The sequence below is a fragment of the Panthera leo genome, chromosome B1 (genome assembly GCF_018350215.1).
Source record: "Panthera leo isolate Ple1 chromosome B1, P.leo_Ple1_pat1.1, whole genome shotgun sequence".
NCBI classification, from domain to species: Eukaryota; Metazoa; Chordata; class Mammalia; order Carnivora; family Felidae; genus Panthera; species Panthera leo.
This window is the reverse complement of record NC_056682.1, coordinates 188,573,715-189,150,430: the sequence shown is the minus strand read 5'-3', so window position 1 is coordinate 189,150,430 and position 576,716 is coordinate 188,573,715. Positions and strand designations below refer to the sequence as shown.

Here is a 576,716-nt window from a genome sequence, read left to right as displayed (position 1 = left end):
ATTGGCTCACTTATTCATCCAATTTTATTGAGTAATTACTAAGTGCTAGCGCTGTGTGGATTTCAATATATATATATATATATATATATATATATATACTATATACATTCACAAATATATATATATATATACACACACATGTATATATACATATATTTATATATATATATATATATTTTAACTTCTCCTGCTACCTTTTGCTACCTTCTTTTAAAAGAATCTCTTCTCTCTTATGAGTCAGTCAGGACTAAACCCTCTCCCGCATCTTGGGGGACCCAGGCCTGGCTATGCAAAGCATTCAATTTATTTAATAATAATTGGTACAAGAATGAGCAAGTTGGGCCAATCAGAGATGCTTGAAGATTATTCTGGAATTAATTTTCAAGAGTAATTTAAACCTACAACCACTCAATATTTTGAGTATCAGATGGAAACAGTATGCCTGAGAATTCCACCATCAAAAGAAGAAAACAGCACACACTGATAGAAGTAATCACTAGGGTTCCTCTTTACTCTCCTTGACCTAGGTAGACCTAATGTTAACTTTCTACTTAATGAGCTAAAACATTCTTTTTTTATTATTATTAAATTTGTGTTTGCGTAATCAATGTGTTGAACAAACAGAACTCATGGAGTAAAATTAAAAAGCAAGTTTTTTCCCTACTGTACCTTAAAATTAAGTAAATGAGGAAAGTTTTTTTTTTTTTTCCTGGAAGGTAATTCAGATTATCTCATAACTCTTTGATCATTCTTAGATAAGAACAAATTCACTATAAATAGACAAATGCATTCTCTGTTCAATACTATAAAATGTCCGGTTATATATAATAACCAAAAACTCATACTCAATTTAAAGTTACATGTACATTCTGTTATACCCCCCCTTTCTTTTATTTGTTTTAGGGGGGAGGGTTTCCCAACCAACAAAATACATATGATTACTATACCTAGGTCCTATGTGTTCTTTGGGTCAGACGAGACAACATTATGTTTAACAGTGGTTCTCAAAACGTGATGTGGGGAACAGGAACAGCAGCATTTAGCATCACCCGACAGCCGGCCAAAACTTCAACTTCTTTGGTCCTATCAAAGACCTATTGAATCAAAAACTCTAAGGTTGAGACCCAGCAGGTATGTTTTGTTTTTAATTTTTATTTTTTAATCTTTATTTATTTTTGAGAGAGAGAAGCATGTGAGCAGGGGAGGAGCAGAGAGGGAGACACAGAATCCGAAGCAGGCTCCAGGCTCTGAGCTGTCAGCACAGAGCCCAACACAGGGCTCAAACCCAAGAACCATGAGATCATGACCTGAGCCTAAGTCAGAGGCTCAACCGACTGAGCCACTGAGCCACCCAGGCGCCCCAGCAAGTATATATTTTAACCAGCCTTCTAAGTGACCTAAGATAAGCTAACATATACAAACCATCAGTTAAAAGTCTGGTTCTCAACTCTGGTTGAACGTTAGAATCACCTGGGCAGCTTTTAAAACCAAATTCTGGATCCCAGATATTCAATTTCATTAGTACCTATTGGGGCTTAAACACTAATAGAATTTACCTTTTATTTTTTTTTTAACATTTATTCATTTTTTGAGACAAAGAGAGAGACAGAGCATGAGTGGGGGAGGGGAAGAGAGAGAGAGGGAGACACAGAACCTGAAGCAGGCTCCAGGCTCTGAGCTGTCAGCACAAAGCCTGATGTGGGGCTTGAACCCGTGAACTGTGAGATCATGACCTGTGTGGAAGTTGGGCGCTTAACAGACTGAGTCACCCAGGCACCCCAAGCACTAGTAGAATTTTTATGGCTCCCCAAAAATAAAATAGGTAATCAAGAATTTGAATCACTTTTCTGCAATACTGTTTTTTTGAATTTCTTCATTAAGGGTAAAATTGTCAATGGTTTCAGAGTAGTAGGACCCAAAGACTATACAATTATTGGATTATTCAATTCAGAAACCAATTATGTATGTTTAACTATATGCAAACAATCCATTCAATCTGTTTCCTCAGTACTGAATTTCACTGTATTTTCCATTTCTTTGTATTCATTTGTTTAAACTTTGGGAAATTTTAAATTGAAGAGAATGACATCAAAATCTGGAATTATGGTTCATTTTAATTTGTGTGTGGTTTTTGCCTGTGCTGCCCATGGATACCCAAAGATATCTGTCAATGAGTAGCAAAACTTGAAAAGACATTCCCATATGTTTGCTTGAAACTATGACAATATGCTTTGAGGATTTAAAAGTGGATGGCATTTATTTCACTAGACTGCAAATCTTGTAACAACCTACAGTGTGTCTGTTATAAATCATGTGTGGAAATATGATCATTTGCATAAAGGTACATTAATCTGCAAATGGCCACATCAACCCAGGACCAGTTGAGGCTCTTCAAAACCATTAAGGCTATTAGTTCTGACCAGAGATAAGCAGAATAAACACATTTTTGCTCAACTGGAATAAGTCCTGCTACCTTTCAAAGCCCTCTGAAGGATGATGAAGCCCAAAGATTTCACTATTTCACTGGTATTTCCCCTCCCCACCCCCCCACTGGTTTTTTTTTTTTTTTTTTTTTTTTTACTGTTTTGTTTACATGGCTCTTGCAATGTCCAGAAACTTAACATTTGCATTGCTAAAGAGGCAATGCAATACTTTTTGCTGAGAATGACCTTCCTCTCTTTGACTTTGGGAAAAAAAAAAAAAGAGTTTAAAAGATTCTTGGGATTTGGACTGTGATGATTTGACTTTATGCAAAGAGATAAGCCAACTTTTAGCTGGAGGCAATTTAGATTAAAACAAAATCAGAATAAAAGTTCCTAAATTATTCAAATAAATGGGAGAATCAACTCTATTTTTTCAATCTATAGCTTTAAGCCTGTCTGAGAGACTTGGTCTGCCCTAAAATAACAGTTAAAATATATCTAATAAGAACCCCTGACCCCCTGACTTTGTTTTGAATTGAAAGACACACACTAGGAGGGAGGGAAGGAGGATTCTACCAGGGAGGGCCCATATCTGTATTTCCCTTTATGGTTTACTAAGTTTTGGACCTTTTTATTTAAGTATCTGAAGGGGTAGAGAAACATCATAATAATCCTTATATATGATAGGAATATGCTTTGAATTAAACTGGCTTTAGGGGCACCTGTGCAGCTCAGTCAGTTAAACGTCCAACTCTTGATGTCCACTCAGGTCATGATCTCATGGTTTGTGGGTTCGAGCCCCACATTGTGCTCTTCACTGACCGTGTGGAACCTGCTTGGGATTCTCTCCCTCTTTCTCTGCCCCTTCCCAATTCATGCTCTCTCCATCTCTCTCTCTCTCTCTCTCTCTCTCTCTCTCTCTTTCTCTCTCAAAATAAATAAATAACCTTTAAAAAAAAAAACCTTGATTTTAAATGAGTTAACAAGCTAAAAGGAAAATGTGTATTTGATAGGTTTAAAAGACTTTAATATGACATAGCATATAAACTCCCATTAGTAATTCTTCATGACGCTATCTTGCTTGATTCTACAGATGTACAAAATAATTTATTGAAGTGTTCAACGCCATGGATTATATGGATCTTTCCTCATGAAACTGAACTCACTCAATGCTCTACCATCACTACTTTGTCCCCATGTCTACTAAAGAAAAAAAAAATGCATAGAAACCATATGCAAACTTAAATACATTCATTATATCAAAAGTAAAAATAATTATTTTGTAACAGTGCAGAAAGAATATTTTCTCCATACAGCTAAGTAATATTCCAAATGGAGAACTGACTGGAATGACACAATTAAAATGACCCAAGAAGTAAAAGTCATTTCCAAATGTTAATACAGAGTTATGTGACTCCACCTATGCCTCCTGAAGGGCAAGGCAGTTAGGGTAGAGGATGAGCAGAAACTTTCCAGAATAAATGAAAGCATGTAGCCTGATCTTCTCCCCTATGGGTTGGAAGTTAAAGCCCATAAATCTCACGGAGGATGAAAGAGAAAGAAGTAGCCTTTTTATTAAGAGTCGGAAGGGAAAGCGTTGTCTCTTTTCAGAATCCGGAAGCTCTGCGGAGATGCCCTTTGGAGCCAGAATGGGGCTAATTAGGCTATTTACATGAAACCCGTAATGGAGCATGATATTTAATCACATCGTTTTGACAAATAATTAGAAGATAAATCACTCAAATGACAGTGCTACTGTATCTTAAAACTGCAGCGCAAATACTGTTGACAGCATTTCCAATTGCACCTATTCATTTGATCTTTCGTTTAATAGAAAAGAAAGCAGAAGGCAGATTTGTGCTCCAGCCAATCTAGCCTTCAAATTCTGGCAAGGGTTGAGCTTGGGCACACACCATTCTTGCATGAAATAGAACTCTGCTTCTCATTTATAGCGAACATTGAAAAGTTATAAAATATAATATGTGGTTTGGGGTCTTTTCTTGTTAACTGATGGTAAATGCTCGCCTTTGGGTTGTGTGGGAAATATCCATACATGTTTATGGTCTTCAAAGGGTTGCCCAGAAATCGCTGCAGAGGCAGTCTGAAGATTTCTCATGCCCTCCAAGTTGTTTAAATAGTTAGGAAAGGCCTCTTCCTGTGTGCTGAGTTTGATTCTCAAGCATTTATCTTTGAATAAAAGCAAAATGAAAATACCAGGGAAATGGTCTAAGTACGTGCATGCTATTCTTGAGAGTCCTGTCCATTAGCATTTATAAAAGAATTAGAAGATCAGCGATAATGTAAAATTTAATTTTTCATTAAGTGCTAACTCATTTAAATGCACAGTATATGACACACGTATGCTTTCTTAGTAACAAGGTCACTTCGTGTTTCATTTCAAGCCAAAATGCAACAACACCAGATCTGGTCTTTTTTTGCTTTCAAACCAAACTTGTGCATATGTGAATTTGTGTGTGTGCCTGTCAACAACTTCATTTCTTAATAAAATGGGTTTTGTAGAGTCAAGTGAAAGGATAGGTGTGTGAGTGGGCATGTGATTTGATCTGACTGTTGAATGAAGTCTTGAAGGATTGTTCTGTGTTATTAAATAAGCAAGCAAGAAATTCATCCACAGCAGATTGTATGGCAATACTGGTTATAACTTAAAGTAGTTCTAGGGAAGGATCAAATTATACAAGTCTTTCTTACTGATTATTATACTTGAACATTGAGGAGATATAGGATACCGGCCTCATTTCTTTAATATGCATCCCTTGGGCTACCACTTTCCTAAAGAGTAGTTTTTTCCCAAGGTTTTTACAAGTGAGCTATGAACTATGTTACATCATGTTTGCCCAAGAAATTTAATGATTTTTAAAACATAGTCTTAGACCTCAAAGAATTATAAATACTGAAATGATTAAACCAGCACAATTTCATTAGGATTCTAATGTACATGATAGGCTAAGACCAAAAGTGGAAACTGAGTCCTAGGAAGATTGGATATCTTACCCAAAGACACCTCGTATGTCTCAAATGAAGTTTCTAAACATGGATTGGAATTCTGTTTTTATCCCATGCACTATGTATGTAGGCTCCAGGGTTGGAGAAATCAGGGACCTCATGGGCTTTTTGAAGTCACTTTTGTGGTGACTAGAATATTCTTGAAGTCTAGTTCTTGTGCACCCTAACTTATCTCTGTGAACATCCCTCCAACCTTTTAGACTTATTCGCACACAAAAATATCACTGTGTCCAAAACTTCACCCTAGAGGATTGAACTGGACATCCAGGACAGAGCAGGACAAGAGCAGACCCAATATTGTGAAGGCTGCATTAGATCTGAAAATTCATCACAGATAATCACATATAATCACTTCATAAATGGAGTAGAATAGCCAATGACTCTGACATAGGGGAGAGAAAGTAAGAGTCCTACCACTCAGAAAAAAGGACTTCAAAATTGTGTGTGTGTGTGTGTGTGTGTGTGTGTGTGTGCATGTAAATCAAGCACTATTTAACCTTTAAAAAAAAAATCCTAATTCTTGTGCCCAACAAAGGATTAAAAAGGAAGTAGGCTGGTTATAGCTTGTTTCTGTTTTTCCATCACCTACCGCTATTATGGCCCCATTCCACTAGGTCAGCTTGTCTTCTGAACTTTTTGATTGATATTAAGGTGACTGCTATGTTTGAATCAAAACAAAGAAATAAAAAACTTCGGTAGTGTTTTTGAGTCACCAAACTTTTTGTTCTAAGTTTAGTTTGTCTCTCCCCTGACTGTCTAAATGGAATCAGGTTACAGAAGGGCCTCTTTTATCCACCTCACAAGATGGGGAGTGAATAAAGTTCTGGTCACTTTGCACTCAACTTTTAATAATTTCTAAGACTATTGTATTGTTCATTTTCTTACAGTAATGGTGAACTAGATAGAAGGAGAGCTGGTTAGTTAAGAACAGTCCAGTAATGACTGCTACCTAAAATTCTGTAGCACATACTTGCCAGACTATTTCAGGTATTTTCACAAAAGTGGAAGACTTTTGGATTAAAAGTCTTTCCTTGTTGAAGAGTCTCTGCTAAATGCCACTACTTGAGTGGTCTGGAGTAAGACATCATGTTCTGCCATTACATCAACAATTAGTACCTGGAAGTGGACGTCAGTGATGAGAGATGGGATGGGGGGAGGATTGAGCAAGAAACATGGTAGGAGGGGAGGTGGATAGGGAAGAAGGCAAAACCAAGCAAGGTGGATTTGTCCATAAGTGGAAAAAAACTACATTTAAAAGGGATTCCAAAGATAAATTTTAGCATGCTTATTTTCCTGCTTAGCACTAATAGGAGCAGAGAATATGAGTATTAAAAGGGACATATTGGCATTGAGTAAATTCTCCAGCTGAGAACAAGTATTCCTTCTTCAACACACCAAGCAGTTCAGCCTCTTCCTGATAGCTCAAGTGACAAGGCAGCGTAAAACCACGTGAGGCAGTTTTCTTTCTCTCTCGCCATTTCTCTCTCTCCCCCCCCACCCCCATCAAATCTCCAACATCACCCCTCACATTTTCTCTCTCTTACTCCTCCCTTATTTTCTCTTAACTTTAAGCAGCTCTAACTCTATTGAACACCGTTCTTTCTCTAGTTAATACCTACCGGTCCATCAGAACTCATCTCAAGTGCTAGCTCCTTGGTGAAGAATTATCTGCCCTGTCAGTCTGACAGACAGGTTTCTCCCTTACAAATCCTTGTTACTCTCTTACAAAAAAACAGTAAACTTCTTTTTTTTTAATTTTTTTCTTTTTGAATGTTTTATGTATTTTTGAGAGAGAGAGAGAGAGAGAGAGCAAGCTAGGGAGGGGCAGACACAGAAGGAGACACAGAATCCGAAGCAGGCTCCAGGCTCTGAGCTGTCAGCACAGAGCCCAACTTGGGGCTTGAACTCATGAACCATGAGATCATGACCTGAGTCGAAGTTGGATGCTTAACCAACTGAGCCACCCAGGCGCCCCAAGACAATAAGCTTCTTAAGAGCAGAATCATACCTTCCTGAATTTTTTCTTCTTAGGGTTTAGCAGAGGACCTTGTATACAGATGCCATTCAATAAATATATCCCAAATGAATGAGTAAAACTCCTCCATGATATAACTTTCAATCACTGTAGCTCATGATTCACTTAGGAGTTACTCAAAATGAGTCTAATACCCTTGCAATAAGATTATTCCTCGGGGAGCCTGGATGGCTTAGTAGGTTAAGCCTCTGACTTCAGCTCAGGTCGTGATCTCACAGTTCCTGAGTTCAAGCCCCACATCAGTCTCTCTGCTATCAGTGCAGAGCCTGCCTCAGATCCTCAGTCCCCTCTCTGTCTCTCTCTCTCTGTCCCTCCCCTGGTGGTTCTCTCTCTCTCTCTCAGAATAAATAAATAGCTTTAAAAAAAAAAAAAAGAGTATTCCTCAACTGCACCTCCCTCCCTCAATTTTCTTCCCTTGGCTTAACCATTTTAGTTCCTTAAGCCAATGGTTCTCAAAGTCGGTGTACATCAGAATCACTTGGAAGACCTGTTAGAACACCCATTTCTGGGTCCTACTCCCATATCTTTGATTCAGTATGTGTGGGGTAGGGCCCAAGAATTTGCATTTTCAACAAGTTGCCAAATGTCGATGATCCTGCCAGTCCAGGATCACACTTTGAAAAGCACTACTGTCACTATTCTTCATCTGGCATGGCTCATGGTCTCTCTATTCTCCTACCTGTTCTCTTTCTAAAACATCTTCTGTTAATTAATCAGAACTGAACATAAAACTCAAAATGGAGGGGCGCCTGGGTGGCTCAGCAGGTTAAGTGTCTGAATTCATTCAGCTCAGGTCATGATCTCGTGGTTCATGAGCTCGAGCCCTGAGTCGGGCTCTGTGCTGACAGCTCAGAGCCTGGAGCCTGCTTCGGATTCTGTGTCGCCTTGTCTGTCTGCCCCATCCCTGCTTGTGCTCTGTCTCTCTCTCTTGTTCAGAAATGAATAAACATTAAAAAAAAAAAAACAAAAAAAAAAACTAGAAATGGAAAGAATCTATAAACCACGTTTGGAGAAACAGTGCCCTAGACCTTGGTTGTTTTTTCTTTTTTGTTTTTGTTGTTGTTTTTGTTGTTGTTGTTGTTCTGTTTTATTTTATTTTAACATGGACTTCCAAGAATACAAGTCACTTTAAGAATATTCAGTAATTTGGGGTACCTGGGTGGCTCGGTTGGTTAAGTGTCCAACGTCAGCTCAGGTCATGATTTCTTAGTCCGTGAGTTCAAGCCCCACATCAGGCTCTGTGCTGACAGCTCAGAGTCTGGAGCCTGCTTCGGATTCTGTGTCTCCCTCTTTCTGCTCCTCCTCCACTGCACTGTCTCTCTCTGCCTCTCTAAAATGAATAAACGTTAAAAATTAAAAAAAAAAAAAGAATGTTCAGTAATTTGAGTCAATAAACTATTCCTATGGCTTTTTAAATGTTTATTTACTATTATTTTTGAGAGAAAGAGGGAGGGGCAGAGAGAGGGGGAGAGAGACAGAGAGTCCCAGGCAGACTCCCCACTATCTGCACAGAGCCAGATGCAGAGCTTGAACTCATGAACTGTGAGATCATGACCCGACCCCAAATCAAGAGTCAGATGTTTAACTGATTGAGCCACTCAGTTGCCCCAACATTTATAAGTTTTGATGAAGCCAATGTCAAACTTATTTGTCAACGGGTTTTTCATCTACTCATTTCCATTTTATAACAACCATAGCGTGATAACTTATAAAAAAAAACATTCAGAGATACTTGCTTGTATTCAATAGTCATTCACTTCATATTTATTAAATATTTTCCATATATTGTATCAGGCTCTAGAGATACAACAGTGAATAGGCTTCAGTGTCCTGAAAAGTTATATTTTTCCTATTTTTCATTTTAAACTGTAAAAGAATTAAGAAAATATTATATTACTTGATTTTGGTGTTCACCATAGTTTGGAAAAGGACAGTATTTATTTCTGACTTTTCATATTAAAGTCCTTGATTTATAAATAAACAGCCAGAAAATAACCACCAAATTGCTTATTACAAATCCCCTGCTAACATTACCCTTTTTGAAACTCTAGTTAATGATGGAATGGGATTGAATAATGAATCAAATACCAAATGCACATAGAAAATATTTAGAAATAAATTCCATTTCCTCTCAATAATCTATTTGGAGAAAGGATTTGAGAGTAGGGGAGAATATCAATTTCCTCAGAAAGTTTGAAAATAAATTAGAAGGATTACTCTAAAAATTAATATGGAATTGCAAAGTGTTTTATTTGCTATAATCTTTTTTCATATATATAGCCATTTTATCTTAAACATAAAGTATATTAATCATCATGACAAATTCCATAGGCTTCTTTGTACTTGTAACAGGAACCTTAACATAGAGTCTTGTCTAAGATATAATTTGGATAATCACATCAGCATGAATTGTTTTTACTGAATTATGTTGTTTTTCATACTTCCAATGTGAGATGGAATTTGATACTCCTCAAAAGGTTAATTTATAGACAACTGTAAAATTGGTAAAAATATATTGTTCTTGAATGAACAAATGAATGTAGAGACTAAATCATAATCTCAAACACATGAATATCATATTAAAATGTCAGAACCTTTTTAATTATGCTTACTCTTCTGTAAGTTAGTAAAAGCTAAAAAAATTCAAGCAAAATTTTATGTAAATTAAAACCTGAATGCTGGAAAATTCCTCATAGTAAATAAGACCCCGTAGGACCAAGTCTTAAAAAATCCTTTATGAGGGGCGCCCAGGTGTTTCAGTTGGTTAAGCATCCAACTTCAGCTCAGGTGATGATCTTGTAGTTCACGAGTTCGAGCCCCGTGTTGGGCTCTGTGCTGATAGCTCAGAGCCTGAAGCTTGCTTTGGATTCTGTGTCTCCCTCTCTCTCTGCCCGTCCCCTGCTTGCACTCTGTCTCTCTGTCTCTGTCTCTGTCTCTCTCTCTGCTCATGCATCTCCCCTCCACTGTCTACACAGCAGCAGTCCACACCTGCACCGACAGTAGGAGCCTGACATGAATCAAGAGTGATGTTTAATCCACTCTGTGCACCTGATGGCTGACAGAAAATAACATACTATAAATAGAGGGTGGGATGGAAAGTTTTTGCTTCAGGGCAAGGAAAAATGATCAGAAGTCACAAACTCAAATGCCTTGGGGTTCAGGCAATTAATATTAGTGAAGTGAGTAGGCTTCTCAGGGATAAGATGAGAGGTGAGTGGGCAGTGGTGAATTGCCCCTTCTGGAAAGCCAGTGGCCACTTAGCATCAGCAGATGGCTGCCATGTTGTGAGTCCAGGAATGCCAGATCTGCAGGTATTTTAACATAAGCCAGAAGTTGCATTTTTATTAGAAATTTACCAATGTTTAAGTGTTGCTTCAGTGTTTTAACTTGGTGCCAGCTAAATGAAACACATCTGTGATCATTTATGGCCAATCTTGCCAACTATCGTCCACTCTCCACAAAGTAGACATAGTGATTTTCTTATTACACAAATCAGAGTGCTTAAAATTCCTCAGTGTCTTGCCGTTTCACCTGGAATAAAATTAAACCTAATTTCATGGCCTGTGTGATCTGTCTCAGGTCTTCATTTGCACACTTGTCTTTTCTGTGCCAGGATGCTTTCTGATCAGGGTCTAAACATGTTTTTCCTCCTGCAAGCAATGTGATGACATCAGCCTTCGCAGTTTCTCCTCATCTCGTGAACTCTGTTCCACTGTTTTCTCCTCAGACCACCTTTCTAACATCGCCTCCCTCCTCCATCATGTCAGTCACTTTCTATCTCATTTTTGGGTTTGTTTTCTTCCATAATATATGGCTATATGGAATAACATTATTTATTTTTTTCACTTTATTATTTTTTAAGTGTATTTATTTATTTTGAGAGCATGAGCAGAGAGGGGCACAGAGAGAATCCCAAACAGGCTCCATGCTGTCAGTGCAGAGCCCAACACAGGGTTCAATCCCACAAACCATGAAATAATGACCTGAGACAAAATCAAGAGTCAGTCACTCAACTGAATGAGTCACCCAGGTGCCCCTCTCTTACTTTATTATTATTTCTAAAATATAAGATAGGGATGGACTTGCTTCTAACTGTTTGGGCTCTGGCAGTAGCACTCCATTCTGTTTTCTACCTTTTTCCCACATTCGCATAAACAAGCACCTCATCAGATACCAATACCTGCCAAGCAAGGGGCCTTCTGTAAAGGAAGTCCCACCTCTACAATTCCTGTCCCTGCTCCGAGGCTTCATCTCCATCAGACATCACTCATCCTCAGAAGTCTTGGTCTCCATCTATAGCGCAGTCCACAGAGCTACTAGTTCAACCTGAGCCTCCTACCTTTGATCGCCCAACCCAAATCTCTCTACAAATTCATCTCTTAGCTGATGTGATTTCTATTTCTCTTACTGGGCCCTGACCAATATATAGGTATTCAATATATAGTTAGCATATTTATGAATGAATAAACGTGGCCAACAGACAACCATTTTGTATGATGTTCCCTAGAGATCCTACTCACAATTTCCTGTGATGGTGCATCATCCTTAAACAAACACAACCATAGCGTATGTGCTCCTTGAGCCACTTGAATGTCTTGGTCAGATGCCATGTGCTCTATCTGTTTGTACTGCACTTCCAGGGCCAGATTATGATTTTGAGAGACACTTAGACCCTGAGATTATGGTGTTTAGAATGGGTAATTCAAAATAAAGTATCTATATAGAGGGAAATAGAGATATAGACATAGCTACTTGTAATATAAATGTAAGAATAGCAATGGTCTTATTTTCCACATGCTACAGCAATTTTTTTTATTTTTATCTTTTAATATCCAATTCCTTCCAGAAAAAATATATTGCACCTTCATTTTTTGATGTCTCTACTATCCTGATGTCCCAGTCCATGTGCTCTGCCTATGGCATAATGAAGACTTCTACTTATTAACATTCTTAAAATAACTATATGAAGACAATGTTTAAAGACATAAATTTCTGGAATAATTCAGGTAAACACTGGACTCTTTCTTCATTTCTTGACCCTCTGGACAGCTCTGACTCATCCTTAGATTAGCTCCTCTGTAATTTCCTGAAGCTCTCAGATTTATTGAGTGTTCATTGTGAGCTAATGCCCATGCTAGACACTTTATACATGTTGTCTTACTTCAGCCTGGTGAAACTACTATAAATTAGAAATCACACTTATTTATGTTCTAACAGACCTGATAGAGTACTGAGTACCCAGATACTCCATCAAATACGATTGTGTCTCTCAACATTTTTAAGAGTATATTACGTGTCAGAAATTCTTAAAGTTACTTGGCAAATATTAACTTATTTCATCATTAAAGCAATATTTTGACTTTAATTTTATAGATGAGAACACTGATAAACAGAAAATACCTTACCTAAGTTTCTCTAAAGAATAAATGGCAGAGGGGTGCTTGGGTGGCTCAGTAAGTTGAACGTCTGACTTCAGCTCGGTCATGATCTCACGGCTGGTGAGTTCGAGCCCCGCGTCAGGCTTTGTGCTGACAGCTCAGAGCCTGGAGCCTGCTTCATATTCTGGGTCTCCTTCTCTCTCTCTGCCCCTCCCCTGCTCATGCTGTCTCTCTCTGTCTCTCAAAGATAAATATTTAAAAAATTAAAAAAATAAAAAAGAATAAATGGCAGCATTTGGATTTGCAACCCAGCAGCCTGGATCGTTCTTTAACCATTTACATGTTTCTAGACAATGAAGTGTAAATAGCTTTATTAAATTTGCCAGGTCTAAAATAAGTTAATGCTTTGAGGATTACTGTGTTCATATAAAACCTGTGTTACCATGGTTGGCCCTTCAAGGTTTATCCACAAAAATGGTCCCCAAAATGTTTAAATAGGAACACCCTCTTCAATGTCAATGGTAGTAGCCCTTTTCATTTCATTTCATTTCATTTCATTTCATTTCATTTCATTTCACTTCATTTCATTTCATTTCATTTCATGAAAAGTAGTACTTTTCATTTATCTTAGTTGACAACACTGATGGCAGTGTTATGATTAAGCCAGTGCTTTATAGGTATTACTGGAAATTCTTTAATACTTTCTTTTCATCCATAAGACAAAATTCAAAATTCTTAACTTGGACTTGCCTGCTAGTTCCCAACCCTCCTCTCCAATCTTGGTTTTGATCACATTCCCCCAGTGATTATGGTCTGGGCATGTGAGTCTTCTTTCCATCTTTCCAGCAGCTTCAGGACCTTCACATGAAAGCAGTCCCTGTGCTGAGAGTGCTTCTCCTGGCCTCACCCACCTGAGACTGGTAAATCCCTGCTCATGCTTTACATCTCAAAAGTCATTTCATCCAAGTAGTCTGCCTTAATCCTCTGATCTTGGCCAAATCCCCTGCAATACACCTTAGTAGTTCCTAAACTTCTCCTTCAGACCACTTACTATGCATTACATAATTCTATGTATATTTAATTAAGCACCTATGTCCCGTGGTGACATAAACATCTTCTGACAGCGGAGACCGCATCTATTTCATTCATTCCTACATCCCCAGCACCTATACAGTTAAAGCAGGAGGAAGATTTTGGATTCCCAAGATGTAGACAGCTTTTCCAATGTTTATCAAATAGATGGATGGAAGTTACTACTGCCCCTTGAATTTTTCAGACAATAACTAATGTTAATAACACTAATAATGACTAACACTTAATGAACAGTTTCCATTTTCCAGGCACAATTTTAAGAGCTTTGAAGTTTGGAACTCGATTAATCTTCTCAACGCTGTGAAGTTGGTACTGTATGTTTATAGAGTGCTCAGCACATACATGTTAAACTCCAGCCAGGGACTCAAACTTGGTGAAGAATTGTTCTGCTCCCTTTTAACCCAGACTAAGACCTGAGGCCATCACTTACTTCAAAACAATCCTCATAACTATTTCACTTGTAGAAAAACTAGCCTGGCAGTTGAATTTCCCAAGGGTTTCAAACTGGAGAACGCGGGTCCCCAGTGTCTGAACAATGATCATGGGGTGAGAGGTTATGGATGCAAGGATGTCCAAGTCAAATACATATAAAATGCTAACAGGAGTCTCAACAAATAGCACAACACAGATAAATGTCACAGTTTTTCAAATACGAGTGAATGTTGTCATAATTAGTAAACCTCAAATTCATTGGAAACTGTTCCTTTGTTAATTATGGTTCTTGTTATTTTCTCAACATTAAAAGCAAGATGACTATCATTGCCATTGAACAGTTTGGGACCCACTTCTATGGATAGTCTAAGAAGAGCTATAGACAATTGCATCAATTTTATCCAGACACCTACATCCACAAAACATACACACAGCTTAGATATGGCAAACATGATGAATCTATCCACATGCCATGAGTGGCCTATGCAAATATACATGAAGTATATAGCAATCTTCCAACATCCTTTCTTAGGATAGTTATCCTTCCAGGACTCTTTCACTCAGAAAAAAAGGCATCTGGTTTCCTTAGATTAACAAACTGTAAAGGAAGGATTTGTTCCTTTCTGAAAATAATCATCATCTTCCCATGTTTCCAGTTCAAAATAGTGTCATCACCATCTCTATATACTTAGGAATTAAAATTAGATTAATCACTGCAGGATGATTTATTTTTAAATTAAGAAGAAGTGGGACAGAAATTCTAAATAATATTGTAATCTAAAAATCTCTGATAAGAATGTGGCCACCACCACTTGGAGATACATGTACATTTCTAAGTGAGAACGTGCTACGAAATGGACTGTAACACACTTGCTTCTTGGGTCATAAACAAATCATTTTCCATTTTAATAAATGTTACTTCCTGTAACAAATGAGAGTTCCTTTGGGTTATATATAAGGAAAAAGCCATGGTCTTCCAGCTTTGGCTCTAGAAAATTTAGAAAAAAGAAGATTGTAGAAAAGGAGAAGAGAAAGTCTATGAATGATAGGAAGATAAATATGTTGAAGAGGCAAGTTTTTAGATTCCTTTTTTAAATTTTTTTTTACATTTATTTATTTTTGAGAGACAGAGATAGAGCACAAGTGGGAGAAGGGCAGAGAGAAGAGGAGACACAGAATCTGAAGCAGGCTCCAACCTGTCATCACACAGCCCAACACGGGGCTAGAACTCACAAACCGTGAGATCATGACCTGAGCCGAAGTTGGACACTCAACCGACTGAGCCACCCAGGCGCCCCCAAGTTTTTAGATTTCTAAGATACAGAACAAAATGTCAAGGTTTATCTAACTTAAATCACAAGAAACTTAATGGATGCAAATTCCTAATGGGCATTGAATTTTTCAGCCAATGTATTGTAATGTTAATTACAACTAACAGGGAGAGACAATAAACTAGTAAATTACTAAAATAAATAGCATATACAGTGAAAAAAAGTAATGAAGAAAGAGGGAGAAAGAAATATGGCCAGAGAGAATTGTACCATGGGGAGGTGGGGAGCAAGCTGTGGGTGCAGTTTAAATAGAGGGTCCAAGAAGTTCTCTGGGATAAAGTGACCTCTGAGCAAAGACTTGAATGTGGCAAAAATTGAAGTCACAGGGATATGACTTTTCTGTCAGAGAAAACAAGTTTGGAAATGCATGAAATATAAGTAAATTTGGAGAAAACATCGAAAAACACCCATTTTGTCCTGACTCATATTATCAGATTTAGGCATGTATGGATTTTCTCTCTTTTGTATTGAGTTCTGATATAATAATGAAAATTGAGAATGAGAATATGGAGGGAAAAATTACACCTGCTTTCAACTAATTTGGTTTTCATGTTGTATTGCATATTTCATACATTTAAATATCAGTTTTTCATCTGTAGCCCAAAAAAAGCCCCTCTGGAAATGACATAGTACATCTCTGTGGGATATATTTCCTGCATTTAAAAAGTACACAATAAAAAAGTAACTCCATAGTGTCTGTGTTCCATCAAGCATAGCCTATTTTCTAATTACAGCATGCATTTTCCTTTTAAAGTTGATTTTCTCTCTACATAAACATCTTAGACTTATTTTTAGATCTTTGTTTAGCTTGATTTTATTCCATTTAGAATAAGAGCATTTTGATTTTTCAAAGAAGTTTGTATGTTTATGATTAACTATCAAATATGGAACTTTATTTAAAATAAAAACTATTTAAATGGTAAAAAAAAAAAAAAGTGGGGGCGGGGGACGGAAATCCTTGTTTCAACAATTCAGTTTGAAGAAGATAAACTTTTAATTCTAAATTTGCAAGCATCTTCAGTGTGCTTGGCATTTTATGTAGAAAGAAACAAAGCCCAAGATGTTATGTTGGTAATAATAAGTTAACTAAGCAAGCATGTTAAATTATTAAATTTGGAGAATACATTGTACTTATTATGTTACTTACCCTTGCAGTGAACTAGAAAATGAATGTGGTCATTCCAGACTGGTTAAATTGGAAATATATTTTATACAGATGTGTCTAATGTAGTTTCCTGGCAGAGGAATAATGCACACAACTTATATTTATAAGTATACAAATCTGGTTTTATATTACAATGCAGTTCTGTAAAATCAGATTTCCCCTTCTGCACTTTGGTTTTCACTTTCAGGATATATTTACCTCCTTTTATCATTTAAAGTATCTTTATTAAAACACTATTTTTTCCAGATCCTTCAGAGTTTGTTTCATTTATGGGTGGGTTGGGGGTTGGGGATTGGAACAGGAGAGAATTTAAGAATAAGCAGTGAGCAATCTATTTAAAACCAAGGGATTCACCCTCCTTAATTAGTGCTAAATTGATTTTTTACAAAATCCTATTTCTGCTGCCAACTTAGTTGAAATTCAAGTTCCTTTTTATTTTGTTTTGGGTCTTCTTTTATGTTAACTAATTGTATTTCCATCTGTTAAGATAGCTAGACAGTATTAAAGTGTCCATTTCCGTTATTTTGGCAGTTTTCATTGGATCAAACCAGCCCCAAAGACAATGGAAATTTTATCTAGGCTAATTCTCCATTAACACCTCTGATATATTGGATTTTATCATAGCGTGAGTGTGAGTGTTTGGGTGTGTGTGTTATAATTGTTTATTTAGTTTTAGTGTGTGTATTTTAAGGGAAATTCCAATGAATTGGATTTTTTGCAGAAATAAAATATATTTTGTTACACTTACTTTTTGGTTCATGAGTAATAGTTATTACACTCTGCTGCAGAATCCCAAAGAGGATGGTTCCTAAATCATTCCATTCAAAAACTTGGGGTTTTCATGGAATAGCAATGCAAAGGCAACATGAAAGGGCATAGTAAGTTGGAATGAACTTGTGTGTCAGCACAAAGGGCCATTGGACTGCTATTCTAGTACTACCAGTAATCAACACTTACATTACTGCAGGTTTGTTAATTCCTAATTTTCTCAACCCAGGACTCAAAATCCCAGATCTGGATGTCAGATCACTCCTAGAATGTATTTTTACCAGTGGATTATTATGCCATGCATAAGAGAGTGCATATTCCAGCTTGGATCTTTCATTTCTGTCCAACTGGTGCAAATGGTACTACACTGAGAGGGTAGAAAAAGTACACTGAGATTTCTTGGGGTTTGCCAATGGCCATGACTGATGAGCTCAAGATCTGTCCTTAGCAAAATGATCAATTAACCAGAGTCTGGTTTCAGTGCCACTTCACTATTTCTTTTCTTGCCTGCAGCATTGCCTCAGAGATAACTTATACTAGAAATTGCTCCCAAGTGATCCCTTATTTTGGACCTTTTTCCAACAATGGAAAGTCAGACAAAAGCAAGGAAAGGCAATTTGTGCTAAATGGCATAGCAAAATTCTACAAACGTACAGAGGAAGCATACACGTGGTGTCCTGTGCTTTCAGAAACAAAACAGAGCTGTTTACTGAACGTTTAGAATCAGGCACTGTAATACGCACCTTATGCATATTTTCCCACTTCATCTTCTTGATCATGTAGTAAAGTAGGTTGCAATACCTCCTGTACAGATAATAAAATTCAAGTAAACTTACTTACATGTCCTGTTTGGAATCATATGTTCTTAGACAATGAACTGAAAATACCTCCTTTTGTGCATAGAAGTGACCATGAATAATTTCTTACAATACTTTCTTGCAGGTGAGAAGGGAGATGGCGGTAGTTGATGGGCAGGGGAAGGAGGTCAAAAATGAACAGATCCTTGCTTCTTCCTTAATGAGCAAGACCCTTCTAGTTGTAAAATGAAATCTCTTGGCCTTGTTGAAATATGAAATGTAAATCTAAATGCAAGCAGGAACACAATACCATGCTGAAGGTGTTCAATTCAAATAAAGTTTATGCATGAATCACTAGATAGGCAATATTTTTAAGTTGTTAATGGCATTTGGCTGGTTTCTTAGCTTTAAGCATTATATATGGATTTGAAACTCTATTCCCCATTCCCATATTCATCTTGAAAAATGGGTAGATACCAAACTTAGATATCAAAGGGAAGCAGCTTGGCAGTAAAAGAGCATCATTTTAAGAGGTGTGAGCCGGTTACACAATTTCATATCTACCACAACTGAGCAGATACACCATGACCTAGAAAACTGGCCGCTGGGCTAACTGCTTCCCCTCCCCCACCTTTCACAGACTTGTCACCATAACCTATGGAGACTATATCTGCAGACTCATTCCCAACTTCTTTTCAGAGCTGCAACAATGAATTGCACATTCGTTCAATGAACATGTATTGAACTCCTACTACATCCTCGGCAGTTTTCCAGGTATTTAGGATAAGCCAGCGAACAAAAGTAGAACACAATTTGAATGTAAATTCCTTGAATGCAGAAATCTTGATTTCTATTTGTTTCTTTTTACGGTTATATTCCCAATTCCCACAACAGTGCTTGCGCCATACAAGGCACTCAATGATTATTTGTTGAATGAAAACAGACGAAATCTCACTTCTGTAGATTTATATTCTAGTGCGTGTGAAGGAGGGGTGGGGTGGAGGTGAGGAGTCTGACAGTCAAAAACAAACAAATGAGCATATATTAGGTTACATGCGAGCACTATGCATAAACATAAGGCAATATTATAGATGTAAAGTGATCAAGCATTAAGGGGGAGTGCTTTTTACGATAGGGTAGTCAGGAAAATATTCTCAGATGAGTTTCTATTTGAGCAGAGAACAGAAAGATGAGAGATGATATGGCTTTCTGAGGAAAGAGTATAGAAAGGTCCTGCGAAAGAACTGAACAATGAATAAGGTCAGAGTAATGTGAGCATAGAAATGAGGTCAAGTGAGGACTGACTCAGTGGTCAGTGCCGGTTCGTATGCAGCCTGGTGGTCCATAGGGTTTAGGATTTTAATCCAGGTCAGAGGAGAATACGCCGCAGCAAACTGAATAGAGCAGTGGTCTGATCTGGTCTACCTTTCGTTTTAACAGGATCCTTCTGGGAGCGCAGGAAGAAGCTGGAAGACTAGTGAGAAGGCAGATACAATGGTTCAGAGAAAAAGACTGAACTAGAGTAAAGGTCTTTCTTTCTCTGTCTTATTAACACTTCTCCCACTCAACCTGGTTGCCACCCCTGCAGAAATTTCTCATGCAAATAAAACTATGTCAAGTCCTTGCTCAAAATTCTTCAAATCTTTCCTGTTACTTAAATGATAACACCTAAACTAACTTCTGTGGCACATAAAGCAACTCTTTACCTACAGAGATTATCCCCTCATTCTCTCCTGTGTCCCTTTCCTGCCTCTTCATTCCTCTGTCCCCACACATGTTATAATCTGGTACAGATTGACGGGGTTTGGAATGGTGGGGGTTCAGAGCCGATGGCCAAGAAATTCTCGGAGATATCTTTGGTACAAAAAGGTGATTTTATTAAAGGATGGGAACAGGACCCATGGGCAGAAACAGCTGCACTGGGGTTTTGGCCAGGGACTGGTTATATACTGTGGACTTGAAGGAGGTAAAGTCACCAGAAAGTTTCTCAAAGGGATTTTCATATGCTAAAGAAGACACAGATTACTGGAGGCCTAACTATTGTCAAGCTAAAGGTTTTTTGTTTTTTTGTTTTTTGTTTTTTTTTACCCTCTGGCAAAGCATTATCTTTAAGACAGTAGAGCACACCTGAGTGGCTGTCTTTAAGCATTTGACTATGGTGCAGATCATGATCTCAGAGTTCATGATTTTGAGTCCCTCTTTGGGTGAAACACGAGCCCCAGATGAGCCCCACTTCTCTCTCTCTCTCTCTCTGCCCCTTGTGGGATTCTCTGTCTCTGCCCCTCACTCACCTGTGCTATCTCTCTCTCTCAAGAAAAAAGAAAAAAAAAAGGCAGTAAGGAGTTCCTGGAGATTAGGCTATTGACAAGATTCCCTTTTTGTAATTTACTAAGATCTTCGCAAAGTGATGGAGACTCATGTCCTGCACGACTAGTGACCTCTATCAGTTCACCATTGGTTTTCTTTCCTTTGTCCTTGGGCAGCCTGGAATGCCTGAGGAATATCACACTTGTCCCACCTGTGCAGGGGAGGGCAGGTTTGTATGAGCTTGTGCTTGACCCTCAGCTTGCCTTATGGTCCCTCATCATATCCCCCCTGAACACTTTTGACCCTTAAATCTCTTTCCTCAGTTTTTGATGGGGTTATACCCTGATAAACCCATCATCCTTTGAAAATACCCTAAGTGAAAAATGTGTTTAATACACCTAAGCTACTGAATAGAACATCACAGCCTAGCCTACCTTAAAAGTGCCCACGACACTCGCACTAGCCTGTAGTTGGGCAAAATTATCCAACACAAAGTCCGTTTTATAATATAGTGTTGGAAATCTCACGTACCTTATTGAATACAGTACTGAATGTGAACTATAGAATGGTTTTCTGGATGCAACCCAGCTGTAAGTGTGGCACTGTTTCACCCCCACGATTGTGGGCCGACTGGGAGCTAAGCCCTGCCACCACTGCCCAGCATCTCCCTGCACGTCACCAGCCCGGAAAAGCTCCAAATTCAGAGTTCGAAGTACGGTTTTTACTCAATGTGTAATGCTTTCACATCACTGTAAGTTAAACCACAGTAAGGCAGGGAACTGCTGTGCATGAAATTATTTTCAGCGCCTGAAACACGTTTATTAATTCTACAGCTTCTGCTCGTTTAACTTCATATACAGGTATTCCTCGCTGTTTGGAAGTTTGCATTAGGCCACTTCACTTTTATGAAAGACCTACGTTAGAACAGTAAAACCTTAGATGACGAGTATCTTGTTCTGAGACTATTCTGCAAGACACTAATGAATTTTAACTTGATAAACGAGCGATGTCTTGCAATGCAGGTAGTGCACGACACTGAATGTCACATAATCACAACTGAGTCAGTGGTTCTCTCTCTCTCTCTCTCTCTCTCACTAGGGGATTGTGGGTGATCATCTCCCATGCTTGGATATATGTTTGGCAGAAATCAGTGATATTTCAGAATGTTGGAAGGTGCCCACAACTGGCACTAGAGTATTTTGGGTCACTTCAAAGCACTTATGGACAGCCCTTTGCTTTTCCACGCAAGAGTAAACTTAGGAATGCTTCGCTTCATTCTAGTCAGGCTGCCTGCGGAGACAGACCCCTAGCTCAGCTGCCTTATTGCCAGTTACATTACGTACAGTGTAGGACAAGCGTTTATTAATACTGTACTGTAGTCAACATCCGTTAGTGATATTGAAAGTTGTCCTACACAATAACCCTCCTCTCTCTTGTCTCCCTCACACCAGCCACGAAGGTTTTCAAACATAAGTGCAGGTTATTTTTCTTTATATTTTGTATTTTCTTTATTATTTTGTGTTATATTACAGTATTATAATCATTTTTGTAGGAATATTTTTGGGTTGTGGAACGAATCATCTGAGTTTCCATGATTTCTTATGGGGAAATTCGCTTTGATACACAAGTGCTTTGGATTGATTACAAGCATGTTTCCGGAATGAACTATGCTTGCAAAGGTTTTACTGTACCTATTTTCACTAACCGAAAGAAATCTGAAGAAGAATTTTGCTTCAAAAGGGAAAGATCACAAGGGAAAACAGCATTCAGCATTAGTTTTGCGGTGAGCGTTACAGAGGCAGCAGGCACCCGGAGCTGAGAGATTGGTGCCCCAACTTTCTTCCTGGGGAACCACACTCCGCCCCTCAGCACAAAGCCGCCAGAGGTCGGAGCCCTGTCAGGGAGCATCTGGGCTTTATCTTCACCTATTGTGTGCTTCTTAGCAAGGTGTGTCCTAGTGTATCAGAAAAGCCTAAGAGAGGTGACTTTGGGGGGTCTGGGAACCTCAAGAATTTTTCCATATAAATTAATGGTAATTGCTTTTCTTTACACCATTTCAGCCTTGGACTTTCCTAAGTGAGTGAGAGGGGTCAAGGTGTCTTTTGTTATGTTAATAAAGTGGCTTTAGGGCCTCACCCAAGGATGGGGGCTGATTGCTAGGGTTGGAACTTTCAATCCCATCCATGATCCTTCAGGGAGGAGAGAGAGGCTGAAGGTTGTCAACTGCCAATGACCAATGGTTTAATTAATCTTGCCTATGTAATGAAGCCTCCATAAAACCCCATGAGGACAGGGTTTGGAACACTTCTGGCTTAGTGAACGTGTGACTATTCAGGGAGTGAGTGTGATGCACTGGGTGAGGGCACAGAAGTCCCGTGCCCCTTCCCACATACCTTGCGCCGTGCATTTCTTCCATCTGGCTCTTCCTGAGTTGTGTGTTTTTATAATAATCCTGTGATCTAGTGAATAAAATATTTCTTTGAGTTCTGCGAACCACTTTAGTGGATTTGTCAAACTATGGAAAAGGTCATAAGAACATTCGATGTATATCTTGTCAGTCAGAAGCCCAGGTGATAAACTGGACGTGGGACTAATGTCTGAAGTTGGGGTGGGAGTGGGGGAAAGACAGTCTCGTAGACTGAGCCTTTAACCCATGGAATCTGATACTATCTCTGCGTAGATAGTGTCAGAAATGAGACGAATTGTAGGACACCCGGCTGGTGTCAGAGAAATGCTTGTTGGTGTGGGAAACTCCCACACATGCACATTCAGGTGCAGAATTTTAGTCCCTTGAAATGTTCCAACTGTCACAAGAGCAGTATCATGTGAAACGTTTGTGGCGTGGCTAAAAGTGAGCAAACAAATAAACCCTACTGGTAAATTGAAATGATGAGATTAAAGCTAAGTAGGTTTATCTAAAGACGGAACCAGGAGGAGCACCTGGGTGGTACAGTCGGTTAAGTGTCTGACTTCAGCTCAGGTCATGATCTCACCGTTCGTTAAGTTCGATCCCACGACAGGCTCTGTGCTGTTGGCTCAAAGCCCGGAGCCTGCTTCGGATTCTGTGTCTCCCTCTCTCTCTGCCCCTCCCCCCCTCATGCTCTGTCTCTCAAAAATAAATAAACATTGAAAAAAAATTTTTTTACATAAAGGCGGAACGAGGAAATCACAGAGCACTTATTCACTTTATTTATTTAGTTATCTCTTCACTTGTGAAGGTAAAAACAAGACTCAGTGAGTGAAAAAGCAAGCCCATTTTTGTCTCCCCTTTTCTCTTCAAAACTTCCTTTATGGAATGCAACTGCCTTGCCCTCACTGAGAGCTTGAGCAAGGCTGAAGTCTCCTTCGCTCTTAGGTAACGGGAAGCCCTATGATCCCTTTAGGTTTCAAAATGCTATCTAAATTTAGAAATTGGAGTATCAGCCCGATATTTTAAGAACACTTTAATCTTCATCCCAAGATGAGACTGTTTCGCTTTCTCCAAGTTGGGGCTGGTTGGAGAGGAGCCACCTGGGAAAGGGATTCGTCCATTTCTCTCTCAGTTTTGCTCCCCTCCGTCCCTTGATTTGTGTGTGCTTTTGCCTGCAACATGAGAGTTGAAATAAAGACAGTGTGGGCAAAATAAGGGAATAAGAAATCTCTTACTTGACTGGGCTTGCAAGAAGAGGGCTCTGCATTTTTTGACATGGTAGATGCATGTTTTCCTAAATTTTTCATAGCCTCCTTGGCCACATCTTCCAAATTTAGGCCTCTTTGATAGAGACGCTGTGTCTTCTGGCTGCACATCGCCACCCCTCCGCTGCTGCCCCACAGTCTCTCACTCTGCAGTCTCCTCTCTCTGGCAGGAAGCCCCCCTGGAAAGAGTATCTTGTAAAAGGATTCCAGACCAATAGTTCCACCACATAGAATGTCTATCAAGGCCTCCGAATACTTCTCAGAAGTCCCCCTCAGTGACCCCAAGTTGGAAAGAAGCACTCCCTCTCCCCTGGGAGATAAAATTAATAGTATAGCTCTTTCCTGAGCAATTCTCCTCACATCCTCTCTCAACATCCATTCTTTTGTTGCAGGATTTTATTGCCTCAGTACCTGGGTTTTATTGTCTCACCGCTTCGAAGAATGAAGAGATGGACACAAAATGAGCAGCAGACAAAGATTTATTAGAATATAAGACTAGAAAGTAAGAGCGGTAGGAAAGCTCTCTTTACAGAGAGGTGACATTCGAAAGTGAGTGCCTGAGACTATTGGCAAAGGTCTTTGTTTTGTAAGGTTATGGTCAGCCCTTCCCCCTTATTCCTTCCTTCCTACCCTTGTTGGCTTGATAACTCTAGGTGCTGGGTTGTCCATTCTTGACTGGTTAGTTTTCATTGCATGAGGGGTGGCCTATGGCCATATCATTCCTTGTGGGTCATCCGTTTTATTCCTTACTACTTATTTTTAGTTAGGTCTTTAGTCAAATTCCTGAGGGGGAGTAGGTTGTGTCTGTTACATTCTTAAGAACCTTACGCCCGATGGGGTTTGCCGTGGTCAGACACTCCCAGCATTGTTCCTAAATATGTGTTTTTCCCCCACCCAGGGACCTCAGGTCCTAATTTTCCCCTCTCTGCCTAGTAAATTCTATTTTTTCCTATCTTACCTTCCACCATCTTCCCATGAATGAGGAACTTCTTGACATTCCCTTTGGACTTCCACATGTTTGTGTGGCAAGTATCTTCCAAATGTCCTATCTATTGTACACTTCAGCCTAACAACTTGAGACATCTAACAAATACTTATTGGGTGCATACTGAGGGCCACAGTCCTTTTGTCTCTGTGACTTACATTTACTGGTAGACACAAACACTAAATAGGTACTTAGAACTGGCATTTTTAATTTCAGTTGTGACTCAGTACTACAACAAATTCAGAGCAATCAAGAGCATGTTAATGGAGACAATAAATAGTCGAGAGTTAACTTCTTGATAGGTTGTTTGCGTTGAGTACTAAACGATAACTAGAAATTAAACAAAGGTTGAAGAAGCAAAGACTCTTCCAAGAAGAGAAAAAACGTGCAAAACTCCAAAATTTCATAATCATGTTTCAAAATGACCCTGTGGATTATACAATAATCAACTATGCAACTTTCTGCCAGAAGTCCAATAAAGTAGAAAAAAAAAACAACAACAACATTTGACAGTTATACTGGGGCTTTCTGATGCTTCGAAGTTATTTTGTTAATTTTGTTCTCTGTCAAGTATGAATAGAACATAAACTTTATAAAACACCACAGGATACAAATATATATGTCGTATCTGCTGTCATACACATTGATATCTATATTATACAAGATAACATACCATCACGGAACAATATAAGTACTAAAGGATGAGGGTTGAAATAGAAGGAAGTATTTCATTCATTCATTCATTTAGTCAGTCATTCATTTTTTAATTAAAGTACAATCAATTTACAATAATTTTTACATATTTGTCCACAAATCGATATTTTGACATGTGTGCACTCTTTTTTTAAAAAAATGTTTATTAGTTTTGAGAGAGAGAGAGAGAGGGAGAGAGAGAACATGAATGGGGGAGGGGCAAAAAAGGAGGGGGACAGAGGATCCCAAGTGGACTCTACACTGACAGCAGGGAGTCTCTGGGGGGGCCTGAACTCACGGACCATGAGATCATGACCTGAGCCAAGCAGTGAGATAAGATCCACAACAGACTAAGCCACCCAGGGGCCCATCAAAGTTTCCTTTTGAAAGTATGGAATATAGGTATAATAACCTCTATAACACCTTGTCTACTGACCATTACATCTGTGTCAGTTCTGTATCAACCTCGAGTTGATTGATTTTTGTCTCCATGGGAGGTTTGTATTTTTCTGATCCTTTACATACCTGGTAAATGTTTGGTGCATGTTAGAAATCATGAATGCTAATTTTTTGGTTGATGGATATTTTTATAGTTCTAAAATATTCTTGGGCTTTTTTTTTTTTTTTCTGAGTTGCATTTCAGTTACTTGGAAACAGATTGACTCCTTCAAGTCTTGTTTTTGAAGATGTGTCAGTTGGACTACAGCAAGGCTTACTCTAGGGCTAATTTTGCTCTTCTCTGGGGCAACTCTTTCTCCATTCCACCCTATGCCCTGTGGGTTATGAGGTTTTTCCGGTCTAGCTTATGAAAGCAGCTACTATTCCCAGAACCGTGTGAGTCCTGGACACTGTGATGTGTCCTCCTTCGGGGTGGCTATTTCCTTGGCCTCTGGTAGTTTCCTCACACGCATGTGCCGATTGGTACTGAGGTGAATACCTGAGGCAAACCCTCCACAGTCTGTGGGGCTCTCTGAGCAGCTCGCTCCCACAAGTACTCTGAAAATTCTAGCCTCCTTGTTCTTCCTGAACTCTCAGCAACATCCTGAAATGCAAATTAGATGCACCAGCTCCATTTATGTTATTATTCCTTGAACTGTGCCTGAAGACTCTACAAAGGTAGAAAATTTGGGAAATCCTTAAGACTTGTTTCCTGTCTCTAAGGGATCACTGTCCTTCATTGCTGGTGCCCAATCAGCTGCTTTTTCATATGTTTTTCTGCTTTATTGTTGTTTCATCTAGGAGAGTAAATCGAACCTCTGTTACTTCATCTTGGCTGGAAGAAAAATCCCATTCATTCATTCATCCTTTTACTCAATTTTTAACAGGTGGTATAGACTGATGTACACTGGGGAAAGAGCAGTGAACAAAACAGAAAAAAAAAATTTACTGCCTTTAGGTGACTTACAGTTGACATGGTGTTGCAAGGATCATTAAAACTGAATAAATATATTACATATATACATATACATATTCAATATATGTAATGTACTTATTTATTTTTGAGAGAGAGACAGAGTACAAGCAGGGGAGGGGCAGAGACAGAGGGAGACACAGAATCTGAAGCAGGCTTCAGGCTCCAAGCTGTCAGCCCAAAGCCCGAGGCGGGGCTTCAACTCACAAACTGTGAGATCATGACCTGAGCCGAAGTGGGATGCTTAACCGACTGAGCCACCCAGGTGCCTCACATTACATATATTTTTAAAGTTAGACTGCAATAAGTATCATGGAAAAAAATAAGACAGGGAAGGAAGATAGGAAGCACTGACAGGAGTTACATTTAAAATAAAGAAGGCCATATTAGAAAGTCATAGAAGTAAAAGTGTTACCATGTTGTTATTGGGGGTAAGCATTTCAGGCAGAGGGAACAATAAGTGCAAAAGTCCTGAGGTAGGAATATGCCCGAATGTTTGAGAAACAGAATGGAAGCCATTGTGATTTCAGCAGATTGATTGAGATTAGATGAAATTTGACAGACATGAGAACCAAGCATTCCAGAGCCTTGGAGGCCATCTGAGATATTATGGACCTCCAGGGGGAGGAGGAGTGCTAGAGCATGCCTTAAGCCTCAACATAATTGTGCTGGCTGCTGTCATCGTAAGAGAATGACGGTGGACAGGGTTGGAAGCTAAGAAAGCAGTTACTTGGCTGGCCTTAGGAATACAGCTGAGAAATAATGATGCATTGGATCAGAATCACAGTACAAGAAGTGAAAAAGTATTAATTTCTAGACAAATTCTGGAAAGCTAAGCCATCAGGACATGCTGTGGATTTGATACGAGGGATGAAAGAGAAAATCCAGGATAATTCCAGAGTGTTTGGCCGGAGCAACTGGAAAGATAAGGATAAATTGCCCCAAACTGGGAGAATCAAATTGGTATGGAGCTGAGGAGGAGACCACATGCACGGAGGAAGGACAGTCCGTGGCGTATGCGTGGACTGGCCAGGAGCTGAGTTATCTCAATGGCACATGAGATTCATATTGCCACACAATGGTAAAAAGGGGTGTAAAAGTCAGTGGTGGTCAGATCACAGGAAGCCTTGGACACCAGCAAAGCATTTCGTAATTTGTACAAGTTAAAAGAGAAACTAGGCAAAAGTGTTTTTTTTTTTGTTTTTTTTTTTCAACGTTTATTTATTTTTGGGACAGAGAGAGACAGAGCATGAACGGGGGAGGGACAGAGAGAGAGGGAGACACAGAATCGGAAACAGGCTCCAGGCTCTGAGCCATCAGCCCAGAGCCTGACGCGGGGCTCGAACTCACGGACCGTGAGATCGTGACCTGGCTGAAGTCGGACGCTTAACCGACTGCGCCACCCAGGCGCCCCAAAAGTGTTTTGAGAGGCTTCAGTGAAAACTTTATGTACAAAAGCTTTGCCCAGCCATTTTGGAATTTTGCAGGAGCTGCTGCAAAGCTAGAAGGGCTGAAAGGAATTTTATGCTAGGAGATTTGCCTGAGTTTTTGAAACCCTGAATAAGGCAATGTGGCATAGTTGTAAAATGCTGAGGAATATGGCCGTGGGCCAAGTTGGTGTATAGTAATGAGAAATGTAGTGACTCATTTTGAGCAAAGGTGTCACACAGACTGTGATATACCAAGACATAAGTCACAGATGGCAGATGACACTTCAAAGAACATACAAACATTAATAAACTCACAGCCTATGAGGGAACGTGGTAGCAGGGAAAGCTCTGAATGAAAGATTGGAAGTTGTGGTATAGTCCTAATTTCACTGTGGCCAGCTGTGATGTTTAGGTAGGGCATATGGTCTCTCAATGATGTAAATATTTTATCTGTACGGAAAATATCTCATCTACCGCTAAGAATCACATGGACTCAACAGAACACTTAGGTTTTCCTTTTTTCTCCCTTCATGTGATGGTTAGTTTTATATGTCAAGTTGAGTGAGCCCAGATTAACATTGTTTCTGGGTATGTCTGTGAGGGTGCTTTGAGATGAGATTATTTGGATCATCCATTTGGATCATCGGGCTCAGGAAAGCAGAGTGCCCTATCAATGTGGGTGGGCTTCAGTCCATTGAAGTCTGAATAGAACAAAAAGTGAAGGAAGGAGGAATTTCACCTCTCTTGTTTTCCGGCCTCACTGACTCACTGATTGAACTGGGGCATCTCATCGCATCTTCCTCTGCTCTCGGACTAAGATTTATGCCATCTGTTCCCCTAGCTTTCAGGCCTTTGGACTTGGACTAAATTATAACACTGACTTTCTTAGGTCTCTGGCTCCAGAGGTCACATCTTGGAAGATGATATAGGTATAGCGATAGATAGACAGACAGACAGATAGATAGAGATACGCATATATAGATATAGATATCTGTATCATCCAGATATTTAGGACTTAGGCACACTAAGCAGTTTTGCTGCCTGTGTTTAGTAAAACATAAACACATCAGCACTAATTTAATATCTTTTCACGGGCCAAGAAAGGAACTGGATCATCCCCTTCTATAGTCCTCATGATTGTTCTGGAGCTTGGAATATACAGAGATAAGTTGGATGCTTTCTTAAAACCATTGTCTCATGGGATAGAGATAATATTTGTACTATTTGAATGGAGGAATACGATGGCCACAGTCAGTGAAAACAAAATATAAGCGTTTAACTTGTTTGTATAAGCTGTTTCTACGGGAAAAAAAAAAGAAAGCACTTTATTTATTTACTTATTTATTTATTTATCTATTTATCTGTTTATTTATTTATTTATTTATTTATTTATTTATTATGCCAAACACTTCATACCCTTTATCATTTCTGTGCATTTATTTTTACTGTTCCCTGTGTGGTCTGTTATTCTCTGCCCAGAAAATTCCCCATCTCCATTCATAATCCCACAAAAAGCCGTTCACTCAGAGAATGGAGATGTCCCCTGCACTGAACTGCCACCTCTCCAATACATACATTTTGTTTAACCCCTTTCCTGGATGGTGGTTCTGCAGCAGTGGAAGAATCTGAGCTTCACTTCTAGCACCGCGCTGCAATTCTTATTATAGCCATCTCTTTCCCGCACTCTGGTTATTCTGAGGGTCCCTGTATTGGAGAACTTTATCCTTCCTCTGTGTCTTCATCTTCCTGGATTCCCAAGAACAGCACAGTGCTAGCCAAATGCATTCACTGAATATATCCTGATTGAAATCACCTGGATATTCTTGAATATTTCCGTTGTCTTCTGCTAAACAAGGCTTTGGAGAGCCTAGATACTATGGAAACAGGTTTATATAAATCCTTCTATATGAAATGCTCTGCCAAAGCTCTCAACTACAGGCTGAATTTCTTCAAACTGAAATCTCTTCAAATAATTGCACTGGAAACCTGTGCAGTCAGGCCATGCTTTTTAAAAATGCTTTTTCTCTATCAGATCACATTAACCACCTACATACTATGGGAAATGTCACTTCAGAAGAGCCTGGTTGGCACAGTTTCCCTGCTACATCAAACCTCATCTTAAATCGTTAGCTTTACCACTGTTTGGGATAGATAAGTACAGGTAAGAGTTTACTTTTATTTATTTATCTTTTTTTGAGTTTGTACTCCTTAAATGTTATTTTATTCTGGTATAGCCTAAAGCATTTAGGAAGCATAGAAAGCACCAGAATAAGGCAGAACAGACCTTTTTATTTTGACATTTTATGCTTTTAGATATATGTATGTCTAGATATATCCATTGATTCATTCGCTAATGAATTTTACAAATATCTAAGGAGCATGTAACCCGGCAAACTGTTAACGGGTGAAGGTAGTGTGGGGACCAAAACCATATGGAATCTACCCTCATGAATTTATAGTGTACGATATATTTTTAAATAAGGATGCACTGAAACTCAAAACTGATATATTCCTTAAGGATTTGATCATTTGATTCTAATCCATATTCCATCCGTTTCTGCTCCCAGTGACATTCACTGGTTTTTAACAACCCCTTGAATACCGACAATTAAAATGAAATTAACACATTGCTTTTACTGATGGCAAAATATAACATGCTGAAATTTATTTCAGAATGAATCAGAATTATTAAATAATTAGAAAGAGTTTTCCTTGCCAGGAAATAAAAAGTGGGGATAATTAGAGCTACCACCTGGGCTAGAATCCCGAGATGGTGACACAGTGGGCAATGTGCCCAGGAGTCACATAAGATGAGAATCTGATTCATTGTTCTCAGTGGGAGCAGTTATTTGATATTATTATATTTTCATCACTTTCCAAGCCCATGAGAATTTCCTTTAAAAGTTCAGGTTTTTTAATCTTGAGAGAAAGGTCTTGATTAAAAAGATAAAAGGAAAAGAAAAAGGAAATTTGTAAGCAGCAGAGGAAAAAAGGATTATTTCTGAAACTGCTACTCTACTTCCAGGAGGCAGAAACCCAGCATTAACTTTACTTGAAAAGCTGGTTCCAGAGAATTCTCACCATCTCAGACATAAGTAGTGACAAAATATAAATAAAACAAAATAAATAAAAAATTAAAAAAAAAACAAAAAACAAAAAACAAAACCTTTCAGCCTCCAGGTTCTATCTAAATGTTCTATTCTTTTAGAGCAAAACCTCTGAACCTGTAGGGGGACAATAGATTCTGCATGAGGAGGGGATTTCTGTCTGAATAATAGAAAGTTGTCAAAACAATCAGGCTCTAAGAGTTCTTAGACCATAGTTTCCACCGAGAGTAGCAAACAGAAGCTGAACTTCAATTTCCAGGCAAGAAAGAAAACACCATCTCATGTCTCTTCGGTGAAGCCATGAAAATAACCTACATGGAATCACTTTGGGAGCAGATGTGAAAACAGTTAATAAATTGGTTAGCAAACACTCAAATATTTTCAGACTGAAAAGGTCAGCCAGTGCTCCATTTAATATCTATGCAAGCACATCAAACAGAGTAACTGCTTCAACTCTTTCCCTTCAATGACCAAGCCAAATCAAGTTTTTCCACCACTCCTTCTTGTCTCCTAGTTTCCTTTCAGGAGCAAAATAACACTTTCTGAAATTAAGACAAAAGCAACACTTAACTTCTGTCAACATTTGTTCTTAGTCTACAGGAAATTAAACTGCCCTTACACTTTGTGTTTTTTCCCCTGTTGACGTAACTTCTTACTGAAGGCCTGCAATTGTCTTCCTCTTTTATAAAATTAAGTTTTAGCGTGTTTGAATCTCTTTTGCAAAGTGAACGGATAAAAAGATAGAAAAACCATCAGGGTATAATTCCTAGGAAGAGTTAGAATTTTGTGGAGATCATCAGAGATCACAAATAATTTTTCAGAGTGTCACATAATTTTCATAATGGTTATTCCTCTCTGTGTTTATCCATATTTATCCACTTATAATTTATTCCTATTATTACTTCTCCAGCTGGAGAACATGGAGAAGGTGAAGCTCAGAGATTCTCAGTTATTTGCTTACGTCCTCAAGGCCATGAGGAACAAAACTGGGTTGCCAGGTCCCTTCCCTCCATGTACATCTCAGTCTTCATGTGGTTATCGTGTTGTCCCCTCATAGTCCACTGCGGCATCAGGCCCTTGGTGAGCACAAACCCATAGCAGTCATTCCGTGGGTCCTATTCGTTTCCACCCATCTGGAGACCTTTAAGTTCATCTTTGACCGCTTGAGTCCTTTTTCCTCCTCCCCTTCTTCACAATCATTACTTTACTCTTCAAAGGAATGTATTGTTTTTCTCAGTGGGGGCCATTATCAAAATTCTCCACAAGAAAGATTATGATTTTTTTAGTAATTTCTCAGAAACATGTAATAGTCTCATTCATTTAGAACTTGTGCATCTAAATTTCCCAACCCTCTCTTCTCCATCTACAAGTCCTGCATCCCGATTACCTCCATGTTTTCTAAATTTTATGCATAGCGGTGTTTTTTGTTATATCCATTTTAGAAATTATCTATTGAATTCCGGTGATGAAGGTTATGAGTTTAGAACTCACAGATCATTACTTTTCCCTCCATTTACACAAACACATTTGCACACAATCATATTCACTCACTTTATTCCTCCAATAATTATATAATTAATACATATAATATATATTATATAATCTTATAATTATAACTCCTGGTGAATTGATGTTTATATCTACATCATTGATTACATCAACATTGTTTACATCTGAGTTTAGTATTATATTATGATTACCATTCCTTTTATGTTTATCTTCTTGGTTTTGTAGATAGTAATGACTTTTTTCACTTAATATGTTTAATCTTTCCTGACATAATAGTAAAATCCCTCTAAAAACTATGTTTCACGTGATTAAACACATCAGGTGACCTGATATTGTCATTGTTTGACTGTGTGTTTATGATTGATTGATGGATGTGTGCACAGGGTTGCCTGAACCCCTGGTCGTTCTGCTTTAGTGTGGTCTGATCACCCTCCAACTGCCATATACTTGTCATCTTGGAATTTCCCCTTTTGCCTCTACTGCCAGGGTTTTGTCGTTATGTTTGTTTGCTCTGTTTGATTTTTTTTAAAGATCCAATGACTTCTTGGTTTAAAATTTCATTTTGGTATACTATATATTACAAAACAAATGTCCTGAGAATGAGTGCCTAGACTTCTATTTCCATTTCTGGAAATATTGTAGACAATATATTCTAAATATCCTCCATCTAAAAAAGACCTAGACATATCAGCCATAATAAACTTTATTTTAAATCCGTAACTGAACTCACAATAAAACAAATTGAAATCAATACCTAGACACATATTGCAACTGTAGAACACGCCAAGGGCAATGAAAGCTGGAAAGCAGCCAGAAAAACAGACAACAAATTATGACAAAAGAATAGCAAACAGAGAATCAAAAGATCAGTAACAGCAATGGAACATGTTTTAAAAGGTGAATGGAAATAACCGTCAATCTAGAATTTTATGCCCTGTAAGCTACTGAGAATGAGGGCAAAAATGTATATTCAGAATTCTCCCCCATCCCCTCCCCAAAAAAAGTGAGAGAATTAGCCATCATAATAGCTTCAGTAAAAACATTTATAAGATGGTAAAAAAAATGTATATATCCAAACTTTGGAAATAAAACAAGTGACCATCTGAGCCACAAATGATGAGTGAGAGAGGGCATTTTCTAACGTGCTTCCCTCACGCCAGCTAATCCCCTGGAGCATGCAATACTGTTTGCAAAACTAAGGTGCAAACATTTCACAATCCTGTAAAACTGTCAAGGTGGGATGACACTTTAGTTTTGTTCATTAGAGAAGACACCACAGGCACCGTGGTGTATCACCCTCGATCATGGAACATAGTACGTATGCCCCAGTTTCTGAACTCCTCTCTTGAAAAAACTCTGTCACATGCTCACAATTTCCTAGGAATTTTTTAAATTCATTTTTTGAACAATTCCCTGACAGGGATATACTTCAAGATGAGAGCAACTAAACCTCTCAAAACAAAGAGCAAATTGTAAGAAAAAAAGGTGTAGAACTAAATGCTTCTACCTGTGGGTAAATCTAAATGGATATTCATCTGAGATTATAATAAAACAAATAATTTGGAGGAAATTTAAGAAAATGGAATGAAAAATGTGCAGAATCAAGAATAATTTGGTTATGATTAATGCACTTTGTTTCTTATATTATTCTGGAGAAGTCTAGAGCTATGGATTAAACCTTAAGATTGTATTATGTAAATTTATTACAATTAAGGTAATCATAAAAATAGAAGTTGAAAAAGGACAACTAGCTGATAAAAATATTGAAAACAAAAATACTTCAGTGATAGAAGTAAAAAATGAAGATGGAGAACGTTAAAATATCAGAGTAATTAGAAATCATGAAATATAATAATAGAAGTAAATCAGCAATTAAAATATAAGTGAGTAGACTCCTTTTACTAGTTGCAGAGTCTGTCACAATGGATTTTGAAATCGTTGTTATTTACAAGGCACATGCTGAAAACATAAGGATGTTGAAAATCACATTGTAATATCAAAGATTGAAAATATAGATAAATGCTAGCCCAAAGACAGCTACTATACCTATATTTGTCACAGATACAATAAATAAAGCACATTATTATGGTTGGAGGACATTTGAATTATGATAGAATGTATAATCACAAGAAAAATATAAAAATTTTCAATATTTACCTACCTAATATTCATAATACATAAGGAAAAATTGTCAAGATTCACTTCATAATAGAAGGTCTGAACACAACAATCTAAGTAATTAATACATCCATTAATAATATGTTCATTTGAATCACTGTTTCTTGTTAGATTGTGTATTCAGAAATGGCAAAATAAACCATTTGAAAAAGGAAAAAAGTTCTTCCCCAAATGTTACATGTGGACATTGTCTTTGTTTTTGGTGGGGGGAGGGAGATGAGAGAGAAGGGAAGGGGCAGAGGGAGACAGAATCTCAAGCAGGCTCTCACAAGCGTGAGATCATGACCTGAGCTGAAATCAGGAGTCTGACACTTAACTGGCTGAACCACCCATGCTCTCCTAGAAACTCTTTCTTCTATGGATGTTATGCCAGTATACCACACAAGTGTTTCAGAATAATTTATTGAGATATTAAATCGTGTTTTGATTTGTAGCTGTGGAATAATCAGGAATACAGGCTTTCCTTGCTGTCCCACAATAAAGCATTCCTGGGAGAACTTTTGTAAGCTGAAATGGTAGACCCAAGTTTATAAAAGTTGGCATTACACACCTTTACTTGTACAGAAAACCTACATTAGTTCAGTAAGGGCTTTTTTATTTTTATTTTTTTTTTAACGTGCATTTATTTTTGAGACACAGAGAGACATAGTGTGAGCGAGGAAGGGGCAGAGAGAGAATCTGAAGCAGGCTTCAGGCTCTGAGCTGTCAGCACAGATCCTGACGCGGGCTCGAACTCACAAACTGTGAGATCATGACTTGTGACGAAGTCTGACGCACAACCAACTGAACCACCCAGGCGTCCCAGGGCTTTTCTCCTACAAACAAAAATTATCCGGATTTCCTTCAGTTAGCACAAACAGCTACTAATGTAGGTCTTTGGTAAAAGCAAAGTGGTATAATGTGAACTTTCTGAAAGCAGGAGATACCTGCAATAAGAATTACGTTTCCATTCGCTCCTTACATACATTCAAGGACTGTTAAGTCCTGGAGACTTCCCCTCCAGCCACATTTACAAGGTTTGGTTTTTCAAAGAGAAGTAAATTATACTAGGCCCAAGGTGGAGAGAAGCCCTCGAGTTTGGATAGTAGGAGGCTGGGTTGGCAGAAGCTGGCAGGCAGCTTCCAAGGCAGATGGGGGTAGAAAGATTTGGTCCCTGTTTGTGCTTTTTTAATGGTGGTGACAGTTGGGTAAGGGTTACATGGTGGAGATCCATATCACCCTAAAGTTTCTAATAAGTTGTCATATAGACACTGAAGTTCATGGAGCCCAAGGGCCATCGCGCTGAGAGCTCCAGGAAAGATCTCCCATCCCACTTTGGCAAAGGGGAGGGAGAGCAGAATGGACCCCAGGGCACCTCGGCAGCGCACACAATGAAGTGAAGACTGAAGCCTCTTCTCTTATTTTCTAAACACCACAAACACCTCATCCCCATTGTGACTTAAAGGAGGTGAAAGGTGAGGTCAACAGGTCCCCCAAAGCCCAAATTAGGTTAAATTGATCCCCCTTCTAGCAAAGTGAAAGCTGGGAATAAGATTTAATTTAAGTTTTGAAAGTGTTACCACATTTTTATTCTCCAGAGCATTAAAAGAGTACAATTCATATTTAATGCATCCCATGAAAAGTTTTCCTATAAAACATTTTATTTCCAATATCCATATGTTTGACATTCTCCAGAGGACTACATTTGAGACCTCCAGGTCTTATAAAAATCCTTTGGTCTAATTGAGGTTGATTCTACATTTTGCTGTCTACATTTTGTGGGCTATTTATTTATTTATTTATAAAATGAAAATAACATAGTCCTTTCATTAATGAAAAGCATCCTCAATCAACACCAACTATCTTGATCTCAGTGTTTGAAAAGAACCTGGCACATGGTAGGTGTTCAGTAAATAACTAATGAATGAGCCCTGTGCCACTGTCATTTCTGTGTTTCTCCTACGATGAAACTGAGCCAACACAGTTAACTGACTTTTACAGATTTTACAGACAATGTCAACGTCAGAATTAAATTGCAGATCTGATTCAAATGTCTTTTTCTTGGCATGAGACCACTATGTCTCAAACGCTGGGCTAGAATCCACCGGTAGGTCTCAAAGTCAATATAATTGGTCAGGATTGGCATTTTTAAAATGAAATAGAAGAGAAAAAATGACAGAATGGCAGGCATAGCTCAGCATAGAGTAATGTAGGCTAGAAGACAGCACAAAGCAAAGCAAAATAAAAGAAAATCTAGTGTGTTTAGCATAATAACGGCTAACTAGTGCTTTGTAAAACTTGTGCATATATTGTGTGAATAGGTAAAATGCTCTTTTTGCCTGGAGCCATGGCCTAAAATGTTAGAAAGCTAATAAATGAGGCCACTTGTTTTCCCAAATCGCTTTTTAACATTTGCCAGAAGAAAATATCCCTTCCAACCTGACTTTCCTGACTCTATCCCCTTTAAGTCATTTTAATCATGAAATTTTCAACATTTTTTGAAAGTTATGAAAACAATATTAGACATACTTACGCACAAATACATGTTAACCTGTATTTCCTCTCTGCCCTCCCCTCCTCTCCTTTCCTCTCCTCTTCTCTTCCCTCCTTCCTTGACTCCACACATCTCTCTCAAGGAACACAATGTTACAGATTTAGCTAAGGCTCCACTCTGTCCTTATTATAAATAAAGTAGGTATACATTGTCCCCAGATGTAATTATGTAATTTTACCACAGATTTATCCATTCATAATTCATTTATGCACTGTTTTATACATAGGAATCATTAGTTACTTCTTTCCCTTAGCTTAAGTTTTTGAGATGTATCCATTTGCCCTGTGAAAGATTGTTATGTTATTTTAAACAGGCAGTATTACAATGAATATCTTCACACACATTCTCTGTGCACATGTGCTATGAGAATTTCTAGATATCTAGATACCTAGAAGTGGAATTCTTCTGCCTGAGTAGGTTATGGGCATGGTCAAGGCTCCTAGGTTTGAAAAAGTGATTATTACCAATTTACACTTGTGCCACAAAATACGATAGTTTTTTGTACCTATATCATTGACAGTATTTGAAGCTATTGGACTTATTTATAGTAACCATCTGTTGGATAATGGACTATTTACTTAATTGTAATTTTGCTCATTATTAGTGATGTTGACCATCTTTCTATGCACAAAAATGGGTTATCGGCCATTCCTGCTTCTTTCTCTGTATATTATGGGCTGCCTTTTTTTTGTGGGGAAGGCTAGTGGTGTTCTTTTTCTTTTTGCTTGGTAGAAATTCTTTATATATTGTGATTACTAATCTTACTTGTGAACATTATGAGCCCCTTCTCCAGTCTAGCATTTCTTTCAACTTCATGGTATGTTTCATTGCATAAGTTTATTATTATTGTTGCTGTTACTTTAATGTAATTAAAATACCAATCTATTACTTTATATATTATAATTTATTTTTTCTTTGAAATAATTTCTCATTCTAACCATATAAATATAGCTTTTGCATTGTATTTCACATTTTTTTTATAATTTTGATTCCCATGACATCTTTAATGCATATGAAATATATTTGTATGTCTGGAGTGATATGAGAATTTGGTTTAATGTTATATTTGAATAGTTTATTGTCTCAGCATTCTTTAGAAATTGTCAATCCCTCTGACATGGTTTCTAAAGCTATATTTTAATTCATGTACCAAACGCTGATATGAATTTTGGGTCTTTAAAACTCCATTTTGTTTCTTTCCTCTGGCTTTTTATACATGCACAAATAGCACCTTACTTTAATTATATAGGTTTTAACAACTTAGAATCTGATGAACCATATCCCCCCTTCCTTTTCCTTAAGTATTTCTTATCTATTTTTAGGCTTTTCCCCTTATACTTGAAGTTTATAATCACTTTTTCAGGTTTTATGAGAAACTTTTGGGGTATTTTGATTGAAACTGAAATGATCTCTAGATTAATTAGATGATAATACTCATGTTTATAATTTTGAGACTTTTCTTCCAAGAAAATGGCCTAATTCTCCATTAACTTAGGGTTTTTGTCTTTTAATTTTTATATTTGATTAGCTTCATTCCTCATAACCTTATGGTTTTGACGCTATTATAAATGATGTGGTTGATTCCTTACACTTTATACATTTTGTAATTGCTTATTACTTGTGCACAGAATTACAAGAGATTTTTTTTTTTTTTTTTACAAGAGATTTTTGTATATTTTTCTTATGTTCTCTAAACTCGCAGAATTATTTTATTAATTATAACCAATTTATCCATACAATTTTATGGATTTCTGATTTAACAATCATAGTTTGTAAACAATAATTTCATATTTTCTTATTTGGAACTTTACATCTGTGATTTCTATGCCTTCTGTTAATGTGTTCACTAATTTGTCTATTACAATTCGAATAATGGCAGAGATAGGTGGTTATCTTCTCTTCTATCCCTGGTGTTAACAGAATTGTATCAATTTTTTCTGCCATTATGAGATGATTATATGATTTTTCTCTTTTAATTCAATAGGGTAAGTCACAGAAATATGGCTTCTAATATTGATTATTGCCTTATATGATTATATTCATTTTATTTCCAAAATACTCTGAATTTGGTTTGTTTATTAACTACCTAATACTGTGTAACAAATGACCATGAACATAATGGCTTTAAACAACACTGTTAATTATCTCATACTTTCCATTTCTATGAGTCAGTCCAGATATAATTTGAGCCCTCTGGTCTGGGTCTTACCAGGCAGTAGTCAAGGTGTTAGGGCTGTGACCTCAGCTTGGGCTTGGGGTTCTCTGTCAAGCTCCTTGGGCATTGTCAGAATTCATTTCTCTGTGATTATAAGAGTGATGTCTCACTTTTCCTCTACGTGTTGGCTGGAGCCAATGTTAGTTCTTTGAGACTTACTTACCCAAGACAGCCGGAGACTCACGGAAGACCTCACCTGATTAGATCAGGTCCACCTGGGATGATCTGCCTTTTGATTAACTCAAAGTAAATCGATTAGGGACTTTAATTATATCTGCAAAATTCTGTTATCACCACCATGTGTTGTTACATAGCATGGGAATGGTAGCTCATCATATTTGCAGAATGCGCGCACACTCATGGGGAGAAATTAAAAGAGGAGAATCTTGTGGGCTATTTTTAACTGCTCACCACAGTTTCCTAACATTACTTAAGGATTTTCCTACCATGTTTGTGAGTGAGATTGGCATATCATTTTCCATTTTCTATGGACCTCCAACAAGTTGGAGTGTAAAATTAATCCTAATCATTATCATATTAGGGAGTATGGACACTTGCTTTATTCTCTTGATATATGCTTTAATATACGCATTAAGGTTTAAAATTTTCAGAGTATCACTCCAGCTGCAATTAACCACTTTCTCTTATTCCCCACCTGAGTCCATCTTCTAGCTCTCTGATATATTAGCTCCAAATTGGTAGGAATGATAGAGATATTATTCCAAAACTCCTAGTTCCCTCAGTCACTGTTTCTCTCAGTCTCCAATAAGGAAACATAATACACGTGTGGTAAAATGTCAAGATCATGAGATGGGAAATTAGGAGACTAGAGTTTAGTTTCAAATTCACCCCTGGTCACCATTATATTGGTGCTAATTAAATCACTTTCTAATTTCTGTTGGAAGACAACTCCCAATGAATATTTTCATGTTTCTGCATGCTGTGGGCCTTCTGAACAAAAAGGATTGGCAAATTTTGCTGAACAATGATTGAATGACTAATATGCATAGATGTTACAGGTAGTATATTGCTCCAGAGAAGGAAGACAATGGAAAATGAAGAGAAATGGAGAATAAGAAAGAGAAAGAAAGGGAAGGACAAAAGAATATCCAGTTTCAGTCATCAGCACCAAGATGCCAAGGGGAAGGAGAAACATGGATATGGGTATTGAAGTCTTTCACACCCAAGATCCTGATTTTTTTAAAGCCTTCAAACATGATTCTCATTTGCTTTGCCTACCTGTCTCTTTTTCCTGAGATCACAAGTTATCAAAGTTCTGTCTAAGGAATGTACTCTATTAAACACTGTGAGAGACACACATTGCCTTCTTCTTTTAGTTATCTAACAAAACTCTGTCGTTTTATGATGAAAAGAAGTTTATTACTTACATTTTTCTGCAAAGTCTTGTTTGACAATGAAACGTGGAGAAAAAAATGGACTAATTTGAAGGTGTAAAGACATAGCAGGAAAAGAACTACTGACCAGCATTTTGGAGTTCGAGCAATGCGTAAACATTTCAGCTAGTTTGGATTTCATGGTCCCCATCCACCACTGCTTGATTCCTAGAAGAGAGGACAATTTTTTTTTAAATTCCCTATCTAATAGTATAGTGAGCCAAATCAAAAGTCTAATACTTAGAGAAATTAGTTTGCATTTATCTTTCTCTATATTTTTTCTTCTGAACATCTTAGCCTAAATATATAGTTTTAGTCTGACATAAAGCTTATTTTGTTACTCAAGTTATTATATAGGATTGAGCTTTGTGGTTTGGTTTGCTAAACCTATGGTTGAAAACTAAACATTTCTGGAAAAAAAATGGATAAGAATATCTTATATTTATTGAACATAGCCAAGAAATTTATTTTTAATAACTGAACCACAGATGGGATGCCATCTGTCAACATATGGCATTGGCTCTTAAAGCAATGTTTACATCTGGGGGATATGACGCTTTCTTTGAGAGAACAAGAGGCATTATTGGACTAAACATGAAGAAGAGTGATTTTAGATTCATGAATATTGTAAGTTTGCTAAGGATAGAATCAGAGTGTTTATATGCATACAGTTTTCATACACTTGGGTAGATAAAAAGAAAGAAAATCTGTCCATTGAAATTCTGTTATAATAATAGAAAATAATTGTAATTTTGAAATTGTTGGGTTTTTTTTCCCCCATGACAGGGAAAACTATTGATATGAAATGATAAGATCACCAAATTTATAAGTTTTTGTATATTCATTTTGACTCTAAAAGTTCCCTGTAAAGATACTAATATAGCATTTTAATTTATTAAAATCTCAAATATCAACTTTATTTTTTCCAAAAACATGTACAAAAGAAGTAATCTTGTTCCTTAAGTTTCAATAACTTCAAAAATTTTATCTGATAAAATTTTGTCGGTTTTACTATATGTAAATATTCTTATTTTTAATCACCTTTGCATTTTGAAACATAATTGGAATGTGCTTTTGTTAGTTTTTTATTAGAAAATCACTAAACATATATTTTTTAATGTTTTTTTGTTTTTTGTTTTTTTTTTGAGAGAGAGAGAGACAGAGACAGAGCACGAGCAGGGAAAGGGAAGAGACAGAAAGACACACACAGAATCTGAAGGAGGCTCCAGGCTCTGAGCTGTCAGCACAGAGCCCGACGCGGGGCTCAAACCCACGAACCGTGAGATCATGACCTGAGCCTAAGTCAGATGCTTAACCGCCTGAGCCACCCAGGTGCCCCAAACATATTTTTTAAACTACCATCCCACAGATTTTCTCTTTACTTCCACCTAACATAAGAAAAATTTGGTATCTATGATATTTACAAATTATTGAAATTGCAAAACTCCAGTAAAAAGAGATTATGAACAAATATTCAAAAATAACGATAACAACAATAATATTGACAACTACGCTTTCAGAGCATTCTTTATGTAGCAGACTATGGGACTTACAAAGCACTCTCTTAAATCTTGAAAAGAACACCTCCCCCAATTATAACTTTCCCTTAGTTACAGTTGCAACGTGGGTTTAATGAAGTTATGTAACAGGTCAAACATCACAGAACCTGTACTCAGCAGCATCTGACCCATATTCTTTCTGCTGTACAGAGCTGAGTCCCCTGTATGGGAGAATTTCACAGGTAAGCAGACATTTAATATTTGATTGTTCAAAGGGGGGCAAGACCAGCTGCACTGGTTATTACAGTATAAATTGCAATCACAATGAAGTACCAATTTCTACTTACCAAGCTGAATGTTTATTTCTTTTTTTTTTAATGTTTCCATTTATTTTTGAGAGAGAGAGTGCGCACGTGTACACATACACACACACACACACACACACACACACACACACACACGGTGGGGAAGGGCAGAGGGAGAAGGAGGCAGAGATCTAAAGTGGGCTGTGCCCTGACCACAGGGCTCAGACTCACAAACCTGAGATCATGACGAACCTGCAGTCATGACCTGAGCCAAAGTCAGACGTGTAACTGACTGAGCCACCCAGGCGCCCCCAAGCCAAACTTTTAAAATTTGTTGTCATCAGAAATTAGAGAAACAGTTATAATCAAATACTTCAGATGTGGTTGTATATGTATAATGTACTATGAAAATACCAATCAAGATCCCCAAAATGTTCAAGAATTTTGATCTTTTACTTTTGGTCTGAAGTTTTTAGTAATCTAGCATATTAAGGAAGCTAAATTGTTGGAAATTTTCTCTGCAGCAGAATGCATCTAAGAAGACAGAGGTGATAAGATAAATTATCTTTAGTAAAAAGATGGTCAAATCTTATTATATAATACATACTTAACAAGTTCCTTGTTGTAAGAAATATATTGACAAGATAATTATATAAACACAGCAATACAGAAGAGACATGATATCACAGGCTTCTGAATCCGTTCTTTTTTAGAAAATGTCCTTACTTATCTTCTGAAACTCAGTTTTCTCACTTATAAAATGGAGACAGTAATAGAAGAATTCTCATTGTATTGATGTGTATTAAATTATTTAATATAGGGGCGCCTGGGTGGCTCAGTCGGTTAAGCGTCTGACTTCGGCTCAGGTCATGATCTCACCGTCTGTGAGTTCGAGCCCCGCGTCGGGCTCTGTGCTGACCGCTCAGAGCCTGGAGCCTGTTTCCGATTCTGTGTCTCCCTCTCTCTGACCCTCCCCCATTCATGCTTTGTCTCTCTCTGTCTCAAAAATAAAATAAACGTTAAAAAAAAAATTTAAAAAAAAATTATTTAACATATTTAATATGTTTAGATAATTACCTAGAACATAACTCATGCTCAGTAAATGGGTTTTTATTATGTAAAATTAATTATAAAAAAGAATAAAAAATATGATCAAAAGTATTACAGCAATATATATGAGCAAGGAGGCAGAAAGGAAAATTTTTATCTGTTCAGTAATTATTTTATGGTGAATGTATTTTTTTTAGACTTCCAGGGACATCTAAGATTATGATTAGTTAAGTTTTTAAATTAAAAAAAAAAAAAATCTACCCTAAAAAGCCACTCTGGAAAGAAAATATTTGGGGAAGAGGATTATAAATGTCCAAAAGAGAAAAATTGAAGTATGATTAATTTTTTTCAACATATTGTTTTTGATGACAGGATAAAATTTCCTTAATGAAAAAAACAAACAAAAATCTCTCTTTGCATTAACTGTATTGTTGGCACAAAGCACGAGGTACTATACATTCGGTTCTGTTTTTAAAAGAAAAATCAAATGTAGATATCTGCTACCTTACATCATGAAAAGAAAAATCAAATGTAGATATCTGCTACCTTACATCATGATTTTTTAAATCCAAGAAAATAACTATCTCAAAATGGTGTTTGGGTTATGTATGTGAGTATGTGGGTACATAAGCACTTCTGTGGTCAGTGAGTTGAGATATCGCTAAACTTACAATAATGCCAGAGATCTGGGAACTGCCAATAAAAGATTATTTTTCATCTACAAATTCAATCAACCCATACCACAGAAAAACCACAGGCACATTTTTGATACTAAGTTTCATTAAGACCTCTGAATAGGGGCGCCTGGGTGGCTCAGTCGGTTAAGCCTCTGACTTCAGCCAGGTCACGATCTCGTGGTCCGTGAGTTCGGGCCCCGCGTCGGGCTCTGGGCTGATGACTCAGAGCCTGGAGCCTGCTTCCGATTCTGTGTCTCCCTCTCTCTCTGACCCTCCCCCCCCTTCATGCTCTGTCTCTCTCTGTCTCAAAAATAAACATTAAAAAATTAAAAAAAAAAAAAAAAGACCTCTGAATAATTTCTCTGAATCAAGGGACACCAAAGTTTCACTGCTGTAGAGATTGGCCACATCAGAATCATATATGGGCATTAGTTAAAAATAGAGACTCTTTGATCACTTTTGCATCAGTCAGACAATGTATCCCAGGAATGCTTATGCTTAGCATAGATTCAAGGTGATTGTGATGTGTGAGGCACTCATTGGTCAGGTCAAGTTTCTAGCTCTCAAAGGCTTTTTCTCTTTTTCCTCTGGGTTTCTGATGCAGAGGACAGAATCCATTCAAGCTAGTTTGAACAAAGGGAGATTTATCACTGGGTGTTGAATGACTTTCTTGGGAAGCAAGATAAAATAGATAAGAGGAACAACTCTCAACTTGACAACAAATCTAGAACAACATCCTGTTTCTGCCTCTTCTAACATCAGGGGCTTCCAGAGAAGGAAGCTGCTAAATCAGGACACTGACGTGACAGCTTCCAGTTCCCTAACCACGCCACCTCCCTAGTCACACAAGCAAGATGGACGCCCTGACACCCACTTCTCTCTCCACTTGACCTTAGGTCTGTATTCAAATCTTACACAGTGGTGTTGGATTAATGGGCATACAGAAACTTGGTGAAAACGAGTCAGGAACAGGTTCTCTAGTCAAATCTAAATTTAATTGGTGGGAAACAAGATTATTCAGAAAATGATTAAACTTCATAGCATGAAGCTGTAGCATTGTCTCTCTCTCTCTCATTCTCTCTCTCTCTTTCTTTTTCTGATTGATACCCCCATTCCTGTGAAACATCAGATCATTTCCTGTGGACCTCCTAATAACATGTGTCACTTTCTACTATGTTCTATGGATATCAGTTATTTTCCTTACCATTCCAGAAAAAAATCCATACATCCTTTACAGTCAGATTTAATTATATATGCTCCAAATTCAGTGTAGTTCTTTGCAAGATAACGTGCTTATTCTCAAAAATCAGTTTCTCCAGAAGTGCACGTGATTTTCACATTCTTATTATTTATGCTGCTATGAGTTTGAAGAAATAAATGGACAAATGTTTCAACTTTGACTACTCTCAGTTGTTTTAAAGCATTATAGAATTATATTTTTATATAATTTAGAGATATTCAGATTTGATATGATATATGTGTGTGTCAGTCTACAGCCAAACATAACATTGCATGCCAAGTTCAGAAGAGTCAATTTCACAATAGACATTTGTTACTACTCTTTGCAGAATACATGTCTCTTTCTTCCAAAAGTAGCTGGTCTTCACTTTCCTCTTGAATCAGATTATGACCACGGACCATGCAAAAATTAGAGAAACTATTTATTTGCATGCACCTAATTTGCCCCACCAATCTCTCTACATTCTTAGTACTTGGAGAAACCTACTGCTGGATAAATCCAACTTTCTACCCATTCTGTACTTGTATTTTCCTAGTAGAAAGTGCCTGGAGGAAAACACGACTTTGCTGTTTGATGTATTGATGACCCACCAGGGCTCTCACAAACACCCAATGATACTGGTATATTTGCTGGGGCCAGTCATTGTCCCACTACCCAGCTGACAATTTTGTACATTTTGTCTCTCCTGCAACCTTCAGCCTGTATTGCCACATCTTCATTTTCATTTACTATGTTTCCTACAGCAGTACGAATACTGAAGCTATAAGGATAAAACTTCCAGACCCCAACCACACATTCACCCACCTATCTACATCTGTTCATTTATCCTACCTTGTCCTTTGAGCATGTTATTACAGATGTACTATCCATATTCTTATCTAAGCCAACTCCTTGGATCTACCCCATTGCCTCCTGCCTTCTTAAAGACGTTGTTCCATCAATTAGTCCCCTTTCTGTGGAATCATCAAGTTTTCCTTCTTTACTGGACTACTTCCATAACCATAAAAACAACCATCTCATGCCTCCCCCTCTTCTCTCCAATGACCAAAATTCTCTGCAAAAAAAAAAAAAAAAAAAAAAGAACTCCTTAAAAATGTGGTCTATGTGCCTTATCTGAATTCTTCCCTTCCATTGCTCCCTTAAACCCCTTCACATGAGTTTTTATTCCCGCAATTGTACTGAATCGATCATTAATTCATTGATTCTATTGAACAATCATTTGTTTTTTCATTACTAATGATTTACCTGCAGCTAAATACGAATGTCAATTTTCCACTCTTATCTTACTGGACCTACCAGAAATATTTGGCCCGGCTGATCACTCCTAACCTCTGAATGGCTTTTCTTTTTTTGGAATCTTAGCCACACTTGTTTCTCCTTTTACCCTCAAGCCCGATCCTTCTTTGTAGTATCCTTTTCCTTCTTCTCAACTTGCCTTCTTACTGTCAGAATTTCCAGGTCTCAATTCTCATTCTTCTTCTCTTTCCTATATATATTGTTTAAGGGATCTTAGGCAGTCTCCTGGCTTAACTAACACCTACATGCCACAATGCACAAACTTTGAACCCACCCAGTACTCTGCCTTGCAGTCTAGACTAACACATTCAACAATGTGTTTAATTGCTAGTAGCTCAAAATTAGCATATCTAAAACTAGGTTTCTGATCTTCTTCCTAAAGCCTGTCTTTACTACAATATTGTCTACTTAGCAAAAACATAAGCCCATTTTTTTCCAGCTGGTCAAGGGAAAACAACTTGGAACCATCTATAACTCCTCCTTTTTACTCCCACACCTTCTATCTGTCAGCAAGTCCTCGTGAGCTCTGCTTTCAGAACGAATCCTGTATCAGACCACTTTTCCACACCACGACCAATAACACTGTAGGCAAAGGTGTTATTTGTCAAGATGATCTCTTGCCTGGATTACGTTAGTAGTCTATAAATTGGTCCACCTACACCTTTATCCATCTACAGTTTATGACACACACAACTGCAAGAATTATCCTTTTAAAACGCAAATCAAAGCATGTCATTCCTTTCCCCAATCCCACTGCTGGTCCCATATCATTAAGCCAACGTCTTTATTTTAGCTTCTAAGACCCTATTTGTCTTTTCTCCACCAGATCTGATATCCTCCCCTCTCTCTTCATGGTTTGCTGTGCTCCAGGCCCACAGGCCTCCTTGCTTTTTTCAAACATACCAAACATGCTTCCAGGTCATGGCCTTGAACATTTTTTTTTTTTTTTTGTCTGGACTGTTCTTCCTCACTTAAATAGATGCATTAATGGATCCTCACTTCAGATTTCCTTATCAGAGCCACCATTCCTGGCCCTCTCATAAGTAGCAAATCCTCTGCCCAACAGTACTGTATGCCCTGAACCTCTTGCCCAACATAATATTTATATCTATTTGGTGTATTGCATATTTACTTATGTACCTATTCATTTATCATTGCCCCAATATAATATAAACTTCATGAGATCAGAGATTCTATTTTGGCCACTGTTGTCTCCCTAACACCTAGAATGGATCCTGGTTATAACAGGTGCTTAATACAGACTTGCAGAATGGATGAATGAACATTCTTGCAATTTTCTTTTTTTTTCTTAAAAAAATTTTTTTTAATGTTTATTTATTTTTGAGAGACAGAGAGAGAGAGACAGAGTGCGAGCAGGGGAGGGGCAGAGAAAGAGGGAGATGCAGAATCTGAAGCAGTTTCCAGGCTCTGAGCTGTCAGCACAAAGCCCAATGCGGGGCTCAAACTCATGAACCATGAGATCATGACCTGAGCCGAAGTCAGACACTTAACTGACTGAACCACCCAGGTGCCCTTATTCTTGCAGTTTTCATCTGGGCTTCACTATCTCTTCGTTTTCAGCCCTTATAGGCTGACTGGATACTAACTGGGTCAGTTCATCAAATGATCCTGGCCATAGTGATTAGCTGAGAGGTCGACATGGGACGTGAGCGAATACAGTAAGAATACTCTGGTGTTTGTGATGGCTGCTGTAAAAGAGGGCCTCTCTTCCCCTGGACTTTAAGTGAGACTGTAGAGTAGGGCTGCTGCTGCAATATTCCACCTCTTGGAGCCTGAAGAGAAACTACCACATGGACAAGTACTGAGCAAAACCAAGAGACAGAAATTCAGGACCATGACATTCCTTGAGCCCTGAATCCAACTACTTTCCAAAGTATTGTACTCCTGGACTCTTTAGATTCTGAATCAAATAAGTCTTTTTTTTTTTTTTTTTTTTTTTCAAAAAAAGAAAAAAAAAATATCTAGCTCAGAATGGGTTTTCTATCATTTGCAGTCAAGAAAAGTCACAACAGAAATGTCCCAGATTGGGTCAGGTAGTCTTTATAGTGCTTCCATAATATCCTGTAATTTCTATTTTCTCAGCATTAAAAAAAAAAAAAAAAATTAGATGTACTTTCCTCTTGTCTGTCTTCCTCATCTAGACTATGTCTTAAAATAATATTGTAAATCATTCACCTTTTATGTCCAGTTCCTGAGCTACTAGCTGGTTCATGGTAGATGGTCAATTAAAACTTGCTAAATGAACATTAAAACTATCCAACTGCCCCTAGATAGTATGAGAGACTTTTTTTTTCAATAGGGCTTAACAGTGAATATATTTGTTAGACAAATACCATGTAAAATGGCAAATTAATGTATTTCTTTTGTTTTTTTTTTTTAAATGTGTGTGTGTGTGTGTGTGTGTGTGAGAGAGTGTGTTTGTATTTTACCAGTCAAACACATACCTCATTTCAATTGCCTTCATCTAAATATGGGATGGTAGAAAGGTGGCAAGATCATATGAAAATTTTGAATCACCACTCTACTTCATGGAAAATAATAAGTGAACTATTTTGCCTTTTCTAGACTCTTCTCTAATAGAGGGATGCACACTCACCAGACTGTAATCAGAGGCAAGAAATGAGCATGGTAGCTGGCTTTAATTATGTTATCTTTAGAAAAATCCACTCCTGTATTCATTCTTTTCACAAAAAAATTATTTGATGAACACTTCCTATGACAAAGCACTATATTAGGTACTGTTATGTATTGAACAGTTTCATTCAAAATTTATTTGCTGAATCTCTATCTCTCAATATCTCAGGATACAACTATATTTGGAGATAAATTCTGTAAATGAGTGATTAAATTAAAATGAGGCCTTTAGGATGGGCCCTAATACAATATAGCCAGTATTTTTTTTTTAATGACGGATATTCTTATAAAAAGAGAAAATTTGGGCACAGAGAGAGAGAGAGAGAGAGAGAGAAAGAAAGCGAGAGACCAGGGATGTATACACACATAGGAAAGATAATGAAAGCACACAGCAAGAAGGTAATTATCTACAAGCCAAGAAAAGATGCCTGAGAAAAAAAGCAAAACTTCCAAAACCTTGATCTTGGATTTCTAGCATCCAAAACTGGGAGAAATAAGTTTCTGCTGTTTAAACCACTCAGTCTGTGGTATTTTGCTTCCACAGCCAGAGCAAACCAGTACAGACACTGTGTATGGCGTTTTTGTTACAAAACAGACAAAAACAAAGCAGACTTCACGTTTTGAGGCTTAAAACATAATTATCAAGAAATACAAATGTCCAAATAATGGTACAATTCTATAGCCACAAACTCAGAAAGGGCGAAGAGGGTGAAACTCCAGGAAGCTATAAAGGCAAAGAGTAAGGGAGCCGGGCCTGGTCAGGGAGTTATCACAGAGAAAATTTGTCGTTGAGAATTTAAAAATGACTGAATGCTACCTAAATGAATTTGGTGGCAGGGCCATGAGAGGAAAAGGAATAGCTTGTGAAAAGGTGCTACTCTAGGACACAGCTCCGTTCACTGGGGGAGTTCAATAAAGGCATATGTGACTCTTTACCACATATGAAAATAGGGAACAGGTCAAAGTTATGTTGACTTTGTAGGCCATATTAAGAACATGGAAATGAGAGGAAAAGCCATTGAGGATACAGTCTGATGAAGGAATAATGGTTTTATTTCTAAAGATAAAGGTAGAAGCAGGTTTTTTAATCCTCCCAATGAACTGATACATATACATAACAGACTCACCATTGATAGTGTATTGTTTCAGAGATATTTGGCTGCAAGTAACAGAAATCAGTAATTTATTATGTCACTCATAACAGGAGACCCAGGGCTAGAGTGAGCTATAAGATTGACCAACTCGGTGGTTCAACAATTTATCAGGGAAAAGATTCATTCTACCACTTTGCTCTGCTACTCTCAGTGTTCATTTCATAATTAAACTGACAAAAAAAATGGTTGCTGACCTCATATTCAGTCAAGAACCCATGCACCTGTTCTTCTATTCTCTTAAGAATAACCTAATTCCATGAAGCCTCTCAGCAGACTTTTCTTTATATCCCAAAGGCCAGAGTTACATGGATATTCTTGTTGGATAAAATCAAGGAGGGAGATAGAATTATAACTGGCTTAGACAAATCACTGATGACAGAATGGATGATGGGTCTGTATTACAATGAGTACTACCTACGAGTAAAATAAAAGTAGACCTTAAGATTACATTCCATCCATAATAGATACAGTGGAAACAAATGGAAGGATTTATTCAAGGAGAAAGATAAGAGAGCTCCTTCCTATCCTAGGTAGGCTTCCATGTATAACAACACAGAGAAGGGAGGTTGATTCATCCCTACCATTTGAAGGTTACCAAGAGATTGAGTCTGTCCTGCCTCATTTAATTACATGTGAATCACAGTGAGTCTCAGTAATGGAACCCGCTATTTACCCTGTTGCTTCAAGATAGTTTGGAGAAACGACTTCAGATCCTTTCTTTCTGGGGTTAAACAGTACTAATTCAGAAGACAGCATGACTAAGCCTTCAAATACCTGGATAACCAGGCATAAGTAATGCACAGATAAACAAGTAAAATATATGGATAAAAATCAAATATAATTTGAATTTTAGATATAATCAACTGCTATCTATTGGAATCAACTGCTATCTATTGAATTGTGTCACCCAAAAATTCATATGTTGAAGCCTTAACACCTAATGTGACTGTAGTTGGAGATAAGGTTTTTATGAAGGGAATTGAGGATAAATGAGGTCATAATGGTGGACCCTCAATGTGATAATTCTGGCGCCCTTAGAAGGAAGGAACACCAGAGCTCTCTCTATATCAGTGCTCATGAAGAGAGGTCACGTGAAGACACAGCAAACTGATAACCACCTACAAGGCAAGAAGAGAGCCCTCACTAGAAATCAAATTTGCCAGCACTTTGACCATGGACTTCTGGCTTCCAGAACTATTAGAAAATAAATTTGTGTTGTTTAAAGCCACCCTGTCTGTGATTTATTTATTTTTTTTATGGCAGCCTGAGCTGACTAATATAACAACTTTCAAATAATTGAAGATTAATCAAGTTCATCTGTCAGTTTTAAATCTAATGTCTACAGTCTTTGGTTACTTTGGAGATAAACTGGTAACCAAAGAAAGCCTCATTATGAAGTGGCATTTGCCCAAAGGATTCCAGAGAAGAAGTGTCTTATGATTCCCACACAAAAATAAAGCATCGACCCACTAGGGAAACATAAACAGGCTTATGCCATTTTTTAAAGATAGCTTTGGTTGTGTTGTTGCAAATGTGTCGTTTTGTAAAAGGAAAGGAAAGAGTGGATGAGATAAAGCGCATGAGTAGGATGTTAGAGAAGCCCAAGAAATAAGTGATTGTGGAGAGTTTCAGTTCTGCTTAAGGTATTAAGAAGAACATAGCACCCATGTTCACAACAGAAAAAATCTGATAAAATATAAAGCAGGCTTTTCTATAAAGCTATTGAATCACAGTTGATGCAAAATGCCACAGTAAATTGCTACCAAGAAGAAATGAAATCTTCATAGGTGGACAAACAAGTGCAGAGGTGTCAACCTTGTCACAATAGTGACAAGTGTCTGTTGTGAATGCAGGTGTACAGAGAGGAGGCATGCCTTAGAGAGAATTTACAAGGAGACTTTTAAATGACTTTTAAATGACAGCATGGGTGGCAAGAGAGACTGCTATCTGGAAAGCTCCAAATGCAAAAACAAATACCTCATTTTAACTATCTCCTCCCCAGACGTATTGACGAGGAAATGGCAGAAAAGGTGACAGAACTAGAAATGACCATAGCCTGGAAAACAGTGTGTATGCAGTCTCCCAGTCCTCAGATTCCAGGACTTGCTGAAGAATACTACAAAAGGGAAGCAAAACCAACCAATACTAAACCCCAAACTACTGCCAGCTCCAGTTCTGAAAAGGTCAAAAGATTAGCCCCTCTGCAGCTGCTGCCCTGAACGTGGGAGTAAAGCTAAGGGGCAAAGCACAGTCTTTACAATCCTATTTGAAACCAGCAGTGAGCACAACCTAATTCAAGCTTCAGGGGTGGAGGGAGGGATGAATAGTCAGAGAACAGAGGGATTTTAGGGCGGCAAAAATATTCTATATGGTACTATAATGATGGATCCATGTCATCATACATTTGGTCTGATCTCACAGAATGTACAACACTGAGAGGAAACCATAATGTAAACCATGGACTTTGGGTGATGATGATGTGTCAGTGTCGGTTCATCAGTTTTCAAAAATGCACCACTTTTAGGGAGATGTTAATAACACGGAAACTACTTGTGTGTGGGGGGGGGGCGGGTAAGAAGTATGTCAGATATCTCTGTACCTTCCTCTCAATTTTGCTGTGAACTTGAAATTGCTCTAAAAAAATTAAGTCCTTTAAAAAAAATTCAGTCCGGACAAAAGTCAGACAGAGCAGCCCCTCACCTTAGATGCCTGATTAAAGAATGAGATGGCACATCCCAGAGACAGAGATGCAATAATTTAATATCCATTATTCTTTCAGACACACCACATGTTATGCTGCTTTGTGAAAAGATATGAAGAAGTAGAAAAAAAATGGCCCATAATCAAGAGCAAAATTAATCAACAGAAGGAAATTCACAGATAGTTCAGATGGCATAATTAGTCATCAAGGATTTTAAAATGACTGTTATAAAAGTGCTAACTAATTTATAGTATAAAATGAAAAACTATGAATGATTCTAGGAGAGATGTCAAATAATGTAGAATTAAATTGACATTTTGAACTGAAAAGTACAGAATAAGACATAAAAATTTATTAGATTATTTTAACAAAAAAAAAAAAGATAGAAAAAAAGCAGTAGAAACAATTGTTGGACCTAAAGATATATCAGTAGTAATTATCCAAATAAAAGCACACAAGGATATAAGATTAGGGGGAAAAAAAAAACCAAAAAACTAAACAAGGGATTAGAACCCTAGGGAAATATATTAAATTAGTACACACATGTGTAATCTTTATTCTTGAATAAGAAGATATAAAAGATTTGGCAAAAAAAAAATTTAAATAATGGCCAAACAGTTTCAAGACTTGATTAAAAATCTCAACTTACAAACCCATAAAGCACAGGAAACACCAAGGAAAATAAGAAGAAAGTCACAGGTGCAGCATAGTCAAATTTTTGAGAACAAATATAAAGAGAAAATTCTAAAAGCAGCCACCAGATAAATAAGACATCATGTATATAGGAAGGGGAGCCAGACATCAATGGAGCACCATCTTTTAAATGTTGAAAATAAAAAAAAAATCAATTTAGAATTCCATATCCAGTGAAAATATACTTTAAAAAAACAACATATTAAAGAAATATTCAGATAACAGTAAGTTGCAAGAATTCATTCTCAATATACCAACACTACAATTAAAGCTAAAGAGAAGTTTTCAGGCTGAAGTAAGTGAAAACAGACACCAATATCTAGAGTAAGGAATATAGATAGCCAATCACAGTAAGTATGTGGGGAAATGTAAGTACTATATTTTTCCTTTTAGCAAAATCTTAAAAGACAATGACATTTAAATTAGTAGTAATAATATATTATGTGGTTTATAACATATAGAAATAAAATAAATGGCAGCAATAGTACAAAGAATGAGAGGTAAATGGAATTGTTCTGTAGTAAGGTGGTAATATTATCTGTGAATTGTCATTACCTTAATGCAAAATAGTGTTAAGTTAATGATGCATATTATGATTACAGGGATATTATTAAAATAAGATAAATACATATTATGTATATTTTTATATGTAAATGTATGAAAACAAGATAGCTAAAGAGCTAATAGAGGAAATAAATGGAAAACTAAAAGAAACCAAAGAAAGCTATAATGTTGGATCTGTGACAAAATGCATTTTGTTAATGCTCATAGAATTTTGCACACATAAAGTTTATGCAAAGTTAAGAAGTTTGGGTGTTTCTAGAATAGAATGTAGAATGCAACCAAAAAAAACCTAATTATATTACAAATATATGAAACAATCTCACTGAAAACAGAAGATAGAAAAAGTGCTGAACTAAGTTTGAAAATGAATGACATTCGTAAGACGAAAGGCAAAAAGCACTGTATGTTAGCATTGTGCTCTATTGGATATGTTATTTTCCACAGGGGTGTGAATTAAGAAAGAATACTGCTATATATGTATATTGGAATCGAATAATTAGCTGTAGATGGTGGAAGAGAGGCACTTTCTCATTGTTGTTGTGGGTGCTTACAGATATGCAAGGAAAAGAGGGTGGAATGTTCCATATGTAGTGGATTAGAAATAGAGACATAAGTAGAAATTCATGTTTAGCTTAATGTAGATGTAGATTGTTCCATATATACATTTTTAACATTTTTTTAATGTTGGGACACCTGGGTGGCTCACTGGGTTAAGCATCTGACTTCAACCCAGGTCATGATCCCGCACCTGGAGCCTGCTTCAGATTCTGGGTCTCCCTCTCTCTTTGCCCCTCCCCTGCTTACACTCTGCCTCTGTCTCCCAAAAATAAACGTTAAACAAATTTTAAAAAAAGAAACAACTTTAAAATTTCTTTAATGTTTATTTATTTTTGAGACAGAGCATGGGTGGGGAGGGGCAGAGAGAGACAGAGACACAGAATCCAAAGCAGGCTCCAGGCTCTGAGCTGTCAGCACAGAGCCCAATGTGGGGCTTAAACCCACGAACCATGAGATTGTGACCTGAACCGAAGTCAGACGCTTAACCCACTGAGCCACCGAAGCACCTCATGACTTAATGCTTTTTTTTTAAATTTTTTAAATGTTTTATTTATTTTTGAGACAGAGACAAATCATGAGTGGGGAAGGGCAGAGAGAGAGGGAGACACAGAATCTGAAGCAGGCTCCAGGCTCTGAGCTGTCGGCACAGAGCCCGACGTGGGGCTCAAACCCACAAACTGTGAGATCTGAGCCGAGTCAAAGTTGGAAGCTTAACCAACTGAGCAACCCAGACCACCTAAATATTTTTTATATAGGTATATACGTGGATTAGTATTCACACATATATTCCATTGCTTTGTTTCTTTAGAAGGCTCAGAAATATCAACACCCCAGTAGAAATGAGCACATCTAGTACCCAGATGATGGTTACTAATATCACTGTATAAAAAGACACATGATGACATGATGATTAAGGGTATATCAAAGAACACAGAAGCACACTAAAAACGTTCCCAATGGCCAAAAAATTAAGAAATGTAACAATATAGTATTGGATTATTATATAATGTAAAAAATACATATCCAGGGCCCCTGGGTGGCTCAGCCGGTTAAGCGTCGGACTTCGGCTCAGTTCATGATCTCACAGTTCGTGAGTTCGAGCCCCGTGTCGGGCTCTGTGCTGATGGCTCAGAGCCTGGAGCCTGCTTCGGATTCTGTGTCTCCCTCTCTCTCTGCTCCTCCCCTGCTCATGCTCTGTCTCTCTGTCTCCTTCAAAACTAAATAAAAACATTAAAAAAAATTTTTAAAACACATGTTTATAAGTCTTTATTGGTATAAATAAAAGACTGAATAAATTAATAAATGAAAGGGAATAGACAAAAATGTCTGCAGAAGAATTCCAAATAATTTATGTAGATACCGCCCCCTCAAGGAGTGGAAGCATAACTTCCCATTCCTTAAGTGTATACTGGATAGCAACTTCCTTCCAAAGAATATAGTATGGAAACATGTAAGGAAAAGATTAACTTTACACTGCAACACCTGACAAACTACCTCAGCCAGGTGATCAAGGTTAACATCATGTGCTCTTGAATATGACATTTGTGGTGAGCATAGCATAACATAGTGAGAAGTTGAATTACTATGTTGTATTCCTGAAACCAATGTAGCATTGTGTGTCAACTATACTCAAAACAATTTTTTTTAAAATATATGACATGATGAAAATGGCACTTCACCTCTTTGATATTCCTGCTAAAGCCCATAACCTCAGTCTAACCATGAATAAAATATCAGACAAATCTCAATTGAGAGGCATTCTATAAAATGATCAATATTCTTTAAAAGTGTCAAAGTCATTAAGGACAAGGAAAGTCTAAGAAAATGTCATAGCCAAGAGGAACCCAAGAAGACAGGACTATTAAATGTAATACGGTTTCCTAGATACAAACCTGAACCAGAAAACAGACTTTATTTTTTTTAAGTTTATTTGTTTATTTTGAGTGAGAGAGAGAGAGAGAGAGCGGGGGAGAGGCAGAGAGAGAGAGAGAGAAAGAGAAAATCCCAAACAGGCTCTGTACTGTCATTGCTGAGCCCAACACATGGGAATTGAACCCTGAGATCATGACCTGAGCCAAAATCAAGAGTCAGATGCTAAACCTGCTGAGCCACCCAGGCACTCCTAGGTAAAACATAGTAACTGTGAATAGAGGATAAACTTTAGTTGACTATGATGTATCAATATTAGTTCATTAATTCTAACAAATGTACCTACTAATACAAGATGTTAATAATAGGGGAAACTGAGTTTGAAATATATGACACTCTGTACTATCTTGACAGTTTTTCTGTAAATCTAAAATTCTTCTAAAATAAAAAGTATATCTAAACTTTTTTTTTTAACCATCCAATGAAAGTAGGGTGGGAAGGAGAGAAATAAAGATACAAAGAAAACTGGGTGGGGGCACCTGGGTGGCTCAGTCAGTTGAGCATCTGACTTTGGCTCAGGTCACGATCTCTCTGTCCCTGAGTTCAAGCCTTGCATGGAGCTCTGTGCTGACGGCTCAGAGCCCGGAGCCTGTTTCAGATTCACTATCTCCCTCTCTCTCTGGCCCTTCCCCACTCATGCTCTAGCTCTCTCTCTCTCTCTCTCTCTCTGTCAAAAATAAACATTAAAAAATAATTTAAAAAAGAAAGAAAGAAAGAGAAAGAAAGAAAGAAAGAAAGAAAGAAAGAAAGAAAGAAAGAAAAGAAAACTGGGTGGCCCAGTCAGTTAAGCATCTGACTTTGGCTCAAATCAGGATCTCATGGCTCATGAGTTCAAGCCACGCGTCAGGCTTGCGTGGACAGCTCAGAGCCTGGAGCCTACTTTGGATTCTGCGTCTCACTCTCTCCCTCTCTCAAAAATAAATAAACATTATGGGGCACCTAGGTGGCTCAGTAGGTTGAGTGTCTGAAAATAGCTCAGGTCATGACCTCACAGTTCGTGGGTTCACGCCCCAAGTCGGGATCTGTGCTGACAGCTCAGAGTCTGGGCCTGCTTCAGATTCTGTGTGTGTCTCTCTCTACCCCCTCTCCCACTCGTACTCTGTTTCTATCTCTCAAAAATGAATAAGCACTAAAAAAAATTTTTAATAAAGATTTAAAAAATTTGAGAAATAAAGAAAAAGAAAACATGAGACAAATAGAAAATAAGTAGCAAGATGGGAAAATTAAACCTAATCATGCCAAAATTTACATCTATTATAAATTGGCAAAACAGTATAGAATTGTTGAATCATTATATTGTACGCCTGAAACTAATATAACACTGTATGTTAATAACTTAAAAAAAAATGAACACAATACTTTAACAGGCAGAGATGCCAATCTTATATGACAATTAAAAAAAAAAAAAGCCAAATAGTTGCATGAAATTTGTGAAAGGTGCACTTTGTGTATGAGGGCTTAGACTAAAAGTAAAAGAATGGAAACCATGAAAAACCATCACATCCTCCTCATAAGAAAGTACCTATGGTTATATTAACATTAAAGTACAGGTAATAATATCACCAGAGATAAAGAAGCATATTTTATTATAATAAAAATATTAATCTCCCAAATGATTTACTATTTCTAAAGGAGTATCCACCTAATTACATGAAGCAGAAACTGATATCGCTAAAGGGAGAAATAAGCAAATCCACAGTCATATGTAGAGATCGTGATAGTCATTTTTCAGTAATTGATGGTATTAGTAGCTAAAAAACAATCAGCAAGTATTCAGAAGATTTGAATTTTAAGTATTTATAAAATACACTCTTTTCTAGTACATATGTAACATTTTGCCAAGATTAATTAAATGCTACTTCATAAAGCAAAATTTATTAATTTTGAAAACCATATGATAATCTCAATATACACAGAAAAATAATTTGATAAAATTAATTAGCTCAGGATTAAAAAAAAAAAAACTCTCAAACTAAGTATAGAAGGGGATTTACCTCATCTCATAAAGGGTATCTATGAAGTGCCTACAGGTTATGTCATAATTAATGGTGAAATACTGAATATTTCCATTCAAAGTGCAGAAATATATAGAGAACACATATTCCTCCCCCTCTACTCTACACAATACTGGAGGTCTTACCTAGTGCAATAAAGAAATTAACTAAATAGATAAGCAAGCAAAAAGGAAATAAAGAAAAAAGACTTATAATTAACAGATGACATGAATGGGTATATAGAAAATGCAAAAGATTTTTTAAAAACCTATTAGAACTTATAAATAAATTGATCAAGTTGTAGTACACAAGGATGATATAAAAATATTAGTTTTTATGAACAAACAAAAACAGACTCTTAAATACAGAGAACAAACCAGTGGTTGCCAGAGGAAATGTGGGGAGGTTGGTGAAATAGATAAAGAAGATTAAGAGGTACAAGTTTCCAGTTATAAAATACTGAGCTGAAAGGTACAGCATAGAGAATATAGTCAAGAATATTTTGATACCATAGTGTGGTGACAGATGGTAACTACACTTACCATAGTGAACACTGAGTAATGTACAGAATTGTCAAATCACTATATTGTACACCTGGAACTAACATAGTATTGTATGTCAGTTCTACTTCAATAATACATATTTAAAAATCAATTGTTTTTACATTGTAACAAAACACAAATGAAAATGTAATTATAACATCAAAACATAGTATACCTAACCAAAAATTCAAGGAAAGACAACTAAGATTTCTATAGTAAAAACTACAAAATATTGATGACAGAAGTTGAAAATATGTAAGTGAACAGATATACTGGCTTCATAGTTTGGAAAACCTAATGTTGTTAAGATGGAAATCATCTGCAAATTGATCTATAAATCATGCAATTCCTGTCAATGCTTTTTTTTTTTTTTTTTGGTAGAAATTGATGAGAAAATTCTAACAATCAAATGGATATTCAAGGAATTCCAAATAGTCAACATCAATTTTGAAAAAGAAGAATATAGTCAAGAAACTAGCACTACTAAAGTTGCATTAAATTTAGAAAAAGTTGGTATTGGTGTAAAGATGAAAATGAATTAAAATAATGTAGTTTTGGGGACACCTATGTGACAGTGGGTTAAGCATCCAACACTTGATTTCAGCTCAGGTCATGATCTCATGGTTTGAGCCAGCATAGGGCTTGCATTAAAGCCCAGACTCTGCTTGGGATTCTCTTTCTCCCTCTCTCTCTGACCCTCCCCTGCTTGCTCTCTCTCTCTCTCTCTTTCTCTCAAAATAAATAAATAAACTTTTAAAAAATAATAATGTGGTATTGGACTTCCACTTCCAGCAAACAGAGACCAGATTTACTCTCCTACCCAAAACAAGCAAAACACTAGGGAAAGTCAAGTGAAACATGAGTTTTAAATTCTTGGGACTTCCCTAAGAGAAAGTAAAAGCTGAATTTGGCCTTACTATTGCCCCACTTTACTATTTGAAGAAAGCTTCCAGGCCATTGCACAGTGAGGAAGAAACCAATGGAGACTGCCAGTCCCCCGGAGTTGAAGAGACTATGTCAAGTGTCCAGTGATATCAAGATAACTGGTCTTCAGGGCATAGTGGGGGTCTTCAGTGCACATGCAGAGGATTCCAGAGATCTACAGAGGATCACACCTCAGTCTTTAGCCAAGTACAGATGCCCAAATGCAGATGAGGCCAAAAAAAAAAGAATATTCTTAAAGAAATAGAGGGAACAATACCTGATGTTCACACAGGACACAGACTAGTGCCAGTTCCCACATACCATATATGCATCCTAGAGGGGAAAAAAAGAGTATTAATGAGTATTAAAACAATATAAAAATATCCAGTAGCCAAAGAGGTAAACTTGGTAGTACCTGCCATTTAATGAACAATTAACAGGTATATACAAAGAAGCAGGAAAATACAACCTACGATGAGGGAAAATATTAGTAACTCATAACTGACCACCAAATGGTACAAATGATCAAATTAGCAAAAAAGAGCATTAAAACAGTTATTACAAGTGTGTTTTATACATTCAAGAAGCCAGTAGAAAATGGAGCATGTTAAGTGGAAACATGAAGACCCAGAAATAAAAACTAAAACGTTCAAGATTTTAAAAAATATGCTGCTTTAGATTAACAGCAAATTAGAATTTATGGAAGAAAAAATGAGTGAATTTAAGGCCAAAATAATAGAAGCTGTTCAAAATGAAATGCAGAAAGAACAGTATTGAAAATAGGAACATGGGGTCAGTGACAACTTGAAGCAGCCTACTACACATTGAATTAGAATCCCTGGAGTGAAATAAAGAGAGGAACACAAAAAATGTCTACATTCTCTAAAGTGAGCGAAAAATATGAATCCTCAAGTCTACAAAATAAAATGGAACTGGAGCATAAGAAACTTGAAGTAAACTATATCAAGATGCATCCTAATTAAGTAGTTCGGAAGCAGTGGTAAATCAAGAACCTTAGAATTAGCTTGAGCCAAAAAGATACATTACTTAGAGAAGAGCAAAGATAAGAATGACAAAAGACTTCTCACTAAAAAATGTACAAGCCAGATGATGGAAAACTTTTAAAATACTAAAATAATAGTAATTCTTAACCTAGAAGTCTATGTCTAGCAAAAATATCTTTGAATTACAACAGAAAAATAAAGAGTTTCGCAGACATACAAAAGCTGAAAGGATTTATAACCAGGAAACCTGCACTATATGAAATGTGAAGGAAAGTCCTTCAGGCAGAAAGAAAATTCCATCAGATTGAAATATGGCTTTATATAAAGGACCAGAGAAACTCAGATATGGTAACTGTGTGGTTGAATGTAAAAAAGATTTTCTTTTTAAGATTTGAAGACCTTTTAATGATATTTAGCAGTTTAAAGCAAGATGAATAACAATGTATTATGGGGTTTATACCATCTGTAGAAGTAAAATACATAACAACAATAGCACAAAGGCCAATAGAAGAAAAATGGAGAAACACCCATTTATGATTCTTTTGTTATATGTGAAATTATAATATCACTTGGAGGTAAAGTATAAACTATCATTTATTATTTATAAACAATAAGTTAAAGATGTATACTAAAAACTTAAAACAAATAATAAAAATTTATAGCTAATAAAGTCATAAAATAAGATAAAATTGAAAATAAGATAAAACAGAATATATAATTAATACAAAAGAAGTTAGGGGAAAAAAAAAAGAAGAAGCCCAAAGAACAATTATGAGAAAAAGGAAACAAATGGATAGATGATAAATGTGTACCCAAACATAGCAGGTATCACATTAAAAATCAATGGTCAAAACACCTTATTTAAAAGTATTTCAGATCAAATGTAACAGCTAGACCCAAGTATACACCGTACATTATCCACAAGAAAACTACCTTAAGTATAAATAAACAGCTTAAGAATAAAAGGATATGTTAACAAATCAAATAATTTAGACAAGGGATGCCTGGGTAGCTTAATCAGTTAAGCGTCCAACTTCAGCACATGTCATGATCTTGTGGTTTGGTTTTGAGCCCGAATCGGGCTCTGTGCTGACAGCTTGGATCCTGGATCCTGCTTCAGATTCTGTGTCTCCCTCTGTCTCTGCCCTCTCCTGCTCATGCTCTGTCTCTCTCTCTCTCTCTCAAAAATAATATAAACATCAATCAATCAATCAATCAATAATTTAGACTAGAAAATTCCTAGAAACGAATGTAACAAAACGCCTCAAAAAAAAAAAGATAAGCTAAATAGACCTAAATAACAAGAAAATACATTGAATTAGTAATTTTAAAACTTTCAGTAAAGAAAAAACCTAGACTCAGTTTCACTGGTGAATTCTACAAGATGTTTAAAGAGTTAACAGTAATCCATCATAAACTGGTCCAGAAAAAATAGAAGAGGTAACATTTCCCAATTTGTTATACAATGACACCCTGTGAACCTGATACCAAAACCAGAAAATGGCATCATAAAAAAACTACAAATCATGTTCCTTATGAACATAGATGTAAAATTCTCAACAAAATACTACCAACCAAATATGGTATGAGATAAAAAGATTATGTATCATGGCCAAGTGAGATTTATCCCAAGAATTCAAAATTGCGAAAAACAATGAAAATAATACACGTCATTCATAAAATAAAGAATTAAAACCATATGATTATCTCAATAAATTCAGAAAGTATTTAATAAAATACTTTTATTTTTTTTTAAACCAACAAAGTAGTAATAGAAGGGAACTTCATGACCTAGAAAAGGTTAAGGTTAAAAAACCCCACAACTAACAACACAATTAATGGAAAATAACTGAATGTTTTGTCCTTGAGATCAGGGACAAGACATAAAACGTTGTTTTGGAGATTCTAACCAAGACAGTCAAAAATTAAAATAAAAAGTAAAAGGCTTCCATATTGGACAGGAGGAAGTAAAAGTGTCTTTACTTGCAGATGACAAGTACTTGTATATAAAAACTCCTGAGGAATCCACACACACACAAAAAAAGCTCTTAGAAGTAATAAATGAATATAGCAAGGTTGTAGAATACAAGATCGATATACAAAAAACAATTATGCTTCTATATATTAACAATAAACAATGCAAAATAAAATCAAGAAAACAATCCATTTGCAGTAGAATTGATAATAATAATAGAATAGTTAGGAATAAATTTAACAAATGAAGCAAAAGACCTGTACCTTGAAAACTAGAAAACGTTATCGAAAGAAATTAAAGAAGACCCAAATAAATGGAAAGACAGCCCATAACCAAGGATCAGAAGACTTAATTATTAAGATGGCAATACTCCCAAAATTGATCTAAAGATTTAAGGCATTCCTTGACAAAATTCCACCCAGTATCTTTGCATAAAATGACAAGCTGATCCTAAAATTCATACGGAAATGCAAGGAGCCCAGAATAGCCAAAACAATCTTGGAAAAGAAGAACAAAGTTCGAAGACTCATATTTCCTATTTCCAAAATGTAGTTCAAGGCAACAGTAATCAAGACAATATGGTGTTTGACTAAGGATAGACATATAAATAAATGGAAGTGAGCTGAAAGCCCAAAAATAAATTAAATTTATGGTCAATTGATTTTCCACAATGGTGCCAAAATAATTCAATAGGGAAAGAAAAGTCTTCTCAAAAAAATGGTCCTCTAGGAGAAGGAAAATAAAAATGGCACCACTGCAAACCCATAGCCAGAAAGAGAAGGAGCCAGAGTAACAAACAATCCAACTTCACTCTCCTTTAGCCCTTTGGTACAACTGGTACATTACGATGCCTCAAATTTAGCCAGAACAACCACTCAGAGGTCCGGGAACACAGTTTATGCATCTGAAAACTAACAGCTTCCTTTGGATATACAAAATGAGAAGTACAGAGTAGATCAAGAGAAACACATAAAGTTGAAAGATTAGATTAGATTAGATTAATTTCACTTTGATAATCCAGGATATTCTTCCCACCATGAAATATTTAACCTCAGTCTTACCTATAAAGTCATTTTTGCCATGTAAGGTAACATATTCACTGATTTGGGGGATTAAGGCACGGATATCTTTGCAGTGCCATTATTTTACTATTACTCTCTATTAAGTCGTTCTTTTGATATGATCTAAGTTAAATAATAACTGCACCACACACAAGAAAATTTTACACAAATGCTCATAATTATTATGCATAATAACCAAAAAGTAGAAATAGTTCAAATGTCTATCAGCTGATAAATGAATAAAATGTACTATACCCATAAATACAATTATTATTAGGCAGTAAGAAGGAGTGATCTACTGATACATACTATGATGCAGATGAACCTTGAAAATGTTATGCCAAGCAAAAGAAGCCAGTTGCAAAAGACCACATATTATATGATTCTGTTCTATGAAATATCCAGAAAAGGAAATCTATAGAGATGAAAGACAGATTGGTGTTTGCCTAGGACTCTGGGGCAAGGAGTCTGAGGAAAATGATAAGTGACTATTAAGGGGGTACAGGGTTTTTGTGAGGGGTGATGAACATATTCTAAATAAATGAATTATATTTGAAGAAAGCTATTAAAAAAGAAGTCTGTTTGAAAACTAAACTATTATATAGTGCTTGTGGTCAAGAGAACAGGTCTCCTTTGGGGAAGAAAGGAGGAGGGAATGGTTGGAAACCACTCAAGGGGAACTGCTGGTATTTTAACTATGTTCTACTTCTTGACCAAGTGTGGTTACATGAGTGCCCGCTTTGCTGTCATTCACTGAATTCCACATTTAGGAATTATGCAATTTTCTGGATCTATTTTATATTTCAAAATAAAAATCTAAATAATTTTTAAACAATAGCAAGTGTATTATACCCATGACAGAAAGAAGTAACAATAGTTTGGAAATATTGCAATAGTGACAGTGTTGTCATCATGATAGAAAGAAGTAAAGAAGTACATGAAATATTTAAGTTAAAATCCACCAAAAATTGGTGGTGGACTGGAAAGCAAAAGAGAAGATGATGTTAAGGATTATGTTTAACTTTCTTGCTTTCAGGCAGATTTCCTTTTCAACAGCAAGAAGACTAGATTCAGGTGGGTTTTGACCTCCTGGGTCTGAGATGTCTTTAAGATATCCAATTGAAGACATTTGTAAATAAGAGTTTTACAAACATGTTGGAGCTCAGATGAGGCATCCAATTTGGATGTCTGCTAGACTTTCTCCAATGCCTCTAAATATACCCCATATCCTCTCCTTCTTTCTGTATGTCCAAAGGAGTTTATTCTTTATTAGGTGTATGATCTATATCTCTTGACCTCTGGGCAGGCTTATCCTGGTTGGGTTTTTTCAGTGGGAGATGCCAGGAGATCAGAGGATGGAACGAGAGTAAAATTCATACTGAGGGGTAGTAAAAGCTCCCAGCCTTTGCTAGCCCCAGAATGCTTTACCATTTCTTTTTGGTTTCTCATATTCCAACATATATTTCTATAAGTAGTCCTTTATTAAACTCTCCTTAATTGGTCCATTTGTACCACCTGTTTCCTGTCAGGATCTTGAGTGATTCAGTAATTGACACAAAAAGTGGCCCCAGGAAACACCCTTAAAATAGGTTCTTGGGATGGGTAGCTAGCATATTTGAGAGTTCACAGATAGCTTCTTTGCTTGGGGAAATGGGACACTGATAATCTCTGGCATGCTGTGACATCGTGATTAGTCAAATAATCACTGGTGGTGGCATACGATGAAGTACAGATGCAAGGAAGGCGTTAGGAGATCAAGTGGCTGTGGCACTTAGTCACTATGGCAACAATGGTTATTACAAAGATTGTAGCAAAAGAAAAGAAAAAAAAATTAAAGGTCTGATTCAGACCATGAATGAAAAATCAGAAAGCTTCTATGGAAACCTAAAAGAGTCCCTTATCTCCAGTAGCCATAGGGCAGATATGAATGAGAATCAAGTCCAAGGACTGAATGTAATTGGAAGGTCGTCAAAGTCAACTAAATGGAAAAATCAGCCATGTATCTTACGCTAAGATAAGGGCACTCGTGGAAAAAGAATAGGACCCTGCGATATTCTGGCAGACCAGGGAAAAGATAAACATTTTGAATTTCTGAATTCCAGGTATACTCAACTGGGATTAGAAAGGCAGTGAATTGGGCTTAGTTACCCACAGAGTGGTTCTCACATCCAAAAGGCTAATTAACTCAAGTTTGGGCTCCATGATGGTTTACAACCAATGAGGAAGAAACGCTAGAAATCTTCTGACACAGTGTAGTGGCACTCGACCTTGGCTGTACACTGAACTCACAGAGGAAGGCTTAAACCAATAAAAATTAATGTCTAGGTTCCACCCACATAGAGCGTGATTTTACCATTTTGTTGTAGACACTGGGCATTGGGTTTCTGAAGCTGCAGCCTTAGTTGGAAACTGCTAGCGATGAAGGTGAAATCTTAAGGTTTAGGGCTATGGGAATATTACAGCAGATTTAATATGTGTATCCACCTCAGCTCCCCTCTAGCAATCACCCTGGAAGTATATGGAGGACACTTCCCCTCCCAAAGCATCTTCAAACATCTCTACACTGACTGTCTTTATAGTCCAAATATGACTGATAGTGGGAGATGCTGCAATGGAAATAGAGCCTTATTTCAGTGGGAATAATGGGATGTCAGGGTGTTAGAGGCCAGATCAAGGGGCTTAAGCATCAGAAGCAACATGCTCAAAATCACATTAATAAGGCAGATGTTGAATAGGTAATAGTGTTCTGACCTGCATTAACCTATGTCAGTGGCTTTCTGATCACTAGGACAGCCTACGGAGGTGTGGCTTAATATATAAAAGCAGACATTTTCTGGGTCTAGTGTTAAAAATCTAACTCAAGTCATTATAATGAGGACTCATAGTCTCTTATCCAGTTCCAAGATCTAAGTAAATACAAATGCCTGGAGGCCCCTCCTTTGAAGGGGAGGTTCGTTCCCTTCGAGAAGTGGTGTGAAACATAGTCATTAATAAAGACTACATGTATTCCCCAAACCTTCTCTACATGACCTATAGCTATTTACCAGGATGGCTGTGCATGTGTGAAAGAGAAATACTCAGAACTTCTGTGGGATTATTAATTGAAGTCTCTGAGAGGCTGCTAATCACTAGAGACTCTCAGTAGAGCCTGGTACCCTAATAATGGGCATGTACTGATGTCAGGTAATAGGTGAAATCTTAACTCCCTTCATCTCAGAATGAGTCTAACAGGACCACTGACTTATTCTATGGGTTATTTGGGAAGGGAGGGAGTGGAACACCACCACTTTGCTGGAACAAAGTAAGTAGAAGCTCCTAAAACTGTATCCACTACCAAGAGAGGATCAAAGGCAGTGTTCCATCCCTGAGGGTAATGCAGAACAGTATCGCCATCAAACACGAGAAAGATGAGTGTGGTGGGAGATATCAGAGATGGTCAATTAACATCACATATTGGTCACATGGTCAATTAACTCACATATTTTGGCTGTTGGAAAGCCAAATTCAGAGACTGACTATGGATTGTTACAAACAAAATCAGGCATTAATGCCTGTGGTGGCTCTGTTTCCAGATGCAATATATTTCCTGAAGAAAATTGATAGTACCCTTGTCACTTGAATTGGTTCTCAAAGTGTAGTTCTTGGACCAGCAGCATCGGCATCACCTAAAAACTTATTAGAAATGCAAATTCCTGGGTCTTACCCAAGAGAGAACTCTAGATGTGGGGCCCAAAACTCTGTGTTTTAACAAGACTTTAATTCTTTTGCACTTTCCTGTTAGAGAAACACTGACTTCAATAATGTTATTTCTTCCAATTCCCAAACAATTTGCCTCTGCAATGCAAGGGTAACAACTTCTCTCCCCGCTTTAGTCAACCCTCATGCTCTCTTTTATGGTAGAAAATGAGGGCATCTAACGATCTTTGTGTCTCAAAAAACATCAAACTGGTCTTTACATTGATGACTTGATGCTAATGGTGTCTGTAAGTTAGAGGTGCACGCACTGGTTGGCTTCCCCTAACATATAGGGACCAAAGGTTGAGAGATAAACCTTGTGAAAAAGCCCAAGAGACTGAGACTGCCATAGCGACAGGTTTACAAAGTTTCAGTAGCCTAGGATAGGACAGGATATTTCTTCCAAAGTAAGAGATAGATTACAGAAACTTTTAAGAAGCATAAAACTTAGCGAGCTTTTTAAAATTGTGGAACCAAAATATACTACAGTTTTGCATGATGATCTAATTCACCAGCTAATTTGTAAGACATCACAAGACATTAGGTTGGGGCCTGAATTAAAACAAGCTCCACAGTAGGTCTATGTTGCAGTGTAAACCACACTACCATTTGGGCGTTATGATCAGCAAATGCAACTGTTTGAGATAAAGAAGCCATATGGAGCTTCCAGAAAATTCTAAAAAGGAGCATAGTTAAGCACAATTCGATGGCTTTGGTGGAAAATCATTGACACTTTTCTCCCAAAAATTCATATCCATTTGAAAACTAGCTTTGCTTTTGCATTGGGGCCACTTATCTGGCCCACGGGTCTCTGAGAAATGAACTTCTCATCATCAAATGTTTCTTATCTCATTCAATTAAAATTATATGTTAAATAGTAACAGGGGCTGAATTTACCCTCACCTCTGAAACAGCTGAAAAGCTGGAAAAAAACATATGAAAACAACAGTTTGCAAAATATTGAGCATTAGCAATGAAAAGAAACAAGTGAGAAAAAAAAATGGAGGAAAGAAACAAATGAGAAGCTCTGGGATTGTCCCATCTTACTGACAGGAGAGTTCCCAGGCTGGATCTTAGGTACCAGAGATCTCCCTGAATTGGTGAGATATTACTGGGAGTTTGGGAAGGAGAAGGCAGCTAGAATTTACAAGGCAGAGGACCAGAAGTGAGAGCCGAGGGATTTTCAGAAGTCTGAAGACTTCAGCTGAATACTGACTAGTGTACCCACGTGAGAAAACTATATGAGACTCAAAAAGTAATCATTAGAAATAATTATGTAGAATAATACTAGGTGGCGATCATGGAGAGCTTGAAATAGTTTCCACCAGTCAGCTTAGAAGACGTCATAATTTCAGGGACATCAGGTAGAGTACATAAACAGGTTTGCCAAAATGAGTCCTGCTGCTGCTAGCAAAGTTTACAAAACAGACCAAAAAGCATCATATTGTTTATGAATAACATTACGCATCACAGAAAAAAGTTCAATCATATTTGCAGAAATAAAGTTCACGAGGCTACAAAATATCTATTCATCACCAAACAAGATAAAATTTATAATGTCTGGCATCAAATTTAAAAATAACTAAGCATTAGAAGAAATAGGAAACTATTACCCATAATGGGAGAATAAAAGGATTAATTAAAAACATTGAAAAATAGTACAGATGGTATAAATAACAGACAGTTACTTTAAGGGTGTCACTATAACTATATTTCACATGTTCAGGAAGGTAGGGGAATGATTGAACATAAACAGACTGAAATTGATATTCCAGACATGAAAACTACAACATCTGAGATAACAAATAATTGAATGGGTTTAACAGTAGATTAGGAATTGCAGGGGGAAAATGAGTGCATTTGAAGAGCAGCAACAAAAACTATCCAAAATAAAACGCAAAGAGGAAAAAAGACCGAAGGAAATTAACATAACACCATTGTGCTGTGGTTCAAATTCAAAAGGGCATTATGTAATTAATTGGGGTCTTTAGAGAAGAGGAAGGAGAATGGCATAATTTTTTTGAAAAAATTAGTGAAATTTTCCTAATTGATAAAACTATGAATCTATAGTTATAAGACCAATAAACCTCAAGAACAAGAAGCATGAAGAAACATAAACCATGGGATTTCACAGTCAATTTTTATAAACCAGTGAAAAGAAAATTCTTAGAAGCAACTGGCAAAATAAGATACATTATATAAACAGGAACAAATTTACGGTGAATTTTTCTTCTGACAACAAAAATTCATGCCAGAATATGGTAGAGAAACATGCTTAAAGTACTGAAAGAAAATAAACTACCAACCTATAATTCCATACCGACTGAAAATATTTTTCAAAAACAAAAAGGAAATAAAGGAGATTTCAGACATACAAAACTGAAAAAAATTCATAAGCAAGACCTACACTATAAAAAATACACTATGGAGAAAATTATACTAGGTGAAAATATGAATCAACATGAAAGAATGAAGGGGACTAGAAATGGTATCTATCTAGAAATATATATTTTTCTAATAATTTAAGTAATTTAAAACATGAATGAATGGTAAAAAATTAAAACTATATATTTTGTGATTTATAGGTTAAGGAGGACTGAAATATATACAATAAAGCAGAAAGACCAAGAGGAGAGACACGGACATATACTATTGTAAGGTGCTTCTATGTGAAGAAGTATAACATATGACCTGAATCTTTACAATGTGAAGTTAAAATATATAGTATAAACAAAAATAATGGAGTCTTAGCTAATGAGTCAAAAAATAAAATAGAATGAAATCATTAAATGTACTCAATCCAAAAATGACAGGAAAAAAAGGAAAAAGGGAACAAAGACCAGATGGTACAAATGGAAAACAAATGGCAATATGGTAAATTCAAAGCCAACCATACAAGTAATCATGTTAAATGTAAATGGTCTCAACACCTAATTGAAAAACAGAGATCACTAAGTCGGAGAAGAAAGCAATAGCTGACTGTATGTTACAAGAAACACACTTTAAATATACAGAAATAATGAAATTAAAAGTAAAAGTTATAGTAAAAAGTATATTACATTAATAATAAAAAGGTTGATGTGGCTGTATTAGTATTAGATATAGTAAATACCAGAACAAAGAATATAGCCAGGGATATAGAAAGCCATTCCCTATAATAAAGAGGTCAATTCATCAAGAGGACATAATATTTCTAAATATTTATAGACCTAATAATTGTAACAACTTTAAAGTACACAAATCAAAAATTGATTGAACTTCAAGGAGAAACAGGCAAATCCACAGTAAGAGTTGGAATTTAATACTCCTCTCCAATAATGAATAGAATGAGTAGACAGAAAGTCAGTAAAAATATAGAAGACAATAATATTCCCAACCAATTTAACCTAAATGACATTTATTTATAGATCACTCAACCTAACAATGGCAGAATACATGTGCACACAGAAGATTTACCAAAAAAGTCCGGAGTCTTAATAAAATTGGAAGGATTCAAATCAAACGTTTCCTATTTTTAAGTTTTTTAAACTTTATTTTGAGAGAGAGACAGAGAGAAAGTGCACAGGCAAAACATGAACATGAGCATGGGAGGGGCAGAGAGAGAGGAGAGAGAATTCCAAGCAGGCTCTGGAGTGCTGGAGTTCCTCACGGAACTCAGGAACCGTGAAATCATGACCTGAGCTGAAATCAAGAGTGGGAGCTTCACCGACTGAGCCATCCAGGTGCCCCTCAAATAAATGTTTTCTAATCACAATGGAGTTAGGTTTGTAATGAACACAAAGACATCTGGAAACTAAATTTTGAAACCAAATACACTTTTAAATCACATATGAATCAAGAAAGATATCAAAAGGAAATTAGAAAATAAAAATAGATTGAAATATATTGAAAAACATATTGAAATAAAACATTAAAATAAATGAAATCCAACATAACATGTTGTGTGACATAACTAAAGTAGTACTTCGAAATGTGTAGCACTAAATACCTATATTAGAAAAGTAGAAAGTTCTCAAATCAATGATTCTACCTTTCTACCTTAATAAAATAAAAATGGCAGAGCAAGTTAAACTCAAGGCAAGTAACTGAAAAGAAATAATTACAAAATTATAATTATGCTAGAAATCAGTGAAAGAGAAATATACAAAATCTATGAAACCAAAAGCTAAATCTTTGAAAAATTCAATCAATTAATAAATTTCTAGCCAGACTGATCAAGGGCAAAAGAAAGTATTTACTGTGAGCTCAAAAATCAGTTCTGCCCTGTAGATTCTGGTTCACCTTCCAGATATCATAGCATTTTTCAAAAGACCAAGTACAGGGGTGCCTGGATAGCTCTGTTGGTTAAGCATCTGACTCTTGATCTCAGCTCAGGTCATGAACTCTAGGTTCCTGAGTTTGAGTTCTTCCAGTTGGCTTGAACAACTACGGAAGTGCCAGCTATAGAAAGGGCTATAGGACAGATGTCAAAATTCAGGGTCAAGGACTCTAGGGATATATTTCCCCAAATGGTCTACTTAAGGAGTTTTTGCTTTCCATCTCTGAAACCTTGGGCTTGGCATATTTGTAGTCACAGCGCTTAAGGAAAAAATAGTTCCACTGGGGAATGCAGTCACAGTTTATTTGTACTGGAAGGTAAGTCTCCATTCTGACCATTTTAGAATCTTCATGCTACTAAGACAACAGGCACATTATTCACTGCATTGTACCAACGGATACTGGATTACATCTCCACAAATGGGAAGAGAACTCTACCTGCAACTCACAGACTTCACAAAGCCAATATCCCTTACCCAATTGTCCTGGTTGATGGGAAGCCCCAACAGCATAATAAAGATAGAATCAGCAAGGATTAAGATAATGATAGAATAAATATTTGTGTCACTCATTATGTAAAGAACACCACCCAGCTACGGGTAAAACTAAGAAAAATGTGAAGGGTGTGATAGAAGAAGGAAACATAGGCTTTAGGACATGGTACTGAAGCAGGGGCAGAAGAGCTTATGTTTTACATTAACTTTTTAATTTTACTTTTAATCTCTGCTTCATTCCACAGTAACTTCTATGAAGAACATTGACAACAAACAGTTTTCATTTTGGCTACGAGTATAGCTGATTTATCAGTCAATGACAATAAAGTTGTGGATAGCTTTGTATGTCCTTTAGTTAGGGACATGCGATTAAAAAAAAACCTGCACAAGATTTTAAATATGTACAAATGGATATTGAAAGAGAAAAGAGGGAGGCTGTACTGAATAGACTTCGTTTATCCCTTCAGGTTCATGATCTGCTCTTCTTCCCCCTGATCTATGTCCTAGACTGCATTTTTAATTAAAAAAAATTTTTTTAATGTTTATTTTTGAGAGAGAGAGAGAAATGGAGAGTGAGCAGGGAAAGCGCAGAGAGAGGGAGACACAGAATCTCAAGCATGTTCCAGACTCTGAGCTGTTAGCACGGAGCCCAACGCCGGGCTCGAACTGGAACTCATGAACCACGAGGTCACAACCTGAGCCAAAATCAGACACTTAACCAACTGAGCCACCCAGGCACTCCTATGTCCTAGACTGTATTAATATATTCAGAAAGCAGAGGGCAAATGTCACTGGGGTGTTTATTCCTCCAGATCTCTCTCTTAAAGACCATAGAAAGACATATTTGAGGAGGATGAAGAACATAAGGTATGAAAAATATTCAGAAATAGGCCGATATAGTAGAAACATTTTTCTTTTTTTCTCTCTGTTGAAAATACATTTATTTTTATATAAACAAATTATGTCATTCAGTGTCCCAAGGAAACCTTTTGGCCCATTTGAAAGGTTTTACATGAAATTTAATGAAAGGAATGTTCACAGAGATGTGGGCAAACATAACAAAACCCATAAGAGATGAGGAAGTGTCTAGATATTAGTGACAATGGGAATTCATTACTATCTCTAGGGCCAAAGGGGAAGAATATATTATATAATCAGCACTCAGCAAGCGCTGATTCCTTGGAAGACATCCCAAGCCACCAGGCATTGTGGCTGTAGGATACAGACACTGCCAGAGCCCAGGGCACAGGGGAGATGAGGTACTAGAGGAGGAGGGGAATGGAAACTAAATATTTTAACCTCTCTCGATCACCTTTCCATTTCATGTTATGCCCTCTTGGCCAAATACATCTAGAATTCAAGGGGCTAAAGAATCAAGTGATGAAGTCTATGGAAGTCAAAACTCCTGGGGCAGAGAGCAATTCAGAGACCAGCAGAGAAGAGAAATCTGGTGAGCATGTAGTTAGGATAGGGGAATAGAGTGGGGTGAGGGGGAGAGCAAACAGATAAAAACCACCACACCAAGGAAATTATTTTCAACTGATTTTTTTAATGAACAAAATTGAAAACAAAACACTGAGTGGAATTACATTAAGAAAATTAACATGTTTCAAAAAATGCTTTGAGTCAAAAATCACAGTAAAAGCAAAATACAAAAAAATGCTCTTGGATTCAACACATTTATAACAGTTACAAGAAGCTGGATTGACTAGTATAGCTTTGATTCTCGTTTCCTCTTGATCCTGTAGTACATGTTATCTTTTAAGGCTCAGAATAATGAGTACTCCTGTGGATTCCCTTGTATCTCTGCTGTAATGCCTTTGAAAGAGGTAATTACTATAAATAGCCTCATTTCTGCTAAAAATTGTATGAATTTTTTATGTAAGAACAATAAATCAACTCAAACAACTGCCTCACTATTATTCATCATAACAAACTTGCAATATAGCCAATTTTGGGGAAAAAATGCAATTTTCCTAAAGTGCCTCTTTGAATTATTCAAAGTTTCTATTGCAGCTAATTAATTTACAGCATATTACTAAAATGAACCAATGAAAATAAACAAACTACTGAGCAAAAATAAAAGTACAGATGCTAGTAATATCCTATCTTCTTTGTTACTATGCTTTATACATCTGCCCCAAACAAGTAGAAATTAATGTAGTAAACTGATACTATTTTAATGGATTCTATATATAGCCAATTAAATATTAGCAATGATGGCTGGATATGTAATTTATAACATACTGTAGATGGACAACATGTAATTTCTTTGGGGAAAGTGTGTTTGCCATTAACAAAAATTAAGGTAAAGAAGTGAGTCTTTATTAAATCCACGATCATTTCAAATAGTTCCTTCTTTCACTCAGTTTTTACTTACAAGGGGCAGCCTACTTTAAATATTACATCTCTTATATCTAACATTAGATTGCTTCTTCCTAAGATTATCACAAAAGAAATTATAAGAAGTGATAAAAAAATCCACATCACAATGGAAGGCAAATCTATTCTTAAAATCACATCCACTAAATTGCTAAATTGCCATTTCTCAGGCTAGAGTCACATGCCCCTTCCTTGAAACTTTTTTCTTCATTTAAGGAGACACTCAGCTCAGATCCATCTGATTTTATGAAAGCAGAGACACTGAAAGCTGAGAATTCTAATCTCAGCTCTGTCATTCCTATATAACATGACCTTGGGCAATCTCTCAAGCCTCATCTCCTTTATCTAAAAGATGATGTTCTCAACTCAGTGATAACTCATTTCACAGTCTTGTTCAAAGGAATAGCTAGCAATGTCTGTCAGGTATATTGAAAACATTAAGTTCTAGACACATATTTAATCATGAGATGGAATGTTTGTGACATTAAAAAATCTACTGCAAGAGGTGCCTGGGTGGCTCAGTCAGTTAAGCGTCTGACTATTGATTTGGGCTCAGGTAATGATCTCAGTTGGTTAGTTGGAAACTTGCATTGGGCTCTGCGATGACAGTGCGGAGTCTGCTTGGCATTCTGTCTCTCTCCCTCTCTCTCTGCCTCTCCCCTACTCTCTCTCTCAAAATAAATAAATAAACTTTGTTTTTTAAGTCTGCAAAAAAAAAAGCAAAATAAATCATGTACTACTGGAAAGCATAATCAGAGCAATTGGAAATTTTTCTTATAGGCTAGTTAGATATTTATGAATAAGGTTTACTTTTTAAATTTTTTTAGCTTATTTATTTTTGAGTGAGAAAGAGAGAGCGAGCCAGCAGAGGATAGGTGAAGAGAGGGGGAGAGAGAGAATCCCAAGCAGGCTCCACACTGTCAGTACAGAGCCCGAAGCAGGGCTCGAACTCATGAACCATCGAGTTCATGACTAAGTCAAAATCAAGAGTTGGATGTTTAGCCAACTGAACCACCCAGGTGTCCCTATGAATAAAAACTAAAAAAAAAAAAAAAACAAAAACAAAAAACCAAAAAGACAACTTTCTCATGGTATCTGTCTTAGTCCATTTGGGCTGCTATAACAAAATACTATAGACTGGGTGGCTTAAACAACAAACATTTATTTCTCACTGTTCTGGAGGCTGAGAAATCCAAGATCAAGATGCTAGAAGACTTGGTGCCTGATGAGAGTCCAGTTCCTGATTCATAAATGACTATCTCACAGTGTCTTCACAAGGCCTAAGGAGAACAAGGGAGCTATCCGAGGTCTCTTTCATAAGGATACTAATTCTATTCATCAGGGTTCCACCTTAAATGACTTAGTCACCTCCCAAAGGCCCCACCTCTAAATATCATCACATGGGACATCAGGTTTTATCATTTGAGGTTTTGAGGAAACAAACATTCAGTCCATAGCAGCACCTGTTGCAAAAACAAACCAACTAAGCCACGTTTACAATATCATTTTTTAGGACAATGAACTCCATGCTCCAACAAGATTTATGTTGAGGCAGGAATTTTACTAACATTGTGAAAAAACTGAAGAACACCTGTTTGTGCTACTCCAAGTAAATGTATTGTGACAAGGAAAACATTTAGATTCTTTATGGATCTGAGAAAGAATCAGATGTGATATGGAGGACTATTTCCTGCACTTTATTGTCTTTTCATACAGAGGAAGGTGAGTGGAGCAGAGTGCAGATGAATTATACTCTATAAAAAGATGACAGCAATATTTCCTTAAAAAAAAACCATCTTGGAAAATCAATCCAGTGAAATCTAGTTTTTCGAAAAGATCAATAAAATTGATAAGCCTCTAGGCAGGTTAAATATAAAAAAAGAGGCTACAAATAATTAATATAAGAAGTGAAAGAGAAGGTATCATTGCATATCCTATGGACATTATAAGGATAATAAAATGTTATGAACAACTCTCTGCCCACCAATTTGATAACCTAGAAGAAACATTATCTTTTCTTCTTGAAATGTACTATTTGCCAAAACTCACAGAAGAAAGACAATCTGAATAGGCCTGCATCTATTAGAGAAATTGAATCTATATTAATAACCTTCCAAACCAGAAAGCAGTAGACCTAGATAAGCTTACTGATGAACTCCACCAAACATGTAAGAAAGAAATTATACAAATTTTCTAAAACCTCTTGCACAGGACAGAAATGGAGGGAATACTTCCTAATTCATGAGGCCAGCATTATGCTATGCCAGGACCATTAAAAGATTTGTAAGAAAAGAAAAATACAAATAAATATCTCTCATGATAAGACATGCAAAAATCAACAAATAATATTAGAAAATTGAAGCCAACAATATAAAAAAAAAGATTATACACAAGTAACAAGTGGGATTTATCCCAGGTATGCAAGTCTGGTTTAATATTTGAAAACCATTAATATAATCCATCACATCAAGAGGCTAAAAAAGAAAAATCACTTGAATATATCAGTAGATGCCGGAAAAGTATTTGACAAAATCCAACACTTATTCATGATGGGAAACCTCTTCAACTTGATAAAGATTATCTGCAAAAACCCCCACATCTAACATCATACTTAGTGGTAAGAAACTTGAAGCTTTCCCATTAAGATCTAGTATAAGAAAGGGCTGTCCCCTCTGTCACTCCTTTTCAACATTGTACTAGAAGGTCTAGCTAATGTAGTAAGACAAGAAAATAAAATAAAAGGCATACAGATTGGGAAGGAAGAAATAAATGGTTTGTTTGCAAATGACATGATCCTCTATGCAGAGAACACTAAAAAAAAATGACCAAAAAATCCTCTTTGAACTAATGGGCAAATTAAAAGCTTGTAAGATATAAGGTTAAAAATGCAGAAGTCAATTGCTTTCCAATATCATTAAAAGTGCAGTATCATTTACAGTAACATCCTCCAAAATAAAATAGGTAATTATAAATCTAACAAAATATGTACAAGATATAGAAAAGGAAAACTACAAACCTCTGATGAATAAATTCAAATCATAGAATGTTTACCTCTTAGAAAAATTAACTTAAAATGTATCACAGATTTAAATAGAAAGTTCAAAACTATAAAATTCCTAGAAGATAGCATAGGAGAAACACCGATGACCTTGAATATGGCAATGATCTGTTAGATGCAATACCGAAGGCATGATCCTTAAAGAAATAACTGACATAAAAGACTTCATTAATTAAAATTTTCTGTTTTGAGAAAGACATTGTCAAGAGAATGAGAAAATAAGCCACAGTCTGAGAGAAAATATTTGCAAAGATGGACCTGAATGAAGACTTTCATACAAAATATACCGAGAATTCTTACTACTCAACAATAAGAAAGCAAACAAATTAAAAATGAGCCAAAGACCTTAACAGATGCTTCATCAAATAAGATATGCAAATGGCAGATAAACCTATGAAAAGATGCTCCACATTATGTATCATCAGGGAAATGCAAATTAAAAGAGCAATAAGAAACCAGTACAAACCTATTGAAATAGCCAAAATCCAGAACATGGACAACACCAAGTGCTGACAAGGATGTGGAACATCAGTAATGCTCATACATTCCCAGTAGGAATGCAAAATGATACAGCCACTTTGGAAAACTGCTTGGCAGTTTCTTAGAAAACTAAACATATTTTTACTTTTTGGTCCCACAATGATCACATTCATTGGTATTTATCCAAAGTAGTTGAAAACTTATGACCATACAAAAAGTACACATGGATGTCAAGAGCAGCTTTATTCATAATCACCAAAATTTGGAAGTAACCAATATGTCCTTCAGGAGATGAATGGATAAACAAATTATGGTACATCCAGACAATGGAATGCTATTCATCACTAAAAAATGAGCAAACAATACATGAAAAAGAAGTGGAAGAAACTTAAATGCATAGTACTAAGTAAAAGAATCTGAAAAGGCTACATACTGTATGATTCCAACTACATCACATTCTGGAAAAAGCAAAACCATGGAAACAGTAAAAGATGAGTGGTTATCAGTGGTTAAAGCAAACATTTCAGTAAGAGAAGATTCAGATTCTGGAAATACCAATTAATGCCTCATTTTTATTTGTGTGTGTGTGTTTTTTTTTTTTTTAATTTAATTCCCATAAATAGTTGCTGGCTGAGGCTGAGAGAAGGTGCTTACTGTTCTAATGCTATGGGAAGACTAGGTGGGAAGACTAGTGGGTGAGGTCTGGAAAGAAAATCACATCAAGAGCAAAATATTCAATCAAAGTGAATAGAATAATTGGTTTTGGTTTTCATTCCCTATAATATACTCAAGGAGATGACACTCATTTCATTAAGGGCCAATGCCTCACTAAGCAAATCATTTCATGTGAATAGATAGAGTGGGAGAACAGGAACACTAACCAAACTTCTTAGAATGTTGATGAAAAATTCCAGATGACTCTAACATCATCCTCTATAAGCCTTCTATGGACATACCCCACTCCAACTCGCAACAGATGAAATGTTAAGATCAAGGTACAAAGCAAGAGAAAGAACGATTGGGAATTACTAAAGATTAAAATGCAGGGGAGGGAAATTTGTAGAATCAAAGATCAAAGTGTAGGGGAAGAAAAGTTGGGGACTCCTAGTATGTGGAGACATTTTATGAGGTTATAATAAAGGTTATAATAAAAAAAGAAGATGAAACTGAATAGACAGTGTATCAGTTAATTATTGCTGGGTAGCATATCACATCAAAACTTAGTGGCTTAAAGTATTTATTTTTCAACTGTTTGTGGGTTGACTGGGAGTTTCTTCTCCTTCATATATGTCGGGAGGGGTTACTCATGAATTTTGGAGCTCACCAGGGACCCTCAGTCTTCTTTTATGTTAGCTCCCTCTCATGCACTGTTTTAGCTGAAAAAACCTCTTATGGCCTTTTTTCCAGAAAGATAGTTTAGACAACCTTAAACATGGTGGCTGTGTTCTCCGAAAGAATGTTCTAATCATAAAAGTTCTGCTGTGTGTGTATCGAGGCTCTGTTGCATCGCACATGCTAAAGCCCTGTTGACTCAGATGCAACGTGGGAGAGGGCTGCCTATGCAAGTAGCTGAATACTGGGAAGGACAGTCCTGTGGATGCACCAATGGAATAGCTTATCCATGTAGTGAGGGCTCAGTAGTCTGCTGAGTACCACAATGCTATCATCCAAGTGTTTCCATGCTGTAGCAAGTTTCTTTTTTTTTTTTAATTTATCATTTATATATATTGTTAAGACTTTTTAAAGAACAGTTTAGGATTCACAGCAAAATTGAGCAGAAGATAAAGAGATTCCCCATATACTTCCTACTACCATACATGTATTGCTTCCCCTATTATCAACATTCACCACCAGAGTGGTATGTTTGTTACATCATAATAACGTAAAATCAACAGTGTACTTTAAGGTTTACTCTTGATGTTGTACCGTCTAAAGGTATGGACAAATGAATATTGACATGTATCCATTATTGTGGTATCATACAGAGTATTTTCACCACCCTAAAAATCTTTTGTGAAGGTTTCCCATTTAAGTATATTGTAATAGAAATGAACACTGAAAACAACTGTTCTATCCTTTTCGATGAAATATTCTTCTGGATCCTCATCATATTTTCTTTCAGGACCTCACTTATTGAATCTACCCACCAAATAATCTTATTGGGACTGGATAAATAAGCACCTTCCCGCAGCCTCAGCCAGCAACTATCTATGGGAAATAAGTAATAAAAGCAAAATGCAAACAAAAATAAGTCATTAATTAATTTTTGCAAAATTGGAATGTTCCCTCCTTGAAATTTTTGCTTGAAAATCATTTTTCTTTTTGGAAAATTTGAACTAAGACTGGGTACCGCTATCATTTCTGTGTGATCCATAGTTATATAATATAAATGAGAACCTAAGCATGATTTCCAAAATAAAGTCAAAGAAAGGGACAAGGAATTTCCTGGTTTGGATATCTCTACTTGACTAAAGATGAAAATGGTAAATAGAAAGTTAGTCATTTGGCAAGAAAGCAAAGAAACACATAATAAAATGTTTTTAATGAACAGATTTGCAAGGTTAATATAAAAGCTGCCATTATATCTGAGTCCACTGTTGCAATGGTCATGTATTTATTGTAATAGATTATTATCAAAGTTCTCACCAGACCTGGAGAACTTTTTTTAATGCAGCTTTTTCCTAGTTGTCAAATATTAAATGTGATTGTCAATTTATTTGGCAAGAAAGGGAAAAGAAGAAGTTGAGAAGAGAAACTGGCAGTCAAAAATGATTTATTTTTGAGAGTAATTCATGTTTGTCCTATAATTAATCCATCGATGAGCCACATCAACACAGTTAGTATCATCTATTTACTTAAAGTGCATCTTTTGCTTTTATTCATTTGAAAAGAGAGACCTGAAGTCCAAAAGGCATCCATATTAAATTGCTTTTTAAAGTAATTTTGAGAACACCGAAAGGAACCTTAAACTACATAAATATCAGTGTAACTTGCTAAAGAAAACTTCTGTAATCTAACTTAATTATATTGAAGATTGATAGGCATGGAAGATTTAGGAAAAGAAAAGATTTAAATGACCTTGATTTTATTTACTTTTTAAGTTTATTTATTTACTTATTGGGAGAAAGAAAGCACACACGCAGGAGAGGGGCAGAGACCTTTCTGCACTGTCGTCGCAAAGCCTGATCTCATGCGGGGCTCAATTCCATGAACTATGAGCTCATGACCTGAGCCAAAATCAGAAGTTGGATGCTTAACTCCAGGCACCCCACCTTGATTTTAATAAGATGTTTTATTTTGTAATAGAATATTGTATGTCATGCAATACATAATAATTAGTGAGCACAATCTGGTTTGCATATCATATACCCATGAAGCTGATGCATAGCTGGTTGGTGATTAATGTTCACAAAATTTTCCCCTACACTGACTTCGAGATAGGAAAGATAACTCACAATATTTTACAGAGGCTGATATTGAAGTTTTGGTTGCATTTATATCTTTCATTCATAATCTGTAACATATCTTCAAACAATTCTGGAATTCTCTGTAACTGAGTAACTCCATTTTAATAAGGATAATATGATTTAATGGAAAGAAATTGGCCTGAGAAACCTACAGAGATACAATAGAGAATCAATGGTAATGCATCTAAATGAACTCAAGTCCATCTTTTTTTTTATTATTACTTTACTTATTGTATGAAAGACATTCTATTTCTTTAGTGTAGGTTATGTGATAGTAATGAAGACACTTTTCACATACTTATGGTTGAAGTCTTCAAGAATATTTTAATTCCATGTGACAGAAATCTTTTTATTATTATTATTACCTTATGCTTCATATTATATTAATTTCATAAACATAACATAATGTTCTGGTGATTAAGTTCAGGTGGCAGTAAGCTACTGATAAGAAAGTGTAAAATACATTTATTTGATTGTGTAGAAATAAAAGAGCTTGCCCAACACAATGTAATTTGCAGAAAAAGAGAGAGAGAGAGAGAGAGAGAGAGAGAGAGAGAGAGACAGTGAACCAAAGATAAAAATTCTAGTGAAAACTATAATAAAGGGATGCACAGAGAAGGAATAATTAATGAAGTGTCTCAAGAATAATAGCCAAGGAGGTATAAAAAGAACTGAAGTCAAGGGTTTCATGAGTCAAGGGCAGAGAAAGTTCCATGAAATGAGAGACCTGCATTCTACCAGAGCATAAGAGACTAATGAGTAATCAGCAGTGAAGTTCCTGAAGGAAAAAAGGAGCCATGGGGAGAACAAAGTCAGTGCAGTCCATATAAGAAAGTTCTAGAGCTAGTTTTGAACTCTTAACTTCACTGTTATATGTTCTATGGAAAGAGAAAGTGAAGATTAAAATAGACTCTTGATATTAAAAGTATGAGATCATATAAACTCTTTAAAACTGAAATTTCAGAGAATATGTTTGCAGGCCACAATTCAATAAAAATAAGGAAACATGTGTGTATGTGTCTATATTAAACACTTAAATGTACCAAATAATGTAATAATTTTAAATATTCTCCTAAAAATACAAAATACAAAACTTTTATTACCAAAAAAATTACAAGTGATGACAAGCCATGTCAAATCTAAGAGGTACAATCACTACCAGGGTCAGAGGCATATGCACAACATTTCATGCATACCTTATTAAACAAGATGGCTTGGAAATAAATGAATTAAGCCTCAACTCAAGAAGTTAGAAAAAGAAAACAAACCTATTGAAAGAGGATAAAAGAAGAGGCAGAAATGTATAAATAGAAAAATTATATTAGAATTAATTTAAAAAAAATCCAAGAGCAGAGCCTTTGAAAAATAACAGCAACATACCCAAACCTTCTAAGTAAGCTGATCAAGTGAAAAGTGAAAACATTATTATGTAAAAATAAAAATATACAATCCCAGAAACAGGTAGGATTTTAAAAATTATAATACTATGCATAATTCTGTGCCATACATGTAATTCCAATGAAATGAATAATTATTCTGGAAAAATGAAGATTACCAAAATTGACACAGGACAAAATAGAAAATCTGAATCGACCCATCACCATGTAGTAAATTGATGTCCTCATAAAAAGAGCTATTCTTTGAAAAAGCATGAAGCTCAGATGATTTTAGCAAGAAAGCCTTCCAAACTCTGAGAAGGAGCTGATATTTTTGTACCGTTTAAACTGTTCCCAAGCATGGAAGAGGTGGAAAGTGTCACAATTCACATTATCAAATTATGTTGCTGTTCTCCACATCAACTCAGCCCCAAGCTGTTATGATTTGTAATTTGTTACTTTGAGGTTTTCTGAATGTTTCTCTCTCCATTTTTACAAAAAAAAAAACAAAAAAAAAACAAAAAAAAAAACACTTCATTGAAAAGATTAGGGTATTTTCATGGTGGAGATTAGCTTTTATTTAGAGGGAAGAAAAGATATTCCCTCCAGCTGGTGAGAAAGGAGAGATTTACAAGTCCCTAAACATCAGGGGCCTGAGCTCTGCTCTGGTCTGGTCTAAGAAGCAGTAAAATCTGTGAAGAAAATGGCCACTTAGGGATCTAGAACTGAGTGATAGGTGGCTGGGGAGCAAGTGAGGAGCAGGGATGACTGAGGACAAGGGATTTCCGCCAATGCCTCAGTACTTTGAGAGGCCCTAGAAACTTTATACTCTCATAATATAAAAGAAACTCAAGAATAACTGACTTTGAATTTTCTGCCAAACTAGGGGCATGAGTGCTTGAAGTTGGAATTAAATTGATTTAAAGATAATAAAAACTGTGATTTTTTCCCCCCATATTTGAGTTTGTGCGTCAAGATGTACCCACTACATACAGATTTAAAAAAAAATCTTAAATACATTTCTGGTCAATTAAATCCAGGAGAATAATAAAATACCAAGCAGGATTATTTCTACAAATATAAGATGGTTTATGTTGAAAAATCTATCTATACGATTGATCAAATGGCCAAATTTAAAAATTATAGTTACACTTCTAATTGCTGAAAAAGAATTTGAAAAAATTAGCATTCATCATTTAAAAAAATCAAATATGATTAAAAACAAAAGGGTCCAAGAAATGAAAATATTGGTAAAACCTTGGATTGTGAGTAACTTGTTCTGCAAGTGTTCTGGAAGACAAGCAAACATTTCTAATAAATTTTAACTTCATTATCAAGCCATGTCTTACAATACAAGTGGTACATGATGCCGAACTTCACATAATCACAGCTGAGCCAATGTTTTTTCTCTCTCTTCCCTCACCTCCCCCTCACTGTGGGATTGTGGGTGATCATCTCCCATATTCCGATGCTTGGTCTCAGGCCACAGTGTTTGGCAGAAATCGGTGATTTTTTAGAACATTGGAAGGTGCCCACAATAGGCACTAGTGTATTTTTGTCACCTCAAAGCACCTATGGACAGTTCTTTGCTTTTCCTTACAAGAGTAAGCTTAGGAATGCTTTGCTTCATTCTAGGTCATTGGATAGGTTCCTTGTTGACATTGCATGAAAAGAAAAAGATACCATGGAGCCAATAGTTAGCAGTGATTCCATTAGTGATAGTGAAAGTCATCCATCACAATAACCCTCCTCCCTCTTGTCTCCCTCACACCAGCCACAAAGGTTTTCAAATGTAAATGCAGGTTACTTTATTTTCTTTATATGTTGTATATTCTTTATTATCTTGTATTATATTACCGTATTGTAATCATTTTTATGTGAATCTTTTCGGGTTGTGGAATGAATCATTTGAGTTTCCATTATTTCTTGTGGGGAAATTGACTTTGATACACAAGTGCTTTGGATTACAAGCATGTTCTGGAATGAATTATGCCCGCAAACAAAGGTTTTAATGTAAAAGGAAAGGTATTGCTGTTACGCTACATTCTTTCATATAGTATCTTGTTTGGTTTTCCTAACAATCTTATCCCTATGTTTTAGACACAAACACTATCCTGGGAAGATTAAATAATTGACCCAAGCTTGTATCGATTAAGTGATGACGTTAGAATGTAGGACACAGTTGTATGTTTCCTTACAAAACTACCACACCGTAAAATTATCTGGTCAAAAAGATAGTAAATGAAAAAGCAAAGAATAAATCTAACATGTTTGACTCTGAATCCAATGCTTCCTTCACATGAAGTTGGAAGTGTCTGTCTCTCCTGCTAAATTGTGTGCTCATAGTCTACAACCTTGCCTTCTAATTCAACTTTGTTTCCCCCGACACCAATACAGTGCTTAAGCCTATTACAAACCCTGAGAAAATGTTTTGTATAGGTGAATGACTATTTTAAGTTAAATCTATGGGCAGGGGTAATATGAAAATGTTTAACAGCTTACATGGCATAAGCATCAGCAGGAAACAACAATCATGACCCTATCAGTATGTTCTGATAACTGTCAGTCCTGGCAACAGTGGACAGCTTGGTCCCTAATTTCTCCTGTCCATGTGAAAAATGCCATTGGAATCCCAGTAGTCATTCTGTTCAACCCAAACTTGCTGTACCTGACACAGTTGTTTGGACTAGTGGTGGGCACCAGACATAACCCAATTCCTTCCACATAGTCGGCTTCCCCAGAAACAGCAGATTGCTCCAAGCTGGAGATTAGGATTCTCATGAGTTCTACTCCTGAGAATTTAGAATTTGTCACAAGAGGAAATAGATACTGAATAAGGGAATTCATGTCTCTTCAGGTAGCTGGACATGTAAGTGGTTCTACTAACTCTCAAGGACATATTATCCAACATGTTTTGTGGACATGCATACTATAAAGAGAAAGAGAAACTGGAAATTAGAATAAGGAAGGACAGGATCGCCTGGGTGGCTCAGTCGGTTAAGCGTCCGACTTCAGCTCAGGTCACGATCTCACGGTCTGTGAGTTCAAGCCCCGCATCGGGCTCTGGGCTGATGGCTCAGAGCCTGGAGCCTGCTTCCGATTCTGTGTCTCCCTCTCTCTCTGCCCCTCCCCCGTTCATGCTCTGTCTCTCTCTGTTTCAAAAATAAATAAAAACGTTAAAAAATTTTTTTAAAAAAAAAAGAATAAGGAAGGACAGAAACAAAGGCCAGTCTTGATTTCTAATCCTAATTCTTGGTCTCTAATTCCGTTTCCTGCATGTAGTGGGCAGGGTTCAACCAGAGAAGCAGAACCAATAGAATATATAGGGATATATTAAGGAATTTATTACTGGGTACTTGCTTACCTAACTATGGCAGCTGGCTAAGAAGTCTCCGCAAGGCTGTCTCCACATCTCATGTCAGAGCCCAAAGTTCTCAGGGCAGACAGTCTGGAAGAGAAGATCACCAGCAGACTGGAACCCCATGAGGAAAAGTTAGAAATCCCCAAGGATTGACTGAGGCCTGTGTCCATTCTTATTGCCACTGACCTTAAAATGAACATCTTGCAGAAGCCAGAGCCCCTCCTCGAGGCACTGACCATGCACCCTAACACACCTAGTTCAGAAGTCAGAGGAATCCAGAAGATCCAGAGGTAAGGGAGAGCAATTGTAGGACAAGCTGTTGTTTCTCACCAAGAAGATAAGTCAGCAAATCAGCAACAACGTATGTATGCTATAGGATGGCTGCTTCCTTCCTTCATCTCTCCAGCTCTGGAGAGAATCTTCTTTGTCTCCTACCCTAATGAAACATCCCTAATGGGCATTCTGGGAAATATTAATTCAGCCTAGCCACAATGACACATTACATAGCCACCTCATTGTGGTGCTAACTCAGATTAGTCTTTGTTGCTTGTAGCAACACCAAATTCCTAATTTATGCAAGAAAGAAATGGAAATAGTGGAAAATGAAAGATAGTACGCTAGAAGATATATGGAGGCCCCAGAATCAGATCACAAATGATAATACAAAAAATAATAAAATGGCTTATATTTTTATGGTGTTTTTAGTTTAATTTGCAGCAAAAGATATTCAAGTAACTTTACAATTCTAAGATATGCTAGAGGGCAGAATTTACCTAGCAGGCTTTTATTATACTACCTAAATTGTTTCAAAAACAGGACAGATAGGCATTTTTTGGAGGGGAGAGGTGGTTGAGGGTGTCCCTTAGTCTCAATACAAGAGTTGAATTCGATGACTTCTCAAGATTATTTCCAACTACATGATGTATTATAAACCAAAAATTCTTTAATTGCACTTTTTCCCATGGCTTCAATTAGCTTATTCATAATAAGAATCTCTTCAGCCTAAGAAAACATATCCATAGCTTGTTGGCTACAGCAAGTGTTTTCCATGAAATGCCACAGGAAAAAAATAACTTTCGAGAAGAATAACTGCTTCCAAAATCTGAGTTGGAACAGATATCCAGTACCTCTGCTGCTTATGAGAAGCATACACGATCTGACTCTAAAAATACCTTCTTGATTTAGGTAAAATGACTCAGGGTTAAACTTTAAAAATGAATACAAGCGGAGCCTATCATACATCTCCCAATTGCGCTAGACAGCTCCTATACACTGAGCCAGATTTGAAAGGTGGGCCAGATTCCTCCATTTGATACAGTTTGCATCCATTTTCTTTTCTTTTTTAAAATTTGTTTAATTAATAAATTTTTTTTTAACTTTTATTCAGTATTGAGAAACAGTGAGAGCATGAGCGGGGGAGGGGCAGAGAAAGCAGGAGACACAGAATCCAAAGCAGGCTCTAGGCTCTGAGCTGTCAGCACAGAGCCAGATGTGGGGCTTGAACTCAAGAACCTCGAGATCATGACCTGAGGCAAAGTCAGCCGCTTAACTGACTGAGCCACCCAGGCGCCCAAATCTTTTCTTTTCTTTTTTTTTTTTTTTTTTGGTAATATTTATTTATTTATTTTTGAGAGGGAGAGAGAGAGAGCATAAGCAGGGAAGGGGCAGAGAGAGAATCCCAAGCAGGCTCCACGCTGTCAGGGCAGAGAAAACCGATGTGGAGCTCGAACTCACCAACAATGAGATCATGACTGGAACCAAAATCAAGAGTCTGACGCTTATCCAGCTGAGCCATCCAGGCACCACTGCATCCATTTTCTGCCACATTCTGCCCCTAGCACCTGACTTCCAGTTCTCTGCCGACCTCAGAACACATTAAGTGCTACTAATTTTATAAAAAAAGATGTGATTTTGACAAAGTATTCCTGCGGCCTTACTCTGGCTTTAATTTGGTCTTCTCAGGAGAACGCATATTAAACAAACAAACAAACAAACAAGAAAGGAAACACAATACAAAAAAATCTCATTTTTTTGGTGGACTGATTGCCAGCATTTTAATTATATATATCCATTGGACAAGTACAGTTGTTTGCATAAAGAAGTGAAATACTTCTGGGGCACCTGGGTGGCTATCAGTTAGGCATCTGACTTCAGCTTAGGTCATGATCTCACAGTTGGTGAGTTCACCAGCTTCAAGTTCTGTGTCTCCCTCTCTCTGCCCCTCCCCTTTCTCCTCGAAAATAAATATTAAAAATTTTTTTTAAAAAAGTAAAGTACTTCAAAGCACCAAAAATTAAACAATCACATTCTAGTTGTCTATATTTTCATATAGCCATATATTTTGTATGATGTATATGTATATATATTCATATATATATGTACATGTATGTGTGTATATTATGTGTATGTATATATGCATTATATATATAAATTATATATAATTTAATGCATCACATCACTCAAACCACAGGTAGACCTTTTCAGTGCTTCTTTTTGTTTTGGAAAAGGAAGTCCTCTCCCCCACCCCCACACTCTCCTTCTGTTCTGACTAAACAAGTTAAATTGGTTAAATTCCACAATGTCTTATGAAGCCTTCGTTCTGAGGCTCAGGAATTTACTGGGCATGTTACAGGACCTATCAGGACTTCCTAGTTTCTCAGGGCTAGAGAAATACAACCTCTCCCTGGCTCCTACCTTTTCTATTCCTGAGAATATGGTGCTTTCCAAATGCATTACAAGGTAAGACAAGCCCAGAGGCTGCAGCTCTGCTTGGTCTGAGAAGGTCCGAGATGGGTAGCTGGAACCATCTTTGCCTATGCGTAGGCAAAAACTCTCATGTTCTTTCTGAAAAAGAAAAGGCTTTCCCTGAAGTAGGTGATAAAATCTGACACTCAGGCACGTATTGGAGGAAGTAGAAGGCGTATGGCTTATTTTGGTTCCAGATCACTTTAGCACTCATAGTAGTAACTATTTCCTGAGCTCTGACTCTGCACCAATAACTGTCCAGAGTGCTCAATATGGATATCTTCCTTATTTCTCATCTCTATCATATAAGGTTGCCTTATGACTTCAATAAGCCAATTAGGTAATGCAAAATAACTCTTTTATTCTGTGAGGTACATAATGTCCACAGTAGCAATCTGAGATATGTGACTTAGCTACTTTCTCACAACCTCTCTAACATAAGCAAATCTCATATCAAATTCTGCCACATAATAAAATCATTAATTAAATAAGTATTATTAGCAAGCAGATACAGAACGGTTCACATGACCTATTCGGTAGTTTTGATGAACCCCAAGTCTGTCTTTTTAGTTACCTCCAACATGAAGCAGTAGGCTGTTTAAGGCAGATGATGATATAAAGGCAGAGTTTCATTAACACTAAGTTGGAATCAATTTACCACCCCCCCAAGAAAAAGTTAGAAATCATATGGACACTAACAGCGAAGGTAAAACCTACTGAACTCCTTAGATTCTTTTGTCTTATTTACCCAAAGATGGAGTGCATTGGTAGTGTTTTCTTTTAATATTTAAGCCAATCCATGTATCTTGAAACTTTAATTTTTCTTCATAAAGCACATTTCTAGCATTCGTCAATGCTAATTACCAAGTCACCGATCTTACAGATATAACAACTTATTTCTGACATTCACCATGCTAATTAAAGTATATTATGTTGATTGAGCTATCAACAACAGAATTCAATTAGCTTCTTCTCAGTATGGCTTTCTGGTGTGTATCATTCCTGAATGTACTATTAACTGCACCTATACTAAAATATTTTAAGATAAATTACAGATACCATAATAAGTAGGAACTGTGATTATCCTAATGTTTCATCTAAAGAATCTAATGACTTTAAGCTATTACATATCTCACTTAAGATCCTCTAGTTAGTAAATGGTAGAATCAAAAATACAAACCTAAGTTTGACCCAGAGCCCATGTAATGCAGAACTTTCTCCTTAGGCTAAAAGCATCATTTACAGGATTCAGCTTGGATCGTAGAATTTTGTGTCGGACTTGGGAATCAAAGTTCTTAATGATCAAACAGACTGGTCCTTTGCTAGGAACAGTTCTCCTACATATATTTTCCCTGTGGACCATTCAGGGAGCAGTAGCTGGTTAAGGATCAGATAATCTTGAATGTCAGGATAAGCAGTCTCACTTATCATATTTAGACGATGACCAGGACCTTCAGCTCATACCATGTAAGGTCCAATTCAGTGTTTGTTCAAATGGTTGTTTATACTAATTTTTGTTGCTTTCTCATAAAGAAAAAGAAAGTGCAATTAAAAAAAAATAGTTAAGTGCTCTAAGATCCCTTTGGTATATTTACATTTTTGACTAGAGTAGACCTAAAAGTGCTAAATAAATATTGATGATGTTTATCAGTCTTCAAAGTTTCAAAATAATTTAAGGCTTCTGAGTTTCATATCCATTTGATCCTGACAAAATGCTACTTAACTGAATAAACCATCTTAAATGTGCTTAAAACAAAAGACCTCTAAGTCCCTTCAGACTTCAAATGGTTCCTATGAAACACTTGGTGGGGGGGGGTGAGGAACGAATGCAAAAGAATCAGAAACACAAGGATTAAATTTCCCTTGATATCCACCTAAGTTATAAAATTAAGAAACAGTGATTGGTGAAACAGTTTGGAAATTTGGTAATATTTGTTAGGCATTCAAGATGTTTTTCAGAACTTAAAACAGGTGGGTTTTCCATTCTCATAAAAAAATATAATAAATATACACACATGTGGAATGAAAATGTATGTGTGTGTATGTGTACATATGTGTATGTATATTCATTTATTTTCCTTATTTTACAATTTCAAGGGCAAATTTTGCACCTCAATTTTCCCCCTCTGGGGAACTCAATAAACATTATGTAATCCCATTAATTTAAACCATAGGTCAATTAATTCTCTGTTAAAATTGTTTAATATGGAAAAAATGTCATTACTCACCCAGCTACTGCTCTCTTGTAGCACCTGGAGGCTCATCTACAACCGTTTGCTTCTTTAGGAAATGAAGCCCTTTTGTGGCAAATACGGGGGAATTATTGCGAGCTATGTCCCATGATCTATGCTATAGGTTGTTGCTCTGGTTCTTCAAATTCCCCCTTTTATACATAGCTTTCAGTCATTCTCTTTTTCTTCAGCTTTTTTGAGATATAATTGACATATAATATTGTGTAAGTTTAAGGTGTACGCTGTGATGATTTGATACACTTGTATGTTGGTTCGTTAATACATGTATTTTTACACGTATAAGGTTAGCTAATATACCCTTCCCCTCACATAATTGCCATTTTATCGTTATTATGGTGACAACTTTAAAACCGTTCTCACAGCAACTTCCATGGATACAACACAGCATTGTTAACTACAGTCTCCATGTAGAATGCCCTCAAGATCCATCCATGTTGTTGCAAACGGCAGGATTTCCATTCTATATAATCTTACATTTTCTATATCTGTTCATCTGCCAGCGGACGCTTAGATTGTTTCCATGCCTTGGCTATTGTAAATAGTGCTGCAGCGAACGTGGGAATGCAGATATCCCTTCCTGAGAGCGATTTCCTTTCCTTAGGATAGATAACCAGAAGTGGGATCGCTGAATTACACGGTGGTTCTATTTTTAATTTTTTGAGGAGCCTCCACACTGTGTTCCACTGTAGCAGTACCAATTTCAGCTGCCACCGACAGAGCACCCATAACACACTTTTGCTCCATATCCTAACAAACATTTGTTATCTCCTGCCTAACCCATTCTGGAGGCAGTTTTCCCAAACTCTAAGATGTATTAAGGTGCAGTTTGCATAATCGTCTTTACAATTTTACCAGTTTTATTTGCCATTTTATGGCAAAAGGTTAAATTCTAAGAAATGAGTGTGTTCTCAATTACAGTTGTTTATTGCGACGGGAAGAGACTACTTTCTATTAACCCACCTAAATCGTATTACTTATACGTACTTACTCATACTCTCCCTAGACGTGAGCTTTTTGAAAGAAGGGTCTGTGACGTTGACTTCCTATTCTTGGACCAAACACAGCATCTGGCACATAATGGACACTTAAAACAAATGTTGAGTAAAAGAAAAAAATGGATAAATAAGTGCTATCTTTGTGCTCTACATTTTTTTTTTATGAGCAAAAATAGAAAAACATCACACTCTAGGGATTTCCAAATTGAATATGCATCTATAAATTTTTTCCACATATCAGATCCGTATAATTAAACATTTACTCAACTATCTTCACTTGCCACCTGCGGTAAGCATGTCCCAAACTGAACACATCATTTTTCCTCCGTTACGTTGTCTGCCATCTGCTTAAACCACTTCAGCATTGTCAGTGTGATGTGCGTGTTAGTTTTCATCCACACCCCAGAGGTAGTCAGTTGGCCCTAATCTAGAAAATACTCCCAGGGTGAGTCTTGGCATTTAATTAAAAGATATGGTTGCTTCAAGTGATTCAACTCTCTTTGTTTCCCAACAAGATCAGAGGTTTTGTTAACTAGCATAATGGATGTTAAAAAAGAGATTTTATTTATGAAATTAGTGGTATTCAAGTCATTTAAATGAGCTGGAAAATATTTTTAAGAAGCTAAAGAGAGGTCTGTGCCTCTAGGAATAGTCCTCTTGGCTTAAATCCAAGAACTAACCAGAAGATTCTGGGACAACTCCCTCCAAATAGATGGTTAGCTAAATCCTGCTGCTAGAACATTAGCACTTTTGCCTCCAGTGAACATTTTATGCAAGCTGTTGTAGGGTTCCCCAAAAGGACAGACAGCCAGACTTGTTTACAATTACGGAACAGGTTGGATGTCTGTTTTTTGAGTCATTGCTAATACAGCAGTGCCCTCTCCTCCGCGGTTTTGCTTTCTGCGGTTTCAGTTACCGTCAGTCAACTGCGATCCAGAAGCAGATGGTTCTCCTTCCCACATATATCAGAAGGTCGGTAGTAACCTAAGCTACCTCACAAAGCCTACATCATTCACTTCACTTCATCTCATCATGTGGGCACTTTATCATGTCACATCATCACAAGGAAAAGGACGAGGAAATTACTGTTAGATACTTTCAGAGAAAAAGAGACCAGATTCACAAAGCTTGTATCACAGTATATTGTGGTAATTGTTCCATTTATGATTAGTTGCTGTTGTTAATCTCTTACTGTTCCTAATTTATATATTCAACTTTATCATATAAATATATGTATGCAGAGAAAAAGAAACATACTATACATAGGATTTGATACTATATGATTTCAGGCATCTATTGAGGGTCTTAAAACATATCCCCAAGGATAAGGGGGCATTACTATAAATCCCTATGTCTGTGACAGCATTTGCTTCCTTTTTAACCTGAGACCAAGACTGAGTGAAGGACATCTGTAGTCCCTACAAATACTTATCAAAAGTAACATAGTATAACTGCAAAACATCCAACATTCTACTTCTATATTCCTTAGCACAGGAAGGAAACCTCTGTTCAGGTTGTTGAAGCCAGAAATTTAGACACTACTGTATGATTCCTTTTACCTAGCCCCATACATGATTTAGCACTGGGTCCTATGTATTGTGAATTTATTCATTTTTCTTTGGTCTTAAAAAACTCCCTTAGTTCAGGCTCCCACGATTCTCACATTGGTTAGGACAACTGTGTCCTACCTGGTGTCTTGGTGACAATCTTCCTTTACATTTTATAAACCATGCACAGAATGATCATTCTAAATTGAATTGTAATAATGGTGTTTTACATCTTAGTTTAACCTTCTCAGCTGCTTCCCAGGATCCTCGGGATAATGTCCTAATGTACTGATGGGGTGATGGAGTTCTCAAGAAAGACCCTATGATGTTGCCATTATGTTGCCTTTAGGAAAGCCACAGAGGCATGAAATAGTACAGCATTTCAGTAGAACTTTAAAATCTTCTCTGGTGTTTGAGGGCAAAGTGAAGGTATTAGAGCGATTCAAGATGAGAGACTGGTGGTGGCCACAGCATGAAAAGCCTTTCATAGATCAGCTGATGCTTGGGCTGAAGTGTCTTTAGGTGTGTTTGTTTGGTATTTTTAATTAAGAATTTTCAACATCCACTCTATGAAGACAGCATAAAATTAAATAAAAGTTTTATAGGTTTTCAACAAATGTTACAAGTCTCCCTTTTTCTTCTTTTGTTATTGAACTGTAATTGACATTCAAGATTATATTAGTTTTAAATGTACAATGTAATGATTCGGTAATTGTATATATGGTGGCAAGATCACCACGGTAAGTCTGGTTAGCATCCATCACCATACATGGTTATAATTTTTTTTCTCATGATGATAACTGATTTCAAGATCCACTCTTCTGGCTACTTTTAAATATGCAATACAGTATTAACTATAGTCACTGTGCTGTACATTAATTACATCCCTATGACTTATTATTTTATAACAGGAAGTTTGTACGTTTTGACTTCTTTACAATTTTCATTCTTAATTCAATCATTGCACTTCTTGAAAAGACAGATTACAAATAATTAATTGGGTTGTTGTTAGTGTCCATTCAATGATTTCCACCTATTAAATGCTTTGCCTTTTACTATGGATGTTTTGGTATAATGGTCTTAGTCCAAGAATGATCTTACAACTTTCTTATGACCTTAAACGAGAAGTCATTGTTCATTCTCATCCTCTTCTTCTTGCTGTTAATAGTAAGTTTAGCGTCAGACACCCAGAAGAAGACCCTATGATTTTTACCATGTGATCTTCACTGACATATCAAAGTGTAATAGGAGACAAAATTTGAGAAGTTTCCCTGGCTCATAATAAAAGAGGAAAAAGAAGAGGAGGGGGAGGAGCATAAGGAGCAGGATGAAGAAATAAGGCCATTTAGCATTTTAAATTGCTCTATTTATTTGGTTTTTAGCTTACTCTGAAGTTTCTCTGTGAAATCTTCATTTAGCAATTCCAAGGCCTACATAGCATTGTCAGTGTGGCGGAACAGTTATGCCAAGACATTGCCAGATCTAATCCCCTATGTGTCATGACATCAGGAGTGCTGTTGACCTACACGTGCACAAGTGCTTTTGTATGTAAGACAATTATTGATAATTTGTTATATAAAAATAGTTGTGAAAAGAATATGTATAGGACAAAGTGGAGACAGTGCAGTAAGGTATGGCTTCCCTTATGTAAGCTTTCTCATATCATCACGGATAGAAAAGCAATACTTTCAGAATTTAGAGTAGAAAATTTGATATAAAAAACTATGACAAAGGCACCCGGGTGGCTCAGTCAGTTAAGTGTCTGACTCTTGGTTTCAGCTCAGGTCATGATCTCATGGTTTGTGAGTTCAAGCCCCATGTTGGGCTCTGTGCTGACGGCACGGAGCCTGCTTGGGATTCTCTCTCCTTCTCTCTTTGCCCCTACCCCATTTGTGCTTTCTGTCTCTGTCTCTCTCTCTCAAAATAAATAAATAAACTTTAAAAATTAAATGAAAAACAAAAACTAAGACAAAATCATGGTACAGGTGAGAATTGGGTCCGGGTTCAGATAATTGAGTACACAGATGTTTGAAGCAAAATTATAAAAATAGAGAAAATCAATCAGGTTGCAGAAATGCACTTTTATTGTGACCTGCTTATAAATTAAAAGCCTGCTCATCTTTCTGGTGTAGTGTAGACTGAAATGACATTCTTCTACAACTTGTAGATAAGTAAAGCTAAAATGCGTTAATTTATTCATTCACCATGTGTTGTCCAAGTGGTAGCTGTGTTTGTTCTCTCTGTAAATCTAAGTCTCCTTTTGTCTTTGTTAGTAATTCTTTTTTTTTTTCTTTTCCACTTAAATTGTTCTACCTAATTATTGAATCTTACTGCATCTCTGCTTTGAAGATGGCAGGCTCTGGCCCAAGGCCACAACACCGAGGAGACCAAGCCAGGATGTGAACTTAGAGCTCATGACTCCTGTGTGCTGCCCTTCCCTCCACACTCTGACAAGATTTCCACTCAGACTTCGGGAGATACAATTTTAAATCAGGTTTCAATTACCCCCCCCCAAAAAAGTTTAAATCTAATACTAGTACAGTAGATGATACTTACAACTATAATATTTTTCTTAATGTTTATTTATTTATTTTGAGAGAGAGAGAGAGAGCATGCGTGTGGGGGAGGAGCTAAGAGAGAGGGAGCGACAGAATCCCAAGCAGGCTCCACACCATCAGCGCAGAGCCAAAACGGGGCTCTATCTTAGGAAACGTGAGATCATGACCTGAGTCAAAATCAGGAGTCAGACGCTTAACCGACTGAGCTACCCAGGCGCCCCAATATTTACACATAAAATCTGAAAACAAGGTAGAAAGTAGTGGGTAACATGACATAGATAAGGACCAAATCCTACAAGTATCCCTAGATGAGACAGTATGGAATGGCTTTATGGATGGGGTGACATTGTAATGACACCATTGCAGAAAGATGGAACAGACCTAAAGCCTAGGTAGGCAAGGGGTCCATCTATGATGTTAGAGAGGGTATCAAAGAGCATAGAGATTTTGTTTGTTTATTTGTTTACATAAGTTTTGGTCCACCAAAAGTCCTTACTGTTTTTCATAAATCGCAATGTACTTATTAAGTTCTTTTAAAATGTAACTAAAAATCATAATGATTTGGTGTTAAAAGGGGATATCTCATCACATGCATAAATTAAAATATGGTTTGTGTGTGTGTGTTTGTTTGTTTGGACGGGTGCATATAAAACTATATCCCTGGGGATAGAACTGGGTGTCCAGAGGACTCTTGCTTTTATTTTATACATTTCTCTTTTTGAATATCTGCTTATTAGTTTTCTTTTGGTTCAGAATAATGGAATGCATAATGTATCGGACATCTTCTTTTTCCATCTGCAAATGCATCCACCAGCTTTTCCCACCTGCTCTGGTGCCCTGTCCATGCTGCTTATGGCTGTGCAGAATGTCGAGGGCTCCAAGTTCTCTGTTTCTAGTTGAGTTTGCTCAGTGGGAGGTACCAAGAGGAGATCAGACAGTGAGAGGACAGAGAGACTGAGATATTTATTCCCTGGCCTCCCTACTCTCTTCCCCTCCACGTACCCAAGTGCCCTATGTTGGTTCTGCCCTCCTACTAAAGACAACGGCTGCCAGGTGGCCCTCTACACAGAGACCCCCCACTTCCTTATCTTGATACTTCAGGGCTTAGGGGTAGAAGTGGCTCCCAAGGGTGCTAGGCTGGAGACCCACATTCTATTGCTGGTTTCTCTACACCCTGCTTACACCTTTGTAATTAGTCTCTTTACTAAAATCTCTGCAAATCACTTATCATGAGTGTCATTTGTTTTTGCCCTGGATGCTGACCAAAATAAAACCCAAAACAAAAACAAACAAGCAATAAACCAAAGCAATAAAGTATTAAGATAACTTAATTATACACATTGGTCTTTATGCAGTTTCAAAACAATGAAATATTCGAAAAAAATATAAGTGAAGAAAACTTAGTTTAGTTAAGGACCATGCTATGGGAGGAAAGTAATAGTAAATATTTCATGAGTACAATCTTAAAGCTGAAGTGTCTCTCTCTCTCTCCTTACTCATGCTGTTGCTGGGTTTCTGGGCCTGAAGGCAAAACAGGCATGAACGAGGTCTCTCTGATGCAAGTCTTTATGCAGCATTGTGGGAGCACGCTGCAGAGATTTACAGAATCTCAGAGAGAGAAGGGGCCTTGGGGACTACACAGTACAGCAAAAAATGCTGCAGTTTGTCATACAGCCCTAGATTTAATTTGTGTGGCAACTGTTTATTTATTTGTTTTTAAATGTTTATTTATTCTTGAGAGAGGGCGCTAGCAGGGAAGGGGCAAAGAGAGAGGGGGACAGGGGATCCGAAGCAGGCTCCACGCTGACAGCAGAGAGCCTGACATGGGGCTCAAACTCATGAACCAAACCCTGATATCGTGACCTGAGCTGAAGTCAGACGCTTAACCAACTGAGCCACCCAGACACCCCTTATTTATTTACGTTTCAATTTAAAAAATAATTTCCCTTTAATGCAAGGTGAGCCCTGCTGACAGATATTTTGCTTATTTTTATTTTTCTACAGACATTTTTTATTTATTTTTATTTTTTTAAGTTTATTTATTTATTTTGAAAGAGAGAGAGAGAGCATGAGCAGTGCACATCCCTACATGGGGCTCAATCCCACCAACCATGAGATCGTGACCTGAGCGGAAATCAAGAGTTGGACACTTAACCAACTGAGCCACCCTGCCCCCCCCATAGAGGGTTTCCTTAATTGAAGTAGAGCTAACATACAGTATTATATTAGTTTTGGATGTACCATAGAATGATCCAACAATTGAATGCATTGCCCAGTGTTCATCACGATAAATATACTCTTAATCCCCTTTAATCTACTTCACCCATCCCCCTACCCACTGTCCCTAAGGCAACCACCAGTTTGTCTCTGTATGTAAGACCCTGTTATATTGCTTATCTCTTTTTTTCTTCATTTGTTCATTTGTTTTGTTTCTTAAATCCCACGAGTAAAATATAAGGTGGTGTTTGTCTTTGTCCACTTTATTTCACTTAGCATAATACTTTCTAAGTTCATCTTGCAGATGACAAGATCTCATTCTTTTATATGGCTTAGTAATATTCAATTATGTGTGTGTGTATATGTGTGTATATACATATACACCGCTTGTATGGGAATTTTTAATAAAGATAATAAGTTACTGTCTAAAAAGATTTATTTAATTGTAAGTACAGAAAACATGACTCTTTGAGACATAGCCCTCAAGCATTACCTAGAATCTGATATATACTATATATATGGTTATAGGCACAAGCAATAATTCTACTTTTCATAGTGAGTAAATCCAAATAATATAAGTAGTATAAGTATGAAAGAAATAAGTGAAGTTCTTTTTAAAAGGCAAAATGGAGAATTGCCCCTCTATTTCTCTTATTCCTACAAAAGATAAATATCTAAAAGTGTGAACAGATCACAAACCCACACCCATACCCACGTACCAAAATGTTTAAGATTTTTAAAGTTATATAAAATCACTTGAAAAAAATTAGAACTTTTTGTTTTAAAAATATAATTTTATAACTCATGAAATATTAAAAATTCCAGCGTCATCTTGACATAGCTATTGTTAACATGTTCAATAATTTTTCAAAAATATTTCCTACCTTTGTACCCACCATACACACACACACACACACACACACAAACATGCACACACACAATTGGAAATACTATACTATTTATTTGGTAGCTGAATAGTAATTCAAAGCATAAATTTAGATACTACTGATTTAAACAATCTCCTATTAGTAAATATATATTGCTTCCCAAATTTTGCACTTGGAAATAATCCTACGATAAATATATTTAAACAAATATATTGTTCTTGTCCTATGATTACTTCCTCATAAACTCCTAGATGATAATTGCTATATTCAGTTATATGTTTATAGCATACATATTGCATATATATAAAATAGAAATATATAATGTATGTATATACATTATTATACATATTATATAATGTAATACATGATGATATGTACGTAGTAAATATGTTCAGCAGAAATTTATCAGTTTATCCACAGAATAGTATACAAGAATGTTCATTTCTCCAAAACCTTATCAATACCAGACATTATCATTCATTTAAGTTTTGACAATCTGATATTGATTTTAAAAATATTTACTGAGAGCCTACTGGAGTGTAGTCTCTTTTCTAGGTTCTGAGAGTCAGCAATCATCATATAGGCAATCTCTGCCTTCAGTGAGCTTACATTCTAGTAGAAAGAAACATAAAAACTAACAAATAGAAAATACATGTTATAGTATGTTAGGTAACACACACAGTTTTTTAGAAGTTAGTTTTGCTATGAAGAAGAATGAAATAAGGAATAGACAGTAGGGAGTAAAGGGTTAGTGGTGGGACTTTCACTAAAAATGGTATCCCACATATTTCTTTACGTACATTCTTTTTATTACTTATTATGTCCATATGTTTGTTGAGTCTTTCCTCTCTTTTGAATTATCCTTTTATATTCACACTTATTTTTTGATTTGGATATTTTTTATTGAACACAGTGCCCAGTGTTCAAGAGTTCAAGAGTTATAGGATCTTTTCATGAGTTAAGTATGGCATATATAATGCATATATAATGTTATATTATGTATTTATTAATTATAAAATTATCGAATATGATTAACATTAACTAATTTTAAGCCAATACTGTATTATTTATATCAGTGAGTATACTGTGCATATGATATATATTTCACTCCAATATACATTGCATCATTCATCATTGGTCTTTAAACTTTATGGTATTTTATATACATGTATATATGTTACATATATATGTGGACTACTGCCCATTTGGAGGAGAATTTACATCATTAAAATATTCAGTCTCCCATATGGTGATATAATGTATCCAGGTATATATTTATACTTGTCTTTTCTTGCCTTATATAAGATTTCAGATGGTTTTGTTTGTATTCAAATAGACTGTAAAAATAAGTCAATTTTAGGTATTTGTTGCTATTTTCCCCCAATTTTGTCTCCTGCGGATTACTGTTGGTATGTTGATGTGTCTTTAATTGTTTTAACTTACAGACTCTTTGAAGACCTGATGAAATCTCTCAAAACTTGTCCCAGTAAAATGCCTACACAAAATTTTGCATGGGAAATCTTTTGAAGTCTACTTATAGACTTTTTATTTGTCCATTAACCCTTGGTTTATATAATCTGTATTATAAGAAAGCCACTAAACTTTGCATTTATTTTTAAGTCAATCATTTTTCTGAACTACCTAACATTTTATACTACTTCCTAAATGGACTTTCTAGTGTTTTCCTAGTAGACAATGTATTACTTGAAAATAATAGTATATGGGGCACCTGGGTGGCTCAGTCAGTTAAACATCTGGCTTTGGCCCAAGTCATGATCTCACACATCATGGGTTCGAGCCCCATGGGTTTCTCTACTGTTAGCACAGAGCCCACTTCGGATCCTCTATCTCCCTCTTTCTCTCTGTCCCTCAAGCTCTCTCACTCTCTCTAGTCCAAATCTGCATCCAAAGGGAGGAGAAGACCAATGTCTCAGCTTGAAGATCATTAACAGGAAGAACTTTTTCTTACTCAGCCTTTTAGTCTATTTAAGCCTTTAACTGATTGGATGAGGCCCACCCAAATGGTGGGGGGGGGGGGAAAGGGGCTTTTCTCAGTGTACCAATTCCAAATGCTTACCTCATCCAGAAACACCCTTACAGACACACCTAGAAACAACATTTAGCCAAATATCTGCGCACCATATAGTCTAGTCAAGTCAGCATCTAATGCTAACAATTACTTTATCCAGTGTATTATTACAATAACATATTTTATCATTACATATTATTTTTTCATTATATATTTGTTAATTATTTATTATTAATGTATTTTTATCATTATAGATTATTTATTATTTATGTAGTTTTTTCAAGATTTTTGAATCCATATATGTAAAGTGGATTGTCATGGCTTTTTTTTCAACTTTCTTGGTCAAATATTATTTTCATTATTATTATACTTTTCAGTAATGGACTGGTAATATGTTTCCTTTTTTAAAAAAACATCTTTAAAAGTATAGCAAATATTTGTTGTTGGAAATCTTGAAAAAAATTCATCCATAAAATAAATAAATGAAGGTAAGCTCTTTCTGAGGCATTAGCCTCATTTATTTACTATATCATTTATCAATTTTTTAACATTATCAATCCTTTTTATTTTATTATTTTTCCTAGCTTCTGATGTTATATACATCATCCACACTTTTTGCTGTTTGTTGTAAAAGCACTTAGCGTCTTTTCTTTTCTTACGAGTACATCTTTGACAACTTCTGTGAAGTCTCAATATGTAGCAGTAGTATTGTCATTTTGGTATAATTTAATATCTTTACACATGTAATATATACATGTATATTTGCATATATATATAAATATATATGAAATTTTCATTTTCTCTTTGATTTAAAAAAGTTGATTTAGGAAAATCTTACTTTGTTTCCAGTTGGTTTTATTTGTAAGAGTGTGTTTATGCTTTATTAGTCTCCAAGCTTTTGTATTTCAGGACAACGAATATGGAGCATGCAATTTATAATTTTGTAGATTTATTGTAAAGATATTCTAGGAGCTAAAATTCAATTTCTCTGTGCAAATGTTTAATATATACATATATATATATACATATATATATTTTAGTAATGTGTGTTTTCTATGATAGCTGCAGTATACCAAGTCAAGTTTATGAATTATGAAATTCAGTTTTTCAGTTTATATTTTGCCTCCTTTTCTGTCAAAGACCAAGCTTCTTACTATAATTGAAGTTTTGTCTAAATTTGTTGTTGGTGCTAACTTGTTTTATAATCACAAACTATGTTGTCATTTGAACATTTACAGCTAGTATTTAGTCATTTTATATTTTATCTAAATTCAATTTTCTTTGATATGTAATAGTAGTTCTTTTTTTTTTTTTTTTTTAATTTGAATTTACGCAGTATTTGTCCACTCCCTTTAAAAATATTCACTTACTGGGGATCCTGGGTGGTTCAGTGGATTAAGTGTCTGGCTCTTGGTTTCAACTCAGGTCATGATCTCAGGGTTGTGAGATTGGGCCCATGTCAGGCTCCACACTGGGCATGGAACATCTTTGGATTCTTTCTCCCTCCCTCTCTCTCTGCCCTTCCCAGGTTGCGTGCATGCTCACAGTTGTGCACATGCATGATCTCTTTCTCTCTAAATAAATAAATAAATAAATAATTTCATTGTTGTAGTGCACTTGTCATATTTCTAACAATTTTTTTTTAACCTAGCCAGACTCTTTAACTTTTGTAAAAGGAGTTTATAAATTCCACAAAGAAGCCAGAAGAGATGAAGGGTAAGAGACTCCTCATTTGAAAATGAGCACCAGGAATTTTTGGACCGCTGAGGTTTTCAAAACCATGAAGCAGTAAATTCTACACTTTGGCTTAAACAAATCTCAACTGTGTTTGTGAACTTAGAGTCAAATTTGTCTCACTTGCACTCCAGATTGTTCTGACTAATGAAGCCTTACTTCTATCACCTTATGCTAAATTTCTGGCTATTTCTGCTGCCCGGCTGTTCCATCTCTTCTGTGCAAATTCTTTTCGTAACTCCAATGTTTCTATTGCTTTATATTATCTGAAAAAGTATAAAAACTTTACTTGTTTTCATTCTGGTTGTGGATGCCTATATACTGAAAAATGTGAATCTCTATTTCTCTTCCAATGGAATGATTTGGTTTAGAATGAAATCACTGATCCTGGCTCATCAAATGAGCAGTGTGTGTGCTGTATCTCCCTCCTCCACATTCCATAATTTCCACATGTTGTAGAATAATCTTGACTTTTAGAACCAGATTATTAGTATTGGTGTAATTGTTATATTACACACTTAGCATCTGTATTGTATCCATTTTAACAATTGTTTGGTAATCAACTCCCAAGTTTTGCTGTGCCTCTGGCCACTTCTCCTACAACCAGTTTTGCCCATATTTGAGCTCATTATTTACATTCATTTCTCAGAAAGCTAGAATATTTTTCTAAATAATTTTTTTCAGGAAAGTTATTCGGTTCTTATTCTATGAATATTTACAATCACATGAAATTTGTTTTCTAATGTGTATATCATATCAGTTAAGATCAGGTTTGACTACATCTAAGAGAAAAACAAGTAAACAATGGCTTTAAACACATTAAAATTTATTTCCATCTCATATAAAAGAAGTCTGGGCATAGGAATCCCAACCTGACCTGAAAGCTCCATGAATTTTGTTGGTGATTCAGATTTTATGCTCTGCCATCCTGGGAGCATCCATCATACATGTGACCCAAGATAGCTGCCCAGGGGCGCCTTAGGTCAGATCTCACGGTTCCTGAGTTCAGTTCATGAGTTCAAGCCCTGGTGGGGCTCTGTGCTGACAGCTCAGAGCCTGGAACTTGTTTGGATCTGCATCTCCCTCTCTCTCTCTGCTTCTCCCCCACTTGTGCTCTATCTCTTTCTCTCTCTCTTCCCAAAATAAATTAACATTAAAAAAAAGAAATTAAAAATATGGCTGCCCAAGTGTCAGCCATCAGACCCATTTTTTTTAAATATATATTTATTTTGAGACACACACACACATACACACACAGAATGTGAGCAGGGGAGGGGAAGAGGGAGAGAATCCCAAGCAGGCTCCATGCTGTCAGCACAGAGCTCAAGGTGGGACTCGATTCCACGAATGAGATTATGACCTGAGCCAAAATCAAGAGTCCATAGCTTAATGACTGAGCCACTCAGGCACCCCAGGTCCATTTTCTAAGCAGAAGAATGGAGGAAAAGAGAGAGAAAGGAGAAAATGGAAGTTTACACACTTCCAGTCACATTTCTTTGGACCAATAGAAAGATAATAGCCACATAGACACACACAATTTCAAGGAAAGTTAAGAAATGTGCCTGACTAAAATTGAAGACTAAAATGGAAATTTGAAGGTACAAATTCTGGTCACAAAACTGAGCATTATCTTTAATGAATATACGAAATGTTGGGGTTGTAAACATTTTTTTCTAAAATCTCTGTTGATACTGCTCCATTGTCTCCTTGCTTTTCTCAGAGAAGTAATTACCTAGATTATTCCCTTTGAAGGTAACATCTTAACTTCCCCTTGTCCACAATGGATGCTTGCTGAAACTGTTATTTATCTCTTAAATCACAAATAAATAAATAAATAAATAAAACATATATGTACATATGTTTTTCTTTTATTCTTCATTAATTTACTTTGCATCAGGTAGTTCCTTTAAATGCTATAATTATAGGGGCACCTAGGTGGCTCAGTCAGTTAATCTTCTGACTTTGGCTCAGGTCATGATCTCAGGGCTCTAAGTTCCAGTCCCGTGTTGGGCTCTGTACTGACAGCTCAGAGCCTAGAGCCTGCTTCGGGTTCTGTGTCTCTGTCGCTCTCTGCCCCTTGTGCTCTGTCTCTCATTCTCTCAAAAATAAACATTAAAAAAATTCTCTTTAAAATTACAGTTATAGTCTTCCTTCCTCTAAAAAAAAGTTTTTTCTATTATTTCTTTGATTTTTGTTTCTTTTCCATTTATCATCTGGTATTTATCTGATAAATATATTGGGTTTCTTAGAGCTCCACTCTCAGAGACTTATCTTTCCTCCTTTTTCATTTTTGTTTACTTCTGGGAGACTCTCTTTATTTTCTAAGCCACTAATTGAGATGGTCACTTACAAGACATCTCCTCATCTGTCTGAGATTTGTTTTAAAAATTTTAGAAATGGGGCGCCTGGGTGGCTCAGTCGGTTGAGCATCCGACTTTGGCCCAGATCATGATCTCATGGTCCGTGGGTTGGGGACCCGCGTGGGGCTTTCTGCTGACAGCTTGGAACCTGGAGCCTGCTTCAGATTCTGTGTCTCCCTCTCTTTCTGTCCCTCCCCAGGTCATGCTCGCACTCTGTCTCTGTCAAAAATAAATAAATTTAAAAAACAAATTTAGAAATGATGATTTTCCTCAGAAACAAGGGTTCTTAATCTCAGATTGTTCCATGTTGGTACATACAACGTTCTCAGATTTTGTTGTGAATATAAGATGGAAGGCCTTTTGGGGCTTTTTTTCCTGTTTCATGAAGTAAGTCCATATCACAGGATTGTATTTGTATGGATTTTTCAGCACTGTTTTCTTTTGGACTACTGAGTCTTTTCACATACCTGGTGATCTTTTTTTTATGCATATTCTTAAACAGAAGATCTATGTTTGCCTAGAAATATGACTTGTGTTTATTTTCAGAGATTGTGTTTAAGTTTTCATCCCCTGTGAAAGAGGAAAAGAATGTTGGTATTTTCTGTGGTTTGACTGTGCTAGATTGGGGATCCAGATGGCCACAGGCATAGGGAAGGATGCGTTTCTCCTTTTCTAGCAGGTCCTGTCCAGCCACTAAAGCAGGTGACTGATTTCTGGCCCACTCTAGCCTGTAAGGTGGCCAATAATTAGTTTTGAATTGCATTTTCGAATGGAAAAGGGAAATATATTATGCAGCTAAGCCTTTAGGTAAATTCCTTACTACTTCAACAGACAGTTGTTTCTGCATTTGTAGTACATCAAGAGAGGTCTGAAAAAAAATCTGCTGTGGCAAGTTACTTGAGTGGAAAGAACTTGGACAAATAGTACTCATCTCCAGATTATCTAAGCAGCTAAATCTTCCCTCCAGTCATTATCATTCCAAGATTAGATTTTTATTTTTCACATTTTTCAGTGAGAAATACTACCCACCTACTGAAAACATGGACCTCTCCTTTGCCTCTATCTGCTTGGTATTTTCCAACAATTTCTCAAAGATTCTCAGTCTTTCATGGAAATCTCAGTTTCCAATGCATTGATAGATATATTCTTATTTTTAGACTCCTTGTGTAACTTCAATATTTGAAGAGTGAGAAGTAAATGCATGAGCACAAATAACCATATTGAAACCAAAATCTGAAAATGTGGTTTTTGAGCCAAACCATTGTGTAAAGGCCAATTTTCCAAACTACAAATATGGTTTAAATCTTTCCACTGTTTACAGTATGTGCTTATGTGGAATTAAAAAAATTATTTTGAAATGAATAAACTTGTTTTACTTTTTAATGTTGTAAGGTTTTTACATATACATGAGTATTATAAAGCTGAAAATATGCTAACTTTATCTAAAAGTACAATTTAAGGAGGTCTAAATTGACAAGCAATACTATTTCAATAATTTGGGCTTTGCCTAACAGAATTATGTGGTTGATATTTTCCACATAGTTTATCTAAACTCTCAAGTAAATGAGACACTAAAAGTATCAAAGGTCTGACAAACCTAAGGCCTGTGGGGCAAATTTTCACCTTTCATTAAATGTTAATATTTACTTGACAGATTAAAAACTATTTTTATCTGGTTAATTGGATTAACCATTTCATAATATGTTTGTCTTTCTTTTTTTCTCAAGAGAAAAAAGATATATTGAGTCCATGCTCACAATTTTCTATCACAGGCCACTGTATTGTGTGATATGCTTTTATAGAGGTAAGGTCAGCCTGGCTATCCCCTCAGTAATCAGTGGATGTACTGAAATTTTCCAAATAAGGCCGCCAGAATACTACTATATGCAATCATTGGGCGGTTCCATCTGGTTCTAATTAGCAATAAACGATGAGACTCTTTACTCTGGAATTTTTGAAAGATTAAAAGTTATTTTTTTGTAGAAGATTCCTTGTGAAGAAATTAACCCATATTTGAAAAAGTACCACATATGGGGCACCTGGGTGGCTCAGTTGGTTGAGCGTCCAACTTCGGCTCGGGTCATGATCTCATAGTTCATGAGTTCGAGCCCTGCGTCGGGCTCTGTGCTGACAGCTGAGGCCCTGGAGCCTGCATCGGATCCTGTGTCTCCCTCTATCTCTGTTTCTCCCCTGCTTACGCTCTGTCTCTCTCTCAAAAATAAATAAAGAAAAAGAACCACATAAAGTTTGCTGTGTTGCTAACCTAAAGTGAAAATAAACACTGAACGATGTGGTACATAACTTAATTACCATGCCTTTCTCCCATTATTGATAATAGTAGTACTGATGATGATGATAGAAGTTATTATGGTTCCCCTGTGTAGTGGAATTGTTTTCATCCAGCATCCATTCACCCTATATCCTTTAATAGCTCTGGATTTTTGTTTGAGCACAGTGCCTTACCCTGCTTTTGCATCCCTGCTCTATTCTTACTCCACTTCTTCGACCCAGATAGATGTACAGGTTGAGTGGCCAAAGTCGAGGACATAGAATCAATTGCTGGTCCTAGGATTTTTGTAGAGATGGCTGTAGATAGAAGTTGGCCAAATTACAGATTAGCTAAAGGTTTTGCAGGAGCTACTAGGCAGAGGGTGACCCTCTTTCCAATGAATCCAGGACACCTAGAGCCCCAGATGGATCTGGACACCAGGAGGAGGAAGCTTGCCTGACAATGGAAACAGACAGGAGGAAATAAAGCCAAGAGACGGAGAGAAAACAAGTTTGAGTGACATCACACTTGAGCTTAAACTCTGAACCAAGTCTTTCCTGGGGCCCTTCCTACTCAACAACTCGTGTTTTCACAGTCATCTCATCATTCTTCCTGCCTTGCTCACTCCTCTGAAGCTCCTGATTTGCTTTGAAGAGGCCAAACTGACTCTCACAGAGGCCATTGCATTTGCTGTTCCCTCTGCTTGAACTGCCCCCACCCCCACTACCCCCCCCCCCCAGACCCTCAGCTATTCTCATCACTACCCCCTTCACTCTCTTCAGGCCTCTGCTCAAATATCCAACTCCTCGGAGAAGTCCTATCGGTCACTCTTCTAAACGTGTACTTTCTATCACTCTCTCTACCCTTCATCTGCCTGTTTGCTCACAGAAATCAACCACATCTGCCACTATCTATGATGGCTGGTTCCTCTGTGTAACTTCTCCGCCTCTTCCACAAGTGTCTGAGTGTCACATGAGCGGTAGATTGGCCTGCTTCTTCACCACTGTATCCCGGTATCAAGAACATGCCTATTGCATAGTGGGCCCCAGCAACTATTTGCTGAATGAAGGAATAAATGAATCAATAAGTCCCGTTGTTGTTACTTTGGCTTCACCCAGGAGTAAACTTCCTGTCACGGTCAAAGTGTTGTAACAATTAGAATATCATTATGCTAGTTTTCATGATACAGACATGAAGCCCTAAATGGTTAAGTAAAAAGTAAATGGAGTAAGAGATTTAAAAGTCATATTCTGCCTGACTCCAGGGCTATTAGAAGCTAGTCTCTACTGCTTTCAAAATTGCTAAGTTCAGCCAGGAGGGCTTAAAAAGTATTCCTCTCCTGATTATGTCCGTGTTTTCTTCTTTTAATGGATAATAATTTAACAAAAATTTCACGTTTCAGCGATGGAGACTAATAGGTAATAAACTCTTGGCAAATACAGCTTCTGTTAGAAATATACTTTAGTTAACAGAATTATTGGACTACTATACTTTCAAAATTCATAGTAAGTTACATGCAGTAGACATATGCTTAGTATGAACACACATCCAGATTTTGCCTGAGACAGTCTTTATTTTTTTTGTTGTCCTGTCATAACAATGAATATCTGCCCCTTTTCCTATCAACACATCATATATATATATATATATATATGTATATCTATATCTATATGTGTATAATATGTATATATATACATATATACATATATATATTCCATTTTTCCATATATATATGGAATATATATATATATATATATTCCATTTTTCCATATATATATATACATATGGAATATATATATATTTGTTTTCCTCCCTGGAGTTAGTTCACTGTAACCTTCTGAACAACCTATTGCTGTTTTCCTGAGTGTCTGGAATTATCATGCTGTCTCATTCATACAACAGAAATATACTATGTTTCTGAAGCATGCTAGCAATTCCTACAGATAGAGCATTCATAGTAGAATAGGCAAGTATGCAAATACATAATGGCAGTTCACATGAAAAGGACTATGAAGGAAGAGGAAGCGATATCTCAAACTTGTTCACTTTTTTCCATTTTTACAGCTGGCATTCTTTTCCTTAGCACCATCATCTTTCACTGGGACCATTGCCATAAATTCCTTAGTTCCCCACTTCCTCCCTTCTCCCCCTCCAATCTGTTAGCACACTGCACCAAGATGAGCATTTAAAACACAAACTGGATCTCATCCTCCAGTTGTGAGAATGAAATGAATGTCTAAGCCCAGGTGTTCTAAAAAACAGAACCTAGTACAAAAGCTGATGCATTAAGACTATGCAGAGGAGTCTAATGCCAGGAAATCCAGAATGAAGGACAAGGGCAGTGAGGCAAGAAAGGAAAGAGCAGAAATGGCTGGGGGGGGGGGGTGTATCTGACTTCTGGTCAGTCCCAGGTATCATGTTGTGTGACTACTGAGTCTCATGGGACCATCTCCCAAGGGGCCTTGTGCACTATTATATTTTGGGACTGGTGGGTTGGAGAAGGGGGGGAAGACTTTGTCTTTTGTCCCTTTCTATTGGTCCAAGTTTCGTTCCTCACCCTCAGCACTTCATCTCTCCCACATTTTTAGGTTGGGCAAGTATGGGAGTCTCATGGGTCTTGAAACAATCATATCTCAGCAGCCACAGAGAGAAGAACCCTGGGGCTGGAGGGGAGAAATGGAATAACCAGGCATGAGGTAAGTGCAGTAGGTTTGCCCCAGAGAAATTGGTTTTACAAGGACCAAGCCTAGAGTGGAATGGTGGTCAAGAGCCTCAGAGACAATAAGGTTGAGAGGATTTAAAATGGTGCAAAAGAGGTATCTGATAGGATAAGTTAACATTGAGTATCTACAAACTGAAAGCACCTGGTAAATGTTACTGGTCTATTATTTATAGTTATTATGGATGAAACATTTGAAACAAGTGAGTGATGATTATAAATACATTATAAATTCCACTTGGTAGACATATGGAGATTTCTTGTGCTTATTGGTTTTGACTGAGCATACACTTTGTGCAACATGGTGCCTGGGACCAGCAAACACAGTGGTGAACAATTAGGTGTGGCTTCTATATTCATGACAAGACAGAGCCAAACAGGAATCAAATACATTATGAATTAAATCATGCCTGTGGTAGGGGCTCTTGAGTAGCTTGTTTGGTTAAGCTTCATACTCTGGATTTCAGCTCAGGTCATGATCTCGCAGTCATGGGATTGAGCCTTGTGTTGGGCTCCATGCTGAGCATGGAACCTGCTTGGACTCTCTCCCTCTCTCTCTGCTCCTTCTTCTCTCACTCAGTCACTAACTAACTAAATAAATAAATAAATAAACATGAAGAAAAATTTTAAATCATGCCTGTGATGGAGAAATACAGGGCTTTCTACGAGCCTATAACAGAAGGATATAACCCAGTTAGGGAGGAAGTGGTCAAGAAGGCCAGACAAGTGACAATTTAGTCAAGAGGTAGAAGCGTGAAAGAGCATTGTGGGCAGAAGTGGTGTCATGGGTGTGAAGGTTACTTGCGTGTGTCAAGTTGGGTAGCTCATGGTACCCAGTTTTTGGCCAAACCCTAGTCTAGATGTTACTGTCAAGGCATTTTTAGATCAGATTAACATTTAAATCAGTGAACTTTGAGTAAAGTAGATTAACTTACATAATGTGGATGGGCCTCATCCAGGCGGCTGAAGGTGTGAGAGAAAAGGCTAAGGTCTCTTGAGAAGGAATTCTTCCTCCAAAAGGCTTTCACACTGGAAGATTCAATGTCAACTCTTCTGTGGGTCTCCAGCCTGCTGGTTGCCTTGCAGATTACAGACTTTCCAGATCCCACAATTATGTGAGCCAATTCTTTCAAACAAAGTGCTCTCTCTCTCCTTGTTTGTACATACACACACTTCCTGTTGGTTCAGTTTCTCTGGAAAACTCTGGGTAATATAACAAAGCAAAGGCCCTGAGGCCTTGAGAGAACATGGCTTCTTCAAGGCCCTGAGAAAAGACACTGTGGTAGAGTGAGGAGCAGGTAGTAGGAGTTGGGTGTGGAGAGGGAGGCAAGAGCCAGATGTTCAGGACCATAATTCAGGATCTTTGTTGTGAATGCAGTGGAAAACCATTCAATGATTTTAATCCAGCTAGATTAGAGACATTTTACTTTGAAAAATGGAGACCAACATAATAATATGGATAAAAGTTACATGATCCTGAATTAGGATAGGGCCAAAAGAGAGGGAGAGAGAGAGGAGTCAATTAACATTTCCTTACCTGTCCCCTTTGTGGTTATCCTGTATGTGCAGCTCTTCTAGAACACTCCAGAATACCTGCAGCAGTTGCTAGTGAATTCTTGAATTCTGGGGCAAAGTATTCCTCTGCCTAACCTGTACCTGTAGCCTTGGGAAAGGGTTGTAGATGAGGAAAACTTCTTATAGGCCAGAGAAGTAAGCTACAATTCAAATTCATGTTCCCAATTTTTAAATTATATTTTATTTACTTTTTTCAGGCATCAAAAATTTTAATATTTTACTTAAAAGTTCTCAGACATCTTACGAAAACCCAGAGATCTTTCTTTAGGTGTGCCTTAAAAGCAGTATAAGTTAAAAGTGATATTAGTATACTCCTGAGTTTCTTTCTCTTTTCCCTTTGACTTGGTCTGCTCAAAGCATAGTTGTAAGTTTCTGTAACAATTGAAGCTTGCGCCCTCCCCCGCTCACATGCGTTCTCTCTCTCTCTATCTCTCTCTCTCAAAAATAAATAAACATTTAAAAATTTTAAAAAGGCGGGGCACCTGGGTGGCTCAGTCAGTTAAGCATCTGAATTTGATCAGGTCATGATCTCACAATTTGTGGGTTTGAGCCCCGCTTTCATTTCTGTATCTTCCTCTCTCTCTCTGCCTCTCTCTCTCTCTCTCTCTCTCTCTCTCTCCCTCTCTCAAAAATAAATAAACATTTAAAAGTTTTTTTAATAAAAAATAAAATAAAAAATTGAAGCATCCAATTAATGCTTAAATAGATATAACTCCCATTGAAATTAGAAACAGCCAACTTTTAATTTTCTAGGTATGTGGATCTTATGCTAAGAAAGTCACCAGTTCTTAATGGAGTCTTCAAATCTTCCCTATAGCCTATTACATTCTTCTAGTACTCTTATTCTTTCCCATAACTCACAATATTTTATATCTTGTTTTTCCCTTAAAATTTCCTACGTCCTTTCCCCAGCAATCCCACCCCCAACCCAACTCCCATACTTTATGGTGGAAACAGAAGCAATCAAAAAGGAAGCTCTTCCCATGATCATCTAAACTCTACTTGGCTTTCCCCACCACAGCCTTTCCTTTCTCCTCTATTTAATGAAGGAAGTGTTCCCTCATCTTTTCAAGTTTAAGCTCCCAAATGTTCTTATTAACTTTTAACTTATTAACTTACTAACTTTTTTTTTGTCTTCCCTAAGATTCTATCTTTTTGGTTATCCCCCTTCTTCGAGTACGTTTAACTTCTCCCTCTCCCCTGGGTTGTCTACCAGCATAAAAAGAACACTTGGTAATTCCCATTAAAGATGTTAGAGGAGGAAGAGAAGGCAGTCTCCTGTTTTAATTCGTTGTCCAGCCACCCCCTCTTCTGTCTTCTCTCCTTCAAATAATAATACCCTTTGTAGTTTGGACACATCTCTCCATACTTAGGGTCCTAATGAAATCCATTCATTCTTGATCCAGTCGTCAAATATTTACTTTTTGAGAAGCTAATACTGTGTTTTCAGTCTTAAAATGGGACAAGACCTTTGTGATAAGGTGTGTAGTCAAGCCACTTCTGTAGTTGAGGATTAGGAATAAAATCACAAATATTAAACACAGTCTCCAATATCAGGTGCTTCTGTAATAAATACTGTAGGCTCCAGCTACCTTACTTCTTTGTCCCATTTCTTAAAGGTGAGAGTGCTAACTTTTGGTTCTCTCAAAGCATCCGAAATGCCTGAAATCTAGCCATTATCACCAAGTCTTATGAAAGATTTTTTTAAGGTAGGGATTGCCCTACACCAAGCCAGCTGGCTCTACCATCCGTATAATAATTCTTACCTGATTGAGTTAACACTTGGATGTGATTTCATAAAAGTGTGAAATCATGCCAAGGTTTTCAGCTATTAATTTGTTATCATAGTCGTGAGTTTACTTAACATATATGATTAACTGTTATATTTTGTCCCTGAAGATAGAGCTGAAGACAAACACCTTGCCTTTGAGTTACTAGTTTTGTGGAAGAAAGAGAAGTATTTATTAGGGATTGATGAGAAACAATGTAGGCAATGGTCGCTGAAGGGATGACCAGATAAGGGCAGAAATGTTCCTCAATTGGCTTGAGGAGGCCTCACAGAGTAGGTTACATTTGAGCCGAGAAGGAGTTTTCAAGTGAGGATGTTAAAGAAATCATAACAGTTTGTTAGATTCAATTATTTTGTTCATTTGAGAGTCCCAGGTGAAATGATATCCAATATGGGTACATTTGGGGGAAGAGTTGTATAACAAGGTCAAGAGAACAGGGGTTGCTCACAGAATACATCTCAGTAGGTATCAATCATTTACATGGATTCAACCCATACCATATTGCATTAAACTATCTTCTTTCCTCAACAGCCCTGGAGTTTAGGTCATTTCACAGTCACATACATTTTAACAGATGAGAAAACTGAGGCTTAATTTGAGGAAGTGATTTCCCCAAGGTTCCAATTAAAGGAGAAGATGGTGGAGTCAAGATTTGAATTGAGACAATTGGTTATCAGCCCTGAGGTCCTGCAGCAACCCCACAGTGTCTCCAGGAGCAAGAAATAGTGACTTCCCATGAAGGGTTTCTAAAGGATGGAAAGAAATGTAGGCAGCACCACACGGTAGCAGAAAGAGAGAATGAACTGAATCCCACGGTCAAATTCACTGGCATTGCCTGGAGGGGTGCAAGCAGCTCTAGAAACCCACTGATTTACCTTCTCAGGTCACTACTCCAGATGATGTGGCTTGGGAGGAGTCTGGCAGCCTAGAAAGGCAGTTCAACTGGCATTCTCCATAACTATGGGATTAGGGGCCTGCCAACATTCTACCAACTTCCATCTCCAAGTAAAGCAGAAAACTGCTTCACTTGATGTTGGAGAAAAGTTCACAAGAGGAGCTCGCTTAAAATCTCTTGTATTTCTCTCACTGACTTATTTCACTTAGCATAATACACTCTAGCTCATATGTGGAATTTAAGAAACAAAACCAGATGAACATGGTGAAGGGGAAAAAACAGAGGAAGGCAAACCATAAGAGACTCTTAACTACAGAGAGCAAACTCAGGATTGGTGGAGGGGGATGGGCTAAATGGCTGATGGACATTAAGGAGGGTGTTTGTTGGGATGAGTACTGGGTGTTGTATGTAAGTGATGAATCACTAAATTCTCCTGAAACCAATATTATACTGTATGTTAACTAACTAGAATTTAAGTAAAAACCTAAAGTAAAGAAAATCTCCTATATTTCAATGAAATTTTCCAACTGGTAAGTTTCAGCTGTTTTTCCAAGTTAAAATCCAATTCTCATTCTTTAAGGTTTTCCTTAGGGCTATAAAGTACACTTGGAAAACAATATCAATATAATGTTAATATGGGGCAAAATTGCTATTTGCTGGGTTAAATAAATCTTGTTTGGATCATTTTATTATCTTGTCACCAAAACATTAAAACCTTGACAATATGTTGACTTTAAGATATTCTAGACTTTCCGGTGTTGATGACTCTGTAAGCCGAAGATGAAATATTCTGATTTATAGATTAGTTAATTTGGTATAGGCTGAAGGAACATATTTAAAAAGAGCCAATATCATTTTGTATCTTCAATTTTTAAGCTCTTATTTAAAATTGTACAAGTAAGTTTTGCTCTTTAATGGCAGTTTCGTGTTAATTTTTCTGATCTTCTCAAGTGCAGTTCGGAAAGCCCCTTGATCACAGCTATGACTAATTTATTTTTAATTGCATTCTGATATTGCTTAACTTCCTCTAAATTTTGGCAGTTTTCTACCATTCAATGCAACAATATTTTTGTGAGAAAAAAATATTTACTCTAAAGTGAAAACAGGTTTCTCCGTGGGTGTTCTAATATATTTGTCACTTTCCAGTTCTAGAATATTTTGGCATCGAAAGTATCTATTTGACCTTTATAGAAGGTTTTGAAATAGTTACTGTGTTTTAGTGTTATTTCTCAAAATCTTCAAGTTAAACCCTGTTTAGAATTTTGCTTTCTGCAAATACTAACATAAAGAGACAGCATCAAGTTCCATTGGAAATACATATTCAGGATATGAATGTATTTATGAAGGTGACCAGGTTATATCTGGAAATATTATGAAGCTGGGATACTGAAGGGGCAAATAAGACATGAATGAATATGTAGATTAGATATTGATATTTTCATTTTTAAAATGAGGAGTTTCAGACTCAGAGAGGTTAAATGAGATGTCCAAAGTCACACAGTTGAGGCTAAATAAAGCCTGCTGTTTGAACCCAACATGCATGCTCATTCCACTGTACCACATTGACTTGTTATGCTTTGGCATTTTTGAGTGAATTCCATCCATTGAGAGGGACATGAGGGGAAAAATTGGAAATAAAACACTGATGAAAGATTTCTGTGGCTTTGAAACAATGAACAAAGTATGCATTAGTCAGCCATTTTCTATCTCCTCCCACCCAGCTGGGAAAATTTGGTCAGACAACAAAGTATTTCTTTTTGTTGTTCCAGTAATTCTGCAAATTGTTCTAAGAAAAAAAGGACAAATAGAAAATAAATTGGAGACTTGATCTCTGATCTGAGACAATGTACAGTATAGATAGGAGGAAAATATGCATATAAAATAAGGAAAGAATGAGTTTCTAAAGTCATGTAGTAGTAAATACAAGTAATCATGCAAATAAGCACCATAGTGCTAGGCATAGAGATGGAAGTGAAAGTAGACTTTTATTAGAATCAGATGTACTACTCATAAAAAGCTACATGAAGGCGATTAATTGTTAACAAATTTCAAAAAGAAAGGAAATTAAAACAGGAGAGAGAAAGAAGATGGGGCAAGTTAAATGCCCCAAGAATGATGTGATTAGCCTGGGGAAACCATAGAGAAAGAAAGAGTGGAAACATTTGACATTGGTAAAACTCATTGAATTCTAGACTTAAAAAGTTTAAATTTGGTCACGTAGCCTTCAAAAATAGTGAATTAATGAAAAAAATACCTTGAGATTTTGTCCTTTTGGGTGCAAAATGTCCCAATTCAGACTCAAGAACTGCTGTCCTTTGAGTACGCAAGTCAGGAAACTGTGTTATCCACGACTGCTTCCTCTTCATCTTCTCTCCCCCTTGCAACTCTTTCCAAGTTCAGACCATTTTATTTGCTAGATATTTCTTAAATCCATCCACCTCTCTCTGTGTCCATCCCCACAATCCTAACACAAGCTCTCATTGTCTTTCTCTTGAATTATTTTATTAAAATAGTCTAATCTGTCTGGACACCTCGGTGGTTCAGTCAGTTGAGTGTCCAAAGTCTTGATTGTGGCTCAAGTCATGATTCCAGGATCCTGGGATCAAGCCCTGAGTCAGACTCAGTGCTGAGCGCAGAAACTGCTTAAGATTCTCTCTCTCTTCCCCTCTGCCCCTTTCCCCTGCTCATGCACTTTTAAGCATGCATTCTCTATCTCTAAAATGAAATTTATAAAAATACCAAAAAAAAAAAAAAATAGCCCAATGTGTCTACTGTCAGCCAGTCAGGCCCTTCTGCAAGCCAATGTCTCATCACATTAAAGCTGATAACGGCCAGCAGTTCACAACTCCCATAAATTGTCCTATGAAGTCCTTTATCAGCTGTCTTCCATCTATCTCTCTAGCCTCACCTTCCTCTCTTTGCACTAGATTTGCTGACATTCCATCTCCATTTGTGCTCATCCTCATTCCTCGCAGCACGTGACCTGTGTTTACAATGTTCTTTCCTTCTTGACTGGGTTAACTCATTCTTTGGCTTTCCTCTTAAGCAGGATACCCCATCGCATCCTCCCCGATCTTACTCGACTAGGTCAGATCCCTGTTTTAAGCTCTCTTGGCCCCACCTACCTCTCCCTTGAAGCATTTAACATCATTGTTATAGGCTATTCTCTTTAATTCTCAAAGCAACGCCATGAAGGTGGTTTATTTTTACATTCTCTCCATGAGGAAACTGAAGAATAAAGAGGCTAAATAAATATTCAAGCTTATAGAGATAATAAGTGACAGAACCAGGATAGAGAGCAAAGCAGTCTGAATTCCAAGGCTGTTCTTGTTCTCTCTGAGCTGTAGTTGCCTCTATATATTTGCCAAATGGATGGGTGGACAGACAGCTGAATAGGCAAATACAGGAGTTAACGTCAGCAGACATTTTGGGGATATTTAAAAAAAAGAAAGAGGAGGAGGAAAGGCTATCTACAGAGTTGAGATGGCAATTGGGTGTTTTAATCATGGGTGAGATTGGTAATGGAAAAATATCTGGATAGCCCATCTACAGAGCAGTGAGGAAACAATGGGTGATGACTGATGTGTCGGGGTCAGAACTGAAAGGGAAGTGGATGGCAATTCTAAAAGTGTGACCTATGGAATTGAGAAAGTAATGCTGAGAGTCTTTTATAAATGCTGGGGACACCTCAATGTCAAGGATTTTTGTCTGTTATAGTCTCCAAATGAGTTTTACAAACTTTCTCACATCATCCCCTTCCATAATGAGAAATGCCTATTGTAATTTGTAAATCCCTCTAGAACATACCATTTCCATATCTTTGTTATTGGGCTGATATTCAGTATAATAGGGCTCTCTAGAGTAGACCTCATGTGTGCTATTTTACAACAGCTAGCTATTTATTAATCATTGAGAGTTCAGCTATTTTATTTCATTTGGGATGAAATAAAAATCAGTGTTACCAATTATGCACAACATTAGAAGCCAGTTGCTATAAAGTTAAAACACACTTCCCCTTCTAAATCATTAGGAATTTTACAATGATTTTGACAGTAACTTTTTTTTTCCTGGAAATTTCTTGGAGTCAACACATTTTCGAAGCATTATTTGCCTTTTGAGAGATTTTGCTAACACAAGAGCCAGCATGTTTAAATAATAATAATATAAATATATATAGAATGTAAAAAAATAGAGCCTCTCTAAGAAATGGTCATGACAAAGCAAAACTTTTCAGAAGGACCACTTACAGGATTGTATAAAGCTTGTTCTTAGAGCTTTATTTGTAAGTATTCCCTTGTTTTCTAAGAAACAAGAGTAACCACATAAAGACAAGCATGAAATGGTTTAAGTTGAGCACTGAGCACAGTGTCAGAAAGCCCTCCAGCTTGCATCTTGCACAATCAGACAGTGTGGATTTGATCCTTCTATGACTTCGATGGTTTCTCAAATGAGCTTAAACACCTAGGCTCTCTCTCTCTCTGCTCTCTCTCTGCTCTATTCCATGGAAACTTTTTCTTTTGGAGGGAGATGATCTTGAAAATAATTTTAGAAAAAAAATCTTCTTGTAAGAGATTTGTCTGCTTGGATTTTGTTGTTATTGTTTGGTTTTGGTGGGGAGTGATGGAGAAGAGAATGAGTGTGCGTTGTTGCAGGTGTAGATCAGCAGGGAGGGGTATGGAGTCCACAGCCACCTTGCCACTTTTTCGCTTCACAACCTTGAATGGGATGAGTAATAGTGGCCGCATGGAGGTTTTGTGGGGGTTAAAAGGACAGTTACAGTAGGAGGAGTCCCTGGCATAGGACCAGCACATAATCAAGGTCAATTCTGATCATCATTAAATGTTAATTTTAACACTTGTTCAAAGTCTTTCCTGGCTTTCCATAACTTCAAATCAAGCCAAAACTTTCTTTCAAGGAAATCTATAGTTAGTTCCTAACCTTCCTCGTCTAATTCCTTATGCTCTACCAATACAAGACACCTGCCCTAATAGAGGCCTCTCTTCCCTGACCTATGAAAACCTCATATTCATTACTTTTAGTGTACTGCTTTAACATTTTCCCTTATGTATTAATTAACATTCCCCCATTGAATTAATTATTGAATCAATATATTGATGAAGCCATGCATTAATTAATACCCCCCACCAATGGACACAAGGATTGTGCCTATTTCTTTTTCATTGTATTAATGGTAGGGTATGCATACTTATAGGTGTATTAACATTTAAATCCCAATTTGGTTATTTTATAATTTTCCAAATAGTGATAACAATTTGAAGTTTATCTGGAAGTTTAAAGACCAGAGAGCTATTGCCAATAATTTGATGATGAAAATGAGCGTCAACGTACCTCCCAGATAGTAAAATGTCCAGTTAAGTTACAATATTCCAAAAAGTATAATGTTGCACAGGAACTGAATCTGAATCAGTGAAACAAAATACATACAGACATTCTTATCCAAATCCACACCCAGGGCTCATGCGCAGTGGGAAAGACACTGAACACAAGAGTGACACATAAAAGGTAAATATTTTTATGTATTTAAAAAAAAACCTAAAAAGCCAATAAGAAAAACACTAAATGGAAATTTAAAAAAATAACATTTAATTTATTTTTCCTAGAATATTGATACTATTGACATATATTGATACTAGGAATAAATTTATATCAGAAAAAAACTGAAAAGGAATTTAATGTTATTTATCAAAGGTGTCAAAAGATTCGTAACATTTGATTCAGTAATCTCATTTCTAGGATCCTAATATAAGTAAAAATTAAAACTGCAACTTAAATATATCTGTAAGTATGTGCATTGTATTTTTATTAAAATAGTAAAAAGGGAAGTCACAAGACTTGGTCCATCAATTGGAGAAGATTAATTAATATAGGGACTTTATTTTTAAGTAATAACTAAAGAGTGAGGAAATGCTTGCAAAATGTATTACATGACCTCAAAAATGCCATTACATGACAAAAGACAAGTAACTTATGAACTGTGACAGCTTAAATGTCAGCTTCAAACCCTAAGTTGCCCCCTCAAGCAGCGCAACAAAAGGACCAGAGACAGTAAAGGCGTAGGACATTTTAATCAGCAGTGAAACAAAGGATCAGCATCAGATACAAACATGAAGGAATTCTGACTAGTATATCACAGATGGAGACAGATTGAAAGACAAACTCAGACTACTCTCTCCAAGAAAACGGAACGGCAGGAAGTATTAAAAAATTCTGGCACAACATCATAACCATCCCTAGTTCAGAGACACAGTTTACAGTCAGGAGTTCTTGGCATGAGTAATGAGGACCTCTACTTGAAGTTCTTTTGTTTGCAGTGGATCAACTATAATCAGATGCAGCATCTGTGGCCTTTTTGAGATATTCGGGGAAAGAAACCTGTGGGCTCCACTTGTCTCCTGACGCATCCTTCAGCCGAAGATGAGCCTGGATGTAGTGTGTGAAAATGGACGAGCTGTTTGTCCTCTGTAAGTCTGCATTATCTCATCCTTAAAATGGGGATAATAACGGCGCCAGCTTCATGGAGTGATGGGGGCGGAATAAGGCACTGCTAAGCCAACGCACACACGTAGGGATGTTTCAGGAGGTCTTGAAAATCATTAGAATTGTAGCTAAAAAATCTGAGAGTGTGGATTTTGAAGGCGTAGCCGTGTGTTGGAGGCATGGTGTCTTAGGTCAGGCACTCGAGGAAATAGATTCTGATGTGGAGATTTCCCTGTACTTGGACGTGCGCTATGGAGAAAGGAGGGCTGTAGGACTGGGCAGAAGGAGAAATGGAAGCCCAAAGCAGCTACTTCAGAGGTGTCAGCGTATGCCATGCAAAGCTTTGGAGTGAATAATCCTTCAGAAATCACAGTCCACACAGTGGGTAGGGGCTGTCTTTGGGGAGGGATGAGACTATGGGGAATGCGGCCTAGGGCAGTTCCCAAGGGAGTCAATCTGCTGTGAGCCTGCAGCAACCAATGTTTCCACCAGCCGGGGTACCAGCACCCCAGTCCTAGCAGGAGTCTGGGCTGGGCCCCACAGCAACTACCACAGAAGATGCTCAAAACCCTTCTGTCACTGAAGACCATGATTCCAAAGGGGATACTCATGAACATGCCACAGAGGAGATCTAGGGAGGAGAGGGGTTTTGGTTTTGTTTGTTTTTTCCTAGCTTTCCCAATACAATATACCATAGGCTCTCCACCAGGCTTGCTCAAACCGAGAAGGCAAAAACTACAAAAACAAATACAGGCCTCATTTCATGCTTTCCTATAACAGAGACACAGAAAAGTGAAAATCAGATGCCCAAATTTGGGCTCTCATACGTAAATGTCAACAACTTTATGGAAAGAAAACATGCATGTGTGTGCACCCACGCACCCATACAAACACACAAAGGCAAGATCCTCACTCTGGAGCCGATAACCCCGGGCCTCTAGAATTTTTTTAGAGGTACATTTTAACAACAAAACAATGGGATGTAACAAGTTAAATCAGTGGAAAGCAGGCTTCTTTTTTGCTTGTTGTCCAAAAGCTGATGTCTTTAGGAAAGTAGAGAGGACTCCTAGGAGACAGAATATTTCCCCTTTCTCCTTAAAGTAGAAAAGATTCCTTTGGCCTGGGCTGGGCAGAGGTGCTGTGATGTTCACAGTGTGGCGATACTGCCATTGGAAGGTTCTGAGGGAAGATTCTTCCAGGCCACAGTCAGAGAAGAGCTCCATGCAGGGTGGAGAACCCAGGGGAGGGGAGACTTTCTGAGCACCCTGACTAGAACCTGGAGAGGAGACAAACCCCCTAGAAATTGTGTGGATGTCTGCATGGACAGGCTTTAAACCATCTCATTAAGGATTGCCTGGTGCATAGTGGCCAGAGGAACGGAGTGAATCCCTGCCTCCAAATATGGGCAGAGCAATGGAGAGAGGTCCAGATGTGAAAAGATCACACACGCAGACATGCCAAACTTCTCAGTAGCAGCCACCATGGCCCAAGGAGCAAGTGTCCTGTCAACAGAGGTCTGCCTGGATAGGTGAGAGATGCTAGGAAGCCGACCCCACTCCCTCCACCAAAGAGAGGGAAACGGTGTTGTCCCGTAATATGTGTAACCTGCACTTAGCTGCAACATGACAGAAGGAGGCGACGAAATACTCCAGACTGATTAAAATGTAATTCTCACCACTGTGACAGAAGTAGGTGCTTAACTGAGTTGTAGAAAAACTAAAAGTTTGGTTTCTGGAACACTGGGATTTACTTGATACTTATATAAAGCAAAATTGTTAGAAATTTCAGGAGAGGGGTACCTCGGTGGCTCAGTCAGTTGTGTCCGACTTTTCTTTGGTTCAGTTCAGCATCTCACGATTTGTGGGTGAACCTCACCTGCTCGCGGGATCTTTGGTTCAGTTCAGCATCTCACGATTTGTGGGTGAACCTCACCTGCTTGCTCCCGCACACCCTTTTTCTCTCTCAAAATAAGTAAATATACTTAAAAAGAGAAATTTGGGGAGAAATCGACAGTTATTTAGTAGTAGATCTCAACTCATACAGAAGTGTGAGGAAAGGGATAAAAATCATCTGAATAATATATTAATAAGATTGCTCATACTATATAAGTTGATTGTATAACCTGCAAAATAGAGAACATCTTTTGTTTTTCCATCACATGTAGAATAAATAAAACATATAAGCCCAGTCAAATCAATATGCTATATACCTGAAACTGATGTAACATTTTGTGTCCACTATACTCTAGTTTTTTAAATGTTTATTTATTTATTTTTTAAGAGAGAGAGAGAAATAAAGAGCACACATTTGAGCAGGGGAGGGGCAGACAGAGGGAGAAAGAGAATTCCAAACAGGGTCCACACTGTCAGCACAGAGTCCTATGCGGAGCTCGAACTCAAGATCTGTGAGATCACGACCTGAGCTGAAATCAAGAATCTCATGCTTAAACAACTGGGCCACCTAGAAGACCCTTAACAGATTTCTTAACAACAAATATTGGAAACATAATGGAAAATATCCGTAACAGGAGCAAAAATTTTAAAATACCTGAAGTTAATTGAAGGAGAATGTGTGGTATCCAGAGAGAAAAGATAATCTATAAATTTCACTCAAAAGACATAGAAGAAAGCTTGAATAAATGTTTAAGAATTAGAGGAAACAATACTTTTGAGAGAGACAGCAGCTGAAGCGAGTGAAAACTTGAATAAATGGAAAGGAATACCTTATTACTTTTTAGGAAAGATTAATATAATGAAGATATCAGTAGTCCCCCTACATAAGTATAACATAATCTCAAAGAAAAATCCCTAAAATATTTATTTAATTTGATTATTTCAAGAGATAATTTGCAGGATAAACATGATAGTCAACAGAGAACTTTTGACAAATACTAGCTTATCAAAGAGACCTTGCTCTCTCAGATGTTTGAAGCACCTTATAATCAGGTGTATTTAGGCCAGAATCTAAATTTGAATGTGCTGCTTTAAAATGAAAATATTGGGGGCGCCTGGATGGCTCAGTCGGTTGAGCGTCAGACTTCAGCTCAGGTCATGATCTCATGGTTCATGAGTTTGAGCCCCGCGCCAGGCTCTGTGCTGACAGTTCAGGGCCTGGAGCCTGCTTCGGATTCTGTGTCTCCCTCTCTCTCTGCTCCTCCCCTGCTCATATTCTGTGTCTCTCTCTCAAAAATAAATAAAGATTAAAAAAAAAGATGTATTGAAGAAGGTCAATAAAATTAAAGTATAATTAAAATGCCCCACCTCGGGCAAGAGTGATCTTTCTCTTGCTATTTTTGTATTACTGATATATGTAGATATCTACCATCATAGTTTCTGCTTTATTATTTGTTTGCTGTGTTCCTTTATGCTGTTTTCCTTTTTTTCTTTTTTTGCATTCATTGATTTTTTTTTCCTCTTTCCATCTTTTCTCTTTTCGTAGTTTGGAAGTTATATACTGCACTTCTCTTCTTTAAATGGTTATTAATTTTTAATTTTATATTTCACTTAATTAAAACATACAGACTCTTAATCATTCACACACACACACACACACACACACACACACATGCATACAAACTTCCCATCCTGATTTTTTTAATTACTTTCACATAGAGATAAATTATTATAACATGCTTATAATTTCCTTTGTTTTCCAACTTTTTTTTAATCATAGCTTTGCTTTGGAAGTATTTTTCTTCTTCCTGAAATATCTCCATCCTTTTTAGTAGTTCACTTTTATTTGTCCAAAAATTTCTGCTTTTTGCTATTGCTTTTGAAACATTATTTTGTAGGCTATATGATTCTACGTAAACAATTATTTTCCTCAATATTTTAAATACATTTTTCCTCACACTCTTCTCTCAAATTTCCATATACCTTTCTTTGATGCCCAGGAGTTCTGCTGTTATGTGCTTGGGTGGGGATATCTTTTCGTTTATCCTTCTTGGGTTTACTGTCCTTTCCAAATCTGAAGATTAATGTCTTTTGCCTTTTGTCAGTTTTTTAGAAAATTTGTACTCATTATCATTTAAAAGTTAATTATCAAAAGCACGGATTCTGCTGCTAGGCTGCCTAGATTTGAATCTCTACTCTGCCACTTACCAGCTATGGAATCTTGGAGAAATTATTTAATCAATTTCTGCCTCAGTTTTCACATCTGTAAAATAGGATAATAGTAATAGTAATAATAATAATAATCCCCACTTGATAGAACACTCCCAAAGCCATAATATAGGATAATAGTAATAATAATAATAATAATCCCTACTTGATAGAACACTCCCAAAGCCATAACAAATCTATGTATAATATATTATTTATAGTAATAATAATTCTTATCTTTATTACTATTCTGTTTATTTTCACCTTCGGAAAATCTGATCAGACTTTCGTTAAAATCTGTAGCTCTATATTTCAAATCTTTTGAGTTATTTTTTAATAGCTCTCCTTTTGCCCTTCTGTTCTTCTCTGAGTAATGTTTTCATATTTATCTTAAGTTCAGTTTGCTCAGAAGATTTTTTAACACATCTGCTGAATTCTGTATATGATAATTCCAACATCTTAGAGTTTCCTAAATCTTATCATGCCTTTTGTTGCCTCTGCTGAGTCTTTTTCATGGTGCCTTGTTTCCTCATGTGATATATGTTTGTGTTTGGTCCTAAACTCATGTTTTGGGAATTTTTTATGTCATAATTATTTGAGTGCAGAATTAGAGGTACATTCCCCCATGAATGAAACCCAAGGTTCTTTAAAATTCAATTCTCATTTTGGGTAGTGAAACTACTCGCCCTAAACTAGCGAGAAGGATGTAATGTGGGAAAATCGAAGGGTCAAAGTCATACCACCCTCTAACCCAGAGCCACATCAGTGTCTTCATCTTTGGAGATTGTTCCCCAGTAGCCCCCATCCCCAACTCCCAATCCTCCCACCCCCACAAAATAGCTTCCTTACTGAGCTTTTAGAACTCCTGCCTGCTTCAACACTCACTGCTCTGGATTAATGGTCAGAGTGTGGTTTGTTTTTGTTTTCTCATTTTATATCTCTCCTCCCTCCTCAGACTTCCCATTACTTTCTTGACAGACCATCCATGCTTCTTTCAGTGTTTCTTCTTTAAACATTATATTGTTCCATGTTTTGTTGTTGGAGAAGATTTTAGACTATTTCATTTGTCATATTCTCAGGATGAGAATTTGATCCTAGATGTCAAAAGATATTTGGTTTTCTAGGAGAATTCAACACAGTGACTATCTCAGTACAATGTAAGTTTTTTAAAATATTTTTTGAAGTTTTATTTTTATTTACTTTGAGCGAAACAGAGAGAACGGAGAAGGGGCAGGCAGAAAGAGAAGGAGAGAGAGAGAGTCCCAAGCAGACTCCATGCCTCCAGGGCAGAACCTGAAGTGGGACTCAAACTCACAAACCATGAGATCGTGACCTGAGCAGAAACCAAGAATGAGGTGCTTAACTGACTGAGCCATCCAAGTCCCTTAGTTTTTTTGGTTTTTGTTTTTTTTAATTTTGTAAGGAGAGCTAGTGGGGGAGAGGTGCAGAGAGATTAAGAGTTTCAAGCAAGCTTCACACAAGCATAGGCATCCATTCCCCAATGTTAGTTTTTAATGGCGCAATCAAAATATATTTTAAAGTAAAGCTAGACATTTACACAAATGAAAAAGGCTTTTGTCTTGTTTTCTCTTTGATGCTGCTACAGCACACATACCTACAAAAAGGCTAGGTGGATGAAATAGGCCACGCTAATCGAATTAAGGCCACGTGAAAAGAGAAAACAGTGATTTTTAGGGAACCCTTGGAAAGTAACAAGGACCCCAACTGCAAAAGGTGATAAACAAATGCACTTTTTCTCTTGTTTGGATGGTCAGTAGTGACGGTGATTTATTTGTTTAATGACAGGTGGAATAACTGTTTATTAAATGTTTTCGTAATTGGGGCACCTGGGTGGCTCAGTCAGTTAGGCGTCTGATTCTTGATTTCAGCTCAGGTCGTGATCTCAGGGTTGGTGGCATCCAGCCTCACATCGGGCTCTGAACTTCCACAACCCCTTAGGGTTCTCTCTCTCTCTTTCTCTGCCCCTCCCCTGCTTGCTCTCTCTCTCTCTCAAAATAAATAAACAAAAAAATAGTAATAATGTTTTCATAATCAAGAAAAGCAATCCTCAACAAAAGAGCCAATGCAATTTAATGGATGTTATGTAAGTTTTCCCTAAGCTAAAATTAAACATAATTTACCAAAGCCATTTGGGCTTAGTAAACACAATTTTAAGGAAGTATTATTCATATCTAACTTTATTTATAATGCTATTTTCCAAAGAGAATCTTCATGTGAAGTAGAAAACTGTACATTTTTCTAAGTTAAATCCTCAGAACACCTAACGTTAAATAGAGATGAGAACATATTTTGCAAAAGTAAATTTTCAGCAGAAAACTTTCAGAAAGGTTATACAACAATTTCTTTAATGGTTTTTTGGTGCTACAAAAATTCACTCCCCCTACTCCTAATACGTAGGATTGGCTTGGTCCAGGTAAAATTATCTACTCCGTGTGTCTGCACAAAGTCTGAAATTCTGACCTTCAATAAGCAGCTGGGAAATTTTATTTTCTGAAGACTACCAAATTTCTAGCTCCCACATTTATGTAAACTAATGAACCAATGTGGTCTGAGAACCCATTGTATGCAAAGCAGTGTGATCATCAGTTTTAAGGAGGCAAATCTACTTATTGACCTTTCATGTAGACGGTAGCATGATGCACATGCTAAACACTACTTACATGTTTAAGAGCATGGAACACTACCAAAATTCAGATATAAGGTCCCAGGCAGCCTGCAGAGAAGGATGTTCTCAGCCACTTTGATAGTAATTGATTATGCAGTAAAGCCTGAGTGATTTTCTGGGGAAATTTTTGTAACATTATGAAATCCAGCCCCACTTACGGCAGTGAATCACCATTTATACATTGGTTATATGGCTTCATCCTGATGGGAGAAGAGTTCAGCCTTTATTAAGTCAAAGCCCCATAAGGCACCAGTGAAACTATAAAAAAGAAAGTTGTCAAAATGATCCAAACATACACAAAGAAAAATTTCAGTGCCTCAAACTCTACACAAGAAACTACACAAATAGAAGAAAATGTCTGATTCTAAAATATGCCAGTTTCTCTTACTGATCAAATATTCAAATGCCAATTTAGTTGACATGAAGAATGAAGTGAAAGTTTGCAATGCAATAAGGTAATTTCTCTGAAGGCTCTTACTGTGAAAGTTCAGACAGCCTAATTTCCTCATTCGGAATAAATTTATGACGCCAGCTCTTTTTCCCATTGAAGGATAGATATTCCATCTTTGACACTCTGTTTTTTTTCTATACTTGGCATCATTGCTCATATTCGGTAAACCATAACTGATCACGAAACTTGAAAAAAAACAGAGACATCTACTTTTCTACGTTGTTACCAGTTAAAACCCTTTTCTGACTTGATTACTCAAACATGAGTTGATGAGAGTTCTTACAGTCATTGTGTAAGAACTGACACCTTCAGTATTGCAGACTCATTGTTCTTCCCTTGGAAGTAGTCAGTTGTACAAACCCTCCTGTCACTGTTCCATGAATATTTACATTTTTCTCAGTCACTAGTAACTCAGGTGGATTTGATGTTCATTTCTTTCTATGCTGCTATACATCAGTCTTTCTTTTTGACAGGTGGTTCTTATAATGGAAGTTCCCCTTCTGTTTCGCTACTCATATCCATCTCATCATCATCATGCTTAGCTTGACCTCTCAAGCAGCCCATAAACCTGTCGCAGAGAGTTTGAGCTATTTTGTTGACTTCTAATCAATAGTTTATTTATTCTTCAATTTAGTAAATATTTGCTAAGTGACTACCATATCCAAGGCACTCTTCTATATTCTGAGAATATAGAAGAAAATGAACAAATCAGAAGTCAATTTTCATGAAGTTTACATTCTAGTGGGAAGAAATATAAAAAAAAATGAATAAGTAAAATTTGTAGGATATCTGATGATAAGGGCTCTAGAGAAAAATAAAACCAAGAATGACAGAGTGTGCAGTAGGTAGGTACAAGGATGTTTGCTATATGGAAAACATTTAGAGAAGGCATCAGAAACATATCAGTGGTGGCTGGCTGGCTCAGTTGGTAGAGCATGTAACTCTATCACAGGGTCATGAGTTCAAGCCCCACATTGAGCATAAAGCTTACTTAAAAAATAAAGAATCATAAAAAATAAATATGGTGATATTTGAACAAAGACTTGAAAGAAGTAAAGGAACAGAGCATTCGGGTCCATGGGGGGAAAAGAGGTCTATACCCAGGAATCGAAAACAATGACTCAGAAGCAGCACTATGCCTGGTATGTTCAATTTACAGTATCTATTTTGAGATGACTATTAGACATCCAAATGGAGATATAAAATATTAAGTTGCATATGTCCATCAGAGTTAAGGAAGATGTCAGAGTACAAGATATAGATTTTCGAAACCTCAGTGTGTATGTGTGTGTGTGTGCATGTGATATAAAGTCATGTCATGAGATTGGATAAGTGAGTGTAATATGACAGAGAAATTGTTCAAGGGCAAAACTCTAGGAACTCTAATATTGTAAACTGAGGATTTCTAACTGGATAACGTGTATCCTGGGAATATACATAAGGTTTTCTAATATACATAAGATATTCGGGCTGAAATAGTTTTGGGAAAATCAATGTCCATGTCCTCAACCAGATAAGTAATCATGACTAGAATTTCTTGGCCTGATATCCTTCAGTTGAGTATATTATGTATTCTTATTTCACATACGTCCTTTCAAAATTCTTCACTCTTATGCACTTTACAAACAAGTGATATCCTTTTCACATATTGTGAAATCTTTGTATGTTTAATTGCCCCAATGATTAATAATATTGGACTTCAGACAAGGAGAAATTTGAAAGTATTAGTGCTTAATTAGGTGCATATCAGATGGCTTCCAATTCTATTGCTATAAAGTTGGAGGAGACGCTAATGTAGTTATCACCCAAAGTATTATTTTTTTTCCAATATGTGAAATTTATTGTCAAATTGGTTTCCATACAACACCCAGTGCTCATCCCAAAAGGTGCCCTCCTCAATACCCATCCCCCACCCTCCCCTCCCTCCCACCCCCCATCAACCCTCAGTTTGTTCTCAGTTTTTAACAGTCTCTTATGCTTTGGCTCTCTCCCACTCTAACCTCTTTTTTTTTTTTTCCTTCCCCTCCCCCATGGGTTTCTGTTAAGTTTCTCAGGATCCACATAAGAGTGAAACCATATGGTATCTGTCTTTCTCTGTATGACTTATTTCACTTAGCATAACACTCTCCAGTTCCATCCACGTTGCTACAAAAGGCCATATTTCATTCTTTCTCATTGCCACGTAGTATTCCATTGTGTATATAAACCACAATTTCTTTATCCATTCATCAGTTGATGGACATTTAGGCTCTTTCCATAATTTGCCTATTGTTGAGAGTGCTGCTATAAACATTGGGGTACAAGTGCCCCTATGCATCAGTACTCCTGTATCCCTTGGGTAAATTCCTAGCAGTGCTATTGCTGGGTCATAGGGTAGGTCTATTTTTCATTTTCTGAGGAACCTCCACACTGCTTTCCAGAGCGGCTGCACCAATTTGCATTCCCACCAAAGTGCAAGAGGGTTCCCGTTTCTCCACATCCTCTCCAGCGTCGCTCCTTATCAGGGAAATACAAATCAAAACCACACTCAGATATCACCTCACGCCATCAGAGTGGCCCAAAGTATTATTAAAAGTAATTTGTGATGACTGATCTTTTAATTTGGGAGCACATAATTTGAAAAGTGGTCAAAGAACCAAGTGACATTTTTGTAAGGAAACCTCTATTTCCATCTTTGAGAAAGAAGTTCCTCAGGGAGTACACGTATAACAATGAAAAAAAAAAAAGGAATGGACACAATACAGAATAATAATACTTAATATTCACTGATGGATACATGAACATTAAAAAGAAAGCTCTGTGCAAATCACAAAGAAATGTCAGTGATGATATTGGAGAGGTAGGGAAATGTTGGGATTGGGAAAGTGGAGATTCAAATGTTGCTGCAAATGTTGTATTTTGTCTCCTGGCTGATGGTTTCATAAGTCTGCATTGTGATAAATTGTGGAACCACATATGCTTGTTTTGTGAAATTTTCTTCAGGTGTGTCTCACAATAAAATGGCTGAAAGTTACACTAGAATAAAATCCCATGATGGGAATGCAATGGAAGTGATAGTGTAAGAAAAAAGGAATGGTTTATAATTTCCCACTGCTAAAGAAAATCATGCCCATGTACTTTCAAAATTATTTATTTATTTATTTTTCAAGAATAATTAACATACAATGTTATATTAGTTTCAGGTATATAATATAATAATTCAACAATTCTATACATTTCTCAGCTCTCATCAAGATAAATGTACGCTTGGGGCACCTGGGTGGCTCAGTCGGTTGGGCGTCCGCCTTCGGCTCAGGTCAGGATCTCGCGGTCCGTGAGTTCGAGCCCCACGTCGGGCTCTGTGCTGACAGCTCAGAGCCTGGAGCCTGTTTCAGATTCTGTGTCTCCCTCTCTCTCTGACCTTCCCCCATTCACGTTCTGTCTCTCTCTGTCTCAAAAAATGAATAAAGTTTAAAAAATAAAAAATAAAAATAAAAATAAAAAAAGATAAATGTACTCTTAATCCCCTTTACTTATTTCCCCCTTCCCCCAACCAACTCCCCTATGGCAACCACCAGTTTGTTCTCTGTATTTAAAAGTCTGTTTTTTTGTTTTTTTCTTTATTCATTTGTTTTGTTTCTTAAATTCCATATATGAGTGAAATCGTAGGGTATTTGTCTTTCTCTGACTGATTTATTTTGCTTAGCATTATGCCCTCTAGGTCCATCCAGGTTGTTGCAAATGGCAAGATTTTCTTCTTTTTTGTGACTTAGTAACTATACATGTATATAATTATATATCAAGCAAATATCAAATTGCATATGTCCATCTGGAGTTAAGAGAAATTCTTGAGCTGGAGATATATATCACATCTTCTTTATCCATGCATCTATTGAGGAATACTTGGGTTGCTTCCATATCTTGGCTATTATAAATAATGCTGCAATTAAACACGGGGTGTATATATCCTTTCAAATCAGTGTTTCAATTTTCTTTGGGTAAATACCCAATAGAGAATTTACTGCATTATATTGTAGTTCTGTGTTTAATTTTTTGAGGAAACTCCATGCTGTTTCCACAATGGTTGCACCAATTGCATTCCCAACAACAGTGCGCAAAGGTTACTTTTTCTCCACTTCCTAGCCATTCCGACAGGTATGAAGTGATATCTCATTTTGGTTTTGATTTGCATATCCCTGATAATGTGTGATGTTGAGCATCTTTTCACGTGCTTATTGGCCATCTGTATGTCTTCTTTGGAGAAATATCAATTCAGGTGCTTTGCCCATTTTTAATCAGATTATTTGTTTTTTAGTGTTGAGTTGTATGAGTTCTTTATACATTTTGGTTATTAACCCCTTGTTGGATATATAATTTGCAATTATCTTCTTTTGTTTAGTAGGTTTTCTTTTTATTTTGATGATGGTTTCCTTCACTATGCACAAGGTTTTTATTCTGGTATAGTCCCAATAGTTTAATTTTGCTTTTGTTTCTCTTGCCAGAGGAATCATATCTAAAAAAAATGTTTCTACAGCTGATGTCAAAGAAATTACTGCTTCTATTATCTTCTAGGAATTTTATGGTTTCAAGACTCACATTTAGGTCTTTAATCCATTTTGAATTTATTTTTGTGTATGGTGGAAAAAAGTAGTCCAGCTTCCTTCTTTTGCATGTACCTATCCAGTTTTCCCAAAACAATTTGTTGAAGACATCATCTTTTTCCCACTGTATAAGAAAATTTAGAAAATGCTAGTTGGAACCTAAAAAATTTTTTTTCTAAAAAGGAAGAAAAATAATCCCATTTAAAATTGCACCGAAAAATAGCAAAATACCTAGAAATAAACTTAACCAAAATGGTAAAATATCTGTACTCTGAAAACTATAAGACTTAAACATTGAGGAAAGAATTAAAGATGACAGGAACAAATGGAAAATTATCCCACACTGATGGATTGGAAGAACCAATATAGTTAAAATGTCCACACTAACCAAAGCAATTTACAGATTTAATGCAATCCCCATCAAAATATGAACATATTCACAGAACCACAAGAGACCCTGAATAGCCAAAGTAACTTTGAAAAAGGAGAACAAAGCTGGAGGTATCACAATTTCAGATTTCAAGATACACTACATGTTCACGTACTTTAAAATAAAGATATGTGTCAGAATGCTACCATATTAAGATTTCACTGGATGTATTTGTAAGTGTGATGTCACAGTTTTATGTGAAATGATCATGTTTAAAATATGTTAGCACTTCTATGTTTTTTCAACTATTTAATTTTAAGATGAAAATATTTTGATGTTACCTTTAAAAATTGGGCAAAGAGGTACAGGAAGAAAGAGTTTGAAGACCACAGGTTTGGAGGTCAGGGGTATGATGAGGAAGTATATGCAAAGGATCTTGAGATTGAACTCCAATGGAACACAAGGAAACTGGAAGCAATGCAAGTAAGGTATTTCTATAAGGAGGACATGATCAGCTCTGGCCAACACAATACTTCTGGGAGTTTAGCTAAGATGAGGACTGAGAATTCAGCACTGGACATAGCACTAGTGGTCATAGGTGACCTTGACAATAGCTTCTTTCACAGAGCTGGGGGGAAGAAAAACCTAACTGAAGTATGTTCAAGAGCAACTAGGAGAGGAATTGAAGACAACAATTGTAGAACAATCTTTCAAGAAGCTTTGCTCGAAAGGGGAACAACTGGGGGTGCCTGGGTGGCTCAGTCGGTTGGGCATCCGACTTCAGCTCAGGTCATGATCTCGCGGTCCGTGAGTTCGAGCCCCGCGTCAGGCTCTGTGCTGACAGCTCAGAGCCTGGAGCCTGTTTTGGATTCTGTGTCTCCCTCTTTCTCTGGCCCTCCCCCGTTCATGCTCTGTCTCTCTCTGTCTCAAAAATAAATAAACGTTAAAAAATTTTTTAAAAATAAATAAATAAAGGGGAACAAATGGAAGGTGGTGAGAGGTCCAACAGGTTTTTTAAATTCTTTTTTATTTGTTTCGATGAGAGAAATTGCAACATGCTTTTATGCTGGTGGCAATAATCCAATTAAAAGGGAAAACACCAATAATGCTGCAAATAGAGGGAGATTACTAGAGCTAAATTCCTGAGTGGGTGAGAAGACAGGGTATATGGAGCATACATGGAAGGATTGGCTTCACTGACAAGGGGTTTTTCCATAATAAAAACAAAACAAAACAAAAAAGACAGATTATACAGATAGAACTGGAAGTTGGGTAGATGTGATTTGAGGGTTCTGTGACAGTTCTCTCTGACTGCTGTTCTCTGTTTCAGTATAAATTGGAACAAGATCATTGTCTTAGAATGAGAAATGGGGCGAGATGGAGGGGGGTTGAAAGGAGAGAGAAGCTGTGGACTAATCATCTAGAAGAGGAAGAGTCTAGAATAAGGATGGATAGTAGTGTCAATTGAGGTTAGTCGTTACGGATTTGAAGTGATGCCTTGGGGACGCCTGGGTGGCTCAATTGGCTGGGCATCCAACTTCAGCTCAGGTCATGATCTCATGGCTCCTGAGTTTGAGACCCAAGTCAGGCTTTGTGTTGATAGTTCAGAGCCTGGAGCCTGCTTCAGATTCAGTCTCCTTCTCTACCTCTTTTTCTCTCTCTCTCTCTCTCTCAAAATATAAATAAACATTAAAAAATAGATATTAAAGTGATGGCCCAGTAAACACAGTTTTCTTTTGTTTTGTTTTGTTTTGTTTTCCCAAGCCATGTTCCCTTTCCTCTCTATCTGTAGATACATGCAGATGTAGAACGTGCAAAGAATTGGATTTAATCAATGTTGGACCTTGCTAAGTAGGACACAGGAGAAAGTTGTGAGTGAATGATTAAAATGATGGTCCAGAGTTCAATGCAGGTAATGAGGAGGGTGAGGCATGAAGAAAGTGAGGAAAAATGGAAAGCTCTTAGAACCACTGTAAAATACATTGTGGGTTCCAGTGGATCAAAGGATTGCTGAAATCTCCCGGTCCTTCCTCTTTTCCTGCGTCTCTCTTTTTTTTATTTTTTATTTTTTTGGCCTTCTTTTTTTCCTCACCTCTAAATGGCCTTGGACAAGTTACTTTATCTCTCTGTGCCTCAGTTTCCTCATCCTTAAAATGGAATTCACCTCCTTTTATTGTTGTAAAGATAAACTATTCTTGTATTTTTATTGTAAAATACATGTAAAACAATTGAAAGAGTAATTGGCACCCAGTAGTTAGTCTAATGTCTGCTATTAATGTTATTTAATCCTTCCTTAATACTTTTCTTTTTGTAAATATGTGTTAAGCCTCTACCTTATTTCAGTACTGTGAGAGGTGTTGGGTTGCAAAGATGGCTAGCTCAGGCTTCCTCCGCCTAAAGAACTCACAATGTTGTCAATACTAACAGAAGGGAGTGAATGGAGTGCTGGGGGTCCTGAAGAAGTAAATGCTTAGCAATGCTTGAATTGATTTCTTACGAAGGAGAAGGAATTCAAATGGAGTGTTTGAGGAAGACAGGAAGGGAATTCCCAGAAGACATGAGGTTGGTATCTAAAGTAATGGGTATTAAAATGACAATGTTGGAAGATACAAGAATCCTCAAGGTGGGTTGAGCCTGTTCTCAAAAAGGGATGTAATTTCTGAGGTTCCATTATGTGAATAGCTCACACTTCAGAACTGTCCTGATTTGCATACAACTAAGGGCTACTTGTTAGTAACCTACCGAGTTATTAAATATCAATATTGTAGAAGCAGCTCATTTCAAAGAGCTTTCTGAAATACTTTAATATGGCATTATACTAAGAAATCTGGTTTCCAGAAAATGCTTGACAAAGTTTCTGAGCTTCCACTGAATGTACACACGAGTAGTCAGAATATTTCTGAGCTATTCATAAATGACACTCTGTTAGCAGTAAATCAGTGTTACCTGACCAGGGGTGGTTTCTTCTGCTGCTATTCTTGCAAAAATGTGTATTGATTTGGCTTTATCAGTTTTAGTACTGTTGCAGATGCTCAACCAATTCTACAGTATGTGCAACATATATTTATATGTTTGGGAATTACACTTTTCCATTAACTAAACCAGAAGGACTATATGCACTAACATTTAAATATAATTCATTCATGTTTCTATCACTAATGGAGATGGATACTTAATCTATAAATTCCTTATAATTGACTTTTTCTTAGCGACATGCTACCTCACAGTAAACACTACTCAAACAACTTGCAAATCAGGACACCTGGGTGGCTCAGTCTGTTAAGTGTCCAACTTTGGCTCGGGTCATGATCTCAGGGTTTGTGAGTTTGAGCTGCGCGTTGGTCTCTGTTCTGCCAGCTCAGAGATTAGAGCCTGCTTCGGATGCTGTGTCTCTTTCTCTCTCTGCCCCTCTCCTCCTAACACTCTGTCTTCTTTCTCTCTCAAAAATAAATAAACATCAAAAATATTTTTAAACCACTAATAGCCAAAGCAATCTTGAAAAAGGAAACCAAAGCAGGAGGCATCACAATCTCAGACTTCAAGCTATACTACAAAGCTATAATCATCAAGACAGTATGGTACTGGCACAGGATCAGGCACTCAGATCAATGGAACAGAATAGAGAACCTAGAAATGGACCCACAAACATATGGCCAACTAATCTTTGACAAAGCAGGAAAGAATATCCAATGGAATAAAGACAGTCTCTTCAGCAAGTGGTGCTGGGAAAACTGGACAGCGACATGCAAAAGAATGAACCTGGCCACTTTCTTACACCATACCCAAAAATAAACTCAAAATGGATGAAAGACCTAAATGTAAGACAGGAAGCCATAAAAATCCTTGAGGAGAAAGCAAGCAAAAACCTCTTTGATCTTGCCCGGAGCAAATTCTTACTCAACACATCTCCAGCGGCAAGGGAAACAAAAGCAAAAATGAACTACTGGGACCTCATCAAAATAAAAAGCTTCTGCACAGTGAAGGAAACAATCAGCAACACTAAAAGGCAACTGACAGAATGGGAGAAGATATTTGCAAATGACATATCAGATAAAGGGTTAGTATCCAAAATCTATAAAGAACTTATCAAACTCAACATCCAAAAAACAAATAATCCAGTGAAGAAATGGGTGAAAGACATGAATAGACACTTCTCCAAAGAAGACATCCAGATGGCCAACCCACACATGAAAAAATGCTCCACATCACTCATCATCAGGGAAATATAAATCAAAACCACAATGAGATACCACCTTACACCTGTCAGAATGGCTAACATGAACAACTCAGGCAACAACAGATGTCGGTGAGGATGAGGAGAAAGAGGATCTCTTTTGTATTTTTGGTGGCAATTCAAGCTGGTGCAGCCACTCTGGAAAACAGTATGGAGGTTCCTCAAAAAACTAAAAATAAAACTACCCTATGACCCAGTAATTGCACTACTAGGCATCTGTCCACGGGATACAGGTGTGCTGTTTCGAAGGGACACATGCACCTCCATGTTTATAGCAGCACTATCAACAATAGCCAAAGTATGGAAAGAGCCCAAATGTCCCTTGATGGATGAATGGATGAAACAGATGTGGTATATATGTATGATGGAGTATTACTCGGCAATCAAAAAGAATGAAATCTTGCCATTTGCAACTACATGGATGGAACTGGAGGGTATTATGCTAAGTGAAATTAGTCAGTCAGAGAAAGACAAATATCATATTACTTCACTCATATGAGGACTTTAAGAGGCAAAACAGATGAATATAAGGGAAGGGAAACAAAAATAATATAAAAACAGGGAGGGGGACAAAAGAAGAGGCTCATAAATATGGAGAACAAACTGAGGGTTACTGGAGGGGTTGTGGGGGGGGGGGGGATGGGCTAAATGTGTAAGGGCTATTAAGGAATCTACTCCTGAAATCATTGTTTCACTATATGCTAACTAATTTGGATGTAAATTTTAAAAAATAAAAAATTAAATAAAAAATAAACACTAAAACAAGAAAAGATATTTTTAAAAATTGCAAATTATTTCAAGATAAACTGTGATAAAAATACTGGGTAATTTTTAAGTTTATGGTGTATTTTGAGTCAGAGAAAGAGATATGACAGTGGAAGAAGTCAGAGAGAGATTTGAAGATTCAGGAAGAAACTATAAACCGATAAATGCTGCACACGGCCTATAGAAGTTGAGAAGGTCAAGAAAACATTCTCCTGGAGTCTTCAGAAGAAACGTAGTCCTACTTGCACATTGGTTTTAAGACTTCTGACCTTTAGAAGGGTAAGACAATAAGTTGTGTGTTTTTTTTAAGCAACCAGGTTTGTGCTGATTTGTTACAGCAGAAGCAGAAAACTAATACAGTTCAACTTAGAGTGTTGCGATCATTAAAAACCTGAGAACAGTTGTGGCAGGCATATTTGAAAGAAGCCAGTAGTGAGCCTCTTGTTGGACGTACCAGACGCAAAGAACCCCTTGAAGGCCACTCTGAACCCGTCTCAGAGGCTCAGCAATGACCAGCTTTCTCTGGGAGAGAATATCAGATTGAATTACGGAATTTGATTCCTTGAATATAGTAAACACATAAGTCCAGAAATATGGAATCATAAGTTAATAAATATTTATGGAGTCACTTTTGGCTACTCAAAACCACATCAGTACTCCCATTTCCACCTTTGATATACATGAACTAAAATAGTAAGATGGAGAGCCCATATCCACATCCTTTCCTGAATATGTTTGTTCAACTACATGAACTCTAAATCCAAACGCAAATCATTATTAATTGAATTACATTATCCACGCCTTTTAGTCGCTCCTAAAGGTGAATAATACAGAGTTACTGCATCTATCTTATTACAATTTATAAGCATGAAGTGCAAGTAGAATTCTGTTAAGTAGGTTATTCCAGTAGAAGACCATAAAATGCTACTCTCTGTCAAAAGCTGTAAGAGATAGCCTTGGCAACTCTGGTGGAGCAAATATCGTGAGGTTTAAGTACGAATTTTTCTCTAGGGCAATCCTGTGCTCTTGAGCAGTGTTATAATCTATGCAGATCTATAGATAACTTTAATAAATCATCAAACTTCATTCCTTAAGTAAAGAATTACTGCTTTGGCTTGAAATTTTAGTAGTTTAGAGGTTGAGAAATATCTAATTATTGCAAATAGCGTAACCATCAGTCCACTAAGCATGCTGTAATAGAAACAGCATCTGATTACCTGCTCCAGATGCTTCTATAAACACATTTTTAAAACATTTTTAAAAATCTCTTCTAGCTGCTTTTCCCAAGTTGAATATTTTAGAGGTATAGTAGAGCAACATGTTTTACTTAAGAAGATGGATCTAAATGTGCTTTTACTGAACAACTCTTTAATAGTGGCATTACTCATATCTGCATTACTTTTTCACAGCCCACGAACAGGACTTCTGGAGAGATGTGTTAGATGCAGTTATTGCTCAATAAAAAGTACTGGATAACTGATCTGCTAGATTTTAGCTGGTGTCTTGGTCACACAGCAAGTATGATTTGGACCAAGGCTCGTCTCATAGCAGGAGCTAGAGATGAATTTGGCAGTTGAGGGCCCTCACTCAGGTCTATCCTTCATCTCTCTGCACTGGTGATTTTGCAAAAGAAAGTAAAGTCAGGTATTTGCAAGTAACATAAATAGTAACAGCCACATATTACCACAATAACATATTTTATCAAATCATCCCCAAATATGTGGGTCAAAACAATAATTAGTTTTCCATGCTCACACATTTGTAGATCAGCTGAGAACTGGCTGACCTTTGCTGGCCTTGGCTTAGGCTTGGTTCCCTCAGCCAAAGCAAGCCACACAGCCAAGTTCAGTATCAATAGAATGAGGAAATACGTTGTGCCTATAGCGAGAGGGAAAGGAAAGAGAATATATGCTAAAAGATAACCTAAACTATTAAAGACTCTAACTTAAGCCAAAAATCAATTCATTGAAAAGATACAACACAACTCAAAGGATCATAGGAAAAGCTGAGTAAACAAGCTTGAAAAGGAAATAGAATGGATTCAGAGGTCTCTGTAGGAGGAATCCAAAAAGTCTATGTAGGAACTGGTCTCCAGAAGGATAAGCACCAACCGTTTGGACGATGTGTCATTCCAGTCAAGTTTGAAATTCCAAGGAGGGCACATCAGCCTGGCCTTGGTTGGTTCCTGTAAGTGCTCTTGGGTTGGCTGATCAGGACTTGGTACACAACAGGAGTGCATTTTCATCTGGTCTTTCCTTTCAGTTTAAGGAGGAGTTTGTAGGACTGGTTGCCAGCTTTGCTGGAAGTTACATAGGTAATTAGATGTCAATTGTTTTTATCCAGTGGGAGAGAGAAATCTTCTGCCCTACCATTCAAAGTGTGAGTCTGAAATTAATTCTGAATGGTTGTGAGACCATGGAATTGGAAAATCATGATTTATGCGAGGTAATAAGAAACTGTCCCCAGAGTTGGTGAGGATGGTCATCTTCTCTCCATTCCTGTATACTGCATAGGGGAGGAAAATACCCAAATGGATATCCCAGAATGTTTAGGATGAAATTGATACAAGTAAGCGATAAACTAATAATGTCAGTTTCACATAGCAAATTGCACTGTAAGCCTGGACATTACTGAAATCTTCCCTTGTCATTCGGAGATTTATGCAATAAGTGTACTACAAAAAATACTACAAAAACACATGAATATACCATTCTAAATATTGGGAGAGGAGCATAGATGATAACATCGAATAAACCATGCATGAATTCACATGGCTGAGTTCCTCATAGCTGAACAATGCTTCTCAATATTAAAACATTCATATTACTATAAAAATATACATGTATATGTTCTATATGTTATGTGTGTATGTTTGTGTATATATTTACAAACATACATACATAACATGTAAAACATGATGCTGATCCTTTTTTTATTAAAATTTTTTAAGTTTATTTGTTTATTTTTGAGACAGACAGAGAGAGTGAGCGGGGAAGGGGTAGAGAGAGAGGGAGAGAGAGAATCTCAAGCAGACCCTGCACAGTCAGCATGGAGCCCTATGTGAAGCTCGAAGTCACGAACTGTGAGATCATGACCTGAGTCAAAAGCAAGCATTGGACGCTTAACCAACAGAGCCACCCAGGCGCCTTGATGTTGATCCTTTATGTTGGCAACTGGATGGACACTGAATGCTAGAATCGCTTTTAATTTTGCTTTAAATAATTTTGATTTAAACTTTCTTATTTTAAATGCACAACCGATGTAGCAGAATAGTATATCTTTCTTTTAAATTTAACATATAATTTTGAATGTTTTACACAAATTACTTCTTGAAAACATAATTGTAATTTTCAGTGTTTTTCACTTTCTTTCATTTATGCTTTTGGATGAAGTGTAACATTTTGCAAATTTTGAGTAATAAGCTATGTTTTATTTTTAAGTCTTCAGAGTGTACGAGTTGAGCTTGTGATAGGAAGAGAGAACATAAAAGTGCAGATCAGAAAAATCAAAACAGAAAATGGAAACTCTTCAAAGGCGTTATCTGCTTAAAATTAAAAAAAAATAAAAACTAGAAACAGTGACGTGAACTGACTCTTCTCGAGCATTCTTTGCATAAAATTTGTGGTGAGACATTACATGGTCTTTATTTAATTACAGTTTATTGATCACAGCATTAAAAATGAACAAGAAAATTTTTCCCATCAAATCAACAATTTAAACAGGTCAGGCAAACTCCCAGCCACCTCATGTTCTTGAATAACTGAACATGTGAATATGAGGTCAAAACAATGAGAATGAGAAAGAATTGTTCCCATCAGTTTCACAACTCAGAAAAAAAACAAATACCACTCTGCCTCCCCTCACTACAGGACGATGAAAAATACATGTACAAAATAAGTAATTTGAAGGAAAAAGACAAAAATCTCTGCAGGGTTACTGTTTCTTGGATTATGATCCCAGAAAATGGCTGTCACATCCTCCTGACAGCATGAGAGTGTTTTTAGCAAAATACAATCTGACTCAAGTTAGTGATTATGATTTTTTTACTTCGATATACATGTCAGAAAATTTAGTATTTAATTTTATAGTAAAATTATTTTAAATGAGAAAAATTGTAGACATTGGCATTTGCATTCCAAATCAATACTACATATCGATACTAAATTTTCCTGTTTCCCAACTAGTCTTTGAGTCTCACCTTGATTAATGAAGGTGTCCAAGACTGGAAACACGTTTTGGTTTAAAGAAACACAAAATGCAACTTTCCAAAAAAAAATAAAAATAAGTCACAAATGCAATTACTAGTACTCAAAGAGTCTGAGTGAACACTAATCAATAAACAACATTCAGCAAAGATAAATAAATGCCAATATATTAATGCCAATATAGAACAGAATAATATCATATGTTCAACATTGGCTGAGCTTAACAATGATTTTGATGGCTCAAAGGTAACATTATTTACAGAAAAAAAAAGCAAAATTTCAGTTTATTAGAAATTATTTCTGGGGCGTCTGGGTGGCTCAGTCGGTTGAGCATCCGATTTCAGCTCAAGTCATGAACTCATAGTTCATGAGTTGGAGCCCCACATTGAGCTCTGTGCTGACAGCTCAGAGTCTGGAGCCTGCTTCAGATTCTGTCTCCCTTTCTCTCTGCCCTTCCCCCACTCGCACTCTGTCTTTCTCTGCCTCTCAAAAATAAAGAAAACTAATAAAAAAATTTTTTTAAAGAAATTATTTCTGGGGAGCCTGGGTGGCTCAGTTGGTTGAGCATCCACCTTCAGCTCAGGTCATGATCTCACTGCTTGTGAGTTCGAGTCTGTGCTGACAGCTCAGAGTCTGGAGCCTGGTTGGGATTCTGTGTCTTCCTCTCTCTCTGCCCCTCCCTTGCTCATGCTCTCGCTCTCTCGCTCTCTCTCTCTCTCTCTCTCTCAAAAATAAATAAACATTTAAAAAATGTTTAAAAAAGAAATTATTTCCAAATTTCTTGTAAGCATAGCTGATCTTGTAAAGCATATTTTAAAAACTAAGTGTCTGAGATGGGGAAATGAAAATGAGATTACTAGTTTAATGAGTCATGAAGTAAAACAAAAAAAATCATAAAGAATTAGGAAAAGTAAATTATAAGAAGTAAATACTATCTATTTTACTTTGTACCGGGGACAAAAGTTACGTTAACAACCAGCATTTGTTATAATTATTGTTGAGCTCCCAGAAGAAAATAATGAGGTTGATTTCATTTGTTTAACACCTGTTATTCTGACCTAAGCACTACAAAACAATTTTCATTTTCAGCATTGATTTAAAAGACTTTCTATGCCTATGATACTGGTGCTAGCATAACTGATAATTAAAATGTATACAAGTTAGAATCTGGGCCCAAATCCCAGGAACATGAACAGCATATAGTTAGATTTTGTTGCTAGGAGACAGGGCCACAAATTAATTACCAATAGCAATGATTCTAATGCTCTTTAGAAAAATTCAGAGGCTACATACTGGGGTGTTTTTTTTTTTAATCCAACCAAAGATGAAACAAATAACTTGATAAACCAATTGAAAATATTGACTTTATGAACACACTTGGACCCATGATGATAATGTCAGCTTAATACTGTGAAAGCAATTAGATTTCATTAAGAAAGACAGGAAATGTTTAGAAGATAAGAGGAAACTAACAGAAGACCAGTCCTCAAATAAAGAGTGCAACATGATCTCAGGTGAAAATTTAAATTAATACTGAAATGAGCTAGTGAGTTATTTGTCATGAGCTGTTGCTTGTCGGTAATAAGGTTAGAAGAAGTTTACTAAAAAAGCCCCAAGAAATCAAAATTTGGCTGTTTTACTTTTTAGAAGTTAAAAAATACGTATTAAAAATTTTTGATATGTGTCTTTAAATAAAAAGAAAGTACACATGAACTATGTAGCAAATGACATTGCGACAAAATATAAGACTTTAGAACAAGGAAGAAAAAATGTTTTTAGACATATAAAGGAGAAAGAATATTACAAATAATCACCAATTTCTGTAAGGACTGTTTTCTGGCCATTTCTTTTCACTGACTTATTGAGATAATTTCACATATCATAAAATTCATCCATTTAAAGTGGTCAGTTCAATGGTTTTTAGTATATTCAGCATTGTGCAACCATCACCATAATCTAATTTTTGTCATCTTTTTAAATAACAGCTTCATTAAGATATAATTCACATACTATAAAATTCACCTTTTTAAAGTGTATAATTCAGTAGTTTTTAGTATATTCAGAGCTGTGCAATCCTATCCACTATTTAATTTCAGAATATGTCCTCACTCGGAAAAGTAATTCCTTATTAACAGCTAATCACTGCCTATTCCTCCCTCCACCCCTGAAAACCACTAGTCTGTTTTCTGCCTCTGGATTTATCTTTCCTGGATATTTCACATAAATAGAAATATGACCTTTCATGTCTGTCTTCTTGCACTAAACATAATGCTTTCCAATCGATCCATGTTGTAGCATATATCAGAACTTCTTTCCTTTTGATGATCTAAAAATATTTGGTTGTATGGATATATCACGTGTTATTTACTCATTCATCAGTTGATAGCTTTGTTGTTTCTCCTTTTTGGATATTATGAAAAATGTTATTATGAACATTTGTGTACAAGTTACTTTTTGTACAAGTTTTCGTGTGACACACGTTTGTAGTTGTCTTCGATATATACCTAGAAGTGGATTACTGGGTCATATGATAACTCTATTCTAACTTTTGGGGGAACTGTCAAACTATTTTTTAAAGTAACAGCATCATTTTACATTCCCACAAGCAGGGTATGACGGTCCCAATGTCTCTAACCCTTGTTATTGTCTGTCTTTTTGGTTACAGTCACCTTAGTATGAGATGCTACGTCATAGTGGTTTGGATTTGCATTTCCCTAATGACTAATGATATTGAGCATATTTTCAAATGCTTATGGGCAATTAGTATATCTTCTTAGGAGAAATGTTTATCTAAATCCTATGCTCCATTATAATTGGATTTTTAAAAATCTTTTTATTGTTGATTTGTATTTCTTGCCATTTTTAGATTTAAAATAGTCTTTTAATTTTTATGGAATAAATTTGACATACAACATTGTGTAAATTTAAGGTATACATATATTACTTTGATATATTTATATGCTGCGATATGATTGCCACTGTAACAATATTTATCATATTATATAATTCTAGTGCAATATTATTGTCTATATTCATTAAACTTGTGCGTTATATTTTTAAGGCTTATTTATTACTCATTGCAAGTTTGTACTTTTAAACAACAACAATTAAAATATGGTCTTGAGAGAAAATAGAAATTTGATAACATTGAACAAATGCTGCTCTTTTCGCCTTTTAAAAATTTGAAAGAACGTGAGTAACACAGTTGCATATAAATATAAAAGATGGTGAAATTACAATAGAAATGATAGCAATTTGGGATGCCTGGGTGACTCAGTCAGTTAAGTGTCCAACTTCGGCTCAGGTCATGATCTCGCAGTCCATTAGTTCAAGCACCCCATTGGGCTCTGTGCTGCTGGTGAGGAGCCAGTGTGGGATTCTCTCTCTCCCTCTCTCTCTCTCTCTCTGCCCTCCCCACCTGTGCTTTCACTCTTTCTCTCAAAAGAAATAAATAAACTTTTATTTATTTTTATTTTTCTTAAGTTTTTTTAAAATCTTTATTCATTTTTGAAAGAGGGACAGAGTGTGAGCAGGGGAGGGTCAGAGAGAGAGAGGGAGACACAGAATCTGAATTAGGCTCCAGGCTCCCAGCTGTCAGCAGAGAACCTGACATAAGGCTCGAACTCACTAACCGCGAGATCGTGACCCAAGCTGCAGTCAGACGCTTAACCCACTGAACCACCCAGGCGTCCCAATAAATAAACTTTTAAAAGAGAAATGACAGCAATTCAATATATAAAATTAAAATATTTTAAATATTTTCTGTGATCTGATAATTTATCTATGGGACCTTTTTACACTGGTCGAACATGACATGTAAAATCCATAGCTCATTTCTGAATTTAAATACTGCTTTATAAAATTTGGTGACAATTTCAGATACTACTGCTTCTACACAGCAAAATTTTCCAAAGTTGAAATTTATCCAGGAAAATAAAAATCCCTAAACAGTATATGGTAATTTAATTTTGCATTACTGTCAGTGAAACTTTTAACTGTAAAAATATTACTTAAGGGAAAAATGATTTCCTCTCAAAATATGTAATACTTCATGAATATATATTTTTATTATTAATGTAAACATCTCCAGTCCATCACCAAAGGTCTCAACCATAATTCATAATAATTAATACAGTTGTCTTGCCATTTTTCCTTATTTTAGTCAATGAAAGCCACAGTTCTATACATGTTTTTCAATTTTTCTGTATTCCTTGAAGGTCAAGATATGAGGATATGATATATTTATTTAACAGTTAGGTTTATCTATAATTTCAAAATATCTATACATGTCCATTTGTTCTCTTGTCCTAGACTGGCCTGGTCATGTTTATCGAGTTTCTTTATTTTATTATTTTATTTTATTAAAAAAAATTATGTTTATTTATTTTGAGAGAGAGAGAGACAGAGTGTGAGCAGGTAAAGGGGTAGAGAGATGGGGAGACACAGAAAGCAAAGCAGGCTCCAAGCTCTGAGCTGTCAGCACAGAGCCAACGTGGAGCTCGAACTCAGAGACCGAGAGATCATGACCTGAGCTGAAGTCGGACGCTCAACTGACTCAGCCGCCCAGGCACCCCTAATTTTTTTAATGTTTATTTATTTTTGAGAGAAAGAGAGAGAGAGAGAGAGAGACCATGAGTGGAGGAGGGACAGAGAGAGGGAGACACAGAATGCGAAGCAGGCTCCAGTCTCCCCGCTGTCAGCACAGACCCCAACGCGGGGCTTGAACTCAGAAACTGCGAGATCATGACCTGAGATCAAGTCCGATGCTTAACCAACTGAGCCACCCAGGTGCTCCAGGTCATGCTTATTAAGTGGATTAATTTAACACTTCATGAAGTATGAGTGGATTATTATGGTGTATATTTTAAAATTATACAAAATGAATCAGTGAAGAGAGGTTAAATATGAGTCTCTCCCTCTTAATCTTGGAAGGTCCTAGTTTGCTTCCCACAATTGTGTTGAGAGTGGGAAGCATCAGTCTGAGGAAACAAAAAAAAAAAACAAAAACCCACAACCAATCTAAAATAACATCCAGAAAAGAAATGTGAGCAGCTATCACATGTTGCCAACTGTACCGAACAGATTAAAAGCCCTGTAACATTATCAAGAAAATTGTACAGAGAAAATAAGAGCCCACATTATAAATGTCTGAGACTGTTGATAGACTTAAAATGGCTCTGAGTCCCCTCTTTTAGTAGGCATGCAGTAGAGGGAGAAAGTCACTCAGCCCATAAAGAAAACGTATTCTTATCTAATGCTGGCCACAGATGTGGCAAATTGGGTAGAGCCAAAGACCATGGAGAAAAGTAATCAATTTGAAACTCCTCCGCGAGGAAGCAAAATCAGTTTCTAATCAAGGAACATTCCCATTCCATTCTCCCTTCCCAAGATGGAAGGTCCTCCCCACCTCTGCCTGGTAGGACTTCAGAATTATTGGGGGTCAGATCAGTTTCTGCCATGTACCCACTATTCTTCCTCTTTCTAAATGGGAGAGTTTAATGCAGTTACTCTGTCCCTGTTCTACTATTGAATATTTGGAGAGCATGGGAAGGTAGTTTATCTTTTGTGTTCATTAGTGTCCAGAGCAAGAGAATTCATACTCCAGTTTGATGTGGAGCGTGTTACGTCATACCCAGAAAGCCTAGGCTTAGAGTTTGATGCAGGGACAAAATGGGACCTGTGGGCTGACTTCTTTAGGAAAGAGTTGAATATGTTTTCCACATGGGAGGCAGAGTGAGTTGAATATTTGGTGAGCTGAGAGTGCTAATCTGTAATGCTGTTCTCAAGTAGTTTCAATGTTCAACTTCCTAACCACAGGGAGAATTACACATCCTCTCCTACTTATTACTGAGTGGATCATGTGGCCAGATCTGGTCAGTGATGATGAAAGTGGGAAGTCACTTTCAGGATGGAGCTTTTGTTGCTGTGTAAGAGTCCGCGATGACCAGCAACATTTGAAATAGTAGCTGTTCTATCTGCCCCAGTCCAAAGGGAGTAACCAAGGAAGTAAAGCTCCCAGCTGACCCCCAACAGATAGGTAGGTGAGAGGTAGGTGAGATGACTTTTGTTGTTACGAGCCATAAAGAGATAGGAGTTGTTTATTACATTATAATGGAGACTTTCCTCATGGCTGGAGTGACATATGGTGGCTATAGCTTTTTTAATAAAAATAAGGCATTCTTCAAAGTAAATGGTTAAACATTTAATGCTCAAGCTGGTGAAGAAACATTATGAATCATGACTATTATCTCAGATTTATTTTTTAAATTTGTTGGTTTGATTGAAGTTCAGCCAGAAAAGTGTGATACTTTTCCCAGTGAAAAGCAGATTAACTTTTAAATTTGAGGTCTTTTACTCCATTTACAGTATTTACAGTTATTGCTGGCAGCACAATGATTTTGGAATAATGGAAGCTAATGTGACTCTTTACTCCCAATTTCTCCCCAGGATACTTGGCAGTTTCTCTCAATCTTCTGGTTGCTTTCTCAAAACAGCTGGGACTTAATTCTGAAAAAGCAGAGAGACAACATTGTCCTACAGCTTTTAATTGCCAATTAAGCAGGTTTCAATTTATGAATCCATTTCATCTGTGATTAAAATGGAGTTCTTTTTTTTTTAAAGGTTTTTAAACACTATGAGGACTTCTTCACATTCCTTACCTGAGTAGATAGAGTTAATAGAGTTTTAATCGGCAGCCATAAATAAAAATAAATGTCTTTATAAAACAGTTGAAGGAAAGTAAAATGTCTGTACAGTAATGTCTTGTATCTGTGCAAATGTTAATAATATTGCGTCCTGTTTATAGAAATATCAAACAGATAATTACATGAAAAATCATCATTGTAAATTAATTAAAAGATACTGAATAGTAAAAGTGCATAAATATCAAAATACTGTATATGTATATGATATGTATACATCATATATATGTGCATATCAGATATATTTGTCAGGTATAAGCACACACATGAAATTCTCAAATGGAAATTTTCTTAGAGAAAAAGCAATGGTATATATGTTCATGTTCAAAATAATGTTTTAAAATGTATTTTTAGAAAGGACCCTTGACTCATATTTGGATTTCATTGCCAGTCTTAAGTAAATTAAATTATTCACCGTATCTATTTTCCTGGGTTGGTGGGGTAGTGTTTATTCATTTAATTGGTTCTGGAGTAAAGATTTCTCATTTGGTTCCTGCTGTACTTCCAAAGTTAAAACATGTATTATATTAAGGGAAAATAACGTCTGAGTAAATTATTATTGAACATGACTCTTTCTGTTATTAATGGCATGTTGATTTATAGGTTCCCCCCCCGCCCCCGCCCATGACTTATTTCTCTATGTCTCCATGGACTCCAAATTGGAGGAAGACATAATATTTTTTCTCCCTATATTTAGTATTAAGGGTAGCAATCCTGATACTAAGATGGTCAGGCAGTTGAAGGGGTAAAAAAAGCCCTGTTTGTTTAAAGTAGGAAACCCTAGAACCAGACTCCACGTTCCCCAAATCTCCTGTATGGAACACCACCCTCTTGTATACTGGTTCTCAATCTTGGCTGCACATTAGATCATGTGGGAGTTTTAAGAAATTCTGATGCCCAAGCACACCCTGAATCAATTAAGTATAAATAGTTGGGGAATGTGTCAACTTGATTGGGACATGAGGTGCCAGATATTTGGTCAACCATTATTCTAGGTTTTTCGGTAAGGGTGTTTTTGGATGTGTTTAACATTAAAGTGATAGACCGAGCAGAGTAGATTGCCCTTCCTAAGGCAGAGGGACTCATCCAATTAGTTGAAGGTCTGAATCCAACAAAAAGGCTGACCTTCCCCAGAATAAGTGGGTATTCCTCTTTCATGACTGCTTGGAGCTGGAACATTGTTTTTCTTTGTTTGTTTGTTTGTTTGTTTGTTTTTCTGCCTTTAGACTTGCACTGAAACATCTGTTCTTACTGGGTCTTGAGCCTGCTGGCTTTCAGAATGGAACTCACGCCTTTGGCTCTCCTGGGTCTCCAGCTTGCTAACTGCAGATCTTGGGAATTGTCAGCCTCCATAACTATGTGAGTGAATTCTTTGTAATCTCTCTCTCTCTCATATATATATACATATGACATATATATGTCTCATATATACATATATAATATGAAAGAGAGATAGTTATAGTTACAGATAGATATAGATATAGATATAGATGATATAGATATATAAAGCTGCTCTACCAACTCTGGGGTCATTCTGTCTCAGGGTTTATTGTTATGTGATTAATATATTTTCTTATGAGATAAAGCATTTGGTCATGGTTTATCACTCAAATTGTGTACCAGAAAAACTCCTTTCAGTCCTTGGAAACTTTATTGTCTCCTTTTCCCTGGTATCACAGGGTAGTGTTGTCCTTTCTATTCCTGCCATGCATGTTTTTCTCATCACATGTATCTGAGTGATTTCTAATGTCTTAAGACATTTGCATCTAATGTCTTAAGACATCTGTCTGGCAGCCTGTAAGATCCCCAAGGGGAAGATTTATATCTTTTCTTTGTTTCTATGGCCCCTGTACCAGTATCATGTACCTAGAAGGGCTCAGAATACATTTATCTGAATGAAATTACAAAATCCGTTAATGTTGAAGTGGTAATATACTGTCTACAAATGTTGCATGCTATAGTTATGTTTGTATAAACAGCTATGCTCTTACTTCATAAGTTTCTTTTTTTACACTCCTGTTATTTTTATTTTTTAGTATAAAGATCTTACTTTATTGTGGGGAAATAGGATCTACTTACATAAATGGGTTAGAAAAAAAGCTTAGGGAGGAAAGCCACCACCATGGGCAAAAGTGCCTGAGCTTAGGAACCAAGATATTGTAAAGAGATCACGAGTAACATTACTTTACATCTGATGTCAATGTACTATTGTACTTTGATCACAAACTCCACTTGACCCCCAAACCCTTTGCTTCTCACACACACACAAATTAATGATTATTGTCTGATTGTTTTCTCCACGTTCCCGTGTGTAAGATCTTATTTTTTTCATGTTCACTGCGTGGGTAATATCTTTGAGCTCAATAATATGGAGACAAAACCCTTGTTAGGGGCTCCTATCTCCTCCCAGACATTAGCTTCTCTCGTATTGAACTCTGTGTCCACTCTCTTGCTGGACAAGAGAGAACTCCAGACCCATAGTCTGCAACACTTTATTTCAAAATATGATTTAGAAAAGAGTGTCAAAATTTATAAAGTAAAATTGGATAGGAAAAATGAGTAGACAAATAGCCCAAAGTTCTGAAATGCAATGGAATAAGAGCAAACAGGTATGTAAAAATGTTAGGAAAATAACATGAAGACTGTCATACAGTTAACATGCATAAATGTATACACAATACCTAATGGCATGCCCAAAATTCAACTTTGAGCTATCAAGCTATTAAAAACAAACAAACAAAAAAAAACAATGAAGAGAAACAATAGCATTTGTAAGAATCATTATATCCATAATGTAACATTTATCTGTAATAATGGATAACATTTAATGAGCACTCTCCCTTGCCACAATCTAAGCAACTTATGTTAATTTACTTAAATATCATAACAATACCTTGAAATAGGTATTATTATCATCCCATTATTAGAGATTAATTAAAAAAAGAGGGACATTTAAGTCAAGGTCAAAAAACTATTAAGTTGTATGACCTAGATTGAAATTCAGGCAAATCAAGTACAAAACCAATGTTTTTAACCACAATACTATTACCACCTTCTAGATATTGACATTGTTTCTAACTTTTTTTATTTTGAAATAATTATAGGTTCACAAGAGTTTTCAAAGATGGTACAAAGAGCTCCTATACACAGTTCACCCAGTTTCCCTCAATGGTTACATCTTAATTATACGGCAGAACCAAAATCAATAGGGTACAATATCAAAATACATGCACACATTTGGTACAGCCTGTGTGTAAAGTTCTTGACATCGATTTGTATAATCACCACTGCCATCAAGAGCAGAACTATTTCATCACCACGAAAAACTCCCTTGAGCTATCCTTATTATCAACGTCCACTTCTTTCCTCCTAACCATTCCTCACACTTGGCAACCACCAATTTGTTCTTCCCCTCTTTAATTTTGTCACTCTGAGAATATTCTTTAAATTTAACCATATAGTATAAGGTGTTTTGAGACTAGGTTTTCACTCAGGCTAATGCCTTTGAGATCCATCCATGTTGTTGTATCAATAGTGTGTTCCTTGTTATTGTTAAGTAATAGTCCGTGGTATAGATATATGACTGTTTCATCCTTTTGTTGTAGAACATTTTGGCTGTTTATAGGTTTTGGCTCTTACAAAGAAAGCTGCTATAAAAATGTGTGTACAAATTCTTGTGTGGAGATATGTTCTTATTCTGGAAGAATAAATATCTAGGAATATGATGGTTAGATCATATGGTCAGTATTTAGTTGTTGCTGTTGTTTTTTAAGAAAAGGCTAAAATATTTTCTAGAGTGGCTGTGCCATTTTACATTCCCACGAACAATGCATGTATTCAATTTTTCTATATTCTTTCCAAGTGTGGTATTATCACTATGTTTTCTTTTAGTGGTTCTAGTACATGTGTAGGGATATCTCATCATGGACTAGCTCTGTTTTTGTGTATATAAGTCTATGTAGATGTGGTTGTGGCCACTCTAGAAATCAGGACATCTGGATAGCCATCCTGGCTTTGCCTTCTGTTTGTTCTGCAATCTGATATAGATTTTAAGTTGTATGAATCTCTATTTACATTACTGAAAAATGGGAATGATGATATCCTTGTCCCTGTGAAGATGAAAAGATAAAATATTCGTTGAAGTATAATTAAAAATCATTCTCCTTGGCAACGTAAATCCACTGCTTTTCATGCAGGGAAATTTTCTCTTAACATATTTAGCAGCTTGGGTTTTTCCTTCTTTTTAGTTGTTACCACTAACCTATTTCAACCCAGCACTTGCCCAATTTTTACTTTTCCTAAAGTGGAAAACCACAAACCATTGAAGACATTTTAGTCTCTGTTGTTGTCAATGATGTTAAAATGAAGAAAGCTTATAAACACATTTTCCCTATTTGTTATATGCAGTGACCATAAAATCACAGACTGTTACAGTTTGAATGATATTAGAAAAATCATCTAGTCCATCCTCATAATTTCACAGATCAAGAGCCAAAGGCTCAGCTGGCTTAAATAACCTGTGCAAGTTCCCGCAGCTAATTGAGAACAGTTACAGGAATAACCTCTACATGTGTAGAGTTCTCAGCTATAGTAGCTTTCCCATTAAAAACTGTTGGACCATCTGTGAAAGCCCCCCTCTTCTTCCATTGTTATATTACATCTTTCTCTGTTTACTGCTTGTGTCTTTATGCACACATTTCCTTTATATCTCTCCTGCACAATTCTGGTTCCCATACCATCACTCAAAATGGCCAACACATTTCTCCCATCTGAAAATCCTTCCTACACCTTCCTACACATACACTTACACCTACATTTCCTACACCTACATCAAATCCTTCCCCCTCCCCTACCCCCCACACACACTCCTCCCAGTTAGACTTATTTCCCTTCCTTCAGTTACTACCTTTAGCTATCTTCAGACCCCAGTCTTCCTCCTTCTCCATAAATAGTTCCCCACTCAGGATCATCCACACCTCTCTCTCTCACAGCCCATAGTCCAAACTCAATAACTATGACTCCTCAAGGACTTTCCCTTCTCCATTCCTCAGTATCTTTGCATGCAATCCTTAGCCCTTCATATTGTTTAGGGATAAAGAATTTTAGTTTTCCTACTTGTGATTTCAATAATATTTACAGATGGAATAATTCAGTATGTAACTTTTGGTTCTTGACTGTTCTTTTTTTTCAATTCATAGGAAGTTGCAAAGCAATGTAGAGGGAGGTCCCATGGACTCATCATCCTGCCTCCCCAATATTAGCATATGAAATAACTAGAATACAATATCAAAACCAGAATGTTGACATTCATACAACCCACAAAATTTATTCAAATTTCTCCAGTTATACTGCGTGTGTGTGTGTGTGTGTGTGTGTGTGTGTGTGTGGCTCTAGGTAATTTTATCACCTATGTAGGTTTGTGTATGTAACCACCGCCACAATCAACATACTTTACCGAACCATCTCCAAAAGGCTCCCTCTTGCTACTTCTTTATAGCCACATCACTCTCTCCCATGCATGTCCTTCACCCCTTTCAACCACTAATTGTATTTCATATCTATAATTTTGCATAAATATTTTGGATTTTATGTCCTCTTGGTGAATTGACCCTTTTATCATTACACAATGTCCCTCTCTGTTTCTAGTAATTTTCTTTGCTCTGAAATATGCTTTATCTGATATGTATATAGTTACTCCTACCTTCTTTTGATTAATGTTTGCATGGTATACATTTTTCCATCATGTTACTTTCTAACTACCTACTTATAATGTTTGAATTGAGTTTCTTATAGACAGCACATAGTTGGGTCATGATTTTGAACCCACTCTGCCAATCTGTTTCTTTTAATTGGAACATTTATATCATTTATATTTGATGTAATACTTGATATATGTTAGAGCTCAAGTCTGTCATTCTCTTTTTGTTTTCTATTTGTTTTCAGTGGTTTTCCTTTATGTTATATTTTTCTGGCTCTCTATGGGTTATTTGAAGATGTTTTGGAACTAAATTTTGATATCTCCATAGTGGTTGTGAGTATATCTCTTTGCATACTTTGTGTGTGTGTGTGTGTGTGTGTGTGTGTGTGTGTGTGTGTGCTTGTTCTGGGCATAACATTGTATATACATAACTTAACGGTGTGCTAGTGTTGATGTTTTACCAGTTTGGGTGAAGTGCAGAAACTTTACCTCCCTTTCTCTTTACCCTCGCCTGTTTATAGTACCGTTGTCTTTATTATTTTGTCTACAAACACTGAGAATCACATAATACAGTGTGATAATTTTGCTTTAACCATCAAACATGATTTAGAAAGCACAAGAATGGAAGGAAAATATACCATCTTTACCCATATTTTTACTCTTTGCATTGCTTTTTCTTCCTGATGTTCCCAGATTCCTTTCTTTATAATTTCCTTTTGTCTTAAAGAACTTTCTTTAGCCATGTCCTTAAGGTAGGACTGCTGGATTTTTTCCCCCTAAGAATGCCTTGGTATCCCCTTTCACCATCTGACTGGCATCAGTTGTCTTTTTCTCATTCAAATTGTGGTTTTCTCAGTTCTTGGTATGGTGAGTGATTTTCCTATTGCATCTTGGACATTCTGGTTATGTTAGGAGACTCTTCATCCTATTTAAATCTTCTATTTTAGCTTGTAGTCGCTGCGTTTAGATTTAGCATGTAGGGCCTGGCCTACTTATGTGGACTTTAGTTTCCAGAGTTTGCAATGCAATTTTGGTCTGTTTCGCTCTCCTGGTGAGAGCTGCTTGGGCTCCTGCTCAGTCCTTACTGTGTCTTGCCTGTGGGAGCTGAAGCAATATCCTGGGTCATCTGCCAGCTGGCAGGGGGCAGGGAGTGAGGGGACAGTGGAGAGCCAGCAGACATTGGGCCTGAGTCTCTCATGCCACTGAGTGGAGGACAGGGAAATGCTGGGTGCCACCAATGCTTCCCTGCAGACGCATCAGCTTGTCTGCTGGTGTCCTGACCATTGTGCAGCAGTGGTTGGGTAGAGGTCAGCCAGCTGATGTTAGGCAGCAGTGGGTTCAGGTTCCCCACTAGGTCTCTCATGGGCTTGCCCTTTCCTGGAACTACGTGAGACAGAAAGAAAACCCAGGAAACTCACACTGCTGTCAAGCCTCAGTTCCTGACCTTCTTAGCCAGTCCACTTACTTTTTTTTTTTTTTTAATTCTCTGGGCCTTTTTATTATCACCTGTTGAATTATCTGAGTGGCATTTAGTTGTACTTAAAGACGAGAAGTGGGGATATGTGAGCCTAGGACATCTTGTTTCAGAACCGAAGTCTCCAAGTGTTTACGTATTAACTTACTTCATCTTCACAACTTCTTTGAGGTAGGATAATATACAGTCTCTTGTTTTCCGCATATGAGAGTTTAAGGAAGAAAAATAAAAGTAAAAATTACGATCCTGGAAAAGATACTAATGAGGAGGAATATATAGATGACACAAATGCACAAACGAAAATGTTATGACTATAATTCCAAACAGATTTAGCCCCAAATAAAGCAATTTGGAATAAATGAGCCAGCTTTTAGAAATTACTTTATTTTGATACACTTTTTAAAACGGCATTAGAATTTGCATTTTATTTTGCATAATTTTTCATTATATTGCTTGGGCAATCATACTAAAGATAATTTCTCAGTTGTGATATCTTACAATCATAAGGAGGAACACGCAGCTTTGAGTAGATTCTTCTTACACAGTAAGATACAACTAGTTAGCAACACCTGAACTACTATTTTTCTGTTTTCAGGCATTGTGCTTCTTGAAAAGTTAAACACTGTTTATACTTAGAGACTCTTCTTTCTATAATGTTTTTTTCCCCTAAATTGACATAGAAAATATATTACAGAATTTCCATGTCATTTCAGTGGAAAAATACCCCTTTGGTTTTATTCCCTTTTATATAAAGGCAGTGTATCCTAAGTTATGAAAGAGAAACAAAAGCAGTGATGCTCACCACTATACCACCAATGCTGCGCAATGAAAGAAAGAATTCCATTACTATGGAAAGAAGGAGAATAAAAGGGTTGGCTCGAGTCAGATTGTATTCAGCCCAGTGAGTCTTGACTAAATGTGTGTATGTTGTTGCTTGCATTCACCATCTTCAATTAAAAATAGGCATAGTGCAAATAAGAATATTAGGACATTGTTTGACAGTTTATATAGTTCTTTCATATCCATAGTTTTCATTTTATTATCATGAATTTCCTATGATTCGTGAATTAGTAAGAGGCCTGCTGTTTTCGACTCTGGTTGCTTGGATTAAGATCCTAGCTCTACCCTTTCTTAACTGAGCAACCTTACACAAGGTACATAACCTTTCCTGGCTTCATTTCCCTCCTCATCACAGCAATGTGGGCAAGTTACTCAATCTTCCTGTCCCTCAACTTTCTCATCTCTTAGGTAAAACAGTTTTCAAGGAGGATTAAATGAGAATATAAAGTAAAACACTCTGAATAATGCCTGCACATAGTAAATACTTAATAAATGTTACTTATTCTTATCTTCATTCTATACATGAGGACTGTCTGGTTCAACAGATAAGCACATGCAAGAAATGGATATGCAGCATATCTTGTACTAATTTATTTTGTATTAAAATGAAATGAATTTAAATTTTCTTTAAATGCTTTTGCAAAATTGCATTTCAGAGCTGAAGAAATAGAGAGAGCAGTAGATAATACTGAGGAAGACATTTACTGCTTGTCACAGAGCAGCCCCTTCGGAGCTCAGAGCTTTTATCTTTACAACATCCCTTTGAATTTTAACATAACCCTTTAGGAAACTATGACCTCACACATTGAATAACCACCTCTTTGGACTAAGGCCAGCTCGGACCTGTCACATGCTTTGTATTGCCAGGGAGCTAAACATTATTTTTTATATTACATTTAGCAATTGATTTGATGACAGGAAATACTTCAGACCCCAATGAAATGAAATGCTATCCCCCTAAAAATAATTAAGTAATTAATTAAATAATTAAGTAGATCAAGTTTTCAAAGAATTGTAACCAATCGTTATGTATTTAATTACATCAGTAAAACATTTGTGGAAATTTGCTTTCTCTTTACTCTAATAGTGTCTGTAAATATCCTTAATTTTGACCATTGGCTTGCAAAGCCCAAAAAACTTACTATCTGTTTCTTTACAGAAAAAGTTTGCCAACTCTTCGACTAAGACACTAATGTGACTCTTTCTCTGAGAAAATGGCTTTTTGTCCATCAGGCAACCTTGAACTTTGAACTACAATTTTGCAATAGTGGTTATGAGCAGCTTCTGTTAATCAGAGCTGATTATTATCTAAAATATATAATATTTAGCCTTGGAATTTGAAATTATTTTACTTTGAATTTATGTTAGACTAGAGCAAATTCTTTGTAATTTTAGCCTGATATTATGACCCATAGGAGGAAGGTAAACTTTTCTTAAACTAGTAGGAGCCTGCAGAAGGTATGAGGGATTTCTGTCCCTTCATTCTCAAGGAACACAGGAATATTTTTTTTTCTCTTGTGAAAATCCAGGAGGCACATTTTTAGATTTAGTAAAGTCAAAAGATCAGGCAACTTAAAATCATTTACAATGGTATTTCCTTTTCCCTTGACGGTTAAATTCTTGCCAATTTATTTTAACCTCATAAAACCATTAAAATGTTTCTGTGTATTTTCCCTTGGGCTTTTTAATGTTAATGTGTATTTTTAACCTGCATCATTGGGTATAAACTATTCCTTTAACATTTTGTTTTTGTTGTTGTTCTTGCCCAATTATACCATATAATGTTCGAATGCCTTTCTACTCCACCTTCACATCCCCTAAAACATTTTTGCCCTAATTATATATAGAACAAGTCATTACACAGTGTAGTCAAATGATAGAATTTGAGAAAGTGTATCATGTTTATGAGGTTTTTGGTATCAGACCAGAACTCTAATTCCTACTTTGCCACTTACTAGCTGGCAAGAACATGACCAGTTGAATGTGTTCCCATGAACCCAAGTTTTCTTAACTCTAAATGGGGGGTCAAAATAGTCTCTAAATCAGAAGTTTGTTGTGACCATGCAAAGAACTTAGTGTTTGGAACACAGACATTATTTAATAAATATATAACTACTAAGATCTAGGAACTGTTTATGGTTCAACTGGTCTAATCCCAACATTATATAAATGAGAAAAACTATGGCCAGAAAATCTAAGTGACATATCCAAAGCTTCCTAAGCATTCTTACTTAGCAGCATATCTCAGGTTTTAAACTTTTCATTTTAATGTTACTAAGCCACCAACAAGTTATTTTATTATGGCAAAAGAAAACCAACTTCACCTCCTCAAAGGGTACCATGGGATATGAGTATCATGAAACTAATCGTATCTATCGCTACTCTTTTGTTCATAGATTACTGCAGGCATGGGCAGGGCATGGTCTTTCTTCTACTCATAAAGTAAAGCCCTAAACCTGCCCTGCCAGGATTTCCCAGGGCTCAGGACAAAAAGTTACCTGATCATTGTAATAATCGATAGAAATATCTAATCTAATCTCTCTCTCTATCTATATATAAAATCTATGATCACAATACAAATGTTTTAGAAATATTTACCTATTAATAGCAGTAGTAATGTAGGGAAAAAGTGATACTGCCCTTTATTTAATGAAGACTTTGTTCTATGCCAGGTACTTTGTTCTATTGCTGTGTCAGTTTGACAGATAGTATCTTAATCTTCACAATAATCATGAACAGCGGATATCGTTATTCCTATAATATGTAATATTAAACTGGAAGAACCATAAATATGGTGAATTTTTTAACTGGCTGAGACGTAATAATGAGGGCAGCTTCCAAGATTTCTACTTCTCAAGACCATTTCTTTGGAAAATGAACCTAACTAAGCTTTTGTTGCCTCTGTGGGGCTGTACATAAAAATATTTTGGTGCCCCCTAGAGGTTATCAGGAACAGACAGTTGTCAAATGCCAGGCAAGGAGAAGCTGAATTCGGCTCAGCAGGCACCGTCCATCACTCAGTGCTGCTTAATTCTCTATACTTAAGTGGTTCAGAGGTAACCACAAAGTAGCTCTAGAAAGCAGTGGTTCTCAAATTTCAGTGAGCATCAAAACCACTTGGAGGGCTTGTTAGAACCCAGATTGCTGGCCTCCACCCCCAGATTTTCTGATTCTGTGGGTCTGAGGTGGGGTCTGCACATTTACATCTCTAGTCTCTGGTGTTTCTGAGGCTTCTGGCCCAGGAACCACACTGTGAGAAAAACTGCCCTAGAGAATCATCTCAAAGTTTAAGCCAACTCCAGAAGCTATTCGGGAATTAATATCCTTGGGGTGCCTCTGTGGACCTAGTTCTCCCCTACTCTCTTTAGATAACCATAAATAGAGTGTGTGGAGACACATGAACATCTCCTATATGATGGTGACAGTTCCTGACGAATTATAGATTCCTTGATCCCTGGGAGTTTCAGAGGGTCTCTAGATAGAGTTGTGTGTAGGAGAACGAATTAAGATTTGAGGTCAGAGAACTCAGGTTTTGATTTCAGCTCTGCCGTTTAATCAGACCTGACTAAAGACCAGCGTCCTCAGCTGAATATGAGTAAATATGTGGTTTTAACTCTAGCTCGGCACTTGGGGTACATGCAAAAAATTTTAGCTAAATCTTAATCTCCACGAATTTGGTGTTCCATATCTGTATTTCAAATGCCAAGATGTTGTGAGAAAAATTAATTAACTAACCTGAACACATTTTGCAACAATGGAAAATAGTAGCATGAAGGGTTAAAGCCATGGAATATATTCTGTCAGTTGCATGAATTTGATCAATGCTATTACTGTTACTACCTTTGTTTTCACTCATATTTACCTGTTTTTCATCAATTCTTTTTCTTATCCTCTTTCTCCAAAGAAAGAACTTTTTTTCTTTCTTTGGAAAAAATAAACTTTTTTTCTCCAAAGAAAATGCAGATTGAGAGAATACTTGCTTTTTATTTTTTTTAACTGTATGAGTATTTGTCTAAATTGTTTTCTAAATTATTGTAGCAACTGGATTTTTTTTTCCCCCTCTCTCTCAACATAATAGGAAACTTGAATGTTGACGACTCTAGTGGTTTCCACTTCTGTTTAATTCAGGTCAGGATTTATGGAGACCTCATGTGGTGACAAAAAGCACCACAGAAGGCTTTCTTCAGGATGGGTATAGCACAGTCAAAGAGAAATTCAAATCTCATTTGGGAGCAACATAATCCAGGAAAATGGAGACCTAGAAGTTAATGCCACTGAAGCATGCAAGGCCTCCAAGAAACATCCTACAGCAATACTGAAGGAATACTATAACAAGAGCTTTAAAAATGAGAAACCTGGTCACTCACATCTACATTTCCCTCTATTAGCTGAAACACAGATAACGCAAAGAAATTAATGTGCCATGTTGCTAAGGAATGCGTTGCAGTCTTCCTTTTCCTCTTCATGAAATCCACCAGACAGATCTTCTTTTCTTAAAAAAAAATTTTTTTAACATTTATTTATTTTTGAAACACAGAGAATGAGCAGGGGAGGGGCAGAAAGAGAGGGAGACACAGACTCCAAAACAGGCTTCAGGCTCTGAGCTGTCAGCACAGAGCCCTATGCAGGGCTACAACTCACAAACCATGAGATCACCACCTGAGCCGAAGTCGGACGCTTAACCGACTGAGCCAGCCAGGCGCCCCTGGACATATCTTCTTATTTAAATTTTCATCAAATTTTAAAACCTGTTCCAATAGGCGTGTTGCTACAAATGTTATTTTCAGTTCTTTTCTCGGTTTTACACAGAATGGAAAGCGAGCCAGACAAAGAATCAAACTTGAACTCATGTTTATGACTTTCATTGGTGCAACATTATAAACAGCATTATTTGCAAATATTGCAGTGCAAGATATGTTTTTGTAATTAAAATACAGAACTATGATTCTACGTGGTGGATAAAGTTGAACATAAGTACTCTCCTCTTATTGCTGACAAGGTATCAGAGTCAGGATACTGAATGAATTAGTGTGGTAGTAAACATATTTCAACATATAATTTGCTAGTACAGACTAGAGAAAATTCACTGGGGTTGGGGTACGATGGTGGAAGAATCCTTGGTCATTCATAGGCACTTATTACTTAACTCATTATGAGTTAATTTATAATATAAATTTATAATATAAATATATAATTTAAGTCATTATAATTTTCTTACAAGAAAATGTGACTATGCCTTCCAGTCTCAACTTCTTAAAGAAGTTACATAACAGACCTTGAGGCTACAATCTAGAAGGACAAATGAGTTAATAAATGTTCAATGTTTTCAAGTCTTTAAAAGAACAGAGCAACATAAATCTATGGCATTAAAATGAGTTCCAATTTGGTTATCTAATGGGTCCCCTGTCTTTGAAAACGTCCTCAGAATAGCTTTAAGATTTCCAGAGCAGACAAAATGAAAAGGTAGAGATAGCCTTATTAAAGACATTTGGGAAAACTTAAGTAGGGAAAAAGTTAATAGGGATATTGGTGAAATTTCAGATTGAGTACGTTCTTATGTTTAAAAAAAAAATGGGTCAATTTTCAGAGCACCCACTATGTGTTTGGCATATTGTTAGATGCTGGAAATACAAAAATGAATTAGATTCCCTTGCTTTCAAGGGGATGACAGATAATGACACAAACAATTATCACTCTATGAGACCTGCATTAGACTGAGAGCTTGCACTAGTTCCTGTGAATGCCTTGTAAGGTGATATGGGAAGTGAGGTGCTTTACATTCAAGCAAAGGAGTTGACTCTTAGTTACTATTTCAACCCAATAATGACATTGGTTTTTGCTGGAAGAGGAGTGGGGAGCAGGAGAGTGGTAGCAGTTGCCAGACACACATCACACTAAAGAGACAAGAAGAAAGAAGGAAATTCTCTTTCACAGTGGGGGGAAAAAAATCCAGATTTTCCCCTAAATAAAGGAAACCTTCTGGTTACAATGTGCGTTGCTAGGGATTTATTTTACCCTCCTAAGAGAGTAAAATCACACGGATACATTCAAGCCCTTAGGGTTTTGTGAGCATACTGTAAATCTAAGACGTCAACCGAGACTGGTGTGAAGTGTGTGACTATAAAGAAAGGGTTAAACGGAAGGGGGTGGCTCAGAGATGGGAAGGCTGGCGAGAAGGCTGGAAAACTTGCAAAAACTCTGAACTTTTAAGCTCCCAAAAATACACATGTGTGTGTCTGTGAGCGCGGGCAGATCTATTTCGGTAGATTTTTTTTTTTTTTTTAATTTTAAATCACAATCTCTCTGTCTCTGTCTTGCTGCGCTGCAAACACACTGAACAGCCCCTTAGGATCGCGTGGCAAAAGCTGCAGCAAAGGCATTGGCAGCGCTATTTATTTATGAGTCGCGTTCAAAGCCGCCCTCTCCCCATTCCTCCGCTGCGAAAGACCAGCTCAGAGCCTGGGGCACCTCTGGGGCCTGCAGCTGGGGGCAAGGGCCTGGAAACCTCCTTCCTCCGGCAAACTTTGTCGGGGCGTGGGAGCGAAGGCGCGAGCCAGGGCGCGCGGGAACGCGCCGCCCGTCGCCGCCTCCGCCTGGCGCTGGCAGCCGGGGCCTCACCTCTCCCCGGCGAGGTGCGGGCGCCCCGCGCGCAGCCAGTGGGCGGTGCCGGGCGGCGCGGGGCGGGGCCGAGGGGTGGGGGCTCCGCTGGGTATATAAGGCCGGCGCCGGCTTAACTTCTGACTTGGGGTTATTTATTTGGGGAGCGCGCGGACGGCGGAGGCTGGCGGCGGCGGCGGTGGCGGCGGTAGCTGCCGCAGACGGTGGTTAAAGAAGGCGGCGGCCGCGGCAGCGGCGAGTGATGGGAGCGCCGTGGCTCCCGGGCGCAGGCGGGAGCTGCCGAGCTTTCCGGGCACCGCGGGAGTGCTGAAGAGAAAGGGGAGCGTCCGGGGGCCCGAAGCCGGCTCCAGAGGCGCCGGGCGGGTTTTTGTTCGGCCGCGCTCAGCGCCAGGCAGCCCGAGCGAACAACTCCAGTTACAACAACAACCCACCTTCCCGCAGCCGAGCGAGACTAGGGCTGCTGCGTCCGTCCTATTGTTTAGACACTTGCCAGGAGCTCGGGAGCCAGCAGAGCCCCCGAGCCCCCGCTGCCTGTCGCCGCTTTCCCTCTCCGCCACTTCCCTCTCTGGAGAAGGAGGCGCGGATAGCAGCCAGGAGAGGGGAAGGGGCTGGAAGGAGACTGGCTGCTCGGGACTGCGGCCGCCGAGTCAGGTGCAGCACCGGGATCCGGGCGGCGGCGCGACGTCGGCGGGAAGACTCCCACTGTGGCCGTGGGGGACGGGATTCAAAGCCTGGGAAAAGTTCCTGCACTTTGACGAGGAGGAGGGCCCACTTGCGGGCGGCTGTCGGGGGGCGGCCAAGGGGCTGCGCCTGCCCGGGAGTCTGCTCTTGTTTCGTCCACCTTTGCCATCAGGTGTCTGCTGCGGAGCTGCGGCGTATCCGGGAGACGCCAGGGGCCGACACACGCGCGCGCACGGGACTGCCATTCAGCTGCCTTCTGGGCTCTCCTCGGGGTAGCCGATCCCACCGGCCAACTGCCACCTCGTTATCCCCCAGTTCTTTCCGGCAGGACCCAAGACGCGAACACCTCCACCTTGGCCTTTGCACACCTTCCGGCCTGCCTGCCAGCCAGCCAGCCCCGACCCAATCCTCGGAGGAGCCCTGGTCCTCAACTTGGCCTCTTGGATTTCCTCTGTCGGGGTGGTGACTAGTGGATATTTCTGCCGGCTGCGGCGGCCCCATTGCCCTTTTGTCTTTTTCTGCGTGACCTCGGGGAAGGCCCCGGTGCGGAGCGTCGCCAAGGACGCCAGGAGGGAGGCGGGATTGCCGAGATCTCCTTCGGCGAAGTGCATGTGTGTTTGCAAACCGCCCTCGGCTGTCGGGAAACGGCGAGGACGTGTCCCGGCTGCGGAAGAGCCGCAGGCTGTAGGGAGGCCGCTCGAGTGAACCGCGCGGGAGGCACGCAGCGCCGCCCCGCGACCCCCAGGCTGCGCCCCCGCCCCGTGCGCCCCCGCGCGCCATGCCCAGTCGTCCGGCGCGCTCCGCTCCCGGCCCACGGGGCTCTTGCGCCTTCTAGCTTCGGAGAACCCACTTTGATCGAGGCCACCATTTCTGTTGAGCACCCCTCTTCTGTCTCATAGCCTCTCCACTGGAATCGGATTTGAAGACTCCTCCGTGGAATCGGAGCACTCCCTTTTCCGCGCATCCGGCCCCTGCATCTTTACGGCCTTTAGGAGCCCCAGCTCTTTTACCGCCAAGTTGATCGTTGAGAGACAGACGACGTGTGACCTTCTCCCCGCAGCTTTGGGGTCTCTTTATAGCCTTGGCCTGGCCGATTGATCGTCAGGACCTAAAGTTGCGCCTTCAGGACCCGAGGAGCGCCTGCCCTGCTGGAGGAGGTTGGAGGGGAAGTGGGAGGCGCGTACCTGTGCCATCTCTACTGCCTTGAATATTATTACTGTTACTTCCAAATTATTTTGTGTACATTTACCCGGACACTCTGGGTTCCTAGCCCTGCGCCAGAGACTGGGCCTCAGACACAGCGCGATTCGCGCGGAACAAGGAGCTAAGGAGGAACCCCCGGCGCCGGCGAGCGAGGAGGCGGCGGGGGAAGATGCGCGGCGTCGGCTGGCAAACGCTATCCCTGTCGCTGGGGTTAGTGCTGGCGATTCTGAACGAGGTGGCGCCGCAGGCGTGCCCGGCGCAGTGCTCCTGCTCGGGCAGCACGGTGGACTGTCACGGGCTGGCGCTGCGTAGCGTGCCCAGGAATATCCCCCGAAACACCGAGAGACTGTGAGTACGGGATCTTCACCCCCCGCCCCCGCCACACACACACTGGGTCGCGCATCCCCTTCATCGAGACTGGAGGGATCAAGCCGCACAGGGACCTGTGCCTGGGTAGCTCTCCTGCACGCTCATCCTGGGCTTGAACTCCCTGGGAGGGCGAAGGACAGGAGGGCGCTACTCAGGGAGGGGCCGCTGCCCTAGGAGGGGCGGGCCGGCTGGCAGATGCGCTTGGTCCTTTCCTCCCGCTTTCGTCCAGCCAGTTCCATCCCTGAGCAGGCGACTTCTCTCGGGCTTGGGGAGCCGCTAACGTGGGGACAAGTAGTGGAGGATGCCCGGGGCGAAGGAGACGCGACTTTGTTCCTCAGACTCTGTAAACGGAGTCACCTTGCGGTGGCCAACACTGGCGGGGTGGTTTCAGGACCGAATCCCAGCGTTTGTCGCCGCGGGGCGGCGCGGGAGGGGGGTGCGGGGGGCGGTTGGCGGAAGGACTCAGAGGGGAGAAACCTCCGCTCAGCGGCTCAGTGTCTCCCTCCTGGGGACGGAGGGGTGGGGAGAAGGGGTCGTGGGGCGGCTGGGTCCGCCCCGGGGGCGCTCTTCTGCAGGCCTCAGAGGGAAGGATGCCCCAGGACCGAGGCGGCTCTCTCGGCCGCCGCACGCCGCCCCCGCGACTCTTTCCCCCGCCCCCCACGTCCCCAGCGAGGAGGCGGCGGCGGGCCCCAGGAGACCTGTCCCAGCGGGTGACTGAAGAGGAGGACCGTTTCCCAACGTCTAGGCGAAGTTAGGGCTGGCTCTCCAACCCGAACCGGCCGAGCAGGGTGCTGACTGCTACGGCGACCCCGCAGCCCTCCGTTGCCCCCTCCGGCCCTTCCCGCTGAGCCCCGGATCACCCCCGTGCACCTTTCTGGCAGTTTCTGCGCCCATTCACGTGGCCGCAGTTCTCCTTCCTTCCCTTCTTCGCGCTCTGCTGCCCGCAGACATCCCCGCCTCCCTGTCTCTGCGAATCTCTAATGAAGAAGTATCTCAGACCCGGTGTTGACGGCCCACGCGCTCCTGGTGGGGCACTTCCCGAGTTCAGGGAAGCGGAGCATGGAGGCCATTCCCTTTGTGAACGCCGAGGCCGCCGCCCCGCGCTGCCCGAGCGCCCTGGGCGCTCTCCCCTCGCCGTTGCGCGTGGGCCCGGGTGCGCGGCGCGAGGGCGGCGGGGGCCAGCGCGCCGGACTCTGCTGCCGCGGCTTCTGCGCCCCCGGAGCTGTGAGGGTTGCGGGCCGCGCGGGGGACCCGCTGGGACCCGCGCCGCCCGCCGCGCGTCGAGTCGCTCTTCTTATCTAACTCATTTGCCTCGCCCTCAGCTTAAAGGCCGGAATTGAGCCCTTTCTTCCTCTGCAAATGGCTCCCCCACCCCCAGCCTCACTGGCCTGCCCCCCACTTCTCCCTCCTTCCCAGGCCCGAAGCGCTGGGCTAGTTGGGGCCCGACCGAGGGTGTCTTGTCAAAATGTGATCTACCACATTTGTCTGGGATGGCGGTGGGGGGTGGGGGGGGGGTAAGGATTCATGTTCCGTCAAATAGCCCGTAAAAGACCCCAACAGTTGTAGGAACAACTTGGTGCTACTTTGCTCGGCATGGAGCGTTGGGTTGGGGAGAGAGCCCTGCAGAATTCTGTGTTAGCGCTTGTCACTGCATGCTATCCAGAACAGTTTAAAGTTGAGACATTAACATGTCTTACTCAACAAAAAGGGAGTGCACTTAGAACAAAATAGTAATTTGAGTTTCAGGTCCTTGGGGCCGGGGGGGGGGGGGGGGGCGGAGAGGGGTCAGTAAAGTTTTCAGAAAACAGTTTGCTCAGTGCTGGCTTATAGGGCTCTACCATTGACAAAATAAGCGCTTTAAATGCAAATTTCAAACACGATGTTTTCAAGTCAGAGGTAAGAGAAAACTTACTTCCGTGAAGGACAACATGCAAACCGCAGCAAAGCCTGGTTTTACTTGAAATGATTAGAACCAGGGCAAGTTTAGATCTTGACCTAAGATGCCAGAAAAGGGGGTGGTGACTGGAAGGAAACGTGGTGCTGAAATCCGAACAAAAATGTGAGGGCCTGAATCTATTTCCATTATTGCCCCCGCCAGTAGTTTTCACTTTACAGTCTCAGCGGGGTTCCCTGAGCTGCAAATGAAGAGTTTAGTTTTCCTACAAACATAGAATTGTTGGAAGGTAAATGCCTATAAATGCAAGTCTTTGAAGTGGAGTTCTTTTGATGGCACTCTAACGTTTTTTTTCCTTTGCCTTAGGAAGTTTAGCCACCATGCCACCTAAGGACAGGGTTCTGAATTTTAGAAATTTCTTTCTGAGTAGTATTAGAAAAGTGTTCCACTTAAGCGCCTGAAGGGAACTTTTTGGGGGCGTGCCTAACAATAATAGTCAAATAGCAGAATACCTGTGAAATTAATAGACACATCCTTATAAAACCAAAAATTGAAAGCACTTCCATTCACACACAAAAGAGGACTTTTCGTGATAACATAATCACTTCATGTTCTTGTCAGATGCCAGTAAGCATGGACTTTGTAAACTTGTTAAGAATCATTAGGAAAAAAAAAAAAAAAAAACTTTCAAAGGTTACTACTCCATTCTGTCGTTTACTTTGTAACTTACTTTAGTAATTGGAACTGATCTTTCACCTTAAAGTTTTATTTACTTTTTATTTTTTCTTTAACTAGATCTTGATAGAAATAAAGTGGAACTTTCATTTTCTTGTTTTCTCTTAGGGATTTGAATGGAAATAACATCACACGGATTACCAAGACAGATTTTGCTGGTCTTAGACACTTAAGAGTTCTGTAAGTATGTTGTTCTGTATTTTGAAACATTTTCTTTTGTTCTTGAGGCTGCATATTTTGTATTGTTACTGGTCTCACTTTGAAAAACTGTCCCAATGACAGAAACATAAAATTTTAAAAGGTCTTGGTTTCCTTTCTTTTTTTGTTTATCAATGTATTATAGCTTTTAATGAAAATGTAGGCTTTTATTTTAAGGTTGGATGCTTGCCATTGAAACAATATTATAGAAATGACCTCAAATGTTTGCTATACCATACCCTAAGTGCCTCATGCATATAAAAGTGTAGAATAATTGCTTCCACAATATGAATAAGTAATGTGAGACATTTGATACACTTTTAGGATTTGAGATTAACTAGAAAGAATTTAAGTGGGTCTGCATTTTATTATTACTAATATAGAAGACCTTTTTTTAGCAAACAGCACTGAGATATGATTCCTAACATTAAAATCAAGCAATCCAACTCTTCACAGTTTTTGATGGGAAGTGTTTATAAAAATATTGCTGGTCATATTTTGAATTGTTGTATTTCACATCTCTTGTAGTTTTTATAATATTGTTGCGTTACGATTACTTCTTTAATTAGTGGGTTACATATATTGTGAGGGAGCCATCATGTGAGATTCAGTGTAATGTAAAACTGTTTTTACCCACAGATTTGTAAATATATACATTGCAATGAACATATACGTTTGATCATTGTGTTGAGTGTTTATCTTTTAAAAGACACATTGTGGCTATTATGAAATCATCCGATTTCCAGTGTATATCCATAAGTGAATTAAAGTATGCGTATGGTGACATACTGTATATGGATTCTTTCAGTGAAGAACTCACTCCAAAATCAGTTTACCAAAAACAGCCATCAAAACTGCCGTGTCATGGGTTGCTCTTCAGGGTAAACTCCAGTTGGAGTTTCACAGTTTTGACTAGTAACTTTTACTAGTATGTTAGTATTTTCTGTGAAAGTTTTGTGCTGTGGATGCCCTCGGCCCTCTGTGATTTCTCTCAGATATACCATCCTTAAATTTCATATGAAATCTCAAACCAGAGCATTGTTTAATTTTATAAAGGGAAGGAGGTTATGAGTGTCTCAGTGGCTGAACTGAAACTTGCTTATTAGATGGGGAGTGGTAACATTAAGACCCTGTTATACTTTGCATTTCAGTCAGCTTATGGAGAATAAGATTAGCACCATTGAAAGAGGAGCATTCCAGGATCTTAAAGAACTGGAGAGACTGTAAGTATTTTTAATTCCAAAGTTATGACGACATAACTGTATTTTTTAAAAAAAATCCTTGAATTTCAAGGGCCATGTCTTCAACTTTGTGTCTTAATCTTTGAAAGTTTTACAGAAATACAAGGTCGAATAAGTGGTTTTCAGGCTAATTTACAATTGCAAATTGTGGGATTTTGCATAAATAGTACTAACTTTTAATAAAGATTAAAAAAAAAAAAAAAAACAGACTTCTTTCCTGAGACATTGATTTCCTTGAATAACCATTGCTTTGGTACTTAGAGAGGTACATGTTTTCCTTGTTGTCCATCTAGTTTGTTTTATTTGATTTTATAGGAAGAAAGGTGGTTATTTGATTTGCATTTATAATATGTTATGGAAAAGAAAAGTTTTGCTAGCTGTTATTTTAATTTTCATACTGTTGCTTTGTGTGTCACCGGTGACACTTGAGAACATGTTTTAGATTCTCAGTGGTGCAAATTTGCTTTTTGATACTTATCACTTATGGTGAACATTGTTAGTAATAGCTATTCACAACTTCTTTTCATTATTTTATAGTAGCTTTCTAAATATTTCTCCTGGAAAAAGAATGTAAAGATTAGGAGAAATGGAAGCAAGAATTATAGTATCAAAGCATGTTTATTTTAAGATTTTTTCCCCCCAAGAAGGCCATGTGGACTTCAGAGTTTAAAATATATTTTATATTTTCAGACACAAAATCTTATGCATTGATATATACTACTTGAGGGCCGTTATTAATTTATATCTACAGAGTACGAAATATCTGTCTGAAATAATTAAGATAAATTACACACTATATAATTTGAGGTATGAATTCCATGTCACATATGTTTTGATAACTCAAGTTTAGTAAGTTTGCATTTTAAGGGCATGTAACAGCTCTATTAAACATAGCAACAATTTCCATGCCTGCTTTAATAGGCACTTTAGGTAAAAATAAAAATTTTATTTAAAATAATGAAATATAAAGTTAATTTTAGGCATAGCACTTATTCAGATTCACTGGGCCCAAGGGCAGAAGTTAATTCTGTGTGATTTTAAGTAGACAAAAATGGCTTGTCAATTTCCAAGATATTTGTAAATATATAGGCATCATTTTTATCACCGCAAGTAAAATTAAACCCTGGGATGTCTATCTTATTGTAATATTTTGTCCATGATATATATTCCAAAATAGGGAATATAACTAAAATAAATTTAAAATCACTACTTTGAGCTAGTTTTCAGAGAGAAATAAAAACGAGGTAAACATTTAGTTAAGTTCATTACGAAGTTCATAAGTTCATAACCTATCTCTTGGTATATAAAGATACTCTGAAAGTATTCTTTGATCTCCTTCGTGGGCTTTGTGAATAGTTAATTCCTAGTGAGTATCTTGTAAAGGTATTTTTAATTCATCCATTTAAAAAGTATCAATGTAATTTAAATATTTGGTGAGATGAATAGAGAATTTTAAATTATAATTCAAGTGTTAACACTTTTTTCATGAATAATTTTTCACTATCATACAGAAACATATATTTTGATCCTTAACCAGCATCCAGTTGAAGGAATTTCAATGACTTTTCACGCAGTCTCAGTTAGGTTATATTGTCGTTCTAAATATCTTCAGAAATGCTAGAACAAACCAAACCTTTCGTTGTTTTTCAAGCCACTTCGAATATCACTTGAACAAATTCACTTTTTTCTAGAAATTATTAACCAGTTGCCTTATGATCTGAAATTTGTTTAGAGTTGTAAGTAGGTACTAGTTTTTCGCTTTTACTTCCCCTGAGAATGTCACTTCATCTCAGAACAATTTTGTATTCCACTAAGATGCAGTCAGATGTTTCAGAGTGGGAGGAAGATTTGTAATTTTGAATGAAACTAATATATATGCAGGACTTCTTTAAATCACCCCAGCTGTTGGCGGAGAGCAAATATTTCATATTTGTGAGGAAAAGCTGAGAAAATTCCTTTTGTTTACAACTGCCAAGTCCTTCTGATGGAAGCACATTGCTATCTGACAGCCAATTCATCTCCTTGGGACTCTGGAATTCAAAACCATTTCTTAGGAACATTGTGGATACACTTTTCAAATATTTATTTTTTTAAATACGTTAAATGGCAAGGCGATTTTGCCGAAGAATGCATTCAAGTTATCATGAAATAAACTATTATAGATTTTTTTCAGTATATTATTTAAAAAATACAAATAAAAAAAGCTAACCAGAGGGGTCCATAAACAAGTTACTATGGCCGATGGGATATATTCTTATTTTAGTAGGTGGTGACAACATCTCAAAAACTGCCTTTTTTCCCCTATGAAGTTTCAAGAAACATTGTAAGAAACTGGAAGTACATCAATGAATTAACTTTTAACTAATTATATGTTGTGTGAACTTATATTGTTTTTAGCAATTTAGATGTGAATTTTTCCATTCAAATTCTAAGGAAGAAAAAGTTATAAATGCAGGTTTATGTTATAAATGCCATTCATATAGTATTCACAGTAGCTTAATTTTCATTTTTTTGTGTGAAGAACAAAAAATAAAAATATTAATTTTATTTGTGTGCCATATATGGTTCTAAACTTTTTTCATTTTAGAATGATAAAATTAAAACAATTCCAAAAGGCTATCTTGTGAACATTTAAAAATTACAAGTTTTTCCTTTTTGTTTTATGTTGGTAGAGTTTTAACTTGATCTAGAGAAAGAAGACAAATCTGAAAACAGGAGATAAGATCTGTGCCCTTCTAGAAATACAACTCTTAATCTGTAAGAAACAGTCATGTTATTAGGGTGAATTTGATTTTAGCATAGAGAAAGTCATCATTTGTGAATCCAAGCATTATAGCTACAAAAAGAAAGGTTGTTTTGCACTTCAAAGAATCAATAAATACAAGGTTATATCAGTCAAAAGTCAAGAAATAAATGGATATTAAAAACCTTCCTCCTTCCACACGCCCTCCCTCCCTCCTTTCTGTTGTATGGAAAATAACATCAGATAATATGATCATCATCAGAATGTGGTTATGAATCACTATAAAAGGAGTATGTTTTAATCATGGTTACACACCATGACCACACGTTACTTCCTGTCTTGACAGTTTCCTCCCATACTTTCAGACCTCACATGTGTAGTGGCAGATTTCCATGTTCTGTGTTGCCAGTAGTTCTTGTTATCTGGGAATGGAAGGAAACCGTGAGAAATGTGCCTCATGTAGATTGTATTAGGAGGTCTCCTGTTTGTTTAGCTGAGGTGTTCGACCAAAATCTAATGTAGTTAAGTGACTAGTTAATTCAATGGAAACTAATTAATGCAAAGCAAACTACAAATAAGCTACAAGAATCGGAACATGTATGACATATACATTTTTATGATTCCCAGAAGATACCTGTGCATATCTGCGATAGTCTCCATGCAAAATTGTTGATTCAAAGTGATTCTTCGCTGGTGCATCAGGCCTTTGAGGGTCAAAAAAAAAAATCATATTGGGGCCCCAAACTTTTGTGGGCTGGTGTAAAATTCTGTTGTTCACTTCTAGTTTATGGGATTATAGTGCAGTCATTAAAGTTCTATTTTATGACCTTTTAAGGAGACCCAGGCCACTTCAGTTTCCACTAGTCAAAATTTATGCATTTACAGGTTCCTTCCTAATGGAAAAGCAAGAGTATGAGAAAGTTTTGATATTGTTTGGGTTGTCAAAAAAATGTTAGGACATGAAGTCCTAAATGCAATGAAATGCTTATATGCAAAATAAAAGCCTGATATTCCTAGATTATGTTAATGAAAACCAATAGAAAATCTTGGAGTATTAGGCTTTGCATTAACTTACAATCATCTTGTACCCTTGCAATAAGGAAATTGCAGGAATGATAAAGGCAAGGTTTTGGACTGTTTTTCTTTTCATACTAGTAACATGTGAATGTGTTCATTTAAAACAAGTATTGCTTTAAACTTTCCAAGTTTTACTATCATTGGATTGGAAATTATATTTTTCCTACTAACTTTGTAATTTGATATGCTGGTTTTTCTTTGTTTTGTTTGTTTTTTGTTTTGTTTTGTTTTTGCTTAAAAAATGAGTCCTGAAGTATTATAACGAAACCATGCAGGGAATACTGGAAAATAAACCTGTACCCGTAGACATTTTCAAGTTTCTATACAGCCAATATAAAGAAGATACTCATTTTAATTTAGACAAGTCTAAATCCCTTTACAATGGAACCTAAATTTGACCAAACACTGCACTCTCAGGAGAGAATATCTAAAGGACACATTAATATTTTATTTAAGGTGGTGCTGAATTAGTTCTCCCACGTGCACACCCCATTCCTAAGCACATGACAGCCAGTGTGAGGCTGAGGAATTATGGTGCTCTAGGATTTCTGTTGTAGGTCTCTACACATGAGTTCAAGTAGAGAATATGTTGTGGAACAGGTCTGAAGGAAGCACCACTTATCCCCCGTTCATCAAGAATGTGGAGAATCCCTCTTCTGACTAATCCTACAAATTTACAGGCAACACATAACATAGTGCTTTTCTTAAAGTAGGGCAAACCAACAGTTCTAATTGCCTTGGAAAAGAATGCAAGCTCATCTCAAAAGAATTGTTCTCTGGCTTCTTTATACTACCAACTTTAAAATCAAGGCAGTTATTTTCCTAGGAAATAAAGTGTGTCTTCAAAGAACATGTCAAACTTGCTAACAGAGGTTGAGTATATGCCCTGCATGAGATAAAAATGCTATCGATGATCAAGTGTGTATCACTTTATCTGTGATATCTGTTCAATGTGAATTATTCCCACTTGTTTATAAGCGATATTGGACTATTTTCATTTATGTATACTGACTGATCACGTGAGGCTTTAATGCATGTGCACTATTGAAAGTTTAGCGGAACATTGAATGCATCCAAAAGGGTTTCTCATGCAACATTTTTTATGGGCCTTGAAGTTGAAGGGTGGTGAGAAGGCCTGTTTGCTCTTTGTGGACCGTTTTATACATTCTGAAGCAGCAAGGCTGTTTATTTTTCCCACATCTGTTTTGGGCTCATCCTTTGTGACAGTGTTTGCTGGATGCTGTGTCCTTTATACCTCCCTGAAATGAGTAGTTTAGTTTGCACTGTTACAATGTATTTGCGGAAGCAGTGAATGTCAGATATTTTACATTGAATTCTGTCTTTCATTCCTGTTGGATCCCTTTCTGCTTGAATTATGCCCGCTAGATGGAATTTCACAACTTTGCATGCAATTAGAGACTTTTCTGCGTGGACTTTCATAAAGACTGCACTTACCTTTTTTTCAGAGCAATTTATATCTGCGGGACTGGAGGGAATATTGGGGAAAATGCTTTCAGAATGACAGTTTGGTAACAACAGGGGTGATTTGGTACTGACGTAATGGGAATATTACTTTAAGAGAACATTTACAAAAAAATGTTTGACTGTCGTCTGCCGTGTTCATCCACTTTGGATGCAGGTGGGTAGCTCTGGAGCTCCTCACGTGTGTGCTGCTCTTTGAGCTTCTGGCAGTGAGCGCAGGGTGCAAAGAACAGACTCCCCTCTGCGTAGGCACTTTGTAGTTTTATTTTCTGTTGCCTGTTCTATAGAATGCAGCAAACATTCATTGGTTGTACTGTCGTTTATGCTTTCTAAACAGACACAAACTCTTATACCCCCTTTTAAAATCAGAAACATTAGATAAGAGTGACACCAGAAAACTCTTCCTTTCAATTAGCAATAGTCACGCCTTGGGTAACTCTCATTTGTCTGTTATCCTCTTATTGTGCAAAACTGGGAAACCTTTGGTTTGAGTTCCACTGGGAGATATTGATCAGATTGCTTCATCTTTCAAAACCTCAGTTTCCTCGTCTTTGGAACAGAGATAATTATTGTCTTGCATGCTGGCAGTACATGGTCTAAATAAAATAATGCACACATAGTTTCACAAAACGCTTGTCACATGGTTAGTATTTAAGGAACTCTTATCATGATTTTCAACATTTCTCCTGTTTTTCAAAAGCTCAGTTTAGGCATTATTTTATTGAGCTAATAAAATGTGTACATAATAAATTTGACTTTTGTACATTCACATTTTATTACCGGTTTTATTCTGGTTTTCTTATTATGGCATATGGCAATAGAAGAGATGGAAAGAATGTATAAAAATACCTTCAAGTTTTGTTTCAGAGTATTTCTCATTGCTCTGGATATATAAAGAAATGCCAAGAAGTACGGGGAATGAAGTGGAAGCAACATTTTTACTCATAAGTTTGATTTATCCATCGAAGTAATACACAAATGTTAAAATCTTTGCCTTAAAAAATGTTAGAATAAAAACATTTTAAGAATAAGTAGAAATTTACCTGAAAAGAAGACATTTTTGTACGAAAAACAGATTATACATGATAAGCTTGTTAAGGCAGCATTTATAGAATACTTGTTCTAGACCAAGCACATTGCTAAAGTACCTTATATTTACAACAGCCGGTAGATACGAGACATATATTTTCCGTTGGCTTTGGTAAAATTCTTTTCATTTTACACTTTGAATTGGGATGGAGGTTGCAAATATTCACTGGTAAAAGTTGAAAAAATAAGAGGCTGTCACTTTTACCAATGGACAAGACATAGAAACAGTTGACAGATCATAATTTGAAGCAGTGCTTGTCAATAATGCTCAGGCTGCCCTTCAGATTGAGGTTGTTAAGAATAAGCATTTCAGAGACCAGTGGTGTTTTGTGTGACACAGAAAGATCATTCACCCCACTGAAGGTCACGCTCAAAACTAGCAGTAACACAGAGGAAGCAGTTACTGGGATCCCTCTCATCTTTGCCCTAAGGAAAAGTGTCTTTGAGACGCACTTTGCACACCTTTCTGGAATCATGCATTACCATCCCGAGAATCTCAATCAGCCCAGAGATCCTGTGGGCAGATTCCATCTAGCTGGTAGCACAGGAGCTGGGTATAATGAATCTTCAACACAATTGTCCTTGTTCTGAACAATAGGTAATTGACCACCTGGTCTGCTTAATGGAGCCAATTTACGCTGGCTCCCATAAATCCTCCTGTGAGATACATTTCATTCACTATATGTTGTTTTCCTGTTCTGGGACCATCAGATTTTAGCTTCTGTAACTCATTTACATTAGCATCAGCATTATGGCAGTATCCTTTTCAAGCTGCTAAGAAGTATTCTGTGTTCTACTCCAGCCCTGTTTAGAAATTGTTGTGCACCTTAATGGCCTTTAAAGTAATTCTGGATTTAAAAAAATCCTTTTAAAGGGTTAATTTCTGGTCGTTTTACAGGAAATCCCCGCTTTCAAGTTTTTCCTTTAATTGAGTATTTTGAAAGAGTTTCACCTTTTATTTTAATGTTTGTATTTCCATTCATTCTTAGCACTGATTCAAGAAAGAACAGGAACAAAAAGTGTACTGGTAGTCTTTTATGTTTTTTTTTTTAAGTTTATTTGTTTATTTTGACAGAGACAGAGACAGCACAAATGGGGGCGGGGCAGAGAGAGAGGGAGAGAGAGAGAGAATCCCAAGCAGAATCTGCACTGTCAGCACAGAACCTGATGTGGGGGTCGAACTGACAAACTGCGAGATCGTGACTTGAGCCGAAAGCAAGAGTCGGATGCTTAACTGACTGAGCCACCCAGGTGCCCCATGATATTCTTTTAGAGGGAAAAAGCATAATACTGTTTTTCTATGCATGTTATCACATCATTTATTATCTGCCTTTCTACTATATTACCTTGTCTTATGCAGATGGTTGATTTAGACAATATTAAGACCATTCACAGTAATTTTCATGAAAAGATGATGAACTACCTGGATTCAGAGAAAACTATACATATTTTCATTTTTCTCTCAACCTTAGGCATTTTGAACAGATCTTTAATTCAGTGAGCTGAGTATAGAGTTTTTTTTGTTTCTTTTTTTTTTTTTTTAATACTGGAATATTTTATTTTATTTTTAAATTTTTTTTAACTTTTTTTTAATTTATTTTTGAGACAGAGAGAGACAGAGCATGAACTGGGGAGGAGCAGATAGAGAGGGAGACACAGAATCTGAAACAGGCTCCAGGCTCTGAGCTGTCAGCACAGAGCCCGACGCGGGGCTCGAACTCACGGACCATGAGATCATGACCTGAGCCGAAGTCGGACGCCCAACCGACCAAGCCACCCAGACGCCCCATGTTTTGTTTTGTTTTAATGATGTTTTATTTTCAGTTGTTTCATTCATAGATATTAAAGAAATGGGCTCTATAAAGCTATGTTTTTCCCAAGGAAAGATTGATGAGGAGTGAAATTTCAGTATTACATTATTTTTAATTAATGTTTAGAAATATTTAGACTGCGTCTCTTTGAGAGAAATGTTTCAGATGATAGGTTCTGGAATCACCCTACCTGAATTCAGGTTTTAGCTCCACTTTCTATGAGCTGTGTACCCTTCTCCAGAACAACAGTAACCATAGTATCTACTGTTGGGGTTGTTCTGAAAAATGAAGGAGATAATTCATGTAAACCTCTCAGAACAGTGATCATCATGTAGTAAGCTTAGTTATGCTTATGTTAGCTATCGCTTTTGGAGTGAATTAGGAATGGCTGGGAATATGAAAGTAATAATTAAGAAAAAGAAAAAGACACTACTTTGAGTGCCTGGATGGCTCAGTTAGTTAAGTGCCTGATGTGATTTCAGCTCAGGTCATTGTCTCAAAATTGATGAGATCACACCCTGCATTGTGGAATCAATGCTGACATTTCCGATCCTGCTTGGGATTCTCTCTCTCTTTCTCTGCCCTTCTCTCTCTCTCTCTGGTTCTGGCTCTCTCTCTATGTCTCAAAATAAATAAACATTAAAAAAAAAAAAAAAAAGCACTGCCTGCACCCAATCTGAAATATCTTCTTTCTCACAATATCTGATTTTATTTAAACATATCAAATTCCTTCTAACTTCTAGATGATGTTGAGTATGGCAGTGGGAGAGAGGTTGATGGGAGGGGAAGGACGTAATTGCTTTATAGGGCACATGAAAGCAAGGTTGGTGGTGGGGCTTTGGTTAGTTGGAAAGTGGCATAAAAACTAAGACAGGATCCTCAGGAAGCATCCCAGGGGAATAGTTGGCCGAATATAAAATGCATATGCTAGAGCGTTGCTGGAGTATATCAAAATGCAAAAAGACAAGTGTGTTCTCATTTAGCATTTCCTAAAAACCCACTGAGTGCCAAAGAGGAAGGGAAAGAATACAAACATGTGGTCTTTGTACTCGAAGAGCTTACAGCCTACTGGGAAACAGACCGGTATGTGATGAAATACAACGTCAAGGACTCTTATTTATTAAATGCCATGAGGGTATGGGGACACAGACAAGGGAGGAACTACCTCTCTGTAGGGGAATCAGGGAAGCTTCACAGAAGTTGTAAGAAAGTACCCTCAGAATAGGGAAAGCTCTCCAAACAGCTGGGGCTTTGCAGGGACCGGAGGCTTGAAGGAGCATACTGGTTATGGCCGGTGAATCCTGGAGGATGTTTATTAGTCCAGTGGTTTGGATGAGATTGCCATAGCCCATCTCTGCCATTTTAGAAATCGAGATTGTCTCCTTGAATAATGGGAGTCTTTCCAAGAGCGGTTGCTTCCCTAGAAAAATTCTAATTGCCACTATTGTGAATATTTGTTGTCTGTTTCTTGAGAGAAAAATATAACAAGGTCATAGTTAAGTTTTATTTTATGAAAATTGTATAATAGTAGACTCTGGAAGTCATCCTCCCTCAGAAATACTCCTTCCTTTCTCCATTCCCAGCAGACAAAAATAAATAAGTAAAAGCTTTTGGTTTCACTTTAAATTTAACCTTGTTATATGCTTTATTTATAAAAATTAGCGTAAGTGGAAAGAAATTCCACCCTTTCACCACTAATTTTACCATTTTCCCCCTAATCGTCTTGGCATACTTTTTTTATAAGTGTGCGTTTTATTAAGTGCCTAGAATGTTTCTGTAGATAATCAACTTCTTCATAATGTGAGTTTATGTAACAAAAGTTACAGTCTTTATCATTACCTCATGGCATTTTGGAGTTTGAAGAAGTTCTGAAGTTCAGCTGGTACAATTTTTCACCTAATGCGGGAGTTCTTTTGATTATGTCCTTTGCAGGAAAAAAAAAAAAATACACACTGCCTCTGCTTGGATAAAAGTGGAATCAGAAGTTGAGTTTCTCAAGGCAGATCATTCCATTTCTTCTAATTCTTGGAAATTCACTAATTCTTAGAAAGGTCTTCCTTATAATATACTCTCTTAAGAAATGTATTCACTAGTGCCAGTTCTGCCCTCTGGAGATTAAATATAATTTTGCTGCTACCAGATGGCCATTTAAATATGTCAAGATTGGGGCGCCTGGGTGGCTCAGTCGGTTAAGCGTCCGACTTCAGCTCAGGTCATGATCTCACAGTTGGTGAGTTCAAGCCCCGCGTCGGGCTCTGTGCTGACAGCTCAGAGCCTGGAGCCTGCTTCTGATTCTGTGTCTCCCTCTCTCTCTGCCCCTCCCCTGCTCATGCTCTGTCTCTCTCTGTCTCAAAAATAAGTCAAGATTGGCATGCTTTCTTTTCCTGTCCTTTGGACATTTATATTTAATACTCAAGTTTCTTCAAAGTGTCGTTAGTTTTCTGGACCTCCTTACTCTCCTGTAGGGCAATAGAAATTTATAAATCTTTTTTTTTTGCAACTTGTAAATCATTTAAATGTACATTTTGCATCAGCTTATCATGTAATTTAAATTTGGGGAAAGCAGGAGTGCCTGAGTGGCTCAGTCAGTTGAGTGTCCGACTTCGGCTCCGGTCATGACCTCACGGTTTGTGAGTTCGAGCCCCGCATCAGGCCCTGTGCTGACAGCTCAGAGCTTGGAGCCTGCTTCGGATTCTGTGTCTCCCTCTCTCTCTGCTGCCTCCTCTGCTCATGCTCTGTCTCTCCTTCTCTCAAAAATAAATAAACATTTAAAAACAATTTTAAAAATAAATTTGGGAAAAGCAGAGATGTGAACATTTATTTTTACTGAAACATTAACGTGTCCATGTGAGATGAATGGGATTGAGATCCTAGTACATCAGCATCAGGATCTACCTAGCCTTCAGGAAGTGTGCACAGTCCAGAAGAACTTAGTTACACAGCATCAGGGCTTGAGTTAGAGTTGCAGTCAAATTTTTTTCTAAACTCTAAAGTTACATTCATATCATATGAATGTACATTCATATGAAAATACATACATATTTTTTACATGTTTACTAGGTAAACATGTAAAAAAGCACGATCTAAACATTTTTAGCCACTCCTATTCTGTTTCAGCCTTATTTTCAGTTAAGGGTCAAGAACTGTGGATTTAGGTTTGGACTTGGCCGTTTTCTTCTGCTTTCGCCCATAGGGACAAATCATGCTGACATTTCCTCACACTTTTTTTTTTTCCCCCACAGCTAAACAAAATGCTAACAAAATTGAAATTTCCATTTCCCCACAATGCCTTGGCTAAAAATTTAGGTCATCTGGGACAGTGCATGAATTATCTTAGGGCACCATTTACTGTGGTGTTTGCATTGTATCTCACACTCACCTAACCTAGACAGCAGAGTCCTAGGCAAGAAATCCTTTCTCGCTGTGTATATTCTGGATGACTGATGTTGCACAGGATGTGAGGTTAGGGTTTAGGTGCCGGTAATCATCTGAGTAAGCATAATGGAAAATTGCTTTAAAGAGTCAGGTAACAAAAGGTGTAACCAACTTTTGATTTGCAATGCTTGAATTCTTTTGAATGTCATTTCTTCCTTTCCTGAAATACAGGATGAGGCACGACACTACCAAATCACAGACTCATTGTTGGGTATTTTCTATGTAACATACGCTTTGTTTTTGTTTTTCTCAAAAGGCGTTTGAACAGAAATCACCTTCAGCTGTTTCCTGAGTTGCTGTTTCTTGGGACTTCGAAGCTCTACAGGCTGTAAGTAGACAGAAATAGTTATTGTTGCTTTGGGTAGTACCTTGTATTTTAATAAATGTATTTTGGATCTGTTTCCTTGTGCTTTCCTGGAATCTATTCACTGATAGATTAATGGATTAAAAGCTTGCTTGTTTTTTCTTCTTATGGAAGTTTATGATTGGTTTCCCAGTGGTTCCTGTTGTTCTATTTGGTTAGCATTTAGTGGTTCATGTATGTGTCACTGTAATTGTATTATTCCTTTTTGGTTATGTGATGAGGAGGAGATTTACCTTACTTTTTTATGGAAACTTTTGATTAAGTTCTGAAGGGAAAATTTGCCACTATACTTCCTCTGAAGAGGAAGTTGGCAGTGTTTTCTTATAAAGTTAGGGTTCTTAATGTCAGCTTTCTCGACATTGTTTCTGTGCTGGAGTCGTGTTTATTAGTCTGGAAATATTATTATAAGGTATTTAAAGAGGGCTGTAAATTTCCTCTTAAATGTTCCTTTTAAGGCCAGAATTCCAAACTCTGCAATAGGAATGACCGTAAACGTTTCCTCACAAATATGTCATAGACTGTTAACGGAAGTGCTCCTTTGGAAAGAACATAATGTGAGTTTTAGGCAGAATCAGGTTTTCCTCCTTGGAATGCTTGTACGCTGACCTAATAAGTAATAGTGAAAACACATTTTTGAATTAGACTTTCAGCCATATGAGTGATTTTGTGCAGATGGGAGATAAGCAACAAATTGTTGGAAAAACAAATAACGATGATTATTGATGTTCATGGATGTCATGAAAGAAATTGGGGATATATAGAAGAAATTCCTCGGTGCGCCTTCCACCTGGATGGTAGGGGACGTCCCGTAGGTTCCTGTTTGTGGGGGAAGTGAGCGGATTCCTTTTTTTTCGAACTTGGCTTTGTCGTAGCCTATGAGTTCAATAGTGTTGTTATCAATTCTACCAGTAGGAAGTCTAGCAACACTGCCCTCGAGCCCTCCCTGCACTGTGGCCACGGTCTCTGTTCAGTCCTCCTGGTGCCTTAGCTCACTACAGAGAGAGCTGGCTCAGTGGGCAGATGTGCAGCCAAACGAACACACTGCATCTCCCCTCTAGAGTCTCACTTCCCTGGTACTGGTCCTCTGAGGACAGCCAAAGTCGCCTGGCAGGATTTCTCCTTTTCCTTGGGTTCCCTGCCAGCTAATTAGCTCCATTTAAGTAAATTAAAAAAAGGAAAAAAAAAAGTCAAAGAAACTTGAAAATAGACTTTTAAATAAGAATTCTTTACGGACTAGTTTGACCAAGGAGATAGGATATTGAACATTGTAAAGATGCTAAGTTGATACTGATGTAGAAATATTTGTGCTTAGTTTCTAAGAAGGGCCACAGAGAGGGTTTTAGTTGTGATTCTGCTTTCTGCGTTAAGCTTTGGTGATGGAGGAGACTGGAGAATGGACTTCTGGTATACGATGAGGGATATGAAACCACCACTTTGCTAATAGTGCCCATGCAAAAGCAATTCACACCAGTCTAGGAAATTTTCCATTTTCTATGTAGCTGTGAAAATATAATTTAAATGAATGACTGTCATCTACGATTTAAAATATTAAGCGAAAGGGGAAAATTAACTTCAACACTACCTCAGAGAAACCAGAATGTTTGAATTTTAGTCTACAAGTACTTGGTTTACTTTTCTTAGGAGGCTTCAGGTAGTTTAATCCAGCGCAGAATCTTCTATTAAATTCTATTCCGTGGAACAGTTTTCCCTCTTAGACAATATCACATAGTGGACCAATGGATTTTTCTCTTATATTTTGTTATGACTTTATGACTTTAGGAAGCTGCTGTGTGAAAAGAGACCTGAAATCCTGAAGAAGTAAAATTAAAGAAACAGAACCCATAAAATTCTGAGGCAGTATTTTTTAGTTAATTAAAAGCATGTAAAAATATGAGAAATGGACAGCTAGAAAATACAGCTCAGAGTTGTGAGTACCTGTTCGGCTCAAGTGATTTCTTCTGGGGAGTTTGGGAAGATAAAACTTTATTTCTTAGGATTAGTTGCAAGAGGGGCTTGAATGCTTTGATGTTCCTGAAATTAGAGATTGATGGCATAATGCTTAATATTCGTTGGGATTTACCGACTGACATAAACACTAAATACATGTAGAAACAGTGGTGTAATTTTTTGCTTCACCCTCACACCGGGAATCTTCCTTTGAATGAAGGTACTATTTGTCCCACCCGAATTCGATATAGTGAATTGTTACCAATGGTATTTCTCTTGAGAGGGTAAGTTATAAGCTACATGTGACCACTTTTTTTTTATGATGGTAATCATTAATTGGAGTAAACAACCAGCATTAAATATCTTTAATAAATAAAGAACCAAAAGCTTGTGAGTCTGACTGCCTGACCAGTGTAATTTCCAAGAGGGAAGGATTCAAGCTCAGAGTTTCTTCATGTGATACAGGTGCCTAGTAGTTCACCCGAAACAAATGTTCCAACAGATGGAAAAATGTGCCCAGATCGACAGACAAAAATCTCCTTTAAAACACTCATTGAAAAATGAATCTTTCACGAGAAGGATCAGTGACAGAACAAAGGATACAGGGTTTCTGACTAATAGCAGAGAATATATGTTGGGGCAGGGAAGGTATTAGTCTGGTCTTTGCATATACATATTAAGCAATCCATAATTGCCCTACTATATAATGCGGTAGGGACCTACACATCTAGAATTCATGAAGGAAACACATTTATAATTTATTCTCTCTTTAAGTGGTTGCATCATTCTAATTAGCATCTCCATTTCTTTTTCTCACATACTGTATTTGTTATTTAATACTTTTATTTAATGCTTTTTTATCCCAGTATATAACTAATAAAGAAGTTCACTAGTTTAATGTGTAGTTCACACTACTGACGTCTGATTTTTATCATTAGGATTTAAGCTAGTCTGATGTACTGGACATTATGCAGATTTTCTTTGCACTTTTGTAATGAAAAATCACCATTTGACTCTTGGCGGAAAATGAGATGCCAGGTGAAGAAGCACACATGCTTTTTTTGGACTCTAAATGCAATATAAAAGAAAAAGAGGGTACGCTGTATATGAATTATGATTCGACACGGTTGGTTGCTGCTAGCGGCCAAATATGCTTTTCCTTTGCTGTCTGCTCCAATTTCTCTTTGGACGGGTTGAGAGAGCACTACATGTTCAGGTCAAGATGTTTGCTCAGAAATAGTAGTACAGTTGCAGCTGTGTTTGTTGGAGCAGGAGACTAGTTTAAATAGCATTACCATTTATCCAGTCCATTAACAGAACTCTGTAAAATAATACCAACTCTGCATAAACTACAGGACAGTGTAATAAAATTACAAGCACTTGTTGACAGATGGAAAGTGTAAGTAAAGGGAAAGTAAAGGGCCCTAGGTTGGAGGTTAAAAGAGACAGCATATAGTTTCCTTAACTTGCGTAGATACGCCATTCTAGCCTCTTGCTTCTCCCCCCAAACTGGTGTCGCCTCTTTACTATCAATTTAAGAGTGGAGAAAATTATTTTTGGAGCAATCTGGAGCTGATTAACTGAGATTTTTAGTCACTTTTGGAATGGGCGATCGTGATTGATTGAAATTTATGAGTGGCATTTATATATATGAGTAGCATATACAAAACTTCCTGATAAATGTAACCTTAAAGGTGATTTACCGGTGAGTGATTCACACTTTTCAACTTGAGTTTTCAACTACTAATCCAGGCTCATTAGAAAGGAATTTCATTGGTAGTACTGCGGTCGAGCATTTGGTTATAAATATTTGTTTTGTGGTTTTCAGTTTATTTCTTTTAGTATTATTATATTTACCCAGACTTCTAACATAAACTTAAGTATCCAAGGCACATGGCAGAAACTCATTTTTCACTTGTATCTACTGAAACAAAACAAAACTAACAAATGAAATTAAATACATAAGTCCCAGTGATTCATTTTCTCTACTTCTTTGAATAAAACCTTTTTATTTCTGGTTCACAAGTAGCATTTATTATTCCCCAATGAGCTTTGGAGCCTCTAAATTATCTAACATTATAAATAGTATTTTTAAACTTAAGGACTTTTTTATGGCCTAATGACTACTTACCTGAGACAAATAGATTTTGACCGCTTAATTTGGTTGGTCAGGTCACAGTTCATTTACTGTCAGATAGGATCTCAGAGGCTCAAAATGTTTTTGATAATAATAATCAGGGCTTTTGTTTAGAAGAAAACTTAATTTTTGTTTTATTAAGGTAAAAATTAATTTGCGAAGTACAACACATATACAGTGAAGCTATCTTTATTTTCCTTTCTTCTTGCCCCACAGAAGGACCTTTACCATTTGTTTTTGTTTTTGAGTAGTTGTAAGAGTAACATACCCTCATATTAGAAAGGTTTGGGCAATTCAGAAAAATAGAAAAGAGGAAATAGAAATTATTCATTACCTTGCCATCCAGACATAATCACTAGTAAACGTGTCAGTTATTATTAACCTAGTTTACTTTTTCTGTGATTATGCATATAAATGCTGATATACATTTATTACAAAAACATGTTTTGTTTTGTTTTGTTTTGTTTTGTTTTTTTATGTCCCCAGGGTCTAGTATGAGGCTTGACCTTTAGAAACCTCTCAGTAAGTGTTTGATGTCTTGAGTTAAGTCTCCGTCGGGTTCAGGGTCTGTAACGTGAATGAGCAAACAGTAATGCTGGGAAGGCATTATGAATAATAGAGAGCCAAATTAAATTTAAAGGGTAACTTGGCTAATTAAATGTTTAGTCCCCTTAGGTCTTCTAAACATTGGAGGGTTTGGGTAGACACAGTAAAATAAAAATAACCCATTTTTCACATAAGCAAAATATCCGTTAATTTAATATAATACCGCATTTCTATAAAACTATATAATTTAATCTCACAGGATTCTTGTATTCAAGGATAAAAACAAGAGCGCCACAGCGGAGCTTGTATCAAAATTCCTCTTGAATTAATTCCTGCCAGCTCTGATTAAAGTGTGGGCTCCTCGAGGTGTCAGGTGCCATAGTTTCCTGCTCCCTTTCACTCTTGGCCTGTTTGGCCCCTGCCACAATAAATCCCACAGTGGTTGTGCAGGAATTGCAGGTTGCAGTTGCTACGGTTACCGTCCTCCAGCCAGACCCACATCATTACTCATCTAGTGAGCTGCCATGATGGCTACCGCTGCTCTCCATTGCCCAGGCTGCCGAAGGGCTTCGTGTCCAGACGATAAAAGTTCCTCGGGTGTGGTGTGTCTGCCTTACCATTTGGTGCAAAGATACACTATTTGTATTGCTCATGCTCATACTTTGTGAAGGGGAGCGGGTTGACTCTTGATCTTTGAAAACTAAGAACCAATAAGTGAGATAAAACTTAGAAATGTGTTAACTGTCAGTGGTTAAAACACCAAGTCCCTTATTATTTATTCAGTAACTTATTAATGACCTATCATTGCACCCAAGGGACTCTGCTCTTGCCACTTAGAGAATAGAGATCTACAAGGAACATTTCATTTAAAAAATTAAAAAAAAAATTACTATTGGGGCACCTGGGTGGCTCAGGTGTTTGAGTGTTTGTATCTTGATTTTGGCTCAGGTCATGATCTCATGGTCATGAGTTCAAGCCCTGTGTCAGGGCTCAATGCTTAAGATTCTCTCTGTCTGCCCCTCCCCTGCTAGTGCGCACGCTCTCTCTCTCTCAAAATAAAATAAAAATAAAATAAAAATTAAAAAATAGATTACTAATTATGTAACCGAAGGTATATAGACAAAAGACTTGATACGCGGGTATCTGAACACACTTCAGAATAGCCATTACCACTTGACATGAAGAAAAGAGGCAAGCCATGGAGTAGGACTTACTTTTGATTTTGATTTAAAATCAACACGTAATCGGGGGTGCCTGGGTAGCTCAGTCGGTTGAGAGTCTGACTTCGGCTCAGGTCATGATCTCATGGTTGACGAGTTCGAGCCCTGCGTTGGGCTCTGTGCTGACAGCTCAGAGCCTGGAGCCTGTTTCAGATTCTGTGTCTCCCTCTCTCTCTCTGCCCCTCCCCTGCTCACTCTCTCTCTCTGTCTCAAAAATAAAATAAACATTAACAAAAATTAAAATCAACATGTAATCCTATTATTTAGAAGTTATAAATGTAGTGAGGATTAACATTGTACTTGAGATTTTTGCCACGCCCACGCCTCACGTTGATAGTTTTATTTCAAAGAGATTACAAGTAAAAGCTGTTGCTTAAGAAAGTCAGAAATTAGTAGGTTTTTGTTGTTGCTAACCCACAGAATATACTCTGAATGTGAAGTCTACAGCGTAATTAATTGCATCAACTAGAAGAATCTTTTCCGTTCAAGTGTACTTGTTTAAATAGTTGCTTTCCCAAATGCAAATGTTTTTATCTGCACCAAGAAGTACTCACAATAGTGCAATTTGAATTTGGAGATACTGTTGTAGATACTGGGGAGAGAAACCAGGGTAACACTGTGGCCCCAGGTAATAGGTGGTATATGTGGGCTTCCACCATGGTTAATATCTGACCTGTAATACGTAAATTAAAACTTAGTTCATCAAAAAGGATTGTGTTTGTTGAAACATGAATTTAAGTGTATGTTTTTCATGTGAAAAAGACATTTTTCAATACACATTATCAGGGAATATTTTAAAATTTGGTGACAAATTATGAAATTGCCACTGTTTGGTGACTGAAGTTTACATAAATAATTCCAGGAATAAGTGTCCATAGGATTCTGGTTCTATTTAGCTAATTTTAGTGTATTGACATATGTTTTAAGACCCTGAAATCAATTAATATATAGCATAAGAGAAGGGGCATATAACACTAGTGTTTAAATACCTACTCAGCTCTGCTATCTTTGGAAATCAGGTGACACCCCTGGAGTCAAGTTTCCTTATCTGTAAAATGGGAATGATCATATTTTCCTCCTGGGGATATTTCCAGTCATATTATAGATTCTGTATTCAGAAGAACATTGCCGGGGCACCTGGGTGGCTCAGTCAGTTAAGTGTCCGACTCTCAGTTTTGGCTCAGGTCATGATCTCATATTTTCATGGGTTCGAGCCCCGCATTGGGTTCTGCACTGACAATGCAGAGCCTGCTTGAGATTCTTTCCCTCCCTCTCTCTACCCCTCCTCCTGCTCATGCTGTCTCTCTCCCTCTCAAAATAAATAAATAAATAAATAAATAAATAAATAAATAAAACTTAAAAAAATTATTAAAAAAAAAAGAACATGACCAACTTTCCAGTATGGTAGAAATTGTATTACATGATTATTGTCTCATCCTTGCAAAATAAGATGAAAAAAAAAATAGTCACACAGATGTCTTTGCAACCTGCCCACAGTCAGAAAATCTCCTCGTTCTGTTTCACCTCTGTCTTGCAATTTTTCTCGGTGTAATAACACAGACATAAGTGTAGCCACATTATTTTTTTTATCACTAAAAATTAACATAAAATATGCATCGTTTTATTTCTCCTTACTTGGCCACACAAGATGCATTAAGCCCAGAATGTTCTTAATGAGATCTCTTACCCTATCCCAGTTGATGATTCATGTAGTTTTAAAATTCCTATATAAGATGAATTGGCTATAGAAACAGAGACTGTGACTTAGAAGCTGTGTTACGCCTGCATATTTGGGTTGTTGTCTTAATGATGTGTTTTTCCTAAATAAATAAAGGAAAAATATGAATTAGTTTGAAAATGCTGCGTTAACTCTTCAAACTGTAGGTGAACTATTGTGAAAGTTATTCAGAAGATTGCTATGTTGCTAAAGAACATTTTTATTGCTAATTAAAATTTCAATCTTTAAAACCATATAAGATAATTAACCCATTGATCTTGTAATATGCAAATATGATGTGATCTGTGGAACATTCTGTCATCTTTACATAAACTGCATATGTGATTGTAAGCGCATTTTTAGATTAAACATATGTCAAAATGCAGCGCAAATTGCAAATCGTTTAGCACTTTGGATTTAAACAATATTTGATAATGAAATAGATCTCAGCCAGAAGCTATTTTTGTTTTGTTCTGTTGTTATTATAACTCCAATACTTTTCATATGTACATAAGCTTTGCAGGCAGAGGGACCATGTGTATGTCCTCTTTTTGTTACCTGTTACCCATAGGCAAGGTAATCACGGTCACTGAATTCTTCGTAAAAAGTTGAAAAATTGTGATAAATGTTTGATAAATTGTGATTGATGTAAGAAACTTCAGGCAGGAGTTTTTCTTTCTTTTTTCTCTGAAAAACTAAATTCTAGAGAGGGAAGCAATGAAAAGTAAAAAGGCCTGTTGGTGCGATACCCATGGTGTAGGGTACGGCATGGCTGTGTGAAATATTATTAAGGGAACATCTGTGCCTCTTGAAATCTCCCCCAAATGAATGTGTACAGCTAAGTATGGCAACTTGATTTAAGTGTTTAAAAAAAGGTCTTAAAGAAAAGAGAAATAAATACGTCTGGAAACAGAATGGGAAAAGATAGCTTTGCCCCGTCATGATAGGTTTCTTCTACTAGTGAAAGATTAAAGCTTGAAGTATGTGAATAGCTGAGAACAGCACAGAGAAAGGTTGATTGCTTCCCCTCCAACAGTTCCAATTGATTGAAAAAAGCCTAATTTAAAGTTCTGTTTGTTCTATGTCTTAAACCATCAGAATTCTCTTTTAGGACCGGAGGAATGCTCCGGAGGAAAAAGAATCCAAGGATAAAAAGTCATTGCAAGCCAACAATTGTTCCTAATCCTCACAAAATGCTGGAGAAATTAAATTTATTCTTTATTGCTCAAAGTGTTACCTAGGTCACTGGGCGATGGGAAAATTGGACTGGAAGTCGAGTAGGCGCAAGCTTTGTTTTGTGTCTAGATGCTTAACCTTAGACACGACAAGGCGTCTTAGAGTGTGGTGGGAACTTGGTTCAGAGCGTTAACACCAAGACTTTTATTACCCCGGATTTATAATAGGCTGTGCTGTCAGGAGATGAAAATGTTGTGTTTACATTGCAGTGTTAAATGATCATTTAATTAACACCTAAGGAAAAAAAAACTTGTGAAATTCTTAGCAGCTTTTATTGTTGGTTTCCTGGGAGGTTTTAATATCCAAGTTTCATTGAGATTTCTTTTTGTAAGTAGAGACACAAAAGACATTATAAACTTTTTAAGGAGGATAAACAGTTTAACCTTGACCCTTTTTTTCCTAAAATATTAATTTAAATTACATTTTAAATCTGGCGTGCTTATTTAAAAGGTTTCTAGACTAATATATTAAAAATACATCTTAAACACTGTATTTTTGTGTTAACATTTAAATATTTTTAAATTTACATTCTATCCTCCACTGTAAAACATTTGAAATTACCAATTCGTTTATCATAAGAAGTTTAAATATGCTTAGCATACTAATTACACATATTTTTACATCTTTTAAGCCACTGCTATGGTTACATTGTTGTAAGAATCCGGGTCAAAATATGTAATCATAGGTAAGCAAATTGTATGGGGGAAAAGGCGCCTTATTATTATATTATCATCATGATTATCTAATTGGAGATAGTTACTATCGTATGATAAAAAAAGTTTACACAAAGACAGTAGGATGAATGACGTCATTAATATTAAATTCAGACGCACTTCATTAATTATGAGAAGATTATGTGCTGTCTAATACCTTAATTTATTCTTGATCTTTTGTTTAAAAAAAGTTACCTAACGGGAATGGTCTTGAGGCAAATTGATAACATTTGGAAAATGGGATATGTACTGCCAAGGGCAGCTGTTCACTCGGTAACACTGTGTTTTGCTAAAAGTATTATTAGAATTTATATCTGTTAACTCCTTTCATTTTATCTGGATATGCAACTTCATATTCAAGTATATGAAAATTTTAAAAATATTTACTAAGTCATTTTCTGTTAAAGTAAAATCTCTCTTAATTTTTGCAGAAATAAGCATGCTGTTATAGTGTCATTTTTTTGAGGACACTGTTTTTGTTCATATGGAAACTAAAAATGTTTATGTCTTTTTTTAAAATTTAAATTCAAGTGCTTCAGGATAAAGCCCATTTTCTGTATTATTCATGGTAAAAGAGTGCAAGGAGGAATCAATGTTATTAAAATCTGTTAATAGAAAGCCCTGCTTGGACCCAAGAATTATATTCTCATTCACAAAATACTGCTGAACATAGTATAGGCACTTTCCACAATGTTATATGCTCTCCTTCTATCAAATTTCAGTTTTTCTCCAAAATTGTCCTTTTTTTTTTTTAACCCACTGATCTTTTTCTTCCCAAAGCTGCTTCTCTATCCAGAGTCTAATAACAAAAACCAACAGATAGGAATATTGCTTTAAATTTTGTTTCCTTCACATAAGGATCCACTTTCAGATTGAGGTAGTTACAAAACCCAAAATGTTCCGAAGTTAAAAATTATGAAAGGGAGAAAAGTAACACATTTTGGTTATCTAACATATTGGATAGCTAGTATATTCTAAATTATATAGTTTATTATAGTAATTGCTATTCCAAATCAACCAGGTAGTGTGTGTGTGTGTGTGTGTGTGTGTGTGTGTGTGTGTGTGTACATGCGTGTACCTGGGAAGTGGGGTTACTGAGAGAGAAACGTAAAAATTTTTTGAATGTTCAAAACGCTTGAAGAATACAATCTAGGGGAATTTACAGGAAATTTCACTTGACATAGATAACTATGTTGCTTTTGTTCTAAACAAGTCAATGAGGGGCTCCTGGGTGGCTCAGTCAGTTAAGCATCAGATTTGCGCTCAGCCCATGGTCTCACTGTGCATGAGTTAGAGCCTCGCATCAGGCTTTCTGCTGTCAGCCCAGAGCCTACTTCACATCTTCTGTTCCCCTATCTCTCTGCCCGTTCCCTGCTCTCTCTGTCTCTCTCACTTGCTCATTCTCTCTCAAAAATTAATTAATTAATTTTTAAAAGTCAATGATGCACTCATACTGAGAAATTCAGTGTTAAGGTTTATACATTAGTAATTTGGAATCCCCGACTAGTAAATAAAAAGAAAGATTCTAGGATTTATTTAGGGAAAATCTCCAAGTTTGCCTCTTAACAAAGACAAATAACTGTTTTAAATACAAACAGTTATGCTGTAACTAATATATTTGATAGTTATTCTATTGAAACCATTGCATATGAGGAGACTTGGGGATAGGATATCTAGAAATACTCTGTATCCTACTTTGCAGAGATTAGGTGAGTTAACATTAACTTCCCAGGGTGCCTGAGTGGCTCAGTTGATTAAGCATCTGACTTCAGCTCAGGTCATGATCTCACGGTGTGGGTTTGAGCCCCAAGTCCGGATCTGTCCTGGCAGCTAGGAGCCTGTAGCCTACTTTGAATTCTGTGTCTTCTTTGCTCTCTGCCCCTCTCCCACTCAGCCTCTCTCTCTCTCTCTCTCAAAAATGAATAACCATTGGGGTGCCTGGGTGGTTCATTCGGTTAAGTGGCCGACTTCAGCTCAGGTCATGATCTCGCGGTCCGTGAGTTCCAGCCCTGCGTCGGGCTCTCTGCTGAGAGCTCAGAGCCTGGAGCCTGCTTCTGTTTCTGTGTTTCCCTTTCTCTCTGCCCCTCCCCCATTCACGTTCTGTCTCTCTCTGCCTTTCAAAAATGAATAAATGTTAAAAAAAACGAATAAACATTAAAATATTAAAAACAAATTAACTTTCCTTTTGCATAAAACTCTCTTGCTTGCCTTTCAAGACCAATCATAATTGAGTTCTATATTACTTCTTTAACTTTTATCATTGCTATCAGAGAACAGCATATATTCATATGCTCTTTCCCAGGCAAGCAGATTTTGCTGTTACTCCCCAGAAGTTGTCAGCACATTTCTGGCCTCCTTTCTTGCCTCCAACTTATAGTAGCATAGTTTACCTGCTTGCATAATAAGCCTCACCTCCTCCATCAAACCCTTGACAACTGCTTCAGTTAGTTATGTCCAAGTGGTCATTCATTGTAAGGTGGTGGTTATGAGTACAGACTGTTGCTTGATTGTGTAGGAGTGAATCACTTAATGTGTAGCCTTGAGAATGTCTTTTGTTACCTGCCCTGTGCCTCAGTTTCCCCTTGTGTAAAAAAAAAAGGATAATAATATAATTGACCTCCTGAAAGTCATGTATGGAGTAAAGTATACACTAAATAAACCAAGCTTAGTGTGATGCTTTACATGAAGTAAGTGCTGTGTATTTTATGTTATTTTCATTTTTGTTCTTATGATTAAAACAACCATTGTTTTCTGTGTCCTGCAACGTGCCATGGCATATTGTTCGTTAATCATAACATGTGTGTTAGCTTTGCAAAAGACCCCCCGTCTCATATTTGTCTTGGTTTTACATACAGCATCTAGCCTAGTACAGGTTGCTTCATCAGTACTTTCCAACTGAATGCTTGATGGAAATTAAGCCTGAAAAAGACAAACAATAGCTTGCACTTGGAATGAAATATGCTGTGCTGTGAAGGGAACCCTAAATCAGAAGTCAGAAGCTATCCTTGTGTACATTCCTAGCTCTGTTGGTCACCACCAGCAGCAGATACTGAGCATAGGTACCTGATCTCTTTTTTTGAGGATATTTCTTTGCTCGTAAAAGTGTATGGTAAGTCAGGAAAGAGAGTGACCACATCTGGTAGTGTTCACCTCCTGTCACCAGAACTTAGCACAGGTTTCCTCGTCGCTAGGGGATGCTCAGACATAATTGAGGGAAGGGAAGGAGATCGAAACTTTCACAATTGTTGTAGCTCTTTTTCAGAAATTTATAGGGAACTCTTCACAGGACTTGCAAGAATTATAATGGTGGAATTATTCATGGTAATAAACCAGGAATTAGATAATTATGTTGCGGATGAGTGGTTTGAAGATTGTTCTCTCCCCTATTAGCAATTTAAAAAATAAAGGCAGTTTCTTTTCTAGATAAATACAGCCTGTTATATTTTGCATGGCTTTGGTATTAAATGTGAATTGTTTGAAGGCTTAGTTTTTTAAAAAAATGATTAAAGGAGATTTGATGGTTATGCATTATTAAGTGGTTATCCTGATACTTGATAATCCCTCAATATTAAGGAAGTGGTGTACAACTGAAGTAGTTTCAATAATCACCTGCCTCTCAAACATCACCGATGGTAGCGTGAAGAGATGAGTTAAAAATCAAACAAGGCAAATCAAAGGAGAATAATAGCATTGCTTGGTGCAGGCTATGTTCATATTTGTGTTATCATCTTTTGATTGTAACAGGTTTGAGAGTAGGGACCATCATTTTCTATAATTCTCCCTAGTAAATGCATCGTGCGCCCCGGGCAATTAATTTCCTTGACCTTTTGAGGAGAATAAAATGTGTAGAACGTGAATACCCCAAAGGCAACTGAAATCTGGAGTTTTTTTCCAAAAGGCGAGCTCACTTTCTGAGTTGGTGTGGTTTTCTTTCCCTGTCTTTAAGGGGAATGAATTCCACAACTAATTAATAGTTTCAAGGAAAGTTGTTAATCAGGTACTCCAAGTGACCACCCTGGATTCTTCTTTTATTACACAGGGACGTGATGGAATGAGAAAGCAACATAGTTACATTTGATAAAAGGAAATACCTTTTTTCCTCTCCCCACCCACCATGTAATCCCTTGGAATTTACTTGACGCGGGAAATTACTGCAGCAAATAGTGTGATTAAACAAGTGAAGTTGTATGAACAAGAGTAACACTTGTAGTTATAATAATTGCTTTAAAATTCACAACATATATCAATTATCATATTTCAGGGAAAGAGTTTACACCTAAGGATATCTGGAAGGGATTTTTCTTTATTCTCTTCAGTCTTATTGGGAAGCCCAGCTATTCCTTGCCACTAACCAGGCACTGCTTTACTTTGTCTCAAACAGTGACTGTTCCCATTCAGGGATGCCAGCACCCTGAGTGAGGAGAGGGGTCCCTTCCTTCACACGGCTGTGAAACAGCAAGATGTTTTTGCTTACTATTTAACATGGCTAATTCACATACCTCTAGCCTAGGAAAAGTATTAAAAGTATTTGACTAAGTCTAGGATATTATAGATAGAAACTGTTAATTTTTTATATTATAATTATTAGTTTGTTAACGAAATGCCCTCCCTAGGTTGTATGCTCCTTGAGGGCTTGGGCATATTCATCAGCTATCTTTCTATTGTCCTAAAATGGGATACTAGATGAAAATCAGAGAAAAACTTGAAATAAATATGACAGAGGGGCAAAAAAGAACTATCAATGTAGTGGAATGTTTTTTAAATGGACAGTCTTATTCTTCAACCCCTTCTTGTTCAGAAACTCTACACTAACTTAAAGACAGCAAAGTGGTTTAAAACAACAGTAGAATCCAGATATTGGCTTATTTTATAAATTGAGTGGCCTGAAACTATTAAGCTGTGGATAAATATGTCATTTATTTATATATAAAATAAACATTTAAATATATTATAGTTATTTGTATTTATTATAATATATACAAAAATATATATTTATATTTATTTAAATAAATGTTCTAGCCACATCGTAAGTGTGGTATCTGTTTCAAAGTACTTACTTTCAGGGGCGCCTGGGTGGCTCAGTCGGTTGAGCATCCGACTTCGGCTCAGGTCATGATCTCACGGTCTGTGGGTTCGAGCCCCGCAGCGGGCTCTGTGCTGACAGCTCAGAGCCCGCGGCCTGTTTCAGATTCTGTGTCTCCCTCTTTATCTGACCCTCCCCTGTTCATGCGCTCTCTCTGTCTCAAAAATAAATAAATGTTTAAAAAAAAAAGTATTTACTTTCATTATATTCTTATAAGATGATTCAGGTTTAGATGTTTCATAAGTATACTTCTTTTCCCCAATTCTCAAACACATGCTACTTTAGTGCCTTGTATTTATTTCTGTACTGGTTATTTTATGTGTATTATATCTCAAAACAGTGATTCCTAATGTGTTCTCTCCCATGATCCAAGAGAAAAGTAATCTGTGGTCAAATGTGTCGTGAAATAATGAAAGTCATATCCCCTGTGGTGACTGCAGTGTATACACTTGTGTATTTATCTCTAAGGCATCACTCAGTAAAGAAATCTGTTTAACTGGTAAAAAAATGTTTCTGAAAGTTATTTGACTATGCAGGCTCCCCTCTTCCATACTTTCCCCATTTATACCAATTAATCCTAATAACAAGAGCAATCTTTAGCTCTTCCAAAGAATAACTCTTTTTGAAAGTAGTTTTTAAAAGTGTTTTATGTACGATTGGTGGATGGTCAATGGACTTGGAAATCAACATGAAGTTTCATTTGGTCAGTATTTCTTTCCCAAATCTCTCTCTCTGGGACTAAATGACAAAATAACTTAGATATGATGAGATAGAGACAGGAATCAAAGGAAAAAAGAATTTATGGTATTAAAAATCTCCTAAGACCACTTTTTTCATATATCTGATAGGATCTTATACTGATCTCTACTGAAAATTATGGTCTCTTCTCTTAGTTCCCCTGGCATATTGCTTTGACTGCCAATATTTTTTTACTGTTTATTGTTGAGAGAGAGATAGAATACAAATGGGGGAGGGAAGAGTGAGAGAGAGAGAGAGAGAGAGACAGAATCCAAAGCAGGCTCCAGGCTCCCAGCTGTCAACACAGAGCCCGACAAGTAGCTCCAGCTCATGAGCATTGAGATCAAGTCCTGAGCCAGAGTCAGATGCTCAATGACTGACTGAGCCACCCAGGAGCCCCTGACTGCCAAATCTTAATTAAATATTGAGGGATATCAAAGAAAACATCAGGTTATGCCTAAACCAAAACTACTTCAAAGCTTGATATTAAATGGGTTTAATAAAATAATTTATTTCACATCTTATCTAATATTTACACTTTATTCTGTGCATCAAAATATAATACATCTTATAATCATTCAGGTTCCCTCTGCATAAGTAAGCTGAGTCCCCTAGCCCTCTCTTCCCGCTTCTCCATGTTCTTTTTTTCTTTAGGCTCCATCACCAATATCGTGTTGTACGTTTTACTTATTTATTTGGTTGTCGTTCTCTCCCAATTAAAATACAAGTTTCATAAAGGCAGGGAATACTAGTAAGTGCACAAGAAATACTGGTTGAATGAATGAATGTAAGCCTTGCAACAGTCTGGCAGAATTTGAATCCTAGCTTCTAAGCTTCCTGGCTGTGTGACTTATAACACATTACTTAACCTCTCTAACTCAATACCCTCTTCCTTAAGATGGAGATAATTAGGACATCAATGTCAGAGAGTCCTTGACAGGATTAGAAGATGTAATGATCTGCCACAGAGTTCAATGGATGTTAAATATTTTTTCATAAATCAAACACTTCCTGAATGGGTTGAGCAATGTTCTTGCTTTTTGGTTTCTGACCGAGTCCCTCCACCCCCACCCAGTATTGGAATAGGAAGCCAAACCTCGCAGAGGCACAGTAGAAGCTACTTATTCTTTCCTTCTTGCTTTTCACGTTTCATGAGTTTTCCTTTTTCATAGTTTTCTGTATCCCCAGTCCTGCTTCTGGAATGTTGAATTTCCACCTGGCTTTGCCAGTAACCAGGCATTGCTTTACTTTCTGTCAAACAGGGACTGTTCCCATTCAGGGGTGCCACCACCCTGCGTGGGGAGTGGGGTCCCTTCCCTCACGGGGCTGTGAAACACCCAATAGTAGCCACCTTCCAACATGTAGATGTTTTCACTTACTTTTGAACATGGTTAATTCACATACCTCTAGCCTAGGAAAAGTATTAAAATTATTTGACTAAGTCTAGTATATTACAGAAACTGTTTAGTTTTTATATTATGATTATTAGCTTGTTAACAAAAATGCCCTCCCTAGGTTGTATACTCCTTGAGGGGTTGGACATATTCGTCTCTATTCACCATAGAGTGGTATTCACATGTATGGACACTCAAATATTCACAGTCAGTACGAAGGCTCAACGGAGCCATCTTTCATTTGAAGCCTTAACCTCTTAATATTTTTGCATTTGTTGTCCCTTGGTAGTGTTTATGTTCAAAGAGAGTAACAGTAAACTTGTTCAATCAATGTCTCTTATCCCTTCTATCAATATAAAATATGCACTTATACATAGGTGGCTTTTTATGGATAGGCCATTCTATGTATTTTATACTATATGTCAATTATTTCCTAATATTTTTACACGTTTGTGTGCGTGTGGCTTAGTGTAACTTGCAAATAAAGCAAGAGTGCTACAAAATTACTACAAAGTTGAAATTGCTAGAAAGATAGGAAGCAAACTGAGGCAGCTGGTTTAATGTCATCGTTTTGTACCTTTGCAGGAGTTGCTACAGCCCAGCTTACATCCTGTAGTGTGCTTCCACAATTCTTTGCCATTCTCGAGCATGTACTTCTGACATTTTTATTAGGCTTTTGTGTTTGGTCACTGTATTAAATCCAGCAATTTATTCCTTTCCACTTAAATTGTCTTCCCCGTCCGAGGGGTGGAGAGGAATTCACAGCGCCTGAACATAAAAGGCTATTATCTTATCTTGGCAAATCCAGCCATACAGAGACAGTGAATCATGACAGCTCAGCTGGGACGCTGGGGAACAGGGAACTGCATCAGGGAGGGTAAGGCAGAACCAGTGAGTTAGCGACGAGGCCTGTGCTGTAGGGCGCTGCTAAGTCTAACAGCAGCTCTAGCGGTTTGCAGCCCTTGGCTGATCCTGGCCCCATAGACCATTTAGCAGACAGACTTCCGAAGTGTGCACCCAGGGAGTGTGCTCTGCCTATAATCTTGATTTAGTTGTAGCTTGTAGAAACAACTCAGGAGGCCGGACTATACCCATTCTTTTTCTCACCCCAAACCAAAACACCTTTTTTTTTTTTTTTTTTTTTTTTTTTCTTTTTGAATGGGATAAACACCAACATTTGGTATGTATTGGTAGAGGCAGGCTGTAGAGCACATATGTAGAAACTTCCATGCCCCGTTCTAATACAGCCTTTGTTTCACGAAGATCAATATTTTCTGACTGGAGGGGAGCGGTGGTGATGAGGACAGAAGGCTTAAGGTCAGCTGAGGAGCTCTGAGCTAGTTTCTTCATAGATCGAGTACCTGACCCCGGAGCTCTTCCAAGTGCATTATTCATATCAATAGTTGCTCATTTAATCTTCAGCAATATGAATGATGACCAAATTACAGATGAGAAAGCTGAGACCCAAAAGATGATGCAGTTTGCCCAAGTGGCAGGCTGGCATTTGAATACTGGGCATTGCTTTTTACCATGCATATTTACTGGACTAGGGACAAGAGTTTCTTTTTAATTAGGTAAAAATACTGCAAAGAGCACAATCCTTAGAGTGTAGTTTAAATCCTTGCCTTGTTTATGCATTGGTAATGTGCATAGGTGTTTGTAGGGGCCTTGTCACCTCCTCTCCCCCATCCCATCCTATCACCTATCCAAACTTAAAGCTTCCTGTCACCTTGACTCATTTCCTCTCCCTTTTTCCCCACTGTCAGTTTCTGTTGATTCTTCCTCCAGAGGACCACATCCACCCATCTTCTTCTTTCCTTGTCTTTAGCTTACTTCCTGAAGGAACTAAGATCTTCTGTTCTAGGATCCTCTGCCCAGTGGCCAGAGGTAGCTTTTTTCTTTCTTTTTTGTAATTTATTTTGAGAGAGAGGGGCGGGGGGAGAGAGAGAGAGTGTGCCTGTGTGTGCAAGCCAATAAGGGAGGGGCAGAGAGAGAAGGATGGAGAGAGTCCCAAGCAGGCTCAATGCTGTCAGCACAGAGCCCAAGGCAAGGCAGGGCTTGATCTCAAGAAGCATGAGATCCTGACCTGAGCCAAAATCCAGAGTGGGGCATTCAGCCGACTGAGTCACTCAGGCATCCCCAAGAGGTATCTTTTTAAAGTACAGCTAGGATTATGTCATTTCCCTAGTCAGAAGTCATTTTTTATATTAGCATTATGGTTTATATTTAACAAAACATTTTCCTGTATATTACATCCAAAGGAATTCTGATAAATATGAGTCACTGCCACAATTTTATAGATGATAAGGATAACTGAATTACTGGCCCATGGTTTTAGGACTAGTAAATAATAGGACTAATATTTTTTCTAAAGCTTTACTAACACCCAGTGTCAGTAGTCGAAACTCCTGCCTTGGTCTTTAAGTTCCTTCTCTGGCCCTGAATGATCATTCTTATTTCTTAATATTTTCTTATTATACTATGTACTTGATGTCTAGTTAACTTGAAGAGTTACACAGGTAAGTTAGCTACTCTTGAGCCTCTGGAGTTTTGCTTCTGATATTTCTTGGGTCTTCTTCACCAGGCAGACTTCTTTTTACTATCCAAGATCCAGTTCATGTCTCCTCCGCCATGAAGGCCTACTTGATTTCACTGAGGAAAATGTTCAGTGCCTCCAGCCAACAGTGGTCTCCAATCAGAGGTCTCAACACTAGGCTAGCACAGATTATCCTTCTCCTCTGGAATGTTTGTTCCTGAGCCTATCCTCCCATCTATTTTTTTGCTAGTAGTATGCCTTGTGTCTCAAGAGAATGTTCTTGCAGGGCTCATATGTGATGTATCTCACTACCACCTTAGGTCCTGGCCCATGGTTGGAACTGCTTTGTTGACTAAATGAGCTTCCTTTAAGACTACACATAATGAGGGACACCTGGGTGGCTCAGTTGGTTAAGCGTCCGACTTCAGCCTAGGTCATACTCTCGCCATTCCTGAGTTCGAGCCCTGCCTCGGGTTGTGCTCCGTGCTGAGGACTTAGGGCCTGGAGCCTGTTTCAGATTCTGTGTCTCCCTCTTTCTCTCTCTGCCCCTTCTCCACTCACACTCTATCTCTCTCTCTCTCAAAAAGAAATAAACATTTAAAAAAAAAAAGACTGTACATAATGAACTCAGATGTGTCCTTCTTCTCAGGCTTTTTGTGGAGCACTTCATCTGAGCCTGCACCTGTGCAGCCATGGTCTTTCTTAGGCCTCCGTTAGCTTTATGTAACAGCTGTTTTATACCACACTGAGTTTGTTCCTCTTCTTCTCCTTTTAGAATTCAAGCTTCTGGTGGCAGGTTCTAAAGTCTTTTTCATTTTGGTGCTACCCAAAGCATCTGCCATTGTGTTAGGCACATAGTGGGGCTGTTAAATAGTAAATATGTGTTAGGCACATAGTAAACAGCTCTTAAATAGACTTAATAAGGACTTTTCATTCTTTTCCTCCAAGCCAAATTTCTATCACTGACGCAGAAAAAAAAATCAGTCTGAAAAAAAAGAGTAAAACTTCAGTAACATTGTATGTGATTTTTAAATAGTTCCTATTTGGGGAAAAAAGCTACCTCGTGTTTATGTCTGAGTAAACAAGTCTTACGGTTCTTGTATTTCATCATATTTATTATAGGAATATATAATGTTAATTTATTTTAGAATTTAAAAAATGGCATGTGAGTCCACATGCTGTAGTAAAAAAAAGCCAAATTTCAGTGGCAGACAAGATGGTGTTCAAGCTCTGGTTTTAGTAGTGTGCTGGGGGGGGGGGAGGAACCCCCCAGCTGGCCTGGTTTCCTTACCTATGAAGTGTGCTTGAAAATTAGAACATTTCAGGGTGCCTGGGTGGCATAGTCTGTTAAGCGGCGGAATCAGGTTTCGATCGTGATCTCACGCTTTGTGGGTTCAAGCCTCGTGTCGGGCTCTGTGCTGACAGAGCCTGGAGCCTGCTCCAGATTCTGTGCCCCCCCCCCCCGTCCCTTCTTCGTTCTCACTCTCTCTCTCCCTCTGTCTCAAAAATAAATCAAGATTAAAGAAAAGAATAATTATGATGTTTCATTTAAATTTTTGAAACGCCGAGATGATGATACTATACCCAGAATAAGATTTCATGTCAGCTGGCTTATTGTGAATGCCTATGAAAAAAGCTCTTCGATATTGAGTTCTTTTTGATATTGTTTTCTTTAATGTATCAATAAGACATAAGCCATTTAAGTATAGGAGATGTGTGGTCGTGATTACCTCGGATTGGTTCCATGCTTTTGGTTGCAAATAACTGATACCTGTCTGAATCTGGCTTCAAAAGGAAAAACCTGTTATCTCTCAGAGCAGGAATTGCAGAGGTAGGTCAGACCAAAACTTTCAGTTTCTTTCTATTTCTTCATTTCTTCGTCCTCGGTGTCAGCTTTTCCTTGGCTCTACCCCTGGTCTCAAAGAGGCCATCAGTGCTAACCAAGGCTTGATGCTTTCCAGTTCATAGTCAGTGGCAGAGAGAGAGAAAAAAGAAGAGGTAGAGAAAAGGAAGAGAAAGTGGGAAACTGGGAGAGGAGATGATCTCTCCCATTACCAAATGGATTCTAAACCCCTTTCTTGAATCCATTGAAATGACATAGATGAAGTGCATAACTTAAGACCAAGAGTTGCTAAAGAAATGGCATACAGTGATTGATTTCAACTGGTTAAGACATGTTTCTGGATTTCTGGATGGATGGGTGACTGAATCGGATCAGGATCCTACTAAGAAAGAGGATGAGGTGGTGACTGATGAGGGGAAGTAACCAATAGGGTCCACTACAGTCAAGAACTGAAATTTTGATTTTTCATTTGAATTTACCATAGGAATTAGAGAAGTTGATGTTATAGCAACTTTTAGTTTAGGTGTGTAAAACCGACCTTTTAGACTTGTTGATTTCTTTTGTGCCTCAATTTTACATGTAAGGAAGATAAACCCTACCTTTCATGTTCTTGAGATAATTAAAAATAAAGTCTGTGGAAAGGGTAGTGCCAGGCCTATAATGCAGGCTCGCTTTAAGCAACTGCTATTGTTGTATTTTCTTGGTTACAATTTCTTTATTTCATCTCTGTCTCATCTGTACTCCTTCCATTCCCAAAGTTTCATGTTACAAATCTACACAGGTGCCTCATTACCACATCTAAGTTAATATACCCAAGAGAAAACCCATAACAATTTTTTTAACTGTTTACATTTTATAAACTATATAATCATGCAATCTTACAGGATCCTCACAGAAACCCTGTGGTGTAGAAATAATTTATGCCATTTAACGGATTTTTAAAATCTGCCTCCTTCTCCAAATGTGTGCTTCATGAGCTCAGAGTCCTGTTCCTGGTTGTATCCTCAACACTCTAGATAGTACATCACACAAGGTAAACTGGTAGATGATTGATCAGTGTTTGTTGAAGGAAAGGAGAGGAGGCAGGGAAGGGTGGGGGAGTTAAATGTGGTGTGCAGAGGTTGAAGGACTCTCTCTGTTCATGACCTTGCACTGAAGATATAAACTCTGCATTGTTAGTTGGCCAGAGAGACCTGCATGGCCTCTTTTGCTTCATCCTGCTTTCTTCACTCTCCTGTGCCCTGTGTGTTCCAGCTCTACAGGCATTTGCAGTCCCCAAGGTATGCATTGCTTTCACTTCCCCAGGACCTTTGCATATGCAGATTACCAGGCTCTACCTACTCTAACACCTGCCTTCTTATTTCTGGTCAGCATAGTATCCCTGTTTTATTCTGTTGAGATCCTTCATATTCCAGTTCAAACACCACTTCCTCTGGGAAGACTTCTGTGATCCTCTAGGATGCATCATCTTCTCTTTATACATCCCCACAGTGTAAGGATAACTGGTTTTAATTTTTTTTAAATTTAATGTTTATTTATTTTGAGAGAGAGAGAGAGAGAGACAGAGTGCAAGGGGGGTGGGCAGAGAGAAAGGGAGACACAGAATCTGAAGCAGGCTCCAGGCTCTGAGCTGTCAGCACAGAGCCCGGTGCGGGGCTCGAACTCACGAGCGGTGAGATCATGACCTGGGCCAAAGTTGGACGCTCAACCGACTGAGCCACCCAGGTGCCCCAGGATAACTGGCTTTAAATGTACCTGGATTGTATGATTATTTTATGAATGCTCTTTTTTCACTAGAGCTTCTTGAAAACAAGGGATGGATTTTTACTCTTTTCCTGGAGCTGGACCAATATTTGGTATATCCTAAGTGCTCAGGAAATGTATTGAATGAATACCACCAAACGGTTCTTCTCAGCCATGTCCTCATGTGTTTCTCACTGTATTCTACTTACAGCTTGTAGAAGAGAGGTTTGTGTTTTGTATTAGTTACTTATTTGTTCATAGGTCTTAGAAAAAAACCTAAATACTGGAAAATAATAGTTCTCAGGAACAGCTACTGCTTTTCCTGCCTGAAACCCATATGTGCATTTCCTTCTCTTATTTTAGGGCTCAGACTAGAGTTTCCCTTCACTGGGCTTCACTTTCCTGAAGCTATAATGAGTGTCCTTCACCTGGGTGGCCCCAGCACCTTGTTAATGTTGTTCTCCCTCATTTGTTTTTCTCACTGGTCTCTCTGTTGACCTGAAAAATAGACTGGCTGTGGGCTTGAGATGTTTGCCCAGCATTCAGCATTGTACTTACTTGGCTTGGGTAGGTGGTGGAGAGATTTTTTTCTAAATGATTGAATGCGTGTCTCGCACTTCCAAGATATTTTCCAGATATCTAAATCATTCCTGGAAAAGCATTCAGTAAACAGTTGTAATTTAATTCAGTGTCTTCGGTGTGGCAAAAACATTCCTCAAGGACTGCTTAAAATAATCTACTTTTTAGTGATCTTCTAATTGTGGTGGATGTTGGACACTGCATTCAAGTGCCTGGCTGAAGACAATGGGGGATAAAATACAGCCTGCCCTCTGTTCATTATGCTGTGTCTGTGCCTGAGAGGCTTTCTTTAGAACTTTTTCCACAGAGGTGCTATATGTAATGGTATGGCCCTAGACATAGGAAGAACATGTTAGAATTTTCTATTTAAATCTCCACTTAAAATTTTCTCTCAATTCTGAAAACTGTGATTTTGTCTATATTTTAAATATTTGTAGTATATTGTATATATACATCATATATTGGTACAGTAATACTAATTTATAAGTACATGAAATAAGTTATAAATGGGGGGAGGGGAATGAGTGCTCCAAAAATCGTACTGATGGTGACCCATGAGCAAAATAATTATGGAGAACTTTGATTTCACTAATAATTCCATTGTCATGGTAGTTTCCAAGCTGATTTTCACCTTGTTTTTAACGTCATTTTAAGATGCCTTAAGAAAGGGACAAGTGAGCTTAGGGTAATGACATCCAGGATGTCCTGTGCTGCAGTGTGTGTTTACGTAAGTACATGTGTGGGTCGTATGTTTCCCAGCTGTTCCTATGCACGTGCTGAAGAAGAGAATGGGTGGCCTGTGGCTAAGGTTTGTCTTTAGGTCTTGCTCACATGTACCTTGATGCCTCCCTTTCTGGGAAAGAAGATACATAGCCAGTTCCCCTTTCAGATGAGTAGTTGATGAGCCTTCTCTTCCCCATTCATGGGCATACTCTAAAACTGCAGGTGTAAAGCAACTACCACACGTCTTCTCTGCCTCCAGGACATGATACTGATGAATGGATGGTAGGATTCTGATCATAAAATAGACAGACATGCTTGGAGTCAGAACATCTGAACTGGAGTCATGGCCCAGTCACTTCCTAAACTGTGCAGTTTGGGCAAAGTAATCCACCACTTTCAGCTTCAGTTTCTTTCTCTGTAAGATGAAAATAATAATTAATTCAAAGATTTGTTACAAGAAAGAAATAAGGATATGTGAAAGTGGTTGGCACCGTACCAAGTAGACAGTGTTTATAGGATCTTTTGAGTTTTGAACATGTTAACTGCAGGATCTTTTTTCCTGTTTATTAGCAGTAATAAAATCACAGCTGTTGGAATGAGGTCTAATGTGATGATTACAGATTAAAATAAAAGTTTGGTCCTTCGCTGCATTGCACTAGTTGACATGTGACTGTTTGGTTAGATGATTGACTAATGGACTCATCTGTTTTCTGAAGAAACGACAACCTCCTAATCTTTTTTTTGACTACTGTTATGTGATTGAGTAATGAAACAATGATGTACCTTCCATTACTGTCTTGAGTGATGCTGACTCATTTGGCCACTACAAGGCTCTGGAAGAGTGAAAAAACCATATCTGTCTGCAGCATCTAGGAACACAACATAGAGATTCCATTTTAAATAGATTTCTGTACTTTCCAGAAGCATGAGAAAGAAAAAGGCATTCATACAAAGAGAATGGCATTAGTTGAAATGGTTTAAAAGACATGTTTATCAACTAAGAAAAATTTCATGCAACGATGGCATTAGACTAAGGAGAGATAATACACGAAATACAAATTGACCCTTTTAAAGGTTCTGGAACACTAGGCTAAGGACTTCATTCAGGCTTTATTTGGTAGGCAGGGGTCATCTGAATAACATAATGTTTTGGGGGAAGATTAGGGTTGTGAATTGAAGTATAGAGAGACTTGAAGCCTAGAGGTGAGTCACAAAAATAATGACATGGCCCAAAGTCCCAATCCAGGGTGATACTAGTTTAGAAAAAGAAAAGGACACATAAAGAGGCATTTACAGGGTGCCTGGGTGGCTCAGTTGGTTAAGCATCTGACTCTTGGTTTTAGCTCAGGTCATTATCTCACAGTTCATGAATTTGAGCCCCACGTCAGGCTCTGCACTCACAGTGTGAAGTCTGCTTGGGATTTTCTGTCTCTCTCTCCCTCTCTCCCTCTCTCCCTCCCCACTACCCCCTCTCAAAAATAAATAAGTAAACATTTTTTTAAAGAGGTATTTACAGTGAAATCGCATGTACAGCCATGATGGTTTTAGGTGGAGAACAAGATTTTAAAATTTTAAACAAAGCCCATATGAGTAAGAAAGGCAATTCCCTAAGCATTTTGATTAATTGAGGTACTAATGATTCTCAAATGAAGTTCTTAACCTTTAGTTGTGTTAATTTTAAAACTAAAATGGTCAGTTGTTTTACCAGCAAAAAAGTATTTATTCAGGAACAACAGAGACTTGCAGTTTGGGACAAGGAATCAATGGTAGAACCATAGGCAAGTCCAACTAACAAAGGATATGAACCTTATTGTATGGAGAAGGAGGTTGTTTTGAATGAAAGTCCTTTGGAGAAAAGCTGGAGCGCAGGGGGATGACCGTTCTCATTCGCTGAGTTGCAGGGTAGTCAGTTTCTGGTGGAAGATGTAATGTACATCTTTCCTTGTTGGCCTGTAATTAATGATCCTTTCCTGTTGATTCTTCTTCAGTTGAGGTCTGTAATTGGTAATTCTTCCTGTAACTGATGTTGAAGGATACCAGTCCTCCTGTGTCTACTTTAGTGAGCCTTTCCTTTATTAAATTTTTTTTTAACATTTATTTATTTTTGAGACAGAGAGAGACAGAGCATGAACGGGGGAGGGGCAGAGAGAGAGGGAGACACAGAATCGGAAGCAGGCTCCAGGCTCCGAGCCATCAGCCCAGAGCCTGACGCGGGGCTCGAACTCACGGACCGCGAGATCGTGACCTGAGCTGAAGTCGGACGCTCAACCGACTGAGCCACCCAGGCGCCCCTCCTTTATTAAATTTTTACAGCACCATGAACTAGAATCATGAATGGAAAAGCAGTACTACTGATGTTTCAGAGTTTGGGATCACTTCTTACCTTTATTCCTGATACATATACCAGTTTCCCTTATTCTGCTGTTCGAAGAACTAAGAGCATAGATGTATTATAATGGGGCCTTCATTTTTCATGGTAGAATAAAAAGATGATACAATTCCTATGCTGAAAAGGACCTTAGAAATTGTGCCAGAAGAAACAAGTGCCAGAGATGTTACGTGACCTGCCTAACCTGTGGGGTAGGAACCCCCACCACAGCTCATGGACCCAGACTCCTAACACTCTATGCTGCCTAGTCTTCACCTGCCCCACAGCCCAAGAGCCTTTTTCTTACCTTTTCATACCATTTATACTGTTTTCATTTGTTATTTAAAGGCATCTCCCTCAAATTCATGGAATTGTATCCACGGGATAATTATTATTTTTGTCCTTAGAAAGTACTCATGTGTTAAGGGTACTATGGTGGGTTCTGTATAAGCAGGTAAACACACCAAGCCTTAGCTCCACTGTGTCTAATGTTTCATATATTGAGGTGTTTTTTTTAATGTTTATTTATTTTTGAGGGGTAGGGAGGGCATGAGCCGGGGAGAGACAGAGAGGGAGACACAGAATCCAAAGCAGGCTCCAGGCTCTGAGCTGACAGCACAGAACCTGATGCGGGTCTTGAACTCACGGACCGCAAGATCATGACCTGAGCCGAAATCAGATGCTTAACCCACTAAGCCACCCAGATGCCCCATACACTGTTTTTGTCCTGTGGCCACAGGGTAAAATGTTTAAGTATAGATTTTTCTCCCATAAATTCTCCATTATTACTTAGAAGGTTTTTGTTTTGCTTTTAATTCTGAATAATAGTTTTGGCTCCAAGGAAAAGGGAAAGGAAATTCACATGTTATTTGTCTTTTGCAAGAAGCTAAATATGCAGAGTTTGAATTTATACATGTAACAATCTTTCAAGAAGGAGCTGTTATCTACTACTTTAGTTTACAGATGAGAACACTTAAAATTGACCAGCCTTACTCAAAAAGGCAAAGCCAGGTTTGGAATTCCTATCTTCCATAAAATAGGCCATCTCCTATTGAGACATGACATCAGAATATAAACTGCAAGACATTTGGAGAAAAACAAAAGGTATTGAAAGGCCTGAATGATATATGAGAATCAGTTGAAGAAGTGTGAGATATTTAGAAGAAAGAGATACTTATCTAGGTACTACTTCATCAAAAAATAATTTAACATTTTTTAATTTGGGGTAGAGCACAGGCGGGGGAGGGGCAGAGAGATGAGGGACAGAGGATCTGAAGCTGGTTCTTCACTGACAGGCTGACAGCTGCAAGCCCTACATGGGGCTCGAACTCACAAACCGCGAGATGATGACCTGAGCTGAAGTCGGACGCTGCACCGACCGGGCCACCCAGGTGCCCCTTCATCAAAAAATTTTAAAACCTCAGAGGTGTTGTCCTCTCAGAGGAGAATCAAATGCTCGATAGTTCAACCAAAGTAATTTGGTGTTGGTAGTGACCATTTTCTTCAAAAAGTCCCTACAGAGGGATTGGTAGCCACATGTCCCCTCACTACACTGTTGGAAAACTGCAGAAGATCTGCGTCTTCAATGTTTCTAATTTTTTCTGTCACTGAATGCCATTTAAAACTGAGTCCGCTACAAAATGACCATATATAACATAGATTAACCAAGATTTCTCTGAAGGAAGGATGATAATGACACCCCTACTCTGGAAAACTCCCCAAGGCTCCTCTCTGAAATGCTGTGTATGCGGCAATCTTAATTTGAAAACCTCTGGGGTAAATAATTTCCAATTTCCATTTCAATGGAAAAATACTAATTTAACTTTAATTTAGAACAAGGTCAATTTGTGTGAGTGACTTTTCTTTTAAATTGAAGTATAATTAACACACAACATTACATTAGTTCTGTGACTCCGTGTAGTCACCATATAACATCCACGTTATTATAATATCATTACCTATGTTCTCTATGCTGTGCTTTCCATCTCTGTGACTTACTTATTTTGTAATTGGACGTTTGTACCTCTTAATCAGTCCCCTTTGTCTCTTTATCGCCTACCTCCCCTCTGGTAACTCTTGATTTGCACATGACTTTTAGGGAAAAACCTTCACTCGGGATTGTACTTGGGCAGAAGGCACATAAGCTGTCTTAATAGCTAGTCATTTCAATTCTATGTATTGCCTGTTCAGTTGCAGTCTTCCCTCAAACCCCTCAAAACTTATTTGAGCTGCCTGAGAAGCTCTTTAACTCGATAAAGGGGAAAAGAACAAAATAAAATCTTATTCTCAGGATTTCAAGGAAGTACATGCAGACATCCTTACTGTCCACAATAATCTTTTTCTTCTAAAATTCTTAAATCTATGTTCAGTTGAGAAGGCATAATTGTAAGTAAATCTGCTTAAATGCACAGGCTTGATTTTTCTTAACAGACCCCTGTTGAAAAGAAAGTAATGGAGAATAAAGAAGGAGAGATATTATTAAATAGTGTTAGCAGAGTTACATGCTCAGAATTTTTAGAGGAGACTACACTTCCCTTTACTTGTATGATATTTCATGTCCTACATGGAATCTCTTCAATCCAGGAAAATGTCTGGAAAATAGTAGATACAAATAAATTTTCTTATTGTTGTCCCCTGATCTTTTACATACTATATATATATATATTCTAAAATAGTAGCAAATCAAGCAAATATGCATTAATTACGTCTTGCAGTGCTTATGAGAGTAAACTGGCAATATGGTTCATATTCTTTACCTTTGAACACGGAGATATTAGTTAACTTCTTGCTTATTTTATCACTCCACCTACTTATAACAATGTCAAATGTTAAAAAGTGGTGTGCAAGTGGAATGTTGCATAACAGAGAATGAAACCAAAACTAAACCAGTGACCCAAACTGGAAAGAAGTTAAAAGATGTAATTTTTCAGTTGCACTATAGTTACCATGGGATTATCTTTCTTTTTGTGTCTGTGGGTGATTTAATTTAGTAGTTTGAGAAAAAGTGTCTATTCCTGTGTTTAAAATTTCTAATTACAGCGATGGGTAAAGAAGTTTCCAAGCACAAGGGGTATTTGTGGAGCCCTGGAGAGACTGACAAGTGATTGATGTGTCAACAACCCCACCGTGCACTTATATTCCATTTTGTGATGCTGGACTATAGATCCTAAGTAAGCCTCAGGAAGTTACTGCTATCCAGCATTTATTAAATGTGTGGCTTCCTGGATGTAAACAACACGGTGCTTTAGCTGCCTAAATGTGCCCCTTTCTTTTTACTGCCACACCACCCTCCCCCAGAGTGGCAGAATATCTGTGAAATGAACAAATGGGGATCTTTCCTTCAACATGTTTAGCTGAATTTAAACTCTTGAAAGCAAAGTGCGTATTTCATCAAATGGATTGAAACCACCTAAAAGTGCATGAAAAGGACAGCATTTCTAACTGGAAGTCTTTGCTCATGACTTCCTGGTGTCAGTGTGGAATGGCGCTTTCTTGTTTGCGAATGTAAAGGTGACAGTTCAGCGTGTCCACAGGGCATTAGGTTATGTGCAGTCACAAACTGTTGTAGTGGTCCTTGGAAGCGGCTTACTGTGAATACCGCTTGGTTTTCTAGAGTGCCATTTTCTTCTCTCTTCGTTCCAGACTTTCTTTTGCCACTTTATAGTTTCTTAATTCATATACATCCTTAACTGCACTTTGTAGTCCTATCATTTCTTTTTTAAAAACCTTTATTATACCCTGCATTGATCAACTATTTTAAAATAGTTGATAAAAAAAGATTAGTGCTATTATAAATTATGATACCTTCAATGTAATTCACATTTTTGGTAATAGATTCAAACCTAAAGGATTTATCTGCAGTACAACTTTATGTTTTCCTGATTTTTAAAGTTTGGAAGAAGATCTTCTGTTTGTAACCATTCTATATTTCTCAATGTTCTAATGACGGCCTCAGAGTTTGGAAGCAAAATGTTCTTAATAGCTTTTCTTTTTTCTTCTTCAACTTGAATGTCAAGAACTTGTATGTTTTAAATGAGCTATTTGCCAAAAGATGACGATTCATTTCAGATAAAAAAGAGAAACCGAGTACAGGAAAATCTGTGTTTGCTAACCAGCAAAATCTGGAAAATGGCATTTTTGAGATTCCCCAGCAAAATTTTCAACCTAATAAATGTCAGTAGGGCTAACTGAAATGTAGGGTAGGGTGGCTGTGGTGGAATGAGACTAAAGTTGCGAGAGATTTTTATGTATTCTTGTTGTAAATAATTATATACCTGTGTAAATCATGGCATTTTTCATTCCTTTGCCAGACTGAGAAGGAAAAGTGGGAGGTAAAAAAACAGGAGGTCAACATGAATTGACTCCAAGTCAACTGTAATCCATATCCTGTCTTCATAATGCATCTCTTAACAACAACATCAAAATTATACCAGTATATTCCAAACCTTTGTAAGTTATTTAGAATTTGGAACATGTTTTCCCATAGAAACAATGTTGTAAACATTGGTTCAGTTCCCAGGCCAGTGCATACAGCCTATTTAATCCATATGTATCTAAGATACAGTACCAATGTTTGCTTGAGTGCTGGGTCCTAGAGGCATGTGTGCAAGAAAGAGAGCAGTGGTGGGTATTTTCTCTCACTTTCCTGGGAAGAAAATGGTCCCATAGGAGTTTTCAGAAGAAACTATTTGATGTTTTTCTCTTCCTTCTGTGTTTTGGAATCAGCTGTCCCAGAGCCTTCCTGAGAACCTGTAGTGAAGGCAAGGTCCACTGTCTCACCTGCTGTTTGAAAGGAAAGCAGTTAGCTTTCACAGATTTGCTGTTATGGCATTTTGACCCCTTTACTGTTCTAGGTTTTTAGATAAGGTTTATTAATCTTAACTTTCTAAATGACCAAATTTTAGGAAAAGTTACAAGATAAATTAAAAAAAATTATAAAGTATGAAAAAAGACAGTTAGGATATGACAGAAATAGCTTTATGTTGCTGGATATCTAACATCTTAAGGCTTACTTGTGATGTTTAATTTTTTTCATTTAGTTCCGCCTTCACAATGCCTCACTTGCATAGAAATTTTGTAGTTTTTTATAGTAGCCCTCCTAGCGATGCTGGCAGAGGCTTTGGTGGGTTGATAAATATTTTGTTTGCAAATTGGGGATTGTAATTTTTTGCATTTTTTTCAGTAATGTAAAATTGTTCATAGTTGTCTATTACTTTGTGTAGTGTGCCTACCCTACCGCATTGCATTCGTAAGCAAGTAGGGATTGGATTGCTTTCTTTGGTCTGTAGTAATTCCTGCTCTTCTCCCCCACCCCACCCCCACCCCCCCAGCCCCGCAGCCTCCCAGATGTTCTTAGACCTGCTGGGGCAGGCAGGTTAGACAACCCACCCACTGGTTGAATCATCACAGCCATTCTTAAGAGATGTGGCTGTTTCAGAGGGCCTGGTGGCTCAGTTGGTTAAGCAGCTGACTTTGGCCCAGGTCATGATCTTGCGGTTGGTGAGTTCGACCCCGTGTTGGGCTCTGCGCTGACAACTTAGAGCCTGGAGCCTGCCTCAGATTCTATGTCTCCTTCTCTGTCTTGCCCCTCCCCTGCTCATTGTCTCTCTCTGCCTCTCAAAAAATGAATAAAAACACTTAAAAAAAAAGAGATTTAGCTGTTTCTTAAGAGATAGAAACCTCTGCATTGCTTTCAGCAATAAGAATATACACACTTTTTTTAAAGTTCTTTATATATTAAAAAGGGTAAAAACAAATCTCATTTTGAGTGTAGGAATAGCTGTTCTATTTTCTTGTGTTTAGTTCAAAGGATGACCTGTGTTTTTTAGGCTATAAAAAAACAAAACAAAACACAGTAGCATTCAAGAGATTATAGACCTCATTTGAACAATGTATTGATTTCACTAAATTGAAAATTAATTCCTATTTTCTTCAGTAACTCTGTTGATTTTCATAGTTTCTTTTTATCTAGAAACAAATACAAATCATCTCAAATAAAATCTATTTTAAAAACATACATTTCCAATGTACTTGTAGGTCTTTAATATTGTTTATTCATTTTGCTTAAAAAAATTTTTTTTTTAAGATCTATGATGTGATGGCTAAAAATGCAAAATTTTCAGGCCCAACAGGGGGAGCCAATTCCACATTCTATAGAGGTTGCTTGGCATTATTGCTGGTTACCCATTTGTTAGAGCCAAAATATGTCCTTTGCCTTGGACATTTACAGGGCCCCATAACAGATACTCTTCATTAAAAATGATGCAGTATTTTATGCTAATTATCTTTTAATCTGTAATGCTAAATTTATTAATCTACTATGGTCATGCCTAGGAAAAGTCTGAAATAAAGGTCATTCTTTTCAAATGTATGATATTTTTAATCAAGATAATCTTACAATCTTTTCCCAAAAATCAGTGTAGAAAAGAGAACATTTCAATGCTTACAAAAATCCTTTGACTATAGCATATTATGATTAGGTTAATAAAGATGGAAAGTATTTTTTCTCCTTTTTAAATATCGCATGTATAAAAATAATTAAAATTACATGATGCTATTATGTGGATTCTTTTTTAAAAACCCACATACCTTGCTTTCTTTAAAATAAAGAATTTTTGGGGGGTGCATGGGTGGCTGTCGGTTGGGCATCTGACTTCAGCTCAGGTCATGATCTCACAGTTTCTGGGTTTGAGCCCTGTGTTGGCCTTGTGCTGACAGCTAAGAGCCTGGAGACTGCTTCGGATTCTGTGTCTCCCTCTCTCTCTGTCCCTCCCTCATGTGTGTTCTGTCTCTCTTTCTCTCTCAGAAATAAATAAACATTTAAAAAAGTAAAAAAAAAAACAATACAGATTTTTGGACTACAGTCAGCCTCTGCAGTGAATCATCTAAAGTGGTATTGAATTTCCATAATTGGTTCTGTGTTCTATTCTCAAGGAAAAAAGTAGAGTAATTTTGCTTATTTGAATTAGGGTAGGGTATATTTTATCATAAAACATTCTCAGAGATTATAAACATTTTCAGTCTGATATTTACATTTATCTTGACAAAGTACATGGAATTGTACAAGGACATTCTTTTTGCAGTACAGAATATGTGTTTTATAATTTTCTGTGCAACTGTAATTTTTGTAAACCTTAATTCACTAGTTATCTACTTATCTTTATATTCTAGAAGATAACGTATGATAATTGTATTTGGATAGTCTCAAATTTAGATAGAGGGCAGACAGACAGACACACACACACACACACACACACACACACACACACTAGCACACACAAGCACACACATGCAAATACACAGCCTTTTGGTTCTCAACTACAAAAAAACTTTGGCCTTTATTTCCTGTATATTTGGTGGTGAATATAGTAGTAGGTATGTATTATGTGCTAAATACCTAATTAATTGTTTGTTTCAAATTTTAAGAGAAGTAAATCTCCAGCTTATTGTTTAATTTCAGTAAAAGAGAAAATGTACATAAATTTGTCACCTATAAAAATCTTGCTTTTTTTTTTTTTTTTTTTAAACTTAGTCTTTGTGGTGCCTAGAACTTCATTGGAATATTGTTATGCTATTAGGAGCCTAAAATACAATAGAACTTAGTGAATTTGCAGTTTAAAAAAATTGGATCTAGGACATCATTTTCTAATTAAAAGATTAGTCTCCTTAGTCTGTCTTCTGTCAGTGTAAGAACTGTGTTTGCCACATAGTAGATACTTTGTAAAAGGTGGATAAATGAATGAGCATAGAAGTGGGTGAATTCTTACTGGCTATGGGACCTTATACTTATAGAGTATATTTACATGGTTTAAATTAGATGCTCACTGCTCAGTTGGCTCATAGAGTTGTATGTATGAGCTTTAAAAATTGTAAATATTTTATAATTATGAAATTATTACGAATAATGATAACACCACACTTTTATAATTCAGAATATTGACTATTTGGGATATGTCTTTATTACAGTCTTTAGAAAGAGGTAAGCATATTGTTATCTGTTTAAACTTTCAGTACTAGAATGCCTCCTTTTTGCAGGGTCACAGTGTATCATGCTTGTAGGAATGGCCATGTACATTCATGTTTCCTAAAGTGAGATCACTCTTTTATCCAATTACCCTTTTGTTCTTCATGCCTCAGAATGTCATTTTGCCCCTATGGCCAGGCATTAATGGGGCATGCTAACTCTATTGTGCTTGCTACTTATGTAACATTAGTTCCAGACTCCCTGCTTTTAATTGAAGTGCTACATAGTTAAACTCTCATGCCATGAATTCTAATTCCCTAGAGGAGTTAAGGATGAGAACTCTATTGAACCCTTTCTCAAATAACATTTCTTTTAAATTGTTGAGTGTTTTGAGTAATGAGATATTAATAAGGATGATGCATTTTCACTCGTAAATAAGAATTGAGATTTAAAACATTGTTTAAAAAGACCATTTTAGAATAATCCCATCCCTCATGAGAAAAGTTGTCTTGACAACAGTACCATTTATAATTAGAAATGATGAATATTTTATTTCTCAAAGGAAATTCTCCCTAAGTATGCTAGACAGTGATTGGGCTAAATGCTCATCAGGCTCAATCATTTTTAATGCAAAAATACACTGTGTATCAACTTTTTGACTCAATATTAAGAAGGGCTTTACATTTTAGCTTAAGGAAAGGATTTTCATATACGTTTTCATATGAGGGGTCTGTGAAGTAAGAAAAGGAGATATTGTTGACCTCATTTTACACAATGATTTTGTATCTAATAAGTGGCAAAAATAGGACTAGAGAAATGCAGATTAGTTCTTTCTTTTCATCATTTTGCCAAAGGGTGTAGAAATACATGACACATTTTAGACTGGTGCTCCCACTCATAGATACCCATTTTTTCATACCCTAGAATTTATACCTTTTGCATTTGTGATATTGTATTCCAAAGTATATGAATGAAGACTTAGCTAAAATTAAAGTATCCGATACATATTTCAGTCCTTTTATCGAGTGTTCATGATTTAAGTAAATGGCTATTCACGCTGAAAGACAAAATTCACACTTCATTTTATGCAACCATTTGTTATATCAATTGTAAACATTTATCTGGTGCCTACTACCTGTCAGGCAGTGTGGACTGTTCAAGGTAAATAAAACACAGACCACACAGGAGGAATGGAAGGACACCTGTGCAAAACAGTGGCCAACCTTCAGCGTTGAGGTAGAAACTGTTGAATGATGGGAGAGCTTCCACATACTGATAAAGGGTTCAGGAGGGCCATATGGAGGAGATGATGCTTGAGGTGGGTCATGAAAAAGGAGTCATATTTGTAGAAGGAAGTGAAGGTGGGGGCGTAACATCCACTACCGGAAATGACATGTACAATCGGATGTGGTGAGGGACCAGGGAGAAGAGCAAGGGATTGGGGAATAAGCTGGAATGTTAAGTGGTGCCTGACCCAAGATGGTCTGGTGTTTTTAAAGCCAACATTTATCATCTAGTAAGTTCTGTTACTTTACCATGAATTCACTGGCTTATAGATTTACACAATTGTTTGTATCCGATTACATGTGATATGGCACTTGCTTGGTACAAATTCACATCCTGTCATCATCCATATGACTATGTTAAAAGTCTGTTCACTTATTGAAATCTTACATTACAATTAAAGGTTGATATGAGACATAGTTTATCAATTCAAATATACATTTGAAAACGTCAATTGATATATCCTCATGATGAATTTAAAATGAAGCTAGTGTTATATGGGATATTTTAGTTTTATATTGTGTAAGACCTTTTAATATAGATTCACTGTTTAGGTTCTATTAATAAAGATGTAGAATTTGATTCAGAGGTGTTCAGTGGCAGATTTAGAGAGCGTACCCTAATCTTATCAGTACCCTTAGAAGTCAGCCATGTTGCTTAGTATAAGGTATTGAAACAGGTGTAGTGGCTTTTTATATTTCCATTTGATTGATTAATTGATAGATCTGCACTGAACAGGAATTTCTTTATTGGCCTCCATTTCTCATTAGAGCACATTTCATCCTGGAGAAGCTCTGACGTCTCAAATTTGATATGTAATTACAACTGTGATATTTTTATTTTGAATACAGTGAAGAAAATAGAGTACATTTCATAGAAATGAAAGAAATCACAAGATCCTCTTTTTTCTTTCCTCCTACATATCAAGCTGTATTCGTAGAAAATGCCAAGTTGTCTAACTGTGAACATGGTTTCCTCAAGGAGTCTACAGTCCCTTGAAAGGACAGACATACAAACAACATGGAACAGCATGGATGCTAAATTAGAGATATGGAACAGCATCGATACTAAGGGATATGTTCACCGTCTATGTAGGCATATGTGTGTGACTTGTCCTTTCTTAGTGGAGATCTTATGGAAAATCACTTAAGTGTGGATCTGAAGAGGAAAATTACATGTTCTTGGAGCTGAGGACTGGGGAAGAGCATTCCAGCTAGAGGCAATGACAGGAAAAAAGACATGGACCTATAAATGGGAGTTAAGAGGCACATTGAGGACAAGTGGTAGGAGATGAACCTAGAAAGGGTAGTTTGAGGGACCTTCCAGGAGGTGCTACGGTGTTTTTTGTCTCCTCCACGAGGCTGGGGAAAACATGGAAAATGTTAAGCAGGGTTGTGACATGTTGAAATCTGGAAACTAGAAAAATGATAGTTAGGAGGGCAGATTTGAGGGACTCGGGGCATCTGTTAGTCTCCCCTGTAGGGATTTAGCTGTGAGGGTAGAGGAAGGGTCTTGTTCAGTCTCGTGTTGCACAGTTTCTTACTACGGTGCATTCCTCACTACTACTCGACGCATGTTTATTCATTGAATGAATGCCACTATTCTTCCCCCAATCCTTAATTAAAAGCCCAGCTAGATTTTAACAAAAAAGAAAAAAAAAAAGATGAAAAGAAAGAAAATAGGAAAAAGAACTGCAGACTGAAACAGGGATTTACATCCTACAAAGGATGACTCAAAGGTACTCGTTGGTGAGGGAAGGAGAGAAGTTGTGTCAGACTGTGATATTGGCCACTGTGAGACACCCCTCCCAGTATTCATGGCCACGTGTAGTCCCTTTGGTTGAATCTGAGCTTAGCCCTGTGACTGGCATTGGTTAATGAGACATTTGCAAGTGAGGGGCAAACAGAGGCTTGATAATAAACACTTTCATTTTGGGGACTGTCCTCTTGGAAGGCTTGTGGTTAGAGGGCACCTTGGGAGAGCACCTTCCGTGCCAGGAGGAAACCAGAGAAGAGATGTAGAGAAAAAACCCAGGGATGCATGGAGAAAAACCCAGATCCCCAGCCAGCACCCCTAATCTCACTCCTAGCCAATGCCCTGTCAAGCCATTCTGCGAATTCCAGCCATCCCAGCACCCTGGCTACTCCATATGAAGCAGAGAAGCTGTCTGCTCAAACCACAGAATTTAAAGAGATAATGACTGCTTGTCATTTTAAGTCCCTAACCTTGGGGATGCTTTGTTATGTAGCAATGTGTAACTCAAAGAGGAATCAAAAAGGATTATAACACCTTCATTTAGCTATGAACAGAAATACAAGAGGTATAGTCCCCTTGCTAGCACACCTGACCTAATTGAAAAGAATAAATATTTTTACTGCATTTCAGCACACTGCAGGCACTTAAAACTGTTGGCTGGAGGCAGCATTAGAAGAAAGCCAGACTTAGGATAATGGTGTGCCATTTGATCACGTTAGATGGAGAACTTTCCAGATGTCCTTTTTCATTTTTGTTTCTGGTTATCATATAGATCCTTGTGACCTTACATACTGTATAGTAACTGGAAGTGTAAACAAACCACACACAAACACACAGAGCCCAGAGAGGAAGATAAATATTTGTGAAATTGAAATTAGCTAGATCCCAACACAAGGAAAAAAAGACTGAAGTTCTATATCACATGTTAAGAAACTGAAATTAATGAACAAACTTCAGTAAAAGAGGAAAAGCCAGGCTTATCCTTTATATTATATTTCTTTTAATCTAACATATACACAATACCATGTATGGGGAGCCTAATCATGCACGCAGATTATATAGTTTGGCTAGAAAGTTTGAGGCTCCATTTAAATGAGTGGCAAATGGTGTGTTTGGGGATTGGTCAGTACTCCCTGATGAAAATGTACAATTGATGAGTCACAAATAAGTTGTTATGTCCACAGAGGATTACTTTCATGTGCTAGCAAAGCTATAATTTCCTCCTACCAAATTTTACATAATTCTTACACGCTGATCGCTATTAAAATTTCATTTTGCCAAGAACAAAGCCCTCCCCCCCCAAATCTTAGTCATCATGGCAAAAAAAGGGGGTGGGTGGGAGAAAGTAAAATAGTGGAATCAGATCAGTAGAAAATGAGAACTTCTTTTTGTTTTTTTGATTTTTGGGTTTTTTTGTTTTGTTTTGTTTTTTTTTTTGAACTTCAGAAACTTAAAGCAGCAGGGGGCAGTAGAACATTTTGAGTGTGAAATAGGCACAGGACTGGTCAGTGCAGAAAGACATTGGCATCTCGCAGGATGCATTTTTGTTTTATTTTTACTTTACTTCCTATGCAAAAAGACTCTCTTTGATCAGAGTCATTATTTTTATTTTCTTGTTCTCACAAGCCAGGGATGAATAGTCATGCAACAGCAATGTTAACAGTAAAAGAAACTCACCCATTTAGAAGAATAGCCTTTGCTCTTTTCTCAACTAAATCAGTAAACAGAACTGGCTTCCTTGCACAGTATATAATATCTTGTTAATTTGCTTTTTAATTCCCTTTTCCTCTTGTGTGTAACTTTGTTTGAAAATCCTGGTATGTGGAGTAGAGGGGGCTCCAAACAGGAAGCATGAGCATTAGTCATCAGATAATGAATTGAGTGTTTAATTTTTCAGTACATGTGCAGGTTTCTTTTCTCTGCAGTTCATCTTTGTCCCTGTCCACCTTCTCTGGCTTCTTGTGCTTTGGCAAGTCATCCCAAACCAGTGTCTGTTCCCAGAGAAATCCTTTGCTCTCCTCCCTCTATGCCTTTTCTCCTGCTGAACCTTTCTCCTAGGATTTCCTCTCTTACGTATCCATGATTCCAACTTATAGTCACTTTTTCAAAACTTATTTCAGATTCCAGATGTTTGGTGACCACTTCTGCTTTTCCCCCCAACCAAAGTAACTGCTCCCATCCACTGGGTCCTCCACTGTGTCCATGCACTCAGCTTATAGTACTCATTTCTCTACCTTATTTTTAAGAAATCATCATTTGACTAAAATTTGTATTTTCCTCATAGGACTGTCAGTTCTCTGAGTGCAGATATTCACTTTTCTGACACACACACAGAGCACCTACTATAGTTTTGCAATCTTCTTATACATTTGAGTAAGATTTGTTCAGTCAGTAAATGCACTTGGCCTGATGTGTTCAGTCAGTAAATACATGCTCACCTGTTGTTCATTTAGGCATTCAGGAAGGTGGAGGGGGAAAGGACAGTAAGCAAGTATTTATTAAGTACTTAATTACATATCAGGGACTCCAATTTTCTGAGTCAGTTCTCTTTAAGTCCTTATAGCAACTCTTTAAGATAGGTAATATTATGTCCATACAGATGGGGATATGAAGCTCACAGGCAGTAGCTTGTCCAAGATCACACAGATGGTGTGAGACAGAAGTGGCATTTCAGACCCACCCACCTCTCCCCCCAACTGCCTCCTAAGCCTGCAGTGTTTTCACTACACAGCAGACAGTTATTTATTATCTACTATGTGCCACACACTGCTTTATGCACTATTGATTCTACATTGAATAAAATACTGTCCCTGTCATGGAAAGGCTCACACTCCAGCAGGGGAGAGATTAAAGTAATTATTATGATTCTGAGTGATAAGTGCTTGCAGCGTGCCCTGTGGGTACGCGGCAAGGGGACCATTAGCTCTGCCAGGTGAGGGATGAGTCTCGCACAGAGTTGGAGGTCAGATGTGGGAGGTGATGGGGCTTTGGATGATTAGCAGTTTGCCAGGTGGAGAAGGAAGAAAGGCTCCTCGGGCAGAGGAATGCGTCTAAGGTCAAGACACTGGAGAGCACGGCCTGACTATATCAGTTCGTGGGCTTCATGGTTTTGGAAGTGGTGAGAAGAGAGTGGAAGGTGACCTGCACTCCAAGGGGCCCATAGATAACCAACTGTGTCCCTTCTCAGTGCAGAGGTTCTTAGTCTGTGGCTTACATATCAAAGTGGTGGTTTCTACTCAATCTGTAGGTCAGCCATGAAATACACGAGAGGAAGCATGTGGCAAAGAAAGCATGGGCTCTGAAGCCAAATAGAAACCCTGAATTCCAACTCTGACATTTTTAATTTTTATTATTTTTTAATGTTTATTTTAGAGAGAGAGAGAGAGAGCGCACGTGCGTGCATGCACAAGCTGGGAAGAGGGGCAGTGGGAGAGAGAGAGAGAGAGAGAGAGAAAGAGAAAGAGAGAGAGAATCTTAAGCAGGCTCCATGCTCAGTGCAGAGCCCCATGTGGGGTTCGATCCCACGACCCTGGGATCATAACCTGTGCCGAAATCAAGAGTCAGATGCTCAACCCACTGAGTCCCCCAGGTACCTCCTAAGTCTTTTTTTAGCTCTGTATGTGATCTTGACTGGGAACCCAATTTCTTTGACTTTTAGTCACTGCCTCTATGAAATGGGGATCTTAACTCCCTCAAGACTCATGGTGGGGACTGGAGAACAGATAGATGCAGTATCCAGTAGACGGACAGTGGTTTTAGTAAACATGGGCCTCTGTTACAAGTTTCACCTTTCTGCGTATCAGTATACTTGTAGAAGTATTGGTGAGGCATTCTTAAATTTCTAAGACTGTATGTTTTTTATATTGATATATGAAGTAGTTTCAAAGTGCTAATTATATACATACATACATGCGTGCATAAATATATATATTTCTTTTTGCATAATTTAGTGAAATTCTGATACTGTAAGAACAAGAAAGTTCACATGCTTTTCATTTTCTTGCATTTACTGGCGTGAAATAAAAATGATTTTGTCATTCTTCATGAGTCTTATTTTCGATAGTTTTGAGAATAAGTCTAATTTTGTCCATTCCTAAGATATTTTGGGCTTCTAACAACAGAGTCAACATTATTATCCGTTATTACCATTGCTAATTCAAAATTATAAATAATGCGATTTTTCTGGCTTATAGACCAGTTTCCTTGGCTTTCAAGTATGGACGATTATCAATAGTATGGTGCCTATAACTGAAATAATATTTGACAGAAGTCCTATCTGAAGTGTTTTTAACTTAAAAGAGCAAACGCTCTTATTACAGTGAAGTTATTCTTACGTATTCCACAAACAAGTGCAAGTTCTCAAATAAGACACCAGTTAAAGTGTGCCAGTGTTCACGTAAGAATTCCCTAGGCTAGAGACTTCTCCACACGCTGACATCTCTACTTTCTGTCTCTGAATAAAACAGTGTACCCGCTTTCTGTTTATAACTAAGCTGTTTTTTTCTTGATGCCCTCTGGGTCCTTTGTCATCAATTCTTTCTATTTCTCCTTTACTTTTAACTTACTACTTTTTGTGACCTTTTCTCTTCTGCCCATGAGTGTGGTCAAGATTCTTTACTCCTTAGGGAAAGAAAAAGGAAGCAATAAATAAAATATCCTTTTTTTTTTAAAGGTTTTTTTCTGTTTGTTACAACCTTTCTACAGTCAGATATCTTGGTGTAATTACTTATTTACTATATTGGCTTTTTTTCATTTCTCATTAATTTTTTTAATCCACTGTGAGAAAGTTCTGCCCTTTCCTACATCACTATCGCCCCTGTTATACTAAAATCATTGGTAATCTTCCTGGTCTCCACTTACCGAACCCAGTGGTCCAGTGTTAGTCTTCATCTGCTACACTGGACATGATTTCATCCTCATGTTCCCCTTCATGCATCAGTATTTTCTCAGATTTTCTTCTTTTCTCTCTTTTTACTGCCATTCTATACATGCTTTCTGGAGAAGCTCACCAGTTTTTCAAGTTTTAAACTACTGCCACCAACTGAGAACGCTAAAACATAAATCTGCATCCCAGAACTTCAGATTCATACGTGCAAATGTCACACAAATTTGGATGAAAGCTTAGCAACTCAAAATGAACCAGCACAAAAAAACCTGCCTCTCTCTTTCTCTGTGCTGACCATTTCCTCCTTTACCCCCATCACGAATTTGCTCAGTTTTCTGTTATTTTCTTCTGCAGTCTCTCAGACATTCATTCTCAAAGTCGCCGAGGACACGAATCTGGGTGTCAGACTCATACTTTTCTCTGTGTCCCCCACCCAATAAACTTTCATCCCTGACAATTTGACTCCTTATTATAAATTTTCTCCTCCTTTACTGTCCTATTTACTATTGCCTTGGATTATTGCACTGGTTGCAAAGGGTCTTGCTTGCTCGAGAGATGCTTTCCATCAATGAATTTGCCCCAGTTGCTGCAGAGCACTGTGTCCCAAACCCATGTAACTATCCTGAAAGTTCTTTCATGCTACTTGGCCTCATTCTGTAACTGAATTTTCAAGTCAGTTTCCGCTTACAAATTTCAAAAGAAGGGGATATGTTTATTATTTGTATTCTCAGAAACTATCACAGTAAAATCCCTGTGAACTGAACCCAGTGTTTTATACTAAGATAATTCTTTAGTTTTTATTTGAATTCCAGTTAGTTAACACGGAGTGTAATAATAGTTTCAGGTGTACAATGTAGTGATTCAGCACTTCTGTTTAACACCCATTGCTTATCGCCATGAGCACCCTCCTCAATCTCCATTTCCTATTTAACCCATTCCCCCCAACCTTCCCTCTGGTAACCAGCAGTTTATTCTCTATAGTTAAAAGTCTGTTTCTTGATTTGCCTCTCCCTTTTTCCCCCTGTGCTTGTTTCTTTTGTTTCTTAAATTCCACGTATGAGTGAAATCGTATGGTATGTTTCTTTCTCTGACTGACTCATTTTGCTTAGCACAGTACCCTCTAGCCCCATTCACGTCATTGTAAATGACAATATTTCATTCTTTTTTATGGGTGAGTAGTATTTTATATATATCTATAGATCTGTATACCGCAAAAGACCCTGAATAGGCAAAGCAGCCTTTTTGAAAAAGAAAGCAAAACTGAAGGCATTGCAATTCTGGACTTCAAGTTATATTACAAAGCTGTGGTGACCAAAACAGTATGGTACTGGCCCAAAGAGACATACAGATCAATGGAACATAATAGGAAACCCAGAAATGAACCCACAACTAGATGGTCAATTAATCGTCGACAAAGCAGGAAAGAATACCCAATGGAAAAAAGACAGTCTCTTCAAAAAATGGTGTTGGGAAAACTGGAGAGCAACATGCAAAAGATTGTAACTAGACCACTTTCTTACACTATACACAAAAACAAATTCAAAATGTATTAAAGCCCTTCATGTGAGACAGGAAACCATTAAAATCCTAGAGGAGAACACAGGCAGTAACCTCTTTGACATTGGCCGTAGCAACAACCTCTTACTAGATATGTTTCCTGAGACAAGGGCAACAAAAGCAAAAATAAACTATTGGGAATACATCAAAATACTAAAATAATTTGACAAAAAGTGAATGTATAGGAAAAGTTAGGAAATTAGAAGACAGCTTTGAACTTCAAATTCTACATTCCATTTTCAAACCACGGTGTTATAACAAGATTATCCCTCAGATACTATGTTTACAAGTAAATATTTATAACAACTTTTTGAAAGTGTGATGAAATAATGTTGAATATCTTTCCATTGTATTTAGATGGTAGTGTTATTAATTAAAAATGAGGTAATGATATTAGTATAGGATTTGGTGCATTGTAGATAGCTATTCTATCTATTGTATTCTAAATACAAGCTGGTATGAAAACTTACTTATAAGTTTTTAAAATTTTTATAGATTGTTTTTCACAAACCTGTATCACAAACTGTATGGGCAGTGAATTGTACTAGTTTGGTTGAAAGGTTTTTATTGTGTTTTACGATTATAATTGAGAATGGACTGTTCTTTATAGAATACTTAGTAAATTATACTGAATATTGAGGCTTGATTGCTTGCAAAATTAATGTTTTTTTTGTTTGTTTGTTTGAAATATACTCTGGTAAGTCACTATAAATGTGTATCCAGTAATTTATTCGAATTGGTGTTCAGATAAAAACATATTGAGTTTCTCAGGGCTTTCAATATCAGTTCTATTTCTGTATGACTTTAGCTTTCTAATACAAGGAATGCAATTTGAATTGTTTACTGCTGTAAGCCACTGGTTATTTTCAGGCATAATGGAATAATGGTGTTTAGCCACAATGTGGTATTTTCTAAAAGCACATGAAATATTTCACGAATAAGATTAGCTAAAGAATTTAGTCTCATTTTATGACCATGACAGTTGAGGTGTGCAACATGAGAAGTTTGTATTTTCAGAACAGTTTCTCAGAGTGTTATTTTAAAGAAAATGAAACTCTTTCTTAGAGGATCAGATATTAAGTTTCCACTAAACTGTGTTAAATGTCTGGTTTTAAGTTACAGTATGGAAAATTTAGGTTACTCACTTATTTAGGCATTTTAATGTGAACCAAGAAGAGTTTAATAATAATAATCTAAAACTTTCATGCATATATGATAGTGTGACTTTGAATTATTCTTTAGTGAAATACTAAGGATTTTATAATTTCCTCTTTCTCAGAATATCTTGGGGACTTTGTTTCTTGCCCTCCTGTCCTCTCTCCCCACTCCCCCCTACACACAGTTTGCTGTATGGAAAATCTGGGCCAGAAAGTTGGAGGAAGGATGGCAGAGGAGGGGGGCAGTTCTGGGATGGCTGGGCCAGAGGTGAGACGCTGGAAGACTGTCTTCTTCTCTGAGGCAGCTTTCTGTCACAAAGAAAAGAAGGCTCAGAGAAGCAATGCTTGATATGTCGCATCACAACTGAATTTTAGAAATGGCAAATTTGATTCTATTTAAATTCTTGTAATCTGTAAAATAAATGTGTCTCATTGTTGTGAACATTTGTTAAAAGCACAAAGAGAGAAGCACAAAGAGAAACAAAGTACTTCTATAAAAATATTCCTAAAACTCCTAGAAGCATCTTCTGGGAAAGAATGTTACAGTTTTACTCATGTCTGTGGTTTATTAAATTGACACTATTTCATAAAAATTCAATGAATGTCATTGTGATAAAAGAATGAATATGAGAAATAACTTATTTTATATTACTAGATAGGCATTTCTTTTCATGATTATATCATGAGTTCCATATTTAACAAATGGTAAATTTGTTTTATTTGCCTCATATATACTTCATAACTTTACATTGAGAAGTTATAAACATTTTGTGGATGTGTATTATATCCTTTGAAAATAGAAATGCTTGCCTGTCCGAGAAATATAAACTATTTTAGATTATCATTTTCATTAACATTTGCCAGACATTTTCATGAGTAATTTCCAGTCAGAGAATCTTATAGAAATTATATGTTGCAGTTTTAGATAAAGTTAAAATACATATTAAGGGGAAAAGGTATTACTTAGAGTAGAACTTATAATTAATATTTTCATCTCTCTTCAAATGACAAATTCATAACAGGTTTTCTTGGTTTGGATAGCTATTCTGGTGGTAATCTTCATGGGGTTCTGTCTATAAGAAATTGATTATGAGTTTTGATGCTGAATTTTTAACACAGGGATTGTTACTGTTCAGCTATTTAAAATGTATTTTGTTAACACTAACCTTTAATCCAAGCTTTCTTTTTTTCTAAGAATGTTCTCTTACGCAGAAGATTGACAAAAAAAGAAAAGAACTCTAACCCTAACCAAAGAACAAGGCCAAAGGTTTTGGATTGCCACAGCAACTATGTGGCTTCTGGGTAGAAGGGATTTTCACTTAATGGTGGTCGTCAAATGACTCCATGTCAATATTGCCTTTTAGCAGCAATTGTATCCACCAGCCCCCAAACATGATAAACATTGGTGTTTTTGCTAATAGTTCATTTCTTGTGTCTTTGTTTGCTCTTAGTTGAGAGAGTTGTATTTTGACCTAAACAGAGGGTGCTGAGTCTGATTGTAAAAAAAAAAATAATAATAATAATTCAGTGGTTTTGCCTGTGGAAATGTTTTACCATATCTCCTAAACTATAAACGGATAGGTTAACTTGTGATGGCCGATACTAATAATCCCTGGCCCTTGTTATGAGAAATAGCATTTAAGAAAATGAGAAGGGGGACGCCTGGGTAGCTCAGTCGGTTACGCGTCTGACTTAAGCTCAGGTCATGAACCCAGTGTCAACCCCCCATGTCCCATCGGGCTCTGCGCTGACAGCTGAGAGCCTGGAGGCTGCTTCAGACTCTGTATCTCCCTCTCTCTCTGCCCCTCCTCCGCTCGCACTCTGTCTCTTGAAAATAAATGTTAAATTATTTTTTTTAAGAAAAGAAAGAAAATGAGAAGAAAAAACTTAATGATTCCACTGCATGAATAAGAACATTCTTGAGTTACAGAAAATAGTGCAATTAATGATAATCAAATTTTATTCAATAGAAATTATTAAATTATGCCCCTTAATGGTTTGGAGATTTTATATGTGTGTGTTTGTGTGTGTGTGTGTGTATATATATGTATATACACACAATATATATATTATTACATATATATCTTATATGGGTATATACATATATACAATACACATATTTTTCAGTCGTTTCTGTAAAGAATTCAGATTTAATTTACATACACACACACATACACATACAAACTTGGGTAATAAACTTTTTATATCCTTCTTATTTCAAGCTATTTGTAAATTTATTCTGTAGCCTGAAATGCTTTTATGCCTTTAACTCTTAAAAACGTATATTTGACAATCTATGCACGATTGTGTTACAATTTGACATGATTAAGAGATTTTTCAGCTCTATGATTGGGATAGTATTTCTGGACTAGTTGCAGGATTTTGTTCCTAAAATACATTGATTTAGATAATTACATTCTCCTGTAGTCTCTTGGGATGATATTTGGCTTTTTGTAGAAAGCAGACTTCTGATTGCTTTCTGCCTCTTATTTTTTTTCTTTTTAAATTTCTCCATTTCACTGCTTAAGTGTCTTAGAGCCCGTGTGTTTATAGCTACTTTTAGGGTCACAAAAGCAAATATTTTATGTATTACGACTACAAATAGAATGCTGTTCTTGGTTCATAAATCTTAGATTATTTCTCAGTCCCAGGGCAAGTGAAGTTGAAAATTACATGGTAAGCACATTTCTGCCAGCCCCAAGTCAGATATTCATACTGATAGGCAGGATGACATAGTGGAAAGTATCTGTCTCTGGTGTCAGGAAAACCCAGATTTACATCTCAGGTCTCTTATTCATTGTCTGTATTGTCTTGGACAACTTTCTGAGTCTTTATTTGCTCATCTGTAAAACGGAAATAAGAATATCTGCCTCTCAGGATTAAATGAGATGTTAAGATGTGGTAAAAATTAGACACACTAAGTGATGGCCAAGTACAACAACCTTCCTTCCCAGTTGGAAAACAAATATTTTACTGTTTTAGAGGTTAATATACAGTTGACCTTTGAACAGGAGGGGTTTGAACTATGTGGGCCCCAACTCTGGGTGGATTTTTCTTGATGAGTACAGTGCTGGAAATGTATTTTCTCTCCCTTATGGTTTTCTTAGTAACATTTTTTCTTCTCCACTTTATTCTGAGACTACAGCATATAATACATACAACATACAATATGTGTTAATCAACTGTCTATGTTATTGCTAAGGCTTCTGGCCAAGGTAGGCTATTAGTAGTTAAGTTTTGGGGGAGTCAAGAGTTATATGTGGATTTTTGACCGTGTGAAGGATGGGTACCCCTGACTCTCCAATGTTCTTCAAGGGTCAACATATATATATATATGTGTACATGTATTTATATACACATACAACATATATATGTATGTATATATACACACACACACACGTATCTATGTATGTATACATATGTATATATGTATGTATGTGTATGTATATGTATATATATATGTGTGTGTGTGTGTATATATATATACACACACAAACATTTATTCAACAAATTTTATTGAATAAATGTATAAGTAGATATATACTGAGTTCCTACTATTTGCCAGGTTCTGTTCTAGATTCTTGGGACACATGGTTTAACAAAACAAAGACTCCTTTCATTGTAGAACTTAATATTTTAGAAAGTGAATATTGCAAACTTTCCTTTAGTGTCACTAATGCCTATTTGTTTTTAAGTTTATTTATTTTGAGAGAGAGAGAGAGAGAGAGAGAGAGAGAGAGAGTGGGGGAGGGGCGGAGAGAGAAGGAGAGAGAGAGAATCCCAAGCAAGCTCTGCACGCTCAGTGCAGAGTCCAATGCAGGGCTTGAACTCATGAACCATGAGACCATGACCCGACCCTAAGTTGGATGCTTAACCTACTGAGACACCCAGGCACCCAACTAATTTTTATTTTAAGCCATTCCAGCAGCCTTGGCTGTCTGTTCTGTTGGTTCACACCATATGCATGTTCCCATAAACTAATGGAAAGAAGAAAATGTAGCACAGGATGAGAGTTATTTATCTCTCATATAAAAAGAGATCTTGTGAATTAATTCAAAAAGATAAGCAGTGAACATAGTGTACTCAATAAAAGGTCATTTCAACACCAATGCATTTGTGTAGGAAATATGTCTTCAAGCCTATTCTTCATCAGTGTTTGTGAGACAAAAAACTGGAAAAAATTATAAGTTTTCATCAATAATGGAAAAGTTCAGCAAATTATGGTCAACCCAAAGTATGCAGCACTATATCAATATTAAAAATGATGAATTAGAGCTATCAGCATTGACCTAGATGGATATCTATGATATATTGTGAAGTGAATAAAACAAGTAGGTTTGTGATGGACCTATTATGACCACATTTTTGTATTAATGTTTCTCTAGTATGGTTATTTCAAATTTTAAGATGTTTTATGAACATAGAGAAAGATAGGGAAGAATGTATATAAAGTGTTACTATTTGTTACCTCATATGGGGGATGTTGGTAGGGCTTGTTGGTGGGAGATGGCAAGTCACAGCACTTGAACCTCTTTGATTTCTATGAGTTGTTATAATTATTATGTACAATGATGTAATAAAGAAATTAAAAAAAATTAGAATTTCAAGTTATTAGAAATGGTTTATTTATGCTTTCACTGGTATATCCCTTTTCAGTGTGGAGATTAATACAGAATCTCCTGTAATGCTTTGCATTATAGTAGGTATTTACTAAGTGTTTCAAACATTCATTAATTGAACTGTATTGAGAACTCTATATCTAAGAGTTCTCATCTATATAGTTCTATATCTAATACATATATGTATGTATCTCATTCTATATATAATTTTTATTTATTACTTATGGCTATATATATATATATACTTAGACATTAGGTATTACTGTATATTATTATATATCATAGAATGATATGTCATAATTACATATTATATTATTATATATAATTGTATGTTATATATTGCTTATGGTTTTACATATATATTATAAATAATACTTTGAGGGCTATTGAATGCAAGATACTTTTGCCTAGAAATGATTTTCCTGCTTAGGTTGGAGTTTTATTTTCTTGGTGGGAGTGAGCCAAGCAAGGACAGCAATAGGCCCATAATAAAGTCACCTCCCTCTGGCTTCCTCCTACTCTCCAAAAGTGTGAGCTGGGCAAGGCATAATGAACTTTATGCATTCATTCACTTGGTTATTCTAAGGTTTATTGCTTGCTAAGTCTTGTGGGGGAAACAAAGATTTATTCATGGATCTTTTGCCTACAAGGAGTTTACAGTTCTGCAGGTTATAAACATGTCATCAACTCCTTCTCACTTAATTTTTTCTCTTCAGCATAGATTAAGGTTTTATTACATTCTTATTATCAACTTTTACAGAAATATCAAAACCCCTTCATTCCTAACCATTAAAAACAAAGTTAGTGAAGGAGCTGAAGCAAGGGCGTGATCTTGCTGAGGAATCAGCAGAAGGTGTATAAAAAAACAGTAAGATACAGAGAACAGTTTAGGCATACTATCAAAATGGCGGCTATCATAGGCACTATCCTTGTTGGGTTCTAGCACATTCAGGCTTCATAGTCCAGTTTAATAAGCCTCACTTAGATGAGAGTCATCTACTAAAAAATTTCCATCTAATTTCCACTTTCATTCTTTAAACCCAGAATTCTAAGCAGAAGAAAACATTGATTTCCAAGATTCATCTCATTGTGAAAGTTTGGCTTTTACTATGTTTTTAATTCTTATATATTTATCTTGAAATACATAGTAATCAAAATATATATAGATTTATATCACATAAAATATTACATTAGTTTAGGTAATTTCTAGAATTTTTCTTTTATATAAATTATATATTTTTTAAATACCTTTAGTATAATTTAATACAATTATTTAAAATAACAAAATGTTATTTTTATGTTTATATTTATCTTGTTATATATATATTTACAATAAATCTACTAACACCAGAACAAGGCCTATGACTTTTTAAATTTACCTATGCATTAGTGACCATAATTTTTGTGAATATTTTTGGTTAACTTTGTTGTCTTATATTTCTGGCAAGACTTGCAGTTTTTGTTATTGCTAGGAACTCTTCCTATTTTTCTAATTCAGTGTTCTTAGTTTATTCTGAGCAAGGAAAATAGATAACCCAGGTTTGCTGAATCATGTTTAAAATAACTGTTAATTAACCCAAAAGGAGGATCTGCAGTTTTCTCCTCTGTGTCAAATGCATGGCTTTAGTAGACACGTTGTGTGGAGCATTTTGACTGTTGGGGGCCTTGTTATTTATTTATTTATTTGTTGTTTACTGTTTGTTTTACTTACCAGTTCTCACTCATTTTCTGAAGAATTAAAATTATCAGAGTTGCCACAGATACATGACATATTATAGGAGAGTTTACTGTCTCCTTAAGCTTTAATTTGTGAGGTTCTTTCCACATATCATACAATATCAGTGATGACACCATATAGTTAAATCTAATTTACATACATTGAGCAGGTGCTTCATTGTTGAGCTCACATTTGTAAAGAAAAAAAAAATTATCCGAGAGCCTTCAATTTCATGTAGAATTTTACAGGTAATTTATTAAAATAATGTTGATTGAACGTGGGGCGCCTGGGTGGCTCAGTCAGTTGAGCGTCTGACTTCGGCTCAGGTCATGATCACAAGGTTCGTGAGTTCAAGCCCAGCGTCAGGCTCTGTGCTGACAGCTTGGAGCCTGGAGCCTGCTTAGAATTCTGTGTCTCCCTCTCTCTATGCCCCTCCTCCGCTTTCTCTCTTCCTCTCTCAAAATAAATAAACATTAAAAAAATAAATAAATAAAATAATGTTCGACCTAAAAGGACTTCTTCTGCCATTGGAAGGCACTGTGGGAAGTGGGGTGGGGTGGGGCATGAGCGTAGTTTCAGTCAGACCTCAGTTTGAATCATTGTTTCTTTAGTAGGTGATGGAGAGTGAGTTCATTTAACCTCTCTGAGCCTCAGTTTCTACATCTGCAAGATGGGATATCAATACTTCCAAGTTTGTTGTGGAAAACAATACTTGTCAAATACGTTTAGCCTCCGGCCAGGCCCTGTTGCTGCCAGTAACTGGTGGTTTCCCTTCAGTTACCACATACTGATACTGTTTGTAATGAATTACTGCTGCAGAGGGCAAAGTCTGACACTGGTGGCAGGAATGTATTTTTCAAACTCCTTCTTGTTAGAAGATAAAGAACAGAAATGGTGATACAGTCCTAAAGAATGCACATCTCCACGTTGTGACTGATTCTCAACAAAAGCGGAAAGACATTTAAGTAAAGGATTTTCTGTTGGAGTTTTAGTTGTAGACAAGAAGCATTTTCCAAAATGTGGACATGTTATAATTTAATGATTCATTCTTTGGGGAGATGGTCCATTTTTTTGGGTATTCATCATGGCTCTAATCTGAGTAAGGATGAAAAGCATGTAGTGCTTGCCTTGTTCTTACATCAGAAGAATTTTTTCTTTTGTCCATTTTATGCTTGTTTCCAAAGGCTTAAAATGAAAGCTTTGTTTCTGCAATAATGGCTTAGTGTAGGCTTACATTGTTGATCCCCTTAGTAGATGCAATGTAATCCACTTTGGTAATGTGAATTTTTAAACAATCATCGGCCTTTGCCATTAACCCTTCTCTACTAATGATAATACTCTACAAAAACTACAAAGGAACTCGGGCCCAGCTTAACGTTAGACTTGGAGCACACTTAGCTGAATTTGCATTTCTTATTTTAGTAGCAGTGAATTGCTGAGCATATGTTGAACTTCATCAATACCAAATGTAGAATAGGTGATTGTGAAACTAATGTTCAAGTGCAAGCATTCAAATACAAACACGGGAAACAAGAAGAAAATAATGATGAAGCAAAAGTGCTTCCCAATCCAAAATTCCCCTCGAAGGGGCTTCGGCTGCTGTTGCTTTCTGGAATATTTTTTAACGTGACCTGTTGCTTTGCTTAGTTCATTGTAGTGCAAATGTCTCAAATAAAGCTGTACATGAGTCATTTTTTTTTTTTCCTCCTCAGTTCAGGCTACTTGGATAATAGCGCACTTTGAACGCAAGCATGGGAACCTATTGAATGTTTCCTGCATAAAGCCTTCAGAGCTTTGCTTAGCAGCTTGACATGTTTCTTTAGGAAAGAGAAATGGTAAATTAGCTAGGAGTAATTTTATTCCATGACATATTTTCAAACTAACTTTGAGAACACATTTCCACTTAGTGTTTGGATTCCACTTTGGGGACTTACAAAAGGTTTCCTGCATTTGGTTAAGTAATATAGATGGTGGATGGCTAAATTAAGATGTTCCTTAGGGATTTGTAGATATTTAAAGTTTTACCTAAACTAGAGAGGACTTCACTGCAATTCTTATTGAAGCTGTATTGAAAGTGCAGTAGTGTATGCCTTCAGGGCTGTGGATTTAATAAACAAAAGATCTGTCACTGAGCTTGGGGCACAGTAGGGGGTAGATGTAATTATATACTTTAAAGGGGAAAAGACTGTTGTTATTATTTTACATTTATTGAGTGCCAACATTTTGCAATGTGCTGTACCTAACATAGAATTAGACACAGTCCTTGCCCATTGGACTATCTATTTAAATTAGACACAATCTAAATATTTCTCTTAAGTAGTTCCTGTGTTTTCAAATTTGTTACCCAGTGCATTGTATAAGTACAGAAATATTATTGTACTTGCAAATGTTATTTGAAACTATAAAAGCTTTCAAAGACAGGTGGTAGGATGAGATGTGATTATTAGACTATAAAATTGCTCATGTTTTTCAGGTCCTTTCCTTTAACTATTATTATAGACCTGACTTGAAATGGGGAGCAGGAGAGGTATGAAATTCAGAAAATGACGGATGCATCCTTTTGATTTTTACCTTGGAAAAAATTGCAGTTTAGCGATAAAAATGCCACTTACACGTTTTAACTAGGTTTGGAATTATATTTATTTGTGTGGATTTTAATTAATTCTAGTCTGAAATTCCACGGTGCATTGTCTGGTATGGTGCCTGGCACCTGTTAGGCGCTCACTAAAAGTTGTTGAAGGGTTGAATTAAAATGGGTTTGCCAGTGGATTTCCATGTCAGCCATCCTTTTCTCTGGACTTCTGATTGTAGAGCCTGAGGAGGCAGGGCTGTACTGGCTTTGGGCCAGTACTAAAAAACAAACAAACAAACAGACAAAAAACAAAAACAAACGAACGAGAAAAACCTCCACCTTCCTGGGAATACCTTCTAAGAGCTCTGGTTTGGCGTGTCTTCTTTCTGATAAAGATGTTTTTCCGACTCTCGGCAAGGCCTAGATCTCTGAGAGCCATGAGAGTCTTCAGAACTCTCCGGATCCCCGCCAGTGATCAAAGGGCCTTTTCACGCCGGATGCCTGGTTTCAAGGGAGCTGGCCACCTTATAGAGCAGTCAGCCCACTGCTCTGTTATGTAGCTACACACAGTTCCTGGCACCTCTATTACAAGTCAGGCTGGTATTAGGGAAAATATACAGATGAACATAGGGAAGGATATATAATTGGTCTCTTTATGGATTTGCCCTGTGTAGGGGGCCCATTTTACACCTGCTGCCGTGTCCTCAGCCCCAGCATGCTCGCTTCGTCCCCACGTCATCTCACACAGTGCATATCAATTCTCAACTGCAAGACTGACTGTTCCCTCAGGAAGCAGAAATGAGGATCCCTCATAACCACAGCGCAATCATCCAGCCCCGAGTTTGCATCTCGGGATTGCCGTTTACTATCTCTGTAATTGAAATCTAGTCATTTAACTTTTCTAAGCCCTGGGCTTCTTACAGGTACAATGGGATAATAATAGTACTGAGCACTTAGAATGCGCGTGAAAATTAATCTAGCTGTGGAGAGTGCTTTGAACATAACTATCATTGTTACAGGCAATCTGTTTATTTTATATTGTCATGGTCGGGTATAAATATGAAAAATTCTATCGCATGTATCTTATTTTGCTAATGGAAAATACAAAAATATTGATATTTGAAAGCAGTTTTACTAGGATTGTAATTCTGATCTGCCAGCAATGGAAGCGGAAAGCCTAAGAAATAGGGAGATGGGTCCCCTTTAGACCACAGCATCCACGCTGCCCACACTCTCATGCCTATGCCACCTGTTCCTTATGATCACTATGACTCTGCCCCTTCCTGTTCTTGCTCCCTCCAGTCTGCCTTAGGTGCCTTCTGACCCAATTAAGCCCTGATACTTTTCCACATAAGCCTTGACCTCTTACTCTCAGCGATGGTCTCATTTTCTACTCTGGTAAGCATCTGATCTAATATCCTGAAGTATTTCTGCCATCTGCCTCAAACTTTCTACTGTGTTCCTCTAGCCCTTCAGTACTCCCTCCCAGAGCTATTCTGTAACAACCAAAATCGGTGACAATGTCTTACCCTGTCTCCTCCTCCTCCTCCTTCTCCTTCTTCTTTTTTAAGTTTATTTGTTTATTTTGAGAGAGAGAGAGCACAAGCAGGGGAGGGACAGAGAGAGGGAGAGGGAGAATCCGAAGCAGGCTCCACACTGTCAGCGCTGAGCCTGATAGGGGGCTCAATCTCACAGTTCACGAGATCCTGACCTGAGCTGAAATCAAGAGTTGGAGGCTTAACCGACTGAGCCACCCAGGCGCCCCTTAACCTCTGTCTTCTGGCAGTTGCCCCTCCAATCTTTGCACACACTCACATTTCTCCTTTTCCAGTTGGTCTCTCTCTTTTGCGCTCAACAGTCCCTTGGTCTACCAGTATGCCATTCACTCATCACACCCTTTCTCTTCTCCCTGTGTCATGGCTGAGATTGTGTTCCCCAAATTCACTGTCATGGTCTCATCACCAAGCCTGATGGTCTCTGTCCTCAACTTGCTTTTCGTCACCCTCCTGGCTCCCTACTCTTTACCCCTGCTTTTGTAAGTTAATGGAAGGATTTTCCTTTTATGTATTGAGCTTGCTTTCACTCTTCCCTTAACCTTCACCAATATGTAGGCCTTAAATGTCAAGTATTACATTCATGTACATGATGTGTGGATGTGTATATCCCAGTCCACTCTATATTTCAAGTTCTAGAACTTTCATCCCTGACAGCATGCTAACACCCACCTGTCTACATGTGAGGTAACTCCACCCCCACCACTTAAAAGCCAAACTTGAAACCACACCACTTTTCTTCCAAACTAGCTTCTTCTCCTGGTTTTCCTGTTTCTCTTGATGATCCCCAAATTCTCCTTAGAAGTCCAGTCTCCAAATCCCCGAGTCGTTTGATAGTCAATTAATTGCCAGGATTTTGCTGAGTGTTCCTGCACGTCGTCCTTCGTATACGCCATGTCCCCTGCTTTCTCTGTCACTCACCCATACTACTTCCTGCCTCTGCTGGTAGCCTGGAATTCTTCCCTGGCCACTCCAGTTCTAGTCTTTGTGGAAAACAGGAAGCCATAACATCCAAATGACCTTGCCAGCCATTTAAGGTGCTGGCCTGCAGGGACTAACTTCTGATCCAATGGCAAAGAGACCTGAACACATGCAGAATATCCCCTGACTCTATGGTCCAGTTAGGCTCCATAGATGAGATGCCCTTAACGTGAAAATCCATGAGAAATACTGTATACCCACTCCCCACTGGATTGGAATTATGAGGAAGGATTCACAAAACATAAGGAACACAAAGAGCATCCTCCTTAGTACAGGCCAACCAGATTCCAGCTTGTTTCCAGCTTGTTCCCTGCCTTTTTCTCTCCCCAGAAGCTCTCCTCCATGATTTAGCCCTTTGTGAACAAAGGCATCTCTGTGCTTACTGTGTTATATCTATCCTTTTCTCTGCATTTTAAACCTCACCACTTCTTCACAACCTTTGTTTATGTCTCACTTCCACAACATTCTTTTGAAATGAAATACCATAGTGTTAATTCAATAGTGATACTGTTTCTTTAAGAGTGATCATGCATTATTCTGCTTAATCATTGTATTTTATGTCTTAGCCCCCAAAAAGCTCTAGTAAAAGAAAGTCGATGTCCAAACCCCATTGCAATTCCCGGTAGTGTCTAGTGTAAGGCTTCTTTATAGTCTTTGATGATGAATTTTCAGGACTACACAGACTAATGGTATTGAACATTCTGGGCTCTTTATTACCCCCATGTCAATATGATGTCACCTCCTAACCATCAGCTCTTAGGGACACTCTGTTTGTCGCGGGACCTTTTCCATCAGTGGATTAGGTGGATAAGTACCATTTTAAAGTTGCTTCAGAGTTGGCAAGGTACTTTCATAGAAATATGTCATTAGATCCTCATAAAATTTCTGTGATATAAGTGCTTTTATATTATCTCCATTTTGCAGATGAAAGCACGAAATATCATCACATTTGAAAGTGCTACTATCTATATGAGAGTGGGGGACAGGGGAGACTAGGCCAGGAATCTCCCCCATAGGCAGAGATACTAACAATTTAATTTTTTCTGTAGAAGATTTCAGCTGAAAAATATAATATGGCCTGGATTTCCAGAACTCCTTTGGAGTTCAGCGTTGTTGAAGAGAGTCCTATTGATGGAGAAGAGAATGAATTCTGTCTTTGGATAAAGTCGTTAACATTAAAGAGGTTGGAAAATAAGGGTGCCTGGGTGGCTCAGTCGGTTAAGCTTCCGACTTTGGCTCAAGTCATGATCTCATGTTTTGTGAATTTGAGCTCTGCGTCAGGCTCTGTGCTGACATCTCAGAGCCTGGAACCTGCTTCGGATTCTGTGTCTCCCTCTCTCTCTGCCCTGACCCTGCTTATGCTCCGTTGCTGTGTCTCTCAAAAATGAATAAATGTTAAAAAAATTTTTAAAGGTTGGAAAATAAATACAACAGACAAGTAAATAATAGAAAAATGAGATGGTGAACCGTTGCGGAGGAAAATGAAAAGCAAGTCAAATTCCGAGAGTAGGGACAATGGACTAAAAATGTCTGGTTAGCCAGTCATCATGGGACAAACAAACCTATCTGAGGACCAAATCATATGGCATTTGAGCTCTGTGGAGCAGAAGCCCTGGAGTCACTGTCTAGGCATGACAGCTTGGGTTTTACCGTTTTCATGTTCCCAGTGCACGGAGGCAATTTGGATGGACTGGAATGTTGTGTTGGTGAGACTCTACAACCCTGGCCAGGCCTTTTCCTGTTCTCCTTCCATTGGTGTTAAAGCAGAGGCAGTGATTATGGGCACAGTGATATATATATATATTTTTGGAAGCTCCTTAAAATAGTAAAGATGTAACTCAAGGGCACAAAACTGCAAGTCCTCAGTAGGCCTGAAAATAGAATCATGGATTGAAAAGTCATTAGAAACCAGCCAGCCTTTTTCTCTCTCTCAATTCCTCTTCCTCCTTCCTTCTTCCTCTGCCTCTCCTCTTTCCTTTCTCCCTTTCTCCCCTTTCTGAGCTCTTTTCCCTTCTGCTTCCCTCACTCTTCTCCCCCTTTCATCCCTTTCTCTACCTTCCCCCATTTTACCTTTCAGAGGTACAAAGAGAAGCATTGGTAGAAAATGGCTTTCTAACTGCTCTCAAGTTCATCTTCTGCTTAAAGGAACAACCCAAATTCAACTAGAGTATTTCAGAACATGCTCTGGTTTAAAAACAAACAAACAAAAACAAAACAAAACAAAACAAAACACCCTTACAGGACAGCTATAGTCTCATATCCAGCTCTGATCCAATTAACCGTGGCCAGTTGTCCAGGGTCATGAGGTAGAGGCTCAGCCCTTTATATTAGAGAAGGTAGGGATAAGGTGGGACAGAGTTTTTAGAAAAGAAAGAAGAAGAAGGAGAAAGAGAAGAAAAAGAAAAAGAAAAAAAATGTCACTTTGGGCTCAGCAAATATCCTGAAAAGTAGCTGATATGCCATCCATTTTCCCAAATTACTACACCAGATTACCAAAATAAAGCTTACCTACATCATTTGCCTTTATATAAATATAATCAGATATTTTGTCCCCAGCTTTATCAAAGTTTGTTATAAGCCCTAAGTAGACCATGTGTAGTTTTTTTTTTTTTCTTATCCTGCTCTAAGGATACCATTCATTCTTCAAATTCTTGTACCAGATTACTAAAATGGAGCATACCTGCATTATTTATTTTAAAATGTTGCCTTTATGTAATATTTACAAATATTTTGCCTTAGGCTTTATCAAAGTTTATTTTAAGAAATAACCCTAATAGAACATTTTCAGTTTTTGTGATTTTGACATGAAGGGTATCACTCCTTCCTTACACTCCTTCCTTACATGGCTCTCTCATTTAAATACTGAAACAGATTTCTTTTTGAATTCAAAACTAGGAAGAAATTAGCTATTGATGAACCTGGCTTTTTCCTTACATTTGACCATGATGTTGTACATGTTATGTGATCAACAAATATTTGCTTCATGATAAATTATGAAAGAATTTGTCCTCTTAGCTTATAATTTGGCTTCCAGAAATCCAGTGCTCAATTTTGTGTTAAATGGCAATGGCTTTTCTTAGTTAAGTGTTCCTGCTCTATTCTTGCTCACCCTCATTTACTATTTTAATGTTCTTTTATGATTTTACTCTGTGCCCTTCAAAAATCTGTTTTGGAAGTAGCTGGTGTATAAATAGCATAAAAAATAAACTGCGTATTCTGACATTTACAGTTGTAAGGATAATTCTGTGTTAAGGATGATTCAGTCTGCAAGTAAAGTCATTGGATATCTATCTAAATGTATTTTGGAATAATTTTGACCATCCCATAGCTCTTCTAAGGCACTAGTGTTTCTTGTTTTGTTGTTGTTGTTTTCCCCATCAAAACTTTTCTTTTTCTATCTAAAAATGCATGATGACTCAGATTGGCTAATTTTATCAAACTGATGTTTTGAAGGGCATTTAACTCTTCAGAATCCTCACCTACATTGCCTTCATTGTCCCAGCCCCAGTGAGGATTGCTTTACCCTGGAAAGGGGAACTGCCCACCTTTTTTATTTCCATCTTTGAGCTTTTGTTCTTTCTGGATCTCTTTGCATTTGCTTGAATTTTTTCTTTGCAACCATTGCACTTTGGTCTTGTCTTTCAAAACCTGACTTGGGTCTAACCTCTTTGGGTTGGACTTACTTAATGAACTCTAAATGACTCTTGTTGCAGTTCTCCTTGGAATTTATCTACTCAGTTTTTACTCTATTAATTTGCCCTTATTTATATAACGTGTTGAAAGCATTCTGAATCCTTTTTTTTTTTTAAATTACGAGAATGAGTTCTGGCTCTCCAGTTAGAAAATGTACTAATTGTTTCTTAGACTGTGTCTTCTTTTCCTTTTTATATTATCCCCAAACCACATAATTCAGTGTTCTATGGGATGAAGGCATGCCATTAAATGATGTTGGCTCCTAGACTCTCAGATGAAAACATGGAATATTGATTATGTTTGTTTTAACAAATATTTTATTAGGAATTAAGATGAGAACTCTTTCCAGAACATTAAAATATAACTCAGAGAGGTACAGCACAGTGTTGGATACAGTTATACAGTCAGCCATTTCAAATGACAATTTTCTAAGCTGGTTTCATTGTTTCTCCTCTATTATTCATATTCTTTCCAGACTGATGGAAGCATATGGCTTTAATTATCAAGTATATGCTGAGGACATGCAGAACTAGAGCTTTTTCCTGACTTTTCTAATGAAGCTAGTTCCTAACAGCAACATAGGCCAGATTATTTTATTGTATTATGACATTAAACATGGACCAGCAGAGGTCTGGCTAATTGGGAATGATACCTTTTCCCCTCGAACTGCTTATTTATTTTCCAGGAAACTAATTTAGTTCGGTTATAAAATGAAACCTCATAATTCAGTATAAATGAGTTTGGTCATATAATATCGATAGCCAGGCTGGGTGAAATCCTACAAATAAACAAAGATTCTGAAAAAAAATTGCATTTAAAAATGAATAAATGCAATTTTATGGCTTTTGTTTGCTACCTATACAACTGAAAGTAACATTGAATAATTGTTGCTGTTTTAATGAATTGGCAAGCCTTATTTGTAACTAGTGGGTTAATTGTATAGGCAGAGACTGTTGCTGAAGTGCTTTAAAATTAAACACAGTTCTTTCATTTCACTGGAAAATAAGCAAAACTCTTATTGATGTTTAAGTGATATATTATTTTTTTAATTTTGTAAGTCACATTCGAATAATGTTTCAAATATAATTTGTCCTTACCACGTATGAAATCTTTAAAGTTCTATCAAATCATACAGCACTTGTCACCGACTGTTCACCCCACTCATTAGCATCATCTAGCGTATATGAATTATGACTCTCTGACTTCTGTCAAGGCAGATCCTGTGTTGCTTGTTTCCTATATGTTGAAATTTTAAAATGAGTGATATTACCCTGAAAGATGTTTACAAATTTGGACTTTAATCTTATGGTCACATATTAATTTTATGAACAGTCTCAATGGCTGCGTGAAACAGAATGTGTTTGGCTTTTAGAGCACATTCTACATCAAAATATTGGAGCAATGGGGAGCTAGGATGAAGGAATTTGCAATTCTACAGGAAAGACAACCTACAAACTGCCTGTGAGTGATAGCCATGATGATGCCTTAATGGATAAATGACTTGGAGCTGTTCTTTGAACTGAAAATAAGTGTTCCAGGAAGAGTGTATGTGGGAGGGGCAGGAAGAGAAGAGAAAGACAGAAGGAAGACAGACGGAGACACATAGAAATATGGATCAGCTGATTCACGATGGTGTTGCTAAACCAAATTCTGGAAATTGGAAACAGAGCAGAAAGGGGATTAGGACATGTCCAGCCCCAGATATTTGCACCTGGATACATCCAGTAGGTGGAACATAGCTTAGCATTCAGGCAAGAGATCGAGGCTGGAGCTGTTCATCCATCTATTCATTCATTTGTTCATTCAGTAAATATTATTGGCGGTTAACTCTGGCTCAGTCATTGTACTAGGCAGTATGCTAGGGAAGGGAATACAAAGACGAAAAGACATGGGTTATTTATTGAAGAAATGTGCAGTCTATTGGGGGACTGACATGTAAGCAAGCATTATGTGTTCATTATTAAGAGATTTATAATAAACAATTATGTTAAATAAGAGATCTAATTAAACCTATGATGTGTAATCATGATAAAATAATTATATGACTTAAAATATAAATAACAAAATTATTTTGCATTGTAATTCAATAATGAGGATTTCTTTAATGGGAATATTTGCTAAACTGTTTATTTCATAAAAGGTAGAACAGCTTACTGTCTGAAAGGCTTCACCATGGAGGTAGCATTTTTACTGAGGATGCAAGGATTGTATCAGAAGTCATTTCTAGCGTACTGATAAAACCTTGGGAATAGAGTCTAAGTATACCAATCCAGCATATATTTGGATTGAAAAATGGATTTTGCTCGGACCTCTCAAAGTCATACTTTAACTTCATTGAGGAAATGCATCTGTGGTTCCTGTCGTGTTCTGAGCCAACTTGATAGTATATGGACAGAATGATTTTCTCATTATAGTTAGTATGTGGACAGAATTTTTTTTTCATGGGCAATCAGGAAAATCAGACACTAATTATTCACCTTCAAATAATGTGCTTATTGACATAAATAGTTCCTAAATGACAGTGCTGTTTTCCATTGTATCCCGCTCATGTTGCAAAATGACCTGGGCCACCTTTTAGAGGGACGGGCTTTTTGTGGCTGGCCCACCTTCTTTATGGATTCTAATTTTGTCATTTTTTATTTTCTCCTTTGCATCTTTATTTTCCTTTTCCAACTTAGGTTTCTATTTTGTTTTGTTTCCAAAATAAACATTTTACCCTTAATACTGCTCTACAAATGTTCTCATTTTACACCTCTGTGACCGCAATTTTCGCAGTAGTGGCTCTGCGGATCTACTCAGTGGTCAGTTTAGTCGGTGGTTCTCTTCTCCTCATCAACTGGTGTAGAGATTTTTCTTTTCAACTAGTTTAATAAATTGATATTTCAGGAGACAGCATAGCTCATCAAATGGGCCTATCAAAGTCCCCTCATACAACTTGATGTTGGTTTGAGGTCTCCAAATGCCACTGAAATCTTAAATGTAATTGTGCAAAGCATTATGAAAATAATACATTTGATGATAATGATGTGGTTGGTGTTAGGTTAGCACTATTATGAATTACTCCTCATTGATAACACAGAATTAGTTTGGGATTTGGAGAAACCAGTTATTCTTTTCATTTGGGTCCTATCCTAGAAGGTAAGGAGGGCAATAACTTGCTGATTCATGGTATGTTTGAAAGGAAAAATTAATTAATAGCTTTACAGAACTTAGAAAGCATGAAGCATTATATACATGGTAATTATATAATCCCCCAAGATAGTTGTTTATGTTTGTTAGCATATACTTATTAGCTGTAATTTCTCACACTCGGTTTTGGGGTTTTGATTTGGGAAGGGCATTTTCTTCCTTCTTTCAGAAAAGTTATGATGTGGGATAAAACACTATCGTTTTGAGGATTAATTCATTCTAAAAGATAATCATTCAGAAGTTAAGATGTCAAATCATGACCTTATGGAGTTAAAAGAATCTTGCAGATTGTGTAGTCCAGTTTTTGCCAAGGAAACAGAAGTCATCAAGTACGGGTAAATTTATAAAGCTGCAGAGCCGTCCCCATGCTTATATTAAATTTTGGTCTCCAGTGGCAGTTGTCTTTAAAGTAAGCTTATAAGAAAGTCAGCAAAAACAAACAAAAGCTCTGTTAGAGCCAGTGGTTGTTTAGTTATTACTCAGTGTCTTTTATGATACCAGGCATGTTTTATAATGTGCGATTTTCAGTAAAATTCCATATGGATTTCTAAACATTCACATAAGGAAAACCATTATAGAAAAAGGAAATTATGATTACATAGGAAAAACACTGTCCTACTTGTAGACCAAAATCGTGTCAGAAGATAGTACTTTCCAGATATAAAGCTAATGAAATCTATTTTACAAACGTATTTTTCAACTATTGCTATGAAATGATACTTATTTCCAAAGCCGTATTATAGATTTGCAAGAGTTAATTAGTCAAAAAATGGGTAAGAATATTGAATTCATTGTGAAAAAGAGAAATTAAATGTTCTGTATTAAATTATTACAGTTTAAAAATTAATTTTGACAAATACACTGATGTTTTCTGATAGTAGTTACAGCTAATTATAGCTAACATTTCTTGAGTACTTTGATGCCCATACTAAGAGTTTTTCAAGTTTGCTCAGACATTATTTCTGATATTAATCTTTGGCGCTAGATTTTTTTATAAGAGCTTGATGGAGGTGTAATTCACATGCCATATAATTCAATTTTGAGAGTGTATAATCCATGTTTTTAAATGCATTTTTAGATGTGCAGTCATCACAAGCACCTAATTCTAGAATATTGTCATCATCCACAAAAAGAAGCCCAGTAACCCATTAGCAGTCACCCTCTTTTCCCTACCTCTGTGCTCCTGGCAGTCCCTTTTCTGCCTCCATATATTTGTTGACCCTGGACAATTTATATCAATGGGATCACATATATGGAGCTTTTTGTGACTGGCTTCTTTAACTTAGCCTGTGTTTTCAAAGTTCTTCCATGGTGTAGTGTGTATCAGTATATTACTACTTTTTATTGAACAATCATATTCTATTGTATGGATTCACCACATTTTGTTTACCCTCTCGTCTGTTAATGGGCATATGGGTGGTTTCCATGAACAAAGGCTGCAATGAACATTTATGTACAAGTTTTATGTGCCTCATTGGTTTTTAATTGTCTTCCATATGTACCTGGAAGTATAGTTACTGGTTTATATGAAAACCCTCTGTTGAATATTTTGAAGAACTGCCAGATTGTTTTTCCAAGTGGCTGCACCATATTATCATCCAGCCAGCAATGAATGAGGAGGGTTCCAGTTTATTCACATCCTTGCCAACACTTGTTATCCTTTTCCCTTTTGATTTTAGCTCTCCTACTCAGTGTGAAGTGGTAGTCATTGTGGATTTGATTTGTATTTTCCTAATGACTAATGATATTGGGCATCTTTCTTGTGATTATTGGTCATTGTATATTTTCTCTGGAGAAATGTCTGTGCAGATCTCCCCCCCCCCCCCCCAAATTTTTCAATTGTGTTATTTGCCTTTTTATTTTTGGGTTGTCCGAGTTATCTGTGTATACAAATGCAAGTCCCTTATCAGAGATATAATTTATAAATATTGTCTGCCATTCTGTGTGTTGTCCTTTCATTTTATTGATGATATACTTTTTAGGACATGTGCTTTTAATTTAGAAGAAGTCTGGGTTGTCTTTTTTTGGCTGTTATTTTTTAATTGTCATGTCTGAGAAACTGGTACCTAATCCAAAGTCAAAAGACTTACTTACTCCTATGTATCTGCTGTAATTTATAGTTTTAGGTCTTATGTATAATTCTGAGATCCATTTAGAGTTAATGTTTTTCTATGGTGGGGGATTGGGGTCCACCTTTATTTATTTACCTGCATGTGGATAGTAGATGATTCCAGCATCATTTTTGCAATAGTTATACTTCACAACGTCATTGTCTTGGCACTCTTGCTGAAATCAATTGCTTATAAATGTAAGGGTTTATTTCTGGACTTTCAATTCTATTCAGCTGATGTGTGTGTGTATATACACACATATATATATATATGTATATATATATATATATATATATATATATATACACACATATATATATATATGTAGATAGATAGATAGACATACTGTCTGTCGTTACGCCAATACCACATTGTTTTGATTTCTATAACTTTGTACTCAGCTTCAAAACAGGAGATGTAAGTCATCCAACTTTATTCTTCTTTTTCAAAATTGTTTTAGATACCCTTGGTTTCTTGTGTATCCACATGAATTTTAGGATCACCTTGTCAATTTCTCCAATAAAGGCACCTGGGATTTTAATCAGGATTGTGTTGAATCTGTAGATTAATTTGGGGAATATAATATTAAGTCTGATCTGGACACAGGATATGTCTTATTCAGGTATGCTTTTGTTTCTTTCAGTGGATGTTTTGCTATTTTTAGTGTACAAACCCTGAACTTGTCTTATTAAATTTATCCATTAGTGTCATGTTCTTTGTAATGCTATTGCAAATGGAATTGCTTTCTTAACATCATTTTAGTTTGCTCATTGCAATTGTATAAAAATATAATTGATTTTTGTGTATTAATCTTGTATTCTGCAACTTTGCTGAATTAGCCTATCAGTTCTAATTGTGTGTGTATGTATATATATTTTGTAGGATTTCCTATATGCAAGATAATTTCATCTATAAATAGAAGTAGTTTTACTTATTTCCTTTCCAATCTGGGTGTCTTCCATATTTTTTTCCTTGCCTAGCTTCCCGGAAAAACACCTTCAGTACAATGTGAGAGCAGACATATTTGTTTTGTTCCTGGTTATTGGAGGCTGCTATTTTTACCCAACTACTGTGATCCTATGGGTGCTGGTTTCTAAGTCTACTGTGGAGCTGGGGAGAGGGAGATAGTCATAGAAGTTAAAACACTACTGGTCTTGCTACTTTTTTTAAAATATAACTGTTTTTCTTGAATAAATTCTTCTCATTTTGTTGCAAGCCTTCAGTTAATTTTCAGAGTTCCAACAAAGTTGGCTTTGATAATTTTTGCCTTTACTTTTCTTGCTTTTATGGAGTAGGAGAGTTTCTGAGGTTCTGACTCTACCTTTATAGAAATGGCAAGAGGATTTTCATGGGACATATTTAGGGAAAGGGAAAATTTATTGTAAAGCAGGGTTTTACATAGCATTCTTTATTAAAATATGGGAAACAATATTCTCCCCTAGAGATATTTCTTTAAAAAAATTTTTTTTAACATTTATTTGTTTCTGAGAGACAGAGCACAAGTGGGGGTGGGGCAGTGAAAGAGGGAGAATCCGAGGCAGGTTCCAGGTTCCCAGCTGTCAGCACAGAGTCCAACATGCGGCTTGGACCCACAAACTGTGAGATCATGACCTGAGCCAAAGTCAGGCGCTTAACTGACTGAGCCACCTGGGCGCCCCTAGAAATATTTCTTAAAATATTTAGTTCCTTCTAATTTTGTGAAAATGTCAATTTACTTAAGAGTATTTATCAGTTTCCAGTTACAAAGTGATTTTGTGACTTTTTAGAAATTATTATTTTATTCAAAACAGAAAAGTATTTAGAAGACAATTTCCTTATTCATATTAATTTAAAACGAAAGCTGTTAAATTATATAGTGTACTGTTAAAGGGGGGAAAATTCTCAATGTATTGATAATTGACTGAAGTGAGGCACTTTCTGTGTTTTATTTTGTAGGCTAAGAACTTGGATTTCAGAAGCTTAGAACTTTCTGGTTGCTAGCACACTCTATTTTTAAACAGTCATACATTTCTTTGGGTGGAATAAACCCGAAGATAAAATCCATTTTCTCACTGCTAATCCAGAATATGCCCCTGAATCATTCCTTAAGCGCTCATTCATTATTTATTTATTTTTTCAATATATGAAGTTTATTGTCAAATTGGTTTCCATACAACACCCAGTGCTCATCCCAAAAGGTGCCCTCCTCAATACCCATCACCCACCCTCTTAGAGTGGAAGAGAGCCAAAGCATAAGAGACTCTTAAGCACTCATTCTTAAATCATTGCATGATTTAAGGTGCTTTTCACCTCCCTTTCTCTTCCTCTCCCCCCATTGAGAGCAGATGGGAACACTGCTCAGTCTCCTCTGCCAATCACATTCCAGCAGCTGAGAAACTTACTTTGTTCTGAGTGAATCTGAACCAAGAGTGTAGCCTGTTCTCAAAATGTGTTCACTGACAGATGTTTCTGTGTAGTCTTGTGTTGCTACAGAAGACAAAGAGAAATGATGCTTTGGCCAATTGAAGTTGCCAAGAAATTGATTTTTCAATACTTGGTTCAAGCTTTGAGCCACAGAGAGTTCCTTTGTTAATTTGTTTTGAGAAATAATACAGATCCAGTATGCAGTACTGTATTGGTTTTATATCTTGTGGATAGGTAATGATCATTTAGGAGAAAACATGAAGAGTGGATTCAGAAGACAGTTTGATGAGGAACTAGTTAAAAATGTTTTGTCAGTTGCATTTACTTCAGAATGCTGCTTGATAGATAATAATCTGCTCTAGAGATTAGTGCCTAATTAACCTAATTGGTTGTAGTTTTAAAAATATTACTCAGCTCTCCTTTCCAAGTCATTGAGATTGGCTTGATAAAAACATGATAGAACTTGAAAATTTACATATGGTATTTTTTTTCCCCAATTATCTATATTTTTAGCCTTTTCTTTTTCCTTACCACTTCCTCCTAGGAAGAAAAATCTGATCAGCTATAATTCTCCCTTACTAGAGAGAAATTAACTACTAAGGTAAAAGATTTTGTTGCATTGGAGGCACCTGGGTGGCTCAGTCACTTAAGCTCCTGAGTCTTGATTTTGGCTCAGGTCATGATCTCACTGTTTGTGAGATTGAGCCCTGTGTCAGGCTCTGCACTGACAGCAAGGAGCCTACTTGGAATTCTCTCTCCCTCTCTGTCTGCCCCTCCCCACCTCACGATTTCTCTCTCTCTCTGTCTCTCTGTGGGTGTCTCTTTTTCTCTTGCACATGCACGTGTGCATGCTCAAAAATAATTGAATAGACATTAAAGATTTTTTTGTGTTGGGTGGAGCTTTGGAGAGCTATAAACCTTTGTAGTCTCAAAGACTCCTGTATCCTTCCCCACCCAGTGATTGTTCCCTGGTGGGTTACATTACCTCATTGAGTATGAATGCCCTAAATTCTCTCTGTATAAAACTATCTCCCCAAAAAATTATGATTTCATTTAACTCAGACTTTTCTTGAATTTTTAAGGTTATGTCACTTCTACTAAGGTGTTTTTTTAATTCACAAACATTCTTGAGTTAAAATAAAGGTATTATCATTCGTGTATGTGTGTGTGTACACGCATGCATACTTAAATTGGGAAGGTCTACTGTACCAAGTTGCTGAATTCAATTGAAGTTATATTTTGTGCAAAAGTTTCATAACGGTTATTGCAGTAAGTTTAAGAAACTACCAAACGTAATGTTTCAGATTTTACCTTTTCCATTCATCTTGCTTTTACAGTGCTGTCAAAATATTGGTACCCTAAAAAGATTGTATAGGGTATGTATTAGCTTTTTAAAAACATTCTTGTTTGATGGTAAAAGAAGCAGAAAAATGGGGCGCCTGGGTGGCGCAGTCGGTTAAGCGTCCGACTTCAGCCAGGTCACGATCTCGCGGTCCGTGAGTTCGAGCCCCGCGTCAGGCTCTGGGCTGATGGCTCGGAGCCTGGAGCCTGTTTCCGATTCTGTGTCTCCCTCTCTCTCTGCCCCTCCCCCGTTCATGCTCTGTCTCTCTCTGTCCCAAAAATAAATAAAAAACGTTGAAAAAAATTAAAAAAAAAAAAAAAAAAAAGAAGCAGAAAAATGAGTGCTTAGCTTAGGGCAGTGGCAGTGAAAATAGAGAAGAAGGAATGGATACAGAACATGACATGGGGAGAGGCTCAATGCAAATGTCTGCTAATAGTGAGTGGGAAAGGACTAGAGTTCAGTTGTTGATGGATGACCATTAGTTGTTTACTCTGAGTGTCCAGAAGGATGCAGTTTTCATTAATAGAGAAGAGAATCATATTTGGGATGGTAGATATTAGGTTCGGTTTTTGAACTTAACCCATTAATAATCCTTACATATTCATTTTTGGATATGCAGGAGAGGTTCTGAAAAATAAAAAGTGATTCTGAAAATTCAGAGAGAGGGCAAGGATGAAGGTACACAGTCGGCATTACTAACATAGAGGAAATGTTACTATCAAGTCATTAATTTGCAAGGGAGTGTCAGTGGAATGATTAATAAAATTAAGGCTTTATTTTCAGGGACTACCTGCATTCAGAAAAAGAAAAAGCAGAGAAATTTCCAGCAAGGAGGGGTGGGGAGAAGAGCAGATCCAGGGGTAGTTTCAGAAAACAGTGTTAGGGAGGACAAATATTACAAAAATACTATAGAATTTGGTGATAACTAGACAATCATACCTAGTTAAATTACATAAATGCTTAGTGTTCTATTTTTAGCAATTAGGGATAATTAAATGTCTTTAATAACATTAGTAGGAGATTGGGAGTTGGAATTATTTTGAGGAATTTCAGATTAATTAAAGCATTTATTGAGTGTCTATTATGTACGAGATTGAATATGTGAATGGTGATCCTAAATTATGTTTGAAATGCATGTTCTGTGTCATATATAGAATGCATATTAATCTAGGCCCCAGCAGACATCAGATGGAACATTTAAATGTTTAATTGGGCAGGGATAAGAACCAACAAGGGAGAGTAACACACTAAGGGATTAGCACAGCAAAAAGTCGGTCCCTAGGCCCAGAGAGCTGGTAAAAGGGAGCAGTGTTACCAAAACCCAGCAGGGGTTGATACTGTGGAAGAGGGGAGACTGCTGCCAGAATGATTTCAAGGCAAAGAATCAGTCAATGATCTCCTACCAGCACTCCCGCTGGATTGATGAAAGTGGAAAAAGGGTGATTATGTAGCTTGGGTGGTTCATCTCTAGAGTCAGAGTGAAGGTGCACAAACCAGGGCAGAGCATGGAGAATAGATTTAGGAGGAGGAGGCAGACAGAATCACTCGAGTACGTAACCAGTGCCGGTACTCTTTACTTCTTTTAAAGAAGTCAAATGGATATAAAGTAAAAATAAAATGGCTTCGTTTATTATTTAATGAATGTGTGAAGTGAGAATTATACAAGTGAATTATATTATGTAATTGATTGATGTTTGGATGATGTATAGAAAAGGGTATTGTGGTGGTTATCAGTTTTTCTTATGAAACAGAGTAAGTAAAGTAATAAATATGGGTTGAATTATTAGAGTATTTGCTGGGCTCTCCCCCCTCCTCCCTAGATGTTCTCAAGTTGGAGCACAAGGAAGAGAAATTGCGAGTTAAAACACAATTCAGGAATCAAAGAATCAGCATTGGCTGACCAAATTTCTGGTCAGAATAATAGTACAAATTCTTTGGATATAAGTATACCAGAGAGGGATGATAAAACTCTCAAGGAACTTTTCATCTCAAGGCAGTCTTGATTTGGACCTTCAGAGTGAGCTAGACAAGCAGATGGGGAAGTCAGAGAAATACTACTGTCATAGGACTACTAATATGGATTAGAAGTAGAAGTAATAATGGCAATAGAATTAATAATAACTACCATTTATGGAGGACTCATTACACACAGACATGATGCTAGATGCTGTGTCCTTTAGATCTATGATTTTTGGTCCGGTTGCCCATACAACCTGGAAAAGGAATTGTATTATTTTCCCCATTTTGCAGATTAGGAATATGAGGCTCAGAATAGTTAAGGAACGTCTCCACAATCATACAGTTAGTCAGTTTTTGGAGGGAAGTCCGTCACCCATCATTTTCGGTGCTGTGCTCTCCCTGATTTGCAGTACCTCTTTCGACCTCCTGCAGGCCAGCGAGCTATTACTTTCCTTCTTCTCCCAGGTCACTCCTGTCCCTTTTAGTGCCAGATCCTACCTGTCACCTTAGCATCCCTAAAGTCACTTATCCATTGTGGACTGTGCTGCAGCTGACACACTATATCTTTATATGCTTATAACCTTGAGAAACTCTGTTGCCTGTGATTCATTCATTAAGGCCAATATTGATTCATCTTCCATTACGTGTTAAGGACCAGTATGCAGGTTGCCTTAGACAAAGAATGTACCAAACAGATAATCTCCTACTGTCCTGTAGAGTGGCCAGACAGTAACAAGTAAACAAGTATAATACAATGTCAAGAAGCGGTAGGTGTTACTAAGAAAACAGAGATGAAGACAAAGAATCATTGGGGACACTCTTTTAGATAGAGTAGATAGGCAAGGACCTTCTGAAGAAGTGATATTTGAGAAAAGAAAGTATATGAGTATCAGGGGAAGGAGCATATGTGAGGCTAAGTGAAAAGGCCTTACTTTATGGAAGGCATACTTAATTTCTCTGCTCACATCTTTAAGGTAAGGACAATATTGCTTTGCTACACAGACAATGTACTTCTAATAAGTGACAGATGTGAAAGAGATAGAAAACTGAGTTCAGCTAGTCAATCTAGGTCCTTGATACACTTAGGACAGAGATCATGATGTCAGAATTCCATCGCGTTGCCTTGCCAAGCATATAGGGTGGTGGTGTATAACTTCTCGTCCCATGGTGGCGTGCAGGCACATCAGAGTTTGCACGTGGTCCACACGGTTCATCACCCTTAACACAGTTTTTGGGGTGCCTCTCGAGCCCACACTTTCCTCTTTTAAGGAGTTGAAATTAGTTTCCCTTTTAAAATATTTAGATGCGGACCTATATATATATATAAGCCAAAACACAACAGAGGAGTAATTTACTCCCTTTCTTTCTTTTTTTTCCTCTCTCAAGTAGGCTCCATGCCCAATGTGGAGCTTGAACTCACGACTCTGAGATCTAGAGTCAGATGCCTTACCGGCTGAGCCAGCCAGGCACCGCTAGTTTTCAAAGTGTGAAAAGGGCTGTCTGCTCCTGATGAAGCTTTCAGCTACTTATTCCTTTTCTTCATTATCGCTGTGGTAAGCTGATCAACATCCACATCATTTTTTTTAAGTTTATGTATTAATTTTGAGGGGAGGAGGAGCAGAGAGAGAATCCCAAACAGGCTCCACACTGTCGGCACAGAATCCAACACAGAGCTCCAACTCACAAACTGTGAAATGATGACCTGAGCCAAAATCAAGATTCGAACGTTCAACTGACCGAGCCACCCAGGTGCCATAACTTGCATGGCATCTTTCATTCAAAAGTGTTTGGGGCACCTGGGTGGCTCAGTCTGTTAAGTGTCCAACTTCAGCTCAGGTCATGATCTCACAGTTCGTGGTTTCGAGTCCCTTGTCAGGCTCTGTGCTGACAGCTCAGAGCCTGGAGCCTGTCTCACATTCTGTGTCTCCACTCTGTCTAGCCCTTCCCCTCCCCTCTTTGTCTCTCAAAAATGAATACACATTAAAAAAGTTATTTAAAAAATTTGCAAAAGTGTTCATACCGTTTAGGACTTTGACATAATTTTCTTAAAAATTCTAGTGCCTTATAAATTCTTGTTTGGGGTTGCTTCCTGATAAAGTAATTTAAGAATTTTGCACGTTTTTTTTAATTTCAGGGGTCTAGTTGCTTCACTATTTCTCCTACAATAATTTTCAAGGTGTTTTATTAGAGTGATATCAGTTAAACGACAGTAATAGAAAGTATGGATATCATTTCACTTTGTAACAAAGGGCAGGTTAACTAGCAAAGACTTTTTTTTTTTAATATTTATTTACTTTTTTGAGAGAGACAGAGTGTGAGATGAGCAGGGGAGGGGCAGAGAGAAAGGGAGACAGAATCCGGAACAGGCTCCAGGCTCCGATCCATCAGCACAGAGCCCGACATGGGGCTCGAACCCACAAACTGCGAGATCATGACCTGAGTCGCAGCCGGACACGGACGCTCAACCGACTGAGCCACCCAGGCGCCCGTAGCAAAGGCTTTTAAGTAACAGCCTCTAGGCCAGCTGGGTCATTTGTTGTAGAGTCAGGACTGAAACTGAGAAAGCTTGGCATTTAATTCAGTTGTTTTTCTGGAGCTCAGTGCTAAACGGTAATGACAAGGCCACATAATGGAGCCAGAGCTGGGTGACTAGCCATCCTTAGGTTGATACAGACCTCACTGGACAAGAAGCAAAAAGGCTGATATCAACAGGCGGCCCGTGGCTTCTGCATTCTTTTCTCAACGGATCAAACATGGACCTTTTTTTCTTTGCTTCTTCTAGGTTAAAAAGAAACAAAAACTGTAGAGGTACTAGTCAATTTATGTTTTAAAAGGAAAAAAAAAAAGATGATGGCACGAAATACGCCTGATTTTTCAGTGGATCAGAAACCCCAAGTTCAGAGCAATTGCTTAAAAGCTGCTTAATAAATTAGTTGTAAATCCAAGGGAAAAGCAAGAAAACCTGCCAAACGTCACTCATGTGAAAAAAAGATGCTCATTTTGGATAAATTATTAGGTAATTTTTCAAGGACATCACTCACAAGGAAGGATTTTTTTTAGTGTGTTTAAATGATTCATTTTCAGCCTCTCATACATTTTTAAATTTTGTTCATTCACATTGTCACAGCTTGACAGGGTTGCTCATAAGGGCTTTTCTTCCCTTGTGTTAAAATTACAAAGGAAGAAAGTACTTTAAAGTATCTGTGGCTGAGGGAGGCAGGTGTCGTCTACTCTCCAGTGGTCAATCTTACATCAAAACCTTGTTGGTCACAGTGACTCCTTTTCTTATGGCAAAGATTACTTCTATAATATTAAAGTGAATGAAGCGAGTGCTGCAGTCTGTCCCTGAAAGATACAGAGCATGATGCTTTGATGACAGCCATGGGGCAGGATATTTCCAGCATCACATTTAGTCAGAAACATGGAGGGTGTACGTTAACATGATTTACATATCTCCTTCCCGTGGAGTCTCGTGGTAAATAATAGAAATGAGCAAAGAGTCCTGTATCAAGGCAAATTCACATTATTTCCTGACACACAGAGTGGAGCTTATTTTGGGATAATGGCTACATATGTTCAGGAAAATTGGGCTCAGGAGCCCACTGTCTGAATATTTTCCTGAAAAAAAAAATGAATGTATTATTTGAAGGCATCAGAGAGGGGATGCCTTTATTATTTACGTAATCCCTTTGTATAAGAACAAATACCAACAGTCTATTGTTCCCTGGATCAATAAATGGACTATTGTGGCTCATTGAATATTTTGACAAAATGACATACATTATACATTCCATGTGGGTTGCAAATGTTTACAGTGCTGAAAAGTTAATGGCCAGCTCTTTCATGTGGTAATGCAGCTGAACCTGATTTAAGTTTTATTCTGGGGGATTAGTGAGGTTTCTGAAGAGGCAGTTTAGAATTTTACAGTTTCTCAATTCAAGAAATATTTATTAAAAGTCATTGTAAAAAAAAGTCATTGTATGCCTGAAAGAATCTTAGTACCAGGGGTGTGAACGGTAACTAAACACACTCCCTACTTTCCAGCGGCTCAGAGGTAATATCAAGACAGGCGTACAAACACAGATTTCAGAAGAAAAGAGGGATGCTCCTATTTGGAGGAGTCTTCAGAGAAGTGTTAAAAGGAGTCTTAGCAAATGAATTTGTATGTGGTTTTCATATGATCTCTGGGGCAAAGGGCGTTTTAAGAAGGGGTGACCGTGCAAAATTAAAGACATGAAATGGCATTACCCTGGTCTAGGCACCACAATGGATTGGGTCTGTCTGCAGCATAGATTGTTTCAAAAGACTGACAAGGTCTGAACCTCTAGTCTCAAGACAGGCCAAGACATTATCCTGAAGCTGCTTGCTTGTATTCCCTGTCAACATCATGGATTTTGATCCTGAAGGCCCCAAGTCATTGGAAGACTTGGAAATCAGTGTAAAAAAATCTAACTGAGGTTCAGAAGTACCATTCTAGTTCTTACCATATTGTGTATTGTTATCATATGTCATTTGGGGACCCATTGTCCCTAGTAGGATGCCTAACAGTTTGTGAAATGAATCTAAGATCTTTATTTTCTAAATTAATTTATTTTGAGAGAGAGAATGAGCATGACCACGTGCGAGCAGGGAAGGGGCAGAAAGGGAGAGAGAGAACCCCAAAGAGGCTCCCTGCTGTTAGCACAGAGCCTGGCCTGACGTAGGGCTCGATCTCAAACTGTGAGATCATGACCTGAATGGAAACTGAGAGTTGGACATTTAACCAACGGAGCTACGCAGGCACCCCTAAGAATCTTGCTAATCATCCTCAGGTATTAGTAATTTGTTTAAACTTCATTGCTAATCCCCTTTCCCGTATTCTGAATACCTTGCCCACCAATCTTGCCTTCTGCAAAACCATGTTTTCTTCTTTATCCTGTTTCTCTATTAATCTAAGTTTGTCCCTTCATTGCTACCTTCTTTCTTTCACATTCTTCCAATTTGGGAAGGAGAGGGAGATACGACAACCAAACTCAAAAATTCCCTTGACATACTCAGTTATATGTTATAATTATTCATTCATCCATTATCTCTTTAAACCAAAGGGGTATCTATCTTGCTCATTAAATATTTATTGAAAATCTTCTAGTACTGTGCTTTTCTTAGGATGCTTAGGATGTAATAGTGAACCAGGCAACCAAAGATGCCTGGACTCAGGGAGCTTATTTTCTGGCCAGAGGAGATAAATGATGAGCAATAACAGTAAGTAAATTGTATAATATATTAAAATATGGTAACTTCTATGGAAAAAAAAGAAAGCATAAGGATTGGGACGGTCAGTTTCAATTTCAGTTGGAATGGCTGGATAATTAAAAAGGTGTAAAATGGGGGTGCCTGGGTGGCTCAGTCAGTTAAGCATCTAACCCTTGGTTTCAGGTTTTGGCTCAGGTCATGATCTCACATTTCGTGAGTTCAAACTATACATTGGGCTCTGTGCTGATGGTGTGGAGCCTGCTTGGGAATCTCTCTCCCTCACTCTGCTCCTCCCCTGCTCACACTGTCTCTGTCTCTAAACAAACAAACAAATAGGGGTGCCTGGGTGGCTCAGTTAAGCGTCTGACTTCCGCTCAGGTCATGACCTCACAGTTTGTGAGTTTGAGCCCTGCGTCGGGCTCTGCGCTGATGGCTCAGAGTCTGCGACCTGCTTCGGATTCTGTGTCTCCCTCTCTCTCTATTCCTCCCTGACTAGTGCTCTGTCTCTCCTTGTCTCTCAAAAATAATGTGAAAACAAACAAACAAATAATCAATAAGCTTTAAAAATAAAATAAAATAAAATAAAATAAAATAAAATAAAATAAAATAAAATAAAATAAAATGATGTGAAATGGTCAATACTTCAAAGTAGAGAGTGGGGTTGTGATACAGACACCTGGAGATATGCCTTTGTCTTCTTTAAGACCTCCAATGCACAGGCTATAAGGAGGGGTTATTCGTATTACCCCAAATGGTGAAGGCTTTCTACTTTGTAGATGGGTTTTCAAAGTATATTGAATTGAAGAGCAAGGAAAAAATTGTCCTTATGCTCAGGAGCATAGAATTTAGCAAAGGGAAAGTAAAGCAATTGCTTTCCCTTCAGTACCCGTGGAGAACATGTCCTCTGTCGGGGAAGACAGAATTGGATTAGATATTATACTAAGTCTGTGTTTGGACCTCAATTTCTTTTCCCCCAAGCAGATGGTGAACTAGGTGCTGAAGCTCCCTGCACAGCTCTACCTATTGTTTTGTTGACTGTAACTTTTGGGGTTTCACAAACACATTTTCCTGTGCATTTTAATGACCTTATTTTCAGGGAGAGTGAAAGAAAACGTCCTTAAGGCGTTTGTCATTCCTTATTCAACAGAAACCTGGAGCAGCGCGAGAGTGAGTGGATAAATCCACCTGCAAGTTAATCTAATGGAACACTAGTGAGTGTGATCATTTGACAGAAGCCATTATGGCAGAGGGCGGTGTTGAGGCGTTTACTTTACGCTAATCCTACTGCTCACTAAAATTGTCTGAATTCGAAAAATAACAACAACATCAACAAAAATTTAACCCCAGTAAGTACTTAACTCTTTATCGGCAGATAAAAGCCTTTTTTAGAGATTAGCAAGAACTAATTCTGTTGCTTGCCCAACCTAAAGATTTGAAGCAGTTGTGGCTTTTTTGGGTGGAAGGTAGATTCTCTGGTTTGTGACTTTCACCCCAAATTTTAAAATCATTTATAAATTTGTTGATTTCAGATTCTGTTTTAGTTAATATGTCAAATAGGATGTTATAATTTTTTTTTGTTTAAAATTGCATTTTTTTCCAGGTGATTTTCTTCATTTGTCCTTATTTCAAAGTCAAAGTCAAAAAAACATTTACTAGTAATGATATTAAGGTAGAAAAGCCGTAGAATATATTTTATGTTCAGTGGATTGAATTCAGTTGCTAGATTCTTTTTGTATAAACAGGTAGATTGGGACATGACCTTTAGAAATATGTACAATTATGATTGCTAATGAATAACCACATTTCTAAGAAAAGTGTTTTCCCTTCACTTTTCATCCCACTGTGCCTTTAAATGATGGGAACATTAGTTTAATACAATGTGCCAAAATTTATAGTTAATAATGTAGATTGTGTACAAGCCTTTTCTGATTAAGAGAAACATTAAAAAGAAGGTAAAGGTAATAATAAAGGTAAAATTTCCAATATTTTTGACAATATAATCAATAATTCAGTTCTAAAATGACAAAATGAAGAATTATAGTGTTATTTCAGTCGAGTATAAGGAAAAATCAAGACCCATCCATATGTTAACAGGGTTGTACCATATCATCTTCCCTTCATAGATTTTCTTCACAGCTTTAGATGTGAGTAGGGGGTGGGTTTGCATATCATAACAAAATTTCACGAAGGCTGGAAGATTTAGCAAAAAGTCTAGTTGATCTGGAATCTAGGACCAGAATCTAAATTTGAATGTGCTGCTTTAAAATGAAAATATTGGGAGCGCCTGGGTGACTCGGTTGAGCGACTGACTTCGGCTCAGCTCATGATCTCACGGTCTGTGAGTTTGAGCCCTGTGTCAGGCTCTGTGTTGACAGTTCAGAGCCTGGAGCCTGCTTTGGATTCTGTCTCCCTCTCTCTCTGCCCCTCTCCCACTCATGCTCTGTCTCTCTCTGTCTCAGAAATAAACATTAAAAAAAAATTAAAATGAAAACATTGATTTATTTTATCTATTTTTTCTAAGCTTTAAAATAGGTATCTTATAGTTATTGGAGTTAATCCTGCCATTCATTGACTCAGCAAATCTTTACTGAGTACCTACATGTTCTAGTCATGACTCCAGGTACTGGATAAAGATACCTGGATACAGATAAACAGCATAGCTGTGGATAGACCGGTGAATGATTAAAGGCTTAAATATTTATATTAGGAAATCAGTCAGTTTTCTATTTCTGATCATGGATTTCATCATCAAAACCAAACACTTTCTTTCCAATTTTGCGTTGACATTCAGTTAATGATCTTTTTCATTTGTTTAGGACCTCCTCTGTGCAAAGTATCTTTTTAAACACAGTTGAAACCACAAAGGAAGAAACATACAGTCTTTTTGCCATCATAGCAGGACAGGGTAGACAGACCTATAGAAACCCCCGCTCTGATCAAGGTGACAGTGCTATAAGTGTTATAAAGAGAGAATAGGGGCACCTGCTGGCTCAGTCAGTTAAGCATCTGACTCTTGATTTCAGTTCAGGTCATGATCTCACGGTTTATGAGTTTGAGCCCTGCATCAGGCCCAGCGCCGAGCCTGGTTGGAATTCTCTCTCCCTCTCTCTGCCCCTCCTCCCCTCAAAAATAAATAAGTAAATATTTAAAAGCCAAGAAAGAGAGAATGATCTGCTGTGACGTTGGAAGAAGAAAGACTTCATTCTGATAGCAAGATTCATAGAGAGATTTTCTGAAGTGTTATCCACCTTTCCATGATCTTCAGTATTTTAGTGATATTCTCCCTCCCCGCCTCTTGCATTGAAACACCGCTAGTGGACATTGCCTGGGCAGATGAGGGTTTAGATTTGTAGAAAGCCATCTGTTGCCACTGACTGAAGTAGGGAGAGTGGATATATAGTCAACATTTCCTCTTTCCTTTCCTTTTACTGCCAAACTCCGCACACATGGTTTGCATCCCTTTGCTTGTTTCCCTCCTTTATACCGTGGGGACTTTTATTTCATGCACTCTCCAGTGAAGTGTTTTCTGAATGGCTGCCCTTGACCTACATCTAGCCGAATTTAAGAATGTTTAATCATAGTAATTCTGCTTAACCTCTGTGGATTAAGAGGCACTACCGATAACCCGTGGCTTCCTAAAATCATTTTCCCTTTTAGGAGAATATCTTTCACATCATCTTTTCCTGGCTTTTCTTTAGTTTGCACATGAAAGCTGTTTTTCTTCTCTACCATAATACATTTTTTTTGGAAGGAAAGGAACCACATTTAATTTTATTTCCTATAACGCCTACCTTGCCAAGAATATAATAGATGCTCTACAAATACACCCAGATTCATTTTGGCAGGGGGATTATATTGGTGGAACCCACCATCAGTTATTGCTTGAAGAATGTGTAAGGGATGTGAATACTATTTCACTAATTTTTGTACGAAATATCACTATCTTTAAAATCAAGTTATATTTGGAGCACCTGGGTGACCCAGTCAGTTGAGCATCTGACTCTTGATGTTAAGTCAGGTCATGATCTCATGGTTCATGAGTCGGAGCCCTGCATCAGGCTCTGTGCTGACAGCTTGGAGTCTGCTTGGGATTCTCTCTATACCTACCTCTCTGCCCCTCCCCTTGCTTGCGTGTAAGCTCTCTAAGCAAACAAACAAGCAAACCAACAAACTTTTAAAAAATAAAAAATCAATAAAATCAAGTTAGATGTTAAACCCACATCCCACAAGGTAGTTGGGAGGTCCAGTCTCAGTCAGGATGGACTGCCCTGGGATCCTATAACAATGAAGGTCATTGGGTAGTATCAGCAAATAATGGCTAGGCCACTCTCTTTACTTCATCTTGGTCAGTGATGTATTTCTTCCCCAGATCCCATGGGTTCTTGAAAACCTGTTGATCTTTGGCTCTGTGCCTTAATTAGGGTACACAAATTTTTGCCAGTGCTGAGAGCTTGAGTGTTCAGGGCCAGAATCCTATTGCACGCATGGACTTTTTCCCTGCAGAGATCCTGCCACTCTCTATGGGTGCCTTAAAGACCTTTGGTCCTTTCCTCACCTGAAACAAAATTTTCTTCCTGTATGAGTGCTCTTGATCCTGTTTCTTCTAGTTTGATGGAGTCAGCTTTCTGGAAGGAGGCATCTAGGAACAATGTCTGCTCTCAAATTCTGCATTTGTCCCTGTAATCCAAGGTTTCTCTGCCTCAGCACTACTGCCATTGTAGATCAGATAACTCTTTGTTATGTGGGGCTGTGCTAGGGATTTCAGGGTGTGTAGCAGCATCTCTGGCCTCGACCAAATAGATGTCAGTAGCATCCTCCAATTGCGACCATCAAAAATGTCTCCAGAAGTTGCTAATATCCCCTGGGGGGACAAAAGGCCTCCTGGTTATGAATCACTGTTTCTTTTTTTTTTTTTAAGTTTATTTATTTATTTTTAGAAAGAGAGAAAGAGAGTTCCAGTGTGTGTGTATGAGGTGGGGAGAGGCAGAGAAAGAGAGAGAGAGAGAGAGAGAGAGAGAGAGAGAGAGAGAGAGAAGAGAGAGAGAGAGACAGACTTCCAAGCAGGCTCTGTCCTGTTGGCCCAGACCTGGTATGGGTTTCCATCTCAGATCATGACCTGGGCCAAAGTCAAAAGTCAGATGCTCAACTGACTGAGCCTCCTCGGCACCCCATGAATCACCATTATAATTCAAGCTTATTGAGATATGAAAGACTCTCGATAAACTATAATTTGACAATTATATAGTTAGGAGATACTAATTCTCCTTTAGAGAAAAATATTAGAAAATTAGTTGAATTAGCAGCCAAATTGGGGTGGGGAGAAGGTAACGACAAGGTAGGTGAATAGCATGTATGTGTCAAGAAGATGTTATTCACATTTTACAGAACACTGGGGGACTACATCCCAGAGCTGCTTATCTGTTGGGCAGAGGAGGCAGGTGTCAAACCCATGGTCATCCAACCTTAGGATCCAGTATTCTTCCTGATACCATATACTACCCAGGGAATACTTAAGACTGCATTTTTGCTTTATTGTATAATACTGTATTTTGTATTGGGCACTAGGTTACAGGCATAAAAATACTTCACTAAAGATAAATCAAAATATGGAATGCCCATCAGTTCATTCAAATTTGAGTAGCAGCTCTTTCAGGGATTCTTAGGGGCTATGACGTTTACAGAGTATCTGCCTAAGGAACACCAAGCTTAGGGGTGCCTGGGTGGCTCAGTCGGTGAGGTGTCCGACTTCGGCTCAGGACATGATCTCACGGTCCGTGGGTTCGAGCCCCACGTTGGGCTCTGTGCTGACAGCTCAGAGCCTGGAGCTTGCTTCAGATTCTGTCTCCCTCTCTCTCTGTCCCTCCCCTGCTTGTGCTCTGCCTCTCTCTCTCTCTCAAAAATAAATAAACGTTAAAAAAAATTAGAAACACCAAGCTTAGCTCAAAGCCCATATGTTTACTATTTTGCTAGATTCTGTTTCTTTCAGGACAAATAAGGCAACTGGAAGAGAAAGTGAGGGAAGAGAAAATCTTCAGCAAGCCAAGATTGGAATGGAGAGGACTTTAAAGGCAAAGAATGGTATATAGAGATGGAGCAGGTGACAATTACAAATTGTGCAGTGTGGGACATGACGACACGCAAAGGATGGAGTGAGGGACATGTGTAGACAGGGTGGAGGTGTCTTCTTATGCTGTGTTAGTGACCTCTGACTTTACTCTCTAAGCCACTGGGCAGCCATTGAAGTATTCTAAGCAATAGCATTTCATGAACACATCTGTGTTTTAGTCAGGGAATACCCCCCAGGCTATTACTGTTATAGTTTAAACGTTGGATGGGGCGCCTGGGTGGCTCGGTTGGCTCAGCGTCCGACTCCGGACTTCAGCTCAGGCCATGATCTCATGGTCGTGAGATTGAGCCCTGAGGCAGACTCTGCACTGACGGCATGGAGCCTGCTTGGGACTCTCTCTCTCCCTGTCTCTCTGCCTCTCCCCCTCCTCACACACACATGCTGTCGTGCTCTCTTGCCCTCAAAGTAAATTAAAAAACATTAACAAAAGTTAAACGTTGGATATAAGCAGGCACAAGTCTCCACACCAAAATAGGGCCAGTGGTGACTATTCATTTACCTATTTACACTGTTTTTTTCTTTTTTTATGACTCCCAACATCTCAAACTTGAATGTGCATTCAAATTACCTGTGCCAGTGCAGGTTCTGATGCAGCAGGTTTGAATGAGGCCCAAGAGTCTGCATTTCTTACAAGCGCAGATATTGCCGGGGCTTCCCGTTCGTGGACAGTACTGTGGGTAACCAGGTTCTAAATGACAGCCAGTGTGCTGGATATTGGAAGAATAAGGTCGTGATACATAGTGGGGAATACGTGGCCCCCAGTGCCTGGAATATGGGTGCTCCCACTCTGTCGTTAGGGGTCTGTTTGTTTCCCTCTCCAGCCTCAAACTTCCTTTGTCGACTTTACTTTCTGGCTCTGTACAATGACCTTTTGCACCTCTGGGAATCTCATCCTCTCAGGTTCAAGTTTGGTAGAAACACATTCCCTGACTGTTTCCCCACAGTCTCAGTGAAACGTCTCCTGGCATTGGTTTGGCTCCCATTAAATCATAGGTCTGCTTCTGAACAAGTCACGATGGCAAGAGGAATGTGATAGTCCAATCAGCGTGGCCCAAGTTTGCCCTTGCCTATGATCAGTAGCAAAGTCTTCTGCATCTGAAGGGTTTATGCTGAAAATGGTGAAAGCGTGCCATTCCCAAGGGGAAAATAAGAATGCTGAACTGAAAAGGTGATTAGATTTCCACTATATACAGTGATTGGAGCCGTATCAGAGGTTTCCAAATGTTCTTGATTTCTTAGGAATTTTTTCATAGTGCCCCTAGTCCAAAAGAAATACCTAACAGTTAATTTATTTGGTAGTTTAGAGCCTAACAACTTAACAAGGATTTATGTGGTAACACCTTACTAACGTTCTATTTATTAAGTAGTTAAGTCCCAACAACTAAACAAGATTTACGTCCCCACTATTAAGTAGCTGTTTAAGTAATACATGTAAATTGAAAGAAAAATATTTTTGTTTCATTCTTTAAAAAACCACAGTCCCTTCCTAAGGGGATGCGTACACCTGTTGAGCTCCACACAGCTTCTTGACCTCAGGTTAAGATTGGATCCTGCTAACCTCATTTCCTCTTCTCCATTGATTTTTGTGTAGTAACTTCCCTTTATTCTAATGGCAATCCCCAAATCCCAACTTTACAAAGATACGATGTCATTGAAAGGAGTTTAGCAGGGGCACCATGTTCTCAGAACTGGGAACTACTTTGGGCTGATTGTTGGTGTTACCTCCAGCAGATGGCAAGTATCACTGTTTCCCTAGAACTTAAAAAAATACTTCAGGAGCCCCTGTGAAGTCACCAAGCACCTCAGTGCACAGTTTGGGAACCGTGGTCTTAGAAATTTCTTGTTTGAATTTCCTATTAGGTATCTCTGCAGAGGTGAAGGGTCAAATGTTGACAGTATGGGTTGAATTCAGGTAAAAGGTCTGGGCTGGTGGGCCATCTCAGCCCCAAGACCACTAGGATCCTACCACACATCTCTCCCTTTTCTTCACGGGAAGAATGGCGTGTGCCTACTCGACTACCACCCAGCTTCAGAGTACGCTATTATACTCTTTGATGTTCTGGATCCTGAATCTAATCGATGCCCCTACGGAGTAGCTCATCTCACTATTTGCATTTTATGTTTACATTTGCATTTAAAGTAAACCCCAGCAGTAGTGATTTTTTGTCTTGTAAGCTCCGAATTGTTCAGCTATTGGCATAAATAACAGAGGTGGTCATCATCATATATTTTTCATTCAGATTGTAAACCCTCTGAAGTTTTAGACTCCATCCCACTAAACTTAACAGTCTGTAACCGAGCTTAATTAATAAGGACTGAGTGGAACATGCTTTTGATCTTGAATGATTTGTTTCCCTTTAAAGTAGTTGATAGTGGGGCGCCTGGGTGGCTCAGTCAGTTAAGCGTCCGACTTCGGCTCAGGTCATGATCTCACGGTCCGTGAGTTCGAGCCCCGCGTCGGGCTCTGTGCTGGCAGCTCAGAGCCTGGAGCCTGTTTCAGATTCTGTGTCTCCCTCTCTCTCTGACCCTCCCCCGTTCATGCTCTGTCTCTCTCTGTCTCAAAAATAAATAAACATTTAAAAAATAAATAAATAAAAAAATAAAGTAGTTGATAGAACATTTTCTCATTGATTGTGCTTTTTTCCTGACTTGTTTATTGTTTCAATGGTGTAGTCTCAATATCCTCCAATCTCATTTGTAAAATAACTTAAGTGTTGTCTGTAACCAGTATACTGCCCAACGCATATGCACATTTTGTTTCACTAGAGCCAATGATCTCCCTAGTTCATGTATGAGGTGTAATGGGGTCATCATCATGTTATCATGACATTGCCGCAGCTTATCTCATTACTCACCATCTCATGAAGCTGTCACTCCTGCGGATCATGTAGAATAACCTCCTACAATCTCTTCCCACAGTCCAGGAAATACAATTTGTTGAGAATATTAAGTGCATCACGGTTATGTGACTGTTTGATTTTTTTAAATTAAAAATCAAGCTACTAACAATTATTCAGTTATCAGAAATGCCGTGTTAAGTTTTTCTCTTCGAATATCCAAATGATTTCAACTTTTATTTACAAAAGCAAAGTGGTGTTGGATTGCTTATTTTTTCTTTTCAGTTCTCTTTTCAACATCTTTTCATCCTGCAGATGAAATATTTGAAAAGTTATTAGCACAACACTGGCAGTTGGAGTAGACTTTGAAACATCACGTCATTGTGCGTGTTTATTTTTGAGGTTTGAGGTAGTTTGTGTCTTAAGTGGCATACAATGCTTGGCTATGACATGCAGTCTTGCTGTTATGATATTTTAGGACCTGTGTTAGTAATGAGTGTCTGTGAGTACTTATCATGTCACATAAACAATGGTGCTTTAATGAGGTGTTGAAAAATACTATTAGGCTGCTGAGTTTGTTTGTAATCATGAATGTCAACAGAGTTACGTGAATGATAAAGCAGTTTGTGTCTCGCTGATTGTCTTCCTGATGGGGCCCTTCATAGACCGTCTTAGTTCTTGTCCCAGCATTTATTCGTAATTGACATGTGACAGTCACAATCCTGGCTTCTGTTTATGTTTTTTCCTCATGCAGATATTTGAATTTCTTTTATAGAAAGAGAATGACATTGCATCTGTTGCTTGTTGAATAGACTCTCAGTTTATACTGGCAAAATGTCAAAGCTGTATGCCTCTATGTACGTGATTTTTCTTTCGTACAGCCATTTCTCTCTTAGTGTTCTAGTGATTGATTGAATGACTGTGTCGTAGCAGTATTTAAGGTGTCACTTACTGAACTTGAAATTGTCACCATAGTTCATCATATAACACTACTCATCATCTTTTGACCCTGTCACTCCTGCTGATTGTACAAAATAGAAGCTACCTCTCACCTTTTATTTTTTCTTAATATAACAGATATAGTTCATATATTTTATGCCCATATTTTAACTGACATTTTATCATTTCTCTCATGTTTATTATTAAGAGTTAATTTTTTTTTCACCCAGGTTAATACAAGAGAAAAAGTCGCGCAGTTTGTTAATGCATATTCAATATTGACCACCAAGCTAGATATCAGGGTATATAAATATATTGAATTGGGTAAACAGTACTGTCATAAAGGGAATATTAACTTAGACCTTCCAATATACTGGTTCTCAAAGCATTTTAATTTCATAGCAGATGCTGAATGTTTTGCCTTTTCAGAAATATTTAATTCAGTAAATAAATTTACAACGATACAGACAAAATATTCTATACTAAATACCTTTATAAAATCCACTGCTGTATAATCAGGGATGCCATGTGAATGTAGTGATGTGACAGAGAGAAGCATCTGATGATTCCTGGAGCATTGTCACATCTTGCCTTTGTTTAGAACCTGTTTTCTGACTAAAGGTGTCACAATAGGAAAAATAAGTTTGTAAGATACAGCTTTGAGGTGCATTTGTGGCAGGTGTAGAATTAAGTGTTTTCTAACAGAGAATTAACACTTGGCAAGAGAAAACATTAGGCCTTTGGGAAAATGAAGCTTTTTATTTTATAGAAAAACGTACCTTTACTTTAAAGCACGATGAAATTGTAGAATCAAGGCATACTCAATGGTTTTGTTTTGAGCTCAAAGATGCTTTTCAAAAGGAATTCTTGCAAAAAGCAAGTATAATGACAGTGGTATGATGCTTCATTGTCATATCATAAATTTTTTACTGTATCCAGACGTTATAAAAAATGCTTTCCAAGTTGCATAATCACAGAGACCAAGGCCGTTGCAAATAGTGCACACATTTAATAATTAAAAAAAAAAAAAGACAGCACTTTCACTTAGAGCAGACACACGCATCATTTACTATACTCTACACAAAATATTTTACAACCCGATTATCAACCTGTGTTTGCACTTGGGGAGCGCAGGTAAAGACCTCAGAACCTTCTGGGTCCTGACTGCAGCTGCAGATAGCGTCTCTTAAAAGACACAGTGCAGCTGGTTTCCTGGTCTCTTTTATGCCAGACGAGGAAGTGACTTTCTTTAGAGAAGAGGATTACAGTCATATCCTTAAATGAGGAAACTAGAACCAGATTTCTTTTTAGAACTTGCAGTGGGGATTCTCAAGACACGTTGCACTGAACTTTAGCTGCTTCTAAACTCAAGTTACTAAGATTTTGGTAACACTGCACATTCGACTTTGGAAAGAGACGGGGCCATGGAATAATACGCACTTTTCATCACTTGAAAATAATCATGCTCCTTGCCTGGGATAAAACGGTTAGTTATTCTGAAACCAGAAGAAACTGCAGAGAAAATTGAGCACTACATTAGCAGTGACTCAAATACCCTCTCAGATGTTTCTTTAATTTTGTAATGAATGTTTGCATTTGCCCTCAAATGAAATACCAGGCAGGCATCGTATTCTCATTTTTATATATTGTATAAAAACATCTAAAGCTAAATTAAGATGGAAAGGTAGTGTTTTACCTTCCTTTTCTGGAAAAAAAAAATCAAATATTTATTAACTGCTTTCTATTGTTGTCCTTCTCTTTAGAAAGTAATTTGTGGTCAGTGGAGCCCAGCGGGGAAGCTCCCTTTCCTCCAGATGGCTGTGACATTTGAGAAAACCTTGGAGGATTAAAGGCACTCTAGAAAGCACTCACTGCAAAGTCCTGACACAATTTGACAGTCCTAATCTGGGTCCTGAACTGATTGGATGACCAAGGGCACAAAATTCTCATCCAACTGTGCAATCACCGTGTAAATTTTTAAGGGCACTAAACATGTCCCACAGTTTTGGTGACCATTTTAAAAAATCTGTATATAATACCTTTTCTTCTTGGCATATGCTCGCAAAGGCTCATGTAAGTACCTTGTGTGGCTTAAAAAAAAAAGGCAATATTTTTGCGTGAATGAGCACAGCATGCTATAAATGTCTTTACTCTTTATTAAGTAGGGTTTGCAAACAATCTAAATGGTTAAATAGTGGAGGAAACTATAGAAATTGATCTCAATGAGCAAAGCCCACCAAATCTAATTATATGTTGTCACCATCTGCTGAAATATGATAACAGAATTAGTACAATTACTGTCAGAATTTCAAAGAAAAAAAACTTTTGGAAAAAAAACTGCACATGTGTGGCGTGTGTGAAAAAGAGAGAGAAATTGAGAGAAATTGAGAAAATGCAGAGATAGAATGCCAGGAGCAAGAAAGAATAGCATCTTACATGTTCTTTCTTTTTTACTTTTCCTACTTTTGTCAATTATAGTTTAAAACAACTCCTGAAAAGACTTTTCCCGATTTTTGAATTGATTAAAGTTACCAAGTTTTGGTAATGTGATTTTATTGGTTTGGAATCTTAGTTATATCCACTGCAGCTTCCAAAATTACTATGGCAACAGGTGTGTAATCATCGACATTGCACATAGCTTCAACGTGCGATGCATTTCTTCCGGCTGAATGAATATTAAATCATACTGCTTAACACCTCCTCCACTGGTAAAGAGATAAAGGTTTGGCCATGGCCTGTAAATTGATCCTGCCTCTATAGACTCCTTTTACTACAAAGCCATTGAATGGGATAATTTGTGCCTTTGAGGGTTTTTTTGAATTTATTAGAGCCTGACAGAAAGCTAGTTTTATTTCATTTAGTGAAAAAAAAAAAGTGGTGTGTTTAATTATTACTCATATTTCCTCTGTTAGAATTTTCTCTGAGAGAATATACTATTACTTTTGGTTGCAAGATGTGTGTTCATGACAGATGACATCGAAAAGAAAAGGGCATTTTCTGAGCATTTTGTGTTTTAAGGGTTGCTGTTTGTAACAAATGCAGGTGGTCTTTGTATGAAGCACCTAGGAAACCTATGAATTAAAACATAAAATATTATGTTTTTGTTATGTATAATATGTTCTATATTATATAATTTAAACATAAACACAGTCTTCTAATACATGTCAACTTTAAGAAGATAGTGTAATCCATGATTTTTTAAAATGTTTTATTTATTTTGAGAGAGAGACAGAGTGCGAGCAGGGGAGGGACAGAGAGAGAGAGGCACAGAGAATCCCAAGCAGGCTCCACGGTGTCAGCTCAGAGCCCGACACAGGGCTTCATCCCATGAACCGTGAGATCGTGACCTGAGCCAAAATCTAAGAATCAGACACTTCACCAAGTGAGACACCCAGGTGCCCCAATCCATGATTTTTTAATGAAGTCTAAACTTCACATGGTTTCTAATATTCCAGCTGATCTTTTGGACCAATCTCCACCTGTAAACAGGAAAGAAAGTGAATGATTATCAGATACTGCTTTTTATATACCTCTGATTGTCATCAAACTGTTTTCTTCTTAAATATCTAATGAAATACATAGCAGTTTACTTTTATTATTATTACTATTATTTTTGGGGTCACCCAAGATCATTTCATTTATAAGCCTATTGTATACATTAGACTGAGAAAAGTGAAGATTTTAAAGAGCTAACATTATAAGAAATCTACTTATGTTTAAGATACATAAATCAAGTACATAATATTATAAATTATAGTAGCTCTAAATAATACTGTTAAAATAGGAAGCCAGCTAAATGATTACAAAGCTCTATGGATTTTTTTTTTTTTTATTCAGTCTATGTTTTTAATGGCCATTTTATTCTGGAATGCCTTTCAGTAAACTTGAGATCATTAAATGAAACACAAGGAATCAATGTTAGAACAAAAGCTACAACTTGGAGTCTAGATACTTGGGTTTCTAAGAGACAATTCTACAAAAGCATAGAGAAAGGCTATATGTGAACTTCTACTCTACTGTTCCCTTTTCATCTCAGCCAAACATCCCAGAATATAATACCATTTAAGTATCATTAATTTTAATTTTAGTATGTTTTCATTTTCACACTGAGACATGTACTAAAGTTGAGATTACCACTGGGACAAGATCAGATCACCCAGTTACGTATTGGTGCTTTGTGAAAGGTAGCCTGACACACTGTAGTTATAATTGGCGACTAAGGAAGAGGTGAATGCTTTATTCGCACAAATGGGTTAACCATTCCTGAAATAGTGTCCATTGCATTGAAAACTATGAAAAGAACACGGAGAATATACTGATTTTCTCTAGACTGTTTTCTCTAGTTTTTCTCTATATTTTCTCCAGCTCATATTTAAACTTTTTTTTTTTTGAAAGGATGAATACACACTCTCAATGTTTCTGTAGATTCTCCTTTAATGGATCTGTGCCAGTGTGAACCATTGTTTCAGTTGCTTGTGGTTGCTCAGCTGTGGAAGGTTGCCTGGAAACGCTCCTTCTTCAGTGCAAAGCTCTTCAGCCACTTTCCATACCTTCTAGTCCAGAGCTTAAAGATTCAAGAAACCTAGCCACTGGTGTTTCTTTTTGAAATCTCTTTAGCAAAGTAATGATCTTGTACATGTAGGAAATCATTTCCCAGTTTATGGGGCATGCATATTTAAAACAAAACAAAAACTTTCAAAAAGAATTTTAAAATTGTTGTTACAAGTTCACACAAATTGAAATTGTTCCTCTCAAGTGAACTTGATACAAAGTTTTGTTATGCTAGTATCTTGCAATGTATAATATTGTTTCAAAATATTTAAAATTAACATCTACAGCAATCTCTCAGTCTGGAAATTTGACTCTGTTCCCATCAAGATTGCATCATATCCTCCTTACCTCCTTAAGTTGGGAAGGGTTGAAAATCAGAGATCTTAATTTGGAATTTTAATGCTCTTATTATGTTTAAATATAAGTACCAAAAAATAAAGTAAGTGCCATCATTAGTTAATAGAACATGATAGTCATTCACTGTTCTCCTTGGTTGAATTTGTTTGAGTTGGTCTTGAGAAGATTTTAGAAACTTGGTGTGATGAATAAATAGTATCGATTTAACTGTTTTTAGTTGGCTTCATATTTAGTCATTTTCTCTTTTAAAGTATAACTCAGTCATTTTGACAGCAAATTGAAAATAGAAAATCGTTTTGATCTGAGTTTTCCCAGTATTTGTCGGAATTCCTAATTTGGAAGTATAAAATGGGAATATTATAGTATATGCATGAGTTAAATATGCTACTACATAACACCTGGGTACCATCACTAACTTTAAAAAGAAAAGCAGCACTAGGCAGTTTTTAGTCTTTCTGTCTTTTTAAATGTAGTAAGAAATTATTGGTTTGTGATATGGGACAAGAAAGGAGAGATGTGCTCTGCAGTGTTTGAAAGACATACTATAATCAGAGATGTATGACTTAAATTTAAAATTTGTTAGACTTTGGTCTCCTAATAGTTTTTTTTTTTCCCTTTTTCCGGCTTACCTTCAAATTCTGTCTGTAATTTTAATCATGCAGTGTTAATATTGCCAACAACACACTCTATGACGGCTGTTAGTAAATTACATAGATTAAGTTAGTTATTAGACATTGAAATTTCTCTGTAATACTGTGTACATTCAAATTTATTTGAATTCATTTCCCCAACCTATTTATTTAAATAATTATTTCTGATGCATGGATTTTAGTTGCTGTATAAATGCATTTTTAAGGTTATTCATAATGATGATTTTTAGTTTTAAGTGCCTATGTGACTGCTGGCTTACTGATTTGGACTTACTCATCTTGTTGCTTCTGAATTTAAAAGTTGAAATCATTGGTCAAGAAAATCAGATGTAGTTCTTCATATTCTCTTTCATTCTATATCTTCTTAAGCCTAAGTGTCCCTCAGGATAGATCATTGGATCTGCTTGTTAAGTAATGATGAAATTTTTCAGTTAAATTAAGTTATATTTAAGGTATCACAAAGGGGATCATATTACAATAGCATATTGGGAACAGCACAGAAGAATAAAGCAGAGCCTATCGCTACCTGTTTAAGTGTGCATCTACTCTATTTTTAATTCAGAACAATTAGTTGTGGGCTCCAGATTACTGTAGTGAATAGAAACCTGGTATTCTCCTTGTCATTAGGGTGGGAGTCTGATTTTCATGTGAATTTAAATTGGTAATGCAGGGGAGAATATCAAAATAAGCTTACCGTGATGATTTTGAAAAAAATTAGCAAGGAAAAGTAAGAGAAAGAGTTCAAGTACTTACTGTGTGTAAGACAGTCTGTCTCCAAGGTGCTTTACATATGTTTACCTCAATGCAAAGAATGGCCCTGTGATTTAGTATTGTTACCATTTTGAAAATTGGGGAAAATCATGTTTATTGAGGTTAATTAAACTCAGGTTCCTCCCAGAGGATATTATTTCTAATAATTCTATTTCCAGAGGATATCATTTTCCACTACATCTCTATCTTCCTCATTAATATAGGAAGAGATGAGCTCTCTGATGGCAAAGAAAATAATCACCTTAAATAATCTGATATTTCCATGGAAACCAGGAAAAATGCTCTGTGTCTTTGAGGATGGTTATATGCCAAGCCCACAGTAAGAGGTGCAAAGATAAGTTAGGACATGGTCTCTGACCCCATGGAACGTCTACCCATGAAAATTACAACTGTAAAATGTCATCATGACCCGCTGTGGTAATTGTGAAGGCAGAGTGCAATGTGCTATGGCAGTGTGGATGACTTCATTGAGGAGGTGACCTTTGAGAAGGGTCTGGAAAGATATGTTCACTGGGTAGTAAAAGGAGGAGGGACATTTCAGGTTGGTGCAGAGACACAGATAGTTGGTGAGCAGTCCCACTTGCCAACAAAGAGTGTGTTTTGGTAGGTCTGGAGAGGTTCTGGTTAGGTCAGTAGAATCAGTATCACAAAGGGCCTTCCTTGCATGGCAGGCTGAAGTATTTACATGCACCTTGTTGGATAAAGAGGAGATCTAGAAAGCACTTATTCGTTATAGACTAAAAAGTTCAGATGCGTATGTCGGGAAGATTGCATTTGTGGTAATTAAGAGGATATGGTTAAGGGAGAGACTTTTGAGTCAGTAATATCAGCAAGGATACTATTACCTTTCTTAGGCTCTAGGTGAGCAATTCTAGGGCTTGAGCCAAGCACATGAATAAGGGGTACTCAGAAATCTTGACGCAAAGGCATTTATATATTTTAAAAACACCTTTGAGTCTTTGCTTTTAATCCTTTGGATATATACCTAGGAGTGGAATTGCTGGATCACATGGTGATTTTCTGTTTAACTTTTTGACAAACCTCCAAACTCCTTGACCTTTATAATGATGAGATGAGAGAGGGCTTTCTAAGCATAATAAATTTTACACGTTTCTCTCAAAACAAATAAATCTTAGGAAGCTAGTATTTACCACACAAGGCACTCGGCTTCTTCTTTTTCTTTTCTCCACGCCCCGCCCCCCGCCCCGCCTTTTTTTTTTTTTTTTTTTTTTTTTTTTTTTTTTTTTTTAAGTGAATGAATGCATTTGTGGAGGCAAGAAAGAAGAAGTCAGCTGGGACATTTCCTGCCAGTTAGCTATCCTCCTCTTTAACAGACCTACAGAAACTTCACGCAGGAAGTAGATGGATCATGGTGGGGTAGAGAAGGCTTGCTAGAATGAGGAACTGAAATGAGATGGCTTTTCCCCAAGAATGCCACGGCACTTTACAGAGGATGTAAAGATGAGCAGTTGGCGAGAAGAAAGAGTGTCTGGTGAAGGGCACCTGGAGAAAAGGTGTAATCCCTGAGGTCTGAAAATGAGGAAGGGAGCGTTCATTTTCCCTTGTAACTCTGGTCCTCTCATGCTCTTCCTCTACCTTCACTTCATCATACCCCACTAGGAGATACACAGGGATAGGAGACCTTCCCAAACTCCTCTCTTTGCCTCTGCATTAAGTCCTCCCACTAAAAAACAACCCAAAACAAAGTCATTGAATGTCTTTTAGTTTTATTCCCTTTCTGTGAAGAGCTGAATGGAGGACCCCTTGTACATTAGTGAGCATTTTAGATGTGCCTGAAAGTGGGAGGGGAGGCATTTCACATTTGGCCTTGATCTCTTCCTCTTGGAACTTCCAAGGGGTTTCACCAACTCAGTTTTGTCCCAAACCGGTGCAGGAGTGCTTTAATATGAGGAAAGCCTCATAAGTCCAAATTTTTGACAAGTTAGTTTTTAAAAAGAAAGAGAAATGAAGGGAAAAAAGAATGAGGGAGAGAAAAAAGGAGTACTAACATTTTTTAAATTAGTCCATCATCTATGAAAGTAGATCCCTGAATTCTGAAAGTTCTGTGAACTTGGGTAGATTGTATAAGCTCTCAGGACCTCAGGGCTCTCTTTTATAAAATAAAGATACTGATTGTATTCCTATTTTGTGAAATAGGCTTTTTCTACTCACTGGGAAGTTCTCTGTGTGAAAATACATTGTAAATTTTAATGTGCTTAGCAAATGGTTTTCTTTTCGCAGTGAATCCTTAATGACAGTAATTTTGACTTTTTTGTCATCCACAGGGAACATGGTGCCTCAAAGTAGTAGACGAATTTAAGAAAATGGTTGAAAAATTGTGTAAAGTGTACTGTGATAAGTTGAAGCCAGGTTTTGTGGCTCGATAAGTTAGATTTCTTAATATAATTTACTAAAACCTGTGTATGATACATACTGTGCCCACAGAAGTAACCATAGTTGCAAGGGATGATACCCTTTTTTAAAAAAAAGAGTGCGTGAAGACCATTTATTGACATTTATTGGCATTAAAACTTCGGCCTCTCGGGGCGCCTGGGTGGCTCAGTCGGTTGAGCGTCCGACTTCAGCTCAGGTCATGATCTCGCGGTCTGTGGGTTCGAGCCCCGCGTCGGGCTCTGTGCTGGCAGCTCAGAGCCTGGAGCCTGTTTCAGATTCTGTGTCTCCCTCTTTCTCTGACCCTCCCCTGTTCATGCTCTCTCTCTGTCTCAAAAATAAATAAATGTTAAAAACAAAACAAAACAAAACAAAAAACTTCGGCCTCTCCTGATTGAATATATATCACATTGAAACGCAATAGTTAAGGGGCCCCTGGGTGGCTCAGTCGGTTAAGCGTCTGACTTTGGCTCAGGTCATGATCTCACAGTTTGTCAGTTTGAGCCCTGTGTCAGGCTCTGTGCTGACAGCTCAGAGCCTGGAACCTGCTTCGGATTCTGTGTCTCCTTCTCTCTCTGCCCCGCTCCTGCTCATGCTCTGTCTCTCTCTCTTAAAATAAACATTAAAAAAATAAAAAAGAAAATGCAATAGTTAAAACAAAACAGAAATGCAATAGTGAGTTATAAAGTAGGTAAGACTTTTAAAGATTCTACAACAGGAAGACTTCTTTGAGTAAGAAGTCTTAAATGTCTCTCAGTATTTTTTCTTAATAAACTTTAAAGTGATTTTCAATCTTGACTCAAAATTTACCATCCATGATACATTTCTTGTTTTTTTCTTGACTCTTTTCCTGTTCAGTTCTGCTATACTACATTTAGAAAGAAATATTGAGTAAATGGCTGGTTTCTCCTGACTGAAAAGTACTTTCCTAAGGACAGCCTCATTAGCATAGGCTTTCCCTCCTTCCTCCATTTCTGCCTCCTCTCTCACTAGATGGCGCCCTCCCTGAGGTAGGTTTTTTTTTTTCCTTTTTTAATATGAAATTTATTGCCAAATTGGTTTCCATACAACACCCAGTGCTCATCCCAACAGGTGCCCTCCTCAATGCCCATCACCCACTTTCCCCTCCCTCCCACTCCCCCATCAACCCTCAGTTTATTCTCAGTTTTTAAGAGTCTCTTATGGTTTGCCTCCTTCCCTCTCTGTAACTTTTTTTTTTCCCCTTCCCCTCCCCCATGGTCTTCTGTTAAGTTTCTCAGGATCCACATAAGAGTGAAAATATATGGTATCTCTCTTTCTCTGTATGACTTATTTCACTTAGCATCACACTCTCCAGTTCCATCCATGTTGCTACAAAAGGCCATATTTCATTCTTTCTCATTGCCACATCGTATTCCATTGTATATATAAACCACAACTTCTTTATCCATTCATCAGCTGATGGACATTTGGGCTCTTTCCATAATTGGCCTATTGTTGAAAGTGCTGCTATAAACATTGGGGTACAAGTACCCCTATGCATCAGCATACCTGTATCTCTTGGGTAAATTCCTAGCAGTGCTATTGCTGGGTCATAGGGTAGGTCTATTTTTAATTTTTTGAGGAACCTCCACACTGTTTTCCAGAGTGGCTGCACCAGTTTGCATTCCGACCAACAGTGCAAGAGGGTTCCTGTTTCTCCACATCCTCTCTAGCATCTATAGTCTCCAATTTGTTCATTTTAGCCACTCTGACTGGTGTGAGGTGATTATCTCAGTGTGGTTTTCATTTGTATTTCCCTGATGAGGAGTGACGTTGAGCATCTTTTCATGTGCCTGTTGGCCATCTGGATGTCTTCTTTAGACAAGTGTCTATTCATGTCTCTGCCCATTTCTTCACTGGATTGTTTGTTTTTCAGGTGTGGAGTTTGGTGAGTTCTTTATAGATTTTGGATACTAGCCCTTTGTCCGATATGTCATTTGCAAATATCTTTTCCCATTCTGTCGGTTGCCTTTTAGTTTTGTTGGTTGTTTCCTTTGCAGTGCAGAAGATTTTATCTTGATGAGGTCCCAATAGTTCATTTTTGCTTTTAATTCCCTTGCCTTTGGAGATGTGTCAAGTAAGAAATTGCTGCAGCTGAGGTCAGAGAGGTTTTTTCCTGCTTTCTCCTCTAGGATTTTGATGGTTTCCTGTCTCACATTCAGGTCCTTCATCCATTTTGAGTTTATTTTTGTGAATGGTGTAAGAAAGTGGTCTGGTTTCATTCTTCTGCATGTTGCTGTCCATTTCTCCCAGCACCAATGTGTTAAAGAGACTGTCTTTTTTTCCATTGGATATTCTTTCCTGTTTTGTCAAAGATTAGCTGGCCATACTTTTGTGGATCCAATTCTGGAGTCTCTATTCTATTCCATTGGTCTATGTGTCTGTTTTTGTGCCAATACCATGCTGTCTTGATGATTACAGCTTTGTAGTAGAGGCTAAAGTCTGGGATTGTGATGCCTCCCGCTTTGGTTTTCTTCTTCAATATTACTTTGGCTGTTTGGGGTCTTTTGTGGTTCCATAAAAATTTTAGGATTGCTTGTTCCAGCTTTGAGATGAATGCTGGTGCAATTTTGATTAGGATTGCATTGAATGTGTAGATTGCTTTGGGTAGTATTGACTTTTTAACAGTATTTATTCTTCCAATCCGTGAGGATGGAATGTTTTTCCATTTCTTTGTATCTTTGAGAGAGCCTGAAACTACACTTGAGATTATTAGACCAGAACAAAGAACATACTGATTCTGCATGAAGAGTTAAACCATCTGAGTGAAGCTGGCTCTATCCACCTAACTTAAAACTTTGGAAGGCTTAGAGTCTGGGAGTGGAGAATGGGTGAGAGCAGAGGGGAGAGTACCATAACAAGAGCATGTTACACAATCTTTGGGAACTCAGTAAGGCCATTGGGTACTTGAGAAATGGCAGGTTCTGATCGAATGCTTTTACTGGATTCTGAGGATTTGGGGGAGAAAATGGATCAGCTTGTTTTTCATGGTTTAATTTTTTTAAGCAGGTTTTAAAATTGTAAAAATTTGATGTGAGTTATGTACATTTCAATTAATTTGTATATTCTGAGAATGCTATATTTTCATTCTTATATTTTGTTTCCTAAACTTTGTATCTGTTTTCAGTCCCCAGAAACACGTATATTTTCTTAAGAAATACACATTTTTATATCTAAAACTATACCTAAAATACATATGCACAAACATATGTTCTTCCTGAACTTTATCCTGAAGATTTTTCTTTCCTGTTTGTTTTTTATAAACTAAGTCATTTCAACCACAAACTTCTGTTATACAACTTAAACATTGACAGTGTTTTTTTTCCCTTTAAAATTAAAATGTTTTCTTAATTCATTTTTCAAGAAGAATGAAAATATTTGAAAGAGAAATTTTAATGTTTAGAAATCACTTTGGGACTTGGTCTGTGGGTTAAGTACACCTTTACATAGTGAAAAATACCAGCACTTATGGTCTATTGAACTGTGATATATGAATAAAAGCAATGAAAGGAAAGCAAACCCTACAACTAGATTCTGCTTCAGATGTCTTATTAAAACTATGTGTTATTTAATGGGCAATTTACAGTGAATATCATGAAAAAGTAAATATAGAATAAGCAATTATGGCTTTAAAATAAGAGACTACAAATATTTGTGATTTATGTTATTTTCTTAATTTGAAACATGTGTATGTTCCATAACTATACAGCAAAAAATAAAAAAACGTAATTAAGCCAGAATGCCATTATCAAAACAAAATGAAACAAGGATATATTCCAATAATCTGCAGTGATAATTTAAGCTATGCTAGTGTGTCTTACCATAATTATTTCTGCAGACAAGAAGAATAACTTGGAGAGAATTCACATCTATATTTGCCTAATTTTGTTTTTGTCCTTGGGTTTCATTTCTGTCCCATGGTAATATGTAAAAGGAAGACCACCTGTTTTCCACTGGGTTTTTAGCATGGGTAAAATTCTTAAGACACAGCAATATATTCTTGATCAGAGTTTTTCTGGAAATTTGACGTAAGTTAGTGATAACTGTAATAATAATAATAAATTGCAGTCAATAAAGTGAAAGGTCTTCCAGCAAGATTGCACCATCAAAAAAAAAAAAAAGGAAAGAAAAGAAAAGAAATCTATGAGTGGACACGCAAATATACTTTGCAGACTTAAAATACTTTATGAATCAAGTTTATGAATAAAGACATCAGTTCACTTCCATAAGGATCCAGAAAGAGAATATTTAAGTATAAATATTGATAGATATCATCTAGGCAGCATGTATTTTCCTATAACATGTTGAATTATAGGAGAACAGATCATTCTAGAGTAATGTTTTTAATGAGCTGGAAATATTTCTGTCTTCCAAAAGATTGCTGTGAGTTGCAGAAGGTGGAGGAAAAGCCATTTTGCTTGACAAATTGCAAAAGTATTTTGAAGTAGTGTTCCCCAGTTTCTATTTTAAGCTTAGCAAGAGGAAAAGTTATTTTCTGGTATATGTGTCAAAAAAAATCAGATCAGAAAGGCTGTCTTCAATTGATTTTTCAACTTGAAAGGAACAGGGAAGGGAAAGTTGGTTTTTGCTCTTGTCCATCAGGGTATTATGCCTGTCAGCTTGTGTGCAAATGATTTATTCTGAAAAGTGGACTTTGCAGTTAGAGAAATACTAGGATGGTGCATTTGTGCCCCATGGAGTGTTTGCAAATGGAATAATGCATCAGCGAAGCCGGCTTTTTGCTTCCTGTCTGCCTGCACTTAGGCAAGTCTAAGCATCCATTTTCAATAATGGTTCAAATAATTGAAAAAAATAAAGGGTCTGCATTTCCGGATAGTTGGACTATTCATCCACTACCTCTGCACGACAAGGAGGAAAAGAAAGCTTAACTGCCCGGTTTATCATTTTAGCAGTTACTTAAGAATAAGAAAGTTAAAAAAAACAACAACCAAAAACCAAACCTCCTAAGTCGAATTAAGTTGTATAACCCAAAAACCAGACAGCAACCATTTTATAGCAGTTTGCTTTCTATTTCCATTTTCTTTAACTGGAATTTTTATGCTTAATATTTTAACTTCCATTTTGCGTAATTATATTTGAAATTGTTTCATGTAAGATGCTTTCCCATTCTAAGTGCTGTTTTGAGAAAAGGTTGAACTTCATTTTCTCTCACGTATGTAAATGAGCCAATGCAAGCAGATAACTTCTGTGAGAAAGCCAGGTGTTCGCAGCCGTTTAATAACTCATTCCAGGCTATGAATTTTATAACTCCAATACTCTTCAGTTTAATTTTTAAAACGGACTTTCAGGGGTGAATTGAGGTACTACAAAATCAAATTTTTAGTTGCAATATACTGTGAAGTTCCTCCTGGTTTACATGCCAATGTGAGAGAATTTCTGAGAGCTCTTCTCATGGTTGCACTCAATTAACTCATTACTATGCCATGTTTCATCCACACGTATGTAGACATTTCATATCTTCCATACATAAAGTATTTAAAGTACTCTTAGAATGAGTATATACTCCTAATTTTAACTTTAGGTTCCACACAATCTAGTGCCAGTCTCTTTCTAGCTTCATACTGCTCAGTTTACTAAATTTTCTGTTATTCTGCATGGTCATTCTCAAATTATTTAACAAACTATTCTGCATAGGTAGGTACCGATAGAACAGACATTTGTATATCCTGTGAGTGTTTAACTGCCAGATCGCAACTCTTCTTTTCCTCATATATACTCTGTAACTTCCAACATCTCTATATCAGTTAAGAATGATTCATGTGATAGAATGTACAATTTGTTGAATCTTAAACAAGCTGATGGTATTTATGTAAGAAAAGTTTAGAGGTAGGCGGGAAGTTCTTGGCTAGTGTAACTCATCAGCAGTGAGTTCAGGAACCAGGCTCTTTCTGCTTTTCTGCTGTTAGTCTGTTTGCTTTTGTCCTCATGATTGTTCCCACATGCTCACAGCATGGCTGCTGCATCTCCAACTTCCCATCCGTATTCCAGGCAAGGAAAACCGTGAAGTGGAAAGGGCTAAGAGTAAAGGGCTATGCCAGATGGTTGTGTCTTTCTTTTCTTTCTTTTCAGTAAAGTAGTAGCTCTCTCAGAAGCCCTACCCAGAAATCTTTGGCTCACATTTCATTGGCCAACACTCTCATGGCTGTCCCCTACCTCTGGAAGATGGCTAAGGAGAAGGAAATGCGAGTGACAGTGGGTCCCTGGATGAACAGTGCCTGACACACTGCTTGTCCACTCACATTCGTCCTTCCACTTGGAAAGTTTCTGTGCCATCTCTCATATGCCTTTCATCCACATCGCATGTACAGGCTTCCAGTCTTTTCCAGTTTCCATTGAGGGTCTGTGCACTGCTCTTGATATTTTCCTATGGAATATCACATTTCGGCCTTGATAATGTAAGGCAAAATAGCCATAATTAGCTAGGTGCACCTGTGTCTTAATCTTGAGGTCAAAGACCATATGAATCAGGAGTTCCTCAGCTGCAAGTGTCAAAAAATAATTTTAACTAGTGTATTCTATAATTCATTGGTTCATTAAACATGGAAGTCCAGGAATTTCCTGGTTTTGGGCTTGTCTGAAACCAAAAGTTAAAATGATGTGCCCATTATTAATCCATGTGTCTATTCTCATTTTCTTTCTCGTTTTTCATCCTGCTTCCCTCCTTCCCTCCCTCCCACTCTTTCTCTCTCTCTACTCCTTCATTCTCCTTGACTTCTTCCTCTCTCTCATTCTTTATTCTACTTTTCTGTTTTGCTCCATTCTGAAACAGGTTTTCAGCACATTGTGTAAAATATAGATGTTTGTGGCTCTTAATTTATCTGGTTTTCCATTATGCCAGAGTCAGGGAGAGCCCCTCTTACTCCAAAGTCAACTTATCAAATGTTTCTGGAAGAACTACCACCAGCCTTGGTTGGCCACATTACTACCCTTTGACCAGTCACTGTTACTAAGATTGACCAGGCCTTGGCCATGTGACCTTTCTGGTGGCCCAGCAGTAGACAAGAATTGTAGTTGATGGTTCCATATAGCCATACATGATGCTCTGCAGGCAAAATAACAGCTGTTATTTTTCCTATCTTTTTTCACTGCATTTGAGTGCATCTGATGAAGTAAGTTGGAGTTCAGTCGGTGTTGGGAGAAGCGAATGAATAAACAGAAGAAGACCTGATCTGACCTGTGAGCAAGAGGAGAAAATTGGGTAGTGTTTCAGTGTTTTGTGAGCTATATTTAGATTATGCAATGCCATTTTATATTTTGAATTCATATGAATTCCAAGTAGATAAGTTATTCAAACTTAAAAAGATACTTAAGAGGGGCACCTAGGAGGCTCAGTCGCTTGAGCATCCAACTCTTGATTTCGGCTCAGGTCATGATCCCAGGGTCGTGGGATCAAGCCCAGCACTGAGCATGGAGCCTGCTTAAGATTCTCTGTCTCTCTCTCTCTCTCTCTGTCTCTCTCTGTCTCTGCCTCTCTCCCCTACTCATGCTCTTTCTCTCTCTAAAGAAATTAAAAAAAAAAAAGTAAGAAAATGCAGCCCAAAATCACATCCAAAAGTGTTACCTCTACTCTTGTTCTTTCAGCAAATATTTGTGAAGTGCCTACTCTGTACTAAGGCACAAATTGGAAGGTGCTTTATTCTTTTGGTGAAGGTAACTGAGATATTTTTCTCTATACTTAATTAAAATGTTAATTGATAGAGAAAATAACAAACAGGTAATATATAGTTAGCAAATGAAGAACCATTGGTCCCTTTAAAGCTTCTTTTAAATATGTTTAGTGTTGTGCTCAACTCCAGTATATAGAGATAATAATCTTAGGAAAATGAATTCAGATATTTAATCCGATTTATTTTAACTCAATTAAAAAGGCATTAGATACATTTTTATGTCTCCCAGAAAACATCTTACGCCTAAGCATGTAAGTCCAAATAAAACAAGTTTATATTTGTACCTATTATTTCTCTATTATCCTGTTGACTGATTTAGAAGACTTCTGACATGGAAGGTTTTAGCATTTATTTCTCCTTAGTTTTTTTTCTACTTACCTTGAATAACTCAGTTCGTTCAAGACCTCTGATGGGTTCACTGTCATTGCCCCCTATCTTTGCCGTCAGTGTTTGGAATGAGGAAAGGAAGGGCTTGAAGCACAGTGGCCTCTTTGTCACTCCCATACCTAGTCATTATCTCTCCAGAAATCAGGTTGATTTTGCCCGGCCAGGCTGTCTAGGGCTGGATCCATTCAGCCCATTCTTGCAGGGATAATAAGGCTCGGGGCTTATTTCAGTGGGCTGCCCTAGAACAGCTTTCCTCTTAGTTGCCTTTTGAAGATTGATTGGTTTGCAAAGGAAGACAGATAATACCACTCTCTTTCTCACTTTCTCTCTCTTTCCACTTTTGAAAACGTGATAGTTGTATACAATAGGAAGTCTTACTTGTGTCTCTGCTTTATGTAGTTCTCTACACATGATTCTCGAAGCTGAGGAACTTTTAATGGGACTCCTTAGCTAAGCAGAAATCACTTATATAATCCAGCTCTGTATCGTTCGTTTTCTGATGTTTGAAACAGAGTGATAAGATAGAAAAAGATAGAGTGGGCAGGGGGCGGGTGAGGGAGAGATGGAAGAGAATTTCTAAGGCTAGTCATTTAACAGACTGACTCAGATTAAAGTCACCAGGAGTCTTCTGGAAAGAGAAACTTCTCAACAAAATGTTTGGCCTTTTTTTTTTAAAGGTGATGGGAAATAATTATATGGTTTTAGTAAACCACAACAATCTCTTTATATTGTAACACTCAAAATAGATGCCACAAGAACGAGTTAATGAGCAGGTGTCATGGCAATAACTTAATTCTAATCAAGTAAAATCAATTCAAATAAACCCAAAGACAATTTGAAAAACTACTCTGTGTTCTAGGCCATTGCTGGAATCTGGAAAACTTTTTTTTAAGTAATTTTTAAATTTATTTAGTTTTATTGAGGGGGGTAGAGACAGAGAGAGAATCCCAAGCAGGCTCTGTGCAAACAACGCAGAGGCTGACTCAGGGCTTGAACTCACGAACTGTGAGATCTTGACCTGAGCCAAAATCAAGAGATGGATGCTTAATTGACTGAGCCACCCAGGCACTCTTGGAAAATTCCTTTTAAGTAGTACTTATAAACAAGGCTTCAGTCTAGTGGTAGAAGTTTAAAAAAGTGAAGAATGCTGATGATAAATTTTGACAGGTGCTCTGTGTGTAGTGAACATGAGGAATGAATACAGCCTCTACTTTTGGCACCTGATGCAGTAAGGAAGTGTGTTATACCCTGACTCCAGTTTTAGGAGGGCCCCTGCAAACTTGTAGGATGACAGAAATGGTATTTTTTTTCTCTTGTAACGGGGTAGATATTTACATGTCACACTCAGACATACAAAACACAATATTCTATCTTACTTGTCTGTAATTGGGGCCTACACATAGTGATGGAGAAGAAAATAACTGCTAAATAAAGCTATTCCAGCCACCTTTGGTTTATATTGGTCTCTTTCAGATGTACCCAATTGAAGTTGACTAAATCCTTAGTCAATCTGAAGATTCTATTCTGTCAGGAACGTGTCTTTCAATGAGTTCAAGCTCCTCCTCTTTCTCAAGATGGCCTTGAGAGCAGGGCTAAATTTCCATGTCCCGAGATAAGAGAGGGCAATGCCTCTGGTCTGTGTGCTGTGTTTGTCCTCATTATTTTCCTCTGAGAGCAGAAATACTGTCTGGAGACAATGCCTCGTGTTGCCCCAAATATCTTGTGTTCTTGTCCATTTTGGGGTGACACTTTTTACACAGACTGTGAAAGATGTTGGTTTTCTTGCTTCTGGTTTTTGAGATCCTCATGGTTTATAGGAGAGGTTGACAAACTACTGCATGCAAACCAAATCTCCCCCACTGTGGGCCACATGTAGCCACACCAGTGCCAGTTCATTTACATATTGAATCTGCCTGTGTTAGTTCTCCAACAGAGGTAAGTAGTTTCTGCAAAGATGACATGGTGCACAAAGCCTAAAATATTTACTAACTAGGCCTTTACAGAAAAAGTTTGTCCGCCCCTCCTATCCAGAGTTCTTGGGTTGACTACTCTTTGCCTACCCTTCTTGACGCGTTTCATCTTTTCCAGAGCATACAGGGAGGACTGGGTCTCATGCACAGCAACCTGGGCCAGACAGGTTCAGAGAGTCATGTCAGGTACATCTGTCTAGAGATATTCCTGTCCCTTTTCTGTTTTACTGCTTTTTTGCATCACACCAGATATAAAAAGGAAACAACGCATAAGCCCAGTCTCAGCCTGCCCCTATCACTCATCTTATCTGGGGTTATTGGAAGTGGTTGTATGTAAAATTTCCACCCCCTTGGCTGGAGGTCTTTGGAATCTTCTTAGAAACTCATCTATCATTTTCAACCCAGCTGTGTCCATTCCAGACTTTCTTCTTTCCACGAAGGGCTTTCTACTTTGCATTTGGCAAGTGGTGAGAACTTTCCTTACATGAATGGTCATTCAGTATGGCATTCAGTGTGTCCTGTATGCCAGCAATGCCACATCATGGGTGGGAGGAGGGCAGCAAGCCAGATGACTATGGTGTCTGCCCGAGTTTGAGAACCACTGCCTTTTATCAGATCTCCAGCTAACACCAGATGAACTGCATTGGCCCGGCTTCAGTCCTGATATGTGAAAGAGAGCTTTAAAAATGTAGAACATTCCATTCTATTTCTGCAAAGGCTGGAGTAGACTAAAACAAAATCTGTTTGTTTGTTTTTTAGTTAAATTTTTCTGCTTGCATTTCTGCTCTAGTAATTCTCTTTCTTCCTGGGGCACTCAGTGCCTCTGGTTAAATAGAGATATACACACAAGGAAGACGAGTAAATATCTTAGGGGAGGGGGCAGTGTTTCCGATTACTACACCCATGAGCATTCATGACACAGATGTATCTAGATGGTGGAGTTCATGCCTGGAACCAGCGGCACTATTTGCCAAGTCAGGAGTTTCAGCTCCGGACTCCAAGTGTAACACTTCTGATTCCAACATCGGAATCTTCGACTTGCTCATCAGACCGTTTCATTCAGACCTGCCATGGGCATCTCAAACTTGGTGACAGTGAAAGATAATTCCTTGTCTTTCCCCTCAGACACTCTCGGTTCCCTGAATTCTTGACCTTGGTGGCTAGCTATGGGACAGTGACTGCAAGCATTGGTTTTAGAGTTGAACTGATCTAGATTCAGTTATCAGTTTCATTCTGTGTTAGCACTGTGATCTTGGACAGCCAGACTTTCTAAGTCTATATTTTCCTGCAAAAAGAAGGAAGCTACAACTCCCATGGGTAATTTTGGAGATTTGGAGAAAGCGTATACCTGATACTGGATATTTATTATCCTAAATTTGCCCCCTCCTCAACATCCTCTTAGTGACCAAGGCTCGAGGCAGTACTATGTATGCTTTTCCAGAAATACCTTTCAAATACCTTTCCTTTCAGCAAATTGCCACTAGTAGCAAAGACCATCCCTATTATTTTGAGGGATGGCCTGGTTTCCTGTTTGTTCTCCCTCCGTCCAGGTGGCTCACCTCTTAGAGCTATCAGGTATGGTTAGGCAGGCTCCAGAATGCCCAGGAGCAGTGCATCTAAGGGGCACTCCTCAGGTGTCAGTGAAACCTTGTAAAGGTCTGTCTACACACACACACACACACACACACACACACACACACACTTCACATTCACATAGTCATGTATACACCATACACACTGGCACTGACACACACACACACGTAAACCCTCACACAAACTTAGAGATGACCCTGCCACACATACCCACTCACACTCGTTCACAACCACATGCACGTTTATAAATGCGTTATGAAGAAACAACAAATCATCGTTAACGGAATACACATTTCTGTTACCGTAGTGAAGGAATTCCTTCCTTTAATCCACATGTCATAGGGTCATTGCTGTCCTCTCTCACCTTTGCTTCACGAGCCTCCAGAGTGGTTCTGTGAGATGCCACCACCCCTCCAGGTTTTCTGTGCCCAAATTCTCATAGCAGCCCATGCATCCTGTAGTCATAGCCTCTTCCTTAGCGCATCATTGTTACTGTCCTGCCGCTTACCTGAGATGGAAAAATCCCTTGAGAGTACTGTGGTCACCCACCACTGTACCTGACTGAAAGGAAATGGGTAAAACATTATTTTCATGCACTAAATGAACAATGAATATGGTTTTGAAGCTGTTTTCATTATATGTGGGTTCAGCCAAAAATACCGTGTTCTTGTAAGAATTTCTTAATTTGCTTGGTGAATGCACATTTACTTACCTTAATTGTAAAGAAGAACTTGATAAAACATGCCTAACTACTTCTTAAGTTTCATTAATGACTATCCTTTGTCATACATTTTTAGCAAAAGGAGACATTCAAGTTCTCCTTCACTGTTCTCATCATTTTGTTCCCTTGAGTGGATTCGAGGGTCCTGGCTGCCTTTTCTTTTAGCCACTTTTAGAGTCATTATATCTGACATTTACTAGGCACTATTTATATGTACCACCCGCTATGCCAGATAATTTTGAAGACGAATTTCATTTAGTCTTCAAACCAGTCCTGGGGATGGGTGATTTTTATTCCTATTCCGCACATAGCGAAAAAATATTTTGAGAGGCATTTACTTATAATGCCAAATGGTGCATAAAGGGCAGAACTGGACTTCAAACCTAAGTGCCTCTGCTTTCAGAGTTAGTATACTTTTTATAATCATGATTACTGGACATTCTTTTTGGGCCTCATTAAATTTATAAAAATTAAAGTGAAGGAGCACCTGGGTGGTTCAGTTGGTTAAGTGGATGACTTTTTTTTTTCAAGTTTATTTATTTTGAGAAAGAAAGAGTGGGGAAGGAGCAGAGAGAGAGAGACAGAGAGAGAGAGAGAGAGAATCCCAAGCAAGCTCTGCACTGACACAGGGCTCAAACTCACGAACCTTAAGATCATGACCTGAGCTAATACCAAGAGTTAGATGCTTAACTGACTGAGCCACCCAAGCACCCCCATAAGTGGATGATCCTTGATCTCAGCCAGGTCTTGATCTCAGGGACTTGAGTTCAGGCCTCACACTGGGCTCCATGCTGGGCATGAAGCCTACTTTAAAAAAAAATTAAAATGGAAAAGGAACTCCAAGAGTAAAGGTGAAATAAAGTTTATATAACCATTCTTGAGAGTTATAAGGAAATCATGATTTTATATTACCTATAACATATAAAAGTATATGTGTGTGTGTGTGTGTGTGTGTGTGTGTGTGTGTGTGTGTGTGTGTGTATGGCTACTCTTCTAAAGTTAACAGTATTCTGTTTGTAAATGTAAATGGCCTTTGATAATTTTTATATTTTACTGTGTTCTATAGCATGGATCCTGCTAAATTTTGATTTTTACACTGGGAGAAATCCTTATTTTCCAATTATATGCTCCTTGTTGGTATATTTAACCCCTCAATTTAAAAAAAAAAAAATATTTATTTATTTATTTATTTATTTATTTATTTATTTATTTATTTATTTTTTGAGAGTGAGCATGAGTGAGGGAAGGGCAGAGAGAGGAGAGAGAATCCCAAGCAGGCTCCCTGTGGTCAGTGTGGACACGGGGCTCAAACCCATGAACTTGAGCCTACAGTCATGACCTGAGCTGAGACAGAGTTGGACGCTTAAGCAACTGAGCATAACCTACTCTCTCAATTTTATATGTTACTCCTACAAAGTCTAGATAGGACAAAGCAAAGCACATACAAGGAGATATTGTAGCCACTCACAGCTTCAAGCCTCATAATATCAAAATTGAAAGCAAGTAGACTGATATTGACTAAAATATAACCCCAGAATTTAAAAGATCTCTTAGATTTTGTCTCTTTCATTATGAAACACCAGTTTGTTTCAAATGTGTCTACACTGGGATAAACATCCTATAAATCCAATGGAGAGGAGGAGTTGCCTTTAAAGGAACCACCGTATATGGATATATTGTGGGAACATGTTCACATATACAAATATTATTTTCCCATTGCCTGCTCAATTTCTTATAAATAATAGGTGTTAGCTGATAAATATCATTATATTTATATGTGAAGCAGAATTCGTAATTTCAAGTCACTTCTTTCAACTAACACATTTGTCTCTGTCCTCTCTCCCCATGGCATTTTAGAGTTGCTAGGGAATTTATAATCAAAATTAGTTTGGCAGCTTTCTAAAAGATAGAACTGAGTGTTCCTCGCTGGAAGAGAATCGTCAACTTATTCTGCCTCCATTATAACACTCAAGTAAACCATTTTTTTTTTTTTTTTGCCAGAGTTACCCTGCTGTTGACTTGTATTAGATCAGCCTGTCTGTATTTCAGTTGACAAGTATAATATGAACCCCACTGTTTGGAATGCATAACTTATTAATATGTGCAATGTTTACAAACAGTCTATTCCATTTCCTTTGAAGGAGAGTTTTAAAGAAATAAAGTGTTTCCCTTTTCATATATAAGTTCAGTAATGACCAGTATTAAAGTATTGGTATCTGTCATTCTAAAATTATGTCTATCTTTTAACATAGCTAATGTGTGTGTTTAATACACGTGGGTATATGTGTTTGTGTTTAATAAAGTTAACTCCTACAGAATTCCTTAGGGCTTCCCTTGACACTAATTTACTCATTTAACAAAAATGTATTGAATTCTTTTGATGTGCTAGTCTGGCTTCTAGATGCCACAGATATAAAAATGACCAAGTATGACCCCTTTCCAGATCTTTTAGAGCTCAGAATCTACTGGGAGAAACAAATAATAAATAGCAGTTACAATACCATGTAGTAAGTGTCCTCTGGAGTGACACACAGAAGAGCCCAGACCATTCCAGGCAAGACTGTAAGAGAAGTAGGAGTTAGCTGGGACAAAGCATATGAAGCAAGAGGGCTTGGGCTGGAGGAACAGTGAGCAGGGTCTAGAAGAAAAAAAGCATTAGCAAATCCTACATTTTGTTTTCTAGAAATTGTTGTATCTATGCGAGGCAATGTGTATAAACCCGAGTAAACTCGGGTACTCTGAAGTAAACTATGTCAGTTTGAATCTTGGTCCTGCCACTGATGGATGGGAGTCATTAGCGTCACTTCTCTGTGTCTCCGCTTCCCCATTTGTGTAAAGTGGGTTTTAGAATCCTACCTACATTATGGAGTGAGGATTCTATATCATGATATATGCAGGGTGCTTAGAAGAATGGACAGCAGGTACATAGAGAGGAATTATATTAGTTTGCTAAGGCTGAGTATCAAAGTACCACAGACTAAGGAGCAGAAATGGATTGCCTCACAGTTTTGGAGGCTTGAAGTCCAAGATCAAATTGCCTGCATTGTCATTTCTCTGTGCGAGGAGGATCTGTTCCAGCCTCTCTCCTTGGCTTGTAGATGGCCCATCTTCTCTCTGTGTCTTTCCACACTGTCTTCTCTCTGTGCATTGTTTCTTTGTCTAAATTTCCCCTTTTTATAAGGACGCCAATCATACTGGATTAGGGTCCACCCTAACAGGCCCATCTTAACTAATTACCTCGGCAACAACCCTATTTCCATATAAAGTCAGATAAAGGTTTCAAATTTGGGGGTGGAGTGGGGGCACATCTCAACCATAACCATGCCCAATAAAAAAGTGCTCATTTTTTATTGCACACCAAATAAAGATTACATATTTTTAAGCCATGGTGTAACTCGGGCATCCACAATTCCAACCACCCCGCTTAGAAAGGAGCATCGGAGGAGTGTGGCAGGCACACCCCCACTTTCTGCCTCTCTGGCCACTGAGCCCCTTGAAAGTATGAGGACTTCAGTGGCCATCATGCACTCTTGCACTGTAGGCACTCAGGTGCCTTCAGCAACTTTTACTTTGCTAACCTGCTTATTATCTGCTTGAAAATAAAGGTTGCTTACTGAATAAAGGAACTGAAATTGTGCTTTTAATTTGTTGCTTTCAGTTTTTACCTTAACTCTCCTGTGTTTGTGGACTTTTGATCTAGATCACCATTTCTCTGTTCTTTGGCATTGAATTAGCCTCTTCAAGAAGTTCAGCCCTTTTCATTGCCTGAGACACAATGGTGCCCTGCTGACCCTCCAACTGGTAAATCAAATCTTTGGCTGGCTGAGATCTCCTAACCCTTTCCTACCAGTTCCCTTCCTGCCCTACCTTCCACCTTTTTCCACGTCACTCCTCTCCCCCCTTCCCCTTCTTCCTACTCTTCTTACATCCTCTTTGTCCTTAGTGTCATCCCTCCTCTTCCTGTTCCTTCCATAGCCAGTAGATGGGAAACACAGCTTCAGTTGTTCCTGAATTTGTGTGGATTAAGGCCTTGAAGAAATTGTTGTATGGTTTCTTAGCTGACACTACAAATTCAGAGTTTATGTTCACTCTATACATGGATCACTTTTCTGCCAGATCTGAATACCACAAGTGTCAATAAGCCACAGAGTTGAAATCCATTAACATCTCAGACATCAATATGCTGTTGTCACATTTGAGATTTATCCCTTTCTATTGTTATTTTTTTTATAGCGTCATTAATGTTCTAGTTAGGAAGAATGGAGCAGGAATACGTGGAGAAACATGAATTGTGATAGGGCTAGTGTGTACGTGTAGAAGTGGATATTAAACAATTAGTCACAAATAGTGTGATTTCCATAATTTTTACCTTGAGGACATGGACGATTTTTACATTGCTCACCATGTTGTATAATTGTTGAAGGAAGACTGGCATCATCAGTCCTTTTGAGGAGTTTGTTGTTCAAGTTCTGTTGTCCCTTATTGTGTGTTATGGTAGAAAATGTACCCAGAAGACTAATGAATAACTAAAGTATGCAGATCCTGAAACAATGAACATGTACAGCTTTGCCTACTTTTTTTCTTAACCGATTTTCTTTTCCCTGGAATATAGAGACCTGAAAAATATTTACACTTTGAAAATATTTTAATATGATGATTCAGTTTATTTTGAATCAAGGAGTATTTTACGTAAGTTATAACACTGCAGAGCAAGGGTTGGTAGAACCAGGTTCTAGATTGAGTTTTGTACTAACTCACTATATAATTTATGACAATCCACCTAATCAGTCTTGGCCTTGGCTTCCTTATCAGTAAAATGAAAATGTTGAATTCTGAGATCCTCTAGGGGTCTTAAAATTCCATGATTTTACATTTTCATATTTTGAATGCCTCGGTCATTACAACACCATGTACGTTGTAACCATTGTAAAAGGGTCTAATTTTAGAGGTTAATTTTATACTTTGTAAATTTCAGAGGCAGGCATGTGACAGTGGCAAGGGTTACAAGGTCACACATGTTGTTTTTCATATTCAACATCACTGCCTCCAACTGTTAGGTCTCAGGATCCCTTTAAACTCTTAGAACTTATTGAGAACCACAAAAAGCTTGTCATTATGTGGATATTATATATAATATATGTATATGTGATATTCTAAGTTAAAATTAGGGGCACCTGGGTGGCTCAGTTGATTAAGCATCTGACTCCTGATTTCAGCTCAGGTCATAATCTCATGGTTTGTGAGTTCAAACACCACACTGAGCTCCTCACTGACTGTGCTTGGGATTCTCTGTCTCTCTCTCTCTCTCTCTGCCCCTCCCATGCTCACTCTCTCTCGCTCTCTCTCAAAAATAAAAAAAAATAAATAAATAAAAAATGTAATATACTAGGGGCACCTGGGTGGCTCAGTCGGTTGGGTATCCGACTTCAGCTCAGATCATGATCTCACAGTTGATGTCTTCGAGCCCCACGTCGGGCTCTGTGCTGGCAGCTCAGAGCCTGGAGCCAGCTTCGGATTCTGTGTCTCCCTCTCTCTCTCTCTCCCCTCCTCTGCTCATGTTCTGTCTCTCTCTGTCTCAAAAATAAATACTAAAAAAAATTTTTTAAATGTAATATACTTACTTTGTAAGTTATTTTAAAGCAATAGACCCATTCATGTTAATATAACATATATTCATACAAAGAATATACTTTTCAAAACAAAAAACATAATGAGGAAAACATTGCTTCACTTTTTTGCCAGTCTCCCTAAGTGCCTGGCTTTTTAGAAGACACCTAGATTCTTCTATCTACTTCTGTATCCAAACTGTTGTGATTGTACACCACATGTAGCCTTCTGGAAGCTCAGCTGTATACTTTTGAGAGATTGAGACTGAAAAAGCCATGGCATCTTAAAATTTCTGCGAAGATAATTGTGAACTGGGGACCTGCTGAGAAGTATCTCACTGACCCCCTGAGGTTCCAGAAGGACTCTTTGAGAGCTGTCATTCTGTAGTTTTTTAACATGAGATACTTCTGTGGTAGAAAGTGTGACTTCAAAATTTGGAATTTCGATTCATTATTCAGTTATTCAGAATGTCAATTTGACTTTTTAAGCTGAAGTGATAGGAAAGACTTCCTGCCTTTGCATCAGTTTTTCTACAAAGTATGTGAGGAGGGAGAAACTCTCCAAATAATTTTCTTCCATTTTAGCCAACTTAAGAGATCTTTTCTGTTTATATACTGTGTTCTTCCCTTGACCGTAAGCTCCATAAGGGGAAAGACTATTGAGTACTGTATCCTATGTTTTTAACTACTAAGAAATATACATTAAATGACTGGATGAAGGAAAAAGGGCAGGAAGGAACAAATGAACATATTAATGTATCTTTTTTTAAACATTTTTTAAAGCTTATTTATTAATTTTGAGAGGGAAGGTGGACAGAGAGAGGGAGAGACAGGATCCCAAGCAAGCTCCCAGCTGTCAGCATGGAGCCCGATGCTGGACTTGAACTCATAAATCGTGAGATCATGACCTGAGCCAAAATCAAGAGTCAGATACTTAACCAACTGAGCCACCCAGGTGCCCCTGAACATATTAACATATCTTGAACAAAATGCCAAGTCTTTGCTTTAAGCAGTTTTTAAAATGTCTAAATCATTCTCAAATGGAAAAAAAATGATCAAATTTTAATTTACAGTAAGTACATGAATAATTTATAGTCTCTTAGGTGCCATTTGAAGAAGCCCACTGAAAGTGAATGTATCTATTAAGAAATTTAAAATGGAAATTTAAAAAATCTCTAATGATGTAGAAGCATAGGTACTTGCCTGAAATGATGGAAATATTTACTTCTCTATATATTAAGAGGTATTATTAGTCTTCTACACTAAGAACCATGAGCCCTGTTCTCCCCTGCCAGGCAGACTTGCATTAACGGATCCATAAAAGGCAAATAAAGAGCTCTCATTTCACTTGAAATCAGATCTCCTGTATTTGGGTGCTGATGGCACATAGTAACCTGATCAGAAACTCCTTATTCAGCCTCTCTGGATTTATGGTTTTCCACGGAAGAACTTTCCAACCACAGCAGCACTTTAAAATGTGACAGCAGCTTGTGAGTGAGTTCTCTACTACAGCAGGGTTCAAATCCAAGTGGGTAGAGCAGACTTCCAGGATGTTGCTGACAGCATATAGGGATCCCATGCAAGCTTGGTTGCTTAAAGTAATAGACACCATTTCTGCCCTTTAAGGACAATAGCCAACGTTCCACATCAGAGAATAGAGGAATGGGGAGCAGAAACCAATTCACTGTCACCAAGGGCCCTTGAGGTCAACCTTAGATTGAGAGCAAAGGAGAACAGTGTATCAAGCCAATGAAGTCAGTGTGTAATTTTAGATGTCATTTCCAGGTCTTGTAGAGTGAGGTAACACTGAAAACTGTGTATGTGTGAGGGCAAGAGGTACCTGGAGAATCTCTGTGTCTATGCTCTGTTTTGCTGTGAACCTAAAAATTGCTCTAAAAAATGAAGCCTGTTCAAAATTGGGGAAAAAATTCACTACCAGAGAAGAAGAAGGAGAAGGAGAAAAGAAAGAAAACTGCAAACTAGTGTCTCCTGTGTACGGAGATACAAAATTCCTTTTCAAAAATTTAGTGAATTAATTGAGCAACAAGTAAAAAGGCTAATAATACATCACAACCAACTGCTTTTCCTGGTAATGCAAGGGTGCTTTAACATTTGAAAAATCAATCCCTGCAATCCAACATATTAAGAGATATTTTTTGAAAAAGAAAGCATTTGACAAAATTTAGGACTCATTCATGATAAAAACCTTTCAACAATCTAGAAAAGAAGGGAACTTTTGCAAACTGGTAAAGGGTATCATTAGAAAACCTATGGTTAATGTCCTCCAATATTGTAAAATGCTTTACCTCTGAGTTCAGTAGCGAAGCAAGTATGACATCCCCACTCTTATTTGACATTATTTAGCATATCCTAGCCAGTCCAATACATCTAAAAAAAAATCATGCGGCTTGGAAAAGAAGAAACAAGCTAACATTGTTTTTATAGAAGACCTAGAGGAATTGTTGAGAAAAACATTCAAACTAAGTGGGTATATGAAGGTTGCAATATGCATATAGCTTCTACTCTTGGATATGTTTCCGAGACAAATGAAATTTTTGTCCATGCAGGTATTCAGAGAAGCATTTTAATATTAGCCAAACAATATGTAAGAACTCAGCGTACATCAGCTATTAGTGTGGTTAAACAAAGATGGACACATATGCAATGGAATGCCACTACTCTGTGATAAAAAGGACCAAATTAGTGATACATATAACAACTCTCTAAAGCATGATGCTAAGTGAAAGAAGATCGACAGAAAAGATCCCACACTGCAGTTTCATTTATAGTATATTGCAGGGGAGGCAAAATTATAATGATGGAAGTAGATCAGTGGTTTTCAGGGGTCAAGGGTCAGAGGAAGGATTGATTGCAAATGGTCATGAGGGAGCCTTTCAGGGTGATGAAATAATTCGGCACAATGATAGGTTCAGTGGTTACATGACTGTATACATTTGTTAAAACTCTAAATGTATACTTAAAACTAGTTTATTTCTCATGAATAACTGAGATAACTCATGAATATCTCATCTCTGTAGAGATGACTAAAAATGGTATTTAAAAATCTATCTTCAAATGTATCTGAACAATAATATTGACAGTGTCACTAAGGATATTTTTCAGCAATTGGTTTAGAGTTGTTGGCTGATAAATGGGTTAAAGCAAACCTAGAAGAGAGCTCAATGTTGTTTTAGAAAGCAAGTGTTGAAAGATGGCCCTGGAATACAGCCACTTAAGGAACCCAGTAAATCCTAGCCAAAAGTTTAAATTTTCTGTTATTTAATGAACTTGGGTCAAGCAGCGGCACTTGTTGGTAGTTATCATGGTGGTGATGTTTCATAGGTATGTACTTTATAGTTTTGAAAGTGACTTAGAATATGTTACTGTATGGCATGGAAGATCTTAAGGGCTGAGACAAATTCTGGCCATGAGAGCAAGAAAGTCCATTCATGGGTATAAGCTAGGCGTCTGCTAACACTGGAATGTGGTTTAGATTGCAACGTCTTTCCAGTCATTGTGCTAGCCTGTCTGCCTCTGCTCCTCCTACTTTTCTGAGTATCTTTTTTTTGGACCACATTCTGACTCTCTGATACCGGATTTGATTGATTGAGTCACTCTCCAAGATAGAGGATGCCCACTGAGGAGAGTTTTTGTGTCAGATCGGTGCATTGCCCAGGGTCAGGAGTTGTTTGGGGGACAGTAGTCCCTGGTCTGGACAAGGGTGACAGATCATATGGAATATGCACAATCATGACCTTCAATCCATGACCACTTTTATCAGAAGTAACTGTAGCCCAACTGGCATTTTAGAATATAAATCCTCTTCATATGCTAACTAATTTGGATGTAAATTAAAAAAAATAAAAATAAAAATAAAAAAATTAAAAGATATGCATATGAAGCTACAAAAAAGAATATAAATCCTCTTATAATTTTTCATCAGATCCTTAAAGCAGACATTTCAAACTTTTTATTTTTTTTAACAGATGAGTCCTTGTTCAGTGAGCGGCTCTTTGTAGGCACTCAGTAAATATTTATTGAGTGAATTTAGGAAGAAATTGATGAATGGATTGATGGAAGGGTGAATGAATCAGTGAGGTTCACAGGTGTTATATAACTTGACCAAGGTCACAGAGCCTGGCACACATTAATGGAAAGACAGTAGAGCACAGTGAGCAGTTAATCAAACAGGCTTTGCAGTCATTTCTGGACTGTAACTCGCTAAGCCTCAACTCTCTTGTGTTGAGACAGAGACAACGATTTCACTTACCCTTTAGGATCTGAAAAAGCATTAAATGAGAAAGTGTTTGCAAGCCCATCAGCATAGGCCAGGGACACTAGGAACTACTGAGTTAAAATTCAGGATCCCTGGGCACCTGTGTGGCTCAGTCCTTAAGAATCTGACTTCAGCTCAGGTCATAAACTCATGGTTCTTGAGTTCGAATACCACATTGGGCGAGTTCATGCCCCATGTGGGATGATCATGAGCCCTGCTTCGGGTAAGACCTGCCTCTCTCTCACTCCCCCACCCCTCTCTGCCCCTCCTGGGATTCTCTCTCTTTCTGTGTCTCACTTGTGCCCCTCCCCTCTCTCTCTCTCAAAAAAATATTTTTGAGATCCCAGATTATAATTTTTATGATTCTTGTTATTACATCATGCTTGTGAAATAAATGTTCTTTTTGTAGAGCAAGAGAACAAATGAACAGTTTTCATCTTAGCAGAAATAAAACCATATAATTTCTTCATGTTCCTTCTGCAAGTTTTGCTTATTACTGTGTATCTGTTTGTGTGTTCTTTTGTGTGAACTTTTGGTCACAATTGGGTAACAGATCTTCCCAAGTTTAGTAAAATCTAATTTACCTGAAACACTTATTGCTTAATTTCAGCTTTGTAAACATAGTCAAAATCCAGGAAGTAAAATAATTAACCAGAAAAGTATTTTCACCTCTCTCCACATCAATGCTATAATGTATATGATGTATGTGTAAGTGTATGAAAGCTCACACATTTGACTCATAGGAGAGTAAGTTGAGCTTAACTCAAAGCATGTTGGGTCTTTCTGAATAAAATTGTATTAAGCTGAATTTTCTGATTTTTTCCACACATAGCCAGTTGAAACTAGCCAATTAAAAAGAGTCAAGAGAAGTGACAAAAGGAATTGATAAATTTTCACAGGTGATATTCTTCATTAACCTCAATAATATAATGTTTATGACTTCATTTGATACATAAATATTATTTATGCCAAACCTATTTCTCTGATAAAGGGTTGTATTTGTGTTAAGCAACATGTATGTTTATAAACCATCTCAAACATAAAGAACTCAGAATACTTCATTAAAAAACATTCCATGTTCTACAAATTGAATTCAGTTTTATTGAAATATGTATCATGATGAATCTGCAATTGAAGCATCTAGAAGCATGATGCACAGATCTCATTTTTCCATTTTTAAACATAATATCAAAAATCTGTTCTTGAGTTCTCAGACACTGACTTGTTGAGAACTATTTACAAGTATCCTACATTCCAGTCTCTCCTTAACAGATATTGAGATGGATTAATACCAGTAATAATCTAGAAATATAAAAATTTAAAAAAAAATTTGACATTTATTTATTTTTGAGACAGAGAGAGACAGAGCATGAACGGGGGAGGGGCAGAGAGAGAGGGAGACACAGAATCCTAAACAGGCTCCAGGCTCCGAGCTGTCAGCACAGCGGGGCTCGAGCTCACAGACCGTGAGATCATGACCTCAGCCAAAGTCGGACACTCAACCGACTGAGCCACCCAGGCGCCCCTAGAAATATAAAAATTTAAATGTTTAAGAGGATAATCTGAAATTTATCACCTATACGGACCAAAATAATTGAGAGATACGAGCTTGTGTGAGTGAGCGACATCATGACGGCTCTTGTATGCACACAGTTGCGAGTACTTTGTTTTAACTGGAGGAACTGAAAGGTAGCATTTTTTGCAGCGAAGCACATTAGATGAACTCGCAGAATATGTGGTGTGGTTTTGTTATCGCTTTAGCTTCCCAGCCTCTTGTATACTTTTCCTTTGAGGTAAGGAGTGAGTCTTGGTGGAGGTAGGGTGTGCCTTGTGTGATGGCCATGTGGTGGTTCTCTTAGTATTTCCAGCTCTCTGCATTACAGGATAGAATTTCCTAGCTGCCTTTGGGTGGGATGGGTCCATTACTTCTTCTGGCCAGATATGAGCAGCATTGATGGGGTATTCGGAGCCAGATTCTGATCATCTCATTGCTGGTATAAGACTTAATAGAGCCCTTCTTTGGGGCGCCTGGGTGGCTCAGTCGGTTGGGCATCCGACTTCGGCTCAGGTCATGATCTCACAGTTTGTGGGTTCGAGTCCCGTGTCGGGCTCTGTGCTGACAGCTCAGAACCTGGAGCCTGTTTCAGATTCTGTGTCTCCCTCTCTCTCTCTGCCCCTCCCCTGTTCACGCTCTGTCTCTGTCTCAAGAATAAATAAACATTAAAAAATAAAAAAAAAAAGACTTAATAGAGCTCTTCTTCACCTTTGAAATTGTATATTTTTATTTTTATTTTTATTTGAGTGAGTGAGAGAGAGCGAGCGAGCGAGCGAGAACAAGTGGGGGAGGGGCAGGGGGAGAGGAAGAGAGAATCTTAAGCCAGCTCCACAACAGGGCTTAATCTCATGACCATGAGATCATGACCTGAACCAAAATCAACAGTCAAATGCTTAACTGACTGAGCCACCCATGTGCCCCTTCAACTGTATTTTTGTCTCAGGTCCCCTTTATGTATGCTATTACAATTTTTTGAGGATTGTAAAAAGAGTTGGTGTATGTTGGTTACATGTATATGTTATCTATATGTTATATCTATATTTACTCTATTAGAACTTGAAACAGAAAATTTTTAACGTGTATTAAATCATTTTAAATAGCAAAATAAACCCTTTACATATTTATGTCCTAGTGTGCATGTACGTGTGTGTGTGCGTATTACCCTGGAATGAATATATATTATATATTACATTATAATGTGTTATATAATTATCATATGATTATATATTGCATAATATATGATGACATATATGTATAAATATGTGTGTGGGTATATATATATATGTGTGTGTGTGTATATATATATATATATATATATATATATATACACACCCCACTGTGCATTAATTAGGACATTAATTAGTAAGAGAATGTGAGTGCAAAAGGAAAAATGAGGCCCAGCAAAAGAGTAAGCAGAGAGATGTGCAGACATGGGAAGGAATTGGCGTGCCATTGCTGGTTCCAAGGTGTAGGACCCCATGTGCAAGGTCCAGAGAGGGGCCTCAGGGGCCAGTGTAGCCCCCAGGTCACAGAACAAGGAAATGAAGACCTCAGTCCTAGAAACGCATGTAACTGAATTCTGCCAACACCTTGAATAAGCCTGGAAGTACATTCTTCCCTAGTGCCTCCAGAATGGAATTCAGCTCGGCTGACACCTTGATTTTGATCCTGAGAGACTTGAAGCTCACTGGGCTTCAGACTTACAGGCTGGAACATAATAAGTTTATGTTGTTTTAAGCCACCACCATCACCCCCAAATCAAATAATGTAATTCATCATAGTAACAAACTAAAAAGGAAAACCATATGCTCATCTCTGTACTCACAGAAAAAGCATTTGACAAAATCCAACATCCTTTCCTGATAAAAACCTTCACAAAACTAAGCAGCTGAGGGAACTTCCTCAGTCTGATGAATGCAGTCTATAAAAAAACAAAAAAACAAAAAACAAATAAACATCACATTTACTGGCAAAAGACTGAATGCAAACATTTCTTAGATATAAAACTAAGAACACAACCCTAAAAAACCGGATTGAAACATTGGACTTTATCAGATTTTAAAACTTCTGGTGTTTGAATGATACTATTAAGAGAATGAAAACACAAGCCACAGACTAGGAGAAAATATATACAAATCTTATACCTAATAATGAACTTGTATCCAGAATGTATAAAGAATTCACAGACTCAAAAATAAGAAAACAAATAACCCAAAGAAAGGTAATGACTTGTGAGCTAAAATTTAAACTATACTTAGGTCGTTACCAGAAAATCCAGGCTTGAAAAGGGAGAAGTGAATTCCCAGAAAGAGGAAGAGCATTAAAAATATTGTGGAGATACGAACAAAATGCAAAAAAAAAAAAAAAATAGTTCGCTATAGCTTGAACTTAAAAGTATCTTGGTCCCCTTACCTTTAAGGTGTGTGTGTGTGCATGTGTGCGCGCGTGCGTGTGTGTGTGTGTGTGTGTGGTGGGTAGCTATTAATATTTATCTTTCAAAAATACAATAATCAAATGAGATCACTTCTATGAGTCTAATTTGTAATGGTAAGTTGCCATAAGAGGTGTTATTATCATTAATATACTATTTTAATTACTATTATGGGGTATTGTCATCAATATATGATTGCAATTATTGTTAAAGATGAGTTGCCATATCATCAAAATGAAACAAAGTACAGACAGATAACCTCATAATGTTATTATGACAAGAGTTTTGAACCTGCATGGCTCTCTTCATTTAGGTGAACGCAATATGCAGCAGAGTCCTCAGCCAGTGAAAAGTGGGGCACATAAAGAGAGGGAAGAGTAAAGATTTTTTTTTAAATCACTGAGATTTTGAGAATGTTTGCTGTTAGAGCATAATCTAGCTCCTCCCGACTGCTACACTTTACAAAACAGAAGTGGAAAGGTCCAAACACTGACTTTATTGAAATTTAGTAACCAGAGGTGAACACAAGCATTATTTGCAGCCTGTCAGATATTTATACCTGGTATTTTGAGTTGAGACCAGATGTTAAGGAGGAGGTACAGGTAAGAGTTCATTCTACAACGGTGGTGGCTGTGGAATCACCAACAGATGATTGACAGCAAACCCAGTGGTGTCTTACAGCCTCTTTTGCTTCTCAGTGATCAGCGGTGAAGAGCTTCTCACCAGACACGGATGTCCGATTTGATTTTTTTTTTTTTTTTTTTTACTAAATTTGAATATCTTTGTTCTTACTAGTTTATGACTTTGGTCATACAGTCTTCTGGAAAATTTCCTACCTGATTAAAATACCCAGAGTTCTTCTATTCTTTGCATCTGAGAACATCAGCTAGCTTTGTACAATCAAATAAATGAGATTTTGCTCTGTAAGAAGTTAGAATTCAAAACTCTCCAGGGCTCTCCAAACTTCTTTGATCATATTTTCTATCAGGAAAAAAATGTGAGCACATAACCCCAATATATCTCCCTGCACAGAAAGTTAGATCATTTTTATAGACCAGACAAATCTTGCTTGATCAGTATTCATTATTCTAAAATGTAACCTCACTATTCTAATGAAATAAAAAGTCAGCTGCTTGATAGAAATGCAGAGTTTTCTAGGTAAGTAACATATGAGGAGGAAAGCTGCAATGCATTGAATACTTGGCACGATTGATCTAACCTTCACCAATAAGCATCTTTAAATGTAAAATACTTACATGTTGTGACAAATACTACCACAGAATTTTCCAGGTCAAAACTGCTGTGGACTATAGGAAAAATGATCCAGAGATGCAAGCTGAATCAGCTTTGATATCTTCTGACAGAGGGGTTCCAGGGCATGGACTGAGTTCCTAAAACCATCTAGTAGTGATTTGAAAAGTCTTTTGAAAAATACATCACAAAGTCACTATGGCACTGCAGGCCAATTGAAGAATGAACTAGTTTAGGTTTTTGTCCTATTCTTCATCTGGAAGTAGTGCTTCTTCAATATTTTAAACTTAAAATTTATTAAAAGGGGGTACAGTTAAAGCTTAACTTTGAAAACATCAGCATATTATTTTTCAAAGTCATAATTGTTGAACATTTTGAAAAAGATCTGTTTTTATAATATACTGAGTTAATTACACTATTCCTAAAATACTTTGAAACAGTGCTTTTGCTTTTGTTATTTCATTGAAAAGCACTGGAGCTCATCACTTAATTATATGCTACAAAATTCTTAAAACAGTACCTCGTTGATTTCAAGTTAATTTTTTCAAGTGAATTGAAACAAAAAAACCCACATTCCCAGAATTCATGATCTTACTTAATTTTGTTTCCAGCATTGCACTTTTATAGTACCCATAAATAATCCATTTAAGGATAGAAAATACATTGTACCTCAGGGAGTATCCAGACAAGTTGTTTTTATCACAAGTATCTGTTTGGTTCTAAAAACCAAAAAGGCTTTTTGTAAAAACTATTCAGGTTCTTGGAGCAATTTTTTTCTATGTAAATTAAGCCACAGAACTTGTAAAACCATACATTGGTTCTCCAGACTTCTCTTGTTGGGGATAAACTGGTGGTTTTCTAAAATGCATCAGCCGCAATGCACATAACCCAGGAGCATTATGGTGTCCCTGATGCATGGAATGACTCTTGAACAATAGTCAAAAGAGATGGGTATGTAACAGGCAGAGAAATAAACACAGAGACCACCAAGAGAATTATTAATAATTTCACTACGCCAGGTGTTTATTTAACTGTGGCAAAGATCATATTTGGCCTAGAAAGTACATTCTTTACAGAAGCTGACTGCATTGTTCAGCAGGTAAATTGCTTTTATGGCTAATGGGCTAATGCGTTAGACTAAAGCTGGGATTTTGGGGATGCAGTTTATTTGTTGAAAGCATATTATTGAAAATCTGAATACTTTAAGGTACCTGGTTAAAAATACGTTTTGGCACGATTTCTGATTTATCAACTGTAGAGTACTGATGATAGAATATTTGGGTAAGTGATTGATGATTTGGTTATCTTTCTGAATTGCAGGTTCTGATAATTCCTAAACTGACTCATGTTGTCCAGAGAGAGGTTTCTGAATGTGGTTATTTAAAAAAGATAGACTAGGTAAAGATTCCTTGGCACCTCTATACTTTTCTTTCCTTATTTGTGTTGAAGATACTTAGTTTCACAAAAACATGTTCAAAACAGCGTTCTTGGACGGCACTAGTGTGCTGACCCCTAGAGGAAGAAACAGAGTACTGAATCAGAGGTTAGGAAAGCAGGATTTTATTTTTTTTTATTTTTTTTTTTTTATTTTTTTTTTTTTTGTGTTTATTTTTTTTTTTTTTTTTTTTTTTATTTTTTAATATATGAAATTTACTGTCAAATTGGTTTCCATACAACACCCAGTGCTCATCCCAAAAGGTGCCCTCCTCAATACCCATCACCCACCCTGCCCTCCCTCCCACCCTACCCTCCCTCCCACCCCCCATCAACCCTCAGTTTGTTCTCAGTCTTTAACAGTCTCCTATGCTTTGGCTCTCTCCCACTCTAACCTCTTTTTTTTTTTTTTTTTCCTTCCCCTCCCCCATGGGTTTCTGTTATGTTTCTCAGGATCCACATAAGAGTGAAACCATATGGTATCTGTCTTTCTCTGTATGGCTTATTTCACTTAGCATCACACTCTCCAGTTCCATCCATGTTGCTACAAAAGGCCATATTTCATTTTTTCTCATTGCCACGTAGTATTCCATTGTGTATATAAACCACAATTTCTTTATCCATTCATCAGTTGATGGACATTTAGGCTCTTTCCATAATTTGGCTATTGTTGAGAGTGCCGCTATAAACATTGGGGTACAGGTGCCCCTATGCATCAGTACTCCTGTATCCCTTGGATAAATTCCTAGCAGTGCTATTGCTGGGTCATAGGGTAGGTCTATTTTTAATTTTCTGAGGAACCTCCACACTGCTTTCCAGAGCGGCTGCACCAATTTGCATTCCCACCAACAGTGCAAGAGGGTTCCTGTTTCTCCACATCCTCTCCAGCATCTATAGTCTCCTGATTTCTTCATTTTGGCCACTCTGACTGGCGTGAGGTGGTATCTGAGTGTGGTTTTGATTTGTATTTCCCTGATAAGGAGCGACGTTGAACATCTTTTCATGTGCCTGTTGGCCATCCGGATGTCTTCTTTAGAGAAGTGTCTATTCATGTTTTCTGCCCATTTCTTCACTGGGTTATTTGTTTTTCGGGTGTGGAGTTTGATGAGCTCTTTATAGATTTTGGATACTAGCCCTTTGTCCGATGTGTCATTTGCAAATATCTTTTCCCATTCCGTTGGTTGCCTTTTAGTTTTGTTGGTTGTTTCCTTTGCTGTGCAGAAGCTTTTTATCTTCATAAGGTCCCAGTAATTCACTTTTGCTTTTAATTCCCTTGCCTTTGGGGATGTGCCGAGTAAGAGATTGCTACGGCTGAGGTCAGAGAGGTCTTTTCCAGGAAAGCAGGATTTTAAAGGATGCAACGATCATCTGTCACTTCCATGGAGACTATAGTAAGCCCGTCTTCTTCAGGTGAAATAGATAGTAACCTATTGTCAGCATGACACATTTATATCTAATAATTAAGAGGCACATATAAATGCTTTCTTGCTCATACTATGTGAATTTTTTCTGACTTCTTCATTTTGAGAGTCTATGTTGCAAATAGAAACCTGATTAGATTTCTTTGCTTCCGGTCCCCTCACTATCCTGGTACTTGGGAGTGAGTTCTGAAGCAATGGGAAACATTGGCCAGATGAAGGGGTGTGGTCGTCTTCTGACATTGGCATTATTACCTGCAGTTAGCACTTGTCTTCCCATACATAGGTATGCTCTTGAATCTTGAAAATCTTTAAAACTTTGACTATTGATTTGTTAAATTATACTTTCACCCTGCTTATTGAGTTCGAGAAGCCACTCCGCCTTTCTGGGGCTCCCCTGGCTCTATTTTATAGAGCTGGCAACACGTGTGTGTGTCCCTAGGAATGTAAAATAAACGATTAAGCCATGGAGTTATGAGGCTTCCAGAGACTACAGTTTAGACTTGCCTTTCATCATGCTGTTTCTTCGTTCATGCTCGTCTTTCTGCAAAAGCTTCCTACATAAGAGGATGAAGCTGTCATCATTTTTTTAGACTTTGAAAGCTTATGCTCATTACTGACAATTCATGGCTTGTCAAGCTGAACCAGGATTAGCTGTTTTGCCTGGTGAGCCACGTGCATCAACATTTGCTGTATTGGTGATCACAAGGACGGAGAGCAGTGCTCTTTACTGGAACAGCCCGCGGGGCTACATCAATTACATCCTGTTGTGCTTGGGTCTGTATGCAGATTGCCTTTGCGCAGCGTGACTTAATAAAAGATGGTTGGGGTGGTTTTATTTTATTAGAATTATGATGACTTTTTCTCAGTTGTATTAGCATCAGCCTCAAACTGCACAATAAAAGAATTCTTGGTGACAGTAGTAGGAAGTGTGAGAACTGTCATCATTTGGGTACTTCAGATGGTGGGTAACAGTCCTTAGATTAAAATCAGGGAGGTATAAAGGGTTTTCAGTGAAAAAAAACATGGGAAAGAAATTTGAAAATATATTGCTATTGAGGAAAATAAGACTTCATAAAAGTTTTTAAAGCATAAACCCCAGCATTTTGTGATTAAAAAAAAAATATCTCTCAATCTCTCCTTAGAAATGTGTATATAACTTTACTAAAGTTTTCCTTAAATTTTTTGAATTTCTGTTAGGGGGTCAACACCCTGCTTAAAGTGTTCAGCAGATTACGATTTCAGAATAACAAGGTTTAACCTCCATGGATGTGTTCATAGCATTACACCTCTCCAAAAATATCTACTAACCTTGCCTTTTCAGATTAGCATGTTTTAAAGCACTATGTCCCTTTTAAATTGGGAATGCTGTACACATATCCTGTTATTCTTCAAACTGCAAGACCACTTGGAGAGAATGATCCCAAGCTTCCTAAAGCACCGTAGCTTTCATGCTACCCAAGATTAACTCCATTAGAAGTCTACAAGAAGTGTGTTACTGTGCCTCTTGACTGTCAGCATACTGCATTATAATAATCAGTCAGATGCATTTTTATAAAAGCAGCTTTCAAGATCTATTCTTGAAAAGGCATTTGTATACTCATTTCGCAATCTTTCATTTGTCAGTAGTGAGTTCTGTAAATAAAGCGCTAAGGTCTAATACTGTAGTAGCTGATGGTAGTAATGTTAGGCAGAGTAATTTATTTTTCTTTGTAGATCTTGATAGTTCATAGCCAGTCATGAAAAAATTCTCAAGGCTTTGTCGGTGGTGGTGGTGGGTGGGCTTTTTGGCTAGTAAACCATGATGGCTCAGAGACTCTCAGAGCAAAGTGTTGCTTTTTATATGCATACCCATCTGTCCATCCTGAACATCTTTTACTCTAAGATAAGCAATATGGAAATCTGTTTACCTTAAGTATATGACCATGTTGCCATTTAATTACATAATTACAATTTCTCTATATACTATAAGCATTAAACACTTATGAGTATTTTGCTAGATAACAAAGTTAGAAAGTTCTTTCTTTTTTTTTTTTTTTTTTTTTTACTTGAGAGAGAGAGCGCTCAGGGGAGAGGGGCAGAGGGAGAGGAAGAGAGAGAGTCTCAAGCAGGCTCCATGCTTAGCACAGAGCTTGATGCAGGGCTCGAGCCCTCAACCCTTGGATCATGATTTGAACTAAAATCAAGAGTTGGACGCTCAACTGACTGAGCCACCCAGGTGCCCTAGAAGCTGATAAGTAGACAGACTTTTGTTGGCCCATTTCAGCATAAGGAGACACATGCAGAGATTTGGAGGAGGGGGAGAACATGGGTTTGGGGAAATGCAACATAGTTTGGATAGCTGTTTTGCCAGGTGCCTGTAGTGGGCAGTGTTTCTGAAGATAAAGATGATTAAGGACTTGAAACAAAAGATTTTGTATTTTATCCTACAGGCATTAAGGGCCTTTGAGGGATTTTTTTTTTTTTTTTTTTTTTTTTTTGAGGAGGTAAATAATGTGATTTATCTGTTAGGCGGCAGAGCATTCCAGCAACAATATGGGGGTGAGCCATTATTTTACTCTCTTCCTTGATCAGTTTAATAACCATTGCATCATTAGATTGCAACTAAAAATGTTTATTTTACCTTTGTAATGGCTACACGTTAGCTCTTAGCATAGATCATTAAACTTTAAAATTTTAACCAGTTAACTGCTGTCATATAGACCAAACATTAACTGTTGAAAATATGAATCCCATAGTAAATTAAACCCTGACTTAAAAAAAAAAAAAGTTTTATGTTTATATTTGAGAGAGAGACACAGACAGAGGAGGGGCAGAGAGAGAGGGAGACAGAATCCGAAGCAGGCTCCAGGCTCCGAGCTGTCAGCACAGAGCCCAGCACGGAGCTCGAACCAGTGAGGCATGAGATCATGACCTGAGCCAAAGTCAGTCAGTTGGCTTAACCAATTGAGCCACCCAGGTGCCCCTAAACCCTGACTTTTTACCTTCATTAAAACTCAATTATAGAAGTTTTTAGAAGAAAGCTAACAACAACAGCAGAAACGCTACGCTCTTTCAAGAAATTTATTGTGTGATGCTGGAATTTTTGAAGCAGCTTGGGCAAGATTGTTTTGGTTTTTTAATATCAAACAATACAATAAAATTAATTAGTGTGAGTAAAATAATATTTTTGAAAGATGAATCATGAGGATAAACTAACTGTAGTAAATATTTAAAAGTATTCCCAAACTACATTTTATTATCCTTACATCCATATGTATACCTTTGAAATAATTTGGCATAATGCATGTAGTAACAAAAACAAAAGTAGATCACAGCTTTGTTTTACCTTTAGATCCTTGACCTTGAATGTAGTAGGTATTTAATGAATGTTTTATGTATGAATGTATATACTTAGCAAATTCTATGTAGGCCTCCATATGTACAAGATACTGTTCTCAGCACATTTTTTAATGTTTATCTATGTATTTTGAGAGAGGGACAGAGAGCAGTGGGGAGAGAGAATCCCAAGCAGGCTCTGCACCGTCAGCCGATGTGGGCTCCATCACATGAACCATGAGATCATGACCTGTGCCAAAATCAGGAGTTGGATGCTTAACCGAATGAGCCTCCCAGGTGCCCCCCTGCGGTATTTTTTAAGTTAACTGATTTAATTAAAAGAATGAATAAAAGTGAACAACACTTGCTAATCAAATAGATCATTAATGCTCAAACATTCTTCCTCATTCTTGAGAGATTGATCACTCTGTTGCCTCATCTGCCATGTTTTCTATGGACCTCTCAAGTGTTTATAAAGGTGCATGAAGGGGCGCCTGGGTGGCTCAGTCGGTTAAGCGTCCGGCTTCAGCTCAGGTCACCATCTCACGGTCCGTGAGTTCGAGCCCCGCGTCGGGCTCTGGGCTGATGGCCCAGAGCCTGGAGCCTGCTTCCGATTCTGTGTCTCCCTCTCTCTCTGCCCCTCCCCCATTCATGCTCTGTCTCAAAAATAAATAAAAAAGTTAAAAAAAAAATAATAATAAATGTGCATGAAGTGTTTTACACTGGGTTCTTTTCACATACATATTGTATCATGTTCATAACAATCCTGTGCCTGGGTGTTGTTTTTATCAGAGACATTAATAGTTTGCAAAAGAAATAGGAGAAGGAACCTTTTCTTCGGAAACCTAATCTTTTTATCTTTCTTGTTTTTAAATTTTATTTTATTATTGTAAGAACACAATAAGAGATCTATTCTCAATAAATTTTTAAGTATCCAATATAGTATTGTTGATAATAGATGTAGTGTTGTACACAGGATCTCTAGAAGTTACTTGTCTTGCTGAATTGACACTTTATGCCTGGCTTAGTACCGCTGCAATTTCCCCTCCTGCTAGAATCTGGAAACCATGATTCTTGCCTTTGATCCTAGGAATTTGACTATTTTAGATAACCCAGGTAAGTGGAAGTATGCAGTATTTGTCTTTCTGCGACTGTATTATGCACTTACTGTAATGTCCTTGTGGTTCATCCATGTTGCAAAAGTCAGGGTTTCCTTTTTTTTTTTTTTTAATAAAGGCTGAATAATACTTCATTGTACATGTATACCACATTCTCTTTATCAATCATCTGTCAATTGACTATCAGGTTGTTTTCATGTCTTGGCTGTTGTGAATGGTGCTGAAGTACACAGGGATGCGCTGATATCTCCTTGAGATCCTGATTGCAGTTCTTTTGAATAGATGTCTAGAGTCAAATTGCTAGATCCTACAGTAGTTCTAGTTTTAATATTTGAGGAATTGACGTACCGTGTTCCATAGCCGCTGCACCATTTCGCATTCTCAGCAGTGTACAAGGGTTCGACGAGTGCTGGAGCATGGTTACAAAGAAAAGTAGTAGTTGAGGACCTACGAAAGACTGGGAAAGCAACTGAGGAGGTGAATGTTTCAAGAAAAATAGTGTGTCTTTTGTTGGTGGTGTTTTGTTTTCTGCAGAGAAGTCAAAAGAGAGAAAGCGTCTTTGGATTGGGTTTGGCAGTATTGGCTTTCCTTGTCCCAGCCAAGCATTCACAGTGCGATCTCAAGGGGACTCAAGGGTATGGGATTTGAAGAAGTAGAGACAGGTGGTGCAAAGGAGTCCAGGATTGGGGGATTGAAAGCAGGACAGAGAATTAAGTCTTTGACAGTAACACTGGTTGTCAAAGAGGTAGAAGTTAACAGTATGGCCAGAATTTGGGGGGGATGCTTTGAATACTTTAAGTTGGACTGTCTTTTATATCTAGACTTTCTCATGGGACTTTATTCTCTAGCTGCCATACAGTGGTCTCAGATTTTCTCACCCCATTGTGTACTGTTTTTTTTAAAGTCCCCATTTCCAAAAAATTAAGTATTAAAAAAAATAAATCCCTATTTCCAATATTAATAACATACTATTCATTCGTATATGATTCTAGGTTTTAGTTCTGTTTATACCTATATTCCATCTGCTATTTGTGGATTCCTGTGTCAGTTATCAGTTGTAATTTCCGAAATCCTGGAACAAGGTACATTTATTTGTATAACATCTGGGATATATTTCAATTTACTTACGTTTAGCTCAGTAAATAATATTCATTGTTTGGATAATGCAAAATCATAATGGTATTGTAGATTGACTTAGTTATCTTTTAAATTCATTCATAATTTTACCCAGGGTGAATATATGCAGTTATCATCACTGAACATTGAATAAAGGATTAATTTTAGGATAATACAGATGTACTTTGTGCATATGAACAGTCTTATAAAAAAGTAGTGTAATGTTAAGCTGACTAATGAAAAATATTCAACACGGTAGAAAAAAATTATAAGAAATTTATTCTCTGTATCAAATGTCTCACTAGTGGAGGTGTTAAACTTTATTCTTTTCATATTATGGCTGGATTATAAAAGGACAGAGGTAAATAACATAAGTCTTCACTATCAACTATTTGGTTTAAGAATATACTCTGCTTAAGTTATGGAAGAATATTAACTGGGTTAATATTATAATGAGGGTACCCACACTACAGCGTTAAATCTGGAACCGGATAATCTGGGCCTAAGTCCTGGCATTGGCACTTTATGAGCTAGGCAAATCACTAAGCATTTTGACTATCAGTTTCTGCATCTATAAAACGGAGCTAATAATAATAGTACCGACTTCATAGGTAGTTATGAGTGTTGATTAGATTAACATATGTGAAGTGATCAAAACATAATTGAACATGTTATGTTTTCTGTGATTGTTTGCTAGCATCATAATTCAATTGCATCTATACCTAGCTCTTTTCAGCGTGCATGCATTATATGAACATCAATGGTAATAGCATTTTGCCCTTACATAGTGCCATTCTCGTGATGGGTAGTTCAAACTTAAGTTTAGATGACTGAATTGTTTTGCCAATAAAGTTAAATGGATGATAGATTTCTAAGGCTAGATTATATTCTATTTAAAACCTACATGAAGTATGTCTCACATAGTATGTTGGCAGTTAACATGGCATTAGTTGAGTCTAATCTCTCCCCTACTCTTCCTTGTAGGGGCTCAGTCAACCAGCGTTCTTTGAATACTTAATGTGTATCTGGCATTATATGATGACCTTAATGCTTAAGAGAGACACAGTTGCCTTGAGGCAGCTTGTGCTTTAAAGGGCAAGAGTTACATCAAATAAGTACAACAAAGAAAAAGTTATAGTCATATTGGATTATAAAAGAGGGCATCTCTCCTGGTGTAAGTCACAGAAGCCCCCCAAATGGAAGTACTGTGCTATAGTGAGCTGAGATAAAATAATGAAAATTTTAGATACTTGAGGAGGAAAAGTTCAATGGAGTGTTCCAGGTACATAAGTAAGGTGTACTTACTATGGTAGATAGTTTGTCGAGTTTATTTATTTTGAGAGAGAGAGAGAGAGCGTGCAAATGAGGGAGGGCCAGAGAGATAGGGAAAAAGAGAATCCCCAGCATGCTCTGCCCTGTCAGTGCAGAGTCCCACATGGAGCTTGATCTCACGAATCACAAGATCATGACCTGAGCTGAAACCAAGAGTTGGATGCTTAACCATCTGAGCCACCCAGACTCCCCCAGAGTTCTTGTGAAGGGTAGTGACTTGATGCACCCTAAGGCTTTCTACTTGTGTTTTATTTTTCTTACTAGCATGAAAGTGAAACTATTAGGCTTATATTTTCAAAGGAGAGTGATTCAGTTTAACATTCTGTGGTTTTGAACTGTATGAATTTGATTTCATGGGCATACCTATAAATCTTATAAATCATATTTGGATGACTACGCTGACCATTATGGGAAAAATTAATTGAATGGGTGACATAGATGTGGAGAAAGTAGATAAGAGGTAACACAGGAGAGAGATTATAGAACATTGGCCTGGAAGAACAGCTGGAGGAACGAAGAAAAAAGTAAACAGATTTCAGAATCTTTAGGAAGGAATTTGTAAGAAAATTGATGGGTGATTGATGGGTAGAAAAAGAAATGAGTATACCATGGTTATTAGATTTCTATTTTGAGCTTATGAAATATGAAATACACCCAATATGAAAACCTGATCAGATGCAGGTTTGGAAGTACGGAAGTTTGTAATTTTAGTATTAAACTACATTTTCTCTTCAAATGAGGTCTGGACAGCTATGGAGTAAGTAAAATGCTGAAATGGGTGTATGGTTCTGGAGTAAAGAAGAAAACTCTGGACTGTCGATATAAATCTGTGTCATAAACATAGAAGTGCATATTGAAGACGTGAAAGTGGTTTGCGTTATGAAGGAGAAAAGGATATGGAACAATGAAGAAGAGCACCTGGGAATACCTGGTGCCTGAAAAAAAGCCAGCATTAATGGTCAGTTAAAGAAGGAAGAACTAATAGAGGAAGCTAAAAAGTAGCACATGGGAATGGCATGCCTTCGATTCTGTTGAGGAAAGAGTGTTTTGTAAAAGGAAGCAGTTGGCCCACTGGGTGAAATACTGCTAATAGGCCAGGTAAAAAGAGGGCTAAGTACTGTCTACTAGATCTAGTGAAATGGGTCTTGAGGCCAAATTAACTGTAGTGAGAGCACATGAGTTGAAGTAGTGAGAATAGAAGAAATATTGGAATATTGGAATGAGATATTTGACTTAGAAAGAATGAGCAAATGTGACTTTCTGGAAGAAGAAAGGGAATAGAGAAGAGTGTTTTTGTTCAAAGATGGAAGTAAGATTTGCTCACTTGTGGAAAGGAGCCAGTAGAGAGCCCCTAGAGGTAGAGGAGAAGATTCCATAGTAGACATCTCCAGGGTTCTGGGAAGGTAAGAGGAAAGCAGAGCGCAGAAGGGAAAGAAAAAAGGAGCCATGCAGAGACGATAAATCCTGGCCCAAGGTGGTGACCATAAATTTTATATAGATGCCAACCGACTCTGAGATTGTTTCATGGGCGCTCAGCAGCCAAGATGCATGGACAGGGAATATGGGGAGCTGGATAGATGTAGGGTGATGATTTTAGAGCGTGAGCAACAAAAACCCAAAGGGACAGATGATTTTAGATGGTTAGTGGGGATATGGTAGCAAGGATGAAGCACTGAATCCAAGCTGGATGGGTTTCATCTTGATCCTTAGTATCTTCATCCACCTTCGTCTTCTGAATAAGGATGGAATTGAAGTTAGAAAGGCATGTTGAAAGGAAGAAGGTAGAAGAAATGGTTGGTAAAGGATGAATGATTTTCCCACCTCATCACGCCTCTGTCACGCCTCCATTCATTTCTTGGAAATATCTGCAGTTAATCGTGTTGCTCAGAGCTGGAAATTTGTCCAAGCAAATTTTTCTAGCAGACTAGAATATTGTACCTCCAAAACAAGAGCCAATCTGGCTGATTCTTTTGTTACTAACTGCCTTCTGGCGTTTTCCTTCTTCATTTGCTTGCCCTCCTTTTGGTTGGATGCTCTCATACCTCTTTTTCTAGGAGAGAGGCAGAGCTGGAGGGGAGTTCTCCTCTGCTGGGAAGGTCTTCCCTCTGGGTGCTGACTCTGACCTGCTCCATTCATCAGACCTGCATTTTCATCCATGTACCTGGGTGGGTGGGTTCACTTACACTCAGATCTGTGATGTCTCTGTAGACATACCTAGATGAGCAGTTCCAAGATCCGAATTTAGAGTGGAAGGTGAAAGATCCCTTTCAGCTTCAAGTCTAAACTTTGTTCTCCCATCTGATGTAATGTGAGAGATTATGAATAGACTTCATATCTGCATATGATCCCTAACTGTGGGACCTTGACCAAATTGCTTCACTTAAAAGTGAGACACCAATACCGGTCTCACAGGTTGGCAGTGAATTTTGAACAAGTTAATAACATAAAGCATGTAACCAGTGCCTACAGCGTCATATTTAATGAATATTAGTTTGTAAGAACTAATGATGATTTTATCAGTGGGTTATTAAAGGTGGTTTCGAGGTTATCTAGATTTTTTGAGTAATTTTTTAATTTTTATTTTAAATTCTTTGTTTTACCCTTTTCACATTTGATCAGTGGTCTTTGAGTATGTACCTCTCCTTTACTCTGCAAGGAAAGAGGCATACATTGGAATGTAGGGGCCACTTTGAGCTCTGAAGGGAGTGGAATAACAAACATCCTGGAGGTAACTGAGCAGATAAAAGGAAGAGACAGGGAAAACGGCCCTGAAGGATGGGCCCGGTGGATAGACAGTATGCTTCAAATGACACAGCTGGCAAAGTGTGGAACCCAGAATTTAAATGAACGACTCAAAAGGCTCCCAAGTCTTCTTCTTCCCCCAGTGCTGTTACCAAGTTGTCCTCACTGCACCTGAGAACGTGGAGTCAGTTACTGCTTAAGTCACAAGTGAAAACCAGATTTCAATTATCTGTGTAAAATTTCAATTTTTCTACATAAGAGTGTTTGTTTTGTTGGAATAAAGAGAACCTATCTGAAAACAACTATAATCCTGTTTCTTATTTTCAAAAAAACTAGTGCTTAAACATTTCATACTTATTCATTGGTTTTTATTGCTGTTATTGCCATAGCACATTTTTAAGTTACCTATAGTGTTTTGTTTATTTTTTTAAATGTTTATTTATTTTCAAGAGAGAGAGAGTGTGTGAGTGAGTGGAGGCGGGCCAGAGAGAGAGAGGGAGACATAGAATCAGAAGCAGGCTCCAGGCTCTGAGCTGTCAGCACAGAGCCCAGCGCAGAGCTTGAACTTACAAACTGTGAGATCATGACCTGAGCTGAAGTCGGATGCTTAACCGACTGAACCCACCCAGGTGCCCCATAAGTTACCTATAGTGTTTTTAAAATGAACATATATTACATACCTAATTTAAAAAATATGTGAGAATTTTGCATTACTGTTATACAGAAAATAAGCTATTTATTTGTGTACAGTGAATATCTAACTTTTCTAAAATTCAAGGAATTTGACATTATTGCCATACCAAAAATAGCTATTTATCTGTACAGTGAATAAAGTGGGATGCTAGTTTTAGCATACATGTTGCCCAACTGATACACCTTTTGCCTCTTTCATCACATACTTCCATCCCTCCTACCCTACACAATTCACCTTGAGTTTCCAGGATAATTCAACACACAGATATGTACATTGCTAGGTTTTATATACATCAGGAATGTAAGTGGTAGTCTAGAACGAGAGGCGGGAGGCTTACTCAAGCTTGTCATCAGTCAGCAATAGAAACCACTTCTTACCTCAGATCCCCTATGTTTTTTGTTTGTTGGTTGTTTTTTTTTAGATAAAATGAAGACAATAACACAGACCCATTTTCAGTCACGATAACAAGAATCAAACGCCTGCATGAAAAGATACTATGAAGTTCTTTTAACTTTGAAATAAAGATGAAAATGGGGAAAAATTATAAGAGATCATACTTTTTAAATTAAAACATAGTGAAGGATTTAATTTAGAGGTAACTCTTCTAGTTTCAAAACAACAAAATACTGAGATACCAAACAAGGTAATGCAAGTTAGAACTATCAAACTAGCTCTAAAACATAATAAATGGAAGATGATATTGCTCTTGCAAAAATATTCATTTGCATACAGGCACCTGGGTGGTTAAATATCTGACTCTTTTTTATTTTTAATTTTTTTTAATGTTTATTTATTTCTGAGACAGAGAGAGGGCAAGAGTGTGGGAGTAGTGGGCAGAGAGAGAGAGGGAGACACAGAATCTGAAGCAGGCTCCAGGCTCTGAGCTGTCAGTGCAGAGCCCGACGCAGGGCTCAAACTCACAAACCGTGAGATCACAACCTGAGCCAAAGTTGGTGGCTCAACTGACTGAGCCACCCAGGGGCCCCAAATATCTGACTCTTGATTTTCGGCTCAGGTCATGATCTCAAGGTTCATGAGATCAAGCCCCACAGTGGGCTCTGCTCTAACAGTGTGAAGACTGTTTGGGATTATCTCTCTCTCTTTCTCTCTCTCTGGCCCTGAACCTCCCCCCACAAATAAACATTTAAAAAATTCATTTGTATAGAATTCTCACATTTCTTAAGAGATTTATCTCAGTTAATCTCTTTATAATGCCTTCAGTCATTGTTCACACTAGATTCCATTTGGATCTAAAATATGTTGTTTTGTAGACATATGCATTTTAAAAATAGTTGGACTTGTTAAAAATGAAGGCTTGTTCTATTTTATCTTTTGAGATTGAACAGTACACAGTTAGAATACTGGAAAGAAACCATAGTAATTTAAAATATTGCTATTTCATACCATTTTTGCTTAAGTTGATTCAGGAAATGCAAGTAACTGCCATTTAATGAAATATATACAGAGATGGCAAGTCTATTAATCCAGGTATATAATGATGCAGTAATGCTCCTATTTTGAGTTACCACAAGTCTTTGCTTAGTCACATATATTAAAATGCCATTAGCAAAAACTCACACCAATTTCCAGGAGTTTCCACTGGAGACAGCGTTACAAGAGGCCATTGAACTTTACTTTTTTGAACCTTTGTTGGAGGGGCATTGGTTTCTGGATTGCTATTCTGTTCGCATGATGAACTAATTGACCTAGCAGGACTCCCTATAGAATAGCAGCTTCTGCTTAGTTCATCAGGAGTACAATTTGTTGTTTCATTTCCTCTTCCAGTCCCATTGGGGAAATTGAATTGTGAAAAGACTACCTACTGGGAGCATTCAGTGCTCATGACTGAATAAGTAACTTTATTTATTTATTTATTTGGTACTATCTTAATTAGCAAAGAAGGAAGGACTTGATTAGGTAAGAATGTGCTGTGGTTTTGATACAGATGAATAAGTGCTGTGCAAAGCATGTGACTCATATAATCTTCTTAAAATCAGGGCCCTTTGCAGATACAAAGAGTGTACAAAATTTTAATTTTCTGTGCTAGAGCTGTTTGAGGTTTTAGTAATTGCTTGCCATCCAATGCAGAGGTTAAAGACAAGTCAGTGGTGTATTGACTGGTTTAAAAAATATTTTTAAAAGTACTCACATTTGTGAAGTTTGGGAAATTTATTCTCTGGATCATACAGACTTTAAGTTTTAAGTTTTTCTCAATAAGGATGAATCGCTTGTCCATAGCAGTGTCCAGATGTGAACTTGAACAATTTGTCCTTAAGCTTTAAAACCTTCACATTTTTCATTAAAGTGTGAACTCTTAGGCAACAACAAAGATCATAAGACCTAAATATGATGATGAACAGAGTTGGACAATACCTTTATTTTACATATTCTTTAGAATTTAGTTTTTACTGTATTTTTAGCAAACTCTTGAGTGTAGGCAGGATTTAAATTTACTCTAAATTAAAACCTCAAATGTTTTCTAGAACACCAGTGCCATAAGCTGCTTATCCTGAGTAGAAACAGAATGGTGTAGTGATTATAAACTCTGGCTCTGGAACAAGACAACCTTGACTCAAATCTCTGCTCTGTCCCTCACTAGCTTCATAACCTGGGCAAACACCTTTAGTTCTCTGAATTTCATAGGTTAAGTTAATAAGGAAAATGAGAGTTAATACAAGAAAAGTACTTGGAAGAGTGCCTCCTAACACACAAGGAATTGATCAGTGGGGTTTAGCAGTTATAATGTCTGTTTCTTGATAATTTATCACAAAACCTGGTGCAAGTCATTTGCTCAGTAAAGAATTCATAAATGAATGAATTAGTGAACAAATGAACAAGAGTAAGTGTTGTCCAGAAAACTTAGCGTCTTTAAAAATCTACATCTGTCCGGCACATTGAAACAACATGGCACATTTCTGTATAGTTATAAAATTATACCCAAATGTTGGAAAGGTTTTGAAGACCTTAAAGCCTACATTTAGATAGTAGATCATTATCTCGAAATCATTACTATAATTTTTAAAGAATTAAAGTTAATTTGCACATTCTGGGAATCTGGATGATGAGAAATAGAATTTATTTTTTTTTAAGTTTATGCATTTTGAGAGAGAGTGAGAGAAATCCTGAGGGAGGGGCAGAGAGAGAGGAGAGAGAGAATCCCAAGCAGGCTCCGTGCTGTCAGTGCAGAACCCCACACGGGGCTTGATCCCATGAACCATAAGATCATGACCTGAGCTGAGATCAAGAGTCAGTGGCCTAACCGACTGAGCCACCAAGGCTCCCCTGGAAATAGAATTTAAAGAATACACCATTAACAAAATACTGTGAAAATCTTGCAAGGATATTTTAAAAATATACCTTACCACCCCTATGAAAAGCGCTTGTTTGTATATAATTTCCTGAATTACACCCTCCTCTGAAGTGAGGAGGGTGGGGAAAGATGCTTTATGGGTTGAGTTCCTTAAAATAAAAACAGGAACAACAAAAACCTAAGGCATGATCCTTTCTCCCAAGGAAGGTATAATCAATAGGCAGTTATGCACATAATATTTTTTGTGCTTATCTGTCTGTTTGGCCTGCCTTCACTACTTTATTAATTCATGATTAGTAACAGGAAAAACTTGAGATTACTGTTATTACACAAATGGAAGATGGTATTGATATGGTAAGTAGTACATATTGGCCACAATGAAACTTCCATGATATATGAAAACCCACCAATTTGGCAAGTTACTTCTGCCTTTAGCTAATTCTGAAAAATCAATCTCCTTTTTTTCTTTTAAAGAACATGTTATTGTTTAATCTCTCCAATGCAAATATAGTAAAATGATTCAAAAAGCATATTTCACATGAAAGAAATTATTATCTTGGCAAATATGGCAGCAAAAATAATATTTACAAATATTTTATTTGTTGTTCTTGTGTTCTTACAGTTGGGTCATGTAAATAGAATTGGACAATGGCATGTGATGTGTGGCACCTTCTGGGTTGACTCAGTTCATGTGTGACACTTTAGTCTCTGTTCCCCTGCTATAAAGGAATTATATGCTTTTTAATAAATAGTCCCAGGTCAATTGGAGTTATTCAGGAAAATAACTGTACTTACTCCTTATTTGAGGTATATACAGAAATTAATTTCAGGTAGATTCAAGATTGAAATGTGAAGCCAAGCAATAATATTTCTTGAAAATGTCAGAATATTTTCAAAAGCTTTGGTTTGGCACATGTTTAAAAAACGACACACAGAACAAACCTTTCAATTAAAATATTGAGAAATTCGACTCTTATTAAAACTAAAAACTTATCCTTATCAGAGACACCATTTCATAAAAGGGAACAAGAGAATTATATTTGTTATATATGTAATCACTGAAAGATTTATATACAGATCATACATTTTTAAAACTCCTAAATAAATAATAAAAAGGAGATAGTCCAATAAAACAAAAGAGAGGGGGGCAAAAGTCTTAGCAGAAACTTCAAAAATAAAATATACAGATGGCCAATTAACACATTAAAAAGTGCTCAGCATCATTATTCATCAGAAGGTGATTAAATTAGATTTGAACCAACCATAGTGAGATACCATCACTTATCCATTAATATGGCTATTCAAAACAACAAAAACAAAAATCAAACAGAAATGATAAAACCATGTATTGGCAAGTACCCTGGAACTACTGAAGCTCTCAAAAACTGCCATTGGGGGCATAAATTGGTATAACCAATTTGGAACCCTGTCTTGTAATTTCCACTGGAACTAAATTTACTCATTCCCTCTGGTCCATCAGTATACATCCAGGTATACGTGCAACAGAAATGTGTAGTTTGTGTTTCAGAAGATGTGTCCTAGAATGTTCATAACAGCAGTGTTTTTAAAACCTTCTGTGGAAGCAGCCTGTCAATCAACAATGGAACATAAAAAACAAAGTAGAGAATATTTATACATTGGGTTACTCTCCAGCAATTGAAGGAAACAAGGTATGGCTGCATACCGCAACATTGACTCTTACAAACATAATGCTGGTCAGAAGAATGTCAAACACAAATCAAAAGTTATAGACTATGTGACGTGATTTGTTTTCTGTGAATTTATGTAAAGTCTGAAAATAGAACTAATCTACTATAAAAAAATCAAAATTATGTTTTCCTTTAAGGAGATATAAGAGTCTTGGGGGAGGGATAACTGGTAGTATTTTGTTTTCCTACTGTTGTTACATCAGTGTCTTCATTTTGTAAAAATGCATTGAGCTGTATTCTTATGACTTGTGGACTTGTATATATGCTATATTGCTATAAAAGTCAACACTGAAACTCTAAGCAGGTTATTTAAATAGGACATTTTGATAAATACACTACACACAGCTCCTGTCTTCTCAAATCAGCCAATCGTAACTAATGTTGAGGTCAGAACTTTGTGTGGTCTGAATTTGGCTCACATGTGCACTGTTCATATTCCCACGATGCCACTGTCTCCAAACATACAGAATTACTTCCCCAGGATTTCAAAGGGGTGCAGTGTATTACATGAACACTAGTAGCTTGTTTTGTGAAAAGCACAGACTGTCAAACTGTCTTCCAAATACTAGAATTTAATTCCCCAAACCCTGCCCCTTTTCCTTTAATTTCTGTTTTAGGTTAGAGTTTTGTCTTTAGGGAAAACAAATAAAGGGATCAGTGTGGCAGAAAATGGACAGACATGCACACTTAGGTATGGGAACACAGAATCGCCAGTCAGTGTAATGTGGGTCCAAATACTTAGCTTTCCGAGTTGTGAAGAACAAAACCGGACTACAGTTTCTGCTACTTGTTATTTTTCTTTACTTTTAACCAAATCATGTCTTCCCTCTCGCTTGTTCCACCATCTTCTCGACCATCCTAATTCAACGTTGCCCCTTGGCAGACAGTAGCGGAGAATGTGGCTACAGAATCTCAACAGCTTCGGTTTAGACAAGCCAACAAAACATCAGGACACTCAGCTGGCAGGATTGTGAAAATATCTTCAGAAGGGCAAGTGACATAATGTGAAATCTCCATTTGCTCACCATTTTCGTTTGAGTAGAGTCAGTGGGCGGTGGGTTTCAGCACAATATGAGATGCCCCCTATTCTCTGGCTTCTGATTGAGTTCTGGACTTGGAAGTAGCTGTGGAAAACTATACATTTCTCTGCAAAGTTCAAGTTCCTATGTCTCCAGTGAAAAATTAGCATAATGGAAGAGAGCCAAACATCAAAGATTAGATCTACTGCACTGTGAGAGGCCCATCTTGTGATCAAAAGCAAAAACAAAACAAAGCACGTTGATTGGTGGTGCTTATGATGGACTAGTCTTTCCAGGCAGATGCTGAGATGGGGCTACAGATAAAAAAAGCAGAGGAAAACTAGAGCACAGTGGTGATTAGCACTTCTTCCTATCTCCACCTGCTTTAAAATAGTATGTGATAAATGTAAGCAAATTATAAAGTTTCACATGAAGCACAGTCAGTTTCAAGCTTGATGTTATTAATTTTATTTTACTCATTCCTTCAACAGAGGCAGGTTAGAGAGCTTTTTAACATCAGTGACTGGCTGGAGGGATGTATATAGCATCTATATGACCCAGCACCTAGCTCAGAGGGCGCACAACCATATACGATAGGAGAAAGAAGTTGTATAGAAATAAGTCCCTCCACTATCATGTAATGAAAAGAAATATATAAAAAATAGAGTTAATCCACCAGGAGAAGGTATTCCCCGAACCCAACCTCATGTCACACAATTGTTTTCAAGCCTCCATCTTCTCTTTCTCTGTTTGGACCTCAGGGCTTTGCACATTCTGGTTTTTAGTCAAAGGCGGAAAGCGTGAGACCTGAGCCCCCTTCTCCCCTGTTTGTGCCCCAAATCTCAGCCTAAGCAGTGCGTGGCCCCAGCACTGACCATGATCCTCTTTGTCCCACAGGCTAAAATTTCAGTTTGCTGATTGTCGCGATGCCCACCTTGCCTCCCTTTTTTTCTTTTTTCTTTTTTTTTCATGATATTACCCTTAACTTTTACTCTCTTCTAGTCTTACGAGCTTATAAATTCCTTTGGGGGCAAGGCCATTCTTATTTCATTCAGTGAGGAGACCCAGCTTCTGACTCTGGAATTTAATTTATATTTGTTGAGTAAATAATGAATGAGCTCGGTCTAGGAAGATGAGGGGACACTGTGACTCAGTTCGCCAGATAGAACCAAGGAAAATGCAGGAAGAAATAACTTGTATCATCGTAGCTCACGGCACTGCTAGAAGTGACTGTTTTCTTACAGGATTTGTGTCCTACAGAGTACATAGTGGAGAAAGAAAGTGTGAGCGCCTGGGGCTTCTTGAATTTGGTCTGTGTCCCATTGGAGAACCTGATAAAATATATGGACTCTCTCCCATCCCCCTTCCCGAATGCACTTGTGCACATACGTGTTTGTATATAACTTCCGGGGTCCTGTAGCTGGACCTGCTAATGCCCATCAGGACTTTAGCTCAAAAAGCCTGATGTTTGGGGGCACCGTCTTTCTCGTTTTTGTATGCCCAAACACAGCCTGTGGAGTCCGTACATTCAGCCTCTCCATTCCCTTCATTAATTAACATTATCAGTAGGTAACACTTAGGCATCGGCTTATTGTTTCATTTAATCAGAGAAACTTAAGCCCAATAGGTAGAATGAATTATGTTTGGTCACTTACATATTAGTGTGTGGTAGGTCTTGAACATGACCCCAGAAGGATCTTGCTCCAAACGTTAGCCTTTATAGTACATCAAACTTCAAAGCATCTGGAACGTAGTTGGCATTCGTCTATGAAAAGAGAGAGATGAGGAAATGCAAATATAGGGTTGATTGAGCCAGTGTGTTTAAGGCAATTTGGTTTTAGTCTGTCGCGTTGAGACAAGAATTAGGAAACTCTATTATTGCATCTTGTAAGTTGTGCAGGAAGGTGAGGGAGTGAGCATAGCCACCCGAGAGGAGAGCATGAGAATACCAAGAGCTACCCTACTTCAAAATGAGGATTATGAAAAGGCATCATCGGTGACCACCTCTCATTTTCTATTATTTTGGAAGTGGGCTTAGAAAGATATTTTCAGAGTTATTTTGACTCAGACTCAACTGTTTTTTCCCATGGTAAAATATATGTATGTACACATGCATATTTAGCTCTTGCAAAGTAATATTTCAGTTTTAGATTCCTTGGTTAATAAAAAATTCATAAACGCCAAGCAGAGCCTGCTTGGGATTCTCTCTCTCCCTCTCTCTCTCTGCCCTTCTCCCACTTATGCTTTCTCTCTCTCAAAATAAATAAATAAACTTAAAAAAATCATAAATGCACATCTTATTATTTCTTTAAAAATATGCATAACAAATTTACCTGCTCTTTGAGTCTTATTTTTCTTATACATTAGATTTGTTCTTTTTAAAAACAAAAGTTTTTAATGTTTATTTTTGAGAGAGACAGAGCATAAGTGGGGGAGGGGCAGCAAGAGAGGGAGACACAGAATTGGAAGCAGGCTCCAGGCTCTGAGCTGTCAGCACAGAGCCCGATGCGGGGCTCAAACCCATGAACCGTGAGATCATGACCCGGGCCAAAGTCTGACGCTCAACCGACTGAGCCCCGCTCAGGTGCCCCTACATTAGATTTGTTCTATAGCAGAATAAAAATTTATTAATTATGTTGTGTGATTAATTTATTTTCCTAACTCATTAGGTATAGTTTAGTGTAAACATTTGTTAAAATAATAAGGAAGAGAAAATATATTCACAGTACTGTATGTAAATTTATTTTAAAACATCCACATAGAAGTGGACCCACCCATGCAGTTCAAACCCATGTTGTTGAAGGGTCAGCTGTATATGAAATGACCTATAGTGTTTGTTGTGGTGTCTCCTACACTAGAATGTACCACTGGGAGAGGCAGAGACATTTTCTGTCTTGTCATAATTTTGCAGGTACTGGGGTTTGACAATAACTGTCTGTTGAGGTAGTTTATGAATGAATGAATATAAAGCCAAATAATGATGTAAACATCTTCTATCTAATTTAAGAGCATATTTTATTCTTTGGGCTGTTGCTTAATTCTCTAAAGTTATACATATTAGATAAAATGGTCCAGAAAAGTTCTGAGTGATAATGGAAACTGAGGCAAGGAATTAAAATGTATTGTAGTAAATTTGCAAAATAGAAAAAATATCCATGGTTAACTAAGACGTGCTGTCATCTCGTGGGTGTATCTATGTAAGAAAATCTTTTCCTCTACTATATTTTGCTGACAATTCGTTAATACAACATATTACATTCACTCTCATTCGGGAAGTCTTGTTACAGGTTGAAGGTAACAATTAGATCTACCATGGGATATGCTGATTATTTAGTTTCTGTGTCAGATGATGCTTTGACAAACACTAGTGAAAGCTTGAGGATGATTTCACTAACTCAAACCTGATGTTATGTGTTACACAGACTAAGACATCAAAGACTTTTTAAATACCAGTGAATTTCTTGGGAGAAGTAATAGCACATTAGCTTTAAGAACAACCCTTCTAAGTTATCACTTGTTGAACTTTGTAATTTCTAATGAAAATTATGAAATTTAAATTATTAAATATTAATTCTTACAGTTACATCTCATTTCTGGTTCAAGTAAATAGGAAAAATAATTCACACACACAACACACACACACACACACACACACACACACACACACACGCGCACAAATGGCATCAAATTAAAAGGGAGAAAACAAGGTATGAGAGAATGGTGTGCTGGGAACTTTTTGCTTCCCAGGACATCAACTGTACCGATTTAGCCCCTAAATAAAATCATTAATTAATGGAATTTCTTCATAAAAAATATTAGAGTATATTACCTTTTGTTTTCATTAAATGCATGCCATAGTATTATCTCTATCTTCATAGTTCAGTGGCTTCCAGTAGATGGCACCATTGTGACTCATAACATTGTTCCATATTAATAATGATGTGTTAAGAAACACTTCCAATTTCAAAACGTTTGTACATAGTGCAGTATAGTAACACTTGCAGGGTTGCCTGGAAAACAAATACTCCTACGATACCTAGAAAACAAGACAACTGTAGAAGCCAGTAAATGCCTCAAGAACCCCAAAAATTTGTGTATCAAATGCATTCATAGCTAATGATTTTTGTTACTTTAAATTTTAATTATTTCAGTTATTTGTAAGAGGAATGTGAATGCACACATATGTGTTTGATTTTTCTCTCCTCTTACAGATTCCGAAATCCTTCACAAAAATTTCTGTTAATTCCTCCCATTCTTGCATACTTTCCAAATATACTATAGCCTCGTGTAGGATAAGTGTATGAGGATCACTAAAGGGAACATTTTTCTGTCTAGACAGCCCAACCTCTCTCCATTCTGGTTGATTTACCTTTGTCCTTCCTGTATGCCCATGAACTACCTAGAGTAAAGGAGGGCTTCTAGATTTGCAAATCTATCAATCTGAAAGTTACAAGATTTATATTTGGTTTTCTGTGCTTTCAATATCCATAGTAATAACCAATCAGACTTTGCCAGTAACTTAAAATCGATTTCCACATGTTATATCTTTAAAGATTTATCTGTGTTTTCTAGTTAAAATTTGGTATACATTTTTTTTTTTTTCTCTAGGAACAGCATTTTAGGATTGGGAGGTTGTTTTGGTATTCCATAATGATATTTTATTTTATTTTATGATTTTATTTTCTGTTCTCTTATTTTTTATTTTATTTTTATTTATTTATTTATTTATTTTATTCTTGAGAGAGAGAGAGAGAGAGAGAGCATGAGCGAGGGAGGGGGAGAGCGAGAGTGGGGCACAGACTCCAAAGCAGACTCCAGGCTCTGAGCTGTCAGCACAGAGCCCGACACGGGGCTTGAACTCACGAGCCATGAGATCATGACCTGAGCCAAAATCAGATGCTCAACCGACTGAGCCACCCAGGCACCCCTATTTTATTTTATTCTATTTCATTTCGTTTCATTTCATTTCATTTCATTTCATTTCATTTCATTTCATTTCATTTCATTTCATTTCATTTATTTTAAGAAGCATTGACCATAGAGAGAGTACGTGTGGGAAGGGGGAGAGAGAGGGAGAGAGAGAGAGAGAGAATCCCAAACAGGTTCCATATTATCAGTGCAGAGCCCTATGCAGGGCTGGAACTCATGAAACTGTGAAATCTGACCGGAGCTAAAATCAAGGGTCAGTCACTTAAGTGACTGAGCCACCCAGGAGCCCCGCATAGCGATATTTGAAACGGTGATCTGATAACTCCTCCGTGATTTTGAGGCAATAGGGCATAGTGGTCAGAAGTGAAAGGATTGGTGTCTGATACATATCAGTGGGTTTCAGTATCTTCCCAGTTACCTATTAACTTACTATTTGTAACTACTTATTTACATTATTTACTTACTCTGTTATTAATTATTTTTACTAAATGGATTTTGTAAGTCCTCAGAGACACTGAAAATCCCCACGGGCTTCAGGGCACATGTGGCCCCGACTGTTCTGGAAGGGGATAGTGATGCCAGATCCACACAGCACTGGACACCAACCCCAGCTCTCCTTGCTCTGAGACTGAGTTTGTCCATCTTTAAACTGGGGGAGATGGTACGTACCTGGCAGTGTGCCGTTAAGGCTAAGAATTAAACTAGATTGGTGTTGAGAGTGTATGTGTGGGTGTATGTAGTGTGTAAATATATACACACAGCGCCTGTTCTAGAGTAGAAATTCAAAAATGGTGGTGCATTCCCACTCTGCTTGTACTGAGGCATTAAAAACAGGAGATTAATTATGGTTTGTTTTATGACCTCATACATTTTTCTCCATGTTAGAATAAACCCCAGATTTCAGAGATTTCCTCTGGCCTGTGTCTCTCCTTTCCTTTATTTGAGTCCTGGAAAATTTTAGTGCTTAAAAGTAACTCATTGTAACATATAAACATGGCTCATGAAGGTTCAGTGCAGCTGTCTGTATGGGTCCTTTGAATATAATAGGGCCACGCCAGGCCCTTTGAACAGAAAATTCTAACAATAAACAATAACCACTTTCTCTAGTATCCAAAACATTCCCTGCTTATCCTTCTTCCCCAGGCTCCCAATTCATTCCTTCACCTCCCTAAATAATTACTGAAGACAAAACCCCACTTCCCCCAACCCACATATATACAGGTTTAGCAACAGGCTTTGGTTAAGGTTTCTCTCTCTATGTTCTACAATTATGGATGCATGGCTGGCCAGACTTCTAACTTGACCCCATAGAACTAAGCCAAATTTGTAGTTTGAGGAGCCTTTGGGAACCACACTGTACTTTGGAAGTTCTGATTGTGTTTTTCTCTTGAAATGATCAAGTCTTTCATTCATTAATTCCTTCAACAGATATTGATGGAGGACTTCATATGCCAGTTACTACACCAGGCACCGTGTTGTGCCCTCATGGTCCTTCAGCGTTGTCTAAAAATATCACCCATCGTTTGTTGAATACATAGGGTGTCAGGTGTTTTACACGCATTACCTAATTTTATCCTTGTAGAACTCTGTGAACTAGGGATTATGGATTACAGATGTGGGAACTAAGAGCAGAAGATAAGAAATTTACCCAAAAAAGAAGAGGAAGAAGGAAGGAAGGAGGGAAGAATAGAAGGGAGGGAAGGAGAAACAGAAGAAGAGGAAAGTAAATTATGAGTAATAATTAAGTGAGTAGCAGAAAGAAACCATCCCAATGGAGGGTCCTCTGACATCAGAGTCCATGCTGTCACCCACTCTGCCTGCTGTGGTTGGACACACTCACAGTTGTTGACATCAAGAGAGGACTTCTGATGTTAGAGAGTTAAGATAAGCGATATTAAATAATTTGACATGATATGCTATATACATAGGAGCAAAGACATAACTGAGCTAAGTTTATTGAATATATAGGTGCACATGTGGTTGGGAAAGTTACAAGAGCTTTTGAAAGTAACTTTAGACTCCTTGCCCTTAGGATGAAGTAGGGATAGTGAGCAATAGCTATCAATAAGTGAATAAATGAATGAATGAATGCAAAAGTACATATAGACAAAATTTTTTAAGTTTGTTTGTTTAAATTTATTTATTTAAACTCCAGTTAGTTAACATACAGGGTAGTATTGGTTTCAGGAGTAGAACCCAGTGTAGTATTGGTTTCAGGAGTAGAACCCAGTGATTCATCACTTACACACAACAGCCAGTGCTCATCTCAACAAGTGCCCTCCTTAATGCCCATCACCCATGTAGCCCATCCCCCCCACCCACTTCCCCTCCAGCAATCCTGAGTTTGTTCTCTGTATTTAAGAGTCTCTTATGGGTTTGCCTTCTCTGTTTTTATCTTACTTTATTTTTCCTTCCCTTCCCCTATGTTTATCTGTTTCTTAAATTCCACATATGAGTGAAATCATACGATATTTGTCTTTCTCTGACTGACTTATTTCACTTAGCATCACACTCTTTAGTTTCATCCACGATGCTGTAAATGACAAGATTTCATTCTTTTCGACCCCCAAGTAGCATTTCATTATGTATATACACCACAGCTTCTTTATCTGTTTAACAGTTGATGGACATTTGGGCACGTTCCATGATTTGGCTATTATTGATACAACTGCTAGTTTGTTTATTTATTTATTTATTTTGAGAAAGAGAGCAGGGAGGAGCAGAGAAAGAGGAAGAGAGAGAATCCCCAAGCAGGCTGTTTGCTGACCTGAGCTGAAATCAAGAGTTGGATGCTTAACTGACTGAACCACCCAGGTGCCTCACAGCCAAATTATTTTGAAGTTATGTTTCTAAACTGTTTTTAGAAGCTGTAACCTAATGATAGTACATCATTTTTAATTAGCAAAAATAACTCCCAACATTTTCCATTTAAGTTTCTTGACTTGCAGGCAAGAGAGTATTAAGTAAGACTTGAAAAGTCACTGAATTGCCCAAGTTAACTGTGTGAATTTTAAAATTTTGATGCTTGCCTGGATTCCATGTTTTAGATACAAATACCTTAATGAAAATGTTGGCTTCTCACACTGTTCTGATAAATCTCAATTTGATGAACAAAGACATTTTGGGGTAACTTTTTACTTTAGGAAAAAAAAAACTATACCCTTGTATCTGAATATGTTTTTATTTTTAATGTTTGTATTTAGAAATACTAATGAGCATTATTGCAGTTATGAATGATGATGAAGAAAGCTGTGATAAGACCTTACTCAGATACTGATTGACTCGTTCTGTGGCACTAAGGAGGCCACAGCAGCACATTGTAAACCTGGGCTCTGATTCTGGCCTCTGACCACACTTTTCCTCTATTGACCCCAGGTCATTGACACCACTGACCATAGATTTTTACCACAGGCTTATATCTAGCTGCTTCCCCAGGAGGTTTAGCAGGCAGTCATAAATCATAAAATAAGAATAAAAGCCCAAGACTGACAATGTATAACCCTATGAAAACATGGAAGCCATATTTTTACCAGTATTACTGTCCAACTCCTAATTGGCTGATATGCCAGATTATATATTTTACTTTATTTGTTTGACTTTAAATCTTAAACTCCCAGGGCCTCAGTTTTCTCAACGGTAGAATGGAGGAAATAAAAGTTTTACTTTATATAGAATGTTTTTGAAGCCTAAGTGGAAGAATCCTGGTAAATTGTAGCATAGTTTCTAGGTTATGGTAAATGCTCAATAAATAGAAATATTATTGTTCTTGTTGGTGTTTTTATTGGTGCTATTTTATAATGAAAGCCTTGGCTACCTTGTATCCATGCTTTGGACTACTTGATAAATTCTGAGTTCCAATAGCATAACCATATTAAAAGGTCTGTCTAATTGGGTAAATCGTAGATAAATTTACAGGGCAATGCAAATAGTAATTTATCTTGAATAAACCTAGTAGAAAATCATAGATATATGAATAATTTATTTATCCTTCTTCTTCTCCATTTTGAGTTGAAATTTTTTGGTTGAATTTTTTTTTTTCCTGTGCTTCTTTTACACTGAACCAATAAAGCAAAGTGGTTTAGGGCACAGATTCTAATGCCTGACCATCTGTGTCAAAGCCCTGCTCTGCATTTACTAGCTATGTGACCTTGGCCAAATTACTAAACAGCACTGTTCTTTAGTTTTCTGGTCTGGAAAATAGTAGCTGTAATAGGACATATCTCTGAGGTTGTGGTGAGCAAAAGTAATACCAGTGAATTCCTTTGTACAAAACATGGTTAGAATTATACAAGTATTAACCATTATTATTATTTTCTTTTTTTTTTTTTATCTTTCAAGGGTGGTTTATTTCATTGGCTCTCTTTAAAGTTCTCTCCAGAACACAGAAAAAAAATTCTTATGCCTAAATACATTCAGATATTTCAAAGTGTTGCTTATATACACAGCAACTATTATAAAAGTCCATGTAAGTATGTACAAGCCATTTTAAAAATATACTGGACCAGGAGACACGAAGGCTAATGAGATTCTAGGCTAGAATAAGTATTAACGTAAAGATTTCATTCAACGCTAGGGAGAAGCAAAGATGGCTATTTTGTGGACAGAGACAAAAATAAAATAACAGAGTATTGTTTGAGGCTGAGAATAAAGTCAGTCAAAGCAGAGAGCTGCTCAACAGGTGACAGTGTGATATTGGGTCAGATGTTCAAAAGAATCACCATTTGCTGTTAGGAAGAATGGCCAGATGCCAGGACCGGCTTAGGGGATACATGTTGAATTCTGAAAGCCTAGGGGATGTCTTAGATTGGATTCCTCAGAGGCAGACTCTGACAGAAAGATTCATGTGCAATAATTTGTAGGAAGTTGTTTCTGGGAGGGGAGAAGGAACTGGGAACAGGATAGGTAAAATGTCAAGCAAGGTTGGAAAGAGGATAGTATTGGCTCAATCCCACAGACAGGTGCTGGGGACATCGTAGGTCTGACCAAGACTTGTTCTCTCAGGGGCTAGCGAGAGCTGCAGTGAGGGGTCATTCTTGGATTAAAAACCAGGTATATTGCCCATCCTGGGGCACTTCCTCTCATTGTGCATGCAGGCAAAGCATGTTCTGGCATTCTGAGAGCAGTCTGCTGGAAATGAGTCTGTCAGTTGTGAAGAGTGAAAGCATATTGAGAGCTGGCATAAACAAAAATGATAAAGGGATCCTTCTAAGGTGACGCGGCAGAGCACTAATAGCTTCTGCTGCTGAAGGTGTGGCAATTTACGTCTAAATGTGGTGGGGGTAACTGTAAGGGACTAAGGAGTCATCGTTACTCCATTTACCGTTTTAAAAACTGACTGTTGTGACTTTTGTGATACTGTTTTCATCCCTAGGGATAGCTCATTATGTATTCTTCCAATTTCTTTCAAGAATTTCCAATTCTTCCAAGGTATGTCATTCCCATGTTTTTGCCTTAGTTACTAAAAATAAGAATCAGAATGATCGCTTAGACGTGTTTTATATTATCTAAAGTACTTGCATACATATTTCCTTCTTGAACCTGGAACAACTCTGTGAATGAAGAAAAACATGACACTCTACTCTCATTTCCTGAGACAAAGTGCTTGTACTGTTAGGTAACATCTGAGTCACAAATAAAACCCAGAAAAAATGTCCTTTCTTGTCCAGCAACTTAGGCAGACTGAGAACTGAAAGAGAGCTTTAGACAGTTTGAAATGCTATATCATAATAATTTTTATCATTATCGGTATTTTACATTAATAAAACTCATTAATGAGTATAGAGTGGAGACTGTATTTATTACATTTAAACACAAAGACTGTGATAAGATTCAATGTCTCTACCAGTATTCTCTCTCCTAAAACATTTGTTGTCATTTATGTAACTCTGCAGGTGCTGGATACATTTTGTTTTCCCAGAAAGTTCAGGTCTGCTAGAAAAATCTGTATATTTTGATGGTTGAAGATAAAGTTTTTAGCTGAGACCTTGGATGGTCCACAACCATTATGCAATTGTCAGAAGCCATGTTTCAGCTAGAAACCAATCACTCAGTTGCAGTGTCAACACTCATATTTAACAGTAATTTTCTCAACCAGCAAAGAGCAAAGTTAAGTTACTGGTGTGTTTTGTACACTCCTTGCTCTATCTTAATTTTGAAATTTTTTTTTTTTTTTTTTTAGTGTTTATTTTTGAGGGAGAGACAGAATGGGAGCGGGAGAGGGGCAGAGAGAGAGGGAGACACAGAATCCGAAGCAGGCTCCAGGCTCTGAGCTGTCAGCACAGAGCCCGACATGGGGCTCGAACACGCAATCTGTGAGATCATGACCTGAGTGAAGTCAGTCGCCCAACGGACTGAGCCACCTAGGCGCCCCTATCTTAATTTTGTATTTTTCTTTTCTCACTTCTATTTTGCCTAAATCTTAGGAGTTTTCATAGTTTCGGCCAGTCTGTCCGATGCTATGGACTAAATTGTGCCCCTCCGTCCCTCATGCAAATATTGAAGTACCACCCACAGTGGGACAGTACAGAGATGAGGCCTTAGGGGGAGTGGCTAGGTTTAGATGAGGTCATGAGGGTGGAGTCGTCACCATGAGAAGCACCATTCTCTCTCTCCTATCTGCAAGTCAGGATAGAGCTGTCACCAGAAACCAACGATCCTGATGCCCTGATCTTGGACCTCTCAGCCTCTAGAAGTAGGAGAGAAAATTCTTCTGTTGTTTAAGCCACTCGGTCTTTGGTATTACATATGGTAGCCCAAATAGATTAAGACACCATTCTTGTTCTTCTGGAACTAACCTGGAACTGGAGGGAATTAAAAAAAATTTAATCAGCATTGCCTGCACTTGGCCCAGATAGTAACATGGAGATTACCTTCAGTTCCCCTAAATTTGATGAAGAATCTGATAAATGCCATTATACTGAAATATTCACCAGACTTCTTTTGCCTTTTCCAGGGAGTCAGGCACAGATTTCAAATCCAAAGTATGTCTGAAAGTGACTTAAGTCTGATCATTACATGCCACTCAGACTGCCCAGTCTTGCTGGTGGAACATTTTGTAGTAACATTTAAAACTATCAACATTTTATGTTTCTTTTGCAGTGAAGAGAGCTGATTCATGATGAATTCCTCTGTCCCTCTCTTCACCATCTGTCTCCTCCTCAGTGTTGATTTCCTGTTGACATTAAAAGGAGCAACACATTTGAAGAAGTTAGGATGGAAGCTTTAAATTTAATGATTAACTTTTTTAAAAGCCTGGATCACATTTTCTTATAAAGTCATCGAAAATGCATTGAGAGTCATTTAGGTCATATTGTAGAACTACGCTTATTGCATTGGAAACATCATTATTCCCTGTAGCCAAAAAGGCTAAGAAAAAAACCGTACACAGTATAATAAGAGGAGGGGGATCCTGTGAGAAGCTGATGAGAGTCTTATGATTCAGTAACATACAGCCTATCAAATCCGGCTCCACTATCGAGGCTCTAAACACTCTATAATTCCCAGTGGAATGTTTCTTTTGCCTTCCACCTTCTTCCTGTTACCCATTTGACAGTACTTACACCTGCCCATACAAGATTATTTGGCACATCTATGTGTTGGTTTCACATTCATTTTTGTTAGATTATTCATATGTAGAAATAAACAAGAATTGTTTCAGACAATGCTGGATAACAATAATGGATGCATGCATGGAATACCATCACAATGTGTTTCTCATTCCCGTTGGCTGCGTCACTAGGAGATAGTCATATTTCAAAGATCACTTCTTACTCATTTTTGATCTTCTTGATCCTGCTTCATAACTCCTAATATATTTTTGAATTGTCCTCTTAGTGACAAGGCCCAAATTTATATATCAATAAATTTGCATCACAAAAGGTCTCACAGATTGGATGCATTTTGAGTATGAATTATAATCTGCTAAGAAGCTTTAACATATTTTCTTATTTGTCCACCTGTTAATCAAGATGTCAATATGAGATGAGAAAATAATCCAGGCATGATTAATGTGCTTTGGATATTTATTTACTTATTTATTTATTTATATAATGTTTTTATTTATTTTTGAGAGAGAGACAGAGCAAGTGGGATAGGGGCAGAGAAACAGAGGGAGACACAGAATCTGAAGCAGGCTCCAGGCTCTGAGCTGTCAGCACAGAGCCTGATGCGGGGCTTGAACTCATGAGCCGTGAGATCATGACCTGAGCCAAGGTCAGACGCTCAACTGACTGAGCCACCCAGGCACCCCTAACATGGGCATAGCACTTCATCTGTCTGCTTATTTTGGGAAAAACAAGACATGTTAAAGTGAAAATAAATGGATGTACTTCTTATCAGTGACACATTTTTACTCTGCTTATACATGAGAATGTTAGTTTTAACTACAGGAGATTGCCAACATTTGCCCATTTCAACCTACAGAAAAACCTATCAGTTTCAAATGAGTTAGTCTAATAGTATGGCACCATTTAAAATGTAATTGAAGTTTGTGCTGCCATTGGGCTATTTGAATTTTGATATGCAACACTTTTTTTGTACAACCCGAGCTTCAAATTTTCAGCTTCTAAAAAAGCCCAGTAATAGGAGACCACATAATTGAAGATGGTTAGCCATATGTAAGAAATTTGGTGAGGAAAATTGCTATTAAGAGCAAGCCAATGAAATCTCTATTTAGTAAATAATACACTGAATAATCTAAATATTGATGAAATTCTTGCATTTTAAATTAGAAATAATGAGTCCAAGCTACCTATTTCTATGCATTGTTCCTGTTGGTAAGGAAAACTTGAAGATTCCCCCACTTGTTTTCCTCTTCCTCCATGGATATAAACACATTCATTTTGTTTTATTGTAAATAATATGCTTACAAGTTACACTTAGTACTTGGTTCTTCATTTCCTTCATTCGTCGTGTGTGCTAGGTACTATTCTAAGCACTAGAGGCGGTGGTGTGGACGGATCACATAGGGTTCCTGTTCTCAAGAAGCTTACATTCTAATGAGAGCAGCTAAATACATACGTTGAGATGCGTTCAGTGTAATGAAAGACAGTGGCCAGCAGGGGGTGGAAGAAGCTCTTTCAGAGGGACTGGTCAGGTCAGGCTTCTCTGAAGAGACTTTTGCACAGGGGCCTGAATCAGCTGGAACAAAACCGCAGGAGGTGACTTCACCTCTGAAGGGATCTGAGACAACGAGACAGGTTTTTGGGAAACAGAATGAAGCCGATGTCTATGAAGCAGGATAAAGGTGTGAAATGCAGATGGAGGTAGAATGTTGGAGTTAAGTGGGTGTGCGGGATATTCAGTGTCTTTCTGATTTGTTTTTTTTTTTTCATCTGGAGCTATTAAGTCCAGCAGTTCTATTTAAAATGACTTGGGGGCGGGGGGCAGACACTTTAGATAATGTGTATTTAACTTATTCACCTTACTTTTGTTTCCTTTCCCTTAAATCTCTTGAGGCTTTCTAAAACATTATTATCCCATCTCTGCTACAGCTCAGCCATCTGGTTCCCCCCCCGACCCCCCCCACCCCCCGCCCAGGACTGACTCACAGTTTGCATATGGTACAACTAAATTTTTAGAGTGCACCCAAAGTAAATTTGCATATAGACATGAAGGGAAACATCGAGATTAGGTAGGATCTTTATTTTGTTATATTTCCCCAAAACCAACTTACTTGGGATGGAGGAGGGACATTTAACATTTAGAAAAGGAGGGGCACCTAGGTGGCTCAGTCTGTTAAGCAGCCAACTTCAGCTCACGTCATGATCTCATGGTTCGTGGGCTCGAGCCCCACATCAGGCTCTATGCTGACCACTTAGAGCCTGGAGCCTGCTTCAAATTCTGTGTCTCCCTCTCTCTCTCTCTGCCCTCCCCCCCTCCATTCACATTCTGTCTCTCTCTGTCTCTCAAAAATGAATAAACATTAAAAAAAATTAAATTTAGAAAAAGAGACTTGGGGCAATGGAAAGATTATAAATAGATATCGCTAGTGAACATATCATCATAGTCATTCTGAAATCGTTTTGGAATGTTCCTGAATATTTACCAAAGTGAATAAACTATAAAGTAGGTATTCTATAATTTATTAGTTTAATGTAAGTAAAGCAGAATTCAGGAAATACAGTGTTTAAATGTTTATACAGTTTTGTTATTTAGGATTTAAATTGTAACTTAAATTTCCAGGTAGAGGAGGAGGGCACTGTTCTGATAATAAACAGTTAGGTGGTGGAACTGTCACTTGCCACAGGAGGTCTGCATTTGATTCTCACTCCTTATAATTTGACAGGAGACTTTCCTCTTAAACCTTTAGTGAGCACTTAATTATTTACTGCAGTAAATATTCACTTATTGAAGAGAGAAATGAAATAGGGAAGATAAAACTTAGAATACAAATACAGATGCTTTGTCATCATGCCATGTCTTACATTTACTTTTGTAAGGAAAGTTGTAAGTTTAATATGTATTTATTTACGCCACTAACAAGTAATGGTTATGGGTTCATTTAAATGTTTTAAATATAGCTTGCCATTGCATGGCCTTTCTTTTTTTTAATTTTTTTAACATTTATTTATTATTGAGAGACAGAGAGACACAGAGCATGAGCAGGGGAGAGGCCAAGAGAGGGAGAGACACAGAATCTGAAGCAGGCTCCGGGCTCTGAGCTGTCAGCACAGAGCCCAACGCGGGGCTCAAACTCACAAACTGCAAGATCATGACCTGAGCCGAAGTTGGATGCTTAACCGACTGAGCCACCCAGGTGCCCCTTGCATGGCCTTTCTTAAAGGAATGTAATCTTGGCTCGTGGTTGATGTTGTACACTATTTGTATGGTTAAAGGATCTCTTGGCAATATCTGTCTCTCCCTTTATTGGTTAACTTTTTTAGATTCATTTTTTAAGCAAAGGTAATATTTTATGTTGCTTCATTAGAATTAGTAAATTAAGTGTATAAATGAGACAGTTTGTTCATTGTCAAGTTACCTATAGTTGGCATAGACGTGAGGTGTATAGCGTCTTATCTAATAAAAGTTCATAGATATGTTTTTTTCGCATACTATAGTGACCATTTATACAAAGACAGCTTGAGAACTTGAACTGTTATCCACATCTGTGTTGTAAATTGATGTATCTTCATCATCAGTGGCATGTTTTGTTCTACTTGAAGATCTGTATGTTTTATTATTGTAGACCCATAGAGTGGATTTCAATATTTAAAATACCCAAATAATTTAAATGACAATGTTTAATATTTTCTAGCATTAGAAATAGAATTCTAATTATATTTCAAATTTCATTTCATATTATGGTTAAGTTAATTAAAATGTTTAGTATTAACTAAAATATAGTAGTCTAATATGAGTCTGTAGAACTCAGTTTGTTTTTAAAGATTTTTATTTTATTTTTGAGCGGGAGGGAGAGGGGCAGAGGGAGAGGGAGAGAGAATCTCAAGCAGGCTTCACACTCAGTACAGAGCCTGATGCGGGGCTTGATCCCAGGACCCTGGGATCATGGCCTGAGTGGAAGTCAAGAGTTGGATGTTCAACCAACGGAGCCACCCAGATGCCCCTAGAACTCAGTTTTTTATTTGAATTTGTTTTAATGTCCTATTTGTCACTAAGGAACGTATGAAGTCAACATATTCATCCCCTTTCTGGGCATTGATATGCTTTCATAAATAGCCACGGACGCTCTGGTTAGGAGGCTGTAACACACCCTCATGCTGTCACAGGTTTACCAGGTGATCATCGCCCTTTGTTTTGCACCTGAAGATACGGCTCGGTAGTTCTTTTCATATCCATCAGTCCTCATTTGCCGCAAATCCATAGTAACTCAAATTTTATTTTATTTTTTTTTTTTTTTTTTAATTTTTTTTTTTTTTTTCAACGTTTTTTATTTATTTTTGGGACAGAGAGAGACAGAGCATGAATGGGGGAGGGGCAGAGAGAGAGGGAGACACAGAATCGGAAACAGGCTCCAGGCTCCGAGCCATCAGCCCAGAGCCTGACGCGGGGCTCGAGCTCACGGACCGCGAGATCGTGACCTGGCTGAAGTCGGACGCTTAACCGACTGCGCCACCCAGGCGCCCCGTAACTCAAATTTTAAAATAGCAGCAAAGGAGACTCTATGAACATCACATTTGCAAGTCCAAATAAATTATGTCTGTGTATTTCCCCTTGTTCACATATTATTCTTCTTAAATACTTCAGTTGATTGGATATGGTATGATTTGCCTTATGAAAATCTTTGTCTGTTTTCCAAAGACTTGTGTTTGCTTATTTTCTCTGAGTTTTCTGCACATTTTAAACACTGAAGTTATATATTCTAAGTGTTCCATGAAGTTTTGTTTTAGTTCTAGTTATATCTACATTGTTTTTGATATTTAGACTTTAAGGACATGGACAAACTTTATGTTTTTAATAGATTGCTTTTTTTAATAGGAAATGATTTTTTTTATTTTGCCACCAAGTTTTATGCTTTGTTCTATTTATTGTAATTTGGAAGGTTTTAAGTTATGTCTCTTAATGGTTTCTTTAATGTCACTGTTTTTTAACCTGTAGCCCATTTTTTTCTGAGCTTTTAACCAGTTTTTTAAAATTTTTATTATTATTAATTTTAAATACTGCCCAAGCTTCTGGTGACTTTTAATTATATAAATGAAATAGTCTTGGGTGGGGGATGGGAAGGTCTATAGATGTGTGTATAATGCATATCTATTGTAGAGAACAAAATTTCCATTTAAAAATACAATATATTGATTAGATAAAATTAAAACTTATCAGAAATTGTTTTCTAAAGACATGTGTTCTAAATATTTCTGTTCATAAATCAATCTAAGAGAAAGAAAAGGCCACGTTCAATTTTAAGTTTCTAGGAGACGCTTAGAATCTTTAAAAAATCAATAAAGGTCATTTTTTTCAATGTTTATTTTTGAGTCAGAGAGAGAGAGAGAGAGGGAGAGGGAGAGAGAGAGAACATGCACACACACACACGCAGAACAGAGGATCTGAAACAGGCTAAGTGCTAACAGCAGACAGCCCTATCCGGAGCTGAAACCCAGGAACCATGAGATCATGACCTGAGCCGAAGTTGGATGCTTAACTGACTGAGCCACCCAAGAGCCCCAGAAAGATAATAAACTTCACGTGGATACTTTATGGTATCCATAAGCTGGAAGCTTAAAATATTACATAGAGAAAACTCAAGTTTGGGTCAACTTCCAGTGACACTGAACTATTGTATTCCCAGTTAGCTCCCACATTTTTTTCATAATGGCTTCCTTTGCCTGCCATCCCCCCCCCCCCCCACTCCACACACACATACACACCATACTTTGTATATCCATGTGTTTTTCAGGACTCTTCTGTAATAATCCTGCCCCCTCAATTTAGGCTTTGATGTCACCTTTTGTGTGTCTTTGGACACCTGTATTTTCCGTTGTCACACCAATGTGTGAATGAGTGTTTTTGGTCAGTGCTCCTTTCTAGGCTGTGAGCTTCCTGAGGGCAGGGATGCTGCCTGATGGGCACTGCATTGTCAGTGCCTAGTGTGGTACCCAACTTCGTCCCAGCTGATGGTGGCTCACCCACACAGGTACTGGATGAAGCAGCTTTGAGGCTGGATTGTGGAGGCAGTACGGAAGGAAAAGATATCCCCAGGACCGTTGATAGGTGAGCAGCGTTGAAAAAAACCCTCCATCTAAGAAGCAGAAGAGGAGGAACTATAGAGTGCTGTATGTGAACTCAGTCACACTTAGGAAAAGAACGAACATAGAGACCAGACCAGGGAATCAGATTCTTCAGAGAAAAAGAAAGGTGCTGGAAGAAAAAGTAGTTTTACAAAATAATCCTGTTTCACTTGATTTGGCAGTGTGTTATCCAGTCAGAGGTAACCTGAAGCAACTTTACCGTACAATATTGTGGTAATGGAAGAAACTCCGGAGTCTGACAGGTAGGGTCATTTGTATGCTGGTGATAAGGAACAGATAGTGTAGCTTTAGATTTTGCAAATTTATTGAAGAGAAGAAGAAAAAGACGGAGAGCCATGAACCGTAACTGAAGGAAAAGGAGCTGAGACTGATGCACAATAAAGATTACCTGGTGTTGAGCAATGGTAATGATGACAATTAAAAAACATATGCTGATAAATAGTGTAGAGTGGAGGGCCAGGCTTACATCATTTCGTTTACACCTCAGGATTGCCATCTGGGGAAGATTTCCTGGTTATCCCTAAAGATTTCAGTAGTGACTGAGAGGCAGGTAACTTGCCCAGGGGCCCCAGAACTAGTAAATTTTAGTGTGTTGGAATGGAATCCAGTTAGAGAGTCTTAATGCTCTAGTCTGAGCTTTAACCGAATTTCATGCAACATCTGTGCTATAGCTGTCCATGTTTACTTTATCTCATTGGATCCTCAGGAAATCAACAAGATAAGCAGAAAGGTGTTACTATCCTCAACTGAAAGGCAAAGAAGCAGACTTAACGGAAACTGAGAGGTGGCCAGGTCTCTGCAGCCTGCAAATGCTAGTGGTCTGGCCTGAACCAACACGTTTTAGTTCTGATAACATCACACTTTCCACTAAACCATGCCACCTACCTCTGTGGAGCGTGCTGGTTTAGGAAAGTAGTATTCACGTCAATATTTTTGTTATAAAACAGTAGGTGTGTGTGTATCTGTTAGATAACCGTTTCACCATGTTCAAAGGTGTTAACTTTAAAAGTAAAACTATCAGCTATTAAAAAAAAACAGGTTTATTTGGACATAACAGAGAATTGTGATTCAAGACACATAAGCTGTGTGAAAAGCATAGGCAAAGTCCAACAAACAAAGAAGAGGAATGTTATTTTATAGAGAACAGGAAGGAAGTCGGGAGGGATTGTTTTGAATGAAAGTCCATTGGAGAAAAAAAGCCAGAGCTCAAGGTGATGGTTTCCCCGTGGCTGAGTTGGAGAGGTACTCAATTTCTTGTAGGAGATGCGATGTATGTCTGTCTTTCCCTGTTGCCTGTAATTGGTGATTCTTTCCCGTTGATCATTGTGTTGGGTCTGTCATTGACGTTGAATGCTATGGCTCCCCTTCCAGCTTTCCCTTCTTGCCTCTAAAGTCTACTTTAGTGAGGTTTCCCTTTATTACTTGTAATAAAGGAAAAAATTGCGTTCTTATTGGGTCTGCACATCCAGCGATGAAGAGGGTGTTCCATGAAGAGTTTATATCATTGTAGATTGTAAAAGTTGAAAGCATATGGGCTGTGTTTTTAAAACCTCTCCACCTGACGTACCGAGTACCTCATGAGTTTCACAAGAATGGTATTTTGTGTCCTAAATTAGTTAATAATAGCTGCGGGTCAGCCTTCTTACAGAAACTAGAGCTGTGTTCCAGTATCAGCAGCGGCTTTGAACAAGTGTAGCAAAGCTATTGCATAAGGAAAGCCATGAGTTTGCATTCTTCTTTTTAAATGAAGCCTTACAACAATGTCAGATAGTAACAGTAGTCTCTTAAAACTTACCAACCGTGGTAAGATAATGATCAGCCCAAAATTTTTGCTTTTTCTCTCCAGGTCTTATTTTTTCCCCCCTCCTAACTAAATATAGACTGTTATCTAAAATCACTTCCTTAGAGTGTATGTTCTCCACCACTTGTAACCATGTTTCCATTCATGTCTAAGGCTTTGGATTTAAATACTAACTTGAAGTAGTTAAAGAAGAGAGGGCAGTGAGACGGGAGAAAGGAAGGAAACCAATTTTGAGGCCAATCCATGATCCCTGCTGTGCTAATTGTCTTCACATTCATCCAGTCCACACCACCACCTGCAAAGTCAGTATTTTTACATCTACTCACACCAAAATGAAAATTGAGGCTAGAACAGTGATGAGAGTTGTACAGAGTCTCCCAGGGAATAAAGGAGGTAGATTTAAGCCCATGTCTGACCCTTGAGGCCATGCTTTTTATCTCTGCACTTAAGACCCTGGAATTCAAATTCACTCTTGGTATGTATTTTTAAAGTTCCTACTGTGAAATGTAATCATGGTCGAAAGTAACTAATACCTTGTGAAATACCCACACACACACACACACACACACACACACACACACACCATACGCAAAAGTACAAACTGATTTAAAGCAGATACCTAAATGCCCACCTTTCCAGCGATGGAACCCCACCGTCACACAATATATGTGCCCCTTTTTTCCTATGACATTCTTGCTCAGAGAAGAATAATTTCTCCTAATTCATAGCAATAACTTATTTGTTTTTCCTTTCCTTATGATGCGTTTTGAAGGTTTTTTTTTTTTAAATATTATTATTATTATTATTACCTAAGAAAACGAAGTTGTGTCCAGGTGGGGAGAAGGGATATTCACTAGAGAGTTATACAAGAAAATGCTATTCTCACATTGCAGACCAGAAGTCTTCAACTTTGGACTCAGATGACCATTTCTCAGCCCTTGAGTGCCCCTAAGTGGCCGTGACAGAAAATACAGCATTTTACAACTTGAACAGTCCTTCCAGCCAGCAGCAGTCCTTTCTGATGGGTTCCTGGTCTCCCTTCTACATTGTTCTGTATGCCTCCTTTTTTCACCCATTAACTGAGGGCTCCTAGGACTTTAACTTGACTTCTCCTACACAAGGGCATTTGTGCAGTATTAATTTTAAACGGGGAGTCACTGACATGCTAAAATGGCCGTCTATCCTGCTCCCCACTTAGGTCTCCATGAGAGCCCTGTCACTGCAGATGTCATATCAATCAGGGATTCAGCAGGGGCTGTGGCCCTAAACCTGCTGGTCAGCAAATATGCTTTGCTTTTCCTTCGTGTTCACGGAGATTTGTGTTTTAGGAACAAGTCCATTTGCTGTGGTTTTGTCAGGTCGTTTAATGACACAGATGGATATTTTTATTTTTATTCCCTTTTGAAGCTACTTCATGGGGATCAGGCTGGCTCTGACCACATGCAGTTTGTGGGCATTTACTCGGCAAGGGGAGGTACTTTTAGTAATGGAAAGGAAGTAATTTAATAGCACTTTTAAGACTTATCCGTGGTGGGAATTCATTGGTTCCTCGGTTTCATAATCAAGACAGAAATTCTTTTTTCATATGTCTCCATGGAGTCCATATGCAACTGTTATTTTGCTAAGGGCTGAAAAAGTTTATTCTACTTTAAGTTATTATCATATATCTTGAACGGCATAATCTTTCCTAGTGGCAAATTTGGTTCCTTCACATATTGAGCAAACATTGAGGGAAGGACCTAGTATATGCCCAAGTTGTTGGCATAAACAAGACAACACGCTTCCTGTTTTCATGACACTTAATATTCTATAGAGGAGGACCTAGAAGTGATGATTAAATAAGTGAATAAATAAATATAAATGAGATAATTTCAGATACCAATAAGAAATGTAAAGAAATACAAAATTCTTTGGCTGGAGAATGAGTGGGAAGAGGGAAGAGCTATTTTCGATGGAAAGACAGGGAAAACCTTTGGACATCGGAGCTTCATTGCCAGGGCAGAGGGCAAACCATGAGTTGAGCAGCTTTTGAGACAGAGAGACCAGAAAATGTAAAATCGCAGCAGCACAAATGTATTTTGATGCATCTGAGAACCAGAAGATGATTAGTGAGTGAAGAGGAGTGTAGTCAGACTGAATCTGGGAAGGGAAGAGGGGTGAGGTCCAGCCCCTTCGGGCAGTGCACGGGTGGTATTCCGCAGAGAGCGGTCCTTACAAGGTGCTCATCCCAGAGGCACCATGATCTACCTGCTTTTAAATAAATGGTGGTAACAAATTGCATTTTCATGTAGATCCTTCAAAAAACCTATAATTAATAGGAAGGCTTGTGAGTTTTTTTAAAATCATATCTGACATAAGATGCTGCTTGTATCACTGTGAAGCAGACACAAACCAATCCAAGAAGTACAATATAAGAATTATTATTTTTAGGGGCGCCTGGGTGGCTCAGTTGGTTAAGCATCTGACTTCGGCTCAGGTCATGATCTCGCGATCTGTGAGTTCGAGCCCCGCGTCAGGCTCGGTGCTGACAGCTCAGAGCCTGGAGCCTGTTTCAGATTTTGTGTCTCCCACTCTCTCTGACCCTCCCCTGTTCATGCTCTGTCTCTCTCTGTCTCAAAGATAAATAAAAATGTTAAGAAAAAAAAAGAGTTATTATTTTTAGACTAGCGTTACTTTTCAAAGCTCTTTCTTTGGCGTTTATTTTCTTCTTCACATTTTCCTTATTGTCACGTACTCAGTTTTTGAGATGTAGATAGTATTGCACAAGCTAGGCTGCTGGAGGGTTACCTGCTCATGCTCAAGTGTGTGGTCTTGTCCCAGTAGAAGTACTTGCTATCATGCCCTTGGCTTTCTCGAGGGATATCCTAAGCAGCTGCTACTATGCTTGCGCTCGTATTTATGTACAAATGTTTTTGAGGATTATGCATTCTCTCATTATGTGACCTGTCAGGCATAGATGTTCTCTGCTGAAGCATCCAGAGGAGAAAAAAAAAGGTTTTTCCTGGGTATCTGGAGTGCTTTTAATCTCAAAGACAGGGCGTGTTTCCTCTTTGCCACAGACCTAGAACTAAGTCCACCTCTTACCTGGGACAGCGATTTCTGTGAAGGAGCAACCCTTCACCTTCTCCACAAATTACCTACCTATTTATTCATCTTGTATCAAACACATTTCTGGGAACTACCTAGAATCCTTTCTCATCGGATAACAGTATATATAGAACCCATAAAACTTGCTCATGACCTGCAGGCCTGGGTTCTCATTGTTTTCAAATTGCTAACAGGTACTTCGTACTTTCTTTAGCCCTGTGATTTCCCTAGTGCAGCAGGCCATGGCTGAGTGTGGCAGATCCTTCCCTTCCACCTCAACCTGCACATCCTTCTCTAGACACCAACACACACACACACACACACACACACACACACACACACACCCCGACCTAGTACACCAGAGACTGTCCGGGGGAAACCCAACCTTCTGTGTCTGAAACAGACTCTGTTAGCTACGAAAGATGACAATAAATCAAAATACAAGCACTTCCTCCTTGAAACATGTTAGGTTGGCAGTCTGCTCTCCTTATCCCAGGAATTGGCCTTTTCTCTTGTTTGTAACATTCTTCTCAGACTTCAGAAAGATGTTCCAGAAGGGACTCTTCTCTAACACAGGCCGTATTCTCTTCAAGAGCATTTCTAAAACCATCTTCCTTATGCTTTCAGAAAAAGAAATAATGCCAGGTCGAGACACGATTTTATTAATGTGAAAACATTGACTTTATATGCCAAGAACGTAGAAGATATTTTTTTGTCGGTAGAGAAAGGGTAGGGAGACTAGGAACTCTGGATCCTTGGAGATAGGTAGCATCCTGCCTCTATGTTTAAAGCAAATATTTGTTTTTTTCTGAGACAGAGTGGCCAACCCAGAGCAGCCTGCCTGGCAGAAGCAGAAATGCAAGGGCAGAACACATCTTTTATGGAAGTCAGATAAATTTCATGCTCTTTAACATCGCCTCTGACTGCAGGCCTTTCTCTGCAGTCTGGCTCCCTCCCCAGTGAGAACAAAGAAGGAAAAGTGATTAAAGTTCCCTCAGTAATAGACTGCAGGAGGCAATGGTCTTGGCGTCTTCTACAGAAGGAGAGAGAGTCCTTTAACAAGACTTGTGAGAGTTCTTTGAAGAAAAGAAGTTAAGACTCACAGGGCTGGTAGAGGTCTGTCGTAACATTTGTTCATTTCCTCTACTTCGTATGGCTTCTTTGACTTCCTGCAATAGCGTCACCCTCTTCATTAAAACGTCCGGGATAAAAGAAGGAAAGTGAAGTTCAGCTCCTAGCTGAGCCAGAGTTCAGCGTGCTCTGCTGAGAGTCGGAGTGTTCAGAACTTGACTTTTATAGGGCAATCAAATGGATACTAATGATTACTAAATCCTTGGTGTGTGTGTAAGAAAGAGCCAGAGAGAGAATATGAAAGAATGAGTGAGTCCAGGAGAGTGTTTGTTCTGTATGTTAGGTGGCCTGGGATTTGGGATGGCCAGACCTGCCTTTGCCTTTGCCAATAAACTGGCAAGATCCTCCTCCCCACCCCACCCCCCCACCCCCCAATACACACTCCAGGACCAAACCCCTGGACCTTTCCCTTCCTTTAAAAATGAAAAAAAGAAGAAGAAGAAGAAGAAAAAAAGGTTTGCAATCAGTATTCAGACATTCTTATAACTAATAGGATTAGGGGCGTTACAAAGGGATTTGAACAAGATAATTAGTTTACTGCTTAGTCGACAGTGGAGGAAGCAAAATCCTTCTGAGAAAAGGCAGACAAAATAGGTCAAAAAATGTGTGGGAAATGAGGTAAGACCTCTCAACGAGGACCCTGATCAACTGGAATATTATGAAAGGACTCCAGAGCCTTCATTCATTGCTGCAGACTGTTTGCCTTTTTTTTTTTTAACTTGGCCACCAGAGGTGTGAAGAAAAGTGACTTACTTAATTTTAGAGCGAACGGGTGTTGTTCCTGGAGCCAGAGTATTCTGTTCTAAGGGAGTAAACGCTGCTTTTAAAGTACTTCTCACAACGTGACATAAAGGGAATGTTTTGGAAAATATGAAGAGCTCTTATCAGGCATTTTACAAGCTGGAAAGAATTGCACGATTAAGAGAACTCTTTTTAAATTCCCAATTTTCTTGAATAAATTCATTACTTTTATTGACCCTCCTCCCCCCCCAAAAAAAATTCTAGGAAACAGAAATGTGAGGGACGTGTTCTATGTTAATTGAAAGACTTACTTAAGTATTTGTGCTCTAATTTGGGCACTTTTCGATCTGGTAGAATATGCTTAAGAAGAACCATTTGAATTTCTTAAAAATTGCAAAAGTATTTTTTTTTCTTTTATAGTCACATTGTATTCTCCCATCTCGTCCCCATCTTCTTAAAAGCTGGCGTTAGCAACTGTATAATTACTGTCTGTGAATTAAAGAATACTTCCAAAGGAATAGTAGAAAAAAAATCCTCAGAGTATCTGTATGTGTGGACACCATATACTTTATTTAGTTCGTTTCAGAATCTTTCAGCAACCACTGGCCAGATCAAAGCCACCTTCTTTGCCTGACTTTGGCACAGCCTTGACTTAATGGCGGGTAGAGGAAACAGTGGCTCATTATCAGTGGAACTTTCATTACCAACCTAAAGGCCAAAGAAGGCTAATTGACAAAAAAACTCACTGGACGAGGGAAGCAATTAAATACCATAATGGTATGTTAACATGTGACATAATAATTAACTTCCGTAAAGAAGCCCAAATGTCTATTTTCATATTCCCAGAGTTTGACTTGTTTGTATTCCTTTTTTCTGTTTAGACAGAATATGCTGGATGTTCTTTGCATGTCACAGGAAAGCATCATGTTACTTCCCCTCTCCAAATACATAAAGCTGTGTTTTGTTTTGTTTCCTTTTGTTTTTGTTTTCATTTTGTTTTGCCATTCCATCCTCAGTTTCTGGTTTAGTTTTAGGATGTGATTGAAATTAATCTCATAGGAAAGAAGAGGAGTGTGAGACCATTTTGTATGGTTGAGCCAGTTACTGTCTGAACAGGGATGCCCAGTTGGCTAGTGGGCTCTTAACCCCAACTTTCTTCTCTGCAGAAGGAGCGCCTTTGTTAATTTATCTGCAATTTATCTGCCTCTTTCTCATTTACTCAAAGATGCTTTGCACACTATGATGGATTTTCAGTGATTGGTACTAATCTTTAATTATTGTGAATGATACATTTGTTTGGAAGGTAAAGCTCCTTGAATAACCAACTCTGACTAAAGATCATTGTATTAATAGATGGTTTCGGACAGAGCTTTTCTTAAATTTCACTTCGGACTTAGGACACCAAGTAACTACCTAAAATGTAAGATGAATTCAAAGAGCTATTGACTATCTTGGGTATACAGCTGTGTTTTAGACTTGGAGAAGTATCAATACGAGAATAACAGAGTTCCTGAACTTCAGAGAAAGGCCATCTGGAGAAGGCAGATACTGACCTTGGAAAGAATGGCAAGGCATAGCCTAGGATTCACACAGAGGATGGAAGTGGAATGGGAAACTGAAGGAGGGAAGGGATCTTGTAGGAGAGTGGGATTTTAGATCATTGGACTTTGCCATTAAAATGAGAAAAAAAAGATTTGAAGTTAGGGATGGATGGGTGGGAGCCTCGGGAAAATCTTGAGGTTGGTGGTGAGGAGGGAGGCATCCTCAGTAAATGTTTGGACTGGATCCTGGAGGTATGGAATCTGGTGGAAAAAAGTGGAAGGTAGGACAGACTAATTAGAGCAGGAATCTTACACTTAGGATGCTACTCCGTTTGCATTGAAGAACCACTTCCCAGCTTTGGAGAAAGGCATGACTACATGAGGCTCATGTTTAGCAACAAGTGATGGCGTAGTCTATTACAGCTTTCATTTCGGGGCTGGGGGTTAGGGATTTGAAAGAGTAAATTGGAGAGAGAAAGTCTATTTAGGAAGCTAATATTATAGTCCAGGTGAAATGCTGTAAGGCCTGATGGAGAGTAATGACCATAAAAATAGAAACAAGTTTACAGATGCATGGAACATCTTGAAGTTATCTAAATTCTAAAAATGGAGAACATATCACATATGGAGTTGTGTCTCCCACATAATCCCTTACCCTTGTAAAATGAACACATTCTCATATTATTAATTATTCTTGGAATTGTTCATTTTCATTATTATCTGATAGCATTGCACTATAACTTACATATTCTGTCATCTGTTAGTAAACATTTAGCTTGTTTTGTAATTTTTCTTTATAAAAAGTACTTTGAAAAACACACCATAAAACTTTTGGCAACATTGCTCATTATTTTTTGGGACTAGATTCCTGAGATCATTCATTCATTATTGCACTCATTAGTTGTAAGCAGTGCTGTGTGCAGCCTTTTACTAGAGAATGGATTCTGAATGCTCTCTGGAGTCTAAGACATCAGAGTTTCTATTTGGTATGACAACCAATAGGCCATGCACACCACAGACATTGACTGATCTCTGTATTCAAGGAACTATCCTGGACTCCACCTGGAGGAAAGATGAAAAACATATGGTTCTGGACTTGAAGGGGTTTGCAATTTAGTGTGACAGTATTAATTCTGCACCAAAATGAGGATGGCTCAGAGAATAAATGCTTAGGGCTTTAGAGAACAGTGCTAAAAAAATTGTAATTAAGTGAATGTGGCTCAGAGAACAAATGCCGTAAGATTTTCAAGAAGTGGCTGAGCATCGTCCACCGGAGTGGGTGAGAGGGCCACACTGAACTGAGTCTGAAAAAGAAAAGCAAAAGCCATGCTTTCCCTTAGTGTACGACAGGATGGAGGAAAGCTTATATGGAAGAACATAAGTAAAATCTTAGAAATGAGCTGGGGAGTTTTTTATTTGAAGAATAAGAAGAGATTGATCCTAACTTGATCAGAGAATTATACATGATGTGCTATGGACTGAGTGTTAGTGTCTCCTTCAGAAATTCACGTGTTGAAGCCCTAAGCCAGTGCGAATGTATTAGGACGTGGAGGCTTTGGAAGATAATTATGTTTAGATGAGGTCATCAGGGCAGCATCCCCATGATGAGATTAGTGCCCTTAAAAGAAGAGGAAGAGACACCAAAGCTTCTTCTCTCTACCATGTGAGGAAGGACGTAGCAAGAAGGCAGGCATCCGCAAGCCAGGAAGAACACTTTCGCTGTGAACTCAATCTGTGGACACCTTGATTTTGGACATGTCAGACTCCAAAAGTGTGGGGAACAAATGCCTCTTTGTTAAGCCACCTGGCTTATGGCATTTTGCTACAGCAGCCTAAGCCGACCAAGACATGAAGTCATAGGTGTAAACAAACAGGTAAAAATGGGTTGTGGCCAGGCTAAATGTAACATTTAGTCTATTAGTAAAATTTGATCAGTGTGGGGGCACCTGGGTGGCTCAGTCGGTTAAGTGTCTGACTCTTGATTTCAGCTCAGGTCATGATCTCACATTTCGTGAGATCAAGCCCTGCATGGGACGCTGCACTGACAGCCTGGAGCCCACTTGGGACTTTCTCTCTCTCTGTCTCTCTCTCTCTCTCTCTCTTTCTTTCTCTTTCTGCCTCTTCCCTGCTCACGCACACCCTCTCTCTCAAAAATAAAATAAATAAGGTTGACCGGTGTAGATTTTGTACAGAGATCTGAAATTCAATTTGCTAGCTTTTTGTAGGATAGCTAGAAGAGGAAGAAGAAAAGTAAGATAGCATGGACTTGCCAAAAATAGCTGAAAGTTAATAAAGGTGTGGATTGTAGAAAGGTGTGGATTGAAGAGCTGAATGCAAGATAGTCTGCCTTGAATGCGTCAATAAATGGACATATTTCAAGTACCTGCTTTGTACCAGGCTGTTTGCCATGCTTCTGACAAAGTTTCACTTACTAAATTGAACCTGGTCTTCTTTGTTTACTTAGAACCTTGTTAACTCCTCTTAAACATTCAAATCATAAAAGTCTAGATACTGTGAGACTTCATATTAGGAAAAACTGTTTTCCAGAGTACAGGATTAAGTAGTCACATCAACAGAATGATCTCCCTGCACGAAAGGTCTATTAGTGTCTCCAAAGTCATACCACCTGTTAAATAGTCCAGGTAAAAATTACATGTTTGCTGGGCAGAGGCAGGACTTCCGTACGTGTATCTGTCCTTCTTTCCTTCCATCATATTTCCATGCCCAGAGCCCTTCTATATGGAAAATCTTCAGTACGTGTATCTGTCCTTCTTTCCTTCCATCATATTCCCATGCCCAGAGCCCTTCTATATGGAAAATCTGGAGTCCTTTCAGGTAAGGCCTAGCAGGTCATGTTTTTGTTTTGTTTTTATGCAATTTCCTGGATTCTGGGATGCCCTGAATCTCAAGACCACAGCAATCTGAAATCTCTGAAGGCATCTACCTCGATATTGAGAGTGGCTTGCTCACTGGAAAGTATTGTACTCCTTTTCTGAATATTCATTTTCTGATTTTATTGATGAGAAACAACAAATCATATCAAGACATTTGCTTAGATCGGGGGTCTGCAAACTACAGCTTATGAAACGAACCTGCCCTTTGCCCGGTTTTATAAATAACATTTAATCGGACTATATTCACACCCATTTTATGTCTAGTCTATGACCACGGCCTCACTATGACCAGGAATGGAGAGTGGGGTAGTTGTAGCAGAGACCATGTGGCCTTCAAAGCCTAAGATATTTACTATCTGGCCCTTGGTGAAAAAGTTTGCTGACCCCTGCTTTAGATATAAAATAATCGTGTTGCACTCTGTTGGCTATGATCAGGAGTATTTATATTCTTGAAAAACCGCTTTCTTTGTAAAAGTAGGCAAAGTCTAAAAATTAGGGAGAATGTAAAATACAGGCTATTGAACCACCATAGAGTTAGCTGCGGGGCGTAATGAGATGATGTATGTAAAATGTTGAGAAAGTCGCCTGGATGCTCTAAGCGCTTAAAACATGTTATCGTTTTTGTCTCGTTCACTTAGTTACCTCATGAAGTTTTTTAAAATTTAAATTCTCTAATGACTTCCAAATTGATATCCCTAGCCAGGCTCTGATCTCTAAATTCCACAGTCGTGTCCCACTGCCTACCCTCCATCTCCATTTGGATATGTCAGAGGCAGAATCTCCCTCTTAACATGTGCAAAACTGACTTCCTGGTCCTACCTCCAAAAATGGCCTCTCCTGCAAATTTTCTCTTCTCTTTAATGGCATCCTCTGTTTGTTCAAATCAAAAAACCAGGGATCATCCTTGACTTCTCTCCTTATCAGCACAGACCCCTTATTCAATCCTAAGGCAGATCCTGTTTTTGCCTCCAGAACATAGCCAAAATCTTACCACTTCGCATCATCTCCACTGCCGGGTCCAAGCTGCTTACAGAACGCACCGGGTTATCAGAATAACTTAAAGGGTCTTTCTGCTTCCACTTTACCTCTTTTTCTATGATTCTCCAAGCAGCAGCTAAGTTATCCTATTTAAAGTGTAATTAGAGCATGTCACCTCCTCTGCTCATAACCTTGCCGTGGCCTCCAAGCAACCTATGTATGGTTCTGTTATTACGAGGCTGTTAGCCCCTGCCCTATCTTGACCTTCACAGTCTCTATCTGACTTCACACCTGATCATCTGATTTCATCTGCTACAGTTCTCACCCTGCTCATTCTGCTCAGCAACACTTGCCTCCTTGTTATTTTCACAATATGTCAGTACTATTTCCACCTCAGGTCTTTTGCACTTGCTATGCTTTCTGTCTGTAACGTTTTTCCCTAAGCTACATGGCTTGCTACCTCCTTCACGTGGTTTGTTCCTTCAGTTCCTTGCTTCAGATTTCCCTTCCTCACTTTATTTTTCTCCATAGAGGTTATCATCTGACATACTACACTTTTTACTTATCTTACATTGTCTGTATTTTGTCACTAGAATGTTAACTGTATGAGGGTTAAGTCTTATTAGTAGCTGTTTCCCCAGAAATAAAGCAGGGCTCTGTGTGCTCGTGTGTGTTCGCGTGCGCACACACACACACACACACACACACACACACACACAAAAGGTGCTTAATACACGTTTGTTGGATAGCTTGTTATTTTCTTTATCATTTTCAAGGTTACCCTTTATTGAGTATTCACCATAGCAGTGCTAACTCTGGCTCAGTGCTGAGATACTATTTCTGTCTTACAGATAAGGCTCCTAGAGGTTAAATGACTTGTTCGAAGCCATTGTGTTAGTTCGCTAGTGCTGCGGTAACAAAGTATGGCAAACTGGATGGCTTAACCAACAGAAATTCACTGTCTCACAGTTCTGGAACCTGGAGGTCCAAGGTCAAGGTGTGGGCAGGGTTGGTTCCTTCTGAGGTTTGTGAAGAACAATCACTTCTATGCCTTTCACCTCGCTTCTGCAGCTGGCAATCATTGGCATCCCTTGACTTGTAGAAGAATCCCCCCCATCTCTGCCCTCATCTTCAGGCGGCATTCTGCATGGTCCATCTGTCTTTGTGTCTAGATTTCTCCTTTTTATGAGGATACCAGTCTTATTGCATTAGAACTCACGCTAATGACCTCCTTTCAATTTGATTACTTTTGTAAAGACCCTGTCTCCAAATTAGGTCACATTTGAAGTACTGGAAGTGAGGATTTCACCATGTGAATTTGAGGGGAACACAGTTCAACCCATAACAGTCATGCATTTCATTAGTAGAGGAGCTTCGATTCCAACTCGGATTCCAAAGCTCATGACGTACTAATATCTGAACCCAAATGTGTATTTAGTAATATGTATTAAATGCCTACCTTGCTCTGCAGACTCTGCGAGGAACTACAGATAGAGTTTATTCCCTGCCCTTGAGGAGCTCACTCCATAGCAGGAGAGAAAAACATAAAGTTAAGAACTATGGCTTAAAAGCACCCAGAAAGCAGGTCAGCTGCCATTTTTAATTATATAGAGCTTTCCATCTATTAGGTTTATGTTGCCAAAGCCTTCTAATGAAATAGTTCCACCATTTAATTTAATTTTCAGTGGGGTTGCCAGAAGTGCAATTAATTGATAAAAGTTCCAGCTATGAAATTTTGCTTTGGAAAGCAGTCTGCCATATCTTTATATACCATTAAATTCAATCATATGCTTGTCACCCTGGCAGAACATCTTGATATACTTGAAGAAACATGGTAGTGGAAACCAAAAAATTATATATTGTCAGTACTACACTGTAGGGTTTCCAAATACAAATGTTAGCATGATTGGGTTATACCGATCCATCATTAGGTTGCATCTCCCTGGAGTTGAAACTACATCTGAGCTTGGCAAGGATGCACTATCACCAGTCCGAGTGGGAACCATGTGTCAGTCTCCCAAAGAAGATATATAGTCTTGTGTACTCTTAGGATTGGATATGCTTATGTTGCAGACTTTAAATCAATTTCTGAAACCTTTCTACAGATGTTGACTGCTGCAGGTCTGTAAATAGCATAGTGGATTGTGAGCTGCAGCTGAGACACACAGCCTAAGAACATGCTGAAATATGGGGCAATAGAAAACAATGCAAGAATAAAACAGGGACTGCACGAAATTTGCCGACACGGTCTCTTCCGTTTAGCGACGTCCTTTCCACAATGCTGCCTCTGAAGTTGGAGTGGCCATTTTCTCAGATCAATGCAGAATCTTTGTGGTTTTTAAATTCTGGAATACTACCTTATGGACTGTATTACTTGATGTGGATTGGATTTGTTTGTAACGTGTGATATATGCTGATAATTAGATGTCTTTCATTTTTTAAATGTCCAACTAAAATTATTTAATCCTACTCTGATATTAGGGAGTGGGGTGGGCATACTTTTAGAAGATTTACTAGAGAAGGAGTCAGAATGCCCAAAGTCAGTCCTTTACGAGGCATTGTAACTTCTTTGAACACTTGAACACAGATTTTACCTTCAATTAAAATTGTACCCTATACCTGACTAAAATATCTGACTTTGCATGATAAAACTTTAAAAAAAATTTTTTTAATGTTTATTTATTTTTAAGAGAGAGAGAGGGACCAAGCATGAGCAGGGGAGGGGCAGAGAGAGAGGGAGACACAGAATCCGAAGCAGGCTCCAGGTTCTGAGCTGTCAGCACAGAGCCTGATGTGGGGCTCGAACTCATGAACCAGGAGATCTCCTCCTGAGCTGAAGTCAGATGCTTAACCTACTGAGCCACCCAGGTGCCCCAGTAAAACTTTTTACTTAGAGGAACAGTAGCATTACTTGAAAGTGGTTGAATCTTCTGTACATTAAAAGAAAAAAAAAAAAGCCCTCTTCATAAACAGCAAACTTCTAATTAATAGACAATGTGATCTTAATATAGATTTACCCCATCAACCAAATACTGGTGAAAACCTGTGGTGACTGGTGTGGCAAAGGGGGGTAGCTGTGTCCTGGACCAGAGTAGAGCCTGTTCTCTTATGAACTGGATTGTATATTGTTCATTAATGCCTTTGTCCTTAACATTTTGTGCCTTGTGCACAGCTGGCCGTTTCCTTAAATCTTGAGAAGACTTTTCAATCTTTTGTTTAAATTTGCCTCAGATACACAGTTTAGTACAGTCAACAGTATGCATATCTTGATTTACTTCCTTCCAATATGTATTTGCTGCAAAATAGTAGCTGTACTGGTAACTGAAGATCATGCGTCTCTCGTCCAAACACACCCTCACTCTCTCTCCCCACTTCTCTTTCTTTATCTCCTTCTGTTTTTCTTTCTATTTCTCTCTCTGTTTCTCTATTTCTCCCTCTCCCCCCATTCTCTTTCTTGTACACACACACACACACACACACGCACGCACACACTATACACACCCATATCTATAATCCCCTTTCTGTCTCTCCCGAATTCAGGACGTTATAGCCCTAGAAGGTTGATTGGAAAATTGTTAACTTCCAAGCTGAAGAAAAGCTTTTGAAAAGTGTGTCCCACCTACTCACAAGTCATTCACTATGATCATTCCCTTGTAGATTATCAAACATTCCATACAACAGCCTCAAACTTTACTTTTTAACCATGTATTTTCTACCCTATAAGGACCGTAAGGTACTTTGTTATAAAAAAAATTTTCCATGTGGGACACCTGGGTGGCTCAGTCGGTCAAGCATCCAACTTCAGCTCAGGTCATGATCTCACATGTGAGTTAGAGCCCCGTGTCGGGCTCTGTGCTGACAGCTCAGAGCCTGGAGCCTGCTTCGGATTCTGTGTTTCCCCCTCTCTCTGCCCCTCCAATGCTCATGCTCTGTCTCTGTCTCAAAAATAAATAAAAACATTAATTTTTTTTAAATTTTCCGTGTAATTAATATGTTCCAGGCATAACTGAGCCTAAGCAGAGAACCCAACACATATTAAAACATAATTTTAACAAAGCAAGAACATAATAACATTAATAACCAAGTAAATGATTCAATCAAGGTATGCATAAATTTTTATGGGAAAGCAAAAGAAGAGAAATGCATGTGTTGTAGTTGCCAGGGGTAGGAAAATGGTTGAGGGAAGGCAATATGGGTTCAGATGGGGTCTAAATGAGCTTATGGTTTCTCTTCAATGGAGAAAGGAGGTGTGGGGGCAGGAGGGGCAGGTGGATAGGGTAGCTTGTACAAAGTCACCAAGCCAGATTGGGGGTGGGGGGGACAGGGGGCAGAGCATGTTTAGGAATGGGGACAATTTCTTGAAGAGTTTGGAGGGCGGATGAGGTTATCGTGTGAAACAGAGAAACAGAGTCATGCCTTGCAGACTTTGAAAGCTCTGTAGCACAGGAACGTTGTGTTTGTGTTTTTAAAGTCCCTTGGCTAGAGATAGGGACGATGAACAAGAGAGCACGCAGACTAGAGGCACAGATTTCACTTTCAGTATAAGATTTATCTCGAGACCCAGGAAGACAGAGTAGGAGGCTTTGCTGTATTGCCAACTAACTGTGGAATTTTCTCTGCAGTTGAATAGAGGGCTGAATTTTTAAGTCTACCTAATCTTTTTCAAAAGAATGTTTAGACATGTTATGGGTTGAGACTTTTTCAGATGAGAGAGATGGCTGAGGAAAATAAATGGAAGTAAAAATTTTGCTAATAACACATTGAAATAGAAAAAGGCAACTTCTTTGCTTCAGTAGTTTAGAAGTGACTAGAATAAGTCACACGAATCCGAATCTTAGAATTGAATGGAATTTTGTTTCTCATAGGTCATATCATGCCTGGGAAATCTCCACATTCTTTGTAGCAATATATCAGGGAATGCAGTGACATTTTCAGGGTATACTGTTCACATTATTTGTGTGTGCATACACACAGCTGTGGTGATTAGAAAGTCTTTTATTAAAAGATGAAGTATTGAATAGGGCGCAGAGGATTCGCTGTGGTCTTTTTAAAAGGGCTCCTGAAATTTTGACTTACGTTTTGCTGTGCGCAGACACAAACAGATTGGATTTAATTTCTTTTCACATGAGAGATAGCTGCTTTCTTGGAAAAGGCCTAAGCTATTCCTTGAGGGTGGAACCTTGAAGACTAAAAGGTTCAAGAGATGGGTGCTTTAGGGGACAAGGCATGGAAATGATACATTTTCTCATAAAGTTTAAATGCATTTTGGCCCAGGCAGATGACATTTTGCTCAAGGCACTTGAGTAGATCGTTCATTCATTCATTCATCACAGGTTAATAGAACCTGTGTTGGGAGGGGAAGGGGAGGGGAGGGGAGGGGAGGGAAAGGTCCAGAGCATCAAGTCCTCAGTTATTAGGGGAGAACAGGAGAAAACTAAAAAATAATACTAAAAATGTAATTTGGAACTAGACCACAAATAGCTTTATAACCATGGTTAGCAAGTATTTATTGAACACTTACTATGTACTAGGCAGTTTTAGGTGCTGGTGGTCCATATTCCAGAAGTCACCCTGGAATATTTGAGGATAACTGCAGCCTTAAAAGTAGGTGAGGCAACTTAACAGACTCTGCAGAGCATCATTATGAGGAGCAGAGAAACTAAATGGGAGGTTGAGGCTGAGCGCTCAGTGTGTGAGAAGAGACATCAGGAGACAAAGACCTTCAAGAAAGGGGAAGGAGTCCAAACACAGGACTGAAGAGTGTGTTGGTTCAGCAGTGACAACACCATAAGGGACACAAGTAATACTAGTTCAACACGTGCTGAAGGAGGCCTGTGTTGATGGGAGACAAAGGGTATTATCCTCGCAGCTGAGGAGGAGCTGGGCAAGGGTTAATGCAGGTATAGATGCATTTACCGATGTGGGAAGGGAAGGGAGGGGAGGGGAGGCATGGAGAGGAGGGGAGGAGGAGGGAAGACTAAGGGGAAGGGAAGGGGAGAGGAAGGGAGGGGAGGAGAGGAGAGGGGAGGGGAGGGAAGGGAAGGGAAGGGAAGGGAAGGAAAGGGAAGGGAGGGGAAGGAGAGGATGGGGGAGGGGAGAGGAGAAGAGGGGTAGGGGAGGAGAGGGGAAGAGGAAGGGGAAGGGAAGGAAGTGCTCCCAGAGGGCTTCCATTTTTCCAACAAGTTAGAAGCCAGAGTTATTTTCCTGGATTTAGGAGCCTGTGAGCATAGGATGAGAAACTTGAGGAGAATGGTCAAGCGAACCACTGCCACCAGTCGCTCTTGTAGCAAAAGGAAAACTACAAGGACCAGTAGGCTCAAGGAAGGAGGACTGCCAGGGGCCCCACTGAGAGCAAAAGCCATAAATGTGTAATAATGTTATTGTCTGGAGGCGCCTTGGTGGTTCAGTGAGTTAAGCTTCCCCCTTTGGCTCAGGTCATGACCTCACGGTTTGTGAGTTTGAGCCCCACATCAGGCCCTGTGCTGACAGCTCAGAGCCTGGAGCCTGCTTCAGATTCTGTGTCTCCCTCTCTCTCTGCCCCTCCCCCACTTGTGCTCTGTCTCTCTCTGTCTCTCAAAAATAAATAGATGTAAAAATAAAAAATTAAAAATAAATAATAATGTTATTATCTGGTTTTATTTTTATTCTCCTGTTTCCCCCAGAAGTTGTCTGTGAGGAAAAAAAATTCTACTTAATTGGTATTTGAATTTGTCTTGTTGGTTTTAGGGCATTTGTGATGACTTTCCAGCTACGTGGATTTCCTTGTCCCCAGGCTCCAGGCTCAGACACACCTGTGTTAGCGTCCTGGCATGAGCTTTAACTGGGGACACGTGATCAGCTATGAATGGAGGACTTTTGATCACATCACAGTATTTTCTTTTTCTTTCTTTCTTTTCTTTTCTTTTATTTTTTTTTTTAGAATTCATAATAATGTAACAGGAGGCAGCCCAGGACAATACCACTGCAATAAATGCTTGTTATTGCCATTGTCATTTTTACCACTCTCTTTTAATTAGATAGCATTGCTTTTTTGTTTTGGGTGTGTGTGTGTGTGTGTGTGTGTGTGTGTGTGTGTGGAGAGAGAGAGAGAGAGAGAGAGAGAGCGAGCATGGGCAGGGAAGAGAGTCTTCAGCAGGCTCTGCACTCAGCGAGGAGCCCGATGCAGGGCTTGATCCCATGACCCTGGGATCATGACCTGAGCTGAAATCAAGAGTCGGGAACTCAACCGACTGAGCCACCCAGGTGCCCCATTTTTTAATTTCATTTTTAAGAGAAAAATTCTTTAAAGTCTCTCAGCTTGCTGATTACTCAATTCTGTCTCTCTGCCTTCTATGGCATTTAAATATCACTTAATTGTCAGGTTCACCTCTTCCATGAAGCCTTCTCTGCTACTCCAGGGCAACCAGTGCCTGTGTCTCCGTAATATACCTTGAGGTTTAAATACATTCTCTTTCTTCGTATTTGCGATAGCATCGGCCCCATTATTTGGACACAAAGGTAAGTGTCCTCTCCTTGTCTAGTACATCCAGAGGAACTGCCCACGGGAGACTCAGGAGGGCGCTAGCCACACTGGTCAGCCCCAGTCTGCTAACAGTCACGTCCCTTCCCTCCATCCTTCCCTCCATCCTTCTCGCCCCTTTGCTGGCCATTAATGCAGAGCGGGTTTGCGCTGCACCCAACCCTGTTATTAAATTATCTGCTATTAAAATGATAAATTGGTTTCTGCTTCAGTAATTCAATGTGCTTGAAGACTACTCTTTCCAGAATCTTGTTTTTATATTAATGTGTTACTTTAAAAGGAGATATTTCCTACCTGAACATCAAATCCTCAAGAATTCACTGTTTGTATTTATTCTTAATTTGGACCCATGTCAAAAAAATATATTTGAAGGAATGTTTTAAAATTAAAGGTCTTTCCCCCAATAAGAGCTGTAGGGATGCCCATTACAGACCATGTTAGAAAGGATATACATAAGATCAGAAGACTGAAAGGGACATATGCCAGGTCCCCTCCTTTAGACCTCGCTATTTTTTTCTCAGAGGTATTGTTTTCATCCTGTAAACAGGCCCAGTTTTTGCTGTTACTCTGTTAGCAGAAGCACACTTCACTGCAGATGATTTATTAGGCTCTGTACTTCATGCATCAGCCAAAAACATGTGTATGACCTTGTGGGTGTGTCCATGCGTATTTTTCCAGGATTAGGTCCACAGGATTTGTAAGACTTTCCAAAGGATCTGAGTTCCCTTTTCTCTCGTAAAATATAAGAATACCTGCTGTTGTGGAAAGGACTTTTTAGTTCCCCCAAATTGGGTTAAAACACAAGTTCTACCACTTACTAGTTTTGCAGCCTTGGACGAGTGAAGGGACCACCTAACCTTACTTTTTCCTTCAGAGTTCCGTAAGGATGTCATGAGTAGGCTAAATGACGCAAAGTATGCAAAGCCCTGGCCCATAGTGGATGCTTCATAAATGCTATGGAGACGTCTTCCTTCTTGTCTGAAAGTCAACATAGCCATTGTAGCATTTTTCTTGTTCATTCGCCATCAGAGACGGAAACCAGCTGCTCGACTCTGTGCACAACAACTGTCTGTGTGCTTAAAGAACTGAAGTAAACCCTTGCCTCCTTAACTACGGGTTAATTCCTTTGACCCTTCTTCGTAGCCAGTTGTCAGATGGGAATTTTCTCAGTGGTTTGCCCACTCAAGGCGATATATCTCTGGAGGCAAGCAGTCGAAGGGGGAAACTGGAATTGTGAACAACAGAGCTGAGCCATGAGCTTGGTTTCTCGTTTTCTGTGGTTGCCCAGTAGCCCAGATGGTCTCTGCTCTGCGGTAAGAGAGGGATCAGTTCAGTGTGATGTTACATGATTCCCGTCAGTCCTGGACACCACTGGCACCTAGAAGTGGGGGAGTAAGTAGGAGGAAATGCTATTTTTTTTAAAGGATAGGTAATAGAGAGGAAAGAGGAAAACAGAAATAGCAGGGGAAGTTTGGAGAAAGGGTTTGAATTGTGTCCAGGACTTCCAGCCAGTCTGGAGCCAAGAAAAATAAAAAATCAAGTTTGCAAGACTAACCATCCAAATACATCTTTCCTTGCTATCGAAAGTGAATCAGGCTGCTTTTAAAAGTGAGGGATTTATCATTCCAAAATTGTAAATTGAGAACAAAAGAAAGTATGCGTTATTTTACATAAATAGGTGCATCTAAAAGGCCCCTCTGCATAGTTATCTTTTCAAATAGCTAACTAAATTTTAGATGCAAAATATTAGGATCCTAACTTCCAGACTGTATGTATGGAGAGGCCAATAGGCGTCTCCATCAAAATAAATGATGTTCCGCAACTCTGGTACACGCCCACCTCCTCTATCAAATGAGATAACTTAGATGAAAATATCCTACATGTTTTAGTTTTTGTTCTATTTTTGGTTAATATTTTTCCAGAACAAAGGCAGGAGAAAAGTTAGAGGCAGAACCGAGAAGCCCGTGATATATAGGGATTGTGAGCAGGATAGAAACGGAGGTGGCCCTGATGACTGCTTGCTCAGAGGAGGTGGCCTGCAGAAGGTAAAGATCCTGTTTGCAAGGCCATCTTCCTTCCCCGTGAGTCACACATTAGCCATTGACTTCCTACGACTGTTGGTAAAAAACCTTAGGATCTTGGCAACAACTTTCAAGGTCAGCAGTTTTCCTTGTCAGATGGGAAAGTAGCACGGTCTCTGAGGAGCCAGGTGGACGGTGAGGGGTCTGTGCATCTCTTAAGCAAGGGAGAAGGGGTCAGGCAGGTGCACCTGTGTCACCAGAGAAAGATCCAGAGGTTCTCACTAGTCGCTGCTGTGATCAGTTGTGAGGTGCGTCATGAATAAATTAAGTTATAATAGCTGAAGTAGCTGTCTTCCAAAAGGTTACATTTTTTAAAAGTCTATTGAAGGTTCTCCTTATTCTAACATTACTCTCATTTGTTTTTTTTTTAATATTTTTTAATGTTTATTTATTTTTGAGAGAGACAGAGCACAAACGGGAGAGGGGCAGACAGAGAGGGAGACACAGAATCTGAAGCAGGCTCCAGGCTCTGAGCTGTCAGCACAGAGCCTGACACTGGGCTTGAATTCATGAACTGGGAGATCATGACCTGAGCCGAAGTCAGACACTTAACCGACTGAGCCATCCAGGTGCCCCTGATATTACCCTCATTTGAACCCCAAAATCCTTTCTTGATTTCGGGAGAAAAAGATGGAGTCCATCGCTAAGAAATTCTCATAGGAGGGTGCCAGAGCCTGTGTTTCATTTAAAGAGATGGGTTGCAAATTGCTGTGGAAGCCAACAGGCATGTGTTCTGCCATTTCTGCAGGAGAGGGGACACTGAAAAGGAGGGATTAACATCTTTATTTGCCAGGGCACGGCTAGGTTGGAAGAAACAACTCTTCAGAAAAAAATAAAACGTAAAAGAGCCTCCCTCCCTCCCTCTCTCTCAGTCTCTTTCTCCCACACACGCATGCATGTGCTAAATAAAGCAAAAAAAAAGAAGAATCTAGAAACATTACTTTGTAAAAGTAATAAATAATACTTATACTGAGGTTTTTCAGTCACTTCACTCACTAGATATTTGAGAAAGAAGGGAATAAAAAGTAGTGTTATAGGAATCTACAGATCTTTCTCAGTGGGAAGATATTAAGAATGAGTCTGACGAAAGAAAAATCTCTAGTCAAAAGGAAATGGAAATTTTATAGGCTGCGATTTTACCAAGTCTGTACCCACACAGGAACATTTGGAGCCCAGGAAGTGTATGGAACAGTCTGTGTCAATGTACTTAACTGGCTACCTAGCTATCTGTTGTCTTTCTGAGAGACTTAAGAAATCTACCTCTTTCCTAAGCTTTCAAAATTACTCACTGGTATTGATGTGCTAATAATGCACTGGTTTAACAGTACTAAATTTCCCGGTTATATATTTAAAAGTCTGCACTTTTATGTGATCTAATGGCCATAGTTCTTTAAACATCCCAGAGTAGGATTTTTAAGAATTACTTTCCTTCAGGAGTAGCAAATGAAAAAAATATTTCAACCCTTACTAAAAGGGCTTTCAGTTTTGATTTGTGTATTGAATTGTGAAGATTCCATGATTGTCTTGAAAATTACTTCATTTGCTTTTACTTGTTATGTTAGTTACTGTGAAAACAGTGATTGTATGTATGCCCAGGGACTGAAAGAACATTTGGTTCTTTCAGGTACATTTGGAAACTTAGTTTAGTTTTTATTTATTGGGAAACTTTGTCGTAGGGAATTATTAGATATTTTCATTCAATCAGATATTTGAAAAATAGAGACAATGTATAAGTTTCATTTCATTGCATTGTTTTCTAGTTTACAGAGAGAAAACATGTTCTATTTTGAGTTGCTTAAAAAGAAGAAAATAGAACATCAATAATATCATTAGGAACTAGACTGTTACGAAGTTAAAAATAACCAATAATTAGAAACTAGACATATTAAAGAGAATACACAAAGGTATTGAAGCTACGGTGTTTACGTTTAAAAATCAAACTATGGAGGAGCGCCTAGGTAACTCAGTCGTTTGAGCATCTGACTCTTGATTTTAGCTCAGGTCATGATCTCATGGTTTGTGAATTGGAGTCCCGCATCTTGGGATTCTCTCTTTCCCTCTGTCTCTCCCCCTCCCCTGCTAGCATGCTCTCTCTCTCAAAATAAATACATAAACATTAAAAAAATAAAACTATGGACGCTATTTAATTTATAACTGTTGCTAAACAAATTAAAATAGAATCTGGAGCCCACAGCTATGATTTATTTCAGGATTGACGGCTCTGTGCCTATTTTTTTTTTTTTTTGAATTCCTGAAAACATGATTTGAAATGTCAGACCTGCCAAGAATATAGTCAATAACGGAGAACCTGTGACCTTGTTTGTTTTTGTTTTTTTTTTTTTTTTTTTTTTTTAAGTCATCAACATTGGTTTCCTGGATAGAGGAAAAGTGCCTTTAATTAAGTCTGAACTTGATCAAAATACAGTTGGGCAATGGAATCTTCATCATATGTTGATGCCCCTTCTTTTATCTCTAGCAGAGCATTTAGAGAATCATGCCTCTTCAGTCTGTCCATACATAAAATGAAAACCATATTGCTTCACTCTCAAGTGATGCTACAAGAATGAATATGGAATCCCACCACAGTGAGCCATGCATGTGCCCTGTGGTGTTGGGCTACATTTCATTGAATGGGACATTAAAAACGGAGCATCACAAATTCAGTTTAGATTGGATTTTTATATTTTAAGCTGCACGTTAGATATTTACAGTTTTATTTCCATTCTATTCTACCTGAATTTCTTGTATACCACACCACTCTAACGATAGAGCAAACGATAACCACTAGAGCAGAAGGGATGTAGACAGACACAATTTTGTGTTATCCTATATCCTAACCTACTGCCAGAGAACATGTAAGTCACTGAGATGGACAGGGGACTATGTCCTGTTTTCAAAGATGTACTCTACAGACAGACTTCTACCTGTATTTCTGATGAAGGAAAGCTTTCATCTAGCTAGGTTTGCTGATTTTTATTAATTATTCAAATAATACAAATAAGATTTTTTTTATTCTTTTCCAACTTTGACAAGTCCTTCTGCTGAGTCCAGATGTTAGGAATAATGGCAGTAAGTTATTTGTTCATTAAGTGTATCTGGAAACACCATAGTGTAAATCTGATGTTTGATTTGGAATTATACTACTGATAACATTAGTGAAAGTTACTCTGTGCATTTGACAATTTATAATTTAGCCAATTACAGTATCTGCATCCATATGTGTGGGAAAGTTAACTTGAGCAATAAAATAAACATAGAGACCTCAGTATTTGCCTCAGAATAATCTATTTTAACCAAGAACAGTGACAGTATTCAAATTCAGTCAAAACAAAAAAATAAGAACTTTAAAATATGCAGATTCGTGGGTTTGTCTATAAATGCACATTTTTAAACCTCCATGAATGGACTTAACGATCCTCGATGTGAGGTTACTTTGAAGGTCTCACTGAGCTTGTAGGTCACTGGTGTCCTCACACACTTGGCCTTGCTCCTCTCTCACTGCCATGGCAGTGCTGCACCACTGTCACACATTCCTGAAGTTCGGTCCACCGTCAGCAGCTGGCACTCAGTCCGCTTTCTGATATGACCCTTGTGACTCTGGGGAATCAAAAAAACTCCACATCCCCCCTCATAGTTAAGGTTATGATGTCTTTGGAATTAGTACACCGACTTAAAAAAAACATCTCAGTCTCTGCTGATGGTCCCTGTGCTCCTTGTTAATGCAGCTAAAAAATACTACAAGTCAGGGGCGCCTGGGTGGCTCTGTCGGTTAAGCGTCCGACTTCGGCTCAGGTCATGATCTCACGGTCCGTGGGTTCGAGCCCCGCGTCGGGCTCTGTGCTGACAGCTCAGAGCCTGGAGCCTGTTTCAGATTCTGTGTCTCCCTCTCTGTGTGACCCTCCCCCGTTCATGCTCTGTCTCTCTCTGTCTCAAAAATAAATAAACGTTAAAAAAAAATTAAAAAAAATACTACAAGTCAAAGAACCATGAGTTGGGACTCATGACTCATGTTTGAGTTTTGTTAAGATGTATACAGTTTTCCAAGATCTGGTAAAAAGAAAACTATTCATACTTTGTATGTTAATTTCCTACTGTTACACACGTAAGTGGCATGTATGTGTTGGAATGACTTTATCAATGAGTATTTCTCACAAACATATACTGAGGCAGATAACTGTGCTCAAATGTGAGCCCTGAATCTGCGGGGGTTAATTTCCTATGTGTAATAACCAAGCATAGTTTGTGCATATATCATTTTATGCAGTACTTTTGTAGCAAATTGATTTAAGTGCCTTTTTGGAACAGTTGTTGGGCAGAATTGATTTGGTGGCCAATAGATTGACTTACACAGCAAAATTGTGTCTGGGTGTATTCTGGCATTCCAATAGAGTTTTAAGCAAAGGGAAGGGTTCGTAGTGCTGGAGTGTAGTTCTCCATCAAGTTAAACTGACAAACTGGGATGGACATTATTAAAAGAGACTCAATGGAAGATGGTGGGTGAAACTACCCATTGACAGCTGGCAAAAAAAAAAAAAAGTATTTGAGTTGCATTAGAAATTTTCAAGTAAATTCTGTTTCATTGAAATTGTATAATCTGACGTGGTCAAAGTAGAATTGATGAGATGTTCTGATTGCAAAGTCTATGTCACAAGACAAAGAAGCATCTTTACAAGGTGGACAGATGTAGATGGTGCAGTAAGTATGCATATTCAATGCATTTGCACTTTCTTTCATTGCAAACTCTCAGCATCTTTTCAAAACCAAAACAGTTCCAGCCTGGAACACTTTTGGTTTAGCTTCCTAAGAGCAGGGACTTTGTTTTGTTCACTCTGTGTCCCCAGTCCCTGTTAAATGTCCAGTCGGTTGCTTTAATTCCTAAGGCTCTGTTTCCTCATGTGGATTGGAGATAACAGTGCCTGCTCCTTCGTGTTGTGAATGTTAAATGTGTGATGTGTGTAAAGCCACGGGACGGTGTCTCAGAGCAGAAACACATTCCTACCAAGTAGCTAAGACATAATTTGGGCAGTTGAGACTATTCAGCTCTGATTCTTTCCTCTCCGGCACAAGTTGGTGTTGCCTTGTTCTTCCTGTAGCCCTGTGCCTCCTGTCATTGTTTCCTGTTCTTCTCATCTCCCTTATTCTGTCCCCATGCTCTCTGTCCCCTCTTCTCCTGTGCTGCCCTCTTCTTCTTTTCTCCTTCTTTCCTACTTCCACCCAGTTCTCAGTCATTTCTTTGCTTTTTATTTATGCATCTTGTTCAATTCTGGCTGCTCCAGGGCAGTTTCTTTTCTGTCCTGTCAAGATGGTGTGTTTGGGAAACCAAGCAGGTTCTCCCTGCTGGCGGGGCGGGCGGGCAGGGCGATGGAGAGCCCTGTGCTCACCCCCACCTCCAACTAGGAAACCCCACCCAGGGTAGCTCAGCAAATTTAGAACTGGAAGTCGCTTTTCAGATTTTGTATCTGTGGTTAATTCTCTTTTACATATATGGATCAGAAATCATGGTATCATGAAAATGTGGCTTCGGATCTCCTCAACATGTCTGCTGGCTGCATAATCAAGGGTGGTTTGTACATTAAGTGGACACATTAGCCTAAGATTGCCTTTCAAAATTTATAAAATGGGTTTTTACATTCAGAGCACTATGACATAGTCGGATATGGGTTACGAACCTCTTATCCTTCTTTGTAATTCAGAAACTGTATATGATGAATTTAAATTTCCTGAATTTAAAATGCATCCTAAAATAGCTCAGTTGCTTACTAGGATGGTTTTAAGTATTTATTGATAATGACAGCAATATAATTCACAGATATTATGTTTAACTATAAAAAAGACTTTTCTGTTTTATCCACTATTAAACTTTGATACAGATATAATTGGCCTGCTAAAATTTTACCTAAATTTGAGTACATCTTCTAGAATCCTGTTTGTTGGTTTGTATTTCTGCATTAAAATGATAATAGGTAACCATTACTGAATATTGTTAGCATGTGTGAGGTCCTGTGGTAAATATTTCATATGGTCTTTGCAACAGCGCTATGAAATGTGTTTTAAATATTAGTTTTAATTTAAAGATGAGAAAACTGAAGTTTAGAGAAGTTAAAAAAAAACCTGACACAAGGTCATAGAACTAATACATGGCACATCCAGGATAAAACTCTTAGATATTAAGGCAGAGACCAAGCCCTCAAGAAGTTCGCCGTGAAGTGAAGGGAACAGAGAGAAGCATGCAGAATTGTACACAGCTACGGCAGGTCTCATATGTATCAAGCACTTCCTTTGTGTTGAGAACTCCACTAAGCATTGCACAAGCTTTATTTCAGCTCTCCTAAGCAATGACCTTATAAGGTAGATGGTTTTATTTTCCCCATGTTTCAGATGAAGTGGGTGAAGGGTTAGAGAGGGTAGAATGGCTTGCCCAAGTAACAAAGCTAGTGAGTGGCAGAGCCTTGATGTGGGTCTAGATGCTCTGGTTTGAGTGGCGTGGCTCTTAAACACACACTCTGTTCTCTCTGTTCACAGGAAGGCATATGATTGTTCTCACCTGGTGTGTGCCACATCTAATTAACATTGAAATGTACTAACATTGGCCCTTCATGACCGGGCTTCCTTTCTATTTCCTTTAGAACTGGCTACCCTGTATGGAATTCTTTGGAAGAAGAGAAAGCATTGATGGGGAACACCTCCCACCCTCTCCCCAATCTCATATGAGTTCTTGAAGGGTGACCCTTGCGATACTCCAACAATACCAGATGATTTATTGAATATGTAGCTTGACACTGGATTACGTATAAACTAGCCTTTCTCTTGAACTAATACAAACATCTCTCTTCTATGGGACTTAGTTTTTTCTTATCCTCACACAGCTTTTTGGATCTTTAGGCCCATGAAAATAATTATCTTCCATTAAATGTATTATTTGGTTATATATTATAACAAAGAGAGTTTCATTAAGTAAACTATACTTTTTAACAAATTAGAGATTTAAGCTGTGATGACTTTTATGGGTTGGCATAGTCATTTCCCACCCACATTTATATTTATTTGCTTCTCCAAGTTAAAATCTGAGCAAATACTCATTTGTCATTACTTAGTAGTTTCCAAACTAGTTCATGGAAGTACAGATTTATGATATTCCTGGTCAGAATCTAAGAGAGGTTAAACCGTGGAGGAAAATAAAATTACCAGTAATTAAATTTACAGGCAGGTTTGCCATCAAAAGCAAATTTATTGCTTCATAGCGAAAGATAGTTTAGACACTTTCACATAAAGTGAATCCATTTTTACATGATATAGGTATTATACATTGCTGTTTCAATTTATATAATTAAAATGATATCATTGCACTCTGAGGTTAATGGGATACTCAACTGGAAACCATACGTCGTGAGTAATAAAATAGCAGGATGGCAGTATTGGCCCTTTTGTTAAAAGCTGATGCAGTATTTCAGGACGGTTAGATTACATTCTGCCTTTTAAAAATCTTTAGAACAAAGTAAGAAGCAAAGGCATGATGATTTTAAAAAGCATATTCTTGAAAGTTGTCTTTATTTTTTAGGAATCAAAGGATTAAATGAGGATCTATAAGGAGTGCTTAGGATAAACATATTTGACAATGATTCTCATTTTACCTCCTTTTACATTTTTTTTCCCTAGGGAATACTGCAGAGAATGCTTCAAGCGAGACCTAAAATTATCATTAGGAGTTATAATACGGGATTGTTTTAAATTGAAAATCATTAAGGTACATTTAAGTCTGGGGGAAAAAAACCTTTCAGGTCATAACATTTAACATTTTTCCTGTCTAAATTACATGTAGTGAGATATAAGTAAGATATCTACATAACTAATATATATTTCTGTATATTCCCATGTTTGCATATGGTGGGCTTTTCCCTCTCTGTCTCTTTTCTCTATCTATCTATCTGTCTGTGTCTGTCTATCTATCTATCCATCTATCTATCTATCTCTCTATGTGTCTCTTTCTGTCTTCTCTGGCATACATGCACATACATTTAGAAACAAATATATGTTATATATAACATACATATTATTTAATATTCAGTCGATATGGATATACACATGTGGAAAAAAAAGCAGTGGTAGGAAAATGCATCTATTCCTATTTTTGAAAATGGTTTTATCCCAAGTTCTACAACAAATCAAGGGCTGCTTCCATAGTCTATATAAACTCCATGAGCATGATCAAAAGAATATCGTGTATTGTTATGGGTAAAGGGAGGTAAAATTAGGGGAAGAGCATATAATCCAGTGTACAAACAGAACAAACAAATTTCAAAGAAAGTGTAGTATCTGAAATGGTACAAGATGGTCTATGCAATAGTTATACCCTGATGTCCATAGCCCAATAATTGGGCTCCTGCTTTATTAAGAAATATTAAGCCAAGTACAACAGTGTCATGAAGAAAGGACCCAAAGAGTATACAAACTATAGTAGTCCCCAGAAAAATCTTAAATTGCCATACAAAGCCTATTGCATCTATCAACTGAGGAGTGAACAAACAAAATGTGTTATATCCGTACAATGTAATCTTATTTGGCAATAAAACAATGAAGTGCAGGTTCATGCTACAACACAAGGAAGGGGAAAAGGGAGTAACTGCTTAAGAATAAAGGGTTTGGGACAGTCAGTGGGGCATACAACTCTTGATCTCAGGGTTGTAAATTCAAGCCCCATGTTGGGTACAGAGATTACTTAAAAATAAAATCTTAAAAAAGTTTCTTTTGGAGTAACGAAAATGTTCTAAATTAGATTTAATCTAGGGACCATTGAATTGTAATTTAAGTGAGTAGATCTTTTGATATATAAATTATTAATCAATCAGGGTGCTACAATCTATTGCAAAAATTTTCCTGGGAAGGGTCATAATTTGTTGAGATTTGATGTTTGCTGATTTTACTTGTAAATTCTTGATTTGTAGGTGTTTTGTCAACTGACTCTCGTCTTCCATTGAAATCGTTTTATTATTATCAAGAATTACTTTTCAGTTGAAATTTGTAAGTGTTAAAAGGAAGTCCCGACAGCTGACTCTCTACAGATCACAAGATTTTAAGTCAGAATTAAGTATACACATCCATGCTGACTTTTCATTGACAAACATACATTTAAGAACACCCCGGAGGGGAGAGAATACAACAAAACTTGTTCCAAAATAGTTAGATATTGTGCTCTAGTTGTTCTTGGACAGATTCCGGAAACCTTTATTTTGGTCTTATTTCATTTCTTGTTTGTCTTGTTTCTCACTGCTAATATGATTAGCTGAAAACTTTATAGTCATCTTATTTGAATGTTCTGGAATCCCAACACAATCTCTTTCTTTCCTTTTAATTATTTGTTAGATGCAGCAAAATTCTTCCTCCTTACCATCCACCCCCATTGATGTCACCCTTAATATTCCTGTACCTAATATCTTCCCATGCTGGTCTCTTCTTTAGAAATAACTTCCCATTTCCTCTTGCCCAACTATCCCCATCACGTTTCCTAAGACCCAGCTCAATGGCCTCCTCTTTCAAAAGCATTTCCTCATTTATACGCCATCCCACTCTTGTTATACCTCATTATTTAATTTTCACATGCGGGTCTTATGACTTTGTGTCGGCTCTTTATACATGTATACATGCCTGGTCTTTCTTCCTATATCTGCGGTTATTTTGATGAGAAAAATAGGAGCACATTTTTGATGCATCTCAGTAAGTGAATAGTGCAAGTCCCGATGCAAAGGCATGAAGTTACATTCAGAAACGATTATTTCTTGGTTGGCACCCCTGTTCTAGTGACTAAATTATGGAACTCCTACGTACCCCCAGTATTGAGAGAATTAAAGGGTTTTTAAGCTCATCAGCTGAGACTAAGACTACAGTTTAGGCTGAACAAAGGCTTTCGATGCCTGTTTTCTATTTAACATGTGTGATAATTATACTAACACGATCATTCTATCTTTGCTATTACCGTTCTTACCAATCTCAGTAAAGATACTTGGGTCACAAAAAATAATATATTTTACCATATGGTATTTTACCATATCTTTGGAAGCCAGGGAAAAAGTACATCATAGTCTTAATTTACCACGGTAGAAGATGAGATTTTCATATATCCTAAGAAAGACATTAAGTACCTGTTGAAGAAGTAATTTGCCTGAGAACCTAAATGTCAACGAGTGCAGTACTAGTTTGCTGAACAGTTTTGTACATTCTTATTTATACTTTATTGACCACAGCCTGGCACTGTATTAGGCACCGGGGATACAATGATGAATTCTTCAGTATCTGTTCTCAGGAAAATTTCAACTCTCATGAGTTGTGTCAACAAGTTAGGTAGCAATTATAATCCGGTATGTCAGCTAAGTATAATGTGTTACATGAGCACAAAAAAAGGGAGTCTACTCCAGTATTCGGATATTTCAGAGAAAATTTTTAGAAGAGAGAATATTTAATTCTGCCTAAGAGGGTGAGTAGGAAGATTAACAGAGTGAAGGACAACATAATATTCCAGGCAGAGGTAAGTGCATGTACAAAGGCTTGATGGGGGGAAAAAATGTACGTATATTAAATTGGTTGTGTGTATATATTCCCCGAACCCATACCTCAACATAAGAAATGCCATAGCAAATGCCTTTTTTGTTGTTATTTGCTTATTTGCTTTTTACTATGATCTACCATCCCGACAGTCCAAGCAATGACAAAATGAAATATTTCCTCCTTTACTGTTTTGGGACTTCATGTGTTTTCCTGCTGATACTTTGGTGGGCGCAGTAGTGCGATGATCACCTTCCCTGATGCTTTCCCTTCTGGAATCTGAGCTTCTGGATCAGACACCTGTTATTATTATCTTTTATTTCTGAACACTAGCAGTGTACTCAGCACACTCTGCTTTCAATAAATCATTTCTGAAGTGAACTGAGTTGAGCTAATGGAACTGTGGGAAAGTAACACGGGAGGACTTTGGGATGCCACGCCTGGGCGAGGCACTTCATACCTTCACGTAGACTACATCAGATTGTTCAGTCCTCGTGGTAAGCCTGACACAGCAATGCTTGGTGCTGTTTCTAGAGTTAGGAAAAATAAATCATGATTTAAAGGATCTCAGTAACTTGACTAAGATTATATGGTCACATGCTTTTATGGAGGTGAAAGATTTTTGTCCGAACCTGATTCTGGGTCGATCCCAGTACACTACCTTCAGGATGCTGCTTCAGGCATCTGGAGGTGTGTTCAGACCATTGTGGTTTTACAAAACTCTATGCTTAAATGTGACAAAAAAAAAAAAACAAAACAAAACACAGGTTTTCTTAAAACATGGGTTACTAGCTCAACAGTCCTCATAAAAGGTGCAAAGGGAGGTTTTATCGTTGTTGATGCAATATACTTTTAGAGCCTGTCATTAGCTTATGGCTTTACCCCATTAGGTATGTCCTCCTTGAATGCACATAACAGGAGTGCTTGTAGGTAACCCAAATGGTGACTTGAATATCACTTGGAAAGATCAATGCTAATATGAAGCAATGTTATGGATACTGTTTTGAAGAGAAATAGGAAAGATAAAACTTACGCTGGGAATTCTTTATTTTTTCAAGATCAATATTCTGGTTGTGAGATTTTTTTTATGTATATTTTACAACGATGGCCTCTCTCATCCAACCTTCTCTGTTCAAAGTACCAATATATTCTTGGTTTTAATGGTGCCTCCCATTTTTTTTTATTTCCTCTTCTCATTCCCACTGGATGCATATAAATGAACACCATGCTTATTAAACTAAACAAAAGCTAGAAGATATTATTTATCAGAGATGTTCCATTGGGCTACTAACATGGGGTCCAAAGACAATGGGCATAACAGTTACCCAGGAGATTTGTTAAAAACACAGGTTATTGGACATCTTCCCTAGAGAATCTGCCTGGCATTTCTGGAGTGGAGTTAGGGGTCTGGTTTTTAAACAACCTCTTCAGAGAGTTCTGATGGGTTATCCTGAAACCATACTGAAACCACAGCTCCAGGGTGATGGAACTATAATACCAGAGAGCCAGACTTCTACAGAAGCCTATGAGGCAACACAGTAGTGGTTAAGTGTAAGAGGTTTGGAGAACAACAGAGCCAAGTTCAAATAGTTCCAGTAGCTTACTTAGCTGTGTGACCACAGGGAAATTACATAACCCTTGTAAACCCCACTTCCCTGCCTCCAAATGAAAATGAAAGACTATATCCTGATGTGATTATAGAAAAGAATTTAAATAAGTCAAAGTGTGTTTTCTGGCAGTAAGTAATTGCCCAGTAAATGTTAGCTATGAGTATTATCTCATTTCATCAATTGTAAACTGCACCCTTTTCACACTTAAATTTCTATGGAGATTTACAATTGTCAGAGTTCTGTAAAAAAACACTTCTATTGACGCTTTTTATTAAAAGCAAGAAAGTACTATTTTATTAAGAGCAAAAAAGTACTATTGTCAAAGTATATCAGAGATCAGAAAAAAATAGATACCCATTATTACCATTATGTTCAGTAAAGCTGCAGTACTAGAAGTTACTGTAGGTTCTCAGTAACAAAACAATTCTCGGAACAACAACCCAAAAGACCACTTAGGCATCTTGACAAACAATGATAAATGAATCTATTCTATATAGGATCATATCAAGACCTGGAAGTGAAAGGACATATGTAGAAGACACAGCCCTGCTTATTAAGAAGCAGCAGTCAAGGGGCACCTGGGTGGCTCAGTCGTTTAAGCGTCCGACTCTTGGTTTCTGCTCAGGTCACAATCTCAGTGTTTGTGGGATGGAGCCCTATGTCGGGCTTTGCTCTGACAACGTGGAGCCTGCTTGGGATTCTTTCTCTTCCTCTCTGTGTCTGCCTGCCCCCTGCTCTCTCTCTCTCTCTCAAAATAAATAAATAAACTTTTTAAAAAAGAAGCAGCAGTCAAGTTGGTGGTGAAAAACATACCATAAAAGGAAAAATAGAGAACTATCACAAAGCAATGATTATGTCAGATTTTGTGCTGTCAATAAATGCGTTTGAGGGGCAGCTGGGTGACTCAGTTCGTTGAGCATTCAACTCTTGATTTCAGCCACGGGTCATGATCCCAGGGTGGTGGGATCGAGCCCCATATTGGGCTCCACACTGAGCATGGAGCCTGATTAAGATTCTCTCTCTCTCTCTCTCTCTCTCTCTCTCTCTCTCTCTCTCTCTCTCTGCTTTTCCTGCCCCTGCTCATCCATGTGCTGTCTCTCTCTGTAAAATTAAAAAAAAAAAATTAACAAGGCATTTGAAGGCATGAATGAGAGAACAGAAGGGATAGTGGGAGAACTCTGCTGACTTTCCCACTTGCAAGTACCAAAATCTTGAGTATGCTTAGTATCACTTCTTGGGGAAAGTAATTTGAAAATTTGAAATTTGTCAATACATCTCATAATCAGAGAGATGAGTCAGATATGCACTGCACAGTTCACTTCTTACCATGGCACAAGGGCTCATTGATCTGTATTTCTCTGTCTCTCTGACCCCTTTTTTGGGCTCTAGTCTCATGTGTCCATTGCTTTGTGAAACATTGCTATGAATTCACCCCTCTTGCATTGCCTCGATACTGGTATATGTAAGCGTCCTCTCAGAAGTCCAATTTTATTTCCTGATTGCCCCTCATTGAGTCTATAATGTTAGATTCTGCTACTTAGCAGGGTTGCAACCACAGACTTGTATATAAGCTCTGACTCTTATCTATATCCATCCAGCAAGTTGCCATGTTTTGTAAGTTTTTTCTTCAGAGCTTCTTTTTCTTTCCCTACCTCCTTTACACCTTTGCTTACTGAAGGCCTGTCATATGCCAGGAATTCTGTAGAAACAAAATGAACTAAAATCCCTGCCTTCATTTATCATATTGTCTAGCAGGAGATAGTCATCTAAGAAAAGAATTAAACTGAAATTTTGGAAATGTTATAATAAAGTTGTGTGCCAGTCACCTAAAGAGCATAGAAGATGGGATGACTGACTCACCAATAATAGTTATATTTTATAATTATGCAATAATTATATGACATTAATTATGTAGGTCGTAATTAGTATTAATAACAATGTTGTCATTTGGACCAGGCAGATTGGCCCTAAGAGATATGTATACTAGCTCATTTTACAGATGAGCAAATGGAGAGAAAAGCTATCACATAGCTGACACGTGTCAGAGATCTTGGTGCTAGGCTCAGCTGGGAGAGTGGAGAAAAACTATGCTGAGGGAGGTGCTGTTTGCTCTGGGTCTTGAACAATGCTTAACTCTCCATCTTTTGGTGATAGGAACTAGGTGCTTAAGACAAAAAAATGTGCAAAAGCTGAGAGATTTGGAAAATTATTTTAGAAAAGATGAATTGAGAGCATAGAATTCATGAAGGAACATCTGAGGTGAAAATAGAGCAAGAAAAAGTATCAAGAGAGGCCTTGAAGGAGACTATGTTGAGTTGAGTTTAAGAAACTCTAGAAGGCCAGTGTAGCTTGAGAAGGGGGATGAGGGGAGAGTAGAAAGAGGTGAGGTCAAGGACAGCGTGCCGACCAGTTTAATTTGGAGCCTGGTTGACCTTTGTGATGCTTTGTGCTTTCCCTTATAGTGAGATGAGACATTAGTGAAGTTTTGATCAGTGATGTGGCAAGATATGGTTACAGGAAACAAGGGGAGAAGCAAAGAGGCATTTGAAAGACTATCGAAATCACCCAGACAAGAGGGCATGATGACTTTGTCAGGGAAGCAGAGATGCAGGTAGGTCAGATTGTGGATCTATTTTGAAGAGAGAGTCAAGAGGATTATGATGGGCTGGATGGGGGTGTGGAAGAATATGGAATGACAATGAAGACTGAAAAGTTTTTGTACTGAACAAATATAAGGGTGGTGTCTCCTTAACTGAGATGAGGAAGATTTCAGAAGGAGGTGGTTTGATATAATTTCAATTTTGGAAATAAAACTGTGGTGCCAGTGTGGAGGGTGCATTGGAAAGGATCATAAATCAATTCACAGATGAGTTTGGAATCTCATTCATGTCTGAAATGGTGATGAATGTCCTAGCAGGGGCTATGGCAGTGGAGAATGGCAGGAGGAGACTTGATTGGAGAGACTACTGAAGTAGTTTGGGGAATGGGTTGAATGTAATCAAAGGGAGATCTAAAATAGGAAACTTCAGGGTTTCCTGGCTGATGACCACAAGGGCCATTACACAGGCCTGGCTCTGGGGACCCTGAATCTTTCCAGTTGTGTAGATACCAAGAATGTATAACCTTTGCTTTGAAACCACTAATATCCACCCTCATTCATTGCTTTCTTATTAAGGTTAACTTCAGAATCAGACAGCCTTTCCCGCTCTTCTCACGTCCTTGTCACCTGGGAAAATGAATAAGTTAAATAAACTAGGCTTTTAAACTCAAGCTGTTAAAAATTTTTAATTTTTGTAAAAAGTTTCAAATTATGATATCTGAGCACTTGGTAATAACCCTTTTTGGGGGTGGTATTTTCCCATTTTATTGAGATTGAACTGACATACAACAGTGTATTGATTTAGGATGTACAAGATAATAATGATACATGCATTTATTGCAAAATAACTACCACAATAAATTTAGTTCGCTTTTCTAAACTTTTCTTGGGATGAGAAATCTTCAGATCTATTCTCAGCAACTTTAATCCATACGATATAGCATCGTTAACAATAGTCATTACATACCCAGAGCTTGTTAATCATTACTGGAAGTTTGTACCTTTTGACCATGTTCCTCCATTTCCCCAACCTCCACCCCCATTCCCTGTCTACCACCAACCTGTTCTCACTATGTATGAGTTCTGGGTATTTTTGGATTTCACATACAAGTGAATACATCAAGTATTACAGTATTTGTATTTCTCTGACTTACTTCACTTAGCATAATACTCTCAATGTCCATCCATGCTGGTACAAATGGCAGAATTCCCTTCTTTTATTGCTGAATAATATTCCAAATTGTGTTCATTTCTGTATCCACATTGTCTTTATCCGTTTAATCACCAAAGGACATTTGGATTGTTTCCATGTTTTGTCTATTGTAAATAATGCTGCAGTAATCCTGGGAATGCAGATACCGCTTTGACATGGTGATTTCCTTTCCTCTGGATACATATCCAGAAGTGGAATTGTTGGATCATACTGTAGTTATAGTTTTAATTTGGGGAGGGACATCTATACTGTTTTCCACGGTGACTGCACCAATTGACATTGGCACCAACGGTGCAAAAGGGTTCCCTTTTCTTCACATCCTCACCAACACATTACCTCTTGTCTTTTTGACGACAGTCATTCTAGCATGTGTGAGGTGATAACTCATTGTGGGTTTTTTTCTTTAATTAATTTATTTACTTATTTTGAGAGAGAGTTCACGTGCATGATTGGGGGAGGGTCAGAAAGAGAGGGACAGAGAGATATTTCCTTCCATTCTCTAAGTTGTCTTTCATTTTTTTAATGTTGACTTTGCTTTGCATAAACTCTTTAGTTTGATATAGTCCCATTTATTCATTTTTGCTTTTGTTGCCTTTGGTTTTAGGGTCAAATCCAAAAAAATAATTTGTGTACTAATGTCAAAGAGCTTATCTCCTGTGTTTTCTTCCAAGGGTTCTATGGCTTCAGGTCTTATGTTCAAGTCTTTAATCCATTTTGAGTTGATTTTTTTGTGTATGGTCAAATATAGGGGTTTGGTTTCATTCTTTTGAATGTGGTATGAAACCATGCTTTCGCTATTGTATATTCTTGGCTCCCTTGTTGTAGATTAATTGGCTATTATATATATTACTGGGTTCTTTATTTTGTTACATTAGTATGTGTGTCTGTTTTTATGCCATTACTGTATTGTTTTGATTACTATAACTTAGTGATATTGTTTGAATTCAGATAATGTGATATTTCCAGCTTTGACCTTCTTTTTCAAGATTGCTTTAGCTATTCAGGGTCTTTTGGGGTTCCATACAAATTTTAGAATGGTTTATTCTATTTCTATGAAAAATGGCATTGGAATTTTGGTAAGGATTGCAGTGAATCTGGAGATTGCTCTGTGTAGTAAGGATATTTTAACAATACTTTTTAAAAAAGGACATTTTAACAATATTAATTCTTCCAATTTACGAGCATGGGATATGTTTCCATTTACTTGAGTTCAAAACACCACAAAACCAAACGAGTGTCTTTGTCTTCCATCCCAGTTCCCCAATTTCTGCGGTGATCTTCCCAAAACGCTTTTTGTACTTTTTGTATTTGTTATTTTCCTAATCAGAAAATTTGAGTGGTTGCAAGCTCTCCCCAAGATGAAAATCACCTTAACTTGCATTGAAGACTATATTTGGACCTAAGCCGAACTCACAACTTAATTACTTAAATTCACCAAAAAGAGTTTTCTAGTTAACTGGAAACCCACTGTCTCTCTCCACCAAATTGCCCAACACCAGTTCTCTGCCCGTTGTCCCTGCCTGCTCTGAAATTCTATTTCCAGATTAATCTTCCTAAAAGTCAACTCCAATCAAGCCGTTTTCCAACTCTGAAACACATTTTTACACTCTACTGTCTAGTGATATAATTACAAACTCTTCCCATGGCAGCTTCCTCCTGCTAACTCAGTCGTTCTGACTCATTTTTCTCATTCCACACAGTTCACAGAACAATACACTGTCATCAGTAATATCTCACACTGCCTGCAATGGTCTTCAAGGAACAAAGTAGACCACTCAGGGGCACATAACGGCCTCTGAATAGAATAATTTTAACATGTATATAACCAACACCTTCATAGTGCTTACTACGTGTAAGCACTCTTTGAGCATTTTGAAAGTATGAACTCACTGATTTCACCTTACAGTCCTATGAAGTAGCATTATCATTATTCCATTTTGCAGATGAAGAAACTGAGGCACAGGAGGGTAAGCAATTTCTCCAAGGGCGCATGGTTAATGAATGGCAGATAATCAATCTCAGATAGTCTAGGTCTGTAGTCTATGCTCTTAATTCCTTTGACATATGCTGCCTCCTTGGATTTCTGCCAACCACCACTTACCACCACCTACTCCAACACCAGAGGCTGAGAATTACCAAGCTCCATCATTTTCATCAAGGTTCAGAAAACAATCCCATTTCCCTTCCTTCCTTCCTTCCTTCCTTCCTTCCTTCCTTCCTTCCTTCCTCCCTCCCTCCCTCCCTTCCTTCCTTCCTTCCTCCCTCCCTCCCTCCCTCCCTCCCTTTCTCTCTCTCTCTCTCTTCCTTCCTTCCTTCCTTCCTTCCTTCCTTCCTTTCTCCCTCCCTCCCTTCCTTTCTCTCTCTCTCTCTCTCTCTCTCTCCCTCTTCCTTCCTTCTTTCCTCCCTCCCTCCCTCCCTTCCTTTTTCTTTCTTTCTTTCTTTCTTTCTTTCTTTCTTTCTTTCTTTCTTTCTTTCTTTTTTTAGAGAGAGACAGTGGGAGCAGGGGAGGGGCAGCGTGAGAGGGAAAATCTCAAGGAGTTTCTCCACTGTCAGCACAGAGCCTGACATGGGGCTTGAACTCACGAAACTGTGAGATCATGACCTGAGCCAAAATCAAGAGTTGGACGTGTAACCCACAGAACTACTCACACACCCCAAAAACAATCCCATTCTATTTTGAAAGCGGCTTGAGTTCATCAAAATGCCAGTGACAGATTTCTTTGATCTTATAGATCACCTTTCTCAGTTACCGCTCATGTTTTACCTACCATATACTATCTTTATTGTCACCAAACTATGTGATACATTATATCACATCTTTCTAACTAGATTTAAAAACTTCTGAAACCAAACTTACAATGGACACTGCAAATTGGTCTTCTGATTTCCCAGTTGTATTAACACTACCTTTAATATAATTTCAAAATAACTTGTTTCTCTTCTGTCTCCCTTGGCTAATTCATATCCACATATAACCCACTTCTGAGTTTTGGTTCTTCGTGCATCTGATACCACTCTTCATCTTTTCCACGTTTTTTGTCTATACAGTGGGAGAGATGATGCAGCTATTAACTGACCCATGGTAAGCAAGTGATAAATATATTAAGGGTTTTTTATAATGTTTGACATTCTTACTACCCTTTCCCCAACTAGGGTAGAAGTCTTGTATCTAGTCTTCCAACTTCCAGCTTCCAGCTGAATTTATCTAAGGTAGAGTCTCTGCCCTGCTCTTGTCTACCACCCTTCCCTCCCCACCATTGTGTGCTGAAATAAGAACTCACTTCTCAATTGCTACCAAAAAGTTTACTCATCACACCCGTGATTTGTCCTTCGGACCTCATCTCCTATTATTCCGCTATGTATGTTGTACCTTTTAAGCAAATCAAACCAAATGCTATTCTCATAAAACGTTCTATGTTTTTTTCAATTCCATATTTTGCATGTGCCCTTTATTTCACTACACATGCTATCTCCCACTCCTTTGCCTTTACATCTTGATATGTTCACGCTGTCTTTTTTTTTACTGTGCTTTCTTGCTTTTCAGACTCACAATAGTTGTTTAAATCTCTCAGTTGGCCTTCTATTTGGCTACTTGCCTTATCGTCTTTACTGAATTTGAAAATTCCTGAAGCCAGGAAATGGGCTTTTACCCAACTCAGTAGTTCTTGCAACGTCAGCCAATACCTTGCTGCTGTTGTAGATATTAAATAAATATATGTTGGATTAAAATAACTGCTAACCTCCACCTGATTATATACAGAAAGTGTAAGTCATTATTCTTACACAATCTAATCCATCATTTTTCAAGTGATATACACCGGAGGCTAAGATAAGTTAAAGAAAGCCTTTTACGTTTTAGGGCATAGGAAGGACATACTGAGATTAAGTAGCCCCTTGCATCATCTCTAGAATTCTTCAAATCCTGACTCAGTATTTGTCTGTATTTCTTATACATTTACTTAAATCATCTCAGGGCACCTGGGTGGCTCAGTCGGTCATGCATCTGACTTCGGCTCAGGTCATTATCTCATGGATCATGAGTTTGAGCCCCACATCGGCCTCACTGCCGTCAGTGCAAGCCCATTTCAGATCCTCCGCCCCCTCTGTCTACCCCTCCCATGCTTGCACTCTCTCAAAAAATAAATAAATATAAAAAACAAGCAATTTGTCTCATTTTTCAGCACTAATAGCTTACATTTCTGAAGCATAATTTCCTTTCCTATAGAACCAGGATAATATTAACTACTTGTCAAGATGGTTATGGGGATTAGAGGAAATACAGATCATATGTGATAATATGTTATTTCTAAAAAAAAAATGATTGCATACCATAGGTACTGAAAATTTGTTGTTTCTTTTTCCTGTCATTGTTGAACATGGCCCACTTAACTGAAGGGGCCTGGGATCCAGAACTGAAGTTGCCTGCCTTAGTGAACTGGGCAGTGACCCTGTAGAATAAGTCTGGGAAGAGTCTAGTTTTAGGAGGTGGGGGGACAGCCACACATAAACCACTGACCTAGGGTAGTAAAGAGACTCTGAGATTGACAGTTGACAGTTTCTCATTCTTTCGTGAAAAGAAAAGTGTTAGCAGTATAAAACCGCTCCATGTCCTAGAATTCTGCTGATGGTACTCAGAAGCTTCTAGTAAAATCCGTTTTAGAAGGAATAGTCTTCGACTGTGCATTCCAGTTTGTTCAGTGATATCTTTCTGAACCACCTAATATCATCCCTCTACCTTTCCTCCCACCTCACACTCTCCCCATTGAGAACAAGACCTGAGAAAAACTGCAGGTGGCGGATGAAATGGCCCACCTGGCTGGATGGGAAAACTGCAGAGCTTGGAAAGCCGGCAAGGTCCGAAGAAAACATCTCTGCCATTTTTATTCACCTACAGTCTCCACGGCAGTCTTTGTCTTTGGAGAAACAGAGAGATACAAGTGATGAAAAAACAGAGAATTGACAGAGACACAGCAGTGAAATCACTACTGTTGGTTTTCAGTGGGGCATGGCAGATTCACATTTGCTTGGCTTCAATCATTTTCCCTTTTCATTTCTTCTCACTTTCTGATTTTTCTTTCTCCACTGTCTCTCTTTACCTTCTCCTTGCTCCACAGCTTCCTTTCAGTACAGTTGCCAGCATCCAGGCTGTTAAATATACACTGTTAAACATTCTTAACCTGATGTAATTAAGGGAAGGAAGTCCGTCTGAATCAATGACAAGCTGGAGAAATAAGCAATTTTTAAGGAAATGAAGTTTTATTACTCTTAGCGATATACTGAAACTATTGAAAGCAGTTAACAGAGTTACATCACTTAGGAAATGGATGACTGACTTAACTCCCACATAAGCACATATTGTAAATTTACTGTTTGAAATAAAATGTGTGTTTTGCTTTTTTTTTAAAGACCTTTCCTCCTTGAATAGACTAACATTTATTTCTTTACAAATTGCTTAGCAAACATTTTTTTTTTTTTTAATTTGAATATTGTGGATGTTGAGATATGAATGCAAATCTCGGGTGTTTAAAATTTGGTGCTAATGAGGTCAAGACCACACACTAAATCTCTCTATCTGCCAGTTATCTCTGTTGCATGGTCACAAGTATGTGAACAAAAAGCTCTGATCATAAAGACGCGTTAGGGGAGAGGATGTGGATGAATCCATCCAATATACCTCCACGTAATTGGAAAATGGCTCTGTTGTCATCAGCTGTGAATCCGTGGTTAGTAGCTTCATCTTTCTTAATGAGCATCAGTTATCTTAGAATTTGAAAGATAATTTTAGCACCATCACTGTTAATCTAATAACCTATTCATTTGATATTTCAACTTTCTGCTTTGTGGTAGTGTTAACTTAAAATTAGATGAGCATTTTCTGTTTTCAGTGATAGTTTTTGCATCTATATTTATATCCTACTTGTTAAGGCTAATACTGTGTGAGCTCATACAATTGCATCTGAACTCCGAGCAAAAAATAATGATCCGTTTCATGAGATGAGTGATTTTTACAGACTTCTCATTCCAACTGAAAGGGTGCTTTTTTCCCTTTCATTAAAATGTATTTCTCAATTAAATTAAAATGCAAATATAGACAGTCTGTGTTTATGGTTTTAATAGAATTATTGAAAGAAGGTTTTAAATCAACCTGCTGTTAATATTTTATGCAGGAACTGTTGGTTTTATTGTTGGGCCAGGACTGCCATGTTCCATTTTCAAGATTACTTAAAGCGTTGTGAAAACTTAATCATATTGCCCAGGTTTTATCAGTTTTTGGCCACTCTTCTCTAGGATATTAAAATGGACCTCTTTCCTTTATGCTTTGTAAGTTATGCCAGTGATGTTGGAGGAGTATCAAGTACTAAAACTTTAGAATCCCTTGAAACTGAGTGATGACAAATTTACTATTTGTTTTTCAATAAATAGTTTATTGCACAGAATTGAATCAACTCAAATTTAAGAGAACCATATTTTGTAATTTATTATTAAATTAAAGATCTGGAAAAATACTTCAAGAAATCATTTCTTTAAACCTTTTAATTTATATTATAAATATAAAATATTTGTATTAGAAATTATATCCAATGATACGGACTTAATTATGATCCTATTAGGATTGCTTTAGCTTTTTTTTTAAGAAGTGTTTTATCATTTGTCAAGCACATGGATTAAAATCATTTTTAAATAATATTTTATAACTTGACCTTTATCCTTTTTGTCATTTTTAGTGATCTCAGTGAAAACCAAATTCAGGCAATTCCAAGGAAGGCTTTCCGTGGGGCAGTTGACATTAAAAATCTGTAAGTATTTTTTTTTTCTGGTTTATACTGTTGCTGTAAACATTATCTGTTTTCAGAGTTAAATATATATTGAATAATGCATCAGAAAAAAAGTGAAAGGCCTATTTATCTTTATGCTTGCTTAGGAGAGCTTGTAACAATAAGTTTTAAATTGCTCTGACAAGGTATCTGGAGACATTCTCATGTAAAAGTTGTCTTGCATCTGAAGTTAGTATCAAATTCATTCTTCTAAACTCTGTGATTAATCTTGTGAAATCTCAAGAAATGATTTGATTAAAAGGTATTTGCATTGTATTTTCTTCGCTTTTACTGTCAATGTACTTCATTAACTCCCTTTTCTGTTGTTATCAGTGTTTATTGGAAATGCAGAACATAAGCTATTTTTTTCTGGAAAGAGTAGATAATATTTTCTTGTTAGAGGTGCCTGCAGCCTGGAGCTATAGTTTTTTTTATCGCTTTTAGATCACTGTTTTCATTACATGCCAAAAGGGTGAGAATGAGAAAATTATGTCTTTCCCTTTGTGTGAATATTTTTCTTACATATTTTTCCCCTTGTATCTTTATAAAAGTATATGTGTATAATCTCCTTTTCAAAGAAGGGGGAAAAAAGCATGAGGAAGAAGGAAATTGTATTTCTGTATTTTCCCTTGAGAAATCTAGTGTCTTGTATAGAAGTGTTTTTTTGTAAGTGCCTATAGCTTTGAAGATACATATCAAATTGAAGATTTCAGGGACAATCCTAATTTTGTCAATATGTGTGTTTTATAAATTTTTATAAAGTTTAAAATACTATGCAAGCCTTTGAAAATGATGGGTTTTTTATTGGCTGCAAATGCTAGGACTTTAAATGTTGTCCTTAGCTTTTACATGAGTTTGGAATGTAGTGGGGAAAAAGCCCCTATGTGCTGAGATTAACTAACAGGAATTCAATATTTCTTAGCTAGTGATAAACAGCGCAGGCACTTTTCAAGAATTAACTTATATTCAGCATTCTCCATGGTGGGTTACAACACTACTTTTCCAGTAGGGAAAGTGAGACAGGTGTTTTCTGTCATCAAAGAGGAGGACCGTTTATAAAGCTTCGAGTTTTGGCCTCTACATCTTCTCTTCCACATAAATGTTTTTTGTTTAAAATTTGTACTTTCTAGGGGCACCTGGGTGGCTCAGTCGGTTAAGCGTCTGACTTCGGCTCAGGTCATGATCTTGCGGTTTCTGAGTTTGAGCCCCGCATTGAGCTCTATGCTGACAGCTCAGAGCCTAGAGCCTGCTTCCGATTCTGTGTCTCCCTCTCTCTCTGCCCCTCCCCTGTTCACACTCTGTCTCTCAATAAAAAATAACCGTTAAATTTTTTTTTTTTAATTTGTACTTTCTAGATGTACAGGTAAGGACAGAAAAATACAAACTTCTAGATACAAACTTCAGAACCATTGAAATTCTAGCCCTAGGTTTTCATGGATGTTTACATGTGAAGGGGATTTTATTTGCTTTCTTTTTATCTTTTCTTGCTAGGCCCCTTGCTAGGGGAAGTCTTCAGGGAGATTCTGTGATGTAAGATGTTCAAAACTAACTTTGTATACTGTGTGTACTGTATACTTTGTATACTGTGTCTGATCCTATAAAGATCCCAATATAGCACCTTCTCAGGTCGCCTATATGTCACTTAAAAGGATAGTCATGACTACAGTTGACCACCCTCTGGGAATGCCACTAGCAATCTTACAATAGTATTATCTCTAAATCCTTAAAACAGGTGGCTTTTAATCTTCTTAGTAAAGATATTCAGGGAATTCACGTGTATAAGTAACCTATAGTCCATATTTAAGGATGCATTTGGGAATGGGATACCAGTCATCATGGGATTCCTTCTTATGTCCTCTTCATTTATCCTTTTTAAAGACTGTGGTTTTAAAAATTCAGACATAAAAAAGAAAGTGAAATGTTAGCCATTGTGCTATATTGATTTAACAGGATTTTGAAACACTTTTATCCCCCATGTGCATTATATACATAATAACTGCCGTGTTTTTAGACATGACAAATTGGCAAACTCCACTGAGTCTTAGTTTTACTTTTGTAAAGTGAATATGATAATTGCTTGGGTTTGTTGTGGTTATTAGGGAAAGAAGATATGTGAAAGACCTTTTGGTAAAATGCTGTAATATAGAGTGTATCATTTCATTCTGTAAGTATTCACTAATCAACTTCTAGAAGTTGGCCCTTAAAAAGGGATAGCAAAAAGGCAGGAAAGAAGAACATGAAGTAATTTGCAGTATTGGGCATGGGTAAGACAGGTTTGTGTCTATTCTGGGTCCATTAACCATGGGGCTAATAAGTGGAAAAGGAAAATATAGCAGAAAGCACTAAATATACACAAGACCCTGATTTAAAAACAAGATACTATGTGCTGTAGGTGCCAGGCAAAGAGAGAGATAAGAAATATTGCTTGAGGTCATCAGGGAAATCTGTAGGAAACAGTTTCTGAAAGAAAACCTAAAGGAATCTTCAAGGATGTTGGTTTGTGTTACGTGTTGGTGAGTAACAGCAGATAAGGGTGGATTGAGGAAGTTAGAATTTTTTAAAGAAACTATGCAAAGTTAGAATTGATTTCCACAATCCTCACTGCCTTCCATGCAACGGTGTCAAAGGCCGTGAGAGCAACACTGAAATACCACAATGCACTTCTAGCTTTATTTAATTAATCAGAATCATAGCTACAATTTAATAGAATTTTACCCTTAAAAGGCATGTTTCTATAATTAAGACATAGTTCAAACCACATTGTTTAAAAAAAAAAAAAAAGTCCAGGTTCAGGGGGCTTTTTATGAAGATTAGTTTTATCGTTAAAAGTTAAGAAAGATGCCTGGTAAAATATGTTAGAGCTGAGGGTAAATTTTAATTCATATTATTATTAAAGGCAAATATCGGTCATCAAATAATGACTCCATAAAAGCCCAGAAGTATTAATATTAATATCATTGATATTCAGCATGGGAAAGACAGGTATAGCACTTTGTCCTTTTCGTCATTCCACTGTATGCATTTACAATTTGGACAGTCCTGCATGGTGGATGGCTACTGTTCCAAGTCATTCAGAGAGTAAAAGAGAAACAAGAAGGCTAGACTGAAGGAATATGTCCCTTAGCTGCGTTACGATGTTAACCACGATATTTTGTATGGGGCTGTCTAAATGCCCAGTCTGATGCACTGTAACAGGTTGATTGGATTTACCACATTCAGGCCTTATTCAGAGCAAATTCCAGTTAACAGAAGATTTTCACTGGAAGCACTTACTTTAATCTTGTGGATTGGCTAAATATGCTCATGGCGGCATCTTGACAATATGAAACTGATGCTGTGGAAATTTTGCAAATTAGCAGATCTTATTCCTCTTCCTTCAGGCAAGCCACATGAATACTATTCTAGGCAGATGGACATTTATCTTGCTCTTAAACATCTCCAGGGAGGAATTCTCGTAACTTTTTTGCTTATCGCTATTAATTTCTTAACTGGAATAAAACCCTGTATATTTTATTTTTGTTACTTCATTTTCTCCAGCTGCAACTTAAACTGTTTTCTTTTTCTTGACATTTTAGATGGTGAGATCTGAGAATAACAAGATCATATTAAAATATCAACTAAATTACAATGTTTGTAATAGTCACTGGCAGCGCTTTCCCATAGAATTTACATCTGTTTTTAAATTCTCCAGTTAAGTATGAATTAAAGTATTGATACCATATTATTACCAACTGATGTGCCACCAAAATGATAATCAATGTGTATAGGACTTTTCTTTATAAATTTTGTATATGTATTTAATATATTCAACACTGATGCAGGAAAGCCTTTTTGCCTCCTGATCAAATTTTGAATGAAAACACGTTATATTATTTAAACTATTTTTTTTAGAGGTATCTGTGAGATATTTCCATTTAATTGAGTAATTTAGGAGAATATTTAAATTAAACCCTCCTTTATTGCTGAGACTTGTGAACTTATTCTCTAAGCAGGTACCTAATGGGAATAAAGATTTTTCAAGTCTTTTGTTTTCATGATAAAACATTCCTAGTTAGAGTTATCCGAAGATTTGAGAAAAAAACTGTACAAATCAATGAACTTAAAATTAAGTAGATTGCTAGTTGCTCTTCACGTCACAAAAGTAAACTTTAATGTATTTTTAGTTTCTTTAGTGAGTGCACCATAAACACTTAAAATAGTTAAATTCTGGGCTCCTGGGTGGCTCAGCTGGTTGAGCTTCCAACTTCCGCTCAGGTCATGATCTCGTAGTTAATGAGTTTGAGCCCCACTCAGCTCTCTGCTGTCAGCGTAGAGTCCATTTCAGATCCTCTGCCCCCCTCTCTCACTGCTCTCCCCCTCCCTCTCTGTGTCTCAAAAATAAATATTATAAAAAATAGTTAAATCTCAACACATATTCTTTTAGACACCCTTGTAAATAAAGTAAATCACACTTGCATATTCTTCTTTCGTTTCGCAGTACTCCCTCAAAATGTACTCTATGTTCTAGTCAAACTGTAATGTTTATCGTTTTTAAGTAAATTTATGTCTTTCCCATTTGCTTGCATTATCCAATTCCCTTAACCCTATATCTCATACCCACCTTTGGCAGGAAGATTGCCTCTTGGTAAAAAACAGGTTAGGCAAAAATATTTATAGTTATCTTTCTTTAACATACATTAATTTATAAACAAAGGTCAGGTTACAAGATGATTTAGTTTTGTTTTCTTTGAACAAGTTATCATATTATTTGGGAAACAAATATGTACAGCCATGGCTTTGTAGGAAACACTCACCCAATGTGGGTTGCAATGGTTATTGGCAATAAGAAGATTTGGCAAATGGGAAAGACAGAGTTAATCCATATACTGTTATATAGCTATTTATATTATTTAGAAATTTCATTTTTTTCTGGAACTCTGTCATCTTTGACTTATTTTATCACTATCTCAATTAATACTCATAGAAGAAAAATTCACTATTCCATACTAGGGAGACAGAAAGACTTCTGTATTTTACTTAATTTTATACACTTCTTTAGTTTTAATTTCTTTAATATTTATTTATTTTTGAGAGAGAGAGAGAGTGTGTGTGTGTGAGAGAGAGACAGAGAGAGAGAGACAGAGAGAGAGTGGGGGTAGGGCAGAGACAGAGAGAGAGAGACAGAGAGAGACAGAATCCAAAGTAGGCTCCAGGCTCTGAGCTGTCAGCACAGAGCCTGATGTGGGGCTCGAACCCACAAACTGCAAGATCATGACCTGAGCCAAAGTTGGATGCTTAACTGACTGAGCCACCCAAGTGCCCTGTACACTTTCCTAGTTTTAAATACCTCTCTGTTGGATACTTCATAACAATAAGGAAACTAGTGTTGTTCACATATTATAGAATCAATATGTAATAATTAGAAGAGTATATTATATATTTTACAATGCAAATGTAAGACTTCAGCTTTTTGTCATTTAAGTTGTCATAGTTGCAAACTATCTGCTATAATCAGCTAGTTTTCATGTTTAATTCATTACATTTCTTACCATATTATATACTTAGCTTATTATCATAAAAATAGGCGTGCCTGAGTGGCTCAGCGGGCTGAACCTCTGACTTTTTATTTCAGCTCAGGTCATGATCTCGTGGTTTGTGAGATTTCATGCCTGCTTGGGATTGTCTCTCTCCCTCTCTCTCTGTCCCTCCCCTCTCACACGTGTGTGCTTTCTCTTTCTCTCTCTCTCAAAATAAATAAGCTTAAAAATAAATAAGTAAAATTCACTGTTATCAAATTTAAATGATTTCTTTTAGTCCCCCAGCTTCTTGAGTGTTTTCAGTAAACCTGAGGCTGAAGACACTTTGAAAGGGGAGGTTGGTTTCTCACTCAAGGGGCTTGCTATCCTTCGTGTTAGATTAAATGTCACAGGTCTTCAGTGGGATGTAGAACCTTCTGAACAAACTTGTATAGATGGCTTTTCATTTAGAAAGATCGTAAATGAACTTGAGTTTCATTTCAATAAACAGAGCTCCCTTTAACACCCAGAATGTTGTCTATAGACAGGGATTAACCAGCGGTTGTCTGGGTACTTACATGTAAAATACGCTAGGAACTCAGGCAATGCTATTAGTACCCCGGGAACTGTCCGTGGTCCTGTAACTTGTCTGGTTTGCATTCACTCTAAAGGCATACTGAATTCTGATAATCCCCAACAACTATGATCACGTTTGCGTGATCAACAGTCTCTCCAACTTTTCATTTTGCTCTGTCTCCAGGTGCGTTAGCATTTTTTCTTCAACGATGTCATTTTCTTATGTAAAAATGAATCTATATGACATATCTTCATAAACACTTTCCAGAACAAAATAAAACAAACAAAACACAAGAGTATCTGATTGGAAATCCAATTCACATATGTATAAAATAAGAATTGGCGTGATCTTTCTGAAACTGTCGTGTTGTCCTGGAGATAGAACAGATCTTTAGTTTTCTTGCTTCTCCAACCCTAAACAGGCACACTTTGCTACATCTGAACTATTACAGTAGTCTGCTAATTGGATTTTGATCTCCAGTCTATATTCTCATTAGATAATTTTAACACTGCAGACAGATTTGTTTTTATAAAGCATTGTCTTTTTTGTCCCATCACTGTCTCGTTCAGAATCATTCAACTTATTAACAATAACAACACTTTGTATGGGCACTATGGCAAAGCCTTGGGGATATAGTAGAATATTGTCATAGTTCTATAGGTTCTGAAGAATATAGACTCTTTCCTGAAAGAGCAGTGACTTCTATTAATGGCATAGTCTCTTTAGATGTTCTGACTAGGCCTAGCATTCTGCCATCCGCCCAGGGTCCCAGCCCCCTCTCCTACCGAATCTACACAAGCTTTTTGCTCAAGCCAGAATGGCCCCTCTCTAGCAAGTATTCACGGTGAACATTGTAGACCTTTTGCTTACAACTGCTCTTGATGGAGTCTTTTCCCTCCAGAGGGAAGACACATTTTTATTTTCTGTCTTTCTGGATTCTACCTGTTTTTTAAGGTTCAAGTTTCTTCCTTCCTCACCCATGACTACTTTGGCCCAGGGTAATCTGTTCCTTCCCTGACATTCTGTAATACTCTTTATATGCTGCATTCTGCCTTGAAATTTGGCCATCAGAGATTTAACTGAAACTTTCATATGCAGAATGAACAGCTCTTTCCCTAGACACTTACTTTGTGAGGGAGGGCTTCAGCAATACATAGATTTAAATTTGAATCAAGATTTCACCACATATTTACTACCTACTTTGAATAAGTTATTGTACTTCTGTGAGCCTCATTTTTTTCATCTGTAAAATCAGAATGATGATAACATTTACCTTTTCAAGTTATCATGAGGAATACTGAGATGGCATCTCTACAGACCCTGCCACTTGCTATGCATTCAATAAATGTAACGAATTATTATTGTCAGTTGCAGTTTCTACCCCCTCTTATTAATTTGCAAGAGTTCCTAGAACATGAAGGGCAACTTAATTTTTCCTCCATTTTCTGATACCACTTTATTTAGAGCTTATCTTTTTGCTTTTCCCCAATAAATTAGCAAGTGGATATAACTTTATACCATAGATTATTTCAATAAAAACTGAGATTCTTTATTCCTGTGCAAAAAAAAAAAGAAAAAAGAAAAAAGAAAAAAAACCCACAACATTGTGCTTGAAAGGTTACAGAAGGGTTAAATTCCCAAATAACAAATTATTTTACATTCCTCAGGATAATCCTTATCTTGGTTGTTTTATTCACTAATACCTGAGTTAGCACTGATTTGTTTTTATGCTGAGGTTAAATGACATGGTTGCTGAAACTTCTGCCTACAGTGTTCACTTATATGGGTCAATTTATATTATTCTTATGTTCTCGATACATTATAACCTAAATTTGTACTACTTCTTAAAGAGTCATTATTGGCATAGGATTTGTATATTTAGGCACTCATATTGACTTGAATTTTATATACACGAGGGAAGAAATAGAACAGATCGTGCCCATATCCTTAGAGCATTCTTTTTCTTTTCCTCCCATTTGATTTATATGTTTTATCAGGGTTCTTTCCAAATGGCATAATGTTGTTACTACCTCCTATTGATTTTAATCATTTTGATGTATTTTAAGTGAACTAAACTTCTGGAGTTTGCCACTCATAGTAGTATGACTATGAACTAAACTTTCTAGTACCTAAAGTATTTCTAGTATTCTCTGGTATTCTAGTATTTCTCTAGTATTTCTAGTACCTAAAAAACCCTCGAAAACCAGAGCATATTTTGTTGAAAGACTGAGATACTCTGACTTTAAAGCTATTAAAGACATTTTATGTTCAGCATTGTTTCAGAGTTAAGTAAATTTTACGGTGTTCTAATTCTTACAAAAAGAAAATAAATTAGTAATAAGATTTTACTGCTTGGACGCTGAAGTGACACATGAAATTTTCTATGGGTAAGGACAAAACCAACCGCAGTTAATGCAGGAATGTGAGTTTTATATATGTGATTCAAACAGTATGGTATCCAAATTTTAATAACAGAAAACAGGAAATTCCTGAAAAAAAAAACCATAAAGGTAACAGAATGCAGTATCTCCGGTTATATTTCAGTATGCCAAGTAAGCAAATGTTCGATCTTTCTTTTATGTGCCCATATCTAAAATTGGTATTTTGCAGCACTATATGAATATATATATATATATATATATATATATATATACATATATATATATATATCTAGAATTAATCCAAATATGAAACTAGACTAAATTTTTTTTAGTGTTAAAGACAATCAGATCAGGTTTAGAAATTTTACATGTGTGAGGCACAGAGTCATACCGCCAGATAAAGAGATTCTTGTGCGTTACCCAAGACTACATTTACCAGTAGCAGGAAAAGTTAAACCGAGCAGGCTAGTGTTACTTGAGGAGATCAGAGTACAAGTGGTTAGGAATGAAAAGATCATCATAGAATGTTAATCCTGAGAGAGACCTCAAAGGTTTCCATTCTTTTTAACATCATCATTTTCGTAAAATTAAAGATAAAGCACTTGGTTCAAAACACACACTTACAAACTAAGACAGTGAAGGATCAGACGGAGATAGAATTTGGAATTCACACAGAAACAGAGGAGCCAGGACGTAGGAAGTACGGGAGAGAAGACACAGAAGTCTGTGCTAAGACACGTCGGCCGAAGGTCTGAAAGGTATCACCGATAATAATATCTGTACCATTCTTTCTCCCCGGAAAATGAGAAAAGTGCTAGCTTGCTTCTCAATGGTACGTGACCCCTGTGCCAGGAAAGGATCCTGAAGCTGTCTCTGATGTATCTTAGTGCCCTCATTATCCAAAGATCAACAAATTTGCCCCGTGTTTGACTGAATAATTGTAACATTACTTTTTGGAGAAGTGGGGGGAAAAAAAAACCTCTCCTCTTACTAATTCCTTAATTCAGAATAATTTCATTGCACTATTGGAAATCCCATCTAAACAGAATCAACCTGTCACTAAATGCATGGCTGAGAACAGATCCTTTCCTATTTACAGACAGCATAAGTGCCCGGGCTTTGCAGGGTAGTAGAGAAGGAAATGAAGTGGGTAAGAGAAAAGGAAAAAAAAAGTGCAGAAAAATAGTCCAGAAGCACTGAAATAAAGTATGCTTTTGCATAGTTTTGACAGTCTTTCTCTTGAATCATATACAGACAAGTGGAGGTTAGTGCAGAGAGATTTTCTCAGGAAGAGTCAGAGCAGGCACAACACTTCATGTAAACACTCCTTTGGATTTAACAAAGTCCACCAATTGACGAAAAAATTATTTTGCTTGTCCTTTCATACGAGTGACTTTTTTCAAAAAAATACCTTTGTTCTCAGAAGATGCATGGCCTGAGATACGGTGCATTCAGAAAACTTTTAAGGAAAACTTTGGTCCTATGAGAGCCAGATATTCTTAATGCTTTAGCACCAAGAAGGACTTAAGTTTCTGCTAAGAATCAGAAGAAGCCTGTAACCATGAGCCATGTAGAACAGGGGTGAAATTACCAACTTTTCGACAGCATCTCAACTTCTGGTGGTATAGGGAAATCTGCTTTTCTGTCCCTGTAGAACAAGAGTCGCTTGAGTGCTTTCTGGCATGCTAGGGCTTCCCCTTTGTGTATAGTATGCATGATTTAAAAGAAGCAGTGTCAGCACTGATTTATACATTGACAGCTAAGGATAATAAGATATGGGCAAACATACAGCTCACCCTTTTACAGATTAACCTGGAGACTGCATTAGGCAAATTTGATAGCATTAAAAGATTTTGCCAATTTGTCTGGAAACAATTTCTCTTTTGTAGTGTGTCAAGGGTAACACTTCATGCCATTGTACTAATTTAAATGGCTTTGATAAATTGTTCAAGAGGTTAGAGAATAGTAGTGTAGATATATATTTAGCACTTTAAAATAAAAAGGCTGTTAACTTAATTGTTAAATGAATTTAATCTGTAAAAATCAAAAGTGCCCAAGAATGGAAGTGTTTTCTTGGAACCACAGCATCCATATTACATCATGAAGCTTTAAAAGTCTTCTTAGAAAATAAAATTATACTTCTGCATTACTTCCTAATAACTAGAAATGCTTTAAGCTATTACAGCAGCATGGATGGTACCTATTATTTGGGGAAAGCCTTAGTTTATAAAAGCAATAAAAGCATATCTTCTCCAGAGTTGGTTTTTTTTTTTTATGTTGCATGTCCTAGATTGTACCATTTGCATGACATCAAGGTAGTCTTATGTCCCCTAGAGACCTTCTTAAAAATGAGATGTATATTTCATGAGACATTCTCTATGTACATAATTTCTAAAGTAAGGAATTTGAAGAGGCCCCTCTGAAAGTCAGTGGATTAAATCATTGCACCTTTATTCAGTATCCTTCTGAGAGAAACAGCTATTTTATAGGAATGTTTAAACAATTCTTTTTAAGAACACACCTCAAATGTAAATTAGCCTTTTTGGTGAATTTTGCACTTGAAACAAGGACAAGATTCATTTGTATGAAGATCATAGTCTTACCCCTGTACATTTGCATTCCCTCCCAATTCATGAAGAACTGACAACTCACCTGACTAGTTCATCAAACATTTTGTTTCTGTCTCAAGTGAACCATTAAAATGCTCTTTCTTTACTGGAATAAGAATATCGCTAAGCAGCAAGCTACTAGTTTAAATAACAGCTGCTTATTTAAAAAAAAAATTAAAACAATGTAAAGATAGGACAGATAGGATTTCATACTTATTAGCTGTTTATTTCAAACAAATAAATTCCTCCACATGGATAAAGGAAATTTTAGTTCCAGAAACAACTAGCAGGAAAAGCCAACTTAACCAAATTTGGAGCAACTTTGTTTTTGTTTGTTTGCTTGTTAGTTTTCATCTTTAAATTTTAACAAATAAGTGCTCAAACTACAAGAGAACATCCATTTGTTTGCATTTTGTATTATTTAGAAGCAACTGAGAAAGCTTTTAAACTTTTTGCCAAAGGTATATGTAGTGTTTTAATGATGTTGCTGCAGTATGTGTTCTTAGCATTTGGGGCTAAAATTAGCATCTTTGAGGAAAGTAAAAAAAAAAAAAATCAATTTTTAATACTTTAAAAACTTCTGGAAATTTGGGAAATTTCTTAATTGAAAAGTATGTCATATTTACAGTGCAGAGAATTCGCATATAATGAACAATTACAAATCATGGGAATGGTGAATATTCACGTAGAACAAGACTGGCTTTCTAAAGTGTATTCCTGGTTGAGAATAGCAGGGAGGTGTGTGGGACCTCATTTCTCTCTCTTGACTGGGAGTTCTCGAAGGAAAACTGCTTTTAAAAGAAGGAAACCTAAAAGTAGTCTTGCTCTTTCTTGCCAAGGATAGTGAAATTAACATGCAGCTGGGCTTCTCTGATAAATGGATTCTGTTAGGTCACTGAGGGGGTGCATGTGACATTAAGTGATTTACAGTCCTTTACCTTAATGAAATTGTTTCAGCAAGATGACGCTGAAAGCTCTTAATGGATAGCTTTTCTTGATGTAATGAAATTGCATTCCTATGGCATTTAATATAAGGTGCAGTTATTATTTACTGGAGCTTTCCAAGGGCTGCTATTTGCACAGACAGTTCAGAACAAAAAGAGATTTCAGTAGCGGCACCGAGGCCAGAATGGCTTGTGACATTCTTAAGCGGATGAGTGTATTTCTGAGAGCATTTCAGTTAGTGCAGTCAGAGCTTCGGAGACCCTTCAGGAGACTTCTTTTCACCCAGCGCTGCTAGTCTCCAGCCTTTTACTTATATTCTTCTAATCTATTTACAGGCAACTGGATTACAACCAGATCAGCTGTATTGAAGATGGAGCATTTAGGGCTCTCCGGGACCTTGAAGTGCTGTAAGTATTGCTTATTTCTCTTACTCTTTTGAACGGGGGCTTTGTGTCTGGGGAGTGCTAATGTGGAAGCTTATCTGCTCGCTCGAAACCTAGCATCAAAATGGTCTCTTATAAAGATACCTTAAATAACTCATGGGGAATATATGAGTTGAAATGTGTGTGTGCACAGCCGTGGGTATCATTTCTGCATATTTAGGCGAAAATGTCTATTTAAGGAGGACGTTCAAATGTTCACAATACCATCTTTCAAGTGTGTTTCTCCTTGTAACAAAATATTCTCATTCAAAGGATTGGTGAGGCTCCCTAGAATTGCCAAATATTAGGATAAAAGCAGTTGTATAAGAAAAATTACAATAAAAAATGAACTTCTTAGTTTCTGATGAGTTGGGTTATTATATAGTTGCCATGCAATGGAAAGATGTTGTCTCATTTTAAAATGCCATTTTTAACCAGATAGCATCATTTTTGAAAGGTGATTCTAGAAATCTGCTTTTCTGATTCTAATAAGTTGCCCATTGGGTCCATTTTAAAGTCTTCACTACTGACTTAGGAAAGCACAGCACACAGACTTGAATTATAACTGGCATCCTCTCTCTTTCCTTACTGGGCAGACATGGCTGACAAAATGGGCTAGAGGCAATCTGGTAGTCTCTACAGACCTTTGACTTGGTACAATAATTTTAATGGAATTATTATGATGAGAAATTATTTTAATGTAAACTAGAGTTACTCAAGCCGTTGAAGCTGCCTGTCCATTTCTGGAATTTTTTTTTTTCCAGTCAGAGACTCACAAGTCTAGCTTTTTGAATATATTTACACATTTCTCCCCCCATATAAAATATTTTTCTGTGCTACAGTTCATCCCTGGCTAAATTTATTCAGAAATTCAAAAATTGACTTAAATGTTGAAGAGGTTTGGCAATTTTAGTCCATGTGGTAAAAGTTATCTGGGACTCGTGATATCCTTCCGGGAAAAAAAAAAAAAAAAAGATCCCATTACTTTATAAATTGAGTTTGAGGCACAGAATGGAATTCAGGAAAGAAAGTTTGAGGTCTCAACAAAATAGCTTATTTAATCAATATTTTATATATGATTTTGATTTTAATTGCAAGTAGATGTATAGAACTTGTAGCTGTGTCATGTGCAAAGTTACTGGTTATTTTTAAGGACTTAATGTAAGAGTTAGTTGATTGAGATAAATCGTGTTGTAAGATATATACTGTTGTCTACCCACATCATGAGAAGTCAGCCTTTCTTTCTGTTGGTAACAGCCTAATTTTTTCTATAGGAAACCTATTCAGAGTGCTTATCATACACATTGTATTTAATAACGCCACTAGTTGTGTTTCAGACCCATTAATATACAAAGCTCACTGTTGCTATTTCAGAGTCAGAATAGTTAGGATACAACTATGATTTCATGATAGCAGTCTGATGTCAAAACCATAGTCAGTGTCATAAACTTGGTATATGAAGAGACAACCCTGAGTGTTACTTAATTGAATGGAGCTGATCAGGCCAGGAATGTGTTACTAAGTAGGTGCTTCTAACTAGGAATAGGAATGACACCAAACATTTTATGGAAAATTTGCTGAATATTGTGGATGGACTAAAATCCCATAAAGTACTTTGTTATTCATTAAAAGAGCTTAAATAATTCACGTATAACCCACACACAGACACACACACACACACATGCACACAATACCTACTCTATGCCAAGCACTGTGCTAGGCATTGAAAACTCTATCCACAAATACAATAACTATTCATTTGCTTATTTGTTATAAAGTAAACAGTGTTTTTAGAAGAGTAAGTTTGTGACGATACAATCACCTCATGCGTTGTATTTGTCATATTAGCAAAATATCTAGAAGGTAACTTTAGCAAGACCCTCTGTCTTGAAACACAACAAAGAGTAAAAAATGTTCTATGGTTCATGGAGTAAAAATCAAAATCCAAAGTGTTAGGAACTCTTTTGGGGTCCTTAATATATAGGTTTCAAAGAGATCTATAATGGTCAGAGTGTGTTTGCTAAAAAAACGAAAAAATTAACATTAGTACATGATACAAGAAAGTGTGAATTCTTTCAAAACAATTTAAATATTTTACATTCAAATTTGACAAAGTCAAGCAGACATTCTTTTAATATGTGTTCATTTTTAAATCTTCATAATTCATAGAATCTTTGGAGAAATTATTCTTTGAAAAATTTAAGGGTAATTGGATGAAATACCAAAGACTGGGATTTATCAAGCCCAAATCTCTTGTCATGTAAATGAAAAGTTCTTCTATTAGAAACATTTCCAGAAAGAAACTTGTCTGTTTTTCTTATTTTTAGCGTCTATGACCCTTTACAATATATCTTCTTATTATGTGGAGATAATGAAGAATTAATTAATTTGCAAATCACCTTAAATTTCAGACTCCCAATGTTTTAGATCTTTTTAAAACTTTTAATTCCATGAGCCATTTCTCAATGTATGATTATACTGAGGCAAAACAAGGGAATGGAAGTAATCATACTGGACCATTGACAAAAATTTGTTAAATTAAGATATAAATTAGGGTAAAGAGAGTGAATAAAGTTTGAGAAGGAAAAGTCCAGGTAAATGAAAGCAAGCGGAGTCAGTCTATCACTTGTATGTTCATGGCAACCTGGCAAATTTTGGAATTCTGATTGGTATGATTCAGAAATGTCTCTGTTTTTAATGTGAAGATACCATCTCAAAAATAACATTGGAAACTAAATCTAGATCAATGTTTTCTGTTTCTTTGGACAACATCTAGTTTTGTATTGTTTGTTTTATTTCTTTTCCATAAAATAGGCATCATTTAATTGAATCGAGACATAGTGATTCATATCCATTAAATATCAGACTCTGCCAAATCCTACGCTGAGCACTAAGGGAATAAGAAAGAATAAATCAAGATCTAAGTCTGAGAGTAACTATATGATTACCAAAACTAAAATTTCGTATTTGTACATCAAAATGTACTTTTGTAGAAGAATATATTCTTGCTGCAAAAAGAAAATCTTGAGGTTGAACATAGAAATATAGTTTCGTTTAGAAGAAAGTGTTAAATAAAGAAGTACAATAGATACATTTGCATTGTTTCAGAGTAGGAATTAGTCACGACCATAACATACATGTCATCAGATGTAATTAGCAAATATTTATTATTAATTTTAAAATAATTTAATTTCATTGGTTCCACATATCGTTCCACTATCAGGTATCAATGTCAATATCACTTTGCCACATCAATACTGAATAAAAACACTAAGATAATCTATTTCTTCAGCTGCATTTTGCGAAGTGACATTTTGAGAAAAGACTCCAGACTGATAGCCACCAGCTTCAGCATTCAATGAAAACACTCTTTGGTGTGGAATCATAAGAAATTAGAGTTCAAAATTAATGCATGCCTACTGCATGTGATGAATTACTTTAAAAAATGTTATCCCTAAAGTCACATTTCAGTATGTTATGTACTCTGAAGATTTTAGCCATATAAAGTCAGCATAAATTTTGAGGGTGGGAAAAGGGGTCATTTGAAAGTAAATCCCTTTGAGAAGTGAAACCTTTTAGTTCAAACATCAGGATATATTTTAATGGCGTTTGAAAAAAAAAATCTCATTTCACTTGAGTACAGAAAAATGCTACAGGCTTTTAGATAACGTGAACCAACCAATTCAGTGCTTTATAGGTCCTTCATAAAGTGGGATTTTTTTTTCGCCTGTGCAACTTACTTCAATCAGTTGCATTAGTTTTTATATCATTCAATACATTGCAAAACTGGGTAAGAAAAGAAAGTGTGTCTTCTAGATCGGTAGCCTCTGTGCCCTACTTTACTGAGAAGTTCAAGTGAATCCCTGAACCCCTGAACACCCCAAATCATACCATTCACAACTGCAGCCTCCAGCTGGCCAAAAGTGGCCTCATAAATGTATCCTGCTTTCGTCCAAACAGATGTAGCCCACAGACTCTTTGAAATGTCCGAATTAGTTGCCAGTATTTAAAAATTAGGAGGACAGATCTGAAATTTTCTGTTTCCAGCGTCTCCTGAGAACATCAGATCGGTTGGCAGCCTTCCATTAGCACGGAGCAGTGGTCCATCGGAGCTGAGGACTAGCTGCTATGAGAGAGAGTGTCATCGCTCGCTTACCAGGGTCTCCAGTGGCCCCAGCCCTCTGCCTGCCTCACTCCATCTCTCGTCCCTGTTGCGTTTCTTAACACGCATCCTGCTTCTCTCATTTACTTCCCTGCCCAGCCTCCATTGGCAAGAGAATTTGCATAGTCTAGATCAAACCTTTCTCCATTGTCAAATTGCATCTGTGGGCCGTTGATCCTGTCATCCTGCCTCCCTCAGGAACTTGCCCGCTTTGCTTACCACATCATGGTGTCTTCTCCATACTAGAATCATTGTCCGTATTCGCATTGCACAAACACAGCCCTGGGATAGCCTCCTTCTCACTTTCTTGTCATAACCAGACTTCCCCAAAGGGAGAAAAACAATCTCTTCTTCATGTTATTAATTATAAGGTTTTATAATTTGTACTTCATCTTCCCACTTGGACAATATGCTATTTTAGAACAGGTTTTATGCCTGATTTATTTTATGCTGTTCCATGTTGCCATAAAATGAAGAGCCAGCTAGGAAATATTAGATGAATGAATGGGTAGCAGTTGTAGTAGTAGTAGAAAAGCCATAATAATACAACAATGCCTGTGTTAGGGGAAAAGTAGTAACAATTTGAACCAAGCAAGAGTTATGCTTATTTTCACCATCTCTCCCTTGGCCGCCCATCTTCCTGACTCCAGCATCCAGAATCTGCGTGATCTGTACTGCATGGAAGTTTGCAAGGGACAGGATATGTGCCTAGACTTAGAAGTATTAGAATGTACAGGGTGCCTGGGTGGCTCAGTCGGTTAAGCGTCTGACTTTGGCTCAGGTCGTTATCTCACAGTTCGTGAGTTTGAGCCCTGCATTGGGCTCTGTGCTGACAGCTCAGAGCCTGGAGCCTGCTTCGGATTCTGTGTCTCCCTCTCTGTCTGCCCCTCTCCTACTCGTGCTGTCTCTGTCTCTCAAAAATAAACATTAAAAAATTTTAAGTAAAGAAGTATTAGAATGTATTAAGCTTTTAATAAACTGCCCCAGCCTGTCACTTTATCCCTACCCAATGCAAGTACCAAATGTAGATATCGTTCTTACTACTCAGATTTCAACAACGGCTGATGTCCACAACAGAGAATAATTAGCAGGACTGTGTTCCGGGATCTGACAAAACCAATTCTGTGCTATTGCTATGAAATTTAATTTGGAAATTTCAAATATGTTCATTTACTCATGACACTAATTATACATAGTGCCCCTCTAAGGAAGCGTAACTGCCCAATTTTACTAATTGTTGACTGCCTCGTGTTATTCCTTAACCAGGGTCATAAATACACACACATGCATACCCATGGTGCATAAAGCAATATGTGAATAGTCAAAGATATTATGGCTAAAGACATAAATCTGTAATAAATATTTAATAAAGCTGAATGCATAGTAAAGTGTTAAAGTATGGCATTTATTTATCCTCTTGTTTATAACATGAGGCATTCTTTATGCCTTCTCTACCAGATAGTTGTCCTGCATAAACATAGTTGCAAGAAGCATTCTCTGTATTATTATATAGAATGATCAGTAAATTTTAATTACCTAAAATTTCTAACTTTTTTTTGTTTTATTCTACAGCACTCTCAACAATAACAACATTACTAGACTTTCTGTGGCAAGTTTCAACCATATGCCTAAACTTAGGACTTTGTAAGTAGCCGCAATGTATGTATGTCAATGTCGTCAATTCAGGGTTCCCCTTAAGTACCATTTTTAGTAAACAGAAAACAGTACCACAAGTTCATTATGGGGTAGACCAGGAAAACACCACTTTTTAAAAAGTACTAGATATGGTATTTGAATAAATGAACTATTATTCTGAAAACATGAAAGCTTTCCTTTAAATGATATGCATTATAGAAAGTTGGAGGGGGGACGTTTACTTTGAGCTATTGTGGAGGTCACATTTCATTAAGAAATGTAAGACTCCTTGATTGGCTGTCAGAGATGATAAATGGTAAATCTTTATGATTTTATTACTGTACAGCAAGCCGACCTAATAAAGCTAAACTGGCTCTCCAACACCCTTTGTAATGTAAAATTACAGCATAACCCTCCAGTGCTTCTATAATTAAGGTTGTGTCAGCATTTTTATTTAAAAATGTCTTTTCAGGAGATGGACATTAAAATATTTTAGGTGAATAAAAACTTGTTTCCTAGTAAAGTATTTGCTACAACTATTTTTTTTTCTCTTGGAGAAAAAATAATCTTTAAAGCTCAGCATGGGGATATTTAGTTAAAGCATTTTCAGAGATAAATCTCATTTGAATGGGGTTTAAGAATCACCTTGACCTTAAAAATACATTATATACCACATGTGGGAAATGGTGGGAAACATAACCAAAGCTTTGGAGTTCTGGAATAATATGTGTTTTTAAGTAGGGAACATAAATTTTGATTGGGTTTTCAAAATAGTTTTCATTTTACAGTAGGTTATAACTGGAAACATATAGCTTTTATTTTTTTCTCTTTAATGAAAAATCATTTGAATTGCCAGCTTTTTAATGAATTAGGTAATACCAATCGTAAAGTCCTTTTTTTTTTTCCCTCTCTCACTAAAATGTAGCTCTGTGCATGATACAACACAACATGATCATTTCCTTGGAATATGATTTAACAAAATAAAGAAATTCTCAAAGTATGCAGATATAACATAAATTTTATTTCCTTGGTACTCTTCGGTTGAGCCTAATTTGACCAAATTAATACCAAATATAGTTCACTCAGACTATATTTGATGAAATTAGCTCCTCATTACCTTTAGCTGATTTTTAAAAACAAACTGAACAAGCTCTTAATCCTTGAGAAAATAAAGCCACCAAGACTGTAGAAATATCCATCATCCACGTTTTTGATAGTATGCCTTATTTTCCTACAGAAATCCATTAGCGTTTGTCTTGCTAATCAGGTTTTTAAAGTTTTATGTTCTCTCATTTCAAATTTGTACACACCTAATTGGATTATTGTAACGTGCTTGGTTTAGATGAAAATATTTAGAGAACAGCGAGGTGGATGGAGTGTGCTAAGCGGTTTCCAAAGGATGCCACTCTGACTTCCCAACAAACTGAACCGGAGGTCACCCAGCTTTCCCAAAATGTAGCAATGTGGCATTTTGTTTGGTGGCATGCCGTCTAAGTTTTGATGCAAGACAGTTTGTTCCATATCTATAGGCTCAAGGAGAATGTAAAATAGTCATCTAACTTGAAATTCCCTTGCTTTGGTTGTTTCATTATTCTATATTATCATTGCTACTTAAAAATTCCACTTTTATGTTCCAATTATCTTTCTGGACTGAGTTCCATGTTTTAATATCCATTACTGTTATTGGGTTAGAATTGAGCACATCAGCTAAAAAGGACTAAAATGGTATTACTGTGTCATAGATGATTCTGGAAATGATGCTTTGATTTATAGTTTTGGATGTCCTTTTCTTTAGTTTGAGAAAACATAAAAGCCAATTTGAAGTCATTTACCTAATTTAGTGGATACATTTGTCTGATATTTTATTAATGGAAAAGTGCTATTTGCCACTTGGAATGGATCCATGCTCTGGTGTGGATCCCTGCCAACATAGAGAGGGGGCTCACTTAATTCCTTCACTCCTAGCCATTTATGTCTTTTCATTTCAGTTCCTGCTCTTTGAGGATAGGGTCCCAAGAGCCCAAAGCAGCTAATCCCTTTTTCTGCTATTAAACAAAAAGAAGGAAATCAGAATAGGGACATGAAAGAAGTGTTTTATATTGAATTATTATTCTATCTTGTTCAGCAAAAAACGAAAGTGACCTGCTAAAAAGATTTTGCAAGCAGTTTTTACAGAAACTAACAACAGCAGGACTAACTGATAACTCATACTGGGAGCCACAACTTTTATTTATATGGCCCCGCCCCCACCCCACCCCAATTGGCCACCAGTATGTGGACTGCAGAGCAATTTGCCTTGGACATACCTATTTCTTTTTACCGTTTTGAGTGAACATAGGAAAACTATTTTTATGGTCGTGTTCAAGCTTCTGTATATTTGCTTAACTTGGCAGTAAATGAAGAGTAAGTTGATTCTCATCATTTTTAGAAAAATAATTAGGTTGGGACTTAGTAAGCTTTATCTACTTACATGTTAAGAAATAAAGTTACATATTATTATTAATACATTTTTTAATTCTTGGAATAACTATTTTGTTTTCTTGCCTTAAACGTCCCTTCTTCTTATGTAGTCGCCTCCATTCGAACAACCTATATTGTGACTGTCACCTCGCCTGGCTCTCTGACTGGTTGCGACAAAGGCCCCGGGTTGGTCTCTACACTCAGTGTATGGGTCCATCCCACCTGAGGGGCCATAATGTAGCTGAGGTTCAAAAACGAGAATTTGTCTGCAGTGGTAAGAGAGAAAGAACCTTTATGTTGTCATATTATTTTTTGCTTCTATGTAAGAGAGCAGTGGAGAACGCATGCTTTAAAAGTTTCAGTGTTTTGCTCACTAACATGTGCAATTGTGCACTAATCACTCCATGGAAATCCTCGGTTTCAGTGATATTGATAATATGTTCTAAGGCATTTGTGCATGATTGGCCATTACAGATTACTCGTACTTAATGTATGATGAAAGGTTTTTCAATTTTCACTTCTGGGGAAATATAGGAGATTCCTAGATTTAAATTCTGTTTGCTACTTATTTTGCTGTCATGTAATAATTTAGATCTACTTTTATGTTAACAAATGGAAATATGATTCATCTTGCTGGAAAATTCAGGAAAGTATCTCAAATCTAGTTGCAGAGTGACAAAGCACTTTCCGTGCATACTAGTGGTTCACCTCTACAGGAAAGAGATAAATGAGTAGCTTTAGTTATGAAAATCTGAAAACGAAAATTAGGCGTGACCTATGTAAAATATCAAGTAACATTTACTTAGTTCTTTCTATATGTTTGATCACCAGCCTAAGTATTTCACATATACTTAGCTCATTTCACCTGCCTTAGAACAACTGTAGTGAGATATAATATTATATCTATATTAGAGATTAAACTGTTGAGAGGAAAAAGATGCTAAGTAGCCTTGTCCAAGGTCATATAGTTGAATCCATGGATCTCAAGCTTAGGCAGTCTGATTGCCAATTCATATATATTTATATTTATGTTTATACTTATTTATAAAATATTATGTTACTATTACCTGATCCATATTAGCATAATTTATTATATATGCATGTGTGTGTGTGTGTATATATGTATGTGTATATATATATATATATATATATATATATATATATATATGTATATCGTTCTGCTTCAGAAGTGTCTGTTCAAGATACAGTCACACAAAATGTTTAAATATATATAACACATCACAAATAGTTCCTTAGAGGATTGAAGACATATGAGTACAGAATTCTCATTTATCGTTCTCTTTTAGACCCTGTTGTGTACGTCTCCACACTTTTTATAACCCAAACAAAATTTTCTTATAATGTCATGGAATGTTCTCCTTAGGTCTGATTGCTTTTTAAGAAAATTAAATAATGAAATGACTAACAAACTGTTACTAACCACTTTTTTTCTCTCTTCACTTTTCCCTTCCTGTTTTCTAGATGAGGAAGAAGGCAAGTTCATGTTTCTTTTTTAGACTGAGACTATTTTTGTGACGTTTGAGAGCTTGTTAAGAGGGCTTGGGTTAGTGACTGGCCTGCAGCCCCTTCCCGGCATTCTGATCGCTCAGGCCCTCTCCCTGCAGATCAGAGAGGGTTTGTCCTGCTCCAGTAAACAGAGTGTGTGCAGATTCCCATTCAGTACAGCACGGCCGCCATTCTGTCGTTCATCATTCCAACAGTGAAATCTCATTTCAAAACAGTTTTGTTTCCAAATACTGAGTAGTAAAAATACATACACACAGGTAACTACTTAATGCTAAAATCGCAGGCTATGGAAGCCAAAAATAGAACTACCTAGCTTAACAATTACAGAATGGCTTGTTACAAACTATTATAACTTCAAAGAAAATGCAGATTTTGAACCTACCAAGATTTGAAGCTTAGCAAGATCTAATTTCCCCCACATTTATTGGTACATGATTACTTATTTAGAATCAACAGTTATGTCTGTTCTCCTTTCTTTTTTTAAAGTACAGTACAGTATGCTACATACATTTAGTAAAGACCAAATTCTCGTGAAGCTTATTAGAAATGAAATATAGGTTAGTCTGAAACTGCTGCTTTTTTTGGAACTCAGAATCGTTTTGAATCAAATTCTAGTTTCCGGTCTGAGTTTAGCCTTTCTTAACAATTATTTCAAGTGGGAAAAATTATCATTTTCATAATTAGTTTTAAGAATCTCATTTGCTTCATCTGAGTGTTGACCCAGAACTATAAATGCATGCATGCTTCCTAAAATATATCTTAGAAATATAGGCCCATTTTATGCTCAGATATTTAGAGAAATACATTTCTGTTAAATAATGTGTTTTGTTGTTTGAGATGAACTCGTAAATTTCACAATGATGAATTTCAGGAGGGAAACTGTTATTGTTGTTTGTTTCTCTTTCAGGTCACCAGTCATTTATGGCTCCTTCTTGCAGTGTTTTGCACTGTCCAGCTGCTTGTACCTGTAGCAACAATATCGTAGACTGTCGTGGGAAAGGTCTCACTGAGATCCCCACGAATCTGCCAGAGACCATCACAGAAATGTATGTGCCCTGAAATTCCCTCTCATCTCTCCACCTCCACAGTGACCCAAACCATGACTTTCTTTAGAGACTCTGGGTTTATCGAAGGCAAATATGCATCAACTAACTTAGACAGATAGTCCTTGCAGAATTGTACTGAGCCTTACTCTGTTGAAGAAATTACCTTGTTGAAGAGGCTAGGATTTTTCTTTCTTTCTTTCTTTTTTTTTTTTTAACATAGGTAGAATTAAAAAGAGTGCACTTTTAGGATAAATAGTTCTTTCCCTTTTCATTGGGAAGGTGTTAGTAGGCTATTTAGGAAAAAATAAGAGTGGTTGTACATAGTCTGACCATTTGGATCTGGAGATCTGCTCGTGTCCAGGTTCTAAAAGAAGGACCAAACTGGAGTAATAAATCATAGGAACGACAGAACTAGATGATGTTCTGCCTCTTTAAGAGCTCACTTTTATAAAATAGTGTCGCTGTTTTGTTTGAAATATTGTATGGTCTACCATAAAGTATAAAAAAGATATAATTATAAAGTCAAAATATATAAAATTTTTAAATTAGTGAGCATTTTAACCTATTTGAACCAATGGCTGTCTCTACCAAAAGTTAAATTGTCTTGGCAAAGAATTTCATATCTATTTTGTATGCAGATGCTGGGTGCATTGTCCTTGCCAGATAGAAGTCATGTGGATAAAACAAGGTCATGTAAGATGTCAAATGAACTGTTTTTCTCACCTTGAGAAGAAAGCATTAGGGAAAATCTTTACCTCAATATCCATTAACTAAGACAGCACCTCATAGCCACTCAGCTCATCATATTATTATTTTAGAGTTCAGTTCCAAAGTTTAAATAAATAGTTTTGAGTGTTTTGAATTGAAATGGTAAAGTAAGATTAAGTCCTTATAAGTCTACGTAGTAGGCACAAAAATTAAGTTATTTTCAAAAACTATGCATTTTTTGCCAGTTAACTGCTCTAATTTACTTTACATGTTACTAATGTTAATTCACAAGACCCACTAACATTATTTAAAATATCTAATATGTGCTTAAAAGTATTCTTAGAGCTTTGCAGTGTAAGACATGATCATCTGTGAAGACGCTAGAATCTGTGGAGGTTTGGCAAAGACATGAAATAATGTATGCACATAGTATTATAGTCATCGAAATTTTAGTCAATGGAAGCTACTTTGCTCATAGAAGACATTTATAAGAATTTTTTAGCTGAACCTTGAAAAAAGCGTAATATATCGTTTTGGAAGAGGTGGGTGACATTGCACAAAAGAGAATTGTCAGGGATGAAGGACAGAGGTGGTGGTGAGCATTATGTTTTAGAGATTGTACAGTCAATCCTAATTAGAGTAATAGGTGCGTGTTGAGGCATCATGCAAAATAATGCCTTAGAAAAGACATCTACGTATAATTTTAAAGCCACAGATTAATGAAGGATTTTATCTTAATCAGGAGAGGTAATATAAGAGGAACTAGATAACAGACATAGTAAGTTTTCAAATAGGGAAATAATATATTTATCTATCCAGGCAACAGCATTTATTAGGTAAACACTTATTATTATAAAAGGCAGCATGAATTTTCCAGAGATCTTCCATCAAGTGACTAGCAAATTGGACACAAATTGAAAGCTATGACATGAGGTACAAATTAATACACGTTGTAAGAGGGGAACAAATGAAGTTCAAGGCATTTATGCAGAGGGTGTAAAGTGGGGGTCAAGTTACAGTGGTTAATTAAAGGCAGAAAGCTTTAGTTAGAAGCACAAGTCAACCTACCATTCACCATCTGTGAGACTGTAGGCAAGTTATTTATTCTCTGCAAGCCTGTCTCCTCACCTGAACATAAGGGTTGTTGTTCATTTGAAGTGAAATAATACATATGCTTAGTATATAGTAGTAATTCAATAAGTGATACTTTGATCGTTGAAGTCTTATTATAAGAGGTAACATCCGGGATAGGCCTTGAAGAATTGGTATTGAATGGAAATGCAAAAATGAGGACAGGGCTTTCAAAATGAACGGAACATCATAAGCGTAGGCACTAACGATGGAAATGCAAGATACAACCAAACAGGGGCTCAGTATGGCATTTGGAACCCAAGAGAATGCAGGAAAATAACATTGGAAAGGTAGACTGGAGCCAGTTCATAGAAGGCCTAGATAGTATAAGGACCTAAGTCTTTATTTGGAATGCATTTGAAAACAGTAGTTTTAATCTGAATCTCCAAGAATTAACCTTACAGCTGTGTGCCAGCAGTTGGCAAAAGGCCCCATTGCCAGGCAAGAGGCCTACGTAGGTGGCTATCATGTTGATGGAGGGGAGATGTCATAAAAGCAGGAGTTGTGTAGCTGTGGGGTAAAAGCAGGTAGGGTAGTTAATATAGGAGCAGAATTCATGGGATTGGGTATTTGGTGAGATGAGGGACTAATGGAGAAAAATGAGCCAAAGATGATGCCAGAATTAAGTGTGAGGGATGGGGAACTGGTGGTTTTATTATTGCATGTAAGAGGCTAAAGGGAAGGACAAAAGTTGGAAAGAAAGATGACGGTGAACAAAATTTGTGAAATCCTGAAGCACCGATGGGACTTTTAGAGGTACCAAAATAATACAGACTGTGGTAACTTGGAGGAAGACAAGGACTTGAGGCAAAGATTTTGGAGTAATTAATAATACAAAATAAAAGTTGATGGTTAAATCCATGAAATGGCCAATAGAAAGGAGAACAGGAAAAGAGAAACCCAAGAGAACTCAGTAAAAGCAGCAGAGGGCCAGAATAGGTAAGAGAGGAAGGAGCTTAGTTTATCTGCGAAAAGGGTTTTTTGAAAAAAGACGATTGTCACTATGAAGGACAGAACAGGATTGATTTGAAGATGCAGAAAGCTGCAATCATTAGGAAGTCAGAGACAATGCTCTTAGAGAGAAATGAGAGTGTGAGGTGGTAAGATCTCTGTGGGAGCACACAGGAGCCAGTGGATCAAGTCCTGATTATAGGAAGGACTGAAACACCGCCACGGATTGACAAAAGACCAGTGAGTTGTAGATATAACAGACCAAAAGTAATGTGTGATATTTAAAGTGGTTTATCTCATGTAGGCTATTTTATTTTTCACAACAGAGTGTTTCTTCTATTTTGTATGCTGTATAGATTTTGTATTATTGTGGAGTTTAGTACATAAAAGTTACACTAAATAATATGTCCCATTGGGTTTGCCTGTATTGAGGTATATCAGATAAAGCTACAATAAATTAAATTGATAAGTAAAGATGAAAACATATGTGAAGCTCTAGGTGAATTTCACTTCTCTGATTATTACATTATCAGCTTTATCAGTAGAGCATCTGGTAATAAATCATATTGATCTTCAACTCCAACAAAATACCCCATTACCATTCATTATAGTGGCGTAACGTACTAGCTTAGTAACTCATTTCTTGTATTACTCTTTTATTTTTATTAGTATAAAGAACATCAGTATGATTCATAAAATGTGGAAGTAAAGCTGTACATCTTTTTTTTTTGTTTTTATAGATTCCAAGTTTTTAATTCAAGATGAACTGAAAATTATAACTTCCCTTCATATTTTTCAAATAATTTTTAATCTGGATTTTGCCATAAATTATAAGTAGAATTTCTTTACTGCAAGTTGTCAGGCATTTCATTCAATGCTGTTGAGTTGATTTCCTTCTGTGTGTGCTATGTCTTTATTCCTGCACCTGTCTCGTCATAGAATTCTAACAAAAAGAAAGTATGTAAGTGCTACATCAAGGAATGATCTACTGCCTGTTATTCTAGGTAGAAAAACTTGACTCAACTATTCTTTCTTCTGCATTGTGCTTACAACTATAATTTCACACTTCTGGTATTTGCTCAGGCAATTATTTGTTAAGAGAGATGGGAAACATTCTTTTAAAGTTAGAATTGGAATAATTTGTAGGAGGAGGAGTGGAAAGAGACCAACATCTATCTAACAGTGTTGGATGCTGCACGCACATTATATCATGTGATTTTTCTCATTGACTTTTGATAGGGGTGTTTATGGAATCTTAAAATAGGAAAACTAATGCAGGAACATATGCTAGATGAATGTTGGTGGATTTCTCCAAGAAGCCTCATCATCCTGATGATTTTAGATGGTCCAGGATCTGTCATCTCATTTGTTGGGAATCTTATTCTGCATATACATTGATAGATAGATAGATAGATAGATAGATAGATAGATAGAATATAGATATAGAGATAATGTGTGTATAGTTATTATATTTTGTTTATATATGTATATTTGCGTGTTTATTTAAACCTGTCTACCCTACTGAAGTAGAAACTATGAAGTCAGAGGCAGGAACTAGTTCTGTTCTGATCACCACTGAATACCCAGGTACAAATCTAGAATGTGGCATATAATAGGCACTTGATAAATAGCAAATAAATACTTACAGAATAAATGGATAATTTAAGCATTTACAGTGCAATTATCTCTAAAATAAGCTATATTGAACAAGATTAAAAATAAAACCTGAAGAAGGAGCCCGTTCTTTCCGTGTAGAAAAAAAATGGTGCTTTTAAGTATACAGTAAATAAAAGTTAATGAATAGGATATCTAATGGCAAGAGCTAAAATGGGGCTATAAATACTTAAAATTCATTTGTTCAATTTCTCTATTCCCCATACTGGCTTGGACTCCACTCTCTACATGTGTCTGGGAGCTCCTTTTTTTTCTCTGTTCTAGGCCGACCCATTCAGTATCTACTAGTAGCCTCCTTCTTTAGATACATTAATTCAATCACTCTATAGTTAAGTCTTAGACATCTTTCTCCAAGGCCATATTTTTCCGGTAATGAACCTTCTAGACATTTACCTCAAATCCTTCAAAACTGACAACTTCACTTTGCTGTTTGTTTTGTTTTGTGAATAAGGCCCACAATGTTAAGAGATTGTGTTTAAAAGTGTTTTCAGTTGTGAAGCAGCTATGCTGGCCTCAGTCTGAGACTTAACTTGATTCTGGAGCTCATGTTCTTTCATTGATCCAGCTCCAAAGAAAGATAAACATGGCGTGGGCTTGTTGGGCGACTGTAGAAGAGAGAATTGAAAAAATCAGAAGGAAAAGCTAGCCGATACTCAGAAAAACAGGGCAAGAGAAGCTTTGAGAAACTTACATATGAAGAGAACATAGATGGAGCATAAAGGCAGGCATTAAGGTATAGGAATGTGTGCAAAACTAAGAGCTATTTCATATTACTTTCTACTACAACTATTATATACACTATTATAGTGTGTATCATCTCTCCTATTCTCTGTCAAATATTCTCACATGTCCCTGGATTTATCTGCATAGAACTTATAGCAGTTGAAGTTGGTATTTTGATTAATATCAAATTATCCTTAATAGACTGTAAGCTTAAAAAGGGCAGGGCTGTGTCTGTTTTCCTTATCATTTCTGTGCCAACACTTAGCATAGTGGGATGGAGTAAAGAACAGTGTTGGGGGCAAATAGAAGGGGTCCAGTGTACACATTCTGGAGTGCCTCCAAACCTCCATTCTTCATGATGAACAGAAAATGTGACAAGGGAATATGGACTAATGAAGACAGAGAGGGAAAAATAGAATGTGGAGTAATAGAAGGTAAAGTAAATATAAAAGAAAGAAGCTCTCGGGGCACCTGGGCGGTTCAGTTGGTTAAGCGGCCAACTTTAGCTCAGGTCATGATCTCGTGGGTCGTGGGTTCGAGCCCCGTGTCCAGCTCTGTGCTGAAGGCCTAAAGCCTACTGCAGAGTCTCTTGTCTCCTTCTGTCTCTGTCCCTCCCCCACTTGTACTCTCTCTCTCATTCTCTCTCTCTCTCTCTCTCTCAAAATAAATTAAAAATATTATTTAAAAAAAAAGAAAGAAAGATCTTACCCCAGCTGAAATCTTCCCAGCATTTTGCTGCTTTGAACTCTGCTGTTTAAAACCTTCTTTTCATACAGATAGAAGGCCTAAGGCAAGTCTTACGTGATCTGGCCCATGGCAACAAAATTATTAATAGCAAATTGATTCTCTATATATCAAATCCTCAGAATTAATTTCTTACATCACGTTTGAGTATAAAATTTTGAGTATGGTATGATGGATTGCTATAAAGTAGACATTTAGTTCTCTTCAATCTAGTGATAGATTTTCTGTGGCATATCACCTGTTCAAACCATTATGCAGAAGTACCATAAATCATGGAGAATAGTTAGTAAGAACATAGATTGTAGCAATTTAGTAGGTCTTGTTTACCTTTGTCTGACTGCCTTCACTCTTGGTTGTTTAAGACTCCGAAGCTGAGAACCATACAATTCTTTCCTTCATTTGTTTCAGAGAAGGAGGTCAGGGAGAAGCTCAAATTATGGAAAAGGAAAAGAAGGTAGGAGAGTTCTCAGGTCTTCTGAGGTTGTCTCAATGTTTTCTAAGATGGATTGGAAATTCTCAGAAGCTATAATGCATTTTTTTTCCGACACACTATTCAAATAGGTGAAATGGAAAGGAAACTCATCTTTGTGTAAACTATGGGTCTGCTTTTACTCTGCCAGCAATAAAGAAGGTTCCTTCAAAGAGACTCACAATGATGGAGGTTAGATGTGAGGGCTCAGAGTACTTTGCTCTTTTTGTTTCCTCTGCGTCACTTCATGCATGATTATAAAGTGAAAAAAAGAAGGGGCTCTTAAATGCTGTATCTTATTACAATCTTTTATGATATTGAATATAACTTAATTTTTAAGTTTATTTATTTGAGAGAGAGTGAGTGTACTGGGGGAGGGGCAGGGAGAGAGGGAAAGAGAGAATCCCAAGCAGGCTCCGTGCCATCAGCACAGAGCCCGACACAGAGCTTGAATTCACTAGCTGTGAGATCATGACCTGAGCTGCAATCAAGAGTCGGTCACGTAACCCACTGAACCACCCAGACGCCCCATGAATACAACTTTTAAAATGCATGTTTTCTTCCATTTCCGTTTAGACATTCTTCCCATGTACATTTAAGCCCTTTTTGCAGGCTGTTCCTGCCTTTGCCCCTTTCAAATTTTTGAATCCTTAATTCTAATAACTAATACTTGCCAAACTGAATCCACATACTGTATGTCAAAGTCATCTGACTTTCTGTAGGGATGCCAAAGTTCCATTTGATTAACCTGTTTTTAAATCACCCATTCTACACTAGCTTCTTAAGAGAGTTATAGGTGTTCATGAAATTAGGTGTGACGTTTTATTTACCATGGACTCAGTGATGTCTCAGCTAATAACACAGCTAGTGCTGTTATTGTGTTATTGGTTGATTTTCTTCTCATATGCTAAAATTTTGAAAATAAAAAAGTAAATGCAGCATGCCGTTCGACTAATTTTTATAACACATATAAATGACCTTGACTCTGCCTTTTAGACAACATAGATAAAATGTCTAAATAAAGCGAATTATGCCATTTTAATATAATTTGGTGTGAAAGAAATAGTCCATAATCTGAGTTTGCCTTGCTAAATAAAAAGTAGGCTGATAATTTCAAAGTGAGTTTTCACTGTGAAAGTATTTAATTGTGTCATTATGAAAGTATTAAAAAAATTTAGAGATACATCCAACTTAAGAGTTATGAAGCACAAGAGAAAATAGGCAAAGTTAAGAAAGTAGTATAAAAATGAAAGTTTATTGATAGTTTTACTAGAGCATTTGATAACAACTGGAGAACTTTGTTAGCATTTTGAAGTTTTACACATTCCAGATATTTTTCTTACCTCAGATCCACTCACAGAATTAAGCTAGCATATAGCATATGCCAGACTTCTGGCTTTGCAGTTTATATTCTTATAATTTTGTGCTTTGCATGCTAATGAATAACACTCTCATATTCTATGTCTAGTAGAAATAATTATGACCTAGTACTTTAACAAAATCATCTTGTATCCAGCCTTTTTTTTTTGATAAAAGAAAAATACACTTGTTTCGGACCTACTGAAACACAATGTAGGAAGCTATATGTTTCTGAAGGTTAGCAGAAACCTTTCAATTCTTTTGTAATGTAGAAAATAATGTCATACGTTTTTAGCCAAACCAGATTTCAAATATGGAGCTATCATTCTACGTACCTACTTTGATGTGGAGAATTAGCTGCATTTATGTATTTGGTTCTGAATTTCTTCCAACAGCAGAAATGTGCTATGTAGCCCCCAAATCTCAGGCAGAAACTAGCTTTTCTTCTATCAAGTAATATAATTTTGTCTAGAAATGTCACTAAGTAAACAATCTTAAGATCAAAAGAAAGCCGTCATCAAAGTATATACATAAACCAGTAATTCAGCTCTGATTATATGCTAACATAGTTACAATTAGAAAAACAAAATAGTGTGAATCCTTTCTGACAATGTATTTTATGGGATTGGTAGTCAGAAAGTCATTTGATGTGAAAGAAGTTCATGCAAACTTTGCTCATTCTTAATTTTTATTTCCTTGTGCTTTTGGATTATATTTGCTGCATTTTATTATGATTCCATCCTGAATTAGGGGCCCAGAAAAAAGACATCATAATTTAGCTTCCTACCGAATGCAGAGAGCCAATTCATTATTCAGTGAACAAAACAAAGATCTCTATCATGTTCCCTCAGAACAAGCATTTCATATGTATTCTTAGTTATCAGTAGCCATGCTTAGTATAATCCATACAGTATCTTTGATAATTCCACAGCAAAAAAAAAAAAAAAAAAAGTAAGATAAATTATATAAAATAAATTTATAAATTCAGCTATACTTGTAGTTCCGTAGACCATTCTTGAGTTCACTAATAATATTGGAGTGCTTTCATATTTATTTTGGCAGAATTTTCAATTTCATGTGTGTATCTTCAATAATCTTTAATTGTTATTGAGTGAAATAGGGAGATAACAATCTTTAAAAAGCTGCATACATCCATTATGTGGATAGAATCACTGTTTATTAATCATATGCATTCATGATAAGAAAATTATGACCTATTTCCCCCCAATTTTTTTCTTTTCTCCTCCCAATTTTATTGAGGAATGATTGGCAAATGCAATTGCATATATGTAAAGTGTACAATGTGATTGTGATGATTTGATAAACTCATCAAATCATTGTGGACTGATTGCCAAGATCAAGATAATTAACACATCCATCACCTCACATAGTTAACATAGTTAACTCGTGTGTGTGTGTGTGTGTGTGTGTGTGTGTGTGTGTGTGGTGAGGACACTTAAGATCTACTCCCAATATTGTATTATTAGCTATAGTCACCATGCTATACATTAGGTCCCCAGAACTTACTCTTTTTATAACTGAAAATTTGTAGTCTTTGACCTACATCTCCCCATTTCCCTGTTCCCACACCCCCTGGTAACCACCGTTCTATTCTCTGATTCAATTAAATTGGAATTTTTTTTTTTTTAATAATCCACATACAGGTGATAGTATACAGTATGTGTCTTTGTCTGATTTATTTCACTTAGCATAATGTCCTCCAGGTTCATCTGTATGGTTGCAAATGACAGAATTTCCTTTCTTTTTATGGCTGAATATCGTGTATATGTGTGTGTGTGTGTATATTGATAATATATAGATACATATCAATATGACATGATATATATCAATATTCATATATCTCAATATATATATCACATTTTCTTTATCCATTCGTCTGTCAAAGGACATTTAAGTTGTTCTCATATGTTAGCAACTGTGAAGAAAGCTGCAATGAACATTAGGGTACAGATATCTCTTCAAGATAACTGATTTCATTTTTTTCAGATATATACCCAAGAGTGAGATTGCTAGATCATGTGGTAGTTCTATTTTTAATTTTTTTAGGAACTTCCATATTGTTTTGCAAAGTGGCTGCACCCATATACACTCCCACCAGCAATGCACAAAGGGTTTTTTCTTCTCCACATTTTTGCCAACATTTGTTATCTCTTGTCTTTTTGATAACAGCCATTCTAAAAGGTGTGAGGGGATATCTTATTGTGTTTTGATTTGCATTTCCTGATGACTAGTGATGCTGAGCACCTTTTCATGTACACATTGGCCATTTGTATGTCTTCTTTGGAAGAGCATCTATTTAAGCCCTTTGCCCATTTTTAAATTGGATTATTTGATTTTTTTTGCTACTGAGTTTTATTAGTTCTATATATATTTTGGATACTAACTCCTTATCAGTTACATGATTTGCGAATAGTTTCTCCCATTCTGTTGGCTACCCTTTCAATTTATTTTCTTACCTATTTTTTAATTGTGTCTAATTTCACAAAACATTATTTATGTAACACACATGTTACATGTATGTATACAGATATGCTTTTTTGTTGAGATGTGTGATCATTTAAGCAGAAAAGTGTAATGGCTTTTGAAGAGAAAGACATAGAAGACTGAATCAAATTTTTATATATTAGTTATGAGGTGAAAATAAGTACAGTAAATTATAAGTAAATTGGCAAAAAAAAGAAATACTTAAATGACCAGTATGGAGATTAATAAGGTAGTAAGGCAAGAAAGAAACTCCAACTGGTTTCTCTAAATAAATTCAAGGAGTCTGATGAGTATTATTGCAACAGAAGGACACATGGAAAATAGCATTTTTTTTTCATATAGTACATCCTGAACAAATATTTGTGAATACCTACTGTGCATCAGGCATTACGGATGAAAGGACACATTTCCAGCCTCCAAGGTGTTTACAGCACAGAAAATTGAAACCACACAAAGAGAAAAATTTTAAACTATATGATAGTAGTAAAATATATACACACAGGAATACAGAGAGAGGAATACCTTGGTGTGCCTGGAAGAATCAAGGAGTCTTCAGGTATGAGGAGTCTTGCAGGCAGAGAAATTGGGGACTTTATAGACAGAGGAACAAGTATGTGTGAAGTCCCAGAAAAGTTAGAGGTAGTATGTCTTTGAGAAGTTAAAGCACTTTTGATTGCTGGAACAAAGTAGAATCCTAATCGTGACGAATCACCTTGTCTGATAACAATAGTACATACAAGGAAGCATGTTGAGCAAGGTACTAGCATGATTAGAGATGTTAGAAAAATCCCTCCTAAGGTGGAGTGGAGAATGGTTTGGAGGAAAAGAGTACACTAAGAATGTGTTAGCAACAGTCTGGAGGGCATGGTAAAGGCAGGTGTAGCAACAGATCATGATGGAATGTGATTCCAAAAAGTGACCCTGGTGCTGTGGTGGTTGATTTCCTAAACATTTCTATGGAAGAGAAAATGGAGACCCATTAGAGGTAAAACAAGACCTATGTAGACTTTAACATTAAAGTGAAGATAGTTGGTGCATAGTAAATGTATTCTTTATTCTCAGACAAATCATTATCATGTGTTTTTTAGGAATTAAGCTATAGATTTATGGTTCTATAATCATCTGGAAAGATTAAGTTGAAACTCCATATAATTCACATACTACTCTCTCAGGGTCACACTGTTTCCTAAACTTGAGGAAAAAGATGATGGGTAACTTGGACAGTAAATCAGTGCAGGGGGTGGGGAAGAAGGCCAATTGCTATCTACTCATTGAGCAATACTGTTAAACAAATGATGTGTAAAGACAATTTGCATAATGTTTTTAAAAATAAAATTATTATGAAATGGGCAGCTTAGCTCAGTGCCTGGCTCAAAGTTAATGTCCAAAAGGTTTTCACAATCAATGAAAATCAAAGCAGCAGAACATTTATTTTATTTCTTGAATTGCTAAAGAAAAATTATACATGAAAACTTACTGATATTGACATTATGAATCTATGCTCCATCCCCCTGAAATCAGTGAGCGATGTGCCTAAGTCCATATTTCCCTCTAGAGCTAAGCCATGTGATTGTGTGTTTTGAGTGTATCTTTGCATTTGGACATGTATCCATGTGAATAGACGCATGAAAATGTTAACTCTTATTTAGGTCACTACCTGAAACATGAAGTCAGTAAGAACACACACCCTTGCACACACTCATTTTTGTCTTGCTTTAAATGCTTAAAGACCAAATGGAAAAAGAGTTATTTCTACTCTGAAAACATCATTTGAATTTTATCCACAGGGGCATGTACCCTAGAATGACATCACCAAAAAATAATAATAAAATAAGATTAAGGAAATGGACAATATTCAGGAACAAGTCATACCAAGGCAGGGATGGCTGATAATCAATTAGTATGGACACAGTCCTAAGGCAGAAATGCTAGCTGTATGCATAGTATGTCCCTCTAGAGGCAAATATTCATTCACCTGCCAAAGATATTTATTAAACTTACAAAGTACTAGAACTGCAATTACGTAACAGAAATTGTACTTCAGTCAAAAATATCTTGGGTCATTTTACATAGACACATATGAAGGATTTCAAGGCATACATTTACTGCTAAAGTTAGAAGTAATATTCCAGAAATACAAAGTACTGACTTTGGAATTATTATGTAATAGGCAAGAGAATCCCTAATGTCAAAAGAATATAGCTGCTTCCTCCTTTTCAAATAGTGGATTGATGTTACCAATGATGAGAATGTTTGGCTACACTGAGCAGTCCAAGATTCAGAAGCTAGGGTCATTCCACAACCTTCCCCACACACCCCATTAAATCTATGTTCTATTCTCTGGCAGCTGTTTTTGCCATTTATGTTAAAAGCAGATGGGGAAAATGCAAAGGACTGTCAGTTTTATTGCCATGTATAATCAACATCTGGGCTGTATGTTACAGATACAATCAATCCAAACTCATACTTTACTGGTGTTGTAAAACCTTTTTGAGTTCTTAAGACAGTTTCCAAAGTTGAAAAAAATGGTATATTTTAATCATATGGATCATGGAAGTTACAACATTATATATTTTTTCAGCCTCCATGTGAAGGATGTATGCATGTATGTGTGTAATACATAATTGCTGAGCGATCTGCAAATCTGCTTATTTGTTTAAAATGTGCTTTTCCATCGTATATGTTTATTTCCTCTTAGAGATCAAATCATGTATCAGGATTTACTTCTTTATATACTCTGTGTGTGTGAAACTCATATGTGTTGTAGACATATTATTATATAGTGCTGTTTATTATGTATGTGATTACATAGATACCCATGTATATCCCCATATTTTTATCTTTTCACTATTTTTTATGCAAGAAAAACATTTTTTCTATATCTCATATTTTTACAAAAACATAGTTTATAGGAGGTTTTATTTTCCTCATGTTTTGGAAAGAGAAACTGAGAGAAGCAAATTAATTTTTGCAAGGGCCACAGAACTTATCAGTGGCTGTAAAGCTCATACTTTTAATCACCGAACTATACATTTGTATTTTTATGTATACACATATATAAAACATAATGCCTCGTGGAAAGAGCTGTTTCGCTTTGGCATGTGGATATCATTTTATATGGTTTGTCAACATAATTTAATTTGAAAAATATTGAAAATAATTCCTGAGAATTGAGCACTAGTGAGCTGAATGGGTCATTTAAAATAAACTAATATTGTTTAATATCTCATAAATGGTTTCAGAACTAGTTGGAATTTTTGAATTCCTGAATTGCACTATGTTGTATACTCTACTGATGTAAGACCTGCTTGTCAATAACCATAGCAGAGTATTTTAAGTCACAGAGCTCAGTTATACCTGCACATCATTTCCATGTTGTAAGGGCCTACAGGATTCGAACAGAGAGATTTATTGATAATTTTCCATTTTCTATACTCTTTAAAATAGGCACCAGAAAGTGGCATATGTTGGTTGGAGTTCATTCCTGAGAAACTCTCTTAAGTGTGAATACATGCATGATTTATTTAAAACAAAACAAAACAAAACAGTAATTGAGAACAAGAAAAAAGGATGTATGTGAGTGAGGAGAAAGGTTTTTATTGGTTAAACATACTGTAGTGTTGAACTTTTTGATGGAGGAGTTATAAAATTGTCCCCATTTTCTTATCTCATTGAACTTTTCACTAAAATTTCCTTGTGATTTTGATGAAGTGGTAACAGCAGGTTGCTTTTATATACTATACCCACCCCCCCCACACACACACACACAGAGTGGTAAAATGTTTAGGAATTGTTCATACACATTCTGTGGAGAAAAAGGTTTGGGCTACTTTTACATGAAAAAGGCCTCCATACGGTATGTGGTTGATAGAATTTTCTTCTTCCCTTACTGAGTTTTCTAAATATATTTTTACTTTGAAATTCAAAATATTGAATTTTCTTTTTATGAAGGACTAACATTTGGAACGCTCTTAATTATGGTGGATTTTATCCACAGCAGATATATCTCGGCCATTATCTGTTTTTGTAACCCTGGTATGGTTTTAATTAGATTCTTCATGGAACAATGGATTCAAATTTTCACTCTATAAAATTCATCAGATTTTATGCTATTAAAATAGAAGATTGTGGGATAGCAAAGATAGAAAATGTACATTTCATTTACTTGTTTTTTTACCCTTCATCTGAATAATATATTTCTTCCTTATTTTTCATAACCTGGTTTAAGTACCATCCCCACTTTTCTATAGAAGTATGGACACCATTTGATATGTGTGTTGCTTACAGTTTTAAAAATATATTCTTAAGTTCTTCTAATGAAGCGTAAGGTCCTGGAGATCTGAAAGTTTAAAGAAAGTACACATTAATTTATTGTTTGCCAACTAAAGAAGACAAAATGGACATTTTGAAACATTTTAAAATTTATTGGTTGACATCTGTCAGTGGTAGAATATTTTCTTGCTTGAGAATCTGTCTGTTTGAATGAAGGAGGCAATTATGCTTTGCCTTAATGGACTGCTGGTACAGTGCCATGAAAACCAATTAGCTGCTGAGTCAGTGTAAATAACCATGTAAGCTCTGTTTCAAATACTTTTTCTTTTTTAACAAAAAAGGTTGGAAGCAAATAGATAAATAAAGAAAAGCAAGCAAATCCATTTTATATGTCATCGTTCAGCCTTCTGTTGCATATGTTCTAAATGAAATGGTTTGCAATGTGAAGGTTAACTATGGTACGTTGCAAGAATGATTGATACATGCAACAGCACTGTATTATGTTTGAATTACTATTTTTGCATGTAAAATTTAACAGTTTCATCATGAATTCTCCTTGTTTTATAACTTTTTGTGCATGCATTTTCTAAAACATATATATAGCCTCACTTATATATCTTTTGTTTGCTTTAGTTGGAATATTTATCAATGAAATTAATTGCAGATTAGACACATCTAAATTTAGTTGTTACAATAAAATGTATTTGAGTGCCATTAGGACAATTAGTGATCATTATAAGTATTCTGGATTTAGAGACTTTAAAATAATAAATGAATTTTAAACTTTCTAAGGAAGCTCTTCAGTTATATATGATAGTAGAATTAATTTGGCCACATTTGTGAATTAATGTCATTGATATTTCAATGCTGAATATGTCATTTTTTAAAACTTGTACTAAACAAATTAATTGGAAATGTAATAGCAAAATTAGATGCCTATCAATAAAACTTCCATAAGGGTATAAACATGTTTCTTCCAATCACCATTGAATTCCATTCATATAGTATATTTTGCACACGTAGAATACAAAGGGTGAATGAATGAATGAATGAGTGACTACTGGTTTTCTTATTTTCAAGAACTTGAAATGATATTTATGAAAAGTAATCATATGAACTAGTTTTGCATCACTGTTTGCATTGAAAGAAATCTTCTAGATGCTAAGAATTTTTATTTTTTCTCATCATAGCTTTACATTATTTTGAGCTAATCTTTAACAAAATGAAACGATTCTTCATTGGCCCAGATTTGTAGAAAGTCATCTAGTCAATAGTCTTGCATCTATAGCTTGCTTTCACTGTATTTTCATTGATTACATTTTAAACTTCTTAAAATCTAACTACAAGAAGGGATCACAGCAAAAAAAAAAAAAATTAAAAAATGTGTCTCTAAACCATCAATCTATAACATTCTGGTCAATAGTGTAACAGTGAAATGATTTAAATGTCCTTTGTTATATTTAGAGATTTTGAAAAAAGTACCCTTTCTCCAGACCTAGATAAATAATCCAGATGCCAAATCTATATTTTCTTCATACAATTTATTTCTTGTCTTCTGGGGTAAATCTGCCCCTTAGGAGCCAACAAACCTGGTGGAGGAGGGATATGTGAAAAATGACTAGAATGTAGTGAGATAGAGCAGAGGCACAGAGAAGAGAATGCCCTTGGATGTATAAAGAAAGATACAACTAACCTTACCTGAGAAAATAAAGTAAGGCTTCAGGAGGAGGCCATGCTTCAGTTGTCTTAAGACAACTAAGCCATGTTATTAATAATCACGTAAAATTATTACTAACCTAAATGGCCAATAATAGAGAACGATTAATTAATGATGGTCCATTTTGATAATTAAGTGTTATAAAAACATTAAAAATAACATCTCCCAAAATACTTAACAGTATTAGGACAACATGTATGGTATGATATTTGATATAAAGTATACAACTAAAAATTCTCTATACAGTAAAACTTCAAAGATCTAAAATAAATATATATAAAAAATTAAATTTTCTTCCTTATATATTTTGTAAATAAACTTGAATTTATCTTTAATGTGAACAGAATAATTTCTGCTTTTTGGAGGGAAAGAATTATAACTAAATTACAGAGAAATAATTACCTTCTGTGTGAGAGAGGAAGGAAGGGACAGTAACTTGGGGAATAACTGAGTTCAGAGGATTGGAAAGCAAATCCAGAGATTGAGACAGGGAAGAGAACCAGAGGTGCATGGTAACGCATCCAGGGAAGAAGTGTTGTTAGCACTATCAGATGCTACAGGGCGTTTAAGAGCAATGATGACTGTGGATACCCATTGCATGTAGAGATGAGGAGGTCAGTGTGAACCCTGAGGCTGTTGAGGAAAGCCTGAAACTAAAGAAGGGTTTTGGAATCAGAAAAGACCGAAATGTAGGCATTTCTACTTAACCTTCTGGGGATATTTTGTTTGTTTTGATTTGATGTTCATTAAATGTTGCTGATACATATATCCTCATTCACATTCAGTTTTTACCAACATTCAATAAAACATGAACCAATGTATATGGCACATGTAGAGTCAACATATATATATTGTTGTTGTATTTGTATATGTATATAAATATGCCAATATAAACACGTATACCTAAATATATATTTGTATATATATTTTTTAATCCAGGCAGGAAAATGAAGCTCATGCTAGGTATTTTAACAGAGAGATTTAATATAAGGGATGAAATTAAGCAGTTGTGAAGGTGACACAGAGAACAGAAAGCTGCCTCCACATCCAGGTCTACAAAGATCTAAGAAGAAAAGAATGTTGTACAAAGTCAGGAGGTGGCCCCAGCAGGAGCTAAAATTAGGAAGGAGATGAGACCACTGCTGGGGACATCCCCTGAGACAGAGGAAGGGAGAATATCCTGGCTTCTTGCTTCATCCTACCTTCAGTTTCTACCAGTGCCTCTCATTGGCCAAATTCCACAAAAATCAGTTGGCAAGTGAGCCTGGGATTATGTGGTTCCCAAGAGTCAGCCTCTGGGATACAAAGAGAAGAGGGGAAGGGATGGGAAATGTTTATTATAATGTTCACATGGATAGAAATGAAGCTGAGAGGCAACGTTTTTGATGGATACGATACTGAAGGAAATGTATTTGTGTGATTCATAACTTAGTGGGTAAAATCGTGTCTTTCTCTGAAAACATAACCATAGATTTATTTTCAACTGATTTTGGTGCGTGATCAAAACCACTTCAGTTGTGTTTTGAATGCGCTTTGCTGCAGTGGTTTTCGCACGAAGTATTCAGAGTCCAGCCAGTCTTACCGAAAAGTACCTATGGTATTTAATGGATTGGAATTTAAGATTTACCTCATAAGAAGCTGCAAAATTAATTTTCTGGGCATAACAGCATTTTTAATCTATAATATGTTTTCTGTAGAGGAGATAAAAGGTTTATAAAACTTAATATTCAGCAGCAATTTCCTTTGTGGAAGAGTTATAATTGTCTTTGAAACATGTTAAACATCTGTTCAGTGTTATACATATTTCTCATACTGATATAAAGGTTATTTTCATGTACTTCCAAGTTAGTTTCTTACAGGTACTTTCTCTTTTATACAAAGTCCAGACTTAAATATTAATGGACCTGTAATGCCTAAAAATCAGGATATTTTTATTCATTTTATAATTGCCTTGTTTTTATTCCCAATCTTGCCCCACATTTAGGGCACAGCACAATTAATTTTAGTACTTATTTTTGAGGAAAAAAAGAATCACTCACGAAGAGCATCAACGTGGCTTCTTGACATGCATCCTGGGCTTGAATTAAACATCCCTGAGAGCTCACGTTTCCATTTAAAAATTGAATTTTTTCATTGCAGACGTTTGGAACAGAACTCAATCAAGGTCATCCCTCCTGGAGCTTTCTCACCATATAAAAAGCTTAGAAGAATGTGAGTGAATAATATTCTAGAATATATGTAATTTTAAAAATTATACAGGTCATGACCGTGCAGACATTCACTTAAGTATGAATATTTGAATGTTTGACAGCTTAAATATTAAGTGATGTGACTATCCGATTGCTAGTTTTATAATACTGTGATGTTAAAAGCTAAACTATGTAATATTTTAACGTTCTCTGTAATTTAACATATTGATTCACACCCGCATGAATTTATGTGATCAATATAGTATGCAGTCAAATCTTAGATGTTCTATTTTCAAAAATAAGACATGGCAGCTTTTATAATAATTTAAGAAAAGAGCCAGTAATTGATTTAAAAGTCTGATTTTTTTTTTAATTTAAGATGCTTCAGATGTTTTATGTTGCAAATTTTATACATGTATTAATAGGTGCAAAATGGACATGTAAAGGCAGTAAATAGCTTTCTCCTGCAGTAAATCCTCACTGACATTCTATTTAATTTAACCTAACCCTATTTCTAATCTTAGTGACCTGAGCAATAATCAGATCTCCGAACTAGCACCAGATGCTTTCCAAGGACTACGCTCTCTGAATTCACTGTAAGTATTGACCACGTCGCCAAAGGAAAGCAGAATATGCAACTAATACTGGGTCCATCTTTTACAAATTTGGATTTAAGAAAAAAAGAACCCTTTAATTTTTTGTCATGAATTATTAATAATATTCATTATTATTAATCTTAATGAGTTTCATCATTTTCATGGAAGACTGCTACCTGTCACTAAAATCAGCCCATTTTTAAGGGTATATATTTTAGGATTTGATAGTTTTGCTATTTAGAAAGCAAGGGTAAGAGCCTCTAAATTATTCTGTATTTATATTATAATTACTGACAGCTTTTTGTTTCTGAAATATAGCTGGAATGTGTATTTTGGAACACTCTGGTCATTGTTATATTTATAAGCCTCAAGCCAGCAGCCACTCTGTCCTGAGGGCAATATTAGTCCCCTCAGAACGATGCTCAGTGAGGTCTTATGGAGGGAACAGTTGAAGACGTGCAGTGAGAGGCCCCCTCAACTCCCTGCTTCATCTCCTTAAGACTTCCTTGAAAGAACCAGCTTTAATCTCTCAAAGAACAAAGATAATAAAAGTATGACGGCTTTTTAACATCAAAAGGACTTTCAGAGAGATAACTATATAAATTAAAATTATTGTAAAATAAATGGATAAAGGCTGCTATTCTTTCGAATTTGTAAAGGAATCTTCAGAAGTCCACCAGGTACAGTCAACTTGAGTTCAGATTGTAACTTTAAAATTTGAACATGGAGGCTGGCATGTATTTTCCTAAGAGTTGGAGCTTAGAGAAGGGTTCTTATTGTTATCAATGACTGCAGAGCTCTTGAGAATTTCAGAAGGCAGTGGTGGCCAGCGGGAGGTCCATGATACACACGTGTAAGGCCCAGATAAACACCTAGGGCTCATGCAGCACTCCACACTCAGTCATCCCTGGGGAGGAATAGACAGAAGTGGTCATCCGGGCACATGGAGACCCAGGTTGCTGTGCCGGTCTGCTCAGAAAACTATAGTTTTCTTTGAAGAAAGAAAATGGAATCTGCCTAGGTTCTTTTTTGTTGTGGATGTTAACCACCTCTGGAATTAACCAGAGGAAGTCCAAGACCTGGGGAACAACTGTCGGCCGAAAATGTAGAATGTAGACCGGTGTTGCTCTTAGACTGAGCTGGCAGATTCTAAAATAACAAAGATTAATGTAAAACTCCATTAAATTATTCAATCAGATGGCCCATGAATTACGGGGTATGCCACTCTGGGCGGTCATATTGTCCAAAGTAAATAGAGACAACCTTCCATCCACACAAAAGGACAGAGCGAAAGTCAAGTCATTGTGCCAATCCCTGGTCCGTCAGGTATCTGTGCCTCAAAGATAAATAGTAAAATGTCAAAAGAGAGAAATGTTTGGAGAATTCTTATTAATAGCAGTTTTGCTGACAGTTTACTGTTAAGTTCTATTGTCTTAATGCTAGTTGACACATTCTGGTTGTGAGAATTAAAATAACTGATAAAAAAGAAATACAATAAATTTAAAAAGTAATAGACCATAATTTTATATATGTGTTATTATATATTTATAATTATATATAATATATAAGTTCTATGTACTTATATTATACATTATGTTTAATATGACAGTGTATTTATTACCTACAAAGATATATATTTTATTGTATTATAGATAATGTATTTATAAATATTGTATATTTTACATTATTGACATAGCAATGTTATATTAATATATATTATATTTATTAATAAACAGTTACAACTAATGATTATATTATAAATTATTATATACTTATCCATATAAATATAATAGATTCATAGCAAATAGTAAAAGAAATAAAATGTGTAAAGCAATGTACTTGCTGAATTGAGATTTTAATCTTCATGACCAGAACTCTCATGTACAGTTTTTTTCAGAAAGCCATAACAAAGCATGATTTTTCCTTATGGAACTGACTTTTAGTCAGCGAATTAAATCACTGGGGAATTCCTAGTTCAAAACCTAGTCATATACAGAAGAGTGGGAACTGTTTTCCAGAAATGCAACACCAAATACTACCCTATAATGTCAGAAAACAGACGTTTTTAGGGACACCTTGGGTGGCTCAGTCAATTAAGCATCAACTCTTGATCTCAGCTCAGGTCTCCATCTCAGAGTTGTGAGTTCAAGCCCCATGTTGGGCTCCATGCTGGCTGTGGAGCCTACTTGAAAAAAAACAAAAACACAAACATGTTTATCGAGAGAATCAAACAGCTGTGCAATCCTAGAGAAAGTCCACGTGCTGTAACTGGTAGCATTTTCCTCATTGTGTTCACATTTTGAATTGACCCTCCAAAGATTAATTTATACCTCTTATAAAGTATACAACTGTCCAGACTCACAATAGCTTTTTTTTTTTTTTTCATTTCACCACAATCCTACATTCCACAGAGATGTGGGACCCTATTGTGTCCTAGACCCTCTTCAAGGCCCTGGGGATTCACGAGTGAACAAAATACAGAAACTCCTCTCTCGTGGAGGTGACCAATGATAAACTAGATACTGGTCAGAAGATATAGTATATCTGATGATTAAGAGTGCTGTGAAGTAAGGGGCGCATGGGTGTCTCAGTCACTTAAGCATCTGAGTTTTGATCTCAGCTCAGGTCTTGATCTCAGGGTTGTGAGTTCAAGCCCCACATGGGGCTCTGCACTGAGTATGAAGCCTACTTAAAAAAAAAAAAATTCTCTGAAGGAAAATAAAGAAAGCAGAAGTGATAAGGAGGCCAATGGGGAGGAGAGCTGAAATTTTAAACAGGAAGGTCAGCAGAGGCCTCCCAAGAAAATGATATTGGGCAGGGAGACCTGAAGACTCGAATTGTAGGAGTGAGTTGTGCAGATACATGAAGAAAGAGCATTCGAGACCAAAAGAACAGCTAAAGTCTAAGGCCCTGAGATGAGAGTATGCTGAGTGTTTCAAGAAAGAGCAAGAAAAAAAATGTGACTGGAAGTGGGGCAGATGGTTGAAAATGAAATAATGCAGAGGTTGTGGTTGTGGTTGTTGATAACAGCAAGGTCTAGGACACAACCATGAGGACAGAGGGACAAAACAGGTTGATAGATAACAGGTTTGTGGGAAAAGAATAGGGTTGGAGATCGTAATGTAATAGTGAGGGCTTAAGTCTTTGGAAAGGAGTACAGTGACGGGGGTTTGTGGGTAACTGCGGAAGCCATGCAAATCAGCGACACTACCTTTTTTTTTTTAAATCCAGTTTTTACTTCTACAGGCTTCTCTTACATGTCTTTCTAGAACATACTCAACTACATAGGCAGTTTAATTGAATCACTGTATTTACTAAAGAAGCGAAAATAATTAAGGATGATATGATGCCAGATTTTATTAAATTAAAAAAAAACATTTTAAATTGTTAATCACCAAAATAGTATACCTTAGAGAAAAATGAACCTGATTTATTGAATATTTTAAGGTCTCTCCTACTAAATAATTGCATTAGCATTTATTTTTATTAACATTAACATTATTTTATTGCATGTTATTATGTTATACTATTAGTATATTTTATTATTAATATAACATATATTAAAGACAAAAAAGCATTCAGAATACATGTGTCTTTTGAATGATTTCATACTCAGGGCTTTTACTGCTGTCATTGTGACAACAACAGTATTTCTATAATATTTAACAATGATTTCTTAGGAATTCAACATATTAGTGTACTAGGCATTGTCTGTACACATCTTCTATTGTTTCCCATTTACTGGTTGGAAACATCATTTTATATCACAAAATAAAAAAGTGCTGTAGTAGCACAGCATAGTGACTAAGCATAGAGCCTTTAGCACACTAAGTGGCTGCCAGCACAGAGCCCGATGCAGGGCCTGAACTCACAAACTGAGATTGTGACCTGAGCCGAAATCAAGAGTCGGATGCTTAACTGACTGAGCCACCTCGGTGCCCTGGGACATTTTTTTTTTTTTCTCTCTCTTTGGTAGTAACTGTCTTCTGCCAGATTTCAACAAGAGCAGGAGAATTCAAAGACTGGCCACCGGCTGTTGCTGTTTCCTACTATCCTACTCTCCTACTATTGAAACTCACTAGGGTGAAACTAGGCTTAGAATTCTTTGCCTTTTGTCTGGCAGCAGGTACAAGAGCTGCTTAAGGTTTCCTTAAGATTTCCCTATTGGTCCAATGGGCTATAAAGTAATTCTCGATCAGCATACTCGTATACTGGAGGCCGTATGTTGAATATAAGTGATGTGTAAGAAAACCGGAGAGAAGTTACCCAGTTTGTCACTGCTCGTATTTGGATGACATTATCCAGACCCCTCAGGTATTTATTTTCCTTTCAGCTGAATTCATTTTCATCTTTCAATTTCTTTTAAAATTTTCTTTCCCTCATAGGAATGCAGCACAAAGTCTCACTGGCCTCCTTGCACTTTATATCTTTATGTAATGACATGCCTTTGTCCCATTTTTATGGATTTTGGCCTTATTTTCTTGATTCTCATCCAGCTTCTCTGTCCCGGTCTTTGGTTTTTTTATATTTTTAAGTCATTTTTCCTTGCTACCATTTGGATCTCACTGCATATAAGAAAACTGTACCAGGGGCACCTGGGTGGCTCAGTCGGTTGGGCGTCCGACTTCGGCTCAGGTCATGATCTCACGGTCCGTGAGTTCGAGCCCCACGTCGGGCTCTGGGCTGACAGCTCAGAGCCTGGAGACTTTTGGATTCTGTGTCTCCTTCTCTCTCTGACCCTCCCCTGCACATCCTCTGTCTCTCTCTGTCTCAAAAATAAATAAATGTTAAAAAAAAAACACAACTGTGCCAGCTCTACTATTGCTATACCTTTCTGTAGAGAAATCTCATCCCATAACATTTACTGTTTCTTTATGATAATATTTTATGATTGGCAGTCCACATACCCAATAATGACTACATAGATTTCCTTCATTCTTTTGTGATTCCCCCCATATTTATTTCCCTATGTACCCAAACTGTCTCATTAACAAAAAACATCTATTTTTTTAACATGATCTTAAAGAAAACAACGATTTGTTGGAATAAAATGTTTCACAATATAATAAGACACATCTCCTAACCAGTCCTCCATTCATGTTATTTGAGCCAACTTTTAAGGCAAAAGTCCCAAATGAAAAACCTGCTAAATTATTTGCCCCTTTATTCTTTTTTCCCTTTTATTTTTTTAAATTTTATTCCAGAATAGTTAACAATACAGGATTATATTATTTTCAGGTGTAAAATATAGTGTTTCAATAATTCTATACATTACTCGGCGCTCATCATAAGTTCTTGATCCCCTTCACCTATTTCACCCATCCCCCCACCCACATCCTTTCTGGTAACTGTCAGTCCGCTCTTTGTAGTTGAGAGTATGTTCTTTAGTTTGTCTTTTTTTTTTAACTTTTTTTTAAACTTTATTTTGAGAGAGAGAGGGACAGAGACCAAGAGAAACAGAGAATGTGAGCAGGGGAGGGGCAGGGAGAGAGAGAGAGAGAGAGAGAGAGAGAGAGAGAATCCCAAGAAGGCTCTGCATAGCACAGAACCTGATGTGGGCTGGAATTCATAAACCGCGAGATCATGACATGAGCCGAAATCAGAGTCAGATGCTTAACCAACTGAGCCATGCTGGCAGCCTTGGTTTGTCTCATTTTTTTTATTTGTTCATTTGTTTTGTTTGATAAATTCCACACATGAGTGAAATCATATGGTATCTGTTTTTCTCTGACTGGTTTGTGTCATTTAGCAATGCACTGCCTAGATCCATCTATGTTCTTGCAAATGGCAAGATTTCATTCCTTTTTATGGTTCATACTCTATTGTGTCTATATATAGAGAGACACTATATATATATATATACGTATATATGTATATATACACGTATATATACATATATACGTATATATATATATATATATACATATATATATATATATGTAAAACCATCTCTTCTTTATCCATTTGTGTATTGATGGACACTTGGGCTGCTTCCATAGCTTGGCTATTGAAAATAATGCTGCTGTAAACATAGGGGTGCATATATCTTTTCAAATTAGTGTCTTGTATTCTGTTGGTAAATACCCAGTAGTGGAATTACTGGATCATATGGTAGTTCTATTTTTAATTTTTTGAGGAACCTCCATACTGTTTTCCACAGTGGCTGCACCAGTTTGCATTCCCAAAAACAGTGTGTGAGGGTTCCTTTTTCTTCACATTCTTACCAACACTTATTGTTTCTTGTCTTTTTAATACTAGCCATTTTAACAGGTGTGAAGCGATATCTCATTGTGGCCTTGATTTGTATTTCCCTGGTGATGAATGATGTTGAGCATCTTTTCATGTGTCTAGTGGCAAACTGTATGTCTTCTTGGAGAAATGCCTGTTCATGTCTTCAGCCCATTTTTTAATTTGGATTATTTGTGGGGTGTTTTTTTTTTTTTTTTTGGTGTTGAGTTGTAGATGTTCTTTAGCTATTTTAGAAACTAACCATTTATTGGATATGTCATTTGCAAATATATTCTCCCATTCAATAGGTTGCCTTTAATTCTATTGATTGTTTCCTTTTCTGTGAACAAGCTTTTATTTTGATGTAGTCCCAATAGCTTATATTTGCTTTTGTTTCCCTTGCCTCGAGAGACATATCTAGAAAAATGTTGCTACAGCTAACATCAGAGAAATTCTTTCCTGTGCTCTTTTCTAGGAATGTTATGGTTTCAGGTCTTACATATAGGTCCTTTAACCATTTTTGAGTTTATTTTTGTGTCTGGTGTAAGAAAGTGGTCCAGTTTATTTGTCTATTTTTTCCACATAACTGTCCAGTTTTCCCAAAAAGAGACTCTTTTTCCCAATACATATTTTTGCCTCCTTTGTAGAAGATTAATGGACATGTTAATAGTGGATTTCTTTCTGGGTTCTCTGTTCTACTGATCTATATGTCTATTTTTGTGCTAGCTCCTTACTGTTTTGACTGCTATAGCTTTGTAGTATATCTTGAAATCTGAGATTGTGATATTCCCAGTTTTTTTTTTGTTTGTTTGTTTATTTGTTGTTTGTTTTTTCTCAAAATTTCTTTGGCTATTTGGGATCTTTTGTGGTTCCATATGAATTTTAGGATTATTTGTACTAGTTCTGTGAAAATTGCTCTTGGGATTTTTTTGATATGGATTGCATTAAATCTGTAGATTGCTTTAGGTAATGTGGGAATTGTAACAATATTTATTCTTCTAGTTCAGAGTATGGGGTATTTTTCCATTTGTGTTGTCTTCAGTTTCTTTCATCAACTTTTTATCATTTTCAGAGTACAGGTTTCTGCCTCCTAAGTTAGGTTTATTACTAGGTATTTTATTATTTTTGCTGCAACTATAAATGGGATTGTTTTCTTAATTTCTCTTTATGCTACTTGATTATTAATGTATAGAAATGCAACAGATTTATGTATATTGACTTTGTATCCAGTGACCTTATGGAATTCATTTATCTGTTTTAGTAGTTTTTTTGGTGGAATCTTAAGGGTTTTGTATACATAATATCATGGCATCTGCACAGAGTGAAAAATTTACTTTTTCTTTACCAATTTGGATGCCTTTTATTTCTTTTTCTTATCTGATTGCTGTGGGTAACACTTCCAGTACTATGTTGAATAAAAGTGGTGAGAGTGGACATCCATATCTTAGGTAAAGGGATCTCATTTTTTCACCATTGAGGATGATGTTAGCTGTGGGTTTTTCATAGATGGACTTTATTATATTGAGGTATGTTCCCTCTAAACCTACTTTGTTAAAGACTCTTATCATGAATAGATGTTGTAATTTGTCAAATGCTTTTTCTACATCTATTGAAATTATCGTATGCTTTTTATCCTTTCTCTTGTTGATGTGTTCTATCGTGTTGATTTGATTTGCAAATATTGAATCACCTTTGCATCCCAAGAATAAATCCCACTTGATCGTGGTAAATGATTTTTTTAATGTATTTTTGGATTCAGTTTGCTAATGTTTTGTTGAAGATTTTTGCATCCTTGTTTATCAGCATTATTGGCCTTGTAGTCCTCTATTTTGTAGTGCCCTTATCTGATTTTGGTATCAGAGTGATGCTGGCTTCATAGAATGAATTTAGAAGATTTCTTTCATCCTCTATTTTCTGGAGTTGTTTGAGAAGAAATGTATTAAATCTTTAAATGTTTGTTAGAATTCATCTGTGAAGCCATCTGGTTTTGGACTTCTGTTTGTTGGGAAGTTTTTTTTGTTTTGTTTTGTTTTGTTTTGTTTTGTTTAATGATTCAATGTCATTGCTGCTAATTGGTCTGTTCACATTTTCTATTTCTTAAATTCTGCATATGAGTGAAATCATATGGTATTTGTCTTTCTCTGACTGACTTATTTCACTCAACATAGTATACTCTAGCTCTATCCACGTCATTGCAAACGGTGAGATTTCATTCTTTTTGATGGCTGAATAATATCCCATTGCATATATACACCACATTTCTTTATCCATTCATCAGTTGGTGGGCATTTGTGCTCTCTTCATAGTTTGCCTATTGTTAATAATGCTGCTACAAACATCGGGGTGCAGGTACCCCCTGGAGTCTGTATTTTTGTATCATTTGAGTAAGTACATGTTAGTGAAATTGCTGAATCATATAGCAATTCTATTTTTAACTTTTTGAGGAACCTCCATACTGTTCTCCAGAGTGGCTGCACCAGTTTTCATTCTCACTCATAGTGCAAGATGGTTCCCCCTTCTTCGCACCTTATGTGGAGTGTAAGAAACAAAACAGATGACCATATAGGAGGGAGAGAAAAAGAGAGACAGAAACAAACTATAAAAAACTTATAAAGATAGCAAACTGAAGGTTGGTAGAGGGAGGTGGGTATGAGATAGACTACATGGGTGATGGATATTAAGGAGGATAGTTGTTGGGGTGCCTGGGTGACTCAATCAGTTATGCATTCAAGTTCAGCTCAGGTCATGATTTCACAGTTTGTGGATTTGAGCCCTGCATCAGGCTCTGTGCTGACAGCTCAGAGCCTGGAGCTGCTTCAGATTCTGTGTCTTCCCCTCTCTCTGTGCTTCCCCCACTCATGCTCTGTCTCTCAAAAATAAATTAAAAACATTAAACATTTTTTTTTAATGGAGGGCAGTTGTTATGATGAGCATGGTGTGTTGTATGTAATTGATGAATCACTGGATTGCACTCCTGAAACCAATATTGCCATTGCACTGTATGTTAACTAACTAGAATTTAAATAAAATTTTGAAAAGAAACATTTTTTTCTTTTTCTCCCTGATTCAGTTTTGGGAGCTTATATATTTCTAAGAATTTATCCATTTCTTCTAGGTTGTCCAGTTTGTTCATATGTAATTTATCATCATATCCCTTTGTATTTCTGTCAGCTGTCATTTCTCCTCTTTGCTTCTGATTTTGTTTATTTGAGTCCTCTCTTTTTGGTGAATCTGTCTAAAGGTTTATCAGTTTCGTTGATCTTTTCAAAGAAGCAGCTCTTGATTTCATTGATCTCTTCTATTTTTTTAGTTTCTATTTAATATATTTCTCTATTCTTTTCTTTATTTATCTACTGGTTTGGAGTTTTGTTTACTTTTCTTTTTTTAGCTCCTTTAGGTGTAAGTTTAGGTTATTCATTTGAAGTTTTTCTTGCTTTTTGAGTAAGAAATGTGCTGCTATCAACTTACCTCTTAGAATAGCTTTGCTGTATCCCAAAGGTTCTGGACTGTTGTGTTTACATTTTATTTTGTCTTCATGTATTTTTTTTTAATTTTGTCTTTTATTTCTTTGTTGACTTATCCATTATTTAGTAGCATGTTATTTTACCTCCTTGTATTTGTGTTCTTTCCAGATTTTTTCCTTTTTTTAAATGTTTACTTTTGGGGGGAGGGGCAGAGAGACAGAGGGTGAGAGAGAATCCCAATCCGCTCTGACAGCACAGAGATAAATGCGGGGCTCAATCTTATGAACCATGAGATCATGATCTGAGCCAAAATCAAGAATCAGACGCTTAACCAACTGAACCACCCAGGAGCTCCCAGGTGCTTATAGTTGATTTCTAATTTCATAACTTGCTCCTTAATTCTTATATGGGTCCCCACAATTTATATGCATCCTATTTCCTTTTTATATTTCATTGGGTTCAAAATATGAAACTCCTTTAATATTCAAAATTGCTATTTTGGGTTCCTCTTTGAAATCATACTTGGCTCACTTCAGTTGTATTATTCTGGCACAAGGACAAGTGATGCATATTCAACAAACAACGGTTGCATTCAGTTTAATTGGACACCAAGCTTAGAACCTCGTAAAAGTTCCTGACACATAATAAGTATATGATATCTCTTGTTAAATTTAGTCAGTTGAATGATATTGCATTGAATGTCCTGAAATAGTGCCACCTTGATCTGCTCACGTGTGTTCCCATAAGGCCTCTGACCTTAAAAAAATGCATTTATTATTGCTTATCCTTTCTTAATTCCCTTACCTCTTTGATGCTAACAATACAGAGTTCTCTCTTTTTTTTCTTAGATTTTTAAAAATAGTTTTTCTCTAATTGATTTACCTTATTTAAAAGCATCTATATTCTGCACAAATGAACTTTTATGTTATATTATATAACTATACCACTGGGATCTATACAAGTAGAATGTCTCCTTACACAATATAGTATCCAGCCATATTTATTTATTCCCTTGAGAATTTCCTTCCTATATTGTAATACATCCCACCTCTCACTGACATCTTAAAAGGAAACAACAGCTTTTCCCTCACTCTTATTCATTTCTCTTGAATTGTTATTTTAGTCCATTTCAAACAGAAATCATATACTGCTGCCAAACGTATTAATTATTTAGATTCTCATTTCAGCTTTTTCCTTTACATATTGTGACATCCTTTATGTCTTTTCTGAAAGAACATTTTTCTCATTTTCAGAAGAAATAGGATCAATGTAGAGAATATAAAACATAAAGAAAAACATATAGATGCAAATTAAAATCACCTCTGAATGGCAAATTGCCTGCCATCCAGAGATTTTCTGCTTTTTTCCTTATGTACGTGTATATATATTTTTCTGAACTAAATTAAGATCATACTATAATGTACTTCTTTATTGTTTTGTTCAACTTTAATGTTATATTAACACTTTCATGTCATTAAATATTTCTCAAAATATCATTTTTGTGAATGTGAAATATGCATTTAACCAATACCCTTTTTGGGGGGATTTGGAGATATTTTATTTGTGTCAATTTTTCATTGTTATAAGTTATGCCATGATTGACATTTTGTACACAAAATACTGTGTTTGTGATTATTTTCTTCAGCCCCTAAAAGTAAAACTAAGTAAAATTTTTTATAATTGTCTTTACAACTCTTGGTATGTATTGCCAGTTGGTCACCCTAAGGAATATAATTTCTGTCTTTTCCCATTCGTTATTTTGGTTCCCTACTTTGGGGGTAAAAAATAGATAGGCATCATGGCAGACCTGTTGCTAATAGCCAGCATGATGAGTCAACCCATTTCTGTTCATCTGTTGTTGAAATCCCCTCATTTCACCCATCTTGTTAATTTTTCCTTAATTTGTCCACTTGCTAACTTATTTCTTCAATTGACTCCTCAAACAATGATCACTCATCAATCCAATGTTAGAATGTCACTGCATACCCAAATCAATGCAAGGCGCCAGGTGTGTTGAAGGGACTAAACCGTGGTTCTTGCACCGGGTAGCTGCACATAGTGGCTGATCAGAGCTGAATACCATGAGGATACATTCCTGTTCATGTTTTTGGAGAAACGTGCATTTCAAAAATGTTTCTGTACTCGTATTAGTGATCACTTTCTACACATACCTTACAATTCTCAAGCATATACATTATGTAACAAAAAGCTTACCTTTATGTAGATTCCTTTCACTTTTTACCAGTATGATAAGCCTAAAACTCATTCCTTTAATGAGCAATGAATTCCACATTTAGTGTTCTCCTTTTTTATTACAGAATGCAATACTGTGTGTGTGTGTGTGTGTGTGTGTGTGTGTGTTGAAAAACATGACAATTTAACAGTGGACATTTCTATGAAAAGGCATTAAATAATGGAATGAGCTCACTTTTGTTAATTTTCTTTGTTTTTCAATGTTTTCTGAACTTTCTACCATATGTATATATCTGATCTATAATCAGGAAAAAACACATTTGCAAATTGAAGTTTGTTCACTCAACTATAGTTTTTATGATGTATGGAGTACTTACTAACCTCCTATATGCCTGAATACATATATTTTGGGTCAATTTGTTATGCTGGCTTGATGTCTAATTTCTTTTTCATTTAAATCATGTTTTTTTCAGTGTCCTCTATGGAAATAAGATCACGGAACTCCCAAAAAGTTTATTTGAAGGACTGTTTTCCTTACAGCTACTGTAAGTATTTGATTGTTTCTGATCTGTTGAACCAAATATAATATTTTAGTCAGTGTACCATCTCATATTTTCATGGAAGCTTCAGGAAAACTCGACCCCAAATGACATAGTTTAATGAAATGGAAAAGATTAGTCTAGTGCAGCTCACATTGATGGTGGTTATTTATTTGAGGACACAGCACTTTGAAGTTGTCTCAAAACCTTTCTCTCCACCCTGTCAGAAATATATGCTTCCTGGCTACTCTGTCATTTAAAGCTCGTGCAGTCCCTGCCCTTTGTGAAACTCTCTGTTTTGATTTAACAGTAGTTGGGAAGGAGAGTGACATAGTGATATGTTTATCCACCTTTGTCCAAAGAATGTGCAGGGGTAACAGTGCTGGAATAAGGGCCAGAGCACAGCAATAGCACCCAACTTGGTATATACTGAGAAAATTATCTACAAATCGCTGGATTGCATCTTTTAAAAACCATTCTGCTTAGACAATAGCTACCATTCATTTGTGTCAAAAGAATTTACTATACATACATGTATAAGAACAAAACCTGACCGCAAGTGTTTAAATGAATGCTCCTATGAAAAGGAAATTGGAAGAAGTATGCTAACATTAAGATGATTACTGTTAGATCATCAAATTCTGTTCAAATCACCAAACACACGTAGACTTCCGCATTCAGGGGATACAAAGATGACGATGATGTACTATGCTCTCTCAACTAGTTCACAACCAGTTGACTCTAAAATTCTTAAGTTTAAAATGGTACTTTCTCTGTCGAGTGTATACATTTGTTGGTGTCAGGGTTTGTACCACTGATCTTGTATAAATTTACTCCTAATCCCCCAAGACTTCCCAGACGTAGATCTCTTTCCTTACTGGGTAAATGTAAGTTCTTACTTACATCCTAGTCTTCATGTTTTAAATTTTTATCAGTATCAAGAAACATATTTTATATCACAGCCCAGTTTTCACACACAACACACACAGACACACACACATGAAGCAAATTGTTAACTAAATAATATTTAGCCTTACTGTGTGTAGTGCTCTCCATTTTGCTACATTCTCTCTCTCTCTGTATGTCTCCCCCTCTCTCTTTTCAATCTCTTTAATACTGTACAACCCAAAAAATTGATTTTACAAGAGACCAGTAAGTCATGATAAATACTGATCCTTATGCCCTAATGTCTTTATTTGGGTTTCAAATTATTTTTAACCCTTGAGGTGGACTCAGCAAATACTGTTTCTGATCTTTAATAGAATGACTCTGTATACATTACATACATTATAAATATAGCTATTGCTTTAGTCAAGCATTGTCTATATATTACCTGCTTCTCTGTCCTTCTTTTACATTCTCCTAGCACTGTTCTCCTTGCCATTTACTCATCATAATCTCTTGCTATCACTGGCCTGCTTAGTACCAACACTGAAAATAGCACCTTCTCTCCCCTTCCACACACACTTACTGGTCGTTGATGTAACAAACAGGTTAATAAACCACGGGATCTGTATGGAGATAAATCTTACTTAAAAAGCTATCTTTGTCCCTCAGCCTAATATTTTGTCCCTAGCTCAAGACCCATCCTTAAGCCTGCCAGGACTAAAGCAACACGATTATCTCTTTATGGCTCACTGAGAACTTGGTTAAGCATCTTAGATTTGCTTGAACAGATGAAAAGAAGTAAGTGAAAGGGACAGAAGGAAGTAATGTCTAACTCTTTCTTTCTCCTAATTTTCAGACCACATAATTTAAAGTAAGTACAAAATGCTCAAAACAGGCACCTTTTCCAATTGTCTTCCAGGCTCCCTACTTTGTCCTTCTCCTTACTTCTGCTCTCTGACTCCTTCATTTGGCTGACAGATTGGAGAACACAGTAGGTGTGACCTGTGTTGTGGCACAGAGTAGAGAAATGGGATTATCAGTCCACACATCAGACTAGTTCCTAAGCTTTTAAGAAAGCATTATGAGGACCACAGAGAAGGCCAAAATGTCAGGTCCTAAAGGGAGGTAAAAAAGAGGAGGAAAGAGAATCACCACAGGGAAGTCATAGCTTTGCAAGTATGTGGAATCCCTACAAATGCAAGTAAAACAGAGGTGCCGGCTCAGCTGGTGAAGCATCCAACTCTTTAATATTGGCTCAGGTCATGATCTCACAGTTCATGGGATTGAGACCTATGTTGGGTTCTGGGCTGACAGCGTGGAGCCTGCTTGGGATTCTCTCTCTCCCTCTACCTCTCTGCCCCTCCCCAGCTCATGCTCGCTCTCTCTCTCTCTCTCTCTCTCTCTCTCAAAAATAAATAAATTTTAAAAAAGCAAGTAAAACAGAAATACCCTATGTTAATTAGAGATTCTTATGACCAAAAGAGAAACCATTTTCAGTATATTAAATAAGGCATACAAACCGAAACCACAGAGCACATATATTTTGAGCTACTAAATATTTGTTTAAGTATCAAAGCACTAAAGTAAATGCTAATAGAGAAAAAAATATCAAAAAAAAATTCTCTGCTCATGGAGGGCAAATAAGTAGGCCTGCATAAAGTAGGTGCCAAGACTAAACAGCACTGAACAACTTGCTTGGGAACCCAGAGGAAGGAATACTTTAGTTGGATGGAAGGCATGCTCTGGAAAAGGCAAGCTTCCCGTGAGGCCATAATAGGCCACAGGGTTGAAGAAAGTGGAAGGCGGGGCAAGTATATTCCCAAAGGGAGTCCAACATGAATAAAAGCTGAGACATGATCTCATATACCCTACGAGAAAGGCGTTTGTCAAAGTATGATTTGTGAACCACAGTTTCACAGAACATTGATGTCAAATATTGAGAACATGTTGAAAAAAAAGAGTGTGTAGGATATTGTGTTAAACTAACTTAAGTGGATGTTTATAATGCAGGACCAGGGCCTTTAATATGCTTATGAACCATGTCACTCTCCAAGAGGGCTATAAAGTATTAATTCAACAACAGGTACTTATGGAGCACTTTAGTATGTGCTCAGCACGGGAGAAACATTAGGGAGCTAAACCGAGAAATAAGCCTGCTGTGTGGAGGCAACATGCAAATGACAGCAATGAAGTGAGAAGTAAATCAGGGGCGCCCGGGTGGCTCAGTCGGTTGAGCATCCAAGGCTTGATTTCGGCTCAGGTCATGACCTCACGGTTCATGAGATAGAGCTCTGCATTGGGCTCTACACTGACAGCACAGAGCCTGCTTGGGATTCTCCTCTCTCTCCTCTCTCTCCTCTCTCTCTGTCCCTCCCCCTGCTCTCTCTCTCTCTGTGTCAAAATAAATAAATAAATAAACATTAAAAAAAATAATGTAACAAGTAAATCATATACAGCAGAAAGAAATACACACTTAGGAAAACAAAAAAAAAGATCATAGTAAAGAAATCAAGTGTGTTAGAGGTTGAGGAAGGGCAAACGCAGGGGATGGTATTAAAGAGAGTGGTCAGGGTAGGCTGAATTGAGAAGGTAAGATTGGACCAGACTCAAAGAAGCAGAGTAGTCAGACAGCAGGGAAAAGAACATTCCAAGCTGACATCCCTACATGGAGACCTGTGTGGCTGTTGCTGAAGCAGCTGAGGGAAAGAACGTGGAGGTCACAGAGTCAGAAGGGGGCGCTAACAGTCCTATTGTGCCTTAAGGCAATTTGTCAGGACTTTGGTTTCCCTAAGAGCAGTTTGAGAGTTGTTGCCTGGCTTTGAAAGGAAAGTGATCTGTGTTTTAAAAGGCTCACTCTGGCTTCTGTTTTGAAAGTAGACGGAACTTCTTCACAGAGCAGCTGGAAAGACTAATGTTTTATGACGGGTTTTTTTTATGGCATCCTTGACTTCAGAAGTTGGCTCTGCTTTGTCTACTGCACTACCCTTCCACCTTCCAGAGAATATGTTTCATTATTTCTTCTGAATAAATGTATGAGTGCCACTAGATTTATTAAACTGCATGCCCTTCGCTTTATCTATAACCCCAAATCTTCCACCTGTGGTACCTAAATTATTACAGTTAAAATGTTAATGTTGAGGTTCAGAAAAATGTATTTGTTGATTTCTTGTATTTCTCAAGAAGGACAGAATCTTGAAGGTGGGTTAAGAAGATGCTGCACTTTAATTCTGCAACTATTTGATCAAACAGATTATTGAATGCCAACAAGATAAACTGCCTTCGGGTAGATGCTTTTCAGGATCTGCACAACTTGAACCTTCTCTCCTTGTACGACAACAAGCTTCAGACCATTGCCAAGGGGACCTTTTCACCTCTCCGGGCCATTCAAACCATGTATGTATCTATGGCTTGGATCAACTATGGTGACTGGTGTCTTCACTATGGATTTGAGAGTTGAGTTCATTGCAAGTCGAGTATAAAAGTGTTCTGTATGTGTTTCTGAAAGGCATTTGGCCCAGAACCCCTTTATTTGTGACTGCCATCTCAAGTGGCTGGCGGATTATCTCCATGTCAACCCCATCGAGACCAGTGGTGCCCGCTGCACCAGCCCCCGGCGTCTGGCAAACAAAAGAATAGGACAAATCAAAAGCAAGAAATTCCGTTGTTCAGGTAATTTCTTACTTCATGTGACATTTCACCTGTGTTACCAAAAACAGTGGTTATGGAGACCTAGAGACAGCTGGTTATCAGATCAATTATCAAACATTGTAGAATAGAGTTCTTTTACTTCTGTCCACAAAGAACCAAATAAAGAGAGCTGTAGACACAATTCATATAGCCCTCCTATATGTAATATTTTTAACACTATATCCAGCATAACAAATAGGCTACCAGCCAAGAAAAAAGATGCCTGGATACTTCATGCTGTATTTTTAGAATTTGAACTTCTAGCAAACTCAGAATACTTTTCAAGTCTGTTAAGTTGTATGTTTGTTGGATTATTCTCCATTGAAAAACTTTAGGTAATCAACCATGTTCTCATTTCTTCAGAAAGGGAACTGAGATTTAGTTAGGTGATTTGCTCAGGCTCAGAATTAGGGGGAAAGATTTCCCTATCCCTTGCTTCTCGCACCAAATGTGTTTTCTTATTTTTCATCCTCTTATTTCAAATAGGATTCTGAGAATAATTTTTTTTTTTTCCAAAAGGCCATCTTTTAGCATTTGGGGAATATCATACTTATTTATAAAAAACTAAATGTAGATACATTGTATTACCATTAAATAAAAGACCTACTGCATTGACATTTACTATTTGCTTTGGACTAATCTTTTCTGTTTTCTTACGATAAAACACATTCTGAATGTTTTGGGTAGTATGTTATCTGACTATTGCAGGGGTATTTCACATTCGGCAGTTAATTCATACTAAAAAGCTAATATCAAAACAAAGCTATTTATTGTCCTTGGTTCTAGATACATTTACTACTCCCTGTACATTATTATATCTCAGCCACTGCTGTGAATAGAATTCACTTAATTATCTATAGTGCCTTTAGTCCATTCTTAATCTAATATAACTCCTATCTCTGCTTGCTGACATTCAGGTGCATCTTCTATTTTTTTTTCTCTTTTTTTATTTAGCTAAAGAACAGTATTTCATTCCAGGTAGGTTTTGCTCGGTAGTAGGACTAACCACAGATACCCTTTCCTCACCTTATAAAATATAGCTTCTGAAACTTTGATGTGCATGCGTTTGAAAGTACAGTGGGTACTCTGTAGATAGATTTACTTCTGCATAGATCACTTGTAGCTGTTTCCTGAAAACCTGACCTTTGCATGCAGCTTCTGATGTTAAACTTATATATTATTAAACTCCCATCTTTTTTTTTTTCTCTCTCACTTTGGCACATTATCTAAAATTTCTCACAGTACCTAAAACGTTTGAACCTGTAGCCTTCTACTTAAATCATTTTCTCTCCTTATGTTGTATATCTGATCTTTCAACCTGTTTTTAAAATGTAGCTTATTGAGCTGGTTTTAAAGACAGAGACCTTTCTGTTGTCAAAGAACTAGTTCTACATGAAATCAGTTACCAACACATAGAATGAATTCTCTTTCCAACCATGAGATTTACTTTTTTGATGTCACTATACTAAAAATGTATGCCTTACTTTTTGTTTTATTTGGCTTACTGATGCTTCACTTTTTATACAAAAACAGCAACTTCCTGCTTGCTTACATACAGTTATATGTTGTTTGTGACTTAACAAAACTTAACAAACTTCTTGTATACCTGGAGTGACAATATAACTCCACAAAAACAATATTGACATGCATCCTGAAAGCATCAGGTGTTCATAGGCACGAAGTGCCTTGAATAATTTAAGCATATGAATGGAATGTGTTTTAGAAAAGTAATTGAAATGTTTTACCACTACAATCTCAACACTGTCAAGGCTGATGATTCTGGAACTAGCTCTTTGAAATATGTTTCTTCACTTCTTTTTTCCTTGCCTGCCAACTGTGTAAAATGCCTCTTGACTTGTTTGTTTTAGACCATTATATAAAAATATGTGTTAGTAATTAATTGGCTACATTTACCATCTCCTGGGGATATTCTAGACAATTATATATTTTAACACCTACCAATAAGAAGATTATTTATACAGTGTTAGTATGCAAAAACCATACTGATTTTTTAAAGGAGAGTACTGGGTTAGGTTTGGTCTTTATTTTAAAGAGATATGTGTTATTTACCTTTATTGAATTATAATTTGAATAATTTTGTTCATTTAATGGATTTTGTTTTATTACTTATTTTGAGCTTGAGTGATCAATAGTATTTTACATATTACACTGGCTACATAAGACATAACATGGTGGAAAGAACAGTTGATTGGCCTTCATTGGCAATCTTTAAAATTCATTATTTTTACCTCACTATTAAGCAGAAAGTCATCTGATAGCTATTACTTACCCAGAAAAAGCCATATTCTAAACACCAGAACACCTATAGGATAAAACATTAATATTGCTTAAATCCTCAAATTCTGCCAATTAATATAATTGTTACTGAATTCTTCAATTAATTACATTTAACTCTACTTTATTAATAATTTAGAAATTAATATTTCTGGATCACCAATTAAAGACCCAAAGTCAGATTGTTTTCATAAATTCTGATACAGTTTTGCCCATTTACTGACAGCAGTCAAAATATGCTTTCTTGGAAATACATTTTATATGTGATACCATAGCTTCATTTTCAATTTCTGTTAATTCAATTTGCATTAAAGCAATAATAATAGAAGTCAGGACTCAGAAGATTTCTTTGAGCCTTTTCTCCCTCTTTTTTGTTCTTATAGATTTCAATTAAAATTTTATCCTACCTAAACAGTCTCCATAAAAGAAACAACATTGTCATTGCGTAGAATGCAGATTATTTTAAATGTAAGATACCCAGAGTACCTGTCATGTAGACCTTGTTGCCAGTGTTTCTTCATTTCACTTTTAAAACGAAAGCCTAAACTGCATTACAAAAGTTCCTGAATAAATACCTTGGCATTCATTGCCAAATCTAATGAAATGATTATATTCAGCTTTGCAATCTGATGAGATTTTCATTTCATTTCCACTAAGTGACATTATTTATAAGTTGGAAAAATCATTAAAAAGCATGTAAGCCACCACCTAAGGATTAATCCAGATGGATTTGTTTGTAAAGATCTCCATGATTCGTTTTTCACTTCAGTTTGCTTGTTTACCTGCCTACCGTCATTCTATATGGCATTCTAGATACTATAGTGATAACTCAAAAGAAAATCTATCTTGCAGAGAGTTCATCATTTAAAGGAATCGACAAGAACCTAACTTGTGCTGTGCATCTTGTATGCCATTGCTTTTCCCGTAAGACCACTGTGCTTCAAAAAATTACTACAAAAGCTTGCAAAGCATGACGATTGCTGTCATACTATGCCTTTCCCCTCCAATTGCCATAGCAAGGAAAGAAGGAGGAGACCTTAGCTAGTTTTATGTATGTGTTTATTAATCTTAATCGAGATTACTCTTTCTTTCCTTCTTGGTGATTTTTACTTTTGCAGGAATTCACCATTTTGGCTGTAAGTAAAAGTGTCTGATCTGAAACACAATGTCCTCCCTTTTCAATCCTGATGTACCTTCTTCTAGTCTTGGTCTTTTGCGCCTTTTTTCCGCCCCCCAAGAAGAAACCACAGATCTTTTGAGCTTCTCTGTTGTCCTTGTAGCTCACCTTCAACTTCTTCCTGGATGTTGTTCCCGAAAGCTGTTGTTTCCATTCTGCAGTTCTGAGGAACAATGGAGGCACCTTTCAGTGTAGCCCCCTTCTTTGTGTTTCCAGGAAATCTTCGGTAGTAATACTCTTACTATGGTCATAAACATTCTGCGGGAAGAATGCATGTCATGTAAACAGTATTACGTTTCCAGAACGTCTGTAGCTTTTTCTCCTGCTTCCCTTCATCTTTCCTCTCGGTCTTACCCTTGGCCTAGTGGATGGTGTAGTGATTATGTAGCGAGATTTTCTGTTGTGCTTGATCTAACCATGTGGTTGCCAGGTATGAGTAAAACATGGTTCCGTCAAGCACCATGGAACGTCACGCAGCTTTCTACAGCATGACAAGCTGCTGAGGCTCAAATCAGGATTTACTGGTCTCTTTTTATAAAATCAAAATGAAAAAAGAGGGCTTTTTAGGCATTTCTGAAGATTATGTGAGAGGGAGAGAATACTAAAAGACCATAGAAAATTTAAAAACCTGAGTACATCTATTTGCCTTGAAAGCCCTAATTTAAAATGATATATAGGAACATGTTTATTACTGGATACATTTTAAATTCTCGACTCAGAGAAAAAAAATAAACTTTTTAACAATTAATAGCCATTGTATGATTAGCTGTCAAATAGGCTAGAATGGCTCATAACTGGATCAGCAGAAAGTACAGCTGTGAAAAGCTCATCTCTATTAATTTTTTCCTGTCCTGTGAATCTGGTTACTTTTTTTTCCAGCAAATTCCAAGCCCTTGTTTTAACCCTCTCCTGACATCCATTGACCAAAAATTCCCCAAGTTGTCTCCCTGCTGCATAATCTATAGTTATCTTACTATTTTTCTTCCTACAAATTAATGAATATTCTAACCTTTAGACTAAGTATCTTTTTTTTTTTTTCTTTTGGCTTGAATCCTCAATAGGTACAGAAGATTATCGATCAAAATTAAGTGGGGACTGCTTTGCAGATTTGGCTTGCCCTGAGAAGTGCCGCTGTGAAGGGACCACGGTAGATTGTTCCAATCAGAAACTCACCAAAATCCCAGACCACATTCCCCAGTACACCGCAGAGCTGTGAGTTCATCTCCTAACAAAATCCAGGTTGGGAGGGAGGGAATGAAAGCATCGAAGCAATGGAATTTTTGTCTTGCTCTTTTATTCTTGATGATTGCATTGATTTTAATGAACACGCATGGCCGTAACTCTTCTTTGTACAAAGATAGATTAGAGGCTATCTGACTTCATCTTTCTGGTCCAAGATACGACTCCAGAAGTTAATTTACTTCTCAAAAATTCAGTTAGCTCTTGATAATGCTAAGAATAAGAGCATTCATCTGATATTTCTTTCTTGGGTATTTATGCCCATACCCATTTCTAAAAATGTAATAGATTTCTAAGGGATATAGTCTTTCACAGCAACCAAATAAAGTACTTTGAGAGTCACCATTTTGAATCTCTGTATATTATGAATTAAAGCAGAGAGCCTTTATCCACTTTATTACTTCACGGACCTGAAGGTGGAAGGATTCAGTGATTATCAAGTATTACAGCACAGCGGGTAGGTTTTGATTTTCCTGAGTAATGGATAGCATAGCAGAAACACAAAAGAATAGTGAGATTAGATTTATATTTATAACCCTAACAAGGGCCTAGCACATACTAGGTGTTAAAATATGTTTGTTGAATCATTTATAGATTCTGTGCCATGTAAGGTTTGCCTTTAGTGACGTTATTTATAAAACTAATGCTAGTGTTCTAAAAATTGAAGAAAAACCTGGTGACATCTCATTGTTTTCGGAACATCTTAGCAACGTTTATGTATAGCACCATCTGGTATTTGCCAGTTACTTCTTTGCAAAGTCGGTTGTCCTTTTCTGCATGCATAACCCTTTTGTCTTCAACTACATTGTAGCTCCTTGATGACAGGGATTGTGTTTTATGGTTTATCTCCCACCATGCCTATATTCGCGCCTGTTACTTAATGAATTCTAAGCAATTTGAGTAATTTCAAATAATGTAATGCTTTCAAAGGGACGACAGAAACTACCCCGAGGCTGTAGTGATACTTTTTTTTTTTTTATTCCTGTTACTTTTTGAATCTATTTCATAGCTCCAGGATTTTTTGAAAAGTGTGAAAAACATGCAGTAAAAGGCCTGAACTCTATTTTATGGTCACGTAGGGAGTTGTGTGTATTGCCAATATTATTACAAACAATAATTCAAATTATATCTTCCTGCATGATAACAGCCTAAATAGGCTTACTTGTCAATTAAGAATTGCAACACTAACATCTAATTTATTATTCGGCAAAGTTTTTGTGTGTTTTAAGAAATTAGGAGCTTTTTAAATTATACATTTAAAAATCAGTACTGGGAAGAAAAGATTTTCAAATTATGTATCCAGTAGGGGACTTCTATCCAGAATATATAAAGAGCTATTACAACTCAACAATAAAAAAGGTATATTACCCAATTTAAAAGTGCTCAAATTATTTGTGTGCACATTTTTCTAAAAAAGAAATACAAATGACCAATAAGCACCTAAAAAAATGCTTTGTATCATGAAGCATTAGGGAACCATAAATCAAAACCACAGTGAGGTAACACATCCCCTAGAATGGCCATAAAAGCAAAAAAAGACAATAACAGGTGAGAGAAATTGGACCCCTCATGCATTGCTGGGGGAATATAAAATGACACAGCATCTTTGGAAAACAGTTTGGCTATTCATCAAATTGTTAAATATAGTTTTACTATGTAACCCAGCAATTTCACATCAGTGTAAATATCCAAAGAAATCAAAAACATGTATCTACACAAAAACTTCTACCCCAATGTTGGTAGCAGCACTATTCATGATAATCAAAAAAAGTAGAAACAACCCAAATATCCATCAGCTGATAATGGGATAAACAAAATTGGCATGTCCATAGACTGGAATATTATTTGGCCACAAAAAGGAATGAAGTGCTGACATACGCTAAACATGGATGAACCTTGTAAACATTGTGTAAAGTGAAAAAAGCCACACTTTTCATGAATTCATTTGTATGAAACATCCAGAATAGGAAACTCCATACAGACAGAAAGTAAATTAGTGGTTGCCAGGGACTGAGGCAGTGAGGGAAGCAAATTGAGAGTGACTTCTGATGGGTATGAGATTTCTTCTTGGTGGTGGATATATTCTGGGATTAGGCAACAAACATAGTTGCACAGATTTGTGAATACACTAAAAACCACTAAATTGTACACTGTAAAAGAGTGACTTTTATGGCATATAAACTGCATATCAAAAAATCCATTAGTAAAAAATATTTGCAGCAAGTGGTTAGAAAAAATGGTTTAAAATGCTTTTTGGGAGAAAAATGCTTTGGGGGAGGAGAGACAATAGTGGAAAAAAGTTTGAGAAAGTTTGTTCTATAAATTACTGAGTGAGAGCTAGTTTTCATTTTTCAACGTTTTTTTTTTTGTTTTTTTTTTTTTTTTGTTTTTTTTTTTTTTTTTTTTTTGGGACAGAGAGAGACAGAGCATGAACAGGGGAGGGGCAGAGAGAGAGGGAGACACAGAATCGGAAACAGGCTCCAGGCTCCGAGCCATCAGCCCAGAGCCTGACGCGGGGCCTGAACTCACGGACCGCGAGATCGTGACCTGGCCGAAGTCGGACGCTTAACCGACCGCGCCACCCAGGCGCCCCGCTAGTTTTCATTTTTGATCATTGGTTTTCCTTATTATATGCTTCTTCATATTTTATTTTGATCATTGAAATTTGAGTGAAATGGGGAAAAATCAGTACTTCCACAGATTTTCTGTGGCATGTGTTCTCTATTTTACTTTGGAATAATTATTAAATGATCTTACAATTCTGTTATGAGAAATAAAATCTAATCCCTTCCTAACTGTTGGTAATGAATGTTTTGTTTCTTTTTTTCTGAGGCGTCTCAATAATAATGAATTCACAGTGTTGGAAGCTACAGGAATCTTCAAGAAACTTCCGCAGTTACGTAAAATGTAAGCCGTGCATTAGCCACCTTTTAAGATTTCTGTGGTGTTTTGTTGTGTTTTTCACATCCCTTTGCAATTTTATTCAGATTTCTTTGGAAATTGGAAACTATAAAAGGCCGGGCGAAATTTCCATACAATGACTACCTGTGACATGATTTTAGGGTAATTTCTGAGAGGAGTTTCAAGCGATGCCAACCACGTTTTCTCTAACAGAGCCCCTAGCATCTTATTTTAATTCAGACAGCTGGTTTGTTATGTGGCCACAGCAGGAATTCAGCAATCTAAGCACATTAGAAATGGGTGCGGTAATGTTTTGTAACTTCCTTTACTATTCCCTAAACCACGCTGTTATATCTCTTTCAGCACATTCATGTCAACTATTTGACTTTTTGCTTCATTAAACTTTCATTAGAAGATAGTCAAAATTAATGATTGGTAAACTGGCTTGATAGCTCATCTGTGTTACTACATATCCACAACTCATATTTTAAAATCAGTTTATCAACTCAGCAGTTTCAGTAACACTCAGACAATATTCCCCTCCCCTGAGGAGGTGGAAGGGTGGGAGGGACAGAACAGAGGTCAAGTATGTAAGGCCAATGGAACAGCCTCCATCTGAGAGGAAACGTTGAAAGGAGAAAAGGAGCATTGTTCTGTTTCATATGTGTATCTGGCCCATGGTCACACTGACTTGTAAGTGGCAGAGTAGTCTACTTCCTGTGCACTTGACTCCCATATTATACTGCATCCCAAAGAGTTTCATATTATTTCATTTTTCTCCTTTTCACTGGCACTGATTGCTCTTACTTTTTATTCATACCTTTCAATTCAACACATATTTATTGAGCAACTCCTACATGCAGTGCTCTGAGAGGAGTAAAACGATACATAAAAATGATCCTTGTTCTGGGAGCACTCTGGGTCTTTGAGTGAGCAATGAGAAAAGGAAAGATAGAACCTGTAGCAAGGGGTTACCTCAGTTGGATGTTTTTGCCCTCTGGGCAAGCATTGTAGTATTTTGTGTTACACAGGAAATTGACAGTTAAGTTGGCTGTTTTAACACATTATTATAATAAGAAGTTTTACTGGGAACAAACCCCTATTCTGATACATTTCTTTTATTTTTTAATTTTTTTAATGTTTATTTATTTTTGAGAGAGATAGAGACAATGCGAGTGGGTTAGGGGCAGAGAGAGAGAGGGAGACACAGATCTGAAACAGGCTCCCGGCTCGGAGCTGTCAGCACAGAGCCCGACGTGGGGCTCGAACTCACGAGCTGTGAGATCATGAACTGAGCCAAGGTCGGACACTCAACCGACTGAGCCACCCAGGCGCCCCTATTCTGATACACTTCTGATGCTATCTAAATGTTCACACATTTAACCCATCTTTCTTCTCTCTACCCAATTGCCTTCTTTTAGTCATTAATTCATTCAGTAGTCTTTGGGGCATTTCTTTAAAAAGTTCCTTTTGAAGTATTGTGCTGAATATAAAGGTTTATACAACTCAATACCTGACCTCAACAATGTTAGACTTCTAGTGACCCTTGAAGATCATTTTGACGTTGATTGGGCTGGTATTTTTCACCATAGACATTCTCCCCCAATATTATCATCAGTTTGGTTCAATGGAATAGGAAGTGTGGTGTCTTTTCAGAACCTGTGGTGCTGGGCAGTGAAAAGCTTGGAAATTATGGAAGAATTTGTTTAGTAGAAGAAAATGGTCAGACATGTTGTCTCAATGCCCTTGTTGAAAGAAATAGCTTAAAATCTTGATTTCAACATTTTTTTTTTAATTTAGAAACTTTAGCAACAATAAGATCACAGACATTGAAGAGGGAGCATTTGAAGGAGCATCAGGTGTAAATGAAATACTTCTCACGAGTAATCGTTTGGAAAACGTTCAGCATAAGATGTTCAGGGGATTAGAAAGCCTGAAAACTTTGTAAGTATTCTCATCTGCATTGTGATTCTTCCATCACAGAACTGTAGTTCACTGGTCATTATAAGTCCAGGTGGGGGAGTAGCTCAGACTCCTCCTCACCCTACCATCTCAACGTCTGTCTACATCTCTCTCTCACAGATACACACACGCATGTGCGCGCACACACACACACACACACACACACACACACACACACATCCTATGCGTGCAAACATTCCCTTCCTAGAATCCCCCAGACTTCGGTGTGTTGCTTGCAAAAGATCGAGAATGTCTCCCGATGGCTGATTCCTCAGCAAAAAAGATTGCCCTTGTTCCAGTGCTGGTGCAGATTTCCCCCCTTCCCTGGTTCTGCCTCCGAATGTTCATTCTCTTGCCTTTTCATCAAACGCCTCCATCTAACACTCACTCTTGGCCCCAGGGGTCTAGCTTCAGAATCCAATCCAACCCCTGTGGCACAGAATAACTAACGGTTCATCGGGAAACCACCTTTGTCTGCTCCTGTGAGGTCTTAGTGAAAAAGAGACTGACTGATGGTAGGTCGTGAACCGTCTATTTCAAAGCAACACGCTAAGAGTTGTGCCTACTTGCTTGGGGGTAGGCAGGTTGGGACAAAGAAATTCGTTATGTTTCCAAAAAGTTGTTGACCAAAGAGGACAGGGATTGGATTGAATAGCAAAAACCGCACTTTATGTTCACTTAAATTTTCTACGGTGCATATATGTAGTTTTTATTCTCTCGTAAGTATATAATTATGTTTGACAAAAGTGGCAACCTAAAATTGGAAGATGTACAAATCAACACTCTGAAGCGTTTGGAGGACATGAAGGAAACTATTTGTAACCAAGAAGCAACTGATGGTGATCACAGTGGAGAGAGGTCCACACTCTACTGTCTCTCCTAAACTGTCACCCTGTCCCTCAGAGCCACAACCAGAAGGGTGAATACTTGAGGACATCCCTTGCCTGCTCTTTATCTGGTGCAGAGGGAGAAGACCATTTCCCCAGCCGGCGTGGATGTGTTCCTAGCATCCTGAATTCAAGTCCTACTGAAAATGTCTGCCCATGAGTGTAGACGTTTGCTCCTGAGCCTCCCAGGAATAGAGTGAAACCTAACATCCAGCAGGGCTAGCCTGCAGCCCTCCCACAGACTAACTTGAGCCCCTTCAAAACGTTATGCAAATAGTCTTTTAGCCTTTTTATGGAGGAGATACCGAGGAGAGGGTAGAGGAGAGCAGAGAAAATACACCACAGGCGGCTGCATCTGTTCCTGCCCCCACCTCCCTCGGCCAGGCTGCTTCAGGCAACTCTGCAAAACACGAATCCTACAAGCAGAAGCATCTTTTGTTGGAAGATAGTTGAGGGACTGCTTGTTACTGGCACCTTCTTGAAGAGGCAGCGTGGGGGTTGGGCAGAGGAGGGGAAGGGGGTGAGGAAGGAGTCTGTATCCCGCCTACATCAGTCTGCCTTGGGCTGCCATAGCACGATACCTCAGACTGATGACTTAAGCCACAGAAATTTGTTTTCTCACAGTTCTGGAGCCTAGAAGTCCAAGATCAAGGTGCTGAGAGGGTTGGTTTCTAGTGAGATTTCTTTCTTGACTTGTAGTTGAAACCTTCTCCTTCTACTCTTACATGCACTTTCCTCTGTGTACAGAGAGAGAATGCTGTGGTGTCCCTTCCTCTTTGTATAAGGACACCAGTCCTAAAAGATTAGAGTCCCACCCTCAGGACCTCATTTAACTTTAATTACCTCCATCAAGACCCTGTCTCCAGATATGGTCACATTGGGGCTCAGGACTCCGACCTATGAATTTTGGAACACATAGTCAAGTTCATAACACCATCCCAAGCAGCTTATTCCAGTGTTTTCTTCTGACCAGTTTCTTTCGCAGGACTCTCCCTGAGACAAGTCCTCTAAATTCACTTTCTCCTTCATTATATTTCTAGCGATGTTTTTGTGCCCCAGATGTTTGGGCACAAACAGATGTGAGTGGCTCTGTCTTTAACCCACTCTGCCACACAAGAATACTAGAGCATTTTAGAGCCAAGCTCAGTATTCAAAGGACGAAAGTAGGTTTGTCTGGACATATGTATTTCTCTAAGTGATATCTTTGGGCTTGGGACTATAAAGATTTTGACAAGACACCCCCATTATCCCTAGACTTCTTAACTCTTTGAGACTAATAAACCTCTTAATAATATGTGCACAGATTTCAGTGTGTCTTTGAATATTTGACATTGCAGCCAAAATGTGGTACATATGTGCACTTATGGATTTTTCTAGTAACAGGGAGCAAAACTTTTCTTTAGCTTCTCCCAGGGGTCCATGACTCCACCAAGATTAAGACCAGATACTCTTTATTACTTTATGGCAAATGATAGTGTGGATAGAAATACCTCTCTGTTGTGTATTTGTTTCCTAACGTAAAATTATTCCTTGACAAGGAAGGCAGCATCCTTTCTCCCTATATGTGACTTAACAGAATGCAAAAGTTGATAGTTCTTATGTATTTCTTAGAGCAACCTAGAATTTTAAAGGAACACTTTGTGGGGCGCCTGGGTGGCTTGGTCGGTTAAGCGTCCGACTTCGGCTCAAGTCATGATCTCACGGTCTGTGAGTTCGAGCCCCGCGTCGGGCTCTGTGCTGACAGCTCAGAGCCTGGGGCCTGTTTCAGATTCTGTGTCTCCCTCTCTCTCTGCCCCTCCCCTGTTCATGCTCTGTCTCTCTCTGTCTCAAAAATAAATAAACGTTAAAAAAAATTTTTTTTTAATAAAAAATAAAAAAAAATAAAGGAACACTTTGTTATTCACTTATTTTTGCCTCTTTTTTTTTTTTTTTTAACATACTGCAATCTTCTAGGAAGGTGTTCAACACATGCCTTGAAAAGTAAAATAACCTCAGCAATTCTGAATAAGATTCATGGCCACTATTCATTTTCACAGGCTTTTTAAGACATTTTTCATTCCTTCTCGAAGCTCCACAAATAAACAGTTCAGCAAAGAATTGAGAATGGAGCCAAAACTTCAGCAGTGACAAGGAAAAGACATCAGTGTTAATCCTATTAATGGCAGTTGCTAAAAATTTAAAGAGGTCAGGATTCTTTCAAGAGAAGCCGGATGGAGGCACCCTGAAGTCTCAGAGTGTCTGACTCTTCATTTTGCTCAGGCTGTGATCTCACAGTCCATGAGTTCTAGCCCCACATCGGGCCATGCACTGAGCGTGCAGAGCCTGCTTGGGATCCTTTCTCTCTCCCTGTCTCTCTGTTCCTTCCCTGCTTGTGATTGCTCTCTCTCTCCAAATAAATACATAAACTTAAAAAAAAGAGAAAGAGAGAGAGAGAGAGAGAAGCAGATTTAAACTTCATTGTGAGCAACTGGGATCTGTTAACTCTTGCCTCTTTTTAAGTTCCAAACTTTAAAATGATAAAATAATTTTCATAAATAAAATAACATGTGCAAGATCCTCAGGTACTCAGTCTAGTTTGGGTTCCCCAGCCTATGCTGACATTGACTTGGCATCTAAGTCCTTGAGATGCTCTCAGTTCCCCATCTGCTGTGTGTGACTATTGATTCTTTTCTGCTTCCTTTCTGTTAAATCTCAGATGTAATGCTACCGTGAATACACAAATCACAGGCCTTCAAGGGCTCAGAGAGCTGTAGGTGAATTAGGACATTATGTAAGCAGGCAAACATAATAATAGCATCAGAGGAAGACATTCTACCCTCATCAGATGGGGCTGTGAGTCCACGTGAGGCTCACCCGTGCTTTTTTGTAGCTGAGTGCAATCATTGCAAACTAAGCATTTTTTGGTATATATCCACAGCAATTCCTAATGACAAGAGATCACTCAGAAAACAGTAATGAATGCCACACATTTGCAGAGGGGTTATTTGGATCCTCAGATGGGCAAAACTGATTGCTTGATGCTTTCTCTCCATAACAACGTTCTCCTTTCCCTCAGGATGTTGAGAAGTAATCGCATAAGCTGTGTTGGCAATGACAGTTTCATAGGACTGAGTTCTGTGCGTTTGCTTTCTTTATATGATAATCAAATCACTACCATTGCACCAGGGGCATTTGATACTCTGCATTCTTTATCTACTCTGTAAGTATGAAAGATCTTCTTCATTTCTGTATTACTGAGCCAATGTATTATATTTGTTCCTTTTATTAATAGCATTTTAATACATTATTAGGCTTTTCACAAAAATGGGATCAAGGGTTTAGTGTTCAACAAATTTGTATGTTAAATTTATGTTAATTTTTCTAAAAATATTACCTACCCTCTCATATTAAAATTTAACAAAATTTATAATATTTTCAATTATTTTTTTATAATAATGTGATGTGACTTGATTTATAAATTTTAATCTTATAACTTGATTGCACTGCAAATCACAGAAATGTAGTAGATTTCCCCAGTGTTCTCACGTCAGAGTCTTTTCGGTGTAAATACCATAAAAACAGAGCTGATAGGGTTATTGCCAACAAACTATGCTCAAAAGGATCATTCACAGTGACAGGAGCGACATTAGGATGGCCAGACCAACAACAGAGACTGTTCACTGGAGGGCATTTACAGTGATATTAGGAAAATATTGAAGAAATAGGTTGAGCCTGTCCAAGAGGATATTTTATGTAGACAGTTAGAAAATAAAGAATATTTGTAGGTCCATAGATAGAACTCAGAAGGTGTTGTTTTACAAAAAGAAACAAACAAAACCCTCTAAACAATGTATTTTAGTTCTCTTATATGTCATCATCTAAAGAGCAGTATTTGAAATAATAAATCTTATAACAGATTTGATTTCCTAGTGATGGTGGCATCTAAATATACTAATCTAACTGGAAAGGTAGTTAGAAAGGAAAAACAAAACAGAAAACATGTTCAACATAGCTCGAGTCACTGCAGAAATAATTTGAGGGAAGCATCCATCCATCAGTAAAGTACTTAATCCTCTTTCTACATAAAATGTGACACTTTACATCGAGTGACTAATTTGTGCATGTTAAAGATGGCATGTTTATAAATAATAAGGTTGTCAATAGGTTTGTGCTGAAGTGGTGAGATGCCAAAAGTATTGAGATTTGTAGAAGGAAATTCATTTTTATAACTGGCATTTAATCAACTCAGCTGTCAGTTTAGATGGGAAACCTATTCTCTGGAGCAAATAAGGGATGGAAATCTTGAAATGATAAATTAATAAAATAGCTGTTGTCAGGTTAAACTCAATAATATAAGGTAATCAGCCTCCATCTTTATATTAAATTACTGCATTATCAGTGCAGGGAAGTTTGACAGCAAATCAGATCTCTGACGAGTTTAAATTCTCTCTAAATGAGATATCTATCAGGATCCCCTGCATAAACCTCTGAATTGCTTACTTTGCTTTATTTTCTCCGTGAAATTATTTGAAGATTCTTATTTGAAAGTGTTGTTATTTTTCAAGTTCCAAGCAAACATTTTAGCCAAAAAAATGCATCCCACATGTTGCTTGTGATTGAGTATGAATGGGGGATGGGGGTGAGGGGTGGTTAATACGAAGGATCAGAAGGCATCATTCCAGCAGAAATAGTGTGGGAAAGATGGTCGCATGGGGTTTTGAGAGGTAAGAAAATGACCCCCTGAACTCATCCCTGCATTGTTTGCATGCGGCTCTTAGAAACCTGTTGGCCAATCCGTTTAACTGTAACTGCTACCTGGCTTGGCTTGGGGAATGGCTCAGGAAGAAAAGGATCGTAACCGGAAATCCTCGATGTCAAAAACCATATTTCCTCAAAGAAATCCCCATCCAGGATGTTGCCATTCAAGACTTCACATGTGATGATGGTAAGAAAACCTTGCTAAATCTTTTGTTACCAAGCATTCAAATGACTGGTCCAACGCTAGGGGACACAAACACATAGTTTGGGGCATTTTTTTTCTTTTCTTTTCTTTTCTTTTCTTTTCTTTTCTTTTCTTTTCTTTTCTTTTCTTTTCTTTTAGAAACAGGGCACATACTTTCTCAGACTGTGCTTTCACCTCTGAGTCTACTTGCTTTGTGTTTCTGAATGTTTTATTTAAATTGTCCAGTTTTCAACTTGTAGTTGGTACTGTTTATATAGCTTCATTTTAACTTTTATTTATCATTCTAAGAATCTCTTTTAGTAACTGTCATTTGCAAAGGAGAAAAGCAATTGACTTAACAGAAATTCTAGGGGCGCCTGGGCGGCTCAGTTGATTGAGCATCCGACTTCGGTTCACGTCATGATCTCACAGGTCATGAGTTCAAGCCCCGCATCAGGCTCTGTCCTAACAGCTCGGAGGCTGGAGCCTGCTTCACACTGTGTCTCCCACTCTCTCTGCCCCTCCCCCACTTGCACTCTGTCGAGCTCTCTCTCCCCCAAAAAATAAATAAATAAAATAAATTCTAGTAAATCTAACAAAAATAATAGTTTTCGCTTTTTAAAGCTCTGGATGTATCATCATATTTGATTCTTACAATAGCCACATAAGGTAGGTAGAGCAGGTTCTGTTATTACTACCAGTAAGTAGAGAGCCCCTTTGAGCCTTATATTTTAAAATGAGGGCCTTGAGGCGCCTGGGTGGCTCAGTCAGTTGAGCATCCGACTTTGGCTCAGGTCACGATCTCACAGTTCATGAATTCGAGCCCCACATCAGGCTCTGTGCTGACAGCTCAGATTCTGGAGCCTGCTTCAGATTGTGTCTCCCTCTCTCTCTGCCCCTCCCCTGCTCACACTCTCTCTCTGTCTCTTTCAAAAATAAATAAACATTTAAAAAACATTAAAAAACTTAAAAAACATTTACATTTTCTGCTAAACATTTTTATCCCTCTATGTTTCTTCATGTCTGTGTCCTTATGACTCCTCCATAATTCAGTTTACATTTCTATATTCTAATTAAAAGTATAATTTGTATAAATAACTGAGCAGAGAAAATTACTGTTATGATTGTATGGATAATATAAATTGTGAATTATTTTCGGGAATCCTGCCCTAGGCAATCTGAAAACAGTGCTGTATAAAACGTACGGTACCAGTTTGTGAATACACATACCTGTATGTGTATAAGCGATCACATGGCTCAAGATTCTTGTGTCTGTTAAGCTAAAAGCATAACATCACTTGTCATTTTCAAAGCCACAAATCTGGGCTTTCCTGTATTTCTTTCGGCAATTTAGGAAATGATGACAATAGCTGTTCTCCACTGTCTCGCTGCCCCACGGAATGTACATGCTTGGATACGGTCGTCCGATGTAGCAATAAGGGCTTGAAGGTCTTGCCCAAAGGTATTCCAAGAGATGTCACTGAATTGTAAGTAGAGCTTGTCTGTTTCCTTAACAATTAATATTTCAACAAGGGAAATGGAAACCAAACAAAATGTAGAGTCCCGTTTCCAAATTCCATTCTGTAGGCATTAAATAGTTTCATGTAAAACCCTAAACAGATAATATAAAAGGCAGCTTGGGGCATCTGGGTAGCTCAGTAGGTTAAGTATCCAATTCTTCTTGATTTTGCCTCAGGTCATGATCTCACAGTTTGTGAAATCAAGCCTCACATTGGGCTTTCAGCCAACAGCAAGGAGCCTGTTTAGGATTTTCTCTGCCCCTCCCCTGCACTCTCCCTCAAAATAAACAAATAAACAATTTTTTACAAAAAAGCAGTTTAGATGCACTTGGGAAATTTCAGTTGTGTTTCTTTTATTCACTGTATGAATTCTCAGTGTCTATGTTATGCTAAGGTGCACTGTGACACTCCAAGAGAGGGTGGTAAAATATAAGATAACTCCAATACTCATTTGCCTGTATATCCTTTTTCTCATAGACTATCTGGCAAGACTAATGTTCTAGCAAATACACCTTAGGAAATGCTGTACTTTTAGTTGCTCTCCAGTGTCTGGGAGATTCCATAGTTTATATCGTTAATTATTCTTTACCACTGTATCTTCCCACGTGGAATTCATAAATATCTAGAATATAGAAGAAGCTAGCATAGGGGCGCCTGGGTGGCTCGGTCGGTTAAGCGTCCGACTTCGGCTCAGGTCATGATCTCATGGTCCGTGGGTTCGAGCCCCGCGTCGGGCTCTGTGCTGACAGCTCAGAGCCTGGAGCCTGTTTCCGATTCTGTGTCTCCCTCTCTCTGTGACCCTCCCCCGTTCATGCTCTGTCTCTCTCTGTCTCAAAAATAAATAAACGTTAAAAAAAAAAAAAAATTAAAAAAAAAAAAAAAGAAGAAGCTAGCATAATCTCTGTGTTAAAAAGAGGTACTGCCCTTTGGCCTTGAATTAGAATCCTTTTGATCATAAAAGGTATAAGGCCAATTATCCCTAACATTTTCATAACTGATTTATGACCACATATTACATGGTCAGTATACACTTATCTAGACACTAAACACCAGGCACACTTTCTTCTCTGTGTCATGTTATATATGTGGAATAGAATGAGAACAAGCTGCTTGAGTATTATGAAGCCTGAATGCTCCTTTCCATTCCATACTCTGTATATTTATGTACCATAGACAAATGCTCGATATGAATGCACTTGACTCATTTTGCCTATTTATTTTCTCTATGTGAAACTGTGTAGCAACAATGATTTAAGTTTAGTTATGGCTCAGTTGGTTGAGCATGCAATTCTTGATTTTGGCTCAGATCATGATCCCAGGGTCATGAAATGGAGCCCATGTCAGGTTCCATGCTAAAAGTGTGGAGACTACTTGAATTCTCTCTCTCTCTCTCTCTCTCTCTCTCTCTCTCCTATGACCCCTCCCCTACTCTCTCTCTCTCAAAAAAAAAAAAAAAAAAAAAAAAAAGATTTAGGTTCTGATGTAATTTGTGCAGATATGTACCTATAATTCATATACATGAGTACGAGCGTTCTAAAAAAGCAGCTTTGATAAAGTTTTGGCAACATGGAACATACATAATGAGTTTTAAGAAGATGTCGCTTCAGTTACCAGGGAAATTATTTTCAAATCATGCACAGTTCTACAAATTTGGTCCTGAATTGAACACAGAGAGAAAAAAAAAAAAAGAAAGAAAGAAAAAAAGGTGTGATCTTAGCACATATATGCGGAAGGTCTCTCTTAGATTTGAAATGCTGTGAAGTGTTCAGTTTCTGTCTCTGGCCACCCATCACAGTTGTTAATTGACAATAAGCACTACTTTATGTGTGTGTGTAATTAAATACTTAATTCTTATTTTAGTAAGTATTATTTCAGAAGATTACTCTCCATCCAGTGTTGGAAGCCAGATGCCTTTAGAGTACTCTGTATGCTCAACATTGATTCTAGGAACAGCCCAGCCAAGAACACAACACTCGGCATAAACAGATCATTTTTAACATGGAATCCCATCTTTTTAACTGGCCCATACCTTGGTGCCTCTACCCAATGCCTAGCAAATAATTTTAAACTTATTCTTTAATTTCATTATTGAATTTCATCTGAGAAGCTACTTGATTCATATCCCGTCTCTGCCGTCCATATGTTTCTTCTGTCAGACAGTTGAATTTTCAATCTGTTTCCTTACAAAGTATTAGAAAGTAATATTTTTCTAAAAAAATATGTTATAGAGATGAGGAAAATATTAACTAGTCTCTTGTGAATTCAAGTTTTACCTCCCCAAGAGCTTATTCTTAGAATCATACCAAGTTAGCAGGATCCTTCTCTACAATCACATATATGTGTGTATTAGAAAAATCTCATTGCATATTATATTAAATTATTAAAGAATTTGGCAAAAATAAGTACGTTTTATTGGACAGTTTTAAACAGATGGTATCTATTATTTTTAATCAGTTCCATGTAATTTCCCTCTTAGACTGTTTTACATGTACACATCCATAGCACGCATTCTGAATCTTTTTAGCTTTCTGTTATGGCGTTTTCCAGAATAAAGGGAAAGTACTGAACTATATGGGATTATGCTTCCCTCTAGTGGTACCAAGAAATACTTAGGTGGAGGACAGAAAGAGGAGTCAAAGAAGAAACACAGAGTCAGAAAATTTGAGCAAGCATAATAAGAACTCATAACATATGCCTGACTCTTGATTACATATTTATCACATATTTTGATGAGTTGTGCCTTTTATATAACTTTTTATTTTGAACTATTTGAAACAGATTATTATCTGAGGCAATTTCTCAGCAATTTCTATATCCAGCAAAAATACTAATAACCTCAACCTTGGATCTTAAGATTTGCCACAACACTGGAGTAGGAGGTGGCCTGTGTCCAAGGTGCCACAATGGTTTGTAGGCACATCTACAGTGAGATGGCCTACGTTGCTGAAAGACATTTTTACCCTTCCTCATCTATATTCTGGGAAAAAACAACCTTGATTGAGATGCAGTTTATTTTTCTTTTTGTGACATTATGGATAGAACTTTACACATTCATTTATTTTTATGGCTTGCTAGTTAGCCCAGAGTCAATCTATCTGCAGATTATTCTGCTGACTTTGGTCAGAAAGGGAAACTTCACATATGTGTGGTTATTTATTACTTTTACATATATATGCTATATTGTGTCCTTGATAAAGGTGGTGATGTTCTATGAAACCTTCTAAAATTATTGTCACAAAGCAGATATACAGTGGTTAAAAACTATTTTCAAGATATCTTTAACTGAAATCTGATTACATCCAAATTCCTAAGTATCTCCTTCAAACCATCCATTGTTATTTGCTAAGTGTATGGATCCCTATTAAGGCAGTGGAGAGTGGTCTTGGCCCTCGGTGGCGAGGTTCTGTCAGTAGCGAATGCATTTCATGGTATTGTCTCCGTGTAAATACAAGCACACAGGAGGCCAAATAAATATGGTTGATTGAATGAACCTTCTTCTTGACACACAGTTGGACACATGACTCACCTCATTACATAAACCTCAAAGAACTGCACTCACCAGTATCTCCTTGGTTTTGTAATTTATGCTAAGTGATCCACAAAATAATTCTACTAGATTGGACAACTCTGCTTTTTCCCCCTTTACTTCTTTTAAATAGGAACCCCAGCTAGGAACATGATGTTTTAAAGCCAGAATTGCCAAGTGCTTTCTTGCCTCAGTTAAGAGTGAAATGGTGTCAACTATTTTATATCACACCTCTGTTCCTTTAGAAAAAACAAAAAAGATAATATTGTTTTCTTGTTTTTAGGTATCTGGATGGGAACCAATTTACACTGGTTCCTAAGGAGCTCTTTAACTACAAACATTTAACACTTATGTAAGTAATGTGTTGCGTATTTTCATCTTTGACTCCTTACTCTGTTTCATGAAAGTGGGGGTAGCAACGGGCAGAAGATCTAGTGAACCTTTCAGATGAGATAAATCATTTACAGTTAGATGCCTCCCTACTTGCTCATTGCGGTTCTGGATCACTAGCTACATCTTCATTGAATATCAATCAGGCAATGGTGCATCGTAGAGAAAGGGCCTCCTCTAATTCAAAGTACAAATGTGATAAAGCCTAAGTAGCCTAGAACTACAGAAATGCAGCAAATTTGGATACCTCGACTGATGATGAATATGGGCTATTTTATCACAAGCCAAGAAGAGAAAGATAGAAAATAATGGCTTGATTCTTGACTTTAAGCAAAAGGTCATGGATAGTAATAACGTTGAAAATGCATTTTATTAGGTTTCATTTTCTTTTATAATACATTCTAAGTTAAGTTGTGGGCTTCCGGTATTCAAATTTAATTTTATAAAATTCATTTTACTTGGGCAGTATTTAAGTAGACTTGACAAAGTTGCTGATATCCTGGGCATAAATTTCAGACATGGACTTTTTTCTTTTTTCAGTTTGGTTTAATGTCCTTGTAAAATAACATCTCTCTCTTTCATTAATGTAAATGGATTTTTAAGTGGTAATACAAGACTATATTTAAATATACCAACATTTTGATCTAGTTATATGCACAATATTTTTAAAAAGATGCAATCTTACTATATATAATGTCACACTTAGAATAGCCTTGCTGGTGATTGATAAAACTTATCAAAAAAAAAAATCAGCAATGGGAGTAAATTGAAATGGAAATACTTTATCTTTAATTTAAGTCCTATATGATTTTCGAGTGAATACAGCTGGCTGAGGAGGCTGATTTCTAGTGTTCCTAGAATAAGAAGGTTTATTCCTAATTAGTGAATTCTAGAAACGTAAGTCACAGAAAATGTTACATTTCCCAACATAAACTTGACTTAAGCAAGGTTGTGGTTGGTTAAAGTACTATTAATCGTTTTCAATTTCCCTTAAATCACTTTGTAAAAAGTATGTAGGACTGTTTAAATGACCAGTGATTAAATTAAGGGAGAATATCCCCTAAGATGTCGTGTTCTGGCCCTAGTCACTTATTTAGTAGCAGCAAGAACTTGGTTGCATACATTTTGCTCTGTTAAACAAACCTTTAAATTACTGCAATTTCCAGACAGTCACTTCAGGTGAATTGGGTCATTTATGGAACAGTACGCAATTATTTAAGACCAGGTCGGAAATGAAAGATGAGAATTTGTAGATCCAGAAATGACTTTACCAATGACTCATGAGTAACTCAAGTTACTCAGGTAACTTCTGCCAATATAGATATACTTAACTTATTTTCTAAATTTATGTAGTTTTCAGCAGCTAAGAAGATGAATTATTAAGTTCCTATAGTATTCCTATCATTTCACAATTTTATAGGTTCATTTTACTGATATTTTATCTTCAGCTTTTCTGCATCTTACATTTATTTGTATGTTTTGCTTTAGAAGAAAAAAGCAGTGAATACACACACACATACAAATCATAAATTGGGGTGCCTGGGTGGCTCAGTTGGGTAATCATCTGACTCTTGATTTCGGCTCAGGTCATGATCTCACAGTTCGTGAGATCAAGCCCTGCTTTGGGCTCTGAGCTGACAGCATGGAGCCTGCTTGGGATTCTTTCTCCCCCTCTCTCTCTGCCCCTCCCCACCTTTGTGCATTCTCTCTCTTTCTCTCTCTCAAAATAAAAAAAATAAACTTTTTAAAAAATGATCATAAATTACGACCTATAATTTTTCACTTATTCATGAATCTTACTTTTATTTATGTATTTAGCATTTTGTGTTAAAAAAACAGAGAATATATACATATCACTGTATGAGTATATGTATGGCTATATTCACTAATTTTTTCCTAATGCAAAATTGCCAAAGATATTTAATGTATATCAATAAAATATGTCATTATTTATTATGTGTTATTTTATTACATTATATGTTATAATGTAATTATAGTACAATAAGTATTATATGTATCATATATGGTCACATTTATTATTATATGTAATAAAAATAAGATCGTGTTAACTGAATATAAATCACAGCCCATAGTACCAGTTACACTTGTATAAACAGCCATGTAGCACTGGGTAAAAAATCCACATCTCTCCCGTTAACTTATTCATTAAACAGATATTTGTTAAAGACCTACGGTACGCCAGTGATTTTTTTTTTTTTCCAAGGGCAAAGTTTTTAATTATGGCATTCCAGATGTAATTAAATGAGTTCTTTTAGTTATCAAATTTGACCGTGTGTATCAAGGAGCATATATAACAGGGAAGACAAAGGATGTACAACCAATGGAACCTTCATGAGCAAAGGTTTATTTGTCACGCATAAGATGTGTCTGTTGTGAGTGGCCTCCACCTGTCACATGCCTTTGCTCTGGGACCAAGGCACAGGCACTGGCTGTGAAACATCACAAGTCTTGCAAAGCAGTGAGCAGAGGGGTATGGGGAAAGTGAGCTCACTCCAAATCTTCTGTGTTGTTTTTGTTTTTAGGTTTATTTATTTATTTTGAGAGAGAGTGCGAGCAGGGGAGGGGCAGGGAGAAAGGGAGAGAGAGAATCCCCAGCTGGCTCTACACTGTTAGTACAGAGCCCTTCGTGGGGCTTGACCTCACGAACCCTGAGGTCATGACCTGAGCCGAGATCGAGAGTCAGACGCTTAACCAACTGAGCCACCCGGGAGCCTCTAAGATTTCTGTTTTGAACTGAAACCTGGCACCAGTGCCCGCACTTACTGCAGTGGCCAAAGCAAAACATATCATCGCTTCTAATTTCAACAGGCAGGGGCGTGAATAATTATGAATATTACGATGTACCTCAGAGGGTTATCCAGTGTTTCGTTATTTTCAGGTAAAAGCTGAGTGCTAACCGTGCAGCTGTGACTGAACAAGAAGAACCTTCTCTTTCTAAGAATCACTAATATTTCACTTCCTCTGGTAACAGTAGACTCCTTTTTTTTTTTCTTTTTCTTTTATAGAGACTTAAGTAACAACCGAATAAGCACCCTTTCTAATCAGAGCTTCAGCAACATGACCCAGCTCCTCACCTTGTGAGTGTGAAATGTGATATGGACTGTTTATCAATTCACTGGACTAAAGGCATTTTCTAGGCACTTGGATGTTCCCTGTTAACAAGATAGATAGTCTGCCCTCAGGGAATATAAATATTGTTGGGAGAAACAGACAAACAAAACCTCAGTAAACAAACAAACACAGATATTGTTAAAGTGCTGGGTTCTATAAAAGGAGCAAAGAATAATTTACACTTGTGGTGGGGTTGGAAGAGATCCTTAAGACAGACTTCTGAGGAAAGCCACCTGGGAGAGGGAATAGGCTGGGGAAGGAAGCATTCTAGACTGTATTTGAAAATAAATATGTTGTATTAGTGAAAACACAAACATTAAAGTATTATGCATCGATATTCTCAATTTATGAAATGCTAAAACAACCCTTTTCTTAACTGCTTCATTTTTAAAATGACATTTGGCCATTTGGGGATATCTGAGTAAAACAAATCGACTATGTATGCTTTCAGAATTCTTAGTTACAACCGTTTGAGATGTATTCCTCCTCGAACCTTCGATGGATTGAAGTCTCTCCGATTACTGTAAGCATCTTATGCGCAGCGAAATATCTCTTATCTCGGGGATCTGAGTTTTGACTTGTGTTTTTAATGATTTGGGGATATTTTTGATGTACACATTAGGATTTACTGCAAATTTGAAAATAGGAAGATTACTTCTTTCCCCATATCATACTCAACAGCTTTTATTTGAAGAACACCACATTGTTGGTGTGGTCATTTATTTGGCAATAGATAATATGTATGTTTCATATAGATCCAACTAATTTTGAAAGAAATGTACGAAATGTTCATTTCTTTAAAGATTGCATTATCTATGAGTACATTTTTACTACAAAAATGTATTTTAAATATATGAAATGAAATTTGATTCTCAGTCACAATCCCCTCACCCAGAATTAACAATTAAACAGTTTTGTCTTGTCTTCCGGTCTTCTTTTATATGCATTTGTTTTTATATGCTGGTATATGTATGCCCACAGCGATATAACTTTAAAAAAACATAAATAGGATTTGTTCTTATTCTGTCATTGGCTCATCTTATTTAACAATATGCTTTCGACTATTTCTTTTCCATCATCTAGAAATATCCCTCAACTATTTAACTGGCACAGAGTATTCCATAGGACGAAGGAACCATAACTTATTTAATCGTCCTCATCTTTTGCTATCACGTGGCTTGATTCCAGACTTGTGTTATCCCTTACAGGGCTGGAGCAAGCATCCTACACATTCACCTTACTGTTAACTGTCCTGGGAGAATACCAAAAGTAACTGTCAAGTTGCCCCCCTAAAACAAGGATGTGTCAGTTTACAAATTTATTTTCCACCAACTCTCCTTTAATAGAGCACCTATTACAAAGCACTCTGGCAAATACTGAATAGTATTAATCCTTTCATTCTTGTTCTATGACAGATTGCGTACCTGTTTTAATAGAGTACCTGTTTCAAAGCACTCTGGCAAATATTGAATAATATGAATAATTCTAGGATAGGTTGAATGTTATTTTCCATTCCTGTTTTAATTTGAAATTCCAATAACTAGAGCATTTGTGCATATTTTACTCTTTTATTGAGCATTTGTGTTTCTTATTCCATGAGTCTGATCATATCATTTCCTATTTTCTATCGAGTGCTTTGTCTTTTCCTTATTAACATACATGTCTTTATGCATCTACTACTTGACTCTAAGCTTGCAGGTCTTTTTACTAAGGAATTAATCCTTGTGTCTTATATATTTTGCAGCTATTTTCCATTCTGTTCCCTATAGGTTGTCTTTCATATTAATTATGGATGTATTTTGCATTGTCAAAAATGTATCACTTTCCTTTATGGTTTCTGAGTTTTATATAGTGCTTTGACAGCCTTTGCCATCCTATGTTCATAAAAAGGAGATCTCTATTTATTAAATACATTTTTAGTTTTATTTTTATATTTAAGTCATCTATCTAGAATTGATTTTATGCATATGATGTGACATAAGAACTTTTCGTTTTCCCAAATAGATACCTAATTATACCAAGACCATGTCTTGAATATATCATATTTTCTGTGCTGATTTGAAGTGCTTAGTATAAACTAAAATCTCACACGTGTTAGAATTTTTCTGAACTCGCTGACGTGTAAGAAATTTAATATTGCTTTTTCTTGCTTTTAGTTCATTACATGGAAATGACATTTCTGTTGTGCCCGAAGGTGCTTTTAATGATCTTTCTGCATTATCACACCTGTGAGTACCTAGTTCATGAATGTGGGTTTAGGGTCAAACTCTCCCTGGTGAGTGAGTTTGGAACATACAGCCCTCTGCCACCCCTTTCTTGTCACATCATGAGATGTGATTGGTTCCAGCTTTAAAGAAAATGCGAAGATTTCAGTCTAGATGCAGTGCCTTCTGCAAGATAGCCTTAATTTATTCTTCTGGCCCTTACTCTCCATTAACTAATGGAGTGGGATTCTCTTTACTTAGCTAATAATGTCTTCTTACAAACATGGCTCTCCCATTTCCTAGCTATGCATTTTCTCTTAACGTTCTCTGATCCTAGAATACCAGTTCCCCTCCAATTCAGTCTGTTCAAACCTTGTATCGTCCAGGTGACTTTCTAAATATTATGTCCTTTATGAAGCCTATCTTGATATGCTCAAACCAGACTCATTTGTGTAGCAAATACTACTGAGTACTGGATATCGCACCATACAAAAAAATAAATTAGAAATGGTTCAAGACTTCATACTATGATAGGAGGAAATTGCCAAATTCTCATACTGGGTGAAATGTTGTGGGGTTTGTTTTGTTTTGTTTTCTTCCTTTTCTTTGTGCTCTTGTCTCATAGGACCCTGTACCTCCCTATTTTTTGCAAGTAGAATAAAAAAATATAAAATATGTGATAAATGGGGTCCAAAAAAACCTCTTCTGGGCCAATTTCCATTATTGTATTATTTATAGTTGTAGTGTTAAGGTCATGGCAGACCTGGAACGAAGTTCCAGGAACACATTTGGATCTAAAACTTCTTTGTGTCAGGGTGGGTTTGGCGCCACCTGGTGGTATTTATGCTTAGGCCCAAATAGTATCCGAGCTTCCCAGTTCCCCAGAAATTGCCTGTCATGTTATCTCGTGGCTTTGCCTTCCTCTCCAAACCCCACCAAACCCCAAGAAGATATGTGTGAACAATTGAGAAAGGGGGATGGGCAGAGGAGAGGAGCCAATAGTCAATCTTGCTATATCTGAATGTGCTTTACTGGGCCCTGTTAATCAATGTAGGTTTTTTTGTCTATCTGTCTGTCAAGACTGTTTGGTGCCTATCGTTAGTATCCCTTCCACTAAACCATCGGGTCCCAGGAGGAAAAACCTCCACTTTTTCATGTCTGAACTCCAGCACCTACCTCAGAGTCCACATCAGGGCTACTCATCTACAAATTCCATGGATGTCATCTGCATGAGATAGAGTGTGGTGAAGGCTTCTAGCTCAGGGGTGCAGAGCTTGGTACTGTCTGGGAGAGTACGCAACATTAAGAAGAAAGTAGCCAGGGGCACCTGGGTGCTCAGTCGATTAAAGGTCCTGTTCTTGGTTTCGGCTGAGGTCACCATCTCAGTTCGTGAGTTTGAGCCCCGCACCAGGCTGTGTGCTGATAGCGTGGAGCCTGCTTGGGATTCTCTCTCTCCTTCTCTCTCTCTGCCCCTCCCCTGCTCACGCACGCTCTCTCTCTCTCTCTCTCTCTCTCTCAAACTAAATACATAACCTTAAAAACAATTAAAAATAGAAGAAGAAGAAAGTAGCCATTCTGCTAGTGTTAGGGTGACTTATCAGAAAAGGCAGCTCAAGGAAGGCACCAACTTCTCGCATGAGCACCGCCACCGATGATAGGGGCAGTTTGAATATCTCTTGCCATGTGCCTTGCTCTGTCATGTATTTCTTTCGTGCATTTGTCTTTGACTCTCTAGATCATAAAGAGCTCTGCTCCATTCACTTTCTCCACTGCATCCCCTTGCAGAGTAAGGACTTAGCAAATGTCAGTAGAGGTGGCACCAGGTGACTCAAAAACATAATTTTCTCATTTTTAATTTAGAAGAAGGGTTTTAATCTGAGCATAACAGTTACTGTACTCCAATTCTTGGTTAAAGTTGGACACTAAAACTGCGACAGTATAAAGTATTATGGTTTTACAAGTATATTTGGGGCCTTTCTTCATGAAAGAGTAAGTTTAATTGTACTTAGACTATAGCCTAGAAGCGTTACTAATCATAAGTTGATTATAAATCAAAATTAATCCATTTTAAATGCCACTTTATGCATGGACTACTTCTGCCAAGCTTGGCAAATTTACAAAACCCATGGAGTAACTTCTCTGGCCTCAGTTTCACAATCTGTAAAATGAATTAGTAATACCGTTGACCTCATGAAGTTGCCATTTAGGACAGAATGAGGTAGTTCGTATAAGTGGCTCAGCACAGTACCTGCATATTGTAAAATCAATGTTAGCTATCATCTTGATTACTTTTGCTGTCACTACTACTACAAATGTGAGTGGGAACCAAAGACCTAAAATAAAGGACTTTATAAAGGGACTGACACCTAGGGAAGGTCCAGATCCACTCTGGTGAACTGGCTCTATGCATCTTTATTATTTCATGCCCTTTCTTATCTCTGTGACTTTGCACTTACTAGCCTTTTACTCCGAGACATCCTTCCCAATCTTTTCCGCCTCCTTGAATCTAACTGTGTAAAAGCTCATACTTTTAACCACCAGCCTCCCAGGAAAGTTATTCACAAGGTGACTCTGCTCACAGTCACCTTGTAAATACTTCTACTGTTGCACTTCTAATGCAAATGATTTGCATGTTTGAGTATATGTTAATCACCTCTGCAGAAGGAGTTCTTTGGGGTTAGGAATAATGTATTATTTATGCTTGGGTCCCCAAAACCTGGCATAGTGATTGGGTTCCCAGTAAATAATTGATGAATGAACTAAGTATAATCTGCGTGTCGGGTGATGTTACATCCAATATAAACCTGTCTCTGCAAATACAAGAAGACCTTGTAAAGACCAGGTAAATTTTAAGACTGGTGACAAGTCTCTAAATCCCAGCCGCACATAATTCAGGAAAATGGCGAATCCCTGATGTTTCCATTTTCTTCTAAATTGTTATCAGTAAATCTATAGGGATTTTCTACTGAGCATCGCTTTGAGTTATGTTCCTTTAGGAAATAACAATACTTCCATACTGTGTGTGTGTATGTGTGTGTGCTTTTGTGGTGTTGTTTTCCAGAGCAATTGGAGCCAACCCTCTTTACTGTGATTGTAACATGCAGTGGTTATCGGACTGGGTAAAGTCGGAATACAAAGAACCTGGAATTGCGCGCTGTGCTGGTCCTGGAGAAATGGCAGATAAATTATTACTCACAACTCCTTCCAAAAAATTTACATGTCAAGGTATGATCTTTCACCATTTGTACTTCTGTAAATAAAAATCCACTGCATTAATTTAAGAGGAAAAACGTTGCTGCTAGACTTCAAAGGTAGAGCTGAACGGCCCCTAGTAAATAATTCCTGATTCTACCCAGTGCTCATACAGGGCTGAGCTGTTACCTGAGGAGCCCAAGTAAAGAACTAGGCTTTGCAAATAAATTGCAGAAATAATTAAGTGGTTATATCTAAGTTTTCTTTAAAATGTATGGAGAAATGAAGAGTTCACGGTTTCTGGAAATTTCCCTGATAGCCTCTAACAAGTCAACTGTTTTGCTTTTGCGTTGTCTGAATATGTGCCCTGTTCTTAGGGCTCCCAGGGCCCTGCGGCTTCCCGAGGCCAGGTAAGGAAAAATAAGCCCTCCCGAGTCTTCAGGCCAAACCTTCTGACTTGCCTCCTATGTCCATGTGGGTGTCCCTTGCTTGTTTATATTCCTTTCTTTTCCCTTTGTTTTATGTATTCATGGATTTTAAATAGTGCCTTAGTAACAAATACTTTTTGTTCTTTTATTACAAAAGTAATACATGCCCAAAAGAGAAAATCCACAGAATGGGAAAATGTTAATGATAAATATTATATTTCTACAAGAACTAAAATTAAGCATTCATCATAATACCCAGAGATAACTACTACTGAACTGTTTTAGATTAAATCTGTTTTATGCGCAAAACTAAATCCTAGGTTTCGTGGAGCATAGAGAACAGAATGGTATGGTCTTGCCTTCCAAGCTTGCAAATCTAGCTGAAGAGATAAACTTTCAACACTTGAGCATTTTAGGTAGGAAGGCATCAAAGTAGGTAATATACAGCAGTGGGTCACGGTATGAATTTCCAGCTTCACTTTTCAATACTTCCATAACTTGAATTTAGTAGATTAACCAGCCGGTGCCTCAGTTTCCTTGTGTGTAAGCAGAGATGAAGATAGTACAAACCTCAAAATGTTTTGTGAAAATTAGATAAGTTACTATATGTGACATCAAAAAAAAAAAAAAAAGTGAAGAAAATGCCGATGTCACAGAAACAGTGAATAGAATGGTACATTCCAGGGGTTGGAGGGAAGGGGGAAAAGGGGAGATGTAGGTTAAAGGCACAAACTGTGAGTGATAAGAATAGTAAGTTATGAGGACCTAGTGTTGAGCCTGGTGAGCATAGTTAATAATATGGTATCTTCTGATTGGAAAATTGCTGAGAATCAATCTTAAGCTTTCTTACTACACACACAAAGGTTAACTCTATGAGAAGGTGGGTGTTCTTAGTACCTTGACCCTATTAATCATTCCACGGTGTATGTGTATATCAAACCACCACATCATCACACCTTTTAAGTATATACAATTATGTTTGTTAATTATTCCTCAGTACAGCTGGGGAAAAAGATTAGTTGAATTAATATGTGTAAAACACACTGCCTTACACACAGTAAGCGCTCTATAGGTTAGCTGACACTTTTATCATCATAGCATTTCAGAACACCAACAAAACTGTGATGTAGGGCAAACAATGTTTTGTTGATAAAAGAAGGAATTTCCAAAAACTGTATTCCCTTGAAGCATTTTTTTTAAATGTTTGTTTATTTTTGAGAAAGAGAGAGAGAGAGAGAGAGAGAGAAAATGCAAAAGTCAGGGGTGGACAGAGAGAGAGGGGGACAGAAGATCCAAAGTGGGCTCTGTGCTGACAACAGCAAGCCCGATGCGGGGCTCGAACTCACAAACCGTGAGATCATGACCTGAGCTGAAGTCAGACGCTCAACCAACTGAGCCACCCAGATGTCCCGCATTGTTCTTTTTCCTTGAAACTCTGTTTGTCTCCTTGACTTTCTATTTCCAGCAACTCAGTGAATTGTCTCATTTTTTGCTACTAATGTATATAATTTGAATTTTTAAAATTTCCTGCCACCAGAAATGTTTGGAGTTTTTAAATTTTTCCTAAAATTGAATTGCTATTAATACTCATATGAGCACCATTGCTTGGGACAGCATAATTATTTATGAGCATGTTAATATTTTTATTAAATCTGAAAGTAAAATTTTATTGGAAATACCTCTCTGAAATTATGTGCATCGGTTGCCAGAAGCTTTGCAGATAACCAGTGTTTTAAATTATTCTTTTTGTAACTGCAGATGTTTTTGGGGGGCATTGCCCCAAATTTCTGGTGTGCTGAGAGGTATATCATTATTTTGTAAAGTGGAGGCGATTGTCGAACGGGAGATAGGGAAGGAGAAACTGGCATTAAAAACTTCCTGTTAGGCTGGGGCACCTGGGTGGCTCCATCACTTGAGCCTCCGACTCTCGATTTCGGCTCAGGTCACGATCCCAGGGTCATGGGACTGAGCCCCACATCAGGCTCTGTGCTAAGCATGGAGCCTGCTTAAGATTCTCTCTCCCTCTGCCCCTCTTCCACTCACACACATAAACTCTCTCTCTCTCTCTAAAATAAAAAAAAAATAATAATAATAATTAATTAAAAAAAAACAGGCATCATTAGGCAGATGGGTTTTAGAAAGATTTCATGGGGAAGTTGAGAAACTGTAAACTGATTTTGTTATTCTACTCCATACAGGAGATACTTCTTCCTTCTGAACAATGTGGTGTTTATGTATATTTTTCCAAGTTTAGAGTTCCCTGGAGATAGTTCCTTTAAAAATATTTCATGATGATATGAATTTGAGACAAGCTACATACTTATATTCAGTTCTTTGAGTGTCATAGTTCACATTCATTTATTTAAATGTTCTCAGAAGTCTGACACATACAAACACACACACATACGTAAGTCTGTTAAACTCAAGATTTAACTAACTGATTTGACCTGTTTTTCATTAATAGCGTCTTATTTAGTTCTTAGAGTGACATGAATGAAAATGTGTTTGAGGGAAGATTAGTCTGGATTCAGTGATGCCTGATAAAACTTTCCGCAGTGATAAAAATGTTCCGTATCTGTGCGATCAAATATGGTAGTCACTGGCCATGTGTGGTTGCTGAAATGTAACTATTGCAACTGAAGAAGTGAATTTTTAATTTTATTTAATGCATTACTTATTTATTTTTGAGAGAGAGAGAGAAAGAGAGAGAGAGAGAGAGAGCACACGCATGAGCGAGGCAGAGGGGGCAAAGGGAGAGAGAGAGGAGAATCTTAAGCAGGCTCCAACCTCAGCACGAAGCCCGATGCAGGGCTCGATTCCACAACCCTGGGATCATGACCTGAGCCAAAATCAAGAGTTGAATGCTCAACTAACTGAGCCACCCAGGTACCCCAAATTTTATTTAATTTAAATTTAACCTGAAAGAGTCACGTGCAGCTGCTGGCTACCATGTTGGATAGCATGGTTGCTACAAAAGCTCAGAGGAAGACATTGCATCAGAAGAGAGTGGCTGTGAGAAGTTGAGTGCAGGTAGATGGAAGCCAGTTGTTTGGACCAGCTGGCAAGTGTGAGGAAGGTGCTACAGGAGCAGAGCTGTGTTATAGAAAATGCTGGAACTGTGGTTCAGTTTAGTATTCACTAAGTTCTCAAGTCAACTGCATGTATTTGAAGGCATGCCCGAAGCTGGGTGACAGACAACATGGTTGTAGGGCAGGGGACAAGAGTGTAGACATTCAGAACTCCACAAATATAATGTAATTGCATTTAGCAGACTTGAAGATTAACTTGGTTTCTCTATAACTTAATACACTTTTGGAGTGATAGCAAACTTTGCAACTCAGAATGCCCTTTGCCAGCATTTCTTGGCATTTGTCAAAATATTGTGGTTTCGTTGTCTGCAAGTTGAAGATTTATGGCAGCGCAGAATGCATCTCTGCACGACGACTACCAATAATAAATAACAACAGCTCATATTGAGTGGCTTGCACCATGCTGAGGATTTTACATAGATTTCTATCTCTTATAACCTTTATATCCTTACTAAACTAAGTACTGTTCTTTCCCCATTTAAGAGATGAAGATATTATAATTTAGAGAGATTAAACAATTTGTTCAAAATCACTCAGCTGCTAAAAGAAGGAACCAGAATTTTTGCTATAAAGTATTTTTTTAATGTTTATTTGTTTTTGAGAGAGAGGGAGCACAAAGGGGGAGAGGGGAAGAGAGAGGGAGGGAGACACAGAATCCGAAGCAGGTTCCAGGCTCTGAACTGTCAGCACAGAGCCTGACGTGGGGCTCCACCCCACAAACCGTGAGATCGTGACCTGAGCCGAAGTCGGACACTTAACCGATGCCCCGAGGAGCCATAATTTTTGATCACTGACTCTAGTGCTTGCCACTGAAGTTTACTTTATAATTTTCAATAAAAATATTCTCAAAACAAATGATCCATATAAATAAGATTGCCATTCTGCTGTTGAAACATACTTAGAAAATGAAAGTTTTGAACCACTTTCATGCGCTCTGCTAGAAATATTTATTCATAATAAGTGGATTGGTAAAAGACAAAGTATTCGAATCTATTCATTAAAATGATCCACTCTAAGAAATCTACGGAGTACTGAGTTTTGGAGCTAACATGCCTTGTGAGCTCGAAAGCAATGAAATGACACCTCTTTAAATATTTTGTAATTTGAGTTTTTAATATTTTCCCTTTTCCCATAGTTATATCAGTTTAATATGTTTTATTTCATTCATGAAAATCATGAAAATACATGCTCCTAATATTAAGATTTGTAAATAAGTAACTTCTTTTTTTATTATCGTTATTATTTTCTTAGAGAGAGAGACAGAGTGTGAGTAGGGGAGGGGCAGAGACAAAAGGAGACACAGAGTCCGAAGCAGGCTCCAGGCTCTGAGCCATCAGCATAGAGCCCAATGCGGGGCTCGAACTCACAAACTGTGAGATCATGACCTCACATGAGGCCCATGACTGAGCCGAAGTCAGTCGCTTAACTGACTGAGCCACCCAGTCCCCCCTAGATTTGTAAATAGTAATTTAAAATTACAACAGGAAAATGAATATCCTTTAATTGAAGACATGTTTATATAGCTATATTTAAATATATTTTAAAATGTTTTCTCTGCTAGGATAGGCTAGGCTATTATTTTAAGTAATAAATTCAGTTAATACAAATTTTATACTACATTTTTTAGAATATTTTCTTTATGGTATTATCTCATAGTTTCAGGTACAAGGGAAATAAATAAACTGGATGAAATAGATTATCAGAGAATATTTAATTAATACCCAGATTAGAACATTCTTGAGTGGGAAGCAGATGGTCATGACTTTTCTTTAAAACCCAGATGTCTAGTCTTCATCTTTTAAATATCAGTGACATTAGAATGATCCAAAAGTCTGCGGTAAAGTGGAAATTCTCTCCCTGTGGAATGCAGGATATTGTGAATTTCTAATATTCTGTTTCTTGTTCTTGGTTCAGAAATACTTAGCTATACAGACAGCTAAATTGTTCACTTTTAATTTGACAGACATTTATCAGACACTTAAATGTGCCAAAGAGTGAACAGTCTAATGGAAATGAATGATATATTCCTTTTTTCATTCACCATGCATTATATGAGTTCCTTTTATGCACCAGGCACAGTTCCAAGGTATTAAGAATATAGTCATGTCATAAACAGGACAGAGAAAAACCCTTGTCTTTATACAGTTTATATTCTACTGATAGGTACATTTAAATCTATAATTTCAAAACAATATGGAGGTTTGGCAATAAAAGTATATATTCAAGATGCTAATAACATATATCAAAATCAATCATAGGGGTGCATCGGTCGGTAGGCGTCCAACTTCAGCTCAGGTCATGATCTCGTGGTTCGTGGGTTCAAGCCCCACATCGGGCTCTGTGCTGACAGCTCGGAGCCTGGAGCCTGCTTTGGATTCTGTGTCTCCCTCTCTCTCTGCCCCTCCCTTGATCCGCTCTGTGTCTCTCTGTCTCTCAGTAATAAATAACCGTTAGTAAATAAATAAATAAATAACCCAAACTAGAAGTAAGGAAAAATTCACTAAATCAGTTTTGAAGTAATATTTAGAACTGGGTCAAATATTTTTTACATTTTCGAATTTAATACCACCAGCACATAGTTATAGCTTTGAAATAATCTTAGCTTTTGGGGGATTATGATTTGCACACTGGCCAAAGAAAATATTTTCAGGTTTGTACATAGGTATTTGCTTTTGGCAAATAACTTTAAAAAAAAAAAAAAAAGCAAGGATGATTTTTAATTACCCTTTGAAAACTTAAAACACTGGGAAACTTGTAACCGACATTTATTTAATAGGTGATGAGAACCAACGATTCATATTCTGTTCTTAAATATTGTATGTCCATATTCAATCTGATATGATCAAGTTCCATGAAATAATTATCATTCTTTTCCATTTAATTGTGGCTCAAGAAGATCATTTATTTGCCTGAGTTCACACGTGTATGTACCAAATGGCTAAGCCTAGTAATCCCAGAGGTATAATATGCAGCTTTTGTGTTTTTATTAAATCATTTATGGAACTCAAAATTAAAAGGTTTTAACCCCCTATCATCTGTTGACTATCCCCAACACTATAGTGAAAATGAAGAGATTCCAGCAATTTCCATCTTGCCAATTTCAATGGCTTCTTTTTTTAATCATCTTTATCTTTCATCTTAGAAATTGGTAGTCATTTCTTATTGTATATTCTCTTTGCCTCTTCATTCCTTTGCTGACATCTTTTTCTTATATTCTTTAGTGTTGACATACATGAGGTTCCCTCCCTACCCCTATTTAAATAATTGATTTCAATCCCACAGCTTCAAATATCAGCCATGATTTTTCTTAGGAACTTCAGATTCATATTCCCACTCACCTAGTGATTCCTCCCCTTATAGACTTGCAGAAACTTAAAACACATATTCCAAAACATGCATTTTCATTTCCCACATCCCCTTATAACTGCATTCTATAGTTGAGATACCCATGTGTCTGCTACTTAACTGTAAGATTTTCCAGAAGCTTCAGCATTTCACTTACCTTTGAACTCCCAAAACTTAGCTTACTGCCTGGCACAAATTAGATCCTCAATAAATATTCGATAAGTGAATGACCTAATGATGGAATGTTATTAAAAATAATGCTTAAGAGATGCAGCAGTGCAATAGCAAGTAGGGCTCAGAGTTTTGGGGTTTGAAATAAAACCTCCTTTTAGTTAATTATGCCAAACATCAAATATCTCCTACATTTTTCCTGAGTTGTCTGTGACGTACCTTTGACTTTATATAAGGGCAGTGCTAGAGGCTTCTCTTACTTGACTTACATTTCCAAGAGATGCCAGAATGAAGGCAGATTCTGAGATATAGTTAGAAATTTGTATCTGGAGCTTTTAGTAATAAATCAAAGTGAGGTGCAATTCTCAGTGGGTGGCAATATTGGTGTCAGGTGCATACGTAGTGATTTCAGTCAAGTAAGCAAGTCTGCCTGAAAGCTTTAATGGATTTGAGGTCCAGCAGTTTGTCTGTTAAAGATTAAAGTGACTGGCAAAGACAAATTGTTAACCAAACTTTTGGCTCAATTTCCCTTTGAATTATTAAGCTAAATGCACTTCCAATCCATATAGCTGATGCTAGAGGACTCTCTTAAGCCAAGGCTAACTCTTAAATCAACCTAGTTATCCTAGACTGACGTCTTTCATTTTGGTGACGTTAGGAAACTCTGTTTTCTTGAAGCTAGTTGTTGTGGGTTGTTTTTTTTTTTTTCCTCTTCTGTGGCGCACATTTTTTTTAAATTAATTAATTAATTTATTTATTTATTTATTTATTTTTTCAATATATGAAATTTATTGTCAAATTGGTTTCCATACAACACCCAGTGCTCATCCCAAAAGGTGCCCTCCTCAATACCCATCACCCACCCTCCCCTCCCTCCCACCCCCCATCAACCCTCAGTTTGTTCTCAGTTTTTAAGAGTCTCTTATGCTTTGTGTGGCACACATCTTAAGAGGACTAATGTGTTGGCAATAATTTAAAATTCTTTAGACCAGTTAACTTTGGGCAGGTGGAAAGATTGAAGATTGGTGAAGATATCAGCAAGCAAGCTGCAGTTCCTTGCCAAGCAGCAATGCAAGATAAAAAACTCTGCTTCTTAATATTAATGATGTTTCCAGCGCTTGTGTCAAATTTACAAATCGCAGTTGCAGTCTACTTAAACACATAAAATCATTAGCTCTGGGTATTGTTACCCAATGGATAATTATCTCTCAGCTCCCCCTGTCTTTTCCCCATGGTTTTGATAATAATAGTCCCTACACTTGGCCCAAATTTCAGCAGCCCCTGGCATCGGCAGAAGGCAGTCAGTGAACCTATAATGAATGAATAAATAGCAGGCTCTAGTTCTCCCTTGTCTATGCTAAAGTTGGAGTAAACAAGCAGACGAAGACTTCTATTCTCCTTCTAAGTGAACCACTCGTGTTCCTTTCAGCTACCTACCAACTCTCTTTGGAGGTCTAGGGAAGACTGTCAGAACTTCCTGTGGCTTATGTGCTTGCTCTCACTATGTTTTGTACTCAAAACTCATTACCATCTCATTTAATGCAACCCATTGAGATGACTGCCATTACCCTAACTCCACACACTTACTAACAAATCTAGATTAATAACTTAGCTTGATGGGCTTGAGATTTCTCTGTCCAAGATTACTTGCATTATGATAAGAGACTTGTCTAAATCCAATCCCGGGACATCGTCTTTCATCTGGGAATAATCAAGTGTGCAAAATTCTACATGTATTTGTTTGTTCCCAAAGAGTTATGCTCTTCTACAATTTTATTGTGACTTTAATTAGCATCTCTTTTTAGCTCTGATATCATCTCCTTGTTATAGAAACAGATTAAAGATGTCATTCCCCTTGAATAAGAGCTTTGCAGGAGGGATCTCAGAGAAAGTATCCTGGGTGGAAAATGATTCACAGATTGAAGGCAAAGAGAAAATAAAAGGCTTAGCAGAGGGGCAAAATATGACGGGGAGACAAATGAGAGAAGAGAGCTAGATATAAGAGATATAATTCTGAAGACTTAGAATATAGAAATGAGCAGATTTAGATAAACCAGGTGGATTTAAAAATCACATTATAGAAAGGATGCTTAGTTGGGTGGAATCATAATCTAAATAAGAAAATAAAATAAGTAATAAAGACAAAATAAATAAGAAAATTATATCATTTTTAAGATATTATTAAATTATTTGGAGGGAAGCCTGGGTGGCTCAGTCAGTTAAGCCTCTGACTTCGGCTCAGTCATGATCTCATGGTTTGTGAGTTTGAGCCCCACATCAGCCTCTGTGCTGACAGCTCAGGGCCTGGAGCCTGCTTTGGGTTCTGTGTCTCCTCTCTCTATTCCTCACCCACTCATGCTCTCTCTGTCTCTCTGTCTCTCAAAAATAAATAAACATTAAACAAATTTAAAAGAACAAAATAATAAAATGAAAGTAAATAAACATTTAAAAAATTTTAAGAAACTATTTGGAATAGATACAACTCACAGTCTTTTGAATTACCCTTCACCAAACTCAGGAACTAGGAATAAGAAATTATCTTTGAAGAATTGACTTTTAAAGAGGGGTTTGAGGGGCACCTGGCTGGCTCAGACAGTTAAGTGTCCAGACTTCGGCTCAGGTCATGATCTCACGGTTTGTGAGTTCAAGGCCCACATCGGCCCATTTCAGATCCTCGGTCCCCCTCTCTCTCTGCCCCTCCCCCATTTGTGCACTCTCTCTCTCTCTCTCAAAAGTAAATAAAAACATTAAAACAAACTTTTTTAAAAAGAGGGGTTTGAAAAAACAGAAGCAGATAGAGTGGTAGCTGTAGTCGTCAACTTTACTGACCAGAAGGAGTTAGAACCCAGTATTTTAGAGCTATAATCCTAATTATGATGCCACCAAAACAGTTTACATGTTTAAAAAATACATCAAGAGCAACCTGTGCACATGAGAAATGTCATTTCGATTCCTTTAGTTTTAGCTAAACTGAATATATGCAAGGGGGCAATGATCCCATTTGGTATACCCATAAGAAATTCCAGGTAATGAAAATAGTTGAGCAGGAGAGGAAACTACATTTGGTCCTGGAAAAAAAAAAAGTGGAGAAATTGGTCCTTATTGATTAATAGATTTGGTATAGTTCACTGGCTATTTATTAAATGCATCTTGGCTCTGTGCTAAACCGGACAGGGATGACTCCAGTTTGGCAATGTGGTTCTCTGCATACTCTATTACATTCTTCAAAATGTATTTAATTTTTTTTGAAACAACCTCTGGCTTCTCATCTAAATACTCAAACATGATTTTTGAAAAATGTCACATTCCACAGAATAAACACAGAGACTGCCAACCCTGAACTCCTCTATTCAAACCGCAGGCTTACAAGGTTGGAAGCATTAAATAGACCAAGAGACAGTTTTCCTCAAGGTCTTGGGAAGTGGCCAGATGAGCGTTTACAGTCCTCGTATTTGCTGATGCTCTGTTTTGCTGGTGCACATTCTTACTATTTCCCCCTATGCCTTTTTTTCCAAGTTAGATTCTTCTTTCTTCTAACCTAGCTAAGGGACCCACTACTTCCTTTTCTATTGCTGATTCCAAACCTGATACAGTTAGCCAACACAAGGCTGTTTGGGGCTGGGGGGGGGGGGGGTTGGGGGGGGTGGTTATTATCTTAATTTAACGTATTGCCTTAACTAACTGCCACCTTTGATTCCTCCATTGTGCTGAAGAGCTAAATTTATTTGATAAACAAGTTGGAACGGGGGTGAGAAATTAAATGTCTCAGAGCATCACTTCGATATTCATCCCAGCAATTTCCCAGCTGTGATTTGCTATAAAGACTGCATTAGTTACTCTGGTTATGAAGAGAAAGCAAAGAGATTGCTGGCAAGGCCTCCCTAGTGTCAGAGGAGTCGCTAGGAGTAAATACCACCCCCCTCCATTAATAAAGTCATCCCCAGAACTGTTGTCCATTCTCTGATGGTCAGAAAAGAAACAGGAATCTCTTTGTAGAATTTTTTCAGGGTTTTTGTTAATAGAAACACTGACCAATACAGAATACTATCCTCTTTAGGATTTTGCTCCTACACCATTTTATGAGTATGTACCGGTATTTTCCAGGATAAGGCAATACATAGATATGAAGAGGTGGTTTTTTTTTTTAAGTTTACTTATTTATTTTGAGACAGAGAGAGAGAGAGAGAGAGAGAGAACATGCACGAGCTGGGGAGGGACAGAGAGAGAGGGAGAGAGAGAGAATCCCAAGCAGACTCCACACTGTCAACACAGGGCCCGACAGGGGCTGGAACACACGAACCTTGAGATCATGACCTGAGCCAAAATCAAGAGTCAGACGCTTAACTGACTAAGCCATCCAGGCACCCCTGAAGAGTTTTTAAGCCGACTATGATAATTCACGTTTTCTTTATGTTTCTGTCAGTAGACCAACAAATCACAAACATAAACTGTGATCTGCAGAAAAAGTCTGACAAAAGATAGTTTATGTGAGCAGAAACCATAGAATTTTCAGCTGGAGGTACCTTAGAAGGTTAGATCAGTGATGGTGGGAAGAGGGGCATGCTGTACAGCCCACTCAGATGACTTTGCTGGAAATAACGTGTGATGAAATGTGCAGCTGGAATCATTGCTGCTTGTCCCAGCGAGGATAAAGAAATACAGAGAGATGGCGATGACAGAAACATGATTCATTATTATATTATAAAATATTTGCATTTTACATGTATGAATAGGTCACTCTTCTATTGTCCTCCTCCGTTGCCAAAAGCGTTTTTGAGCGCTCAAAAATATGGCAAAACGTAGCATCAGTGGATCATAATTTTATTGAAGACAGTACAGTTTCCACGTTGTTAGCCATTTATGGAATGAATATGTGCAACCAAAGAAAAATGGTTGCACGTGAATCTGCATTTAATCTAAACCTTTCACGGAACAGGAGATTTTTAAAATGTGTTTCCCAAAAAGTGAGATTGCAAGAGAAGATGATTTCAATGGTGTTTTCTTCTTGGAGAGGAAGATACAGACATCTCACCCACCACATGCCTGTGCTAATGTGATAGCATACTGAACCAAGAGGATATGAGGGAAGAGATAATGGAAATTATATTTTTGGTTTATTTCCATATGCATAAAGGTGGCACTGTTTTCTCTCTCCTGTGTGAAAATAACACTACTGAACTAATGCTATCAGGGCAGGTGCATACTTTTGTATTTTTTAAAGTTTATTTTATTTATTTATTTTGAGAGCGAGAGTAAAGAAGGGGCAGAGAGAGAGGGAGAGAGAGAGAGAATCATGAAATCATGACCCGAGGCAAAATCAAGAGTCCGATGCTTAACCAACTGAGCCACCCAGGCGCCCCTATTGTGTTTTTAATTGCACTGATGTATTTATATGTATTCATTAAACCTTCACACATATCCCCCAACATACAGACACACACACTCATACACACACACACAGTCCTCTTTGGGATTGATGGTATGCATTTCCATGAGAACTGACTGAAGTTAAGTGCAGGCAATGGTCATGGAATGCATCCACATAGACTAGTTAACCTCTGAGGGGATCGACCCCGTGACACTTGCATCACTAACATCAGATCCTTACCACCTAAGATCACAACCCATAGTCCCACTCTGAAGTTGGACGATCTCACCACAGCTCTCAATGAGATGGTCTCCTGTTGCATTCTTGAACATTATATGATGATGCAGATTTCTGTTTTATTCACGGAAGAGAAATACATATAGATATGTGACCAATATTTTTTGTACAAAATCTACTGTTATATTAAGGCATGTAAATAAGTGAACTAAAAATAACAAGGTATCAGTTTCTTATGTTTTTAAATTAATTTTCAGGTCCCGTGGATGTCAATATTCTAGCTAAATGTAATCCCTGCTTATCAAATCCGTGTAAAAATGATGGCACCTGTAACAATGACCCAGTTGACTTTTATCGCTGCACATGTCCGTATGGTTTCAAGGTAAGTAGAAACTTTTAAGGGAGACATCATCTGAAAACATAGCTTTCTTCGGTGGGTCCTCGTCATTCTATTGTGTTTTCTCTATGTACTGAGATCTGCTTTGTTTACACTTGACTTTACTTGGCCATTCCTTCTCCAGGGGCAGGACTGTGATGTTCCTATTCATGCATGCATCAGTAACCCATGTAAACATGGAGGAACTTGCCAGTTAAAGGAAGGAGAAAAAGATGGATTCTGGTAGGTCACTGGACTCTAATATTCTGTCTGAAGCATTGGAACAAGAATAACTAAGCAAACATTCATTTTCCTTTTCAAATCAAAGGGTGTTATTCCTAAAAGAATGCCAGAAATGTGTTCACCAGAACAATATGCATTCGTCCTTCTCAGAGATATTGTAATATGAAAAACAAACGTTACAGTATTCCCAACTCGGGATGCTATAAAATCAAGAATTTTTAAACATATGCACATGCATGCGTTATGATTCATATAGTCAGATTAGGTCAAGACAGAGTAGTAGCTCTATTATGCTAATTAATAGCCAATAGTCTCCTACTTCAAGATGCATATTCATCTGTTTTGTGTATTGCTTTCACAGACAGTGTGTAATGATAAGACGTAGGTCCCACTGGAACAGAAAATTAATGATTCATTTCCAGGCCACAAAATGAGTAGACAAACATGCTGTGAACATTTTTAATCTGGAGTTATTTAATCATACAGTACAATTACTTCAGATGTACTTCATGAATTATGAAATAGAGTTCTTATAATGACAGTAATAATTTCACATAAGAATGTTAATCTACTACATAGCTTGTTAGAAATATCACTTTTTACAGTAAGTATTCTTCATTTCTGCATTCTCTTATGAAATGGTCTCTTTTTTCAGTAAGACTTTACTCAAAGATTATCCTGATACCTATTGAAAATAAATGTACAATATTTTATGTCATTGAAAAATACTGTATTTGTTGAGACTTAAAGAGAACATTTACATTTTATAATGACAAGGAAGATGTAATTTTATTTTCAGATTTTTTTTTTTTTTTTTTTTTTTTTTTTTTGCTTTGAGATATGGAAGACATTACTGCTAGGATATAAAGTGTTGTAATTTTTTTTCTTTATTTTATTTAATGTCTATTTACCTTTGAGAGAGAGAAAGAGAGAGAGCATGAGCGGTGCAGGGGCAGAGAGAGAGGGAGACACAAAATTCAAAGCAGCCTCTAGGCTCTGAGCTGTCAGCACAGAGCCCTACATGGGGCTCTAATTCATGGACCTCAGGCTCATGACCTGAGCTGAGTGGGACATTTAACCAACTAAGCCACCCAGGCGCCAGAAAGTGGTGTAATTTTTAAAGTCAGAACCGGGGCTTCTGGGTGGCTTAGTGTGTTAAGTATCTGACTTCGGCTCAGGTCATGATCTCATGGTTCATAGGTTTGAGCCCCGCATTGCGCTCGTTGCTGACAGCTCAGAGTCTGGAGCCTGCTTCAGGTTCTGTGCTAGCTGTTTCTCTGTCCCTCCCCTGCTCATGCTCTCTCCCCCTCTCTCTCTCTCAAAACTAAATAAACATTAAAAAAAATTTAATGTCAGACCCAGTTGCTCCTCATTAATGAGCAGAGAAGCATGAATCATTTTATTAGAGCACAACTTGAGATCAATGTATCTAGGGCTGTAAACCTTGCTTGTGTTTTAGACCTGCAAATACATTGGATATATTGACTTATAGGACTATGGGGCTATTTGCCATCTTGCAGCCGGCAAAGCTTCTCTTTTTTCAAATTGTTTCTGATTTGGGGGATACTACTTTAAACTCATGCCTACTACATGTCTTTTAAAAGTACTTTAAAGTTTAATTTCTTAACAGTTAAAATGTCTGTAATGGATGAGGATGTTTAGCTTTTTTCAGTATTTAGACTATATAGTTCTAAATGCACCAAGGACGTGCTTTTTTGTTGTTTTATTTTCGTTTTTGTTTGTTTTTTTTTTTTTTTTTTTTTTGGTCTTTTCTCCCCTGGTGTTCAGGTGTATTTGTGCTGATGGATTTGAAGGAGAAAATTGTGAAGTCAATGTTGATGACTGTGAAGATAACGATTGTGAAAATAACTCTACATGCGTCGATGGAATTAACAACTACACGTGCCTTTGCCCACCTGAGTACACAGGTAAGGAGAAGTGAAAATGCTGTGCCATCAGTAGTGTACCTGTTTGAAAGCATCAGTGGCCCTGTGTCGTATGCATATAGTAAGCATTGTATTATTCCATAACCGGTAGGTGTTTTGAAAATTAGATGTAATGTGAATAACAGACAAAATGGTTTGGATCAACCAAATAAAAGATGCAGCAAGTTCAAACCACAGACATCTACATACAGTCATGCTACCCAGCAAAAGTTACCATTCTGAAGCTTTTATTCCCACAACTGTAAAGCATTTTCACGTAAAGCACCTCTCCTATGCAAACCAACCCACCAATACATATGGAAAAGAGGCCACTTTTTCACAGTCAAAACACAATTAAGCATTTGAGATTACTTGTGTCCCTAGGTGTTTCTTCACTAGTGAGTGTTTTCCTCTAGTAACTCCTGTCCTTCAAAATAAAACAGAATCAGGAAGATATTGAGCACATTGGATAATCTCATGATTATCGCCTTTTTCCTGATGTTTCGTATCTTAAGGTGATAAATTTCATAACTCTGTCTGAACTGATAAACTTCCCTGCACAAACCAATTTGCTATAAAGGCAACGTCAAGTTTCGGCTAACCCTGTTATGTCAATATATCTGTTTTGATGGATTTTTGTGGCTATGAATAAGAAGTGAAATAGTTGCTATCTCGTTTCCTTAATAAACCACTTAGTTTTAAAGTTGATGGAGAAAAGAGAATGTTACACATTCGATTTACAAGGAAAGATGGGGAAGTAGATTCTGTGACTCTGTTCAAAGTTACCATTTTCATTTTGATGGGCATTTTTCATTAACTATGTATTTCCATATGATTCAATACATAGTTAAGAATATCAGAGGATAAGATAACTGGGTAGATGACTGAGGTTAACATCTCTAAACATGAAAAGATGAGAGCACATCTGTATGATTCACTTTCCCAGAGACTTGTCAGGGTAGCCTTGAAATGTAAGCTTTATGGAATACTCAAACTTTGCATTTCAATAAGTACTTTTCCTGATGGGAAAATGCTAGATAAAATACAAGCATTCTATTTTGACATCCCAGATTTGTTTGAGTGCCTTTGAACCTGCCTTTTCCATATTTGTTTGTTTTGGGTTTTTTTTTTTCACACCAGTGAAGCATCTGATGTCATATAGTGTAATATACTAAGTTTCCAGTAGGAATTTGAACATGTTGTATCATAATTGTTCTATTACATATATGCAGCCTTGGACCCCTTAGTGACTAGTTTGAATTCTTTGATATTTCACATTAATAAAGGATAGCAAATATATTCAACAAGTACCCATTCTAAAATGGTTGGGAAGTGTAGGTGCTACATAGCTTTGACATTCACACTAATATTACTTGTGTCACACCTCAGAGAGTTGCCAATGGCCTGCATGCACAGACAGATCCTGGGGCCCTTGGAGCTACCCTGAGAATTTGAGTTTTCTTGGCTGAGCTAACTTAGACTTGAACAAGAAGCCCGATGTTTGCACTAAAATCTGTTACCTAGTACCTTCTTAGGAGAGAGAAGTTCTGTTTTCCTCTCATTGTTCTAATCATTGTCTTAAGGGCTTAATTTTGGAAGCCTCTTGAAACTAACCTCCACTTGACCAGGCTAAACTGGACCTAAGCATTTCAAGCACATTTGGATTAGCCAGTGTGCTCCTGAGCACAGAGACCAAGGATTTATCTATATGCCCTGATGAAAACTGAGGCTTGAAAGCACTTTGTATTCAGGTTCTTAGATGCCTTTTTTATGATACTTTACAGAAGGTGGCAAACTCTTCTCAGTTGGTTTGGAGAGGGGTCCACCGGCTTTGGCTTTAGATTTGCTGTATCTTATTTCTCACCCATTTCTTTTGAGTCTTCACCTTACCTTCTCTCCCAAGCTTCCTTCCTGTACCTTCTCCTCTTGATCACGTTTTCTCCATCCTAAGTGATCCAGTTCACTGCAACTTCCTCTAGAAGTGTTATGAAGCCTCATTTTCCCCGTGTCAGATCTCTTTTTATGAAACACATCAAAAAACCCCAAAGTTTAGCAAAACCACTTTTTAGCCAAAATGTGACATCTATAAAGGCCATCATGTGGGAACCTGCCATGACTGTCCAGAATCACAGTTCTCAGCAAGAACTGAGACTCTTAGATGTTTTTAGTCATAGCTATTGCAAATACTGGTTTGCCTTAATTTGGGCAAAGAATTAACAAAAATACTGAACTCAGTAGAAAGCTCACAGTGTACAAAACATGGAGATATTACCACTGTCACTGGGCTGGGTCTTGGGGACAACAAGGAGTTTGACAGTTGGCATTAGAGCAGATATCTAAACTGGGCACATACTCACCCATTAGCTGTAGTATTTTGGTCCACATGTGAAGTGAGCTCATTTACAAAATATCAAGCAACCATCTGCAGATTTTGAAATGAGTGGCACATAAGTGGCCTTTAATTATAGGAAGTATAAATTGGACTCTAGAGTTTCATATCACACTTCATCCAAGCCTGCAGTTAGGGAGGATTTTTTTTTTTTTTTTAATAATGTGGCTATATTGTTTCAGATTTAAGTTTGGAATCTGATTAATGAGTATGAGACCTGGGAAGAGAAACCGTGCTGTGCTCAGGGAATATAATCATGTTGTCATTGTTTAAAAATCACTCAAGTCAGAAGTTGCTTTTCTGTTTGGAGATGTTTTACTCTGTACCCCCAGAGGCAAACAATGAGAAAGTGAACTGGTTAGTAGGAACAAATAAAACTTCATGGGAAAAGGTTGTAAATTATTATGGTGAAAGGCTTTACCTTTAGCACCTGTGTCAAGACTCAGAAATGGACATCACGTTGCTAACGGAGGAAATTCAAAGACCCGAAAGCAGTCTGACAGAGAACTTACTGTGTGATGGGTAGGCTGTACGATAGAATGAACTGCCATTGGGAAATTAAATTTATTTAAGCCCTTGTGACCAAAACACCACAGTAAATAGTGATTGATTTATTAGAGGAGAAAACTCTCCGTTCTTTCCTGCTGCAGGGATTGACAACATAATTTTTAAGGGTCGATATTGTTTTTTATTATCTAATCTTGCAATACTTTCCCCACCTGGGTTACCAAAACTATTCTTTTCTACCTAACTCAAGCCATCCTCTGTCCTTCTAGTTGCATAATATGACTGTTGCTTGCTAGTATTTTTCAGAGGATTAATTTTTGGAAATTTTAATTCACTGTGATTTTAAATTAAATTTTAAGGATTTTAAATTTAAATGCTAAGGATTCAGGAAGTAGGACTCTGGAATAATTAAATAATTTAAAAATTCAGTCTGGGGTGTTAATTTCAGCTTGCAAAATTGTTTTTGTTTTTAATCATTATTATATCCTTCCTAAAAAGAGTGCATATCTTGGAGGTATATTTTTATGGAATTCCTCAAGTTATAAATTAGAAAGTATATTAGCTCAAAACCTAGAAAAATGAAAATTGTGTATATAGCATCCCTGCAAAGCTGAAAAACTTGACACTTATTCTCAAGCTCTGGTATGAACTTGGTTGTTTGAATCGAAAAATATGTTTTCGCATGTTTCCTAAGAGTCAGAACCCTGGATCAGCTACGTCAAGACTATGCTTCCTCACACTATTCTCATGGGACCATATACAAAGATGACACAAAGTTGGTCTCAGTATAAACCATGGTATTACTTAATGGGATGACATCAGTTCAGGAAATGAAAGCTTCCATACAAATTGGGCATGTAAGGACTTAGAAAGTATTTTGTGGAAAATATTCAGACCATTTTAGCTTTTCCATTTTGTGCCATTATTTCTTCATTTTCCGAACCTCCGATGCCCACACACAAACCATGAAGTGCACGTCTTAAAAAGTAAACCTGCTGGTTGTTAAATGAACTCGTTGAGATGCAGACCTCTCGCTGCCTGGGATGGCATTTACCTTTTGCCTCATTTACTCCATGTTTGTGCGTGTGGCCCTGCCGTAGGTAAGAAATCTGAGCCTTGCTTTACTTTGCTCTCACCCTTGGCTTCTCTGTTAATGCCACACATTGGCTTCGTGTGCTCTGCTGTTGTATTGCAATGTAAAAAGTCTTTTGTCTCTTCTGTCTTTGTCGCTGCCAGCTGCTAATCTGAATGAGGTGGAAAAAGGTTAGTTGCCTTTTAAGTCTACTATGATTTTCATTTTAGTTTCCCTTTTTTCTTTTAAAGCTACACAGATGTTATTGTGTGTACACGGTAAAAAGACTGTTGACAAAATCTGAAACCAGTATCTCAAATCAGTCATTCAGATCCTTGCCATACACATAGCTATGCCAAACACTGTAAAAAGGGCATCTGAAGTGCACTTCACCAATTTCCAGAAGGCTCTGAAAGAAATTCTCTGGGAAGAAGGGGTGGCTAAAAAGAAAGATGAATGTTTTCTACTTCCTACTTGTCTGTATGCTTTTACTCTTTAAAGATACCACAAACATGAATTACTTTTACAATGAAAAGCATAGGTCATTCAGTACAGAGATAGGGTGTAGATATAAAAATTTTTTAATAGTGGAAATTTTCCCATGACATTAAACTAACACCTTTAGTAATTTGAAACGTAAAATACTGGAAGATGTTTGTATTTATTAAAATATTTTATGAAATAAATATTACAAAGCCCAAGAGGTTGATTTTGAGAGTCACATTGTCAAACACAGTATAAAATGTCATAACTACTAGGCAGTATTTTTATTTATTTTTTTTTTTAATTTTTTTTTAGCGTTTATTTATTTTTGAGACAAAGAGAGACAAAGCATGAACGGGGGAGGGTCAGAGAGAGGGAGACACAGAATCTGAAACAGGCTCCAGGCTCTGAGCTGTCAGCACAGAGCCCGACGCGGGGCTCGAACTCACGGACCGTGAGATCATGACCTGGGCCGAAGTCGGCCGCTTAACCAACTGAGCCACCCAGGCGCCCCTACTAGGCAGTATTTTTAAAGTGTAAAAAGACCTATATCTAATCATAGACATCAATATGGTCCAAATAGATCCCCCAAAACATCAGGGCACAGGAAAGGAAGTCCTAGAGTAATTAGGGTGATAGGCATTTCTGGAGAATTATCATGAAATCTTCGTGAAATTTTAGCTTGAAGATTCAGAATTATTACTAATAACATTGGATTTTTACTCATTTAGCTGATTGGACGTTTTCAAGTGTCATGTGTAGGCACAGTGTCCTAAAAGCACAATATGTGCTTGTCTTGACATTTCTGATTATATGTGAAACATTTGCAGTAGGATGATAGGGCTAACATAGAATGCATTATATAGCAGCTCTCTTTGTCTCTGCTTGCTAAGGACTCCATTGTTTTTTCTGTTGCATTATTCAGGTGATATGCTGTGTTTGGTCACTTACTCTTACTACGTACAGAGTTAAGTTGAAAAACATGAAAAAAAAATGGCTTCATATTTTAGAATGTTAAAATATAGCCTGTGCAGCTCTCTGAAGATTAACGAATCCAATAACATCCTTGATCAGATGTCATCTTTTCTTTTTAAAAGTACTAAAGTAATTGGTGGTCTGGGGCAGGGATGTTTAATGTTTGCTTCTATCTCAGAGTAATAATAGCAATTGTTCTGTTATAGGAATATACCATAAATAGTTATATATACTCTCAGGAACAAGGTTGGCAGTGTGATAGTATTTTAAATCACCATGTGGTTTCCTATGTTGACTAAATTTCATGCTTATGTTTATAAAAGATGCCTTCTCTTTCCAAGAATCTCCTGCTGAGTGAATTTGCTTTGAAAAGCACTCAAACTTTGCTCTATTTTTTAACCCAAAACTTCACAAGAAATTAAATTTCAACTTCTTTATAGCAGACAGCAACTTTCTTAAATAAAAAGAAGCTCCATAATTAGGTGACATATTGTTAATTGAAAAGAACGCTGTAGATGTGAACAATAAAAATTTAAGCAATAACTTGTATAAAAGATGAGAAAACACTTACCCGAGGATGCACACCTTATAAGTAGGGATCTGAATGCAAACCAATGTCTAACTGACCCCAAGGCATGTACTGGGATTTGGGGTGGGGAGGCTTCCACTGGAATCAATTCCTTCGTATCTGCTGCTGTCTTCCAGGCCTGGAACTATTTCCCATCACTCAGTGGCTCTGCCTAATTGTTTGTGATAAACAAGCTTTTCTTCTGCTGTCTCTTCAGTTCTCTGTACATAAGTGTCTTTCATGTGCATTTGAAAAGAATAAAGCTGTAGCCACAAAATTCAAATGAAGGCAAACAATCTATTTTATCTACAAGTTAAAAAAAAAAAAAAGACAGTGCCTAATCAATGCCTACAAAACTATTTCCCCTGATTTTTAGGCTACCTCCTTCCATATAAGGCAGGTGGGGTACTGATGAATTTTTGTAGCTAAGGAGAAAAGTTCAGATTTCTTATCCTTATAGTTAATATTATCAACTCTGGGATCTCTGGCAGTCTTTTTTTTTTTTTTTTTTTTTTTTTTCTGGGAAACAAGGATAATGACGTCTGTCCCACCTCACATCCATGCCTGAGAATAACATGGAAGAATGTATGGAACAACACCTTACAGTGTTAAATATCTATACTCCAGAAACCTCAGGGGCTGCCATTCCTAATGGCATTAAGAATCCTTAAGGGAATTTTGATAAAGAAATTCCTACCTAAAGTAGATTATATGCATAATATATTCTTCCCATATTTTTCAGTACTTTCTTTCTTTTTTTTTTTTTTCAACTCTTTCTCTATATACATTACATGATTTGGTTAGTTTCTGCATTACAAAATTTACATGTTCTTTACATACCTCTATATTTTCTGATCTCCACAATTTGTGTATTACTTTATTTTTTATTTTTATTTATTTATTTTTTAATATAATTTATTGTTTGGGGGTAGACTCCTGTGATTCATCGCTTACATACAACACCCAGTGCTCATCCCAACAAGTGCCCTCCTCAATGTTTATAGCACCTCTTTCAACAATAGCCAAATTATGGAAAGAGCCCAAATGTCCACCAACTGATGAATGGATAAAGTACTATCTTCAAATTATTATTTTGTAATTCTGTTTTCCATGCACATTTCAAATGGAAAGACTTCAGAAATAAGTCTCTGGTTCTCTTTACCCACTTGACTTGAAGTATAAGGAAATAATGAATGCTGAAGAGCTCTTGGATTTGACTGGGTTTTTTTTCTTTTTTTTTTTAGGTTTTGTTATATTTTTTAAATTTTTATGAACCTTAATAATAGTGATTGCCTGTTATTAATTCTGCCTCAAGATGTTTAAGGTCTTTGTTTCAAGATCAATATAGTTGCAATCACGCTTGCAGTCTGTTTTTTGTTTGTTGGGTGGTTTTTGGTTGTTTTGTTTTTGTTTTTTGGTTCTCTTATTTCATCTTATTTTAGTTTTAATTTTTTTCTTTCACTATTTTTTTTAATATAATTTATTGTCAAGTTGACTAACATACAGTGTGTACAGTGTGCTCTTGGTTTGGGGGCTCAATTCCCATTATTCTGCAGTCTGTTTTAATAGAGAGAATACTCTGCAGCCTAACAAGATTGTGTGGTTTGCTTTCATCTTCCTACCTTTCAACACCAGGTCCTACTTGCTCTTTAGTTAGTAGGCAAGGCTCACTGAGCCCAAAACAACAGTTTAACTTAACCAAGCTTTATTCAATCTAGTTTGGATTTATTTATCTTGAATATAAGTGTTAAATATTTCTAAGGTTTCAGTAGTTGTTGGGATTGGCCACATTATTTGACACCAGTGTTCTAAAGAGGAAGTCCTGAAAAATACCTCCTTTTCTGTTTATTTTCAGGGGAGGTAAATTTTTCATTTTAAAAACTCAAAAGATGTTTAAAAATACCTTATGCTGGACACTGTGCTAAGCATCAAACGTGACTTTTTTAAATGCATAAAACATCTACTAGGCAAACTCTTTGGCTTTGATTCTGTACTTCAAGTTCAAATTGGGTCAGTTATTTCACCAGTACAAAGCCATCATCTCTCATATCCCAAGAAAGTGGACAGCATAATATGGTTCCTTTACTAGTTGATAAGTGAAGATAATCTTTTTCTGAATGAAGACTAATCAAACTTTCTGGCAAACAAAACATGATGGAGCAACCCCTTTCGTATTATTTGGAACAAAAGCGAGAACAGAAGATGATTTTCCTTGTTTGAAATATCTTATCCAAATGTATAGAGTATTTTCCTGAGCCTTCCTACTTTGAAGTATGATTCACTTTATCTCATGATGTTACTTTGTGGCAATGTATACCTTCTGCCCATGGTCCATTTTGCATACCTTTTGCACTCAAAGGACATTTATCAGTGACTATTGGATCTTCAAGAATTCACAAGCCCTCAATATCTTTTCATTATATTTCTGTACAAACCAGTGGATTTAATTAAGTTTAGAGAAGTGGGAATGATCTGAGTACTTTATTCATCATATTTTAGAGGTCAATGGACTTTCTAATTGATAGGACAGATTTCAGTATAGTGAGCACAAATAAGAAAGCATCATATTATTAAAAAGGATCCTCAGGAAGAGTTGGCTCTTTGAAAAAAATTAGAAGAAATAACAGCACACTCTTAGTGATGAATACAGTCAATTATTACCATCACCATTGATAAGGACACTGAATATTCAGATCAGAGACTGGGCATCTGTTCGTGTTAATATGCTCTGGTGCCTGGGATTATAACCTTGAGCAGAAGATGTAACAAAGAGAGCTGGACTGGTTCTGCAAAAGAGGAGAAAATAGAAATGTTTTTCCTGCAGGTGTAGTTCAATTAACAGGTCCTGGGATGACTCCCAGAATCCCATCAACTGTGTCCACCCTCTTCTCAGTTTATCCATCTCCTTGCTACACTGAAAGATCTGTAAGAGGAGAGAGAATGTGTTTTTTTTTTAAATAGGAATAAAGAACAAATGGGAAATATACAAATTTTTATAGGAATTGGATGGAATTTTAAAATTTTGGTAATGAGAAACATTCAGATCCTTTTATCTTCCCTTTCTCAAACATGTCACTTAAGTACTGACACTCACACTCCTACCATTCCTGAGTTCATCCTGTCTGTTTCCAATTGGAACCGTCATTATTTGGCAGATGAGATTATACAGATACCAGAGAGTCCACCAGGCTGTGCATCCAGTCCCGCCTGCAAAAGCAATCCCTCAGGCTGGGATCTCAGAACACAAATCTGCTACTGATTTTCCTTATTCTCTGTTCTGCCTTAGGTTGTTCTTCATATCTCTGGGTCTCCTTCATTAATGTGTTTAAAGGTTTTTGTTGTTGTGTTTTGTTTGTTGTTTTTTTTTTCCCTTGCGGCACTTGGGTGGTTCAGTTGGTTGAGCGTCAGACTTCGGCTCAGGTCATGATCTCACAGTTCGTGGGTTTGAGCCCCGCATCAGGCTCTGTGCTGACAGCTCAGAGCCTGGAGCCTGTTTCAGATTCTGTTTCTGCCTCTCCCTCTCTGCCCCTCCCCCATTCTCACTCTGTCTCTGTGTGTCTCTCTCTCTTTCAAAAATAAACATTAAAAAAAAATTAAAGTTTTTTTTTCCCTTGAAAAGCAATCAAATAAGTGCCATCTTTCACATTTTTCGGCAGCCATCGAGCATCTAGTTTGTGCCAGGCAACTTGCAGGTTACCGTTTTGGATACCTTCCCTTGCTGCACCAGTTCAAATAAGATAAAATGGTTACCAATCATTCAGGATTTTCCGGAGCCAAGCAAGAACTCAAAATGCAAATATTTGAACAATGATGCGCTTGACCCCCCAAAACTCTGTGTCCTGGGGATTCTATAAGGAATTCAACTAGATTTCCTCCCCTGTCACAAGTATATGTGAGAGTGTCATAACAGATTAAGTTTAACACCAGAATTCTGGTTCAGTTATTCAGATTGCTGTCATAAGTTCCTTTGCTATTATTGTCAATATTGATGATCCTTTTGCATTTAAAAAAAAAAAAACTCGTTTGGTAAGAATTTATAAATAGGAACAAGAACAGCCTGCAGTTGCAGCCCCAGAACCCTCCTCTCCCCCTTCATACACCCAGGATTCCCAGAACGGACTCTGAGATTGTTTTTTCTGTCTCACAGAAAAAAGAAACTAAATCTGATTATGTTAGCAAAAAACTAGCAACGGTTCAGTGTTCCAGCAATGCTGTGTACCCATATCTAAAACTGTTTTTCTTGTAGACATCCTCAACCTGCATTTATAACCTATAATTTAACTTTTGAAAATAGAAATGAGATACTTAATAATTCAAATGTACTTTTTCCTATTGCTTTATTGGTATAAAACGGAAATGTTTTTTGAAGTTTATTTATTTATTTTGAGAAAGAGAGAGTGCGAGCAGGGGAAGGGTAGAGAGAGAGGGAGAATTTCAAGCAGGCTCCATGCTGCCAGTGCATAGCCTGACCCTGGGCCCAAACCCACAAAACTGAGATCATGACCTGAGCTGAAATCAAGAGTCAGATGCTCAACCAACTGAGCCATCCAGGTGCCCCTAAAACAGATGAATAGTTTGGGGGCACCTGGGTGGCTCAGTTGGTTGCGTGTCTGACTTCTGCTCAGGTCATGATCTCATAGTTCGTGAGTTCAAGCCCTGCGTCAGGCTCTGTGCTGGCAGCTAGGAACCTGGAGCCTGCTTCAGATTCTCTGCCCATTTCTCTGTCCCCATTTCTCTGCCCCTTCCCTGCTCATGCTCTGTCTCTCTCTGTCTCTAAAAGATGAATAAACGTTAAAAAAACAATTTTTTTTTAATTTCTTTTTTTTAACATTTATTTATTTTTGAGACAGAGAGAGACAGAGCATGAACGGGGGAGGCACAGAGAGAGAGGGAGACACAGAATCGGAAGCAGGCTCCAGGCTCTGAGCCATCAGCCCAGAGCCCGACACGGGGCTCGAACTCACGGACCGCGAGATCGTGACCTGAGCTGAAGTCGGAGGCTCAACCGACTGAGCCACCCAGGCGCCCCAAAAAAACAATTTTTTTTAAACAGATTAATATTTTAAGTAGAGTGAGTTGAAGTTGAAAAATTTCAGAAATCCTAATCCAGGGACCAAATAACCAACCTTGTTTCTGCTCAGCAGTCCTTGAGGTCTGAACAAGCCTAGGTGACACCTGCTGCTACCCAGATTTCTTGGCAGGCAGACGTCAACTAATTGTACCCCCTACCCCTCCCACCCCGATAACTCTTCAAAAATGTCTTCTTAGTTTACTTTACCAAGACGAAAAATCCCATCAGGGGTACTAATGAATTGGGGACTGTGTAGTAAAGTTTTTAATCCAGTTTCTAAGCCAGGATGCTGTCCATATTTTTTAAGTCATTTTTTTGAAAAAATATCTATTTTTGAGAGAGAATGCACAAGCAGGGAAGGGGCAGAGAGGGAGGGAGAGAAACAATCAGGCTCTCCACAGAGCCTGACATAGGGTTTGATCCCACCAACCAGAACCATGAGATCATGACCTGAGCCAAAATCAAGAGTCAGATGTGTAACCAAATGAGCCACCCAGGTGCCCCCAGTATGCTGTCCATATTTTAGTCACTAAATGAAACCCAAGGAATACTGGAAAATTAGGAGTCTTTTTTTCTTCTGTAATTTTTCCAGACTGTAACTTCTCCAGAGTAAGGACTTTATCATGCATTATCATGCATGTCCTTGAATCATTTTGTGGTTCTATCTCAAAATATTTCTTCTCAACATTTTATTATGAAAATTATTAAACTAAAGCAGCTTTGTATTTTGGTCAAATAAGAAATTCTCACACCAGGGTACATGTAAACTAATCCAATTATTAGTAGTTGATTTCCTTTTACACTATTCTTATTAGTTTCAGGAAACATTAATGTTAACTCCCACGAAATATATAGTATCTTCATTATTCATTGATTTGCCAAAGAATCACTGTGGATAAAATTTTTCAACAATGTCCTGAGTTAAACCAGTATTTTTTAAGAAAAGGCATATTTAAGAAATTTGAACGTGTGGGGGAAATGTAAATTATGATTAGTGACAAGATTCAACACAGGCATCCTCCACTTATCATGAGCTTTGATGTCTTTGACATAATTTAATAAAAACATTGATTATTATTTTTAAGTAATAATAATATAGATACTTGGTAGTTATTATTAGTTGTTGCTTTCATTCAAAGTTCAAGCCCATCTCCCAATTCGTTGTAAAGTTGATGAAATAAGACATTGGACTCACTTTTCTCCCTCTCTACAAACACAGTAGTTTGGGATTCCCTTGGCCCTTGTCACCTTTGATACCCTAAAAGGAGGAGAATCTTCATTACCATCTGGGCAGCCTTCCCTGTTAGCGAGACCCTAACTGTTAACACCAGTTCCCCTTGGAGAGAGGCCCAAGGAACTGGTCCAAATTCACCCAGACACAGTGCTTTGCAGGGAGACTTCCAGCCCCGCAGCAAGTGTGGAGCCCACCTACTCTGCTGTGCTCTGCTGGACCTTGACTCTTTTGCAGTGCAGAGGTCATGGTCATGGGTTCCTCCCTCTCCTTGTGCATCACTTATTCCAGAATCTGTTAGAGAATCTCAGAGACCTAAAAGAAAATTTTAGGACAAGGAGAGGACAGCCACATGAAATGAAATAGGAATGCAAAAAGATAGGGGTCAAAAATAAAAAATGAAATATGGCATAAATTGAAAGTTTTATCCCCACTATAATTCTCTAATGATTTAGCATTTACCACCTATATTGGTTTGCTGTTACTGCTGTAACAAAGTACCACATAGTGGGTGGCTTAAACAACAGAAATTTAGTGACTCATGGTTCTGGAGGCTAAAAATCTGAAATTAAGGTGTCTGCAGGGTTGGTTCCTTTTGACCGTTCTGAGGGAACAATCCATGTGGGCCTTTCTCCTTGGCCTGTGGGGTCATCTTCTCCCTGTGTCTCTTCAATCTTTCCTCTATGCCATATGTTTCTTTCTTATAAGAACATCAGCCATAATGGATTGGGGCCCACCCTAATGATTTCATTTTAATTTCATTATCTCTGCAAAGATCCTATCTCTAAATAAGATCGCATTCTGAGCTACCGGAGTATTCCAACATATCTTTTTTAGGAGACAGAGAGAGGGGACCCAAATTAACCCATAACACCACATCACTATATTTTAAACTCCTGATTTTGCCCCAGAAAACCTGGTCATTTCAAGTGTTCTCTATGTCACTGAGAAGTACTTCCAAATATATACATACCGGAAACCTAGAAGTCTGAGATGACTCCCTCTCTCTCCCCTATTCACATCCAATCCATCACAAATTCTCATAAATTCTGCTTCCCAAACATCTCTCCAGGCCGTCCATCTCATCTACTGCCACCTAAGTGCAAGTTGAATCATCCGTCATGTCCATTTTTATCTGCCCTTTTGTGGTCCATCCTTCACTGGAACCAGAATGTTCTTTTTAAAGCGCAGGTATCATCTGGCCATCCTCCAACTTAAAAAGCCTTCAGTGGTACCCGCTGCACGTTCTACCACATGGCCCCTGCCGGCCTCTGTGACCTCTTCTGGTGCCTTGTTTTCCCAGATTCACTCCCACTCTTTCAGAGCTGAGATTTTCCATGAATACAGCCTCCTACACAGAGCCTCTCCCCTGCTCTTCACTCTCCCCTCCCAGTGTAAATTCTTTAAAAGCACTTCCCACATGGTCAGTCCCCCTCCTAAAGCACCATGACATCTTCCACTTGGCCTTTATCACACCAGCAATCTTATAACTACTTTGAAATTATTGACTAACATCTCTCTCCTCTTCCTCTCGTGTATAATCTCCATGAGAATAGGAATATAATTTTGTTGCTATTATAATAGTTCACCCTTTTACTCCTAGCATTAGCACAGGCATTTCTTTTTTATTTTTTTTTAATGTTGAATTTTGAGAGAGAGAGAGACAGAGACAGAGACAGTGCAACCAGGAGAGGGCAGAGAGAGGGAGACACAGAATCCAAAGTAGGCTCCAGGCTCTGAGCTGTCTTCACAGAGCCAACGCGGGGCTCAAACTCACGAACCATGAGATCACCACCTGAGCTGAAGCCGGATGCTTAACCGACTGAGCCACCCAGGTGCCCCTTAACACCGGTCTCTATACAAAGATGCCAGAAGTATAAATGAAGATAAAAGGAAGGGCCCCTGGTGTTCAAGAAGGAAGGAACATTAAAATCAGCTACATTCATAGATCTAAAATGAAGCAGGGGGCAAGGCTGACTGCAGGTACCCTTTCCCATAACAACCATCAAAGTGCATTGAGATTTCTGCCTCATTTCAATAAGATCACGAAATCACAACCTCAGAGGGCTCAGAGCACATACTGACACTTTGTTTTCACCACTGAATGCAATATGTTTTGAGCAGCTAACTTGCTACCTGCATTATCCATCTTTGTAGAAGCATTTTCCTTTGTGTGTGTGTGTGAGATTGTTTTAGAGCCACAGTTGACCTTGCACAATTTCAATTCCAGAAGATCATTTTACCAATGAAGAATTGGGGCCCAGAACAATAAAATAGTTCACTTTCCTGCAGCCAGACCACTGTCTTATACTGAGTAAGTTGTGGAAGGCCATTCCAAGCAATAACTCAGCGACCCAAATTTCATCTCACCCATTAAGAATACTTACTCCCCGGTATCTCTTTATGCTGGCTCACTGCTCACTCCAAACAGAGCATCAATTCTGATGATCTTGCTTCTAGTGTTCCACTACAAGGTGACCATAACATTTATCATTCAAATGAAGTCATCGGTGTGAGTGCATGGGGACACTATTGGTAATTACCTTGAGACAACGGGTATCAACCAGGACTGTCCTAAGTAAGCCCGGATATGTGGTCACATTACCACTACATCAAATTCTTCAGAAAAACCACATGTACAGGTGTTCAGTAAGTAGTGATTATATTTCCTCCTCGAGAGTGGGCTTTGAGGGGAGTGGGCATCACTCCTGCCTTGATCCCTTGCAGCTCATACTAGTAGAGCTGTAGAACCTGGCCATTTGCAACCCCACTCTCCCCCACACGGACCTGATAGACACAATCAGGAAGAAGCAATCCAAGAACTAGATGTCATCTTCTTACGAAAAAGACACCTGTTTACGAGATACAGTATTTTTTTAAATTTTTTTTTAATGTTTATTTATTTTTGACAGAGAGAGAGAGAGAAAGACAGAGCATGAGCAGGGGAGGGGCAGAGAGAGAGGGAGACACAGAATCCAAAGCAAGCTCCAGGCACTGAGCTGTCAGCACAGAGTCCGATGCGGGGCTTGAACCCACAGACTGCGAGATCATGACCTGAGCTGAAGTCAGACACTCAACCTACTGAGCCACCCAGGCACCCCTTAGATACAGTGTTTTTTTATTCACAAGTTATAGCACTTCATTCACTAACCTCTGTTTCTCTGAAGAAATAATGATAGGTTTCCTGGATGACCATTCTCCACTTCTTCTCCAAAACGTAGATATCACATGGACACACACACACACACACACACACACACACACACACACACATATCCCTTTTTAAATTCTCTCTCTCTCAGGGCACCTGGGTGGCTCAATAGATAAAGCGTCTGACTTTGGCTCAGGTCATGATCTTGTGGTTTGTGAGTTCAAGCCCCGCATCAGGCTCTGTACTGACAGCTCAAAGCCTAGAGCCTGTTTCGGATTCTGTGTCTCCCTCTCTCTCTGCTCCTTCCCTGCTCACGCTGTCCCTCTCTCTCTCTCTCTCTTGCTCTCGCTCTCTCTCAAGAATAAACATTAAAAACATTTTTTAATTCTCTTTCTCTCTCACACACACACAAAGTCTAAAATTGCAAGCATAAGGCAATTTAATTTACTCATCTGATTAGAAGTGAAATCATAAATGCCAGGCAACCATTGTTCCACGCTATTGATTTGTCACTTGGGACTTTTAAGGGTACATACCTGAAAGCAAATAAAAAATTGGATTTCCTAGGATTTAGCAGAGTGGATTGGAGCCAAATTATGGAGTCAATGTTTGTCTAGACCCCTGTATCTTGAGGGGTTCATGGGTACTGAGATTTAACCAGTATGCAACTACATTGCCCTTAACCACCCCAGTGAGCTGACATATCTTTCCTACTTCCATGTTAAAAACATAAAGACCCGCTTACAGGATAACAGATTATAACATTAACTATGTGTAGTACAATAAAGAATGTTTCCACCTTTCCTTATCACCTCATATTTTATCATCTCAGGAGGAAAGGTAGCCATTGATGATATTATATCAGGCAGGCCCTGGAGCATCAAAAAAGCAAATACAGTTACCTTATTTTCCATTATTTTTCCCTGATTTTTTCACTAATTTGGTACTAGCTCTGGCTACACATAGAAAGAAGGAAGGGAAGGGAAGGGAAAGGGAAAGGGAAAGGGAACGGGAAGGGAAGGGGAAGGGAGAGGAGAGGAGAGGAGAGGAGAGGAGAGGAGAGGAAAGGAAAGGAAGAAAGAAGAAAAAGAAAGAAAAAAGAAAGAAAGAAAGAAAGAAAGAAAGAAAGAAAGAAAGAAAGAAAAGAAATACAGGGAAAGAAAGAGAGAAAGAAATACAGGGAAAGAGAAAGAAAGAAAGAAAAGAAAGAAAGAAAGAAAGAAAGAAAGAAAGAAAGAAAGAAAGAAAGAAAGAAATACAGGGAAAGGAAAGAAAGAAAGAAAGAAAGAATGAAAGAAAGAAAGAAAGAGAAAGAGAAAGAAAGGGAAAGAGAGAAAGAGAGAAGGAAATACAGGGAAAGAAAGAAAGAAAGAAAAAGAAAGAAAGAAAGAAAGAAAAGAAAAGAAAAGAAAGAGTGAAGGAAGTACAGGGAAAGAAAAAGAAAGAAAGAAAGAAAGAAAGAAAGAAAGAAAGAAAGAAAGAAAGAAAGACAAGGAAGGAAGGAAGGGGCAGGCATAATGTTCACTCAATACTATAAGTTTTAGGAGAAATTTTCAATAGTAACTAAAAGCATATGAGTGAACTAATGTTAGTGCATTTTATTTCTGTTCTTCCTGGAAAACGAATGCGGCTTTCAAATGTCCAACTTTTCTTTACTTGTTGAGAAGTAGATCTAAACTTGTACATTTGTCTATGGAGCTTGCTACAATTCCCATCTTACGCTCAGTTCTTGAGTTTCACCTCTGTGGGACAGTATTTGAACTTTAAAACTACCTTCAGTCCAACACAGCAGAATCCAATATAATTTGAAAAAAATAAATAGTCCAATGAAAACATTTAATATTTGGCCAGAGGAAAGTTAAAGTAATGCTTAAAGGAAAGTCGTAAGTACTTATTATTAATTATGGGTGACTATTACCCATTGAACAGAAAATTGTCTAAATGCTAAATTGAAGTCCAAGTTGAATATAGGTCAACAAGATAGCACTCTTATCTTAAAAAACATGTATCTTTTTTCAATAACTATTATTTTAGTGTGTCATAACATCATACTTTATAGATAGGAAGGCAAATATGCCAAGAATACTGCTCTCAGTGCTCTTACAGTCAAAGAAAGGAATGAGGTAAACACCAGTAATATCTATCACATCCAAAACCATACAGCCCTGTGCCCTTTCCTTATTAAATGGTTGTCAGGAACATTAAGCAACTCCATATTTATACAGTGTTTGAAACTGTCTGGCACACAGCAGTAAACACTGTATAAATATTTATTAAGTCAATAAGTAAATTCATACAATAGATGTGCCATAAGATAGGCACAGGCAAACATGAAATATAAAAATTGTAGATAGCTAACAAACTCATAAAGAGGGGACATATAATGGATGGAAAAATTGACAACAGAACTTATTGAAGTTACTAAAACAAAAGGAAACACCATTAGCCCAGACCTGGAGTTGAGATAAATTCATAAAATCATAAATAGACACAGGAGACAAGAGTATAGGTTGCAAAATTTGGCTTTAAAAGTGAGTGATGGAATATAATATTTGTTAGTATTGTAATATTTGGTGACACTTAAAGGGAGACAGATCCTTTTTGAAGTAATCAGCCCATCTTCACCAGAATCAAATGTGTAGTTATGTATTGGTCACAAAGAACTATCATACACAAGTTTAGTAATGATTAATACTGCTGCTGTGCTGTTCTTAGAAGATAGATTCCTTGCAAATTAAGGAACACTTCACATCGGTATAGCTTTTCACATTCAAATTAGCATGTTTTGCCCTAAAGCTGTTAATTAGAGAATGGCCAGTCTGTTTAGCCAACAGTGTCTTACAACCATCTCCTTTCTTATTCCTTTCCACATCAAGTTTATGGAGAAACACCTGGTGGAGGAGAAAGGGTCAACTCTAATTTCTTCTCTTAAGAGATGAATTTCTCTTTGTAAATCCTTATGAGCTGTGGTATAAGTCAGCTTGATTAGATTGGATTGAGTTGGGTTGGAGTGGATCTAAGTGACTAAGAAATCAAACATTTCCCCTTTTATAATTTTTAAAGCAATTTCTTATTGAGTATTGAGTGGAAAACAATATATATATGTAATATATATTTTATGGTCAATATACAATATATACTTATTATATATATCTTATATGGTCCCTCTCTATCATCAGTTACTACAACCTACCTTGTCTATAGATTACTATAAACAACCTGTATCCAACCAAATAGGTTTGATTTGAAAATTCAAAATTATTTCCTCATGGTAGGCTGATAAATTATAATGAATAAATTCCATCAAGATGTATTACTTAAAATAATATTAACTGAAAGTGAAAAGCTTTATATAAACCCTGTTTAAAAGTAGCTCATCATTTATATGTTGTTAAAAACTTTTTGTATCACAAATCTAGAGACACAGACAACTTTCTTACAAAGAAGAAATCTATGAGACTTTCAATGTAATTAGTTCATTTTAAGAGACAGAAAAAAAAACCTAACTTATCATACACCAAATTGACGTAATAACTGACTACATTTATATATTTGCATCATGGATACAGATTCTTGAATATGCCACATTGAGTTGCTAAGCAACTCTTTCTACCAGTTAGCAAAGTTTTTCCTTAAAAAGATAGTCTTATAACAAAGGAATGTGTGTAAACTCCTGGTTTTTAAACAATGCTGTTTAAATCCACACACTTTGAATGAATGAAAGTTCTAATAGTTTCTTGGAAATGAACAGCTGTCTGGATGTGTCACTGTATTCATTCACTTATCGCATATAACACAATTAAAAAGTGATTTAGAGGTAAGGTAGGAAAAGAGATGACTTTTAAATTTTGTATCTTTCTAGTTATTTATTATCTCCCACAGTGATTGGGAAAGTCTCACCAAAAATCATTATTTAGCCAAATATATCCGAAAATAAGATACGACCATATTATTTATATCTGAAGAAATTTCTTAAGAGATTCGCAGGCATACAATTCACCATAAAGTGTCTAGAATCTGCATGGTTATGCTTTTAGCTCTCATTTATTGATAAAATTTGTTCTTTATGAGTTGACTGATACTCTGTCCAGATTCGTTCTTCTTTTGCTTTTTTCTTAGTGGATATAACTAAGGAGTAGTCTATTAGCCGTTGCAATTAAGTCATAAGAGAGAAACAACATCTTTTTCTTCCAGACTTTATGAGACCTTGGAGACTATGAAGATATGAGGATTAGTTTTCCAAACATAAAACCACAGAACGGGCCAGACATAAAGGGGTACATACCAAATGAGTCTATTTCTGTCACATTCAGAAACAGGCACAACTCATGTTTGGTCCTGTTAGGACAGTGGTTAGTCGCCTTGGGGTCAGGTCTCTGGGATGCTGGTAAATGGTATGTTTCTGGATGTGGATGCTGGTTACGTTAGTGGGTTCAGTATGTGAATATTTGTTAGCTATTCATTTATTCTTTGGGTATATGCTATACCTCAGTAAAAAGTCCAAATTAATTTTTTTAACGTTTATTCACTTTTGAGAGACAGGCAGATAGAGCATGAGTGGGGGAGGAGCAGAGAGAAAGGGAGACACAGAATCCGAAGCAGGTTCCAGACTCTGAGCTGTCAGCACAAAGCCCGACGCGGGGCTGGAACTCAGGAACCATGAGATCATGACCTGAGCCGAGGTTGGATGCTTAACCGACTGAGCCACCCAGGCGCCCCTAAAAAGTCCAAATTAAAACAAACGAAACAACAGAAAATGAAAAGCATTCAGATTTCCTTTTTCTCATCAACAGTGTGTTCTAAAGGGGCTCCTATTAGTTACAAATCACAGTAGTTGTGTTATCCCAAATCCTGACTGTGTAGCAGCATAACCAGCCCTTTGGATCTTCTGCTTCCGTATCTTGTGATTTATTTTTTCCCCAGTCACAAGCTGTGCTAACCTCTGAGGCCCCTGACAGCCTGCTGGCGGGAAGCCTGTTAACCTTTGTCTGTGAACTAACACCGTTTGCCGTGTTAACAGGCGAGTTGTGTGAGGAGAAGCTGGACTTCTGTGCCCAGGACCTGAACCCCTGCCAGCATGACTCCAAGTGCATCCTGATGCCAAAGGGATTCAAGTAAGTCAGAGGCTGCCTCGGGGCTCCCAGTGGGGGGGGGGGGGAGGGGTTCTTCAGGAACCTGTTTCTTCACCTTCCTTTCAGGACCTTGCTTCACACCTTTGCTGGGGACGAAAGGGACATACTCTCCAGTGTCAGTGGGATTTTTATAAATGCTGATATACAACATGGACTTTTTTTTTTAGTACGCTAAAGAAAATGAAAGACAGCATTTCCTTTCGTTCCATGGCTCTTCCTGGGAAGTCACGTATGAAATAAGTTAGCCTTTGACTGTGTTTACTTAAATGTATTTGAAGGCCACGTAAGGGGCACCTGGGTGGCTCAGTCGGTTAAGTGTCTTGAGTCTTGATTTCAGCTCAGGTCATGGTCTCACAGTTCCTGAGTTCAAGCCCTACATTGGGCTGCACACTGATGGCACAGAGCTTGCTTCGGATTTTCTCTCTGTCCCTCCCCCACTTGTGCTCACACGCTCTCTCTCTCAAAATAAATGAAACTTAAAACTATTGAAGGACAAATAAATTTGTAGTATCTACTAGGCACTTTATTATCTGAATGTAAGTTGGTGGTAAATAGGGACTTTAATGTAACTGAAGTTTCTTTGGTCTGCAACAATTCTTAACTCTCCGAGGTGAGGAAGATGGAGGGAACCTTATGTCCCAGGTTGCCCTGGGACAGTTCCAGTTTATGCCTGTTGTCTTAGCGTAATTATTAATAGCCCCTCTTTCACCTTACATTTGCCTTCTGTGGGATGATAAAGCATACAGTCACTGGAGATAGAGGGCTCCCTCAAGTGAACTCAGAACTTCAAAATTGCTGCTTTTCCCTCCTCAGTACTCTTCCTGAAATATGTTCGGTATCAGATTAAATTATTTCTTTGCTACAATCCTGAAATAGTTTAAGGGCCTATCAATAGTAAGGTTCTCTTCTTAGAGCTGACAGTGGTTTAGAGATCATCTGGTCCGAATTCATTTTAAACATGAGGAAACCATGGCCCAGACAGGTTGGTGGCTGTCCAAAGATCTCAAGGTTATTCATTGGCAGGGGTGGGAGCTAGGTCTTACATTTCCCAGTTGGATGATTTTTCTAATATAGGTTACCTCTAAGAAGTTTTGTAGTTGATTAACATTACAGATGGTTTGTTATAGAAGATACGCTGGATGCTCAGGAATGAGACAGCTGGGTTCAAGAGTTGAGCCGTGCTTACATCAGACAATCAACAAATAGAATTATTTGTTCTTTTGCCCACTATGTATTGGGTACCTGCCATGGGACAGGGTGCCCATGTTATGTTATATAGAGTTTTTTTTTTTTAAGTTTATTTATTTTGAGAGAGAGGGAGAGAGTGAGCCAGGGGAGAGAGGCAGGGAGAGGGGGAGAGAGAGAATCCCAAGCAGGCTCCGCACTGTGGGCACAGAGCCCAATGCGGGACTCAAACTCATGAACCATGAGATCATGATCTGAGTCAAAGTCGAGAGCCAGACACTTAACTGACTGAGCCATACAGACACCCCCGTTATATAGTGTTTTATAGCAACTCACATTCACATACTTTCTCTTCTCAGTGAAATGACTCAAGCTTAATTGCCATAGGATTCAAAGAATTAAAAAATTACTCAGGTCGGGGACAATTTTGTAAGAGAAGATGGGAGGTGAGCTGGATTTCTAACAGTTTGATACTTGTCCACACATTATCAGACATTCTGAGTTGAATGGGAGATAGGGTCAGTACCTCCAGAACCCCTGCCTTTCAAAAATCAATCTGAATAAAATGTTTATGCTCGTTTTAGTTACAGAATATTTTTTACTCAATTTGTTCAAAATTTTATTATTATTATTATTATTATTATTATTATTATTTATTTTAGAGAGAAAGAGAGTAAGCAGGGGAGGGGGCAGAGGGAGAGAAAGAGGGAATCTTAAGCAGGCTCCACACTCAATGCAAAGCCCAACATGGGGCTCAGTCCCACAACCCTGGGATCCATGACCTGAGCCAAAATCAAGAGTTGGACTCTCTGGGTGCCTGGGTGGCTCAGTTGGTTGAGCATCTGACTTCAGTTCAGGTCACGATCTCATGGTTCGTGGGCTCAAGCCCCACGTCTGGCTCTGTGCTGACAGCTCAGAGCCTGGAGCCTGCTTTGTAATCTGTGTCTCCCTCTCTTTCTGCCCCTGCCCTGTTCATGCTGCCTTTCTCTCTATATCAAAAATAAATACACATTAAAAAAAATTTTTTTAAAGAGTCAGATGCTCAACCAACTGAGACGCCAGTTTCCTTGAATATTTTTTTTTTAATTTTTTTAAGTAAGCTTCATGCCCGACTTGGGGCTTGAACTCACAACCCTGAGATCAGGAGTCACATGCTCTACCCAACTGAGCCAGCCAGGTACCCCTAAAATTTTAGAATATACAAACACAGTTTTAGTTACAGCACCTGCTGACTCCATTTGATACCTTGTTGAAAAAGAAAATAATATCCTTGAATTCTACTTTTCCTTATATTTTAGTTTACAATCCCATGCAAAAAAACGGACGTCTTCTTGAAATCTTTACTGATACAAAATGCTTCATTGCATTTTGTTCACCCAAGTACTGTATGTCAGTTACTTTAACTCCTAATGCCTTTGATCTGCCCGCAGTTAAATTTGGCGAATTGAAAACCCACCACTTACATAACAAATATCCTTTCTCAGAGAAATTCACCAGTCAGGGAAGTGGTTTTCTAGAACTGTTTATCTGCCACACAGGTTTCACAGGGCTTTGTGCATTGTGATTGTAAGATAAAGTGTTAGTGAGACTTAATGGAAACCACTAAAAAATGAGGGAGTTTGTCTTTAAAAGACTACTCCTTAATTCAGTATCTTCTATTACTATCGATTAAATTACACTCTCAGAAGTGCATCCTCCTGCATCGTGGGTTAGCTGATTTGGGAACCTATTGTTTTCAGCAGTAATTTGTGAGCTTGTTTTATGGATGTATGTAGTTTAGCAGAAAGCAGGTGACATCACAGTGTGTGCGATCACTCCCATATTATAAATAATTGCAGGGGGGGTGGGAGGGAGGGGAGGGTGGGTGATGGGTATTGAGGAGGGCACCTTTTGGGATGAGCACTGGGTGTTGTATGGAAACCAATTTGACAATAAACTTCATATATTGGAAAAAAAATAATTGCACATTGTCACGAAGGGAGTTGCAAAAAGAAAATGGGCTTAGAAACCAAAAGGACACGAAGTGCTAAAGAAAATCTCTATTGACAAATGTTGTTTGGACAAACTGTACTGTGAACTTCAAATTCATTTTCTTACTACTAAGCTAACAGCTGGTTTTACTTTTCTTGCTTTATTATATACCTCATAAATCTCCTAAATTGCTTTGAGATATTTTTAGACCATCATATGCCATAAGCAGTATTTTCAAGCATGCATCTTCCTTAGTCAGCTTTTGGGCTTCTAAACAGTATATTTTAGGGCGCCCGGCTAGCTCAGTCGGTAGAGCATGAGACTCTTAAACAGTATATTTTATAGTCTTTGCTTTCTTCCTCACTCCTTGGCAGATAATAGAGTTGAGGGAATGTGATAGGTTTTATTGATAATACAAGCCTTAAGGAATTCTTAATTAAATATTTTCTTTTGTTTTGAAATTTGATCTGAGGAGCAAAAGAAAGACAAAAAAAAAATGTTGGTCATAACGTGACTCCAAGTTCTAATGGGCTTGAAAAATAGTATTTGTAGAGAAGAGAATATGAAACAGCTCTTAGCCACTGGTGGTGAATGTGTGGTTCTCTTATCTTTTACTTTGATTTCTTTTCTCAGATAAATAATTCAGAGTGTTTCAAAGCATTTCTTCTTTTAATGCCTGGCATTTCAGCGGCTCTGCTCACATTAACATTGATGGAAGCTCTCTTCTCAGACTTTGTCCATCTATTTGAGAATGTATATGGCCACTTAGGATCCATTTAACTTCAGACTTGTTGTTTACTTTGCTTTGTTAGGATTTAGCATTAAAACCACTGGCTCTAGAGCAAGCATGCTTCCTCAGTGAGCTCATTTTATTTTCCTAATTTGTACATGCGGAGCTGAAAGTTTGTTCTCCTTAGAGGGTATATACCCCCATTTATTTTAATTCATCAGCCCTCCAGTAACTCTTAAATCCTGATTTTGCATTTTCAGAGAAAACCCTCAGTGTTCAGTAATGTCCACATTCACTTGGGCATTTTTAATTATCCTCATTCATTTAAATCCTAATGGCTTTAAAATCAAAAACTGCAACATTAGTAAACAGTAAACCACAAAGACTTTTATAGAATTATTAAGACTTAATAGAATTATTTTTTAAATACTTGCCATTTATTGATCATGCATTATGTATTAAACACCATAATGATTCTTTTATAGTGTTTTTATTTAAGCATAATGGTTTTATTTAAGCTTTTAACAAACCTGCGAGGTGGAAATTATTTTGTACTGTGTATGTTACAGATGAAGACATGAACACTTAGGAAGCTTAAGTAAGTTAGTCAAGATCGTGTACATGTAAGGATGACGCCAGACTACAAACCCAGTTCTAACTGCAACATCAGAATTCTATAAAGCTAAATAAGCCATAGTTTCCTGGTTTATTTGTTTTTTAAAGTCAGTGAGCCCTCTCTTAAACCCAAAACAGAAATACTCATGGAAGCCCAATGTGTGAAAACTAATAAATCACAACAAGAGAGTGTTGGGAGAGAGGGGAGAGGGGAGGGAAACAGGAAACTGCCAATAGCCTCCTTCCCTTCAGGGGTCCCTTTTCGCCCCTCAAAGCACAGATTGAAAAGCACTGCACACGCCATGCTACTTTCTCCACAGGCAACGATAAAGTATTTCATCCTTCAGTGGTGAGAAATCCAGGCTCTCTTGTCAGATTGCTTGGGTTTAGTACCTTGGCTGTGGCAGTTACAAGTCGAGTGCCCTTGGGTAAATCCCTTAACCAGTTTGTCTGTTAGTTTTCTCACCTGTCATGTGAGGTAGTGGTGATACTGCTGTCACAGGATCATGGAGAAGGATTCCGTGAATCCACATATGCAAAGTGGTTAGAACAGGGCATAGCACCTAGGAAGTGCTCAGAGAACACCACGTGTACGCATGACGGTTCTTCATCGGTGCATCTGAGACCCATCCTTCCCCGGGGCCACCAGAGTGAACAAACAAGCTGAAAGCTATCCATGGAATTGGCCCCTGGATTTTTTTTTTTAATCAGTTTCCCTGTCCTGCTCCACTAGGTCAGCCAACCTCTGCCATAATGATTGTCTGGATTCATTATGAATTAAGGTTTCAATGCTGACTTTTTTTTTTCATAAAATACTGTTTGATTCCAATACATCCATTCTCTTTTTTTTTCTTTTATTTAAATTATATCTATATCTATTTGTAGATAGAGATAGAGATAGAGATAGAGATAGAGATAGAGATAGAGGTAGAGATAGAGATATAGAGAGAGAGAATGAGAGCACGAGCAGGGTAGTGGCAGAGAGAGAGACAGAGACAGAGAGAGAATCCCAAGCAGGCTCTGCACCATCGGCACAGAGCCCGACATGGGGCTCGATCTCAAGGAGCTGTGAGATCATGACCAGAGCTGAAACCAAGAGTTAGACCCTTAACCGACTAAGCCACCCAGCCTCCCCAATACATCCATTCTCTATTAGGAAACAAAAATGTTAATTATTTTAAAATGTGTTTCATATTTTTGGTAAATTTTATACCATAGCACTTCCATTGTCTCAACTGTTCAAAGGAGTTAGAGCAAATGAAAATAGAGGACACTCTAAGCAAAAATAGTCAGGGTGGAGGGAGGGAGGGGAGAGAGGATGGAGGGGAGAAGGAGGGAGAAGATGGGAAGATGGAGGAGAGGGGAGGGACGGAACAAAGCAAACAAGATGGGGGGAGGAGAGAAGGAAGGAGGGACACCTGCACATTTGCATCCTCATTTGGTTCATGGATGCTTACTAATTATCACCATTCTGACAGATCCCAGGGAGAAAACATGGAATAACTGTTTTCTAGGGATCTATTAATTTGGGGGCTCGATGAGCCTGTTCTATATAAGTTTTGAGTGTTTCGTTTTAGTTTTAATGTACTTTCATTGAAGTTTAGTTGACAAACACTGCTACCTTAGTTCTAGGTGTACTATGTTTTCTAAAGATAGAGCCCTTTTTTCCTAGATGAAATGCAACTGTTTTGCTTACCTTGGCTCAGTTCAGTTTGAAACTGTTTACCTACTTGTTCAAACAGATGTGACTGCACACCAGGATACATAGGCGAGCACTGCGACATTGACTTTGATGACTGCCAAGATAACAAATGCAAAAACGGAGCCCACTGCACAGATGCCGTGAATGGCTATACGTGCATCTGCCCCGAAGGCTACAGGTAAAAGTAGAAATAGAGATTTGTGGTAGAGTTAAGTCTTACAGAAAGACCGCAATTCTCATGCAATTCACACGCAACTAAAAGCAATGTGTTCTTTCTGTTTCCTTTAGCGGCTTGTTCTGCGAATTTTCTCCACCCATGGTCCTCCCTCGTACCAGCCCCTGTGATAATTTTGATTGCCAGAACGGTGCCCAGTGCATCATCAGGATAAATGAGCCAATATGCCAGTGTTTGCCAGGCTACCAGGGAGAGAAGTGTGAAAAGTTGGTTAGTGTGAATTTTGTAAACAAAGAGTCTTATCTTCAAATTCCTTCAGCCAAGGTCCGTCCACAAACGAACATCACTCTGCAGGTAAGACATCCCCCACCAGCAAGGGCTGATTTCATCCTAAACCACATTTAACTAAATCATAAACCTCTGGTAGTTTGTGAGTGATACTATTTCCTAAAGAGACAGTTATCGACTGCACAACGCAGTGACAGAAAATGTTCTCTGTATGAAAATCTTCAGTTATTCTTCTCTATAACATTTGTATTTTTCAAAACTAAATGGGAACCAGGTATTTTTATTCACTACTTGATTGTGAAACACATAGGGCGCAACAAAATATATGGTTTGTGCTCTGGTAAAGGTATTTTTATTCATTTTTTTTTTTATGACTCAGAGTTCAGGCTCTGTGCCCTCTGAGATGGGGCCAGGGGGATGGGGAGGATGCTGTTAGGAATTCTGCAGGTGAGGAGAACACCGGTGAGACAAGACACCTTGACAAAATATTCAGCCGTTGTCTTTTAACTCTTCCCCCGGAAACTTTAAGAAGCGACATGAAATTAACAAACTGATCTTATTTTAAGACTTTTCACCAAGTCACTGTGTCCCCTTAAGCAAGTCATTCGGACCTGCACGAAGGAGGTGAGACTAGATTAGGAGTTATGAATTCAGGACACGCAGGGGCAAGCTGGGACTGCATGTTTATTTTATCTGGTAGGAAAAATATTTTAATATATTTTGAATTCAGATGACCTTAGCCGATTAACATAGGCGTCACTCCTTATTCAGGTTACCTTGACACTCCAAGTGAATGTCATGAGTGTCATGAGTGAGTGTCCTTAACCATCATGAGGAATGGGACTCAGGAAGGCAGACGGGCCTTCCGTAGAAAGCCTGTCTCCCTGTCTTCCAGCATTTGCCATACCAGATTGCATGGCAAGAACCTAGTGAGTTTCAGGTATAAATCTAATTTTTACTGACTTGGTCCTCAAAAGCCCACAAAGGCTAGAAAGGATAAAAACAGAGATCTCCCACTGTTCATGCCATAACTGTGAAGAATGTTTTTTTATGTGGAATATAAAAATCAGTCTCACTCAGTGCAGTTACATTTCATATATGCCATAAAGACAACCTGGAACAGGAGTGAAAAGAACAGGTAAGTGAAGATCTCCAGCAGAGAATGTTTTAGGCACACCCAGGGGTGTTTACTGAAGTGTCTGTTACTGTGTTGTTGGTTTTTTTAATTCTTTATGAATCTATTTGCATCGAAGTAATTTAGGAGTGGGTCACCTTTCAAGTCGTCCTGTCAGCGCACGCTACTGTTTTCTCATAGCTATAAGGAAAAAATAAGCTGTAGTAAAAACTCTTCACTAAGCAGTCTTCTTTTTGATGAAGTACGTGTGGGTGACAGTGCGTCCTAATGTCAGGGTTACTTCCTACTAGATTGCCACAGACGAAGACAGTGGAATCCTCCTGTATAAAGGCGACAAGGACCATATTGCCGTCGAACTGTATCGGGGACGGGTTCGTGCCAGCTACGACACCGGCTCCCACCCAGCTTCTGCCATTTACAGGTGAACATCTCTTGGTTACTGAGAGAAGAGCCGTTTCTCCTCTATTTTTCTGTAATGGTGAGGGGAGGGAGTAATTTGGCCACAGCAGGCTTATGATCGGTGTCTTATTTAGGGGCCCGGCAGGAACAGGTGCCATACTCAAGTTGGATAATGGAGGAGAGATTCTTAAGGGGACTTTTTACAAAGATTGGTAGGGATAGTACAGTAACCTAGGACCAGTAACGAGGGATACAGCTACTGCCCATATGCCTGAAGGGGTAAGTGGAGGCAGCACTCTTGGAAATCCACGCTCAGAAAGGGACTCGTGGCAAGGACTGCCTTGGCAGGAGATGCGACCTTCAACAAAGGGATGCAGTCAGTCCTTGGAGGAGGAACCAGGACTTTTAAATACCCAGCCATCCTTCTCCTGCCCAACAGCCCCCTGCCTGTGCTCCCCTTTGGCAAAATCAAATTCCAGACAAAAAGGAACCCACTGATCACAGTAATGTAGTTTGCACATGAGTCTCCCAGACCCCAGAGCAGAGTGAATACAGGTGGCGAGTAGCTCTAGAAAAGAAACTGCAAGATACCCAGCACAGTGAGGAATTTAACATTACCTTTCATTCAGCAGTACTTACTGAGCACCTACTGTGTGCCAGGCCGTGATCCAAGCTTTAAGGAACAACACCCTTGGTCTTAGGGAGATTACACATAATAAGCCAAGGGACACATATAATATGTGACCGGTAATGTTATTTATTTTGGAAGTTTCCTAATAACAATGATAATGATGATATTTTGAAGATACAAAAGGAGTGGTATTCATGGGGCATAAATTTTGCTGGAAACGTGCTTTTTGCATAAGATTAACCTCTGTTGGATCTCAACACTAATTCACTATCATAGAAATAACTGCCACCAATTAGAGCGAGGTCACAAAGTCATATGCAGTCAGGGTTTTTCAGGCAGGTAACTTAAATGAACTAATCAGGCCAGCTGCAAGAGAAAACTGTGTTCTCATCATTTTACTCTTGAAAAAATCAAACTTTTTAAAATTATATTAGTACTTCCATGATAAATAGCCTTGATGTTGGCAGTGTAATAGAAGTGTCTGTGACAGGAGTGAGCTAGAAGCAAACCTTTGTCAAAACAGGGCCAGACTGCATCTACCCAACTCTCCCTAAATGCTGCCATGGGAAAATGTGGGCCCCAGTTTTACCACAACTCCTGAGTTTTCAAGGAAAGGCATAAATCTGGATGTTTTAATATAAGTATTCCATCCTTTTTTTTTTATTAAATTTTTTTTAACGTATATTTATTTTTGAGACAGAGAGAGACAGAGCATGAACAGGGAGGGGCAGAGAGAGAGGGAGACACAGAATGTGAGGCAGGCTCCAGGCTCTGAGCTGTCAGCACAGATCCTGACACGGGGCTCGAACCCACGGACCATGAGATCATGACCTGAGCCGAAGTCGGACACCCAACCGACCGAGCCACCCAGGCGCCCCAAGTATTCCATCCTTTAAGTATAGATTCATATTTAAAAAAAAATACTATATGTGGTGAACAAAAAGCATCTGTAAGCCAAATACTGACAACACATTTTGGGGGCATTGATTAGGACATAAAGCTGGAGATACTGGCCTCTATATTACCTTTTTTTATATATTTATGTATTTATTTTAAGAGAGAGAGGGAATGCAAGCAGGAGAGAGAGGGAGAGATAGGGAATCCCAAGCAGGGTCTGCACTGTCAGCACCCAGCCTGATGCGGGGCTTGATCTCACAAACCGTAAAATCATGACCTGAGCCAAAATCAAGAGTCAGATGCTTAACCAACTGGCACCCCTGGCCTCTATATTATTGATGTGTGTATCGATGTGCTTCAAAACCCTTCACGTCCTATCCCGATCCTTTATAACAGTCCCGAGAAAGTAGGTGACAATTGTAGGCCATGAATGGAATTCAGGAAGTCCTCTTAGTGGTGAGCTAACCCACTTGGGAATATTTAGAGCATGGAAACAAACACATCATTATTGGTTTCCAAATGGAGTATGAATTTCATGTCCAAATGGTGATGAATTAATGCCAACATTTTAGATATCGCTAGGCCTCAAATTATATAGCCTCAATTTGTTTGAGCCTGTAAAAAAAGTTTCAGAATGTTGGTTTTGTGGTTCATTTTTGTTTTTTACTTTTCTCTTTTATTTTGTGCAGTGAAAGAGCACAGCACTCTCAGAAACCATAGTAAAGGTTCTTGAAGTTGGTTTATTAAAGCTAGTGTTCACATAAAATATACTTAAAATACTTCTAGATAAGTTGTAGAAACCCATGTGGTTATATCAAAATGAGAAGTTACCATAAAGAGCTTATCTTCAGTTTATGTTCTTACCATCGTTGCCTGACAAACAATAGAGCATACCATATGATGTTTACAAAAAAGAATAATATCAGATAATATGCTTTTCTTTATGAACAGGAAGTTTACTTCTCTGTTTGCAGATCATCTAATGGGGACATCTATTGTAAGGTCCAGGGAAAACAGTTTTCATTTAACTCTTGGTTTTTGATTTATGGCACAAAAATTTAGAAAATCATCACATTATTTTTAAGTATAAGAAAAGTTATCACATTACTTTTAGGTAAAAGAAAAGCAACAATTAGCTAGAATTCAGATAGAGAGATGATTGATTGGTTGATTGGTTGATGATTGATATTGATATGTGTATGTTATATGTGTATGAATATATTAATACTTCAGTATGGAATAGAAAATAAATGCTTCTGTGAAATAGAAACTATAGACAACAGTTGAATTATTTCAGCACGCTAGGAGATTTTAGTTTTGACAAGTAAAAATCCTGGCACTAAGATGTGTGTTCAGATCTAGGCTTGACCAATTACTGGGGGAGAAACTTGGAGCAGATACTTAATGTTTCTGTGTCTCATAAATCATAGCTATAAATAATGATGCAGCACGTACCCCATAAAGTCACTCTGAGTATTAAATCCCAAACTTAGCTCTGTCCTCACTCCTCACTCACATTGTCTTCATTCTCATCTACATGTAGCAATACAGGAACATTTTTCTGGTATCTATTTCTGGAGTATAGCAGGGGAGTTGAAAGTGTATTCTCTATCCTTATCCATTAACACTAGAAGTACAGATTGTTTACCATATCCATAGAGGGCAATTGAAAATATGTATCCAGATTACAAATACATTTACTCTCTAACCTATGAAATCCCAGTTCTGGGAATTTGTGCCACAGATATACTTGAAGATACAGACACGGTATGTGCACAGGTACTGCACTGCATCATTAATTATAAAAGCAAAAGTTAGGAAACAGCCCTTTTCTAGTCTGTACAATGGAATGTACTGTTTAAAAGGGAGGTGGAAAGGGAAGGAGGAGGTTTTCTATGTAGGACACAGAAAGATTTTCAAGGTGTGGTGCTCTGTTCAAAAGAAAAAGAAGGCAGAAGAGTGTCAAAGCTGGGTAAATAAATACATGTATTTTTATGTCCATGTATTTGCATAATGAAAAACCAGAATGGGGCGCCTGGGTGGTTCAGTCAGTTGAACATCCAACTCTTAATTTCAGTTCAGGCCATGATCCCGAGGTTGTGGAATAGAGCCCCACATCGGCTCTGTGCTGAGCAAGGAGCCTACTTGGGATTCCCCCTCTCTCTCTCTCTCTCTCTCTCTCTCTCTCTCTCTCTCTGCCCCTTCCCTGTGCTTACACATGTGCACTCTCTCACTCTCTCTCAAAATAAATAAGTAAATATTTTTTTTTTAAAAGGAGAGAGAAACTAGGAATAGAGAGGAAAGAGTGGGATGGAAGCAAGAGATTTGTGTATGAACACCACTTCACATCATTTTGATTTTTGAGCCATTTGAATGCCATTACCACTCAAACTAAAATTAAATAGAAAAGGACAGGTGCTCTAAAGATAGTCTGCCTTGATTCAAGCCCCAGCACTGCCATCTATTAACTGTGTGCCACGGGTAAATTGCATAAGCTCTCTGGGCCTCACTCACCTGGTAAATGGGTGTAGTGGATCATGGTTCCATTTTGTGGGATTGTAGTAAGAATTTTATGTTTGATACATGAAAAATATTTAGAACAACATATACCAAATAGCGCTAGCTGTTGGGATCATAAATTTAGAATGTCCGAAACACAGCTTATTTTCTTTGCTTCACCCAAACCTGTGTCCCTGTCACATTCCTACTGTCATTGAGAGGCGTCGTAAACCTGGAGTTCCTCCTCATCTTTTTCTTTCCCTCACCTTCAACTTGAAATTGGTCCCAACTCTTCCTTCTGCTCTTACTAATTTTCTGGCATTTATCCAAATGCTTCTGACCTTGCTCAGGCCCTACTAAAATGTGACCTCTGATGAAAGGTACTCCTTCTCCATCGTTATAGAGAAAGCCATCAATAACACTGTGGCCATCTGCTCTCCCATAAATTGCTTAGTAATTATTTTGTCTGGTTGAATTAAATGTTCAAATCTTGGTGTTTCTACTTTATGTAACATTATTAAAATACACTAATGTTTTAAAAGGGAGTAGTCTTACATATTGTTACACCAGAAAATATGTTCAGTTTAATTGCATGATGTTATGTTATAAAACATTTAATGTAGTAAAAATTTATTTTCCAAATTCTGCATTATTTAATGTGCTGTTGGAACACTGTATGTGGGAATAAGTTTGTACATTGAGTGCCTCTTTTCAGGTGTCTGGTTAATCTTCAACATGGATGGAAATGGATTTTGTTTATTTTAGTTAATGAAATCTGATGAAATTAGGGGAAAATAAGTATACATTAAATTGTTTTTCTATGATTTTTTTTTGTTTAAAAGGCTTCATTTTATTTTATTTTATTTTAATGTTTATTCATTTTTGAGAGAGAGACAGAGTGCTAGCGGGGGAGGGCCAGAGAGAGAGAGGGAGACACAGAATCTGAAGCAGGCTCCAGGCTCTGGGCTGTCAGCAGAGAGCCAGATGTGGGGCTCAAACTCACAAACAGTGAGATCATGACCTGAGCTAAAGTCGGATGCTCAACCAACTGAGCCACCCTGGTGCCCCTCATTTTATTTATTTATTTTTAATATTATTTTTTAATGTTTATTTTTGAGAGACAGAGAGAGAGAGTGCAAGCAGGGGAGGTTCAGAGAGAGAGGGAGACACAGAATCCAAAGCAGGCTCCGGGCTCCGAGCTGTCAGCACGGAGCCCGATGCCGGGCTCAAACTCGCAAACCACGAGATCATGACCTGAGCCGAAGTCAGATGCTCAACTAACTGAACCACCCAGGTGCCCCAAGACTTTATTTTAGATGTCAGTCCTTGTCTTAAATGGATCGATATAAGAACCATTATATCGCGGAATTATGTCTAGAGAGAGCAGTTAACATAGTTTTAAGTATGTTTAAGAGAACCCAAGATGTAGTAGTTATTCCTCCTTCACAGAACTGAAGTAGCCTGCACATTTTCTCGTTTTATCTCTTCTATCTGACAGAAGACTGAAGTTTTTTGCAGACCTCCATACCACTAACAGGGCCAGCCATGCAGGCAGGGGTGGGGAGCTACTGTTTTCAAATAGCACACATCAGAATCACCTGAAAAATGTGTCAGAAAACAAATCAGTGGGCTACACCTCTAGTGTCTGATTCGGATCTCGGATGAGCTCCCACGCGTTCATTGCCCCAAGCTCCCAGGTGACGCGCTGGCCCAGGGACCACAATTTGAGAACCACGTGTGTAAAAGGAATATATTTGAGCTGTGCTCTGAGAGCCAGTGGTGTGCATCTCTTCCCGTATCCAAATTCTGGGACATCATGCCTGATGTTGATGTAGAAATCAGCCGTGTTGGGGATGTGTCCACCACGGTGGTCAGCAAATGCGACAAGTCCGGACTCTTTTTCTTGTGTCAGGGAACCGATTTTACACACTGCCAGCACCCTACTGTCTAAGGAACCTGATCTGCAACAACCGAGATGACAGAAGTTTCTTAACAAGTGAATGAATGTAGAATATCACACACATGCCTAATTTTTATTGTGCTGAGAGAATAGCATAAAAAGGGACTTGGTAATAATGCCATGAATGAATGAATGAATGAATGAGGTTGACTGCCTAAACTTAAAGCTACCATCAATAGTAGATCCTGAGATAGGGATGGATTTTTTTTTCTCAAGCAGGCTAACAATTGCCCTTCAAAGTGACATTTTTTTTTTCATCCAGACAAGTAGAAACTTAAAATAATAATAATAATAATAATAATAATAATAATAATAATGGCACGCTTCTTTCTTTAGATTCAGATTAATGTTATTTTCCAAACCAGACAGCTTCTTGGGAAACATAGTCAACTACTATTTAAAAATGAGGAAATCAGGGGTGCCTGGGTGGCTCAGTCAGTTGAGCGTCTGACTCTCGGTTTCAGCTCAGGGCATGATCCCAGGGGCCTGGGATCGAGCCCCGCATCAGGCTCTGTGCTTAGCATGGGAGCCTGCTTAAGATTCTCTTTTCCTCAGGGGCACCTGGGTGGCTCAGTCAGTTAAGTGTCCAACTTTGACCCAGGTCATGATCTCATAGTTCGCGAGTTCGAGCCCCGCATCGGGCTCTGTGCTGACCGCTCAGAGCCTGGAGCCTGCTTTGGATTCTGTGTCTCCGTCTCTTTCTGCCCCTCCCCTGCTTGTGCTCTCTCTCTCTCTCTCTCTAAAAAGTAAATAAACTTAAAAATAAATAAATATTCTCTATCTCTAAAAATAAAATAAAATAAAATAAAATAAAATAAAATAAAATAAAATAAAAATGAAATCCAGCTTCCAATTATGGAATGAATAAGTCACGGGGATAAAGGGTACAGTATAGGGAATATAGCCAGTGGTACTTTAATAGCATTATATGGTGACAGAGGCTAGCTACACTTGTGGTGAACACAGCATAATGTATAGAGCTGTTGGATTGCTGTGTTGTATACCTAAAACTAACATTGTGTCAACTGTAATTTTTAAAAATTAAATTAATTTTTTAAATGAGGCAATCAGATGAACCATCTTATGAAAGCAGAAATTGTACCACGCGTGAAGCAGTTTTAGTATTTAGGGAACAACACGACATCAGAGGACTTTTCCCTACCAATTATTAGGTTTGTTTGGCTATACAGCCTCTGGGTTATGCAACTTACAGTCTTACATGAAAAAAAAAAAAACAAAAAACAAGGAGAAGGAGAAGAATTTAGTCTCATTGGAAAAACAAACAATAGACAGAATCTGCGAGGTCTCATTTCCAAGATAAACACTCAGCAGTTCTTGATAATGCCGTATGGGAAGGCAGCACTGTTTACCAGCTTTATAACTTTGAGCAAGTTACTTCACCCCTTTGGGCTTCTATTTCCTAGTCTAAACAATTGGAAATATACCTGTTTTTCATGTGTGGTTTGGAGAACTGGAAGTAACACATGTAAAATCCCTGCTATAGTGCCAGGGCACAAGTGGCTCACGATAATTACTGATGCTGGTGGCTTATGGATATTCTTGACGCTCAGATATCCTGATAAGGAAGGATAAATGCAAGTGTCATTGCCTTACATGTGACTCTTACTGTATGTTCAAATATATAAGTCCCTTTTTTTAGTGCATTTTTATTTAAATTAGGTAATTTGCCTCAAAAGCACTTATTAAAATCTAAGTATGCTTGGTCAATCAATTATTTTGTAAGACATCCCTTTGAAAACTTGTATGCACCTGCATTAATACCTTTAATCCCTGGGGCACCTGGGTGGCTCAGTCAGTTAAGCCTCTAACTTGGGCTCAGGTCATGGTCTTGCCATTCATGAGTTCAAGCCCATATCGAGCTCTCTGCTCTCAGCAGCAGAGCCCTCTTCAGGAACTCTGTCCCCCTCTCTCTCTGTCCCTCCCCTGCTCTTACTCTCTGTCTCTCTCAAAGATAAATAAACATTTAAAAAATAATAATAGTACCTTTAATCCCCTTTGATCTCCTATTCCTTTTGATTTGAAGAGGTAAACAGGGAAATATTTTATCACCATCTCCACAGATGAAGTATCTTCATCCCAGAGATAATCAAAATGAGATGACCAGTTGAATTGGTCTGGCTTCTGATTCCTATTTCATTGCATAGAATATGCCAACAGATTCTTTAAATTTTTAAGGAGAAAAACTAGAGCTCATATAAGCCAAGTAAACTGTTTGCCTTTATTAAACTACTGAAATACCTTAAGATTTAAGGTCAAGATAGAAATATAAAAATGTCATGTTGATGCATCCTACATTTAAAAAAAAGGGAAGGAAGGAAAGAAGGAAGGAAGGAAGGAAGGAAGGAAGGAAGGAAGGAAGAAAAGAAAAAAGAAAAGAAAAAATCATAGGCAAGTTAGAGCCTCTCTTCTTTTAGGCTCTGAGTTTTTAAACTCTTTTTCTGTAACAAAACCACAAGACATAGTTGAGTAACTGCTTTGTTTTCATACATCCACTGAGAAAATCAAGAAAACAAAATCTCAGCTAATAGGCAAGTGTAGTAAAACTAAATGCATACTAATGGTAATAAATTCGATGTGTGTTCCCAGTGGAAAGTCTCAATGTTAAGTGATTCACTTGTGACTCTCATGAGTCATCAACTACACAGTTCCCTCGGGAGTAGTGAAAGAACATATCAATACTTCTCAGAACCCAAAAGGATGTTGTGCATTGTGAGTGGATAGGTAAGAATGACCGGGATAGACTGTAAAATCGATGATGGCTCAGTAGTATCTTGTAACAACTGATGTGTTAGTCACTGCTTTTATTTTAAATGGTATAGAGGCAAAGGATTTCTGGACATCCCCTGGTTAATCTCCTGCTTCAAAGGGCAGCATGAAACACCAATTTAGAATATTCTTAGCTCTCAAGTACACTCTTCAGGCTCATACACACAGTATCATCTTAATGAGCAAAGAATCTAAAAATGTTAATGTCACACTACTTATCTGTCAAAAGACCATGGTGAGGCCTCATTTAATTCCAGGGAAATATAAATGGAATTAAGTTTAGTGATAACTTTTGGGAGGAAAAAAATCTAACCAGTCTAAATTTCACATATGATTGGGAAAATAGAATCCCATTCCATGTTTGAAATCTATGTACTTTATATGTCTTCTCATAACCTTCAGACTCGAATTATATGATTATGACTTTGAGGGCGACTGGGCGCCTCAGTCGGTTACAAGTCCATCTTTGGTTCAGGTCCTGATCTCATGTTCGTGAGTTCAAGTCCCGTGTTCTGTCAGCACAGACCCTGCTTCAGATCATCTGTCTCCCTCTCCCTCTGTCCCTTACCTGCTCTCACTCTCTCTCCCTTTCTCAAAAATAAACAAACGTTTTTTTAAATAAGATTATTACTTTTTCTTTTCTTTTTTTTTTTTTTACAATTCGATGATTTCTGGTAAATGTACCAAATTGTGTAACCATCATATAAGTGTTTGGTTTTTTTTTTTTCATAGAACGTTATTCTTGGGATATTTGGGAGAAAAACCACCTATTAGAAGCTTGGTAGTGATGAGAACACATGCCATTTGTATAGTACTAGTTACTTTTCAGGTTTTTTATTGTAAATGTGGCACATAATAATTAAAAATGTGTACTCTAGAAGCAGGAACCCCAGCTTCAAATCTGTTTTAGCAGCGGGCTTTGCCCCCTTGAGTACCCTAAGTGCCCGGTTGTTAGGGTTGTTTTGATTCTTAAAAGAGTTATTACATGTGAAGTTCTTAGAACAGCACCCGGCCGATAGTCTGGGCTAAGTAATTCTTTGGTCTTATTATTTGCATTTCCCTGATGAGGAAAATAAAACAGAAGAATGACTTGAAGTCACACTAATCCAATGTCACACATCTTAAGGAGGACAGACTGAACCAGATTTATCTCCCAGTATTTCCTGCAGAATATGACTACCGAAAAATCCAAATTTTTAATAAAATTCATCTTTCGGATGTCCTTCCCTGGGTCTGCTTGAAACCTCTTTACCCATAATCCAGTTAGTAGTGCTAAAAAAACTGTATGTTATTGTTAATAAAACTCCCTCGCATTTCGTTTACTTAACATGCATCTATTGAGCATCTACTCTTTATCAGAAACTTTCCTGGATACATTAAGGAATACAGAAATAAATAACACATGGCTCCTGCTTTGAAGTAGCTTACTCAGTTATACTGCATCAAACACTATCTTTAACGATGGCATGCCAGCGTTGATTGTCTAAGACTGATGTGTGACCAGGAACCCATTTTCTAGTACAAATGGGACTTTTCTTTGCAAATGTAAAGAAAAAAGCAAGTCCCATGTTAATATTTATGACTTAATCAAGGTCAGTGCTCATAGAGCAGTCATAGAAAACCACTTACATATTGTATATGATCACAACGGAAAAAGCAATTAATTGGTCCCCACTCTCTCCATGCACATCTTCATTTTAATAGTTTACGTAAAACTTTTAGTAACTTGAACGAGATATGCCCCCAAAGAATCTGTTATATTTCTGCTAGTCTTTAGCATTATTTTACAGTTAACATCAAAAATAAAGCTAACTAATTTCTTCCTGAAGAAGATACTGAAATAATACTGGATTATTTGTACAATGATGGCGGTGGCAGTGATGATGATGCTGATACCTAACTTTTAACTTTGCACTTTCCATATGCTGGATGTCTCACTCTGCACTTGTAAAAAAATAATGTATTTCATACGACCTCAAATTAATCACCAGAGGGTGAAATATATATTAACATTTACTGAAGAGAAGACTGAAGTGTATAAGCAATTAAGTAACTTATCTAAGGTCAAACATTTCATAAATACAAGACCAGGATTCAAATCCAGGTTCATCTGACTCTACAATCTGTATGCTTACCCATTAGCTAATAATACCATCTGGTATATTCCTTTAGAAGACAATCCTATTTAAGACCAGTAGCAGTTGGTATCCAACTTTTTTAGTGAATGATTTTCCTATATATTGTTTCCTCTGTTGATTTTAATGGTATTGAGTGTTGGGATAATTAAATCTGCAGAATATAAAAACATTGATTGGCAGATTTAATATTTATCATTCAGATGATATCTGAGACAAATTATCAAAGATCTTTGTACGTGTGAACTCTTGCAACCATTTAAAACCAGAAAACTTCAAATATTTTCACAGTTCTGCAGAATGGTTTAGAGTGTGGTCAGACCACAAAAACTTTTTATTCTGTGTTGGCAAACAAAGGGATATGATTAGACACCTGTGGTGAGAACCATACAGAAATGTCAACACATTTTTTTCTGTTATTTTCCAGGCGTGGCCTATTTGCAAACTTAAATATCAGTACCCAGAAATTTAAGCAATCAGCTTGTATAGGGAATATTAAGTATGCACAGTTTTTCTATCACATGCTCCCATATTTCCATGTTTGAGCCTTTTTTTTCCCCATCTTCCTAGTTGATATCCCAGCATATTGGGTCTTTAATATTCACTACTTACTTTTGGCCCCAACTTCCATTATGCCGTATTTTGCCCCCATGGTGGGAGGTTAATATATTCATGACACTGCCATGTATCAATTCTTGTTTTCTTCATTGGCCCCATGCTCCTTTTTGCTGTTAACCCATGTGTTAGATTTACAAGCACACTTCACAGCCATATAGCACCTGCCTAGTAATTGTACCCCAGTTCATCTTATTTTAACTCCCCATTTTTCATTTATCTTTGTTTCTTAATCTTTTTGTTTTTAGCCATTTTGTGAATTTCCATATGCCCTCTCAAATTCTGGAATGACTGTTAGACCTGTCCCTTAAAAGTAATAGAAAACTGAAGAAGCATTGTCAACACTACTGGCTATGACTGTGTTAAGCATTCCATTGAATCTGTTACTCTCCACTGAGCATAGACTTCTTCACAGTAATCTCATTTGATGGCCATCCCTCTGAAAATGCAAGGAAGGGAAGAGTGTATTATCAGTTAATACATTTTACCAAGCACAATGATCCCACCAAGTTGATTCTTCCTGTATCTGTGTGTGTGTTCGGGTAAGTCTTACTGTGCAGCATTTAAAAGATCAAAGCCAGTGATAATCTGTAGAGGATATTTGGCACCAATGTGGGTTCTTTGTCTTAAATACAATTTGGAGTAACAGTATCTAGAAAAACAAAACTTCAGTGGCATCTAAAAGCAAAAGAATAAATTATCCTTTATAATTTCTACATAGTGGAAGAATATGACTAGAGAGTGAGTCAGTGTATCCATTCCCACCCCTCCCAATGGGAAAACAAACTTACTTTGTATCCATTCCTAAAAAGTAGAAATTGATTGTACTTCATCTTCTATCTTGAAATCAACTACTAGTGTTTGTCTTTATTAATGTTAGATAGGAGTATCTTTTTCCTAAGAAGTGCTTACTGAAATTTGTATTTTAACTTCTTTTTGTTAATAAAAGGAAAATTGAAGCATTAGTTGCGTTGCTTTTTCTTTGTAGCGTGGAGACGATCAATGATGGAAACTTCCACATTGTGGAACTACTTGCCCTGGATCAGAGTCTCTCCCTTTCTGTGGATGGAGGGAGCCCCAAAATCATCACCAACTTGTCAAAGCAGTCGACTCTGAATTTTGACTCTCCGCTCTATGTAGGAGGTAAGCTCTGTCGCAAATCCAGTGGGTCCCCAAGTCCTGTGATTCTCACCACAGACTAATTCTGAAGTTGTTGATTCCTGGTATTGTGGCCATTGACCAATAGTGATCAGCCATTGAAAGATGGACAGCATGGATAGAAAAGAAAGAGCCCTGGATATGTGTTAAGAGACCTGTTTTGTGCCTGTCTCAGTCTGTCAGTAACCACTGCTGTGGTTGGACAGGTTCTTGTGGTTCGTATTATGATTGCAAAGTGCCCTTTAGCAAAAACTATCAGAAAATTTTGGAGAAAAATTCGAGGTTTATTATTTAACAAGAGCTGAAAATTACACAGCACACCTGAGACCACACAGCAAGGTCTTAGGGAGAGAGAGAGAGAGAGAGTGAGAGAGCACACACGTGAGAGCAATAATGCATGGGCCTGGGATGCTGCTTTTGTTGGGGTCAAGACCAAGCTATAAAGAAAAAGAAAAAAAGTTCTGTCAGATGTTATCATTTCATATTATCTGTGCTACCAGTTGCCAACTAATATAGATAATAGGATAATTATTAACCAAATTGAATGATGAATGAATGAACAATGAATTAAATGTGCAACTTGTATGGCGTAACAGGAAGTACTTCTGCTGAGCTAAGACCTTAAGGTGAACAAACAAGAAATAGAGTTGGAAGGGTAGATTAGGGATTGGAACAATAGAGTGCAGTTTCTGGACTTTTTCTTTTTTTTGAAACCAACAAGAAGGCAGACGAGGAAGAGATGAGGAACAGAGGTGTGGGCAAAGTTCTGAAGGAGTCCAGAGGAGAGGACCCACAAAGAAGAGAACCTTCCTCTGTGTGTGTGTGTGGGCAGCGGGGGGTGGGGGGGAGCAGGTGGTAGAGTGGGGGGCAACTGTAAGCTGGTGGTACAGAATTTCAATTTTCAGGCAAAGGAGCAAGAAAGCATGTGATATTGAATTGAGTTGCATTGAATTAAATCACATTGGATTGAGGTGAATTGACTGATAAAATTAACTCATTTTAAAGGTAAGTAAGCTAAAGCTCTTGAGCAGGTCAATGTAAGTGATTTCCTCAGCAGGACGGGCATTTTCACAAAGTTTGCATTATTTCCTGCCAAATAGTAACCTTGGGATTCTACATAATTATGTTAACCCTTCCAAGACGTTCTTGAAAATATTTTTGGAATTGTCCTGAAAGTTCAGAGCACCTGTTTTTTTTGTAATTTTCAGCAGAAGATCTTAACACATTGAAAGACTTTTTGAATTGTTAGGAACCATTGGTTATTGAGTATCTACCATATGCTGAGAATAAGTTAATACATGCATAAACGTTACAAAGTTGAAGAAGTATCCCTTCTTGCCCAGGGGAGTAGGGAAAACAGACAAGTCTTCAAGTAACCATAGTAGGTTGTAATACAAGGATTGCATAGTGAATCTGCTCAGCAAGTTGAATGATGTAATTGCTTCATGATAATCACAACTAGGAGATTCATTTAAAAATAAAAGCCTGCACTACAGTTAACAGCCATTATGTTGGGATTGGTAAAGCAGGTCACAGATGTACCTGTGGTTTGAGGGAAAAGAAATTATACTTACTGAGCACATGCTATGTGTCCAGCACGATCCTCAGAGACTTTAGGAAGTAGGTATGATTTTGTTTCATAGTTCCTAAGGGACAGCCTCAAGGACTTTACAAAACTTGTCCCAGTTCACAAAGCTATGAAGTAGTAGAGACCTCATTTGGGTCCAGGTCTGGTCTGTCTGACCCCAAAGCCATCTATTTGCACTGCCACTCGCTTTTTAACATCAAGCAAAAAGGGAAGCCATCTGAGTTTTGTGGCTTTTTGTTTATTTCTGGACTTGTCCTACACTTGATTTATTGTGCTTTCATCAGAAACCATTTCACTGAATCTTTTAAAACCCCTTTACAATGCAGTGTGTGGGGGGGAGTACAAAATGGGAGTGCTTAGGTCAGAACATTTTTCAAAAAGGGGGGAAAAAGTTCTACATTCATTCCAAACTGAAAAGTGCCAATCTTTCTAAAGATGGAGGGTCAGGAAGAATCCATATTGTACCTCTGTCCATCCAGGCCTTAAGGAAACCACCTCCAATCTAGCCTCACTGCTAGAGAACACCTGGGTCCATTTCCTTCCAAATCAGAGCCCAGTCTCAAGGGTAATTCAAATTTAAAAAAATACAACATAATCATAAGACCACATCCCTGGGTTCTGTGTGGCCAAGGCAGGAGAACCCGAGTTAGCAAAAGAGAGTGACATACCTCAGCTCATCTTTTTCCCCAAGTTTGAAAAGGTGCACTCCCCAAGGCCAGCCTGGAGGCGCGGCACCCCATGCCTTAGGCCCACCTGCAGAAGTGTTCTTTAGTAAAACAGGGAGGCAGCTCTCCCTCCCAGGCCTTATCAGCTACCCATGACATAGGCTTTACATAACACAAAACAACAAATCTTTCTGATTTTCTATATAATAGTCTAAACAGAATGTGCGTTATCTAATAGAATTGTTATAAGTTAAGAACTGCACTTAGAGACTCCTCCATGAATCACACATCTCGTCCTCTTGCCGCCATTGGACAGAGGACCCCAGTCTTGACCCTTGATTTCTTTATTGTCATGTTGAAACATGTACAGCTTGTTAAAGTTAAAAATGGTCTACCAAGTTATCTGTTGTTTGGTAGATTGATTGAATTACAGCTATAGTCCATGGCGTAGAGGAAAGGCTAAAAGCAGAAAATCAACATGGGTCTACTTCTGTTTTGTTTTTGTTTTTTTAAGTTTATTTGTTTATTTTGAGAGAGCACATAAGCAGGGGCAGGGCAGAGAGAGAGGGAGAGAGAGAATTCCAAGCAGGCTCTGCGCTGACAGTGCAGAGCCCTATGTAGGACTCAAACTCACAAACCGTGAGATCATGACCTGAGCCAATACTGAGAGTCGGACGCTTAACTGACTGAGCCCCAACATGGGTCTTCTTCTGTTGGTAAATTCAGACCTGGTTCACTGGTCAGAAATGTGCCAAGCATGTGAAAAGGTTGAGTCAGAATAGCTTTAATTCTGTGATGTCCTGTTCAAAGTAAATATATGTGTGATATATCATTTTCATTTAAAAATTATTATAATCATAGCTAGATCTTGTATACAAGTGTTAGCTTTGGGAATGAAAGGAATACATTTACTAATTGTTTCTTCCTGCCATGGAACTTCACTGGTATTTAGTCTTAACATGTACACGTAGGTGTATTGGACCTGTATCAAAATAAGCTATTAAAAATAGTTTGGAAGTTCTTTTCAAATGTGTGAAAAAGAAGACCATACATGCGTGGTCTATAGATACGATTAAATTGGAAGACCTTCTCCCAGACCAAGGAATTTTTTTTAACTTGTGCTTTCCTGGAAATGGTACCTTTCATTCTTTTGACTTGCTCTAAACAGCAACTCAGTTTCCAGGGCCAAATGGACATAGACTAAAAGTCTGAAGTTATGGAACTTCAAAGCCAACACAGCTCATTCAGTACTTGTCAAAGTGTGATCACGGAGCACCTACATCAAAGTCACCCTGCATGTTAACATTTAGATCCCTGCACCCCAAGCCTTCCTACCAGTCAGAATCTCAAGGTGGGGAGAGAACACGGCCCGGAGCCACCTCCCGAACATGGACCTGTGGTGGTTCTTATGTATGAAAGACTTGGAAACAACTGCTCTGGTCCCTCCATTCATGTTCTACATGAGAAGACCAAACCCGAGAGAGGTTGAAAATGATAGGCTCATGGGGTGTCTGGGTGACTCAGTCAGTTAAGTGTCCTACTTCGGCTCAGGTTATGATCTCATGGTTCGTGAGTTCCAGCTCCGCATCGGGCTCTGGGCTGACAGCTTGGAGCCTGGAGCCTGCTTCAGATTCTGTGTCTCGTCTCTCTTTCTGACCTTCCCCCGCTCATGCTGTGTCTCTCCCTCCCTGCCTCTCAAAGATAAGTAAACATTTAAAAAAAGAAAAAGAAAATGATAGGCTCATGGGCACACAGACCAACAATAAAGACTTTGACTTCTGGCCTAGTGACTCTGTACACCCGCCTGTCTGCTTTTGGTACCTGCTAGAACTCCAAGGCGGCTCCTCTGAATACAGACGTGGTGCTGTCATGAGTCAGGCCCCAGGGAGTGTGAGGGTCCTGGTCTTTCTAAGCAGCAAACTCTCTGGTGAGTAAGAATGGAGTCTTCCCCAGCCTGTGCCCTCCAGCCAGTAGCTCAGAGCACACAGCCAAGCACAGTGAGGGTGTGAGTGCTGCGGGGGACGTCAGCCGCCATGAAGGCCTCTGGCTCCCTCCCCTTACCCCACTGCAATCTGGACGCTTGTCTCATGTAGGATCCCATCCAGGAACTATTTCAGGGTCTGGCTTAGGCCATGGAAAGATTCCTCAGTTTTGCCAAATGAAGGTTACCAGATGACTGTCACTACTGGAACTTATATATGCAAAGATTGCAAATTCTGTTTTCAGAGGAATTTCTTTTGTATGTCTGGTTTCTTGGCATATGAAGGCTTCACTCTCCATTAGCAAGAAAATAAAAATGATGTCAATGAGGTGCTGTCATGACAGGAAGCATGGGAGCGTTTTTCAGACACTGACATCCACAACTGGGCTCAGGATGTTGCCAGTGCTGAGCTGAATTGGTTCCCAGCTTAGAATTTGGCAGGGCCGGGGTGAAAGGTTGCAGCTTTCACCCCCTAAGACTGGACGGACAAAACCGCTATCTAGAGATAACGGGGTTCACTCATCAGCGGAACTGCAACCCGCTCCTTAACTGGGCAACACTGAGCATGTCACCCAACTCTCACCGTGCCTCCCGGAGCTGTCGGCTTCCAGGGTGTGTGTCCACGTTGAAGACGTCGGTGGAGAGAAGGGGGACCACTGATCTCTCCCCCCATTCCTGATCCTGCCTTTAGCCTACAGTAGCTACACTTTGAGGTTTTATGTATTTATGCCTCTGGGTCAGGTTTGATTTGAAACAAATGTTAAAAATTAGAGACTGACCACCAATGAATTTGGTTCTTTATTCTAGTTGCGCATTAGAATTGCCTGGAGCATCTTCCAAAAAGGCAAATCAAAACAAGGAAACACCCTTCTCCTCTCCCTCCCCTCCCCTGCCCAGATAATGTGAGCCAGTAGGTCTGCGCTGAGGTTCTAAGCATCACTATTTCTTCAAAGATCTCATATGATTCTAATGTGCAGGCAGGGAGAGAACCACAGGACTGGATGCCCATGGTCTCTAGCTGTCCTAAAGGAGTGTCACTGACTCCCACCCTGCAGGAAGACGTAAACGGGTCTGGGTGGCAAATGGCTGAGGCTCCCCCGAAGAGCCGACCGCTGACCTGTGTCCCTCCACAGGCATGCCCGGGAAGAACAACGTGGCCGCGGCCCTGCGCCAGGCCCCTGGGCAAAACGGCACCAGCTTCCACGGCTGCATCCGGAACCTTTACATCAACAGCGAGCTCCAGGACTTCCGCAAGGTGCCCATGCAAACCGGCATCCTGCCAGGCTGTGAGCCGTGCCACAAGAAGGTGTGTGCCCACGGCACGTGCCAGCCCAGCAGCCAGTCGGGCTTCACCTGTGAGTGTGAGGAGGGATGGACCGGGCCCCTCTGTGACCAGAGGACCAATGACCCCTGTCTGGGAAATAAGTAAGTTTGGGCTGCTTGGCAGTTACACACACATACCCCAATCCTCGAAGCAAAACCCAGGAAGGGAGGGAAGGAGGGGGAGAGGGAGAAGAGGAGGAAGTCGGCGCATTAGCACATCTCCTTCATAGTCCTCCCATGACCCTTTCTCCATTCTTATCCGCTCTGCCTGATGCGTTTGTATTCCCATGTTCCTCCTCGCTGTAGATGTGTGCACGGCACCTGCCTGCCCATCAATGCATTCTCCTACAGCTGTAAGTGTCTCGAGGGCCACGGGGGAGTCCTCTGTGATGAAGAGGAGGACCTCTTTAACCCCTGCCAGGGGATCAAATGCAAGCATGGGAAATGCAGGCTCTCAGGACTTGGGCAGCCCTACTGTGAATGCAGCAGTGGATACACCGGGGACAGCTGTGATCGAGGTAAGCCACCTGCCTGGGACCCATCCTTGGGACCCAGCAAGCAAGAGGATGCCTCATCTTTGAAAAGAGAGAAAGGGAGACACACGCACATGCACACACACACACACACACACACACTCTCACAGGAGTGATCTGAGGAGCACCAGGTCTGTGTCTGGCTTAGAGTTGCTGCTGGTGATTTATTTCCCAGTGGTGTGAGGGCACCAGATGTAAAGTGTCCTCAGCCTCCACAGCGGATTTTGCACCGCCTCCACACGTCTTCTCTGATGTGCCGTGAAAAATACTCCTTTTTACCTTGCGTAGCAGCACGCTTACTTCCCTCGCTTCTTCCCGTTACCTGCTGTCCCCATCCACATATATTATTAATTCGTCTCTGGCACAGAGGGGAGGGCCCTCACCGTCCTGCTCCAGTTTTAAGACAGAGTCACCTTTGACCTTAGAACCAACCGATTCAGCACAGCACAGCACGCAGGTGAGAGGGAGGGAAACGTGCTGACTTCTTGGCCCGCCTTCTTCTCCTTTGCGTGATCGGAACGTGCCTTGCCTCCAGCTGGCGCGCACTTCAGCGTGTGCATCAGAGGGACGAGACAAGAGGAACGTGCCCGTGGAAGCTTTTAGCAGATGTCTCTTTTTGAACTAGTTCATACTAGGGTAATTTATGAAGTCAGTGGAATGTTACTTGTATTAAGTAACAGATTGAATGATATGAAACCCCAGGTCTAATAAATTAAATTGCACACTCGCGGGAAACTGCTCCCTGTGGTAAACAAAACCAGCTGTTCGTAGTGTAAAAACAGAAGATGTGTATTTTTGCAATAAAGGAAAAGATTTAGGAATCCAATTTTCTTGTCAGTCCAATAGCATGGTATTTATAGTCTGCGTATATAGTATTCGCTTTGCGCACAATAAAGGCCCCCCCCCCAAAAGAAGTATTTTGCAAAGACCAGCGGGCTGTGCCCGCAGCCCATCATACGGAATAGAAGGATGGTGACAGCAGTTACACTTGGCAGACAAAGGGAGGACCTCCTGAATTGAGCGGTGGGTTCGCGGTCACTTGGCATGACTCACAGTGGCTGCCCTGGAAATGCTTGTGCTTCTTGTTCTTTTCTAGAACTCTCGTGTCGAGGGGAGCGAATAAGAGATTATTACCAAAAGCAGCAGGGCTATGCCGCGTGCCAGACAACCAAGAAGGTGTCCCGGCTGGAATGCAGGGGTGGATGTACGGGAGGGCAGTGCTGCGGACCCCTAAGGAGCAAGCGACGGAAATACTCTTTCGAATGCACTGACGGGTCTTCGTTTGTGGACGAGGTGGAAAAGGTGGTGAAGTGTGGCTGTACCAGGTGCGCCTCCTAAACGCGTCCCTGGCAGCGTTTGTCTTTGGGAAATGTCGTCTACTTCTTGACCATGTCGGACTAATTAATAATGCTTCATAGTGGAAATATTTGAAATATATTGTAAAATACAGAACAGACTTATTTTTATTATGAGAATAAAGACTTTTTTTTTTCCTGCATTTGGGAACAAAAAAAAAAATGCTTGAACTAACGCTTCCCCGATGCTAGAGAAGTATGAAGAGAGAGATCCCTGGAGGCATCAGAAGGAAAGTGGGAATCGTTGCAACTCGAATTCATCTTTGCGACATGCTGAAGACAGAAGCACAGGCAAAGGGAGAGCCGAGCTGCCCTGTGCTGCCGTGAAATCGCCCAGAGCATAAAACCCCTGCGCCCTCGTGCTCCTCTTTGTGGTTTATGAGGACAGACCAAGCACGCGCGTGTGAATGTGAGGACGCAAGGCGGAGGAATGGCATTCTAGAGTTCGTAGGACAAATGGTTGAGAAACACGATGTGCAAAATAGTGTCCTGAAGACAAGGGTTCTATTCCCGAGAGAGATGGGAGTGCTAAAATAAGTTTTATGTTCTTTGTAAACGTCAGCATGTTAGCAGAAGAAGCACACAAAAGTGTTTATCTACCGTTTTCCAGTATTAATTTTTTGTAATATAAATGATAAAGGAGATGATAAAGAACCAATAGATTATTGATAAATAAATTAGTAATAATATGAATTTTTGTTTCTATGAGTTCTAAACAGCCCTATACAGTATTCAGTTTCCATGAGAAATATTTATTGTATCAAAGTACATTGTACTTAACATTTTAGGCCATTCTTTTACTGTTTCTCAATGCTTTAATATATATTAATTTATAATTGTCCTGATATTTTTGTATATTTTTCAAACTTAAAAGTCAGGATTTTTTGGGTTTTTTTGGCAATAGTACTAACATAGGGTGTTATCTTGGGATAAATATGTGTTGATCTGTTTGTTTACCTTGACATCTGACCACTGGTGTCACTGACCTACTGGCCTCATTCAGGACACCTGCAGAGAGTGTGTAAAGTCGATGCGTGAGATGGTCATTGTACAGAAAGAAGTGGCCCGCCCCTCTGCAACATGTCCCCACAAAACAGAAATGGTATATAGCAGTCAACACTAGAAGAGTAGGTATTTTACAAATTAATATTTCCTTGACATTTTTTGCCCTTTTATTGCGGGTGGGTGGGGAGAGAAAAAAAGGCTGTAATGTCAAGAACTGTGATTTTTTTTTCCCAAACAATAAAGCTCCTTTATTACCTTAATGTTCCCATGTTAACATGTTTGCTGCTAAATTACAATGTAGAATTGATAATGATTTATAGTGGACTGTGCTCTTCCCTTATTAAAATCCCAGGGTACCCTGTGAAGATGCAGATGTTTCTTTTCAAAAAACTTTTTTTTACACAAAAAATTAGATGTACATGTATAATTCATTGTGCTTTGTCTTTCTCCAGACTAATATCAGTTATACTACTGATGGTTGTAAATTAAACAGATATTTACTTCACTAACAGCTTGGTGATTTTCTTAGAAATTGTAAAATATTTAGAGTCCACTCCTTAAGAATTTCTTAATCAAAATGATACAAAGAAAACATATCATGTTGTTGACAGGAATTGGTTTAAGATCAGCATATTGTCATATCGGGGGACTTTGGAATGGCCACATGAAAGGAATGGATAGAAGAATACATTCTTTGCTCTGACAAAAGTGCATATTCAACTAATTCCTTCCAAAAAAAAATATAAGGCGAAGTCTAACTAAACCACAACTGGTATTTCATTTTCGTTCTCCTTTCCTCTCAATTAGAACCAGGCGGAAAACAATGAACGACAGAGTGCCTTTCTCCACAGGCACTGGAAGCAAGGGTTAGTGATATCGAGGTACAGCATCCAGAACAGGGAAACCATATGGGCTGCATGGAATATTATTACTTCACCACCATGCTAACATTTCTTCATTTTCCTTGAAGAAAATCATGCACATGCACACACTTGCATACACGTGCACACACACAAATGTCCAATCACTTATTCGTGGTTAAAATGTCTATATTTTAATTGTATAAATATTATATAGTCTTTGTAAAACATTCATTTATTCCCACTGATTGTTTCATTTTTTTTTTTTTTTCTTCAAGGACTGGGAATCACGCATTCACTAGAGAAGCATCTACAAAGATAATAGGATTCAGATTTCTGTTTATAGGTATGTGTTATCTTAATGGCCACTATTTCTGAGGGCTTGTTTTTTTTTTTTTTTTTTTTTTATGTTTTTATTTATTTTTGAGACAGAGAGAGAGCATGAGCAGGGGATGGGCAGAGAGAGACGGAGACACAGAATCCGAAGCAGGCTCCAGGCTCTGAGCTGTCAGCACAGAGCCCGACGCGGGGCTCGATCTCACGGACTGTGAGATCATGACCTGAGCCGAATTCGGACACTCAACTGACTGTGCCACCCAGGCACCCCTCTGAGGGCTTGTTATATGCCAGGCACTATACAAAGGGCTTTATATGAAATATGTCATTTTGGGGACTCCCATTTTACACAGGTATAAAGAGCTTGAAGACAGAGAAGCTGAATCCCACTTAGCCCTCTTAGACCAGAGTGGCTCCATGTTTAAGAGAGAGGGCACCCTCTATTAGGGGCTTTTTAGAAACCTTGGAAACTTATTTCCTGGCACAATTGTTCTCCCTACTCATCACGTTGATTTAAGGAGTCTGGATTAGAGGGGTGCCTAGGTGGTTCACCCCACTCTTGATTTAAGTATCCCACTCTTGATTTCAGCTCAGGTCATGATCTCATGGTTCAGTTTGTGAGTTTGAGCCCCGCATCCGGCTCTGACAGAGCCCATTTGGGATTTCTCTCCCCTCTGTCTCTGCCCCTCCCCTGCTCATGCTCTATCTGTATCTCAAAACAGATATAAAAATTATTAAGTAATCCAGATTAGATATGTTTGGTTTTTTGTTTTTGTTTTCTAAGGAAGAAAAGTGAAGTCTTAGTAGCTTTCAGATTATATTCTTTCTCCTCCCTGCCTATAAAGGCACAAAATAGAATTATGCATGCCAGGGATTTGGGCTGAGCTAGCAGGTTTCTTAGGGGATCATTTGCCTTGCAATGAGACTGCATTCTGCACAGGAGCTCTTGTTTGAGAAAAATTAATAGCCAAATAATTACAGCAAATGAAACAAATTAAGGGCACCCACTCATGTTATAAAAGGCTTTTCACTTAAAAAGCCTTGACCCTAGGATTCCTTTAAATAAGAAACTATTGCAGAGCATTTCCAACAGACTTCAGTAAGTTAAAACAAACAAACAAAAAACATTTTGCACATGCGGAGTCAAAGCTATCACCCAGAACAATGTACATTTCTAATATGAAAAGATAGTTATTAGACATCCCTACTGTGTTTACTTTAAATTCTCACATGAGGGGAGCCTGGGTGGCTCAGTCGGTTAAGCGTCCAACTTCAGCTCAGGTCATGATCTCACAGTTTGTGAGTCCGAGCCCCACGTCGGGCTCTGTGCTGACAGCTCAAAGCCTGGAGCCTGCTTCGGATTCTGTGTCTCCCTCTCTCTGCCTCTCCCCTGCTCATGCTCTGTCTCTCTCTGTCTCAAAAATAAATAAAAACATTAAAAAAAATTAAATTCTCACATGAGTTGGGGCACCTAGGTGGCTCTATCGGTTAAGCGACCAACTTTGGCTCAGGTCATGATCTCGCCATTCATGAGTTCAAGCCCCGCATCGGGCTCTGTGCTGACAACTCAGAGCCTGGTGCCTGCTTCAGATTCTGTGACTCCCTCTCTCTCTGCCCCTTCCCTGCTCGTCCTCCCTGTCTCTCTTTCTCTCTCAAAAAGAAATAAACATTTAAATAAATAAATAAATTGTCACATGAGTTGAAGCACCATCAGGAAAAGCCAGGGGATGTGACATGTGTTCAAGTTCAGATGTGTTCCTTGAATAACAACCATCTCAGTCTTTGCAATTTGTGCTCACCCTACCTTTCCTGAAATTATTTTGAAGCAATGATAGACTAACCTCGGTGTTAGAATTGCTCTGACCATTCTGGTTTTGGGATGGCTTGCTTTGTCAGCAGCAGCTCTTTCCAAAGAAATGATTGAAAGATTGTTGAAGTTGATTCAGGACTTAGATCTGGAGCATTATGGAGCTGTCTACCCCCTAGAGTGATCGTTACTTCAAAACTCATGTTTGTAAAAAGATATAAGCTATAAAAAGTATATGAAGCTTTATATAAAGCTTTTTATAAAATAAGTAAAACCAAATGAAATGCATAAGTTATTTTCATTCTTAATCCTCTCTATGTACTCAAAAGTCATTTAACAATACATTTTTATTTTTTATCTCCTGTCATGTGCAAGAAAGTATGCTAACCTTTTGATACATAGTTCAGGCGAACTAGACGTCACTTCTAACACTTGAGAGCATACACTGTATGCACTTGGAGTTGAGGTTAAAGTGAGTAACAAATATCACACAAGTGACCAAACTACATGCAATTTCAGATTGTGATAAGTGCCCTCAGGAAACTTATGAGATACTAGAAAAAAGCATGGCAGAGGAATCCAGTCAAATATGTAGTGGGAGGTCAGGGAATGACTGTGCAGAAGTGACATGTAAGACAAGTTGTGAAGGATAAAGTGGAATCCAGGGTGAAGAACTGTGGGAATATGTGACGGGGTCAGGGGTGGGGGTCCGTGCAGAAAGAGCCACCGGGTATAGGCCTGAGGAGGGAAGGAACTCTTCATGTGGTCAAGGAGGCAAAAGAAGTTCCTATGGCCAGAGCAAGGCATAGATTCCTCTTCCACATGTAATACAGCACTGGCCATTTTCTGCCTTTATTAACTTACTTTAAATAGTTCTATATTTTTTCTTTTGGCTTCTGTCTGCGGTGATCTTTCAAACTATCAACAGAAATGGATTTCCATTTAAAAATAGCAAGTAGTTAGTTGTGTTTAATGCCGTTCCTCAACTTCCAAATGAAATACCTCTGATGACACAGAAAATATGAATACTTAAAATAGCACTGAAAATTAAGAATAATATTTCTGGAATCTCCGAGGAATTTTCATGAACTCAAAAGCTGATGAGGCTAGACTGAAAGAAACAACTGCTGGCCAACCCGTGCTTTGAGACTCATGCACATTCCTTTGTCTGTACACCAAGGGCAGAGACTCAGGAAATGAGTCAACTGGAAAACCATCAAAAAATAACTGTGCATTTAGGTGCCACTTTGTGAGAATGACAGAGGGCTGTGCCTCCAACCAAGGAGGTAAAATCTCACTTCATCTGCTAGGATGCTCCAGTTCTCATCAAAGAAACCAAAACAGTGCGTGAAATACTAGAGAAGACCGATTGCATTGTATTGAATATTGAGAGATGTAGTCTTTATAAATAAGTTATTGTAGATGTGGATTGAGCCTGCAGGAGCCGTGGTAGCAATGCGTGCTTAGAATTATATGGAAAGAGGGAAGTGGGGCACCTGAGGGGCTCAGTTGGTTAAACATCTGACTTGATTTTGGCTCAGGTCATGACCGCATGGTTCATGAGATCGAGCCCCACTTTGTGCTCTGTGCTGACAGCTTGGAGCCTGCTTGGGAATCTTTCTCTCCCTCCCTCTGCCTCTCCCCCATTCACACACACACACACACACACACACACACACACACCACATACACATGTACACACACACACACACACACACTCTCAAAAAAAAGTAAGAGAGGGGCACCTGGGTGGCTCAGTCGGTTAAGCGTCCGACTTCAGCTCAGGTCACGATCTCGCGGTCAGTGAGTTTGAGCCCGCGTCGGGCTCTGGGCTGATGGCTCAGAGCCTGGAGCCTGCTTCAGAGTCTGTACCCCCCCGCCCCGTCTCTGCCCCTCCCCCACTCATGCTCTGTCTCTCTCAAAAATAAATGTTAAAAATTTTTTTTAAGCAAATGAATAAAAAAAACCAAAACATAGATCTGTGACTTATCTACATGGAAATGGTAGTTGAAGCCAAGACAATAGGCAAGTGAATTTGGACACAATACAATGAACTTGACCACTGGAATAAGATGCAACTTTAGATAATGCTAACATCTCTAGAATGCAGTGGCCCCAGAGTGGTGATGAAAAAAGAGCAGTTGTAATAACAGAGTGATGAGGTAAGAGCTGGATAACCAGGAGTTAGGAGTGGAATTTACGAGCTACTAGAATGCCCTCTCACAAAGTCTGATAGCAAAACAAGAAGAGAGTGAGGATGGCAACTGGGAGACTCAGTGAGATTCTGAGGTTTGCATTTAATGGGTCAATAAGTATTGGCTTATCCCCTGTAGCCACGGCTTAAGAAGGTGTGGAGCATACACTCGCATATCCTGGAGGGAACACTGAGGCCCAGGCTGGAAAAGCAAAGTGGGTCATCAATTATGTGAGCTTGTTAAACAACGGTAGGTAAAAAGTGGGGCCCAGTGACAACAGGATTGAGGAAACATGATGCCCAAGAAAAATAAACCACAAATCACCCAGAGTTAAGGGGGTAATATAGTATATGCAACAATTATTTTCCAAATGAATTTCTCTGCCTCCCTCCACTACCTCCCACAATGGGGAAATAGAGGACACTTACAAGTGCTGAGTCCACAGATCCGAGATTCAGCAGAGTGGAAGCATTGCCATCCTGCATTTGGAACTAGATTTGTCTTTGTGTCAGTGTGTGGGTGGCTGAATTTGGATTCTAAAGAAAATCAGACATAAAGCAAACACAAAACCAAAGAGTGGGAGAAACAGCCTCAGAGACAGTCATCTGAAAAAACTTGCCATCATTAATCTTCCCTCCCTTCTTGAAGTGGCTAGAATTATTTTCAGCTTGTTCACATAGATTGTGGCAGAGAGATTAAGTGACTTGCCCAAGGTCACACAATCCAGATCTGACTCCAACCATAATGTGATATTGATTTCACTGGAATTGATAGGCAAAGTCTGTGAACGGCTTCATGAGGTAATGCTGGAGGAATGAGTATTTCTCAAGGGGAGTTATTTTGGTTTTTGAAAAATGCCCGTAAATAGCACTTGCTTTCCCAATAACACTATAAAATCTTCATTATATCTCTTCTTGGGTAAAAGAAAATAAATAACACTTTTAACTGCAATTTTCTTCCAGGAACTGAGACTGGTGACATTGAATGAGTTTTGTGTGGCTGCTTAAGTATTTCTGGTCATCCTTCTAGTCAGCTGTGCCTCCATAGAGTGGTCTGACCGGGACCAATTGAAATCTGTTGCTAAGATAGTCACAAGGACAGGATCGAACATGCCCTAGTCCAGCTTTGTCAGTTGCAAAGTCACAGCCTTGGACTCATTCCAGGTCTCAAAGCATTCTTTGTGAGGAAGGGGGAAAAAAAAAAAAAACAAGACTTGGAAGAAAACTAGAGAGGAACTTCTCTTTGAATGAGCACACCTGATAACATCTCTGCCCACCATCTCAGAGGCCCGCATTATCCCAGGAAGGAGAAAGATGTACATCGGTGAATTGCCTAATCTTGCAGTTACCTGACCCTACTTGGTTTCTGCTCACAATATTACCATTCAATTACCTTGACCACCAGTTCTAACTTTCAATTACATCTCCACATTGATTTTTTCGTTCCTATTATTCTTATGTTCGCTACAATTCTTCTCTTCTGATGCCTGTCAGCTCCTTTTTGGAGCTGTGAAATGAGCAGGAACACATTTCTGAATGTCACACACATACTGTGATTAGGAAATAGATCTCTTATCATCTGGCAAAAAAAAAAAAAAAAAAAAAATCATGGTGGTCCTCTAGCTCCAAAAATGATGAAGCAGAGATCCTTATATCTCTGTCTCCTCTTTTAACCTTATTTTCATTTTTTTCACCCTTTCTTCTAAATGCTTCTGTATTTTAGAATATTACCACAGGATTGTCCCAACAGGAAAGATAGTCTGAGAACCGAGTTGGGAGTGTAGCAATAGACATTACAGCTGCAAGCGAAATGTGGGACACTCACAAACCAAGCACATGCCAGAGGCAAGAGGACCGGTCACTTCAGTTCCATCAGACCTGACGCTGTTCCTCTGAGCCCTGATGCACACACGTGCACACACGTGTGCACACACACACGTGCACATGCACGCGCACACACACCACGTGATTTCCTAGAACAAAACTTCACCTATAAACTCACTGATTCCAAGGTCAGAATAAATTAAGGAGAACCCCGTGATATCTCGTCATGTGAGCCTTTAGCCTCAGCTAAAGTCCCTACATTTGCAGATAGTTTGGAGGGTCCAACTCACAGACTGGATGACATGTCAGCTCCTGAACTGAGGAAAACAAACAGGACTCCAGAAGTCTCATCTGCCCTCATATAGGAACACAGGTAAAAATTACATGACTCAAGGAATTGGCTGAGATCCAATATGAAGGAAGACTCACTTCAGCTTTGTATGCTCCCATTTTCTTTACTTGAATCCTTTATTTTAAAGACTTTCAGACTATTTTTTTTATTTTTTTAATGATTATTCATTTTTGAGAGACAGAGCATGAGTGGGGGAGGGGCAGAGAGGGGGAGACACAGAATCTGAAGCAGGTTCCAGGCTCCGAGCTCTCAGCACAGAGCCCGACACGGGGCTCAGACTCACAAACTGCAAGATCATGACCTGAGCCGAAGTCGGACGCTTAACTGACTGAGCCACCCAGGCGCCCCAATCCTTTTCTTTTTAGAAGTAGAATCTTCATACACAACAGAACAAGTTCAGTAATGACTGTCATGACACAATATGGAACCCAACCAGCGGGTCCGTGATAGGAACAATGCCACAACTAGAAAGAAATCCTTGACCTAAGAGCATCAGGGGTTCCTTTTCTAAGCTCCTTTTCCTCACCTCAGCTTGAATCTTGTTCTCTCACATTACAATTAAGGGGACGTATGGATCCAACCCCATCTTCAGGATATACTAGTGGACACTATGACATATCTCTGCTGGAAATACTTCAGGCCCAAAGGGCTTATCCTGCCAGCTACTGGGTTTTGTGTCAGTGGACAGCCCTCAGTTCTCAGCTCCCTTTGGATCAGGCTAGCATAAGAGAAACATCTTCTCCCGGGCCACACATTCTCTCCAGGGCGGTCTAGATGCAATGACTGGATAACACGGGCATTGAAATGCCTGATCCCCTCACCCCAGTTTGGAACCTGTGTCAAGGACCACCCTAGCTGCAGAGCTCCCCAGGGGATCAGTCAAAACCTTCTTGAAGACTGCATCACAATGCAACTTCTCCCCTAGCCTAAGCCTGCTTCCTTCCCTTCCTTTCCATGGGTGGTGATGCGAAGAGCACTCTTCATAAACATTATGCATGCAGTGAGTGCATCGTGAGCTTCCCAGGGAGCGCGGCCTGTGCCACTCGGCCACTCCAGTCTCCACCAGGCACTCAGGAGACTGCAGTGCAACAGAGACGGCCCTTTGAGGGGCAGAAAGTGGCAAACTTCCACCTCGGGGAAATCAGGGAGGAAGTAGGTGGCATTTCTAAAATGAGATTTGATGGCAAAGTGGCAGCCTGTTTGAATGAGCCTGTCATTACCACCTGAGCCCCCATGTGGTTAGTGCACTAGAAACTGACAGAAGATCCCTCACAGCTGTCCTTTACCTTGGCCACAGGACTCACACATCCCTCCATACGGGATGCAGGCTTCTACCTTACAAACGCAGGATGCTGGTACTTTCTCTTTTACAGTCTTCCTCCAAGGTCCTGCGGTGTCCTCATTCAGCCTCTCAAATAGAAAAAGAAATGATTACCACCTCCTCACTGGAGAGTAGAACTTCATCTCCCCAAAGGTCCTGACCTTGGCAACCCAAAGGCATCCTATGACTCAGGCTGTTTCATTCTTCCAAGAGCAAGAAATAAATTATCTGGTGTCTCAGCTCAGGCCGCAGTAGCAAAAGACCATAGATAGACTGGGTGGCTTACAGAAGAGAAACTTATTTCTCACAGTGATGGAGCCCAGAAAGTCCAAGGTCAAGATGCCAGCCAATTCAGTTTCTGGTGAAACGCTGGCTGGCTTGTAGATGACCATCTTCTCTCTGTATCCCCCCATGGTCTTTCTTCAGGGCAGATATCGCTCTTTTCATCTTCCCAAAATGGCTCTAACCATCACGATGGCCCCACCCTTATGACCCAGTCTAGTACTAATTACTCTTCAAAGGCCCTACCTCCAGATACTATCACATCAAGGGGTGTGGATTCAACATATAAAGAACTTGAATGTTGGGCCCTCAGCCAGTTCTAGTCAAGACTTCAGATGACAGCAGCCCACAGGACTAACAATCTAGCCCTTTCCCAAATTCTGTACAAAAGAAAACTGTGAAAGATGAAAATGATCATTGACTCTTTAAGCTACTAAGTTCTGGGGTGATTTGTTATACAACTGTTAACTAAAACACTATCCCTTCATGTAAGCATCTGATTGGCCAGAGCAATAAGCATCCAGCACCGTCCTGGTCTCTTGCTCTACTTGTGGCCAATACAAATGATTGTAGGCTGCACCAGGCCAGAGAGGATTTTATTCCTGTCTCAGCCTTGATGAGAGATGTTTACATGGAATGCTTGTCTTCCCCCAAAGTTATATTGAAGCCCTAACTCCCAACATAGGATAGGTGGCCTCCACCCTTGTAGAATTTACATTACAGTGGAGAAGCCAGCAAATAAAGTAAACCAAAAAAATATCTATATAATTCAAAATTGTAATAAGTTCTGTGAGGGATACTGGAATAGAAAGTAATAATAGGGAGGAGTCTCTTTTATGTAAGGGGATTAGAAAAGGTTTCAGTGGGGCGCCTGGGTGGCTCAGTGGGTTAAGCGTCCAACTCTTGACTTCAGCTCAGGTCATGATCTTACACTTTGTGAGTTTGAGCCTTGCATTGGGCTCCATGATGACAGTGCAGAGCATACTTGGAATTCTCTCTCTGTCCCTCCCCCACTCGCATGTGCTCCCTCTGTCTCTCTTTCTCTCTCTCTCAAAATAAATAAACTGAAAGAAAGAAAGAAAGAAAGAAAGAAAGAAAGAAAGAAAGAAGAAAGAAAAATGGGCACTCCAGTGGCCCAGTCAGTTAAGCAACTGACCTTGGCTCAGGTCATGATCTTGGGGTTCATGGGTTCGAGCCCCATGTCGGGCTCTGTGCTGACAGCTTGGAGCCTAGACCCTGCTTTGGATTTTCTGTCTCCCCTCTCTCTGCCCCTCCCTCACTCTCTCTCTCTCTCTCAAAAAAATAAATGAACACGAAAGAAAGAAAGAAAGAAAGAAAGAAAGAAAGAAAGAAAGAAAGAAAGAAAGAAAGAAAGAAGAAAGAAAAAATGGGCACTCCGGTGGCCCAGTCAGTTAAGCAACTGACCTTGGCTCAGGTCATGATCTTGGGGTTCATGGGTTCGAGCCCCATGTCGGGCTCTGTGCTGACATCTTGGAGCCTAGACCCTGCTTTGGATTCTCTGTCTCCCCTCTCTCTGCCCCTCCCTCACTCTCTCTCTCTCTCAAAAAAATAAATGAACACAAAAGAAAGAAAGAAAGAAAGAAAGAAAGAAAGAAAGAAAGAAAGAAAAGAAAGAAAAAGAAGAAAGAAAGAAAGAGAAAGAAAAAGTGTTCAGTGTGGCAGCAATGTTTGAACTGAAACCCTGACAGAGGACAATGAGCTACCCCAAGAAGGAAGAGCCTTCCAGGAAGAAGGAGAATCAGGACAGCCCTGTGGTGAGAAAAGTGTGTCTGAGGAAAAGAAAACAGCATGTGATGCTAAGGTATAGGTAGGGGACTAGTGCCACCAACTGAGATAGCCAAGGGGAGCCAGAGCTGGCTGGCTTGTTCATGTTCAGCTTTGTAAGAGGCAAAATTTGAAATTGTATTCAAAGTCAAATATGAAGAGTCATTGAATACTTTTAAAAAGAGAAATTGGATATTAAGTGAAAGTATAATCACATATAATCACATATAATCATGGAGGACTTATACTTCCTTCCTTTCAATAATCTTGCCCTTCTTTTCCCTGCACCCAGTGAAGGAAGCCATGTCTCCTCCCCTTAGAACTAGTAGCATATGATGAAGACTAGTATCATGTGATGACATGACTTCATCATGTGATACTTACTGCCCTTCCAGAATGAAATGGAGACAGTACCAGAACAAAGCTTACCTTTCATTCTGGGAAGAAAAGGGAGCCAAACCCAGGTCTTAGTAGAGTGTTTCCTTTTCCTCTAGAGAAACCCCATGAGTACCACTAACTATAAGGCACCCAAAAGGTGAAGTTTATTTGTCAAAACATAGTGATGGATTTCCTCCTCCTTTCTTCTCCTAACGCAGACCTTACCTGCTCCTGGAGTCAACACCAGCATAATTTGTTCTAAAAAGGTTAATGTGCTAGAAGGGAGTCTATAATTTTTTTTTTTTTTCTGCAAATAGCAAGATAGTAAATATGTTTAACCTTGTGACCAAAAGGTCTCTTTTACAGCCAGACAGCTCTGCATTGTTAATATGTAAATTATAGCCACAGGCAATATGTAAATGATTGAGAGGCTACATTCCAATAAAACTTTGTCTATGGACACTGAAATTCATATTTCATATAATTTTCCTTTTCATGTGTCATGAAATATTCTTTCAAATTTTTTTTCAAACATTTAACACTATCAAAACTGTTTTTAGCTCACAGGCCACATAAGAAAATAGACAGCAGGTAAAATTGGGCCCACAGACCATAGTTTGGTGACCCCTATGCCTAATAATTGGAATATAAAATAAATAAGCTGTTGTTCTCTGTCTTGGAAGAAATAATAGTCACATTGAACACATGACACATGATGAAATAAAATAATTGCCCCCCAAATTAGTAAGTAAATACCCTAACTGCAATATGGCCAAAGAGCTGTAGATGATTAGAGAGAATTCTTTTCAATTCGGTAGCGTATTTTTGCCACTGGGTCATCTTCTCTGCTGTAGCCCTGGGAGAGCTTGGTGTCTGGTACAGAGATGATGCTCAATAAATATTAACTGAATAAGCAGAGATACTCATGAAAAAATATCTCAATAAAGTTTACTGGGGATTAAATAAACAAAAATGAATTCCTGGACAGGGACACCTGGGTGGCTCAGTTCGCTAAATGTCTGACTTGATTTTGGCTCAGGTCATGATCTCATGGTTCGTGAGTTCAAACCCCACATCAGGCTCTGTGCTGAGTGTGGAGACTGCTTGGGATTCTCTCTCTCTCTCTCTCTCTCTCTCTCTCTGTCTCCTTTTCTCTCTCTCCCTCCACCCCTCCACCACTCACTATCTCTCTCTCTCTCAAAATATATAAATAACCATTAAAAAAAAAATACTCCAGAGGGGCCTGAGTAGCTCAGTTGGTTAAGAGTCCAACTTCGGCTCAGGTCATGATCTCATGGTTTGTGGGTTTGAGCCCCCCGTCCATCTCTGTGCTGACAGCTCAGAGCCTGGAGCCTGCTTCAGATTCTGTGTCTCCCTCTCTCTGCCCATCCCCACTCGCACTCTGTTTCTCTCTCTCTCTCAAAAATAAAATAATGTATTAAAAAAAAGAAACAACTTTGGGACAATAGCCATCAAGTAATTCCTAGTTTGGTAAGGGAGATAGGTATTTAGGAAATAAAGAACAGCCTGTGTGGTAAGTGTAGGGGAGGCAAAATTTAACCTTTACCCATCTTGGGTTTTCAGCTGGCGCTTTTTAATAAGACAAATTAACAAGAGAAAAACAATTTATTAATAGGCAGAGCACACATCATGCAAGAGAAACCTCAAGGAAATGTAACTCAAAGGAGTAGCTTAGAGCTTATATGACATCTCCAACAGAGAACAATATATTTGTAGAGAAAAGACGGGACAATGCAAAGCGGTGTTAGGCTCCCAAGGGCAGCAGACTGTGGGAAGGTAAATAAATGGGAAGAAACTAATAGAGTAAGGTGTGCTCACAGCTTCCTCTCACACAGTCACTGGGCTGAGAGGAGTATCTCTAATAAAAGGAGAATGCGTATCTTGCCTATAGGCAGAAAAGGAGAGAGTAGAGAGAGCTTTGCCTGTGTGTGCTACATCCTAATTGCCTTCAGCTCAAAATGTTTATGTCAAAGAGGCATATTGTAAACTGATATATTCTGATTCCCTTCATACGTATAAGCAAAATAATTAGCAGTAGCAGAAACTAGGGAGTGAGATAGTCAACTGGGTCAAAGAGAGCTAAAAGAGGTTTCTTAGAGGAGGTGGCGTTGAGTCTGGCATAGATAATGGAGAAAAGAGGATAGAAGTCCCCGTCCCATCTTGGCACTGAGATGAAGAGTTCTTGGGGTTGGGGTTGGGGCTGGAGCTGGGGTTGGGGCCGGGGTCGGGTTTGGCAGGACAGAGGCCCATTGCAAGGCAACTGCAAATGTTGGCCACCTGGGGATGCCAAATGCAGGATAGACGGGCAAGCCCCAGGCTGTGCTTCTAGGGCTAATTGGTGGCCACATTTCCTAAGAAAAACTGATTAATTAGAGGACGTTTGTCTCTCTATTGACCTCATCCCATCCCAATCTGTTAATATTATGCCTGATCACTGCTTGCCAGGTTGGGGCCTAGAAATGCAGTCTGAAGGAGTTGATGAACATATTCAGTGCCTTTATGAAAGGGTGGGGGAATGACATATTGAAGATGGGCCTTAATTCAGTTACGTTTCCAGCAATATGTCAGAAAATATATCTTTTAAATCCGTTTTGTCACAAAATATCTGGTATAATAGAAAAATACACAATTATCCTTTTATTTATTAATGTTTATTTTGGAGAGACAGAGAGAGACAGAGCATGAACAGGCAAGGGGCAGAGAAAGAGGGAGACACAGAATCTGAAGCAGGCTCCAGGCTCTGAGCTGTCAGCACAGAGCCCAACGCAGGGCTTGAACTCACAAACCACGAGATCATGACCTGAGTCGAAGTCGGATGCTTAACTGTCTGAGCCACCCAGGAGCCCCTACAATTATCCTTTTTAAATTCATAGCTGAATATGTAAGAAAGTAGAGAAACCAGGAAGCTGGGAGAAGCTATAACCACAGGCCTGCTTTCATTAGGGCTGAGTTTTAAACTTGCATTCTCTCACAATAAATTAATTTAAAGTGGTCTTGTCAGATTTCAGGAGACTTGGCAGAAACAAGCACAAATACTCTCCATAGATTGAATCCCTGAAATCCAAACATTAGCTGAAAATCAAAATTATAGCCTATAAAACACTAAACAAAGTAAGCCACTATCAGTAGGATTAAAAGGAACAAGAATCCATTAAATCCATGTTAGCATTTATATATTTGAATTGTCATATACAAATATGGGAAAAGTATATGTAAAATATTAAAGAAATAGAAAGAAATTAAAATATTCACCAAGAATAAGACCACGTAAGTTTTAGAAAGAACTAAAGAAACACACACAAAAAACCCTGCTGAAATAAAGCAACAATATGAATTAAACAACGTAATAGATACAACTTAGAAGAAAATTAATGAACCTAAATACATTTGAAGAAATTACCAATATAAAGAGACAAAGACAGAAATATGAGGGAGTGTTTTGATAAACAGATGATAGTATGAGAAAGCATGTTTATTCATGTCTAGTATATCTATTTAAGTATTTAGTAAAAGTAAAAAGATGGAAGGAATTGAAAGAGCAAATAGTAAAAGAGATAATGGTCAAGAATTTTCCAGAATGGATCAAAAATATGATTCCTTTGAAACATGACAAATCCCAAACAAGATAAATAAGTAGAAATTAACTTTGTAATTGTAATCAAATTGTAAAACACCAGATCCTAAACACAGCCAGATGGAGGAAAAAAGATTACCTACAAGTTATGCAATTATTCACAATTTCACTGAAGGCATTCTTCTCAATGGAAGTAATGGAACTTAGAAGACAGCGGCAGTGAATTTTCTATAGGGTGGACCGTTCAATTCAATGTGATTAAAATAGAGGTAGTGTTGACCCAATGGAAAATTGGGGGTAATTATAGTACCTGCCTCATAGGATTGCTATAAGGCTTTAAAGAGTTAGATATGAAAAAGCACTTAGCACAGAGAAGTGATTTTATGTTTATAATTACTATAAGTAATTAAATGTTTACTATTATTAGTGATGATTGTGTATTATAGTTAAAAAGATGTAGAAGTTGGAGATGAACAGATCCGGCTTCAAATGGAATCCCTGTCTCCCATTAGCTGAATGATTTCATGTTTGTCATTTAGGCTCTCTGATCCTCAATTACTTATCCAAAAAATGATACTTACAGCCTCTCTCACAGTATTGATGTGGTGACTAACTACCGTAGTGTAAATGAAGCTCTCTGCACAGTGTCAACCTTAAAACAGACACTCAATAACCATCGCATTTCCTACCCACACTTCCTCCTTTTCAGCTGTCATCTTGAAATGCTATTAATTTCTCTGAATTTAAGTTTCTCCATCTAACAAAAATTAATAATAACATCTACTTCATAAGAATCATTAATTAATTGGTTCAGTTTAGCCATTCAACACTCATTTGTTGGGCATGTACTTTGTACCAAACACTGTGCTGAGTTCTGGAGATCCAAAGACGATTAGGTGAGTTGATAGCCAGGGTCCTGGGGGTAGGATGAAATTAAATAAGGCATGTAAAGGAACTAGTTCCATGCTCATCACACAGGAAACTCACATTCCAGGCGGAACCATCAGTCCTTCCTTTGCCTTGTCCTGTGTGTCAGACATTGTACCCACTATCAGTAGATGAAATGGTGAGCGAGACACAGGTCTCACGCTCAGGACTTGGGAAAGTTTCGCCATGTGGTTAAGAAGGCAGGTCTGGATAGAGCAAGCCAAGTTCAAGTTCTGGTTCCCCAGAATTTGCTAACTGTGTGCATGTGTTAGATTCAATGCCCAAAACACAGAAGTCGAGACAGATATTTAAATGCAAGTAGTTTATTTTGGAGGTAATCCCATGAAGCATATGAGGGAAGAGGGAAGTCAGAGAAAAATTAAAGAAAGTTAATCAAGGACGTTTTATGAGGAGGTTACTGCTATGGACAGTTCAGAGTCACACTGTGGTCACTCTGACTCTGTGCATCACATCTCAGAATGGTGCCATGGATGGACAGAGAATATTGGGTAATTTACCCACTACCTCTTGCTTCTCGCTGACTGAGGCTTGCTCTGGAACAGTAGGAGCTGGCTGCCCCTGATCCCGTGGCTAGAAGTCTGTCTCAGAGACTTCAGGAAAGTGGGACAGGAACTTCCAGGTAGGGTTAGGTGTGTGGATGGGTTGCTGACAGAATCCTCTCTGGTGATTTAATCTCACAAAGTCTGTTTCTCCACTTCGTAAAACTGAATGAATAATGTTCAACCTGTATTCCTTCTATTTTCTCTAATACTTGTAGCACCTAGTGCCTACTGAAATCTATTCTCTTCTTCACCCATAGAAAAGCCTTGTGCCCAGCTACACTTGGTGTTTTCAGGCTCTCTTGATGTTAAGAGCATCCTTGTGACTAAGTTCTGACCAAGGGAATGTAGTGTGAGGGATGTGAGCCTGTTTCCGACCCGGGAATTAAGGTATTGAGCATATCTTTTCTGCACTCTTCCATTCCCATGTAGGCAGCAGAAACACAAATGTGGCAGAGATCCAGCTCTAAGCAGACGAGAATGATGCCCTGAGAACCCCAGGTGGAAGGAAGTGAGTCTCTGAAAGGTCAGATAGAGCACAGCTGATCCAGCCCATCTGGACCCCTTCACTCAGGATTATTTCAGGAGAGAAAAATAAGCTTCTGAGTTTTTTAAGGCGGGATATTCTGGGGTCCTATGTGACAGCACCTTCCTTATCCTCACCAGTGCGTCCTTTCATGAGGTCGTTTAGTAAACGATCCATGTACATATGGTGCTTAGAACCATGCCTGGTACCTGGCAAAGTTCCAGTAAATAATTAATTGCTATTATTATTACTGTTTGCTACGACATGATCTTCCAGCATGATCTGAACAACTTAAATTCAGTGAGGGAGGAATGGGAGCCCAAAGAAAATTCGAGGTGTTGCTATGAGAACTACAGGAACTACATTCTGTAAAGACCAAATCACCAATGTCTGTCACATATAATAATACTGACAATGCTTACCATTATTGAGGGCCTACTATGTGCCAGGTCCTTCACAAGGAGCTTCACCTATGTTATTCACTCTTATAGCACTCTTATGGGATAAGTATTCATATCCAAATTTTCCTGTTGAGAAACAAACACCGTGGAAATAATGGAGCATTAATCTTGAAGGCCATTATCATCTGGGAAAAAGAAAGAAAGGAAACCCTACCTCAATCAAGATTCTCACTAAACTTTTAGATATTTGGAAATGTAGCTGACTTTTAAAAGGATACAAAAAATGACAAATGGGCAGGGAGTTTCTGAGCCATCTGAGGATATGCTAGGTAACATGCAACATTTTAATTCCATTTTGTCTGGTTCCTCCACAGCTCACTCTTCGGGGATTCTAACCATTAATCACCCAAAGACTTCATGTCTACACTCGGGCTGCCTTTTCTGGGAAAGTGATATGTCTTGAATTTTAAAGTCTCAGTAATGGTCCCCAAATGAGGCCAGAGTACTGATTTTCATCATTACCCACACAATCAATGAATCTAGTCCTACAGGACAGTAGCATTTTTCTCTCCTGGGTTATGACTCTGTATAAATATGCATGCAAACATAATAGGACTTTATATGGAGAAAGTTTTGCAGAATCACTGCACGGATCCTGTATTTTCATTAAGCGGATATCCTGGGAACATGAAGGCAGTTCTCAACTCTGTGGAGTAAATTCTCTGATAGTCAGAACTCAGGAAGTATTTTCCCAGAAAAAAAAAAAAAAAAAAAATTCCCACCACAAGGATAAATCCCCAGCTAAGCCTCCCCTCTCCAGGGCAGCCATCAAGCATTCCCACCCCTACTCCCCTTCCTCTAATCCTCTCCTCCCTGGCCTTGGACCAGCCCAGGACAAATGGGGCAGCTGCCAAAGGAAGTGATCGCTCCAGGTTGCAGATTTCTCAGCTTCCAAGAGGAAGGAGAAAAAGAGAAAAGTCACAATCCCCGTTGGAGAAAAACAAGGGAGGCCAGGGGCCATGAGGACCTCATGGCAGTAGCCGTGACAAGGATTTCTTCCTTGACCACACTTTAGTCAGGCTCCTTCGAGTCCTCTTAGCTAGGTCTTGTCCTGTGCCTGCAAACCCCAGCCTTAGCAAAGAATCCTGCCAAGCCAGTTTATCAAAAACACCCCCCATCTTTGGTAGCCAATTAAGTTGCTCATCTCACACTCTCGAAATTCGTCTTACCACCCACCCCCCACCCGTAACACCTAACAAAATTCCTCCTAGTAACCTTCCATCCCACCCCTCATCCTGCCCATTCGCTATAAATCCCCACTTGTTCCTGTGGTATTCAGAGGTGACTTCAATCTCTCTCCCCTATGGCAATAGTCGAATAAAATCTTCCCTGACATTTTTAACAAGTGTCCAGAAAATTTTTTTTCTCTTTTCTTTTCTTTCTTTCTTTCTTTCTTTCTTTTTCTTTTTTTTTTTTTAATGTTTATTTATTTTTGAGGGAGAGACAGAGACAGATCACAAAGTGGGGGAAGGAACAAAGAGAGAGAGACACAGAATCTGAAGCAGGCTCCAGGCTCTGAGCCTTCAGCATGGAGTCCGATGCAGGGCTTGAATTCAGGAACAGTGAGATCATGACCTGAACTGAAGTCGGACACTTAACTGAGCCACGCAGGTACCCCTCTTCCTTCCTTCCTTCCTTCCTTTCCTTTTTTCTTTCTTTCTTTCTTTCTTTCTTTCTTTCTTTCTTTCTTTCTTTCTTCTTTCTTTTCTTCTTTCCTTCCTTCCTTTCTATTTTATTATTTGTTAATAATAATTTTTAATACTTCTTGGCAAATAGGATTGGAAAATCTCTATTTTGTATGACTATAGTGGGCTGTGGATTTTGTGTAAACTATCTAGATATGTATCCTGGATGGAGACTCCCATAGCCAGGTTTTTCAACAACTTGAAGGTATAAGCTGAGTTTTCCTGTTCTCTCTTATTGACCTTCTGTTACCTTCAGGCAAGTTGTCTAACCCAGACAGGTGTTATGTCTTGGTTAAATCAACATCTGTTAAGTCCAGCACAAGGTGACAAATGTTGAGTGGCATTCAACAATGAGCCACAAGAGACATCCCCATAGAGAAGTACACAGCGTGCTTCAGGGAGTCACAGAAGAAGACCCTGGGAGGAGGGGAAGACTTGTCCACAAGGGTTGTTGCGGGAAGTCATGTGAGGAACTTACTTCGCTTGTGACTCTGTAGGCTGCTGAATAGGGCATTAGTTCGCATGAGGGGCTAGTGTAAGTTTAAGGCCCCTGCAATCAGCTTGGCCAAACAAAATGGGTGCCAAGGCAGCAACCCCATGGAGTAACTGATTAAACCCTCAAGCACCAGCCTGGATTTCCTTATCGTTCAAGGTAGGTGAGAAGCGCTGCTCTCACCAAGTCAGAGAGATGGTCCTGAAGCCCAGGGAGGAAACCAGGTGAGGATGCTTTGTGAAAGGTCAAGGTATAAAAAGGAAGTTGTGGTATTTCCTAAGGAAGAAGCAAGTATTCAGGTGATACTGAGACATTTGGGGAACTGCTAACCACATATTAAGTGAAAAATGCAGGCAACAAAATGGCACAAGCAGTGTTATACTAACTTTGAGCCAAGCCATGTGAAGAAAAAGGTAGGAAAGAAAAGCAGTAAAATGTCAAACGTGATGCCTTGGCTAAGGAGCCTATGTTACATCAGCACGCATCTTCTATATTTTGTTCACCGAACATTTACACCTTTAGGATGAAAAATAAAGACGAATAGTAGGTGGATTGGAGTCTGTGGTTGGAAACTGTTTGAGGGGCTTCCGATACTAGGGCTTAAAAGAGGAGGTTGCACTTCAGAACCTTCCTTCCTTATCTCCCACCCCCCACGGCACTTCCTGCCCCCCCCCCTTCCTCCTTGCCTCCAGCTCCCTCTTGCTGGTCCCCAAAGAGAAAGCAAATGTTTCTTTGTCTGGAGCAAAACTGCTTCCCTCACACTCATGCCCTTCCTCTGGCTCATCTTCTAAATCAGTTTGTTTCCCTTCCAAAATACAATGCCCTTCCACACGTGAATCCTGTTGAATACACTTTTCTCCAGCCCATTATACGAGGATATTAATCCCTGCTTGCCCTACCTCGTTGCTATTTTTTTTTTTGCATGTGAGTATTGAAAGGGCTATAGCATATGAAAGTACTTTATAAACTGCAAAACACTATGGAAGTACAAATTAGCTATTCCTCATATTTCTTGGTTACTTTCATTGTAATACTTATACTGCATTAGTTGAATTAGAACTGAAAGTTTACTTGTCTTTCTCCTGTTCCAGACCACAAATTCTGAGCACAGCATTCTCCATGATGTGCTCAAGGCCTGGCATGGGGTAGGTGTTCAAAATATTTGTCAAAGGTAAGAATCAACATATTTGATGAAAAATGGGAATTTAACCTGAGGATCATTTCCTTGGTAAGAAATAGGACTGCGGAGCAGGTCAGAAGCCACCCAGCAGGGTTCAAATCCCAGCTCTACTCATGCTGTACCTGTGACCTTGGGCAAATTACTCAAGCTCTCCACATCTGTGTTCTCATTGGTAAACTAAAAATAGAGATATCAGCTACCATCCACGTCATTGTGAGATTATTAATTAAGACACCTGAAATGCTTAGAACAGTTCCTGAAACCCAAGTAAGTCTTCATGAAATGGTTGTTTCTATTTTATGGTTAGGTTAAAGATTCTAATACTTTCCCAGATCAGCAACAGAGAGACTCAGACATGTCCCTGCCATCTCCCTCCCCTTCCTTGCCTAGAAGGTTTCCTCCAAAATCAGAATCAGTACTAATATGTAACATCCCAGCGGCTGCAACCACTTTCTGCTTTCCATTGCTCTTATCACGTACAATGTCATCTCCTTAACCAGAGGATCCGTGTAGCGGTGGTAGGTTTTACACCTGCTTCCTGTTTATATTGCCAAAAACATTTATTTAGCTCAGTGCTTCACACATTGTAGACTTTCAAGACTGTGTGAGAAATGGGGGGGTGGGGGTGGCGGGAGGGAGGGGGAGGTAGCCATAATGGGGCTGATTTCCCAACCCAAGGAAAGGTAGAAGTAGTTTAGGAATGTGGGTAGGAGATACTGAGTGGGCACCCATAAGCTGATGGAGGTCAGTAGTTTTTAAACTGCAGCCGTGGGAGTGTGTGATACTGTGGTTAATAATAATAGACATTTAGCCTTCCATTGTTCCTGGCACAGACATCCTAAGGACCTTAGAATTTCCTAGGTGGTACGAATGGCAAAGTATCTTTTGTTATGTTAATGAGGTGAGTTAGGGACCCCACCTGGGAATAAGAGACTGGTTGCCAGGGGAACCAACATTCAGTTGAACCAATTTTCAGTCCCGCCCCCTGACCTCCTAGGAGAGGAGAGGGGTTTGAGGTTCAATCAATCACAAGCAGTTAATGATTTAATCAATCATGCCTATGTAATAAAGCCTCCTTAAAAAGCCAAAAGGACTGAGTTCAGGGGCCATACTCTGAGAGGGCATAGAAGTTCCCTGTCCATTCCCCATACCTTGTCCTATGCATATCTTCATCAAGCCAATTCATATCCTTTAATATCTTTTTAATAAACTGGTCATCCACGGAGTAAATTGGTTTCCTGAGTTCTGTGAGCTGCCCCAGCAAATGAATAGATTCCAAGGTAGGGAGGGTGTGGGATCCTCTGATTTATAACCAGTCAGTCAGGAGCACAGGTGACCACGTGGACTTGGTCTGGCATCTCACGGGGGTGGGGAGCGGCCTTGTGCGACTGAGCCCTTAATCTATGGGATCTGACGCTCTCCTATGTAGAGAGTGTCAGAATTGGGCTGCACTATAGGATACCCAGCGGATGTTGCAGAATTGTGTGGTGGTATAGGGCCCTCCCTCCCACACCCTGCCCCCCAGTCCACACGTTGGAATTGGGTATAAGGTAGCAAAGGGGGTGGAGGTTGAAGAGGAAGAGGCTGACTTCCAGCACACCGCTCCCACCCTTCCCACTTCGGTGAAGGCAACTTCAACCTCACTTTTATTTTCTTCTGTCTCCGTTATAGAGGCTTCATCTGTGCATAGGAGTCTTCTGCTTTACCAAAATGGAGGAATGATCATTATCCCTTCATGCCTATTCAAGTGCTGGCTCGATTGGATAATTCGATACTTAGGATTCATTTCAAGTCCCCATTGCTGTCTGTGTTGACTTGAGAATGTTGTAAGCATCTATTGTAATCGTCTAGAATTAAGGGTGATAGTGTGTTTCCAAGGAGAAATGTTTCCGATGAATTCACTGTAGACTTTTCATTACTGCCACAGTGTAATTTTCAAAAAGGTAAATGCAAGTTTCTCATATAAGTATAAGATGAACACATGAAAGATTTTATTTAGCATATTAGTTAATTGGGGAACTTGTAAGATATTAAAACCAGCACATTTTTATGTATGTATGTATGTATGTATGTATGTATTTATCTATCTGCAGTAGAGTCAACGCACAATGTTACACTGGTCTCAGGTGCACAACATAGTGAAACCAACACATTTCAAGTGCTCTGTGTCCACATGTGGCTTGTAGCAATCATATTGGACAGTGCAGATAAAGAACACTCCCATCACTACAGATGATTCTTTTGGAGATCCTTGCTTTAGATAATAGTAAGTTCTATAAAATAACAGGTTGGTAAAGTACAGAGGATACCTAGAACCTGGGCAGATTGAGAGAGCCCTGTGTGGTTCCTTGGGGGAGGAAGCAGCATTTGGGTTGAATGCCAGAGAGCTCTGTTAAAACATAATGAAGGGCCGTTTAGGCTGATAGTTGGTGTCAAAGCTCTGAGTCAAGAAGAGCAGGAGACGAGAGGAATAGAAGGAAGGCTGGAGAGAGGGAGGAAAGGAAAATTCTAAAAGTGCATGGAATTTGCTTGTGACTCTAACAGTAGGAGCCAAGTTTTTCTTTCCTTCTTTCTAGAAGGACTCACTTTGGTAAACCCAGCTGTCATGCTCATATGTCAGGGATCTATGCTTTCATTTTATGGTAGCCTTGAATTTTGATGATCAAATCCTAATGCAAACACTGCACACAAGAATGTTAATTATTTAATCATATGAAAGACTTGGATGGCAGCCCAGGGCAGTAGTGGTTCTGGTTAGTGTGGGCCTTTGCTATTCTGAGAGATTTGGGGTTGTTATTCATATATTTCTAGATTTTTCTCTGGATATCTGGCACAGGGATTTGAGGGCCTTGTCCTGGGGGGAAACTGGAGGGAGAGGGGACTCTGATTTGAGTGGGGCGCTCATACGGGTCTAGACATAGGAATGGTCCCAACGGAAATCTGTGAGATGAAACCTTGCTGAGATACTTTCAGAGAAATGAAGTCTAACAGGCAATTTAAAAGTTTTCTTCCTGTGTTGTGCTTCCCTTACTTACTCTATTTTAAAGTTTTTAGTGATACCCAGTATCAGCTCTATGTTAACACTGACTTTTGAATAAAGTGTGGGGTAAGGCAAACTAGGGAAGGCTAAAGCACCAAGGGGTGAAATAAGGACATGACCAGAGGTAATCAGGAAGAAATCTAGTACAGATAATCGTCAAGAAAAGGTAATTCTTCTAGGCACTTGAGAGAAGGCTAGAATTCCTGCAAGATGGAGGGTTACTCAGAAGCTCTTCAGCTTGATGACACTTGAATTACATAGTAATCATTACAGTAATTACCATAATGAATTGAATACCTCCTCTATCCCAGATGCCATATTCACCTGCATTGTCTCATTTAGTTTTCACTTGAGTTACATAGTAATCATTACAGTAATTACTGTAACAAATGGAACACCTCCTCTATCCAGATACCATATTTACATGCATTGTCTCATTTAGTCTCCACAATAACCCTGTGGGGTTGATACCCCAATTCATAGAAAATGAAATTAACCACTAACAAATAACTCCAAATCTCAGAAGCTTTCTGAAATAGAAGTTAATTTTTCACTCAAGTAAAATGAAAAAGGGTATTCTTCACGAGCATGGAGTTCGCCTCCAAAGGCCCACGAGGACCCAGACTCCTTCCACCTTGTGGCTCTGCCGTGGTCAACAAGACTGTAGTGATAATCTGCATCTCCCTAGTAGAAAGGAGATGAGCTTTGTCCAGGGAGTGCTTTATGGGCTTGCCCTGGAAGCATTGCCTGTAGCTCCTGATGACAGCCCATTGGCTAGAAGACAGTCTTATGGCAACACCTCACTTCAACTGGGCTGGGAAAGGAAGACTAGCTGTTTCCTAGGGGAAAAAATGAGTAGGGGAAGTGAATAGAATATCTAGTCTCTCCCGTCTCAGGCAATTATTCTTGTGCTTGATCTAGGAATGCCAGAGGAAGGGTTTAAAATGATTTTTTTTTTGTTTATTTATACACTGCTTGTATACATAAGTTTTAAATTTGGGGGCAGTTTGGTTTATCCTTACTGAGTTTTTTATTTGTAAGCCCCTGTATACAAACTGGACTTGAGATAGTTTACCAAATTACATCTGTAACAAAAAGTGAAAAGACAGCATTAGCTTTGGAACCAATAAATCTGGTTTTGGGGCCCGTGGGTAGCTCTGTCAGTTGGGCATCATAATTTGGCTCAGGTCATGATCTGACAGTTCTTGGGTTCCAGCCCTTCATCAGGCTCTGTGCTGACAGCTCAGGGTCTGGAGACTGCTTCGGATTCTGTGTCTTCCTCTCTCATTGCCCCACCCCTGCTTATGCTCTTCTCTCTCTCTGTCTCTCTCTCTCAAGAATAAATAAACATTTAAAAAATAATAATAATAATCTTGTTTTCTTCATTGGCAAACTGTAGAGAATAGTATTTGCTTTACAGGGTAATTATTATAACTAGATAATGCACAGAAAGCCCCCTGAAATATGCCTGGTACATAGTACAAGCTCAATAAATAGTAGCTCTTCTGATGCAATTGCTCTTATTAGATACATAAGAATAAGGTGAAATGAGGTTTAACTAATAGGAGAGAGTCAAAATATTTAATACATGATTGTCTTAAAACTTTGAAAAATGGTAAAGAGGTTGAACTTAAATTCTGAGAAACAGAATTTTAGTAGCCAAAACAATGGGAAACATGATCATAGCCCATGTACAGAACATGGAAACATAGCAGTTGTCTGGAACAAAAACAGAATTTCCTGACACCGAAGCTTGAGAGAAATTTTAGGATAGGGACAATGGTTTAGGAAGTGGGTCACATTCTCAACCAAAGCCCTCAAATGAGTAACAAATGTTCTAGAACCATCTCTTATTGTCATAATTTCTCTCATGGGCACACTACCAAAACCAAATTTGGGGAGGAAAAAAATCCCAAAACATTAAATTCTATAAGGAATAACAAAATGGACTCCAAGTAGCATTCTGATTATTTCACTTGACCCAAAGACAACACTCAAACATCCACAAAAATGAATGAACACATCCTTTATGCCTTTGCTACCCAAAGGGGGTACCAACACACAAGAATGTATGCAGAAACAATCCAGAGGGCAAGAAGAGAAAATATTGAACTCCCAGCTGCATTTGTATTTATCCAATCCTATTCGGTTTCTATTTTTTTCACAACATATGTATTTTCCTAGTACTCCATGCATACAACCTGTTAATAAATGAATATACCAATATTGGTGGAATATGTTCAAAAGTGTTTCTTTTTAACTTATATGATCAAAAAGCATGGGGACCTCTGTTTTAGTTAATTGTCCATAAATACTGAATTTATTTCTTTTACCTCAGTTCACCTTTTAAGGAAAATTGCAAAGCAGACCACTAAGGCTATGTACTCTGACCAAAGCCTGTAAGGTTTTCATTTTTTTGAGTTTCCCCTGCTTTGGGGAGGCACTATGATAAGTGAAAAAGACACCAATAATTGAGTAAAATACAGTGGTTATATTCAAATACCACCACAGTCAAATACGGCTGAGTGTCCTTGAGCTAGCGGGAATGATGACCTCACAGAGTGGATGGATGGGGCGGATGGCATGTAGGTTAATGAAGGCAGGTGCCCTAAACTGGGTGCTTAATGCACAGTAGGTACTCAGGGTAGGTCTCTCGCTTCCCCTTAAGTGTTCTTGAGGACTCGGCTGCTTTCCCCCAGACACCGGGCCTCTCGTTTATTCATCCCTGGAGCAGATTCTCCTCAGAGAAATATTTGGTCAGATTTGGCTGACATGATTCCCTTCAGGTGATCATCTAATCATGACATCAGGACTATGCTAAGATCTCTAAAGTCAATATTTTGGAGAACAGAGTTCCTACCAGGTAAAAAATAAACACTGTGGTAAGGTAATATTCAATTCCCTTTCTCATCCTGGAGTGAAGTTCCCGTATCTATTGTAAAGAATGCTGGGTGAAAAGAAGCTATCTGAATACACTGCTACTCTAATATGCAGGGTGTGAAATTGTCATATGATGGCTAGTGGGTGGCCTCTGATGTCCAGGGCCTCCCTGATGTTTAACCCTCATCTCCAGCATACATCCACTGTGTAACCTTCATTCAGTCAACTTACCCCTCTGTGCCTCAGTTTCCCTCATCTGTAAATAGCCCCCCCCCCCCCCAGAGGGTTGCTGTGAGAGAAAAATGGCTACTTTTAGTAACATGGCATGCTATTATGGAGTACTTAAATTCTTATTAAACATTCAACAAATGTTAGCTTTTATGATCAGCGAATCTCATTCCCTATTAGAGTGTTTATGCTGAAAATGGATTTTTTTTTTTTTTTTTGAGATGGTTGCTCTGTCCTCAGAAGGGGATTCCAAACCCAATAGGAACATGTGAGAGCATCTTCATCCAATGCTTCGGTGGCTATGTTGGAGCCACCTCCCCTCAATGGTCTCCTCCTGGATCATGAACCTAAACCACCCTTCTGTTTATTCAGAATTTCTGGTCAACTAAGTTGCTGTACTGACCACACAGACATCTGCTTCCTCTACTGCGTTCGGTGCTTCTAATCTTCATCCCCACCACATGTGTCGTTAAGTATGGCATGAAGCAGGGGCCTCTTTCTCCGTCCAGCTCCCTGGACCACAATCCCCACGCCACACAGGCGTGCTCTCTTCCTTTCCAAACCTCACCCCAAACTTTCCACTTTGTTTCATGTGATGATGGTGGCTCAGCCCGTTTGGATCTGTGTACATCTCCTGAGTCTTGACTCTTCTTGCAATTCTGCTGAAAACCTCTTTTACTTCACTCTTTGTAATTTTTCTTTTGCTTCGTTTGACAGTATTTAGAGCCAGTTATTTCAAAAAGCTTCTAAGTAGCCCTTTGTCTTTTTCTGTTGCGACCAGCATTAGGAAATATTTTTGAATATGAAATAAGAATTAAACTTAATGGCCAATTCAGTGTGTTTGTGCTGGTTTCATGGAGCTTTGCCTGTTGGAAATCCATTGGGCATGCACTTCCAGGTCAAGGGCTGGACCACAGTGATCCGGTGAAGACATTTCATCTTATAAAACTCTTCAAATTCTGGCAGAATATCACGTTTTCTTTAATATCATAATAGTTTCTACATCAAAGCCTTCCCAGGCTGGATTCTCAAACCCCAATATTCTAATTAGATAATTAATAAAGATTTAGAAGCTATGTGAGACTGAGACTGGAGATTCAAATCCAAGGTACTAGCTGCGAAAGGCTGAGGAAAGTTTTTCCCCTTACTGAGCCTTGGTCTTGTGTCTGTAGAATGGGGATACAAACGTCTACGTCACAGGATGTGGGAAGGATTAATGATCGGATGAGTAAGGTGCCCAGAACCACAACTGGCATATAAAAAGTGCTTGATAAAGAATTATGATTATTTTCAATTATTTGGGACAGTATAATTTATTCTCCTGCCAGGAGTCTGTACTCTCTTCCTTTTTGAATGGGAATTTATGAGCTCGGTGTCCTGACACTGATTAGCTCATGCTGACCAAAAGCTATGATCAACAGTTACAGATGTCTGTACTTGAAAACAAATTATTTTGGGGTATACAGTTGAGTGGTGATGAACTGTTTCACACAATGACACCCACAGGTGAAAAAAATTATACAAGTGAGCAGTGACAAGTGAGTATAAGGAAAGGGCTGGCTGGGGTTTTTGAGTCTCTGTCTGACCACCAGAAAGCCTTTGAACTGCTCTGAGATTTGGATTCATCATCTGAGAATGTTGAAAAAATATTGTGCCTTCCCCAGGGTCATTGTGATGGAGAACATTGAGATAATAAAGTTCCTAGCACTGGCCTAAGACACAGCAGGCTCTCCACAAATAATCGTTTTTTTCTTTCCCCCTTTGTGGCAAAATGGTGGGAACCATTGTCGTATCCCCCCATCCTCTCACTAACACACACATGCCTGGGAAGGACTTTTCTTCCTAAGAATGACAGTACCGTGGATCATTAATAGCAGGTGATGAGGTTCGACTGCAGTCCTGAGTTCAGAATATTCGGTGCCGGCTCTCACAGATCTAATTCATCTCACAGCTATGTCCTGATTTCCTAAATAGGAGGCCACTCTCAAAATTCCTCCAGAAAGTGTATTTCTTTTTGTTCTCCCACCTACATTTTTAACTTTTAAAATGGACTTTGTTCCAGCTGATTTATCCCGGCATCCTCTGCTGGTCACCACCTGGCCTCTTACCCTGATGGGCTCCTTAAAGCCTCGTGACGCTTTTTTGTGTGTGTCCATCAGCATGTATCTTCTCTCCTTTCTGTCTTTGAGAGAAGGGTGCTTCTGAGAGCTGAGGTCGGGGGGAGGTGGAGAGTGTGCCGGGGGGGAGAGGCTCAGAATTATCCTGGCTGAATTTGGTATTTGCTCCAATCTTTGATCTCAGATGCAGGAAAGTGTCAGCTAGACCAAAGTCATTTTATATATAGGCTTGCATAAGTGAAGCGGAGGGACTTCATGGTTAATTGATTAAATAAAATGTTCTAAAGAAGGTGCAAGATCAAAAGGCCGTTCTCTGGTTTCATATTTCTCTGGGGTCCCACAGGCCACGTGGGTGACACAAATGACCTTGGGCGTGAGAGTAGTCAAAGGCTGATGTTTGTTTGTTTTATTCCAAAATATGATTTGTGTTTCCCAGGGCTGCCTGGTGACAGGTTGTATTGTGGGCTCGCCATGGCCTCAGTCTGTGTCCAGAGGGGTCCTCAACTGGAACATCAACCGTGGGTAGGAGGGCATGACCCTGTCATGTTGCCACCAGCACCTCTTTCTGCCAAACCCCAAGGAAACAAACTCCATTATATTACTGGAAGGCAAAGACCACAGACTTCTCTCTCTCTCTCTCTCTCTCTTTTTATTTTTTTCTCATTTCCAGTAAGAGTCAAGGAAAGGTTCAAAAAGTGCACGGTCAGTCCCTGGCACTGAGACAAAAGGGAGACCAGAATACTTCCCATTGTCCCAGCTCTACTGATAAGAGGGCGGAAATCCACTGGGCAGACATTTGTATAAAGGTCCTCCAGTTGCAAGAAACTTAGCACAGAAGGAAGAAGCTGGGGGAGAGGACCTGCTGGCCAGCGGAGCATCACCCACTGTCTTTGATGACACTGGGCATAAGCCATGGAATCTCAGCCACCGTTTATCAAATGGCTGCTGTCTGCAGGCACTGGCTCTGAGTGCGGCAGACCCCTGACAAGTCTCATCTGTCCTCTCAGAGTGGGCAGAACTGATGCCAGAAGGTGAAGGTGGCTCCCTGAGGTCACCCAGTCAGAACTAAGATCTGAATCCATGTTGGTCTGGCTCCGAGATCCATGGTCTCTCAGTCACTCTGTGCTGGGCTGAGTTGTGTCCACACAAGATACATATGTTAAAGTCCTAACCTCAGGACCTCAAAATGTATTTGGGGATTGAGTCTTGACAGAGGTAATTAAGTTAAAATGAGGTCATTTGGATGGACCCTACCCTCATATGACTGGTATCCTTAAATAAAGGGGAAATTTGGAAGAAAGACCATGTGAAGGCACAAGGAGATGACGGCCATCTAGACGTCAGGCAGGGAGGCTCCAGAAGAAACCAGTCCTGCTGACACTTTGATCTTGGACTTCCAGCCTCCTGTACAACTGTGAGGAAATAAATTTCTGTTTAAGCTACCCAGTCTGTGGCACTTTGTTACAGCAGCCCATGCAGACTAATCCACACTCCTAGATTTGTCTGGTTCCCACAGGAACAACCCAGAGAGACAGGTGTTAGAGACATGCCCCTCCTACTGGCTCTGTGTAAGACACACACAATGAAAGTTATCAAAGAGTCGTTTATTTTCAGGTGTGTATTTCCTACTGAAACAACATTAGCTCCTACATGGGGAAGGTCTGATCATAGTGTGGAACATATTGAGAGTTTTATGTCCTCTGAGAAGCCTTCCATAACCCTCCACCTCCAGAATCATTGAGATGAATCTCTTCTTTGGTACCTGAAGAGCCGGTGCACTCCTCCTTCTTCGAAATGATTGCCCTTCTCTGCAATTACTAATTTAATTCTTTGCATCCTATACTTTAAATACCTTGAGATCCTGAATTTGTCTTATTAGACTCTGTGTTCCAGGACCAAGCTAAATTCTTCATTCAGGAGAGTTGAGTGGATCAGCGAAGACAGACAGATGCACCTGACTGAGGCCACAGTCCACCATCATTACCGTGGCAGGTGCCACCATCCTGCCAGTTAACTCCAGATGAGATTCTTACAGCTGGGAACAGAAAGAGAAAGGAAAGACCCATGTTTGAAAATGAGAGAGCACGTGGCCTTTTGAGCTTGCTGGAAGAAATGCTGATTGATCTAGGCACTTGACTCTGAGAGAGTAGGAAAGAAGGTGGTGCCCACAGGATGCAGGCAGAAAGGGAGTTTTGAGGGGCGAGAAAAGCAGCAAGACTGCCAAGGACGCTGGTCCAAAATGTGCAGGGCATGATGAAGGGGGCAAATCAGAGTCCCACAGCCCCCCAGGTCTGACCCCAAATCCTGTGCGGTGCCCACCATGCAGCCCCACTAAAATCCAGTGCACTGTGATTTTAGAGACATTTAAGCAGCCCTCCCTTCTCTTCTCTTTCCTTCCTTTCCTTCCTTTCCTTTGCCTTCTTCCTGTCTCTTTCCCTCTCCCTTTCTCTTTTACTTGAAGTTTTGTCTTATATTCCTTGGAATTTAGAAAACACAGTGTTGAGAAAGCCAGCCTTCTTCACTTGTGCAAAGATAACCATGGGCAGGAGCTGTGTTGATGTCAAGCCCAGAGTTCTATACAAAGAACAGGGCTCCCCTTATGGAGGATGGCTAGGAAGAGTCTCCCCAAAACTGTAAGTCCTGGGCTTGCTTTTTCAACAACTACAGCCTAACTAGTTCCATTGTACTAAAAACTAGATCCGTGGATTTTGTCTTAATAAAGGTGACCTTTTTCTCTTGTGTGAATCATAAAATTCAGAGTTAAAGATTCTGAATCATTGTCTTAGGATGGAATGGCGCTGTTAGCTAATCAAGGGCTATTGTTAGATTTATGGTCAGTAAATATATGGGTGAGATTATGACATGGCTTCAGACACTGTTCTTCCTCCTCTTCCCTTTGTCTCCCAAACTAGAACTGCCCTCCACCATGGCAGTCTGTGTTTGTTTGTTTGCTGGTTTTTTCATCTTTATAGTTCCTCCTAAGGAAGAGAATGCACAGATTTGCAATCCCTTTTGCCTGCTGGGCCCAACCCAGTGAAAGTGGCTCATTCTTCTTCGTTACTATAAAGGTAACTTGGAGATGGTGTAGTATTGACAAATGGGCACAAGTACCATTCACCCATTTCTCCATCTAGCCACCCAATGAATGTCCACTGCACATGTATTTTGTTGTCTCTGTTGGGCCCCAGGCTAAGCAACAGGGTGGACAACAGGGAGTAAAACTCAAAAGTTCCAGATCCCAACTAGCAAACAAGCCAGTGGTGGAGACTTGAAATTCTAAATAGCAATGCAAGGGTGCAAAGTAATAAAATGTCAGGAATGTAAATCTCTAGAAGCATCTCATGAATTTGTACCAAGTAAGTGACATAGATATGACAAGAAATAAACATTTCATCATAGGGTTGGGTTTGAAGCTGCTCCTTGAAGGTATGTCTATATGGATGAGCAAAAGGAACATGTTTTTTTTTTCAGAAGTAATAATGTTAATAGGAAGTAAAAGGAGGAATGTGCATAGTGAATAAGAAAAGTCAGTGAGAGACAGTCTTGTCAAGAAAGGAGGATGTTCAGATCAGAAAATGGAGGAATATGAGATTCCTCTTTTCATGAGCTGAGTAGTATCCCCCCTGCCAAATTCATGTCTATGTGGACCTAAGTAGGTAACCTTATTTGGAAGCAGAGTCTTTGTAGACATAATTACTTAAGATGAGGTTGTACTGGACTACAATATACCTTTAGTCCAACAAATGTCCTTATATGAAGAGGAGAGGACACATAGACACAGGTAAGTGGGCCACGTGAAGATGGAGGGAGAGATTGGGTGACAGGTCTACAAGACAAGGAAGGCCAGCAACTGCTGCAACCCCAGCAGAATCTAAGAAGAGGTAAGGAAATATTTTTCCTTAGAGCCTTCAGAGCCTTAGAGCCTCCATACTTAGAGCATGGTCCTCTGACACCTCGATTCTAGCCTCCAAAACTGTGACAGAATAAACCTGTCTTGTTTTAAGCTCCCAGTTTGTGGTAATTTGTTATGGCAACCCTAGGTAGTTAATACAGTTCGGTTAGCACAGATTCAGATTCGCACTCTGGACTCAAGGATACATGGAGTCACACTATAGCTCCATGGCTTCCTCGCTGGGAGACTTTGAGAAGGTCAGTTTTAATTCTTCACATGTTACTTCCCTAGATGTAATATGGGTAGATAATAATACCTATCACATGTGGCTTCTGTGAGACTGGAGATAAAATGTGTAATATGTTTAGCAAATCACCTGACACAGAGTGAGCACTCAATGCATGACTCTTAACACCACTCATTATCTTTGTTATTTTATCACTATCGCTAATTATTTTTTAAAGTTTATTTACTTCTTTTGAGAGAGAGAGAGCAGAGAGAGAATGGGAGAGAGGCAGAGGATCCCAAGAGGCTCCACACCATCACCATAGAGCCTGACATGGGGCTCAAACTCACAAGCTGTGAGATCATGACTTAAGCTGAAATCAAAAGTCAGACACTTAACCAACCAAGCCACCCAGGCATCCCTATTTTAATAATAATATCATACTGAGTGACTTCAATATCAAAGCACTATGATGGATGAATATGAAAATTAATAATATATTTTTTACTCTTAAATTACTTAATCTGCTCAGGCTTCTAT

At 37.9% G+C, this 576,716-nt stretch overlaps 1 protein-coding gene and 2 long non-coding RNA genes across 15 annotated transcripts; 2 read left to right on the top strand and 1 right to left on the bottom strand.

Annotated features, from left to right (window-relative positions):
* Nucleotides 1–18,401: 18,401 nt before the first annotated feature.
* LOC122217229 lies at nt 18,402–117,013 on the bottom strand. 8 transcript variants are annotated; one of them, XR_006201349.1, is made up of 9 exons: nt 116,926–117,013; nt 114,223–114,348; nt 113,621–113,888; nt 110,161–110,283; nt 94,359–94,454; nt 91,068–91,217; nt 61,941–61,996; nt 41,971–42,050; nt 18,402–18,452 (listed from the first exon to the last, which is right to left on the bottom strand). It is a non-coding gene; the product is annotated as an uncharacterized LOC122217229 (long non-coding RNA). The 8 variants fall into 8 exon arrangements; XR_006201347.1 differs by lacking the exon at nt 18,402–18,452 and adding an exon at nt 93,347–93,540 and having other exon boundaries at nt 41,733–42,050; nt 94,355–94,454; XR_006201346.1 differs by lacking the exon at nt 18,402–18,452 and adding an exon at nt 93,347–93,540 and having other exon boundaries at nt 41,733–42,050.
* On the top strand, nt 81,098–123,431 carry LOC122217230. Of its 2 annotated transcripts, none has more exons than XR_006201354.1 (4): nt 81,098–81,164; nt 98,262–98,406; nt 112,555–112,662; nt 123,278–123,431. It is a non-coding gene; the product is annotated as an uncharacterized LOC122217230 (long non-coding RNA). The 2 variants fall into 2 exon arrangements; XR_006201353.1 differs by lacking the exon at nt 81,098–81,164 and adding an exon at nt 97,320–97,456.
* A 44,197-nt stretch (nt 123,432–167,628) lies between these two features.
* Nucleotides 167,629–544,125, top strand: SLIT2 (slit guidance ligand 2). 5 transcript variants are annotated; one of them, XM_042936804.1, is made up of 38 exons: nt 167,629–168,397; nt 171,156–171,227; nt 172,397–172,468; nt 184,380–184,451; nt 389,403–389,474; nt 401,835–401,906; nt 407,656–407,727; nt 410,289–410,452; nt 411,661–411,672; nt 412,613–412,751; nt 431,144–431,215; nt 431,718–431,789; nt 444,148–444,219; nt 448,351–448,494; nt 448,607–448,770; nt 449,743–449,766; nt 453,322–453,472; nt 456,332–456,406; nt 458,201–458,344; nt 462,305–462,448; nt 464,007–464,173; nt 465,525–465,657; nt 469,500–469,568; nt 472,633–472,704; nt 473,190–473,261; nt 474,895–474,966; nt 478,004–478,167; nt 491,030–491,154; nt 491,294–491,391; nt 493,180–493,319; nt 513,784–513,877; nt 520,139–520,276; nt 520,387–520,627; nt 521,987–522,117; nt 534,608–534,762; nt 540,145–540,436; nt 540,641–540,852; nt 541,964–544,125. In XM_042936804.1, exons 1-38 carry the CDS (start codon nt 168,219–168,221, stop codon nt 542,203–542,205), a joined length of 4,605 nt encoding a protein of 1,534 aa, XP_042792738.1. In that variant the 5' UTR covers nt 167,629–168,218; the 3' UTR covers nt 542,206–544,125. The 5 variants fall into 5 exon arrangements, with proteins under 5 accessions (XP_042792738.1, XP_042792742.1, XP_042792739.1 ...); XM_042936808.1 differs by lacking the exon at nt 172,397–172,468; XM_042936805.1 differs by lacking the exon at nt 411,661–411,672.
* The last annotated feature ends 32,591 nt before the right edge of the window (nt 544,126–576,716 follow it).

Bases quoted from the DNA above. Each gene is read 5' to 3' on its own strand.
- SLIT2 (XM_042936804.1), top strand. From the start codon at position 168,219: ATGCGCGGCGTCGGCTGGCAAACGCTATCCCTGTCGCTGGGGTTAGTG. The intron at 453,473-456,331 runs GTGAGTTCATCT...TTTTTTTCTGAG, and splicing joins CCCCAGTACACCGCAGAGCT to GCGTCTCAATAATAATGAAT. The intron at 493,320-513,783 runs GTAAGGAGAAGT...CCGTGTTAACAG, and splicing joins TTGCCCACCTGAGTACACAG to GCGAGTTGTGTGAGGAGAAG.